This window comes from Hemicordylus capensis, chromosome 4 (genome assembly GCF_027244095.1).
Source record: "Hemicordylus capensis ecotype Gifberg chromosome 4, rHemCap1.1.pri, whole genome shotgun sequence".
NCBI lineage: Eukaryota > Metazoa > Chordata > Lepidosauria > Squamata > Cordylidae > Hemicordylus > Hemicordylus capensis.
This window is the reverse complement of record NC_069660.1, coordinates 303,129,467-303,706,182: the sequence shown is the minus strand read 5'-3', so window position 1 is coordinate 303,706,182 and position 576,716 is coordinate 303,129,467. Positions and strand designations below refer to the sequence as shown.

Genomic DNA, 576,716 nt, shown 5'->3' with positions numbered 1-576,716 from the left:
GTCAAAGAACTTGGAAAAAAACTAGTCTTGGATTCAGGTAAAAACAGTAGTAGCAGAGCAACCCTTTCAGAGGCCCACCCAGGTAGGAGAAGGCCCTTTGCCAAGGATCTCCTGAACCCTGGAGTTGGCCCTGCTTTCTCACATGACTTAAGAATTTAACTGTGTCTTTCTGGGACACTTTCTTTCTCCTTTTGAGGTCTGCCGCATTCTCCTTTTATTCCTTTCAGCCTTCTGCTTCTCATTCAACTGTGTGGTTGCAATCCATTCCATCAAAATCAACGGGAATAATGCTGTTGCCTTCCGTAGCAGCTGGATTGTCCCTTGTGAGTTTTGCCTTCACACCACAAACTTTTGAATGCTGTCTTCTGAGTGCAAATTGGTCATATGGCTTCAGAGTCTTTTGATGGAGACAAACATACTTACTGCTTATGGTCTGTGGTGTGTTTGTGTGAATACACATATCTGTCTTTAAAGGACTATCTTCCCACACACAACCCTGCCCCGCTATTCCAGGATTTGATGGAGGCTCTGCTCCACATCCGAACACCAACAGAAATGTGGCAAATTTGCCCTGAATGCAGGTCAGGGCTTTGTCAGTTGTGGCACCCCAGTTATGGAACCCTCTATTGTGGAAGGCTTTTCTGGCTCCCTCTCTGCTGGGGTTCCAACACCAACTAAACTAGATGATACATTAAGCCCGTCATTACAGCGGATGGGTTTTTCTCTCAAAACAGCAGCTGGGTCAGGACCATTGTGGAGCAAAGGGTTAAAGCCCCATCTCCACACTAATCCAGATTATCCCTCAGACTTGCACAGCTGCTTTGAAAGGGTAAATTAATCTCATCAGCGCTATCAACAGGCTCAACATAATGTTGTGTTCCCCCCCGCTGTTGTATTTTTGTTATGCAGCAGAATAAAAAATACCTCTTTGCCTTCTTTCCGCTGCTTTGTTTTATTATTTATTTCTGATTTACTGAATTTATATACCGCCCAGTATAAAAATCTCTCTTTTGTTTCTCTATGTGATTGTTGCTGTTTTTATTGGCTGACATACCATGTATGAGTGCACCAGCCTGGCAACGTTGCGTGTGTGCAAGTTCCACAAAAGATGTTACACCAGAGTAGGTCCATTATTTTCAATGGTCTTTCTCCTGTGTAACATATTTTGCCATTGCGCAGCTTGCATACTCACAATGTTACTGGGGTGACATGCCCTTGTGTGGCATGTCAGCCTTTATCTCTTACTGCTGGTGTTGTTTTATTATGTCTTTTGATTTTCTAGCCTTTTGGGGGAGAGGGTCTCATTTCCTTGTGAAAGCAAGAGGAGTAAAACATTTTAATAAATAAAAATAATAAACACACACTCGCGGCCACTCTATCCTGCAAGTAAATTTTCCGTCACTAATGGGAAACTCCTTGCTTCAGATTTGGCCCTTTTCTGGCTGCAGTTCAGGCTCCTAGTCTCCCTGAATGCACAGGAACTGTTCTGGTGCTGTGATCCATGCCGAAGAAAAAGAAAGAACCCCAATATGTGATCTACTCCTCCATCTGCATAATCATCAAATATCTTTTAAAATCAGAAAAATAGGTAAGATTATAGACTAAACAATATTGATCCACAATCTATGACTCCACCGCAGAAAAATGTCGTGTAGTCATAAATACAGCCCAGATGCTCCATATACAACCAATTTATAGGATCTATTCCCAATCATGAAAATCAAAACCATGGACTAAAATGTATGAATGAATAAAAGTCATTTTATTGTGAAATCTTAGAAGAGCCCCAAAGGAGTTCTGATGAAAACTATTTGCTCCAAGGGAATTCTTCACAATCTTTTGCCATATATGGGTGAAATACAAAATGCTGGTTATTATATATAAAGCCCTTAACAGCTTGGGTCCAGGCTATTTGAGAGAGCGCCTCCTTTGTCACAATCCCTGCCGCCTGTTACGGTCTTCTGGAGAGGACTGGTTATGTTTGCCACCAGCTCATTTGGTGGCGACCCAGGACCAGGCTTTCTCTGTGGCTGCCCCAGGAATAAGCTTACTGCTGAAATAAGAGCATCTCCTTCTCTGTTTGTTTTCAGGACAAACCTCAAGACCCTCCTGTTCTCTCAGGCTTTTAATTAGAATTAATTTTTAAAAATTTTAAAACTTGTTATAATAATTTTATTCTGTTGTTTTTATTGTCATGTATTTTAATTTGTGACTTTTAAATATTTTAAATTTTGTACACCGCCTAGAGATATGCATATCAGATGGTATAAAATATGATAAATAAATAAATAAATAAATAAATAAATAAGCAAGCAAGCAAGCAAGCAAGCAACTGGATGTTCTTCATGAAGCTTGACATATCAAGGCTATTCACACGATTGGGAGGCGGGGAAAGTGGGTGGGTGGGGAGGGGGAAGGCTGTGCAAAACTTACGTTCCCCCCAGATGACCTTTCACCGTTGGTGGGAGTGCAGACCATGCTCCCACACGATCTACACTGCTGCACACAGTGTGGATTTCCAGAAGCCAGGACATGCACCCCGGCCCCCACGTATCCCACAATGCACCATGCAGCAAGCACAGTGCACTGGGGGATACCCCTATGAGACAGGCACTCTAGTGTTTGTGTGCGCTTTTGTTGCAAGCACGATCCCGGCACAGGGGTTAAGGGCACGCTTGCTCCCTTAACCTCAACTAATGGCCAGGCTCCAAAGTGGGGTTAGGCAGGTGGGCAGCATCGAGTTAGGCTGCTTGTGAGAACAGCCTTAGTGTCATATAGTCCAAGGAGATTCTTCATAATCCTTTACCACAAACCAAATGCATTTCAATATGGTGTAGTCTTTGTCAGTGGCATTAATTCAGGGCGGGGGATCAACTCCAATACAATCACTTAGAAGTGTATAATGATTAAATGTCAGCATAAAAGAACTATATTTGCCAACTTCCTTCCCCTCGTGTAGCATATGACGAGATGCCAAGCTTCATGAGGGGTTCCCAACTTTGGGTCCCCAGATGTTTTTGGACTGCAACTCTGATCATGCCCAGCCAACAACAGGATGGGGTCATAGCTGGAATTGTCATCCAGCTACACCTGGGGACTCAAGGTTGGGCCTCTCAATCTATTGCACTTGCACTCAAACAACTGGTTGAATGATGGGTGTGCAATTATGTAAATAACATATTTTTTTAAAAAATCCTGGTGGCTGAGGTATTAAATAGGAATATAAGAGGCATTTGCTGAAATCTTCTGTGTATTTATTTGTCCCCAGTGCACTGTGTAGTTTGTGGGGGCTCTCAGCCTTGTGCCTTTGTGGGTCCCCTTAACACCAGGGGGCGCTGGAGTTGCACAGATGGTGGCCAGCCACCTTTCCCCCTATAATGTAACGTCCCTGCTGTTGCACCATTGGACAGCAGGAGCATTGCATGTGCTATCACAAGGGCATCATGGGTTTAGAATACATGCAGACTAGAGAGTGGCCTTTAAGGAACACTATGTACTATTGCTCTGTGGTTGAGCCATAAGTGTATGTAGGTGTCTAGAGCTTTAGTCTATACACCATTGAATTGCCCAGGAATACCAGGGTATGTAAACAGGAATTCACCACGAGCTTTTGGGCACGGTGCTTTTACTTTGAATCTCCCCTGGAAGGGGGTGTGTGCTTTCACACTTTGGCCAGATTCCCGCTGAAGTCCCTGCGAAATCTTTAGGAGTACTTCACACACAACTCGGATTTTTCCTTCTGAGTTTGAGCTTAGCTCACTTCATGTCCAGGGTAAAAAAAACAAACCCAAAACACCCTGTATTTCAGTGACGTTTTTGGGATAAAGCAAGAGCAGCTGCCAGTCAAGCTTTTGAGATGCAAGCTTTTGAGATGCAGACAGGAAGCACCCTTCGGTAATGCCACAATTCTTATTTGAAGTGGCTTCGCTCCTGGCATACTCTGAGAGCTGAAGCACTGTGTGAAAAACTCCCTGGCTTTACTGCAGGTTTACTGGGAGGCTTTACTGTGAGTTTGAAGCTGCCCAAAAAAAACAATGCAGAAAGTGGTTGTTGTTGTTGTTTTTTACCCTGGGTATAAACCAGGCTACATGCGAACACGCAGTGAAAAACCTGAATTGTGTGTGAAGTGCTCCCTGGAGAGCTTCCTCTCTCTCAGCCAATCCAGAGTAAGCAGCTCTGCCCTTTGTTCTTATTTATTTATTTAAAATTTCTTATATACCGCCTCCTCCAAAGACTCTAGGCAGTGAACAACAATACCAATAACAATTAATTAAAATGATGATAATAATTAAAAGACAAATGCCTGGCAAAACAGGTGGGTCTTAAGAAAGGCCTTAAAAGTAGCCAGGGAGGGGGCTGAATGAATCTGGGGTGGGGGGGAGTCTTCCAAAGAGGAGGGGCGGCCATAGAGAAGGCCCTCCTATGGGCCCAGGCACCACACACTACACCAGGGCCCGGGACACTAAGGAGGGCCAGCTGAAAAGACCTCACAGGTCAGGATACAACTGGCCGAGAGAGGCAATCCCAGAGATATACAGGTGCTAAGCCATAAGGGTTCTTAGACAGTATCCCAGGCCTACTGAGAGCAAGATGAGTGCTCTTTCTGAACTGTTTCTGTTGGAAGTGAAGGACTCTGCGCTGTCTCATGTCTCAATGACAGACGGGGACAGATTAGTGAGTCAGAGGGCTAGACGGGTCAAGACATTGGTCATCCTTTCTCTACTGCTCTGACACTATCCCTTTGATATGTAGATTGTTATTCTCAGGGACTTCCTTCCTGCCTGCCTTGCCACTTGCGCGCACGCAAAGGACTCCTGGGAATTTTTTTAAGCAACGTCGGGGAAGGGGCGGCAGGGAGGTGTACTGCCGCCCCAATTACTCTAAGGATTGCGGGCGCCAGAGCAGGAAAGCGGCAAGAGGGGTAAGTAAACCCCCCCCCCGCCACTCTTAAAGGGACCCCCCCACCCAAACCGGACCGCCCAGGTCCGGACCGGTCCGGAGGCTATTTTAATGGCCTCTGGACTGGTCCCATCCCTACATTCAGGAACCAGCTGCTTGCCACTGAATAGGGAGGTGGGAGGGGGATGTCAAGAGTGGGCTTTTTCCCAGCCAATGGGGCTCCCTCCTTCAGGTGTCCAAGGACATTTGCTCTCCCCTCCACTCTTTCAATTATAGCTGCACCTCTGAATGCAACACCCATATCCAGGGGCACACCAAAGTAATTTGGGTGCCCAGACCGCCCAACCGTCAGCCCCTCCCCCCCACACGAGGCTCCCCAAAACCTCCTTTGGGGGGCCCGCCTTGCCAAAGCTCTGCTTTTTGATTATTCTTACAGGCTTTTAAAAATTCTCACGGGCTTGCGACAATCTCTAAACTGTGCTGTGCAGGCGTGCCTCACGGTTGCTTAAAGACGCTGGCCCCAAACAGATGGGCCCAGCATCGCTGCAGGTCCCCACCACTGATGGGGATCTTGGAGGACCGGACCGGGTCCCGAGGTCCGGGAGTTTGTGCACCTCTGCTCCTATCACCATAACTGGTGTCCCCAAAGTGGGAATGGGGGCATTGCATTGGGGGGGGGATATGCTTGTCCCCAGCACAGCTGCCAAAGAGCACACCCCAAATCCTTGCGGAGGCTTAGCCCAATGGTGACCACGACCTGGAGTCATCTTTGCAGAGACGCTCTTACTCCTTGAACCCCTGGGCCTCCACATCCTCTGGGGCCCACCAAATCCTCTTTAGTCTGTCCCAGGTGGTGCGGTCACTGCACTGCTGGCCTGAGGTGTGCTGGGCAGCTGAGCATGACTGCGACCTGTGCCATGCGGCTGAGCATGACCTCTACTTTAAAGACAGAGGAGGGAGTGGGGAAAGAAATATGTGGGATGGGAATATGTTAAGTTGCATGTTGGAATTTTCCTACGAATGCATATTTGCATAAATATACCTGTTTTATATTCTTACATCCTTGTGAGTTCAGTTGCTGTGTGTGTAGGGAGAGGATGCTTACCTTGCAGAAAGAGGTCAGGTACCAGCATGACTGCTGAAGGGTGTTCCAGGACACTGCCACCATTAAGGTCAGTCCACACAAGGGTTTGTAGGAGACTTACCTTGGCAGTTGTAGCAGTGGACTGGAGCACATTTTAACAGCTCCACTGACAGCTGCCTTTTTTTTTTTTTAACTTATCAGGCCCTCAGGAGTCAGCCAGGGATCCTTTGAGGGCCCTGGGCCTCTGACAAGTGCCTGAGCTGGCCATCCGTTGGTGCCAGACCTGCTGCAGGGAAAAGGATCTGCCCGACTGAGGCTCCAGCTTAAGGGAGCCTGGCCTTACTTTTCTTCTTTCTCTGTGTGGGAGATATTTGTGGATAATCTCAGCCATACAACAACAGAGGTAAATATTATATTGGCATGACTCAGTCTTTCTCAAAGGTCACGCTTGGATCATATTTCATGTGAAAAAAGTAAGCAGAAGGCTCAACATCTCTCACTTGTATTGTGGGCCTCCGTTTCTCTCGGCAATGAGTCAGCCTCCGAGTCATAGCTATAAAATGACAAACATTGGTCAATAAGATAATATTAATTACACTGGTGACTCAACCGAAATAAATAGCACTTGGTGACTGTGAAGTGGAAATTTAAAAGCACCTTCTTGAAAGCAGGAGGAGAAAGGGCTATGGGGCTGCTTCACGCCAACCGACCCATTTAGGAGCATATGGACACAGTAAGCTGTCTTCTACTGAGTCAGACCACAGGTCCAGCTCGCTCAGTATTGTCTACACTGACTTGCAGCAGCTTCGCCAAGCTTTCAGGCAGGTGTCTCTCCCAGCCCTACCTGGAGATGCTGTCAGGGAGTGAAGCAGGGACCTTCTGCACACAAGCAGATGCTCTTTGTTACAGCTCCATCCCCTGAGGAGAACATCTTACGGCACTCACATGTAGTCTCCCATCCCAGTGCAAACCGAGGCAGACCTTGCTTAGCAAAGGGGACCATTCATGCTTGCTACCAAGCCACCTAATGGCACAGCAGGAAAATGACTTGATGAGCAAGCCAGAGGTTGCCGGTTCAAATCCCTGCTGGTATGTTTCCCAGACTGAAAGGCATCATCTCATACTGCACGAGAGATGGTAACGGTAAACCCCTCCTGTATGCTACCAAAGACAACCACAGGGCTCTCTGGTTACCAGGAGTCAACACCAACTCAATGGCACACTTTACCCTACCAGCTCTCCTCTCCAGGTATGCAATTATGCATTGATTCACAGGGAGAGGATCTGTGCTCCTCTCCCTGTGAATAAATGCATAATTGCATAATTACATACACACTTCTCCCCGTCCTGTTGGCACACCGGCATGCCAACATCTAATTGTGGGGGGGGGAGGGGGCGTTGTCCAATTTGCCTCTCTACATGCAGTTCAAATACTACTTTAAAGTAGTGTTCAAACATCCCAAATTCAGATGACACCCACCGCCCGGCATATGATGACAACACATTGGATGGGGGGACATGAGTCTCCCAGAGTGCTTCCGCACACATTTAAGATGGCCGGTTCGGCGTATCGCCCAAACCAGTCCTATATTGTATTTGAAATGTGTATTAGAAATCAGGGGCTGACATTCTATGCAACATTACATGCAGATGGTAACATTGCATTGCACAGCTGTGCAAGAGCACTTTCATGCAAGAGAAAAAAATGCACAAAGGGAGTTACACAATGGTACGGCCATTGGAAATAAACCCTGGGTTTTGGAGCATGTGTAGAGGCCAAGGGGCGATTCATTCGAATGCTTCCCTCACACAATTAAGGGATGCCCCGACAGCACATCAGGATATTTTCCTGTGACATCTGAGTGGGTGCAGTCTTGGTGCGTGCCTGATTTTATCGTATGAGCTGGCCAGCCCTGGGAGAAATTGTGTAGTGCAGAAACTATTGGATAAAACTATCACAACATTTTCTCCACACAAGAAACCCTGAAATACTTTTCAGATTTCCGTTTCTCCTTGGGAGAAACCCTGCAGTGCTCTTCACGTTGCTTCAAATGTGGGATTTGCAGCCCTAGGGAGGATCTCTCCCCAAGGACAACCCTTGTCTTTTCAGACACATGCAGTAGTCATGGCAAAAGCACATCAGCGTGGAGGGTGGGGCTGGCCGAGCAGCATTGTAACCAGGTACAATGCACACAATAAAACTAGTATCACTTGATCATTGCTGCCAATTAACCTGCTGTTAAAGGGGCAGCTGCTACCACTGGCTGCTTCGACAGTTGGTGTAGAAGTTCCTCATCAGGAAAAGTGTCGCTTGCTTCACTCCTGTGGACATGCAAAGCTGCCTTAACAACTGCCCTCTGCGTCCCTCCACCTCCTACATTCAGGAAATGCATAAAGAGGTAAACAGAAAGCAAAGTCCACAAACAACTGCGGTAAAATTTGCCCAGTCCTCGTTACAAGAACTCCCTTTTTTCCCCCCTCCTCCTAGGTTGTTCAGCCATTACACTTGAGCTCCAGTCCTGACACAGCTCCCAGTGCCGACACATCCAGAGTTTGTTTGCAAGGGCAAGTGCTGAGTGCGTGGGGGTGTCTGCATCATTTATGGCCCTGCACTTACAGATCAGCTCTGAATAGATGGATGGCCAGTGACATGGCTCGTTGGTGTGCTTGCACTTGCCCCCTTCAGTCATAAGGCCTGGCTAAGACTAAGGATCCGTGGGTACTGAATCAAGACCATGATCAAGTACATCTTCTTTGACTAGCAGCAGTTCTCCGGCTTTTCAGTCAGAGGTTTTTCCCCAGCCCAGCCCCCTTTTGGGAGGAGAGCTGGTGATAGCAAGCATGAATTGTCCCCTTTGCTAAGCAGGGCCAACCCTGGTTTGAATTTGAATGGGAAACATGAGTGAGCACTGCAAGATGTTCCCCTCAGGGGATGGGGCCGCTCTAGTTCCAGGCTCCCTCCCTGGCATCTCCAAGACTTCTGAGAGGGACTTCTGCCTGCAACCTTGGAGATGCTGCTGTCAGTCTGCGTAGACAATACTAAGCTAGCTGGACCAATGGTCTGACTCAGTAGAAGGCAGCTTCCTATGTTCCCATTTTTTAAAAGCTCCAAGGGCAACTCCAAGGAAGCAGGAGGCAAGACTCCCCAGACAAATAGTTTGCCCACACCTTCTCCCCCATTTCTGTTTCAGAAATCTAATCTGTGGCTCACATCTCTTTCACCCCACAAATGCATTTTGCCCCTTCTGTGCCCCCCTTTGTTTGTTTTTTCTGTTGTAGCCGCTGAAGAGCTGGAGATGCCAGGGATTGAATTTGAGGTCTTCTTCATGCAAAACTGAATGGTCACTCACTGTGACATTTCTGATGACTTCTTTCTGGATAAAATCTCTCATATTCGGGCCAAGCTGGATTCCACAGTTACTGCAGTCTACTATGGAAGTGTCCAGCAACTCCTCTTATGGGATTAGATTGGATCATTTTCAGTTTGTGACTTCTGAGGAAGTGGACAAACTGCTTCGGACTGTGCGTCCTACAACCTGTTCTCTTGACCCTTGCCCAATTGGCTTATCACATCTAATAATCATATTATCAGAGAGGGTCTGGTAAATATTATAAATGCTTTTCTGAGGGAGGGCAGGATACCCTGGCCAGGATTATTAGACCACATTTGAAGAAAGTTGCCCTGGATCCCTCGGAGTTAGCTAATCATAGATCTGTTTCTAACCTTCCATGGTTGGGCAAGGTGACTGTGTGGGTGGTAGCCTCTCAGCTCCAGGAAGTTTTGGATGATGAAGATGATCTAGACCCATTTCAAACTGGCTTTTGTGTGGGAGTTGAGACTGCCTTGGTCGGTGTGGGAGTTGAGACTGCCTTGATAACTGGCTATCAACAGAGGGAGTGTGACTCTGCTGATCTTTTTGGATCTCTCTACGGCTTTTGATACCACTGACCATGGTATCCTTCTGAACCGCCTGAGGGAGGTGGGATTGGGTGGCACTATTTTACAGGGGTTCTGCTTCGAACTCTCTGGTAGATTCCAGATGGTGTCTCTTGGAGACTGTTGTTCTGCAAAGCTCTTTAACATCTACATGAAACTGCTGGGAGAGAGGAGGTTTGGTGCAGGGTGTTATCAATATGCTGTTGACACCCAGGTTTACTTCTCCATGTTGGCCTCATCAGGAAATGGCATATCTTTCCTAAATGCCTGCCTGGAGGCGGTAATGGGCTGAATGAGGGATAACAAACTGAAGCTGAATCCAAATAAGGTGGAGGTACTGACTGTGGGGGTTTGGGACCCAAGAGATGGTTTAGATCTACCTGTTCTGAATAGTGTTACAATCCCTGAAAGATCAGGTATGTAGCTTGGGAATGCTCCTTGACCCAAAGCTCTCCCTGGAACTTGTGTTCCACCACTGAGCTACAACCCTTCACAAAGACTACTGTTACTATGAATCTGTATATACCGCTCTTCAACCAAAGTTATCAAAGCAGTTTACATAGAAAGATAAATAATACATAAATAAGATAGTCCCCTGTCCTCAAAGGGCTCACAATCTAAAAAGAAACAAAAGCCAGTTACCAGCAACAGCCACCGGAGGGATGCTGTGCTGAGGTTGGATAGGACCAGTTGCTCCCCCCTCCCCACTAAATACAAGAGAATCACCACTTTAAAAAGGTGTCTCTTTGCACCACATGAAGCTGCCTTCTACAGAGTCAGGCCATTAGTCCACTCACCTAGTACTGCCTACTCTGGCTGGCAGCAGCTCTCCAAAATATGTTGCAGAATTCTTTCTAGCCCAACTATGGAAGATCTTTTAACTGGCACTGCATAACCAAGGATGCTGTGTCAGGTTAAAGGTACAAGCACATAGGATACTTCCTTATACCGAGTCAAAACACTGGTCCATCTAGCTGAGTATTGTCTACACTGACTGGCAGCAGCTCTCCAGGATTTCAGACAGGAGTCTTTCTCAGCCCTACCTGCAGATGCAGGGGATTCAAACTGGGACCCTGTGCTTGCAAAGTAGGTACTCTATCACTGAGCTACAGCCCCATCCCCCTAAAAAAATATGGAATGCATCACAAATTTGCATGAATGGGTTCAGTAATAAAGGTGGCCACCTTATGCCAAGGGAAGGCTATTTCAAGGTGCTTACATAGCATGACTGCTGTCACTTGCTCATAGGCAGCAACAGTGGGCCCTTTCCCATGGCCCCTGCCCCATAGCTCCCTTCTTCACCTAACTTTCCCTTCTGCAGATCACAACAGAAGTCATGCTTCTTCTACCAGGCAAGCAGGAAAGCTGTGTCTCTTTTTTTCCTCAATGCCTCTGAGCTGTTCTGGTGACAGGCAAGGTCCAGGGAAGCAGATAACAACCTTACAGACAGGCTGAGCCACTGGAAACATGACTCATAGAAGGAAGGCCACAAGCAATTGTGGGGAGGTTTGCCCAGTCATCATTATAAGGACTCACTTTTATAGCTGTGTATAGGTTGTGCAAGGCCATTGCACTGGAACTCCTGACACATACCCTTTCCCGTCACCTGCTGGTCCAGCTGCCACCTGCATCCTTCTTTCTTGGACTCCAGAATCAGCCAGCCCTTCTGAGAGGACCAGAGGGAGGGCATGACGGACCCTCACATTGGCCTGTGTTGACAGCTGTTCATTCTGGCTTTTGCTGATTGAGCCTTCTTCCTCTTTACTCCCCCTCCCTCCTTCCCTCCCCTCCCTAATGTGTCATGTCTTTAGATTGTAAGCCTGAGGGAAGGGCCGGTGTTCTTTCTTATTGTTGCCTATCAGTTTCAGCTGCTTGATTAGAGCCTCACAATTTCAGTAGCTTCATTTCTGAACAGACAACAACATGTCTTGAAAAGGCATGAAGGGCTTAATTTGAGACAGGGTTCGCCATCGTTTAACCAAAGCCGATGTTTCAGCACCACTGCTCCCCAGGAGAATATGTGAGGTAGTTGTAAAGAAAAGAGGGTTTCTGAGTATGTGCAGAGTGCCATTTTTCACCCTAAATAATCATCATCAGCACCACCACATCAAAAAAGCTAGGGAACAATTGGAAGACTTTCCGACTGCAACCCAGGTGGAAAAACTGGGCAGGTGTTTGTGGCAGTCTTGGACAGAAGCAGGAGGGCCCAAGAGCCTGCTCATGGAATCGAGTCAGATCTGTAGTCCTGTTGCAAAAATATTGGCTCACATACTATGCAAGAAAATGTGGGCAGTTGGAGCACAGGGCTGTCCTTAGGGCAGGGCAGGCAACTTAGCAAGGTGACCACCCTGGGCCCCACTCTGTTAACCCCCATTAAAATTAACTGGAAGGGGGCAGCACACCGGCTGATTTGTCCCAAGCCCTGCCCCTCACCAGGGTTCTCTAGGGGCAGCCCTGACGGTCTGGCCTGCTGCACCCTTGTAACCACTGCTGTCAAGTGTTGCGCAGCAATGCTGTTCCACTCCAGGAAGTTTTTCAGATGGAGTTTTTAAAGCCCTTTAACTCACATCTCCTCCAGAATGCAGGGGGTGCGTTCACATGGCCGCCAGATTGACCCCTGAAGTCCCTGCGAGTTATTGGGGAGCAGTTCACACACAATTTGAGGTTTTCACTGCGCGTTAAGAGTGCAGCCAAAATTATATCCGGGGTTAAAAAAAAAATCCACTATTTGCGTCAGTTTGCGGGGACAACTTCGAGTTCGCAGTAAAGCTCCCTGTAAACCCACAGTAAAGCCTGCTGTGTGTAAAAGTCCCAGGGTAACGTTGTGCAACTACACTCCCCCCCCCCCCGGAGTGAAACAACACGGTGATGCAACATCATCATCAGTGCTCCCTGGAATCTGCTTTGGGGGCGGGGCGGGCACTCATTTGGGAGTGAGGAGGGGAGCTGGAAGGAGCTCTCCCTCGCCGAGCGTGAGTTTGTCCAGGCAGCAGAAACTGCTTTAAGGTAAAAGGGCGAAGGAACTTCCTCCCCCATCACAACCCTGCCTCTCAATCCCCGTTTTAAGCCGCTGCATTCTGCCACCAAGGCAGCAAGATTTCAATGGGAAGGGGGGACTTGCCTCTCGTCCCCGGCGCTCCCCGGCTCCTCCTGCAGGCAGCAGCCCTTGTGCGGTTGCTGGTCACTGGCTGCCCCACCACTGCGGCGGCATTTAGGAGTAGGGGGGGGCTTTATCCTCACCACCGACCCCTACTCTCCTCACTGGGGTGGTGGGGGTGGAAAATCCTTGGCCGCCTAAGGGGGGCAAAAGGGTTAATCGGTCCCTGGCTGATTACACACAGAGAGCCAACCTCACTTGCTCCGACAGGGAATTCCACAGACCAGGTGCCACTACTGAAGAGACCCCCACTGCACACTAGAGTGGTGCTATTTCAGACTTGATTTGTGGGGGCCCTTGCTCAAAAGGTTGGCCATCATCAGTGTAGGACCAGTGTAGGACCTCTGGCCATCAGTGTATGACCAAGTAGGCTGACACATCTCACTGAAGGTAAATATGGAAGGATTATTCCAAGAGCAGCAGTATGTTTCCTGTTCCCCTGCAAGTCCAAACAACTGAGTTTGTGCTGGAATGACTCACTTTGCATTTAGATGTTAAAGAAACTCTGTTTGTGACCATAGCTCAGTGGCAAAGCACAGGTTTTGCATGCAGACAATTCCAGGCTCTCTCCCTTTGGTTAAAGAATCTTAGAAAAACCCCGGAGATCAACTGTCATCCAGGGCATGCCATATCAGCTAGATAGATTAATGGCCTGACTTGTTACAAGGCAGCTTTGTACATTCAGATCTGTTACTCAGCTTTGAAGCTCCTGGCTGATCTGAGGCAAATCTCTCTTCCCAGGCTATCTCACAGGGTTATTGGGTGGCTAAAATTCAAAGTAAAGGGGGAAGAAGAAAACTGGAAAATATTTGACTTATGGGACCTCCATCAACAAACCTGTAGGTGGCGCTGCTAAATTTGGAAACAGATGAAATTTTGCCTTGGGATGAATTCTGCAGTAATCTAGTTAAAAAAAATAAAAAGGTAGGCATCTAAGCAAATTGACACTTGCAGAGGTCCATTATCTTCCACTGGGGGTTTCTCGGGGGGGGGGGATGTTTTTGTGTTTATCATATTATCATATGTCTATACCACCTGACGTGTATCTCTGGGCCGTGTACAAAATTTAAGACAACAAATAAAACAGAGTTTTAAAAAAACAATTAAAACAATATCACAGAATTTAAAAAGTTAAAACTGTTTCATAGGATATAAACAATTAAACAGTTTAAAATTAATTTCAGTTAAAAGCCTGGGAAAACAGGTGTGACAAGGGACCTTCATCAACAAACCTGTAGGTGGCATCTTCCTAAGACACAACGTGGCTTACATATCAGTCAAAGCTGATAAAAAGTACTCCTGGCCACTGCCTCAACCTGAGAAACCAGAGAGAGTTTTGGATCCAGGAGCACTCCCAAGCTACATACCTGATCTTTCAGGAGGAGTGTAACTCCATCCAAAACAGGCAGATCTAAACCCTCTCTCGGGTCCCAAACCCCACAGTCAGTACCTCTATCTTATTTTGATTCAGCTTCAGTTTGTTATCCCTCATCCAGCCCATTACTGCCTCCAGGCAGGCATTTTGGGAAGTTATGCCATTTCCTTACCAGATTCCCCTTTACAAGCATCCAAACTTTCCTGCCACATGGTCTTAGACAGGAAGAGAAAACTTGACTCAAAGGTTTGGCCTAATCCAAAAAGACAGCAAGATCATTCATACGACTAGCCGCAGCAGGGTAGGAATGGGAAAACCTGGGTAGCAAGGCTTGTGTGGAGCCTTGGGATGCACTCCTTCCCTGCTGCTGCTCCAGAGCAGGGCTACCTGTTAAATCTACCTAACATTTAACCTAGGTTAACAGGGCAAAGCCACATCTTACCTTGGCAGCCTCGATCGTGTGTGGCCAGGGCTTTGTGCAGCCGCTCCCAGCAGCCTGGCTTCCTTTAAATCACAGACTGCCACCTACAGAGCAGCCAGGAAACCGGGAGTTGCTGCATTGCTGCGGATAGCCTCTCCACTGCCCGCACAATGCTTTGAGGGATACTGCTGGACTTCCTCCTCCAGATCCCAAATGTAGTCAGCTCCACTGCACTGATTGTGTGGGCACACAGCATGGTGGAGTGCTGGCAAGCGCCTAGTCATGTGGGGAAAGGCACGTATGCTCCTGCTTTCCCCTCCGCTCTCCCCAGGCACCAGGGATTTTGGCCCTGTGTATGACCTTAGCTTTTTCTAAGAGGAATCTGATCCGTTTTCTGAAATTTGCAAATGTCAAGCCAGTTTGAAAACGACAGGCAAGCTTCATTAATAAGGCAAATAAACTAACATTAATTTCCTTACCACTGTATTTAATGGATAGCAAAATCCTCCCTCTCCCAATAACATCCTTTGCCTCCACTTTCCTCCCCAAAACGAATTGTTCTAAAGTCATTCCTGGATTAGACAAAGCGTCCCGTATCCTGCTTCCTAGAGTGGCCAGCTGAGAAGGCCTCCAGCAGGACCTGAATGCAATACCCATCTCCTGCTACTACTTCCCAACCACTGGTATCCTTTGCATCATTGTGGGAGCACCCAGCTGAAGCCTATACAGCCCAGGTACAGGCTTACCAAAGCCTCACAGAGAACCAGGCCATCGTGGCCGACATGCTGTTTTACGAAGTGCTGGCCGAGGAAGGTTGCCCTATATTTACCTGAATCCAAGACTAGGTTTTTTCCAAGTTCTTTGATGTTAGAAATCAGCAGCTTGTCTTAAATTCAGAGTCCTGTTCCTTTCAGGTGAATGCAGGTATAACCTATACAGTATTTACCCTCTGTTTTTCAGGGGTGTGTGGTCATCTTAAATTGTCTTCTATACGGGTAAATACAGAATAGTTGTCTTCTATTTGGGTAAATGCAGTACGTGCGCCCAGTTCAGAGCTTGCCGTACAGACTAGTACTGCTATGCCACTGAAAGCATGTTAGTGCTCAGGGGCAGATTAAGCTCTTTGCCACCCATAGGTGGCCAAAGATTTGCTGCCCCAGAGACAAGGGAGGAAGTAGGGTGGGAGTTCAAATCTATTTTTTCACTTTAAAACCACCGCTCCGCTGCCACGGAGAGAGCAGCAATGCCACTCCTAACCCAAGCCCACCAACTTCCCAAATGATAGCTATCGCCTGATTTCGGGCCTTTCTACACACGCAGGAAGTTAAAAAATAGATTTGAACTCCCCAGCCCACCCCTTTAAAAAAACTTTCCCCACAACACCAAAATTTGCCACTGGGGGAATTCTGCTGCCATAGGCAGTTACCTCTACTGCCTCTTTAATCCGCCAGTGCTAGTGCTAGTGCTTGTGCAGCCCTTGGGGGACCTGTGACAGGCCTCATTGGTTTTAAAGAAAACATTTCCTCAAGAGCACTATGGTGCAAAAAGTGCAATTCTACAGATCCCCGTATTTTAACACAGCTGTGCAAGCTTCTTGCGCGAGCACAACTTTGCTTATAACGCAGGATCTCAGCCTGTCTCATCTAAGACTGTAGACTTAGCGACTGGTTCTGCTGCACCAGCTGTCTTGCTTGAATGGTGTTGCTGAAATGTAAATCACGAAAAAGCAGATTGTGAGTACTGGCTGCAAATGCCCACTACCCACACACCCTCCATTCTAGCCAAAGCGGGAGGCAGCCACACACAGGTGTTTTACGTAATTCTTCCACTAGTGCAATGCTAGCTCCCTCCGCGCGCTCGTGGGTGGGGTTGCTCTAGCTCTTTCTCCCATCCCCTGCACAGCTTTTCTTTTTCGCCGCCTCCTCCTGATCTTTTCAGTTGAATGATAAAGGCATTGTTAGAAGAACCATGTGAATAATGTTTAATTTGGCAACTGAATTACACTTTTTTTTCAAAGGTATTATTTGTTCTTGTTACATCATCATCAGTCTAAGCAACACTTCCTAGAATTACTTAGGTAAAAACAAAGAGGTCTCTGTCCTCAGGAAGCTTACAATCTAAAGAAGCAATGGAAAACAACAAAAGGAGAGGGGAACAATATGGGGTCATGTGAGGTAATACAGTACATGCTTCTTATACTGCACAGTTAAATTAAAACTGCAAGAATGAAGAGTAACATTATATCCACAGGGTCCTTGTGATCTGATATCGTATATATCTTGATCTTTGCTATATCTGTCAATTCAACTACATTTCTATCTAGATCAGTGTTTCTCAACCACCGGTCCATGGACCAGTGCCGGTCCATGGCTGTTGGGTACCGGTCCGTGAGGGTACCAATCCCTCACACGTAGAGGGGCGAGGCCTGGGATCCATGGAGCCTGGGTGAGCTCTCCAGAGCTCATTTCTAGGCAGACAGCCCTCATTGCTGGATAACGTTAATTTAGCTTCCTCCAATGAACATTATCCAGCAACAAGGGCTGCCTGGAAATGAGCTCCGGTGAGTTCCTGGTGGTGGCCCCTACCGGCCCGAAATTTTTTCAGCGGCCTAGGGTTGGGGGGAGGGACCCCTATACAAACTGCTGGTCCTGGAAACTGCACACAAAGAATGTACCAGTCCATGACTCCAAAAACATTGAGAAACCCTGATCTAGGTTCCAAGTTCCTTTCCTGGCATCTCCAAGATAGAGCTGAGGGAGATTCCTGTCTACAACCTTGGAGAAGCTGCTGCCAGTCTGTGAAGACAATACTGAGCTAGATAGACCAATGATCTGACTCAGTATATGGCAGCTTCCTATGTTCCTACCATTGCCGCATCCTGTGCAGTGTGAGATTATGCCTTTCAGCACCTTCCTATGTTGCTGCTGCCCAATATAGGTGTTTCCCATAGTCTGGGAAACATACTAGCGGGGATTCGAACCAGCAACCTCTTGCTCACTAGGCAAGTTATTTCCCCTCTACGTCATTAAGTACTTCATAATATTGCAAAGGAAAAACGAACTGACTCACTGTCATAGGGACATAGGGACATAAGAAGCTGCCATATAATGAGTCAGACCATAGGTCCATCTAGCTCAGTATTGTCTCCTAGATTCTCTTCCCAGAGTGGCTCCATCATCCCCTGAGGGGAATATCTTACAGTGCTCACACTTCTAGTCTCCCTTTCATATGCAAACAGGGTAGACCCTGCTTAGCTAAGGGGACCCTGCTTCCCAAAGGGCTCACAATCTAAAAAGAAACATAAGATAGGCACCAGCAACAGCCACTGGAGGGATGCTGTGCTGGGGTTGGGCAGGGCCAATTGCTCTCCTCTGCTCAATAAAGGAAATCACCACTTTTAAAAGGTGCCTCTTTGCTCAGTTGGCAGGGTAGGATTTGTCTCCTACCCAGCTTATGGATGGATGGACTTCCCTGATGAGAGCCAGTACGGTGTAGTGGTTAGAGTGTGGATCAAGGACCGGGGAGACCTGAGTTCTAATACCCATTTGGCCATGAAACTCATCACTGGGTGACTCTGAACCAGTCACTTCTCTCTCCGCCCAACCTACCTCACATTGTTCTCGGGATAAACATAACCACATAACTCCTTGGAGAAAGACTGGGATAGAAATGTAAAAATAAAATAAAATAAAATCTTTGGATAGAGATTCACAGATTCTCCTGCAGGAGAGGCACCTGGAGCAGGATCTTTCAGAGCATGCAAGGTAACGCATGTAGGAGAAAGCCTCCCAAAACCAGCACCTTGAATTGAACCTGGCCAGAGACGTGCAACCCAAGGATCCCATGCTTGCACCACAGTCTCACGGCCGTCCCGACTGCACACACAGCCACCCTATCAAAGCCTGGAATGCTTCTTGCTCCATGGGAAATAAGGAAACCAGCTCCGTTTTGAAAGCAGCCCTTTCATGACAACAGGCGCTGGACTCTGAGCAAGTTGTCACACTCGGCTTACCACATTGCAGCCAGCAGTGGCGTAATCTGCCCCCAAATGGCACTTTAAGGTCTTCATGCAAAACCATGCCTGCCTCTGCTTGCAACGTAGAGACTGGCTTAGAAACTTTATAACACAGGAAAGAAGAAGAAAAAGCATTGTTTGAGGTAGTGCTCTCTTTTCCTTTTTCTTTTTTGGTTGCCTCTAAAATGTCGACTTGCTGTTTTCCCCAGGAAACCCTGATCCTAGCATTTTTAGCAGCCGTCCCCCCACCCCCTCCCTTCCAGCCCTTGCACACATCGAGGCAACAGTAACTTAGCATGAGAGCATTTCGGCAACCCCATGTGTCATTTGGGTATGATCAAATAAGTGGAGTAATGTTCCCGTTAAGAAACACTGTGGCTTTTTGAAATTTCGCTTTTCACATTTCAGTAAGACTGTGATGACAGATTCAGGGAGAGGGATTTTCACTGGGAAAATGGCGCAGGGGATCCATTAAGCTGCCCCATCCCACCCCACCCCACCCCGCACCATGGTCCCAGCCAGGGTCTCCCATTGCCCCCCCCATAAATGCTATTATTCGCTTTTTTAAAAAGCATCCAAGATCCTATTCATGGATCTCCCATGTCACTTCTAGTTTGGCTCCAGAGCAACATTGCAAAGTAAGTGTTCTCCGGAAGATTTAGAGCACCTTTTGCAAAAACTATTAATTTAAAATTAACCAGGCTGATGCAAGAACAAGCAAGAAGATGCCTAAGCATTGCCAGTCCAAAGCTGCATCAGCATCTCTTGAACCTCTACAACTAGCTCCAAAAACAGAGCAGCACATTTTCTGTCCCTGACCAAATTCAGTTTGTCCTCTTCCCATTGGCCCTCCCAGTCAGAGGGCTTTTTTGCACTTACTTTTATCCCCACAGTAGGTTAGGTTGAAAAACAGTGACTGACATCCCAACTAACAAAGCACTCATGTAACAGGAGATGTGCCAGTGCTTCCACTAACTTAGCTCCACTGCTGGTTCAGTGGTGGGAGCAAATGTTAACAATCTTCCACCCAAAAATATGTCCCCAAGGGCCATGCAGTCCTCAGGGACATATTCTGGGATGATACAGAAAGCTTCCAGGGGAAGGGAAGGTCATTAAAATTCCCACACATATTCTCACTAGCACCGGTGCAGTGTTAGTCTGGAACTCTTCAGAAGCACTGGTGCTATTTTGTGCTTTTCCCATTGCACCAGTGATTCATTAGTCTGGATGTCAGCTGATGACTGGCCCAAGTTCATGACTAAGCAGAGATTTGAACTAGAGTCCTCCTGTTCCAAGTCCAACAGTAAAATAGTAGCCCTTTAAGCATTGCATCAAACAGAACATCTTTCCGACACAGAAGACACTTCCAGTTACTAGTACATTATATTAAACCACATATATAATTGTCATGTACAATGAGTATACACAGTTTTGCAACAAGTGTACATAATGTCCATGCAGCAAAACACAAGTGTATACAACCCTCACACATGAAAGCCGGTTGCCTGCAGTTTCTTACACCTTTCCTGTGAGAAATCTGTAATGTGGCCTAGATTCTAGAGATTAGTCATATAACAATGAGAATTCAGAGAAAGAGTGTTACTGGGTACTCCAGAACAGAGCTGTTCCTCCTCTCTTCCCTTCTTACTTGCATTCTAGTAGAAAGCACTCATCACAATACATCCCTATTGTGACATAGCTATGACATCGCTACAGACACTTGAAAGCCATGGTTTCCATCCTGAGGAACTCTGGAATTCCTAGGAACCTTACCAGAGGCTCCCCAATGATCATATCAATAATAGTAGACAAGCTTCCCTGAAAAACAGGGGCTGACATTCTGCGCAACGTTCCATCTGCCTTGTAACAGAACATGCATGCAGTTGCACAAGAGCACTCTCACACAAGCTGCAAGGATTGTGTATGCACAGTTGCATGATGGACAAGCATTGGAGATGAAGGCCATCCATCATGCAACTGTGTTTACAATTCTTGTGCAAGAGAGCTTCTGTGCAACTGCGCACAGGTCCTATTGCAAGGCAGATGGAACATTGTGCAGTGTGCCAGCCAATTTGCACAATATTACAGAACTGAAATGCCCAGAAGACTCTGTTCTCAGTGCAATGGGACAATAGTAAGGCCCCATACACCTGGCTAGTGCCTTGCATGAACTACCATAGATTAGAATATGCCCCAGGATCTTCTGGCACAAACAGCTATTCAGTGGCAGACTGAGTTCTCTTAGAGAGCGCCTTCATCTGCATGATTCCCACCTCACGTTGAGCTCCACCCCACCTTGAGGAGGTCTTCTGCATGATCCCCATCCCACCTTGAGGGGGTCTGTCTCCAGTTACCACCGGTTCGTCTGGTGGTGACTCAGAGGCGGGCCTTCTCTGTAGCTGCTCCTGAGGTATGGAATGCACTCCCGGCAGAAATCCGTAATTTAAGTTCATTATTGTCTTTCACGAGAGCCCTTTAAACCTATCTGTTTGGCCTGGCCTTCCAGGGTTTTAACTGTTTGAATGTTTAATTGGTTTTATTCTGTTTTTATAGTTTTGATTGTAATTGTTAACTTGTTTTAATTGTTTTTATTTTGTTGTAAACTGCCCTGAGCCATTTTTGGAAGGGCTTTAGATAGATAGATAGATAGATAGATAGATAGATAGATAGATAGATAGATAGATAGATAGATAGATAAGGGATTCCTCAGCAGACAAGTTGCTGTGCAGAATGTTCCCTGATGCAGAAAGCTTGGAAGACACAGCTCTAAAAACATGTTTATGGCCCTTAGCAGGGAATTTTACCCTATTATTATTAATTTTTATTTATTTGATTTATATACCGCCCTTCCAAAAATGGCTCAGGGCAGTTTCCTGGCACAGTGGAGAGACAGAGCTTTTGGAATTGGCATTAGGGCATTTCTGCTCATACATGTTGCTGAGAACTCAGAAGCATCCTCTGGAGGACCACTGCTATGGGAGCCAAACCATACAAGACAGAATCCTAAAAGCCATTTTTGTTGTTGTTATTGTTCACATATGCCCAGAAAGAGCACTGAATGCTTTCTTTACTGTCTTTCTTCCATTATGCATTGCAAGCTGGGTTTTGAAACTCTGGTATGAAACTATGTGATGGCAAAAAGCCTATTGATTAGGGAAACCCAATCAACAACCCACATTGGCCTGTAGATCTGAGAAACTGAGGTTCTCTAAATTGTGTTCATGGGCTGATTGTTCCATTCTTATAGATTAGGCTGGTGAGGTGCTGGAGATCTGGACAGAGGCTGGGCCTACTTGAGGCAACCCAGTGGGCTTGGGAAGGGTTGAAGAAATATATATATTCATTGAGAAAGGGGCTATAGTTCAGTGAAAGAGCACATGGCTTGAGTGCAGAAGGGTCCGATCTTTGGCATCTCCCGGAGGGCAAGAAAAGACCTCTGTTTGTAACCCTGGAGAGCTGTGCCAGATTGTGCAGGCAATACTGAGCTAGATGGACCAATGGTCTAGGTTTTCTCATTAACTCTTCAGCAAACCACTAGCCACATGATGGGAGATCACCTACTGTAAGTTCACCTCTCTAAGATTCCTAAATAGAAAGAGACACCATGGCAGCATACTTTTTCAGAACTGGGAATATTTGTTTTTAAGTCCCCAATGCAAAATGGCATCCCATTTTCGTATTTGTGTTTGTATTCGTATTCATGTTTGCATCCCTTCTGAGGGTACTTTTGTGCTTGGACTTCATACTTCTCCAGTGGCTATTCAAAATGGCATTGCACTCTTGCTGACCACACAGGGGATGGCCCAAGGTACTGTGGTGTCTGAGGCAAGGCACCAAATGTTTCCTTGTCCCACAATGCTAGTGCTCTTTCAAAACCAACCCTTGCAGGTTTGAAGGTGGCGTGGTGGGGTAGGGAAGAAGGAAGGTTACCCAGCAGCTGCCTCTTATCTCTTTGTGCTTCTTCAAAGCTTTCAAGAATCAGATTGGTCCTGAAGGGCTGCTCCAGGAACGGGCATCTTGCCCCCTTGCTGACTCCCCAATAATCTGCCACTTAAGACTACTGTCTCACCTCTAGGGATGTGTGAATCGATTCAGGTACAAAATGACTTGTACCCGAATCTGGCTGATTCGAGTGATTTGTAGACAAAACAAATCACCCTAGATTCGGACCCGAAAAATCCCTACTCAAAAATCCCTATCCCTGTGACTGCAAATAGATTTGAACTGGTGACTCCAACAGAGGATAGCATAATAAAAAGCACCATTGCTTTTTAATTGGTCATGCACTATCTTCACATAGGCAGTAGAGTCCAGGCTTTTGATAAGTTCAACGAACCATAAAACCCCTTGGGTCAATTCCTGGAACAGTGCCTTTTCTCCTTCTGCTGCCCACTGTTGGAAATTTGCTTCCCTACCTATTTTTGAATTGGTGTTTGAGCCGACAAGACTACAGCCATTGCACCACTAAACATACTTCTTTATGAGATCCCTTAAAAGACAATTTATTAAAGGAAATCTGGCAAGAAATTTCATGCCGCTGCATTGTGCAAGAGCAGACTGTGTCTTTTGACAGCAAAGAGTGGGCAGACACTGCAAAGGTAAATGAGTCATGAAAGAAAACGAATTCTTACTTCCCCCTGCCAGCCCAAAGACAAGCTGTTTCCTTATCTCCTACCTCTAATGTATCTGTCAAGTTTCCATCATTTTGCGCATATTGACATTACAGACTTAAATTGGTTCCATAGTCATTCCCTCTCTATAAGGAACTTTGGAAAATGTAGTTCTCTGAGGGGGTGCTGCGGAACTCTGAATTCTCATCACCCTCATCAAACTACAATTCCCAGAATGATTTGAGGAAATTATTTCGTATAAAACTAGTATAAAAACCAACGTATCTGCTGTAGATATGCTCTCAAGTAACCAGCAAAACTTACACCAAGAGAGCTGTATGAATGAGAATCAGTGAGAAAAGGGATATGTGAGCATTGCCGCAATCTCAGAGTAAGCGGTTTGAAGTTTCCAGCCATTGTCTGCAATTGCATTAAAAATAGCTCTTATGCAACCCAGGAGCACTTCTGAAATTCTGACACGATTGGGTCTTCCCCTCTTAGTCACCCTCGTTTCCACTCATTTCCATGCTGCCAAGAGAACTTAAGGCAGAAAAATACATAAACTTGAAAGAGGAACTGAGGCAGGAATTGGGAAATCCTGTCAGAGAAGGGTCATCATTTCTTTGCAATGAGAAGATGAGGAAAGCTTGCAGCTGTCATACTCCCTATAAGAAGTGAAATATGCCAGCTCGACAAAAAATGGAGAACAGTCTCTCTGCTGGGGCGGGTGGGGGAGCTCTTCTGTTTTTCTTATGAATCTGGTGGGCAAAGGATTGTCAGGTATCATGAGATGTGGAGAAGGGATTCCCCGCCTTATTTTGACTGATTCTCCCACCATTTTATGACGGTAGCTTCTCATAGTCTCAGACAGCTCAGGAATGCAGAGCCCATGCAGAACTGAAGTGCTGGAAGATTTTGAAGTTACTTGAGGTCCAGCCTGTGAAGGTACTCTGGGGATGACTTCACAGGAAGCACCACCAACATCCAGCTCCAAAAAAGAAATGCAGTGGCGTAGTGACGTTGGCGGTGACCCGTGTCTGAACTCTTTGGTGGGCTGCCACCACCACTGCCACCACAGCTCTCACCCACCCATCTCTGGCCTCCACAACCCCCACTCATGCCATACCACTGTTTGCCCACCATTGGCCCCCCACGGCCCCCACTCACTGCTGCCATCCATCACCACCACCTTGCTTCCCTTTGCCAGCCGCTGCGTAGTATAATGACATCACTGCCTTGGCATGAGTCCATCCACCATGAACCCATTCCAGGATGAACAGGCACCCAACAGTGAAATTATTATACCCCACTGCAATCGAGGAAGGGAAGCAAGCTAGCCAAGATGGCGGCAGTGAGCAGGGGCTGTGGAGCTCAGCAGTGGGAGGTGGGGGCTGCTGTAGAGTGCAGCTGCTCCCTTTGGCACACACACCCCTGGTGGAAAACTCAGTGGTAGATCTGCCCCTGGAGAAATGCACATCTCCACCATATGGCGCATGGTAGGGAAACACCACTAGCCAGATGTACAAGTGACTTGTGTGTCCCGCTGCTGGAGACACTTTCCTAGGGTGTCTCCAGCCTAGGGCCATCTCTACTCCCTATGGGGCATCCATATACATACATTTCCCCCCAAGGGCCTGCCTGTATGGCTTTCAAAGAAAGAGAGCTGGTCTTGTGGTAGCAAGCATGACCTGTCCCCGTAACTAAGCAGGGTCCGCCTTGGTTGCATATGAATGAGAGACTACATGTGAGCACTGCAAAATATTCCCCTTAGGGGATGGAGCTGCTCTGGGAAGAGCATCTAGGTTCCATGTTCCCTCCCTGGCATCTCCAAGATAGGGCTGAGAGAGATTCCTGCCTGCAACCTTGGAGAAGCCGATGCCAGTCTGTGTAGACCAGGGATTCTCAACGTGTGGGTCCCCAGATGTAATTGGACTTCAACTCCCATAATTCCCAACCAAAGGCCACTGGGGTTGGGGATTATGGGAGTTGAAGTCCAGCAACGTCTGGGGACCCACACATTGAGAATCCCTGGTGTAGACAATACTGAGCTAGATGGACCAATGGTCTGGCTCAGTATATGGCAGCTTCCTGTGTTCCTATGTTCCTAATCTGCATTAAATGGGCAGCAGAGGGAGGAGTGGGAGGGGCTCCCTAACTCTTTTCAGTGCCAGACTTCAAGCCCAGCACATAAGAACTAAGAATACAGGACAATGACCTTACTTTCCCTCATCGTTTTGTTTTAAGCAAATCACAGCATCTTCAAAAAGTTACTAAGTTAACTTCCCCACAATGTTCCTCGTGATCTCTGCACAAACCTTTTGAGGAATAATGTCCCTCCAAGCTTGCCACTTGTAACGGCAGGCTTGGCTTACTTGGGAGCAGCAGGACTACTCATGAGGAAGCGCCCCAGCCCAAGGCATTTACTTGTGTGCAGCAATTGCATCAAGCTGCAGGTTGGTTCTCCTACCAGAAAATAAGTTCTTTTTGTGGGGGAGACAAAAGGGGTGATTGCCTCAGGCCCCATACACAGAGCCTCCTGCCAATCCAAAGTATGGCTCAGTATTTGAAATAATCCAGATAGGTCCTTTCCATGGTGGTAAAACTCATCAGTTAAAATATAACCCTGGAATCAAGAGTCATTTCAGGATTTGGGGTTATTGCACTGACAATGCAGCGGCTGATATACTGTGCAACACTATCCATGTAGTGGAACTTAACATCTGTACAGTGGTGCAAAAGCACTGTTGTGCAAATGGAGTTTGCCGCAATGTTTGTGCTTGCACAACTGCACAGCCATTACATTCCACACAGCTTCCATGACCTTGCACAGTATATCCTCTAGAGAGAAGAAAGTGGGGAGATGGGACTCAGATGAATATTCTGCCTCAGGCTCTCAGAGTCTTAAGAAGTCATTCACACAAACATTACTGGGGCATGGAGGGGGAGGCCGGATTGAATTTACCTTTCCCCAGACAGTCATTAATGTTTTGTGTGGCACATAGCTCATGTGCCCACACGATCTGCACTGCTCTGAGCAGCACAGAGTTCTGGTGGCTGGGAAGAAGCCCGGCCTCCAGATATCCCTAAATGCACTTCATGAGCACAGTGCATTGAGGGATTCCCCCTCAAGCCAGTCGCTCTAGGCACCGGGCTCTATGTCTGCTTAGGCTGCTTGCAGCCTAAGCACACACATGATCCCAGACCTGGGTAAAATGGCACACTCGCCTTTTATCCTTGTATTACCTTTTATCCAGGTAATAAACCCCAGGGAAATTCCCAGGCTATCCGGGCAGGCAGTGCCAGATTGGCCTCGATCCCGGCACTTCACACGATCAGCCCTAGCCCAAGCCTGCGTACAGCTGCTCATGTGAACAGCCTCCTCGTCTACTTCTTGTAAACCACTCTGAGTATGTAAACTACTTTTCAAAGTTATATGTAACCCACTTTGGGAATTTTTTGTTGAGAAGAAGAAGAAGAAGAAGAAGAAGAAGAAGGAGAAGGAGAAGGAGAAGGAGAAGGAGAAGAAGAAGAAGAAGAAGAAGAAGAAGAAGAAGAAGAAGAAGAAGAAGAAGATCTTAGCACTGGATATGCCATTCATGCTTTGGTGCTCTCCAGACTATTCGGCTGCTCTCTACATGGGGTTGCCTTTGAAGACCGTTTTAGAAGTTTCAGCTAATGCAAAATGTGATGGCCCAGGTTAACAAGTCTTGACTTATAGGTCAATTATCCTGACCTAAACTTGACTTATAGCCTGTTTTGAAGCATCTGCACTGGCTGCTGGTTTCTTTCTGGGTCCATTCATTCATTCATTCATTCATATACTGGTCTTGTGGTAGCAAGCACAGGAGCGTAGGGAGGCTGGCCGTGGCCTTTGCATGGCTGCCACCACAGCCCCATGGCCCCACCCCCTGCATCTGACATCAGATGCAGGGGCTTGGCTAGCCACACCCCCGCGTCTGATGTCAGACGCGGGGGACATGATGTCCCAAACGGGGCCACATGGCCCTGTTTGTAAGGGAGATCGGCAGACACTGCATTGGGCAACATGAGCCGGAGTGACTCTCCCTGCCTTAAAGGCAGCGAGAGCTGTTCCGGCCACGCTGCCAATGCTGCGCAGGCTGATCTCTTTCCTAAACAGGGCCATGTTGCCCCATTTGGGAGGGAGATCGATCGGCCCTGCTGCATTGGGAGCAAGACTAGGAGCAGCTCTCCCTGCCTTTAAGGCAGGGAGAGTCACTCCAGCCACACTACCAATGCAGCGCGGGCCGATTTCAGCTCCAAATGGGGCCGCACAGCCCTGTTTGGGACCGAAATAACGCCCTGTCTGATGTCAGACGCGGGGGGCGTGTCTGGGGCCACACTCATGAGCAAGCATGACTTGTCCATTTACCTAAGCATGGTCCGCGTTCTCTGAATGGGAGACTTGATGTGTGAGCACTGCAAGATATTCCCCTCAGGGGATGGAGCCGCTCTGGGAAGGGCAGAAGGTTTCAAGTTCCCTCCCTGGCAGCATCTCCAAGATAGGGCTGAGAGATATTCCTGCCTGCAACCTTGGAGAAGCCGCTGCCAGTCTGTGAAGGCAATACTGAACTAGATAGACCAGTGGTCTGACTCAGTATGTGGCAGCTTCCTGTGTTCCTGTGTACTCTCCTGCTCTATCCTGTGGACTCAGAGTGGCTTACAGAGGGTTTTGGGGTGTTGTTTTTAATGTCAATAGCCCTTTCCTCAATCTAAAGACTCACAGTCTAAAGAATTTATGTGTTTCTTTGTTTGTTTCTTTCTTTGATTTCTATACTGCCCTTCCAAAAATGGCACAGGGCGGTTTACATTAAAATAAAACTAAAATCAATTAACTGTTAAAACTGAAAACTGTAAAAACAACATAGAGCCAGTATTAAAACAATTAAAACAGTTTTTAAAACCCTGGAAAACCAGGCCAAACCTTTACAGTTTAAAAACAGTTTAAAATGTGTTAGGTTTGGTCCAAAATCCCTTTAAAAGAAGGAGGGGGGTTAAGGAGCCAGTTCTTCACTAAATACCTTTGGTCCTGATTAGCCCAGGGATTATTTTCTCCCAAATCGCTCTCCCCACCCTGCCACTTAAAACCACCTGTTGAGGCCCTGTTCCCAGTTCCATCCTATGAAGAGGCTAGGATAGCCTCCACTAGGAACAGAGCCTTCTCTGTAGCAACCCCAGTGACGTGGGATTTGCTACCAAACCTCCATCTTCCTCCTTGCCAAATCTCCAAAAATGGACAAAAAAGTGTTTCAGTTGACCTTTGAACATTAACTGCTTTTTCTTTCTTGCTCTTCCATAGATTAAGCTGCTGTGCTGTTTCTTGCCATTGCTTTTTATCTCCATTGTTGGTTGATTTATTCAGATTGAATTATTCTTATGTTTGGCTAATAAACGCTTTTAAATAAACAAAAGATCACAGCAAATTGGGTCCCAGCATAGCTAACAAGAGTAGAGCACATGCAAATATTTGTGTGAACGGGGCCCTTGAGCAACCTCAAGGGCATGCAGGTTTGTGCCTGTGAAGTAGCCACAGATCAGAATGACTGACAGCCGCAAGCAGTATTCCAACTCCGCCTTCCGCACAGGTTGCATTTGTAAAGAAGGTGGTTGGAAGTCGTTACTCCTCAGTCTCTTGACAACCGCAACAACAAGACGATCGCCCAATCAGTGACCACTGGAAAGTACTGCATGGTGTCTATGGTCAAGCCAAGTAATGCATTACAGTAAAAGGAAACTATTACCAGCCAGGCAAGTAAGATCAACAACATTTTAAGAAGATAAGTTACAAGAATGACATTTTACTTGCTTCAAATGAATTGAAAACTCTTAACAACAACAAAATAGAAATATTTCAATAGAATTACAGGCAGGTTTTTCCCAAACACCCCCAGTGGGGACATGGGTGGCCATGTGAATACCCAAGGATCATGTGAGGATCACCAGTTACAGGTCAGCAACCTCTTTGTGATCCTCGTTGTATCCACACTCCTGGTGGTAAGCTAGCTTACCACAAGGATGGTGGGTGTTGTGAGGTTGAGTCTCTTCTACCCAGTGCTGTGGCTTCAAGTGCTTCTCCCCACCCCCATCATTCCACCCAGAGTCACCTTGGGCAGCATGGCACAGCTGGCTATGATGCTCTTGGAAACTCCCTAAAAGCCCCAGTGCATTTGGTGGTGTCAGCAGGAAACGTTGCCTTCTCTCCTCAAGACAGCTGTGAGAAGAAGCTGTTCGCAGCAAAAGAGCTGGAAGCTGTAGCTCTTGACATTTTTGACCTCTATGAGACAATACCAGGCAATTTGATTAATCTGCACAACCTATGCTTTATTTCTTGAGAAAGAGATGTCAGAGCTCAGGCCCGTCCAGAAATGCCACGAGCGTTTCTCTAACCTTTGGTGTGTAGCAGCTTTCTCTTAGGACTCAGAGTGGGGGGAAATGCATTCTGCACCTCCTCAAGGGCATTTTCACCAAACGCATAATAATAGCTAGCATCTTATAGTGTAATTCATGTGTTCAAAGTACTCCACGCACATTACCTTTCTATTCCTTACAATAAGCTGTACTGTTATTCCCCTATTGCAGGGGTTCTAAAACCTGAGTTGCCAGATGTTGCTGGACTACAATTCCCATCATCCCCTGTAGTCAGTGCAGCTGGGGGTAATGGGTGTTTTAGTCCAAAAACATCTGGGGACCCAAACTTGAAGACCCCTGCCATATTGGATGGAGGGGGTGCATTTATTGAGCAACAGTGGCTTGCCTAAAGCCACTAGTGAGTTCATGGATGCAGCAAAATTTGAACCAAAGATTTCATGGCTTATGCTCTATAATAACATCAGCTTTTATATGAATATCCCCAGATGTTGTTGTTGTTTTTATTGTTACATTTATATCCTGCTCTTCCTCCAAGGAGCCTAGAGCGGTGTACTACATACTTGAGTTTCTCTTTCACAACAACCCTGTGAAGTAGGTTAGGCTGAGAGAGAAGTGACTGGCCCAGAGTCACCCAGCTAGTTTCATGGCTGAATGGAGATTTGAACTCGGGTCTCCCCGGTCCTAGTCCAGCACTCTAACCACTACACCACGCTGGCTCTCTGATGTTGTGGTGCTGAGGCTGTTGGCCAGCCTAATGTTACTTGCAAAGTGAGATTTTAGTAAGGGACTTGTGTCACCGTATCTTAAGAAGGACATTGTAGAACTGGAAAAGGTACAGAAGAGGCAACCGAGATTATCAAGGGCCTGGAGCACTTTCCTTATGAGGCAAGACTACAGCATCTGGGACTTTTTAGTTTGGAAAAGAGGCAACTACGGGGAGGCATTTTTTTCATGCATGCATACATGCATGCATTTATTGTTTGATCTCTATACCACTTTTCATTAAAAAGAATCTCAAAGTGGTTTACAATATGATTAAAATAATGCACAGTTAAAATACAAAAAGATATACAAATATAATCTCTATTTAAAGGTTTAAAAATCTATATAAAACAGTAGTACACAAAACACAGAGCAACAACAGTAAAAACTATACTCTCATTTAAAAGCCTGGGTGAAGAGCCACATCTTTACTTGTTTTCTAAAAACTGTGATGGAGACCAAGGAGCGAATAGCCACCGGGAGAGCATTCCAGAGTCTGGGGGCAACCACAGAGAAGGCCCTGTCCCAGGTATACGGCAACCGAGCCTCCCTCATTGTTGGCACTCAGAGCAAAGCCCCCTCAGATGACCTCATCAAGTGGGCAGCAACCCTTGGGAGCAGGCTGTCCCTCAGGTATCCCAGGCCCAAACTGTTAAGGGCTTTAAAGGTCAAAACCTGCACCTTGAATTGGACCCGGAAACAAACTGGTAACCAGTGCAGCTCTTTCAAAATGGGTGTGATGTGATCCCAGCAGGCAACTCCAGATAAAATCCTAGCTGCTGCATTTTGCACTAGCTGCAGTTCCCAAATATTCTTCAAGGGCAGCCCCACATAGAGCATATTACAGTAATCCAACCATGACATGACTTGGGCATGGGTAACTGTAGGCAGATCTGCCTTCTCAAGAAAGGCACACTAGCCGAAGCTGTGCAAAAGCACCTCTGGCCACTACTTCCACCTGAGCTTCCAAAAGCACAGCTGAGTACAGCAGTATGCCCAAGCTGCACTCTAGCTCTTTCAAGGGGAATGCAACCTGTTCTCTTGACCCTTGCCCAAGATGGCATATACTGTCTGGCAGGGAGGTTGTTGTAGAAGGCCTAGTAGAGGTTATAAATGCTTCTCTGAGGGAGGGCAGGATGACTCCTTGCCTTAAGGAGGCAATTATTAGACCTCTTTTGAAGCAGCCTGCACTGCATCCCTCAGAGCTAAGCAACTATAGCCCTGTCCCCAACCTTCCATGCTTGGGAAAGGTAACTGAGAGGGTGCTGGCCTCCCTACTCCAGGCAGTCTTGGATGAAACTGTTTATCTAGACAAATTTCAGACTGGCTTTCTGGTGGGCTATTGGGTACAGACTGCCTTGGTCTGCCTGATGGATGATCTCCAATTGGGAATTGACAGCAGAAGTGTGACTCTGTTGGTCCTTTTGGACCTCTCAGTGGCTTTCGATACGATCCTTCTGGAGCGTCTGAGGGGGTTGAAGGTGGGAGGCAATAATTTGCAGTGGTTCCACTCCTACCTCTGAGGGAAGATTCCAGATGGTGTCCCATGGGGACTGTCATTCTTAAAAGTCTGACCTTCACTATGGTGTCCCTCAGGGCTCCATAATGTCTCTGATGTTGTTTAACATCTACATGAAACCACTAGGAGAGATCATCAGGAGATTTGGTGTACCATGTTATCAGTATGCTGATGACACCCAAATCTTTTTCACCATATCAGCATCATCAGGAGAAGACATAACCTCCCTAAATGCCTGCCTGGAGGCGGTAATGGGCTGGATGAGGGAGAACAAACTGAGACTGAATCCAGATAAGACGGAGGTATTTATTGTGCTGGGTCAGAACTCAGGAGATGATTTTGATCTGTCTGTTCTGGATGGGATCATACTTCCCCAGAAGGAACAGGTACGCAGTCTAGGGGTGCTTCGGGACACAAATCTCTCCCTGGTGTCCCAGGTTGAGGCAGTGGCCCAAAGTGCCTTCTATCAGCTTTGGTTGATATACCAGCTGCATCCATTTCTTGAGATAAATAACCTCAGAACAGTAGTACATCTGCTGGTCACCTCCAGACTTGACTACTGCAATGCACTCTATGTGGGATTGCCTTTGCACATAGTCCAGAAACTGCAGTTGGTCCAGAATGCGGCAGCCAGGTTGATCTCTGGGTCATCTCAGAGAGACCTTATATCTCCTATCTTAAAAGATCTACACTGGCTGCAAATAAGTTTCCGGGCAAAATACAAGGTTTTGGTTATAACCTATAAAGCCCTAAACAGCTTAGGCCCTGGATATTTAAGAGAACATCCTCTTCGCTTTGAGCCCTACTGCCCATTCAGATAATCAGGAGAGGATCGTCTGCAGTTGCCACCAGCTCGTCTGGTGGCTACTTGGGGACGGGCCTTCTCTGTTGCTGCCCCAAAGCTTTGGAATGCGCTCCCTGCTTAAATAAGAGCCCCCCAACTCTTACAACTTTTTAAACAGCAGTCAAGACACATTTGTTCACCCAGGCTTTTAATTAGATACCGTTTTAACAGTTTGATGTATAATAGTTGTAAGTTGTTTTAAATTTTAAAATTTTTGTAATGTTTTAACCTTTTTACTTGTTGTTTGTATTGTTTTGTTGTAAACCACCCAGAGACTTGCATTTTGGGTGGTACACAAATAAATAAAATAAATAAAATAATTAATAAATGTCCAGAACTAGTCAAATCCCTTCTTCTCAATTGGCTTTCCTGCGGACCAACGGCATCTTGTCTAGATTCAGTCGGATAGAGGCTGATAAAACGATGCATGGAATAAAGAGAGTGAATAGAAATAAACTTTCTGTCTCACAGCACTGGAACCAGGGGTCATCCCATGAAACTGATTGCCAGGAAATTTAGGACCAACAAAAGGAATTACTTTTTCACACAGTGCATAATTAATCTATGGCATTCTCTTCCATGGGATGTGGTGGTGGCTACTAGCTTGGATGGCTATAAAAGGGCCTTAGACATATTCATGGAGGACAGGTCTATCACTGGCTACTAGTCTGGTGGCTGTAGGCCACTTCCAGTCTCAGAGGCAAGATGCCTCTAAAAACCAGTTGCAGGGGAGCAAAGGCAGGAGAAAGGACATGCTCTCACCTCGTCTGTGGGCTTCTCCAAGGCATCTGGTGGGCCATTGTGGGAAACAGGATGCTGGACTAAATAGGCTTTGGACCTGATCCAGAAGGGTTGTTCTTATATACGTATGACTTCTTAGCCTATCACTCAACCACAACACTGCACTAGCATTGGAAATAGATATCATGGAACAAATTACACCCCATGCACAAGTCTCGTATTGCCATAACATGGTACAACTGAGCAGCCTAGACTCAGTCTATTGCAAATGCTAACACATACACACAAAAACAGAAGATAAAAAGGTTAGATCGGGAATTCGGCTTCCCTGAATATAGTTGGTTTAGGGTAAATCATCCACAATTCTGGATCTCTCTGGCCCAGTGCAGTGAAAGTTGTCATGGTGGGAAATGAATAAAGTAGCAGAATGCACATGGAGAGCAAACTCCACAACTCTACGTGACTCATTACCCTTCTGCGACCTTGCAGAACAATACCAGTGCAAGCCACAGTAGGGTTGCCACCTGGCTGATTGTAAACCAGCCTGGTTTTTTTCTCCTTTAGAGACTATTTTTAAAGGCCAAGAATAAAAGAGAGAATAACTGCATGCAGCCGTACACTTTATTTAAAGAATGTCATGGTAAACAACATTGCCGTAGTTACCAATATTGAGCAATATTGCCCCACTATGTATTTTATTTACAATGCACACCATGTGCATTACTGCTGCTTTTGAAATGAAAACTTCGTAAATAAATAGGTACATCAGAAGCTGCCTTGAACTAAGTCAGAACTGATTTGATCCATCTAGATTCCAGACGGTGTCGATTGGAGACTGTTGCTCTTCAAAATCTGAGCTTAAGTATGGTGTCCCTCAAGGCTCCGTATTTCTCCAATGCTTTTTAACATCTACATGAAACCGCTGGGAGAGGTCATCAGGGGATTTGGAGCTGGGTGTTACCAGTATGCTGATGACACCCAGATCTACTTCTCCATGTCAACTTCTTCAGGAGCTGGCATATCCTCCCTAAATGCCTGTCTGGAAGCAGTAATGGGCTGGATGAGGGAGAATAATCTGAAGCTGAATCTGGATAAGATGGAGGTACTTATTGTGTGGGGTCAGAACTCTAGAGACAATTTTGATCTGCCTGTTCTAGATGGGATCACACTTCCCCAAAAGGAACAGGTTCACAGTCTGGGAGTACTTCTGGATTCACACCTCTCCCTGGTTTCTCAGGTTGAGGCGGTGGCCAGGGGTGCTTTCTATCAGCTTCGGCTGATACGCCAGCTGCACCCGTTTCTCGAGATCAATGACCTCAAAACTGTGGTACATCTGTTGGTGACCTCCATACTTGACCTTTGTAATGGGCTCTACGTGGGGCTGCCTTTCTACGTAGTCCGGAAACTTCAGTTGGTTCAGAACGCGGCAGCCAGGTTGGTCTCTGGGTCATCTCAGAGAGACCATGTTACTCCTTTACTGATGGAGTTACACTGGCTGCCAATAGGTTTCCGGACAAAATACAAAGTGCTAGTTATAACTTACAAAGCCCTAAACGGCTTAAGCCCTGTACCTAAGAGAGTGTCTTCTTCATTATGAGCCCCACCGCCCATTGAGGTCATCTGAGGAGGTCCGTCTCCAGTTACTGCCAACTCGTTTGGTGGCGACACAAACGGGCCTTCTCGGTCGCTGCCCCGAGATTGTGGAATGCGCTCCCTGCTGGGATGCGATCCTCCTCATCTCTGGTAATTTTCAAAAAACACCTGAAAACCCTTCTTTTCACCCAAGCTTTCTCAGCTTCCTAAATTGTGGGGTTTTTAATATCTGGTTTATTTTAAAATTCAAAACCTGATTTCGGGGGTTTTAATCACTGTAATTGTTTAATTGTTGTTTTAAAATGTTTTTAAATTGTTAATTGTTATATTGTTTTTTAATTTGGTTTAGCTCTTTACTGTTTTAGTGGTGTGTTTTAATTGTAAACCGCCCTGAGCCATTTTGGAAGGGTGGCATACAAATCAAATAAATTAGATAGATAGATAGATAGATAGATAGATAGATAGATAGATAGATAGATAGATGTTAGACCAATGCTGGCACCCAGCAACAGGAGCCAGGCCTTGAGGTCTCTGCTGTGCTTCCCTGCTGCCTTACCCATGCCAAGGATGAAACGGTGGTAGACTTGTGCACAAGGCCTTGGCCACAGCCAAGACGCACTCTTGGAGGGGGCAGCTCCATCAAAAGCCAGTGCAGAGCTGGGAGTGCCCTCAGATGCTTACAGAACAAGGGGTCCCATCAGAAGTACCTCCAGCTGTTGGTCCATCAACTTCAGACCACTGGTCCATCTATCTACACTGACAATTTGGCAGCCACTATCTTCCGTATTATGACTATGAGCACAACCACTATTACTATCCTCACCAGTTGCCAGATTTGGCTTATTTTAAGCCAAATTTTGGGTTACGGCCCATTTGACCCACGAGTATACGAGTGGTGAAGTTCACCACTGCCACTGCTACTATCACCACTGCCATGGCTAACTAACCAGCACCACTATTATAACCACATCATCAGTGCTATTGCTTCTACTGCACCAGTACTACTGCTCACTACCACACTACTGTTGCTACCAACACCACCATTAACACTACTACCACCCATTTTCCTACCACTATTATTGCTACAACCATTACCAATGCTATCGATCAGGCTACCACCACCATTACATAGGACCATAGCTAACTTATACTGAGTCAGAACACTGGTCCATCTAGCCCAGTATTGTCTATATTGACTGTCATTGGCATTCGAAGATTTCAGGCATGAGTCTTTCCCAGCTCTACCTGGAGATGCCAGGGATTGAACCTGGGACTTTCTGCATGCAAGCAGATGCTCTACCACTGAGCTAGGGCCCTTACAGTGTTCACATGTAGTCACTCATCCAAATGCAAACCAAGGAAGAACCTGCTTAGCAAAGAGGACAATTCATACTCGTTATCACGTTCCCCTCCCCAACATATAAACCAGCCTTATAATGAGTCAATCATTGGTCCATCTAGCTCCGGATTTTCTGTGCTGACTGACAGCTGCTAACTTCTTTCCAGGAAATGTGCCTGTGCCTAACAGCTGCATGACAAGCAGAAATTCAACTCAAGGAGAACCCTGTTGGGTCAATGCATACATCCATCTTGTCTATCATTCTGCTTTCAACAGTGGGCCACACTGAAGGGACACAAGCCCCCACCAATCATTTGGTCTATGGTGAACATCAGATATCCTACAGATATCCTTGCACGCAGGCCTGCCTGCAGCTGTATGTAAAGATCTGTAGACCAGACATCCAGACACTAGGACTGGAAGAGGAACAGAGAATATCTCTAACCACCTCCTAAAGCACTGGGAGTCATCATAAGAACAAAGCAAAAGCACTTTCTCACTTCCCTTCCTCCTAGTTCCTTGAGATAATGGAACTATGAAGGTACAATGCCTTCTAAAAACAATTGAACAACTGTGCTCACAGCTACCATCTACTCACAATACATTCTGGAAGTCCTTCTCAGAAGACTATTTAGTGAGCGTTATTTAAAGTATCTTCAAATAGTCTTCTTGAAGTTTGTACTGTAGTTTCTTCTAATGTTTGTATTGTTTATGGAAATAAAATTAATTCTTTTTTAAAGGGTGCCATCACCACCACAATTCCACTTTGAATCAATGAAATTTATATGCCAGGGCCATTAAATCCATCCAGGAATGGAAAGGAGGAGGAAGGTGCCACTTGCTTGAAGACCCTTTCCATTGATTTTGTTCTCCCCTCCCAGGTGCCTCACACTTCCAACGTCTGAGAACTCCTGCACTAGAGAGTATTGAAGTCGTGGTTCCAAAGTAATGGGAATGCCCTCCCATGGACAGTTCATTTGGCTTCATTCCATTTGATTTCCTCTGTTCCACAGACACATGGCATTTCCAGAGAACGTTTGGGGTAACATTCCCAAATGATCTGGTTCTCCTGAACTCCGGAGTTCCTTGCTGTGTTGTATTTGGGGTGGGGTGGGGGTTGTATAATTTGGATTAGTTTTAATGTTTTACCATGAATTGTGAGTGGCCTTTGGATCCTTTTTCAGACAAACAAGCAGGATATAAATATTTTAATCAACGGATAAAAATAATTAAGCTCATCACAACACCCTTAGGCAACCAGTTTCACCCACCACATGAGAAGATTCCCCACCAGCTTGGGTGGCTTTAAAAGGGGCTTAGACAGATTCATGGTGGACAAGTCTATCAATGGCTACTAGTCTGGTGGCTGTGGGCCACCTCCAGCCTCAGAGGCACGATGCATCTCAATACCAGTTGCAGGGGAGCAACAGCAGGAGATAGGGCATGCACATACCTCTTGCCTGTGGTCTCCCCAGAGGCATCTGGTGGGCCACTATGTGAAACAGGATGCTGGACTAGATGGGCCTTGTGTCTGATCTGTCCATTTGGTTCACCTCCTCTCAGACTGGAACGAGAAAGAAGGAAGCCACCATTTTTAATATTTTGTGCTGTTCCGCTGCTGCATGAAAGGAGGAAGGCGAGTGGGGGCTGTCCCCTCCCAGCATAGAAAGACTTGGTGTTCTCCATGTTTCAGAAAATTCCCCAAGCTCCTACACCTTCCTGAATGACTAAAAGCCTCAACTGTTCTCTGCACAGCTCTCTCTGTGACAGAATCTTTTAATATGGTCATGCATTTTTCAATAGAAATACATTGGTAGGGTAAAAATAATTGGGTTTTCTGTGAGAAGCCCTGTGGCTGAAGTCAGAGCTGAAAGAGCTGGGGAGGCATGGGAAAGGAGGGGAAAGGGTGGGTGGGTGGAATGGAACCGGCTTCTCCCCAAACAGTGAACCATTATCGCACTGTCAAAGGGTGGCTTGCAACCCCCTCTAGCACCTCCTTTACAATTTGGTTGGAAACTCTTTTAATCTTCTTTTTATTGCAGGAGGCATCTTTTTTTTTTTTTGGTTTTAAAATTTTTATTGGTTTTTACAATATAACAATCTCATTACATGCAGGAGGTATCTTTTAAGCTGAGAAGAGGATGAAGGATAAGCAACACTAGAACTGCCCACTGACATCCTCCATGAGGGAAGGAGGGTGAAAAGAAGGCTGGGAAATGGCTAGCATTGACCAGCACTCCACATGTTCCTTCAAAGGTGGCCCAGGGGCTCGAGAGGGCTTCATTTTGCTTAAAGGAACCCCACTGGATGTGCTCAGCACAGTGCCATGAGAATGGTCCTTTCTGCTCAGTGCCCGGGAGCTGTGCAGAGAGTTAAAACCAAATTAAACCAGTTTAAAATCATATCATTACTCACTAAGGGCCAGGCTAAAAAGAGGTTCTTAGGTTTCTTTCAGACTCTTGCCTCTAATATCCATAGGAAGTGTACTGCTCTACCTGTGTCCAACATAACATGAGAGTAGGGCTCATGTTATGTAAGCAGGGTTCCTTTGCTCATATCTTCCTGGGCAGGACCAAGGGATGAGGCTTGTATATGCCATCAGATTTTTGCTATTATTGAACAACGATCATTCAACAGGCAGTATGTCTGGTTTTTAATGGCAGGCAAAGGGCTTTTAAACTTCCTCCCCTCCAGAGGGTTACTCCATTAACAGCAACTGAGCATCTGGCAGAATCCTCCATTTCTTAGCTATCTGAGCCTCTCACTCCAAGACCTAATTCAGTCATCTCCTCCTCCTCCTCTTTTTATTGTGGGACCTGCTTTTCTTTCAGAAAAAAACCCCACAAGATTTGCATGTGCCTTGACTTGACTTGCACACAAGTTGTCATATGAGGTGCATAAAAATTACCACTTCCCTGCCGCTCCAGGGCAGTTAGTTGTGAAGTTCTGTTAGGCCGCTCTCCCACGAGCGTGGTGCATTCTTGCTCTGCATGTCAACCACCGGAATTAAATCAATATTGGCTGACATTATGAGGAAAATTACTCAAAGCAATCCCATTGAAATTGAAAGGACAACTTAGGCATGATTGCTCACCTGTGCTTTTAATTTCAGTGGGTCTATTTTGAGTAATTCTCCTCGTCATCTCAGCCCTTAAGTTTTAATTGTGGCAGTAGTGAAATCTTTGTCCCCCAACATCTTATTGCACCCCAAGATTGTTTTCATTGTTTGTTTAAATTTTCTGTTGTAGTACCTCCTGCTGGACATTAAGAGCACATTACAATCCCTCAGACACACTCCTCAGGCATAGCCCTGTTGATTTCTCCCCACCACCAGCACCACCCCTGTAACATTTATGGCTGCTTTGAAAACAACACCTGTTGCAAGCTGGGGTATTTGTAACAGTTACTTGCAAGCTTCATTAGGTAACCTGATTGTGTTTGATGGAAATATCTTGAGTAAACATACCTTGTGTACATTGCCACTTGCTCAAGAGGCCAAACCTTGCATTACTCCTTTGCACCTGGAGTGTTTTGAATACCAAAAAGGCCCAAACACCAAATGTCTTATCTGATAATAAGTCAGGTTAACCCTTTCATTATTTGTTTAAATTCTCTATTGTAGTGCCTCCTGCTGGAAAAAAAATTCTTTAAAGACGCATCTGTTCACTCAGGCTTTTAATTAATATTATTTTAATGGTCTTAATGCTGTTTTAAAATATTGTTTTAAAAGTTTTAAATTGTTGTAATGTTTTAAACTTTTTGTTTTTACTAATGTTTTACTTTCTGTTTTTAATTTGTTGTAAACCGCCCAGAGACATAAGTTTTGGGCGGTACAAAAATATGTTAAATAAATAAATAAAAATTAAGAGCACATTACAATCCCTCAGGCTCACTCCTTAGGCATAGCCCTGTTGATTTCTCCCCACCACCAGCACCACCCCTGTAACCATTTACGACTGCTTTGAAAACAACGCCTGTTGCAAGCTGGGGTCTTTGTAACAGCAAGCTTCATTAGGTAACCTGATTGTGTTTGATGGAAATATCTTGAGTAAACATACCTTGTGTACATGGCCACTTGCTCAAGAGGCCAAACCTTGCATTACCCCTTTGCACATGGAGTGTTTTGAATACCAAAAAGGCCCAAATGCCAAATGACTTATCTGATAATAAGTCAGGTTAACCCGCCCAGGTTTGCAAAGGGTCTGTACTGAAAATCCAATGTGATTCAGACGCAATAATGAAGATACACAACAGGCTAGTTATGAGATAGCCTCAGAGTTCTCAGGGCATGAAGGTGCCTCTGAAATTCAGACCTTTTCCAGGAGTGAGGCAAACTCCTGCTAGCTGTTTAACGTTGAGCTTTTGGGGAATGCACAAGCATGGGAAGAGGAAGTTGGTTTCTGCCAGGCTTTTAAAGACAGACACACCTGAGAGCAGCACATTCTTTAATCACGTGTGCAGGGTGAAGATCAACCCTCACATGTGATTAACAGACAGTGAGGTCATTCACACAATCAAAAACTGCATGCCCCCCAGTTTGGGAGCTGTGTGTGCTCCCAATTTTTGGTTGTGTGGAAGCAAAGTAAGAGGAAAGCCTGGATAGAAGTGATTGTGTGGAAGCAAGATAGGAGGATACCCTGGGTAGCTTTTCCTCCTACCTTTCTTGCACATACAGCTTCCAAACCTGGGTAGAGCACAGTTTTTGATTGTGTGAATGACCTCAGTGATTAACAATCACATCGGCATACCCTTGAGTGATGTCGGGGTGGGCACCTTTGCACTGCGACCTCATCATTATCTTGTGTAAGGATGACTGTGGGCTGAGGTTCGTCTGAACTGGTCCTCAGTTGCTGTGGGGAACAATGGTGTTAAGTCAGTATTTCTTGCACCCAACACATCAAGTGTGGGCACTATGCATATATACCCAGACAAAACTTTAAGCACCCATGTACACATGTCTGAGAACCAGTGGGTGCAAGGGAAACTGTTCTCTTCCCGCATGTCTTCCAGGTCAAACAGGCCTGGCTCACAACTTCTGTCAGGAGGCTTCTGAGGACCCCTATAGTCCTACAAATAGTTGCTTCAGCAGGCTAATAAAATATTCCTGTGAAGCCGTAGCTGCTTATATAAATCCTAAAGGAGCCCATACCATGACTGACATACCTCACAACTTTATGTTCACATAACATTGCATTTGCACAATTGCACAAGAGTGCAAATTACACAATCACAAAAATGGCAGAACTGGAGTTGTGCCATGATACGGCCATTGGCTCACAGAAAGCGCAAAGTTCCATATGCCTTGCATCAGAACAGGAGTGCCATTGCACAAGAGTCAGTGCTTTTTACACACATGCAAAAATTGTACAAGTGCAATTGCACAATAGACAACCATTATTTCCAATAACCATCCTTTACACAACTGCATTTGCACCATTTTCTGCATCTGCACAAGAGTGCTCTTCATCAGTTGCATACATATTCAGTTGCAAGATGCAAGGAACTATGTACTTTAGGTAAGCCACTGTTTCCAATGCCTGTATCACTATGCAACTCCGGTTGGGCAATTTTTGTGATTATGCAGCTTGTGCGCTTGTGCAGCTGCACAGATGCAAAATTACAATTTGAATGTAAGCTTGCGCATTATGTCAGCCAATGTCTTTTTTAACATTTTCTGCTATTTGCCAATATTCTGGCATCTTATACAAGAATATTAAGAGGTACATTGGTAAAGGTGCTAAAATTTCACCCTTATAGCTTATCTTCTCCACAGTCTGTCTCCACGGGCACTTTTCTTCTTGGCTGGGCTCTGGTACTGGCAGAAAGCTCAGATATGTCCTCACAGCATTCTGACGGTATTCTCCCTTCAAAGCCCTGCCTCGCTGCCAGGATCATTCCATTTTTATGTGCTCATTAATGGTCACTAATGAATCCAGCTCTCCCAGCTCTGCCCTCCAGGTTTCGTGATCCTACAGCAGCCCCACCTTGAGGATTGGGGAGGAGGTGTTGTGGTCATCTATCATATCTATTCCCCTATCCAGATGCCTGGTTAGGAAATATCAGTATTTGGGGTGTTTGCCCCTGAGGGTGGTCCTATGACATGTGACAGGGATTCTGTTGGTGTATCAACCACCCTGCTGCACTTCAGTCTCTCTGCCTGAACCTGTGGGGGTGGTCTCAAAGCTGCTTTTGAGTTCCCCTAGGCTTATTGTCTTGGGGGACTTCAGTGTCCATGCTGAGGTCCTCCTAGTCGGAGCGGCTCAGGACTTCATGGCTGTCATGACAACGATGGGCCTATCTCAGTTAATATCAGGTCCTACTCACGTGGTAGGAAATACGCTAGATCTGGTTTTTGCCAACCAGGAACTGAATGATCTGCAGGCGGGGGGGGGGGTTGATATAACTCCTTTGTCATGGACAGATCATCATCTGATGGGGTTTAATTTGACTGCTTTGAACAATCTCTGCAGGGGTAGTGGACCAATTTGAATGGTCCACTGTCAGAGGCTTATGGATCTGCTTGGTCTCCAGACAGCCCTTGGGAATTTCTAGTGTCCAGAAGTGGTAACTCTGTCAAGGTTCTGGTGAATCTCTGGAATGTGGAGACAGCCCAGGCTATTGACATGGTCACTCCTAAATGCCCTCTCCAGCTTTATGGAGTTTGTTCCACTCCTTGGTACTCCTTGGAGCTTAGGGTGATGAAGCAACTCTGGTAATGGCTAGAGCCACTCTGGAGGAAAACCTGTAACAAATCTGACCAAAAACAGGCCAGAACCTATTTTAGGGACTACGGGGGGCAGGGGGGGCAGTGAAGAGATTTTTTTCCCCTCTGCCTCCATTGCATTTGCCCAGTGAAAACCAAGGGAGCTGTTCCGTGTAGTAATGTCACTGCTTCACATAGGCCCCCATGTGATTGGGGGAGAACCATCGGCAGTCTGCTGTGATCAGTTTGCTTGTCACTTCGCAGATAAAGTCACTCGCATCAGTGTGGACTTCAGGATTTTGGCAGTTCCAGGAGACATGCCTCAGCAACCATCTGGTCCAATTGTGATGGATTTTTTTTTTCCCCAGTTAGCGCAGCCTGAGGGAGTGGACAAGTTCCTAGGTAGTGTGTGGGCAACATCATGCAATCTGGACCCTTGCCCTTCACAGTTAGAAAAATCTGTCGGGGAAGGAATGGGTAAGTGGCTGGAGTTTCACAAACGGAGGACAAGATGCAATCAAGTCTCAAGCAGGCAGTGTTAAGACCACTATTTTAAACAAGCCCTCCCTTGATTCCACCAATCTTGAAAACTATTGGCCAGTTTAAAATCTTCCCTTTTTAAACAAGGTGTGTGTTTTCTGTGCTGCTGTGCAGCTAAATACCGTTTTTTGTTCAGGCTTTTACCCTTTACGGGGCTGTCAGGTTTCTCAACTCTCCTACATCTGTCTTTTTTTATGCTTGGGTTTTTGGTGTGTGTGTGTGTTGGCATTTTATGTTTTTTACTGTCTAACTGATTTCAAGGTTTTAAATGTGATTTTTATGTAGTTTTATTGTATTTTATTTGTATTTTGCAAACCACCTTGGGATGCCTTGTGAAAGACAGTTTGAAAACTGAACAATAAAAGAAACAAAAATAAATAAATTGAACAATAAAATCCAGGATTACAGCACTTCAGAATGGCGGCACAAGGAAGCTTTCTGATTTGGTTCGTTGCAAACCTTGTGGCATTGACATGTTCCAAGGCAGCCCACTGTAGGGCAAAACAACCATTATTTAGAACTATGGTGGCAAATGTGTATAGCTGCACAATACAAATGAGTCATCTCTACTTAGTCAGGCATGTCACTGAAGCCGGATCTATACAATACAGCAAAATGAGATGAGAACTGAATGGTAAAGGTAGTACTTCAGACTGCAAGGGGGAAATACCATTATTGTTGCTGTTGCTGTTGCTGTTGCTGTTATGCTATTTACAACAGTCTACCAGATGTTATTGACTAGATTTGGTTGTTTAATTGTCAGGCTGTTTCTAAGGGTTTAGGATAACTAAAGAAAAGTTAAAGATATCGTTGTAGTATTCGTGCTGTCTCGAGTAGTGTGGCCTTCTGTAGTTGATGTGATGTAATTTTATCGATGCCCAAGGTGTCAAGATGGTGTTCAAGTTCTTTTGGTACTGCACCAAGTGCACCAACAACTATTAGCACCACTATTGTTTTCTTTTTTCTTTTTCCAGAGCCACTCAATTTCAGTCTGAAGGTCCTTGTATTTAGTCATTTTCTCTAATTGTTTATTATTGTTGTTGTTGTTGTTGTTTACACAGTCAGATAGGTGTTATTGACTGGTTTTATACAGACATCGAGTCCTTCCCAAGGGCATGGGATGGCTGAATTTTATCGTCAGTGTTGTTGCTGTTATTATAGATATCGTCGCAGAATATGGGCTGTTCCCAGTAAAGCTGCTTTTTGTAATTGGCTGATGGTGATTTCTGTGGCCCCTATGGTGCTGAGGTGCTCTTCAAGTTGTTTTGGAATTGCACCTAGGGCACAATTACCACTGGGATTATTTTGGTCTTTTTCTGCCACAACCTTTCAATTTTAATCTGTACATCTTTGTATTTGGTGATTTTTTCTATTTCTTTTTCTTCTATTCTGCTATCCCCTGGTATTGCTATGTCGATTATTTTGACTTGTTTTTCTTTCTTCTCGACTACAGTTATAGCTGGTGTATTGTGTGGCAGATGTTTGTCTGTTTGTAGTTGGAAGTCCCATAATATTTTTGCGTCTTCATTTTCTTCAACTTTTTCAATTTTATGGTCCCACCAATTTTTGGCTACAGGTAGCTTGTATTTTTTGCAGATGTTCCAGTGTATCATCCCTGCTACTTTGTCATGCCTTTGTTTGTAGTCAGTCTGTGAGATCTTTTTACAACAGCTGATTATGTGGTCCACTGTTTCATCTGCTTCTTTACAAAGGCGGCACTTGCTGTTTGTTGTTGATTTTTTGACTTTTGCTCTTATTGCATTTGTTCTTAGTGCCTGTTCTTGTGCAACCAGTATATTGGCACAGAGCCACTCAATTTCAGTCTGAAGGTCCTTGTATTTGGTCATTATCTCCAATTGTTGTTGTTGTTGTTATTATTATTATTATTATTATTAATTGGTTAGCTGCTCCCATAACAAATTGTTCCCTGGGCAGCTCACAACAATACAATAAGAAACATCCAATAAAAATACATAAAACAAGACAATTGCAACATAAAATACAAAATACAATACAAAACATTTTGGAAACTTTTTTTTAAAAAACACCATCAATTTAAAAAGCCTGAGTGAACAGAAATGTCTTCACTTGCTGTCTAAAAGAATAAAGTGACAGTGCCAGGTGAGTGTTTTGAATGTTCTCTCACATTTTAAAAATCCCCTCTCCCCGTAAGTAGAAAACTAGCATCAAAGGGAGAAAGATTGTGAATTTCCCTGCTGTGCTAGCTTTTTTATTGCAGGGACTTGTAATGTGGGTTGCTGTTTTACTCTGGGGAACACCCACAAATGTAATCCTCTATTTGCAACCTGAAGTTGTAGAGTCCATCTTACCCCCAGCTTTGGGGCTCTTCTCCCTGATTTCCAACTTCTTTTTCTGCATGTGTGGATCCAACCTGATTTGTTCTAAGACTTTGTGGCTTGCTTGGCTGCATGGGGAATCTGGGTGGGGAAGTTCCCCACCAACAATGGCACCTTTGGAAACCCCAGACAGGACATGGTAGACTCTGGTTACTATTTCTGCTTTGCTGTGACATGAATGCCCTCAGGAAAATCACAAGAGGCATGATCCAGCCAACTCAGCACTTTCAGGTCCTTTTAATTCCATGGGGGAAACTCAGGTATGTACTTCACTCTGTCCCAATCAAATAAATAGAACAAGGGTTCTCAGCCAGTAGTACTCCAGATGTTGCTGAACTACAACTCCCACCATTCCCAGCCACAATAAATGGTAGCTGGGATAGATGGGAGTTGTAGTTCAGCAACATCTGGAGTACCACAGGTTGGGAACCCCTGAAATAGAACCTTAAAGGGCCTTACTATGGCTGGATGATCATGCCCTATATTTTAGAGTGGCGGCTCAGATATTTATTTATTTATTTATTTATTTATTTGATTTGATTTGATTTGATTTCTATACTGCCCTTCCAAAAATGGCTCCGGGCAGTTTACACAGAGAAATAACAAACAAATAAAATGGATCCCTGTCCCCAAAGGACTCACAATCTAAAAAGAAACACATAAAATAGACACCAGCAACAGTCACTGGGGGTACTGGGCTGGAGGTGGTCAGGGCCAGTTACTCTCCCCCTGCTAAATAAAGAGATTCACCACATTAAAAGGTGCCTTTTTTCCAAGTTAGTAAGGGTCAGCTCTAACTTGGCTTAGATAATGGCTTAGCTCAGATAATGAGCTAACTGAGATAACTTGGGAGTTAAACATTACAGGGGCGGTGGGCGGGGGGGCATGGCTTCCTCCAACTGATCTTGAAGATCAAAAGACTCCTTAGTCAAAACTTTCACACCCAAAGGCAGAGTGCTGTCTATTGAGGGGGAGGCAGGACTCCCTCTTTCAGACCACATGCAAATGTTCCTTGGGATTGCCTGTCACTGAGATGGTAGATTTGTGTCTACAGTGGCAGCCAAAGACACATTTGCACCTGAGTCAGGGCACCAAAGGCTGCCCCCTTCACTTTCTTTCTAGTGGGGAATGGTAGGAGGTGAGGTGGTGAGAGGCAGCAGGGAGCAGCTTGCCACCCCGCTAGTGCCTCAGTAGGCTATTGCTTGAGGCAACCACCTCACCTTGCCTCATGGAAGGTCCACCCTTGTGTGTCTGGGCTACATCAGTTCAGACTGCAGGTGCTGGGAAGCCAGACGACGGAATTTCCCTGCATAGAAAAACATTCCTGCTACTAGGAGTGGAGCTGCCATTGCAAGCTCATGTTCAGCCAGCACTACCTTCCCAGCCTGGCTGGGACGGCCTCCCTCTGCCTTGCAAGGCAGAGAAGGGGGCCCCCAGCCAGGCTGGAAACCCGGCGCTGACTGAAGCATCTCGCAAACGGAACTGAACAGCCCCTTCTCCGCATCTGGCCACACCCCCTGCATCAACGTCAGACACAAGGGGTGCGCTTAGGGCATGCATACCCTGGTATGCACATCAATGTAAAACAAAATAGGGGCCGCCAGCAGGGGGTGGCACCCCGGCTGCCAGCAGCTTTCTACACCACTGCCTGCTACATTGAAAATCAGGGTGTCAAGGGCAAGAGTTCCAGCCTAGCCTGGAACCTTTGTTTTCCTTCTCCGTCACTTGGAAGCACAGCCCTGAGAGGTAGTGATGGCCCAAGACCTCAAGGTGCTTGAGACAAGGACCAAATGCCACCCTTCTGCCACCACCTCTTCACCTGCTGTCTTTGCCCTCGGCACTTATGAAAAGGAGGGAGGAAGCAGGATGAGGTGGAAGAGGAAATGTGGAGGGGGTTGCGGGAGCTCGATGCTAGCCAGAGCATCTTTCCACCTGTCCTCTTCCCACCTTCCTCTTCCACCCTTACCCTCTTCTTCTTCCATAGCCAGCGGTAACTCAGAGGAAAACGACTTGCAGTGGCGCTTTGCCGATGGCAGATGGCAGCATCGATGAGAAGCAGGAGGGGCCCACGCCCTTGATAATCCGCCACCCGCACCAACTGCCTCACCAGGCTTCATTAAAGGGTCAGCCCTGCTAAGATGTCAGGATCACTATTAGGGATGTGCACAAACTGATTTTTAAAATTTGATTCGAGCTTGAATTGAATCAGCCAGATTCGTTTTGAGCCCGAATCTGACCCCCCAAATCACCCCGATTCGATTTGGATCTGAATTAATCTGAATTGAGTTGGGGGAAGGTTCCGGGGCAGCAGAGTAGGTTGGGTGGCAGCTACCACCTAAATTTCAAAGAAATTGGCGAAAGTTTTTAAACAAATTTTTGAAATGTGCATGTTTTAATTTTTTTTCCTTAGGGAATAATGGGGATTTCAGTGGCCCCATAATTCCATGTGGGTGGTGCCAGAATGGCCCAAAGTGGGTTGCGGTGTAGTGCACATGGAGTGCCAACCACCCGCCAAACCACCAGCCCATGGGGTACTGGATTCTGTTCTTACTTTCAATGTCGAGGTGTTCTGAGTGGATTCTTTGGTGTAAAATGATTGTGAGTAGATTCTTTGGTCATTTGTCATTCATTTTGCACCAAAGAATCCTCTCAGAACACCTCATTTTGCACCAAAGAATAGGGCACATGGGTTCTAAAAGTCCATGCTGTCCTGCCTCCTGGGCCACCTCGCCCATTTCAGGGGCTGCCTGGTTGGCCCTTTCCCTTTCCCATGGTGCAACTCACCTTGCTGCCACGTGCGGGGGTGGCAGGTTCCCTGACCCAGCAGCCCACAGGGAAGCTGCCCTTCTCTGCCTCTCAGCTGGCTTCTGTGCATGCATGGCAGCCATTTGAGCAGTCCGCACGGCAAGCACAGAGGCCAGCTCAGCTGTGGGGCAGAGCCGCTTCCCTGCAGTCTCTGGGCCAGAGAGTCCACCTGCCAAGGGGGAGGGAGGCTGCCCATGAGGACACAGGACGTCTATACTCTCCCTATACCACTGTGGGGTTGAGTTGCTCAAAGTCTTTTACAGGCAAATATGGATCTGCTCCCTTTAGCTCTGCTTCTTTGGGCTTTGTCTATATAGACAAGGATCACCCTTGGCATCACCCTATTATTTTGTATTCATTTCAACTATTTTAATTATTTTGATCATTTTTGTTCTATGCCACTTTTCAATGTTTTAAATAGAAAGGCAGCTTGGAAATTTCTTATGCGGATAGATAGATAGATAGATAGATAGATAGATAGATAGATAGATAGATAGATAGATAGATAGATTAATGAAATAAAGTCTGGCCTGGGAGGGAGCTGATGTGGGCCAAAACAGGGTCTGAACTGGGTCATTCAACTTCTTCTTTCTATCACTCTCGAGATGAGAATGTAATTAAGCAATTGGACAACAGATCAACATTGCAGGAAGGACACAGCAGGTTTAGATTGCTAAACTGGGTGTGGAAGATCCCCGCCAACACCTTTGGGAATCCCAGGCTGGATGGGGAAGATTCTGGAAGACTTCCTTTCCCCATGAAGTCACAGCATCACATGCAGGCTAAATTGTCTCCCACTTTGAGCAAATGGGACATTTGACTTGGATACTGTGCAAATAAATCCCACACTCCCTCCCAGTGCTGGGAGGGACTCCAGTTCAAATTATTTCCTGTAATTTCTAAAACCTATCCAGACATTACAATGTACATGCATATAAGTGTCTATGCACATGTACATGTTTGTGTGTGAATTACTGTGCATGTGTTCATTTTAAAAGTGAACCTGGGTATAGGCCTTTCAAATGCAGAGTGTACTGTGGTATATATGTTCAACATAATGAGTGAGTAACTGTACATGCATACAACTCTGTAGGTGCATACACTGTACATCAGTGGTATGTATATGCATTGAACTTAACATGTGACTAGGTTTATGGTCTTCCAACCATATAGAATGTATGTATATGGGGAAGCAGAATCACACCACCATCCATGACCCTGATTTCCACTAATTGAGGGTTCCAGTGTGTACAGAGTCCATGTAGATCCAATTTGTATATACTGGCTGATATTCTGTGCAGCTTCTCACAGACATTGTTAGCACCACATATGCTGCTGCATGCTCTTTAAAAAGCATTCATGCAATTTCACAAGAGCACCCTTGCGCAATTGTGTGGTTGCTTTTTTCACTGACACAGCAGCGCCCATACAATACAGTAGCAGCCAATACGGACAGGCTGGAGGGGCAGAAAATGAGCTGCAGCTGCTTGGGAAACCTCCAGCCCAGCAATGACCAGGGTTTGGGATTTCCTTCCCCTACTGGATGAATATAGCAATAGCAATAGCACTTACATTTATATACTGCTTTATAGCCAGAGCTCTCTAAGCGGTTTACAATGATTTAGCATATTGCCCCCAACATTCTGGGTACTCATTTTACTGACCTCAGAAGGATGGAAGGCTGAGTCAACCTTGAGCCCCTGGTCAGGATCGAACTTGTAACCTTCTGGTTACAGGGCGGCAGTTTTACCACTGCGCCACCAGGGGCTCTACTATATGGATGACCAGCCCGCCTGACTCAATTACAGCCAGAGAAATCCAGAAGAGAGCAAGAGTGTGCCTGCCCCAAGAAGCTGGGGCTCATTTTCCACCACTCCAGCTTGTTTGTATGGTGTGCTACTGCTACTGCTAACAATGGCAATGGGGAGCTGTACAACATGTCTGCTACCATGTTCATCGTCTCCTTCCATGTGACTTTTTGCAAGATACTGACTGGGTGAAGAGAGGCTATGTGCGTATAAGTTACAGTTCAGATTCCATGCACCAAGATCTGATGAACATGGAGGCTGGGAGCAGGGACAGTTGTACAAGCCCGTTAATTCCCATGCATTCAACCTACACCACTGGAAATCTGTGAAAAAAATCACTATTAAGAGAATGGACACCCAGGCTAGGATGGCCATCTAGGCTAAGTGTGGGCACCCAAGGCAGGCAGAGAGTGGCATCCAGCTGTACAGCAGGCCTGGAGTAGGGAGAGAATTCCCCATGCATCTTTACTTCCCATAGTGTCCTCTAAGTTGCAGGAGATGGTTTGAAATAGTACAAGAATACCAAAAAGCCCAGCCAAGGATTTACTTTACAAAACTTCATTGCAGAAGATTGTGTTTTCTTCTGCCTGCCTGCCTGCCCCCGCACTTTTGGACCTAACTAGGCTTCTGTAGATTCCTCTGTGCAGAAAGACAGACCAGTGAAGTGCATCTTTCTGTCTTTTGCTCAGAAATCTCCTTCATTGCTGGTTCCACTTAAATTCATAAGACATTGAACTACACCAAGGAATCTCAACCAAAGGCCATTAAGTGGCTAGGAAGGAGGGGAGTTGTAGTCCAACAATATCTGGCGACCCAAGGTTGGGAATCCCTGCACTACATGTTAGTCTCCCACTCACACCCGCACCACACAACTGCAAGATATGTTTGTGGTGTTGCCACCTGGTGGCCAGAAAGCAGATTCCTTTGTTAGACGAGTTAAGACTCAACATGTTCCAGAACTCAGGAGACCTTCCAAAATGGATGCCAGACTGAGGCCTGTGTGAACTGAGAATAGAATTAGTGGCAGCTCAAGACCCCTGTGCCCGAGACAGGATGCCAAATGCCACCCCACTAGTGCGTGCCCTCCTTCCCCTCTCTCCCCCCTTTTTTAAATGGGGAGGGCATCTTGCTGCCTTGCTGGTGTCCCAATAATCTGCTGCCTGAGGCAACTGCCTCCCTTTATCTCATGGAAGGGTCGCTCCCAAAAAGAATGAAACCCAGTAGTTATTTTATATTAGACTCGCTCTCATGACCACTGGCAGGGTGGGAGAAGTGTACGCCCTGGGTAAGAGAGCCAGGTGCGGTCCCGATTTTTGCTTGTGTGCGCGAAGGTGCACCTAGGAAATTTTGGAGCCTGGACCGAAAGGCTTTCGGAGGGTCCCTGCTGCAAAGTCAAGCATCATCCCCCGGCCCACACACACACACACACACACACACAGTGAGGCGCTTCACACGATCAAAGTGAACCACCTCGAAGTGGTTTGCCACTCTCCTCACAGATGAGCAGGGAGCCATCCTTGGGCAGCCAGATTGGCCACCCACATGACTACTGGCTCCATCACAGAGCTGGTAGTGGCAGCAGGGATTGGGGCCGCCCAGCTCCTGGAAGTCCCAAGATGCCCCATGTGAGTGTGCGGGGCATTCTGGGGAGGCCCCCTAGGCCAGGAGGCTTGCTGTAGCAAGAGTCTCACGATCTTGGAAATGGGGTCCCTCATTTAAGGGGAGGGGTACTTTGTGAGGGTTGCTGCTGGGAGCCGCAGGGCTCTCATTGCAGCACACGACCTCCCAAAAGCTGGCTGGGTTCCCTTATTGTACATGACCTCTTGAGAGGTCATGTGAATAGCCTTTGTATTTTTAAGGTTCTTGAGGGCACAAACAGCAACTGAACTCACAAGACTGTAAAAATATAAAACAGGTGTATTTATGCAAATATGCATTCGCAGAAGCATTTCAACACTCAGCTTAATATATTCCCATCCCACATATTACTGTCCCCACTCCCCACCACTCCCGTACATCTCTAAAGCACCCGGTGCAGGTCACAATCACACACCATCACCCGGCAGAGCAACCACAACACCGAGGACAGATTAAAGAGGATTGGGGGGGGGCCCAGGGGGTGTGGAGGCCTTGGACCTCATCCCCGAAGTCCAGGGGTAAGAGCGCCTCTGTGTGTGCTTGGAAACTCCAAGGTAGAAGGTGTGGGGGAGCATGATAATGTGTGAGGCAGCATCTGAATAGGACAAGTATACCTTACCCAAATTCCATCGCCAGCATTTTAGCAAGGTAGAAAGGAAAGTTGCCCTTCCCAGCTGCCGCCTCCCACACAATCACACTCTCCTGCTCCTACCTTCATGTTTGCAAGCAGATGCCTGGAAATCAAGAGTGTGCCTGGGTTTCCTACCCATGCGAGATGCTTCCCCTATCCAGCCAGTGGTCGTGTCAATGAGCCTCTTGTTGCAATTACCTCCATATATTATGATATCCACATCCTTTTTATGGTACAGTCCCATTTTCCTTCCTTTTGGGCGGAGTGAAGCATTTTCCTGCCCCCACAATAATAAGAGGCTTTTGTAGTCAATCTCCTGACATCTGTGGACCATCATCATATGTGGACCATCATCAAAGGCTACAGACTAAGACCATGTAGCTACATCAAAGGCCTGGTAGCTAAGAAGCTCTTGTGATCTGCTCTGGGATGAGCCAGTGACTCAGTGGGTGGCTTTGGGCAAGTCTGTGATCATCTTCCCTCACTACCCAACAATGCTGCATTCAAGGTGGGATCTTTAATGTATTTATGTTTTTATTTTCCCTTCTGAACACATTCATCTTTGTAAAAGCGGAATGACGTTCACTGCTGCAGATTAATTTGAATGCTGGCCATAAATAATACGCCTGAAGGTAATTACCCACTCATGTGCCCTCTCTGTGGGGCTGCAATTGACAACTGAAGAAAATCTCCGACTCACGCAAAGTGCTGCCTCCAGAATGAGATAGGGCATTTGTGACCTAATACACCGGAACTCCAGCATCTGTCCTGTCTCCCCTGTAGAGTACAGTTTAAAGTTTTGTTTTGATTCTTCAAGCCTTTAAACAGCTTGGAGACAACATACCAAAGAGGTGACTATAGCAGTAGGGTGGAGAGGGAAATGACAGAGGTTTATAGAACTAGGCACATTGGCGAAAGTGGAGAGAGAGAGAGAGAGAGAGAGAGAGAGAGAGAGAGAGAGAGAGAGGCATTTGTCCCTCTCACACTGAACACCTTTATTATTATTATTATTATTATTATTATTATTATTATTATTATTATTATTATTATTATTATTATTACATTTATATCCCGCTCTTCCTCCAAGGAGCCCAGAGTACTACGTGCACGCCATGTTGGGCTGTCTTGATACAATTGGTGCAGAATGCCACAGCCAAATTGGTCTCTGGGGCAGCCCAAAGAGATCATATCTCCCCTATTTTAAAAGAAATGCAATGGTTCCCAATGTGTTTCCAGGTAAAATGCAAAGTGCTGGTTATCACCCCTAAAGGCCGGAATGGCTTGGACCCAGCCTAATTAAGAGAGGACCTTCTTCGTCACGAACCCTGCCACCTACTGCGATCCTCAAGAGAGGCACAACTGCAGTTGCCACCAGCTGCTCTGGTGGTGACTCAGAATTAGGCCTTCTCTATCGTGCCCTGGGACTCTGGGTGTGCTCCCTGTCAGAATAAGAGCTTCCCTATCTCTGGCTGCCTTCAAAAGAATTACTTGTCACAGCTCTTTACTCAGGCTTTTAGCTGAATTTTACACCATTGTTTTACTGTCCTCTCTTTCTTAATTTCTGTTACATAAACCTGCTAACTGAGCAAAGAGGCGCCTTTTTAAAGTGGTGATTCTCTTTATTTAGCAGGGGAAGAGCAACTGGCCCTATCCTACCCCAGCACACCTCCAAGGGGCCCTCCCTGTCCTTTCTATAGACTTTATACCCAGGGAGAACAGTGTCCCACGCGTTCACACTGTTCCACCATGTTTCTGTTATGCCCACTATATCTATTTCTGCATTAGCAACCAAGCACTCCAGCAAATCCATCTTGGCTCGGAGGCTTCTGGCTTTGGCATATAAGCACCTATATGCTGAATCTCTTCCCTGGTGTCTGCTATCTTTCTTTTGACTCTTTGACCTGCTGGCACAGCCTTCTGTCTGCTCTTTATGTGGTTCTGCTCTGTCCCCTTCTGTTTTATCTGAACCCTCTACACCCTCGCACTTTAAAGGATGGCATTTGCTGAACTAGATATTGTCCAACTCCTGTCAGCTGTTCCCCAGGCATCATTTTAAAAGCTGCTCTGCAACCTTTTTTTATTTTAAGCGCCAGCAGTCTGGTTCCATCTTGGTTCAAGTGCAGCCCATCCCTTTTCTACAGGCCTTGCTTGCCCCAAAATGTGTCCCAGTGCCTAACAAATCTAAACCCTCCTCCCGGCACCAACGTCTCATCCACGCATTGAAACCCCTCAGCTCTGCCTGTCTCACTGTATCTGCGCATGGAACAAGTAGCATTTCTGAGAATACTGCCTTGGGGGTCCTGGACTTCAATACGCTACCTTTCACCCAAAATTTGGCTTCCAGGGCCTCCCGACTACATTTCCCCACATCGTTGGTGTCAATGTGGACCACAACAGGTGTCTCCTCCCCAGCTACTGCACCTATTCACTACCAGCATAGCATCTCCCCAGTGGCCGTTGCTGGTGTCTCCTTTGTGGTTTTTTAAACTGTGAGCCCTTTTAGGACAGGGGACCATTTTCTCATACATTTTCTCAGCTCTTTTATGAGGCAAGGTGATACAGTTGCCTCAGGCAATAGATTATTGGAATGCCAGCAATAGATTATTGGAATGCCAGCAAACTGTTATATGGAGTCCCTCCAGGCTCCATTCTGTCACCAATGCTTTTTAATATCTACATGAAACCACTGGGTGAGGTCATCAGAAGATTTGGTGCTGGGTGTTATCAGTATGCTGGTGACACCCAAATCTATTTCTCCTCGTCATCTTCATCATCAGGAAATGGCATTCATTTCATTCCCTAAATGCCCGCCTACAGGCAGTAACGGGCTGGATGAGGGAGAACAAATTGAAACTGAATCCAAGCAAGACGGAGGTGCTTATTATAGGGGCTCAGAATTTGAGGGATGTGTTAGATCTTCCTGTGCTGGATGGGGTTACACTCCCCTGGAAGGAACAGGTACGCAGCTTGGGAGTACTCCTGGACCCAGGCCTCACCCTGGTATCTCAGGTGGAGGCTATGGCCAGGAGTGCTTTCTACCAGCTTCGGCTGATTTGACAGCTGCATCCATTCTTTGAAGAAGACAACCTCAAAACAATGGTGCATCAGCTGATAACCTCCAGGCTTGACTATTGCAATGCGCTCTACATAGGGCTGCCTTTGTACGTAGTTCAGAAATTTCAATTAGTTCAAAATGTGGCAGCCAGGCTGGTCTCAGGGGTAACCTGGAAAGACCATATTATGCCTGTTCTCAAACAGTTGCATTGGCTGCTGATATGTTTCTGGACAAAATACAAAGTGCTAGTTATCACCTTTAAAGCCCTGAACGGCTTAGGTCTGGGTTACCTTAAAGAGCGCCTTCTTCTGCATGATCCTCAACACACATTAAGGTCATCTGAGGAGGTCCATGTCCGGTAACCACTGGCCTGTCTGGTGGCGACTCAGGCAGGCCTTCTCTGTACCTGCTCCTGGCCTATGGAATGCACTCCCGACAGATATCCGTAGCTTGAGTTCATTGTTGGCCTTCAGGAGAGCCCTTAAAACCTATCTGTTTGGCCTGGCCTTCCAGGGTTTCTAAACCGTTTCAAATGTTTTCATTGTTAATGGTTTTATGCTGTTTTTAAACTGTTCTGCAATGATTATTTTTAAAGGGCTGATTTGTGGGTTTTATTAGTTGTGCACCGCCCAGAGCCATTTGGATACTTATTTATTATAAATGCAATGAATGAATGAATGAATGAATGAATGAATAAATAAATAAATAAATAAATAAATAAATAAATAAGATGCTCACTACCATTGCCATTGGAACAGCTTTTCAGGATAGATCGGACCCTTGCAAGCTTTGTAAAGAGCACCTCTCCTCACACTCCTTCAAAGCTTGCAAGGAGAAGAGGGAGCTGCAAGCAACCTTCCTTCATCCCTACTTCCTAGGCACTTCCAAAGCGTGCAATGGTCAGTTTTGAAAGGCCCCCTTCAGGGATGTGGGGCAAGTTGGGTTGTGGAGATACAGGATCATTCTGACTGCTCAAGGTGGTGCTGGAGGTAGCAGTGCTTTCTGATGTGCCACCCAAGCAGTTTGTGAGGGTGATGCTGTTTGTGGAGGGGTTTGATGCTATTTTGATTGTGGGTGTGTGGGTGGGTATTTTGCATCTCACCTTAGCCTTGGGTTCCCTGTTCTCATACCTTTTTGTTCTGTAAACCACTTTGAGACCTTCTTTTTGTTGTTATTGAAAAGCAGTATATAAATACCACACCCACCCACATACCCACAATCAAAACAGCATCAAACCCCTCCACAAACAGCATCACCCTCACAAACTGCTTGGGTGGCACATAAGAAAGCACTGCTACCTCCAGCACCACCTTGAGCAGTCAGAATGATCCTGTATCTCCACAACCCAACTCCTAGAATAGGTTCTGAGCTCATTCAACCATGGCACAGAGGGTTGCCCAACTCCACATCCCCTCCTGCCCCCCACCCCCCGCCAATAAAGTTCCACCAATTAAGCTTTCAAAACAAGTTTTATAAAAAGTAACTCGGTTTCAGAAGTGCTGTGCTGGCCTTCAGTGTTTTGTTATACAGTTACTTCCACTCTCCTGATATTTGCCTCCCTCAGCATTTTGTGCAAAGCAGCAGAATGTGTTTGTGTGCTGGGCTTCCGGAAGCACTTTGGTGCCGTGTGCAGGCCTAGCATTGACAAGAGTCTCATGTGCACAAGTAGTCTTTTACACTGCAGTTGATAAGAACAGAGCTGCTCAGTCAGGCCCACGGCCTATCTAGTCCAGCATCCTGTTTCACACAATGGCCTACCAGATGCCTCTGGGGAGCCCACAGGCAAGAGCTGAGGGCATGCTCTCTCTCCTGCTGTTGCTCCCCTGCAACTGGTATTGAGAGGCATTGTGCCTCTGAGGCTGGAGGTGGTGTATAGCCACCAGACTAGTCGCTATTGATAGACCTGTCTTCTATGAATTTTTCTACGCCCCTTTTAAAGCCATCCAAGCTGGTGGACATCACCACATCCCATGGTAAAGAATTCCATAGATTAAGTATGTGCTGTGTGAAAAAGTACTTCCTCTTGTTGGCCCTAAATTTCCCAGCCTTCAGTTTCATGGGATGAGTTTGTGTAGATGGCTTTCACTATTCTTAATCATGTAGAGTGAATCCCTTCTTTCATTCCACTTGCTTTGCCACAGAACCTCCTCCTGCCCTGCTGTTCACAGTCATTTGTCCATCCTTGGTTTTCCTTTAACGCAAACCTTTTCCGTCACATGCAGATTGTAAGCCCTCTGAGGAAAACTTTATTGTGCACATGTCTAAAAATACCTCTGGCCCTAAATAAATGTGTAGCGGTGGTGATGGTGGTAGTAATAGCAATAGCAATAGCTTGAGGGGATGGTGATGCCAGTAACTGTAGTGGAGATGGTGGTAGCAGTGGTGGTAGTGGCAGTGGCACTCACAGGTGGTCATTATCAGTAGCATGGGTGGCAAGTGTAAGAATAATGGTGATGCTGGTAGCTGTGGTGGTGGTGATGAGGAGGATAATGCAATTCTTCTCCTTCTCACATAACACCAGAACCAGGGGTCATTCCATGAAATTGATTGCCATGCCAGGAAATTGAGGACCAACAAACGGAAGTACTTTTTCACACAGCGCATAATCAACTTGTGGAATTCTCTGCCACGAGATGTGGTGACAGCCAACAACCTGGATGGCTTTAAGAGGGGTTTGGATTACTTCATGGAGCAGAGATCTATCAACAGCTACTAGTTGGAGGGCTATAGGTCACCTCCAGCCTCAAAGGCAGGATGTCTCTGAGTACCAGTTGCAGGGGAGTAACAGCAAGAAAGAGGGCATGCCCTCAACTCCTGCCTGTAGGTTTCCAGCGGCATCTGGTAGGCCACTGTGTGAAACAGGATGCTGGACTAGTTGGATCTTGGACCTGATCCAGCAGGGCTGTCCTTATGTTCTTATGAGGATGACCCAAGAAGAATCCAAAAACAATATACTAATATCAGGTCTATCAATGTATTTAGACTTTAATACGCTATCTGTGATAAATAACAATTTCAAAAAAGCATATCCATATACATAAGCCCAGTTGGGGAGGAGAGTTAGTCTTGTGGTAGCAAGCCTTAATAGTCCTTTTGCTAAGCAAGGTTCACCTTGGTTTGCATTTGGATGTGTGACTACATATGAGCACTATCTACTGAAAGATATTCCCCTTAGGGGATGGGGGGCCATGACTCAGTGTTAGAATATCTGCTTGCATGATGCAGAAGGTCCCAGGTCCACTCCCTGGCATCTCCAGGTAGGGCTGAGAAAAAGTCTTGCCTGAAGCCCAGTTGAGTCACTGCCAGTCAAAGTAGACAATCCTGAGCTAGGTAGACCAATAGTCAGACTCAGTATAAGGCAGCTTCCTAAGGATCTGTGTAACAGTGGGGGTGGGGTGGGGGGCGGTAGCAATAATAGTGAAATAGTGAAATAGTAATAGTGAAATAATAGGGAAATGGTCTACAGAAGATGGTAGTAGTGTTAATGGTGGTGATGGTAGCAACAGTAGTGTGGTAGTAATGAACAGTAGTACTGGTGCAATAGTTGCAATAACATTGGTGATGTGGTTATAATAGTGGTGGTGGTTAGTTAGCTGTAGCGGTACGTAAGACAATAAGAACATGAGAACAGCCCTGCTTCATCAGGCTCAAGGCCCATCTGGACCAGCATCCTGTTCCACCCAGTGGCCCACCAGATGCCTTCAAGAAGCCCACAGGCAGGGGGTGAGGGCTTGCCCCCTCTCCCGCCATTGACCTCTCTCCTGCCATTACTGGTAGAACTGGTGAGGATAGTAACAGTGGTTGTGCTCAGAGTCATAATATGGAAGATAGTGGGGAAGACAGTAACAGGGGTATTGGTTGGAATGGGATTAGGCAATGCTCAATTTCTTGAAAAAGCTCTAGGTTCAAGACACCCTGCCTCGTCCCCTGAAAACCATGCCCTCTGGCCCCAAAAACCCTGATCTACGTGTGCGGAGAAACTGTGGTCACTCAGGGAGAAAGGGCATGCTCTTTTCAAATAGCAATGACACCCATTTCAATATTGCTAGTCCATCTTTTTCAGGATAGAGGTTTGACACACCAGGTTCCAGAGCTGCTCCCTAATCCAGGCCACAGAGTTGCACCAATTACTCTTTTCTCAGGGTTAAATGTCCCACATGTAAGCTTGAGGTTATCAGAGCATGCAGTGCAATGCAATTAGAAAATCACCTGGCCTGTTGGTTTTCATGGTAAAACACATTTATTCATAGTATAACAACATAATGCAAGTACTATTTGTCCTCACTTCACACACAATAGTGCCCATACATGACTTCCTTCTCAGAGGTTAATATCATTGTAAGCATGAAGTGGCCTTAAATCAAGCAGAGTGTGTCTCATGCCAAACTCAGTCCCACTGAGGAGGAAACAGTCATCATTCTGAATCCCTCACCGGCAATGAGTAACACTTAACCTCACAAACAGGCGGGCCTAGTACCACCTTGCACAACCAGGTTCCTTGGCATTCATTATGTGAGCTAAAATTGGCTATCGCTATTCTTACATCTTTTTCTTTTTCTTCCTGGGGCTGTGACTGTAAAATGCTTTCGCCATCTGCGATTGCAAAGGTGACGTGTTGAGACCTGAGGTAAAAAGAACATGAGCATTAATCCAAACAAAACTTTTACACTTGATTACATTCATGGTTTCTCTGTGACTCAGCCTGACTTTCATGGATTCGTCACCATCACCCAGAAAGAGGGTCAGCTCCAGAACTTTGTGGGTCCTTGAGCACCACATCACAGGGCCCCTCTTCCCCACCAATTGCCTCTCAAGGCTGGGTGTGACAACGGCAGCGTTGCCGGCAAGGGTGGCTCCAGAAAGTTGGAAGAAGAGAAGTGCTCCCCCAGAGTAGTCTGAGGAGAGCTGGTTATGTGGTAAAGTGTGCTGTGGAGTTAGTGACAACTCCTGGGCGTCTTGTGGTAGCAAGCATGAATTTCACCCCTTGCTAAGCAGGGCCTGCCCTGGTTTGCATTTGGATGGGAGGCCACATGTGCAAGCGCTGCAACATATTCCCCTCAAGGGATTGGGGTCGCCCTGGGAAAGAGCACCTGCCTGCTTGCATGCAGAAGGTTCCAAGTTCCCTCCCTGGCACCTCCAAGATAGGGCTGAGAGGGACTCCTGCCTGCAACCTTGGAGTCTGTAGACAATGCTGAGCTAGATGGATCAATGGTCTGACGCAGCAGAAGGCAGTTTCCTATGCCCCTATGTTTTTATGTTCCTAGTTTGCCCCTGCATCTGCTTCCTCATTTCTGTTTCAGACATCTAGTATGTGGAACATCGCTCAGCCAAACATACATGCTCTTTTCCCCTTCTGTGCCCCACTCAGTTGTTGTTTCCCCCCACCCTGGTACCATCACTATGTGATGGTATCTTCTTCTCCTCCTCCTCCTCCCTCCTCCCTCCCCACCACCTCTTTATTACTGCTTCCATCACCACCATCACCATCACCATCACCACCACCACCACCATTCCTTCCTTCCCTCCTTTGGGAGCCTGGTGGCAGCTGGTTCACTTCAGTGGCTCCTGCTAGGACCACTGTGCCTTCCTTCTTCTCTGGCTGCAGCAGCAGTGAGGCTAAGCTGCCACAGTGGTCAGCCAAGTGGTGGACAACTTGAGGGCCTCTGGCTGTCATTGGACCGAGGAGAGGATGAAGAGAAGACCAGAAGAGCAATGCCTCCCCACCTCTGAAACGCCGTTGGCCTTGACAGCGTGGGAAGGAGCTGTCCTAGAGCAGTTCCCACACGGCCAGCGTAATGTGTGGAGAGGGCCTCAGACTGCCAGCCAGAGGCCACTGCCTTCCCCACCAAGAGACTGTGTTACTGAGCAGAAACTCAGCTGCTTTCTTGGGCAACAGAGCGGCCATTTCTTGCAGTGACCAGGGCTATATTTGACTTGTTAAGCAATGTCAGCTTTTGCACGCCGCATACCTTGGCTAACTGCCAGGAGCCATGTGTAATACTTTAGCCACACTGTTGTTACTTAATCCTTTCCTAATCTGAAATTTGCGCAAGGGAAAAAAGAAAAAGAAAATCCAAGCAACGCCACGGAGTACACTGTGCTAATCATTTCTCAAGTATCATATGGAACGCTTGCTTACTGTGGATGTTGTTTTTGTTGTCGTAACTGACGGCTGGAGACCTTTCTTTCTGGAAATGAAATATTTCCTGTATGGAAATTACTAAAATCCACAGGCAGGTCAGTCCATTGGGTTCATGGGTACAGTGCAGGGTCTTTGTATTCTGGAGAGAGGTTGGCAATAAGAAGGCGAACGACAGTGCAAGAGCATAGCTACCATTTAACCGGGGGGGGACGGACACAAATGTCCCTGGTCTCCTGAGGGAGCTGAGGGTGGGTGGGCTGCCAGCTGGGTGTCAGTTTGCTTTTTGCTTCTCTGAAGAAGGTGGCGATGAGCCGGAGTTCGTCTTCACCCTTTGTCCCAGGGCCCACTCCAGTCTTACTATCTTCCTCCTGGGACAGTGTGTCCTCTAAAGATGCCAAAATGAGCTGTGTATATTTTATTTTATGTATTGTTAAATTTATATACCACCTTTCATTAAAAACCATCCCAAGGCGGTTTACAAAAGTTAAAAAACATACAGTACATAAATACATACATTCCCTCAAGAAATGCAAACGAAGGACTGAAATTCCAAATAGGTGATAGCACAGCAGTGCCAGATCATCATTGGTCAAAAAAAGTGTCGTAAAAAGGTCCAGTCAGAAGTCTGAGTTAAAAGCCCAATCCATAAAAGACCTGATGAGAAGGGTTTGGGGCCACAGGTGTATAAAAAGGGGTTGACTTTGGGCCAGGTAGTTGATGCATCCAGGAAAAAGTCAGCACAGAAGGCAGAGGATCAGAACAACCCAGCAGAGAAGCAAGAGAGCTTCAAGAACAGCAGCTAAGAGAGATGTCCCTTGAAGAGATGGGAGAAGTAGGGATGTGCACAGAACTGGGTGGGGGAAGTTTGAAGGCGGGGTGTGTGTTGACTTTGAGGGCGGGGGAGGGCGCACCCAACCCTCCCTCTGCTTTCTCCCTGCCTGCACTCTGCCAGAAAAGGGTATATCTACAATTCCAGCAGTCTTCAGTTTTTCTAGACCCTACTTTTATGCACAAGATGCTGAATGGAATCCTCTCCTAATTTTTTTTTATTGTACTTATCCCACTTCTTCCTCTCTCTTACTCTGTCTCTCCCTCCTAAATCTTCCTTCCTTCCTTATTTCCATTCCCTCTTCCTTTCCCCCTAAACAAGGAAAATGGTACAGATGCCGCTAATGCAACCGTTTGAAGCTCAGTGGGTTATAAAACAGGCAGCAAAGGGAAAGAGCTACAAAAGCACAAGCTGTAATCAGGGGCGCACCTAGGTAATTTTGGTGGCCGGACCTGAAGAGCTTTGGAGCTGCCACCCCCGCTCCCCTCCCATGAGTTAAAATTAAAAGGTGTTTGTGTTTTTTTAACTTGTATTTTTGAAGGCCTCCCTTGGAGGGCCTCCCCAGAAGAATGCCGCCGTGCCGACTGTCACAGGCTTGCGACACTCTGTTCTAAGTGTGCAGGCACACTGGAGCACCTCAGAGCTCTCAAGGGCCGCTGGGCCGAACAGTCAGGTCCAGTGGCCACTCCCACTACTCTGGCCCCCACCACCACCACCACACACATGGCAGCTAGAATTCTTGGTGCCTTGGTTTGGTGCTGTGGGGCAGCAGCAGGGTGGGGTGGTGGCAGGAGGCCCCACTGGAACTTTGGAGGTCCCCCTGGACCTTGGAGGCCACAGACCGGGTCCCCAAAGTCTGGGGGTAAGAGCGCCTCTGGCTGTAATAACCAAGTTGCTAAACTGCCTTTTCCTCCCATCTTACATACAGCAACCTATTCGAGGGCATGTCCTGCAGAACTGAAACAATAGGCCCATTCACACATTATGTTCAGCACTTGTATGATGAGTGTATAGTGCACAGAGGTACAGATTTGTACACAGGTACAGTCATTCACATGTTTAGTTTAATGCAGGTACAAAAGTCCACTTCCTATCTGTACCATGCATTTGAAGGGCCTGTAACCCAGTTCACTTTTTAAATGAACATAGGTACAGTAATTCACACAAACACATTTACAATTATGCATACATCTGTATAATCATACAGAATAATGTCTGAATCAGGCTTAATGTCAGCCAATGATACAGTGATATGTTTATTGTATGGACATGAAAAGTATATAAGCACAACAGGTGTTTGCTTTTTATTTATAGTGATTTATTAGAAGACATTTGGTGGGGGGGAACCATTGTGGCTTACTGGGGGGATTCTGAAATTTAAGTTGTAGTTTTAATGAAGAGTTGTATAATTTTATTATTTCTAGTTTGTGTTTTTATTGATTTTAACTATTTTATTTGCACCTGCTTTGGATTTGTATGACATAATTTTGCTTCTATAATGTGTATTTTTTCTTTCTGATTGTTATGGTCTTCTATCATTGGTGCTATGTTTAATTGCTCTATTTAAAAAAAAAAAAAATCCAAAACCAACCTTTGCAAGTTTTGATGTGGCATGGTGGCAGATAGGGGAAAGGGAAGGTTGCCCAAAGCCTCCTCTTCTCTGCTTGTGCTTCTCGCATGCTTCTCTTTGGGACAGATTGGCTGGTGCTCCTCTACATTTCCCTGGATGTCGATCTTGTCAGTCGGGCGGAGGGAGCTGAACCTGGGCTGAACCTGTACACTGGCTAGCCAGTCAGGAGTAATGGAGGAGGAAAGGGCACTGCCTGACACTCCTCCCCCTCCTCTCTGGGAGAGAACTTATCTGGCTTGAATCAGATGAGTTCTCCAATCCAGATGAGTTCTCCAATCAGAAGCAGGGAAGTGAAAAGCCAGCTGTTACCCAGTCAGCAGGTGCCCCTCCCTCACGGTCCCAAAGACATTTGTCCCACCTTGTTCAATTATAGCTACGCCCATGAGAGTCACTGATCCTGTCATTCTTCAGTTTCCTTTGGTAACAGAGGCGTATCTAGGGAAAATAGTGCCTAGGGCAAGCACTGAAATTGTGCCCCCTGTCCAAACATCTGACACCCATCTGATTCTCTGTACATAGTGCCAAACTGAATATGTGTACAGTGACTTATATTATATTAATTTTTTTAAAAAAAATAAAAATTAATTTTTTTTAATTTTTTAAAAAAGAATTAATTTAAAAAGTTTACCTGTAGCCCCTTCGGGGGGCTTCCTAAAGGCTGTGGGGGGGTCTGAAAAGGTTTCCCCTCCCCTCTCTGGCCTCTAGGGCCTCACAGGGACCATTTCAGCATGTGCGGTGGCCATTTTTTTTTAGAAAAAAAATTTTTAATGGCCACTGAAAACAAAATGGCGACTGCACATGCACAAATGGCCTCTGCGAGGCCTGGCATGGCCTAGGGCCTCACAGAGGCCATTTGAGCATGCATGGTGGCTATTTTGTTTTCAGCAGCCATTTAAAAAAATTTTTAATTTTAGAAAAATGGCGCCCCCCCCCCCCTTCAAGTGGCACCCAGGGCACGTGCCCTGCCTGCCCTACCCCTCGATATGCCCCTGTTTGGTAAATAGCAACTGAACCAGAGCCCTGGCAGAACAGGCTTGTGGCAAGGAGGCAGGAGGGCTTTATACATGTCCCCCACCATGGCCCTGAGATGGATCAGGGTCCCTGTGGCTGCTATTTCCCAAGGGGGGGAAGCACCCTTTGGTGCCTATGGGAACCATTTATTTCTGCACGTAGCAGTTGAGATCTGACTTGGGGAGGGGAAGTTAAAGTCTCCTGCTCCTCCTCATGATCCATGGCGAGGGCGGGGGGGGGGGGGGGCAATCCGGCTGATCTTTACCAAGGAAAATAGATGGGGCCGGTGACCCATTGAATGCCAAGTGTAGTTTGGCCCTCACTGATTTCAGTGAGAGAGTTAAGCACAAGCTCAGCTTCCCCACCCAAATCAATTGGGACTGAAAGGTTCTGGTCTTTGGCTGGATTGTTCTCAAGTGTATTTATTCATTTCATACAGCTGGATCTCTAGACAACGAACACACAGGGCTGTAGATGCTCTCAACACCCCCAGAAAAAGCTAGCCTCACCTCTTCTCTCTAGTTAGAAACTAATTGCCCAATAATCACAGGAGTTGCATAAAGGATACCTAGCCACCCACTGTAATGAGCCCTGGCCCTATTCTAGCAGTGACAGGCAGGGATCCTATTTTGGCATGATAAGAACCTGTGCACTGACCAATCTAGTCCTCAGAGATGTCATGATATCAGGCGAAGGCATGGGGTGCGCTAAGAATGCACTTGTCTCGGTAATTCCACCGTCCCAGAGCCCAGGGAACAGCAGTATTACCTCTTGCTCCGTGAATTTTATTTATTTTGATCTTCTGCACATTGCTTGCGGTTGTTAGGGGCATGATTGCTTCATGCAGTTATGCTAATGTTTGCACTTCGCAGAACGTAATTGATACTCCTGCGGCTTCCATGCCAAATAAGGAAGCAGAGTCCTGCAGATCAGGCTTGTTTTGCTGTTTTAATACTGTAAATAAATGAAAAGAGGCGAGTTTTTAGAAATCTATTTTCTTTTTAAGAGCCCGTGCCCTTGCAGAGTTTTGTTTTTGATGCCCCCATACCCAGCCCTCAGCTCCATATTTCCTTAAAGATTGTAGATATGCAGCCAAGTGGCAATAACTGGATCTCATGCTGTGAGCTAATGTTTTTCAGGTTCTGCAAACCACAACTTTGCAATCTGCCCTGCAGCCTTGTTGGGCAGATGTATGTAGACTTAAGATTACCACTCTCATTTTAAGCCGGGTGGTGGGGACACTACTTGATCCACCCACTAAAAGGAAAGGGAAGCAAAAAGGAAGCTCAGTAATTGAATCCTGTTTCATACATGCACACTCATCACTTATTGACTTGAACATCAAGCAGTAACTTGCATGTGTGAATGACCTGTCACTACTAGAGCGTTCATATCACTCTGCATCATCTTAAGCACATGGGCTGACATACTGTGCAATGTTCCATCTGCCTTGTAATGCAAGCTATGTGCAGGTGCGCAAGAGCACTCTTATGCAAAATGCAAAGATCGCACAAAGGCAGTTGCATTATAGACAGCCACTATTTGCTATGGCTGCCCATGGCTCATCTGTGTTTGTGCAAGTCTTGCATTTTGCACAAGAGCACTCTTGCGCAACTGTGCGCATGTCCCATTACAAGGCAGACAGAACATTGCACAGTATGCAAGCCAGAGGCAAGGAGGGTCAAATGTCTCCAGCCCATGGTGGTGGTGGGGAAAGCAGCTGGGAAATAGCCCGTTTTCACTCTCCTCGCCCATCTCCCTGACTCGACAAGCTGCTGGCATCTGATTGGGATGTACGGAGTGTGAGATTTTATTGGCATGGGAGCAAAAGAAGGGGCATGCCAAGAATGTTTTGCTTTTCACCATGTTCATATTGTTTTTCTGCAGCAAAGACACTGGTGGTGCGGGGAGGGAGAAGCGGGGGGACTCAGGGGACCACCTGTCTGCTTCTTCTCCCAGGACCCACTTCAACCTTGCTATGCCTCTGATGTCAGCTGATGCTTTTTCATGGAGTCAGCTCACATATTTAGCCCCTTCCGAAGAACATAAGAGCCCCACTGGATCAGACCAAAGGTAGATCCTAGTCCAGCAGCAAACCAAAGGAAGCATCCTGCTTTCTACAATAGCCAACCACAAGCCTGTAGGAAGCCCAGAAGCATGGTATGAAGGACTACCCCCTCTTCCTCTATTGCTCTCTAGCAACCAATATTCAGCAGCATACCTCCTCCAAACATGGAGGTTACATATCACCATCACAACTAACAGTCATTGATAGACAACAGTGGTGATACTTTCATGAAACGATCCACAATCACAGGGCACCACCATAGTAACTAATGGGAAATGAGATGCTAACACGTGCAAAATGCAGCAGCACACCCTGGAGCAGGGCCCTTTGCCAATGGGCAGGAAAAAAACAACATGGTGGACACAGCATTTAAAAAGGGCCTCCCCCAAGCTCCTCGAAGGTGGAGGCTGAAGACAAAGTGGATCTTCCCCCATTGCGAGCCATAATAATTTTTAGTTGTTATTCACTATATTTTTATCCAAGCCTTGATCCAAGGATTTCAGGACAGCATAAATTGCTGTCTTGCTCCTTCCCCTTTATCCTCACAACAATCTGGTGAATTAGGTTCATTGAGTACCAGTCGCAGGAGAGAGGGCATGCCCTCAACTCCTGCCTGTGGCTTCCAGCGGCATCTGGTGGGCCATTGTGCAAAACAGAATGCTGGACTAGATGGCCTTGGGCCTGATCCAGCAGGGCTGTTCTTATGTTCTTAGGTTAGGCTGAACAGTAATAGCTGGCACAAGCTTTCATGGCTGAGTGGGGCTTTGAGCCGAGGTCTCCATGGTCCCAGTCCGGCATTCTAAGCACTACACCACAGCAGCACAGGTTAGACTCTGCTTCAAGATGGAACAAGCATCATGTAATATGATACCACTGGCTGAACTGAAGACAGACTGCATTACTAGGGCTATTATTCAGCTTCAATCTAGGTTCTCCATTTTAACTTTGCTGTCAACTGGGCTATGAATCCACTAGGATGCAACTAAGGGACATTTTACTCCTCTTTGTGGTTTAGTCAAGTAGGGTAGATGTGTCAATCACAAAACAGTTACCAAAAAAATTTCCACCAACACATCCTTCTCTGTGTCAAATTCATTCATGTAGAAATGCATCGCAGGTCACAGTAACCCACTTAAGCAGACAGAATAGAAATTGTACCATCACATCTCATTGTGCCTACAATTAGCCTAAGTAATATCATTAAGTCAGAAACAGGTGGCTGGCAGAAGGCGTCTCATTTTATCTCATATTCTGTCGTCCTTTGCCAGTTTGATCAAACAATGGGACATCACCACACGTGACTTTGCTTGAGACTGCAACCTTAGGATTGCATCCAACCATCACAAGGAGCAAGACGTTTGGGCACTGCTTGACTCAGTGAGCCCAGGTTAAGTCAGCGAAGAAGCCACCCATAGCAAATGTTGCCACTTTTCCCCAGAGTAACAGGATGTTCACTACTAGGAGCCTACTCATAGCTATGGCTATCAGGAATGCTCTGTCCATATGGCAGGGCAATCTGGGCAAACGCCCCAGGCCCCGCTCTTCTAACTCTCATTAAAATAAACTGAAAGAGGGCCCCACACTGACTGATTTGGCCCAGGCCTTGTACCACCCTACCCCAGGGCTCTCTAATGATCTCTGGGCAGGGCTATCTGAAGCGGGGGGGCTGTAGGATAGCTCCTATGCACCTGCCACCTAGGCTATGCCAAAGCCGCTGCTTGGTGTTATAGGTCCGTGGTGAGACAGTGTGGTTGAAGCATACCCTGGATGGTCAGGGCAATCCAGCAAGTGGAAACAAGGGCAGCAATGGGGCCAGCGAGACAGGAATGGGGCTGGCAGGTGAGGTGTGGGCAGGTGCAGGGCCAGCAACAGGGAGAAAAGTCAAGGGATGGGGCAGTAGCAACAAAGGCAAGGTGAGGACATGGTAGCAGGCAAATGGGGTGCCACCTACAGCAGGGGATGGGTTGCCTAGCCTTACTGCCCTGCAGCACATTCCTCACCAGAAGCCATCACCTCATCTTGCCTCATGGGGGAGCCGCTCTTGCTGTTAATGTATGCCTTCATTTTGAAACAAGTGGCAATTGGCCAAGCCTCATTTGGTTTGGTTTCCATTCATTCCAAAATAAATGTGATGTTGAACGAATGGGTATGAATGGCATTCATTTTCAATCCCTTTTTTCTTCATTTAAAAACCCCCAAAACAAATCATCTTTTTGTTGCTGTTTTGTCACTGCCTGTGTTGGAAGTGTTGAACACCGGCTGGAGGGGATGCAACATCCTCAGAGAAAAACATGTCTTCAAGATGGCTCCTGCCAAAAGGCAGCTGCATATATTGCAGTTGCAGGTCATTGTCACCCCGACACAGGTTGCAGGCACTGCAAAAGTAAATAATGTTGTTTTAATTTTAGGAAACAAAATGGGGGGGGGGAGGTGAGGGTCCAAAAGGAAGTTGGATCCTCCAAATGGGTCCCAAAACAATGAACATGGGCCCAGAATCAAACATAATGGAAGCCCCATTCATAATGAAAACTTTTCATGTGCACATCCATAATCTCTATAAACTAATGCTTACATCTGGTGAAAAGCACTTCTCTGCCCCACCGCAATATTCTGGCAGCTGTTTTCTGAGGAGCACACTGGATATTTCTCTCAGCTCCCTCACTCTACTGATCAGTGACAGTAATAAAGATTGCTGGAACTCCCCCCCACCCCAAACTACAATTCCCAGGATTGTTTGGGTAGAAGCCATGATAGTTGCCATGGTATGATACCAATACAGTTTTGTCATGTATATGTGCCCTATGTATGGACTGAGCTGTAAGACAGGTGGAGACCAAAGGCAATGTTTGCTTGCAACCTCACTGAGAAGCCCAGTTCTTTATCTAAAAGCAGTAGTCTGCTGCAGTTTTAATATACCTTACCTTGAAGCATCTGTCCAAGATATAACATGTGCTGGTGGGTGAGTAACCGAATCTGATTACCTAGGAGGCTTGTATACAACACCAACCAAGATAACTTTAGTGAAGAACAGTAACTTGAGCTATGATGGCGTCGAACGTCTACTCAGCAGGTTCATGGAAACTATGCTTGATCTGTGTGTGGTAACACCCTCAGAATAGCAGATGAAGGAGCAGTTAAGGTGAATACACTCTTTCTGTTGTTTTGATCAACCAGCTCCCCTCCCCCTCCTCCTTCTCCAAAGTCATTCTCCCCAAAAGAAGTAGGGAAGTTTGCTCTTTCTTCTCCCTGGATGAGATATTTTACCTAAACAGCTCTCAAAATTACTAGAACCACGCTTGCCAGAACTGGAACCAGGGTGGCCATTCAACAGGTACAATTCATAAACATTTTTGCTCCAGTGAAATTCATCCCCTTTGGATTATTTTTCAGACAGGGCTGAGAATGGGGTGAAAACGTTCACCATGTAGCTCACAGCTGGTTACTGCCCATTCAGAGTAAAGGCAATGTTTCTTGCTCCTGCTTTGTAATGTTGTTACAGTCAAATCTGATTTCCTATGTGGCATCATTGGATTTATTACATGACCCCCGATTGGCTGGGATCACCCCGGGAAAGAAGACTGCAATTGGAAGCGGGGAAGAATGGTGCCAAACCAGCAGCAGATAGGAAACAGTGAGGTCATTCACACAATCAAAAACACTGGTTTTTATTGCTTTTTTGTTATGTGGAAGCAAGCGAAGAGGAAAACCTGGGTAGAAGTGATTGTGTGGAAGCAAGGTAGGAGAACAACCTGGGCAGCTTTTCTTCCTACCTTGCTTCCACACAATCACTTCTACCCAGGTTCTCCTCTTACACCTTGCAACCAAAAATTGGGAGCACACACAGCTCCCAAACCGGGGTAGAACTTTTGCTTGTGTGAATGACCTCAGTGTATTTCAAACTTGTTTGAGAATGAGCCATATTTCTCTTAGAAAATATTGTATTTTTGGAATAGGTCAAAAATTCCAGTCTGCTTTCCAACACCATGTGGCAGGAAGGACCAGGGAGAAAGGTCAGTATCAGGCCTGTTGAAATCTGCAGGGGAGATGACCCTTCACCCCTCTGCAAACATGGTCTCACCCAGCCTAGGTCCTGGCCAGGAAGGAAGCTAAGGGGTTGGCCTGGCTCCTGGGAGGCTGGAGGAGTTTCCTATTTGGCTGCACTGGCTCCTGATGCTTGCTCTAAGTGAACAAGGCTTTAAAAAACAACAACAGTCCATTTAAAATAGTTAAGGGAAGTGATAGGACAAGGTTACTATGACAATTGTCTGGCACTTTAAAGTTCCAGTCTGGTGAATGGAGAAGCAAAAGGGAGAATGGGAAATATTTTGCATCCACTACCACTTGGAGTAATCCTCAGTATCACCAATTAACTAGGCAACACTTTGAACAATGTCACTTTTTGGTACTATATTTGTATAAACTGCAGTGGCAGGTATGATCTCAGAAGATGCATTCTCCATTCTCACTCAGGAGGGAATTGATTGATTGATTGATTGATTGATTGATTGAAACTTTTATACCGCCCTTCCAAAAAGCTCAGGGCTTTTTTAATGCCTCCAGTGCAGCCGTTGAGAAATATATATGCACCTTCTAACAACAATGTATGCTTCAAAACTGTTTTGCACATGAAAATGTATGCAGATTTAATTAGAATTAATTTAATTATGGTGCAGACAGAACAGCTGTTATGGGGTGGCCGACAAAGTTATTATTTATTTATCATCATCATCTATTGATGTTTTCGTTTTTATTATTTTTATTATTAAGAGTTCTTTAATTGGGCAAGAGGCCTAATCGATGTTTGCATTTAACAAAACCAGATGGTTGCAACTTGTCACCACCCCTCCCAAATCAAGGAGAAGGAAAAACCATTACAATATTTGTTACGAAACCATGATTTATTAAACTTCTTGCACAGGAATTTTACAACTTCATCATGTTGATTCTCAAATATGTACATATGTACAGATGTCTAACATAGTGTTATTAGCTTTTCACCTACCAATATATAAAGATTTAGAGGCAGGTTTGAGGCGATTTTAAAAAAAACTGTATCACAGATACAAAATATATTAAAGCAATCATGAGAGCTTTAGTGCAATCAAGGTCATAAAATAAAATGTCACCTCTAATTCGCTTGATTCTATCAAGTTAGTACTGCCAGCCATAATTCACATTTAAACTGTTCTTTGACATCTCGGGTTTCAGGTCTTACATTACAGCCATTTAAAAACACAACACTACCCTCAGATGGCAAAATCTCATGCGTGAGGTTTACAAAAAAGGTAAAAAGTGTGCCGTCAAGTCAATTTCGACATAGCTCTCTCAAAAAAAACACTGTGGTCTTACACGCAACAGGTCTTTTAAAAAAAAAAAAAAGCTTGCACAGTATGCAGATTCTTATGCAATATGTACTTCGGCAAAATGGGTGTACGGTATCAGCGTTCACCTCAAGGAAACCTGGGAACTGTAGTTCTGTATGGGTGCTATGCATGTTGTTGACTATCTTAGACAGTGCAAGCAAACACATTTCCTAACGTTTCTTCAAAGACAAAACTTGCTTATGTTTATAGCATACATATATTCTTGAACACAATTGCTTTGTAACTGAATTAAAACGGAAGTAACTGAAGTTGGGTTACTTCTGCAAATATAAACTCAGCCTTGCAGGTAAGTTACTAGTCCATAAGAATAGTAACTAGCACACTCTAGGTTAATCGGTGGCACACAGACACCCTTTGAGAACCAAGAGCCTTCCAACAAGTGTTCCCTCTAAGGCGTGCGCAGGTGCACATGCTCACACATTTTTTTAGCAATAGCAATAGCACTTACATTTATATACCGCTCTATAGCTGGAAGCTCTCTAAGCGGTTTACAATGATTTAGCATATTGCCCCCCAACATTCTGGGTACTCAAGACTTTTGATGTCTGCTCAGTTATTTCTAGATCTTGCTGGGTTTAATCAGGGAGGTCCCACTCTGAATGCATGTGCGCACAAATTGAGTTGATATTGCCACCCAGAACAAAACTCCTTCCATACACAGATGATAAAGATTAGAGGGAATACTGCTTCCAATCCATAAAGCCTCCCTTTCTGATCACCAGGATGAGATTCCTACTAGACACAGGCAAGTGCTTATTTAGACATACTTGAGCCATCGTTCTCGGGAAGAAGTTCATTTCCCCATCCGGGAAGCTAATGATTACTCAAGTGTATTCATTATCCATGGGAATTTGAAATACAAAACCAACGTGATCACAGCAGCCAGAGTTACACAAACACGTAAGACAGGGGGAAGAGGCAGATTGTAGTTGAGGAGCACCCAATGGAAGTCTCTGGGCATTGTTCTGCAGTTTATCAAAATGAGCAGTTGTTGCATGTGTTTTGTACAAAGGGCGATATAACACATTAGTGAGCAAAGACCCCAAAGCAAAGTGTTTCAGTGGATGCAATGAGATGGCACTTATCTTCGTCTCCCAGGTTAGGCAGCTCCGCCCTACACTGACATGTTTTGGTATTGAGATGTGTGATGCTACTTGCAAAGTAACACCCAGTTATGCTGATGCAAGAGAGCCAGGCAAGCCTAGGAAGCCAGCCCTTTAGGCCACTTAACCCAGAAGACCTATATTTGAAAGCCATGATTAAAATTTAACATTGAAAGGTCTAGATCAGGGGTGGCCAATCCAAGTGTTTGGAGAGGCAAGAGGCTCTCCAAGTGTTTCTGGACTACAACTCCCAACATGCAAAGCAGCTAGGGACGATGGGAGTTGTAGTGCAACATCAGCTGAACAGCCTCAGAGCCTAGTACCCAAGACTAGATTTGAGCTTTAAAAGTGAGAGCTCCTTCCAGCACTGAGCATATGAAGCTGCCTTATACAGAAGCAGATTATTGGTCCATCTAGTCCAGTATAGTCTCCTCTGATTGGCAGCAGCTCTTCAAAGTGTCAGGAATAGGTCCTTCCCAGCTTAGAGATGCCAAGGACTGAAAAATGGAACCTTGCATGGGCAAAGCAGGAGCCCTTTCATTCTCCCTTATTTTTCTTCAGACACATGGGACAATGTGGTCAGCGGCCAGAATGCTGGACTTGGAATGGGTTCCACTGGGGAAGATGACCAAGTCCTGCCTCTGCCACCGACTGAATGTGACAATTCATTTCCATCTGCTTCAGTACTCTATCTGCAGAATGGGTACACCACCAGCCTACCTTGCAAATCTGTTGTGAATGCAAACAGAAGCCATATTAAGACACCTTTACATGACTAGAGGGCCACACATAATCCTTGGCAAATGTTTAATCTGATTTCAAACTGGTTATCCAAACAGCTGCTGCTAAGAAATCAATCCAACAAGTACAGCCTGAAGGGCTCAGTTACCGTACACACTGGAGATCCAGTTTGAAATCAATTATACCAGCTTAGTTTTTTTAAACAGGCAGCCCTGGTGCAGAAATTAATGGGTCTATCATCTGCCCCACCTGGCACTAGAAGAACTGTGCCCGTATTTTCTCTCTTACATCACCCGTAAGAAGATTCTGTAATCAAAACCCAGCTGACAGCCCTGTCAGTTAATGATGTATGAGAGACAAGAGAATCCAACTGGCTGCCCTGAAGTTGCTACAACAGCATAAACTTGCCAGCACTGCAAGACCATGTGGATCTTAAGACACACACTACGCCAAAAAGCTCCAAAATGTTTTTGTCAAACAAAAAGCAAGCCAGCCGAGATTGCAATCCTCAATTGCTTATTCCAGATTGGTTGGTGTGATCTCCCATTGAAGTCTGGAGTACATTCTCCCAGAACTGTAGCATAGGTGTTCCAGGCCTGCGCATGCTTCCAAAGGTCCCTTTGCTCCAGACGGCAGTCCCTGAAGGAGACTCGTGGTGTTTGATGAGAAACTCCCCAGATTAGCCATGCTGAGGGTTGCAACTTTCTGTAAGCCCCCTTAGAGAAGGACTTCTGCTCACGAGCGATTATGCTTAACATCACAGCTACTGTCCTGACCACAGCTAGATTTCAGAACTCTATGCACTTACAACACAGAAAATGAAATTGTGAAGAGGCTGTAATGCAAGTGTGAGGTTTCTCTCCCCTGAGGCAAAGTCAGAGCTAGCAAAAGAAGAAACTAATGTCATTGTCCTCTCTAGAGCTCTCTGGAACAACTTGATCTGAAGCTCTCATGTCCTGGTTGGTGTAACCCGATTCCAAAACAGCGTCAAACCAAGGATGCAGCAAAATTTCTGGAGCAGTGAGTCTTTCGGAAGGTTCTCGCCTGAGCAGGCTCCGGATGAGGCACCTGGCTTTGGGAGAGATGTGGTCGGGGATACAGAACTGTCCGCGGCGGATTTTGGAAAATAGGGCACTAGGGTCCGAGTCGTGGAAGGGATAGCGTCCCACCAAGAGGGTGTACAGCATTACTCCTAAACTCCAAACGTCAGCTGACTTCCCAGAATAAGTCCCAGTTGTGTTTAGGATCTCTGGACTGACATAGGCTGGGCAGCCATGCTTGTCTGACAATGCATCATCCTCGCCTTTGATGATGTGGGTATCTTCCAAGCTTTCTAGTCTCAACTGGGTCCTGGAAAACAGAAGAGGCCAACAAAGAAGTGATTAAAGGCATGTCAGTCATCCACCCCGAACTAAATGTATCAAGAATCAAAGCACTTCCAGAACTGGCCTCCACCCAAGATGACAGCAACCATCCTAGACAGGGGTGGGCCAAGGTATTATGGTACCCGAGGCAGGCACAAAATGCTACCTTCTCCTATGCCCCTGGTGGGGGCCAGCTCCCTTTCAAAACCAACCCTTGCAAACGGGGTGCGGGAGGAAGGTTGCCAGCAGCCACCTCCTCACTCCTTATGCTTCTTGGGAGGTTTGCAAGGAGTGTGAGCAGAGGCACTTCTTACAAAGCATGCAAGAGGCAGGTCGGTCCTGAAGAGCTGCTCTGATGGCAACAGCTGGGGGGAGCATTTCGCCACACGGCTGGCCCCCCTATAATCTGCCACCTGAATTGACCACCTCACCCTGCCTCATGAAAGGGTCGCCCTGGTCCTGGAATAGTAATACATAACTGAACCAAATATAAAAGCTCCAAATAGTTAACCAAGTCAGACTCCAGAAGCCACTGAGAGCTGGTTCATATGTGCATGTTCATCAGCTGGCTGCAGCAATGAGTTACGATTTCAACACAACAGCAGACATAAGACCACTCTAGAGTAAAATGGACATTTGCGTCCTCCCTGCAACCAGTTCACACGTCTCGGTTCTCATTTGCAGAGTGCATCATCCAGGAACAACTGGTTCATGCACAATCACATGCACAAGTGGTTCATCACATATCATCAAAGCACTTGTTCACACATTTTAATTGAGTGAATTCAAACATTCACCTGTCAAGCGCAGGCCACCCTTTGGATGGACCACCCTTGAATCCCCAGATGAAGTTTAACTACAACTCTCACCTTGGCCATTGCGGCCAAGGATGATGACAGCCTTAGTTCAACATCAGCTGGGGATTCGAATACGGGAACCCCTGATCTAAAGGGTGGCCTGCCAAGGGCCACTGCATCTGGGGGTGATGGGAGCTGTAGTCCCACAACCTCCAAGGACCCGGGGATAAGAACCCATGAGAATGTTCGACTTTAGTTTCACTCTACCAGCATCACAGAGCAGAGATCTTGGACTGAAGTCAATTTAGCCCTGATGACGTCAGCCCCTAACCGGCTTGTGGATCACTGCCAAAACCCACATCTCTTTTGTTCCTGAAATAGTCATAACTCTTCAGCTCAGATATACCATTTCCCCTCCCCACCACCACACACAGAGAACTGGCCTTGCAGGTTACACAGCTTTTATGCAAACATCCTATTCCCAGAGCTTTATATATATATGAGGGAGAGAGAGCGCATTAGCTGATTAGATATTCCCTGCCTCTCAAAGGCCCTACCCGCTGCCTTTCTTACAGTTTTGTTGCCCTGTAAATGCATTGATTGCTTGCTGTCCTCGGTGTGACCTTCCTGTCCTAGGAGGAGATCCACCCCCCGCCACCGGTTGGTTCTGTAAATGGAAAACTATGACTCAAGCTACCCTGCCTGCCCTCCGAGTGGCTGACGGGGCACCCAAACTCTGCACCTGTGCTTGTGAGGCTAACGTCTTGCCTGACATTGCTTAACCCTCTGGTTACCAAATGCAAAGCACTCCGCATCGGCCCCACGCAACACCTCGTTTCCAAATTAGCAGCACCGGGTGCAATCCGCTCTTTCAGCAAGTGGTTCGGTTTATCAGGGGCAGTCAAACATGCAGTGGTTTCCCTTCGAGAAGAGGCAGTATTATATAGGCCAATGTGTCCTTGCTGCAACATTAGCAACAAAGAGTGCTGGGACAATGAGGGGAGAAGAGGAGGTATAATTATCTTGCAAGAGGCCCCATCCTTGAATTTTACCAACACCGGTGGGGGGGGGACAGATGGGGGGGCGACACAGTTCACACATGCATGCTCACCGCCTGATGACGGAACATCTGATGACTTTCAACTGAAAGTATATGCACCCACTCCACTGGAAAGCATGACACATCACTCTAGTCATGACCAGACATCTATAAATCCACTTGCCAGTTCACCAGTGGCGAGTGCCCCCAGCATCTCCTCCCCAGCGGTCTCATTTCCACTGCCATTTCAGAGAAGGTAAGGAAGAGCAAGGATCCTTTCTGAGCAGCAAGAGAGGGCTCTTACTGTTTCTTCCCATCTCCATAACCCAGAGCCAATGACAGACGATTTGCCTCTCCTAAGCCCTCTCCCAGTGCACCAGAAAAGGATCTGAGGAACAAGAAGGATTTGACGACTACCACAAATAATGGCTGGCTAGTGAGCTAAGCCTAACTCTGTGGATCCCTGGTCATGATGGCTACAGAACCTCCATGTTTAGAGGCAGTATACCACTGAATATGCATTGTTGGGGGGAAAGGGCTATTGACTTCAAGCCCTACTTGTGGGCTTCCCAGAAGCATCTGGTTGGCCACTGTGGGAAGCAGGCTGCGGCACAAGATGGGTCTTGGATCTGATCCAGAGAATATCGGGTATTCTGTCCATGATGCTTGTTCTGCCATGGCTCAGTTCACACATGCAAGTCCCTACCTGACACTGAAGTGGTTTCCACCATCAGAACTCCTTCTAGACTGGAGTCTGTATGGGGGCAGGTGCACAAATTATACATTTACCATCCTCAGAAGAGCCCTGTTAAATTCACTTTCCAACAGGGGCCAGCTAGATGCTTCTTGGGAAAACAGAGTGCCAAGAGAACAATCCTTTGCCATTGTACGCTCCTTTTAACTACAACTATTCAGAAGCCCGAGTCTGCAATTCAGGCAGATGAGGGCAGGAAGCATCACGTTCAGCAAGTGACCTCCCACCAGAACAGTGGGAGGAGGAAACAGGACCAGTCCGAATGCATTCTTAGGAAGGAGCTCAGAGGAAGTGGCTTTATTCCGAGTCAGACCCTTGGTCCATCTTGCTTAGTATTGTCTACGTTGTTTGGCAACAGCTTCTCCAAGGTTTCCAGCAGGAGTCCTTTCCAGCCCTACCTGGGGGTGCCCGGGATTGAACCTGGGACCTTCTGCATGCAAGGCGGATGCTCTATTACTGAGCTATGGACCTATCCCCACCAGAGCTCATGACCTTTATCAGGCTGCCTGGAAACATCAACATATCCTGGAAATGCCAGTGCAAGGTGACAGTTCCCCAACCCATTTGGAGGCTACTGTGGAGCCCTGGAAGCAGATCAAAGAATCCACACTGAAAACCATTGCTTTGTGAATGCAACTCCAATCAACCAAGCTCTAGAGAGCCAGCTGCTTCCTTACAAAAAGAAAAGAAAAAAGAAGGAAATGGTTGCAATTTAGCATAGAGTTTTTCTGAAGCAGTACGACCAGAATTGAGGCCAAAATCTATGAACTACATACTCCCTGTAATCCACAGCTGATGATGGCATCACTTCAAAGTTTTTTGTTTTTTTTAAAGATGCGTGGATTGCAGCCTTCAAGTGTGAAATTGTTTCTGCTGATGTCAAAAGCAGAACTCCCACAGAGTTCAAATGGTCTGAATTTTCACACCTATTCAAGGCTGCCCACATGTGACCCAGCTACAGTTCTCTTCAAGGAGGAGTTGCACAAAATCTGCTTCCATGTCCTCCCCTGTGCCCACACACACACTGCTTCCCATTGCACCTTTAGCAGTCAACTCCTTTGCTCACACATCCACAATGCGAGCTACATGCACCCTTGTGCCTGCAGAAAGTGTGACATCAGATCTGCAAAGGAGGACAAAACCAACCAGTCAGCCAGCTGCCGCTTGCATGACTGAGCGACATGCTGGAGGCACCTGCGTGGTGGTCCTATTCTTCATTTGGCAGCTGCCCAGTGCAGTGATAACAGAACTCTGAAAATCACGGTTTGCAAGTCAGGAGCTAGGCTCAGGAATGGGTTAGGAACATAGGAAGCTGCCATATACCATTGGTTTATCTCAGGGTTTCTTAACCTTGGGCCCTCAGATGTTGTTGGACTACAACGCTCATCATCCCCAGACATGGCCTTTGTGGCTGAGGATGATGGGAGTTGTAGTCCAACAACATCTGGGGGCCCAAGGTTAAGAAACCCTGATCTAGCTAGCTCAGTATTGTCTACATAGACTGGCAGCGGCTTCTCCAAGGTTGCAAGCAGGAATCTCTCTCAGCCCTATCTTGGAGATGCTGCCAGGGAGGGAACTTGGAACCTAGAAGCTCTTCCCAGAGCAGCTCCAACCCCTGAGGGGAATATCTTACAGTGCTCACACTTCTAGTCTCCCTTTCATATGCAACCAAGGCAGACCCTGCTTAGCTAAGGCAACAAGTCATGCTTGCTACCGCAAGACCAGCTCTTCTCTGGATTCTCTCCCACTCCTCCCCTCTGGCAAAATATCCACCTCCACATCCTGCTTGCCTTCTTAAATGCAGGCTATTCACATAAGAACAAAGATGCAACTGATAACTGTTTATAAACTTGCTTATTTATAACCTATAACTTAGGAGAGGAGAGCTGGTCTTGTGGTAGCAAGCATGACTTGTCCCCATAGCTAAGCAGGGTCTGCCCTGGTTGCATATGAATGGGAGACTTGATGTGTGAGCACTGCAAGATATTCCCCTCAGGGGATGAAGATGCTCTGGGAAGAGCAGAAGGTTTCAAGTTCCCTCCCTGGCTTCTCCGAGATAGAGCTGAGAGAGATTCCTGCCTGCAACCTTGGAGAAGCCACTGCCAGTCTGTGAAGACAATACTGAGCTAGATAGACCAATGGTCTGACTCAATATATGGCAGTTTCCTATGTTTCCTAACCGATAAATGCAATCATGGCATTGAAGGAAGTCTCAAAAGCATCCCAACATCTAATAAGTAGTATAGGGTCACTGTTTAAGATTGTGGACAAGGAACCACATTCTCATCCCCTTTTCTAGGTCAACCGCCTTGAAAATGTTTGTTGAAGCGGGGTATATGTATATATTGTATTAACAGCAGCAGCAAATGGGATTCTCATCTTAAGCAGTGCTAGAAATGGATCTGCAAATTTGCAAGTGTCACTACAGTTTGTATCTGTGCAGGTGCAATGAAAAGCCGCAATTAAGGGAAAGAAAACCATACTGGATGGAGTGATAACGAATCACAGGATGAATCCCAATTTGACAGGCAAAGTTTGCATGGAGCCAGTATGACATTTACAGCAGACTAAAATGGTCTGGGCTGCATTGCTTGGCCTGTAGGTGTCTGGTCCACCTCTGGGGCAGGGTGTGGCTTTCTTGGTTCCCTTCCAACTCCGCTTGCTGGAACTACTTTTAGGGTAATGAATTACAATTACACACACACTGTCTGTAAAACATGTTTCAACCTCCAATCACAATCCCACATCCTCTGATCCGCCACCTCCAATTTCCCTGTTTCTGGCTAAATCCATTACCCCTTTCTTGGCTTCTGATCTCCAGCCAAAACCAAGCCTTGAACACAATTCTCATTCACAGTCTATGCCCAAATATAATTCATTGTAACATGTGATACAAGTACACTAAGCTTGTTCTCCTGCAGAAAACCTAACCCTACCATCTCAACGTCTGAAACACGTATGACCAGTGCAATTCGCAAACTAGTTAAGCCAGTATTCTTACACCACGGCCAGTAACTATCTAGATCCACAAAGCATTCTAGAACAACATAATTTAGACCCAATAGTTTCAGCAGGTCTTTATCCATTTATCTCTAAGTATTCTGGCTAACAGTTTGGCTGTCAAACGTCTTGGCTATTAAGCTGCTGAATTTGCAAGTTTAAGGGTCGCTTCACACATGATGTTTACCTGCAAAGGGGTCAGGGGTAATCCCAATACATAAACATCACACAAGTTTTCATCATAAAGGTGGACCTCGTCATCCACGGCCCCAACACCCACGGTTTCACATATCTGCAGTTGGCCATGTGCACCTGACCTTGGTACATGCACGTCAAAAAGGGGGTTAAAAACTGCATACCCATGGTTCCTAGGTGGCTGGAAACAACCTCCGAGGTCATTTCCGGCCACCAGTTTCCTTAGCAGAGCCATTTTGTAGCTCTTTCTTGCGGGGGGGGGGGGTTCCCCCATGATTTTTTGTGGGGGAAACGGCAGATTTTGAGGTTGGGAGGGGGCATTGCTGGACAGCTGGAGACCCACAGAGCTTGGCACAGCGCTTTATTTCTATTATTTCTTCCGTAAGGCGCCTTTTTTTTTCACCTCCAGGAACCTAACCCCTAATTCCCATTGCCTCCATGCCTTGTTATCCACGGTTTCAGCAGAGAACGGAACCCCCCCAGACAGCAAGGTCCACGCATATGCATGCTGGGAAACTATGCATAGAAGCACATGCTCGTCACACATAACGGCACACGCTTGTTCTCCAATACCCATAAAGGTGAAATGTATGACCTTAAATGACCTGGAGAGCCCCACTTTAGTTCTCCTAATTTTCCTGGGGGGAAGAGCTACTGACATCCCACAAGATCCCCACGCTCCTCTTTGGACTTCCCTTCGATGTCACTCCTTAGCTCTGTTCAGGAGTTCCAAAAAGCAGGGATAAGAAGGAGGCCTCTCTGCTTACCTTTCTTCAGTAGAAAAGACAAATTTCCTGAGTTTGAGGTCCCCCAGCACGATGGCTGACTGGTGGCAATGAGCCACCGCCGAGACGATCTGCTTGAAGAGCCTGGCAGCCTCCTGCTCCAACAGGCGCTTGCAGCTACGCACGTAGGAGTGCATGTCCCCAAAGTCCTTATCGAAGAAGACGTAGGCCTTGGTTTCGCCAAGGATCACTTCCACAATCCCAGTGATGTTTCTGTGAGAGGGCAGCTGGATGTAAGGCCGGATCTTGTCCTGATAGTGTTTGAGGGGGAAGACCTGGAGAGGGGGGGAGAGAGCCCCAAGAAGGGGTTTAGCAGGGTGCACAAGGCAGGCAATGCTCCTTTGTTTTAGATCAGGGATTCTCAAACTTGGGTCCTCAGGTGTTATTGGACTTCAACTCCCATAATCCCCAGCCTCAGTGGCCTTTGGTTGGGGATTATGGGAGTTGAAGTCCAATAACACCTGAGGACCCAAGTTTGAGAATCACTGTTTTAGATTATGCCTCTGCAAGAAGTTCCCATTAAACCATGATCTTATATGTTGAAGCACCAGGGACTCATCCATGAAATTATGCACCCAGCAGGGCATCGTAAAGTGAATGAGGAAGGACAGGGCACTGAAGTGAAAAAGGATGGGCTTTAAAAGCTGTAAAACAGAATTGCACACTTTACGGATGGTGCCCACTGAAATAAATGGGATTGTATTTCCATACACTGCACTTAGAATAGGCAGGTAGATAAGCTCATGGAGGAGAGGCTGAGCACAGCTCAGCAGCTGAGCATCTGCTTTGCATCCAGGAGGTCCCAGGTTCAGTCCCTGGCATCTCCAGGTAGGCCTGGGAAGCTCCTGCCTGGAACCCTGGAAAGCCACTGCCAGTCAGTGTAGACAGTACTGCATTCGATGGACCAAGGGTCTGACTCAGTGTAAGGTGTCTTCATATGAATTTCCACATACAGAGGAAGAATATCTCCAAATATGTCATACTCAAGACAGACAAGAAGGAGGCCTTCATGCCGTGCCTTGGGAGTTCTCAAGGCACCTGCCTCTGGCGGTTTCTGGAAACAGAATGCTGGATTAGTCCGTAGGGGTGTGCAAATTGATTTGCTGTCGATTCGGGTAGAATCGGGGGTGATCGCAGATTTGACCCTGGATTGAATCACCCTCAAAATAGAGAGCCCAAATTGGGGTTGAGGAGAATCACTCCCGATTTGACCCAAATTGATTTGGGCAATTCAAACACCATTTTGAGGCCTGTTTTGCTGGAAAAACAGGGTAGACCTGACCTCCAAGGCAAGCTGACGCACCAAGTCTGGAGTGGAGGGCTGGTCTACACACTGATCCCAATAGGCAGACCAGATCTCCTGGAGGGGGGAGCACCATTTTGAGGCCTCCCACCATTTTGAGGCCTCCCCCCACCAGCAAAATGGGCCTCAAAATGGCACGTAAATTACTTGAATCAACTCAGGAGATTCGGTGGTGATTCATCGAGGCAGCTAGCCAAGCTGACTGCTTTTGACGAATCAACTTGGGGGTCTGCAATTCGATTTATGCACACCCCTACTAGTCAGACCTCAGGCTAATCCAGCAAGGCAGCCCTCCTGCACAATATAGTTTTGATAGTATTTCCCCAGCTCCAAGATACTGTAATTGCATAAACCAGGGGTTCTCAAACTCAGTCCCCCAGATATCAGACTACAATTCCCATCATCCCCTCCTGCAACTGCAGCAGGGGATGATGAGAGTTGTAGTCTGACATTATCTGGTGACCTGAATTTGAGAACATTACAACCCTCTTGTTTTACGTCAGCCTGGAACATCAGCCAGTTCCTGGTTCCACGCTCACAATTACAGTGAAACAGAATCCTACTTTATCCATGGGTATGCAGCACCTGCCCAAAGCAAGAGCCCACCTGCCCCAGTCCTCTAGAAAGAAAGCCAGCATCAAAGAATGCCACTTCAGCAGCAGGTGCGGAACCAGTGTACCAATACTGCTTATATAAACTACTCTTTGCAATTCTCAGCCAGCAAGGATAGTGCCCAGGATATGGAAGATGAGGGCGAGAAAGAGAGTCCCCAGACAGCAAAACCTTCACCTTCCAAGTTGTCCAAGATGATTCAAACAAAAGATGATTGTAACTGAGCTGCTATTACAGACTATGCCAATCTTTAACCAAGGGAAGGAGAGGATTAGTGCCTCTCATGTTTTATTCACTGGTGTTTTGCAAGACTCCAGTCATGTTCTCTCAATGACCTGCAAGGCTTTGCTAGGTTACTCACATCCTAGGCTTGACTGGAAATCGTGACATACCTACAATGTCATCATTCCCATTCATCCAACCCAGCGAAACTCCCACGGAGGTGGCAGGAGGACACTGTACGGCAGGGGTTACTCCAATTTGGGGGCCCAGATGTTGTTGGGACTACAACTCCCATCATCCTCAACCATGACACCACTATGGGTGAAGGGAGTTGTAGTCCCAACAACATCTGGGGACCCGAGGCTGGGAACCCCTGCTGTTAGGTCCTAAATAAGTCAGCCTAACAAAAAAGTCCCCCCAAAAATTACTAGCCCACAACAAAAAGCTTACTAGCCTTCTAACTTCCCTACCACAGGTGAAAGGATAAAGAAAGCAATTGTTACTTGCCAGAGGCAACCATGAAAAAATCCTTCCAACCCAATCTCCCAATAACTTTCAAATCTCATGGTTAGAAAGTGTCAGGAATTGGCTCTCATAAGTGAGCGAACTGAGCCCAACCACCACCAACCTGACCACACCACATCTATTTTTATCCACAATACCCGGACCTGATGGAAGAGCCCTGTGTCACTCCAAAGCTTGCTTCTGACAGATTTTAAAAGAACTAAGTCAGGAACTCCCAACCTTGGGTCCCCAGATGCTGGGCTACGACTCCCATCATCCCCTGACACAATGCCTTCAGGGATGATGGGAGTCGTAGTCTTCTGGGGACCAAGGTTGGGAACCTCTGGAAAAGATGGTTTGTGTTTGTTTTTTAAGGTTTCACCTCACTATTGCGAATTTCGTAGCTACTTGTGCTGCAATCTTCCGGGCGCTTACTCAATAACAGTCTCTCTCTCTCCTTAAACTCTTCAGAGTAAGCAACATGAGGACAGTCCGTCAGTCCAAGGCTCTGGAATCCCGCCCGGGCTGAGTCTGCAGACAGCAGGTGGCAGCAGTCAGCCCAGCCTCTCCAACGCCTCGCCTGCTCTGGAGACAAGTCAATAGCCATGGACTCTGTGTGTGTGTGTGTGTGTGTTTCATATTTATTTAAAGAGCTGAGGAGGACACCTCACGGAAAACTTGGAAAGCTACGCTAGTCACAGCCTATTCCTGCTTGCGTACTGTTCTGCAGCAGGGGAGCGGAAGACGATGACGGATGAGAAACTTAACCCTTTGGTTGCACCCGAGACCTTTCGGGACAGATTAAAAAACAAGGAGTCAGGCCATCAGCCCCGCTTTCTTGAGGATTTGCTCCTCCTCCTCCCACAAATTAAAGAGGTCTCCTTTGCAACAAGGGCAACCCCCAAGACGTGGTTGCAACTTCTGCTGGTTCTCCTGTCTACACAACTCCTTGCAAGTCCGACACACGTTGGCTCAGAAGTAAAAACCCTGCCTTGAGTTTAATGAGACTTACTCCTAAGTAAGCGCACACAGGATAATTTGCAGCCCACTGAATTCAAGCGTGGGCAACGTCGGGCTTGAATGTGGCTAGATTCCCCAAGCCTGGTCATTTCTGCTCCCTGCCCCCGCAGCTGTCCGATCCACACAGCAATTAAGCCGGAGGAGATCTGACTACATGCAGATCACCCAGAATATCAGATTCGGGTTTGTCTAATGACTCAACCGGGAGCCATTCAGACGCCAGGTTGGAAAAGCGCACGCTATACGCAAGGCAGTGAAGAGCTACTGGAGTTCAATGGGGCTTCCTTCCGAGTACTGTATAAACACGTTGGCCAGCTCTCCGTGCTTGGCCAGAGAGTCTGTCTGTAATTCAAACATCACCGGCTTAACTGGCTCGTGGATCGCAGAGAGCTGCCCCGAGTGCCCGTGGAAGCGTCCGCGCCAGTCCCGCACCGGCTTACCTTGCAGCGCAGCTCCCGGCCGGTGTTGATATCGAGAGCCCTAGAAACATGCTCCCGGTCGGGCAGGGGCAGCAAGAGGTAGCCGGCGACGAGGCTGGGGCCCTGCGCGCTGTTGCTGCCGCCGGAGCTGGCAGCCCAGCTGCCGCCGCCGCCGCCGCCACCGGGGGCTGGCGAGACGGGAGCACACGGCGAAGCGGGCGCGCTGAGACAGTCCTGGGGCGCCGCGGCGCTGGAGCATTCGACGGCGAGGCGGGCGCACTTGGCCGCGGCGGGGGCTTCCTCGGCGCCGTCTGGCAAGAGGAGGCGCTTGGAGGGGGCGCTCCGGCAGCGGGGACCAGCGGCGGCTCCCGGAGGGTGCAGGAGCGCGGCGGGGCTGCGGGGCTCGAGCTGGCGGCTCATGGAGCTGGAAGGCGGCGGCGAGCAAGCGCGGGCTCACGCTCCCAGCGCGCACCAAGCCGGACCGACGGGGACGACGGGAGGCGGCGGCCACCCAGCGGACTCGACTCTACCCGCTTCTCGCCTCCTCCGCTCCTGCGAAGGTGTCGAGCGCGCGACCGGGCAGAGGTTGTGCAGGGCCGGCCGGGCTGGCGCGCATCCCCTCCTGGCGTGGCGTCGCCTCGCCTCCTTTGTGCCGGAGCAGCAGCAGCGCCAGGCAGCCACACACACAGAGGCGCGCAGCTCCGCTCACCATCTGCCGGCGCTTCTGCCAAACTCCCGGGAGCTCAGCAAAGTTCTCCGTGACGCAAGGGGAAGTGGGCGGGGCCGCGGGGAGGCAGGCCCCGGGCTGCTCGGCGGCCGTCCCATTCAGGAGGCAGCGAGGCGGAGGCGCCGTGCCAGAAGAAGGAGGCTGCGGAGCAAGGCCGCTCAGGCTGGGAAAGGGGAGAAGCGGGTGGGGAGGGATCAACCCGAGCGACGCCTTGTTGCTGTCGTCGCGGGCTGCGGAGGTCGCCCCCTGAGGCGCAGGAAAAGCCGACGCAGGGGAAAGTGCTCCTTCGCGCAGTGCCTGCTAACGGAACGCACTGACACACGAGTTGTGGTGGCGATGATGGCCGCGTGGGTTTAGACGTCTTGAAAAGGGGGTTAGGCACATGCATAGTGAAGCGGAGGGCTCTGGATAGCTGTTGGAGAACTGGAAGAACCTCCATGTTCAGAGGCAGTATGCCAGTGAATCGCAGGTGCCGGAACGAAACCTCAAGGGAGGAGTGTATAGGCTTCATGCCTTGCTTGTGGGCTTCCTGAAAGGAAGAGTCCGGCTGGCCTTTGCGGGGATAGGATGCTTGACTGATCCAGAAGGGCTCTTCTTTCTGATGCTCTCAGCCTCGTAACTTCCCAGATGGTAGAGTGTCTGAAAGTTCCGCGAAACTTGTAGGGGAAATGGGCATAGGAGTGTAGGAACATCGGAAGCTGCCATTTACAGAGTCAGACCCTTGGTCCGTCTAACTCAGTGTTGTCAACACTGACTGGCAGTGGCTCTCCAGGGTTTCAGTCAGGGTTCTTTGCCACCAGCCCTGCCTGGGGTTGCCAGGGATTGAAGCTGAGACAACCCGAGTTAAGGCCACCATCGCCTAAGCATGCTCAGTGCGTAGGTGCAACACAGTCTTGCACTTGGGCCATGTGAGCTTCAAATGCAGCAAGCTGCTACACATTAACTGCAACTCCTGGGTGCCACACTTTCCCAAGGTGTGCAGCAGAGCAGAGAACTCAGCAATCCAGCCACCCTTCGGAAGAGTGGCTCCTGTGGGCCATGCGCTCGTTCATTGCATTCAGGTGTGTGTCACGGCTCAGTAGTGAATGTGCTTTGGAATCGCCTTGCTAAAGCACCCAAGTGTTCTGCATGTGGAGAGGGTGTTGCAATTGGGTGATGCACAGGCCATATATGCTTACATAAATTCCTTGCCTCTCTTGTGCCCCACCTTATCAGTACGTGGACATGAAAGCTCTGTGTCATCCATGTCAGCTTTAGCAACCTGAGAGCTGGCAAAGCATAGTGGCAAAGTGATTGAGCTATAAATCAACAAGTCTTTGGATCTCACCTCTGCTATTAACTCACTGGGTGGCCTTAGGCAAGCCTCACACCCACCTGCAATATGGGCATACTGATAAGCCACGTGTTGAACTACAGTGCCCATCATCCACAGCCACAATGGCCAAAGGGGATGATGGGAGTTCTAATCCAACAACATTTGGGGACTCAAGATTGGGAAACCCCTGCCTTACAGTTACTACGTGTAAGGTTACTACTACTTAGGATTACTACAAAATAATACAAAACAAACTGTGTATTATACAGACAACTCTGAATTTACAACTCTGAATTTAAGATGCCCCCTTAAAGAATACAGTTTACACCTGTATTGACCCAAAAGGAAGAGGATTCTGAATTTAAGATTACTCCATTATTTCTAACATCAAATAACTTGGGGAAGACCTAGTCTTGAATTCAGGTAAACTAGCTGATCCGGTGCAGAGCATCTGTGCCCCTAGTTCTCCCTGACTCTCCTCCCCATCTTCATTTCGTCTTCAGCCCCAGTCTGTTCCCCCCCCCCAAGTCCGCTTTCTCTCACTGCCCTCCACTGGCGCATTTCCTCACTGCCTGCCGGCCAGCCTGACCATCTCTTTCCCTCCCTGCCTGGCCACCGTCTGCCTGTCGCTATCCAGCAGCTGCTCACAAACTCTCGCGAGAACTGCCACTCATGGGATTAGCGATGGGTATGCCTAAGACAAATAGATAGTTAGATAGGGTATGTATTACTAGACACACACCAAATAATGCAGCACAGAGCACTCCAAACACTTGGAAGCACTACGAAAAGGTATTAGTTTGACATAAGTTCTTGGTTAAAAACTCTTTATGAGATCCACATGCAAACGGCACAGAAAGGTCTTAAATGATGTATTTTAGCAATAGATCTTTGATGCTGCCATAGCAGGCCTGAGGAAGAGATAGCAAAGGACAAGTTAATGGAATCACAATGTGTCTGTATAAGATAGGTCTATACACAAGTCACGACCCACCAAACTGAATGCAGCCTGCCAGCTATATTTGGTGGAGCACCAGGGCACTCACCTCCTGTTGCTGCCAGCCTGAGATTGCAAAATTAGATTGCATTCAGCTTGACAGGTCACTAATTATGCTGACCTGGTTTAAGAATATACCAGTTTTCATTATGCCCAACACTGGGGGCGGTCCAGAGTTCACTCTAATTTTTTTCATCTGTGTGTGGAATGAGTTTTGCTCTGGGTGGCAGCATCAAGGCAGTATGTGCACACAGGCATTTAGAGTGGAGCCTTCCTGATTCAATGTGAGCGGGATCTAAAATTAACTGAGTGGACATCAAAAAACATGTGTGCGTTTGCAGATAATGCGCACACCTTAGAGGGAACACGGGCCCGGGCCTCGTTCAGCTGTGACTAAAGTTGTTCTGGCTCAAGCAGCCCACGATGGATAGGTAACCAATTTGGCAAAGCTCTGGGTCTGGCTCAGCTCCAGTATGGGGGGAGGGGGAGCAGTTAATGGGTACAATTTGTTATTTAATTTAATTTAATTGTTAAATTTATATACTGCCTTTCATTAAAGCAATCCCAAGGCGGTTTACAGCAAAAAAAAAAAAAAAAGTAACACAAGATGGTAAAAAAGACACAATTAAAATATTAAGTGTGGGGGGAGGGGGGAATATTAAACAAATCTGATTAAAAATTAAAACAAAAAGCATAAAAGCAATAAAGATTATAAAGAGCAGCAGCAGAGAATCAAATAAATGCCTGGGCAAAAAGCCAAGATTTTACATTTTTTTCTAAAAGCTGTGATGGAGACTGAGGAGCGAATAGCCACCGGGAGAGTATTCCAGAGTCTGGGGGCAGCAACAGACTATTTATAAGTATCCGCTGTAAAAGCCCAAAGTAGTGATCAATACCATGATATGAAATATAAATAGAATATTTTATAGTAAATTTGTGTTTTCAATTGATACAACTTAGCTAAAATGGCTCGTGCCCATGCACCACAATCTTATACCTGAAATCTTATATAAGAAATATGTCTCACTGTGTCCAGTGGGGCTTACTTCTAGGCATTTGCACATAGGATTGTAGTCAAAGCAACATTTCTTTGTCCTACCTGCTGCTTTCCAATCCTTTAAGGCACAAGCCCTTGATATTGTTGGACTACAACTGCCAGCATCCATTTCCACTGTGATTGAAAGCCATCGTGGATGGTGGGTGTTATGGACCAACAATATCTGGGGACCCAGAGTGGGGAACCCTGCTTTGATGCAACAGTGCAGAAACCTAGATAAAGGCCACAATCTCACACAGAGTAGTGTGTGCAAGCTATCAAGGTCATCCACACAATCAAAAACTCTGTTCTACCCTGGTGTGGGAGCTGTGTGTACACCCAATCTTTGGTTGGTGGAAGCAAGGTAGGAAGAAAACCTGGGTAGCTTTTCCTCCTACTTTGCTTCCACACAATGGAAAATTGGGTGCAGACACAGCTCCCAAACCTGGGTAGAACAGTTTTTGATTGTGTGAATGAGCTTGTTGATTACATCTTCATTGTTTGTTCTAGCTAGGGCCATCACTTCTGTTGTTTTAGCTTCCTCTTTTTTTAAAAAAAATATGTTAATCTGCATTTATTTTAGAGTCTGTTTAGTTTTGGTTTAATCATATATTTTCAGATAAAGCTCAGGTTCTGTCCCAGTTTGGTAAAATAATAAAGGTTTTGGTTCAGTTTGACTTCTGCACACAAGTGGTGTGCATAGTGTGGTATAATGGTTAGAGCAAGGGTTCCCAAACTTGAGTCCCCAGCTGTTGTTGGACTACAACTCCCATCATCCCCAGCCACAGTGGTCTTGGCTATCATGGGAGTTGAAGTCCAAAAACATCCAGGGAGCCACGTTTGAGAACCCCTGGCTTAGAGTGCTAGACTATGATTTTGGAGACCCATGTTCAAATCTCCACTCAGCCATGAAACTCACTGGGTGACTTTGGGCCAGTCACCCTCTCTCAACATACATTACAGGGGTTGTTGAGTATAAAACCAGAGGGTTCATGTATACTGCCTTGAATTACTTTGAAAAAGGTGGGATGGAAATGTAGAAAATCAATATTGCATAAATGTATGAGAAGGGAAAACTCGACTCCAAATCTTGTTCCTGCTCCAAACTCTGTTGGTGACCTTAAGAAAAGCATGACTCACTCCGTCTCTTCCTTGCATCTGCAATATAATGATGATAATATTGATGCTGAGTGTTTGAAATTTGGGGGGCGAAAAGGGGAGCGGGAACTGCACCCAGCTTCCCTTTCTCGGCCACCACCACCTAGTTAGTAGCAGTGCTCCCCCTGGTGGAGGAGGGCTATCATTCCCCCCCATGATGGTGTAGCTTTCTGAGGAGCGGCTTCTGGGAAATAAAAATGGCAGCTACCAGTCACCAGCAGAAGCACATCTGCTGCGGCCACCACTAGTTTCTTTCCCCTATTCCTGAAAATTGTCCCCATCCCTGAAAATCACTTTTTTAAAAAAACCCAACCCTCCCATTTTGCTGCCTGAAAAACAGAAAAATTGTGGGGGCTGCTTCAGCTCAGCCACAGCCCCTCTTACCCTATAGCTCTGTTGCCAGGACAACTGACGCCCAGTTTATAATTCTGCAGTTTACATGCTCCCCACAGACAAAGACTCCCTGAATACAGAAAAATAATAGCGCACGGGGGAAAGACTATACTGTAACTGTAAGGCTGTAAGGCTGTAAGCTAGGGCAGGCTCCTGGGGCTGCCCACCCGCCTAACCCTACTTTTAAGCCCGGCCTTTAGCCAAGTTAAAGGGTGCGAGAGGTTTACGGTTAAGGTTAACCTCGGCCTTTAGCGGAGATTAAGGGTGTGCACGGGGATTGTGTGTATGCTCGGGCGGCTTGCAGCCCGAGCACATACACAGAGATGGGTCCCTAGAGCACCCGTCTCACAGAGGTATCCCTCAATGCACTATGCTCATTGCGCAGTGCATTGTGGGATACGTGGAGGCTAAGATGCATCATCCCGGCCTCTGGAGATCCAGCTGCGTGCAGCAGCGTGGGAGCACGGTCCGTGCTCCCACCAACAGCGCAGGGTTGTCTGGGGAGAAGGTATGCTTTTCTCAGCCTTTCCCCTGGGCTCCTGCCCTCCCCGCCTCCCGGTTGTGTGAAGAACCTTTGTGTGTCATAGAGATAGTGGGCATAATGGGAACCTAGTATAACGGTGAGAATCAGTTGGACGCTCTTATTCCTGGATATAAGCGCTATAGAAAGGGCAAGAAGGGAGGGAGTAGGGTTGAGCAGCACTGTAGGTTAAAGAAGGAATCAAATCTAATAATATAGAAAACTCTGTGAAACAAGATGCTGGATAGGCCTTGGGCCATAAGAACAGGGCTGTTCTTATGTCTGGCATGCTAATATCCTGCGTGCAGACAGCTTTGTTCTTGGAGAGCACTCTGTCCTACAACATCCCCACATGCAACTTATTGTATTAAATAAATAAATGTATTAAATAAATAAATGCCATCCAACTTGATTCTGCTGGGTGTATAAACTGGGTCTAAGATAGTTCTCAAACCTAGGTCAGATATTGTTGGACTACAACTCCCATCACCCCCAACTACACTGGCTATGGCTGGGGGTGATAGGAATTAGTCCAAAACATTGGAGACATCTGAGAACCCCTGATCCATGTGCAGTGCTTGGGCCACTTTATTTGCACTCTGGTAATGTTATGTTAATATCTCGGCCCTGCGGTTAAATCAGTCACCTCAATGGAACTGTACAATTGCAGCTGCAGCACGATAGTATGGCCATTGGAAATAACGGCTGTGCCATTTATGCAAGTGCACCCGCACAATTTTGCCATTTGCACAACTGAATGCTGCTGTTACAAGCATGCACCAGTGCTGGCAGGATGCTGTGCAGTATGTCAGCCACTATTCATCAGCCTTGGAAGAAGAAGAAATGTAATGGCCGAACCCTTTCCCAGTTTGCAGAAATGGTTGCCTGGAGATGATTCACACTTACCAGAGGCTACCCGGCAAGAGGCTACTGCAAGTCAGGATTATTAGATTTTCAGGGTAGCCGGCTTTGAAAACAAGCCAACAAGCACATCACGAGTGAGAACACCCTTGGCCGGTGAGATTCACCCTGTATGACTTCAAACCACACTCACACCCTGCAAATAATAAAAATGGGACGCATTGAAATATGTGTTGATTTGGGCTGTATCTTGAAGCAGGCGGAATTAAAGCATCTGCAGGCAAGCTGGAATCAGTTAACAAGCGGTTTGCCAACAGAAGAAAGACAGCCAGGACCAACAAATATTGGCTAGATGCAGCTCAGTCAGCCTTAGCCACCACAGCCGGCTCCCGCACAAAGGAGCAAAAACACAATGTGCTGTTATTTACACACACAGAAAGAGAGAGCAGTTTTCTGTAACATCGAGACTGGGGTGGCCCACAACTCAAGGGGGCGGCTCATCTGCTGGGCTGTAGGTTCAGTTAGTGCAACTCTGATGGTGCAATCAGTAAGGGCCATGTGGTGATTTGGGAGACCGATTTCCTGCTTAAGGTTGCCATCTGTAGAATCTGGGGCCGCCTAAATACAGGTATTTGTAGAGATCCCAAACAGATACACTAACCACACAGCAGCGGCCTGCATGCCATCAGCTACTTTCGGTGTATTTTAGGAAGCACATGACACTCCTTGTGCTAGATGACTCAGAGCATATCAGTCCCATTAATGCAGCTGAACATTAAAAGCCTGCATACATCTGAAAGGGCTATCCCAGGGAGGCGAGCTGGTCTTGTAGTAGCAAACAAGAATTCCCCCTTCTGCTAAGCAGGGTCCACCCTGGTTTGCATTTGAATGGGAGACAATTTGTGAGCACTGCAAGACATTCCCCCGCCACCGTATAACCGTTCCCCCAAGTAGGGATGTGCATGAACCTGTTCAGAGGCCCTTTTACGGGCCTCCGTGCAGGTTCGAACACCGGGGGGGTTGAAGTTCGAGGCCGGGGAGGGTGCCACTTTAAGGTCAGGGGAGGGTGCACGTACCACCATCCCCACTGCCGCTTTCTCCCCACTGGCGCTCATTGCTGGCAAAAGCCTTTGGGGCATCAGCACACCTCCCTGCTGCCCCTTCCCCCTCCTTGGCCGGAAGTGGCTGGAAGCATGCGTGTGCGCGCCCGTCTGTCATGCATGCGTGCACACGCAACGGGCGCACCTGCACCCGGTACTTCTGGCCAAGGAGGGGGAAGTGGCGGCAGGGAAGTACGCTGCCACCCCAAAGTATTTTACCGGCAACGAGCACCGGCGGGGGGAAAGCAGCCAGAGGGGTAAGTGCACCCTTCCCCGCCCTTAAAGCGGCACCCCCGCCTTCAAACTGCCCCACCATGGTTCTGTGCATATCCCTACCTGAAGTCCCAACCCAGAGAGACGTCCCAGAAGGATACCATGGTTGATGGTATCGATAGCAGCTGAGAGGTCCAGGAGGATCAACAGAGTCACACTCCCTCTGTCTATCTGCCAGTGTAGGTCATCCACCAGGGCGACCCAAACCCCTCAGTGGAAGACTAGAAGGCAGTTCAAATGATCGAAAACTGGGCATTTTCAAGCATCCTACCTAAATCTGGGAGCTGCATGTGCTCTCCGTTTTCTATCATGTGTGAGCAAAGAAGTGATTGCATTTGAGGCAGGTGCTGGGAAGGATGCTGCCATCCCACTCAGCTCTCATACCCAGCATTCTTTCTCACACACAATTACTGCTCCTCCTCCTCCCTAGTTTGCTCACTGTTTGCTCTCCACTAAAGAGTGAACCCTGTCCTGACTGACAGGCAGTGACCTCTGGGGATCAGCCACTCAGCGCATGGTGGGCGGGACCTGGTGGCAGGAAGTGAAGGGGGTCTTTGTTCTCAGTTGGAGCCAGGCAAGGCAAATAACAGGTTGGCTGGCCAGGCAATGGCAGCAACCAGGACTGATTGCAGAGGCCTGAAGTCTCTACCATGGATTTGGTGAGTTCAGGAAAGAAGCCAGGGCTTTGGCATCAGGGAAATGTTTAGCAAGGGAACAGTTTGTTAGCTTACTCACGTTAGATTGTTTTTCTTTTCGTGCTATGCAAATCCCTACAATTGGTTTATTGTGTTTTTATTTGTACCTTAACAAATCAAGGCAAACTGAGCCTTGTAAAAGTCTCTGTAAACTTTCAAGGGGGCTTTTTGTATTTTCTTGCATTTATGTTCTATGCAACTGGGTAACCATGATTTTTACAGTGTGCCGCCCCAGTATAATCTGAGGGTGCTTTTTGAAATATTCTTGCAAGTATTGAGTGTTTCAGTTACCTGTAACTCAAAGCTGAGAGAGCCTTAGGCTGAAGCAGTCTGTAGTATTTTGAATAACATTTTTCTCTTATTGTTCTTTGCATTTTACCTGTCTCTGCATGGAGTTTTAACTCAGGAAAAGGGGGTTTTACCCTGGTGCAAACATGCCTCAATGTTGATTGTTTCAGCAGCCTACCAATTCTTCTCACCATCTGGGAGCTGCACGTGGAAAGGTGTTTTTTTTTTTTTTTAACTTTTCCCTTAGAAAAGGGAAAGAGGGTCTCCCTGGACACTCACCCAAATCTGGGGGGGGGGGCAACCCTGTAATAATTAGGGTGTGGTGGTAGTGAATCAGCTACTGAGGAAGCAGTTTAAGTTTTTAAAAGGAATGATTTTTGCTTTGTTGAGCAAACATGAAGGGAATGATTCAGCATTTTTCTTTCCCCCACACGGGCTTGCCTTGAGGCAAAGGCTGGGCTTAAATGTGCTATTCACTACATTCACACATGAGCAAAAATCGGGAGGGCACGCAACTCCCACAGCTGGGTAGGTCACCTGCTCTCCCCAGTTTTTGATCATGTGAACAGCCCCATTTTCTTCTATACGTGAGCTGTGTAAACTACCCTGGGTACATATTTTCATTGAGAACATAATTTATGGGCCAAGTGGTCCTCCAAGATTCAGCCAGCAGTAATTCCAATGATTGCAGCAGCCAGAAAAAGCCCCCAGGTAAGGGGACTTAGAAAGGAAGGAAAGGTTGTGCCGTCGAATCGATGTCGACTCCTGGCGACCACAGAGTCCTGTGGTCATCTTTGGTAGAATACAAGAGGGGTTTACCATTGCCTCCTCCTGCTCAGTATGAGATGATGCCTTTCAGCACCTTCCTATATCGCTGCTGCCCGATATAGGATTTTCCCACGTTCTGGGAAGTATACCAGCGGGGGTTCGAACCAACAGCCTCCTGCTCTCTAAGCAGATTGTGTAATTAAAAAAAATAGGCCTCAGTCTTCTCTCCTGACACAAGAACTAATACATGCTACAATTCTTCTAGTAATGGCTTACCTTAGGACCAAGCAAAATATCACAGAGTCTCTAGCAAGATGTAGGCTGATCCTGGCAGAGCTTTGATTTTTATTTATCGTATTGCTGTTTGTGTGGAGGATGCTTTGCCTTGTTTGACCTCACAAGAACCCAATGAGTCATTCACATCAATGACTAATTATTTTTAAAATGCACTGTGCTGGGGAACTCACCCTGTGATGCTGATCCCTGATCTGTGGTGCATCAGTCTACGGCTGCCCTATCCAGTCTTTTCCTCCCTGAGGTTATCAGAACATAAGCCACAGGGGGCCAGACCAGGCAGGACAGGGCCTTCTCGGTGATTGCCCTCAGGCTGCAGAATTCGTTCACAGCTGAGATCCACATGGGTCCCTTCCTCCCAGCCTCAGAGGCATCTGAAGTCTGCCCTTTTTAACCACTCACAGGCCCTGTTTGGCCTATGCGCGGTTCTTGGCTCTCTGTTTAATGTCGTCGTGTTTTTTGCTTTAGCCGTTTGTTTTTATTGAAGTTTTATTATTGTTTTTATCTTGTTAGCCACTCTGGGGCCTTTGGATGAAGGGCGGCATTAAAATATAAATCAATAAATGACCTTATTTATGTATTCCCTTTATTTTCCACTCTTCTCCCATGGGGTTCCTGGAGGTCTCCCATCCATCCACTGACCACACCCAGACCTGCTGAGCTTCAGCAGGGTGACTGCATCATGTGCCTGAGACTGTGCAGCAGGGATTCAGCATGTGCACCATCTCCCAGCTCTAGCCAAGGGAACGACTTGTTTTCTTCCCACACTGAGTCATGGCATTATTCTTCATTGTCAGGCTTTGTCACTACCATTCAAGTGACAGACTCCCTGCCCTTGTCTTGTGCCCTGACTGCCTTTGCATCACTCTGCCTACAGACCTGCCAACGTGTCCTTCCCCACCGCCCCCATTCACATGAATGAGAAAATAGGGACATGTTGGCAGGTATGTGCCTAACTTCATAGGGACATGGGGAGCTGCCTTATATGGTCAGACCATTGGTCCATCCAGCTCAGTATTGTCAACACTGACTGGCAGCGGCTTCTCCAAGGTTTCAGGCAGGTCTCTCTCTCAGCCCTACCTGCAGATGCTGGGCTTGAACCTGGGACTTGCTGCATGCTAAGCAGATGCTCTATCACTGAGCTACAACCCCATCTGCTTCCCAGGAACTGGGTTTGACAGGAATATACCTTTAATTCCAATCTGCCACAGGGAACCATTTTAAATTTCTTGCCATTTAGTTCTCTTTCTCTCCCCCCCCCCCCAAAAAAAAAAATTAAAAAAATTACACTTCTGCAAAGACCCACCTCAGACCAGGATCCAGGCTATCTGTTGCTGACCAGTGACCCAGGGCACTGCAAATAGTTCAATGGCATCTCCCAGCAAAAGCACTGAAGATAATTTGGGAGAAATTAGCAGCCACAAATGTGGGGACAGCCACAGGTGTGTGCAGATGGCACTGCCCTCTGTGGGTATGGTGGAGGAGGAATTGGGAGCATTTTCTCAGAGTTTCAGCCATATGCTCCACCAAAATCCACTCCCCACTCTCCTCTCCCCACATTTTTTTCTGTCATTACTATTTCACAAACTTCCTTGGAAGTGGGTGTAAGTTACTACGGAATCCGCTTCTCTTGAAGAACGAGCATTTTCATGTTAGCTGGCAAGTGTGTTGAGGGTGACAACTCGTCTCACTGCTTGGGTGGTAGCGAGGCCGACTGACGACAGAATCCGAGTGAAATGACTCAGTGTGGGAAGAATTCAAAGACCTGCAAAAAAGACGTAGCTGATGTACAACCAAGAACGCAGGCCAACGCTTTTCAAAAGGGCTGTTTGTCATTATTTCCCAAGTTTATGATGGATTTAAATGTTGTTTTGACATTTAAAGGACAGGGCTTAATTTGAGCCAGGGCTTACTCGGACTCAGACCTTATAACCTGTTTTCCAGGCTGGGGCTCAGTGCCTGGGAACATGAGAAAAAGGCTTTTGCATGGAAGTGTCACAATGCAGTATATGGGAAGAAGAATGCACAGCTGCATATTTCTCCCTGAGATATAAAAGAATGCTGAAAGGAAGATCGGACACACCACACCAATAAGCAAACCCCTACTGCGAGTGTGAGTAGTGAGTGTGAGCCAGATGCAGAAAGGATGAGTCAGCAGCACCCACTTTCAAAGGGTGTGTTTCCCCTGCGGCTGCATTCCTTGAACTACTGTGAAGGAACATAGGAAGTTGCTTTATACTGAGTCAGACCATAGGTCCCTCTAGCTCAGTATTGTCTACACTGACTGGCAGCAGCTATCCAAGGTTTCAGGCAGAAGTCTCTCCCAGATCTATCTGGAGATGCCAAGGAGTGAACCTGGGACCGTCTGCATGGAAGCAGATGCCCCACCCCATAAGGGAAATATCTTGCAGCAGTCGGCACTCACATGTAGTTCTCCATCCAAATGCAAACCAGGGAGGACCCTGCTTAGCAAAGGGGACAATTCGTGCTCACTATCTCAAGACCAGCGCTTCTCCCCACAGCTTGGCTGTGCTCCTACCACTAGGGATGAGGGATGGAGAACTTGCCTGAGAAATCTAGCTCCTCTTCTTGAAACATTTTTGGGTTCCCTCGAAATTCTTCAGGAGACATCCAAGAGGGATGCATGCCAGTTAAGAGCCCATCCATGCAGCTTCCAAAGGTGCAGGCTGCTTCATGTCTCTGTCATTGCTGCCAGGCCACTACTGTGTGGATGGGCTCTTGGCTGGCTTGGAAGCAGTGAGCATGCATCCCTCTTGGATGGGCAACTCACTGCACAGTATGTCAGCCATTGACTGAGCTGCCACCACTATGATTTGCAGTGCTAATTCCAGGTCAAAGCACTGCAGGAACTGTTACTAGTTTGCTGCTCTAGAGACGTGAGTGGTCTGGGATCAGAGTGCAATGATTTCAGGCCTCCTAAGGACAAATCCTCGGTGAGGATTCAGGCTTCCTTAGGACAAATCCCGACAGTGGCCATTTCCTAGCTGTTACGTACTTGAGCCTCATTAGCAGCCAACTGTTCGCAGACCCGTTTTACAGACCTAATGCAGTAGTGGAGGTTAGACCCTCCCAAATAAGGTGGTCCAAACAGGTAAACCAGAATTTTTAAAACTATGTTAAACTCAGGCTTCTGCAAATTCATTCCTTACTTATGACATCGGAGTCAGAGGTGGATGTTACAGTATGGTAAGCTTACACAAGCATTTCAATATCTATTATGCAGCACATCTGTAAAGGAACTGCAGCTTAAGCCATATTGCTCTGAAGGTTGGGTTTGACTCAGATTGTTATAATGCTAAGAGAACCCTAATTAGAGGTTTTGAGGAATATAGGGAAGATCCAGGCTTAATGCCTCCACAAAGTTGATTGATTGATTAAGTATCGTCAAATCGATGTCGACTCTTAGTTGAGTCTTAGATGGTGGTTGCTCCTGTTTCTCAGTGCCAGTGTCCCTACCCTGTGCACTGGAGTCTCACCATCTGCCTGAAGGTGCCAGTCTCTGATAATACTAGATTGATTGATTGATTGATTGATTGATTGATTAACTGCTATCAAGTCAGTGTCGACTCTTAGCGACCACATAGATAGATTCTCTCCAGGATGATCTGTCTTCAACTTGGCCTTTAAAGTCTTTCAGTGGTGCATTCATTGTTGTCATAATCGAGTCCATCCACCTTGCTGCTGGTCGTCCTCTTCTCTTTCCATCAACTTTTCCCAACATTATGGATTTGTCAAGGGAGCTGGATTTTCATATAATGTGTCCAAAAATATGATAGTTTGAGCCTGGTCATTTGTGCCTCGAGTAAAAATTCTGGATTTGTTCTTTGATCCATTTATTTGTTTTCCTGTCTGTCCATGGTATCCTCAAATGTCTTCTCCAGCACCAAAGTTCAAAAGCATCAATGCTTTTTCTATCTTGCTTCTTCCAAGTTCAGCTTTTGCATCCATAGAGTGTCATGGGGAAAACCATGGTCCGAACTATTCTAATCTTTGTACGTGTAGACACGTCATGACATCTAAATATCCTTTCCAAGGCCTTCATTGCAACCCTACCAAGTGCTAGTCTGCAACGTATTTCTTGACTGCTGAATCCTTTACTGTTGATGGTCAATCCTAAAAGGCAGAAGCTATCCACCATGTCAATGCAGAAAACCACCAGTATAACTGGTTTTTACTGCAGAAAAAAACAGTATAAATTATTGCAAAATAATAAGAGCACAGCGAAAGCTGCCTAGCACCAATTGATCACTGCAGCTAAGGCAAAAGATTCGGCTAGGTTTTGGCACCTTGTTGCAGAGAGACCTGCAAACAGTCCATCCTATTTGGACTGCCATATTTCAGCTGCAGTCGGGGAAGCCCATTCCCATGATTTATACACCGAGGAAGCTCCTCTGACCTGGAATCTGGGTCCGCTTATCTCCGGGTGGCCTCCAGTTACCGCTGCAGAGGTAGCCAATTTGATAATTCCATTAAAACCTGGCAAAGCGCCTGGGAGTGAAATTATCCCATCTGAGCTAATTAAAAATAATTTAGAGTGGTGGGCCTCTATTTTATCCTCTCTTTTTACCTTTATTGATTTAACGGCCCTTATTTCTGAAGAATGGGGATTGGCCATAATAATCCCCATATTTTAAAAGGGCAGGAGGGATGAGCCAGTCAATTTTCACCCTATAAGCTTATAAAACATCATTTGTAAGATTTATGCCTGCCATTTATATAATAAACTGATTGACTGGTTTGAGACAAGAGATTCTAGCAGAGGAGCAAGCCGGATTTAGGCCTGGCTGTTCACCTTGAGTAGGGCTTGATCCTTTATCATGTGGTAGAAAAATATACTAAAAATTCTCATTTGGCCTTCTATGCTGGTTTTGTGGGTTTTAAGTTAGCTTTTGATCTAATTTTGCAGGAAAAACTATGAGAAAACTTAAAGCCTCCTCAATTGATCAGAGATTGCTGCTTCTTAATTACAAATTGTATATCACCCATTTGCAGATTAGATGCAATGCACAGGGACAACTTTCAGAAGAGATTCTACCTAGAAAGGTGTAAAGTAGGGTTGCATTTTAGCCCCACTTTTATTTAATTTTTATATAAATTTCTTGGTGGAGAGGCTAAGTAATTTAGATCACCATCCTCTAAAATTAGCATCTAAGTACATATCTGTGCTCCTATATCTGGATTATGCTGTGATTTTATCCCTGTCCTCCATTGTCATGAGCCCCAAGTCTGACATGGAGGAGTCCCAAGATGAAGGGGTGATGACCCCTGAGCTGGACACCAGGGACTCTCAAGGTGAATTGGTTGTGACCCCTGGGCCTGACTCTCACCGAGAGGACTCACAGAATGAGGGAGGCTTCGCGGGGCCCTCACCCCGACCAATGGAAATGCCAGCTCCTGTTTATCCCCCTCAACACACCCTTGCCTGTGTCTGCTGAGTCAGAGGATGAACCTGAAGCACCCCAATCCCTACCAGCAGCTGCCCAGCTATGTCACAACCAGCACTTTAAAAATAGGGTGCAGCCCCTTTAAGACATCCGTGACTCGGTTGGGGCTGCAGTGCTGGCTCTGTATAAGGCCTCAGTTTGCCTCCACCATTTGCGGAAGCAACTTTGTTGTGAATGTGTGTTCCTGCTCCTAAAGGACTGAGCTTTGGTTTTTGACCCTTTGCTTGTTTTGACTCTGACTTGCCTGGCTTCTCTACTAGACTGACCCTTTGGCTCCTGACCCCCTGTGTGTTTGACTTGGCCTTGTCTGCTCTCACAGTGTGCTTCTGGCCACACCTGACCTGACCAGGTATGACACCTGTTGGATTAAGAAGAGCATTGTGGGCTCTTGCATGCTACTGCAGGGAAGACTCCTTGCAGGTTAATTAACAAAAAACCTACAATTATGATGTTTGCAAAGTCCTCTAAGAAGTTGATTTGGAGTACTGATGGAATTGAAACTGAGCAAGCTGATCATTTTAAATATTTAGGGGTAGTTTTCCAAGCAAAAGGTGGTTGACCCCTGCTACCTGGGCAAAGAGGCACCTTTTTAGTGTGGTGATTATCTTATCCAGCCCCAGCACAGTACCTCCAGTGATAGTGATGTGCACAGAACCGCGGAGCTGCGGTCCGGCACTGGGGTGGGGGTTCCTTTAAGGGTGGGGGGAGGGTGTACTTACACCTCCCGCCGCTTTTCCCCCTCCGCGCGCCTTTTTTAGTTAGCAATTGGGGCGGCAGGATTCATCCCTGCCGCCCCTTCCCCCACTCGGCTGCAAAAGGCTTCAGGAAGCCTTTTGCGCATGTGCATGTCGCGGAGACGTGAGGCGCACACGCGACGTGCGCATGCGCAAAAGGCTTCCTGAAGCCTTTTGCAGCTGAGCGAGGGAAGGGGCGGCAGGGAGGAATCCTGTTGCCCCAATTGCTAACTAAAAAAGGCGCGCGGAGGGGGGAAAGCGGTGGGAGGGGTAAGTACACCCTCCCCCTGCCCTTAAAGGAACTCCCACCCCAGTCCGGCCGAACCCCCAACCGCCCATGTCCAGACTGGTCCAGAGGCCTGTAGAATGGCCTCCAGACTGGTCCGTGCACATCACTATCCAGTGACTGTTGCTGGTGTCTATCTCATCTATCTTTTTAGATTGTGAGCCCTTCGGGGACAGGGATCCATTTTATCTATCTATCTATCTATCTATCTATCTATCTATCTATCTATCTATCTATTTATTTATTATTTCTCTATGTAAACTGCTTTGGAAACTTTTGTTTTAAAGTGGTATATAAATATTTGTTGTTGTTGTTAAATGTGTATAAAGAGTTTGTAATGCAAAATGCCCAAAGAAGTATGTCAGCAATACTGTTGTCCCCCCCCACACACACACACAAACTAGAGGTGGATTGTTTATCCTGGCTGCTATCAAACTATATGAAGCTAAAGCATAAGCCTGTCCCCCAAATTGCCTTATATGCCGATTTTGTGGCCTTAGAAACAACCCAAACTGTTTCTGAGCAGCTTTTTTCCAAGTGCCTTTGCTTTGTGCCTAATGTGATTTTATGTTTAGAGGTAGGTGTACCAGGTGTGGAAACCAGGATCTGGTAAGTGGTATGTAATTTATGGTTAAAGCTTATTTTTCTCCCTGAGGGCTTGGCACATTTGATAGTAATTTCCATCAGGATTGAAAGCCATCCTTCACTAATAGCAAAGAAATTCTATTCACTTGGATTCTCTCCTGAGCTATTGATTGCATGGGGCCATGAATGTGCCAAGTTAGCCCTCAGAGAAAGACTCCTAAACATTGCACACCAAAATGTTCTAAGTTATCATTTTACAACTAAGTTTTACCTTGAGAACCAAATATATAACTCCAAACCAGCTAGGTACCTTAGCATGTTAATGATGCCTAAGTATAGAAGGATGTTCTCTTTGGCAAGTTCTAATGCTCTCCTGACTCCCGTCAGCAGTTCTGGAGGGTAGGTTTAAGTGGATCCTTATGAGGAACGGGTATGCCTGTGTGGAAATGGAGCAGTTGAGTCTATAGCTCATGTTTTATTATACTGTACTTTCTATTGAGATTCTTGTACTTCTCTATAGCTCCTTTACTAAGATATTTTCCAGGCCATTCAGATGAGTTTTTTGTTTGCTTTCTTCTTACTGACCATGATTCTGATTTTTGTTTGTTAAATTTGTATGCTGCACCAAACGTCTGTCTCTGGGTGGCTTATAAAAACAAGCCAAAACTCTAAAGTAAACCCCTTAAAACAATTTAAAACCACAATTAAATTAAAAAGCTGGGGTGAAAAGAAGTCTTTAATGGGTGAAAAAAGAAGTCTTTTTAAAGGGTGTCTGAGATGGGGAGGCTCTCATCTCAGCAGGGACTGCATTCCAGAGTGTTGGGGCAGCAACAGAGAAGTCCCTGTGTGGCCACCAGATATGCTGGTGGCAGCTGCAGGCAGACCTTTCTGGATGATCTCAATGGCTGATGGGGCTCATGGAGAAGAAGACGTGATCTTAGAAACACAGGGACTAAGCTGTTGGGGGCTTTATAGGTTATAACCAACACCTTGTACTTCGCTCAGAAACATATCGACAGCCAGTGTAACTCTTTTAGTATAGGAGTAATATGGTCTCTTCGAGATGACCCAGAGACCAACCTGACTGCTGCATTCTGTGCCAATTGCAGTTTCTGGACTACATTCAAAAGCAGCCCCACATAGATTGCATTGCAGTAGCCAAGTCTAAAGGTTACCAGTGTATGTACCACTGTTCTGAGGTCATTCATCTCAAGAAACGGACACAGCTGGCATATCAGCCGAAGCTGATAAAAAGCACCTCTGGCCACCACCTCAACCTGAGACATCAGGGAAAGGTGTGAGTCCAGGAGCACTCCCAGGCTGTGCACCTGTTCCTTCTGGGGAAGTGTGACCCCATCCAGGATGGGCAGATCAAAATCATCTCCCGAGTTCCGACCCCCGCACAATAAGTACCTCTATCTTATATGGATTCAGTCTCAGTTTGTTATCCCTCATCCAGTCCATTACCACCTCCAGGCAGGCATTTAGGGAGGTTATGCCTTCTCCTGATTATGTTGACATGGAGAAGACAATTTAGGTATCATCAGCATACTGATAACACCCTGCACCAAATCACCTGATGATCTCTCCCAGCAGTTTCATGTAGATGTTAAACAAGACTGTAGACAATATGAAGCCCTGAGGGACACCATACAAAAGTTCAGATTTTGAAGATCAGTCTCCAAGCGACATCATCTGGAATCTGCCCGAGAGGTAGGAGTGGAACCACTGCAAAGCAATGCCTCCCATCCAAAACCCCCTCAGATGCTCCAGAAGGATACTGTGGTCGATAGTATTGAAAGCTGCCAAGAGGTCCATAAGGACCAACAGAGTCACACTTGCTCTGTCAATTCCCAATTGGAGATCATCCATCAGGCCAATGAAGGCAGTCTCCACCCCATAGCCTGCCCAAAAGCCAGTCTGAAATTGATCTAGATAATCAGTTTCATCCAAGACTGCCTGGAGTTGGGAGGCCACCTCTCTCTCAATTACCTTGCCCAACCACGGAAAGTTGGAAGCAGGCCTGTAGTTGCTTAACTCTGAGGGATCCAACACAAGCTTCTTTAAAAGAGGCCTAATAATTGCCTCCTTAAGACAAGGATAAGCATTTATAATCTCTATCAGGACTTCTACAACAACCTCCCTGCCTGACTGTATAAGCCATGTTGGGCAAGGGTCAAAAGAACAGATGGCAGGCCGCACCACTCCAAGCAGCTTGTCCACATCCTCGGGAGTCACAAAGTGGAACTGATCTAGCCTAGCCCCACAATGAGTTGCTGGACAACTCCTGGACAACAGTGCATCAGACACTGCGGTAATTGTGGGACCCAAGTCTAAATTGGCCTGAATATAAGAGATTGTATCCACAAAGTACTCATTAAACATGTCACAGTGGGTAATAGATGGTTCCAAGTTCTGATTCAAGGCAGGAGGGGCACACACTAGCCCTCTCACAACCCGCCGGACATGAACTTGCGGATGCAATATGGGCTGAAAAGAATTGCTTCTTTGCTGTGTGTATTGCCAGAGCATAGATCTTCAAATGTGCTCTATGTTGTAATATGTTGGATTCAAGTTGAGTCTTCTTCCACTTCTGCTCCAGTTGTCTACCTTGCTGCTTCAGCCCCCGTAGTTCTGTATACCAAGGGGCCAATTTTGAAGCGGGTCGGAGAGGATGCTTAGGAGCGATCATGTCTATTGCCCTGGTGAGTTTGCAGTTCCAATTTTCAACCAGGGCATCAACAGGATCACCAGCAGAGCCAACATTAAATCCCTCCAAGGTGTCTTGAAATACTATTGGATTCAATAATTTTCTCAGGCAGACCATCCAAATAGGCCCCTCAGCCCTGCAGAGGTGAGGTGAGAGTGTGAGTCCAACCTTAACCAGATGGTGGTCCATCCATGAAATGGGGAAATTGCAGGAGTCCCCACTCACAAAACACTACCCTGATCAGAGTAAAAGACCAGATTGAGCACATGCACCGGACCCGAGACTGCTTGGGATAGTCCCATAGTTGTCATGGCTGCTATGAACTCCTGAGCTGCCCCGGACAAATCGGTCCCAAAGTGAACATTGAAGCCCCCCCCCAACACCATAAGTCTCGGGGACTCCCAACACCTACTCCACAACCAAGTATGTGAGTTTAGTTAGAGACTCTGTTGGGTAGTGGGGTGATCAGTACACCAACAGAAGTCCCAATCTATCCCTGTTCCCCAGACTTACGTACACACACTCAATATGGGTAGATACTTCAACAGGAAGGTTGCATATAATGTAGTCCAATTTTGTGTGGTAGCTAATAGAATCAGACAGGTTCTCATACTTAATCCAATTGTTATACTTTAGGATGAATTGTTAATGCTTAGTTTATCTGTCTAGTTTGTATTGCTGGTCAGAAACTGAAATAAAACTGAACTGTGAAATCCTCAGGCAGCCCCTACTAACTGAGCACCTGAACCCTTTCTAACTGAGGCACCTTTTAAAGTGGCGATTCTCTTATATTTAACAGGGGGAAAGCAACGGTCCCTCTCCAACCCCAGCATAGCATCCTTCCCAGTGGCTGTTGCTGGTGTCTACCTTACGTTCGTTTGTAGATTGTGAGTCCTTTTGGGATAGGGGACCATCTTATTCCGCCCCCCCCTGTGTAAACCACTTTGATAACCTTTCTTGAAAGGTGGTTACAAGAGATTACAGGCTTTGTCTTGGAGCAGCTCATGTGAGAGGAAAAACGCTGAATCATCCCTGGCAAGCTGTCTGGGTGGGCTTCTCATAAAACTATTCTGTATTTCTGGTAGATTTAAAATGTTGCCACCAGATCTCTCCTACAGGCTACTCTGAATGGGAATTGGAGTGATCAAAGATTCCTGTTTGCCTTTTCCTCCTTGCTAACAAGCAAGTGTATAAATCCAGTTGTTCTCCCAGGCGTGCTGCCTGCACATGGAGTTAAACTGTTAATTTAATGAGCCTTCTTGATTGCTGCCCCAAGATTGCGCTCCCTGCTGAGATGCGATCCTCCCCATCCCTGACTATTTTAAAAACACATCTGAAGACCCACCTCTTCACCCAAACTTTTTCAGCTTTTTAAATTTGTAGTTTTAATTTTATACTGTTTTAATTTTATACTGTTTTAAATTGTTAAACTGTTTTAACCTTTTATATTTGTTTTAATTGTTTTTATGTTATTGTTAACTGCCCAGAGATGAAAGTTTGGGTGGTATACAAGTGAAATAAACAAACAAACAAACAAAATTTGGCCAAGCTCTCATTGAGACACATTTTGCACTAGAGAAAATCCCCCCCCCTCTCCTGCCAAGTCAATAATCACCCTTGGAGGCTTGAAAAAAGTAAAGAACAAAGTGGGAGAAAAAGGTTTATTCAAAAGGCTACAAAAATAAGTTGTCGTAAGCGTCAGTTTTAAGTTGCATTTAAGAACGCTTAAATGGTTACCTAGTCCTTTTCACTTATTACAGACTGGTTCCATCTGAGGCTTTTGGTTGGTTAGGAAAATTCAAAAATACTTAGTTGGTTACAAGAATACTTCAACAGTACCCCAAATGATCCTGGGGTGGCATACAGTAAAATCTTAGTTGCTTAGTTGCAAATAACAGATATTTAGGAAATGCAAAGCACACACCTAAGAAACAGAAATTCTAATGCCAATTCTTACTAAAATACTTTCTCCTGCCCTCAACTTCTGAAGCTACTAGCCTTGACTTCCTTTTTTCTTGAGCTCACCAAGCTCCTGATGAGAATCAAGCCTCCTGCAATCCTGTCTCCTCAAGATCTACAGTCGTCCTGCTGCAGCAAAACTCCATTGCCGCATGTTCTCCTATGCTCCTCCAGCTCAGAACTTCCTCCCAGCAACAGCTCTCTAGGTCCCACCCACCTGGCGTACTGACTGGTTGAGCTCTGGAATTCACCAGCCTGTCAGTCAAGACAAGGGTTCACTTCCTGTTAACTCTTTAGAGCGAATGGAAACTGGTCACTTCAGTGGTATATAAATTAGTGTGAAAGTAAACTGTTGCTGCTTTAAAAGAGGAGTGTGAATGCACTCTAGTTTAACACCTGACAAGCTGCAGGTTGCGTGCAAATCCTATAGCAGTTGAAGTATGTCTAGCAATAGATCCCATTTTATAATGCTGGTGCGAGCACATTCTTACTTATAGAAAAGTGATGGAATATCACACTGTAACAGCATCTACTGTCCTCATATCATCCCTCTTCTGCTGCTGAATGAAATATTGTCAGTGAATCCAAAGACAGGAAGTGGCCACAATCCCTTGTGGGTGCATGGCTGTTCCCAAGTTAAACTGGGACAAGCACCCTGGTTCTCAGAGCTGCAGGACAACATTAGCCCCAGTGAAAGAGACAAGGGTTTGTTCCAACAGAGCAGAGAACCTCCGCCAATGTCGCATGAGAACGGATCTCTTCACTCTGCTCTTTTCTGCTCCGCACACCATGAAAGCTTCCTTTGTTGTTGTACAGGACTTTTGCAACTCAGAGAGCTTGGCTTGAAACCCCCACTTGATCTTTGTTTCTTTGGTGTATTTTCTTTTTGCTCCAGGAATTGATTACACAAGTGAAAACACTTGACTCACTGTCTTTCAATTTCCCATTTTGCGTGGCAAATATTATTCATGTATCATAAGCACTTAGGTTTAACTGGGAACTGTTCTGTGTAATTATAATTCACATGCATGTTATTTTCTTTTTGCAGAGCCAAACTGCTTAAATAAAAATGATTATCCTTTTTTGAAGACCCAGAATACAAAGATGTGCATACTGTATTTAACCCCTGTTGAGCAAGGAGACACCTTTAAAATGGGTGGCTCGCTTATATTTAGCAGGGGTTGCGGGTTCGAATCCCTGCTGGTATGTTTCCCAGACTATGGGAACACCTATATCGGGCAGCAGCGATATAGGAAGATGCTGAAAGGCATCATCTTACACTGTGTGGGAGAAGGCAATGGTAAACCCCTCTTGTATTCTACCTAAGACAACCACAGGGCTCTGTGGTTGCCAGGAGTCAACACCGACTTGACAGCACACTTTACCTTTACTTTAGGGGCTGGCTGTGGCTGTTTCTAATGTCTGCCTTGTATTTCTATTTACTGTGAACCCTTTTATGACAGAGAACCATCTTTTCATTTTATTTTGCAATGTAAAATGCTTTGAGTTAGCAACAAAGACAGATGTCTTTACTCAAACTTGGGTTGTCTTTTATGAGCAAATCTTATTTTTCCTGTTTTCTAGGGATTTGAGGGTTGGGGAGGCATTGGTGCTCAGTCTCTGCTCCTTTTGATCTAGCCCTAAAGCTTCACGAGTTAATGGCTGCTAAGGAATCAGTTTTTTCCCATCAATATTTGCTAAGGTTGTAGGGAGGAAAAGGGATTGTGGAATAGATTTTATCGATAGGGGAAAGTTGTTAGTTTATTGTGTGACTGTGTATACACATGCAAACATAAACATAATCAGCAGATTAACAGATTCAATACACACCTTCCCCCTCCACTCCTGCGGAAAGTTCACACACAGTTGTTTTTGTTATGAACTTAAATGTGTTTAACCCCTCCACGTCAGAAACACAAAGCTGTGAAATGTCTAGTGAGAAAACTAAAGCATTTTAGACACCTTTCCCCTTGAAAGGCAGAAGGGGGTGACTGTTTTGAGGGAGTATTCTTCAAGGGAGTATTTGTTCAAGGTCTCCTCCCTGCCACCCTTTGCTGAGTTCCATTAGTTCAGCACACTTGCTTGTTAACTGCACCGAGCCTATGAACATTCAGTCTCATTGACTTACATGGGGACAGTTGGGAGGGGTTGGCCCCCTTAAATTTTTTCCTTCAGATTTTTTTTTTTTTAACACCAACACATCTGTGGTTCACCCTGAGACTGCTGGTATCTCTCGCTTGCTCTTAGGTGCTCCCGTTATCAGCCCATAAGAATCATAATGTTTATAGCTCTTTCAGAAACAGAATATAGGTAACAACAATAATATACTGCTGTTTCTATTGGAGCGTCCATAGGGCTCTAAAAGAGCACATGCTTTACTTGCAGGAGGTCCCAGTTTAAATTCGCAGAATTTCAGTTAGCAGAGCTGGGAATTGAACCAGTTCTGCTGAAAATTGCTTCCAGTCAGAGCAGACAGTATCGGACTAGATGGACCAGGGTCTGACTCGGTGAAAGGTAGCTTCATATGTTCAAATGATGGATTAACATGTACTCACGAGACCAAATACTTCCATCCAAATCACGGCAGGTACTTTAACTTAAGTACACCTATTTATTACAGTTTGCATGATATCTATTTCCTCACGTATTTGGAAAGTTTGACCATCTGGCTGACATGTGATCTAAAGTTACGACTTGCCATGCCCACAGACACACGCGATGGTCTTATCGGGGCAATTGGGTAACATTTTATGCTTGCTGACAGCAGGGCTGGAGTTTATAGGTAGTATTTCACCACTAGAAAAAAGGAGGCCCTAGAAGGGCAAACACTTGTGTAGTTTTCTGACGACTCTGTCAGGAGACCTGGAAGGAACTGCGGCAGTTCCGTTCTGGTTGCATTTATTGCTAATATACCATTTTTGGATGTGGTGATAGTGAAGGGGAGAAGTGAGACAAAAGAGGGAGGGAAGGGGGCAGAGGAGAACAGTCAGGATCACCAAGGACTGCAGTGATTATTCCAGAGCATCTTTTCTGTTAAACACAACAGATTTATTGACAAACTCAACTAAACAATTTGTATCTCTCTGACATAACAACTCAGCTCAGATTATAGGCCTCAAACCTCCAACTTCTATCTTTTCCCTTCCTCTGTAGCTATATAAACTGTAAAAATGTTCCTCGACAGTGCCACTTCAGATTGAGGGTGGTATTCAGACTGAATAATTAAATGTTTCCCCATTTAAAACAAACAAACAAAAAACCTCACTAGGCAAAAATTTGTCTCCCTGGTTGACATACAAAGCAAGGACACATCAGTGCAGTGAGAAAAGCAGCCTAAAAGAATGTCCTAACAAACTGCACTGGTACAGTGGAGGAAGTGGCCATTTTGGTCCCCCTCACCTTCATCAGAAGGCTCAATGTGCCACCTGAAAATATGTCCCCAAGGGCTATGCAACTCTCAGGGACATATGTTCAGGTGGAACAAAGGGCTTCCTGTGGAAAAAGAGGGCATCCCAAATTGCCACTTCCACGCTGCACCGGTGCACTTAGTTGGGAAATTCGCTAAGGCTGCTCTCTTGCTGCATCAGGGCATCTATGCTCTGTATGTTTATTTATTTATTTATTACATTTATAAACCACCCCATTCAGAGGCTCTGGGCGGTGTACAACTATTAAAAGACATAAAAACACACAATTCAAAGCACAGTGCTAAAAACAAAATAAAAACAATTCAAAAACAATTAAAACCATTTACAGTAAAACCAATTAAAATACTTTAAAAAAACGATAACACTTTACAAGCCTTGGGAGGCCAGGCCAAACAAATAAGTTTTTAGGGCTTTCTTAAAGGCCGACAGTGAGCCTAAACTGCAGATATCTGCCGGGAGTGCATTCCATAGACCAGGAGCAGCTACAGAAAAGACCTGGTTCCAAGTTGCCACCAGATGCACCTGTGGTAACTGGAGATGGACTAATACCGAATAGCTTCTAATTTTCTTTGCGAAAGGAAGCTCTCTCTTTAATATAGAGGAGCATTTGGTCAATAAAGCCAAAACAGCACCATCAGCTCAATGGCTGATTGTGTGAATTAAACCAAAAGTTGCCAGTATAATGTGGGTCAGGAAGAAGAGAAAAACCCACCTCATGTCTGACACTGAACTTCTAGTTCCTCTACACTACCAATCTTAGCAACCTTATCTTTGAATTTAAAAGCTTTTTTTTAACATATTCAGAAAAGGCATTTGATATCCTTTTGGGATTGTAACACTTTAGAATGCAGATGGGGGATCACAAGTCTGAATGTTCCATGTCAAAAACTGGCCTTCTGTGGACAGCTAGCATGTCAAAGCAAAGGGTGCTGGCTCTCCCTTTCCCAATATCTTGGTTTGCGACATGGCAGATGGGGTTTCAATATACTAGGGGTTTCCAGCCTAGGAACCTCAAATGTTGTTGGACTACAACTCCCATCAACCCCAGACATAATGGCCAAAGGCCATAATATCATGATGAGGATGATGGGAGTTATAGTCCAACAACCTTTGGGGACCCAAGGTTGGAAACCTTTTAATGATACAATTCCACCACCTTCATTTTGAAGTGGACTAAAGCCCTGGAAGGCTGTGCCACATACTGAGGTCATGCACATGACCTCACTGGGGAGGACGGGCAGGCTGCGGGGAAGGCAGGGGACTACCCTCCGCCACACCGCGTGCCCACATGAGCGGTGGTATGGAAGAGGGAGATGCTGGGAGTGCTGGGAGCATCCCAGAGTGCTCCAGGGCATGAGTGTGCCACGCTTGGTGCAGCTGCTCCTTCCCTTTGGCTTGCTGGCAGAAATGGTGGTGCATTAGGGGAAACCATTTAACCTGGCGACAGCTGCCCAGACAATCGCCAGCTGAGGTTAAGCAAACCATAGGTTCACTTAACCTCGGCTAAACGCTGGGTTAAAAACTCGACCGAGGTACAGGGACAGCGCTGGGATTGGGCTCAATCCCGGTGCTTCACACATGCAGCCTAGCCCAGGCTATACCCTTATTTTGTCTAAACATGTAGAGCAGCTTCTACAACAGAGCTCCTGCATATTGCTAAGCTTTTCTTTACCACCATGATGTCTAGGAGCTTGCTTTGTTTAATGGAAGAAATCTGAGATGCCTGCGAAAACTAAATCCATACCACACGGGCCTATGGCATACACACAACTCTGCACTTAAGCAATTGCTGGCTACGGATGTTTTAACACTGGAGTTGTTTGTAGGCTGAAGCAGGATGTTGTGGCGATTTACCATCTGGACAGGTGCCTGAACTTTTGCAAGACGTGATCAACGTAGAAACATCTGCTGAAAATGCCTGATGGACGTGGATTGCAGCATGCCCAAAATGGGCTTGTGAACTGGAAGGCTAAAATCATTTGCTTCTTGGCTTGAGATCAGAGGAGAGGAGGAGTTCAACCAACATAATTTCTTCCATCAAAGATAAATCTAATAAAACTGCCGTATGGCAGAGCATACAGCTTGATGCACCCTATGGACCACAGCCCACCAATCCGGTGTGGTGGTTTGTCAGATGCTTGCCGAATCTCCCCCCTCCGCTCTTTTTTAGTTTCAGGCAGGTAGCTAAAAGATTAACTGGGTGAGCTGTCATACATGGCAGGTGGACAGAGTTCGGCTTGGTGGATCAGAAGCTGTGCAGGTCTGCAACAGAGCATGAAGCAACCCTTTAAAGCAGAGTCCACTCTCTCTTGCCCAAGACCTGTGCATTTGCCTCTTGTTTATAAGCTGTGCTTTGCCCTTTGGGTTTCATGGCTGTTCAGGTGTTGCTTAACCCAAACTTGGGACAAAGGAAAGGTAAAACCACTATGTGGCAATAGTTTTCATCCCCTGCACAGGGTGATTGATGCAATGGCCCCCCTGCTCTTTTCCTTACAATGTTGTGTTTCAACTTTGCCGGCATTCTTCCTGCAGCCTCGTCACTCACGTAATTGTCATGTTCGAGAGAAGCTAAGTCAACTGCACACCTGCAATAAAGACTGCAAGATGTGGAGAGTTACAAATGGCTAGGGAGGAGTGAGAGATCAGGGGTTTGCTGCCCAAAATAGGAAGCAAATGGGCATCAGGTCAGGCGAACAACCAATCCGAGAATTACTTGCTTCCACCCTTGGCCATTCTAGCTGGCTGCATCAGAGGGCGAGGTGAATGAAACCGTCAGCCTCCATCCATCGGTCCAGCTCCTCGTCTGCCAGAACTGTCTCCATCAGCTGCCAGTATCCTGGCTGTAGCGGAGGAAGTGGTGAGACAGCAAGGCCCCCTTTAGGAGCTTGGTGGTGACCAAAGGCCACCTGGCCTCTCCCCTCCCAGAACCGCCGCTGTCATTTGCCACCATTCTGCCTGGACATTTTGGGCTAGTTCAGAGAAACAGCAGCCATGACATGTGAGGGGGTCACACCGAGAGGCACCCGTCCTGATGCTACAGGCACTCTTGGGATGAGGGGGGTGTTCATACAAATGGAACCCGGGGTTTTGGATTGCATGTAGAGGGGTGATTTGGATGAATGCCCCTTTCATGTAAGTAAAAGCTACCCAGACAGCATGTTGGGATGTCCTTCAGTGGCATCAGGGCAGGCGCATTCTCAGCACAACCCTGTCTTCATGTGTAGCAACCACTGTTCATTAGAATCAGCCCTCTGTAACAAACAATACTGAATTTTGCTTATTTTTTCTCTTTCCTCCCCTTCTTTCCCTACCCCCTGCCCACCGTATCATGTCTTTTAGATAGTAAGCCATTATTTTAAACTGTGAGCAACCTTGCGTGCTCTGGCAGAAAAATGACATACACATGTAGTAAATACAATCTGTTAACTGAGAACTACAGCCCTCAAACCAATAGGATAAGGAACTAGAAATATGTTTCAGATTGCCAATTCCCATTTTGTACATGCATATTCTGGGCATAGTCTGCCTGTATTTGTAGGCCCTTTGAATGATTCAGGATACAAATCATGAAATCAAACTGGCTTCCATGTTCAACAGGATGATTTCAGAGAGATCAAAGTAACGATCAAACAAATAACTGGCTACTTCTTCAAAACTCTCAGATCTTTACATCCTTTACCGTGAATTGATTTAAAAAACCTGCTCTGTTTCTGGTTTGCTAATTAATGCATGGAATTCTATGTGATGGAATGTGGGCCACCACTTTGGATGGCTTTAAAAGAGACTTAGATGAATTCATGGAGGACAGGTTGATCAGTGGCTGCTAATCTTGATCGCTATGGGCTATCTCTAGGGAAAGCAGTAGGATACCACTTGCAGGGGAGCAGCTATTCAGAAGATCATTTACCATTAGGCTTTTCTCTTCCTCGGTGTAATCCAGCTTCTACCTCCATATCCGTGTCTTCTGCCATGAAATAGCTGTTGGCTGGAACAGACTAACTATCTTTATACAACGCATGGCATAGTGCAGGGGTGGACATTAGGTAGTTCAGGAATTATTGGTACCTCCCAGGCTCTTCTGAAGTTGCTCTCTAGGTATTTGGGCTTGCTTTTCTCTCCTTTCCCTTCCAGCCAATATTGCAAATCTGACTAGCTGGTTGAGTGGGGCCTGTCTGCGCCATTTTAAACCCTTCTCTCTCTTTCGGTGCTCAGGGTTTGCTTTTACTTCCTTTCCTATTCACTTCTCTTCATTTTCTTCCACCATAAAAGAGCCTTTCTTGCTCCCTTCCTGTCCTGTAGCTAAATTCTCTTGCTATTCAGGAATTCTAATGTTAAAATCCTTTATTCCATAGATGTCAATTTTTGTACAAACTGCTCTTTTGTGTTGGTAGCTCCCAAGGCTCTGGCAAAACAAAACAAAAACATCAAACACTTCCAGAAACCTTACTTCTGGCCTAGTGGATGGAGACTTGGAATTGCACCAGGGAGATGCAAGTCTGAATTCCTGGTCAGCCATGAAGCTCACTGAGTGGCTTTAGGCAAACCACTTTCTTCAGTCTAATCTTCCTCACAAAGTTGTTATGAGAATACTGGGGAACGTTCTTGTAAAGCTGCTGTGATCTCCTTGGAGGAATGGTGTGATATAAATGTAATTAGTAAATATGCCAGACACGCAAGTTTTGGGAGGTACAGAAATATTTTAAATAAATAAATTTATGTCTGTCTGCTTCTAAGGCCCCACTTAATCAGTGAGGCCTTCGTTGGACCATCACAGTCTCACTTTTTGCCACCAGTCAACACTCCTGTATTACCACTCTGTGTGGACTGTATTCAGGGCAAGGGATACAAACTCCGATGGGTTGTTTATGGATGCCAAAGACAGTCTCAGTGGCTCACTCCAGGACTCTTAACAGAATTGCTCATCATTAACTCCTACATCCAAGCGTAAGTACCTGCCAAGTTCAGATTATTTATACTTTAACCTGTATGGAATAATCTACGTATAATGTACACCCTTATTTAACAGATGTTTTGCAAAAAGAAGGGAAAAAACTCAAATTTTTATTTATAAAAGGTAAGATACAAAATGCAGGATGAAATGTAAAAAAGAAAGAAAAGCAAGTTGAATGGCAGTATTTTACACTTGGCAGTCTCTAACAGCAACAAAAATGCTTTCAGTGACAGGTCAGACCTTCAACTTTGCCTGCAATTGGAATACTTTAAACAACAATTGGTTACACAATCATCTGACAATCAGCAACTTATCTCTGGCGACCTCTTCTAACACCACATTTTCTTTGGCGGAACAACCAGCAGAGCGCCAGCTGACTTCTACTGTGTTGACCGGCTCTGTTTACTCTGACTGCCGATTGCTCTTTTAAGGACTTCATGGGGCACCAGGTCTGATCTCTTGACTTCACGGTTGTTGCAGCCAATTTTGGGACAGCTGTAAAAGTGGGAGCGGGGAGCAGTTATAGTAAAAATCAGCAAAACTGAATTTCTCACCTTGTTGTATCCTTTAGACAGAGCAATGGTCTTGACTTAAAAGGCTTCTTAACATGGGACAGAAAAAGATCACAGGTAGAAGGGCCATTCTATTTGTTTGTCATAGCCTATGGCTAGTACAATAAAGTATTACTTGCCTTTTATTTATTTTTTCCATTGAACTTTCAATTGATACCATCAATACTATCAGCCATTGTATCCTCCTGAATTGCCTGAGGGAGCTGGGAGTAGGAGGTACTAGTTTGCAGTGAGTGGTTCTGCTCCTACCTCTTGGGTAAATACTAGATGGTGTCACTTGGACACTGTTGCTCTTCAAAACAAGAGCCTCTGTATGGAGTCCCACGGGGCTCCATTTTGTCTCCAGTGCTTTTTAACATCTACATGAAACCACCAGGAAGATGATTAGGGGATTCGGTGCAGGGTGCTATCAATAGGTTGATGACACCCAGATCTATTTCTTCATGTCAGCTTAATCAGGAAATGGCTTAATTCCCCTAAGTGAGGGGAATTAAGTGAGGGGAATCTGGTATCCCCCTTAATTCCCCTAAGTGAGGGGAATCTGGTGTCAGTAATGGGCTGGATGTGGGAGAACAAACCGAAGCTGAATCCAAACAAGATGGAGGTTGTTATTGTGAGAGGATGGGACTTAGGAAGTGGTTTAGATATGTCTGTTCTGGATGGAGTCACACTTCCCCAGAAGGAGAAGGTACATAGTTTGGGAGTATTTATGGGCCCAAATCTCTCCTTGATTTATCAGGCTGAGGCAGTAGTCAGGAGCGCTTTTTATCAGCTTTGACTGATATGCCAGCTACACCCATCTCTGGAAATGTCCAACCTTAAAACAGTGGTGCATATGCTGGTAACATCCAGGCTTGACTACTGCAATGCACTTTACATTGGGCTGCCTTGTATGTAATCTGAAAACTGCAATTGGTGCAGAATGTGGCAGCCAGGTTGGTCTCTGGGGCTATCTGAAGAGACCACATTACTCCCAATCCTAAAAGAATGGTATTGGCTACCAATACATTTTGGGGCCAAATACAAAATTATTACCTACAAAGCCCTGAAAGGTCTGGGCCCAGAATATTTGCCTCCTTCTTCATGAACCCCGGCACCTTTTAAGATAATCAGGGATGTCCAGTTGTGGTTGCAGTCAGCACCTTTGGGGGCAACTTGGAATCAGGCTTTCCCAAGCGTTGCCCCAGGACTCTGGGATGTGCTCCCAAATAAAATCAGAGCCTCCCCATCTCTTCTGGTTTATAAGAAACAGCTAAAGAAGTACCATTTTAAATGGTACATTTTAATATAAACAAGTTCCATATGCATTGCGTCGATGCCCTTGTGGCTCAAGGGATACAGAGTCAGTTGTCCATGTTATTCTCTGTTGTCAGTTTTATAGGGATGCTCGTATTAAGTTCATTGCTCCTCTCTTAAAGAATAATCCTGGCCATTCGGATCAATTTTACTTGGACTTCTTGCTGTCAAATTTTAAATCTGTTACCTCTATTAATGTGGCCAAGTTTTGTTTTGTTGCATCCAAACTTCATAGAGTCTGTATTAGCAACTCGAATATTTTGTAAATTATAAATGTATTATTTTAAATGTTAAGATGGTCTAAGGACCGTAATAAACTTACTACTACTAAAGTTTATACTGAGATTTTAAATTTATTTATTTTATTTATTTATTACAATTATCTCCCGCTCTTCCTTCGAGGAGCTCAGAGCAGTGTACATGCCTATTTTTATTTTCACAACAACCCTGTGAAGCAGGTTAGGCTGAGATGTATGACTGGCCCAGAGTCACCCAGTGAGTTTCATGCTTGAATGGGGATTTGAACTCGAGTCTTCCCGGTCTTAGTCCAACACTCTAACCACTATGCTATGCTGGCTAATAAACATTTTAATGTTTGTTATTGGTGTGTGAACCGTCTAGAGATGTATATATTGGGCAGTATAAAATTACACAAAACAAAATAACGAAATATTGCAAAATACTTTCAATTGCATCTGTCCCTCTAAAGTGTAAGAAATGCTAAATTCCCTGCTAATTTGGCAAGGAGGCACCTTTACGTGGTGATTCTCTTTATTTAGCAGGGGGAGAGTAACTGGCCCTATCCACCCCCAGCACAGTACCTCCAGTGACTGTTGCTGGTGTGTATCTCATGTTTCTTTTTAGATTGTGAGCCCTTTGGGGACAGAGATCCATCTTATTCATTTATTATTTCTCTGTGTAAACTGCCCTGAGCCATTTTTGGAAGGGCGATATAGAAATTGAATTAATAATAATAATAATAATAAAGATTCTGAGATAGATAGATCTGTAAAAAGCAAATCAGACTTAAAGTGCAATCCCATACACACTTACCTGTGAGTAAGTCCCACTGAATAATCTAGGATTTAATTTCAAGTAAATATACACTGCCAGTGTCCTGGGTTACAGAATGATAGAATGTTGTAAATTTTTTAAAGCAATATAGACGTGTTGAGGGATGTGTATAATAATGTGAAACCTCTGGACAGGTGACTATTACAAGGAAGGCCTTTTCAGTAGCGGTGTCCCAGTTACAAAACACCGTCCTCAGGCAAGTTCAATTGATACTAACTTTTTTTATCATTCAGGCATCAGGTGAAAACATTTTTGGCCTCAATGGTTTTTAGGTAAACTGGTGACTGCTGTTTTAATGACGTTTTACTATGAATTACTTTGCATGTACATTTTATAGAAAAATGATAAAGAAATGTGTTAAACGATGTATAAAAAACTGAAAGTATCTTGATGCCCTGTCGGGATGTTTTTCTTGCTCTTCTCTGTTTACTAAATAAAACAGTTTAACACATTCTAACATATAATTGGATTTGAAACAGAGTACTATTTTGTGCATACTGTGTTTACTTGAATTCAAGACCAGCTTTCCCCCAAGTTTTTTGATATTAGAAATCAGGATCTTACATTCAGAGTCCTATTCCTTTCAAGTAACTGTGTGTATAACCTGTAATCTAACTCCTACTTTTAAAGGGGGTTGTCTTAAATTCAGAGTCATCTTTGATTTGGGTAAATAAGGTATTAAGAAAACATTTTCAGAGAAAAATAGAGGGAGAGATTGTATTGCCTATTTTATACTTCACTGGGATTCAGAGACCAGAAGATGCTGATCCTGCCCTCCCTGAGAAATCTCTGTTTTAGGGAGACAGGTGATGGGGAATGTAATTATCTAAGCAGGTGGAAAGGATGGCCTTGGGGAAACTGAGATATATAAATGTTTCTGCTTGTAGATCAGTCAAGTGGAGCACAATTTGCCCATGACAGTAATAATAGGTAATAGCATTACAGACTATACTGATGCCTACTGGAATAGTTTGAAGAGACAGAGGAGCAAATAAGAGAAGTTAAGCGGCTTGCCCTGGGCCATGCTGAGAAACTGCAGAAAAGCAAATGTCATGGGAAACAATCAATTCTCATTTCTAAAAAATCAGGAATGCTCCAATTCTGCAGCCCAGACATGTCATATCTGTGTAGTAGTAAAGTCAAATGGCTCAGAATTTGGTATAGTGTGAAGAATTTGCTTTCCTGAATCTGACAGTTTTTCATTTAAAAAAGAAAGAAAGAAAAACCTGTTTGTAGCCTTCACGTGAAGGCATACAAAGGCAATTCAAGACCAAAGGTATCCAGCCATGGTCGACAGCTGGCCACCAATATCAGTTTATTTTTAAATTGTGAGTCCCTTGGGGACAGGAATCCATCTTTATTTTATTTCTCTACGAATACAGCTTTGGGAATTTTCATATAATAGTGATCAGAACTGGTCTTGTGGTAGCAAGCATGAATTGTCCCCTTTGCTAAGCAGGGTCCATCCAACCTGGCTGCATTTGAATGGGAGACTGCATATGCAAGCACTGTAAGATAGGGGATGGAGACACTCTGGGAAGAGAATCTGCATCCTTGCAGGCGGAAGGTTCCAAGTCCCCTCCCTGGCAGCATCTCCAAGACAAGGCAGAGAGAGACTCCTGCCTACAACCTTGGAGAAGTTGCTGCCAGTCTGTGTAGACAATACTGAGCTAGATGGACCAATGGTCTGACTCAGCAGAAGGCAGCTGCCTATGTTCCGAACTGGAGGTTCAGGGCCCAAGCCAGCCCTATGAATACAGCCAGCTGCCTTCAGCTGTGCCATGCCCTCCAGTCAGATACAAAAGGAGTATGTGGAAGGAGCTCTAACTGTTGTGACCACAAGAGTTGCTGGCAGACAATTATCCAGCAAGAAGTATCCCCTTTGCTAAGCAGGGTCTGCCCTGGTTTGCATTTGAATGGGTGACTACATATGAGTGCTGTCTGCTGTAAGGACCGGGCCATAACTCAGTGGTAGAGCATCTGCTTACATGCAGAAGGCCCCAGGTTCACTCCCTGGCATCTCCAGGAAGAGCTGGGGGAGATTCGAGTCAGTGTAGACCAGGGGTTCCACAATAAATTGCAGCTGGGGATAACGGCAGTTGTAGTTCAGCAATATCTGGAGCACCACAGGTTGGGAACCCCTGTTGTACAGCACTGAGCTAGGTGGACCAATGGTCTGAGTTGATACAGGACAGGTTCCGATGTTCTTATGTAATACTGGAGCACACTTGACCTCTGTGTCAAATTGTTTGCCAACTGGCTCTCAGATGCAAGGCATGTCATCCCCACACATGACCCCAAACCCAAATATTCCATGGCCCTCCTCTTCACAGAATTGTTTTTAACTTGTTTGCTTTTAAATGGTGTTTGTTGTATTCTACTTGTTGTGCACTGCCCAGAGCCTTTGGATAGAGCTATAGAAGTGTAAGAAGAAGATGATGATGATACTGCCCCCATTTTGCTCGGGGAAGGGCATTTTGTCTCAGACTTGGCACTTGGTGCTGGGAGTCAGCACTCATTATTTCTGTTCCGCACTGTGTCTCTGATTTGCTGTGTTTGCCCTGGGCTAACCACGGAGTCTCACAGTTTGGTTTTCTTTTTCCCCAGTCTACAAAGAGGTTAAGATAATTATTATCTTTCTGGCACATGTTTTTGCCAGGATTAATTAATTCTGGTAAAGTGCCCTGAAAGCCTCCAGTCAAAAGTGTTTCTGGATGACACAGGAATGTTGATGCTTCTTCAGCAAGGAGATGGATCGCAGCTGACACCAAGGAGGAAGCTACAGGGGTGCCATTTCAGACAGGGGAGGAGAGGGGCGATGCTGAATCCACCACTTGAGCTGCAATGAGATGTCAACCTGTAACCACAGCCAATGCTCTTAAAACACCCTACTGGTTTGGAATACTTCATCTTGCCAAGAGAAGACTTTCTGAGAATATTGGCCCCAAACCTCTTTGCTCATCCACTTACAATGATTTTATTGATTGATTGATTGATTGATTGATTGAATTTTTATACCGCCTGGTATAAAAATCTCAAGGCGGTGATTCAACAGACCTGTGCACAGAGATCGTTTGCAATCTCCTTTTGAACTAAGGTGTTTGCCTAACCTAGATTCATAGACTCACCTGGTCACCTCTGGCAATAACACTTTACTTGCTATACTACTGTCAATGATTTATACAGCCAGCACCCTGAATACCAAAAACACTGCCTCCTCCCTTATGTCCCATCACAACAACTCAGATCACTCTCTCTCGGTTGTCTTCTAATTCCAGCAGATGATCCAAAGCTGAATGATGCTGTAATTAAAAGGCCAGTTCACATTTTGAGGCTGTTCTCGTGAGCAGCCAAGTCCAGCCTTGAGCCGCTGGGATCTGCATAGATCCTGGCAGTGCTTCGGTCCGAAACCCAGCGCCGAAACCCAGCTGTTAGCCGAGGTTAAGGGTGCAACCGTGCCCTTAAACTGACTCATGAGACCATGTGTCAGTGCAAGCGGCTTGCAGCTCATGCTGGCACAGAGACAGGAGCTCTAGTTGCACTGGGTGTACTCAATGTACTGTGGGCCTCTGTATACCTGCGTTACCTGCTTGTGCCCCACCAGGGCTCTGAGCAGTCATCTAGGGGAAGGTAGGTTGAACCCTGCCTTCTTCCCCGCACGCTCATGTGACTAGCCCCATTGTGTACCCTTCTAGAAAAGCAGTGAAGCTTTTTAAGCTCAGACCCAAATACAAGTTTTGGGGGCTCAAAGTGTTTACCTCAAAAAAGGAGTGAGCATTACAAAGCCCCTGAATTCCTCTCTGGCTCATATTAAAATCAAAGCTGGAGAAGAATTCTCCCTTTACCCAGGGAGCTTCCTTTCCACCCACCCTTTCCCCCTAACCTCCTTACACTTTCCTTTAAACAAGGCTTGCTTGGGGTGTGGCAATGGTGGCACTCCCGCTGTGGGGAGAGGAAAGGTGGGAGATCTAATTTCTCCCCCGCCCCCCACACACCAAGCACACTGGTAGTGTACCAAGGAGAAATGTCTTCATGGACCTCAGGAAAAGTCCCCAATTTGGGGGGAAATAGCTCAGCATGTGGCAATAGGGAAGTTCAACCAGTAAATGTTTGTATTTATGATGGTGGTAAGGTATAAAGTTATACTGGAGGTTTTCTGCTGGAAGTTGCAATGGCAACAAAAGCACTGTGGGGATTGGGCAGTGGGGATTCCATATGCAGATAGAGAGAACCTCTGTGATAGTTAATGTCAGTTGGAGTGAAACTGTTTCTGGTTGGAAGATGTGTTTTATGTAGCTGTGTGTGAAGGAGAGAAGTGTTGCAATTATGTCAAACAAGAAAAAATCCTTGGCTGTGGTTTATCCTGTGTGGCATATTTTACTGTCAATCGCCATGTGAAGACAGAAGGACAGCTACCTTGAATTGTTTGTGGGATCAGGGTGACTGATGAACATTTCCTGAAGTGGCAGCAGCAGACTGGTTATCCATTTAGAAACATCATGAAACCCTATGGTGATGCGTTACACACCTCACTAACAATCCAATTCAATCTGAGTGGGGGAGGGGGCTCATTCATTTCTAAATTGCTTATTTTCTTATCACATAATTTCTCGTCATTTGCTGAATAGCAACCAAATGCATGCACTATCAAAAAGGGTTGTATTTCAGAGGCTTGGGATGTGCATGGAACTGGTTTGCCATGTTTGGTTTGAATCCAAACCGGATTCGAACTGAACCAGGCACGTTCAGTTCTGGCATCCCTGAACGAGGGCCCGACTCGGTTCAAATCAGAACCGGTTAGGGCTGGTTTGGGGGTGCTAGAGGCCGTAATTTAAAAAAAATTAAATTAAATGGCCAGTGAGCATCTGCAGTGTCCCCCAAAATGGCCACTGTGTTCTCTCAAATGGCCAAAAAGCCCTTGAAATGGGCCAAACTGGCCCTCTGGAGACCGGGGTGGTGGTGGTGGAAGCTGCCGGAGGATCTCCCCCCCCCCCCCGCCAGCTGAAGCAGCACCCCTGGAACCTCTGAACCCAGTAGCGGTAGTGACTCTGACTTTTAAAAAAAAATTATGCCCTCTAGCACCCCCGAACTGGCCTCAAACCAGTCTGGGGGGGTTGGCTTAGCCTTGAGCCAAACCAGGCCTGGTCTGGCTCAAGCTCAAACAGGCTTGCACATCCCTAACAGAGGCCATCAGGATCTAATTCTCACTAAGGTGGTAAAATTGTATGGCTTACATAGGAAGTTGCCTTTTACTGAGTCAGACCATTGGTCCATCTAGCTCAGTATTGTCTACTGATTGGCAGTGGCTCTCCAAGGTTTCAGGCAGGAGTCACTTCCAGCCCGACCTGGAGATTCCAAGGTATAAATCTGAGATCTTCTGCATACAATCATGCAGATGCTAATCCAGTGAGCTGTGGCCCTATCCTCTAAGGGCAATATCTTACAGTGCTGACATGTAGCCACCTATCCAAATACAGGCCAAGGCAGACCCTGTTTGGCAAAGGGGATGAGACCAGCTCTCTTCCTTACTTCAGATTGGAGGTGGGGGCTCATATGGGAGAATAGTCCCACATTAAAAAAAATTATCCATCCATACAGTAAACTAGCTGTCAGGGAGTAGGCTTGGGCAGAACCCTTCTTCCTGACATCTACTTTTCTATGTTGGTTTCAGGTTTTGTTTTTTGGTATAGAGCAACATATGGTCACGTGAATCCTCACTTCCAGTCTGAAATTATGCAGGCTAGATACAGGTTTAACACCTCAGCTAGAACTGGGACCAAGTGATGGGGAAGTTCTTCCTGGGATGTTAGATATGTTATGGCCCACACAGACATTCAAGTTATCATCTGATTGACATGCATGTGCACATCCAGCCCATGGTTAAAGGCTAAGCAGTCCCACCTTGCTCAGTACCTGGATGGGAGAGATAACCCGGGAGCCTCATCAGCTTTCCAAAGAAGGGCAGGATGTGTCTGATAAACAAACACTGGGCAACTTCCAGACTAGTTAGTCATGACTAACCACCACTGAAATCAATGAGATAGGTTAGTCATGATTGAAGTCCCATTATTTCAGTGTGATTTAGTCATGACTAACGTAGTCTGGATGTTGCCCACTTTTTTAAAAAAAGGGGGAATTGTGCTGTAGCTTAGTGAAAAAGCAGCTGTTTTGCATGTAGAAGGTCCCAGGTTCAATCCCTGGCAGCATCTCCAGGTATGGCTGAGAAAGACCCTCATCTGAAACTTGGAGAGCCACTGCCAGTCAATGTAAACCAGGGGTTCTCAAACATGTCCCCATATGAAAAGTATAAGCATGCATATGTATTCAGTACTTGGTTTGGGCCCCTTTTGTAGCAATTACTGCCTCAATGCAGCGTGGCATGGATGCTATCAGCCTGTGGCACTGCTGAGGTGTTATGGAAGACCAGGATGCTTCATTAGTAGCCTTCAGCTCTTCTGCATTGTTTGGTCTCATGTCTCTCATCCTTCTCTTGGCAATGCCCCATAGATTCTCTATGGGGTCAGGTCAGGCGAGTTTGCTGGCCAATCAAGCACAGCACACTGTATACTTTTCAGAGGTCCGATATTGTTCTATTCTACAATCCTTGTCTTCTTGGTTCCATGTAATATTCTAATTTTCTGGGATTGTGGATTTGGGGTTTTCATGAGCTGTACGCCATGATCATCACAATTATAACAAATTAAGGCTTGACTTATCTCGCTTTGCATGTAATGTGTCTGTCTCATATATCAGTTTCACCTTTTAATTTGCATTACTGAAATTAATGGACTTTTGCACGATATTCTAATTTTCCGAGTTTCACCTGTACCTGTTTAACAAAAGGTTGTGTGAATGTTCAGCAGTCCTGAAGAGGGCTTTATTCTTTGTACTAGTGTTGTTGACCAAGGTTTCAAAAAGCCACATATCTTACAGCTCATACGGTCTCCAGGTTGGGAGAGAAAATCATGGGAGGCATGTCTCCATTTCCTCCTTGATGCATCCCCTTTAAGGGCCTCTTTCTACACTTTCCCGAATCCCTGGCCCTGTTTGCGGAACCCCTTACTTTATAGCCATCCCTGGTTCCAAATCATACCCGAGCCCCATGTTCTGATCCCCTGGCCCTTTTAAGCTGATACAAGGGAAGAACAAAATTGGCAACGGACCCATTTTTGGAAGGGCGGTATATAAATCAAATAAATAAATAAAATTGGCAACTGTCTTATTCCATAGTTTTGCCAGCTGATGAGCACAATATTGTCCCCTTTTATTGTCTCACCCATCTGTCCATGTGTGGCAGGTGATACAATGTATAATGTATAAGTCTAGTGGTATAATTAACAATATTAAAAGTGAGTCAAGTCAGGATGCAAAATTGAACATCTGTCCACTGTTATGGCAGGCTGTGTTCTGACTCGTTTTCAGGAATGTTCGGGGGGTGGGGGTGGAGTTCATGTTCTTTTCTGGCAACTTCTGAAGCAGTTCTGCAATTGTTGCATCTCCCCAGTATACCACACAATAAATGCCCTTGCTATCTAAATTTAGGGCATGGATGAAATAATCATTGGAACATAGGAAGCTGCCTTATACCAAATCCAGTCCTTGGTCCATCTAGCTCATCTGCATCAGGAATTGTCAAATGTGGGTCCCCAGATGTTGCTGGACTACAACTCCCATCATCTCCAGCCACAATAGCCTTGAGTCTTGTGGTAGCAAGCATGACTTGTCTCCTTAGCTAAGCAGGGTCCACCCTGGTTGCATATGAATGGGAGACTAGAAGTGTGAGCAATATAAGATAGGGGATGGAGCTGCTCTGGGAATAGCATAGGCTTTCATGTTCCCTCCCTGGCTTCTCCAAGATAGGTCTGAGAGAAATTCCTGTCTGCCACCTTGGAGAAGCCGCTGCCAGTCTGTGAAGACAATACTGAGCTAGATAGACCAGAATAGGCCTACGTTCCTATGCTCTCCTGTATCTGGTATTTAGAGGCAGCTTGCCTCTGAGCCTGAAAGTGGCCTATAGCCACCAGACTAGTAGCCATTGATACACCTGTCCTCCATGAATTTGTCCAAGCCCCTTTTAAAGCCATACAAGCTAGATGTGGCAGATAATTCCATAGATTATGTGCTGTGTGAAAAAGTGCTTCCTTTCGTCGGTCCGAAAGTTCCTGGCCTTCAGTTTAATGGGATGACCCAATTCTAGTTTTGTGAGAGAGGGAGAAAACTTTATCTCTGTCCACAATTTCTACTCCATGCATAATTTTTTACACTTCTTATCATGTCTCCCCGTAGTTGCCTCTTTTCCAAACTAAAAAGCCCCAGATGCTGTAGCCTTGCCTCATAAGGACGGTGCTCCAGGCCCCTGATCCATCTTGGTTGCCCAGTTCTACAGTGTCCGTGTTAAGATACAGTGACCAGAACTGTATGCAGTACTCCAAATGTGGCTACACCATAGATCTCAATAAGGTTATTATAATATTAACATTTTTATTTTCAATTCCCTTCTTAATTATCTCTAGCATGGAATTTGCCTTTTTCACAGGTGCTGAGTCAATACTTTCAATGAGCTGTCTACCACAACCCCAAGATCTCTCTCCTGGTCAGTCACCAACAGCTCAGACCCCATTAGAGAATATGTGAAATTGGGGTTTTTTTGCCCCAATATGCATCACTTTAAACTTGCTTATATTGAACTGCATTTTCCATTTTGTCGCCTACTCATCCAGTTAGGAAAGATCCTTTTTGAACTCCTCACAATCTGTTTGGATTTCACTATCCTAATAGTTTAGTGTTATCTGCAAATTTGGCCACTTCACTGCTTACCCTAACTTCTAGATAATTTATGGACAAATCAAAGAGCACTGGTCCCCATACAGATCCCTGGGGGCCCCAATTTCTTACTTCCCTTCATTGTGTTATTCCCCTTGACACTTCTTGCTATATGCTCCTCAAACTCTTTTTTCTGTCCCTTATTGTCTCCTTGCATTTCTTTTGCCAGAGTTTATGTTCCTTTCTGTTCTCTTCATTTGGGCAGAACTTCCATTTTCTGAAGGAAGTCTTCTTCACTTTTATAGCTTCACTGACTCTACTTGTTAGCCATGCTGGGTGTCCTCCTAAACTTGGTAGAACCTTTCCTTCTTGTTGGTAAACATTCCAACTGAGCTTCTGTTATTGTGGTTTGAATAAGTTACATGCTTTCTGGAGTGATCTGACCCTCCCAACTTTCCCTTTCAGCTTACTTTTTACCAGTCCCCTCATTTTTGAGAAGTTTCCTCTAATGAAGTCCATCACATCTGTGTTGGACTTCTTTCGCAATGCTCCAATCTCATATAAGCTGAATTGGATCACACTATGGTCACTGTTTACCAATGGTTCTACAACTCTGACATCTCGCACCAGATCCTGGGCACCACTCAGGATTAAGTTCAAAGTCGCCTTCTCTCTGGTTGGTTCCGCGACCAAAGGCACAGTCATTTAGCAGGTCTAGAAATTGGGTCTCTCTGTCAATATGTGCATGTGAATTTGCCCAGTCTATGTGAAGGTAATTGAAGTCACCCATTATTTACAGCTCTGTCTCTCTTTGATTTGCTTCTCCAACTCCAGGTCACTCTTAGCCTTTTGATCCGGAGGGCGATAGCATGTTCCTAGTAGCACATGCTCTTTCAGTCCTCATATTGTCACTGTTGTCTTGTGACAAGTAATGCTGTCTTCCTCTTCTTCTCCAACCTCTTCCTTTCCCCTGTCTGATGATGAGTTAACCCTGTAGTCATCGAATACCTCCACAAGCTCCCTGGATTATATCTTCTCCTGTTTTCTGGTTACCATCTTCCCTTGGTATGATTCCTCCTCTCCCCCACATCTTCAACCCTTCTCTCTCCTTGGGCTCTTTCCCTACTGCATTCAAATTGCCACTCTCTCCTTAAAAAAACTGCCCCTTGACTCATTCTCTCTCCAACTACTGCCCAGTCCCCACTGTACCCTTTGCTTCCAAACTCTTGGAACATGCTGCTAACTCCTTGCTGTTTTTACCTTCTCTCACCTAACTCCACTCTGGATTCCCTGAAATCTGGCTTTCTCTCCCTGAACTCCACTGACACGGCCTTCACAGAAATCACCACTGATCCCCTTACTGCCAAACTGGAAGGTCTCTATTCTGGCCGCGGCCTTCCTGACCTCTCTCTTGCTCAAAAACCTGGGCCCTCTGTGTTGATTGGCTAGTAAATACTGTCAATCAAGAAGAATTTAAACTTAGGAACCTCCTCGGGGGAGAATTCCTACGAGAGGGGCTTTGGAACAGAGTGAAAAGGTGACTGTAAAATTCAGTTGCAGTTAACTGACAAGTTCAGATAGGGACGGTTAAGGCTAGAAACAGGATCTCTGGTTAGAGTCTCTAGGGCAGGACTGAGGGTGGAATTGGGAGGTTGTGGGTAGGTTTTACACACCAGGCATGACCTATGTGAACCAAGCTTGACTATCAAATGTCAATGATGGGAGTGTATGGTTGATTACACAGGATAAACAACCAGGAAGGTTGCTGAAAGTCTAAAGAAGCATATTATTTCTTAACAGTCACCCCAGTAATGTGAATTATTTGTTGATATATAGGAAGACCTCGATATCTGCAGATTCGTGTATCTGAGGTTGGGTAAAAGACACCTGACCTTGGAATGTGAGGAAAAAAGGGGGGGAAAACATTTTGACCTTGTGTATCCGTGGGTAGGGGATGGCTGGAAATGACCACGGAGGGGTCGGGCCTTCTCCGCTGCTGCCCCGAGGCTTTGGAATGTGCTCCTTGTGAAATAAGAGCCTCCCCATCTCTGACATCTTTAAAAAAGTCTCTAAAGACGCATTTCTTCATCCAGACTTTTAACTGATATTGTTTTGATTGTTTTAATGTTGTTTTTAGAATGTTGTTTTAAAATTTTAAATTGTGTGTTAAATTTCTTGCTTTGAAATTTTTTTTGTTTTTGTTTTTAATTAATGTTTTACTTTTAATCTTCTTGTAAACCGCCCAGAGACATAAGTTTTGGGCAGTGTAAAAATATGATAGATAGATAGATAGATAGATAGATAGATTTTCAGCCACAATTTTGTGTTTTGGAGCCACGAAATGGCTGTTTTTAAAAAAAGAATGGGGGGACGATAATTATCGGCTGATTTGGAGGCATTCTGGGGCACAGAGCAACTCAGGGGGATCAGCTATGATGGTAGGCAGCTTCCCTCCCCCCCCCATCAGATGTTTTTTATACCTTTCCCCCCACCTGGGAACCTAACCCCCAATTCCCCATTGTCCTAATGCCTCAATATTTGCAGTTTCTGTATCAATGGTTGTACCATGGAATGGAAACCCCACAAATATCGAGGTCCACCTGTACTGACACAATCTTTTACCTTTTATTTTTTACATTTTATATCCCACTCTTCCTCCAAGGAGCCCAGAGCGGCGTACTATACACTTAGGTTTTTCCTCACAACAACCCTGTGAAGTAGGTTAGGCTGAAAGAGAAGTGACTGGCCCAGAGTCACCCAGCAAGTCCCATGGCTGAATGGGAATTTGAACTCGGGTCTCCCTGGTCCTAGTCCAGCACTCTAACCACTACACTACACAGTTTGAGTACCAGTTTGATGTATAAGAGGTGGTGTACAGTCTTGCCAGTTCTAAGGTGGTTACTTTGTCTCAGAAACCATTATGCATTTGACCCTACATTGTAGTGAATATGAAACTACTGAAGCTATTATACAAGAATATTGGAGGGGTGGGAGTTGGAACTTTAAAACTGTTTCAACAGTGTCTATTACCATTTGGGCATAATACCAAATTCCCCTGAGGGGAATATCTTACAGTGCTCATATGTGGTCTCCCATTCAAATCCAACCAGGGCAGACCCTGCTTAGCTAAGGGGACAAGTCATGCTTGCTACCACAAGGCCAGCTGTCCTCTGGAGCTGTCGGGTCTTTTCTTTGGGGAGAAAATCACAAGATTTACACAACACACTCTAGGAAGCTCCTTTTCCCCATGGGAAAGCAGTATTCCCCAACATGCTCTGCTTCCTTTTTGTCCAAGGTCACAGCTTTCCTGGCATGCAGAATATTGCCAGGTGGTGTTTTATGAGCTCAGCTTGCCATAAGTCTGGCCTCTTGCACCAGAACATCTCCTGTGTGCCATACATGGGGCTAACAGCTCAGCAATGTGCCAAACACAATTTATGGTTACAGTTTCCTCCTGAATTTGGGCAGAACCTTCAAGGGCTGTATACAGATACATAGATTTTCAAGGTGTGGGGGAACTGAAAACGCATGTGTGGAAGCACTGGGTGCGGGGGAGATAGAGTGTTCCTCTTCTTCAAACTATGCTTACATTCCCTAAAGCTCTGTGAAATTGCAATGCTCTATTTTGCCTTTTCCTGGTCGAAGGAGCATATCTTTCTTACACACGCCTGGTTGCTTACCATGCCTTCTTCTTACGCTGCTGCTTGTGTTGAATCATTCCCAGGATGGCCTCTTCCTCATAGATGTGACCACAGTTTTTATTCTTGACTGGTTTCTTCATTTCTTCCTGTAACAATTAATTGGAGTGTACTTGAAAAACTGTATCAAGATATTTGAACTTGGGAGCTCATAACAACTGGGGCCGGGGTGGGGGGGGGGCAATCTTGCTGGGACAATGACACAGAATTAAAACATTAAACACCAACCCTCTGGCCCCAATCCAAATTCTACCCTATTTTAAGATTTTTAGAAATACAATAACAAAAATAAAATCCCTCAAAGTAGATGATGCTACACTTAATGTCATGTCTAGCTTGGCTTCAAAAACCTCTCCACCTTCCGAATGAGAGCATCGGGTAGGCAGAAAGATGTTTCCCTGAGTATCTGTGGGGAGTAGAGTGTGGGGCTACGAAACACATTGACATTGGGGTGGGGCTTATTGGTGCATTTCCATTGGCACTGAAAAGTGTACTCAGTTATATAACTAGTGAACAGGACTATTTTTACAGTTCTAAATAGCCAATAGAGCCAATAATGACAAATCTCTCCTCTCTGGTACACTGTGTGCCACCTACCTGTGTGATGGGACATATGAAGAACAGCTGACTCTGTGTCACTGCAATGTCCTCGTCAACTTGTTCAAGCACCTCGTTCTCTTCTGCGTCTGACTGGAGACCAACTACAATGTAAGGGGGTGGATGGAATACAATTCAGTAAAGGCATGGCACCCATCATGAACACTGAAGTTGTGGTACTTGTTGTATGTTTAGCCATACAAAAAACACAACTTTCCCTAATAGTTAGGACTGATAAAATAAGCAAAGTATCTCTGATCCAGCAACATGTGTAAAGCTGGGCTGTGTATCCCTAGACCCAGTCAGAAAACTCAATTATTGGAACAAAACAGAATCCTGCAAATCCCTGTTCATCTGTACAAATCTACCTCATATGTCATTGATAATCCTGCTTATCTTCACGGTATGTACTGAGAGGGCACACCCATCGTTCAGAATAGCATATGCTAGAGCATGGGTTCTCAAACTTGGATCCCCAGATGTTTGGACTGCAGCCCCCATAATCCCCAGCCACAATGGCCTTCAGCTGGGGAGGATGATGGGAGCTGTAGTACAGCAACATCTGAGGACCCTGGCTTGAGAGCTCCTATGCTAAGAGGTTTTATGTACAGTTTTTCTTCAAATTTTGGTTGACACCAGTCTTGCTGAGATTTAATTATGCTCACAATTTCTGAAGGAAAGCCCCCTCATCTAACATGTTTTGGAAATGACATTTACATTATATATTAAGCAATCAGACTAGGAAATGTCACAAATCCATGGGGCTGCTTTATTGTCCATCCAGTCTGCACTGCCTACTTGGACTGACAGTGGCCCTCTTATGCAGAGGTCCTTCCCGTCACCTGCTGCCTGATCCTTTTAAACGCAGACCAAACCTGAGACCACCTGTGTGCAAAGCATGTGCTGTATGATTGGGCTTGTTTTTGTCTAGACCAGGCCTGCTCAACTTAGGCCCCCCAACTGTTTTTGAACTACAACTCCCATAATCCCCAGCCACAGCGGCCAATAGCTAGGGATTGTGGGAATTGTAGGCCAACATCTGCAGGAGGGCCAAAGTTGAGCAGCCCTGTTCTAGACGGTGGGGGGCAGGAGGCAGGCAGTAGTTTTACCTTCTTACGGTACATGTTGAAACAGTTACTCAAGGAGAATACCCAGAGCCCTTGTAGTCTTGGTGGCACATAGCTCCCCAATTACCTACCGTGTCCAAAGCAGATGTTCTGAATACTGGGTATACACTATCAGCGCCATGAAGATAAGCAAGATTATCAATGACATGTGAGGAAAGCTTGTACAGATGAGAACAAGGATTTGCAGGATTCTGTTTTGTTCCAGTAATTAAATGTGTAGTTTCTGTATGAAATATGAGTCGCACTGGGCCTCTCAGCTTTCTGTAAAGCTATAAAATATCTGCAGGACTTAACTGGAACCAAAGACCAACCTTTGGATCCCTTTTTGGTGCCTGGGCTCAGTCTTCAAACACTCAAAGTAATGAAAAAGAAAAGTGTATCTGAACATGTATGAAGTGCTCTCCCCTCACACCCCTGGGAAACAGAACAGAGGATAACAGAAGTTATTTATTTAATTTAGAACCCTGCCTTTCTGTTCGTAAGAGAATCACAAGCATCTTACAGAACACAAAAATAATCAAAGATACAAAAACAATTTTTAAAAACCTCACAATTAAAACAATATATTATTGGCAGACATCCAGACAAATTATTTCATGCATGCAACAGAGGAGGGGTGATGTTTGCCAGTCTCTCCTTTCCTCTGCGGTGCCTTCTGAAAATATGTCTCTGAAGGTTTCAGGACCCTCAGGGTCATATTTTGGGGAGGCACAGTGGGCTACAAAGAGAAGGTGAGAGTGGCAAAAATTGCCCCTCCCCACTGAGTACATGAAAGATGCTCTAGAGCATGCAATGTTAGTCTGGATGTCTGCCAACAAAAGCAGGTCTGCAATGTTTAATTGATAATCTTTTGACAGATTAAAAAGGTCCTCCTGATTAACTGAGCAACTGATTTTTAAAAAACAACTGTTTAATTATGTATAATGTAAGTATATCTAAATTAATGAATGGGAGGTGCCATCTGAGGAGCAGGATTCCGTCTCCTTTCATGCAAGAGGGAATGTCTCTTCTATGATGGGGCCTTTTGTGGTGCATGCCTGCATCTTGTAAAAACAAAGCAAGAATACTTTTATCTTTCAAGAGCATGACGCAGATGTAACCCAAGTGTTAAAACTTACAGAGGCTATTCATACGTGCACGCAAAACCGGGCTAAGGAAGCCTAGCCCCTTTCTGCACATGCATGTATACTTCCGGGATCAGCCCCAATCCCTGCAGCACCATGGCGGCAAACCTGCCTATGGAGCCTCCCTATAAAATGAGGTTAAGGGAGCAAGAGCTCCCTTAACCTCATTTTTTGCTTGTCTGTCGGATTGCACAGCAGACTGCGGTGCTCTCGGAGAGGGGAGGGGGGATCCCCATAACGCACTCGTGAGCCCAGGCGATCCACCCACCCAAGGAACGGAAACTGCTCGTGCACAGATAGGTAAGCTCTTCAGGGCTTTCTCCCCGCTAACCCTATTGCCCTTCCTCGCTGGTCATGAGAAAGGGCTCACACTATCATAATTAATCTATGGAATTCTCTGCCTCTCTCACAACACTGGAACCAGGGGTCATCTCATGAAACTGATTGCCAGGAAATTTAGGACCAACAAAAGGAGTTACTTTTTCACACGGCACATAATTACTCTATGGAATTCACTGCCATGGGATGTGGTTATGGCCACTAGCTTGGATGGCTTTAAAAGGGGCTTAGACAAATTCATGGAGGACAGATGGCTACTAGTCTGGTGGTTTTATTTATTAGTTATTTATTTTATTTTATTTTATTTCTATACTGCCCTTCCAAAAATGGCTCAGGGTAGTTTACATTAAAATAAAACTAAAATCAATGGTTAAAATTGAAAACTGTAAAAACAACATAAAACCATTATTAAAACAATTAAAACAGTTTTTAAAACCCTGGAAAACCAGGCCAAATCTTTACAGTTTTAAAACAGTTTTAAAACCCTGGAAGGCCATACCAAACAGGTTTTAAGGGCTCTCCTCCATCCACAGATGCAGGGGAGCAACAGCAGGAGAGAGAGCATGCCCGCACTTTTGGCCTGTGGGCTTCTTAGAGGCATCTGGTGGAACACTGCGAAACAGGATGCTGGACTAGAAAGGCTGGATCAGGCCCATGGCCTATCTAGTCCAGTATTCTGTTTCGCACAGTGTCCCACCAGATGCCTCTAAGAAGCTCAAAGGGTGTTAGAAAGTAAACACTGATAGCAACATTATTTATATGGCCATCCCATAACAAATTCTTCTCTGTGCGAATCTCAAAACAACAAAACAGCAGAATAAACGTCCAATTAAAAACACAACAAAAACAATTACTACCAACAAATACAACTACAGAGACAAAAACATTTAAAAATATTTTAAAAGCCTGGGTGAACAAAAAGGTCCTCATCTGGAGTCTAAAAGAGCATAGTGATGGTGCCAAGCAAGTCTCACTGGGGAGGCTGTTCCATTAGCAGGGATGCCACCAACGAAAGGCCCTCTCCCTAATCACCACCCACCTTGCCTCATTTGGTGGGGGAGCGGGGTGGAGCAAGGCCTCTGCTGAGGATATTACGTTCTGGGTAGGGGCATGTGGGGTAAGGTGGTCTTTCAGGTAACCTTGTCCCAAGCTGTTTAGGGCTTTAAAAGTTAAAACCAGAGCTTTAAATTGGGCTTAGAAATGGACAGTGTAGCCAATGAAGCACCGGCACAATATAATCAAAATACCCAGTTCCAGTTAATAATCTTGCAGCCCTATTTTGGACCAACTGCAGTTTCTGAACTGTTTTTGAAAGCAGCACCATGTACAGTGCATTGTAGTAATCTAAACATGAAGTTACCAGGGCATGAGTAATTGTGGACAAGCTGAAGGTCTCAGTCAGTGTTCCCTCTTAACAGGGATTCCCAGATATTGTTCACTACAATTCCCAGCATCCCCAGCTGCAATGGCCCTTGGCTGGGGATTATGGGAGTTGCAGTCCACAACATCTGGGAATCCCTGCTAGAGTAAACACTGGTCCCAGTTCACATGATTCAAGAAACCTTGGCTTGTGGGATTAGACATGTGACCAGAATAAGTGCTAAGACTGTGCACTCTCTTTCCTTTCCTCCTCCCCCATAGCACTTGGCTGTTAAATCTGCCCAGTTAAATCACATCTCTGTGTGCCGTCCAATCCCGGCAACTGAGGTTTACCTACAGCTTATCCTGGCCTGCAAGCTGCAATTAAACCACAGTAACCTGGCTTAGATGACACATGGAACTGTGATTTAAGAAGCCAGGATTCCTCCCTCTCAGGCAGCTGCACAAGGGGAGAGAGGAGAAGGCAGGTTGGGTGCCTTCTTCCAGTCATGCTCCTGATCCACTGCACCAGGCCAATGTTTGTCAAATGTTGATCAAACATGATAATCAAATCTTTAAGCCAACAGCTCACATTAAAAATGTGAATTTATCTGTTCCAAATAACTGGAAAAGGCATCATAATGGGGAAGCTTGAAAAAAAGGGGAAAGCACTGCATTTTATTACCTAGTCCTAAGGGGTAGGCCCTATACCTGACCAAGAGCCAATATCTCGGAGGCAGCCTTCGAAAGCTTGCTGGAAGAGCATGTCTACTTAAAGACTTATGATGTTGAGAGTGGCTACCTTATTTTCCTGAAAGAAATGCGGCACCCTGAATAGCTGTGTGATAGGCAGAAATTCAACAGGTGCAGCACCTCCCACTGCAGCTTCATGGGATGAAAGCTGAATTTCTGTCAGAAGTTGCTGCCGTCGCCTATCATGTGCCTCTTAGCTGTACATCTGAAAGAAGTTCTGCTTCCCCCTTCCCTCCTTGGTGACAGCATGACTCTTAAAGGGACATAAGGATTCTCCAAGTAGTCACTGGGAAATCCTATGGAGAAGCTCAGCAGCTATATAAAGTTTGAGTCTCAAACTCATCAGTAAATGTGATGGTTTTAGCAGGCAAGCAAGTACAGTGTGGTGTAGTGGTTAGCGTTGGCCTAAGACTGGAAAGACTTGTGTTCAAATCCCCACTCAGCCATGTATCTATCTATCTATCTATCATATTTTTAGACCACCCAAAACTTACGTCTCTGGGTGGTTTACAACAAGATTAAAAGTAAAACGTCAATTAAAAACAAAAACAAAAGGTTTAAAAGCAAGAAATTTAAAACACAATTTAAAATTTTAAAACAATATTCTAAAAACAACATTAAAACAATCAAAACAATATCAGTTAACAGTCTGGGTGAAGAAATGCGTCTTTAGAGACTTTTAAAAAGATGTAAGAGATGGGGAGGCTCTTCTTTCACTAGGGAGCGCATTCCAAAGCCTCAGGGCAGCAACGGAGAAGGCTAGTCCCTGAGTAGCCACCAGACGAGCTGGTGGCAAATGCAGACGGACCTCTCCTGATGATCTCAGTGGGCGGTGGGGTTCATAACGAAGAAGACGTTGTCTTAAAAACCCAGGGCCCAAGCTGTTTAGGGCTTTATAGGTTATGACCAACACCTTGTATTTTGCCCAGAAACATATTGGCAGCCAGTGTAACTCCTTCAATACGGGAGTAATATGGTCTCTCCTGGATGACTCAGAGACCAGCCTGGCTACCGCATTCTGGACCAACTGTAGTTTCCGGACTACGTACAAGGGCAACCCCACATAGAGCGCATTGCAGTAATCCAGTCTGGAGGTTACCAGCAGATGTACCACTGTTTTGAGGTCGTCTAACTCAAGAAATGGACGTAGCTGGCGTATCAGCCGAAGCTGACAGAAGGCACTTCTGGCCGCTGTCTCAACCTGGGACACCAAGGAGAGACTTGGATCCAGAAGCACCTCTAGACTGCATACCTGTTCCTTCTGGGGAAATGTGACCCCATCCAGAACAGGCAGATCAAAATTGTCTCTTGAGTTCTGACCCCACACAATGAGTACCTCCATCTTATCTGGATGTAGCTCACTGTATAAATAAATATGCAAAATAAATATCTTATTTAGACACAATCCCTTGGGAAATTCTTTTGCATCAATCCCACTGAGCTCCCATTCATAGCAATGGAACCTGTGTAGGAGAATTTCCCAGTGGGACTGTGCCCGAAGAGTATCCTAGACTAGCCCCTGAAGTAGCTGTTCAGACACCACTGCATTGCTTTGTAGTTATTTGCTTGTCATTCGTGCATTTAAGTGTGTAGAGAATGTGTCAGAGAATTTGTTTCACAGACAGCTGCATTACAAAAACCAGATCGGGTTTTGTTTTCCAAATAATGGGAAAAGCTTTACTTTTTAAAACATTCAAAAGGCAACACAACTGACACAGAAACCAGAGGGCTTTTGTAACTGCACAAACCCCGTTTCATCAGTAAGTATGCATTCCAGTGAAGCTCAGAGGCCATGCAATTTTTCATTCTTTGGCAACTCTTTCTAGTTTTAATGGGGCTTTCTCAACTAAAATTACAGCAAGATGAAAAGAACAAGTAGTTTTTCACAGAACCAGTTAGGAAACAAACCTCATGAATGAGATATAGAAAATGATGACTTCATTCCACTACCAAGATATGCAAAACTAAGATCAGAGCTGCGAATGCAGCCGTATGCTGGTGTTGCTTAGATCTCTTGCTCTAGAATGGTCTGGGTCTTCTGCTGTTGAAGCCAGCGGGATGATGCTATGAACCCAGAGCAAGCAAAGTTCTGAGACGCAGAACATGCAAAGTTCTGGTGCAGAGTAATTTATCTGAAAAAGCCTGCTCCAAGTGGCTTGCACAATGCAGTTTAATGTGGGTCAAGCCAAAATGGGATGCAATTCAGCACCCTGCTTGCTGGGATTTAAATGGAGCCTCTGCAAATGTGCAAGCATAGGGGTTTAAATGGAGCCTCTGAAAATGTGCAAGCATTGCAGAAGCTCCTGGTTTACTGTATGTCATAATCATTCAGTGGAGTTAACATATGGATGGACTTATTTGCAATGCTATGTAGGATGGACCAATAAGAGACATTCAAGCTTTACTTTGAAAACTCTTGTACAAGAAGTAACTGAGCTTAAAAATCAAACTGTGCTTACAGGTACAGTCAGCTGTTAGAGATGCACATATTTAAAAATACCCACATGCAATGTGGAATCAGGAAAGGATCATGCCCCATAAAAATGGTGCATGCAAGGAAATCCAGACATTTAAAGGCATATTGAGCTGGTTTTCACAATCCCTGTGAAGCCACCAAACTAGGAAATGGGAGATTCACAAGATGTGTGTGCTCCTGATTTCTAGTCACAAGAACCCAGAAACTTTTGGCATGTCTAGTTGGCATCTCGCCAACCCAACATTTGACCAGGACTGATAATCTAGGATTGCTGAAACGGCTGAAATGTTGGGTTGGTCAGGTGCCAACCTGACACTGACAAACATTTTTGGGTTCTCACTATTGGATATTGGGGGCATGCACACCTTGCGAATCTCCTGTATCTCAGTTCAGCAGCATCACGAGAATCATGAGAACCAGTCCAAATTGTGAATTTGGGCCAAATAACCTTGTTTGACCCCATCCATCTTTGTGACTAAGGAGAGTAGTAGGCTTGAGAGAACATGGAATCTGAAACTAAACCCAAAGTAGCATCAGACTTTTGGGCCTGTGTGAGAGTTACTGCTACAGATGCTAAAAGACTGATTTAATTCATCTGTGTGAGACTTTTGCCCTAGCCACAGGAGAATATGCTGCTTGTGCAATACACACCAGCATATAGCTGGCCTTGGGGTAGAACCATTTCTCTGAAAATTTTGTTGAATAGCACTTTTCTATTGGATGAAGGCTCCTCAGGTGATTTTTTTTATCACCCCCTGAAGCAGGACAGTGGAACACTTGTGGAATTTTCCCTATTGCTTCATAAGCTTTTTCAGTCAGGGCGAAAGACATAAAAAGCTGAGAGATTAGATACTCAGGAGGCTGATTCCAGTGGATACTACTACTACGAATATTTATATAGCACTCTTCAACCAAAGTTCAAAAAGCGGTTTACAAAGAAATATAAATGATACATAAATAAAATGGTCCCCTGTCCCCACAGGACTCACAATCTAAAAGAAACATAAAACTGATACCAGCAACAGCCACTGGAGGGATGCTGTGCTTGGGCTGGATAGGGCCAATTGCTCTCCCCCTGATAAATAACTACTTTGGCAGCCACTCCTCCCCCCCCCCCAGCCCAATGCTGGAAATGGTGAGCCGGGTGGGGGGGAGTGTTTAACCCGGCGGCAATCGCCCAGCCAATTGCTGGCTGAGGTTAAGCGAACCATAGGTTTGCTAAGCTCAGCTAAACAGCAGTTTCAAAAGTGGGGCTTGGAGCGGTGGCTGTGTCGGGAGCGACCTCGTTCTCAGCACCTCACATGTGCAGCCTAACCCAAGCTGGGCTGCCCTAGGCTGGATTTGGCTGCATGTGCGAATATCCTTTTACTTCTGTGCTTTTGTTTTCCTTTCTTCTTTTGGTCTCCCTGTCCAAATAAGGTTATTTCACTTGTAGGAACTGTTTTCAATACTTCTCTATAGACTACCACTATGCTTTCTCTTGATCATTATTGTCTACTTTCTTGCTGGTGAAGAGGTTATTCTTTTCCAGCTCAGCTTGACAGGATTCTCTTCACTGGTTAATATGTGATTATTATTTTCCTTGGAATATTTATTTAGTCATTTTAATTAAAAAAAAATTATACCATCCCAAAAAAATTATACCATCCAAAAAAAATTATACCATCCCATATACAAGTCCCTCTTGCTCTCTACTTAAAAAAACCAACAACCCCAAATCTCTCAAATAAAGCTGCCAAGCAGTTTAACAAAGTGAAAAACAAGAATAATAAAATGTCATCAAAAAGTTCACTACAAAAATACAACTCCACAGATAAAATATGGAGCCAAACTAAAAAGCGGGGGAACAAAATCAACAGATGTTCTGCATTTTTATTAACATCCTAATTAGCAACTGCAAACACTTGTGGGTATTTTTGTATGGCTAACATGTTACATCTGAAATAATGTTCCCAGTTTACACTAAGAGTTGCTGGATTCAGTATGGGACAAGGCCCTTGTACTTTGAGTAGTCACGCAGAAGTCACATGAGTCTGACTTATGAAATTCCTCTGTTATTTTGAGTGATGCAGTCTGGACTTCATTCAGACTGCAAGTTCCTCAGGGCAGGGACCTGCTTTTTGCTTTTGCATCTCTGTAGAGTACTTTCCAAAGGTATGTGAGATCTAAGTAGCACTAAGGATGCAAATATGTATTTCCAAAGAGTGTATGTGAGATACACTACTTCGGGGGGGGGGAGGCAGATGTTGTAGGACTGCAGCTAAGGCCATTGCAGCTGGGGATGAGGGGAGTTGTAGTCCAACAACATCTGGAGACCCAAGGTTGAGAATCCCTGCACTACTTAGCTCCAAGGAAGCCTTTGTGGACTTGAAAGAGTACCAGCATGGCTTTCTAATTGTGGGCCACTTCAGATGAACCTTAGCCCGCCACCATTTTACATGCGACTGACTGGCACCTCACAGAGAACGCACCCACCCCTACATCACTCAAGGACATCCCGACTTGTTTTAAGGCATGTCTTGTTTAAACAGGGTTTTGCAGCGTGCGTAGAGGGGTGATCTGGATTATCATCCTTTACACACAAGGAAAGGATGTGGAGAGACAGCATCTGCATGTTCTTGAGTGACATGGGGCGGACGCGTTCCTGACGAGGCTCCAGCCTCATTGCGTATTAAAAAGGGGTGGCCAGCTGAGGTTCATCAGAATCAACCCTATGTGTCTGCTATAATTTGAGATCTCTGTCCTGAGACTGAAAATAATCTACAGATTGGAACAGAATGCCACGACCTGCTATGGACCCCCATCCCACCCTTTCTTTAATATCCAGACTGAGGAATTCCATGTCAAAGCCTGAATTATAAACGCTGCTCAGTCCAAGGCAAACAGAGATAGAGAGACCTTTGTTCTCTAATCCACCCCAGGAGAACCGAGGCCTTTTTATAGAGCAATACACCAATATTTGGATTTCTAAAAGTGAATCACCTACTCAGGTTATTAACAGATAAAGGAGTGAAATTTAAAAATAAACTCTGCACCGGGGACCACACCCCTCTGGAGAATTCAGATTTCACAACACAGACGTATGATGAGGAATGGCTGACTTATCAGCACTCCTCCCAAAGTAATAAGCCAGCATTGAAATAAAAACCTCACAGGCCATTTATTCAGGACAGTTCAGTCGGAGGTCAGTGTCCCAAGGATGTGAGATAGGCATGGCTCTTTCACCCTTGGGAATCTTACATTAAAGCCATTGCATTCTGATTTAAGCAACGGTATCATGCAGCATTTTAAAGAGCAGTGATGGCCAATTTATGAGTTCAGCAGAAGCTTCTGAAAGCTGCTACTTTTGTAAGCCATCCTAGTTGGTAAAAGGATTCAGACAGGCAGGATAGAATTGTGTCTAATTCATACACAGGTTGCATTCTCACAACCACAGCAAGGATGGCTGAAGAGTTAACCATGGCCCTCGAGCTCACAAACCTGTGTCTAGTGTGACGTGAGAATCCGGAATCTCTAGGCAATTCTGGTCAAACCTAGTTATCAGATCCAAGTTATCTATCCCAGTTAAATGTTGTTTAACCAAAGCAGTTTGACCAAGATTCCCTGGAAATTCTGGATTCTCACATCATGCTCTGTGGGAAACTCTGCGTTCAGCGATCACCGTTAACCCTTTTAAACATGCTCGGCATGGTCATGAGAATGCAGCCAAAATACAATAAATACTGATAGCGGACTCTAATCTTTGGACTAAAATCATGTTATGAAATAAAACAGTGAGGCTATTCTCATGACTGCTGGAAAGTGGGCTAAGGGAGCCCAGTGGCTAGCCCACTTAATTCCCCCTCCTCTAAAACGAGGTTAGTGAAGTGAGCGCTCCGCTACCACGTTTTCGCGAATGAGAGTTGCCACGCCACAGCAACTTGCGAGGAGACCTCCGACTGGGAGGCTGCAGCAAGCCTCCTGGCCTCGGGCGTCTCCCCAGAATGCCCTGCACACTTGTGCGGGGCATCCTGAGACTTCTGGGGGCTGGGTGGCCCCCGATCCCCGCCGCCCTTACTGGCTCGGTGACAGAGCTGGTAATTGTGTGGGCAGCCGATCTGGCTGGCCAGGGCGGGCTAACCACTCATTTGTAGGGAGAGCAGGCTTGACCCACTCTCCCCGCCAAACCCCTTATGTCTCTCCACCCTGCTCATGTGATTAAGTTCTCAGTGATTAAGAAGTACATATGAGTCCTGTTCAAATATTATAAGCAGTAGGGACCCTGGACCAAGAGCATGCTCTGAAGTCCAATCCAACTGTTGTTACTGCATTTGTCTGCAGAGACTAACACCGTACTCATGGACAGATCCTTCCTGTGATCGGAACACAAGCACCCTCACTTTTTATAATACTTTAACAGGGCTATGGAATCATGTGGATCAGTCAATACCAAAATACAAATAAGGTAGAGGCAGGGATATCTAAAAGGCTTTCTCTGCCTTTAAAAAAATCTTTTTAAAGTTGATTGCAATTGGTCTGAACCAAGCTAGCTGCTAATGTTGGAGATGTGGCTACTAGCTATTTCAGGAGGAATATATGACAAGCCCAGCTAGATCAGACCCAGGGCCCTTCTAGCCCACTCCTCTGTTTCTGGCAGGGGCCAGTTAGATGCTACTGGCAGTTCCCAAGCAAGACTTGAAGGCAACATAGATACTAAAGTAAGTACTTTTCCACTGTTATTATAAGATATGATAACAATGGGAAAGTACTTTCTTTTGTCTTTCCTGAATCTACTGCCAAGCAATTTCATTGGGTGACCCTACATTCTTCTAATATTATGACAGGGGAGTAAAATGTTTTCTTTGTCCATTTTCTCCACATGATTTACCAGCCCTCTCATATAATCTTAGCTCAATCATTTACACGGATTGGCAATACTTTGAGGCTATTCACATGCATGTGCAAAACCAGGCTAAAGGAGCCCAGTCCAGTTTTGCACACGTGTGTGAACCACCAAGATCGGGCCAATCCCAGCAGCACCACAGTGGCAAGCCGCCTGTGAAGCCTCCCTCCATAGCAGGGTTAGGAGAGTGAGTGCTCTCCTAACCCTGGTTTTTTGATCATCTGTTAGCCGTGGCTGCCCGACTGTAGGGAGCCCGGGGGGGGATCCCCAAAATGTATTATGGTATTTCCGGGGGACAGGGGGACAGGGCAACGTGTCCCAGCACCCTAACTCCCTTGGCGATCCGCCCGCTGAGGGAAGCCTGGAAGATTGTCTGCAGGGAGGTGAGCTTTTCTGGGCTTCCTTCCCGCAGACAGAGTAGCCCTTTCTCACTAGTCATAAGACAGGGTTCTGTTTCCCCCCGAATGTATAGCCAATCAAGTTTAGTGGGTCACCATACAGCTCTACTAACCCCTGCTAACTGAGCTTTTCTGGGCTTTAAAAGTGCTGATTATCTTATATTTAGCAAGGGGAGAGCAACATACCCTATCCAACCCCAGCACAGCATCCCTTCAGTGGCTGTTGTTGTTGGCTACCTAAGTTTCTTTTTAGATTGTGAGCCCTTTTGGGGGCAGGGAATCATCTTCTTTATTATTTATTTCTCTATGTAAACTGCTTTGGAAACATTTGCTGAAAAGCGGTATAAAAATGGTGTTGGTGGTAAGAACATAAGAAGCTAAGAAGTCAGGCTCTGGTTCCAAGAACCATCTTCTCTTTTTGGGCCAACTGTACTCCAGCCTCTCTCTATCTACTTTCCCTGAAAGAACCTGAGGAAAGCATAAGGGACAAGAATCGGTTCACTGTTAGCATCAGGAACAGCAACCACCTCTGGCACCCATTAAGCACAGGAGCACATGGTAAGGAAGAGGAGGAAGAATGTAGAAACAAACAAAGACAGAAAGAAGTCAGGGGTCAAGAGAAGGCCACTCCTTACAAGCAAGGGACAATGCCTGCTAAGCAGAAGTGAACCACCAGATCCAGTCCTGAAAAGACACCTACGCCTCTTTAAAGCCAACTATGAATGAAAGCCCCTGGAAATTAAAACAAACAGCTTTAAATAACCGGTGGTCTTGGGAAATCATGGTAGGCATAGGGATCATCAAGAATGCTGTGTCCTCAGACTTGGGACACTGTGAGGATACATGTAGCTTCAATGCTACTGGGAAGCTGCTGTCACAATGGATAAACTAAAAAAAGTCAGAAGATGCAAAGGAGAGCACTTCCCTGACTTTCATAGCAGAGTAGAAATGTCAGCAAGTTCAGCTTTTCTGATGCCCCCATGTGCAGGCAGAGCTGCCACATTACCAAATTCCACCCACTAGGAAAGATGCAGAACCTCCTTTATATCTTGTGACTCTATGGAGGGCTGCAGCTCAGTGGCAGAGCATATGTGTTGCACATAGAAGGCTCAGTCCAGGATCTCCAATGGAAAAAGGTCCCAGGTCCCAGGGCTGGAAAATGCCTGAGCCTGGTACTTTGGAGAGCTGCTGCTAGTCAATAGTCAATAGACCAGTCACAGTACAAGGCCTTCATACTCACTGCCACAAGGGTATGCACCCACAAGACAGGGCTAAAGTACTGGGCAGCACCACTTCAGTGAATGTTCCAGCCCCATGCACTAAATGTTCCATTCCCTGGACCTCTTGAGGTCCAGGGGATGAGCAATAGCTCACTGAGTGATCCAGGGAGTGGGCAATAGCATCACATGGGAAATGCAGACAGGGATAGAGGACAGTCTCTCTATGACAGAGCCATGCCCTCAGCTTTCAGTCCAGGAGTGACACGAATTCCTACTTCCTACGTAACTTGGACCATGAGAACTGAGCTTGTGGTAACAAGCATGAATTGTCCTGCTAAGCAGAGTCTACCCTGGTTTGCATTTGAAAGGGAGACTACATGTGTGAGCAGTGTAAGATATTCCCTTGAGGGGATGGGGCCGCTCTGGGAAGAGGACCTGCATGCTTGCAAGCAGAAGGTTCCAAGTTCCCTCCCTGGCTTCTCCAAGATAGGGATGAGAGAGATTCCTGCCAGTACCCTTGGAGAACCTGCTGCCAGGCTGTGTAAGCAATACTGAGCCAGATGGACCAATGGTCTGACTTGGTAGGGTTAGGGAGCTTCCTATGTTCCTATCTGTGCCACAGGTTGGCCACTCATGGTCTAGACTGGGGCAGACATTAGTAACTAGGGAGCTACTGGTAGCTTCTGGATTTGCCCAAAGAAGCTCTCTAGGAATTTGGACTTGCTTCTTCCTCCCTTCCCTCTCAACCACTATTTAAAATCTGACTGGCTGGCTGAGCCAGGACATGGCTGCGTAATTTTTATTCTCTCTCTCTTTGAGCGATAGTGGTTGCTTTTACATTCTCTCCCATCAATTTATATCCCATTTCCTCTCACTCAAAACAGCCTCTCTTGCTCCTCTCCTGTCCTCCAGCAAAATTATCTGGGAATTCTGGGGTTTGGATGTTAAAATCCTTACCTTGTCAAAGTAAATTTTTGTACTAGATGTCATTCTGTGATTGGCTCTGCCTCCCCAAGCAGCCATTTTGTCTCTAGCATTTCATGCTGGCATAAGTACCAGCAACTACTTATGCTGGTAGTTCCTAATGCTCTCGCTAGTTAGCTAGCTAGCTAAATAAATAAATAAATAAATAATGTAGCTTCCAGAAGCCTTACATCTGCCCATCCCTGGTCTAGATAATGAGTTAGTGGTCACCCGACAGGCTGAATGTGAGCTGGGAGTCAGAAAGCCAAGGGTCAAGCTAAGCAGATGACCCAGGAACTAGAGATCAAGCCAAAAGGTAGAAGTCAGGGATTGGCAAAGGGTCAAGCAAGCCAAGCAATTAAGCTGAAAGAAACAGATAAACCATGTCAGGATCTTGAAACTGGCAAGCCTTGCCTCAGACGTGAAGCTTCTTGTACCCTCCCTGCTGTAGAGAAAACCAATGAGTGCTTTCATGGGTAGGCCTACTGAGGACTTTGCAATGCAGCAAACAACCACAGGAGGTGATGGTATGCAGAGTCTTAGTCCAGGCTAACATATGACACCACCCGTATCTGATTTTTCAAAAAATAAAACAAGTTGTTCTGGTAAGAACAAAACTTCCTACCTTCCTTTCACTATACTCTTAACTGATAATTACCATTTTCTTAAGTTAGCCAACTTCAGCCTTAAATGTTCACACATCCACCATATTGAATTGGGGTGGATGACATAATCATAAACTGCACCTGCAGCAAATTTGGTTGAAATTGGTTAGGCAGTTCACAAGTTAGCCCACTTGCACCTCAAAAGTTCATGCATCTGCCATCTTGAATCAGGGTAGATGACATCATTACAAACTATGCACTTGAGCCATCCCTATGAGTCTCTACGCCTGTAGCAAATTTGGTTCACATCAGTTTGGCAGTTCACAAGTTAATCCACTTCAGCATTAAATGTTCATGCATCCGCCATCTTGAATTGGGTGGATGACATCATTACAAACTATGCCATTGTGGTGTTCCTATGTGTCCCCACACCTGTAGCAAATTTGGTTGAAATTGGTTAGGCAGCTCACAAGTTAGCCCACTTGAACCTCAAACGTTCATGTGTCAGATTTGGTCCAGTTTGGTTCCCACGTGCCTCAAATGTTCATGTCTTTGCCATCTTGAATTGGGGTGGATGACATAATAACAAACTACACCATTGGGGTGTCCCTAAAGCTGTTGTAAATTTGGTCCAAATCAGGTGTTCCACAAGTTAGCCCACTTGTTCCTCAAAAGTTCACGCATCTACTATCTTAAACTGGGGTGGCTGACATCATTATAAACTACATCCTTGAGCTGTCCCTATGTGTCCCTACAGCTGTAGCAAATTTGGTTCAAATTGGTTAGGTGGTTCATAAGTTAGCCCAGTTACGTCTCCAATGTTCATACATCCACCATCTTGAATAGGTGGTTGACATCATCACAAACTATGCTGTTGAAGTGTCCCTATGTGTTACTCACTATAGCTGTACCAAATTTGGTTCAAATCAGTTAAACGGTCCTCAAGTTTGCTGACTTGCGCCTCGACTTTCACACATCTGCCACCTGGAATCAGGGTGGATGACATCATTACAAACTATGTCATTGAGGCATCTCCCTATTTGTCCCTACAGCTTTAGCAAATTTGGTTCAGATCGGTTAGATGGTCCACAACTTAGCCCACTGCACCTCAAATATTTCCATGTCTTGAACTGGGGTGGATGACATCATCACAAGTGCCGTTGAGGGGTCCCCATGTGTCACTACAACTGTACCCAATCTGGTTCATATTGTTCCAGGCATTATAAAGCTGATAGGGATATGAGAGAGAGAGAGAGAGAGAGAGAGAGAGAGAGAGAGAGAGAGAGAGAGAATGAATGCCAGTGATCTCATAAGCGTTCTTTCCTTAAGGACAGAAGGCTAAAAAACAAATTCTTAATCACAGAATTTCTACTACTTTGTAAATTTCATTCAGGCGTGGAGCCAGCTGAACAGTGGCTTGGGTCCGGCCCCGCTCGGCAGCCCCTCTAGCGATGTCCTGTGTGTGAGTGATGTCTCGGGCTCCAGCATGTTGAGAGTGATGTCTCGATTTGCATCAAGAATGATGTCTCGAGCAAACTCCCCCCGCCCACGCCCCGAGAGCCCTAAGCGAGCTCTCCCCTGTCTTTTTCAGGCAGCGCTTGCTGCCTGACAGCCTTTATTTCCCTTTCTCTCCCTCCAGAGAGGGAGAGAAAGGGAAATAAAGGCTGTCAGGCAGCAAGTGCTGCCTGAAATGATGGGAGGGAGAGCTCGCTCAGGCTATCCCAAGCCCGGGCCACGCCCCCTTTGCACGTGACATCACGTGCATGGGGACGTGGCCTCAAGCTCCGGAGAGCCCGAGCGAGCTCCCCCCGTCATCTCAGGGGGAAATGACAGCCTTTATTTCCCTTTCTCTCCCTCGCTTGCAGCCTCCCAGTCAGGGATCTACTCGTGTGTCGCTGTGCGCCACGGTGACACACGAGCAAAATAATTAGGTTAACAGAGCGCTCACTCCATTAACCTCATTTAAGGGAATTAGGCGGGCTAGCCACCTTGGGAGCACTGAGCTTTCCTGTGAGCCCAGTGGTTCCCATGAGCACTGTGAAGCAGGCTAAGCTCCCTAAGCCCGCTTCCCAGTACTCATGGGAATAGCCTCACAGTCAGTAAAGAGGAATTTAAGCTTAAGAGCCTCCTCTGGAAAGAATTCCTACAGGAGGGGCTTTGGAATGGAGTGGAAAGGTGGCTATAAAATTCAGTTGGAGTTAACTGACAAGTTCAGATAGAGATGCTTAGGGCTAGAAACAGGATCTCTGGTTAGGGTCTCAAGGGCGGGACTGAGGGTGGAATTGGGAGGTTGGTGGGTAGGTTTACACATCAGGCATGACCTTTGTAAACCAAGCTTGACTATCAAATGTCAATGATGGGAGTGTATAGTTGATTACACAGGATATACAGCCAGGGAGGTTAAGAACACAAGAACAGCCCAGCTGGATCAGGCTCAAGGCCCATTCAGCCCAGCATCCTGTTTCACACAGTGGCCCACCAGATGCCTCTGGGAACCCCATAGGCAAGAGGTGAGGACCTACCCTCTCTCTTACTGTTGCTCCCCTACAACTGGTATTTAGAGGCTGGAGGTGGCCGATAGCCACCAGACTAGTAGCCACTGATAGACCTATCCTCTGTGAATTTGTCTAAGCCCCTTTTAAAGCCATCCAAACTAGTAGCCATCACCACCACATCCCATGGCAAAGAATTCCATAGATTAATTATGCACTGTGTGAAAAGAAGTACTTCACACGGTTTTTATCTCAGTAAAAGGTTGTATCCCTGTAAAGGTGCTGAAAGTCTAAAGAAGTTTGTTATTTCTAACAGTCACCTCAGTAAAACTTGAAAGTAAAGCCATTGTTGATGAACTGACACAATCTTATACACGTACCTGAGTTCGAATACAAGTTTGAAATATAAGATATGGTTTAGAGACGTGCCAGTTCTAAGGTTGTTATTTTGTCTCAAAAACTGTTACACATTTGACTCTCACTGTAGTGAATAAGAAACCACTGAAGCTATTGTACAAGAATAAAGTTATTCTCTTTGGTTTGGAACTTTACAACTGTTTCAAGTGTATCTATTAACTTTCCCCTACTTTACCACTCTACTTTACCACCAAAATTAGCGTCAGAAACCCAAATTATGATTTAATTTGATATGTCAGCAATGCCCTGATATGTCACGATGTATATATGTCCTGCTATATACTGCCTGTATATGTCAAGCGGTATAGAAATATGAGTGAGTAATAAATACATACATACATACATACATACATACATACATACATATTGGTGGCGGTAGCGTAATAAAGAAACAAAGGGTTTAAAGTAAATCAAGGGGTCACAAACATATTGTATATTTTAACATCTATATATTTTAAACACTAATCGCCCAGTCCCAATCTTGGGTCCCTGACAGTCCTATAGAATGGCTCTTTAATATTCATTGAGCTCTTTCTCATGAAGGGGAAGAAGACTCAGAAAGCTTATCTCCCCCACAGATGATCTCGGTCGCTTTGCTGGCCCAGACGATTGCCAGCTGCTGCCGGCAGCAGTGAGGTTTTGGGGCCAGGAGGCCTCAGGAACTCCCATAATGCACTGCACAAGTGCCAGAAATCTCTAATGAAGACTGCTCAGCACCTAGCAGAATTACAATCCCCAGGATTATTGCGGGGTGGGGGTGGCTACAGCAGTTAACCTGGTATAAAACTGACATACATTTAGAAAACAGCTGTGGACAAATTCTCACTGGTGTCCTCCTCCCCCACAAATGGCTTTGGAAAAAGAAAAGAACTCCTTGACTCCATCCAGAGATTCAGCATCTTAACTTTGTGTAGAAAGGAAGGTCAGGGAGGACGCAGTAACAAGCACCCAGCAAAAACTGCAATGCTCAGATGGGGGTGGGGAGCACTGTTCTCAAAGGGTGGCTCTGCAGTAAAGCCCTTAGTCATGATGAAGCTACTTTGTAAACAAGGAGAAATTTTTACAGCCAAAAACGTCCTCTTAGCAAGGTACTGTGCTGCCCAGATGTGAGGACACTCTTTCCCATTTCCCCACACCCAAAGAGGTGAAGACATAGAAAGCAGAGTCATCTGCAAGTCAGCGGCATTCCCTAAGAGGTATTATTATTTGCAATTACACATTCCTGGATTACTACACTTGGCCTCTGGCTTATGTAGCACACGCTGCCTTTAAAACTGATAGCTTGGCTATCACCACCAACACTGATGAAAAGTTAAGGGGAGGGCTGTGCTGGGTTCAGGGAACCAATTTTGTTATTCTGCAGAACTCTGCCACCGCTCCAAAGCATTTCAGGAACCGCTGGAGAGTTGTACAAGTGACTTACGGGCATCACTTGATGCCATCAGAGGGAACAGTGGGTACAGGAAGGAAGAGCGCAGCGGGCAGGAGAGTGCATACACAACACCTTTCAAAAGACCCACCTGTGAAGTAGAACATAGTCTTTGGACTCAGCAATTCCAAATTCTGAGCCAAATCTGCAATCTGAACACATTATGCAAAATCACACTTTCATCCAAGCAACTGAATTATGTGGACTCTCCCCTGTAGACCTCCTTTTCCTCAGTTGGGCTTCCAGAAGGTCCCAGATTCAATTCCTGGCACCTCCAGGGAGGGCTGGAAAAGACACTTGCTTGGAACCCTGGCGAGATGGGCCAATGGTCTGACTTGGCAGAAGCAGGGGCGTAGCTAAGGGAGAGGGGGCCCGTGTTCATCCCTCTCTCTGGTGGCCCCCCAGAGTGAGGGAAATAATGAAGAAAATAGGGAGGGGTGGAGCTAGAGGGCCCTCAGGAGCTGGGGGCCCGTGTTCTTTGAACCCTTTCGCTCAATTATAGCTACGCCCCTGGGCAGAAGGCAGATTGATATGGCTTCTGAGTTTTCATTAGTCACTGCTTGCATTTTTCCAAGTGTTTCTCTTCAATCATAGGAGCGACAAAATTTACTCTTTCTTTCTCTATTACTAAAGATGAGAGGTGAGACTCTCAGTATACTGAAACTGCTAGTAGATGCCAAGGTCTGCACACTCCTGATGCAGTTATGTGCACAGAGATTACACACAATTTTGGTATAAACAAACAAATACCACCACCACCATCAGGGGCCACATTTCAAGAATGCAAACACTTTCCTAAAAAGTCAAATCTTGGTTTCATGCTGAAAAGCCAACAGTGAAGTGGAAACATGAACATCTTGGGTGGGCCATAACCATGACCTAGGAACTGCAGTCAAGGTGGTCCAGGCTGTCATAAGACTGCGGGGAGCATTAATGTAGATATGTGGATCATCACGCAGGAATAATAAAACAGCAACTCAACAACAACCCCATAACAAATTATTCTCTTGGTGGCTCACAACACATTAAAAAACATCCAATAAAAACACAACAAACAAATCACAACACAAAACAAAAAAATACAAAACAGAATACAAAATATTTTTAAAACTTTTTAAAAAAAATGGCTGAGTAAACAGAAAGGTCTTCACCTGCTATCTAAAAAACAAAATAATAGTGCCAGGCGAGCCTAATTGAAGAAGCTATTCCATAGATAGGGTGTGACCACCAAAAAGGCCCTCTCCCTAGTAGACACCCGCCTCACCTCTTTTGGCAGGGGCACTTGGAGCAGGGCCTCCAAAGAAGATATTAAGGTCCGAGTTGAGACACACGGGGCAAGGCACTCAGGTAACCAGGTCTCAAGCAGTTTAGAGCGCTAAAGGTTAAAACCAGGACTTTGAATTGGGCCTGGAAATGATCTGGGAGCCAGTGCAGCTGACTGGCATGATATGATCAAAATGTCCAGCCCCAGTCAATAATCTTGTAGCCCTATTTTGTATCAACTGATGTTTCTGGGCCATTTTTAAAGGCAGACCCGTGTACAATGCATTGTAGTAATCTACGTGAGAGGTTACCAGAGCATGAGTAACTGTGGCTGGCTATCTCCATCTAGGTAAGATAGCAATTGGTGGATCAGCCGAAGCTGATAAAAATGCATATCCTACACAACTGCTCAGTACACCTTCTCCCCACCTCCAGTGTTTTGGCCAAAGGCACTGGGATGATGGGCAAACTCTCAGTCACTTAAAAAAAGTTATTTAATCTTGCAAAAATGATGTGATAAATTAAGCTTAATGGCTTCTAGTATTTAAGGTTTCTCTAGTCTCTCCCCAAATCACAAGGGCCGCTCCACTGTACTAGTAGCACCACCATTTCAGGGTAAGCGCCTGCACTTTGTCATTCCTATTTCCCTTAGATCACAACAACAACAAAAATGACCACATGCCTTGGGAAGTACAGGGGAAAAAGTGGGAGAGAGATCAGGGAGCAACTGCAAATACGTACTTCAAGTAATTTATGGATTAGGTAAGAAGGCGATGCCATCTTTGTGGGATTATAAATGCAATCACTGATTGCCTTCAACATCCTCTCCAAGATTGGGGAGATGATATAGCAACTGGATATCAGTTTTTCTGGTTAGGCATACTTTGGCTTTTGTTTTAAGAGCATAAGAACAGCCCTGCTGGATCAGGCCCAAGAACTATCTAATTCAGCATCCTGTTTCACACAGTGGCCTATCAGAGCCTCTGAGAAGCCTATAGGCAATTGGTGAGGGCATGCCTTCTCTCTCTCCTGCTGTTGCTTCCCTGCAATTGGTATTTAGAGGCATCTTGCCTCTGAGGCGGGAACTGCCCTACAGTCACCAGACTTGTAGCCATTCATAGACCTGTCCTCCATGAATTCATCTAAGCCCCTTTTAAACCCATCCAAGCTAGTGGCCATCACCACATCCCATGGCAGTGAATTCTATAGATTAATTATGAGCTGTGTGAAAAAGTACTTCCTTTTGTCGGTCCTAAATTTCCTGGCCTCGTGTTTTGTTTTTTTAAATGACTGCATTACAGTTATGCCTGTTGAACTCCAATGAGGGTAGATTTTATTTATTTATGTTTAGTGCAAGGAATGGTTGCAGTCATGCTGCCACATAAGGTTCACTACTAGCAAGGATAGCATTTGACTATAATGAGATTAAGGCCAATATAGGTTTTAAAAAAATACAGGAGGAACCAATGGAAGTGGTGCCACACTGGAACCTGGAGAAGAGAACACCACTCTTTATCCCCTCCAGTATGCACCCTGAACAGTTCATCACAGGGGACACCAGTCTGCAGAGCAGGAGGGTTAAGGAAGGGGCATAGTTCAGTGGCAGAGCACTTGTGTTGCATGCCAAGGGTACCGGGTTCAATCCCTGGCATCTCCACGCCACGTATGTTTCTGGTTCATGTTCTGGTTGACCTTATCATCTATTCTCATTTGGGCGAAACTGAAATCCAAAAGCAACATGGTACCCTTCATGAATAAACTCCTCTGACCCAGTCTGTGCATACCAGAAACATGCTCAGCATTGTGTACCAGTTTTGCTTTTCATAAAAGGGCAGGTCCAAGTTTGATGATGAGTGCAATTTTTTGTGGTTGACCTGGAAGGTCTATCTACCAGGTAGGAAAATTTCATACAGTGCCTAAGCATGGCAGAATTACTTTTGGTTGGTAGAAAGAAGTGTTAAGAGCTGGGGAGATAAAGAAAGAGGAACCAAGCAGGTAATTGGCTGAAATTGTGGAGGCCTGGTATAAGGAGGAATTTGATCACCAGGAAGCCAAGAAGTACACAAGAGAAGGACTAAGAAGTAGAAAGACCAGAAAAGTTCCAGACACCATGTAGAGGGCCCAAGGAGAGGAGGTGCTGAACACAGTTGGTGGGAAAGGAGGCAGAGAGGCAAGGATGTCAGGCAAGCAGACGTGAAACCGCTAAATCTTTAACTGAAGATTTTTAATAAAACAAATAATCCTTTACTCATGATATGGCCAACTTCTTTAGCTATGAGAGTACCAGTCAAGCTTCTCAGAGTCAGAGCAGAACCCTGTTGCATGCAATGATATAATTGCCTGTGTCTCCCCCATCTCAGCAGGGGAAAGACTGGAGATGCCAGTCTGAAGAACCTGGTGGGCCCTTTGTTTCTCTGGTAACTGATACGCCTGCCATTCGGAGATTGCCCCCATGTCCTCTGAGAGGTCTGCAAGTATGCACACCAGAGGGGGAAGGTGAGGAGAACAATTCTCCCGTACTCTTTTTGGCCCAGCCTGGTGTCATTTTCCAAGTAAAACTAATCAGGGAGAGGTCTTCTCTCCTTTCCTGCTTGGTGTGGTATTTCCAGGAAGACCAACATGGAGCAGGGAAGCATGGGCGGGGGGTGGTGGAATGGAATGGAAGAGGCCATTTTGAATTTTACAGCTTGGAAGTGGACAAAACATTAGTCACTGGAGAAATCACAGTAGAGAGGTCTCCCAGGGAGAAGAGAAAACCATTCTGGTCTCTGTTTCCCAAATGATCCTTGCAATTGTTGCAGGTGACCCAACAGAAAGATCCAAAGGTGCCATCTAACAAGCAATTCCTTTGGAAAGGCTTATAAGGAGGCAGCGAAGGGAGTTGCTTGCTTCCTAGATTCTTTCTGCCATCCATCACATCCTTCTGGCATAGGGCGGAACAGAGGGAAGCTTGAGAGCACCTTTAAGAGATGTCAGCAATTAAAGCCACCATTAAGGAAAAGGTGAAAGGAAAACTGATAAAGCAGTATTCAAGTTAGATAAGGGTTTGGCTCACATTCTTAAGGTCCTTGAAGGTTTATAATGCTCATTTATCCCCGCATCAGTCTTAGAATCCCATTAGTCCTGTTTTTTGTTATAGATATTCTTCCTAGCCCCTCCTTTTTTCTTGAAGTGTTTGCCCATCAACTGATTGTGTGCTTGACTATCTTGTGAGATTCAAGCCCTTCAGGGCAATGGATCTTTGAAACTCTAATTAAAGGTGTTGAAAAAAAAGAGAGAATGTGATGCTTATGAAACTACATAAATTATCACTCATAATTTGCACTCTGCAAACCGAAAGGCTCCTGCAGGATCCACCTCCAGTGTGTAATCTTGCTGGTTCTCAAGAAATAAATCATTGGAAACAAAGTTAATTTAAAAGCTACTGCCTAGGATTGTATGTAGACTTGGAAACATATGCTTAGAAATAGTAAACAGATGAATGAGGGAAGAAGAGAGAAAAAAGTTGTGCCTCAATAAAGAAACCTGTCTGTCAAAAGATAGCATCAAGAATGAGAGAGAGAGAGAAAGAAAGAAATCCCTAGGCAGTTGCTTTTAGGAACATAGGAAGCTGCCATATACAAAGTCAGACCACTGGTCCATCTACCTCAGTATTGTCACAGACCGGCAGACACTTTTCCAAGGTTGCAGGCAGGAGTGTCTCTCAACCCTATCTTGGAGATGCCAGGTAGGGAACTTGGAACCTTCTGCATGCAAGCGTGCAGATGCTCTTCCCAGAGTGGCCCCACCCCCTGAGGGGAATATCTTCCAGTGCTCACACATGCAGTCTCCCATTCAAATGCAAACCAGGGCAGACCCCACTTAGCAAAGGGGACAATTCATGTTTGCTACTTAAGTGGCGCTGCGGGGAAATGCTTGACTAAGGTTGCCAATTCGAATCCCCACTACTACTATATCGAGCAGAACGATATAGGAAGATGCTGAAAGGCATCATCTCACACTGTGTGGGAGGAAGCAATGGTAAACCCCTCCTGTATTCTACTAAAGAAATCCACAGGGCGCCAGGAGTTGAAATTGACTTGACGTCACACTTTACCTTTACTACAAGACCAGTTGTCCTCCCTTTTCTTACTCTGCACTGCTGGGAAGAAACAAATGTCACCACCTCCTTACATCTAAGAAAGCTATATTCATTTACGATGCAGAATGTATGATTTCCAATATCTCTTAGAAAGCTGCTGCAGTGTAGTGGCAGGAACAGGAAAGCTCCCTAGACCAGTGATTTCCAAGCTTTTCCTCTCCAAGGTACACTTAGATTGGGGGGGCAGGAGCAGTTGGGACTTACTTCTCCATCTCTCTCTCTCTCTCTGGCAGCACAGCTGCTGCACAATTATTCATTTTACCTATTGGTGCATCATGGGATGAGTCAGCAGCAGAAGTTGGGAGTTAAACTCCCCATGTTTGGAAGTTACGCTCTCCTTTATGCATTGGGAAAGGGATCTTCCTTCCCTGTGCATTATGGAGCGTAAACTCCCTGCATCCGGAGCTGACTTGCCTCACAAGGAACAAGGAAGGTGGCAACCCCTTTCCAGTGCATACAGGAACAAATCAGCTGCAAAAAGGTGAGTTTAAAGTCTTGACTTTTGCAGCTAACTTGCTCTTTTATGCACTGGGAAGGGGTTGCCTCCTTCCCTGTGCATTATTGGGTGAGTAAGCTGCAAAACTAGGGAATCCCTGCTTTTGCAGCTGACTCAGAGTGAGTCACCATGGCACGCCAGCAAGTGTTCCATGGCACATTGGAACATTGGTTAGGAAACACTGCCCTAGACAATAGGGCTTTCCCTAAGGCCCTATTCGACAAGCCTCAGCCCCAACCCCCCATCTGCATCACAGGGATAATCTCAACTCATCTTGCAAAGATTGTTGAGATCACATATATTAGGTGCTGCAAATACTTGAGAGGTGATATATAAACACCAAGTAGTATACACTGCAGACTAGCACTTGGTAGGGTTGCAATTAAGGCCTTGGAAAAGATATTTCAATGCCATGACGTGTATATAACTACAAAGATTAGAATCGTTCTGACAATGGTTTTTCTCGTGACACTCTATGGATGTGAAAGCTGGACTTTGAAGAAGCAAGATAGAAAAAGTATTGAAGCTTTTGAACTTTGGTGCTGGAGAAGTCTTTTGAGGATACCATGGACAGCCAGGAAAACAAACAAATGGATCACAGAACAAATCAGTCCAGAATTTTCACTCAAGGAACAAATGACCAGGCTCAAACTATCATACTTTGGACACATTATGCAAAAACCCAGCTCCCTTGAGAAGTCCATAATGCTGGGAAAAGTTGAAGAAAAGAGGAGAAGAGGATGACCAGCAGCAAGATAGATGGACTCAATTACAACAGCAATGAATGCACCACTGAGAGACCTTAAAGACCAAGTTCAAGACAGATCAGCCTGGAGAAAATCTATCTATGTGGTCGCTAAGAGTCGATACTGACTTGATGGCACTTAATCAATCAATCAATCAATCAATCAATCAAGTAGTATTATCAGAGACTGGCACCTTCGGGCAGATGGTGAGACTCCAGTGCACAGGGTAGGCTCACTGGCACTAAGAAACAGGAGCAACCACCATCATCGTTTGCTCTTTATTTGCTTAATTACTGCCTAGTTAACAGGGAACAACTAGGATGACTCCATCTAAGTATGTCTCTGGAAGACACAGTAGCCAAGAAAGAGATGTTGGTTACTTACATTTCATTACCCTAGAGATTGCATTATCCTCAAATCTACTTAACATGCATGGTACATTGCACCATAAAGAACCTATATATTTAAATGCCCTGTTTCCTGGATGTTGATACAGCAGCAGGTCTTACAACACTCACCACCTTAGAATGCTAGTTTTTCATTTTTCTGAGAATCAGTTCTTGTATCAAAACAAGCATGTTGTATGTACCGTAACCCTAATTGGAGTGGTGGGGGTTCTGATAAAACAACTGCAAACAATGCCAGTGAGGAAATACCCATCTGGTTTTTTAAAAATCTCACTGGGGAGTTGTAATGCAACACAGTGTCCCAGTTTTCATCACAGAATGCCCAACACTTTAAGGGCATGGTGAAGCAATCAAATAACCATTTCATCACACACCCACTGTGAGATGGGTAGGAGTCAACCCATATAACATATACAGAAAATGCTTAAGTGGGGTCCAGTCTTAAGGCTGCAACCAACTTGTCCAACCACTATGCACATTATTATGCCTGAAAGGAAAACAATCCCAGAACTTCCAGCATCTGATTCAATATTTTATCAATTGAACTTCACAATTTCCTTGTGAGTAAGGTCTGGTTTACATATACAAAAGACTGAGTCAGCAGAATTTTGATGAATGTACTACTTCAGACAGCAGATGTGGGGGGTGCTATGTTGTTTCCCATTTTTTTACAACCCACCCTCACCATCTGAGAGTTAAAAAACTAATACACCAAGGAAGAAACATTCTCAGCCAGACTGTTCCCTGCAATGCTAGTTTTCCACTTCCAGGGTAGTTGTTTTAAATGGCATCCCCAACTCAGTGTGAAGTGGCACAGTCCATTCTACCAACTCAGGACTCTACCACCTTATTAAGTTGCATATGTAAACCAGGCCTAGGATGATAATGTATAGATAAATGCACCATTTCAAGGATCTAGAGTTCCAAACTGTTCTCTGGAGAAATAAAATCCTGCTTTTCAATCACTCAAGCAGAGCAAAATATATTTGTATTAAAAATTAGTGTAACTTATCTGCAGGCAACATCGGATAAATGCAATGAGAGGGGATTTCACAAGTTGATTGGGAGCAGGGGCAGAAAATGTGCTCAGTCTTTAGCCCTTTGGAAACTTTACTTCAGGCAGGTAAAACTTTATCATAAAAACTCTATTTTACAACTTAGATTGAATACTAAAAAAGGGCTGTGTTTAGACAGGTCTCTGGAGTTTCCCTCTCTTTAGAAACAAACAAGAAGGAGAGAAAAAACTCTCAGTGCTTGAGTGGGTAGGCGGGTCTCCTTGAGAGATGAATCAGACTTTTCATTCAGTTTTATAAGTAGTCTTATTTCAAGCAGGGCCTATAATTACCTTTTGTTGCAAATCGGATGTGCAGTAATTATAGAGTGGTTAGAATCCAATACAATTTATGGAATTCAGCTAATGGTGTAGTGATTAAGTTAGTCTTGCCTTACGCCTACACAGGTCAGAATCAATGGGTCTCTCTTGCTGTTAGATCACATGTTCACAAGCACAGAAACCAAGCAATGATTCTCTATTCCCAGTGCCTGTCTTTTAATTCATAAGAACCCTTCTTTGGTTTTCTGCAATATGGGTTCATAAAAGAGCAAAAATGGATATATGTAATCAAAGTGCACCAGGACACAAATATGGACTAAAATAGCATGGGTTATTGCTCCCTTGTCTGTTAGAGGGCTGATTCTTGCTCTTCTTTTTTTCTCCAAGCCAGGCTAGCATTAGCAGTAACCATTTGCAGCTTCCGCTCAATGGAAAGGGCGGGTGTCCTACTCACACCCCCGCGTCTTCCTTTTTCTGATCACCTGCATTATGGGACCAGGTGCCTCATAAGGGAAAATATACAATGGCTGACATGAGGAGGAAAACTACTCAAAGTAGTCCCATTTAAATTAAAAGGACAAATTAAGCATTGATTTGAGTAATCATCCTCATCATAGGAACATAGGAGGCTACCTTTTGAGTCAGATAATTGGTCCATCTACCTCAGTACTGTCTACATGGACTGGCAGTGGTTCTTCAAGGTTCTGGACAGGAGCCTTTCCAGGCTTTACCTGGAGATGCCAGGGATTTAACCTGGGACCTTCTGCATGGAAAGCAGATGCTCTTCCAATGAGCTATAGTCCCATATGATTATCATGTCAGCCAATGATCCCTTCCCTCCAAAAGCTGGGCCTTCTCCCCCTTAAGGGTTCCCCCCGGCCTGTCAGCAGTTCCTGGTTGGGAGCCCTATGACAGTCTAAACTGGCTGTACTGTAACTCACTTCCACATCCATCCCTGACTTTGGATTATTATTTTTTAACTGATGCTTCAAGGAGGCATACTCAGAATTTGTGCAAGCTCATTTCAACAAATTAAATCCATCACTGTGGCAGCTGTCTGTTACCTCTCAAGGAGTGCTTTTAGCCCTTTGTGCACTGTGTAGCCAAGTTTTGACCCACTGCTTGTTTTTCTTCTCATCTACAGCTTCATTTAAGTCCTGAATGTGTGCTCCTTCCCCTTTAGCTGAACTTGTCCACACATAACCTGGCTCATTGTGAAATAAAATATGGACAACTGTTGCCCTTCAACAGAATTGTGGAACTGCAACAGAGGCAGGCCAATCCAGGTTGACCTAAATGATCCTTTGGGTGCCCTCCCATTCTTTGTGCCATTAAAACAAATCGAAAACAAATTGGCCCAGTGTGATCTGCCTAGGATTTTGAGGTATAATTACGGTACAAAGTTCGATACTTATTCTATCCAGCTTGTGTTTCACTCTGATGGAATTATGAAAATTACATTCCTATCTTAGAGATTTTACAAACAGCATTGAATTTATGAATTTCTCCATCTGCTACTTACAGCATTGAGATAGCTGTATGTGAATTTATAGCTTTTTACTGCAGAAGTTTGTAACAGAAGCTTTTCAATGTCCTTGTCCTACCAGAATAAGGATTTCTAGTGATACTGAATATTTCCGCGTTTTTTCTCTCTAGACCTTTGGATTATATTTAGATTATTTAGGATTCCGTTCACCCATCAGCTTAATGAACAACATAATTAAAGGAACTTATATTCACTGCATAAATCATCCATTACTCTGTATGGAACCTTTATTTGCTGTTCAGAGAGAAGTTGGGATGAAAAATATCCTTGACCTTTTAAAAACCTCTGGTTTATTTAGAAAATTATTATTTGGTATGGTAAAACTTCTAAAATTTACCTTTTTTCATCAGATTCATTAGATTTAGGATTTTGAAAGTTTTTGAATAGCTTTTAGATTCCCCCCCTCTTTTCTTCTCTTTTTCTTTCTTTTCTTTTCTTTTCTTTCATATAGGATTTAAATCAGATGAAGGACGAATTGGCAGTGGGGAAATTTATATTTTTTCTAAAGAATAAAGAATATAGTTTAATTTTTGTGATAGGTATTTTTACTGCAGAACGCAACGGGTGTTTACCTAGGTGGAAGGGTTGGTTCTCCTCTCTCTGTCTGGCTGGTTCCCTGGGAGGCCAAAAATTCTATATGGATGCCTAGATTTAGATTCTGCATGGCTAGTTAATTACATATATTTTACTTCTTATATAAAATATCACTATCTTTGTATCTTTCTTACGATTGGGTTTTTTTTTTCCCTTGGATGGATAAGTTCTTGTTTGTAAACTTGTATTTTTGTCGAAATCTCAGAGATATAACATTTCTGTTTTTTACTTATATTACTAATAAAAGCATTTTTAAAATATTTAAAAAACCACACACAACACATTGGCCCTATTCAGGTATTATGTTGTATGAGTGTTCAGATGACTCTTTGTACAAGTGTTGAACATGATAAGTGGATAGTTGTATCTGCACAATATGTCTCTAACATGATGGGGAGCTTTAAGGAATTTGCTAGAAGAGAACTTTTAAAAAGAAATCTTTTATTGAGGCCAAGAGGTCCGAAGCAGGATGCTATTGTGGAAACAAAGAACAACTCTTGGTTTTATCATCCTTTTAAAATACTATATGGAAGTAGAATCGAAAGGGAAACAAAATGGAATGTGTCTTATCAATTACATCCTTTTTCCTTTCATGAATAAACACAGCTTCAGACAGGGGGAACATTTTTAGGCTGAGATAAAACGCAAACAGCCTGTAGCACATCAATGTACTCTTGCAGACAAGATGAAGTCATGCTTGTCATAAAAACCTAGTCGGCTGCTTCACAATCCTTAGGGTGCCATGCGTTCAAGGTTAGCAGACACGTCTGCACAAGCTGTCTCCCTCCCTCACTGCTTCAGGGACTGACTCTGCTCTGGAGTATTTGCAAACCTGATTTCCAGATTCAACCGTCACTGTGATGATCAGACAGGAGTTGGAGCCCAGTGACGGTGCCTGGCCTTAGCAGTTGGAAAGGCAATCAGTCTATGCCTGAGAAAGGATTGTGGGCAATACTCCTGAGCCGAATGTTCTCTAGATTCAGTTTTTGCCTTTAAAGTGATGATTTCAGGGGAGCAAGCCCCCAAACCTTTCCCCATATCTGTTCAAAACTGTTTGCAGACCTTTCCTCTTTCCCCGCTCTGATGTTGCTTTGGTGGCCATTGCTTTTATCGGTTTCATTCCTGCTCGAGTGATCCAAGCCAATCAGCTATAATGTACTGGACGTGATGGTGTCACTGTGCTATGTAGCCAATCAGATTTAGCTGTGTGCTGAAAACACTAATGAGGGTAATGCTTCCTGAACAGGTCACATGGACAACCTTCGCCAACCAGAGATCACTCTTATAGTTTCTCAGCCCTTTTTGCAAATACCATGTGAGGAACTTTGGATTCTGATGAAAAATTTCATAAATTGCACCCCTCTACACACTTTGGTTCAAGAGCAACAGCTTGGAAAAGGATGCACATAGCAGATGCAGCAGTATAAATGAAAGAATGCTAGTAAGCATCCTTCCCACACTGTTGTATCTCATGCATATTTTCTGTACCCTGAATCTATATGTGTTATTGCCAGGAGAAATGAAGGTATCCTTCAAGCTATATGAGAAAGATCTACTATGGTCAAGAACAGATATAAGCCCAATTCAGACATTATGCTATACCATGTACAGATGCCTGTACTCTTGTGCATGTATTTGTGTGAATGGCTGTACCTGTGTTCATTTTAAAAGTGAACCTGGATACCGGCCTTTCAAATGCAAGGTACAGATAGGAAGTGTACTTCTGTACCTGCATTCAGCATAACGTGTGAATGACAGTACCTGTGTACAGATCTGTACCTGTGTACTTTGTACATTCATTGTATGAGTGTAGAACATAAGAACAGCCCTGCTGGATCAGGCCCAAGGCCCCATATGAATACTATAGTCTCCAACAAAAGCAACAACGAACAAAAGCGAGGACATCATTCTGCGTGGGGAATAAAAAACTTGCTCTGGGTAGGTTACAGGAACTTGGAACAATAATTCAGGGTGTAGTATTGCGATTTGGGAAGCTCTCTGGGCTACGCACAAGCTACACACCTTTTCCAATACAAAGATTAATCTGTGAGCCTATTCCCACGATTACTAGAAAGCGGGCTAAGGGAGCCTAGCCTGCTTTCTAGTGATCGTCGGAAGCACCAGGCTCGCAGGCTCACCATGTGGCTCCACGGCAGCTAGCCCTCTTAATTCCCCCTCCCCTTAAATGAGGTTAATGGAGCGAGTGCTCCATTAACCTTGTTTTTTTAATCGTGTGCCACTGCGGCATGAGGCAACACACGAGTAGACCCCCAACCAGGAGGCAACAAGCCTCCCGGCCTCAGGGGTCCCCCCCCCCAGAATCCTGGGACTCCCAGGGGCTGGGTAGCCCGCAGTCCCCATAACCCCCACCGGCTCCATGACAGAGCTGGTAGTTGTGTGGGCAGCCAATCCGGCCACCCAGGGCTTCACAACGGATTGTCTTCAGGGAGAGTGGGCTAAGCCTGCTCTCCCCGCAGAACCCTGCCAGGCTCTACACACCGCTTGTGTGCAGAGCCTCTGTGTGTCACAAAAAGCATGTCTCTCTCTCTTTGTAACATCCCAACACTGGAACATTTGATATCTTGCCACACTGGGAAGCTACCACAGGAACGGGCTTCTTGATCAATCTACTCAAAAGAGGAAAAGGACACTCATCTCACAATTTAAGATGTTTCAAAATATACACAACTCCTTCAGCTCAGATTAATCTCAGCACTGAGGGAGAAATGTGAACCTCCTCTCTAAAAAGACAGATGAGTGGCAAAAGGGCCCACTCACTGTGACATTCAAAGCTTTGAGATATTGTAACTGCCTATCAAATAATATGAGCTCAACCGCTTTTTACCCCAAATTGTGCTGAATGAATACAAAGAAATGAAGCCTTTAATCTTCTGCATGGGCTCACAAGGGAACACCAACCTTCTCGTAACAGAACTCTACTTAGAATAGAACATGCACACTGCTTCCGTGGGCTGCAAGAAATGGAAGGCAGCTGTAACACTTGTGTTCCTTCAGAGGTTTTGTAAGGCTACGCCTGTGACATGCCAGTGATTCATATTCTGACATGAGTAAGATCTTAAAAAATAGAAGGCTGCTTATAGATTTGACGAAATAGGGGTGAAAATGAGCTCCGGAAATCTTTTGCAGCCCTAAAAGGAAATAGTTTTGTGTATGGGTGATGGCTGTATAGTGTATTCCCCAATTAGTAAGTTTCCCCTCTAATTTGTATCCTTCCCTCTCTCCTACTTTGGGTCTTTCACCAGCCAGATCCCTATGCCTGGTTTATCATCTCTATGCCTATCCAACCTAGCCAGCTTCTGCTTCTCCCACTTTCAGAAAGCCTTTCCTAAAAAACCCAGCCTCATCTTGACTTATCTAGGGGTGGAGAGCCAGTCGCAACAGAGAGCGTGTAGTTACCCTTTGCTAAGCAGGGTACACCTTGGTTTGCATTTGAATAGGTGACTACATGTGAACACCGTCTGGTGTAATATATTCCTCTTAAGCGGGGCTGCACAACTCAAATGCCCTGGTGGGCCAGAACCATCCACAACTTGGCATACAGGGGCCAAGGTCAATTTTTAGCTCATTATTACATTAAAATTAAAAATATTACTTGTGGATCTATTCCCCCTGTCAATGGACCCATAGTTTCAACCAAGGATAGTGGCCAGAGAAAAGGTCCTGTCCCTTCTTAATCAGTGGGGCCCCTGGAGGGCATGCCAGCCCCAAACAAAGGCCAAGTCCTCTCCTCTCCCTAAATTGTTGTTGCTAGTTTCAGGCTGCAATCCTAGGCATGCTTACATGGGAGTAAGCTTCACTAGGCACACCATGGAGCATATTTCTGAGAAAGCATGCACAGGATGGCACTATAAGGCAGTTTCCAGCTCCTGTGTTGCTGCAGGATACCTGGGGGCCAGTAAGATAGTCCCTGCGGGCTGAATCTGGCCCCCGGGCCTTATGTTGTGCAGTCCTGCTCTTAAGGGATGGGGCTGTAGCTCAGTGGTAGAGCATCTGTTTGCTTGCAGAAGGTTCTGGGTTGAATCCCTGGCATCTCCTGGATGGGCTGGGAAAGACGCCTGCCTGAAATCTTGGAGAACCACTGGCAGTTAGTGTGGACAGTATTGAGCTAGATGGACCAATGGACCAACTCAGTACAAGGCAGCTTCCTATGTTCCTATGACTCAGAACAGTAATGAGGATGATGTGAACCTTACAGCAAAGCTCTGTGTTTCTTTATCGCATGAAAAGCAGATTGGCTCTGCCCATTAAGAACCTTGAAAGTTCCCAATTGACAAAGAAACTGGAGGCCTTCCAGAGAATACTGACAGGAAAGAAGTTGCTGGCTGGCTTTCCCTTTCCGTTGTTTATCTGCCAGGGCAGGGTCTGAAGATGCATGATGCAGCAGCCTTATGGATGCAAAATAAGCCTTGGTCTGGTCAGTGGCTGGATGGGAAACTGACTAGGAAGGAACTCTGTGTACACTGTCATGAGTGCTATGATGAAAAGCAAGCAGGATATAGATGTAATAAATAAAACCTCTGGGATCTATCCTTCCTCACAGCTACTCTACCCTTGTAGTTCAGACAGGGAAGAGCAGGGAAATTAAACAAGAAGTTCTAGTAAGAACTACTTTGCCTACTTTCCTTTCACTATAATCTTAATTGATAATTACAATCATCACAAGTTAGCCCACTTTTGGATCATATATTCACAGAACCGCCATCTTGAATTAGGGTAGATGACATCATCACAAACTACGCCATTGAGGGGTCCCTATGTGTCCCTACAACTGTACCAAATTTGGTCCAAACTGGTTAGGCAGTTCACATGTTATCCCACTTCCAGCTCATATGTTAACGTGTCTGCCATCTTGAATTGGGGTGGATGATGTCACCACAAATTATGCCATTTGGGTGTTCCTATGTGTCATACAAGTGTATCAAATTTGGTCCAAATCACTTAGGTGGCTCACAAGTTAACCCATGTGCCTCAAACATTCACATGTCCGCCATCTTGAATTGGGGTAGATGACATCATCACAAAGTACACCAATGACGTGTTCCTATGTGTCACTAGAACTGTATCAAATTTGGTCCAAATCGGACCAGGTATTGCGAAGTTGATAGGGTCACACACACACAGAAAGAAAGCTGGTTGATCTCATAAGCCTACTTTCCTTAAGGAAAGTAGGCTAAAAATAATTGGCTGACAGTGGAGTGACTTTCGCCCATTCTCTCCTTCCCTGTTTAGCCCACCGTGCCTCTTGAAAATATGTCCCTGAGGGTTGCAAAAACATTGGGGACATATTTTCAGGAGGCGCAGCAGGCTTCAGAGGAAAGGGTAGTGCAGCAAAAGTCCCCCTCCCCTACAGTGCTAGTACAGCATTAGTCTAGATGTCAGCTGCTGTTATAAAATTCAATGAATACCCCACTTTTCTTCCTCAGTGAGAGCACTCAAAGGAGCTTGCAACTGAAGAAATGTGTTATCACAATTCAAAACAGAAACAAGTAACTATTAAAATAAAACCCATCAATAAAAATCTGATAACAATTCAGCAGCAAAGCATTTTTTACAAGCTTGGAATGAGAGGACTTATGGGTTGTTCTGGGAAGGGAGTCCCATGGGAGGTGCAGGAAAGAAAAGTACGTACATGTCAGTGGCATAAATAGGAACTTTTGCATTAAGAAGCAGGACAGAAATATATGAACAAATAAAATAACATAAAACAAACTGCAAACCATTGGAGTCTTCTTGAGTTCACTAAACTGCTTTAATGTGTTTTTATGACTGTGGTAGCCATTGCTTCATCATCATGTTAATTTTGTTTCTTCTTAATGCTTCCTTTCTGAAAACAGCTCTTAAGATTCTGTTTTCCTTTAAAAAACAACAACAACCTCTTGTGGAGTAAAACCACAGCCAGCACTTAAAACAGCTGGTTTCAAAGAGCCATCTGCATCGCGAATGTCCTCACTTTCCGGATAAGTCAAATAGTGAAACCATCTGTTGGCATCTGCCATATGGCTGTTCCAGAAACATGGGGGAAATCCTGAATGCATTTGTTAAACACCCAAGGGCTGTCCAACTTACATGAAGCATTACAATTTACAGGAATGGAAGGGAAATCCCTTGTTCATTAGCACTGCATCATCAACCTGTTCAATACACATCTGAACAAGTTAGTGAAATAAGAGAATCCATACATTTCAGCTGGTTTGCCATGATGTAACTTAACTACAGAGCTTTATCTGCACAATATGGATTGTCAAAACCCTCTTATATAAAGAAAAGCTCCACAATCTGCTAGAGTGCCAACTTTTAATAATAATAAAGCTAATTTTAAAATTTACATAAAACCACATACCTATCAAGCACTCAGTGTGAAATTAATAACAATGCATACAAATAACTTAAAGTAGGGCTAAGCCTTCACCTCTACTTCTCGGGCACTGCAATACATAAATAGCTTCAAACTGCTTTTAACATTAGCAGGCTTATGGATTACACTATGTGTATACTTTAGGAACATAGGAAGATGCCTTATACTGAATCAGACCATTAGTCCATTTAGCTCATTATTGTCTACATTGAGGCTATTCTCATGATGGGGGGAAACCGGGCTAAAGTAGCCCAGCCCGGTTTTTCTCCATCGTGAGAACCAGTGGGCTCGCGGGTGAGTCCGGTGGTTCTCTGGCGGCTAGCCCGCAAAAGTAGCCCTCCCCTTAGCCCAGGTTAGCGGAGCGAGTGTTCCGCTAACCCGGGTTTTCTGATCATGTGCCGCCACAGCGCAGCTCCGTGCCACAGCAACACACGAGGAGACCTCTCCAGGATGCCCTGAGTACTTGCATGGGGCACTCTGGACGCCTCGTGGCCCCTGATCCCTGCCGGCCCTTTCAGCTCTGTGACGGAGCCGGCAGTCGTGTGGGTGGCCGATCCCGTCACCCAGCTACAAGCGGCTGCTCCTCTGCGGAGAGAGCGGGCTAAGTCCGTTCTCCCCGCAGACCACCCCCCCCGGCGTTTCACACTGATCATGTGGCAGGATTGGCTGCCCACATGACTGATAATGTGAAGTGTCTCATTTGACTGGCAGTGGCTATCCAAGGTTTCAAGCAGGAGTCTCTCCCAGCATCCCTGAAGATGCTGCCAGGGATTGAACCTGGGACCTTCAGCATGCAAAGCAGATGCTCTAACACTGAGCTATAGCCCCATTTCCTAAGGGAACATCTTACATCAGACAGTGCTCACGTGTGCTTACAAATGCAAACCCAGGTGAGCTCTGTTTAGCAAAGGGGACAATACACGTTCTGTATTGCAAGACCAGCTCTCCCCCACTTCTCTCTCTGCCTTTTCCTTCACAGGGAGATCCACCAGTCTCTGATTCATTTTTATGTATGCTGCCAAGCTTTTAGCTGGCTCTTCTCCTCTCAATTGCTATTATTTGGAGATCTTGGACAACTGTCTTTTGAAGTATTTAGCTATTTCTATTTCTATATGCAGTACTCTCTGTACACAGCTGATAAATGCTGCCTGTGATTTTAACTATACAAAAGAAAATACAAGGAAAACATTTAGAGCTATTGTATTTAGAAAAGCAACATTAAACAGATCATTGTAGGGCCATCTTAGCGGGCAAAGGCAGTCCATAGTCCACGAGGTGTAGCAAGTTCACAGCTGGAAACCAGAGTTGAGTACGTTTAGCCTGCAGAAGAGAAGACTAAGGGAAGAGATGACAGCCATCCACAAATACAGTATGTGAAGGGCCACCCCACAGCGGAAGGAGGAGACTAGTTCTGAGGGAAAGGTCAGAACCAGTGGGTTGAAATTACAAAGAAGCAGATGCAGGCTAGGCATTAGGATTCATTTCCCAACTGCAAGAGCTGTTCAACCATGGGAGAGTCTACCTTGCCTAATGGTGGGCTCTCCTTCACTAGAGATTGTCAAACAATGGCTGGACAGCCATTTGTCAGGGATGCTGTGGCTAGCTTCCTGCTCTGAGCAGGGAGGTGGACTAGACAACCTCCAAGGTCCCTTTCAGTTTTAACATTCTATGATTCTGAAAGCTCAGACTAGTGGGCAAATGTGACGGATGCTTTTTCTAGAGCAGGGGTTCCCAACCTGGCCAAATGCCAGCATTATCAGAAGGTCATTGTGGGTGGGGATGATAGGAACGGTAGTCCAACAACATCCGGGGACCGCTGTTCTAGACTATCTCCTGACTTCTGTGACCTATTTGCAAGGAGGCTGCTTTGGCTCATGCAGCTGGTCTCCTTGCAGCTGCATCTTTTGGCCAGAGCTAGGTGGTGACTGAAACCCACCCGATACCCCTTTGGTTGCCAGTTCAAGACCCGCTATGGACTCAAGACTTGACATCAACAAATATTATTATGTCCTATGATCAAGGTGACATCCACCACATATCATTTAAAGCAGTTGTGTGTGCTTAAGGCCCCACATACCCTGGCCTTCCCAAGGCAAAGGTCATCCACTTATGGAGCAAGTCATCAAGGCCATCTGCTTCACTGAACCCCAGCCCTGGAGTAACTCAGAATGCTGGCAATCAACACCAGCCATTTCAGAACCTCATCCCACTCCACACAAATGGGGATAACTGCATACAAAGATGATAACAGAAATATACACTCTACATATTCATTTTACTAGGCACACTCTCAAGGTTTCTTCTACATCAGGCTTGCATAACTTGTAGCCCTCCACTGCTATTAATAATATAATAATAATTAAATTTATATTTGTTAGGTCTACAATAAAACCCCCAAGGCAGCTCTTAGTTTGTATAAAAGCAAACAAAGAATAATAAAAACTGCAAAATGTCAAAAGAGCAAGGAGCAATTATAACAAGCAGATACTAAACCAGAAGTGATTTCCTGGAAGGTGTGTCTAAACAAGAAGGTTTTATGCCAGCATCTAAAAGTGTCATCTTGTTTACAGAACTGCTCTCCCCTGGAAGGCTTACAGTATATGACACTTAATTTGATGTCCTTTCAGTGACAGGCAAAAGACCGTTTCATTTTCCCAGGCTTTTAAAAAATTCTTTATGGAACTGTTTTGATGATGCTTTAATCTGCTGCTCTTTCTTGCTCTGTTTTATTATTTTTGCTTTTCTTTAACTCTATTGTTTTAACTTGAAAGCTGCCCTGGAAAAAAAACTCCACAACATATAACACCATACAAATTCTTTTTTTTTTTTAAGGGAAGATATCTAGCCAGATCTCTTGTAGCAAGGAGTTCCACAACTTGGGTGCCAATACAGAGAAGACCCTGCTTTTCATGCTCACCAACCACACTTCAGTTGGTGGTTCATATGGAGAAAGATAGTCCTCTTGGTATCCAATCTATTTAGGGCTTTAAACGTGAAGACCACCCCTTTGAATTGGGCCCAGAAACAAACTGAGGACCAATGGAGATGATCTATATGGGAGCTGCTGCAGTGTAGTGGCTAAGAGACTGTGCTACCAGTTAAGACATTCCTGGTTCAAACTACACCACTGTCATGAACTCACAAGGTGACTTTAGGGAAGCTTCAGCCTCAACCGGGGCTTAAATAATAATACTTACTTTACAGTGTTATTGTAAATATTACAAGCTAATTTATGTGAAACACTTTGAACACTTGAAAGAAATATACAAATAAGTATCATTAAGAAGCATAGGAATAAACCATGTACCAGTACCCTAGATCATGTTGCATGCCTATAAAGAAGATATTTTAAAAGATTTAAAACATATAAAATCATGACAGTCATCATTAAAAATAATAAGAGCTAATATGTGTTAAAAGGATATCATATGATATACACAAAAATATAAGCCAGTAAAATAGTAGCCAGGAAGTTGCGGGTCTATAGGTTGTTGGGCTGCCACACTAACTGGGCAGCCCAACAACCTGCTGCTGCTCACTGGGCAAAGAGGCACCTTTTAAATGTGGTGATTCTCTTTATTTAGCAGGGGGAGAGTAACTGGCCCTATCCACCCCCAGCACAGTACTTCCAGTGACTCTTGCTGGTGTGTGTCTTATGTTTCTTTTTAGAATGTGAGCCCTTTGGGGACAGGGAGCCATCTTATTTGTTTTATTTCTCTTTGTAAACCGCCCTGAGCCATTTTTGGAAGGGCGGTATAGAAATCGAATTAAGAAGAAGAAGAAGAAGAAGAAGAAGAAGAAGAAGAAGAAGAAGAAGAAGAAGAAGAAGAAGAAGAAGAAGAAGAAGGCAGTAGCCACGGCCATCCTCTAGTTCATAGAGGTGGGCTCTGGGCACGCGTGGTCATCGTCCACCAGATATTAATCACTGCCGCACAGAACCTGACGACACTGTAGGTGGCAGCAGGGTTGCTATCAGAGAGCTGCAAAGAGATGTAAAACTGGTCCATTCGCCCAGGATAGCCATGTAATAGTGGTCAGATGAGGGAGGTACGGATGTCCCTGTAGAACAGGCACTGCAGAAGAATGTGTCCTGCTATTTCTACCTGCCCTGAGCCGCAGGGGCAGGTAGAAACAGGGTCGCTTCCTATAGCGACCTTCAAGCACGGCTGAGGGAAGCACATGGCAGCACGCCAGTGTAACGGCCCTCCTATGCTTTGGGACCTCCAATTGCATTAGGTATGGCAAGGGGGTGCTGACATACCCTAGTCCTTCACTTACAGGGAAGTTAGGGGCCTTGCCTGTGTCAGATTGGCGCTCTAGATCCATAATACGCTGTTTGATGAGTGCCTTGGCTGGGTTGTACCCCAAGTTAACTAAGTGAAGCAGGGACAGACCCAGGGACTTTATTTTATTCATAGCTGTCTGTTTCCAACTGAACTGGCAGTCATCACATAGCATTAAGGGGGCTAGGCTTGAGGGGGAAAGGGGTTGCTTTAGACAGTAGTTCCGTATGGTCATCCATACCTTTGCCTCCACTTTCATCAGGCCTGTCTCTAGTCGCAGAATAATGTTAGACACACATCTTGGTACTTGAAAAACTGCTCTTAGGAATTTTGATTGCATGCGTTCCAGCATGGAAAAGTTGGGGAAGGGGCCAAGACCCACTCCAATTAATGTAGTCCCAGGCAGGCAGCAAAATAGAGAGGTCTGCCAAATCTGTGGCAGGCTGCCACACATGCCTGGTAAACTGCATTCCTCTTAGTGGAGTAGAAGCAGCCTGCTTTACAACCAGATTGGACAAGAGGGGGAAAGTTGGTATTTTCAGGTATCTGAAAGCATCGAGGAACTGATGCTTCATGAAAAAAATGTTTCATTTAAACCCAAAGCAAAATCTTCCAATTTCCTTTCATAAAACCACTGCAAGTTTTTGGAAGCAGACTTCCCAACCCTTTGTGCTCTCAGAAAGAGGGTCTGCTTCCGAGAATTTGCAAAATGGCCTGTTCATTTATTGAAATGAGAGGAATACATTGCACATAATGCAGCCCTCAGTTGCTGGGCTTGCCTCAAACTTCAATAACCTAATGTATGGAAAAGGAAATAAATACTATGCCATGCTGCAAGTTCTTAATGCAGAACACTGCTTCATTTTTACATTGACCCTTTGCTGCACAATTTATGTGCAAAACAAAGCATTCTAGGTGCCTTGCTCCCGTGTCTCCCATGCTCTGCCTTCCTTCAAACCTGGTAGACTTAATGCTGCAGTGCAAGGGCATCACTTAGGATGCAGTAATGCTCAGCTGATCCCACAAGCCAATCCCAGCTCACACAGCCAGATAAAGCCTCAGCCCCAGAGCTAGCCCAAGTAAGCTGATGCCCCAAGCAGTACCAGCAGCCACTGCTGACTTCTGGTACTGTGCCATGCTGTGTCTTCCCTCACCTACTGTCTTGCCTGGAACTTGACCCTTCCCCCTGGCAATCATTACACCCCTGCTTTGGAACCCTCAAACCCTGATCTGCGAGTTCCAGACCTGACCTGGCCTGTTTGGGTCACAGCACCCAACAATCAAGACCAGACCCCAGCTAGATTCTGACAATTATATGCTTGCTTCAGCCAACTGTGACAGAGCTGAGCACCCACTGGAGAAAGACAAGGGGTATTCAGACAGAATTAGGTCTGTGGTGTCTTCAGGCAGAAGTGTCTGAGCAGGCCCTGTTCACAGGGATGCCAACTGTCCGCATTGGGATGTCCCTATTTTCCAGGGAGAAATGCTCATCCTGTTCAGGACTCAGTTTCTCCTGCTTTTTGACTCCCCTCACCTTTAAAAAAAAAAAAAAGCTTTCAAGGCTGCCAATGGGAGTTCTGCCCGCCTCCCAATTATGACAGTTGAGGTCAGGGCAGGGCAGGCACGCTAGAGGCAGGCGGGAGAGATGGCGGGCTGGGTGAGGAGTTCTTTCGCCATCTCTCCCACTTGCCTCCAGCATGCATGCCCCGACCTTAATTGTCAGAGTTTGGGAGGTGGACAGAGCTCTCGTCACAGTCCCCACTCTGCTGCCACTGCCCAGCAGCAGCCACCACCGGTAAGCGCACCCACCCAGCAGCTGCCTACAGAGGACCTGGGTGTGCCCTTGCCACCTGGAGCCAAGTCCCGCCCCTAGGTGGCCCCACACCAGGACTCCCACCGCCCCAATAGGGTTGCCAACATTGCGTTGGCTGAAATCGGGACAGGGACTTGAGTGGGTCAGGGGGTGGGGCATGACCACTGAGGGGTGGGGCTTTAAAAGGGTTTTTTTTATAAAAAATTAAAAAAACCCACTTTTTTTCAAGCTCAAAAAGTGGGAGAATTGCATCCCGAACGGGACAAGGATCTCCCCGCTGAAAGTCGGGACGTCCCACACAGTGCAAGGCAGTTGGCAACCCTACCCCCGACTCCCACCATGTCCCAATTTTGGCCAATGTACATAGGAACATAGGAAGCTGCCATATACTGAGTCAGACCATTGATCCATCTAGCTCAGTATTGTCTTAACAGACTGGCAGCGGCTCTTCCAAGGTTGCAGGCAGAGATCTTTCTCAGCCCTATCTTGGAGATGCCAGAGAGGGAACTTGGAACCTAGATGCTCTTCCCAGAGTGGCTCCATCCCCTGAAGGGAATAACTTACAGTGCTCACACGTGGTCTCCCATTCAAATGCAACCAGGGTAGACACTGCTTAGCTAAGGGGACAAGTCATGCTTGCTACCACAAGACCAGCTCTCCTCCTTGTTGGTGTTATAAAAAGTGAAGATGCTTTGTTTGCATAGAGTGGCTTACACGATATGCAGCCTCCCAGCAACAGAAGGAAGTTTGCAGGTCCACAAACAGCCTTCAGCATCTGACCATGCACTGATGGTTTCTTGGCACAGCAGACTGGGCAAAGGCGGGGAGTGACTTCTCTCCCCTCCCTCAAAAAGCCCTTTCCACATGTATAAACGTGTTCTTGAGGGTCATGCCATCCAGTGGACAGGGCTTTTGGAGGGAGGGGAGAGACGCACATTTGCTCAGCCCTTCCCCTCCATGCTTGGTCTGTTGCACAAAGAAAGCTTCAGCACAGGGATGCTGAAAGCTCCTTCCGTCACCAGAGGGCTGTACATCATTTTAAGCCACTGATCCCAAAAGCTCTGAGGCCCACCCCGACATGTTCAGATACTCCACTTCTGCTGCCCACAGTTACGGCATTCATCCTCCACACGCTGTAACTGTGGACAGAGGAGTAGGTGGGGTGCGGGGAGAGCTTCTGAGTACATCAGTGTGGGAAAAGGTTCCGAGCATAATCTTGGGGACGACATACGCCATTGCCCAGAGCCTTTGGATGGGGTGGTATAAAAATGCAATCAATCAATCAATCAATCAAATCGAATCAAACAAAATAAGTATAGCATTTCCCACTTTATATAATGCAAGTGTTCTTCGTTGTGTGGCCCATGGGCTGCTGGCAGTCCATACAGACCCGACTGGTGGCTACTGACTTGCCTCCAACCCCCTGCTCCCCCCACCCTGCTCACAGGGCACACGTACTCCCCTGCACCTTCTGGCTTGTCTTCTAAGTGGTGGCAGGAGGCAGGAAAGGCAGGAAGGTGCCTGATAAGGACCTTCAGCGTGCCCCCTGCCCCCACCACTGTGGTGCATAACGCTGGGGAGGCCACTGGGCCAAGCACAGGTCTGCAGTAGAAGGTACAGGGGGCATATGCCGGGAGGTTCCAGCGGCCCCACCACATCACCAGTGAAGATCACTGATATAATGCCTGAACAGGGCTTCTGTCACTGCAGCATTGTCAGGGCTGGGTCATGGGCAGCAATATTTGGAGAGTGTAGGGCCCAAAATTTGGACCAGAAATGCTGGGCAGATAAGCAGGAACTCAGTTCAGGGAAGGAAGCAGGGGTCAGAAGTAAACCAAAGGTCAAGCTCAGCAAACTGTCAGAAACTCGGAACAAGCAGCAAGTTGAAGTTCAGAGCAGAGACAGGGAGGTCCACAACTATGTGAGGAGCTTTTAAGAACCGTTTTTTTGAAGAGGAATGTCACAAAACATCAACTGAAGGCTCACTCAATTTCACACTCCTTTTCTTGAAACCAAACCAAACCAAACCTGTAACCCACTGAGTCATCTAAACCAGTGATGCAGTGGAACCAAAGTGCATCTAACCCATTCATAACTGATTCTGAACCATATATGTGTCCTCTGTTTCTCTTACTCACCACTTACTTGGAAAGCTTCTTTATTTTCTTGCTTATATAATTCCTGCCCACTATCAGTCTCCTCCATTCTGGAACACTGCTACACACACACACACACACACACACACACACTTTTTGTGAATATATCATACGTAACTGTAGTGTGCTGAAATTTAAACTATAATCTTGCTCTTCCTCCAAGGAGCTCTGGACAGCATACATGGTTATCCCCCCACCGCCATTTTAACAAGCTTGACAGGTAAATTAGGTTGAAATATGCTGGTTAATCTTGGGCCAGTCGCTATGTTTTTTGTGACTGAGTGGGGACTTGAATGTGGACAGGGCTGGTCTGTCCATGCACCTAAAGCAAGCTGTGTACATGGTAAATATAAGTGGTAGAAAATACTGGGGTGTCCTGCTGCTTCCTGAGCTGCTTGCTCACTAGGTTGCTGCAGCCAGTGCTGTTGAGAAGAGGAGGGGGAGACAATCTAGGCCAGCACTCCTCTCACCCACTTCCTGTTTTGCTTACTCCCTCCCCGTTTTAAAATTCACCATGGGGGGAGGAGGAGGTTACTTAACCACATGCTGGCCGAACACAACTCTTTGCTGCTGCCATGCCACCAAGTAAGGAACAGGGCAGAAGACAAGGGACCTGAGAAGGCAGATTTTGATATCTCGCTTCAGTAACCAGAATATCTCAGGCCACAACCAAATGTACCTCTCCCCCTTCGAAGTCTGGCACTCTAGCCATGACACAGAATTGGTCCTTAAAGGGGCTTAAATTTTCCCGTGAGAATGTGAGTCATCAGACTCTTAGCCACACTTATAGGACGGCCTTGTCATGGTTACATTTTCAGCAGATGCCTATTTCGGGTTTTCTTATTATTACATTATTAGATGATCTAGCTAGCTAAACTCTTTTCAATTTTAGATTTTGAATCTTTGGCTTAAAAAAACTGTGGAGGATTTGCAAGGTTATCTATTGTGATGTCCAATCTATAAAAGATGACAGGAAAGGAAAGAGGCAAAGGCATCAGATGCCTGCCATAGCTGGACTGTCCTCAGCACAGTCCCCACCATTTTAACACCAACTGTCCTGTGAGGGAGCTGGTTGCATTTTGTTATTTTGTTAAAATGGAAGGGAATATATTAATTGCAGCCCCACCCACCCCACCCCCCCCGCCATTGTAAACTGTTCTGGAGACCATAGTCAAAAAGTGCAATAGGTATATATAAATAATGAGTATTCTGAATGTCATATTTTTGGGAATCACTATTGCTTACTGATCAAATGGTGTTTACAAAGGTTTCAGTACTTCTGAGTTTTGAGTATTCCTACCAAGCAGGTCTCAGAGAAAAAGAAAGACAAAGTAGTCTTTATGAAACACTGAATAAAATCTTCATTGGAACCAGCTTAATTATATTGGCAACGATGCACATGTCTCTCTGTTTTACAGTGTTCTCTCTCTGTAAGTAATGAGTGAACTTGTGAACTTCATTTCTGTAAGGTGTTTATTTTGCGGGGTGGTTTTTGGGGTGGTCGATCTGCTTTCACCAGCCTAAGGTAGAAAAAGGTACTAAGAGCTGGGTTATGTGTTAAATTTTCCAGCTAAAGTGGCATGCCTGTATTATTTAGTGATTGATATAAAATAATTATATCCTGATAATTAAGCACACAGGGAGACTGGGAAGGGAGGCAGGCAATACAAGTAGAAGCAGCCAGTCATCACACAATTAATAGTTTTGGAGAATGAAAAGGTCTTCACCAGTCACCTAAACAGTAAAGGAGCTGGTGCCAGCCCAGCCTGCCCAGGGAAGGGATTTTGTAAGTGGGACATTATTATTGAAAAGGTCCCCCCCCTGCCCGCCCCGGGCTGTCATCTGCTTAACCGCTGAACACGGCAAGGGAATCTGGAAGAGGACCTACAAAGCAGATCTTAAATTGCAGAAAGAGTCATATGGGAGAAGGCTGTTCTTCAGTTAGAGAGTTCCTCCCTCCCCATAGCAACTTAGGAGCATTCAGTGCATAGAGGCATTATCATCAGCAGTGGAGCCACCATTGAGCAAACGGGTTCAAAAAACCCAGGCTGCTGCCCCCAGGGACCTCGCCTTGCGGCCCCAGACACCCACACACACACCTGACGTCAGACGCGTGTGTGTGTTATTTTGATCCCAAATGGGGCTGTGCAACCCCATTTGGGACCGAAATCGGCCCGCACTGCGTTGGCAATGTGGCTGGAGTGACTCTCCCTGCTTTTTAAAGGCAGGGAGAGCCACTCCTGGCCTCACTGCCAACACAGTGGGGCCGATCTCCCTTCCAAATGGGGCTGCATGGCCCCATTTGGGAGGGAGACCATGCCCCCACATCTGACATCAGACATGGGGGGCGTATCGGCAGCCAAACACAGGCCACCACCAGCCTCCCTCCGTGCCTGATTATCATGCATTTCCACACCCGTACCAGTGACAGTCAGTGGTGAAACTGTTCTTCAGTTAGAGAGTGCCTCCCTCGCCATAGCAACTTAGGCACATTCAGTGCATAGAGGCATTATCATCATCAGCGGAGCCACCATTGGGCAAACGGGTTCAAAGAACCCAGGCCGCTGAGTGAACAAAAAGGACAAAGAAATGGTGTGCCCTTTCAGATGACCATATGAGGGGTGGGGTGGGGTGGTAAAGAGTTCCTACCCTAGTACCCACAGAGAAGCAGAACCTCTGTTTGGGTCACCAAATCCAGTACACAGAGAATTAACTCCATTTCTAAAATTAAGAGCTGGAACAATTGAGAAGGAGGAGGTGGAGGACGATGATACAAAATACAAAAAATATATATATTTAAAAAATCAGTTAAAATCAGATCAAAATTTAAAAGGCCTGAGTGAACAAAAAGGTCTTCACCTTGCATTGAAAAGAACAGTGATGAAGCCAGGCGAACCTCACTAGGGAGGCTGTTCCATAAATGGTGTGAAACCACCGAAAAGGTCCTCTCCCTAGTAGCCACCCACCTCACCTCATTGGGCAGGGGCACCCAGAGGAAGGCCTCCGAAGAAGATCTTAAGGTCCAGGTTGGGACATATGGGACTAGGCGCTCTCTCAGGTAACCTGATCCCAAGTCATTTAGGGCTTTAAAGGTTAACACTAGCACTTTGAATTGGGCCCAGAAATGGACTGAGAGCCAGTGCAGCTGACGAAGCACTGGTGTAATATGCTCAAAACGTCCAGTACCAGTTAATAATCTTGCAGCCCTATTTTGTACCAGCTGCAGTTTCCAGACTGTTTTCAATGGTTGCCCCGCATACAATGCTTTGCAGTAATTTAAGAGAGAGGTTACCAGAGCATGAGAAACTGTGGCCAAGCTATCTCTGTCCAAGTAAGGTTGCAGTTGGCATATCAGCCAAAGCTGATAAAAGGTGCTCTGAGCCACAGAGGCCACTTGAGCCTCTAATGACAGTGCTGGATTGATGAGCACACCCAAACCATGAACCTGGTCCTTCAGGGGGAGTGCAACCCCATCTAGAACATGCTTAACATCATTCACCCGGGCAGAGGAATCACCGACCAACAGTCCTTCTGCCTTGTCTGCACTGAGTCTCAACTTGTTCACCCTCATCCAATCCATTTCTGCAATAGAAGGTCCTCCAAGGATCTAGTCAGCCTTCCCAGCATGCTTTATGTTGCCAGTACACTGGCAACCCTCATTACTTCAACAGCTGTCCTCTGACTGGCCACGAAGGGGCAGGAGGCATATCCACTCCTGCTGAAGGTACAGCAAGCAACAGGATCACAGAGTATGCTTTGCAGAGTGGCACATTCACAGATGGCCGTCCCTGTACCCACAACTCTCTATTGTTTACATGGCTGCTATTTCTCAGGAGCTGCTAGAAAAGGTATATGCGGCCACACAACAAAAACAACAAGCAAGGTAGGAGAGCTCCTATTTCCAACTACTTGGGTAAAGAGCAGGGCACAGAATCTGAGTTACCCTAGTTTGAAGAACCTGGGCTGGAGGGATTCCTGTGGGTTCGTGCAGCCATGAATACCTGAGCATACTGCCTCCTATCCTCTATTTGATGGTTGCGTGAACGAGTCCGGTATTGTCAGACAGCGGGTGAGAGCCCAGAACCCTCAGAAGGGCCTACTGCGGATCCTGAGCCACATCTGCCCTGCAGTCTTTGTGCAGTGGTTGTGAAAATACTCTCCCAGTCAAGAGAGTAGCTCCATTGTTGCCTCCTCTGCCCCACCCCATCCACCAAAGTAAGCCCCACTACAAACTTTAGGGTTTGCTGAGGCCCCCTGGAAGCTGGATCCTGCCCTGCAATGATCCATCCAGTGAGTGCTCCTAGGTACTACAGCAGAGGAAAGATTTCAGTATGGGGATACTATTTTGACAACATTCCTCAGGCAAACATTCTATCTATCTATCTATCTATCTATCTACCTACCTACCTACCTACCTACCTACCTACCTACTAGGGGTGTGCACAAACCGGTCTGGAGTCGGACCGGTCCGGCACCGAGGGGGGATCTCCCTTTAAGGGCGGGGGGGTAGAACTTACCCCTCCCGCCGCTCTTCCCCCTCTGGCGCTGTAGCGTAAAGTGAAGTTTTTGGGGCGGCAGCGTTCCTCGCTGCTTACCCTGCCCCCGTCGTCATTAGTAAAGGCTTCATAAGAGCACCCTTCGAGCAGCACGCATGCGCGTGCGGTGGTGCACCCGCGCCCATCGCCGCCGTGTGCGCGCCGCCGCACGCGCATGCGTGCTGCTCTAAGGGTGCTCTTATGAAGCCTTTACTAACTATGACGGGGGCAGGGGCGGCAGCGAGGAACGCTACCACCCCAAAAACTTCACTTTACGCTACAGCGCCGGAGGGGGAGAAGCGGCAGGAGGGGTAAGTTCTACCCCTCCGCCCTTAAAGGGAGACCCCCCCTCGGTGCTGGTCCGGACCAGTCCGGACCGTGCACATCACTACTACCTACCTACCTATCAAATTTGTAGGCTACCCCCAACTTCTCTGGAACTTTCTGTTCTGTTTTGCAGAACGTTTGGCAACATCCTTGTGGTGAACATAGCATTACCATTGCTAACTGGACAAAGTGGCACCTTTTAAACTGATAGTTCTCTTATATTTAGCAGGGGGAGAGTCAGGGGCATAACAAAGCTGGAGTGGGCCCAGAGACAAAATTTTAAAATGGACCCCTCGCTGATACACACACACACACACACACACACACACACACACACACACACACTCTTACACACTTCACAATATATAGTGCACTCACACTCACATCCCCATTATGAATACGGTGGATATTTATATAGTTATATTTATAACTATATCATTATAAATATAAATATAAATATATTTATATAGTTGTATAGTTAATTATATAGAAGAATAGGTCATTAATTCACATGTGGTTATGAAATCTCATGACTCTTCTCTGTCCCTTACAGATACATTTATACACATGCTACATGGGAGATGCTAAAAGGCATCATCTCATACTGTGCAGGAGATGGCAATGGTAAACCCCTCCTGTATTCTACCTAAGACAACCACAGGGCTCTGTGGTCACCAGGAGTCAACACCGACTGGACGGCACACTTTACCTTTACATGTCCAGAACTGAGAGAGAGTACTTAATACTCAGGAGATGGGATGCATGGTAATAACTTCCCGAACAAGTTGAAATTGGTGGGGGGGAGGAGTTTAGGGAACGTTGTGAGATGATATCTCGGAGCAGCTGCTGTATCCTTTGAGCTCTGTTTGCCTCATCCCTCCACCCTCGCCATGGGGAAGAGCCCTCCCGGCTCAGAGTTGCTTCCGCAGACAAGGACTTTGCTGCATGCATGCCGCCTTTGCTCCGAACTTGGGGGTGGCTTTTCCACGGCACCGAAGCTCTGTAGGTGTTGGGGAGTCATGTGACTTGCCTCTGGGGGGCCCCTCGAGGTGTGGGGGCCCCCAGGCAGCCGCCTCCCCTTGCCTAATTGTAGTTACGCCCCTGGGGAGAGTAAATGTCCCTATTCAGCCCAGCATAACCTCCAGTGGCTATTGCTGGTGTTTTCTGACTTTTTAAAGAAAATGTGAGCCCTTTTGGGAAGGGAAACCTTAAATTATATATTTTGTTATGTGAATCACTTTGAAAAATGTTTCTGTTGAAACGTGGAACAACAACATAGGTTTTATGCACGCTGTGAATAAAAAGCAGCTGATTTCATGGAAGCTCGCTGGGCAAACCCTCTGCATAGTTATCAAGGTGTATGCACTTTGGAGCCATGTTTGTGCACTGGAACCATAAGCTTGCGCCCTTTTTCTTGGTCTAATCTTGACTTACTTGCCTAATTATTGTCATTGCCGACAAAAATTTGGTATGTTTCAAAGAATGTTTCACCATTTTTACTTTACTTAAAGAACTATTTTTCTAATATGGACTTTTCAGCAGGGTTTGAAATATAGTAATAACAGCAGATTGGGTTGGGTAAAATCGAGTAGTAATGTGGAGTATCTATGTTTTGAATTATTATAGCAATGGTTTATATGTATAGTTAATGCGAACCGCGCAGATAGGTAAGCGGGAAGTCAATATTTACTTAATTAAAGCTACTGTAAAAGCCAATAAAATTTAAAATGCAAAATTATTGTCAACTGCCATCTGCTATAATCTGTTTGAAAATCCAGCAAACAGCACATTTAATAAGCAGATCCACAATGCCTTCTACTTTCATTTTTTTCATGGAGGAACAAATAGGTTCATCTCTCCATCCTGATCTTCTATCTCATACCTACATTTTGCTTCCCTAGAGCACTGAAACAATTGCCTATACTCAATGGAAGCAGTAGAATTTAATTATGAACCATCTGACAAAATATACTACCCAAAAAATCACTGAATTCTTTAACTGGGCCACATGAGTGATTTAACGTAATACTTGCACAAGGGTGCAAGGGTGCCCTCCTAAGGGACTCTCCCCTTCAGAAGAGACTTAAAGACCTATATTTTTAGCCTGGCTTTTAATGATATCTCGTTTGAATTTTAATGTTAATGAGTTTTAATCTGGTTTAAATGTTTTCTGATTTTAATTGTTTTATTATGTGTTTTTGATTTTAATGTAAACCATCATGAGCCACTTTAGGAAGGGCGGTACATAAACTGAATTAATGAATGAAAGGGGCTGATAATAATAAGATTATACTATACTGAATCATTCAATCATACATTTCCTGAGGAGAGATAAAGATAAAGAACTTCCTCTAAGAAGTTCTAAAAACTTCCTTGGCATCTTAAATCTATATTAGCCAATCTAGCAGAGTCAACATAATAAAGCTGTAGAAACTCTAGAGTTTCCTTCACTTACATCTATTATATATTTTGAAGAATTTGTGGGTGTGCTTGTGTGAAATAAAGTCCTACTTCCTGATTACTTGCAGATACTAAATTGTGCATACACAGTTCTGCTACTTATATTAGCTGAGTGCACCTTACCAGCTTCAGCGACATGGCGGCTCCTCTAAACGCCACTGGTGCCCACACACCCCAGCAGAGCAGGCCAGCAGGAGCGCGCCCACACTGCTGGGGGGGGGGAATGTCAGTGCAATTAAGAGGAGCTGCTGCTGCCACTGAAGCCATAAGGTGCCCTCTCGCTGTCACACACACCCACCCCAGTCACCCTTATAAAACTTTTAAAGGATTCCCCCACCCCTTTGCTTGTAAAGGGGAATCCTCACCAGATGCCACTTTACAAGCATAGCCCTTGAACTGGGTCAAATCAGTTCGACTCGGTTCGACTGAATGGACCGGACCGCCAGCTGGCCAGTTCAACAAAACCGGCTTGCAGACCAGGGGTTTGGTTCGAATTTGGTTCCAATTCGAACCAAGCCAAACACTAGAGGTGTTCCGTGTGCACACCCTGCCTAGATAGATCTAGCAAAGCAGATACCTAGGGTGGCAGAAGCTGAAAGAACAGCAACTTGCCTAAAGTCATCAAGTGAGTTTATGGTTGAGGTGAGATTTGAATAGGGCTTCTTGAGTTTGTTAGCCACAGAGCTATATACCCATTCTCACCTGGGAGTATCATTCGGGAACCCTTATTTAGACAGAAATATTCTTAGCTATGATATAAAAGGACATCTAGACAGCTACTGTACCATAAACGGATAACATCACTGGAATAACATGGACAGTTTATTATTGCTTTGAAACAAAGTAAGTGTTGGGATGGAAATTTGTTTTAGCTATATTTATGTGTCGCTTAGCATATTAATAGTTTAAAGACTGATGGGGGGAAACAGCTGTCAAAGGGACAGTCTGTTAATCTAAGTTAAGCAAAGGAGTCAGAAAGTTTACCTAATGCTATGTAGTTTTAGGCAGAGAATGACTTAGTCTGTGAGTCTGGAGAGGAGTTCCTTTAAGTGAAATGTTTGGTTGGGCTTTCCCATCAATTAAGTCCTGTTTAATTGACAAATCACTGCCTTTTACTCACTTGCCCACATAATGCACAAGGCAATGCCTGCGTTCAGCCAGTGCTGCTGCGGACATGGAAGCCAGTCCCAGCAATGTTGAGCAAAAGCACGGTTGCACAGCTACTTAAAACAGCACTTGCATGATTGCACAATGCTACTTACGTTGTTTCCAATGAAAACAGCATTGAGCAAGTGTGATTGTGCTCTTTTACGTAGCTGTGCAGTAGCGTAGGGAGGCTGGCAGCGGACCGTGTGCGGCTGCCGCAGCCCCCTGGCCCTGCCCCCGTATCTGAGGTCAGACGCAGGGGCTTGGCTAGCCACGCCCTTGCATCTGACGTCAGATGTGAGGCGTGGTCTCCCTCCCAAATGGAGCTGTGCTGTCCCACTTGGGAGGGAGATTGATCGGCCCCGCTGTGTTGGCAGCAAGACAAGGAACAGTTCTCCCTGCCTTTAAGGCAGGGAGAGTCACTCTGGCCGCGCTGCCAATGCAGCGCAAGCTGATTTCGGTTCCGAACGGGGCCACATGGCCCCGTTTGGGACTGAAATAACGCCCCCCGTGTCTGACGTCAGATGCGGGGGGCGTGTCTGGAGCCGTGCTTGCAGCCCCTGCTTGGTGGCAGCCCAGGTTCTTTGAATCTGTTTTTCCAATGGTGGCTCTACCCCTGTAGCTGAGCAATACTGCTGGGACTGGCTTCCACGTATGCAGCAACAACAGCCAATTGGGAATGCAAGCGTTGCCTTGCACATCATGTGGGCCATTGACTTAATTTCAAATGAAATGAAATCAAAATAAACTGGCATATATTATCAAATCCTCAGTATGGGTGCCTTTTTGAGACAATGAAGGAAGTGAAAGCTACATTTACAATTCAATTAGCAAAACTTGCCACTCATTTTTAGAAGGACAGGCCATCTGTATTTTATTTTCTCTGCACTACCTATACAGAGCTGGAGGCTGGTCTCTGTCAGCACGAAATCTGGAGGAGGGGAAGTATGCAAGGCACTGGTGTGTGAGAGAGAGAGAAACTGGGTTTCCTGTCAGTCAGGATCTGACATCTTGCCTCCTGTGCCACCAGTACCCTGCCTCTCTACAAACCTATCAGAATGAAGGCCAATCTGAATGTGACATGGAGAGCAACCTGACTGTGACCATGTACCAGCCTCTGGCTCCTTGATATGAACCCCCTGTCCTTACCGGGGCACGTTGCAGCAATGATGTCAATCGCCTTGGCTATCTCCACAGTCAGGAGATCAACAAGGGTGCTGGCAGAAATGGGAAAAGGCTAATCCCAATCAGTTAATTATCTGCCCATGACAAAAGGAACCACTTTTAGGCGCTCCATGCACCGATCATTCTCTTCCTGCCCAGAATACAAAACCAAAGCCAATTCAGATATTATAATGTATGGCCTTCTGTATCTGTATACAGATGTTATACATACCTGTTTTTCAGGTATGTATAACATTCAGACATTATGTTGAATAATAATAAATAAATAAGTATTAATTATTAATAAACAACTTTATTTGTTAGCTGCCCTGTAACAAAATGTTCTCTGAATGTACAGTGTACAGAGGTACAGATATATGAATGTACAGTACAGAGGTACAATTATTCACATGTTACGTTGAACACAGATCCAGCAGTATATTTCATATCTGTATCATGCATTTGAGGAGCCTGTACTGAAGTTCACTTTTTAAATGAAAGCAGTATAGTCAGCCACCCCAAAACATCTATGAGTGTATAGACAATTGTTGACTTGTACAATGTAATGTCTGAATAGAACTTATGTGAATAATAGTTAATGCATTCATTTAAAAAGTGATCTTGGTACAGGCCCCCTCAAATACAGGGTACAGGTAAGAACTGTACATGTGTTGATCATACTGTGTGAACATATGTGAACATACATCTGTACATTCATACATTGTACACGGACCGTACACGTGCTGAACATAAGATGAAAATAGGGTTCAAGTCAAGAGTGTATCCTGCTTCATATACTGGGCCAGATGTAACCTGAGGTAGGCCCACATCTGTCATGGCAACCCTGAAATTCTGTGCTGCTCCTGACAAAATGGTCCTAGCTTGGCTACTGAAGTCCCTCAAGTCAATAAACCTTGGGGGTCTTGTTGCTAGCCAAGCTTTTCTGTCAGGCTCCCAGAAGCCTCACTGACTATGTTCAAGTCTCCAGGCTTGGAGATCATACTCCGTATATGCTCAGAAGCCTCACAGCAATTGTGAGCCCTCCCTTTGTACACATGGATGGGGACAGGCCACTAAGTGGCAATGGCCTAGTCACCCCTAGTTTGGCTACAATAAAGTGAGTTGTAAAGGGGAGTAGATGCACACCTTCCCTATGCGGGAACCCCCTAAGTAGACCCCAGAAGTAACTCAAAGCGAGTAGCTCTCTCGAGGCCATCCTGTACCAAGGAACCTCCTGGCTTTCCCCCTTCTTACACAAAAAGATAGCAGTGAGCTAATGTGCTAATTGGCTCAGCAAGAAGTGGTAGATAAGCTGGTGAAGGTAAATTTCCTCCCCTCACAAAGAAGGTTGAGTAAGCTTCTAAACCTTAGAGATGCACCCATCGAAAATACTGATTAGACTATGAGACTTCTTCCTTTATGCAGATCCCCTTTCCCACATCTATACACTCTGTTTCTCATGACAAAAGCCTTGGTGTGCCTTGGCGATTCACACATTGTTACACTCAGGAAGAGCAATCAGCAACAATTGCATTCCATGCAGGTCCATCCTGGCACCTCTAATCAGAAGGGAAGGGCAAGAGGAATTTGCCCCCAAGGGATATAAGAATCCCCAATTTCATGATCCAGTGTGACCTTCATGCTTTCTACACACAAGCTAACTTGGAGTTACCATAGCTTTCTGGGTGATTTACAGTTCACAGGCCACACCAGGCTGTGTTCAGTATTTCGTACCAATTTCCAGATTGGCTCTCTTGCCTGGCCTGATCTGCCCAGTCTTCCCTGCTAACCTGGGAAGCTTGGAGTTACCATTAGCTTTCTGGGAGATTTACAGTTCACAGGCCACACCAGGCTGTGTTCAGTATTTCGTACCCATTTCCAGATTGGCTCTCTTGCCTGGCCTGATCTGCGCGGTCTTCCCTGCTAACCTGGGAAGCTGGGATCAAGGAAGAAGCACCCTCCTGGAAACATCTCCCTCCACTCTACCGGAACGACATCCATCGGTGGTCCCCAGAGTTCCCCATCCAGACCAAGTGATATGAGCCTTCACCCCTCCTTGGGCCCAAATCTATTTCTATTCGCCTTTCTTAGACCCAACCCCCTCCTTCTCTAAGAAGCCTCTTTCTTTTTCCTGCCTGGGAACTTAAACAATTAGGACTCTAAGCTAAAACACCTCGTTGCAGTTAAAAGTATTTTTAATAGTAATATTGCCTTAATCACATATTTCCCTCTTTTATGTACGCCCTCCTCAAATAAATTCTTCAATTTTGAAACTGTAACCTTGTCTCAGTCCAATTCATTTCCTGCATCCAGACTTTGCTCAAATTAAAATCTTACATTAAACTGTTCCTTTCTGAGCTAAATTCCCCAAGTGAGCCCAAAAGGCAGATTTTGGGGTGGGGGTGTTTACCAATCACTCTGGAGCAGTTTCACTAATAGTCTCCAACACCATCCCCCAGATCACCTCCAACAGCTCAGGCAGGAAGACTGTTAGGCAGGGAGGTGGGTGGAACACCAAAAGAATCCCAATCCTCACAGGTCCAACTTCAGCTGCAACACTCAGAACAGACAGACTGCCAGGCAGTGCATCTGAAAAGGGAGATGGAACCTCTACAGACGAGAGCAGTGATTCTCAAACTTGGGTCCTCAGGTGTTATTGGACTTCAACTCCCATAATCCCCAACCAAAGGCCACTGAGGCTGGGGATTATGGGAGTTGGTCCAATAACACCTGAGGACCCAAGTTTGAGAATCCCTGGACTAGAGTGATCAGGGTTCTAATAAGAAACAAAGCAGTCCCCAGAAACCTGGTCTATCTATGCTTACTTTAGACCAAGCCTGAACATGGCCTTTGGAAGCATCCAGGAGTAGGAGTAGGAAGAAAGGGTGTGCATCCACCTCTGACCATGACTGAGGTCTAGACAAGAGACAAGCTCTGCACTTTCTTTTCTTGCGGGGAAAATGTCACTGAAACAGTTTCTGAGGTACACCAATTTATCACATATCTGGATCTTTATTCACCTTTCAGTCCCTCTACCCCTCTGATAAAGGACAATATTGCACCAAAATGATTTGGAACCATTGCTTTAATTGAGCAGGATCAACATTTCAGAGCAACAGTGTCTGTGCTCCAGCAGACAACTTAGAACTAATTAATTACAGTGTGACACTGTCTACATAAAATGTGACTTAAAATCATTCCATTTATATCTTTAGTATTGGTTTCACACTGCATTGCTGACACAGATGTGCAGCTCTAGACTTCTCTCACTTCCAAGAATCTCACAGATGTGGCATCAAGTGTGAGATTTTTTAAAAACGTGTCACATGGGCTGTGCCATACTGAAATTAATTAGCATATCAGCAAACAGCAGCAAAAACACTGGGTCCTATCTTCCTATGGGTTCCCAATTATGGCCAGAGACCTTGCAGACTGATCAGCTTCACTTAAGTCTGTTGTAATAACTACAGAGCATCTAATTTGTGTTTAGGTAATGCAGCAACTGGAGAATCTGAAGCATATGCAACACATATTAAGTCAGTGGCTATGTGCTGTATATCAGTCCGTGCCCAGTCCAAACGTTGACATGACTTTTTAAACAGACGCCTATTAAGGGTTGCATTCAGACATCTTATGACTGTAACTGGCCGATAATAAATTGGCTCTGTGGTATTTCACTGACATCACCCTTGTAAGGGACTGAACTGATGCAATATTTGGTGCTAACAAATTTTTGAGGGCACATGTATCAGTAGCATAGTCGGAATGGACAGAACAAATTTTACCCATAAGAAAGAGTAGTTCAAACCATCAAGGAAGTCCACAAGAAGGGCATGAAGGCCTCTCTCATTGGTTGCCCTCAGCATCAACAATCCAGTAGGCTGCTTCTGAACCTGGAGCTTTCATTTAACAAGCATGGATAAAAGTCCATTATAGACCTATTGCCCTCCATGAATCTGTCTAATCCCCCTTTTAAGTCGTCTAAGCCAATAATCATCATCACATCTTCTGGCAGCAATTCCATAAGTTAACTATGTAGTATATGAAGCTACTGTTCTTTGGGTGAACCCAGGTTCTACTATAACAGGCAGGGTTGGCTACAGGTTTCAAAGTGCCCTTACCAAGATGAAATCTGACAGGTCCTCTCTGGGTAGTCTCCCCTTCTCAGGGTGATTAGTTAATTCCACTCTAGCATCTAGCAAAAGCATGCTAAATGGCAACTGCTTCCACATAATGCTATAATCCTCCCCAGGACAGGTGTCAGCAGTAGGCCCTGCCCTGGGGCAGGGCTCTCAGCAGCTGCCCAAGGGCGCATGGGGATGCTGGCCTTGACTACCAGAGAGAGAGAGAGAGAGAGAGAGAGAGAGAGAGAGAGAGAGAGAAGAATAATGTCTCTTTCTCCACTTTCTCTACACCTTAGCTGTCTCACTCAAAATAGTAGCTTGGGACATGCAGTGAAATTGATTGGCAGTTGATTCCATTCAGACAAAAGGAAGCACTTCTGCACACAATGTATATTTAATATAAGGAATTCACCGTCAAAAAACATCATTTAGGGGGCTTTTAAAATGTCCTGACATCCATGGAGGTTAGATAACAGCAATTACTCAGAAAAACAAAATAGTAAGTAATATAATTGGTTAGAAACTAGTCTTGACAACTGTAAAACCATAAACATAAAACAAATTTACAAGTGAATAAATTGTAATATACATCATAAAAAGAGTTGCATGTCCTGCTTCAGATTTTTAAGAGACTTTGGCTGTTCTGCAAAGGGAGCAACTTTTTTTATAATGCACATATTTCTTTTAGTAAGTAATGGATCAATCTTTTGTTGAATTGACCCTTTCCTAGAAGTATTATAAATAGAGCAGGTCAGCAACTCATGGTAAAACTTTCTCCGCCCTTTCAACATCAATGTAGAGGCTGATACCGAGATTAAAGCTACAAAAAAGGAGTGATTTCCACGGATGTCCCCTTCCCTCTGAAGCCCACTGTGCTTCCTTAAAATATGTCCCTGAGGGTCATGCCACTGTAGCTGGGGATGAAGGGAGTTATCACCCCCCTAGTGGGGGCAAACACTAGAGCAGCCCAGCCTGGGTTAGGCTGCATATTCGAACGACAATCTGTGTGGATCCTGGCACTGCCTGCCCGCCTGACCCAGCATTTTGCCCCAGCCTTTAGATGAGATTAAAGGCACGAGCGCATCCTTAACCCCAGTGCTAAGCTCGTGTATGTGCTCAGGCTGCTTGCAGCCCGAGTGCACACAGAAATGGGTGGCTAGAGTGCTTGTCACACAGGGGTATGCCCCAATACACATTGCTTGTTGTGCCGTGCATTGTGGGATATGTGGAGGCCACGAAAATGAGTCCAGACCTCCACTGATCCACGATACATGGAGCAGTGCAGATCATCTGGGCGCATGGCTGCATGACAAAGATTCACCAGAAGATTGTCTTGGGATAAGGCAGGTGAAACCCAGTCTTTCCCCCTGCCCCACCGTAACTGCCTGCCCTGGTGGGGAGAATGTGAATAGCCTTACTAGGTTGGAACTGGGAATCTATTTCAGTAACTGTCGAGGCTTGTTTTTAATCAGCTGGCAACATCATTTTAGTTTGTTGTAAAGGCTGTTTTAACGGATGACACCAACAATAAGGAAAGAGATAAAAAGAAATAAACATGCTCATACAAAGAACGAGCGGAATTCCTATGAAAGTTATGTGTCAACAGGGATCTGGCAGTTTTGACTCCCTGCTCCAATTCCTGCTTCTCCTGGATACATTTCAAAAAGTGAGACTAGGGCGAGAGAAACAGGCAGCTTGCACGCAGCCATCTTTATCGGCTCTATCAACTTCAGATTTAACACACTGATATTTCCCACATTCCTCACTTTAATGACACCCACAAGTTCAAGACTGTTAGAGGCAAAACACAGGGATGTCAACTTCTAATAAGAACAATAATAATAATAGTTGGGATAGGGATAGAAAGGGTGAAAAAGTAGGAAATATTTGATTATATATATGGCTAAATCTCTCTTACAACAGAAACTGAAAAGTGCATGTCATTTGCAATAAATAAAAATGTGTGTCATTTAATAAAGAAATCAATTTGCAAGATTGGCTTTATTTAGAATGGGCTATATTCTGCACAGTCCCCTGTCAATTAGAGGGCAGGGGTGTGCACGAACCGTTCAATGGCAAACGGGAGCACCACAAACCAGGCCAGTTTGACAGTTCAATCATGAACCAGACTGGCCTTAAGGAGAGGCGGGCTGGTCCAAGATCGAACCAGATTGGGTCCAGTTTGTCTCGTACAGGTCTGCCTGCTCTAGCGGTGATTGTAAAGCTAGATAAAGGTATTGTAAAGTTAGGAATAGGATGAAGCTTAGGGCCGCTGAGGTGAGGGCAGGCAGGTGGTGCTGGGGAGGTGTCAAGAGGCAACTTTAGAAGTAGCTGCTAGTGCTTACCAGCACGTACTACAGTGACACTCCGCCCTAGCAGACCACAGTGCACAGAGGCACAGTGGTGGTGCAGAGTCCCGGCTCGTGGCTGGGCCCTCACTCAACTGCCCTCCACGCAAGCGTGGAGGCCATTTGCATGGCCATGTGCAATAGCATAGTCACACAAATGGCCTCCGGGCATGCGCAGAGGGCAGTTTAGTGGGGGTCCAGCTGGGAGCCAAGACTCTGTATTGCTGCTGAGGGCAGCACCACTGCATATGTGCTGGTAAGCATTAGCAACGCCTTCTAAAGGTGCCTCTCACCGCTGCACACACACCCAGCCAGCACCACCTGCCTGCTCTCACCACAGCTGCCCTAAGCTTTATCCTGTTTCTAACTTTAAAATACATTTATCTTAACTTTAAAATAGCCATTTGAACAGGCAAACCGGTTCGATCCGGTTCAATCGAACGGAGCGGGCCAGCCAGTCTGTTCAACCGAACTGGTTTACAGACCACGGTCCGTTCTGAATTCATTTTGAATTCAGACTGAACTGTGCAAAAACGCACACCACTACCACGCACACCACTATCATATGGACCTGCCCAGTCTGCTGTGCAAATGAAAAGGCAGCCCAATGGGGTAGTGATGAGGCTGCTGTGAAATACCATTTAAGTAAGAACACAGGAAGGTGCCTTACACTGAGTCAGATCATGTAGCTCAGAATTGTCTACAGTACACTGACTGGCAGCAGCTTTCCAAAGTTCCAAGTAGTAGTCTTTCCCAGCCCTACCTGGAGATGTCAGGGAGTGAACTTGGGACCTTCCGAATGCAAGCAGATGCTTTATCACTGAGCTACAGCCCCATCCCCTAAGCGGAGTATAGCAGACAATGCTCACATGTAGTTTCCTATCCATATGCAAACCAGGGCAGACCCTGCTTAGCAAAGGTGGACAATTCATTCTTGCTATCCCAAGACCAGCTCTCCTCCCCCTTGTTTCCACTGGAAACAATGGAAAGGAAAGCTGTGCTGCTGCCTGGGAGCGCTTTAAGGACATTCTACAGCAGCCCCATTGCTACAAGGTTGGAGCTGCATTTTGAATTGTGCAGCAGCTCCAATGGGTCCCAACCACGGATGGGGGACTGAACAGAATGTAATCCAATGTCTTTGTGCCATTTTAGTTCTGCAAACCAGTGTGAAAGAAAAGACCACAAAGATTGCTGAGATCAGCAAAGTGAGAGATCATTAACTCCAAAAGACATCAGAGTGTGAAAAATCAGTAATCGCTGACGAGGAGAAATTAAAATAACTCGGGTTTACAATCACTAAAAGATGCATCGTCGTTCTGATGGGATCTCAAGACAAAAGAAACTGCGTACCTATCAGCCAGAGAAAAACATTTCATAATTCAACCAACGCGTGATGGTTTTCCGATGGGAATGGCATGACTGGGAAATGTCTAAGCCTTCAGTCTATTGCATTACCTCTGAGCAAATCCTTTGAAATGAGGAGACAAAGGCTGAGCCAGCTGCTTCATCTCAATGACATGCTCAATAGAAGCACCTTGAGTTTCTCATGCTCAGGAACAAGACACTGGTGTGCCCAATTGGCAATGCCGTCCACTCATTTCTTCACACCAGGTAATGAATTTGCAGGTTCTGATTGGGAAAGAATAATACTGATGCATATCATCATCATTCTAATGGGCTTTCTATTCTGGGGAAAGGATTACTCTTAATCAAGAGATGGCAAACACATTGAGCAACAAAGAAGATAGGATATGGCCTTGAGGGCTGCTGCATTTCAAAATCCTCACCAACTATGTGCAATTGTCCATCATTATAGGAGATCCTCCTTCTAGGCATGGATAGAGCTATTGGAACACCCACATTTCCCAAAAGATGTACCTGTACCCAAGCCCGAGTGAAGACAACATGATAAAAACAGCTGGCAGACCTCAGCTTGTCAGATGTTCCTGGAACGAGGCCAAGAGTGTATTTTCATGGTGGCAGAAACAGAACACCCCTGAAATCTGCCCAGGTCAAATTCTCACAAATGGGAATTCCAGAAGGATGTAGGGCTAAAAGCAGAACACAATAATGGGCAATCAGGCAAGCATGGGACTCATTCCAAACAAAAGGTTTGTGGTCCCTCAGCTTTGGAACACCCTTCCCAAAGAGCTTTGCCATGCTCCCTCCCTCAGTGTTTTAAAAAATCAATTAAAAACACATATTTTTAAAGAGGCATTTAAAGGTATTTGCTGCTGATATCTGGTAGGTTCTTTCATTTTTAAAGTCCTCAGTTTTTAGATTTGTATTAATAAATTTTAATTTGAAACTTTTTTAAAAAAATGAGATTTTAAATGTGGTTTTAGCCTGGTCTTTTAACCTGTTTAACTTTATTAATCTTTTATTTCACATAGTATCTATTTTATTAAAGTAGTGAGCCATCCCAAACAGTAGTGTACCGGAGGAGTGGGGTTTAAATATTTTAAATAAATAAATAAAAGCCAAAGACATTTCAAGAATATTACTTGTTTGGCCTGCCCAGCCAAGGTTTTAAAATTGTTTTTAAGTATTCTTGATTGGTCTTAAATCGCTCCGAACTTTGTTTTAAATTTATTTTTATATTGTTTTAACCTGTTTGTTTTAAATGGAGGTTGTTCTTATATTTTACTTGTTGTGCACCTTTGAATGCGACAGTATAGAAATGTAATTAATTAATTAAAGAGGGAGGGAGGGAGGGAGGGAGGGAGGATATAACTGGGTGGCCCAAGGTATTTTACAGTGAGATGCAAAATGCTGCCTTGCCCCATGCCCCTGGTGGGAGCCAGGCCCCTTTCAAAACCAACTCTTGCTAGCTTTAAATAGCACAGTCGGCTAGCAGCCTGCTCTCCTCCCCTTATGTTTCTTGCAAGCTTGCAAAGTGCATAAGGAAAGTTGCTTCTTACAACATTTGCAAGGGCTGGATAGGTCCCAAAGAGTTGTGGCAATGATGATGGTGGCCGGGGAGGGGGGGCAGCAGCAGGGAGAATCCTAATGTAGTAATCTAATCGAAGTAGAAATCAAAGTAATAACAACAACAACACCCTACTGGCCACCCCAGTAATCTGCTGCCTGAGGCAACTGCTTCACCTTGCCTCATGAAAGGAACCCTATTCACACATCATGTTCAACGCTCATACAAATGTGCAGTCTGCACAGATACAGATCTGAACACAGGTACAGTCATTCACATGTTATGCTGAACACAGGTACAGCAGTACGCTTTCTGTCTGTACCATGCATCTGAGGGGCCTGTACCTAGGTTCATTTTTAAATGAATGCAGTACAGTCATTCACAGAGCAATGGGCATAAGTGTTCAGATGGCTGTTCACTTGTACAACATAATGTCCAAATAGGACTAAGACCTCTCCTTTTTTCAAACTCCATCTCCACATCCAGTGACTTTTACCACACTAGCATAGGCCAACTTTAATAAGCTGTGCCAAGCTAAATCTCTCAGGTGTTTCAAAGTGAACTAACTCCATGAATGGAGACTCCAGCTCCAGCATGAACTGTCAACTAAATGAGTGAACTAAACTAGTTTTTTGTTTGTCTGATTCCCAAATGGCTAACTGGGGCACAGGTGCCACAAATCTATTAATATATTACATTTCTATCCCATCTTTCTTCCAGCATACATGTGTACATCGGGTTCCTTGACACTTTCCCATCCAGGCACAGACTAGAGTCAGCTCTGCTTAGCTTCAGCAAAGTAGCTGCAATATGTGCCTTCAGACTGCACGCCCCCCGCCCATCAAAAAGAGGCCACTTCGGTTTGTGAGTGGTTGGAACTGGAGGAGGAGGGTCCATTGATCTGGCCTGCCCTCCTGCTTGCTTCCCATGTCTGGGCTGCTTCCTGCATCCTGGCACACAAGACCGTGAGTTCTCAACTTCAGGTCCCCAGATGTTTTTGGACTACAACTCCCATAATCCCCAACTAAAGCCCATTGGGGCTGGGGATTATGGGAGCCAAAGTCCAATAACATCTGGGGACCTACTGCAAATATTTATATATCACTTTTCAACCTTGTAAGGAGTGCTGTTCCTCCCACAAAAATAGTAAAGCTTGCAATTTACATTTAAACAAAAAACAAATAGGATGGCTGCCTGTTCTCAAAGGGAACATCTGGTGTCCATCTGGTGGTGATGTGGGATATGGCCTTCTCTGTTGCTGCCCCTAGGTTGTGGAATGCACTCCCCATGGATATAAGAGGATTGTCTTCCCTGGAGGCCTTCAGGAGAGCCTTAGACTCCTCTTTTCAGCCTGGCTTTTAATATTTAGTTTTAACTGAATTTTAATCTGCTTTTAATTGGTTCCTGATTTTAATTGTTATGAATTTCTAGTTTTAGTGTAAGCCACCTTGGGCCACTTTGGAAAGGGTGATATATAAATCAAATAAAACTAAAACTAAAACTAAGTACAGGTGAAACTCGGAAAATTAGAATATCGTGCAAAAGTCCATTAATTTCAGTAATGCAAATTAAAAGGTGAAACTGATATATGAGACAGACGCATTACATGCAAAGCGAGATAAGTCAAGCCTTAATTTGTTATAATTGTGATGATCATGGCGTACAGCTCATGAAAACCCCAAATCCACAATCTCAGAAAATTAGAATATTACATGGAACCAAGAAGACAAGGATTGTAGAATAGAACAATATCGGACCTCTGAAAAGTATAAGCATGCATATGTATTCAGTACTTGGTTTGGGCCCCTTTTGCAGCAATTACTGCCTCAATGCGGCGTGGCATGGATGCTATCAGCCTGTGGCACTGATGAGGTATTATGGAAGACCAGGATGCTTCATTAGCGGCCTTCAGCTCTTCTGCATTGTTTGGTCTCATGTCTCTCATCCTTCTCTTGGCAATGCCCCATAGATTCTCTATGGGGTCAGGTCAGGCGAGTTTGCTGGCCAATCAAGCACAGTACACTGTATACATTTCAGAGGTCCAATATTGTTCTATTCTTCAATCCTTGTCTTCTTGGTTCTGTGTAATATTCTAATTTTCTGAGATTGTGGATTTGGGGTTTTCATGAGCTGTACGCCATGATCATCACAATTATAACAAATTAAGGCTTGACTTATCTCGCTTTGCATGTAATGCGTCTGTCTCATATATCAGTTTCACCTTTTAATTTGCATTACTGAAATTAATGGACTTTTGCACGATATTCTAATTTTCCGAGTTTCACCTGTATCTAACTAACTAAACAAAGAAACAAAGAAACAAACAAAAAAGAAACAGAAGGTAGACACTGGAGGGATGCTGTGTTGGGGGATTTTATAGAGCCAGTTTTGCCCCCCCCCCGCCCTTTGTTAAACAGAAGAGAAATGCCAGTGTAAAAGCTGCCTCTTTGCTCAGTTAGCAGGGGCTAACTGGCTAATATGGCAGCCTTGCACAACTGCAGCATTAGTCTGGATGTCAGCCACTACTTTATCCAAGCCTTCAGAAAACAGGCCTGGTTGTAACTGGAGCATTTGTCTTGCACTTTCAAATGCTGCTGTTTTATTTAGCATTATTTTCCATTTGTTTTAATGCCTTTATATAATTGTATATTTTATGCTGTACATCTCCTTGAAGCCAATGGTGAAAGGCTATCTATATTTAAAAATCTAGAATATTTAAAAATCTGCATATAACTATGCATATGCATATCTATATATGCATATTTGGACACTCTGGTTTTGCAACACAGAGCTTGTAGCTTCTCCCAATTTATTTCAAATTTTCAAATTAGACTAGACACATGAAGACCACAAGGCACATGAGACTGCAGTAAGCAGTAAACTGCTTCACTTGGACTTGTAACAAACTCACTAAAGAGGGTGGCCATCACTAATATAACTGCTGAGAACTTTCCCCAGATGAAAAGCTGCTCAGCTTTCTATAAGGAGTGGCCATACAAATGTTTTCTTTGCAGAAGGCCTTGGGATTAGGTTGCAGTATCAGGGAAATGACTTGCCTAGCAAGCCAGAGGTTGCCAGTTTGAATCCCCACAAGTATGTTTCCCAGGCTATGGGAGACACCTGTATCGGGCAGCAGCAATATAGGGAGATGCTGAAAGGCATCATCTTCTATTGTGCGGGAGATGGCAATGGTCAACCCCTCCTGTATTTTACCAACCACAGGGCTCTGTGCTTGTCAGGAGTCGACACCGACTCGATGGCACACTTTACCTTTACCTATCTCCAATTAACATGACTTCAAGTGGCTATCATTTTGTCAGAGTCAAGAGCTGCTGTCCAAACCTGGAGACGAGGCAGAAGACTCAGAGGATGACGCCCTAGCAGCCCAGACCCTGGAAGCCTCCACTCCGCCAGAGCTGTTCATACCAGAAGAACCAGAAGAGCTTGTTCCAGTGTCCCTCCATGGCCAAAGGATACAGTTCTGCTCTCATCCTCTGACTCAGAAGAGTCCCTTGAGGACCCAACAGTTGAAATGGAGGTCAGAGCATCAGCGGAGGCAGTGCCTGCAAAGTTAAGGTCCCCTTAAGTAACAGAAGCTTCTCAAAAGAGAAGGCCAGGCCAGACACTCTAACTAGCCAGACACTCAAAGAGAGCCAGCATAGCGTAGTGGTTAGAGTGTTGGACTAGGACCAGGAAGACCCGAGTTCGAATCCCCATTCAACCATGAAATTCGCTGGGTGACTCTGGGCCAGTCATGTATCTCTCAGCCTAACCTACCTCACAGGGTTGTTGTGAGGATAAACATAACCATGTACATAACCATGTACTCTGAGCTCCTTGGAGGAAAAGCAGGATATAAATGTAATAAATAAATAAAATAAAATAAAATAAAATAAAATAAATAACTAGCTAGTAACCTACGTAAGCTTGCAGTCGACTCTCCAGACCTTTGCTGGAACAACCTCTTTTCTGCTCCGGTGTAACTATCCAGCTCAACCTTACCTGCTTGGAGTTGTCCAGACAACGCAGGGCAGGCTGGCACAATGGAAGCAGAAGGCAGCCTACTATGTTCAAATGCAGGGATTTAGCTCAATGCAGCATATTAAAAGTGCCTATTCGTTTCTACCTCCCCTGCTTTCTTTATGGTTCACATAGACTTGAGAATAGGCATGCCCCACCAAACTCACATGCTGAGAATATGAGGGTTGAGAAGACCTGTGAATTCAGCAAATGCCAAAGCATTTGCGTCATTGCGTCAGCATGAAAGCACTTTGCAACTCAGCATGCAGTTATCATACTGCTGCATCACAAGTTCCAATGCTACATTGGGAATTGCAGGGCCACCATGCCAGTGTTGCAAGAAAACAATCACTAGTCAAACCTTCCAACATTTCACAGGCTCCCAATGGGTTTCAGACTTCTAGGAACCAAACGTGCATATGAAATGTGACTAAGAAGATTTGGAAGAGCAATAAGCACCAATCCAATAATCATTCTCATTGTCAATGTTTTATAACAAGACTGCATATGCTACAGTTCCAAGGCACTGCAGAAAACCAATAAAATGCAGTACTAGTCATAATTTTCCAGCTCTCCTGCTATTATAGATGTCTTTTTAATGGTTGCTGCTTTTTGGTGTTTTACGGTTTTTATTGTTTTAACTGATTATAATCTTTTAATGTGATTTTTATGGAGGTTAATTGTTTTTCAATTTTTCTAAACACTTTGGGATAAGCCTATGAAAGGCGGTATAGAAATTGAACTATAAAATAAATAAACTGAATGATAAAAAAAAAGTCAGCATCCAAAGAAACACAATTTTAATTTTCAAAACTCACAACTTCTGAGTCCTTGTGTTTACAGAGATATGTGTGAAAGTGTGGGCAATTTGTGGAATAATGAGCTCACCAGGGTGGTAGACTTGATCACTCCTGAGTGTCTTCTCCAACCCCCTTCTAAAGTAAAGGTAAAGTTTTGCCATTGAGTAGTTGTCAACTCCTGGCAACCACAGAGCCATGTAGTAGAATACAGGAGGAGTTTAACCTCTACCAAATGGCTCAGCAAGAAAATGGCTTGACCAAGCCAGAGATTGCTGGTTCAAATCCCCGCTGGTATGTTTCCCAGACTATGGGAAATACCTATATCGGAAAGCAGCAATATAGGAAGATGCTGTACTGGACCAGGACCAGGCTCAATTGAGCCCCAAATCAAGCCACTCGGGGATAGTTCAAATCCAGTTTGGATTTGAACCAAACTGGGTTAGCCAGTTCCATGCACATCCCTAGTCATGGGCTGGATGAGAGATAACAAGCTGAGACTGAATCAAAACAAGATGGAGATGCTCACTGTAGGAAGCTGCAGTTCAGGAAATGGGATAGATGTGCTGGTTCTAGATGGGATTACACTCCCCCAGAAGGAACAGGTCTGCAGTTTGGGAGTATTTATGGACCCAACCCTCTCTCTGATATTTCAGGTGGAAGCAGTGGCCAAGAGTGCTTTCTATCATCTTCAACTGGTTTGCCAAATGATGAGCCCTTTCCTGGAAGTGAGTAATCTTAAGACAGTGGTGCACATGCTGTTAACCTCCAGGCTTGACTGCTGCAATGCACACTTTGTGGGGCTACTTTTGTACCTAGTCCGGAAACTGCAATTGGTGCAGAATGCTGTTGCCAGACTGCCTCCGGGATGTCCTGTAGCGACCATATTACTCTGGGTTTAAAAGAACTACACTGGCGATAGGTTTCCGGGCAAAATACAAAGTGCTGGGTATTACCTATAAAGCCCTTACTGGACTGGGCCCAGGGTATTTAAGAGAACACCTTCTTTGTTATGAACCCCGCCACCTAAGATCTTCAGGGGAGGTTCATCTGAGGGTGCCGCCGGCTCATCTGGTGATGTCTCAGAGGTGAGCCTTCTCTGAAGTTGCCCCAGAGCTGTGGAACGTACTTCCTGCTGAGATTAGATCCATCCCTGTTGACCTTTAGGAAACAACTGAAGACACATCTCTTCAGCCAGGCTTTTTAGCTATTTAGTGGTTTTTATGGGTAGTTGTTTTAATCTGAACTTTTATTTGTTTTATATGAATACAAGTACAACAAATATTTATATACCACTTTTCAACCAAAGTTCCCAAAGCAGTTTACATAGATAAACATAAATATAATGGCTCCCTGTCCCCAAAGGACTCACAATCTAAAAGAGAAATGTAAGATAGACACCAGCAACAGCCACTGGAGGGATGCTGTGCTGAGGATGGATAGGGCCAATTGCTCTCCCCCTGCTAAAAAAAGAGAATCACCATTTTAAAAAGGTGCCTCTTTTGTTCAGTTAGCAAGGGTTTTAAATTGTTTTAAAATTTCTTGGCTTGTTTTAATGTTGTAAACTGCCCAGAGACTTGGGTAGTGAACAGTATACAAATATGTTGAATGAATGAATGAATGAATAAAGTGGCCTGCCTAAGCCCATCTAGTGAGCCCAAGGCAGAGCACGATTCAAACTGGAAATTTCCCAATTTGTAGCAATCTCTCAGCCATCATGCTACAGCAGTTGTATTTCACTGTGTAGATCATCTGGCTCTCTATTTCAGTGCATATTTTTAGACTGTGAGCCCTTTTGGGATAGGGAACCACATAAAAACACTTCAATTTTCCGGACCCTGATATTCTGAATTTTCCAGACAGTGTCTGCGGAACTGAAAGTTCAGCCATTTTGTTTTTTCATTCTGCTCTCGGCTGCTGCTATGCTGGTCATATGCTGTGTGACCTCATGCAGAAAAATCGCCTTCTGCTCCCAAAGAGTGTTTTGTGTGGTGGTATACAAACTTTCATACCTTACTGTACTGCTTTCATACCTTATTTTAGCACTTTTGCGGCCATGTGTCTTTCACTTAGATTTTCTGGACAACTGCATAATCTAGACTCAACTTCCCCTCAATTAGTCTAGAAAATTAAGAGTACTCTCTCTCTCTCTCTCGCTATGAAAACCGCTTTGAAGACTTTTTTTGTTGAAAAGTGGTATTTAATTTTTTAAAATGACAATGTGTTTTGCATATGTTATATTGAATCAGATCGCTGGTCAGTCCATCTAGTCTAAAAGTATTGCCTCCTCTAACTGGCAGCAGCTCTCAGACAAGGATCCTTCCTAGCACTGCTACCTCATATTCTTTAGGTAGAAATGTTGGGAATTGAACCTAGGACTTTGTGCATGTAAAATAAGTGCTCTACCATTGAGCTACGGGCCTTCCCATAGCAAGGCAACAGTGCATGTCTTGAACAGCTTCACAGAAATGGCTTCTGCCTACTATACAGCAGCAAAATGAGAATCCCCCTCCACATAGCTTATTCTACCATGGGGTGGGGGGAGGAGAGAGCGAGATCCTTGTATTTACCCATTCTGATGTTTCACAGGAATCTAATTTGCCAGCTGCTGTGAGCAAGTGAGAAACTGCTTCAGGCAGTATGAATATTTTACCAGCCATCCCTGAGAAACATGCTGCAAGCCAAGAAAGAGCTTGTCCTCAGGGTAAAAAGATATCAGGGACAGAGTTGGCACTCAGGATTTATTACCTGATTCTGTTTTCAAAGGAGAATCAGGTGGGCAGAACCCAGGAGAGCGGTTGACTTGAAAGTGAAACATCAAAATTGGACTGCAAGAGTAATAAACATTACCATTTTAAGTGCCTGCAGAACCAAAGGAGAGGGAAAGTGTAGGATAAGATGACTGCCATTTCCCAAATGGTAACTTAACCCAGCCTGCACCTGATCACCTGGTAATCCAGCCTTTTGCATTGTGGTCCAATGATGTGAAACTCCCTTGCATTGGAAACCCATTTGGTCCCCAAACATCTCTCCTACCAGGAGTATCAGACACCTGACTCTTTTACATGGTGTTTGCTTTGGAGTGAGGGTGCCTGCTGTAATACTTTTGTTTGCTCTGCACATGGTGGCCTTATATTTGCTGTGATGTTGGTTTCATTCTTTCTTGCTTGCTATTATACATTATTGCCCCTGGTCTTGTCTAACCCAAAACGTTCAAGTTCTTTGACTACTTCAGTATTAGGAGGGAGATAAATCATGCAAAAATGAGCAAAGGCATAAATCATTTTGGATTTTTTATTTTCCCAGTGGCTAATATCTAGACAAAGTAAGTACTGGTGCTTCAGCTAAAGCAGCTTTACTGCCTATACAGCAGGGATGGGGTGTGTGTGTGTGTGAGGGGGGGTAATTATGACAACCTCTCCTTCCCCTGCACTCTGTGCCACTCAAAAATATGTCCCTGAGGGTTGCGAAGCCCCCTGGAACATATTTTAAAGTGGCACAGAGGGCATCCAGGAAAAGGGGAGGTTGTCAAAATTCCACACATAACCCTGGCATGCAGATATCAGTGCATTACACTGAATTGTTTGTGCTAATGTTTCTTCTGCAGCACTTGTGCTTTGTTAGTCTGGATGTCAGCCACACACCTACTTAGCCCTGCCTGTGCCTGAAAGAGGATGTTCCAAGAATGAAAGCCTGAGGCATTTTTTAATATCTAGTAAATAAGCCTGGGATTTTAACCTTCTCCTTTGAAACACGTCTTGAGTCACCTAGAGCTGTTTTCCTCTGTAGAAACACTGTTCCATGCTGCTTATGACACATTGCTCAGAATGGTATAGAAAGATCTGCGTGGGGGCTAGTGAATAGATTTGTTCTGGTCCTTTCCTTCCCTATGGGTGAAGCTTAGTCCTGACATGATGGAGACGTTGCTAGGTAGGAAATGGTATGCAGTTTGCTCTGGATGGGTCTACACTCCTTTGTAAAGAAATAGGCCATGGGTGTAATTCAGCCTTATCTTTAGAGGCCACAGAGGTCTTAGCAAGATGAAACACCATTCACCAGCTCGGGCTGGTGCACCAACTGCAGCACTAGGTGAAGATGGCTGCTTGTACTACAGATAGTATAAGCTATTAATTTACTAACTGGGTGGATTTAGACACCATGTGGAACCACAATTTATTTTAACTATGGTTCATTTGACAAAGCAGGATTGGCATCACAAATGATCATCACATCTTCATTTGTTTCTCTAATACACGGCTTGTTTGGGTTCTGCACCTTCTCCTTACCTCCCAGGCTTGGCTGAATTCATGAGAGATTCCTATGAAGATGGAGTTTTTGAAACAAACCGCAGATAAACCATAATTGCAAGTTCTGACATCATGTGAGACCACAGTTAAGTCAAACAAACCAATTTCAAACACTGGATTCAGATCATGGTTCGACAGCATGAAATAAACCATGGTTTGTTGACTGTTACAGGTTCAGAAATACAACCTAATCACATTCAGACAAAATAAACCATGATTCCATGTAATGTCTGAACCACCCACTGGGACTGGTTGTACAGAATCCTGATAATCTTAAAATAGCTGCAGTGGCTTTTCATCCATTTCTGGCTGAACTCAAGGTGCTGGTCTTAACCTTTAAAACCCTAAATTTATTTATTTATTATATTTCTATGCCACCTTTCCAAAAATAGCTCAGGGTGGTTTAAACCAGGATATCTCAAGGACCATCTCTTCCTACACAAATGTGCTTGCTGGGTATTAAAAACCTTACAAGAGACCCCCTCTGCCCCCGCCATCCCAAATCGTATGAAGCATGTCAGGTGGAGACCTGGGATAAAGCCTTTTCTGTCATAGCACTCTGCTTCTGAAATGCTTTCTTCTGCTGAAATGTTCCTTATTTTATTTTTACTGATGGATTGTTGGTTTAATAACAGTATGTAAACTGCCTAGAGAGGTCTGTCTGAAAAGCAGCACAGAAATGCCATAAATAAATGAAAGCCTGCAGCGGGGAAGTAACTTGCCTAGGGAGCAAGAGGCCGCTGGTATGTTTCCCAGACTACGGGAAACATATATCGTGCAGCAGCAATATAGGAAGATGCTGGAAGGCATCATCTCATACTGCGTGGGAGATGGCAACTCATATTGCATGGGAGATGGCTCCTATATTCTACCAAAGAAAACCACATGGCTCTGTGGTAGCCAGGAGTCGACAACCACTCGATGGCAGTACTTTACTTTACTTTACAGGTGATTTAAAGATAAGGAGGGGGCTCATGTGTTCCCTCTTCCTTTCCTTTGTTAGCCTTAACTAGTCTTCAGTTTTGTACTGAAGCAAACCATGGTAATAATACTAACTAGGATTCCTATTTTAATCAGGATTTGAAGTAGACTTGCAAACCCTAGTTAACACTAGAATAGGTGTAAAGAAAAGACTTTGCAACCTTTGGTTCCAATCTGTTAACTACAGTTAAGAGGTCAACTGCATTTTGTCTGTACCAGGCCTCTGATTCCAGAAACAAAGCTATCTAGCCCAACGAAAGCAATGGTTTCATCTGCCCTATGGCTTTCAATCTATGGGGAAAGACCCAAATAAAAATGCCTGGTGCATTTTTGACAATGTTGTCTTTTTTCAAGGGCAAAAGGTATATACATTGAACAAGTCAGTTTTTCTTTAATTAGCCCTATTCACATGTGATTCCACAGAGATCCTTTTGGGTAAAATATATGAGGAACTCAACCTGGGACCTTCCACATGCAAAATATGCGCACTGCCAGTAAGCTATGGCCCCTCCCCATGAACAAAAGCAGCACATTGAAGTCCTCCAGTCTATTAACAAAGGAGGATTCAATGGGGCCTGAGAAGAGTTCTCCAGAATGTCCTTGCTGACAAGTTCTGCAGTGCAATGTGGGAGATTCTGAGCTGTCTGCACTGCTGAGGGCATCTAAGGAATTGCCAGTGGTCTTGGCTTTTGCACAACAGCTGAAATACTTAAGATTTAAGTCTCTGTAGGCCCTAGGCACTCTCATAATTGTGCCCCCCCCCAAGATGGATCGATAGATAAATATTTGCATTGTGTACAATATATAGGTCCCCAATATGTCCCACAATGTATCTAATGTGTCAGAATGGACATCCCCAGAGCTGCATTATCCATTAGGACAATTTCCTCACAAGAAGGTATATTGTACTATTTTGTTATGCTGTTAAAGTAATTCAATTAAAACAGAATTTTAAGTTTGATTTAGCAGTCTTCTTATCTTTTGAGTCATCTGAGATTTAGGGAGGGGTCTAAAACTTTTTTGTAGGCCCTTATGAGGGAGCATCATAGACCTTAGGCACTGTGCCTATTGCAGCCAATGGATAATCCAGCCCCGAGCAGCACATGTTACATTGCAGGAGCACTGCTTACATGGGCCTCCTTCAGATATAATAGCAAACTGAGTGTCCAATGGACCCACAGAAGCAAACTGTGGGTCATATGAGTCGTCTGATGACTCCCGGCATGCTCCCATCCCAGACGATAGCGATCTGTGGTCTGGGAGCTGGCAAAGGGGGAGGGACCAACAGCTAGAGCTTCCTCCTTCGCATGAAGGAAAGCCCAGGCAGCCAATACAGTTGGAGAGAGGGAGGAGTCTCTTACCCTTAACTCCAGTTTTGCAGCTTGGATGACACAATGCCGCCTTTGAACCCAAGGGCTCAGCGGTGAAACTCACTACAGACCTAAGGTACAAATGAAGGTTGAGGGGCTAAAACTGACCCACAGTTCAGCAACAAAACCGGTTTTCTGCATTTGGACTACCACAATTTAAAACTTCTGGCATGTTTGGCTCCAGCTTCCCATTATGTCCAAAGGTGGCTATTTTTTCCAATCTAAGGACAATTTCAAGGGTAACAGAATCAGGCACATTACCACTTTTTCAGTTACTCTAGCCATAAGGAAATTTTCAAGTTGATATTATATTGATATTATACAACCCCTGCTAACTTGGCAAAGAGGCACCTTTTAACATGGTGATTCTCTTTACAGGTGAAACTCGGAAAATTAGAATATTGTGCAAAAGTCCATTAATTTCAGTAATGCAAATTAAAAGGTGAAACTGATATATGAGACAGACGCATTACATGCAAAGCGAGATAAGTCAAGCCTTAATTTGTTATAATTGTGATGATCATGGCGTACAGCTCATGAAAACCCCAAATCCACAATCTCAGAAAATTAGAATATTACATGGAACCAAAAAGACAAGGATTGAAGAATAGAACAATATCGGACCTCTGAAAAGTATACAGTGTACTGTGCTTGATTGGCCAGCAAACTGGCCTGACCTGACCCCATAGAGAATCTATGGGGCATTGCCAAGAGAAGGATGAGAGACATGAGACCAAACAATGCAGAAGAGCTGAAGGCCGCTAATGAAGCATCCTGGTCTTCCATAATACTTCATCAGTGCCACAGGCTGATAGCATCCATGCCACGCCGCATTGAGGCAGTAATTGCTGCAAAAGGGGCCCAAACCAAGTACTGAATACATATGCATGCTTATACTTTTCAGAGGTCTGATATTGTTCTATTCTACAATCCTTGTCTTCTTGGTTCCATGTAATATTCTAATTTTCTGAGATTGTGGATTTGGGGTTTTCATGAGCTGTACGCCATGATCATCACAATTATAACAAATTAAGGCTTGACCTATCTCGCTTTGCATGTAATGCGTCTGTCTCATATATCAGTTCACCTTTTAATTTGCATTACTGAAATTAATGGACTTTTGCACGATATTCTAATTTTCCGAGTTTCACCTGTATTTAGCAGGGGGAGAGTAACTGGTTTTATGCAACCCCAGCACAGTACCTCCAGTGACTGTTGCTGGTGTCTATTTTATGTTTCTTTTTAGATTGTGAGCCCTTTGAGGACATAGGTCCATCTTATTTATTTATTATTTCTCTGTGTAAACCTCCTTGAGCCATCTTAGGTTTCTTTTTAGATTGTGAGCCCTTTGGGGACAGGGGTCCATCTTATTTATTTATTATTTCTCTGTGTAAACCTCCTTGAGCCATTTTTGAAAGGGCAGTATAGATATTGAAATTACAACAACAACAACAACAACAACAACAATCCCCCAGTGAGGCACTACCTTGGCGTGGTGGACTAGACAAGTGTGCTTCATTAATAATGAACAGAGGAAAAATAACAAAAAACTGAAGGAACAGAACTGCTCAATGAAGGCAACATCAAGAACTTTGAAGAGAAAGAACATTACAAATACTTGGGCCTTCTCCAGGCTGATAACATTGCACACACTGAAGTTAAAAGAAAAACTGGAAGTGAATACAACAGGAGAGTTAAAAAAAATCCTAAAGTCCAAACTCAATGGTGGGATCACTACACAAGCCATCAACACCTGGGCTATACCTATTATCAGATACACTGCAGGAATAATAGACTGAACCTAGGCAGACCTAGAGACGCTAGATCGTAAGACCAGGAAAATCATGACCATCAATCATGCTCTACACCCCCGCAGTGATGTAGATAAGCTATACCTCCCTTGCAGCTCAGGTGTACGAGGAATGCTGAAAGTCCATCAAACAGTAGAGGAGGAGAAAAGAGGCCTTGAAGAATATATCAAGGACAGTGAAGAAGATGCACTTCAAATGGTCAATAACAAGAAACTATTCAACACCAATGAAACAAAGCAGGCCTACAAGAAAGAACAAGTCAAGAACCGAGCAGAAAAATGGAAAAGTAAGCCACTGCATGGTCAATATTTGCACAATATAAGTGGAAAATCAGACATCACCAAGACCTGGCAATGGCTTAAGAATGGCAACTTGAAGAAAGAAACAGGGTTTAATACTGGCTGCACAAGAACAGGCACTAAGAACAAACGCAATAAGAGCAAAAGTCGATAAATCCACCACAAACAGCAAGTGCCGCCTTTGTAAAGAAGCAGATGAAACCGTGGACCACCTAATCAGCTGTTGTAAAAAGATTGCACAGACTGACTACAAACAAAGGCATGACAAGGTAGCAGGGATGATACACTGGAACATCTGCAAAAAAATACAAGCTACCTGTAGGCAAACATTGGTGGGACCATAAAATTGAAAAAGTGGTAGAAAATGAAGACGCAAAAATATTATGGGACTTCTGACTACAAACAGACAAACATCTGCCACACAATACACCAGATATAACTGTAGTCGAGAAAAGAGAAAAACAAGTTAAAATAATCGATATAGCAATACCAGGGGATAGCAGAATAGAAGAAAAAGAAATAGGAAAAAAAAAAAGATCTACAAATTGAAATTGAAAGGCTGTGGCAGAAGAAGACCAAAATAATCCCAGTAGTAATTGGCACCCTAGGTGCAATTCCAAAACAACTTGAAGAGCACCTTAACACCATAGGGGCCACAGAACTCACCATCAGCCAATTACAAAAAGCAACTTTACTGGGAACAGCCTATATTTTGTGACGATATCTATAACAATAACAGCAACAACATTGATAATAAAATTCAGCCATCCCAGGTCCTTGAGAAGGACCCAATGTCTGGATAAAACAAACCAGTCAATAACACCTCTCTGTGTAAACAAAAATAACAATAGCAACAATAATAACAATAATAATACTAACACCAGTTATTACCGATAACAACGATATTGATAATAAAATTCAGCCATCCCAGGTCCTTGGGAAGGACTTGATGTCTGGATAAAACAAACCAGTCAGTAACACCTGTCCGGCTGTGTAAACAAGAAATAATAGTAATAATATACACCCACTGGCAAAAGAACATTTCCTACTATAAGGTCATATTTTAACAAAACCTTCAACTATTACAGATGGGGAGGCTATTCACACTCACATGCAAACCCAGGCTAAGGAAGCCCAGCCAGGTTTTGCACATGTGTGTGTACCATTGGGCCTTCCTCCAATATGAGGTTAGGAGAGCGAGCACTCCCCTAACCTCTTTTTCTGGGTCATCCGTCAGCTGTGGCTGACAGACTGCAGCACACTTGGGAAGGCGAGATCCCCATAATGCACTCCATACTTGCACGGTGTATTACTGGAGCTCCAGCTGGGTGACCCTCAGAGCTACCGGCGGCAGCCAGTGATCGTCTGAGGCAAGGAGCTACTTGTCTGCAAGGGAGGTCAGCTTTTTGAGGCTTCCTCCCCTCGCCCCGATGGAGCCTTTTCTCTGCTTGTGCGAAAGGGCTCTGTATCTGAAACATGCAAAATATCTGGGCAATGGAATCAGAATGATTTCTGATTCTGTTACCAGGGTATTTTGCATGTTTCAGACACTTTCTATAATATTTAGGAGTTTGGTAAAAATATGGCCTTATAGTAGGAGATGTTATCTTTGCAGTGGGTATTTATTTCAACTTGAAAATTTGCTTACGGCTACAGCCATTGAAAAAGTGATAACATGCCTGATTCCTGAATTGCCCCTAAGTAGCACTTCCAGAATGTAGGGACACTACTTTAAGTCTTTGCACTCTTGTGCAAAAGTGCAGGACTGCTGGCAGTTCCTCAGACGCCTGCAGGAGTATGGGCAGCTCAGAACCACTTGTGTCATGCTGCAGAACACGTTGGCCCCTATTAACAATGGGCATCAAGTAGGCCAGAGGTAGTAGCAGAATAAGAAATTTTACACACACACACACACACACACACACACACACACTCCTTACCTTATTTCACCTAACAAACTCCAGTTTTTACAATGCCATAAAAATACTTCCTCAATTACTCAACAGTAAGACATTTACTTTGCTACTTATCTGTTTATGCTGTGGGTTTTGTTTAGTTAACAAATACAAGGCCTAGAGGATTCATAAACCAGCGTGGAGAACAGGGCTGATGATATATTGAACACTCTATTACCTTGTCAACAGCCGGACTTCAAACACTAGACTTATTCCCCCCACATTTTTTTTAATCGCAGAAAGATAACATTTCACACTGGAATGTTTATGAGCTGGAATATTTCCACGTGATCAAGTTATGTGGGAGCTGCTGTCTCAAGAGTGGATAATATTTAAATGATCCAACCACATGGATTGGGGCCAACAGTATGTGTCCTGACTATGCAATCTAATCATCAGATCTATGGAATATACTCATGTGTTTGGGTCATCTAAACATTATAATAGCCACATGGGAAGCCCGTCACAGAAAAGTAGCTCCCACATGGCTAGGTCAAAATTGTTAAATTTAGGAAACCTGAAGCAAGAAAGTCCTTTTTCAACACAATATTGTCCTTTCTTTCACTACTGAAACAGATTTTATATCAAGGGGAAAAATTAGGGGGGATTGGATGACATCTGAATGATCAGTGACATCAGCAACTTATTAGAATGCTTTCTTAAAAAAAAAAGAATTTGGTTTGTGTAATATTGATGTCTTGTAATGAATATTTCATACGCAATGCTTAAATCGCTATATTTTGGGCACCAGGTGATCATTCTCACATTTCACTGCTTATTTATTATGTTGTAATTCAGATTTTATTTTAAACCACCTCGTAACTCAGTTGAAAAACAGTAATAAATGCTTCATATGAATGCATAAACAAATAAACAAACAAGCAAATATAAGAGATAGACAGACAGAGGGGCATTCACACGAGCTACTGGGCAGGCAGGTGGGGGGAAGGCTTCCTAAACTGTGCCTTCCCCCCAGACGATTGTTGTTTTGTTGGTGGGAGCACACTCCCACCAACAAAACGGCGCGAAGCAGGGCAGACTGATCTGAAAATTGATCCGCGGACTGCAGTGCAGAAAGGGCAGACTGATCTGAAAATTGATCCGCGGACTGCAGTGCAGAAAGGGCAGATTGATCTGAGGTCGGAACTCAGGATTCCTGGAAGAGATGGATGCTCTAGACACCTGTCCCAGTGGGTGGGCTGGAAGCAGCCCGTACTCACACATGACATGAGGAAATAGCCGGGTGTAAGGGAGCACTCGCAACCAACAACCGGGGTAACAACCAGGGTAAATAGTGTGGCTAGGCAGCGCTGCCCTACTGGGATCAGGCCTGATCCTGGCGGTTCTCACAGGCGTCCCTAGCCTGGGTTAGGCTGCGAGTGAGAACAGCCTCAGAATCCATATGTACAGGAATTAATAATAATAATAATAATAATAATAATAATAATAATAATAATATTTTACATTTTATATCCTGCTCCGCTGTTCCTCCAAGGAGCCCAGAGAGGTGTACTACATACTTAGGTTTCTCCTCACAACAACCCTGTGAAGTAGGTTAGAATGAGAGAGAAGTGACTGGCCCAGAGTCACCCAGCAAGTATCATGGCTGAATGGGGATTTGAACTCAGGTCTCCCCGGTCTTAGTCCAGCACTCTAACCGCTACACCATGCTGGCTTCATACATGGCTTCCTTCATACATGGCTATATTAATTCATCCCAGAGTAAACACATCGATGAAACCCCTAAATACTTGGGGGCATGTGCCAGAGACCTCTGATTGGCCACAGCTCTCCTGCACGTACGCACTCTGTGTTTATGGACACATGGTTACTTTCATGCATTCAACTGTGTGACACCTTTGGCAAACACAATTACTGTGCCAAGTGTGACGTTTCAGCTATCACTCAAAGAAAAAAAAAGTACCGGTAAGTCTCTGACCTTTATGCAGGTAATAATGAAAAGGTGATGGCTTTCATCTCAGAAGAAATCTGGCAAGTAAAACAAAGCATATGCCATCCACCCAGACCTTTCAGCACCATTCAGGAGTTCTGGGGATATAAGGTTCTTTTGCAATGTAGTATAGCAATTTTAGAAGAGAAGGTTGTTGGTACATTATGGTTGTGGGCAGAGGAAGGCATCATTATACCAATAAGTTTTTTGTTTTTTGTTGTTGTTGTTTTGCCCTGCTGGGCTCATGCTGTATGTTTGTGGTAGGTAGCTGGTTGAAAAGGTTTAGATCTCTTAAAAGCCTACAGTTCATAACTACAGTCATTTAACAGAGAGAAAGAGATGACTAATTGTTGTCACATGTGGACCCAACGTGTTACAGGACAGATGTATTATATATACTAGAAAATGGTTAAAGTTCACCACTGAATTTTGAAGAGGCAGGGAGTCAACAGCTTTGTTGCCACAAATGCAGCTGCTTCTCATTTCAAAAGATATTGACAAGGTCTCATCCTTCCATCCCACAAGATTACCCCCTTCTAGCTGCTACTTCCCCCGCTACCCTTGTCTCTCCCCCGTTGCTTTCCCCAATGATTATATCAGATTGTAACCTCCTTGGGAACAGGCATCTGTTTATGATGCTAATGTAATTTGAAGGGCCCGTGTGTACTGACGGTAAGGTGTAGATAGCCTTTATGTCAGAGCTTTACAAATCCCAGGTACTGGGGAGCCATGGCACCTAGAAAGTTAGCCATGGGGCCTAGACTAGGATATTCAGGGGATATTTTAAATAAAATATCTATTTGTCCCAGGAAGATCTGTTTCTATTCTAAGTATATTACTTGTAAAGAGGATAAAAAGAAATTCCAGCTCATGGTCTAAAGACACATGATACAACTACCTTGCTGAAGCTAAGCAGGTCTTGGGTGTGCCCAGGGCCTAGACGGGACACCCATGTATGCCACCCTTGAAGATGGGGCTGTGGCTCAGTAGCAGAGCATCTGTCTGCATGCAGAAGATCTTAGGTTAACTCTCCGGCATCTCCAGGTAGGGCTGGGAAACACTCCTGCCTGAAGCCTTGGAGAAGCCACTGCCAGTCAGCATATACTGAGATTGGTAGACCAATGGTATGACCTGGTATAAGGCAGCTTCCTATGTTTCTAAGCCCATTTGCCCTCTCCCTACACAATTTCCATCACTAAATCTGGTAACTGTGTCACAAGTTCATAATCCAGCTTCTAAATTTTGGGGCTGGCTCTTAGATCCAAAGAAAATCCGTCAAGGCCTGCTTTATGTTGACACTTATAACCAGTACTTTGCCCTGAGTTTGTTTCAGGCCCAATTCACACAAACAAGCACTTTAGTGGTGGCTGCTTGAAATTTCAATCATACAGAAGTTGCTTCACATATTAAGACATTACCTGCTTGTCATGCGCTTGTCATGGTTTTGTTTTGTTTTTGGTTGTTGTTTGGTTGTTGTTTTTTGCTTATTTCATATGCAAAAAGCAGGGGTGGTGCTGAAAGTGGAGTGGAGCCAAAACTATTCATAGTTTGTGAGAATAGTTTTGACAGTGCCAAAAAACACCTCCCCGATGGGCAATCCTTTCAGCACTCCTTGCAGAAACATTCATTTATTCATTCATGCTGCCTTCACTTTCAGTTCCCCTCAGTGATATCATCATGCAGTCAAACCTGATTGGCTCAGTAGTGTTACAATACCATCCCATTCACTGCTTGTTCCCCCAAGGATCGCCTATTTGACTATTCCAAGGTAGGAAGAAGAAACAGCAGCTAAGGAGAAAAAGACAGCATTGCCACCCCTTATGTTGGTGCAATGATAACTAACAAGCATCAAGGACCTTTACAGTGCATTCTTAAGCTTGTCCCACTAAGTTTAACGGGACTCATGTCTTAGCAAAACTGCTTAAGACGGTAAATGTAATTTTACAGTTTTTTCAGAGTCTCATTTCCCAGAAGTCCTCAGCGAAAGGTCAGATATTCCATGGCCAGTCCTTTTGGGCAAGATAACAGTTACTTAGTTCACTTGATCCAAGATCAGTTTCACTGCAACAACGCTCCTCATTAACATCAATGTAAGAGAGCAAACAATAGGAACATAGGAAGCTGCCATATACTGAGTCAGACCAAAGGTCCATCTAGCTCACTGTTGTCTACACAGACTGGCAGCGGCTTTTCCAAAGTTGAGGCAGGAACCTCTCTCAGCCCTATCTTGGAGATGCCAGGGAGGGAACTTGGAACCTATATGCTCTTCCCAGAGCGGCTCCATCCCCTAAGGGAAATATCTCCCTTTCATATGCAACTAGGGAGGACCCTGCTTAGCTAAGGGGACAAGTCATGCTTGCTACCATAAGACCAGCTCTCTTCCTCTGTTCTCTATTGTCTCCATGTGAGATGTTCATGCCATCTCCCTCCTACCACGAAAAGGAAAGGAAAGATTGTGCTGTCGAGTCAGTGTTGACTCCTGGCGACCACAGAGCCATGTGGTTTTCTTGATAGAATTCAGGAGTGATTTATCATTGCCTTCTCCCACGCAGTATGAGATGATGCCTTTCAGCACCCTCCAATATTGCTGCTGCCCGATATAGAAGTTTCAAATTGTATCACACCTACTATGCTTAACAGATATGCATCCTGATTTAGGATTTCGAGTCAGAGTAAATGATTCCATTGTTGCTAAGCAGAGGGGGAGAGGGAACTTTCAGAAGCCAAATGAAGTGTATCCTTAGAAGACCTTCTGTAAAATTATAAGGGGAAAAACAGATTTTCCCAGTGCCGACACACTTCAAACATGGAGCTCATCCTGAAAAAGGTCACAGGAAGGTTCAGGGAGGGATTGGTGGCACGAATTATCTTTGATGTTGCTACTCTCGTCTTTTATATAAGGAAAAATATAGTAAGGGCTCCGGGTAATACCCACAAAATCCAAGTTCTTTGCCAACAAAAGCCAAATTCAGCAATGTGTAAAAAACAAACAGATTTACACAATTTTTCTAACCTATATATTTAATTCTCGTAGAAGTGCCGGAAAAAATGCGTGGTGGAAACCTTGTGAGAGTGGCAGAACCCTCGCAAGAGTTCCTGGCAGGAGGCGGTTAGCCAGCCGGCGCACTCGGCCTTGCTGGAGGAGGCGGGCAGATTGGGTGGGCGGTGGAGCCACGCGCGCTGCAGGAGGCGGTTGGCCAGCCGGAGGACTCGGCCTTGTCGGAGGAGGTGGCTGGACTGGGGCTGAAGGGAGGGAGGAGAGACAGGGAGGACTAGGGGCGCAGATGCTATGCACCTGGGCCAACTAGCTGTATTTAATGCAGAAGAACCTCATTAATCACAGACTCACTATCCACGATTTTTCATATCCATGGCTGTGTAATACGGGGGGCAGTTTTTAAAGGGTTAAATCCACGTATTTGCTGGTCAAGGGTGGCCGGAAATGACCTTGGAGGTCATTTCCTTGTAGATCAATTCCAGCCTTCATTTTGAGGGAGCCATGGCTCTCTCTTTTTTTAAAAAAATTAATAAATGGTGATTTTGAGCCAACTTTTGGCCAATTTTAAACTCTTGTGGGCACTGCTTCTCCTGGGGACCCACGAAGCATGGTAGCTCCCCCACCGCAGGTCTAAAGCCTTTTAGCTCCATTTTGTTTTTTAAAATGGCAAAAATGGCAATTTTCAGCCACTTTTTGACTCCTGGGGGGGCATTTCTGGACAGCTGGGGTCCCATGGAGCACGCTAGGCCACCCCCTCTCACATTTCTAGGGCCTTTTAGCCCTGTTTTTAAACATCAAAAAATTGGCGATTTTCAACCAATTTCCAACTCCTGGGGGGCATTTCTGGAATGCTGTGGACCCGTGGACACTAGGCCACCCCCTCCCCCCGACACACACACACACACACACACACACACACACACACCCCTAGGGATTTAAGCTCCATTTAAAAAAAGAAAAACAGCCCAGGAAATGGTGAATTTCGGCCAATTTTCCTCTCTTGGAACCTAACCCGTGATCCCATTGCACCAATAACCCACTATTTGCAGTTTCCGTATCCGTGATAGTAGTGGAGAACAGAACTCCCACAAATCCTGAGGTTCTCCTGTATATTTCTGCAACTTTACTCTTTCTTTGGGCTGGTCAAAAGACCAGTCCTGCGCAAGTTGGTAAAGTTGGGATAGGATGTCAGAAATCCCAACCCCCACCATGAGGAGGCAGTAGAACATGGGGCAATTGCTCCTGGTAGAGCAGTAGTGGTAGGAGTTCTTTGACTGCCGACCCAGTACTGGTGCGGGGATGGCTGGGCAGCTGAAGAGATTATTGAGAGCACCCAGGGGTGGATGGGGAGTGACGCTGGGCAGTCTGAGAAAGTGCAGGGGGGGGGCAGGAGGAAGCACGGGCTGGCTGGGTATTGCAGTTCCACTCAGAGCTTCTCAGCTCTCCAGATGTGCAATCAAAACTGTTTTAGTGGACAACATACACTGGGAACTAAATAAGAGGAGTACATTCCTGTTGGTTCTGTTGGACTTCTCAGAAGCATTTGAAACCACTGAAAATTGTATCCTTCTGAACCAGTGTTCCTAGCAGTTGCTAGCAGACAGTTGTCTAGTTAAGGAAAGAAACTGAAAGCCTGCAAAGCTTGAGGCAAGGAATTCAGTATTGATAAAAACTTGCGAAGCCAAAACAATAGAATGGATTATGTTTGATGATAGTAGCATGAAAAGAAGCATCCCACACACTGAAAATTGTGAACCGCATGTTTCATTCTGAAAGAAAGAGAATATTTCTTAATGACTACACTGTGAACTTTAGGGCAATGACAAGCTTGCTCAAATGTCTGCAGAGCAGAACAGGGTGAAAACTCCTCCTCACTTTGGAACTGTAAAATAATGAGAAATGCATCAAAGGCTCCTAAATAAATTTAGCAGCTGTTAGAAGAAAAGAGGTACTCACTAACGGGTTAAAGAACAGAAAGTAGAGGGTAGGAAAAGCAGGGCACGGAAGCAAGGAGGGAAGTCAGCAATGTTATTCCCCCAAGGGATCTGTATTGGGACAGGAGCTATTTAATTTATTTATAAATCCTCTGAAATCAGAGATGAGCAGTGAGGTAGCCAAGTTTGTAGATGACACGATTATTCAGGATGGTGCAATCCAAACCAGCTATGATTAACTCCAGAAGGATATCTCCAGTATGCTAAAGGGGCAACAAAATGGCAAAAGAGATTCAAATGTAAGGATGGACAACATGATTTCTGCTACGTTGTGTTCATCACTCCCAAAATACTGGAAGTACTTTAAGTGTTTGGATGTAGGGAATAAAGATAAAAACTTAGTAATAAAATAAGCCACTGATCTATCTGACTATGGCCAAACTTTGTATACAACCAACTTGGCTACCTTTGTAAATGAGAATCCACTATCAGGAAGGAGTGTAGAAAGAAAGTTTCCATGACTCTTCACCAGGGCTGCACAACTTGAGAGCCAGCATGGTATAGTGGTTAGAGTGCTGGACTAGGACCAGGGAGACCTGAGTTCAAATCCCCATTCAGCCATGAAACTAGCTGGGTGACTCGGGGCCAGTCACTTCTCTCTCAGCCTAACCTACTTCACAGGGTTGTTGTGAAAGAGAAACTCAAGTATGTAGTACACCGCTCTGGGCTCCTTGGAGGAAGAGCGGGATATAAATGTAATAATAATAATAATAACTTTGGCTCTTTTACAGATGTTGGACCACAACTCCCATCATCCCTGATTATTGGCCAATGTGGCTGGGACGGTGGGAGTTATAGTCCACAAACAGCTAGAGTACTAAAGTGGTGCAGCTCTGCTCTACACCAACCTAAAGTAGCCTAGCAAATTATTTCACTTTTGCAAAATTGGTCACTTCCAAAGGTGGAACTGAAGAGTAGCTCAAGCAAAAGGAAAACAATCAACTTCCTAACAGTATTAAAAGTATACAGCATTTTTTTCTTGGTTCCTCTTTCTGTATTTAAGACAGAAGTTTAAGAGCATGAATATTATCTATTACTTAAGAAAAAGAAAATGAATGCTTCACATTTGGAAGCTGGTTTTCCAAAACGTCACAAATTTCTTTTAAAAGAAAGAGAAATCTAGCCCGAAATGTATCTGTTTCTTTCCGAAAGCTGCTTCACTATGTGTAGAAGCTCACCATTACAGCTCAATTGGACTCCCTCCAATTGTCATTACACCAGCCTCCAAGACAGAAAGGCACCTAACAGTGAAAAAAACTCAAACACATCCTGGTGCAGTTATTTCTTTTTGATGTTGCCAACAGCCGACAATAGCAGCAACCCAAACTGGGGAGGTGGGGAGTAGAGAGACTCACAGTTCCCAAGACAGCTTTTTGATGTACAGGTAAGCCTATTATTGCTTATCTTGCGAAATCAGCTCCTGATGTAAATTAAAAAGTGGAGTCTGCAAACTGATTCAGTCTCTGCAGATCAGACTCTTTCCTAATTAATGGGAAGAAAGGCCTCCTACTCCTAGAGTGCCAGGCATCTTTCCCTGGCCTCCTGCACATTCATTTTCTCTTTATTGCCTGCCATCTTTTCACTGTATCTCTGTGCTAGGGGGACCATCACATATCTATGAGGTGAACAAAACACCAGTTACCATCAGGCGGCTCCCAGGAAGAGAAGGGTGCAATGCCTTCTGAATTTTTTGTAATGCCTGTCTGGAGATGGGGCCATAGCTTAGCGGTAGAGCATCTGCTTGGCATGCAGAAGGTTACAAGTTCAATCGCTGGCATCTGTCTGAATCCTGGAGAGCCACTGCCCATCAGAGTAGGCAATACTGAGCTGGATGGACCAATGACCTGACTTCCTGTGTTCCCCATCAATAAAGTGAGAGCTACCCACTATCTGGAGTGGAAGGTAGGCTTGCCCATTGCACCAGTGTCCCCAAATGCAGTGCTTGAGACTTCTCACCCACAATGTGAACAGCCATCATTGGCAGCAAGTGGCGGGGGGGGGACGGACTCATCACCTGAATGACACCTCTACGCACATTCCAAATACCTGTTTAACCTGTTTAAATACCTGCTTAAAGGGAAGCACTGGAAGCACATTGAGATATCCTCCACCAATGTCACAATGGACATGCTCTCAGAGCTACCCCTTCCTTATCACATGTGCTAGGCTGCATTTTGTCCATACCAGCCCTCAGTAAATTGTCATCTGGGTGGAGATAATCATTCTCTGTGCCCACTGAAACAAGGGAAAGTTAAGACTCAGTAGTTGTGACCATTCTGCAAGGCTGTACATGCCAGATGGAGAGTCCCAAGCAACAGGGGCATTTTTGCACATTCATCCATCCAACACATGCAGGATCTGTGCCTTGCAAAAAACAGAAAAGCCTCATCATGCACACAGAGGCTACATGCAGGAGTTGTAAGCACACAGACCGGGGTAGATAACCTTTGGATCACCCCCAGCCACAATACATTGTTTTATGGTGGGATGCTGGGAGTTCTAGTTCAACAACAGCTGGAGTGCCAAAGGTTGCCTATTCCCGATATAGAGCCTTGAAGTTTATACTTGGAGGCTGAGCAGAGTGCCATCTCCAAAGGGGTACACAGACTGAAAGTCTGTACAGGACTACAGAGTATCCACTCTTGCTACTGCTGAAGATTGGATTCATGTTCTGTGACATGGAACTAGAGATTTAGCAGCTTTTCAAACACTAAATCACATTTCAAGTCCCACCAACCTACTCTCTTTCAGCTTATTGTGGGCAGCCTTGTGTGTAAGATGTGTAAGATGTTGAGGAAAAAGAGGAAACAAAGACATTTTTGTACATCATTCTCTCCCTGCACAAAAGACAAGCCAGAATTATTCTGACTATTCACATTCCTACAGTTCTTACAAAGAAGAGTTCAGTTTCGGTGTGCCCCCACCTCCAGCAATTTGCAACAAAATGGAAACATGTATGTGTCTTCTGCTGTTACATTCCAATTCAGATGTGGCAGCTAAATTGATTCCTACCACATCTCTTGTACTTTGGAAGCTCTGTACTATTCGTGGAACATTTGTACAGAGCAGTGTTTCTCAACCTTTTAAATAGCAAGTATGCGCAAATTCTGAAATATGTAAGCAGCACCTCAATTTTCCAGTAGAAAATTGCTTACATCAATGTGTGTCACATGTTGAAAGAAGTGCTGTGTCTATAGGGCTGTGATATGACAGATGTCTGATCTAGTGTGGGTACAGTGGCCACCTTTTGCACCACAAGTGCACAACTCAAGTATGTTCCTGGGTTAGAGGTGTTGTTGACCAAAGCTAGGAGGGCTGAGCCCAGTTCTGTGCAAAGCATGGCATGTCAAATTATTGCTAGGGAACAGAAACTGCTGATTGCTGTGTGGGGTGCATTCCCCCCCCCCATCATTTTGAGAGAGAGGAAGGGGCAAGACAGAGACATAGAAAAATGCAGAAAGAGAGTGAGAGAGAAAGGCCAATTCTAGACTTCTGACTAAGCTCTGGAGTACACAGCTTAGTCAGTACCACCACCACTCCAATATCTGACCCTATGCAATTATTCTTCAGAAGCATCCATATCTCTGGCCAGTTCTCCACATTGAATGATATTGTTATAAACAATTAAAACGGGCTATGAACTAGCCATGCATCCCATAGGCACAATTTATTTATTTTATTTATTTGTTACATTTCTATCCTGCTCTTCCCAAAAGGCTCAGAGTGGCTTACAGCATATTTTAGAATTAATAATCCTGGGCTCACAATCTTAAAAAGGGCTCACAATCTTAAAAAATAAAATAAAATCAAAAATCAAACAAAAGTTAAAGGCGGGGGAGTTGTCAGAGGGGAGGGTCCAGAAGGGACTTGATCCTCCTCAGGCCGATGGAGGGGCCAGGTGTGCTTGCTTCACCCTCTGCGCCTGATGAAAATGGCTATAGAGGAGGACTTGGTTCTTCTCAGAGGGAAGGGGCCAGATGACAGTTTCTCCTTCTCAGGCCAATAACTGTAAACCACCCAGAGACACAAGTTTTGGGGGGTATAGTAATATTTTAAATAAATAATTAAATACTCATATGAGTTTTCACACAACACACAGACACACTACAAAGTGCATCTTTCAACTTAGTCTTGAACAGTCTTGAAATCTCTTCCCTCTCCTTTGAAATCTGGAAAGGCTTCCCTAGAATAATTTAACAAGTGAAGCATTTCCTAAAGTGGAGATAAGGTAATGGGAAAAGCTTCACCTGCTCAATTTCAGCTTATGTTAAAAAGTACAGAAGCAGGACTATAAATGAATGAATGAATGAATGAAACTAGAATCCCTAGACGAAATTTACTGGGTATCAAAAGCTTATGTATGTACAAAGGGCATAATTTGCAGTTTTAAAACTACATAGTGTGTTCACATTAATGGCTGTTTAGAGTAATATACTTGCATTTGCAACATTACTTTCATTCACATGGAGCAGAGTGGCTTGAAAAGAAAATGGAGGGGGGGGGAGTAAATAGCAGTCCTTTTCAAAGAAAGCCAAGCTCAGGAAAACATATGATGAAAGTTCAAACAAAAGCTAATTTGGTTTAATGAACTAACCATGGAGGTATTGTGAAAGGATTGTGCAACCGAATGCTAAGCTAATTATTGTGAGATCATATAACCGTTGCCATCGTTACTGCACTGTGTTTTCCACAACCACTTTTATCTCTTCCATAAATCAGGGTGACGCAACTGGTATAAAAAGTTTACTGTAACATGACTATTATGTTGTGGAAGGCATTTGGCTATGGTTGGCCTATGATTATGATTATGATTATGTTCCCATATTTGTTAGAGGACAACAAAGAGACCCAGATCAGCTTTGCTCGACACTGGAACAGTTGTTCGACCTCCTAACACAGCTGATTTTTACCTGCTGATTATACACTAGGGATAGGTTATTGAGAGCCTAGGGGCTTCTATTTAGCCACCAGCATAACTCCCAAGCCAAGTAATATCATCTCATTATGCACTTCAACGACATCCTTCTGAATTAGCTGAGACACAGGCAAAGGGCTCCTCTTCAGTATGAACAATAGCAAAGACTTTGGTAGAGACCTCTCTTTATCGTGCACTTCAGCTAATCACTCCAAGAGACAGGCAAAGGGCACTTTCACCACATCCTCCCCAGGCACAAACAACCGTTGCTTTGGCTGAGTTCTCCCATGATGCACCTGCTGGCTTTCATAGGAGCCCTCACTTGATTGTACTTTTTAACAACAACAAAAACCCCTCCAAGACACAGGCAAAGAGCTCTTTCACCCCTTCCTCCCCAGGTACAAATAACAGTCACTTTGGCTGAGCTTTCCCATGATGCACTTGCTGACTCTCAAGGCAGAATAAAGACATGGAGAAAGTGCCCTTTGCCTGTCATTTGCCAGGCAAATGAGAGAAAGCAGCTGCTCTGCCAAAGCCTCTACTGAAGTTCACATGGTAGAAGAGGAAACTGAAGTGCCCTTTGACTGTGCCTTAGTTCAAGCAGGAGCAAAAGCTCTTGGCCCTTCAGTCTTTCCTCAATTCAGCATATGACCCCTGTGTTTCTTACTTGTTCTTTATGAAGATCTTAAAAAACCCCAATAAAAGATAATTACAAAATGGGAATGCAACTAAAGCATATGCCAATATCTACAAAATCAGAATCACAGCAATAAACAAAGCAAATGAAAGACAAAAAGGAACATTAGCAATTAAGATGCAGCACTGCAAGCACTGGAGGTAGCAAGATCAAGCCTCAATATTGATCCTAGAGTTTTCATCACAAGGTATTCATCAACACAGAGCCTATTCCCACAATCACTGGAAAGCGGGCTAAGGGAGCCTAGCCCGCTTTCCAGTGATCGTCGGAACCACCGCACTCGCCCGCAAGCCTGGTGGTCCCAAGGCGGCTTGCCCGCCTAAATCCCCCTCCCCTTAAATGAGGTTAACGGAGTGAGCACCCTGTTGACCTTGTTTTTTGCTTGTGTGCTGCCGCGGCACGCAGCAACACATGAGTAGACACTCTGACCGGGAGGCTACAAGCAGCCTTCCAGTCTCGGGGGTCCGCCCAGAATGCCTTGTGCGCTCACGCGGGGCATCCTGGGACTTCCGGGGGCCAGGCAGCCCCCGATCCCTGCAGCCCACACCAGATCCGTGACAGAGCAGGTAGTCATGTGGGTGGCCAACCTGGCCGCCCAGGGCTGCAGGCTAAGCCTGCTCTCCCCGCAGAGAGAGAGGTGCTTCACACTAATCATGTGAAGCACCTCATATATTGCTTGGTGTATTTCAGGTTGCAAAGCTGTTCTATCAGGTTATCTGGCATACCCAATAAGTGGACTTGAGGCAAGTAAGGAAGCCTACAGTTTAACTCTGCTTAGCTGACTTCAATTTGGTGTGTGGTTTTTTCAGCAGTAAGAAATGCCCACATTTTGCCAAATCATTGGAGGGAAGAAAAAGGTGGGATCTTTTATACTTTAAGGACAATTCCAGAGCCCTGTGCAGACAATGTGATAATCTGACATTAATGCATGTGTAGAGAGAGGGAAAGGGTTATGCCTGCTAGCCCCCTCTCAACCTTGGATCTTCTGTGAAACCCATGTTCATACAGACTGTATGTGTGTGAGCTCTTTCCATGTGATCTTAACCCAGAATACATCATGCTTACAGAGCTTACACAACACAGACCCTTTTCTAACACAGATTTAAACTTTAGATGAAGGAGAATCATGAATAATCTGGAAGAATCTTGTAGGACAGTTATTCAGAACATTTATAATCCACCTCTCAAGTGTAAAAGGGTCGTCAGAGTGGCCATCAATGAATTTAAAATGCAAACAACAAAAATAGCTGACAAAACTAAACCAATTGAAAAAGTCCAATTAAAATCACAACAGCAAGAACAAAGCTCAACTCAAATAAAAGGTTTGGCAGAAAAGAAATGCCTTTACAGCCTGTGAAAAGGCACTTAAGGAGGGGGTCAGATGAGCTTCATGAGGAAGGTAGTTCTACAAACTGGATGCTACAAGCGGCAAGACCCTATCCTGGGTCCTGGCCAACTGGACCTTGGATTGCAATGAAATGCAGAGCAAGGGCTCCAATTATGAATGCAACAAGCAGGGAAGATCACATGGGAGAGGGAAGCCCTTTAAGTATCTTAGCCCCGGATTGTTTGGCCTGGTATACTGAAAGAGCTGGCTAGTTCTCCCAGTTTTGTTTGCCAATTTTTCTCTACCAGTTCTGTTTGCAGATCTGCTTCCCAATTATACATGTAAACTGACTTGTTTTTTAATTTCCCCCTAGCAGGATATGGCTGACAGCAGTGGCTCCTAGATCTTGCCATATTTGTCAAGATCCAGGCCTCAAATCGTGCATATGGTCTCTTGATGTGCTTGACAACTTAACCTGCTATATATATGTTTTAAAGCCTGGAAGTACTAAAACTATTTTATTCCCAGGTCCAGATTCTTGTCTCTAAAATATTGAATTGTGTTGTAGTCAAACAAATGCTGCAGCTATCTTTTTTTAAGGCAGCAGTAGGATGGGGGGCATAGCCCAAGATCTTTGAAAGGCCAGGAATACCAGAGAAGTGTCACCAGGAAAGTATCAGGAGGCAAGATATTTCATCCTAAATTCCAAGCATGTAATTTAGAGGAGAGCTGGTCTTGTGGTAGCAAGCATGACTTGTCCCCTTAGCTAAGCAGGGTCTGCCCTGGTTCCATATGAATGGGAGACTTTATGTCTGAGCGCTGAGAGATATTCCCCTCAGGAGATGGAGCCGCTCTGGAAAGAACAGGTTTAAAGTTCCCTCCCTGGCTTCTCCAAGATAGGGCTGAGAGAGATTCCTGCCTGCAACCTTGGAGAAGCTGCTGCCAGTCTGTGAAGACAATACTGAGTTAGATGGACCAATGGTCTGACTCAGTATATGGCAGCTTCCTATGTTCCTATGTAAAGTAGTCTCAGTACTAATTTACAAAGTGTTACATTACTAAGTGGTGACTAAATCACATTCTGCAAACTTTCTTCTAGTACCAACCATGCTCTTTTCCGGCTTTTGTCCTAATTTAGTTACACGGTATAATGTGTTTTTTAATTGCAATGCCTGATAGTATAATGACAAACTAGGGCATGCCAAGTTGGCCCCTGTTAAAAATTAGCTGTCAAATGGGGTCATGAACAAGAAACAAAGACACCGCATGGTTTTCTTTCTATGTAAACAAACGTGCCCTTTAAAGTGAGACAAGTACCTCATGCCATTATGTTGCTCATTTTGCAGCAGGCTGCCGAAAGAAAGGCTAGGAAAGCTAGGCCGTCCCACCTTTCCCAGAACAGAACTTGAAAAGCAGAGGCATTGGGATGTGCACAAAACCAGCACTAGTGACGGTGATCATGTGCAAATTCCTATGCCTCTGCTCTTCCAGTTCTACTCTTGGGAACGGGGGGGGGGGGCGAATCCCCCTGGAGGAGTCTATTCAAGTCTATAACTCCGAGCGAGGGGCCTAACCCAGTTGATGGAATGCCCTCCGGGAGTCTCAGAGAACCAGAATTCACTGTAAGAATTTCCCTTTCTCTCCTGTCCTTCACACTGATCTTTAGCTTTTGTTTTGTTCCAGACTCTAAAGCTAAATTGTTTGCTTTTTAAAGGCTTGCTTTTCCAGCCTTTCTTTTGGCAACATGCCGAAACATGACGACATGGGCAGGGGTGTAACAAGGCTGGAGTGGGCCCAGAGACAAAATTTTAAAATGGGCCCCTCGCTGATACACATACACACAGTTCACATGTGACTTGCCTCTGGGGGCCCCCTTGAGGCGTGGGGGCCCCCAGGCAGCCACCTCCCCTTGCCTAATAGTAGTTACGCCCCTGGACATGGGGTACTTACTTTAAAGGACAGGTTTGTTTCTTTGCAGCCAGCCCTGGAGACTCAGGGGGAGGCCCACAGGGGTTTGGGGAGCTGCCCCCCCCCCCATGGCCACCACAAGTTGAAAGTGCTTTTTACTCCCCTCTATGCTTAGGCAAGCCCCCACTCCCTTTACGGGTAGGGCATTGAGCCAGTCGGAACCCAGTTTGGTTTGAGGTCGAGCCTTTGAACCAAACTGGTTTGAACTTGAACCAGCTTGATTTTGGGCCAGTTTGCACATCCCTACAGAATTACTCCTCACCATTCACTATAGAAAAAGAACTTAGCCAAGAACACGGCACATGGAACGAAGTTGAGAACAACTCATTCAAGACAAAAGCACAAATGATAGAAACAGATGAAGAAGAGTAGGGGGGCAACAGAAGGAATTTCCCCAGGAGGCCCTAACATCCTCCCTCACATGTGCAACAAAGGCAGGAGCCTCAAGAAACTAAAACAACCAAACCAAGGTACCTTCCTCAGAGAGGGCCGAACGCCCTCCAAGAATCTCAGAGAACCAGAATTCACAGTACAGAATTCACTTTTCTCCAGAGGCTCCCAGAAGGCTTTCCTGGGATGTAGAAGAGCAGTGCCATCCCAAGGCAGGAAAGGTATCACATTTCAACAAGAAAGCACCTTCTGCAAAACAGGTCTATCAAAGACAGCATCAGAGGACAAGAAAACATAAATTTTATAATGTCTAGATAAAGAATGAACAGATGCCCAGGTAGCCACCTGACAGATCTCGCCCATGGGAAAACTGCACTTTGCCGCAGCAGAAGTGGCTACCCCGCCACAAGGAATGAGCCGTGATGCTCATCGGGGCAACCTTCCCTAAGCTCTCGTAGGCCAGCAACATACATACTCGGAGCCACCTAGAAACAATTGCAGAGGGACCTTCTTCCCCAAAGAACTATCCTGAAAAGAGACAAAAATGACTCCATTTTCTGGGACATAGCTGTACAATCCAGATAGAACCTAAGTGCTCTCTGAACATCTAAGGAATGCCCTCTACATTCCTGAGGATGCACAGGATACTTTCAGGCAGAAGGTGGGCAAGGACAATTCTTGAGACTGGAGCAGAAGATCATTACATTTTGGAACAAAGGAAGGGTCAGGGCGCAAAACAACCGTATCCCTATGGAAAATACACAATGGGTCAGCTGACAAAGCACTGGGCTCTGAAACCCTACAATCTGACGTGATGACAACCAGAAAAACAGACCAAGTTTATGTAAGCCTTTGCAGATATATTGTAGGTCCTGATTAGCATGTGATGCCCCGAACCACATTTTCGAATGCCAACATTGCAGCCCTAATTCCAGCCAATTGATGCTTTGCTTTGACACCTCCACAGACCAAATTCCCAGTGAAGTCTGGTTTCCCATGTGCACTCCCCAGCCCATCAGACTTGCATCTGTGGTGATGCAAGTCCGGGAGCTGAAGGTCTGTGCCCTCCCTGAGCCAACCAGTCCACAGCCACCAGTCCAGAGACACATGCACCACCAGAGACACGGCACTAGAATCAGCAAGTGTGACTTCAGGGCAATCTGATACTGGAAGGAGAGAAAGAGATGCTGAGTAGTCAGCTCACCATGTGCAGACACTACACTTAGTCAGCAACTCATGTCGTGTCACGCACCCAATGGTTAAGTCACAAGAAGATTTCTCACGTCTGACAGTGAACTGCACGTGCCCACACTTGCTCACATTTCTAATCCTAAAAGCTCAACTGGTTTTTCCTTCAAGCATGCAGCTTTCGGTCTATCCCCCAGACATAGTCCAAAGTTTAGCTGGTGCTGCCTCCTTCTGTGCGGAATCCTAGAGAGCCAGTGTGGTGCAGCAGTTCGAATGCTCAACTGGGGAGACTATGGTTCAAATCTCAGGTTCTGAACCCCTGTTAACTGAGCAAAGAGGCACCTCTTCAAGTGGTGATTATTTTATATTCAACAGTAGGAGAGAAACTGGCCTATCCAACCACAGCATTCCTTCAGTGGCTGTTGCTGGTTTACCTTATGTTCCTTTTAGGCCCTTAAGGGCATCTTTATTTTTTATTTTTCTGTGTAAACCATGTTGAGAACATTTGTTGAAAAGTGGTACATAAATATTTGTCGTAGTCAGTCTTGGACTCCCCATCTGGTTTTCTTAGCTATATCGGAGCATCTCCCTTCCCAGCATATGCAATAAGAATCACACTGAATTAGATCTAAGAGATGCAGCAAGGCTGAATGAGACATGGAAATGCTCGCTGAAAGGTAAGCCATGAATCTAAATAAATATATTTAAAATAATCCACAGGGCAACCCAGAAGCATCTTGGCATGTAGGCAATCTCTCACACCCCACCTGCTACTTCCTGTCTGTGTTATCTATGCAATAATGCTCTTTATGGCTCAAGAAGGAAGCAGAAGGGAGAGGATTTCCATCTGTTTCTTTCAAAAGCACTAGGCCAGGTAAGCCAAAAAGCACACTCAGATGATGCTTCTTCCCTACACTACTGTGTTCCATATGGCAGGGGTTCAGGGATCCCAACCTTGGGTCCCAACCTTGGGTTCCCAAACTTGAGTCTTCCCCAAATGCAGTCCAACAACATCTGGGGCCCCAAAGTTGGGAAACTCTGGCATATGGTTACATCTGAAGCCCAATTCACATATGGAGGTTGTTCACATGACCACAAGCGGGTAACCACAAGGGGGTGGGCTGGGGGAAAGGTAGAATCAGGACTCTGCTGCCTGTGTGCCCACATGAGCAGTGTGGTGGTGATCCAAGCACCAATGGGAAGTGTGGGGGAAGGAAGCCGGGCCACCAGGTAAGCTACAATGCACCCTGCAAGCAGCAACCACTGAGAAAGCCCTGCACTACCAGGCCACTCCTTCTCCTTGGCTCTATAAACAAGATGGCAGTCAACAGCCCAGGAGCAGCCACCGGCAGCACAGCCACCCATACAACCAACAAGTGAGGAAAGAGGTGCACACTTGCCCTCCAACTCACTATAAGCCTGGGTTTGGAATAAGCGTTACTTGGGGGAGGAGTGACGGGATTGGGAGTGATCCCAGACCAGCCCTACCTGGTCTAGCTGTGTTCTACTGAGGTAGGGCTGGCCATGAGAACAACCTTACTATGCTCCACATTTGTAATGCAAGTGTACAGTGTATGCAGGTACAGATCTGTATGGAGGTACAGTTATTCACATGTTATGTTGAGTGCAGGTATAGCAGTATATTTCCTATCTATACCATGCATTTGATGAGCCTGTACCTTGGCCTACTTCTAAATGAACACAAGTACAGTCATTCACATAAAAGCCGGTGTATGAGTATACAGTCATCTGTACAGTTGTACAACATAAGGTCTGAATAAGGCTTGAGATTAACCTTAAGTGGCGCAGCGAAGAAATGCTTGACTAACAAGCAGAAGGTTGCCGGTTAGAATCCCCGCTGGTACTATATCGGGCAGCAGCGATATAGGAAGATGCTGAAAGGCATCACAGGAGGAGGCAATGGCAAACCCCTCCTGTATTTTACCAAAGAAAACCACAGGGCTCTGTGGGTGTCAGGAGTCGAAATCAACTTGATGGCACACTTTACCGTTTTTAATCGGGAAGCTGGAACTTCACTGAGTGAACTAACCAGGCCTCATGACCCAGAGAAGGGGATAGGGATGGGCCACAGATATATCAGGCCTGCTATAAATACTAGGATCTTTGTCTTCTACTTGCTGCACTCCAGAATCCTGAACAAACCCTAACTCTGGTTTAAGTGCACAACTGCACAAATCCTGGGTTGGAAAACACACATTCTACCACGTCTGGCTACCGGAACAGCTGTCCACAGCACAGGCCTGTCCCCGTTACACACATTCAACAACTGCAGAATTTGTATCCCATGCTGAAACTGACATCCTGATAATCATTTTACAAATAAAAGCATTTCGTTCTCATTGTGGTGGAAATCCACCTAATGAGGAAAGAGTACAATTTCCCTGCTTTGTAGCTAATACCACCACATTTGAGAGAGGTAGAAGAGGGAAATCAATGTCAGAGGATTTGTGGGACAGAGCACTTTGCAATCTCCTGTCTTCCCAGGAAGGAAACGCCTCCAGCAAAAAAACATATCCCCAAACAAAATTAAAAGGCAAAGGGTGCTTGCTGAGCAAGGTACAGAGAACAAAGGAATGCATCAAAGAAATAATGCAAATAAATCAATGTACATTGAAGCACAAGAAGAAAAGAGCTACTGCAATAGCTAAAATGAGAAATAAAATAAAGCATAACTCAGCTTCTGAAACTGTAACTATGTTGCATGTAATATCAGAAGCCCCCAAAAGCCATAACTGTCAAATACAAGGGTACCCACTTGGCAGCAGACAAGGACTCACAGAGACAAGGCTGTGGCTTCCATACCTACCAATATGTTCCCTTTTTCCAATTTCTCACCTGAATGGGAAAAAAGAGACATGTTGGCAGGTATGGGCTTCCACCTGCTTGGTGGACTTGCCAGTTATGCACAAATATATTAGTTTGCAATTAAAAGGAAAGGACAAACCCAAAAATGACCTGAGAAGGAGGACCAAGCATGCTAAGTGGCCTCAAGGAGTTCCAGATTGTTGAGGGGCTCCAATGGGGAAAAAGAGGGGAAGGGAGAGGTAGAGACTGACTTCCTTAGGCCCCCAGCAGTTATAGTATGCTAGAGGAGAGATTGGACACAGGGAGCAGCGCATGCGCTGAGGTTAAAAATCTCTCCTCCCCATGCTGTGCTGGGAGAGTTCAAGAAGCAAAAGAAAACACTATTTCCCCTTCCCACTCTCCAGAAACCTCCTCACACTTCCTGATGCTCTGTAGCAATAAGATGCTCACCCAGCTCTGAAGCCGAAGCCTGCAGTGCTATATAGCAGGAGAAGGTTTCAAGAGGGTGGGGAGAAAAATGGCCTGTCCTCACTTCTCACTCTTGAAATCTGCCCCCGTCCCTGCACAAGTCCTAAACAGTGCTAAAAGACTCCTGCCCCAGCTCACTGGAGTCGTAAAGATGAGAGGAGAGCTGTTCTTCTGGTAGCAAGCATGATGTGTCCCCTTAGCTAAGCAGGGTCTGCCCTGGTTGCATATGAAAGGGAGACCAGAAGTGTGAGCACTGTAAGATATTCCCCTCAGGGGATGGAGCCACTCTGGGGGGAAAAGGAGGTTTCAAATTCCCTCCCTGGCTTCTCCAAGATAGGGCTGAGAGAGATTCCTGCCTGCCACCTTGGAGAAGCCACTGCCAGTCTGTGAAGACAATACTGAGCTAGATAGAGCAATGGTCTGACTCAGTATATGGCAGCCTCCTATGTTCCTATGAGTCATCCTGCTAAGAACTGAGGATATATTGCCGCATTTCATGCAGTGCTTGGGAAGAGTTCATTGTGTTCCCAACCCCTTTGACTGCAGAAACCAGCAGTGCAGAGATTATGGTCAGCAGTGATGGGAGGCAGGAATGGGTTGCAGAAGATACACTGCTTTGTGTCCCACCTCAGTGCAAAAGGGGAGCAACAGCATCCTAGGCTAGAACATGTGTAAAGGCCACTCCCACTCCTGGATCTGCCAACATGTTCATCCAGTGCTTTCAAGGTGAGGTGAAAGGCCCCTCTTTGACAGAGTGACAGGGAACAACGGATATTGCCAGGTCCTAGTGGCTGCCTGGAACATGTCTGGAAGGAAGGCAAAAAGCCCAAGTCCTCCTACATGCCAGTGATTCTCGGCTGTCAGAACTGCTTCAAGGGACATCTCAACTGGCAACTGCCTGCCTAGGACTCCTCTGAACAATGCTGGGGAATTAAGAGATAGTGCAGAATTTGGATGCTGAAAGTGGCTCCTCTGTCCTTCCCAACAAACACAAGAGCATCGCAATGTACTCCTACATCTTCGAATATATTCTGCCTGCCATGAGGTCATCCTGTTATGTGGCCTGAAATCTGATATGTATAGCGGTCCCATGAGTTTCAAGGAGATTTACACAGACTATGTGTGGCAAGACTGAAGCCAGGTCATTTGTAAAAGATGGAGAGGCGGGGAGGGGAACAGGAACAGGGGAGGGAAATAAGAACCATAAAGCACTTCATAGACTGAAAGAGTATCTTAGGAAAGATGAATAATAATCAATTGCAGCTCCCAGGAGGATTCAACAGGCACTGCTAAAATCCAGGTTGCTGAGAACATGAACTAGAGATAAACAAAAAGTCTCTTGATGGCACAAATAGGGATAGGATAATTGAAATGGGGAACGAAGAGGTGTTTTCCCTCTTCCAAAGGGACAGAAAAGGCAACACAGGAGATGTAGGAAATACTGACTGGGATTCAGCAAGGTTCTTTGGGTATGCCCAGGCCTTTTTAGCCTACTTTCCAGTAGGTTTATGAGATCACTGGCATTCCGTGTGTCGATGTGTATGTCCCTACCATCAACTTCGCAATGCCTGGCCCAATATGGACAAAATTGGGTATAGTTGTAGGGACACATAGGAACACCTCGAAGGCATAGTTTGTGATGTTGTCATCCACCCCGATTCAAGATGGTGGACGCGTAAACCTTTGAGGCACAAGTGGGCTAACTTGTGGACTGTCTAACCGATTTGAACCAAATCTGCTACAGCTGTAGGGACACACAGGGATTCCCCAATGGTGTAGTTTGTGATGATGTCATCCACTCCAATCCAAGATGGCAGACAGGTGAACATTTGAGGTGCGAGTGCACTAACTTGTGGACTGTCTAACCGATTTGAACAACATGAGGTACAGTTGTAGTGAGTGACACACAGGGACACCTCAGTGGAGTTTGTGATGATGTCATCCACCCCAATTCAAGATGGCAGATGCCTAAATGTTTGAGGTGCAAGTGGGCTAACTTGTTAACCTCTTAACCGACTTGAATCAAATTTGCTACAGCTGTGTGGACACATAGGGATGCCCCAATTCTGTAATTTTTGATGTCATCTACCCTGATCCAAGATGGCAGGTGTGTGAACTTTTGAGGAACAAGTACACTAACTTGAGGACAGTCTAATCAATACAGTTGTAGTGAGTGACACACAGGGACACCTCAAAGGTGTAGTCTGTAATGATGTCATTCACCCTGATCCAAGGTGGTGGACGCATGAACATTTGAGGCACTGGAGATCTAACTTGTGACCTTATCTGAACCAAATTTAGTCCAGTTGTAGAGACAGTGAAAGGAAAGTAGGCAGATTAGTTCTTACTAGAACAACTTGTTTCAGATTTTATTATTCCATTTTTATTAGTTTGCATTATTTGTTTTGCTTCCACTATACACATGGAGGTGGGTGTCAGGATCCATACTTCTGCCGACCATATGCACAAGAAGAGCCCTGGTGAAGCAGACCAAAGATCCATCTAGTCCAGCATCCCATTTCCCACAATAGCCAACACAATGCATCCAAGCTGGACAATGTTGTCTGAGAGTACAATAGTCCTCTCCTCCTGCTATTCCCAGCAACTGGCATTCCGTAGCCCTTCTAGCTTCTGAGACTTGATGAGATCGTTCTCACAACCAGCCCTACCCAGGGAGCACTAGCCTGGGTAGGGCTGGTTGGGGGAACCACCGGAATCTTGAACCCAGCTAGCCCGGCTAGTCCGGTTTTGTATCCGGGGTAAAAGTGAGGCTCACCTCACCACCTGGTTGTGTGGAAGTTCAGGCTGCCAGCAGCCCAAGCTTCCATAGAGCCAGGCAAAGGAGTGCCCGAAAGCATGGAAACTGGCCCCCCAATGCGCCACGCTCCTCACATGGTGAATTGTGGGATACCCAGAGGACTTCCTCCTCTGGATCCCAGCTTTCCCGATCACCACAGCGCTAGTCGACTGGGTGTACGATCAGAAGAGCCAGGAGGACCCAACGGTCATCTGGGAGGAGGCAGGTAGGAGCCTGCCTCCCTTCCCCCACCTACCCCCCAGCCTACCAGTTTGGTCATGTGAATGACCTTTACCTGGTATTGCCCACAAACAAGTTTATCTTCTCGATAAAGCCTATATAAACTTGCTCTTTTAAAAGAAAAAGCTGAAGTTTTTGGGATACTGAGCTGAGCTAGCACCACACTCTGGTGCTTTTCTGAATCATAGCATACAAACAAGCCCAGGCAACTCCCTTCATACATGATATAAAATGGAAACTATTTTTTGCAACATTGTACTAAAATTGACTTTGAAAGGTTTTATATTATTTTACCTCACCTGATTAGCTTTTAACCAAATCTAGATGTTTTGCTGACCTATTTGCAAAGCTAACCAGCCACTTAATCCCCAAATCCCACAGTTATGCAACCTTTGAGGAATTAAGTGTTTGTCATGAGAAAGTCTGCATTTGTTTAAACTCAATAAAGTTCTACAGCTTAAATTGAGTTCATTGATTAAATTACATTCATAAAAGACACTGGCTCTTGTCACTGCCAAAGGAGTTAGCTTAGATGTATGTGATACAAGTTTTGGCACACAACTAAAACCACAAAATATTTGCACTGTGGTATTTTCTGGAGGAGAACAGGTCTTTGGGGTTTTAAAGTTTCCACAAAGGTATTACTGAGAGACATTTAGAGAGAATCCAATGCGGTTGAGGTTTGTTTCCATCTTGGATTTTATAATAAGCTTCAAAAAAAGGTTACAGTTGAAATCAGGGATGGGCCAAATTCTCTTCCGAGACATAATCTCTAGATAGGATATGGGGGAGTGGGGCTGGAAGTCTATTTTGCTACACAAACCGACACTCCCTTCCCCAACTCAGAATCACGTGTTCTGCTCCATAATAAAGTTGGTGCCATGCAGAAAATAAGAACCAAGAAAACAGGCATGGAGCAAAGTTTTTAAAAAGCACAAAATGTGGAATATGCTGGGGAACAAATGCAAAATACCCAACGTGTTATTTCAGCATACATCTTCTTCAGGAGCACAGAAGACTTTCTGAGACATATGTAATATATCCCAGGGGTTGTGGTGATTCAGAAAAACAAAAATCAGGGAGCACCTCTGTCAAGCACACAGTTGCTGACTGTCTAGCTGCCCTAAATGACATCAGCAACCCACACCTGTGCAGGGGTGGTGGTGGTTAGCTAGTCAGAAATCCCCCTCATGTACAAACTGACATGCCCCCTGACTCTGTGCCACTGCCTACCCTTGGTTTCTAGTAACAGGAATAACCACCCACATTTCCCCCAGAGCAACGGATATAATCCTTGAATCTTGAAGAACAAACCAACAAAAATATTTTGGCCTCAGAAGTGAAACTGTGGGCAAACCTTTTATCACATCTTTATTCAAATTCAGTAGACCTGTTGGAGACCAGATAAAAACTGCTTCAGGGGCCTGATTCAATCCACTAGCTGCCAGTTGCCTACTAAATCAGCATTTCCTGATTTAGATAAGAAATGTTGAATTCTGAAAATTAAATGGGCTGGGGTAAAGCCAGAGAGCTGTGAGCTAAGAGCAGTTCCTAGCCAATCAGGGTGTCTATATCACAGTGTACCATCTGCCTGATTCTGCATTTTCCTGCATGTAGTAGTGGACAGGCAGGTTTGGAATGAGAGCTGATGGAAGATAAAATATTATTAAGATTATTTTTAAAAATTATTTTATGAGAGGAAAACTACACAAGGAAAAGCTGGAAGGGTGTGTCAAAGGAGAAAGTGTTTTAAACTTGAAGCACAATAATGGGATATTGAGCGACATAAGATAACCGTTCCAGCTGAGAAAAGAAATTTAGGAACACAGGAAGCTGCCTTATACCAAGTCAGGCCATTGGTCCATCTAGCTCAGTACTACCTACACAAACTTATCAAACTATTTGTAACATATTTTGAAGTGAGGCTTGGGATCTGATGCACAGAAAGAAGATATAACAAACAGAGGGCAAAGGGCAAAGGTTTAGCCAAATATAAGCATTTTCAAGTTCTGCTGACCTCAGTGAGAGAGGAGTTAGTCATATAGGAACATACGAACATAGGAAGCTGCCTTATACTGAGTCAGATCATTGGTCCATCTAGCTCAATACTGTCTACATTGACAGGCAGTGGCTCCCAAGGTATCAGGCAGGAGTCTTACCTGGAGATGCCAGGGGTTGAACCTAGGACCTTCTGCATGCAAAGCAGATACTCTACCACTGAGCTTTAGCCCCACTTTCAAAGGTTAAGCACATGTTTAAACATTCCCATTAAACCCACAATATTTAAATACAAATATTTTCATCTGGATTGTCCCCATTGCTGGATGCATATATTCACCACTCAGAATGATGGAATGTGAAATACAAAACGTTCATGCTAATGGGCTGAAAGCAATTTCTAAATGAAAAGGCCAATGGCCGATCTGCTTCTGATGGCATTTCGTAGCTCAAAAACTTACCTACTTCTACATCAACATAGATATTGCCTTAACTATTTTCTCTCTCTACTGCCTAAGTTGCTAGTTGTTTTGATTTCTGTCAAGTCATTCCAGAAAATCACTGTCATGTCCTAATCAACAATCTTATTTTCAGGATAGCTTCAGTCTTTTAGAAGAGAGCACTTTCAGAATAAGGACATTTCTAGCATTTGTAAAAGGTACAAAGGAAAGAGCACAAATGCTTTAGACAGGCTGTAGTAATATGTCTGAACTCTTAAATCTGGTCCTGGTGTGACTTGTGACTAGCTAGAACTCCACGGTTTATGCATATACCTCACACTGACAGGTTATCTTCTTTTTTCTGAAATAGGGGGATCTGAGGGCTGACAGATGAATTAAAATATAGTGCACACATGCATGTTTGTCACTTGTTGGATGCAGCATACCTGAATGAGCCCACACAGATCGGACACTAAAGGCAGAACTTCCTTATCCTCACCAGATGTAAAATTAAACTGCAAAGTTCTCTGTTTCTTGAAACTTGAGGAGAAAACTGTTCTTTTAGCCTCACAAGTGAAATTACAGGCAAAGCTTTTACCACACCTCCATTAATATTCAGTAGACCTGAAGAGGCCAGATAAAAATCACTTCAAGGGATTGATTCAGTCCACCAGCTGCCAGTAGGCTGCCTCTGATTTATATAAATGCAGCAAAATCAAGTGGATTCGGATGACACTAGAGAGCTGTGAGGTAAGAAAGAAGTAGTAGTTGCAGGTTCACAGTTTCTAGCCAATCAGAGCGTCTATAGCACCACGCTATCTACCTGATACAGTATTTTCCTGTACAGTGAACAAGCTGGTTTGGGGTGAGAGCCGATGGAGGAGAACAGTTATGATAGAGGATTTTAAAAAAAACACCATACACACAATGTTTTGCAGTGCAGTCCATCCATGCATTCAGCAGTAAACCAAGGAGCAGACAAAATCTCAACGAGATTCAAGCCCCTACTCAGTCACAAAGCTAACTTTGGGGGCCAGTCAGTAAGGCCCTACACACGATTCATGTGTAGAGTTGAAAGGAGGTTTGCGGGGAGAGTGGGCTTGCCCCGCTCTCTCCACAGACGATCAGGGAGCCCTCCTTGGATGGCTGGATCAGCCGCCCAGACGATTACCAGCTCCGTCATGGAGCCGGTTGGGGTGGCGGGGCTCGGGGGCCTTTTAGCCCCTGAAAGTCCCATAAGGCACTGTGCGAGTGTGCGGTGCCTTTTGGGAAGCATCCAGACGCCAGGTGGCTTTGTTGTAGTGCGGCGCGGAGCTGCGCCACAATGACACATGATCATTTAACCCGCTTTTCAGGCATGAAACCTTAGCCTGGTTCCTGCTGTTCGCCCAGCCTGGTTCCTGCCGCTCGTGCGCAGCAAGAGGAGCCGCACACCTCCCAGCGGCAGCTCGGTGGAAGCCCGCTTACAGTGCCCACCACTTAACCTGGGTTTCGGGTGTGGGAGTGCCCGGAAAGTGGGTTAAATGATTGTGTGTTGTTGCGGCACAGCTCCGCACCACATTGACTCACAAGTAGCCACCCAATGTCAGGAGGCTCCCCAACAGCTTATGGGACTTCCTCACCACCCCAACCGGCTCCATGACGGTAATCGTCTGGGCGGCCAATCTGGCCACCCAAGGAGGGCTCCCTGATCATCTGCGGGGAGAGCGGGTAAGCCCGCTCTCCCTGCAAACCCCCTTTTGGATTTATTTATTTATTTATTTATTTCATTTGCACACCGCCCCAAACTTTCATCTCTGGGCAATTTATTTATTACATTTGTACACCACCCCAAAACTTTCGTCTCTGGGCAGTTAACAATAGTATAAAACAAGTTAAAATATATACAAAAACTTAAAACAATTTAACAATTTAAAAAATCATCCACGAATTAAAACCTTAAAATTTTAAAAATCTACACACATGGATTGTGTGTCGAGCCTTACTATCTCCCAACCAAACCTAACATAGGGTTGCTCTGTGGATAAAAGTGGGGAGAGAATATTGCCCACCACACTGAGGTACTTGTGGGATAGAAATGCAGTTAATAAAAAATTATATAAACACAACAAATGCTCTATTTCCCTCCTATGGCCTTGAATTAATTGGACAACTCCAAATCACCCCATCTTCAAATCTAAAATGGTGTCCCTGCACACCAGTATTATATGCATATACACACTGGTCTATGTTTAAGGTCTCTATCTCTAGGCAGCTGAATTTTGAACAGACAAAATAAATCATAATGCTATTCATGCATTTTCAAACTTTTAACATTTAACCTAAATGTTCCTTTATGCAGCGGTTCTCAAACTTGAGTCCCCAAATGTTGTTGGACTACAACTTCCATCATCCAAAGCCACAATAACCAAAGCTTGAGAAGCACTGCATTTCGAAATATCCACTCTGAATTAAGTTTCCCCACTGACAATCCACTTCCAAGCATTTTCACCCATATATGTCCAATATAAACACTCAATAGACACCTGGCCACCCGAGAAGTGCATCTGTACAAACTTACATACTTCTTTGCTATATCCACAAATTATTTAATATACACTTTATTTTTTAAAAAATCCTAGCTATACATTTTAAAAAATGTATGATGCCCTTATAGGAGGGGGGGGGGAATCAAAAGTGTTTCCCATTTAAGCCCTCAGCTTGTATTAGTAAATGTATTTTCTGACATCAAAAAAATTGTGTATATGGTAACCACTGTCAGGTTAGCTGTAGCCAAACGTTGGAAAAATCAAACTATGTTGATGGATATCTGGTACAAGAAATTATGGCATATCGTGATCTCAGAAAAGCTAACCCATATTATTTGGTCACATTCAAACCAGATTACAAATAATCCTTTATTGAATTAGATTAGATTTTATTCTTTACACTAATAGGGAAAATTATGGTTGTTTTCCTATCTTAGTCAATATTAGAGTTTGGTTGGATTGATGAATCAGTGTTTGTTGTATTTTGCTGTTTATGTATGGATCAATGTTGTTTAGTGTTATAAAGTATATTATATTGTATATTAGTGTTATAAATTTGTTTTAATAAAAAGATTAAGACTTTTAAAGAAGTGTTTTCCCATTTATTCTCAGACATCTACTTGAGCAGGGGTGACCCTTCCATTAGGCAAGGTGAGGCAGTAGCCACAGGCAGAAGAAAACTGGGGCACGAGTGAGGTGAAAAGACGCCCTTCTGCCCCCTGCTTAAAAAAAAAACACCTGGTGGTGGAGGAGAGAAGGGTGCACACAAAAGTGGTGGTATTAGGCACCTCTGAGTCAGGCACACAGAACCTTGAACCATCACTATACTGGAGCAAAGCTACCAGCAGCCAACAGTTTAATGCTCAAGCCTTGATAGTCTCATGAGCTTTCACTCACCACTGTGTCACTGCTGACTGCCACAATTATGAGAGGAAATGTGACTGTTCCCTTACATGGACAACAGCAAAAAGCATAAGTGACTAATGTCATAGTGAAAGCACAACTTCCTTCTTCATTTGGGCTACAGCGTTTTTGGTAGGAAACTGGAATTGCTTCAACTCCAGACTTTCACTTTTGTTTGCTTTAAAAAAAAAAAGAAGCCTGTGAATTAAAGAAGGAAGTCACCTTCCTTCTTGGTAGGAATATATTTCATTTCAAGAAAAGGACTTGCACAATCTCAATTATTAGAGCAATTTCTTATAGCACGTTCCCCCACATCTTTGCAATGGAAAATGCATGGATTTGGTAGTATTAAAGGCTAGGTCTGGGGCTCATACTTTGCAGGTTTAAGACAGAGGATATGCAGCCTCAATTTATTTATTTAAATTTAGCTAGCTTGCTAGTACTATTTCTGAATTCACTCTGACCATACATAGCAGGGATGACTCCAAGGGGTAATGGGCACTCCCCCCCCCATATTTTCCACTCCCCCTTTTCCTCCCCCATCCACTAGACTAGAACTTTACAGCAGTGTGTCAATATATAGAGCATATATTATGCTCTATAGCTTGAATTAATTATTTCTAAAAGCCTCTGTTGATTAAAGAAGCCTCAATCACTCACTCCTCTTCCACAGAACAAGTAGCAGAAGCCAGAACAGTGAAGTAGGTAGAGATTTCTCAAGCCTTCCTGGAGCAAGGCCATCCCCTTAGCTTCCTTCCTGGCCAGGAACTGGGTTGGGTGAGACCATGTATGAAGAGTCATTGCCTTTACAGATTTCAACTGGCCTGATACTGACCTCTCTCCTCATCCCAGTCTTTCCTGCCTCTGTCTTGTATAGGCTAAAAGCAGACTGGAAGGTTTGGTGTAATCCAAAAATGTAGTATTTTCTAAGAGGAACCTGGTCCATGTTCTGAATAAGTTTGAAAATATCTATCAAGCTCCATTAATAATGTAAATAAACTAATATTAACTACCTTACCTCTATGCATTTTTAATGTATATATAGCAAGGTCCTCACTCCCCTAATGTCATTCTTTGTCATCCCTTTGCTCTCCCAAACTAATTGTCCGAGGGTTGCCACTGCTCCATGGATTGAAGCTAAGGACCTTACATTTTCATTCCTGGGACAGTAAGGGATTTGCATACTCAGAACTCAGGGAGTGCTATTTTCTTGCAAAGCCTGCATCAGCCTCAACATTTGGCATAAGGGCCAGTGATGGACTAATCTTGGTATCTGAAACTGCTGTTTTCTGCTCCTTCCACTGAGGAAGTAAATATGTCTCTAGCAGGCAGGACCATCTCTTCAATGTTGTTGGAATGAGCTGGGTATTCAGGGGATTCTTCAAGGCCTTTTCTGTAACGAATGTCCTTCGTGCCCATTCTTAAGAACTCCTCTCCAAGGGAATGCAGGTGGCACTGGTGTACTGGTAGAATTCCAAGGAAGAAAGCACGATGATGGCTTTTCATAGGCAACGCATGCACACACCCCAATAATGATACAAGTGCATTTTCCACCACAGATAACTGCTTTGAGTCATTGTCACATCAATTTTCAGATCAATGCATTCTCTGCCAGAAAAGACAACCATGCTGCCATGGAACTGCAGGTATTTCTACTGCTGTAGCCACTATTTTGGGACAGCAAGCCCAGAGAAAACAGACACCACCACCCCTGCCCACAATCCATAAGTGTGCTTCTAGGCAGCACTATATGTAACTGGCTCTAGGACAGGAGTAGCCAACCTGAGGCTCTTCAGTTGTTGTCTGACTCTCAGCTCCCATCATCCCCAGCTGCAATTTATTACAGAAGGAGATGATGGGAGTTGTAGTCCAATAACAGCTGAAGAGGCTCAAGATGGGCACCCCTGCTCTAGGAGATTATTTGTAAACTAACTGGCCTGGGCGCAGAGCATCTGCAATTCTAGTTCTCCCCCCTCCTCCCTCCCCCCTCCCTCCCTCTTGGCTCTCCCCCTGTTCTCACACACACACACCCCGCAGCCACCCCCGTTTTCTCCCCCATCACCATTTTCTTTATTCTACCCCACACCATTTTCTCCCCCCTGCCACCACCGTTTTCTCCCCCACCTTTTCTTCCCCACCTCTACTGCTGTTTTGTTTCCCCCTTCCGCCAGCACACCTGTCTGCTAACCTGTCTGCTTTCCTCTCCCCCTCCTGGCAGCTTGCTTGCGAACTCTCGCAATAACTGTCACCCATGGGATTAGCGATGGGTACGTCAGATAATTAGATAGATAGATAGATAGATAGATAGATAGATAGATAGATAGATAGATAGATAGATAGACTCACATGTTCATGTGTTTGCTCCATTACTGTGAGTGTCTGGAACAAGTTTCTCCCTCAGATAGTTAAAAGACCATTTATACTGATCAAAGTTACATAAAAAAGGCTTTTTATGAAAACAAAAAGGTCGCACAAAACATGACCACTTTTGCCTTGGCACTGACTATAATGTGATTAAATCTGATAAGGTTCATGCACCTAATTGCCACTTGGAACTCTGTGATGACATGCAATCTGGATTGCTGTTAAAGGGGGGTAGTTCTCGCCACAATGATAATTCGTTCTTTTGTCTGTTACCTGCAACTTCATTCTTTGGTTTTATTCCTGCATTCATTTACTTTATCATGGTCTACAGTTGAAAAAAATACATTAAATCTGAACTTGATATCTTATCGCTGACAGGAGAAAATTGTATCAAGGAGGGTTGTGATGTTTATTGAAATGATCGCGTAATTATTTAATAATCTTTTGATCAATTAAAAAGGTTCCCATAAGTAATGAGGCAACAGTTAGAAAAAGATTTTTTACTATGTTTTCAAAAACACAGGTGGCAGTTGTCATCTCAGAAGAGGGATTCCCCTTTCTCTCACAAATTGGAAGGAATATCTCTTATAAGTAGGAGCCTACAGTGACATGTATGGCTGAGTCACTGTGTCAGTCTCATGGCAGCCAGGACAAGCCTGACCACAGCTGCAGGGCCCAAGAGCAAGACCAGAGACAGACCCGGCTGACACAGCATCCAGAGGACTCATAAGCAAGGACCAGAAGTTGGGGGCCGGCACAAGCAGCTGGGAAACAAAGAGAGCACTTGAGATCGCACAGGACAGGATCTCAGCCTCTTGTGAAACTTGTGAGGTGCACCAGAAATCGAGCCGATGATGAAGCGGGCATGGAGGCTGCGGCGGACAAAGAATCCTCAGGAGCCCCGGACTCAACAGAGAGAGGGCAGCAGTGAATCAGGCAAGTGCAAGCTGCAGGGTCTGGGGAGATGGGGAATCTGGTGCTAAGAACCTCTCTGCTTCCTTGCATCCTCTGGCCCCTCTTGGGGCCAAGGCTAAACTGTGGGAATGCCATGGAAGGGCTCGAGATGACTCAGAATCTGCAGCATCACAGCATTCTCGGAAAACAAAGCAAATATTTCTATTTATTTATTTATTTATTACATTTATAATCTGCTTTTCCTCCAAGGAGCTCAGAGTACATGCTTATTTTTATCCTCACAACAACCCTGTGAGGTAGGTTAGGCTGAGAGATACATGACTGGCCTAGAGTCACCCAGTGAGTTTCATGACGATTTGAACTCTGGTCTTCCCGGTCCTAGTCCAACACTCTAACCACTATGCTATGCTTTTTTCACTTCAGAATTAATTGACTAAAACCCATGATTAATCAACTGGAATTTTTTTAATCAGGTAAGAGCCCTAGTATAGAGAGAGAGCTAGAGAGAATGTCATGGACCTAAATTACAAGCACAATGTGGCTTGCAAAATGCCAGCACTTGAGTTCCACCATCTTTTTGGTGACTCTTGTTGCATCACTTAAGTTGATGGTCAACTCTCAAGAAAGCTGGTTGTGTCACTCAATTGCTTGCTGAATGGCTGTACAAAAACAAAAAAATCACATCCCAAGTCCACAGCCCAAAAGCAACAGCAGCCTCGCCCACAGGCACACCTGCCCTGCATGTCATCCCAAACCACACAAGCGCAGCTAACTGATGTTTGCAGAATGACGAGTTTGCAATGGAGATGGCACGAACAAAATACTGTAATTTCATCAGCTCTGGGCAGAGAGAGTTTGCAATTCCTGTTCCACACCTAAGGAACTGTAAGCATCTATTCGATCTACACTGGAAAGTCCAAGATCAATTAGGGTAGGGAAGTCAATGGCCCCACAGCTTGGGCTGTCAAAAACTGCCCTGGTAGATCAGACCAAAAATCCAACTTGTCCAATATACTGTTTCCAACAGTAACAAGCCAGAAGCTTTTAGAAAGCTCACAAGGAGGGCACTACAGGTACACTGCCTCTGATTCTAGTAGTTGTGATAATAGTAGTATTTAACTGTTATGGTTAACAGCCATTGATAAACCTCCGTTTCATGAACATGTCTAATCCTTTCTTAATATTCACCTATCACCACATCCTGTCGTTCTGGATTCTGTTAAATTAATTATGCATTGTATTTTGGGTTATCTTAGATTAGGATATCTAGCAGGGGTGTATAATTGTTCAAAAGGATTATTTTATAGGATAGAAATCTAGATTAGTGAACTGTAGCTTTTCCTCGTGCTAGCTGGGACATTAATTTGACTGGGCAGTCATGGGTTTTTACCAAGATATGTTTGTTATAATTTTAGAATTTGACTGAATGCATGAGTATGGGAAGCTGCTGTGAACCTCAGCATAAGGATAAAAATCCCAATGAAAGAGCAAAATTAGGCTCTGTTCTAGTAAAACTACTGAGCTGTATAAGCATAGGCAGAAGAGCACAGGGTTCAGAAGACCAAAAAGACAGTGGCTGACATGATGTGCAGCATATTGCAGGTGGTGCTGCATCATCCATGCTGCTGTGGGCACCTAAGACATCACTGGCACTGTTGTGCAACAGTGCTCTTGCGCTAATATGTAAAATTGTGCAATCATGCTTGAGTGACGCTATGCTCATGATTTCCAATGGCCACAGTGTCATACAAGCATGCTTATACAACGTATAGTGCAATAGCACTTATGCGCAACAGTGTTTACATTGCTTTAGGTACCCACAGCAGCATCGGTAGTGCAGAACCACCTACGTACACTGCATATCATGTCAGCCAGTCAGTTGAAGGGTTCATACAAGGGATTTGGGGGATATTATAACTATCCCTGTAGCAACTCTACTAGTGTTCCACAAAAAGAGGAGGAGCCTGGTAAAAGGCAGATAAGCCTTAGTTTGTACAACAGAGCAGAGAATGGGCCATTCTTCTTCTCCAGAAGTGATGCAGAGTAGAAGAAGAACCTAAACCCTTCATAATCTGCAGCACTGGAGAAGAAGTCACAGTGAAGGGAGAGGAACAAGCAGGCGCTCTGCTCAGACCATGACAGTTTCCCCACTCTGCATACAAATGATATGCATTGCATTTTCCCCTATATGTGTGAATGGTAGCCATGTACTTCAATGGAAGGAAACAAAAAGAAGTCCACTCCAAGATACCACTGGAATGGGGGCTAAACCAGATTCTTAGCTTTGGTGCCCACAGTACTTTGGATGAAGGTCCGGTTTTGCCCCATCTCAGCTGTTTCCCAGACTGCAGACAGTTTGCATTGTTCCACATAAATCAATTGGATCACCTGATAACTGAACAAATCCCTGTCTGCACAGACCTACACCTTTGCCTGCAACAACCCACCCTGGGAACCAGTTAATTCTTGGTGTGTCATAACCCTCAACCTACTTCTAATATATAGATATGCTCTGCTATCCCTAATCAAACCATCTCTTCCCTGAAGTCTGGGTGCAGCATGAAGAGAATTTCATCATTGTATCCTAACCTAACTATCCCCCACCCCCATAGGACTATGGATGTTCACTTTATGCCTGATGACTTGCGTTCCTCCTTCAAGCACAATGGAAGAGACTATGCTCTTGGGTGGGATTAAGGAGCCTGATATACAAGAAGGTGCTGTCAAAGGTCCAAGTGACATGTTATGGCCTGATATTTTAATAATCCTTGATGTTTTTATTTTTACACAAAAGTTGTCCCAGGGGGATCTGAATTTGATTCCCCTGTTCCATCCCAAGCTGCTATTTGCCTTGCAGATAATTGTTGTTATTAATATACTACAAAAATATACTTTTTTGTCCAACAAAAAAGTTCTCATAGTTGTTTACATAGAAAGAGGAATAGGATGCTTCTATATCCCCAAAAAGTGAGACACCAATGATAGCCACTAACAGGATGCTGTGCTAGGGTGGGATGGGGATAGTTGCTCTCCCTATACTAAATATGGAAGGGTCACCACTTACTATGCCTTTATTTTTTTCTCCCAGAGCAAACAGTAACTTGCAGAAAGGCAATTTAGATCAGCAAAATGGCACAGTGAGAGTGGTTTTATTTTCCATACACAGACAATTTTCTCCATCACCACTGCTCCAAACAAATTCAGAGCTTGCAGCTAGGGATGTGCACAGAGCTGATCGGAGGCCCTTCTACAGACCTTTTATGGACCTCCGAACAGGTTCAAACAACAAACAGTTCAAAGGCTTGAAGGCGGAGGAGGGATAACTTTAAGGGAGGTGGAGGGTGCACTTACCCCTCCCTCCGCTTTCCTCTCGCCAATGCTCCGTTTTACTAACAGCTCCGTTGGGGTGGCAGCATACCTCCCTGCCGCCCCATTCCCTCTTTGGCTGGAAGTACCTGGTCAGGCTTGCATGTGAGCGAACGTGACATGGGCGCACATGCACCTGGCATACACATGCGCACCCGGTACTTCCTGGTACTTCTGGCCAAAGAGGGAACGGGGCGGCAAGGAGGTATGCTGCTACTCCGATGGAGCCTTTACTAATGGGGCGCCAGTGGGGGGGGCGAGCGGAGGGAGGAGTAAGTGCATCTCCCCCACCCTTAAAGTTATCCCCCCACCTTCAAACTTCCCCTACCTGATTCCGTGCACATCCCTACTTGCAGCAGCGGCTTTCAATAAAAATTAATATGTCAGGAGATCTGATCACAGATCTCCCACACAACAGTAAAATTTGCCCTAAAATATGGTGTATGTGAATTATGTGTATGTGAAAGTTTTGTCTCTCCTATCTTAGTCTTCTATCCTTCTTTACCTACTTCTTGTACTTTGCTATAACCTTCTTCCCAGAAGGCTGATCTAAGGCCATAGCTTAGTGGTAGAGCATCTGCTTTGCATGCAGAAGGAGCCTAGGTTCAATCCCTGGCATCTCTAGGGAGGGCTAGGAAAGACTCCTGCCTGAAGCTTTGAAGAAGCCATTGCCTTCAGTGTAGCTAATACTGAGCTAGATGGACCAACGGTCTGACTTGGTATAAGGCAGCTTCCTATGTCACTCTACCATAAATTCAGATTCATTCATCTAAAGCATTCCAAGTTTCTTCTTACAAGAACATCTTCTTGTTTGCTAGCCCAATAGAAGGCCTCGGATGGACAAGCCTGTAATCAGAGTCTATAAAGCCTGTCTCAACGGGATACCAAACAGCTGCATATCAACCTACTGAAGAAATGGAGAGACTGACAACCCAAACAAACATGCCTCCATTTGGGATGGACAGTGGGGAATAGCCTACCAGATGGAGCATTACATTGGACAGGTCCCAGCGAAGCCGGGGAACATCCTCGCTGTGCCAACAACCTCCCAGAAGACTGGGCAAACCCCTTAGAAGGCCTACTCTAACAATATGCCTCTTTATTCTCAATGAGATCCAGGCGGGTAGAAGGCATCCATCAAGCCATAGAGACGGAACCAGATGCAATCATACACACAAGCTGGAAGCCTATACCCCCCAAAAGGTGGGAGGTAGTGGAAAAAGAAGTGCAGGATATGCTGCAACTCCATGTCATAGAGCCATCACACAGTGATTGGCATAACCCAATAGTTCTAGTTCCAAAACCTGATGGTACCGTCCGCTTCTGTATAGACTTCAGGGAAGTCAACAAGAAGTCCAGGTTTGACGCCTACTCCATGACCCGAGCAGACGTAATGTTAAGCCAATTGGGAGAAGCCTGGGTGGTGTCCTCACTGGACCTCACAAAGGGACACTGGCAAATACCACTCCATGAAGAAGACAAGAAGAAGACAGCCTTCGCCACACCCCAGGGCTTGTTCCAGTTCACCGTGATGCCCTTTGGGCTCCATGGGGCCGCTGCCACGTTCAGACGTCTGGTAGACCACATCTTGGCTCATTGCCAGAAGTTTACAATGGCCTACATAGATTATATCATACTAGCCGACCCCGCGCAGAGCATCTGTGCACTCTTTGGGGCCATCGGTTACCTCTTCCCCCCCCCTTCTGCCCCAGTCCGGGGGGCAGAAGTCCCAGTCCGCTTCCGGGCCCAGCTGCCTCTCCTCCCCACCGCCACTTCTGCCCCCACTTTCTTTACCCCCTCCTAGGCCTTGCCTCTGTGTCTGGGCCGGGCCTGCCACCACCTCTGGCCTCCGTGGCCAGGCCCGCCGCCACGGGAACCAATCCTCCTGGGTGCGCCTCAGCCAATGAGGCACGTCTGCCGCCCAGCCAATCAACTGAGTGCTGGGACGCACATTCCAAGGCACACCCAGGAGAATTATATATAGATAGATAGCCAGATGTGATCAGAACATCTTGAGCATCTGCAGTTGGTGCTGGACACCCTAAGCAAAGCATGTCTATACATAAATCCTCGAAAGAGCCTCATAGGTGCCTCATAGGTGAAATATCTGGGATACCTAGTTGGACAAGGACAGATAAAGCCTCTCCAGGAGAAAGTGGACGTAGTAGCTTCCATTCTGGAGCTGAAGACTGAAAAAACAGCTACTCCACTTTTTAGGTTTAGTTGGCTACTACAGCTGGTTTATACCGGACTACGCCACCATAACTAGTCCTTTGACGGATTGCAACGGAAGGCAGCAGACCCATTAGATTGGGCCCCAAACGAGCTGAAGGCCTTCCAGGAAGTCAAAGAGAGGCTGCACCGGGCCCCGGTCTTGCGAAGCCCTGAATTCGACATACCTTTTGTCATGCAAACGGATGCATCCGCCACAGGCTTGGGGGTGGTGTTGTCACAGTATCACAGAGACGAGGAGCACCCCATATTGTACCTCAGTCACAAGCTGCAACCTGCCAAGAGGAACTACTTGACTGTCAAGCGGGAAGCCTTAGCAGTGAAATGGGCCATTGAAGTCTTACAATATTATCTCACTGATAATCCCTTCCTCCTCATAACTGACCATGAACCCCTCCAATGACTCCACAAAATGAAAGACACCAATGCCCGAATCATGCGCTGGTACTTATCCTTATTACCTTTCAGTCTTACAGTTATACATCAGAAGAGTCCAGCCAACAGGAACGCCGATTTCCTCTCCTGCCTACACGAGAGCACCAACCCCTACTACAGCTCTGAGACTTCGGCAGGGGGGTGGGTCTGGTGAGGCTGGCTGTCCTTATCTCTGAGGAGAGAGTGGTGAGAGGGCCCAAGGTGACAGGGACGGGTGGCAGTCGGGGAGAGACAGAGGAAAGACTGCCAACAGGCAAGGACTCAGCTCCAGCGGAGGAGGAGCTGAGCCCTGATAAGACTGAAGGGGAGGCATGCGAGGATAACATCAGAAGGAGAGGCACTGGCAACAGCTGTAAGGGGTAACCAATTACAGGTAATAAAGAGGGACATTGGCCCCGTAATTGGGGGTGGGCGATGCATAGCCTGTGAGGAGGCATATAAGGAGCCAGCCAGGGATGAGAAAGGGGCTGGTGAAGAGTGTCAGGGTCCCCCGGAGAGGGGCAGACACAAGCAGCCTGGGACAGAGGAGGCACAGGATGACGCTCAATCCCCTCCCTGTCCATGCTCTGAGGCTGGTCTGAATAAGCCTAGCCAGGCTGGGTAGAGGAGACAAGGACGTGTAGCCAGACAGCCTGCCATTGCCTTAATAATCGATACCAGATTAAATCCAACAACCAAGCTCAGTGACCTGCCTTGGGCACATATCAAAGTGAGGTAGGTTGTTCTGATTAGGTTTCTGAATTGTACAACAGCTTCCTGAGAGGTGGAGTCTTGCCTTTAATATGAGAAGCTTTCCCTTGGACCACCATGGACTTTGAAAGTTGCCAGGCCTCATTATTATGACCAATGAAGCTTGTTTTTGTTCACAACATGTCAGAAGGATATTTAACTGTTAATGCAATCCGACTGACTAAATAGGTGCATATGACTGAATACAGCATTTGGACCACACAGCTGAAGATAAAAACTATGTTTTAGGGGAAAGAAACTCTCTGTTCTCCACTGTAAGGTCACTGTACTGCAATGTGACACAGTAAGCAATTGTGCAACTAAGCCCTCCAGAACAGGATTGCAACTTTGGAATGTGACCGCTCTTGTGCAATGGAGTTTGTCACCATCATATGAAAAAAGCCATTGGGAAATAAATCTCTTGTTTACCTGCTAGCGTTGATAGCAATCAACTGTTTCCCTTACTGTAGTAGATTTCCAAACTGAAGGAAATAGGCTGGAAGAGCTGACGTGCCACAAACTTCTCTTTTTAAAAAAATCTCTTATTAAGCAGCTTTAGAGTATGCCCATGAGTCCCCAACTGAGTGCCAGAGCACAATAAAATGCTGTGGGAGAGGCTGACACATGCCTTGAAATATGAGGGGAGCTGGTCTTGTGGTAGCAAGCATGAATTGTCCCCTTTGCTATGCAGCGTCCACCCTGGCTTGTATTTGAGTGGGAGACTACATGTGTGAACACTGTAAGTTATTCCCCTCAGGGGATGGGGCCGCTCCAGGACCAGCATCTGCCTGCTTGCATGCAGATGGTTCCAAGTTCCCTCCCTAGCATCTCCAAGACAGGGCAGAGAGAGACTCCTTCCTGCAACCTAGGAGAAGCTACTGTCAGTCTGTGTAGACAATATTGAGCCAGATGGACCAATTGTCTGACTCGGTATAAGGCAGCTTCCTATGTTCCTATGGGAGTCCCAGCTATTATGCTGGATATGCAGTAGTCACTCGGAGTGAGGAGGCTCTGTGCAACACTGTGGTCCCACCCAGCTCTGCACCAGTGATGTCACTGCATCTTGGCGGAGCCGGAAGAGTCCACGGGGAATCTTTGTACAACACATGCTACAGCTGGCAGGCATGGGGGAACCCCAGAAGCATCCCCATTATTCAGAAAGCACAGTCCCTGCATGCTGACAGAGAGGCAAAGGGGATGCCAGGATAGGATGCTGGGAGGCAACATTAATTGGACTACCCTGTAGTTGCAAGTTGGATGCTTGCTCATAGTTCTGGGAGCTGACTAAGAAAATGCATGTATATATACATTTTTTTCCTGCACTGTGCAGAAAGCTGGAGATGATCTACTAGCTCCCTTCCACCCAACTCAGTGATCTATAATGAGGGGTGTGTGTGTGTGCCCGAAGTATGAAGAGTTTGGGGAAGATTGGTCTCTTTACATTGTCCATAAAACATTTATTTCCTGTTTTTCCTTATTGTTTACTATCACCGTGGGATATCCAGAGTCTCCCTCTAATTCTCATAAGCTTATCAGCCCTGTTAATGATTCTTCCACCTGAAAGTGTAACAACACCTTTTCAGAAGTCAGAAGCCACGTTAACTGTTTTCCATGTCTCACACCAAGATTTATTGTCAAATAACCAGAAGCAGATGTACGGATGTGTCAGTTGCAAGAAGGTCACACTGCATTACCTACTTATTTCAGCATCTGTGAAAAGCATTCATTCTGCCAAAAATTCTAATAATCCTACATGCACCATAGAAAGGAAAGGGTGGGGAATTTTCTACCAGTTTAAAAGGTGGGCACACAGGAACTCTGATTAATGTAATATGTCTATATAGATACTGTTTTTGCAGCTTTGAACAATCTAACTTGAGTATTTAAGGAAACTTCCAGAAACCAGCTTTTTCAGAGACCAGAGTACCAACACATGGAATGCAAAGACAGAAAAAGGAAAAGAAAAGGGAAAAGATAAAAAGAACCTTTGGGGAATGGCTATAGCTCTACAGACCTTTCCTGAGTAAGGTCCCAGGCTTGCCTAGAGAGCAAGAGGTTGCTGGTTCAAACCTCCACTGCTATGTGTCCCAGATTATGGGAAACACCTATACTAGGCAGGAGCAATATAGGAAGATGCTGAAAGGCATCATTTCATACTGCATGGGAGATGGCAACCCCTCCTGTATTCTACCATAGAAAACCACATGGCTGTGAGGTCACCAGGAGTCGACACCGACACGACGGCACAACTTTACTTTTACTTTACAATAAGTTAGCAGTGATGGGAAAGATTCCTGTCTAAAACTCTGGAGAGTCACTGTTAGTCCTAGTAGACAGCACTAAACAAGCCAGGAGTGCCCATCCTTGAGTCCTTCAGATGGGAGTTGTAGTCCAAGCAATATCTGGAGACCCAAAGTTTGAGCCTTGGTCACACAGTTTGTCCCAGGTAAATAAATATTAAACATGCAACTCAATTAATAGGACAAATTAAAAAAAAGATGTTAGATCTTTCCCTCTATTCCAGGAGCTCCTCAACATATAAAAGAAACTGACACATTTGCTCTGGCTTCTCTGGCTGATCAGTTTTCAGTTAGGTCTCTGCCCTATGACAACAATACTATCCACTACACCACACTGACTTTCTGATTCAAAGATATCCTGGCTAGATTCTATCATTAGCACCTGCAGTTCCCAAGTGTGGGTAGTATATAAAACAAGGCACTCTGCCCTTAATTTCGGATTAACAATGCTGTTGTTTTTGATCCATGTGACAGGAACCTTATATATCACAGCAGAAACTACTTAGTGGCAGCCATCTAATTACCAGGATATTTGGAACTGCATATTAGATCTTCCTGTCAATTGTATCTGATCAGTTCCTCAGATAATGAGACACCTCAGGACACCAAGTTGAAAGGAAAGGTAAGGAGTCTCTAATTGGTGCTAAATAGCCAGTACCAAGCTTTCCACATAACACTCACACAAGTTTTGGCAAGGCATGCTTCTCAACCAAAGTGCCACAAGCTCAGTCTTCTTGGCAGTTTGTATTGTGTAAGTGCTGGCTAAGCACTCATAAAAAGGGAAGAAGCTGTCCACACTCAGAGTTCATTTACAGAACTGCAAGAGACACAACAGACTATCCAGTCCAGGCATGGCCAGACTGCCTCTCCACTGGCAGCAATAAATTGTGGATGGGGATGATGGGAGTTGTAGTCCAACAGCTGAAGAGGCTTAGGCTGGCCATCCCAATCTAGTCCTTGACTAGAGGGTGAACAAGCCAGGAACTGCACACTCAGAAAGATGGGTATTTAAGAAGACAGAAAACTTTTCAAGTTAAAACCTCCCTTTTGCATGTGTCTCTCAGTTGAGAAGAGTTCTGCAGTGCTTTGCCACTGCAAAGCATGGATGGAGTTGGATGGATGGAGTTGGATGGATGGATGGATGGAGTTGGATGGATGGATGGATGGAGTTGGAAGGAAAGGCTGTGGGGTGTTTTGCTGGGGTCCACAAAAACCAAGTATTAGGAATGTGCCAAAAAACAATTCAGCTTCTGAATCGCAGCACAATCCCTTTAAAATTGACGGCATACCCAGCCCCTTTAACGTGGAGGAGAGCAAGTCTGTCTCTGCTTCTTCTCCGATCACTGCCATTGCAGTAATCCCGGCGCTTCCCCCAGCTATGCCCGCACGCTGGTGGCCAAGTGCATGCCGACATCGCACATAGGTTGCTGGGAGAGAGTGCTGCTGGCACACTTTGGCACACTGCTGCTGGTGCACTGCTGGTGGGGGGCGGCAGGATTAATGCAGTGGTGGTAATCGGAGGAGTGGGGATTGACTTGCTCTGCATCAAAGGGGCTGGGTAAGTTGTCGATTTTAAAGGAATTTTGCCACGATTTGGAAGACAAATTGTGTTTCGAGAACATCCTTACCAAGTAGGAGTTCAAACCAATTAACCCCAAAGCAAGTTCTTATTTATTTATTTGTTTGTTTATTTATTTATTACATTTCTACACCACTTCATACACCAATGTCTCATGGCAGTTTACAAACAATGCAATAAAACCAAAATTAAAACTTTAAAATGGTTAAAAACTTAGAACAATAAAAAAGCATACTGAGACAAGTCCCCCATTTAAATATTTAAAGCATACCATGATCACTTCCCCATTAAACTTTCCTTTGAACCCCTCCAAATGAGGCAAACATGTGAAGATCTCCCTGGAGTTGGCCAGAACCTGAGGGGTATACTCATGGGTCAAATGGTCCGTAACTAAGAATTTGGCTTTTTAAAAGCCAATCTGGAAACCAGCAGTACTTCTCCAAGAAGTAAGGAAGCGGTGTTACGTGACAACCTTTTTGGAGGTGTGATGAACTGGATCTGGGACACGTGACACTCAAAGTGTGTGCTCAGCTACTGACCATATCCCCTCCCTAGCCCCACCAGCTGAGATAGAGCTCAAATGCTACCAGTGAGCGAACATTCAAAAATGTCTGTCTGAAGTGATGTACAGGTGGCCCATGTTATTTATCCACAATCCCAGCACCCATGGTTTCGTGTATCCACGGCTGGGCCATGTACACCCACCCTTGTTATCCACGGTTCTACAAACAGTTAAAATTCACCTATCGATGCCTAGGTGGCCAGCCGACAAATAACCTCTGAGGTCATTTCTGGCCACATTTCCCCTGAATGTAGCCATTTTGTGGCTGTTTCTTTAAAAAAAAAAAAACACCCTTTAATTTTTTCGTGGAAAATCGGAGGGGTTTTGCAGCGGGGGGCAGTGCTGAGCAGCTGGAGACCTGGAGAGCATGGTACATGACTTTATTGCTCTTATTTCTGCCTCCTCCCTGCTTTTTTAGCCTTTATTTGACCTCCAGGAACCTAACATCCCAATTGCCATTCACTCAAGGTCTTGTTATCCGTGGTTTCATTATTGGCAGTTATAGGCAAGAACAGAACCCCCATAGATAACAAGGGCCACCTGTACTTCATTTTACCACCTCAGGACCTACCACCACTATGTTGCATGTGTAGAGTCAGCTTTATTACCAGTCTTTTTAATTCACACTGAGGAAAATAGCTGAAATACACATGGCACCCACCAGTGGGTAGCAGACAGGCTGGTCATTTACTAAGGTGCTTCAGGTAAGTCAAAAGCCTCTCTGGATTTCTTCTTCATCCGAGCAGCAGGAACCTGATCCACCTACACAGGGCAGTGTCTCCAAAAGCCACAACAAGGATCCTGTCTATAAATAAGCACATTTTAGCACTTAGAATAACTAATTTGGAGGAGTGGATGTCTTAACAGCATGTTGTACAGTAAGTCCTGAAAGATTGCTAAACAGTATGTGTTATGGAATTACATTTCCTAACAAACCTTTTAAAACTATAATGAAGCTTGATCTATTGTTGAAAAGAGTCACAGAAACTATTGTCAGAGTTGCCACCAAATGTTGTCTGAGGTGAGATTTCAAGAGAAAACATTTGCTCAGATAAAACATCCAAGGAATTTCAAAGAAAAAAACCCCAACTAATGTGTGCACTGAAAAATGTTCTGTGTACACAACATGGGAGAGACAACTTCCCCTGTCTCCTCTTCCCTCTGCAGACCATTGTATTGTACCTCTAGAAAATATGCCCCTGCAACTCTCACAGGCATGTTTTCAGGAGGCACAGTGGGCTGCAGAGGGAAAAGGAGATAGGTGAAATTTGGCCCCTTCCCATTATGAGTGTGGAACGGTTTTTGGCACACGTTAGTCTGGATGTCAACCTTTGATAACACAAGCAAAATTTCTCAGGCAGCTTGAATTTCCCAAGTTTTTCTTGAATCAACATTTACTTACTAATTACATTTATATCCTGCTCTTCCTCCAAGGGCCACAGAGGACCAAGAGCTTACCTCACAGGTACACTGGTACATGGTTATGTTCATCCTCACAAAAACCTTGTGAGGTAGGTTAGGTTGAGACATAAATGACTAGCCCAGAGTCACTCAGTGAGTGTCATGGTTGTGGGGGGATTTGAACTCAGGTCTCCCGGTCCTAGTTCAACAACTACACCACACCTGTCTTTCTTTGAGAAAGTTTGGGGGTTTCTGTTTAGATGTGAAACATCTAAGGAATTGCAATGGGAGCAAGAAAGAGTCCCAATAAGAATAGCAAAACTTTCACAGGAGGTGGAAGTGGAGAGCAAATACCAAATTATAATCCATGTCCTAATAGAAAGTTGTGTTACCTTCAATTCAAGGAACATGCCCTCTGGCTTTTCAGGTTCGGGGGGGGGGGGACACCTGATAGTATTGACAACTGTAACTTTTCAAAACAGACAATACCACCTCCTGTGAAAGTTTTGCTATTCTTATTGGGACTCTTTCTTGCTGCCCTTGCAATTTCTTAGATGTTGACCAAAGTTGGCATGGGCAGCTGGAATGCTGTGGCAGCATCAAAGAAGCAGGAGACGCTCAGAAGTGATGTCACAAGGGCGTTGCCACTGGACAAAGCATGGTCGGGAGGGAGCATGGTCAGGAGGGAGGAACGGGAGCTGGAGCAAGGGAAAGAAGATGGGGTACCCTTAATAAAGATGACGGGAGAAAAAGGAGGGGGTGGGACCAGGACGTGAGGCATATGAAAAAGCCCTTAAAAGCAGCTGGCCGATGATGAGTGGGGCAGACGAGCTGGAAGAGGCCTTAGCTCCCAGTGAGGAGTCAGCCCTGGGGAAAACACTTGAAAGAGGAGTGCTCAGAGTGCAGTAACCCCCTCCCTTAACCTCTGAAAAGTATAAGCATGCATATGTATTCAGTACTTGGTTTGGGCCCCTTTTGCAGCAATTACTGCCTCAATGCGGTGTGGCATGGATGCTATCAGCCTGTGGCACTGATGAGGTATTATGGAAGACCAGGATGCTTCATTAGCGGCCTTCAGCTCTTCTGCATTGTTTGGTCTCATGTCTCTCATCCTTCTCTTGGCAATGCCCCATAGATTCTCTATGGGGTCAGGTCAGGCGAGTTTACTGGCCAATCAAGCACAGTACACTGTATACTTTTCAGAGGTCCGATATTGTTCTATTCTTCAATCCTTGTCTTCTTGGTTCCATGTAATATTCTAATTTTCTGGGATTGTGGATTTGGGGTTTTCATGAGCTGTACGCCATGATCATCACAATTATAACAAATTAAGGCTTGACTTATCTCGCTTTGCATGTAATGCGTCTGTCTCATATATCAGTTTCACCTTTTAATTTGCATTACTGAAATTAATGGACTTTTGCACGATATTCTAATTTTCCGAGTTTCACCTGTATATTCTACTTGCATGAAGTAGGATACATCTTAAATGGTAAAATGGAACAGAGCTAATACTGCATGAAAAGCAAAATTCCACAAAAACATCCATCAAAATTTTAAAAGGGGGCAGATTTTTTAAGGGCCACATGAGGACAGAACAAGAAGAAAAGGTAGCCAGGTATGGAAGTGTGGGGGCATGTTGGGGTCTACTCTTGGGAGTCAACCCTCCCATATGTCATCAGTTACACAGATAACCACTCCTCTACAGGTTGTGCTATGGTCAGTCAACATCTTTTGTTCTTGTGCAAGATTCTCCCCTTCTACGATCAAGTTAGAATAAATGTAGCATGAAAGATATAGGCGTTTCATGGATTGTCATGCAGATCTCACAAATAAGTTATAATATGTGAAGAACTTTGTTTGGACCTCCTACAAAATTGCCTGTAAGAATCAGTGATCATGCTGGGGGAAAAACACCATCTGCAAAGTCTCAAAGAGTGTTCATCAATGGTACCTCTCAAACTGAAGGAAGATTTTGAGTGGGGTGCTACAGGGAAGAAAGGCAAGAAAACTTCTTGGAAGTTTTCAACATGTGTATGTTGACTTTTCTGTTGTCTTAAAAAAACTGAATTAAATGAAGGGGTAGAGGAAATCCTCAAAAGATTTTCAGATTCACAAAACTGGGAAGGGCAGGTAACACCTCAGAAGATATGAATAAAATTCAAAATGACCTTGAATGGAAAACTGGGCTGAAACTAACAAAATTAAACTCAAGTCTGCATGCAGGAAGGAGAAGGAGAAGGAGGAGGAGGAGGAGGAGTAGTCTACAATTCTAATGAAGTCTTATTGGAGTTTAACAGGGTCCCTTCAAATTATTCAGGACATCCGCCCCTTTCAACTCAGTTGTTTTTGCATTCCTGGTTTTTTTCATCATGTTCCAAACCTGGTGGAGATCAGTACTGGTTATCCCAGAGTCAGAAGAAAAGCATTCCCACCTCCCTCACTCCCTCCACTCATGCTAACCTCCATGCCAGAATGTCAAATATCAAAGTCAGTACTGACCAGTGGTTCGGTCTGCCTCTTGGGGTTGACGAACTGTTCATAATAAAACATTTTTGCCAGCAAAAATATTTCAAGTTTAAGAGATGTACAGTTTCAAGAATGCATGTCTTTCAAGGTACAGAGAAGATCAGCTTTTCCCCCTCCCTCCATAATTAAAAAGCAACAAAAAGAAGAAAACTGGACTTTAGACAGCATTCTCTGAGCAATGTTAAAACAGTTTAAATGCAACAGGTTACATAACCTGGATAAAGTATCACAAACTTTAACACTGCAATGCAATCAACCCATTCCTAGAGTTTAGAGCAGAATTCAGAGAACCCACATTCTCCAGAATCACAGAGATGTGTTTTTTTTTTTTAATGGTGTATGTGAGTTTCACCATTCCCTGATTCATTTGACTTTGAAAGCAAAACAAACACATTGCTGTGTTTTATATTATTGCACAACCCAGCAATTTGCAAGAATGAGATGTATTCATAGTTCCTAGAAAAAAAATTGCAGCAATGCAAGCTGCCAACTCGTTCAATGTCAACCTCCAGGCAGTATAGCAGGCCGAGCAGTAAAATGAGTCACAGTGAGTCACTCCGAATCTATTTTTGCTTTAAAAGTTTTGCCAGGCACAGTGTTAATATTCAACCTAGAGTAAATTTAGCAATGGCAGGAAAAACAGGAGTTTCCATGGTTGCTCTTTGACAAATGTTTATGGTGTATATATGCAACCAATAAGCACAAAAATTAAACCAAATAAATTATGGAGACACGCTCATTTACAAACTTAATTTTGAAACACTGGGTTTCATGACTCATTCAGCTACTACTTTCTCCAACTGGGGCAAAAATTTGAAGGTCCAGCAATCGCCCACATGCCCCTTGTGAGCAGAGGGTATCATTAAACTATTCTTAGACATGCACACCATTGCTGTCTTGGAGATTGCTCCTTTTTTCAAAATCTTGCCGATCAAAAGCAGATGACCTTGGCAGGCTTGCACATCAGTAACTTCTTCAAGGGTGACACTCGGACCAATTAACAAAACTATGTTTATTCAGGGTTTGCAATCAAATGCTCACTTGGTTGCATAAAACTGCTGTCACAAATGAGATAGTCACAGATGGACCTTTCTTATCCTATGATCCAAGTGTTTGTGAATGGAGGAAACCTTCTCTCTTAATCAATCTAAAAAAAAATCCAAACTCTGTTGATCACATAAATTGTCTGTCAGGAATTAAATGCCTTCAATATGCAAGCCACCCTGTCAGCTAAGTTAGCAGGGGAAGGAGCCTGGAGGCCAGTGCTCATGTTTGTAGCCAAAGGTGGTGTGATGAGATGCGATGGAAATGGAATTCTACCATACAAAAGAAGAAAGCAGCAGGCTGGGTTGGTTGTAGCAACACCTTGGAGCGGGGCCACAGCTCAGTTGTAGAGCACATGCTATTAAGTTCCTATCTCCACTTAAAAAGATCTGGGCTGGGAAAGACCTATGGCAATGCAGAGCCACTGTCAGATTACAGATTGTTGCCCCCTTCTGATGCCCATCCCCGATGCCCTCCCAGACGATCCAGAGCTGCAGTCTTGGAGCCTGCAAGGCGGAGGGAACTGGTTGAGTGGGCTTTTCGAGACCCATGAAGGAAAGCCACACCAGCCAATGGAGTGTAAGCCAGGGGAGGAGCTTTCTCCCTTAACTATGGTTTGGGCAGATTGCCCAAACCAGATGACATGCTCCAGCCTCTGGACCCTGGGTTGGGTAAGTGGACCTTACTTACAACTAATGATTCAATCAGAGGCTGGGGGTGGGAACTGGAATCGCAGTTGGGTCCTGGAACCACAGCTCTGACTGTTAGGACTTCACAGGGGGCAAACCTGAGGTGTGTGCCTCAGGTTTCCCATGACATCCAAAGGCAGCCTGTCTGTAAGCAGGCCCAGCAGAGTGAGCAGGTCCATTCTAGGTAGCAGAGCTGGAAATTGGGCCAGGCTAGAGTGCAAGGCAGGAGAGAGAGGTGAAGCCAGGGACAGGATGCAGACAGATCAAAGCAAAAGCTCGAGGCAGCAGCCAAAGCAGGAGCTGAAGGATTAAGAGCAGCTTCCAGTGTGTTGCTATTGCGCCAGCAGAGACGTGGGTTTAGATCAGAGGCGGGAGTCCCACTTCTTCCTGGAGCTCAGACCAACCTTGACCTGCGGCAAGTGCCTGAACTGGCCTCTCCCAAGTAAGCCCACTGGGAAAGAAGCCCCAAGAAGCCAGATGGGCACTTCACTTCTGATGTTGGAGCTTTCTGCAGCTTTCTAAAGGTGCTTTTGGAGAACAGACACAGAGATTCCTGATGGTGCAGGATGTAATTTCTAGTAAGAGAATAAGACTATATTTGCCTGTGAAGAAGAGCATACTCTCAAAATGCACCAGGACTTATAGAATAAAGTTATTCTCTACTTATCCAGCACCTTTGGGTTTACCTTCCCTCCTTTCCCCCCTGATTTTCAGAAAATGCCCCCCCCCTTTGGATCTCCCCCCCACCCCCCACCGGACTGCAAAAAGTTCTAAAGGAGAGAAAGGCACTGGTAAAGTGTAGAATGTGAGAGCATTGCAAGCATATGAAGCTGGGGATTGGTATGCATGTGTTACCAGAGCCTGTGGCTGAGCAGGGTGAAGAAACAAGTTAGCAACAAAGACAGGTGTCTCTGCTGTAACTTGGATCTTACTGCATATGCACATTTTATTTTTTTCTATTTTCTGGAGGGTTTCTTGGGGGATGGGGGGTGGGCACTGGTGCTCAGCCTCCAACTCCTTTTCATTCCATTGCGACTGTCTTAAATAGTATTCTTCTAGCTGACAAACTTCCCGCACTTTTTCTTCAAGCCCTCTTTCTCCCACCTTCTCACCACTGAGACCAACCATTCGTTTTGCTTACCTGGTTGTCTGTTAAGTGCCCTCTGAGTGCATGAACATCCCACTCCATTGAGTTACACTGGGGCACTTTGTGGGAGTTAGCCTTCAGATTTTTGTGAAATTGATATATCTGCAGATTACTCTGAGTCTGCCAGTACCTCCCTCTAACCTGTAGGTGTGCCACTTATGTGACCATAAGGATAACAACATTTTCAAATCTTTCAAAAACAGATATAAGATATATACAGCTTTCAGACCAGCCTCAGTACCAAGTGCTGGCAGCATCCCCATTCTCTAGTCCTCCTCACATGGCCTCCAGAAATTAAGTTCCAAGGGTTAACCTACATCTTTTTCTCATCAAATTTTAGAGTTGGAAGAAACTTTACAGGACTTCTAGTTCAACCACCTGCTCAGAGCAGAAAACTGTGACTGCATCAGATGGTTGGCCAGCCTCTGCTTGAAAACCTCCAGCAAAAGAACCCACCATTGCACAAAGCAGATTGTTCCAACGTTGTACAGCTCCTACAACTGGAAAATTCCTTTTAATGTCTAGCCTGAATCTGAATCAATTCCTTGCCATTTCAACCCACTAGTTCTAGTCCTGCGCTCAGAAGAGTACAAATCCACCCCTTCTTCTATCCAAACTCATGATACATTCCAAAGTGATCCTTCATAATGTACAGATTGCCCACCTTCAGTTTTTTTTTTGTGATGCATCAGTCATGTGCTGAAGGAAGCCACAATGGGTTGGACTCGGTCACACCTAGTCTAGTTTACTAAACTACGTGTCTCAGTCACACATACTTTCGGGTTTCTGTAAGAAGTACCAGAGAAACAAGAGGACTAAATGGTCCCTAGACCATTGTGAACCCTATTCATGCATTACACTGAAGGTGCATACAAGTGTCTGTACACGTTTAATCTGTTTGTGTGAATGGCTGCACAGGTGTTCATTTAAACAGTGAAACTGGGTACAAGCCTTCTCAAAAGCAGGGTACAGATAAGAACTGTGCTAATGTACATGTGTTTAACATAACATGTGAACAGTGGTGCATGCATATACTGTGCACAGACTGTACATGTGTTGAACATAATGTGTGAGTAGGGCTGTAGTCTCTTCCCAAAGTGAAGTGAAAGCCACAGTATAAGATGGGAGGTTTGACAACAAGAGGAGGCATGGAAGGGCTGAGGGGGAATAAGCCAGCAAGTCTATAGGGATGGGTAGAACCATCTGGTTCGATTTTACTAAGCATTTGTGATGAGCTGAATAAATTCAGACACCAGAGCGGGTTTTAAAGATTCTGGAAGGTTCTTGTACTTCCTTGACACTGCAGTTTCTCCTTGCTACAATTATACAATTTATTCTTATATCCTTGCTATAATTATATCATTTATTCTACACAGGGTATTTTCCTGTTTTATATCCTTGTTCAAAGTATTTTGTTTGTAAATACTTTTTTTAAAATTTCAAAAACAAACTAAAAAAAATAGTTTCCCTAAATGAAATAATTCATTTTATAGACTTGCATTGCAAGCAAAAAGAGTTTTCTCATTATTCCCCATGCAAAATATTATTATTCTGCATGCAGAATAATAATATTCATATTATTGCTGCATGCAAACCAGTTCAGAGTGTCTAACTGGCTAGTGAAACCATTTAAAATTAGTGTCTGAACCAGAACAGGACTGGGGAGGAAAAATACCGATGTACCAGAATCCAAACTCAACCAAGACTTTTAATGGTTCCACCCCCTGTCTCCACTGCTGTGGGGAAAGTAATGAACAGGGGTCCAGGATGAGGGGAAAGTAAAGAACACCCCTATACCTGGATCTGAGACTGTTGTATGGGGAAGCCTTCTAGTATAGCCAGGAATACCCTGGCTGTCCACCACCACCACACTCTCTTGACAGCCTTGGATGTAGGTGGGGGTAATTTCTTAACTTTCAATCCATCAGGTCACTTCTGAAGCATAGGGTGAAGACTTAACACTGCCCCACAGACTGCAACTGAGGCAGTCAAATTTGGGAGGGGGCTGCATCCCCCCCCCTTTTCATCCATATCTCTGCTGTTGTAAGAGGCAAATCTTTTTCTTTAAACTGTCTATAGGTGCATTTCCAGATCAGCCCAGAATCCACCGATCCTAGGTCTGTTCAGTAAATGTGATCTGGGGATTTCAGGGAGACCATATATCCCATATCTTTATCACAATAATATCGCCCAGTGCAGGGATGGAGATGAGAGAAAACTTAAAAGGTAATTATGCAGATAGATTGCCATAGCCACACTAGATTGCCAAACAATTACGCATGATTACAACTGCCTGTTAAAGAAATACTTTCTTGCTTTGCATTTTAATGCAAGGCTTTTATTCATTAGACATAAGTTGCTGTAATTATTATTTGCAACCTAAAGTGTGATAAAGTAATCAAGCTGCTATTATTTATTGCTCTTCTGACTGTGGGAAGAAGATTCCGACATAGCTTCAGTTTAAGACTCTAGTCATGCATTAAATGAAGGAAAGAGATGGGTTTTTTTGGTTTTTTTGTACTGAGCTTACAAAGCTGCCTTATACTGAGTCAGATGTGGTCATCTAACTTAGCACTGCCTACAGTGACTGGCAATGGCTCCCCAGAGTTTCAGACAGGGATCTTTCCTAGCTCTACTAGAAGAGGCCAGGGACTGACCTTCAGAGTATCGGGATCAACCTGGGCCCAGGATCACCAGAGGGCTTATGGCCAACCCCTGAGGCCCCAGTGAAAAAAGATGGCAGCTGCCAACACAGCACTGGTGATCCACGAGGGTACTGCAGGTGGTCCATGAGGGGAAAGAAAGATAACACAATAATAACATTATTCTGTGTACCTCTTATGTATCATATTTGCTGTTACATTATTATTTGCAATATAATCCACTTCACAAATACTCTTGTGTAATATAACGTTCCTCCTTCAAGTACCTCTTGATAGAGGTACTTGCAAGAACCTCTAGTGCGGGAAGATGAAGTTAGATCACTGCTCCTGTCATTACCAAGTCGGAAGGCTACAGGAATTGATGAAATAGCTATAGAAATATGGCAGGCAACAGAAGAAGAATCAGTCAAGGCTATAACCAAACCATGCCAGCAAATTTGGAGAATGACACAGTGGCCAACAGATTGGAAGAGGTCAGTCTACATACCCATTCCAAAGAAAGAAGACTGAACAGATTGCACAAACCATTGCACAATATTCTTAATTTCACATGCTATCAAAATAATGCTCAGGATCATCCAATGTAGATTACAGCCCTATGTGGGAAGGGAAATGCCAGATGTTCAAGCTGGTTTCAGAAAAGGCCGAGGAACAAGAGACATCATTGCAGATGCATGCTGGATAATTAAGAAAGCCAAAGAATACCAAAAATAAGTCAGTATGTGCTTTATTGACTACAGAAAAGCCTTCTATTGCATCAACCATGTAAAGTTGTGGAATGTCCTTAGGAAAATAGACGTCCCAGAACATCTCACTGTTCTCATGAGAAACCTATACAAAGGCTAGGAAGCCACAGTCCAGATGGAACATGGTGAAACAGACTGGTTCCAGATTGGTAAAGGAGAAAGTAAGAAAAGACTGTATACTTTCTCCTTATTTATTCAACTTATATGCTGAGCATATACTGAGAAGCGCTGTAATGGAAGAAGATGAACGTGATCTTAAAGCTGGAGGAAGAAACATCAATAACTGCACTATGCTGATGACACTACTCTGATAGCTGAGAATGCGGATGAGCTGCAAGCTCTAGTAATGAAAGTCAAGGAGCACAGTGAAAAAATGAGTCTACGACTAAATGTCAAGAAGACTAAACTAATGACAATGGGTACAGCAAACAGCCTCAGAATTGATAATGAAGACACCAAAGTGGTGGATACCTTCTGACTTTTAGGATCGACCATCAACAGTAAAGGATCCAGCAGTCAAGAAATATGCCACAGACTAGCATTTGGTAGAGCTGCACTGATGGCCTTGGAAAGGATATTTCGATGCTGTGACGTGTCTGTACCTACAAAGATTAGAATTGTTCGGACAATGGTTTTTCCCTTGACACTTTATGGATGCGAAAGCTGAACTTTGAAGAAGCAAGATTTAAAAAGTATTGACGCTTTTTAACTTTGGTGCTGGAGAAGACTTTTGAGGATACCATGGACAGCTAGGAAAACAAACAAATGGATCATAGAACAAATCAATCTAGAATTTTCACTCAAGGCATAAATGACCAGGCTCAAACTATCATACTTTGGACACAGTATGCGAAAACCCAGCTCCCTTGAGAAGTCCATAATGCTGGGAAAAGCTGGAGGAAAGCAAAGAAGAGGACAACCAACAGCAAGGTGGATAGACTCGATTATGACAGCAATGAGTGCACCACTGAGAGACCTTAAAGCCCAAGTTGAAGACAGATCATCCTGGAGAGAATCAATCTATGTGGTTGCTAAGAGTCGACACTGACTTGACAGCACTTCGATTAATGAATCAAACAAAATATAACATAAGAAATGATTAGAAATAGCTGTGTTCTTAATACCCCTTGATATATGTTAAAAATGTTTAAAACAGCTTGCTTACGCGGTGGTCCACAAAAGTTTTTGATTCTATGTATTATTTCTTGTTTACACAGTCAGACAGGTGTTATTGACTGGTTTGTTTTATCCAGACATTGAGTCCTTCCCAAGGACCTGGGATGCCAGAATTTTATTATCAATGGTTATAGATATCGTCGCAGAATATAGGCTGTTCCCAGTAAAGCTGCTTTTTGTAATTGGCTGATGGTGATTTCTGTGGCCCCTATGGTGTTGAGGTGCTCTTCAAGGTCTTTTGGAACTGCACCCAGGGAGCCAATTACCACTGGGATTATTTTGGTCTTTTTCTGCCACAGCCTTTCAATTTCAATTTATAGATCTTTGTATTTGGTGATTTTTTCTATTTCTTTCTCTTCTATTCTGCTATCCCCTGGTATTGCTATGTCGATTATTTTGACTTGTTTTTCTTTCTTCTCGACTACAGTGATATCTGGTGTATTGTGTGGCAGATGTTTGTCTGTTTGTAGTCGGAAGTCCCATAATATATTTACATCTTCATTTTCTTCAACTTTTTCAATTTTATGGTCCCACCAATTCTTGGCTACAGGTAGCTTGTATTTTTTGCAGATGTCCCAGTGTATCATCCCTGCTACCTTGTCATGCCTTTGTTAGTAGTCAGTCTGTGCAATCTTCTTACAACAGCTAATCAGGTGGTCCACTGTTTCATCTGCTTCTTTACAAAGGTGGCACTTGCTGTTTGTTGTGGATTTTTCTACTTTTGCTCTTATTGCATTTGTTCTTAGTGCCTGTTCTTGTGAAGCCAGTATTAAACCCTCTGTTTCTTTCTTCAAGTTGCCATTCTTAAGCCATTGCCAGGTCTTGGTGATGTCTGATTTTCCACTTATATTGTGCAAATATTGACCATGCAGGGGCTTATTTCTCCATTTTTCTGCTCGGTTCTTGACTTGTTCTTTCTTGTAGGCCTGCTTGGTTTCATTGGTGTTGAATAGTTTCGCGTTCTTGACCATTTGAAGTGCATCTTCTTCACTGTCCTTGATATATTCTTCAAGGCCTCTTTTCTCCTCCTCTACTGTTTGATGGACTTGCAGCATTCCTCTTCCACCTGAGCTGCAAGGGAGGTATAGCCTATCAACATCACTGCGGGGGTGCAGAGCAGGTATAGCCCAGGTGTTTATGGCTTGTATGATGTTCCCGCCATTGAGTTTGGACTTGAGGATTTTTCTGACTCTCCTGATGTATTCACTTCCAATTTTTCTTTTAACTTCAGTGTGTGCGATGTTATCAGCCTGGAGAATGCCCAAGTATTTGTAAGGTTCTTTCTCTTCCAGGTTCTTGATCTTGCTTCCATTGGGCAGTTCTATTCCTTCTGTTTTTGTTATTTTCCCTCTGTTCATTATTAATGCAGCACACTTGTCTAGTCCAAACTCCATTGCTATATCGCTACTGAATATACGGACAGTGTTTAGCAGTGATTCGATTTCTGACTGGGACTTTCCATACAACTTCAGATCGTCCATGTACAGCAGATGGTTGATTTGACTGGATGTTTTAGATGTTTGGTATCCGAGGCTTGTTTTGTTTAGAATTTGTGAAAGTGGGGTCATGGCGATTACAAACAATAGAGGGGATAGTGAGTCCCCTTGGAAAATGCCTCTTCTAATGCTAACCTGTCCAAGTGCTTCGCCATTGATTGTTAACTGTGTACTCCACATGCTCATTGCTTTTTTAATAAATATCTGAATGTTTTTGCTGACACCAGTTGTTTCTAAACATTTTAGTATCCATGTGTGAGGCAATGAATCAAAGGCTTTCTTGTAGTCAATCCATGCAACACTTAGATTTGTTTTTCTTCTCTTGCAGTTTTCTAAAATCATTTTGTCAATCAGCAGCTGGTCTTTTGTGCCTCTGGTGTTCGGGCAATTTCCTTTCTGTTCAACTGGAAGCTGTTTGTTAGTTAATAAGTGTTGCATGACTTCATCTGCTATTATTCCAGTTAATAATTTGAACATGGTTGGCAGGCAGGTTATCGGTCTATAATTACTCGGAACTGCACCTTTTGCTGGGTCTTTCATAATGAGATGAGTTTTCCCAGTTGTTAGCCATTGTTCAATATCACTGCCTTTCATAATGTGATTGAACTGTTTTGATAGTTGTTTATGAAGGCTTGTTAGGTGTTTAAGCCAGAAGCCATGCAAGTTCATCGTCGCCTGGCACAGTCCAATTTTTAATTTTCTTTGCTCTTTCACTTATTAATTCTGGTGTTATTATTAGATCTTGCATTTGTTGGTTACATTTTTTGACCTCTTTCATCCAGCCTGCTTTTTTATTATAATCTATTGGATTGTCCCATAATTTTCCCCAGAATTGCACTGTTTCTTCTTTATTTGGTGTTTCTACATTTCTTGCAGTTTCTCCTTCTATGTTTTGGTAGAAACGTCTCTGATTCGACTGGAATTGGAGATTCTGCCTGTGTTGTGTAATGCTGGCTTCATATCTGCTAATCTTCTTTGACACTGCTGTTATTTGCTGCTTTATTATTTCCAGGACTTCTCTAATTTTCCTTGAATCTAGGTGGTATTTTTGGATCAGATACTGTTTGGTGTTTTCATTCTTCAGCTTCTTGTCTTTCATATCTTTCCATTTACTAGCATCTATAACACTATGTATTATTATTATTATTATTATTATTATTATTATTATTATTAATTCGATTTCTATACCACTATTATTAATTCAATTTCTATACTGCCGTTCCAAAAATGGCTCAGGGCGGTTTACAAAGAGAGATAACAAACAAATAAGATGGCTCCCTGTCCCCAAAGGGCTCACATTCTAAAAAGAAACATAAGACACACACCAGCAACAGACACTGGAAGTACTGTGCTGGGGGTGGATAGGGCCAGTTACTCTCCCCCTGCTAAATAAAGAGAATCCCCACGGTAAAAGGTGCCTCTTTGCCCAGTTAGCAGGGGTCTGTATAAAGGAAAAGGCTGGGAACTGCTGCCCTAAGCTGCTGCCAATATCACCCAAAAGAACCTCCCTCAAACCCTTCTGAGAGGTTACCTTAGCAATGGGGGCTTGAAGCACTCTTCAACAGCTGCACCATCAGTCATCTTGCTTTATTTGGTAATGCAATGCCCCTGCAACTGCATTTGGTGACCCAACAGTGGGGTTCTCATTATGCAGGCATTCTCAAACTTCAGTCCTCAGATGATGTTGGACTACAGCTCCCAGCATCCCCAGCCACAATGGCCAATGGGGGTTTGTAGTCCAGTAGCATCTGGGCAGTAAAGTTTGAGTACCACAGCATTATAGGTTAAAAATATGGAAACTGTGAGCAACCCCAATGCCAAAGAGGCTCATAGAAGCACTTGGCCAAGGGCCCCTCTGAACCTGACTCAGATAGTGGCTTGACATTTGCAGACATTTTTTTGTATTACCAGAGCAACTGATGGATGCCTACCCGCTGGAGTGGGGGTGTCCAATTGTGGCCCTCTAGCTGTTTGGGGCCTCCCAGACACTGGCCAGGAGCCAGAGATTATGGGAGTTGTGGGCCAAGAACAGCTGCAAGGTCGTAGATGCACATCCCTGCCCTGGAGATTCACCAACATCATTTCTGTGCCCTAATTGTAAGGAATCACACAAACTGTTTCTAGAGATCCTATTGCTTCCATGACCCCTTCACCAACCAAGCTTTCAGAGATGTCTCCAGTGTGGCAAGAGATTGTGTCTGTCCGTAAGTTGTGGTGTTGATTATACTAAGGAACAAGGAAACAAATGTATTTCTTTCATGGATTCTGGTGTCCCTGAGCCCACTCTTGTAGATCTTTCACCAAAACCCACTTGATTCTGTCTTCCTCCATGTCTTTTTAGGTCCCTGTTTCCCCACCTACTACAATCTGGGCACCCCTGAGCAAAGGAACAAATTTATTTATTTGCATAGCACATAGTAACACACAGGTGGTCCTCCATTGCCAGTGAGTTAATATGAATGGCACTTCAGACATTTTCAAACTGCCACCTTGTCTCAACTGTACAACTGTGTTTCAATTTTATAACACTTGCCATGGGAGGGGAGGCTCCACTACGTGGCTGCTGGTAAGTGAGTTAAAGGAGGAGGAGATTATAATGGTGGCCCAGGCTCACATTATCATCAGGACTGGCAGTCCTGATAGCAGCAGCTGCAGCATCTGAGGTTGCAGGGAGATTGGCTGACACGCCCTCCCAAGATGCTCCCACTGCCGCCACCACTGCTGTTTCTGCTTCTCTTCCTCCTCCAGGCTTAGCTGATGTGCCATGGGGACAAGAGCAGGAAAGCCTAGGCCATTCCCAGCCCATATGCAGCTTCCCGCACACCCTCCTTCCTTTCATGTCTAACCATTTCCCAGGAAGAGAAGGAGAGAGGTGAGCCATTTGCCTGCCTGCCTTCTACAGAAAAGGGAGAAAGGAGTGGGTGGCAAGGGTGAGTAGCTTCCGATTCTCTGCTGCATGTCTGTGACTGACACACCACCCGCTTTGACAGCAGCAGGGGGGAAACGTAGGGTATCCAGCCTAGTCATATGTAGGAGATATTTGACTTAAGACGCAGTTTTCAAGAACCAACTGTGCTGTGAGTCTGAGAACTTCCTATAATGAGCCAACCATTCTATATTTTTTTCATTCTGTGTAAGGCTACAATTTTATCATATTTTTAATGAATAAAAATTATTCAAATTTTTAAAAATCCATTAAAATTAGTGGGACTCACCTGTGTATAACTGGGTGAAGGAATGAAACCTCATTTATTCATCAGTTTTTTCTGCCTTTCAACCAAGGAACTCAGGCTGGCATAAATGATCCCCTCCCATTTTAGCTTCACAATTATCCTGTAAGGTTGGTTAGGCTGAGGGGAATGACTGGCCCAAAATTACCCAGTGAGTTTTTTTATGGCTAAGTGGGGATTTGAACCTGCGCCTCCCTGATTCTCGTCTGATTCTCCAATCACTACACCACACTGACTCTAGAAATTAATCCCTGCTACTATCCAGAAAAAGAGAGAGACTCTTAAAAACAATTCAAGAACAAGCCTCATTCAAAAAGGGTGCTGGGGTTTTGTTGTAAAAAATCATTATTCTCTTCAAACCTAGAAATCACATGTCCCTCTGTGAGACATGACTTTTAAAAAGGCTGGGTAGGGTAGATCTCCTAATGTTTTCAGAAACTGAGATGCAACTTCCAGCATCTGTTCATATGCACATTACTCATCTGAAATGCGTCCAATATTTCTGGTGAGCACAAGCGCAGTCACAAGACGTAATGATTGTGTAACACAAGTTAAGTTGCACAAATGAATTACTTATACAGTCAAGAAATATGGGAACAAGATGATCTGATGAAGGGAAAAAATGTTGCTGAATGCTACCGAGATCATCAGCAAACAGCAATTGCTTAACCACTAAGTCTCAGCAAGTGTAACTCTTCAACTGAAAATATTTCAGTCATTCTTCCAAGCAATGATAACAAAGTCACTCAGTTGCAACACTGTGTATTAAGGGGTTGGAGGCCCCCTGTGCTCCAGCTAAATGGATTTTCTCCGTGTGCCTCCCTGTTTTCTAGAAAAACTTCCGATCAATTCCAACTTTCAAGGCAGTCTGGGGGGAGGGTGGAGGAAGAAATGTATCAGAAAGGCACCAGAGGGCTCTGATTAATCTAGACTTGGTAACACAGAGACGACAGCAGTGAGAAAGGCTGGAAACAGCCCTCTCAGCCAGGGTTGAGAGGACACTTGTCAACGGAGAGGTCAAAAGTAGTCAATGGCTGCCAGTTATCTGACCATAGCAAAATATTGTGAAATATTCCATGAAGTTAAGAAAGCCCTTGTGTAACTGGTACCCTTCCTTTTGTATTGCAGCACAAGGACATCTGACAGTCATGACAGGAGCTCTTTGCTCCTCGGCCTGGTAGGAGTTAGGATTATGCATACAAAGCCACAATCATAAATCAGGCACGCTCTGAACTACAATGCTCTTAAAGGCTTTTGCCTTCTTTGCCTGAGCTGCATTCTCTAGCTTCTCCTAACTCAAAAATTTGCAATGTATTGGAAATCCCTGCATTAGGAGAAGCCTTTGACCACAACTGGGGATGATGGGAGTTGTAGCTGGGGATGATGGGAGTTGTAGTCTGGCAATATCTGGGAACCCAAGGTTGGGCATCCCTGCCCTGTCTCTGACAGCTGGCTTATTTATTATCTTACATTTCCAAAAAAGCTGGAAATGTTATGATCTGTATAGATGAATAACCAGAGCACCTGCAAGAAAGAGGTAAGTACTGGCAGACTTGGGGTGACTTGGTGCTCAAAAATTCTGAAGGAAAGAAATCTGAGGGGGGGGGGAACCCAAACCCCCTCAAAACTGTCCCAATGTAACTCAATGGGATGGAGTGTTTGCAGGTTCAGAGTGCAGTTAACAGAGAGAAAGTGGGTGGAACTAGTGGAATTCAGTGGTGAGTAAAGGGGACGCAGGGCTTGAACAAAAAAAAAGAGCGGGAAGTTCCTCAGCCTGAAGAATACTCCCTCAAGACAGTCACCTTCTGAAGGGGAAAGGTGCCTAAAATTTTCATCATGCTCAGGCACAAGCTCAGGTAACACTTGCATCCCAGGGATATACTACAACATTTTGTTCCAGGTCCACACTTTTTACATTTATAAACCACCGACCCTACCACATAGCTCAGGGTAGCTCTGACAACTAGCCTAAAAGAGATAAAATCACATATACACCTCCATCCAACTGTACAATACAGCTGTTCACTGCATTGTGTTGGCTGGTAGCTGCCAACATAAAGCTGCACTGCACCAGCCTATGATACCCATGACATCACAGCAGTGCGGTTCAAGGCTAGAAGAGGGACTATAAAGAGAGCATGCCAGATGGGTTGGGGCAGAGGGTCAGCCTGGGTTGCTGGCATCTTTGTCACCTTTTCAGGGTCACAGCTTGCATCAACACCTGTTTAAAATGAGCTAGACTTTTCCCAAAGCACAGGGTCAGAGAACAAGCAATCTCCCCCCCACCAGCCCCTCCCCAGAGCTAGGCAGATTGACAACTTCTTTACAGCAAAGAGGAATGACAGCTGAAGAATGCTAGAAAAACTCTCGGAAACGTGCAAGGCCCTTGTTCTACCATGGAGTTGCTAAGTAGCTTTGGGCAGACAGATGAAAATCTCTGCCTCAGATTTATCACCTGTCAAATGGAAATTAGACAATTTATCTAACTCAACTTCACTGGGGTGTTGAGAGGTTGAATTAGCTAAATTGTAAAGCTGTTGGGTGGCTGCTTGTCACTGCTTGTTAACTGGTCCCATTGCAGCCAGGTTGGGTTGTGAGAGCTGATGGAGTCAGGTAGGGGCTGACCTTTAAATCAGGAAGTTGCTGGTCTGAATCTAAGGACCACGAACATTGTGCAAAAACAGAGGGAGTCTATTTCTACACTACTTTCCCATGAACATACTACAATGGCACTTTGAGGGTTAAATAGTCATGGGAGGGGGATTTCAGCAGGAAAATGACATAGAAGTAAACAACCCCTACTTCTTCACTGCATCCCCAATCTGGATCACGGCCCACATAGCTGCTACAATCTTACTAGAAAAGCAAATACCTGACTAGGCAATGATGAATTTTTTAATTTAATTTTATTTATTTATCAAATTTGTAAGCTGCTCCAAACTTCCGTCTCAGGGCAGCTTTTAACGTCCCATCTAGGATGGCCCCAATATTTCTTCAGTGAGCTGACATCTCTATTAATTATTGTCATTTCAGCCTTTCCTGGATTTTCCAGGGACTGGCTATGAATTTAAAAGACAGAATTCCTTTCTTTATTATCCTCTGATTACTGCTATCTAGCTTTATCAACAGGAACACTTTGAAAAAAGTCCTTGTCATTGATGCAGCTTTCAAGCAATTTATCAGACACTTTGGTGCAAAAGCAACTATTTAAAACAGGGGTTATCAACCTCAGAAATCCAGATGTTGTTTGACTACAGTTCCATCATCCCCTGCCACAGCAGCCAAAGGCCTTTCAAAGTCATTTTTGGAGTGTGTTCCCAGGATGCTACAAATGGAGGTGGGGGAGATGCTTAAGGTTATGGGGCTCAAGCCTGCATAGATGCCCTACCTTATTATCAGGGGTCCCCATCTTTGGGTGCCCAGATGTTGTTGGACTACAACTCCCATCATCCTCAGCCACAATGGCCTCTGTCTGATAAGAGCTGTAGTCCTAGAGCATCTAGCGACCCAAGGCTGGAAACCTCTATTTTAAAATTATAAATCTGCAATGCAAAAAGGAGTAGAGATCACCCTCAGTGTTCAATCTGGTTCTTCATCTCTCTTTGCAAAATGTCAAAGTTCTGATTTACACTCTGCCTTTCCAACATTTCCAAAGCAGCAATACCCAGAGCAGATATTTCAGATTTCCCCCTTCTAGTGAGGGCAGAAACATTCCATTACAGGTGCAGTGTTGCTGCTTTGCAACACTGCACCCTAGAGCTTTCACAACAGCTGGCGGGGGGCGGGGGGGAGGCGGTGTATAATCAGTGATGTATCCAACATGATCTATTTCCCCACCAAGGTCAAATCTCACTGCGTTCTTGAGCCTTTGCACCTTTGGAAAGCCCACAGTCTTAAGACAATGGGCAAATTATAGTTATTTATATGGACATTATATATGGATTTATGGACATTATAGTGTTATCACGAATGGCTATATTCAGGTAGGGTAGCCCTACCTAGGTATAGTCCAGTCGTGAAAAGTGCCGGGATTGCTCCCAATCCTGGCCCTCCGCAAGAGGGTAACCTGGGTTTTTTACCTACGCTAATAGTGGAGTAGAAGGGCACGAGCACACCTTTCTACCCCATTCCCCATCGTGTGAATGATCAGGCTGTCTGCAGCCCAAGCATTCATAAAGCCAGGCGGTAAGAGTACCCAGCAGTGGAGGAATCTCTCAATACACTGTGCGATGCCAGAGGACTTCCTCCTCTTGCTCCGGGCTCCGCTGCTTGGCGCAGCGCAGTTTGTAGGCCATGCGAGTGGCAGGTGACTGAAGAACTTTGATTGTGTGTAGGGAGGCTGGTAGGAGCCTGCCTACCTGCCAGCCCTCCCCACCTCTGACATTTTCGGTCATGAAAATGACCTTAATAAGTCATTCGGTTGGAGAGATCCCTCCTGAGGAAAGACTAAAACATCTAGAGCTTTCTATTCATTCATTCATTCATTCATTCATTCATTCAGTATACTGCCCACTACCAAAGTCTCTAGGAAGTTTACAGCATAAAGTTCAGGAAAAAAGAATTACAAAAGGTGGAAAATGAAAGAGGTTTACAATCCATCCATCCATCCATCTTTATTACGGTCACAGACAAGCATAAAGTACATTTTAAAACCTAAGTAGCAATAGATTTTATACTCTATCATAAGATGATTTAAAATATGCAATAAGAAATATAAAAGACGCTAAAATACATTACTAACATAAAATTATTTAAAATATTAAAAATAGGCATGTGACTGCACTAAAAATCTAGCTATGGCTCTAATAAGAAACATAGTAGACTCTGGGCTACATTTTGATTTAACTATGGCTGCAGTAAGAAGCACAGGAATAAACCATGTAGGAGTACCCTAGATCGTGTTGCATGCTTATAAAGTAAGAAAAGGTTTTAAAAGATTTAAAACATATAAAATCATGACAGTCATCATTTAAAATAATGAGCTAATATGCGTTAAAAGGATATCATATAAGAATATAACATAAGAACAGCCCTGCTGGATCAGGCAAGGCCCAAGGCCCATCTAGTCCAGCATCCTGTTTTGCACAGTGACCCACCAGATGCCGCTGGAATATATAATATACACAAAAATATAAGCCAGTAAAATAGTAGTCAGGAAGTTGCGAGTCTATAGGATTATGGGCTGCCACACTAAGGCAGCAGCCATGGCCGTCCTCTAGTTCATAGAGGTGGGCTCTGGGCATGCTTGATCATTGTCCACCGGAGATTAATCGCTGCCGCACAGAACCTGGCGACACTGTAGGTGGCAGCAGGGTTGCTATTGGAAAGCAGCAAAGAGGTGTAAAACTGGTCCGTTCGCCCAGGATAGCCATATAATAGTGGTCAGATGAGGGAGGCACGGATGTCCCTGCAGAACAGGCACTGCAGAAGAACGTGTCCTGCTGTTTCTACCTGCCCTGAGCCGCAGGTGCACTTGCGCTCTGAGATTGGGATCTTCCTATAGCGAACTTTAAGCACGGCTGAGGGAAGCACATGGCAGTGCGCCAGAGTAATGGTCCTCCTACGCTTTGGGACCTCCAACTGTGTTAGGTATGGCAAGGGGAAAAGAGGTTTACAAAACTGTGAGCAGAGCAGGAAGAGTGAATAGTGGAGAGAGAAAAACCCTGATGTCATTATACAAGAATTCAGAGTCACCCAATGAATCTGATGGGCAGCAGGTTCCAGATTGACAAAAGTGGGCGAGGGGACGGGGGAGGGAGCACTGTTTCATATCACATATATGCAATTTATGGACTTCACAACTGCAAGTGGTGGTGTTTTACTATTAAAAAGGGATTCAACATGTTTCAGGGAAATTGGCCGATCAATTGTTTTTGTTATCCATGATACCTGTGGAGGGCTAATGGCAAGCTACAACTCCAACTTATTTTTCCAACCAAAGCAGCTGCAAAAGGATAAAATTTGGAGCAGAGAAACAGCGGGGGGTGGGAGTGCTTAACCCCTCTCTCACACATGGTTTCTCCACTCTTGACTGTCCCTGCCCCAAATGACACATAAGAAAAAGTGAGAAGAAAAGCCCTGCTGGATCAGGCCCAAGCCCCATCTAGTCCAGCATCCTGTTTCACACAGTGGCCCACCAGATGCCTCTGAGAAGCTCACAGGCAAGAGCTAAGGTCATGCCCTGTCTCTTGCTGTTACTCCCCTACAACTGGTATTTGCATCACTTTACACTTCCTTACATTGAACTACATCTGCCATTTTGCTGCCCATTCCCCCAGTTTGGAGAGATCCTTTTGAATCTCCTTGCAATCTCTTTTGGATTTCACTTCCCTAAATAGTTTGGTGTCATCTGCAAATTTGGCCATCTCGCTGCTTACCCAAACTTCTAGATCATTTATGAATCAATTTAAAAGCACCAGTCCCAGTACAGATCCTTGCAATCTCTTTTGGATTTCACTTCCCTAAATAGTTTGGTGTCATCTGCAAATTTGGCCATCTCGCTGCTTACCCAAACTTCTAGATCATTTATGAATCAATTTAAAAGCACCAGTCCCAGTAGAGATCCTTTAGGGACCCCACTTCTTACTTACTTCCATTTAGAGAACTGTCCATTTATACCTACCCTCTGTTTCCTAACTTTCAACCAGTTACCAATCCATACAAGAACCTGTCCCCTTATCCCATGACTACCAAGTTTTCTCAAGAGGCTTTGATGAGGAACTTTGTAAAAAGCTTTTTGAAAGTCCAGGTATACAATGTTAACTGGATTACCACACACCTCTTGACACTATCAAAGAACTCCAAAAGGTTGGCGAGGCAAGATGGTGAGGCTACCTTTGCAGAAGCCATATTGATTCTCCTTCAGCAGGGCCTTGAGAATGCTTTCCATCAATTGGCTTGGAACAGATGTTAAGCTAACCAACCTATAATTTCCCAGATCTCCGCAGATCCCTTTTTGAAAATGGATATTACATTGGCTGCTTTCCAGTCTCTGGTACAGGGCCTGATTGTAGGGATAAGTTATATATATTTTTATATTTTTGCAAGGAGGTTGGCAATTTCACATATGAATTCTTTAAAGATTCTCAGGTGGATGCCATCTGGCTCTGGCAATTTGTTAATTTTTAATTTTTTCGGACAGTTTAGAATGTCATCTCTCATCAGCTCTACTGACTCAGTTCTTTAGCCTCTGTCCCTGCAACCTTTTTTATTTTAAGTTCCAGTTGGGTTCTAGACTCCGGTCCTTCCCCTCTGTGAGTTTCCAAATGCATATGCCATCTGGCACACCTGGCCTCTCCTCCGCCACCAATTTCCCTTTATCAACTCTGCTTTTATTTTTTTTAAACTGGGCCATTAAAACATAATGAATAAAAACATAAGAATAGCCCTGCTGGATCAGGCCCAAGGCCTATCTAGTTAAGCATCCTGTTTCCCACAGTGGCCTCTGAGAAACCCACAGGCAAGAGGTGAGGGAATGCCTCTCTCCTGCTGCTGCTAGTTGTTGCTGTTGATTGTTGTTCCTCCAGTTAACCCTGGAGCAATATATGCTGGAGACAGAGTGTAAGGAAGGTGGCCATAATCTTCACATCCCACTTGAGGGATTCCTCCATAGCAGCCCAATGATCTTTGAGCCCACTGGTAAGGCTGCAGTAACCATAACACACACTGCCATGCTATGAAATGCCAGCCACAACTGCTATAGTTCACTCAGGAATGCCAATAATCCAAGTGGTTAAAAAACTTGAACATATGACCAAAACTTTGTCAGACATGTGAAGGGTTTGCATCTCTTCTGCAGGCAATGGCAGAGTGGGAAACAGGTCTCGCTTCAGTTATTATAGCTTTCAGCTCCAGGAGATACAAACACCTGGAAATGAGGAATTACAACATAATGGCTAGGCAGAGGCAATTTATCATTATGCCAAGAACGAAAATTACACCAGCATGAGGTCTGCAAGTTGCAGTTGTCAGTCTTGGAGAAGTGCCAACACCACTTTCAGAGCAGAGGCTCCAGGAACACTCTGCAGGCCGAGTGCTTGGCAAATGGCAAAGAAAAGGAATCAAAAGCCATACTGCCGCATGAGTAACAAAAGAAGTTGCAAATAATATAATGTTTTTGCCTCTGCCAATCTTGGGATACAAGTGTTTCTGGTCATGGCCAGCTGATACAAAAAACAACAAGGTGCCTGTACTTCTAAGACTTGCACAAAAGTTTCAAAGAGAGCAGCTGTTGTCACCCTGGAACAATAGGTTACACCTGCTGAAGGGGATGGTGCCAGAGCTGTGGAACAGAATCTGCTCTGCATGCAAAAGGTTACAGGTTCAATCCCTGGCATCTCCAGAGAGGGCTGGGAAAGGCTCCTGCCTGAAACCTTGAAAGCCACTGCCAATCAGAGTAGAGAGTACTGAGTTAGATGGACCAGTGGTGTGACTCAGTAGAAGGCAGCTTCCTATGTTCCCTGTTTTATACTTTTGTGTAAAAGCATACACCTTAGTTGCCCATGGTCTCCCTACAACAAGGGCTCTCAAACCTGGGTTCCCAGATGTTGTTGAACTAAAACTCACATTGGTCATGATGGCTGGGGATGATGGGAGTTGTAGTCCAACAGCATCTGGGAACCCTGCCCTAAAAGGACCAGCACCTACATCATCATATATTTCTTCCACACCCACGCTGAGCTGAATTTAAAATCCACTCAAGTCAGCAGATTACTTTCCTATTGCATGGCATTTTGATGAGGTCTTACAGGGATAGGTGTTACACCTTCATCATGGGGCACACAACTGGCGATCAAGTCCCTCTCATTAAAATGGCAGGCATACGGATAATTTCATAAGGTGGTAGTGGGAGTTATGATTCTACAGCACAGCAATGTCCACATATATCCCACTGATTACCAACTGTACGTGTGCAAGATTATAGCCAGGTATTTTCAACAGAAATGGTGCCCAAGTTAGTCATTCTCTTGCTCAGGATATGAACTGCTGCTTACAAACCTCAGCATTTCAAAACAAGCATCACAGTTCCCATAAATTCTTCCCTCAGCCAATGTGACTCCCTCGCTAGTAACTTGAATGCTGAAACATGCCAGCATCTCAGGTGCCAAGGACCCAGAGGAATCTAATCTTCCCAGAGCACCTGAGTTCTTAATATGGATGTCAGGGGCCCTGGAAACCACACATCCCCAGGCTCCTTAAATTTGGGAGTCTGTTGAGTATACTGGCATTGCAGCATTCAAAGCATCGGGGAGGCTTCCTCCCTGTCACTAGGAAGCAAAGGGGGTGGTAGAAAGACTGTGATCATGCTTCAAATGATGTAATCCAAGTGTGCAACAGGGTCCAGATTTCACAATTTAGCTTGAGAAAAAAAGATGAGTTATATCGTCTGAGGTTTCCTCAGAAATAGCTTGGTTTGCCAAGCCCAGTTCTATATCAAGCTGGGGAGTGTGTGTGTATGTAAGGGGGGGGGTTGCCCCTAGCTAGTTATGAAAATATTTGCACAATAAAAATGCTATGTGGTGGAATAGAGATTCCTATAAACACTCAGTTTCCTCTAAATCAGGGTTTCCCAACAGGAGGTAAAGTAAAGTAAAGTGTGCCGTCAAGTTGATTTCGACTCCTGGCACCCACAGAGCCCTGTGGTTTTCTCTGGTAGAATATAGGAGGGGTTTACCATTGCCTCCTCCCACACAGTATGAGGTGATGCCTTTCAGCATCTTCCCATATAGCTGCTGCCCAATATAGGTGTACCAGAGGGGATTCAAACTGGCAACCTTCTGCTTGTTAGTCAAGCATTTCCCCTCTGCGCCACTTAGAGGTGACTCAACAGAAGGTACTATCTATCTATCTATCTGACGCATGTATATACCATTCCATATAAAATCTCAGGGTGGTCTAGAATCCAAACTACTACTAAAACCTAAAAATCAAATAAACTGATTAAAATTACAGTACTAATGGCGCAGTAGGGAAGTAACTTGCCTAGGGAGCAAGAGGTTCCTGGTTCAAATCCCCGCTGGTATGTTTCCCAGACTATGGGAAACACCTATATCGGGCAGCAGTGATATAGAAAGGTGCTGAAAGGCATAATCTCATACTGCACGGAAGATGGCAATGGTCAACCCCTCCTGTATTCTACCAAAGAAAACCACAGGGCTCTGTGGTCGCCAGGAGTCGACACCAACTCAACAGCACAACTTTACTTTACCATCTATATATTTAATTATATTGGGGCCATGTGCGCCCAGGATTTGGCGGCAGAACTCTTGCAGTCGCGACACACTACGAGAGTTTGGGACTGAGGGAAACGTCGGTTGGGGGTTGGAGGAGTCTGGAGGAGGAGGCCGAGGGGGTGCTGCTCCGGCGGCTGGAGGCGGCTAGTGAGGGGCGGCAAGAGAAGAAGAGGCGGCGGGCGGCTGAGCCGTGCCTCCAAGAGGAGCCCGGCTGGACAGGCGGCAGTGGCGGCGGGCTCCCGAAAATGGCCGGGCGGAGGCTGGCGCAGCAACTGGGGCTGTTGTGGAGGGCATGGGGGCTGGGAGGGGGGAGAGTGGTAGAGGAGGCGGCAGGCCCTAGTAAAGGAGGCGGCCAGCGAACGAAAATGACTGGGAATAGATTGGGGCGGAAGGGAAGGGGGAAGCGGCGAGGAGAGACTAGCAGCACAGATGTCGTGCGCCAGTTCAGCTAGTAAACTTTAAAACATCATAAACTAAAAGTCTGCTAAAACAAGTGTGCTTTCAAAAGTTCTTAAATAAACAACCAGAGATGTGCTCGAAAGCCTCAGCCCAGTTTTGGGTCACCACCAAGCAAGCCAACCACAAACGGACCTCCCCCAACGATCTTAATGAGTGGAAGGGATGAAGATGCTCTCTTAAATACCCTGGGTCCAAGCTGTTCAGGGCTTTAGAAGTAATAACTTTAAATAATTTTAATTGTAAACCGCCCTGAGCCATTTTTGGAAGGGCGGTATATAAATCAAATAAATGAATGAATGAATGAATGAATGATCAGCACTTTGTAATTTGCTCAGAAACAAACTGGCAGCCTGTGTAGTGCTTTTAAAATAGGAGTGATGTGGTCTCTATGGATAACCCTGGAGACCAACCTGGCTGCCACATTCTGCACCAGTTTCCTAACTACGTTCAAAGGCAGCCCAACGTAGAGTGCATTTCAGCAGTCAAGCCTAGATGTTAGCAGTATGTGCACCAGTGTTTTAAGGTCGCTTGTCTCGAGAAATGGACATAGCTGCCATTGGTTCTAAAACCCTAAAAAGTACTTGAAGGGCTCCCGGGGGGGGGGGGGACTCAGAACACTCCTGCTTTCCCACACTGCAGCTGTGTGCGAATAAGCAGTCTTATTGAAATTAAGGGACACTATTGAAATTAAGGGACACTATTCAAATGAGAACAACTTCAAGTTTATTTCAGTGGGAGTACTCATGAGTAACTTAGTCTGGATGTAAACCAGTAACTGGAGTAGCCTGTTTCATAACTGAAGCACTGAAGTGTGTGTGTCTACACACACACACACACACACACACACACACACACACACACACACACACACACACACACACTCTATAGGGTACCCGAGCTAAAGGTATAGAACAGAAGGGGTACACTTGTCCAAAAAAAAAGTCGGAAACCCCTGGCTCTAAACCAATTGCTTGCTGTTCTAGCAGTTCCTGATATATCAGCTGGTAAATTGTTGATTTAAAAAAACAAACCAATGCTGGACAGGGGGTAGAAGGCAAAACATTATATAGTTCGAACTGTGGTTTGATATGACAATATGTCTGCTGTATATCAATACCTATTTGAAGGCAGAGATGAGAAGATGAGGCTTCTGGAAGCTACTTTTTGCCAGAGCCCTGGGAGCTACCAGAACAACAGTGATTTCAGGGGTAGAAGCTGTCACAAAATGGCAAGTTGGGGAGGTGGAGTCAGTTGCAAAATGGCAGCTTGTGTAAACGACCATGTGAGGAATTTGCACACCTAAACCCCGAATTCCAGGTGAATTTTGCTGCAGAACAGGAGAGAATTAAGAGAGGCTGCTTTATAGGGGAAGAAGCTGAAGAGAAATTAATGGGAGAGAAAGTAAAAGCAACCCTGTTCACTTGAAGGGAGAGAGATTCAAAATGGCACTGCCATGCCCCTACGCCCCCATTAAGTCAGCTAATCAGATTTGCAGTATTGGCTGGAAGGGAAGAGAGGGAGAAGTTGGCCCAAGTGCCTGGAGAACTACTTCAGATAAGCCCAACAGTTAACAGTAGTTCCTGAGCTACCAAATGCTTGTTCCTGTTCTAAGGTATGGAGGAAGGGGTTGAACCAGGGTTCTTAGCAAGCAGAATCTAACACCTTCCTCCTGCACCATCAATTCTTTGGGCTGTAGTGCAAACCTGGCAGACTGAGCTCTGGCCATCCAGGGTGCCATCTAGGCTGCACTACCAGCTGTTCGAGCATCCAGTAAGCCAATTCCATAAACCTATAAAGCCCTAGCCTCACAGCTTGCTCCTCAGCCTGAGCAGGGACGGCACTCAAGAGCTGACTTCCTTTTCCTAATTGCGGCCTTGAATTGTGGTCCCTAATGGACTTGGATTATGCAACTACTTCTGATCCTCTATTGCTGCTCTGGAACTCAACCCCTGCCTGTTTTGGACCAGACACCTGCTGCTGACCCATTTGGGCTGATGGCCAGCTCCACACTTGAACTTGCTGTGCCAGAACCTTGCTGAGGCCTGCAGCTCTGTTCCCACTCCTAAAAGCACAGGACATTTTTAATACCTCTTTATGTTCACTGAGCAAAAGACAACATTCCAGTCTACACCTGTGAACTGCTCATTCACACTCTCAGCTAGGAACTGCAGTGCAGTGAACTACTATAACTGATTACTTGGAGAACTGAGCATGACTTAGACCATGTTGTTTTCAAGCTCTCTGCATCAGGAAACCCTTTCCACTTCATTATACTGAAGAACCCTTGTGCATCTACTATGGAACTCTAGCATCTTTTTCCAGAACAAAAGTATACAACACAGTTACAAGGCATGTCAGCCAGGCTTACTGTGCCTCATCTTTGCCTCTCATGAAGTGGGAGACACACACAAGACTCCCCTGTGGCTGCACGGCCAGCAGGGGTTTGGTAGTGGTAGCCCAGCTGTCTTTCAGGGAAGTGTATCCATCAGTGAGGAACCCCTGCTAAACTTTCTAGAACCCTAGAGCATACAGTCTGAAGAGCACTGCATTATGCCACTGATATGTTAATATGTTGCAGTACTGCACAGTTCATGTGCACAAGCTGGAAACCTGGGAACAGACACTGTAAGCATTTTCCAACAATATAGTTCCATGATTAAAGCAAAGGTCTCTTCAGAGTTGCAACACATCCTGGGTTGTGAAATCAAGCAATTTGTAAGAGTGACAAAATGAAAACAGCTTGCTTAATCTGTTTAAAAGATCCTATCAAAAAGAGAATATAGCATATGTATAAAATAAAAAAAACCTCTCACCTTCAAACATAAAAAAGGGATATGAAGCAAGATTTATATTACATATGTATGCAAATCAAGTCCGGCACCATGAGAGACACTCAAGAAAATCACAGCTTGTTACCTAGTGCTTATGTGTTTAACTGCACAAAGTAGCACCTTTCACTGAGTCCTGTGAGAGAAATGCAAATGAAGGCTGGATCCCTGATTGTTGCCTTTGTGTTTTAAACAATTTACTACTGAATTAAAATGAAATTGGGCTTCTGTAGCATACATTTAAGTCTACCCGTTAATTCAAAGCAAAACATCAGAGAAATTTCTACCGTACAAAGTTTGAACAGATGAGGTGCATGAATGAAAACTGCAAATGAGCTCAGCTGTAGCTCCCATTTAAAATTCTTGTGTGGGACACAGGCAACGTTCTGCTTCACCTTAGCGCATGGATTCTCAGCTTGGGTCCCCAGACACTGTTGGACTACAACTCCTATTTTCCACAGCCACATTGATTGGGGTGATGGGTGTTGTAGTCCAACATCCAGAAACTCAAGTTTGAGAATCCCTGCCTTAGTTCATCTTGCAGGGGCAAATGAGAGGGTGAGCTGAGTTCCCTCTTCTTGGGCATCCAGCAGAATTTCCCATGCCAGGTCCACAGCAGGAGACAGATGTAAGAAAATAGTTCTGTTCCTTAGACCCTATCAAGGTTCAAAATTTTCTCACAATAAAAAAAAGACTTACATTGAGCTTTCATTTGCTCGAGCTGCTCCTTAAAATGGATTATTTTTTCATTTCTGTGCAGATCAAGGTCACTGTTGGTACTTTCCAGGGCAGTAAACTTCTCGTGGACTACATCTTTCAGATCTGGTAGTGTTTGTGGTTTGTCTCGCTTTATCTGTATAAATAAATAAAATGCAGCCCTGTTACTAACTAGAGGAAACCATCCTTCTCGGCCCATTCTGAAAGGGGGGGGGGCGACATCACATGAAAGTAGTAATAAACCTTATGAGACTTTCCCCCGGTTTCCAGCTTCATCAAACAGCTTTTAAAATCTAGAACAGAAAGTGATTAAAAATGATTATTTATATATGCCGCAGTTGTCGTTAAAGTCCAATTGCTGCACTTTGTAATTTATTTGCTCCTGATCAGAATGGAGAATTCTGGAATGGCAACAATAAAAAAATTATTACGCTGAGCAGTAATAGTTCTAGATGTGAACAGCCAACTGCTTAGCACTGCAGGTGTGTGTACCTTTTAAGGCTATCAAAAAAGAGAGAGCAGAATGAATTGGGAAGATATAGCCAGAAATGAAGCTTCTTCAGTAATAATTTCCAAACTGCATGTCACAAGAGAGCCTGAAGTGGACCTTGCAAAATTAAGCCACAGTGTCTGATTCATTCACTGCCTTTTGCCCTTTACAGTGGGGAGTGCAGTGCTGATTCACACCCCTACCTCTCTGCAAATATGTGCATTTGGGTAATATTTTCTAGGAACTTTTATCAGCTCTCCCTTTCTGGTGAAGTGTCAGCAGCCCATAGTCTTAATTATTGCCATTTCAAATGGCCAGACTCAAAGGAAATGCTAACTGTACTCCAGAGACACTGAAGAGATGGAGTCGTTATTATGAAAACACTTGTGAATAATTACTGGAGAACTGAATGGTGAATACATCTTGCCTAAGTAATCAATCTATATCACATTCTAATAGCAACTCATTGTCCATTCTTGGACTGTTACACAACTTGTCCCTTTTTCACTGTCCCCATCAGCCCCCTTGAAACTCTAGTTTTCTCCAACTGCCCTGATGTTTGGCACACAGGAGTATTGGAACACAGTCAGACCCTGGGTCCATCTAGCTCAGTATTGTCTAAACTGCCTGGCAGAGGCTCTCCAAGGTTTAAGGCAGAAGTTTTTCCCAGCCCTACCTGGAGATGCCAGGGAGCGAACCTGGGACCTTCTGCAAGCAAGCAAATATCCTCTAACAGGAATACCTTATAGCAGGCAGCCACTGGAGGGATACTGTGCTGAGTTTGGAAAGGGCCAGTTGCTCTCCCCTTGCTAAATATAAGACCATCACCACTTTAAAAAGTGCTTCTTTGCCAGGGCCGGTGCCAGACTACTTTGCGCCCTAGGCAAGGCTAAGTACTTGCACACACACACACCCCGAAAAAACTAATCTGTGCCCTACACTCTGCGCCCTAGGCAGCTGCCTACTTGGCCTAGTAGTAGCATCGGCCCTGCTCTTTGCTCAGTTAGCAGAGATCAGTATACCTCCAGTAGTTTGTCACTTTTTAGATTGTGAGCCCTTTTGGGACAGGGAACCATCTTATTTATTATTTGTTTTCCTATGTAAACCACATTGACAACCTCTGTTGAAAAGCAGTATATAAATATCTGTTGTAGTAGTAGTAGCAGCAGCAGCAGAAATCTTAATCCCAGAGAAATAGGAGGAGGGAGAGTTTATCTGCCTATATTAATCTGCCTATATCAACTCTGCTCCAGTTTCAGATAACACATTGTTTTACGTGTGACCATAGACATGCACACCCTAATGATCTTCCAGTAGCAACCAATCATTTCTGAAATAATGACAACACTTTGGCCAAATTAACTTCTACAACAATGCGTGCTCCCAGACACAGTCATCCAGGCAGTCCAGGCAGGTATTATCACAGTCACACTCCAGGTCACAACAAAGAAAGGTTGGCAAATGCTTTCACATTCCCACACACCATAGCTGGTCATTCCATATGGACTACTGAAAAGATGTGAAGGAGCACAAAAAGAGGTATGGTATAAGTATCTCAAACAGTCTCCCACCTGCTCACATGACTGTGCAAGGAGCTAGAGCTTAGTGAGGAAGTGGGAAACCTGGGAACAGGTTGACGGAGATTGCAGTTGTCTACACCTCTTTCACAAGATTGTCCACAAGTGTGTTAATAAATATGTAGAAATATGGTGCAACAAGTAAAGTCCAGGGTTACGTTGATGTAACCTCACAAGCTGCCAATAAACTGAATTTTGTCCCAATTGAAGTAGGAGGAGTTTTAGACAAGCATCCAATCGGGCCTCTCAGAGAGCTGATGCAGTGCAGTTGCTAAGAACATGTGTTGGTAAGATATTTCCCTAGCCATGAAGTCACTAGACATCTTAAGCCAGCCACACACTCTCCATCTCAACCTCCCATCTGCAAAATGGGGATAATTACTGAGCTATCTTACAAGGTTGCTATATCAAGACGAATGTGTATGAAGCATTTTGAACATTTAAAAGTGTTCTGTACAATTATTCATCATCATCATCATCATCATCATCATCATCATCATTATTATTATTATTTCTTGTTTACACAGTCAGACAGGTGTTATTGACTGGTTTGTTTTATCCAGACATCGAGTCCTTCCCAAGGACCTGGGAAGGCTGAATTTTATTATCAATATTGTTGTTATTATTATAGATATCGTTGCAAAATATAGGCTGTTGCCAGTAGAGTTGGGTTTTTTTGTAGTAGCCTGATGATGATTTCTGTGGCCCCTATGTTATTGAGGTGCTCTTCAAGATGCTTTGGAATTGCACGCCAATAGGACGCCAATTACTACTGGGATTATTTTGGTCTTCTTCTACCACAGCCTTTCAATTTCAATTTGTAGATCTTTATATTTTGTTATTTTTTCTATTTCTTTTTCTTCTATTCTGCTATCACCTGGTATTATTATTTAATTTAATTTAATTTAATTTAATTTAATTAATTAGCCAAGACAAAAAGATGGTTGAAACCCTTTGGACTAAATATCCTTACATAATTAAAAATGTCATTGAAAGGGACCTTGGAGGTTTTTTCAGTGCAAAACCTCCTAGACCATCTCTGACAGGTGGCTTTCCAGCCTCTGTTTGATACTTTGAAAGACTCCTGTCTGATTAGTGACAGAGCTGCCCTGGTGTATTATTATCCTTAGTTCTGCATTTTATTTTAATATGTGGACGTACAACAGTTGAACTGTGGGATAGTTCACCATTAGTTAGCTACCACACACAACATGGAAAAGGAAATTAAAATGCAATTCAAACCCATTCTGTCTCAGCACTGCGCAAAACCTAAACCCTATTCAACTCACCATACTTCAGTTCATGCAATCGGAGATTCCTTATTTGGGTGAAGTCTATGCACAGTCATTGCTCTGGTACAACCAGGTCCACAGGCAGAAGGATACAGATCTGCTCAAAGATCAGTTTACAGATGGCCCTCGTTATTCGCAGAGGTTCAGTTCCTGCCAATTTCCACAGATAACAAAACCAAGGATAATGAGACCTTGAGGAAATGGGCATTAGGGACTCCTCAGGGTCAGAAAAGGGGCAAAAAAGTGAGGAGGCAGGGGAAAAAATCAGCTGTGTAAAATAATGTACCAGGTCTCCAGCTCTCCAGAAATGTCCCCCAAACCCCCCAATTCAGCCAAAGCGAAATCCAAAGGCAAGGTCAACACAGTCCAGGGTCCAAACACGGTCAAGGTAATACACGAACACAGCCGATTAGCTCACAGGAAACTGTTGTTGCTATCAGCAGGGTAGCTATGCTACAGGCATCTTAAATAGGCCGACCCCCGGTGCTGTTAATTAAGAGTTGCTGAGTCAGCAGCTTTGTCTGTTGTTCTACATATGTGGCTCCTTAACTCTTGCTGTCTCTTGGAGTGGCACCTCTTCACAGCTGAGATCAGTCACACCTCCTCCACAAGAGCTGCCTCATCTGGCTCTAACTCATCTTCGACCCACTCTCCTTTGAAATTTCTGGTCCTTGCCCACCCTCCTCTGCTGTCAGCTCTGTCGCCGCTTCCAACTCCTCCTCAGAGTCTTCCAGCATGCCCATGACACTAAGTTTCCTTGAAAACAGCTGCCCTATTGCTACTGATCTTCTCCTGAACTGTAGGGAGGGTATAGGCTGTATTCTAGATTGCCCTCTTAGTTCATGTGGTACAACCAATTAGACCCAACAAGGCTCACCACAGCCCCCCATGAACTGGGCACGCCCCACCAGACAACCCAGAATCCTCTGCAAACATGGAAATTTCTCAAAGACAGGTTGATATGGACAGGTACTCTGAAGTCTGAATCCCACAGTCGAAACCCTGCCTTCCCTTCCCTTCCACTGTCAACTCCCTTGTGTTTATTTCTAGACTGTATCTGTTCTTTCATATTTTGCAAAGTGCCATGTACATCAATGGAATAAAATGAAATAAAATAATACAGACTAGCACTGCACTAGTGCAAGGATGCTGCATACCTAGTTCTGCTAAATTGGGGGCTTGCGTTCCAAACTAGCTTGTGCTGGAAATATTTGCTGCATCTATGAAACGTGTCCTTTGAATAGGTTAACTTTGGAAACACATGCAGCTATAAAAACAAATACTGCTGCCTGGTTTAGATATTATACATTGGCAGGCTTCTTGCAGATATAGGTGAGATCAGTTAGGGTGAAATCCATAAATTACTGCTTCACATATTATGTTGTTCTGTTCTATTGGGAGTAACTCCCCCAGCAGCAAAAACCTGCCAAACAAGTGAGGGATGAGATATATCATAGTTCATGGGAATGTTTGGTGTTATTTCCTCCTGGAAATAATTGTGATGAAACGAATTGTGTCAAGAACTATTGACATAGGAAGGAGGGAATGAAGAAACCAAATCAAGACAGAAAACACAAATGTGCAGGCACTTTGGGAGAGCACAGAATGTCTGAAGGGAAAAACCTAGAGAGGAAAAATTAAAATTTCTTGATAACTTCAATTTAGGAAAAAAGACATCTGTTGACAGCTTGTATCCAAAGGAAGGTTGTATCCAAATGATCATGAATGATCCTTCTGAAATCAATGAGAGAAATTAGCCATGACTAACTCAAGTCCTAGTAATTTCAACAGGACTTATTGTAATGAACTATCTTTGGATACTGCCCAGTATGTTTGGAAATATTATGTGGTAGTGGCGGTCTAGAACTGTGCCACTTCCGAACAAAGGTAGGGGAAGTCACATACCTGAAAGTTTCCCCCATACTGTATGAAAAAGAAACCCGATCCTCAGAAAGGCAACTTGTCAAAAAGAAGGGTTTCAAATTCATATGCAATGGATTTTTTCATGTAGGAGTCACTTAAAACATGGATACCCAGCAGCTCTGGAAACAACCTAGTGGTACAGCTCCCAAAGAGCTGTAGCACATGATATTTCTGGATGTATAGTTTTCAGCTACATATTTATATGAAGCATAGGGAAATCATCTCAACTACAAAAGGAATTCAGTCACAGAACAGGAAGATTAAAATCTTCAAGAAAGATATTCCATAAGTTTGAGGAGTTATCCATAAAGGATTGTTCTAGTATAAAGAATCCTCCCTGTAGATCACGTCTGTAGGACAGAAGAGCTGACCAGACAAATTATGCAATAATTCCAACTCTCCAGTTTTGTGATTCTACATTAGCTACCGAGGAGCATAATCGTTTGGTATGCTGCTTATTTTGGGGCCTCTGACATCATGGTTGAGAAACTGCTCAAAGGAACCAATACCTTGTAAACAAAAGTTAGCAAATGGCTTCAAGTGTAGTAACCTGCAAGTTACATTAGGTAAAGTTAATGGCAATTCTGTCAGCCAAGTCTCAATAATATAGTTTAACAACACCTCACTGGCATTGGCCAATCCACTGAAGAGTCACCAATGGTTTTGAAATGGGGGTGGAGGCACTGCAAGTATCCAAAACACCCTGCAAATGACATACTAGTACAAGCAGGGAGTGATCAAAACACATGCAGATGGATCAATCCCCAACACTTGTTTACAGCAAAAGCAGTGATGATGACAGTTCAATTGGAGGCAGCACCCATTCTCCATTAATACCAGACAAACATGCTTTCAGTTTACTAATGCTTTTTACATATTTACTATGGCTCATGAACACAGAGCATGTAATGTATAAAGTGCTTTCTGATATTTGCCTTCTTTGTTCTCTCAACAATCCCATGAGATACCTTGTTGAAATTTCTATTCTATGCTCCGCCTGTGAGCCCGGTGGTTCACACGAGCAGCAAAAATCGGGCTAGGCTCTCCTAGCCTGATTTTTGCTGCTTGTGAGAATAGCCCATGACTAGCTCAAGATCACCCAAGCATTTTATGGCCAAGAGAAAATTTGAATTCTGTTCTCCACAGTCCTAGTTCGATAATCCTAGTCCAAAATTATTTACTGCTATTGGTGTGGAAAGATCTCCCAGCTGCAGCACAGAAGCGGAGAGGCAATAATAGCTCCAAGCAAGGGCTACTTTACATTAGGCTTTTCCTACATGGAAAACATTTGTACGTAGGAAAAATCATAAAGCCCACATGTAATTTATTATATTTATTTGTCACATTTATATACTGCCCCATATAAAATCTCTGGGCAATTTACAAATTAAAACACCACAATTTAAACCTTAAATAATATAAAAACAAATTTGAAAAAACATCAACAAAACTTTAACACATTATAAACTAAAAGCCTGATGCAATGATGGCATATTAATGTATACACAGCATACAGAAAAAGTTGCAACCAATCTTGGTGTCCCAACACAGGTGTGAAGTACTGAAAATACACACAGGTGCAATTCTCACACATGATGATCTTCATATAGACAGGGCCGGTTTGCGGGGTGGACAAGCCGGGTGACTGCCCCAGGCACCTGCCTGAAGGGGGCGCCAAGATGAGCTTGCACAAGCTACAAAACTTGGCAATGCTGATAAACCAAAGAAGGCACTCTGCACCCAGGGCGCTATTTATCCTAGGGCTGGCCCTCCATACAGGTTTCATTATGTTTTTTATAAGGAAATAGCTTCTGAGAAGAAAAGGTGTAATCTGGCCTTACTGTATTTTACGGACTTTAAGATGCTACGGACTATAAGACGCACCTTAATTTTAATCCAGTTTTTCAGAGTTTTCGAGCTTTCCTTCTCCTCTCGCCTCCACCTCCCCTCCAAGCCCTCCCACCGCGCCCCACTCTGTCCTTTCCCTCTTTCTGCCAGCAGCAGCGAGCCCATGTTGGTGACCCGCCGAGGCGGCGGCTGCTGCTGGATGTTGTTCATCGCGGCCGCCGGCGGGGCCCACTCGGGACCTCCTTCTCCACCTCCTCTTGTGCCTCCGGTGGCTCCTGCAGGCTGGCGCTCACCTGCGCGGGCTCGTCTCCGGGTCGGGCCCCACGTCCCCTCAGAGGGCAGTGGCGCAGCAGCCTCCCTCACTGCAGCAGCATCGGGGCGGCAACCAGAGGGAGCCCGGGGAGGGGGGCGGCAGGTGGGCTGACTAGGCCGCTCCCGGCAGGCCCCGGCGAGAGAGGAAGGGAGGTGGTAAGTGAATCCTCCCTGCTTGCCCTTCCTCCTCCTCCCCCCTCTCTTTCCCGACAAGCCCTAAACTTCCAACTTCTCCCTGGCTCCGGCTGCACAATCCAACATAGCAGGGAGTGAGGAGCGGACGAGACCAAGCGGCGCGAGTGGAGAGGGGAGGACGGGGCTAGAGGCAAAGCAGCCAGTAGGCAGCAGCAACAACGTCAAGCTTTTCGCAGAAGGGCCCGTCCGCGTCTTCGCTTTCCCCTCCGCCCTCCCTCCTTTTCCGGAGTATAAGACGCACCTGAATTTGGGCGGATATTTTTTGAGGAAAAAAGTGTGTCTTATACTCCGTAAAATACAGTAAATGACTCAGAGACTAAGAAAGTGTGCACACACTAGGATTTTTTATACTAACCCATCATTGGGAATCATTATGTCTCTGAGGGAAGGTAGGATGCCTCCTTGTCTTAAGGAGGCAATTATTAGACCGCTTCTGAAGAAGCCTACCCTGGATCCCTCGGACTTGAACAACTACAGGCCTGTCTCCAACCTTCCGTGGCTGGGCAAGGTAATTGAGAGACGGGTGGCCTCACAGCTCCAGAAAGTCTTGGATGAAACTGATTATCTTGACCCATTTCAAACTGGCTTTCGGGCTGGCTATGGGGTGGAGACTGCTTTGGTCGGCCTGATGGATGATCTCCAATTGGCGATTGACAGAGGAAGTGTGACTCTGTTGGTCCTTTTGGACCTGTCGGCGGCTTTCGATACCGTTGACCACAGTATCCTTCTGGAGCGTCTGAGGGGGTTGGGAGTTGGAGGCACTGCTTTGCAGTGGTTCCACTCCTACCTCTCAGGCAGGTTCCAGATAGTGTCCCTTGGAGACTGCTGTTCTTCAAAATCTGAACTTTTGTATGGTGTTCCTCAGGGCGCCATATTGTCTTGTTTAATATCTACATGAAACCGCTGGAAGATATCACCAGGAGATTTGGTGCAGGGTGCTACCAGTATGCTAATGACATCCAAATCTATTTCTCCATGTCAGCATCATCGGGAGAGGGCATAACCTGGAGGCGGTGATGGGCTGGATGAGGGATAACAAACAGACTGAATACGGCTAAGACGGAGGTACTCATTGTCTGGGGTCAGAACTCGAGAGATTATTTTGATCTGCCTGTTCTGGATGGGGTCACACTTCCCCAAAAGGAACAGGTACGCAGTCTAGGGGTGCTTCTGGATCCGAGCCTCTCCCTGGTGTCCCAGGTTGAGGCAGTGGCCAGAAGTGCCTTCTATCAGCTTTGGCTGATACGCCAGCTGTGTCCGTTTCTTGAGGTGAATGACTTCAAAACAGTGGTACATCTGCTAGTAACCTCCAGACTGGATTACTGTAATGCGCTCTATGTGGGGCTGCCCTTGTACGTAGTCCGGAAACTACAGCTGGTCTAGAATGCGGCAGCCAGGCTGGTCTCGGGGTCATCTCGGAGAGACCGTATAACTCCTGTCTTGAAGGAGCTACACTGGCTGCCGATATGTTTCCGGGCAAAATACAAGGTGCTGGTTATAACCTATAAAGCCCTAAACAGTTTAGGCCCTGGGTATATAAGGGAACGCCTTCTTCTGCATGAACCCCATCGTCCACTGAGATCTGCTGTAGAGGTTCGTCTGCAGCTGCCACCGGCTTGTCTGGTGGCCACTCAGGGACAGGCCTTCTCCGCTGCCCCAAGGCTTTGGAATGCGCTCTCTAGTGAAATAAGAGCCTCCCCATCTCTGACAGCTTTTTAAAAGTCTTTTAAAACACATTTCTTCACCCAGGCTTTTAATTAATGTTGTTTTAATGCTATTTTAAAATATTATTTTAAAATTTTTAAATTGTTGTAATGTGTGTCCCCCCCCCCCCAATTTTTGTCTTAACGAATGTTTTACTTTGTTTTCATTCTGTTGTAAACCGCCCAGAGACGTAAGTTTTGGGCGGTATAAAAATGTTTTAATAAATAAAAAATAAAATAAATAAATCTATGAGGCGATCCTCACGATCGCCAAAAAGCGGGCTAAGGGAGCTTAGCCCGTTTTTTGGCGTGAGAACCACCGGGCTTGCAGGTAAGCCTTGTGTCCTCAAAGCATGTAACCCACTTAACTAGCCCCCCTCTTAGATGAGGTTAGCGGAGCGCTCCGCTAACCCCGTCTTTTCGACCGTGTGTTGCTGCGGCGTGGCGCGGCTCTGCACCACGGCAACACACAAGGACACCCCCGCCGAGAGGCTGAAACAAGCCTCCTGGCCCTGGGGGTCTCTTGAGGATGCCCCGTGCACTCGCATGGAGCATCCTGGAACTTCCTGGGGCACGGGGCTCCCAGTCCCCGCAGCCCCCACCAGCTCCGTGATGGAGCCGGCAGTTGTGTGGGCAGCCAATCTGGCCGCCCAGGGCTGCAGCCTGGATCGTCTGCAGGAAGAGCAGGCCAAGTCCACTTTCCCCACAGAACCCCCTCCGGCGAGTCTCACCGATCGTGAGACTCGCCTCTATACATGATCCCTTTAGGGATTTCTAGTCAGGGGTAACTGGTTCCAGTCAGCCTCGCTGAAACAGTTCTGGGTACTGAAAGGCTGGTGAGCAGGGGGCCTTAAGGAAAGTATGCAAGAAGATGGGTCCCAAGTATGGCCTGAAAGCACACGATGCAGCCACTCTTTTGAAGCTAAAGGTCTGGTCAGTGCCTGGATGGAGAACTTACTGGGAATCCCAAGTATGCCATCTTGAGTTCGGCCATGGAAGCAAGGCAGGAATGTAAGTGAAATAAATAAATGAGCTCGAATTAAGGAGAATTTTCTACTTTGCACAGACATGGCTTTTTTCATGAGAGGAAATGCTTTGGAGATCGTCACCAGACCTCCCCTCCAACCCACAGGCTGAAACTATAAATAATTAGCAGTGTGGGGCCATTTTTCAGAGAACGCATTCTTTAGGGAATGAGATGGCCGCCTGGCTGGCTCTTCTGGAACTTCCTGCAAAGAGATCATAATAAGCCAGAAGTCGCTGGCCAAGTCTGCAATGTTTCAAATCAGAGGGAACTGACCACTGCCTTACAAAGAGAACACTCCCTATCCCAAGACGGTTTCTTTGCAAGACATTCACACCAGTGAACGCAAAACTGTTTCCACAAGGCATTTACCTTCGTTTTCCTTTCACATTAAAAGAGGATGTTACAATTTTAAATACACACACACACACACACACACACACACACACAGCATGGTGTAGTGGTTAGAGTGCCAGACTAGGACCAGGGAGACCCGAGTTCAAATCCCCATTCATCCATGATACTAGCTGGGTGACTCTGGGCTACTTCACAGGGTTGTTGTGAAAGAGAAACTTAAGTATGTAGTACACCGCTCTGTGCTCCTTGGAGGAAGAGCGGGATATATATATAATAATAATGATAATAATATTAAACTTTAACTTTTTGTTCCCTCCACCTTCATGCATGATTAGGAAGAGCTGAAAGCAGAGAGCTTGGTGGTTTTTAGCCTACTTTCCAGTAGGCTTATGAGATCACCTGGCATTCTGTGTGTGTCCCCGTGTGTGCCTCACTATCAAATTCGCAACGCCTGGACCAATATGAACCAAATCGGGTACAGTTGTAGGGACACATAGGGACACCTCAAAAGCGTAGTTCGTGATGATGGCATCCACCCTGATCCAAGATGGCAGATGCATAAACGTTTGAGGTTCAAGTGGGCTAATTTGTGAACTGTCTAATTGATTTGAACCAAATTTGCTACAGCTGTAGAGACACATAAGGATGCCCAAATGACATGGTACGTGATGCTGTTATCCAATCTAATTAAAGATGGCGGCCACGTGAACATCTGAGCTATGTGAACATCTGAGCGGCCTAATTTGTGGACTGCCTAACCAATTTAAACCAAATTACATGCAGTTGCAGTGAGTGACACACAGGGACACCTCAATGGCATAGTTTGTGATGATGTCATCCATGACTCAAGATGGTGGATGCGTTTTGAGTTTTGAGGTGCAAATGGGCTAACTTGTGAACCGCTTAACTGATTTGAACTAAATTTGCTGCAGCTGTAGGGACTCATAGGAATGCCCTAATGGTGTGGTGTATGATGATGTCATCCACTCCAATTCAAAATGGTGGCCGCGTGAACATCTGAGGCACAAGCAGGCTAATTTGTGGATTAAAGAATTTAAAACAACTTAGGTACAGTTGCAGTGAATGATACACAGGGCACCTCAACGGCATAGTTTGTGAGGATGTCATCTGCACCAATGTAAACTATTGAAGCGCAAGTGGGTTAACTTGTGAACTGCTTAACCAATTTTAACTAAATTTGTTGCAGCTAAAGGGACACACGGGGACACCTCAATGGCCTAGTTTGTGATGATGTCATCTACCCCAATCCAAGATGGGGGATGCATGAACATTTGAGTCGCAAGTGGGATAACATGTGAACTGTCTAACTGATTTGAACCAAATTAGGTACAGTTGTAGTGAGTGACATACAGGGACACCTCAGTGGTGTAGTTTGTGATGATGTCATCCACCCTGATCCAAGATCGTGGAACCATAAGCATTTGAGGCACCAGTGAGCTAACTTGTGAACCGCTTAACTGATTTGAATCAAATTTGCTACAGCTGTAGGGGCACACAGACACACCTCAACGGTGAAGATCGTGATGATTCCATCCATCCCAATTCAAGATGGCGGCCACAAACTTTTGAGATGCAAGTGCACTAACTTTTGGACAGTCTAACCGATTTGAACCGAATTTGCTACAGCTGTATGGACACATAGGGATGCCGAAATGGTGTGGTGTGTGATGATGTCATCCACTGCAATTCAAGATGGTGGCTGTATGAACATCTGAGGCACAAGAAGGCTAATCTGTGGACAGTCTAACCAATTTGAACCAAATTTGCTGCAGCTGTAGGGACACATAGGGACACCTCAATGACGTGGTTTGTGATGATGTCACCCACCCCGATCCAAGATGGTGGGTGGGTGAACTTTTGAGATGCAAGTGCACTAACTTGAGGACTCTCTAACTGATTTGAACCAAATTAAGTACAGTTGCAGTGAGTGACACATGCAGAAACCTCAATGGTGTGGTTTGTAATTATGTCATCCAACACGATCCAAGATGGTGGACACATGAACATTTGAGGTGTAAGAAATCTAACTTGTGGACCTCGGTGAGCCAAATTTAATCCAGTTGTAGAGACAGTGAAAGGAAAGTAGGCTGATTAGTTCTTACTAGAACAACTTGCTTTTAATTTCCAGTTTAACATGCAAAGGCAAATTCATGCAACAACCTTTGGGGAGACATGCAAGGTGTCCCACTGGAAGCACACAATGCTGCTGTAGCCTTATGGCCAGTTCATACAACACTCTTGCCCTTCAGCTTTAGAAACTTTATACTTTATTGTAATCTGGACACAATCACACTACAGGAATTGGTTAATTAAAAAAGGATCCCATGAGCAAAAAGGACACACCCAGAGAGGAGGCTGCATCAATGTATTATTTACTGTAGTGGTCTTGCTTTTGTCTCATCAGCCTCCATTGGGGTGCCTGTACATTCCGCTGTTTCTCTACAAAGCATGTAATGAGATTCTTCAATCATTTCTAATGTGGAGCTGTGGCAGATTTACTCATTGGCAGAAGTAGTTGTCTGTGGTTTCTTCACACCAAACTTTCCTCCTTGCAACCAGGAGACACTTCCAGAACTATGACTCCCACAGGCTTGAGTCATATTCCGACATTAAGGTCTTTTACATAATCATCTGGGGGTGGTTTGGGAGAGGGAAGAGCCCCTACCCTGATCCCCTCAGACAAGCAGAGCCTCTGTTTGGCTCTGCAAACCCCCACCCGGATGACTGCAGCAGCCACAGGCTTCATTCTTGGAAAAGAGAGCTGGGTCCTGCAGGATTGACAGAGGTATCCCCAAATGCATTGCACTCACAGTAGAGGCAGCCCTCAGGGCATCAGCAGCTCTCCTCCAACTGGCCCCTCTAGCCCCACAACTCTCACACACAAGCTGCCACGGACTGCTTCAAACAGGGATTTCGACACACAACTGGCAGACCAAGGTAGGGCAGTTGCTGTTTTCATCCCACCTCTGTAAAAACCAAGGTTAAAAAGTTGGGCTACTCTGGTGTGAACGGGGTAGGCAAGAGTCCCATGGGTTCACAAGTGCAGCAATAGCACACTACACTCTAATTCTTGGTTGTGAGAGGGGGCTAATTATACTGAACCCACATTCAGATGTCTGTATGCACATACATGTTTTTGAGTGAGTGAATGACTGTAGCTGGGTTAATTTTAAAAAAACAAGTTGGGTACAGGCCGCCCAAATGCATGGTACAGATACAGTACTGCTGTACCTGCATTCAACATAATGTGAATAAATGCACCTGTGTACAGATCTGAACATAACATGTGAACAGAGCTATACTGTAGAAGTATTGAACAGAATGTGTGAATAGGGCTTAGAGCAATAGCCACTTCCTGTACTGAGCAGGGGATTGCCCTAAAAGACCTCCAAGGCCCCTGCCAACTCTACATTATACAGCTATGAGAAACATAGAAGAGGAGCTCCACCGAGTGTGCATCATTCTAATTCTCATATACTCTAAGGACCAAATGACCCATTACTTAAGCATGTGCTAAGTATTTCCGTGCTTGTTTTTTCCTGGTTAAACAACATGTACGAGGGCTTCAGTCCAGATCACAACTGTGGTGAAGGGGCTTTGATGCTTTGCCCCCTTTAACACTTTAATGTGATACCAATCTAGATGCCTTTCTCCCTCTGAACAGGAAGAAAACCTGTCTTTGGCATCCACAGGAGACAAATGGGGCTCATCCAGATTGGGACTGTGGCAGGGACAAACCATAGCCCCGATTCAGCCTGGGTTCCTATAGACACACTGAGGTGCTTCACATGACTGGTATGAAGCACCATTAGGGTTAGTACAGGGAGAGCGGGCTTAGCCCGCTCTCCCCACACACGGGCAGGGAGCTGTCCCTGGGTGGCCGGATCGGCCACCCACACAATTGCCTGCTCTATCACGGAGCCGGCAGAGGCGGTGGGGATCGGGGGCAAGCTGGCCCCCAGAAGTTCCAGGAAGCCCCGCGCAAGTGCGCGGGGAATTCTGGAGAGACCCCCGGGGCCGGGAGGCTTCTTTTAGCCTCCTGGCGGAGGTTTCCTTATGTGTTGCTGCGGCACGGAGCTGCACCGCAACAGCACACCATCATCCAAATGGGGTTAGCAGAGCACCTTCTCCACAAACATCATTTAAGGGGAGGGATACTTTCGATATAGTTTGCTGCCGGGAGCCGCATGACTCCCGTGGCAGTAGACAACCAGGAGAAGTTGGGCTAGGCTCCCTTAGCCCGATTTCTCCTGGTCGTGAGAATAGCTTCACTATTTAACAACAGAAAAAGGAGAATACATTTACACAGAACACGCTTAAAGTAGCTTGGGTGCAGGCTCCCTCAAATGCAAGTTACAGATTAGAAGTACACTACTCTACATGTGTTGAACATAATATGTAAATAACTACATGAGTACAGAACTGCACATGCATATACTGTATACACTGTTCAGTGTACATGCACTGAATATAATGTGTGAATGGCTGGTTTTTCCTATCTGTTTCCTGCAACTGAGAGAATCTGTACCCAGTTCACTTTTGAAGTGAATACATGTACAGGTATTCATAGAAACACATGTAAATGTGTAGCGATATCTGTTCGCATGTACAACATAATATCTAAACAGGACTTGTGATGCTATCAGAGCACACCTGAATCACTTTAATGTCTTGCATGAATCAGTCCACAGTCTGGATGTTGGGAAACACTTCTGAACTGTGAGAATAGAATGGGAAACACAACAATTTGGCCAGACATGTTGAAAATCTCTTTACTGGATGCTTTTACGTAGAGAATGAAGGCACAACTATCAGATGTGATTTAACCTTAGAACCTTTGTTGGAAGGCGTCATGCTAAATGCCCATGAAGCCTCTTCTACTCATGTTTCTATAACAACATAGTCATGCTAAAGGCCTGTGAATTTCACCCCAAGATAATCATATCAGCTAAATTCCTACAGTAAATCTGTGACCCAAGCCCACATGAGAACACAACAACATGGCCAAGGTTAAAATATTCTCAGAGTTAAACTAAAGTCCGGTCTCCTTTAAGGGCCCCAAACACCCAGTATCTGTGGGGCTGACTCACTTTGTACAAACATATGTACAACAGTTTGTGGTTGCTTATCATTCTTTGTGATAAAATAGCAGCACTATACCTACCACAAAATTGTCCTCTTGTGCTTTACAATGCTATGATTCATAACAGGTTACTCACAGCAATGTACAAAATTTCATGACTTGGCAGAGATAAACATTGTCCTATGTATTAATTATGGTGGAAGCACAGCCATCTTATTTTAACTTCAGGGTTTCTTGCTCAAGGGAGGGACCGTAGTTTAATGGTAGAGCACCTGCTTTACATGTGACTGTTGCTGGTGTCTATCTTATGTTTCTTTTTAGATTGTGAGCCCTTTAGGGACAGGGGTCCATCTTATTTATTTGTTATTTCTCTGTGCAAACCACCCTGAGCCATTTTTGGAAGGGCAGTATAGAAATCAAATCAAATCAAATCAAATCAATCAATGTAGAAGGTCCCAAGTTCAATCCCTGGCATCTCCAAGTAGGGTTGGGAAAGACCCTTGCTTGATACCTTGGATAGATGCCACATAAACACTGAGCTAGCTCAGTGGTCTGAGTTAATGGTCTATGAACTAAGTATAAGGCATGCTCATATGATGTGGGGGGCATCACACATACCATGTTTCACACCATGTGAGATGATTCCTCAGGGACATGTACACACACACACACACACACAGTTAAACTGGCTTATGCACTAAATATGTAAGCATAGCTACATTTACTTGGAACAGAACTGAATGACCTGCACTGTACATGGTAATGAAAACTTTAATAAACAGAAAAATGACTCATACACTTTGTTAGTAAACTGATAACATTGCTATAGTCATAATCTAAGAGGAACCAAGTTCTGACTTAGGCTCCAGGTTGATTACTGAGCCTGTGAATGTGCCCAAGGCTCTTGTTTGTTTCATTTCTAAGATACGTTTCCATTTGTACAGCCTAACAATGTGGACAAGTTTGAGGCCAACCACATGAATTCTCAGCCCTTGACCACCTTGGTAGATTGAATTAGCTGCAGATGGCTAAACAGGTGAAGAGGTAATAAATTCTTCCGTGAAGATGCATACACTTTCCATGCAAAACTACTAGCAGCATTAAAGCAGATGTTCCCAACCTGTGGTACTCCAGATGTTGTGATCCCTAGCTACAATGAGTCAGCGTGGTGTAGTGGTTAGAGTGCTGGACTAGGACCAGGGAGACCCGAGTTCAAATCCCCATTCAGCCATGAAACTAGCTTGGTGACTCTGGGCCAGTTACTTCTCTCTCAGCCTAACCTACTTCACAGGGTTGTTGTGAAAGAGAAACTCAAGTATATAGTACACTGCTCTGGGCTCCTTAGAGGAAGAGCGGGATATAAATGTAAAAATAATAATAACAACAACAACAACCCCAAGTGAGGCACTACCTTGGCGTGGTTGTGGGGCTTGCAAGCTCTGAGGAAGAAATATAAGAAATAAAGTATTCAACAGAAGTTGAGCTGGAAGAACTGCAAAGAGCAACACAGGCTCAAGATATGGAAGAAGAATTACCACCAACTGAAGACGTTGCTCAGGTGCAGGTGGAGGAGGTGTTGGAAATAGAGAATGCCACTACTGCTGAACTGTTTCAAAATCAAAACCAGGTAACTTCCCCTTTGCCTTCACCTCAAAAACCCGAAAAGCAACAAGAACTAAAGCAAAAACTAACTGAGCACATGAACCAAACAACCACCAGGGTTCGACTTCCAGCACTAAAAACAGTTGCCAAAAACCAACTTGCTCAGGCATTAAAAGATATAAATGCTGCACTCGCAGAAATAACAACCAATAATTTGCAAGAAACAAACCAACTAATGTACAGTGCAGCAACAATAACACCACAAGAGCTCAGACATAAGATCCGTGGACCTGTAAAAAAAGAAAGTAGTACATCACCTAAATGGAAGATTAGAATAGAAAATAAAATCGCCAAGCTTAGATCAGATGCTAGTAAATTGAAAGATATGAAAGACAAGAAGCTGAAGAATGAAAACACCAAACAGTATCTGATCCAAAAATACCACCTAGATTCAAGGAAAATTAGAGAAGTCCTGGAAATAATAAAGCAGCAAATAACAGCAGTGCCAAAGAAGATTAGCAGATACGAAGCCAGAATTACACAACACAGGCAGAATCCCCAATTCCAGTCGAATCAGAGACGTTTCTACCAAAGCATAGAAGGAGAAACTGCAAGAAACGTAGAAACACCAAATAAAGAAGAAACAGTGCAATTCTGGGGAAAATTATGGGACCATCCAATAGATTATAATAAAAAAGCAGGCTGGATGAAAGAGGTCGAAAAATGTAACTAACAAATGCAAGATCTAATAATAACACCAGAATTAATAAGTGAAAGAGCAAAGAAAATTAAAAATTGGACTGCACCAGGTGACAAAGAACTGCATGGCTTTTGGCTTAAACACCTAACAAGCCTTCATAAACAACTATCAAAACAGTTCAATCACATTTTGCAAGGAGGTGATATTGAACAATGGCTAACAACTGGGAAGACTCATCTCATCATGAAAGACCCAGCAAAAGGTGCAGTTCCAAGTAATTATAGACCGATAACCTGCCTGCCAATCATGTCCAAATTATTAACTGGAATAATAGCAGATGAAGTGATGCAACACTAATTAACTAACAAACAGCTTCCAGTTGAACAGAAAGGAAATTGCCCGAACACCAGCGGCACAAAAGACCAGCTGCTGATTGACAAAATGATTTTAGAAAATTGCAAGAAAAACAAATCTAAGTGTTGCATGGATTGACTACAAGAAAGCCTTCGATTCATTGCCTCACACATGGATACTAAAATGTTTAGAAACAACTGGTGTTAGCAAAAACATTCAGATGTTTATTTAAAAAGCAATGAGCATGTGGACTACACAGTTAACAATCAATGGCGAGACACTTGGACAGGTTAGCATTAGAAGAGGCATTTTCCAAGGGGACTCACTATCCCCTCTCTTGTTTGTAATTGCCATGACTCCACTTTCACAAATACTAAACAAAACAGGCCTTGGATACCAAACATCTAAAACATCAAGTAAAATCAACCATCTGCTGTACATGGATGATCTGAAGTTGTATGGAAAGTCCCAGTCAGAAATCGAATCACTGCTAAACACTGTCCGTATATTCAGTAGTGATATAGCAATGGAGTTTGGACTAGACAAGTGTGCTGCATTAATAATGAACAGAGGGAAAATAACAAAAACAGAAGGAATAGAACTGCCCAATGGAAGCAAGATCAAGAACCTGGAAGAGAAAGAACATTACAAATACTTGGGCATTCTCCAGGCTGATAACATTGCACACGGTGAAGTTAAAAGAAAAATTGGAAGTGAATACATCAGGAGAGTTAGAAAAATCCTAAAGTCCAAACTCAATGGCAGGAACACCATACAAGCCATAAACACCTGGGCTATACCTGATCTCAGATACACTGCAGGAATAATAGACTGGACCCAGGCAGAGCTAGAGACGCTAGATCGTAAGACCAGGAAAATCATGACCATCAATCATGCTTTGCACCCCCGCAGTGATGTAGATACACCAGATATAACTGTAGTCGAGAAGAAAGAAAAACAAGTTAAAATAATCGACACCAATACCAGCGGATAGCAGAATAGAAGAAAAAGAAATAGAAAAAAATCACAAAATACAAAGATCTACAAATTGAAATTGAAAGGCTGTGGCAGAAAAAGACCAAAATAATCCCAGTGGTCATTGGCGCCCTGGGTGCAGTTCCAAAAGACCTTGAAGAGCTCCTCAACACCATAGGGGCCACAGAAATCACCATCAGCCAATTACAAAAAGCAGCTTTACTGGGAACAGCCTATATTCTGCGACGATATCTATAACAACAGCAACAACACTGACAATAAAATTCAGCCATCCTAGGTCCTTGGGAAGTACTCGATGTCTGGATAAAACAAACCAGTCAATAACACCTGTCTGACTGTGTAAATAAATAAATAAATAAATAAATACGATTTAGCTAGATGATGCCTAGCTACAATTTATTGTAGCTAGGGAATATCGGAATTGTAGTTAAGCAAAATAGGGATCACCACAAGTTGGGAACCTCTGCTTTAAACAAAGGAGTGGTAAGATCATTATTCAAAAAAGCCATTCTGGACTCCTCTGTCCTAGACAGCTGTTATCCTAGACAGCATTCCGATTTTGGACTACATGCTCAAATGTCGTGGCAGGCCAACTCCCACTTTTCTTGGATGATTATCTAGACACATTCCAATCCAGCTTTTGGCTGAGTTTTGGGATGGAGACTTCCTTGATGGACTACCTGTAGTGGGAGCTGGAGAGTGAAAGTGTGCCCCTGCTGGTTCTGCTGGATAAGACAAGGGACTTTCTATACCATCAGCCATGTTATCCTTCTGGAACATTGTTAGGGGTTGGATTGTGAGAAACTGCCATATGCTGGTTTTGGTTCTACCTGGAAGGAAGATGCTAGAAGATGGTGATATTCTTCTTGTCCACTGGCCTATAGAGTCCCACAGAATTCAAACTTGTCTCCCATGCTCTTTAACATCTACATCAAACCACTGTAAGAGATCATCCAGAGATTTGAAGAATCTTTGAAAATGGATGGCACCCAACTCTCTCGCCTGATGCCAGGGAGGCAGTGGAGGTCCTAAACTGCTGTTTGTGATAGACTCTGTGTGGCCTAGCAATTTAGACCACAAATAGACAACCTTGGCACTCCAGCTGCTGTTGAACTACACAATAAATTGTGGCTAGGGGTGATGGGAATTGTAGTTCAACTACAGCTGATGTGCCAAGGTAACCTACCCCTGGTAGAGACTCTGTGATGGCCTGGATGACAAATAGATTTAAGGTAGGCAAGACAGAAGTGCTTTTGGTCAGTAGGAAAGTCATTCTGGTACTGGTTAGGGTTAGGGTAGTATTCCTCTTGAAAGGGCGGGTATGAGGCTTGAGTGTGCTCCTGGCCCTAGCATTGTTCTTGGATTCTCAAGTGGTGGTGGCTGTAGACTGAAACACCTTTGCATAACTTTAGCTGGTGCACCAGCAGCTGCAGTCCCTAGAGAAGGGAAATCTGGCCACTGTCATGCATGCCTTGGTCACACCCTAATTAGGCCATTGCACTGTGCTCTATGTAATGCTGCTTTTGAAAAATGTTCAGAAACTGCAGCTGGTGAAGAATGCTGCTGCCAACTTGCTAATGGATCCATTATTCAAAGAATACAACTCTCTCACTTTATAATCTACAAATGTGCTGGCTACCACCTTAAAAGCCCAAAACAGGTTGGGTCCAGGATGAACTATTTAGGGTAGTGAAATCCAGAACAAATTGTAGGAGCTCCAAAAGGAGCTCTCCAAACTGGGTGAATGGGAGAAAAAATGGCAAATGCGGTTCAATATAAGCAAGTGATGCATACTGGGGCAAAAAAACCCTACTTCACATATATACTGATGGGGTCAGAGCTGGCAGTGACTGACCAGGAGAGAGATCTTGGGGTCATGGTGGACAGCTCATTGAAAGTGTCGACTCAGTGTGCGTCAGCTGTGAAAATGGCAAATTCCATTATAGGGATCATCAGAAAGGGGATAGAAAATAAAAATATTAGTATTATAATGCCCTTATACAAATCTATGGTGCGGCCACATTTGGAGTATTGCATGCAGTTCTGATCACTATATCTTAAGAAGAACACTATAGAACTGGGAAAGGTGTAGAAGAGGGCAACCAGGATGATCAGGAGCCCCTGAGTACCTTCCTTGTGAGGTAAGGCTACAACATCTGGGGCTTTTTAGTTTAGAAAAGAGGCGACCACGGGGAGACATGATAGAGGTGTATAAAATTATGCATGGAGTAGAGAAAATGGACAGAGAAATTTTTCTCCTCTCACAATACTAGAACCAAGGGTTATCCTCTGAAACTGAAGGCCAGGAAATTTATGACTGACAAAAAGAAGTATTTTTTTTCACACAGTACTTAATTAATCTATGGAATTCTTTGACAAGGAATGTGGTGATGGCCACTAGTTTGGATGGCTTTAAAAGGGCCTTAGACAAATTCATGGAGGACAGATCTATCAATGGCTACTAGTCTGGTGGCCCACAGGCCATCCCCAGTCTCAGAAGCAAGGTTCCTCTAAATACCAGTTGCAGGGGAGCAACAGCAAGAGAGGGCATACCCTCACATCTTGCCTGTGGGTTTCTCAGAGGCATCTAGTGGGCCACGATGTGAAACAGTATGCTGGATCGGCCTTGGACCTGATCCAGCAGGGCTGTTCTTATAACCAACACTGTGTTCCTTCTGTGCAGTTCTGTCCACCCACTGAGGTCTCCCAGGAAGCCAATTCTCCACATCCCACCATCTGAAGTACAGCTGGTGCATCCACACAGGACAAGGCTTATTTCAGTCTTGGTCCACCCAGACTTCAGAATTCCCTCTTTTGGAAGGCATAACTGGCCTCCTCCCTTTTAACCTTTCAATATTCAATAAAGCTCTTCCTTTTAAGTGGGCCTTTAACAGAATTTGCTCCCCCGTGTTAATTTGCTCACCTTGTTTTTTTTATGATCTTGTTTGGTTTTATATTTTTAATTTCTGTATGCTGCTTTGAGAGTCCACACAATAAAAATAAGCTTTAACCCCCCCCAATAAAACTACATCTTTAAAGAAGGAACAAGTGGCTGAAATACAGAGCCATTTTTGACAACCTCCCCTTGCTCAGGAAGCCCTCAGTGCCACCCAAAAGAAGTTCTATTCGGCTGCTCTCTCTGCACCAGTGTATCTTTGCTCTGTATGTCAGCTTAATATTCTTAAAGCATGATGCTTTTGGAGGGCAATTTAATCATTAATATATCTGACAGCAGGCTTTTGACATTTGTTGAGTATTTTGCTCCATCTCTCGCTCTTTCTCCACCCTCTACACACAGCACAGACAGTATCCTCAGAAATGTTTGTTGCCTCCAAGACTTCTCTTCTCTGAAGCAGACACTATCAAAAATTATCACCTTCTTTACTGATATTATGATGAAGGATATCGTTTCAATCTAGTACCATTTTCTTCCATTAAAATTCTCTGGAGGCTTCTACCATAATTACACCTGCTAAGTAAAATAATTGAGGAAGTTATGCATTTCCCACTCTCTGTTCAGAGCCTTACATTATCATACATCACCATCATAAAGGTACTTTTTCCAATTAAAGATTGGGCTGCCCAGGAATCTAGTGAACTGGCTGATCCGGCGCAGAGCATCTGTGCCCCTAGTTCTCCCTGTCTCTCCTCCCCATCTTCATTCCCCCCGCTCGCTTCAACCCCAGTCCATTCTCCCCCTCCCAGTAGGATATAGGACAACTCTCTGCGGCCAACTCAATGTGGGACACCTCAACACGGCCGACTCACTGCAAGGACAACTCAATGAGAATCTCCGACAAACACTCCAAAGCAGCTCCCTGCTCTCTCTTCGTTCTCCAACAAACCCGATAGTGCCCCGTACTTCAAAGCAGTTCCCAGCTCTCTCTATATGGGGCTTGGAAGTGGGCAAAGGAGGCACAGAATAGCCCGCCCCGCACTTCAAAACAGTTCCCTGCTCTCTCTATAGGGATGGGAAGTGGGCAAAGAGGGCAGAGAGCAGCCCACTCCTGCTAGCAACCAGCAGGCACACAATGATTACTTTATTTGAATTTGAGTCGCAACTAGCAAGCCCAATAGTGCCCTGCACTTCAAAACAGTTCCCTGCTCTCTCTATATGGGGTTTGGAAGTGGGCCAAGGAGGTGCAGAACAGCCCGCTCCTGCCAGCAACCAGCGGACACGCAATTATTACTTTATTTGAATTTGAGTTTAATAGGATGTCTCCTCTTACCTCTGGGGTATAATAAATCAGAAGGCAGTTCACAAAAAAGGTAAACAAACCCACAAATAGCTATATGAAAATATTTGGACCAACATGCTAAAACAAAAATGATAAAAATCAAGTTAATCTTAAAACAGGGGACTTAAAACAAAGTAAATTAAAAGCCTAATGAGAAGATCAACATTTGTACAGCCCTCTTGGATGAAGCCAGGGATTAGACTAGCATTTTGCTAGTAATCACTAAGTAGCCACATTAAACAAACCACCACCAGTTACAGGCCCCCATATTATAATCCCTCCCCCCATTATCACAGAGTTTGCATACAAATCATTTGCATAAAAACAGTTATAACTTCAAGCAAACACTGTAAATTTAGACATAAGAATAACAGCCAATTATGAAACTTAGTTTCCCCAATTTGGAAAACCCACACCAATTACAAGGAGAACCAAACACTAGCATAAAATTCCATAGTGCAATAAAATGCTATTGCTATGCAAGCTCTGGAAATAACAATGCTAGCTTACATTGGACATGCAGGAATGAAGATTTGCATTGAGATTTGCATTGAGATCGGAGATTTGTTTTGAGTTGTCCCTGCAGTGAGTTAGCCGTGTTGAGGTGTCCCACAGAGAGTTGGCCCATTCCCTCCCAATCAGCTTTCCCTAGCCGGCCAGCCTAGCAAGTGCTTTCTGTCCCCACCCGCCAGCTTGGTGGCGCTTTCCCTCCCCGCTGGCCTGGCCAGCGCTTTCTAGTTCTCCCCGGCATTGTTTCTTCCCCCACCCGCCCGCCCTGCCACCGCCGCTGTTTTCTGCCGCCCACCCCCACCTTCTCCCGCCCACCCCTGCCTTATCCGGCTGCCGGCTGGTTGCCCCCACCTTCTCCTCGCGCCTGCCATCATTTGCCCCACCGCCATCTCCCCAGCCCACCGGCCAGATGGCTGCCGCTGCCACCACAATTTTCTATCCCTCCCAACCTCCTTGCTATCCAGCAGCTCTCTGAACTCTTGCAAGAACTGCCACACAAGCGATTAGCCACGGGTGTGCCTTAGCGAATTATATATAAAGAAGATGGTCTGGAAGCACTGAAGGCTCCAGCAGTGCAGGGGCAGACCTCATCAGTGTCTTTCTTATTTATTTATTTATTTATTTATTTATTTATTTATTTATTTATTTATTTATTTATTTTTGCATTTTTATACCGCCTTTCGTTAAAATATAGCCCCAAGGCGGTTTACAAAAGTTAAAAACATACAATAAAAACACAATAAAAACAACATGCTAAGAGTATAAAAACATATAAAAACAGGCATAAAACAATACAAGAAATAAAAACACCCAGAAGCAGCAGTAAAAACGATTATCTTAGATGAGAGATAATTGAGAGCATAATACAAACCGGGCACAACATGAACATTCAACATAAGAACTAGTCTGGATGGTACCCCATGGATGAAAATGGCTGGTACTCAGTATATCAAGCACAAGAATCAAATATTATAATGATATTTGTGTTGGCTGCTACTGGTTGAAGAGAAAGGTATTTTCCTTTGAGAAAGAAAGATTTTCCCCTTTATTTATTGTTAAACTTTTATACCACCTTTTATTAAAATAACCTCAAGGCGGATTTAGCTTTTTGAAGAATAGAGTTACTTTACATGAAATTAAAGCCCAGATCCATCTAGCCCTCAATCTCAAGGGGCAGTATTCCCCACCATGCTACTTGAGGTGCCTGCGAACATCAGCAGGCAAGCATGTGCTCCAACCTAGGGTGTCTCAAACCTGGTCCCAGATGTAGTTGGACTACAGTTCCCTTCACTCCCAGACACAATGGACAAAGGGAAGACATAAGTTGTAGTCCAACTGTAGGCCAAAATTGGGCCCCCTGGCACACAGCCTTGGTGCCCCTACAGAGGCGCACAGCCTGGCTTGACCTGTGCCTAGGAGAGTCCAGGAAGAAAACCGTGTTCAATACTGAGCAGGGAGTAGCCTAGGGAACCAACTAGGGAGGAGCTCAGCTGCAGCATTCTACCCCACAGGAATCCAGATAGGGCATCCCAATCACCCCAAGCAAAGCTTCCCACATGGAGACACTAGAGCACTAGACACTCTAGTGCTAGAACTAGACACTAAACTCTTGAGACTCCCAAGACAAGGCAGCCATGGCTCTCCTTTTCTTCCCAGCAAATTCCTGCACTCTGGACCTGGGCACTAAAACCATGCAATCATGCCACCTGGATCCTTCAAAGCCGTTTTGAAGGACCCAAAACAACCCAGAATCCTTAAAGCCAGCATTTCATTTCCAAGAAAACCCCATCTTCCTGACTCGCTATCCCAAAATTGATTGTTCACCACCAGAGATCGCCCCCAGTAATCATTAACCAAAACAGCCCCTCTTCAGAACGCAGTCTTCAGTGTCTCTCGCCTATTTTCCCTTATAAAACAGTCAGCCAAAAGCCCCCCAAATTGTTCACCCTCTGGGATTCCTCCTGGAGGCTGTGGCCCCCTGCTCCTCCATCAACACAGCCCATTTCTTCTGCAGAGAACGCGGGCTCCTCTTCCTTCACGTTGGGACAACTTGTATTACGGGGCTTCCCCTTTCCCTCCACCTCTGGGATCTCTCCCTTCTCTCCCTGATTCCCCCTTTCTGGAATGGAGTGAGTGAGCAAGTGTTGCTACCAGGCTAGGTTACAAGGTTCCTCCTTTTCCCTTGATCCACCTCCTGTTTTCAGCACAGGCTAGACCCACCAAATTTCCTCTCTCCCAGAGGCCAGGTTGCGGAAGTGGGGTCCAGCCCCTTCATTCCCCCTTCCATTGGGTAACTGGCAGCCACTTTCCTGGGCAGCAGGAGAAGCTGTTTCTCTGTTCCTCCCCTCCACCTTCTGCTCTCTACTTCCCCCTCCCCCTCCTCCAGAGACCAGGAAGTGGAGACAGGGCTCTGACTTTGGTTCTTTCCTCTTCCTCCATCAGTTTTTCTAACCGGCTTCTCTCTCCTCCTCTCCCTGAGTTTGTTTGGGTTCCCTTCCACCCTTTCTCTAGTACTTTTGACCACCGTTTGTCTCTTTCTTTTCCCTGAGCCTCTTCGGCCTCCTTCCCTTTCTGCCTCCAGTCTTTGGACCAGCCCCTTCTTCCTTCTCTCCCCAATCTCTCTCAGGCTCCTTCCACTGAATCTCTCCACTAAGCAGATCACCCCATTACCACTTCCCTTCCCAGTCCCCCCCACACCCAGACACTCATATAGTATCCACAGCAGAGGTAAAACATTTTAGCCTGGGCACACTTCCATCAGAGTGTCCATGTCACACGGGAATCCCATTATTAAACATCAGAGTCAAGCCTCTAACTTTGTACTCAATAAAACAATTTATTTTAATTGATTTTTAAACCAATCAACTTTCTTGGAAAACTGCCTGTTTTATAACCACACACAAACATTTTGCAAGTGGGGTACAAACGGTCCACATAAAGCAGCATCCAGGGACCCAATGTTGAGGAGCCAAAATATAATATAGCATTTCTCCACTCTGCATCTAGTGGCACTCAGTGCCATTAGGTTTTTTTCAGTTGTACTCTATCAAGTTTGGCTAATAGCAGAGCCACACAGAAGCCACCATTCTCCCAGTTCAGTGCCTTGGATTCAATTCCTTCCTGCATTTCTGGATAACTCCAGTTCTCATACAGGGCAGAAGAGTTAATCTGAAACCTACCCTGACATGAAAATCGTGCAACTTTTCACACCAGAAGAGGAAGACTGGAAACATACCGAGAAGCAAAAGCAGAAACCAAAAATGTGCTTTTCAAAAAAATGGGATGTTGTTCCTTTGCTTGTTTCTGTCACCAAGGCTATCCCTGCCACCCGCCATGAAAAACTACTGGGGGATCATTTCAAGGCCATGCCATGGCCTACTATGTGGCCTGAGTACACTAAAATAATACTAAAATGTCATAGGAAAATAAGATCAGATGCTGCAATCATCAACAGTCAAGCAATGCTGAGGCTGAAATCGATGGTATACAAGCAGTGGGAACCACACCCTCACCCTCACACACACACACACACACACACACACACACGCTCTGAAACATCTGGACATGGGGTAAGATGTCCTAGAGGTCAGTAGTCAGCAATGGAGGATGGCAGAAAAACACACTATGGCTGGGTAGGGATGTGCACTAACCTGTTCGGAGGCCCTTTTAGGAAGATAGGAAACTGCCATTTACTGAGTTAGACCACTGGTCTATCTACAGGTGAAACTTGGAAAATTAGAATATCGTGCAAAAGTCCATTAATTTCAGTAATGCAAATTAAAAGGTGAAACTGATATATGAGACAGACGCATTACATGCAAAGCGAGATAAGTCAAGCCTTAATTTGTTATAATTGTGATGATCATGGCGTACAGCTCGTGAAAACCCCAAATCCACAATCTCAGAAAATTAGAATATTACATGGAACCAAGAAGACAAGGATTGAAGAATAGAACAATATCGGACCTCTGAAAAGTATACAGTGTACTGTGCTTGATTGGCCAGCAAACTCGCCTGACCTGACCCCATAGAGAATCTATGGGGCATTGCCAAGAGAAGGATGAGAGACATGAGACCAAACAATGCAGAATTGCTGAAGGCCGCTAATGAAGCATCCTGGTCTTCCATAATACCTCATCAGTGCCACAGGCTGATAGCATCCATGCCACGCCGCATTGAGGCAGTAATTGCTGCAAAAGGGGCCCAAACCAAGTACTGAATACATATGCATGCTTATACTTAATTTGCATTACTGAAATTAATGGACTTTTGCACGATATTCTAATTTTCCGAGTTTCACCTGTAGCTCAGTATTGTCTTCACAGTCTGGCAGTGGCTTCTCCAAGGTTGCAGGAAGGAATCTCTCTCAGCCCTATCTTGGAGAAGCCAGGGAGGGAACTTGAAACCTTCTGCTCTTCCCAGAGCAGCTTCATCCCCTGAGGGAAATATCTTACAGTGCTCACACATCAAGTCTCCCATTCAGATGCAACCAGGGCAGACCCTGCTTAGCTATGGGGACATGTCATGCTTGCTACCACAAGACCAACTCTCCTCTCCTAAAAAAATTACATAGGAAGCTACCATATACTGAACAGGTTCAAACACCGGGTGGCGGGGGCGGGGCGGTTCAAAGTTTGATCCAGGGGGGGGATGCCACTTTAAGGGCAAGGGAGGGTGCACTTACATGCACCCGGTACTTCTATCCACTTCCGGCCGAGGAGGGGGAAGGGGTGGCAGGGAGGTACGCTGCCCCCCCCCGAAGGTTTTTACCGGCAATGAGCGCCAGTGGGGGGAAAGCGGCGGGGGGGGAGAGGGGGGAAGCAGCGGGAAGCAGCGGGAGGGGGGAAAGCAGCGAGAGGGGGGAAAGCAGCGGGAGGGGAAAGTGCACCCCCACCGTAATTGAACCGCCCCACCACAATTCCATGCACATCCCTACGGCTAGGTTCACCTGTAGTACAAAACTGGTGGCTTGGCCATGCTGCCACAGTCCCAGGCACATGCACAAGCCCTACTTCCAGTCTTAGAATAATATGCTGCAATTGGGCATGATGTATGAACCCATCAATCTTGTCATATCTTACCCTTTTTGCCACATGGAACCGGTCATCTGTCACTCACTTCAAATCTCCGTTATAAATGTCTGGTTTCGTACCACAAATAGGGCAGAACATGTCGAGGTGGAGGAGTTAATATGTCATGTCCAATCTCAGCACATTGCTCCCAAGACCGGAAGTAGGGCTTATGCAAATGGCCAGGGCTGCGGCAGCTTAGCCAAACCACCAGATCCACGCTACATGTGAACCAGCCAATGTTGTGATGTTGGGGCTTGAGAAAGGGATGCTGCAGATGTTTGGGGGGGGGTTACACATGCACCTGTTTTGATTTTGCAGGTATTCACCTGGAGATTTCTTTAAAGTAGTCTAATTTTAAAGGGTGGAGGCTGCACTCTTAATGAAGTTTGCTGTTTGCTTTAATTGTACACACTTGAGCCAGGCAAGAACACTTTCTGCTTTTAGTCATCTTGGACACAATGCCTCAAGGACTAAATAAATTAAAAATTGGACAGGTTGAGGCAAACTTCTAATGTCTTATAATGAAGTCAAACAAATGACTGTCCTACTTATAGAGTGGTGACAAATGAAGAGATGGCCACCTGCCTATGCTTTCATACACCTTATTAGCCAAGAGGGACTACACTTAATGGGTACTGCGGGGGGAGGGAGGTCAGCTGATGTCCCTAGAATGAGAAACGCAGGTGATGCTTACCTGCTTGAAGGGAAGAAGACTGAGAGCAACAGGTTTGCTGTTTAGAGTATAGCCAATGAAAGAGAGAAAGACTTCTTGGAGCTGAGTTCCAATAAGCTGTCTTAGAGAAGTGCCAGGACAGGTGAATGCTTTTGGAGAACTGATGGTGCTTTTAAAAACATGCTGTATCCCACACCTGCCAACACATTCCTATTTTCCCATTCACCTGAATGGGAAAATAGGGACATGTGGGCAGGTATGGGATCAGTCAAAGGTCCTTCTAGTTCAGCATCTGCCTTCACAGTGGCCAACCAAGTGTCCCTAGGAAGCCTGCACAAGCAAGACATGGGGGAAAACCTCCCCCTACTATTATCAGTGATTTCGCTCTTTTTATATTTGTCTAGTAGGCTTTCTGCAACTGTGGAAATCCTCAGATTAGAGAGGTGCTGGCCAGATGCATCCTGGTTCCCCCCAAACAATTTGTATGCTTGCAGTCAAGAAACATAAGAAAAACATGGCAACTCTCGTCTTGCAAAACAAATGAGCCTGCAAAAGGCTCTCTGTCCAAAAGTTGGCAAGTACCCAGAACAGGCAGTTTGGTGGCACACATCAGTTACACAGGAAGCTGCCTTATACTGGATCAGACCATGTGTCTATTTAAGTTCAGAACTGTCTGCAATGACCGACAGCAGCTTTCCAAGATTTCAGGCAAGAGTCTTTCTGAGCCCTACCTGGAGATGCCAGGGATTGAACCTGGGACCTGATGCTTTTCCGCTGAGCTATGGTCTTTCTTTTCCCCTTAGTGGCTTCCCTCTATAACAAATTACCCAGATCGAGAGTCAAACTACACGTTACATTCTTTGTGGTTTTTCTGATGCAAATAGCAGCTAACAGCAGAGAAGATTTTCACTGGGACCACAGTACAGCAGGAAAAGTTAAATATCTCCATTCTCCATGTCTGCTATTTATGTTCAAAGAAACACATGTTCAGTGTTAAATGATATGTCTAAAATACTTTGAAAGGGTAGATCTAGTGAACCAGATCTAGGAACCCTACTGCAGACAGTAGCACAAAATTGAGACTCTCTAGTGGCACCTGATTCTCAGGGTACGGAGCACTCTGGACTGGGGTGATAGTGCCCTGCCCTATCCCGCCCACCCTTCTCCCCTCTGACCAGTAACTGTAGGTCACAGAGAGCAAAGAATCTGTGCCTGAGATGCAGAAATCCTGCCTCAAACACCATAGTCTGCTTCTGAAACTCCTCACCACTTAGGAAACGGGAAAACTGTGAAAACACTATATTGCTTAGGAGAGCTTCAGAATCAAAAGTATTGGAAAGCATTTACTGATTTATTTATTTTTAATCTGAGCACTATTAATTTGGCATTGTATTTCTCAAGGATGCCTTGAAATTGTGCAACCACTTGACATATGCATTTATTTCATGCCCAGGGCAAAGTCAAAAAGTCTCCTTCTGTAATCATTATTTATGTTTGGATAACCATTATTTCACTGGGAGGGAAAAAGAAATCATGGGAGCAAAGTAAATTTGCAAGTTGAGTCACACGTGGCCTTTCTGAATCATCTGAGAACCAATCTCTGAAGTGACTCATCTCGGTTAACTGAATCAGGCTGCAAAGTTTCTGCTCCAAAACAGAAAGAAGAACTCACCCCAACTAAAAACACACTTATTTTGTTTGCCTTCTTTCTTCTTCTTTGTAAGGGCCAGCTCAGAATTCCCTCAATGGAGTTGCTTAAATTTGGCTTGTACAAAATAAAACCAGGGGCTGAAAATCAGAAGGTGAGCAACAAGAATATGATTGGATTTCCAGTGGTGTGACTGCTGCTCCACCAAAGTCAAAATCGCCTGGGGCTAGCATTTGATGCAGGAGACTAAGCATCTCTCTCCGAACCTTGGCTGGAACCAGGTTTGAGCAACAGTCTCCCAGACGATTGGGAAACACCAAGTCAGGCACGTTTGTGGGAGTGGACCCCACGTATGACACACTACTTGAGCAAACCGAGCCTGCACTGCAGCACAAAATAGGGGAAGGAAGGGGAAAAAGGAATGTCAGCATGTTGACAGTGACATGGCAGCAAACCTGCAGGGGCAGCGTAACAGCTTGGGAAAGCAATAAAGGTGTATAGTGTATCCAAGATCTGGTTCACAGCAGTTGTAGCTAAAGCATGACCCATAATTAAATGCACATGATTATTTTCTTGGCTTATGTGAAGATAATTTAGCTAACTAAACAAGATTAAACCAAGCCATGATTGCAGCTGCACTCTTAGTGAAGCCAAGAAGCCTTCTGGGAAATTGGAAGACATGCTTTGAGAACAAGCTCTCAAACTTGGATCCCCAGATGCTGTTTAATGCGATGAAGGGAGATGTAGTCCAACAACATCTGGGGACCCAAGTTCAAGAACCCCTGCTTTAAGGAGCAAATATAGTTGGTTCTTAGCAGCAGGACTGACCCTAGGATAAATAGCACCCTGGGCAAGGTGTGCCTTTAGCCATGGTTAGTTTATCAGGGTTGCCAAGCTGTGTTGCTTGTGTTGGTTTGCAAAACCTAGCACTGTCACAGGCCCTAGTATAGTTTCCAGCCTATCCCAGTAATGCCCATGAAAAGGGCCTAGAGCTGCTTCTCAAGAATCTGCTGATTTGCTTCCAGTGCTCTCCTGCTCCACTTCTGGGATCCCACCAAACTCACAGGCCTTCTGCAGACATTACACTCAACAAACAGTAAGACACCAAGTCAAGCTCAATGCTCCCTTTAGGAAGGCAGCCAAACTGGGTTGTAGAGTTGGGCAAATGACCAGCCCATGTGCCAGGGGGCAAGATTAGTGGGAACGAGCCACACTTGCAGCTTGATTTCTGCCCCAACCCCACCCCACGGGGTTGCCAATGATGTGATTTATGTTACATAAGGTCTCTAGATCCAAAAAGGGGAAACAAAGTGGGGTCAAGTGTATTAAGAGAAAAATCTGACATGGGATTAAAAGGCTCTACAAGACTACTAGGCAACATATCCATATGAATTAGTTTAGTTAAAATAATAAGCAGAATACTACTAGAGATGTGCAAGGACTGGTCCGGAGCCCATTCTAAGGACATCCGGACGGGTCTGGACTGGGGGCAGTTCGATGCCGGTGGGGTGGATCTTTAAGGGCAGGGGAGGGTGTACTTACCCCTCTCGCCGCTTTTCCCCCTCCAGAGCTCTCTGCTTGGTAAGCATTTGGGATGGCAGGGTACCTTCCTGCCACCCCTACCCCCATTCCTCACCCAAAGGCTTCAAAAGCCTCACTGCGAGTGTGTGCATCATGTCCTGTGTTGCGGGCACGCAACACATGGAGGTGGCACGCACAGTGAAGCCTTTGGACGAGGAACAGGGGTAGGGGCGGCAGGAAGGTACCCTGCCACCCCAAATGCTTACCAAGTGGAGAGCGCTGGAGGGGAGAAAGTGGCAGGAAGGAAGAAAGTGGCAGGAGGGGTAAGTACATCCTCCCCCACCCTTAAAGAGTCCCCTCCCCAGTGCCAGACTGGTTCCGTGCACACCACTAAATACTACAACATAACACTGTGCATATAAATAAAAAAAACATTCACAAGTTTTTTTTCCCAGAAAGGAAGATCAATCCCGTCTTCAAGGAAATACAATCTACATTTTAACAATGGGAAGACAAAAGGTAGAAAAGGAAACAATTTGAGCAAAAACAGGTATACAAGATGCAACTGTAAGGGGATTATCTGTCAGTTGCACGAAGAATAGAAGCAGAGAAAAGAGGAAAGTTAACAGTAATGGGGGAATGTTTTTAATACAATGCATAGTTAATGACTAGATAAATTCCAGGTCTTCCACTCAGGATGAAGTTTTTCAAACATTCCAAAACTGCCATATTAAAGTTACATGGAATGTGACAGCTAGGTCTATCAACAACGACTAGTCGGAGGGCTATAGGCCACCTTCAGCCTCAAAGGCAGAATGCCTCTGAGTACCAGTAGCAGGGGAGTAACAGCAGGAGAAGAGGTCATTTCTTCCTGGCCATGCCTAGGATTGCCAACATTGTGTTTGCTGAAATCAGGAAAGGGACTCCGAGGGGGGCTGGTGGCATGGCCACCTAGGGGCAAGGCATGTCTATTAAACAACAACAACAACAACAGTTAAAGAGGCTGCTGAGCGGTGGCGGAGCAGGATGGCAGTGAGAGCTCTCCCACCTCCCAGACTGGGAATGGGCCTTGGCTGCTCTGGGGCAGGGGCTCGCTGGGCGGGCACGCTGGAGAGAGGCGCACTGTAGCTGAAGTAAAAGCACTCAAGCATTCGCCGCCACAGACTCACTGCAGGAAGGAGGGGCAGAGTGGGAGAGAAGGGGGTGAAACCCTGCCTTCCTCCCAAAGGAGGCAGATGGTATCTTTGATTTCTTCTCAAGATTTGGACTTCTGGTGTCATCACCTCAAATGATGGTGTGTTTATTTGTCTTTGGAGCTCAGCTTTCTGCCACTCTCTTTATTCTGTCGGACTGCTGGTTGAATTCAAACTTGCTCACCCACATGGAGTTCATGTAGATCCTTGGTTGATGTTGTAATAATCGGCCTGTCTTACTTTCTGTTCAGTTAAAAGTTCAACTCACCTGTTGTGGCCCTCTGGCTGTAGTAAGTTGCCTCACACAGGCAGTAAAGTTTTTGTCCATCAACCACCATCAGACCCTGTGCTGCACTCTCATCCAAACCTTCTGAAGGGTTGTTCCAGTGGTCCAGATGGCTAGATATGCATCAGTTCCAGCTTTCTTGGCTTAAGTCAGGAATTCTCTTAGCTTTAGAGTATCTGCTATTCCATAGCATGAAAAATGGCACTTTTAGCTTCCGTATTATTGCCTGAGATCCAGGGGCGTAACGATAGGGGGGGCGGGGGGGGCACGTGCCCCAGGCGCCACTTGGCAGGGGGCGCCAAAAAGTGCCCCCACTAATCCCCTGCGTTTGGCAAAAAAGAATTTTTTTGTGATTTTTTTTTTCATTACGGAGATCTCCGGCGGGCGGGAGCTCCCATTGGCTGCCGGAGAACACATGCCGACCATGCTGGTTGTCTCAGTTCCTCCCTCCCTGCTTGCTGCACGCACGAGGAGTGGAGCGGAGTAGCTTGGTTTAGTTGAGAGAGCTGCTGCTGCTGGGAACGTTCTCTGACTCTGTCTGCCTGCCGTTTGCCCACCACACTGCCCTCTGGCTGCATTTTATTCTTCTTTTCTGCTTCTGCATTAACAAAGTAAGTTTCATTGCTCAAATCTCTCTCTCCCCCATGTGTGTTGTGTGTGAGAGAATGTCCCTACTCCCTTGCATAACGTCCTCCTTTTAGCTCTTATGTGCTTTGCATAGCAGGCTTCCCCCCCACCCCTAAACCGAGGGTAGCTGCCTGCAAGTGGAGCCAGTGGTGCTCTCCTGGCTTGCATTGTGTGAGTTTCTGGCTTGCAATGTGTTTCTGGCTTGCATTGTGTGAGTTTCTGGCTTGCACTGTGTGAGTTTCTGGCTTGCACTGTGTGAGTCCCGGTGGGATTGCAAAAGGAAACTCACACAATGCAAGCCAGGAAAGCGACTTGTGGCTCCACTTGCATTGCGCGAGTTTCCTTTTGCAATCCCACCTCTGCAAAAGGAAACTCATGCAATGCAAGTGGAGCCACAAGTCGCTCTCCTGGCTTGCATGCATGAGTTTCCTTTTGCAGAGGTGGGATTGCAAAAGGAAACTAGTACACAAGATCTTTGCAGCTCTGCTAATAATTACAGCTTCTGGATCATCCCTTAGCATGGGGGGGTGGGGTGGCAAATTTAATCTGGAACTCATTAATATAATTTTTGAATAATGTTCAGTCTGTCTGGATTAATACTAGGTTTATTCTTTATAGCAGATTTTTATTAGCAACATACAGTCTACAACATTTTCAGCCTTGTTCATTTGTGCCTTGTGCATATTGTAGATGTTCTGTCTCCAAAACATAAGTACAGCATCTATATTTTTGAAGGGGGGGAAATCCCATTTAATACAGTGTGAACAAATTGGTCCAAAAAGTAGCAATGGGAAGTATTTCTTTCTGCCCCTGTAGCTTTAATAAGATAGAGTGCACAAATATCACTTGATTAACAGCTGCAATATTAATTTCCCTTTTTGGTTGCTTGACTCACAGTGAGAATCATGTCAAGGCAGTGGAGAACCAATTAAATTGATTTTAATCTTTGTTAGGGAAGATAACATGCCTTTTTCTCTCCTTGTTTAAATAATTAAAGTTTCAGTAGGTATTATTTCTGGCTTTAAAGAAATTGGTATCTTAATGTACAGGAATCCTTCTAATTACATACTTAATAGTTTTTAAAAAGTTAATCACGGTTTTTCATTCAATGTGTATTTTGTTTTACATATTAAACTTATATTTTCCTTTGAGAGAGTTTTAAAAATAAGAGGAAATTGGGAAGGCTTTTTTAAAACAAAGAAAAATCTCACCCCTACTTATTCATGATCTTTTTGATTTGCCTGTGTTTTTATTTCAAGCAAGTCAGATGTATGTTGGGGGGTATTTATTTATGTGTATTTATTTCAAGCAAGTCAGATGTAATTGCAAATAACATGCAGAAGATCCCTGGTTCAATCCCTACCTCCAGGTAGGGCTGGGAGAAACTCCTGCCTGAAACCTTGGAGAGCTGCTGCCAGTCAGTGTGGGCAATAGTGAGCTAGGTGGACCAGTATCTGACTCTGTAGACAGCTTCCTACGTAATCAAACCATAACTTGCCCTTACATTCAATCCAATTGGATGCATTCACATTCACAGCTTACGTCCAATAAACTGCTGAGTAAGCCCTCCAAACTAGAATCACACAGTGTGGTTTGCAATTCTGGTATATGAAGGGCCCAAACCTCAGTTTTGCTGTTCAGGTGCATAGGCAAACGGTGATTTAATTAAACCAGGAGGTTATTTATTAAGACTGTGTATGAGAGGGAAGCATAAAGAGGAGGAGATCATGGCTCAAATAATGGTGGCTGAATGTGGCCATTGAGTTTCCCAGGAATACAACCAACGTAATGTGTGCTACAAATAGACATTATTATAGAATTAATAAACATAGAATATCTATGATAGACTAGAATATATGTCTATTATAATTTAAGTCTCTATTATAATATAAGCATAAATCTTGAATAGACTAGAATATCTATGATGGAAAAGACTAGAATACCTGTCTTGTCTTTTCCATTTTGGGACACAAAACCTATTACTATGTTTAAAAGCATTTATTTTCTGGCCATGAGGACTGCAAACTTAGGCTGTTGGTATGCAAGACATTTCTTTAAAATATATATTTCTAAAGAGCCTTGTAGCCTCATGTTTCCTTTTTCCTGTCCCAGTATACTTGCACGGATGCAGCCCACAACCCACATTTGACTATGGCTGTGACACATTTCCATATTTCCGGGGGTGGCCGGGTGGGGGGAGCGCGGCGGGGGGGGCGCAATTTCAGTGTTTGCCCTGGGCGCCGTTTTCCCTAGTTACACCTCTGCTGAGATCTGGTATCTGGTAGTGGATCTCTCTCCCAAAAATTGGAGAACTAGTCCTTCTTTTGCCATGAAAACAAATCTACTCCCACCTTTTCCCAGGGTCAGCTTGGTACCTCATGTGGGTATAGAGTCTCCTTTTGTTGTGAACAAATCTCCAAGTAAACAAATCTTGAATTGTTGCAGGAATGCTTCCAACTGGGTATTCATGCCAGGCCAGTATACACACCCTCTTGTTCTACGGAGACAACTCTCAATTTCCTTGTGTGAGCAATGTATCCTTTTATTGTGTCTGAGCATAATGCTGCAGGGATGACAGCTTTGTTACCCCAAAAAAGAATCCCATCTTGAACACTGAGCTCCTCCCTCATTGAAAGTAGGGTGCTGCCTGTTGCAGATGCAGCTCCTGCATGGCATCAACTTTTAGTACCAGCAACCTATGGACCACTAGGGGCATTAGGGGTAAAGAAAGCCAGCAAAGACATTCCCTCTCTGACCATGCTTTCTCTATTCTACTCTCCCTCTGTTAGACTGATAGGTTTCATTCTCTCACCTGGAGAGAGAGACTAGCTTCTTCTCCTTCCCCTCTTCCTGTATGTAGCTATCAATGAGGCATGTTGGTCTTAATCTATCTTCCTGAATTGATTTTTTTAATAAACTACTTTGTTTGGAACTTTAGCACCATGTCTCCAGACAATATAATTAGCAGTTCTCCCTTGCCTGTGCATTTACATTGTAGCTGGGGCAGATAAAGAAATCTCCCCCTCCCAAACTCTCTAACAGGGTTATGAGCTGAGAGAAAGCAGACAAAAAGGCACAGAAGTGGAAAGCCTGCTTGATTGAAAAGGAGTTCCAGCGAAATGGCAGGGAATGTTTTTGCCATGGAGACTGCAGCACAGGGACACGCAGCAATCCTGAGGCTGGATGGATTTAATTTTCAAATGTGGCCCTTCAGGATGGAGTCCTTTCTCATAGCTCAGGGACTGGAAAATGTCTTGCAAGAAGACAGACCTGAAGCAACTGGAGAACAAGCATCATGGGATGTCAAAAACAGAAATGTTTATGAATTCATCTGCTTGCATTTGAGTGATTCAATCATTGTGATTTAAGAAAGACCAGGATAGCTAAGGAAGCTTGGGAGATTTTTTAAATGCCTGTATGCTAGAAAGACAACTAATTCTAGAGTTGATTCACAGATGTCTGTGGACCAATGCAAGCTGAATCATCAAGCGGAAGTAGATATTTCTTGACTTTCATTGATGACTACTCCAAATACACTTGTCTTCACAAGTTCCAGATAAATTTGTCAAGTCAAGTTCTGGAGAAATTTAAGGAGTATGTTGCAATAAAGAGCAATATGTTAGGCAGAAAACCTCAAAGACTAAGAAGTGATAATGTAGTGAGTTTACATCAAAGGAAATGACCAATTACCTAAAAGAACAGGGTATTCAACATGAATACACAGTGCCTCACACCCCAAAACAGAATGGCAAAGCAGAAAGAAATAATCGTTCCCTATTAGAGATGACAAGGTGAATGTTGCAGGATTGGCAAGCAAATTTTGAGGAGATGCAGTCATGACTGCCAGTTACCTACAGAACAGACTGTCAACCAAAGCAAAAGATGAAACACCTTTTGAATTATGGCATGGGAAAAACCCAGCTTAGGACATATCAGAGTGTTTGGATCAAAAGCATATACTATGTTCCTAAAGAGAAAAGGAATAAACTGAATTGCAGATATGAAGAAGGCATACTCTCTGGCAGTGTTCCCTGTAACAGGGAATCCCAGATTTGGGGGGATGGAGTAGACCTGAGCAAGGAGGAGTTATAAAGTATTACAAATGCAAGGGATGGGGGAGAATGGAAAGTGAAATCAAAAGTGAACAATATTTCCTTGCAATCCTGAGGAAACCTTTTTGGACTGTATCCTCCATTGTAGAAGATAAACACCTGTCATGGCAGCAGGCTGTAAAAAGACCCCCATTTGGAAATATTTTAATCACATTTTGGCGGGTAAGACAGGCATGTGTGCAAAATGCAAACAGTGCAACAAGGAAATGTAAGGCCTGGTTGCCCAAATGAAAGAACATTATGAGAAGTGTGTACCTATTACAGTGTACCTTCTAAATATGAAGCCTACATCTATCTCTGAATATGTATTAAGGTTATACAATAGAATAACGAGGTTATTCAGGCTTCCACTATTTGCAGTTCATGTATTCATGGGTGTCTAATTGACACTCATTTTCATTATCTGCGGATACTAAAGGGTTAAAAGCTATGTATCCATAGTTCCTAGAGGGACGGAAGTTATCATGGAGATTACTTTCAGCTGCCATTTTGTGAGGAACAGCCATTTAGTGGCTCATTTCTAAATTATTCTTTTTAAAAAATTCCATGATTTTTTGCTGTTTTGAGGGGCATTCCTGAGCACATGGGAGCATGGTATAGTAAACAGTTTACACTATTTTTACCTCCCCCCCCCACTGTTTTTTAAAACCTTTCCCCCTCATTCTTGAACCTATCCCCCCACTTTCCCCATAGGCATAATGCCTCGTGTTTTTGTTATTTGTGGTAGTAGGTGAGGAACAGAACCCCCATGAGTAACAAGGTTTGCCAGTAGTCAACAAGAATGTAATTTTACAAGAAAATGATGATTTTCCCAACTAGTGTTTTAAATCATTAAAATAGAGTCTTTCTGTGAAGCAATTTAAATCATGATTTAAATCAAATCAACCCTGGTGCCCATTGTCCACAGTAGACTCACTTGTACAGACAAGGAGGATGGTGGAGCTTTTCAAAGTAAGATGACTTTATTTTATTTTGTCTAGAGAAGGACAATTCGATTTGATCTCCTCCCCATGTTCTGTTCTCTCTTTTCTGCAGAATTTCCTGTCCTGTCCGCTAACACCAGAAGGGTACATGGTGGAGGCTTTATAAGCATCTTTATAACACCTCTCAAATATGGTTTATCCACTGAATTCATAGTAGCTCTTTTTTTTTTTTTTTAAGGGAGAAAAGCATTTGTGAACATACACTACCAGTTCATATAGGAAAACAGACAGATGCTGCATGAGAAGTGCTGGTGCTTCTGAAAGCAGTGGCAATCATGAGTGTTTCAAGAGGGGTTTGCACTCATTAAAGGATCAAGCAGGAGTATAACACAAAAGTCTTTTATTAAAGAAGTCAGCTTCAACATCCATCTGAGTCCCTCCTGCTCCTACTCTATGCTGTAATAACAAGCACTTCCCAGAAGCGGTTCCCTCTATGTATCATCCCACAGTGTTGCTGTGTTATTGTTCCTGACTGCTGCCCCACCTCTCCTACTTAGTTTCACATACATTGATACAATGCAGGGCAAGGGCATTTCTTTACGTACAGACATATCTTTATTGTATATTGATTACAGTTACTATGTGTAATAAAAAAGTATAATATTTTCTTTTTTGGAGAGAGGGTCACCTTAAATTCAGGGTCCTCTTCCTTTTAGATAAATACAAGTATAACCTTCTTTTTTAAAGGATTCGTCTTAAATTCAGAGTCTTAGATTTGAGTGAATATGGTATGTTCTAAAGTTTCAGAAGACAACAAAAATGTAAAATTAAGTCCATCCCTGTGCTGCAAATGGATTAGGTGAAGAGTGGTGGTGGGCAGATTAAGTCACACAACCCAGGCCACAAATATAGCAGTTAACACTTTGCCCTACATGAAGTTCCTAGAAAAAGGCACCTACCTAGAATCACTGAATCATAGGAAACTGTCTACTCAACATCTCACTGCAGCACAGGGCAGAAGCTTGCTACAGATCAACCCCCACAATCCTGTAATCTGTTTGATCTGGCAACATATGTAAAATATGCATGTTATTACTTTAAATGGGATCTCTCAACTGAGAAACATTATCTTAAGTTATCTTACATTACTTCACAACCATTTTCAACAATTATCAGATGAAAAGCAGCAAAGGGAATCAGCATGAGAAATATATGCATGGTACTATGCCAAGGCACTCTTAAAAGTAGGAACTTAGGACAAGATCCTTATCAGCAGCCTATTTTTAAGAGTGCCTTGCCAAATTTGCATGTGCATGCTCCTCATGGTTCCTCCCCTTGCAACCTTGGCTGCTACAACTACCAGGCCTCCTGCCATACTAGCCCTACATGGCAGCTCTTCACCTCAGATTTAAGAACATGCCTGCAATTAATGGTGCAATGATGAGCATGTTAGAATTGTACAGTCTGATGACTTCTTCATTAACAAGCACATCATCATCCATAAATCAACACTGCAAAACTACCTTCCCAACACAACTATGCATCACTTTCCAGAATTTTCACTTGCCATTTGAAGATTCTGCTTCCAAATTGCTTTGCAGCAAAAAGGGAAGTTGTCAAGTTGAGTGTGGATGTCTGTTATAACCACAGCAGAGGTCCATGTTATGTTCACCATCATCACATCTGTTCATTTAATTTAAATCCAGATCTTCCCCCATCATGTGGAAGGGGAGGATGGGGAGACTGATAGGGAGACTGATTTTACAAGCAAAAGACACACATGGGCAAGAAATGTTGAATCCCGTAGCTCATATCCTCACAGTTTGATACTAGACATCCTTTCCTCCAATACCAGTATCAGTGGCTGAAATAAATACAACTCTATACTCTATTTGGGATCGAAGACAATTAGAAAGAGGACCAGGTAATAGGGATGTGAGAATCAATTTGGGTACAAATAGATTTGTAGCCGAATCTAGCTGATTCCAGCAATTTGGAGACAGAACAAATTGCCCCTGTAGTCCATTGGCTAGATTTGGGTCCAAGTTGAATCATGCCAGATTTTATTTGAATCACTTCGAGATTTGGATTCCTCCCATCATTTCCCCCAGATTCCCAGCTTTCATTTTAAATAAAAAGCTAAGCTGTAGCCCTTGTAGAAGTGGACTTATGGAGCAAAATATGTGGTCACTATTTTTCAAGTGTTTGGATTTTTTGGTGTATAATAACTTTTACTCAATGAATCCCTATGAGGATTCATTACACACCTTCATTTCTTCTATGCATTTTGACTGTCTTTGGATAGTGCCAACTGTCCTGCCATTTGCCAACTACACCCCCCTCCCACCCACAAGGCAGTGGGGTACTAATCAGTTTATGTTCTAGGAGTTTTTTCAAGTATTTAGACTCTTTGGTGTCCAATAACCTTTCCTCAAAATGAATCCTTATGGGAATTCATTAAACACAAAAGAATCTAAGCACCTCAAAAATTCCTAAAATATAAACTGAGTACCCAGTGGCTTGTAGGATGTTGGGGGGGGTGGCTAGTTCGCACAGGGGATGCCACTAATTCCCCACCCCCAAACACAAAGCAGTGGGGTCAAAATCAACAGAAGAAATGAAGGTGTGTAAGGAAGACACCAAAGAATCGAAATACTTTAAAAATTCCTAAAAAATAAACTGAGTACCCCGGGGCAGGGGGTAGTTGACACATGGCAATTGACAGTTGGCACTGTCTAATAACAGTCAAAACAAACAGAAGAAATGAAGGCGTATAATGAATCCTCATAGGGATTCATTATGTAGTAGAATCTCTTCTGTGCATTGAATGAAATGGGGAGGTCCATATGAGAGGTGTTTGCTAATTACTTCTAGGGAGGAATCACAGCTTAATGGGAGAGCATGTTTTTTGTGCAGAAGGTCCAAGATTCAATCCTCAGCATCACCACTTAAAAATATGTCTGGTTCAAGGCTACAATCCTATTGGCTCATATGTTCAAGGCTTACTTGACTGCAAGCCCCACTGAACACAGTGGAACCAAACTCAAAGTAAGCACACATAAGATTGAATTGCTCTTTTCAGAAAAGAGCCAAATGGGTTTAATCAATGTACCTGAGCACAGACCAAAAATAAATTAAAAAGTCCCATTCAAATACACAATGAACACAACCTATTTTTAAAAAAAGAAAAAAAGAGCCAGCCACTAACAAGGCCCCTGTCGCCAGTAGTTTTAGGTGCGGAAACCAGGGCCTAGTTTCCAGGGCCTGGTTTCAGGTGCTGAAACCTGGGCAAACACAATGCCATGAGAAGGAACCTGGCCTGTTGGCTTTGAATGTGTTGAATGACCCATGGCAGAAGTGGAATGGGGAGGGGGACATGTATAGGAACCCCAAGCTCCAATCCAGGCTGAAAGAGTATCCGGGGCGGGGGCGGGGGCTTTCCCTGCTCTGGAACAGAATCTTGGCCATTGATAACTGATCTCTGAGGCAAAAACATTGACCTCAAGAGGGTCTCGTACATGAAAATGTTCAAGGAGTCATGCAAGGTTGAGGTGCCATTCGTGAGAGTCTGTCTGGGGGCAGCTCAGATTGTCTGCAAGGACATTCGCCTGGCCCTGGATGTGGATGGCTGAAAGAGTGATTCCGTGATATAAGGCCTAATTCCAGAGGCAGAGAGCAAGCAACAGGAGCAACTTGGAGCCCATGCCTCTCTGCCAGCTGATGCAGGATTTTGCAGTTGTATTGTCTATTTGCATTGGTATAGAGCTGTTGTGAATGAGCCGAAGAAACCCCTTCAAGGCTTTGAGGATTGCCAGCAGCTCCAAACAACTGATGTGATGCCTCCCATCCATTGTTGATCAAAGGCCCTTGAGGGTGGAGGAGGTGCAGTGGGTGCCCCATCCTGTTTCTGACACATTGGTGGTGTCTATGTGACATGAGGGAACAGGTTCAAACTATGTGCCTCTGGGTCAAGTTGCACTCTTGGGATCACCACCAGAGGGACTGCTGAATTTCGAGCGGGACCTCGAGTGGTCTGGACTGGTAGTCTCAAAAGCGGGTTGAATACTTCTATAAACCAGCACTGGAAGATACGCATCCACAGGCGGGAAGGACAGATGTTATAGAAGGCATGAACCCCAACATCCTTTTGACACGGTTCACTGGGTTTTATCGTGTTTGCCTTTTAACGTTGAGGTAGTGGGCACAAGAGTCCACCTTGTGGGACTCCCCAGGCAGAGGAGACAGTGGGAGTGTCCATCCGTAGAAGAGAGCTTTGCACGGCAAATGGGCTTGAAAGTCACCTTGCTTGCCATGCAGCAGCGGCAGAAACGGGGGAAGGATGGGGCCAATTCCTCTCAGAAGAAAATTGAGAAGTGAGACAACAAAAGGCTCTTCACAGTTGAAAAACACTGCTTGAAAAAAATGGTGGGAGAGTAGGCTGCAATGAAGAAGAAAAACTACTAAAGCAGGCTGGCAGGGCTTAGCTCTACAAGGCAAAAAATATGTTTTATAAGGCTAGGACCACAAGGACCCTAGCCCCCTGAAAAAATTATCAAGTTGGGAGCAAGGCTGGCAAGACGCCACTTCCTTGAGAAAAATTACAGCATTCCTCCTTGAGGAGGGAGGGAGCGACCAAAGCAAAAATCAAATCACAAAAGGCGAAAGAAGGAGGGTAACTGTGAGAAAAGGAAGGAATAATATAATGTGAAAATTAGAGAAAGGAAGAAAATAAGAAATAACTTGGTAACTTGCTCTTTACAGAACAGCACAAGAAGGAAGGCTTCAACAAGACTATTAGCTCTTCAGTGGATGACGTAGAACTGGGGGGGAGAGTGAAAGCGAGGCTGGAAAGGGGGAGGTGCTACCACCCAAAAGCTGTACAGGGAAAAGCTTGGGAGACTCCAAAGACTGGCTCCCGTGCAGGTGCAGAAGCCCATGTGTGAGGTTTCTTGCACCTAGCCTGCCTTGGTTTCACTAGAACCTCTGCAGGATTCCAGCTGGGAATGGGACAGCAAGGGACAGCGGTGAGACCTCTCCTAAGACAGAACACAACGTCATGTCTGCTCCACCTCAGCTTCAATCCACTATGAACTGTCCTGCTGGGTGAGGGAAGGGGCATCCCGTTAATAAAAGGGCCTGGCCCTACATCCTCATTTCCTAGAGTCCCAGATCTCCTGCACCACTTGCGTCACTTTAGGTGGCTCCACCCCCACATTGGTAAGAAAAGCAGTGAGTAGGCAGGCTATGTATAATCTGCACAAAGGGAAGGGACTGTGGCAGAGCACCTGCTTGGCATGCAGGAAGTCCCAGATTCAATCCTTGACATCTCCAGGTTGGGCTGGAAAATCCTGGAGAGCAGCTGCCAGTCAGAACAGACAATGCTGACCTGGATAGATCAATGGTCTGATTTAGTACACAGTCACAGGGCTGCAGAGGGAGAGCTTTTCCAGCATCATCCCCAATATGCGCAGGGTGACGCACTTGCAGAACCCTGAGAGGGAGCTGTTGGGAGGTGGAAGATACACCATTTCAGGGGTTTCCTGTGGTTTCCCAAACAGAGTGGGGCTGGTCCCCTCTTCTTTTTCTTAGAACCTGAGGTTAGGCTGGATTTGTAGAATTTATGGGCTCCAGTGCTCCACTCTCCACAACCAAATGAGGAAATACAACAGAGGATGTAAGAATAATTTGGATCTTTTCCTTTCCTGCAGAGGTGGCTTCACATTACACAGTTGCGCTCCTTGACAGCTCATTTGGCAGTTGCCGCAAGTTGCAATTAAGAAAGGTTACTAAGCTTTGTTACATCTAATTATGAAGGCAATAATATTTGTATAAGCAATTATACCCATACTAGCCAGTTGAAGAGTAAGCGATCACAGAGTTGGAACATGCTGACGTTTTTAAATCAGGGATAAATTTAAAAAAAAAAGATAAATGAAGACACAGCTCAGCCTCTATCTACAAGTCTGTCTCCTTTTTCATCCCACAAAAAGTACTGACTCATCTGATTATGATCTTGAACCTCAGGTTTCTGCAACACAAATCAGCCTGGTTTTCCAAGATGATTTCCTTCCTCAACAGCTTCTTTGCAGCTTTACCAGAATTAGTCTTTTCTCATCTCCCTTCCCACCCCCGCCCACTTCTTATTACACTTTAGCACAAAGAGATGTGGGAAACACCATGCAGCTCCCCAGCTTGCTCGCTAAGCAGAGCTTGTATGGCCACCTTCTCAAAGCAGCTGGTGGCAGCTCTCTGGAACTGCCATCTAGTATCCAATCCAACAGTCCCTTTGGGGCACACAGGGCTCTAAAGCACACATGAAGCTCCTATACTCCACCGGAGCACAAAGGGTATACATGCCCCATTCAGCCAAGAACACTGCTATGAGCGTATATAGCAAATCCCGTGATACGTGGCACATCTCACGAGAGAGAGAGAAGGCACGGTATAGTGCCAAGCGGCGATCAGAGGGGCTGCTGCTGCTGCCAAGGAGAGGAGGAAGGACCGAGGAAGAAAGAAGAGACACTGAGCAGCAAGTCGCGGGGCTCTGTTGCCCCGCTGAGTCTCCTTGCGAGGAGAATGGATGGGGCGGAAGAGCGCACCAAGGGCCCTCCATGCAGGCCGGATAGCAAGCCCCGGCTCAGCCATCCTCCTTACAAGGAGATTTGGTGGGGTGACGGAAGCTGGCCCTCAGTGTGCTCTCCCACCCGGGATCGGCTGTCCTACTCCCAAGGAGACTCTCCCTGGGCAGGCGAGGGGGGAGGGGGGAGGCTGAGCGAGCACAAGCAAGAGGGGGAGAGTAAGTGAGGGGGAGGGGGAAGAGTGAGTGAGTGAGCAAGCAAGCAATAAAGTCCTAGTGCCCAGATGCTCTGCGTGGGATATGCAAGTTTTTCTTTAAAATAATTAATGCAAGCACTTACAAAAATGGCAGGTGGTTTCACTGTAAAAGAGACATTCCTTCTCTTCTCTCACAGAGAGGTAATACGATGCCTGCTGCACCAACTCAAAGACAAAAGTTTGGACCAGCCAAAATCCAAAAAGCTAGCACTGACTCATATAGTACAGCATTCCACGGGCATTTTAACACAGCGTGCATGCAGTTGCACAATAGCAATAGCACTTACATTTATATACCGCTTTATAGCCGGAGCTCTCTAAGCGGTTTACAATGATTTAGCATATTGCCCCCAACACTCTGGGTACTCATTTTACCGACCTCGGAAGGATGGAAGGCTGAGTCAACCTTGAGCCCCTGGTCAGGATCGAACTTGTAACTTTCTGGTTACAGGGCGGCAGTTTTACCACTGCGCCACCAGGGGCTCTCACAAGAGCCAGAAACTGCACAAACACAGTTGCACAATGTTATAGCCAATGTATTCAAGCAATTTCGAGCATTTGTGCAAGAGCAGTCTTGCGTGAACTCTGTGTAAAAATGCCCGAACACTGTGCAGTAGGTGAGCCACTGTGCAATGGGAAACACGTAAATGTGTGTGTGCATCCTTAAAGACAATTTCCCCCATCTGTCAGAACTATTGCTTTAGTCACATTCAAATGTGTGTATAACTCAAATAAATTCATTCATTCATTAATACATTGAGAAGGATTTCTTTAATTGGGCAACAGCCCTAGGAAACCCATATGCATGAAAGGTTCATGTGAATATCAAACAGTTCATTGGGCTAGAAGTTCATTGGGCTTCCAAATAATTCATTCGACCGAGGAAGATGAAGAAAGAAGAGAAGAAAAAAGAGTGGCCTGAAGAAAAAGCCCACAGGTGAGGTGAAGGCAGTGGAGCTATAACAGACTAGCTCAGGACCAGTCCTCCAGAGATGTATGCCTTCTTGAATTTTGACATCAGAGGAATCTCACTTAGAGTATCAAGAAGTCTTCTCTGGCGAGTGCATAGTACATTCAAATTTGTTCCTCCTTAGCTCTACATGGTGGCATATTCTGGGGGCTTCCCTTTTGTAAAATCCTGTTTACATTTCTGGTTGCACAGTTTTCAATTACAGGATTTTAACTGCAAAAGTAGGCTCATTTCTTTGTGGCTCACTTCTTGGGGAAAGACTCATTTTCCCCAGGATTTTTTTTGCTGTTGGGGGGCATTTTGCAGCTTTGAGGGTATTCCTGGCCACATGGGATTATGGTACACTACAGAATTTTTCAGTGCCACCCCCCCACCCCACTTTTAAGCACTTTATCCTGGAACATAACCCCCCATTTCCCATAGGAGTATTGCCTTGTTACTCGCAGTTCTGTTATTCACGGCAGTAAGTGAGGAATGGAAACCCTGTGAATAACAAGGTTCTCCTGTATATAATCTGTATTGGTTCCAGCATATCATTTATATTTTTAATGAATATATTGATTTATACAGCTTTTATTTATGCAATTGAATTATTTGTAAATAGGTACTCTTAGTTTTTGTTTCGGCCAAAGGACATGAAGATAATTCCAGTAAACCCACTGCACTGAGCACCTTTTTGAGGCTTTGGAATCCCTTTTTGTGAGGCTCCGACTTGGTGCTAGCCTCTTTTTTACCAGCCCTTGGAAGCCCACAGTTACAGGAGGTACATGTGACCATCACATGACACACTGGGCTTCAGACTGAGTTGTAAGAATACACTGAGGTCTGAAATTTATTTTCCAATTTTGGTCAGTTGGCTCTGGATCAACATCTTACAGGTTAAACACTAGCAAGGACCCAAACAAGTCCACCAAGCAGGGGTGGCTCCTGGATTATCAAACAGCCAAAGCCCAACTTCCAAAGACAGAAAAAGCCAAATTAGTAATGGACAAGCTTCCCATTCTTGTAATTAATTCATTTTTCAAAAGCTTTCTTAGAGAATTCTCAGAAAAAGCTCAGGACTTTCCAAATACTTCTTCAAAAGGCTTGGGGAAAACCAAGCCCCAGGGAGCTTGGCCTTGATATCAATTCCACTCCCTTCCTAAACAAACTTGTGAAAGGGGCGGGGGGAATAACACAACAAGAGAGAGGACACTACCATGCATGCCAGCCGGAAAGAAAGCTCGTGAACATACTCCAGTCCCTAATGAGGAAGACTACAAGGCCTCTCCTGCAACCAGAAATAGGGGTATGCCAAACTGGTTGGCAGCAAACCAGGATGATTCAAGCATGGACTGGACTGGCCCTGGCAAAAGGGGTCCAGTCCGCAATCAAACCAGTTCACTGGTTCGAGCGCCTTTAAAGGGGAATCTGGTGAGTATTCTCTTTTGCTTCCAAAAGCTGTGAACCGCCCTGAGCCATTTTGGAAGGGCGGTATATAAATCAAATCAAATCAAATCAAAATAAATAAATAAATGGTAATAAAAGGCAGTGGGGGAGGGGCACGAGAGATGTGCCTTTAAAGCTGGTGAAAGAGAAGAGTGCTTATCGGCAGGCCTTCACGGTGCTCCCCCCACCCTCTCAGTGGCAGAAGCAGGCACTCGAAATGACAGGCATAAACCAGTTAAAGCCAGTTCGGCCAGATGGTCAGTTCGACCAAACCAGTTTGTGGACAGTGGTCCAGTCCAAATTCTGTCCAAACCACACAAACCGGTTCAGTGCACACCCTAACCAGATAGCACTTCTCGCTACTGCTGCTGCTGCTCCTCCTCCTCCTCATGTGGATAGGTCTGCGTGGGAAGAGAGAGCTGGCAGTGAACAAGGTGGGTCCAAATTTCAGAGGTAGTTTGGGCTCCGCTCACATTGGGGTGAGCATTTCCAAATGGGGGGATTTAGCTTCCAAACTCCCCCAATTCCAAAGTCACCAACATAACTTTAAACAAGTTGTTCTAGTAAGAAGTAATCAGCCTACTTTCTGTCTCTACAACTGAATTAAATTTGGTTCAAATTGAGGTCCACAAACTAGCTCTCTTGTACCTCAAATGTTCATGTGCCCCCCATCTTGGATTGGGGTGCATGACATCATTACAAACTACACCACTGAGGTATCCCTGTGTGTCACTCACCACCACTGTACCAAATTTGGTCCAAATCGGTTAGACAGTCCTCAGGTTAGTGCATCTGCACCTCAAAAACTCACATGTCCACCATCTTGAATTGGGGTGGTTGACATCATCAAAAACAACGGCATTGATGTTTCCCCCATGAGGCCCGTACAGCTGTAGCAAATTGGGTTCAAATCAGTTAAACTGTTCATAAGTTAGCCCACTTGCACCTCAAACATTCACGCATCCACCATCTTGAATCAAGGTGGATGACATCATCACAAACTATGCCGTTGAGGTGTCCCTACCACTGTACCCGATTAGATTCATATTGATCCAGGCATTGCGAAGTTAATTGGGCGGGGGGAAGAGACACACGGACAGACAAACACATGGACACACACAGAATGCCGGGTGATCTCATATGCCTACTGGAAAGTAGGTTAAAAAAAAGAGCATGCTGTGCAGATGGGGCTTGGACATAGCCAGAGAACTAGCTGCCCTATCTCACAGGTATCACTGCTCAACAATAGAACATGTAACCTCTGGCATCTCCAGGCCAAGCTGGCTAACAGCTTTGTCTGGAAACCTGGAAAGTTGCAGAAAATTGGTACAGACCATACTGAGGAAGATAGACCTATGGTCTGATTCAGCATAAGCTTCATACATTTACCCAGTTCTCACAAATAGTAGATGAGGCAAGGTGAACCTGGGCCTGTGCTGCAGCATTTCAGACTACAGGTGGAGGCTCACATGACTAAGTGCTATTCCATATGTTCACAGCCACTCCCTCTGTTGTCTCCAAGAGCAAGTCACTAATAGCTGGTCCTGGAGGGCTCCCAGCCACTTCCTCCAAAGTCATCAGCTTCTGGCTGAAGGTAGGTCATTACACCTTATTTCCATAGTCCAAGTGAACCTTGGAAACTGGGATGAACTTATTGGCTGGTTTTGCAGAATTACAAATTTACTTTATATATATATCCTAGATTACTGAACAGTTGATCACGGACATTCTAGAACTGTTACTGCAGCTACTGTCACCGTTCATAGAACATCAGAGCAACTGAATAAGGTGGAAGCCAAAGCGTCTTGAACATTATATTTCTGTTTGTTAATCAAAAATATTTGTTTAAAATTATACAACTTATACATTTATTTTTTATTAACAGCATCCTTCTGGGATTCAGAAAATACTTGTGTGGAATTCTGTTGGCAGCTTTAAAAATACTCTCTCTCCCCCAACCATCCAAAAAGAGGAAGAATGACCAGAAAACAAGGGAAGCAGGCAGCTAAGGATTGGCAACCATGGAGAGGAATGGGGGACCTGTGGGGAATAAAGACGTCTCATCCCTGACTAAGAAATGAAAACAGAACCTGCAGAGACACAGGTTTGGGGCAGTATAGAAATATTTTAAACTAGCTGATCTGGCACAGAGCATCTGTGACCCTAATCTCCCCACCTCTGCCGCTTTTTTGCTTGCCACCCCCTCCGCATTCTTCTCAGCCGCCTCTCTTCTCTCCCCACCCCCGCCTGCAGCCGCCTGCCTACTGGGCCCACTTGCCATTCGTGGCCGCTTCAGCTGCCAGCCCGTCGGCTGTGGCCACCTGTCTGCTAGGCCCACTTGCTGGTTGTGGCTGCTGCAGCCACTCTGGCCGGCCAGCCGCCCACCCGCCGGGCCCGCCCACCAGTTGCAGCCACTCCGCCCACCCGCCTGCTCAGCCCGCCTGCCGTTCACGGCTGCTGGACCCGCTCGCCGGTCATTCCAGCTGGCAGCCTGCCAGGGCCGCTCGCTTGTCTGCCAGCTGCCCATCTTCTCCCTGCTCCCCTCCCCGCGGTCCCCCGCCACTAATCGGCAGCTCTCTCATGAGAGCTGCCACACATAGGATTAGTGACGGGTGTGCCTAAGAGAATTAAATATACAGATGAATAAAAATAGTTCTGATTAGTCAGAAGAAAAAGAAAGAATAGCTCACACTGTTATTCTTCCCCAAAACCATGACAGCTAGAAACTAGCTCTTACAAAAAACAAATGCTCTTTAAGAACCCCACAGCAGCAGCCCGATTCTAGGTTAGAGTCCATAGCCTGCGACAGGTTTCTGCTATGCACATTCTAGTCCTCTGGTCTTTCATTAGCTCAAATACACACCAATGTCGTCATTCTTAATCATCACTTATTGCCAAATGTTTAACTTATCTTACTGAATTCTAATGCAAGAATGTGAGCCAGGCCCCACCAAGTATCGCAATGATATCCTGTATCCACAGAGGAATCCTGCTCTTATTTTACCTCCCAGATGCCAAGGAGGATTCCAGCAAGACAGAAGCATACTGTGCATATATGCCAAGTAGGATGTTCTGCAAGCCATGTTCTACCACCTGCTGGACTCCACTGAAAACTACAAGGAGACTTCGACTTTTCAGATTTTGCTGTATGATTATTTTAGGTGTGATAACAGCAAACATGCTAAGGCAGCCTTGCAAATACAGACACACTAGGTCCAGAAACTAGGCTCTTTTTGTGGAGCTGGGGTGGGGGGGAGATTTTCTGGGTTAGTCGTGTCTCTGTTCTTTACTCCTGAGCATTCCCCTGCCTGAAAGAGAACTGAAACACTTTAGCAGCGGCCTCTGCCAGGATGAGAAGAGATCAGAGACTTGTCCATCCAGATGGGAAACCTATAGGCTTTCTACTTACCAAGAATCCCAAGGAAGGAGTGTGGTGGTGGCGGCAGCATTCAGAGATGGAGCCATTGCTCAGTGGCAGAGCATCTGCTTTGCATGCAGATGGTCCCAGATTCCATCCCAGGCATCTCCAGGTGGGGCTGGGAAAGACTCCTGCCCAAAACCCTGCAGAGTGGCTGCCAGTCAATGCAGACAGGCCTGACTCAGTAAAAGGAACCCTTATATGTCCATACAGCCCAGCAGCAAGGAGAAGAATGTACTGGCATTCACCAGCTTCCTAGAGGCTCCCCAATCTATATTTGCCCCAGATGAGCCCAGCAAACTGTTAGCTTCACCCCACACAAGTGTACAGGAAGTCCTTGACAAAATGCAAAAGAAGCAGTTGGAATGAGGCGTTCATGTCCTGAGGAGGTACGATATAATATGAGAATGTTGATGAGAGATTACATTTTTAATGCTTCTTTATGGGGGGGGGACCTCAGCAAGTAGAGAACTGGAACAGCTGAGAGCAGGCTAGGATGGACTGCTTATTAGCAGGGAGTGTTTACATGGGGGAGCATTTTAAAAAATGACATACCCACCTACACAAGGTAAATGAAGAAGGGGAAACCTTTTTCCAACAGCAATGTCACCTGGATGGATCTCCAGTTGCATATCCACTGAATATGGAAAAGCATTAAGCAAGATGTTCTAACCAGCTAAATCTCACTATTACGAAAGTCAAGAACTGGAGAGATCCACAACTTACTGCTCCAAAGGGAAATGGTCAGTGGCATCATGCTGCAGCCCCTGAAGAGGAGTAAGGCCCTGCCATCTACCTAAAGATGCCAAGAAGCAGTGGGTGGAATTTTGATTACTGAAGCCCAACATGATTCCTACTGATGCTGTGGCTCCATGAAACGATCTAACTTTGTGTAGGTAAGTAATCTCTAATAAGTATAGGTAGGAACAATTATTTAACTGTCAGAAGCTGTGGTTATGGCTACCAGCTTAGATGGCTTTAAAAGGGAATTAAACAAATTCATGGAGGAGACCTCTGCCATTGATTATTGGTCAAGAAGTCTCTATGGAACCTCCATGTTCAGGAGCAGTATACCTCTGAATACCAGATCTTGTATACATCCACCAGTATACAATTACCAAAAGAGGGCTGAAGCTCTCAGGGCCTGCTTGGAGAATTCCTAGCAGCATCTGGAAGGCCACTGTGTGAAACACAATTTTGAACTGGATGGATCTTTGGTCAGATAAAGCAAAGTCTTCTCATGTTTTTAGTAATTCACAATCATTTACTGAAATCTTCTTGTCCCTATTATAATGCTATGGGGCAATATTTATGTTCAAAGAACTAAAAGAGAGAGAGAATCAGATCAAAAGCTGCAGACACATCTCTAATAACCACAAGTTTTTTTTACTCAAATGTCAACTTGACACTTGAGACCACAAGTCGAAGCATTCTCAAGGTTGCTTGCTCTTTATTCTGCCATTCACTCTGCAATATCTCAAGTCTCCCTCACTTTGCTTCTCAACTGCTTTAGTTAGCACTTGCACCTTCTCCTCTGACAATGCCTTCTTAAATTCCCTTCCCCAGCCAAAACCATACTTTCCACACAAGTATAGTCTCTATCACACTAATCTGTGAGTTCAGGGAGAACTCACCAAAGCAGGTCTTTGGTTGTCACTATCTCTTAAGATTTCATTGTGGGAATATATTGTAACTTTCCTTTGCCCTTAAAATTGAGGAGAATATCAAAATAAATCTATTTCCAAATTAGTTAGAAAAGTTATGATTCTTATGGATGTATAACCAGAGCACCTGTTAATGAGAGGCAGCTACTGGCAGACTCAGGGTAACCTGCATATATGTCAGTTTTTTTAAAAAAAATCCAAAGAAAAATAAACCTAAGGGGACAAAAAACACACACCCCTAAACTGCCCCAATGTAACTGAATGGAGTGGAATGTCCATGGACTTAACCAACAATCAAGTGGGCGGAGCTAATGGAACTCAGTGGTGAGGGTGGGGGGAGGGCTTGAAAAAAAACAAGCAGGAATTTCTCAGCTTGAAGAATATTCCCTCAAGACAGTTACAACCCCTTCTGCTTCTGAGGGAGAAAAGTGCCTAAAATGTTTACCATGCTCGGGCACAGGCTCAGATAACACATGCACCTAGGGATATATTGCAACATTTTGTTGTGGATCCATAGCTGTCTAAATGAAACAGAAATTGTGTCGAATCAGGTTCACTATAGATCGCATCCCCAACTTCTCATCCTGCAGCCAAGCAAGGGCTTCCATTTGGCAAGAGGCTCAAACAGGCATGTTTGTGTTTGGCAGGAGTGGCAATAACAAAAGAGGTCACTAACTCTAGGCAATCCAGAGCCATAAAATGGCTGATTATCTCGGGAGGAGGAAGGTGGTTATTGATGGTGAAAGGACAGAAGAGGAAGGTAGAAGAAGATGGCCCAGAACCATAAGATACTGTGCATATTGCAGAACTCCCACAATGCAATGAAAGAACATATGCACCATGCCTAGTATATAACACCATGATACCCGGATTAATAAATCCAAGGGTCACTGTATTCTACGCACCAATGTCATGTGACTTGACCACCTATAAGTCAGCAGAAGATGACCTATGGATGTAGCTGTGGAGAGATAAGAGATGGAATTTTACCACCTCTGAGACCAATGGGCCTGCCTTGGTATGCTGTGGTGTGTCATTACTAGAAACACTTCAATGTATACTAGAAAGGCACACTGGCAAGCTTGATCTTGTCACCTACAGATAACTTTTCCCACATCAATCCCACTAGGTAATCCCTGTGCATCTGCTATGAAACCTTGGTACATTACAGAGGTCATGATCAGAGTGCACAATCCATTCATGTGGGATGTTGGCCAGGTGTGCTAGGCCTCACCACCACATTATGTGAACTGAAGCTACAGCTAAAACATCCCATAACATCAGACGTAAGCAGTTGAAAACCGGAGATACAAGTGGAACCTGCAACAAAAATGTCGCCTCAAACCTGACGTCTCATGTATTATATCGGTGAAGGAGGAACAGAAGAGGGCCTTGATGGGCAACAAGAAGGTGAAGTGTAGTATAGGGATGGGAAGGTCTTATCAGAATTATTTATTTGTTCTTTTTGTTTGGTATCATATATTTTGTTGTTTTACAATGTCTTTTTTTGTTTCTTTTTGTTAAGAAATGGGGGGGGGTTGCTTTGGGGACATCCTTTCCTTTCTGTTCAGTGGATATGCAAATAGGGATCTATCCAGATGACACTGCTATTGGAAAAAGATTCTCCCTTCCTCATTTACCATGCATAGGTGGGCATGTCATCTTTTTGTGTTTGGCAGGAGAAATACAACCTTCTCTCTGAACTACAAAGGCACATCAAGGAGCAGTTTCAACATCACATTGGTGTTGAAACTGTTGGTGAATTCACATGGGTGAATTAGGTCAATACCTTCTCGCCAGGACAATCATTGCTACTCTTTCAGAATGGTGTGGTGCACGGAAGCCTGAACAAGTCTTTAATCCCAGGTCAGTTACAAGTCTGATCCAGATTTAGGCCTGGATCCAAAGAGCTCAGCTAATTTAGGTAGGTACTTTAGGTACTTGTGGGATTCTTTCTGCAAATGTTTGCATATGATATTCTCCCCAAGTTTCAAAATAAGTTTGCTCACTTGGGGAGAGTGTAGGTGGGTGTTCTATTAACACAAATCCAAAGCTTTGGTGGGCATGCAGAGTTAGCTACATGGTTCCTTTGGATCCTGGCCTATTTCTTCACACAGTGTCAGAAGTGGGCTGAATCCCAGCACAAGTGCTAATGTGAAAACAACTACGTATTCCAGGGTGGGTACTCCATATGGCTCATTTCATCTTTATTTCTTAACCCAAATCCAAGAATAAAAATACCCTTTAAAAATAAAAAATAAAATAAAATAACCCTCTCACCAGTCAAAATGTTTGTCCCATAACACAAGCTGTGTTGACACAGAACAGTTATGTCAAAACACATCCCTGGAACAAAAGGTTAAAGTCCTCTGCAATATTTCATTTCCATAGGGATTTAAGTCATCATAAAACAAAGAGGTGACTCAGAATCTAACACAAATCTACTAACACGCATTAGTCATTCAACCAAACAATACACTGAGGGTTTACTGAAAATATGCTCAAGGAAAACAGAAATAAACAGAACTGCCTAACCAATGGGCTGTGGGAAACTACATAATAATGTGTGTTTCCTCTCTACAACTACCAATACAGAACCTTTATTACTTTTCAAAGATATTGGGGGCCTTCACAGTCCAGGCTTCCTCTTGTTTTCCTAATGTATTACAGGAAGCCTTAGGCTTTCTCATAGACTCGAGGGATTTATCAGAAATTAATGGCAGTCAATTCCCCTGACAGAGAATTTGCCCACGACTGACCTGCCCCAGCAATGCACAGATACAGTAGAGTGTTGAGTGCATTCTCAAGTGCATGCTTAGCTCACACAGGGTGATGATGAGGATCGACAGGTCTGACCAGAGCCCCATGTGAATTGACTGCCTGCCTTATCAAGTATCCCAGAATCTACAGTTCACTCAGACTGCACAACAGACTTTTGGGGCTACTCAGCAGCCAAGTCAGTTTGAGAAATCCCAGGTGCTAGGGAGCCATGACACCTAAAAATTTAACAGTGGTGCCCAAACTATTCAGAGGCAGAGTTATTTAATAAAGAGTTCATTTGTTCCAGGCAGCCCTACAGGTGAAACTCGGAAAATTAGAATATCGTGCAAAAGTCCATTAATTTCAGTAATGCAAATTAAAAGGTGAAACTGATATATGAGACAGACGCATTACATGCAAAGCGAGATAAGTCAAGCCTTAATTTGTTATAATTGTGGTGATCATGGCGTACAGCTCATGAAAACCCCAAATCCACAATCTCAGAAAATTAGAATATTACATGGAACCAAGAAGACAAGGATTGTAGAATAGAACAATATCAGACCTCTGAAAAGTATACAGTGTACTGTGCTTGATTGGCCAGTAAACTCGCCTGACCTGACCCCATAGAGAATCTATGGGGCATTGCCAAGAGAAGGATGAGAGACATGAGACCAAACAATGCAGAAGAGCTGAAGGCCGCTAATGAAGCATCCTGGTCTTCCATAATACCTCATCAGTGCCACAGGCTGATAGCATCCATGCCACGCCGCATTGAGGCAGTAATTGCTGCAAAAGGGGCCCAAACCAAGTACTGAATACATATGCATGCTTATACTTTTCAGAGGTCCGATATTGTTCTATTCTTCAATCCTTGTCTTTTTGGTTCCATGTAATATTCTAATTTTCTGGGATTGTGGATTTGGGGTTTTCATGAGCTGTACGCCATGATCATCACAATTATAACAAATTAAGGCTTGACTTATCTCGCTTTGCATGTAATGCGTCTGTCTCATATATCAGTTTCACCTTTTAATTTGCATTACTGAAATTAATGGACTTTTGCACGATATTCTAATTTTCCGAGTTTCACCTGTATTTCTGCTCTGTTACTTGTAAACGGGATAAAGAGAAGCCCATTTACCCTTCCCCACCACAATGTTCGTCACTAAGACCAGTAATTTTGTCAAGTGTCCATTTTCTGGCTCCTGAGTTTTTGGGGGGGCTCCCAGATCAAAAGAAAGTTTTTCAAAGCCTGAGATAAGTAAATATCTACAAGTGTTCCCTGAATGTAAAAAGAATCTGAAAACACTGGTCTGAATCATTGGAAATCATTATGATTAGGAAATAGATAATAAATAAAGTGACACTGAACACACATACTTACACCCTTTCCTGTTCATTGGGGGTTTTGTCTACACTCAAGATCCGGATAAACTCCATATTTGTTTTCAAGTTGAGTAAAACTGACCCCCACACGTTCACAACCCCATTCACATGCTGCGTACATGAGGTAGCCATTTTAGCAATTTTCATGAGGCATAAAGTAGAACAAAAGATTTGGGGGGCTTACTCATGGCAAAAGCCACATACCCCTTAGGAACAACTCTGTGTAATGATGCAGAGTTATCCCCAGAGGGCATTCTGGGGGGAAAGTGTGGCCATCAGGTAGCTGCTGTTGAGAGGACCACCCCACACGACCACCAAGCCAGCAGCAGCAAAACAGGAGAAAAAGGTGGCTAGTTTCACCACCCACCGCCCACAATGCAAACCAAAAGCACTCCCCTGAGAAGAATGGCCTCTGCACTAATTTATTTGTTCCAATCGTATTCTACTTTTCATTCATGAAGAAACCCAAGATGTCACGCATGGAGTTTCCAGGTGGCCTGCCATCCAGGTACAGACTAGACTCAGACCTGCTTAGCTTTCAGCAAGGGCAGCTGCATCATCTTCCTTCAGACCCACACCCTAGATTAGATGGCATTTTGGTCAGCTCTATGGCGTCCGGAGTCTGGGACTGGTAATCCACAGACATTTGGCTACATACAGCTGATGAAACAGCATTCAGCTCACTACCAAACATAGCTTCTCTGTACACCTCCTCACCAGTCCACACCTTCCCTTCTTTCGCAGTTTCCCTTTCTTCTTCCAAATTGTCAGGACTCACCCAGACTCAAACCCTGAGGAGACCCTCTCAGAGGAGCAGCAGCAACAAGCCCATGTCGAGATCTTAAAAACCAACACACACATGCGTGATCCGAAGGGCTCTGAGTAGCCAGAACCCATTGCTTCAACTACAGAGGAACCCTAAAACTCTCGGAGATCCAGCACCCACCCACCCCACCAGACTCCTGTTCCATCTCCAGGACCGCCTTCATTGGCCCTGAGACCCCAGCAGTACAAGCAATATCACACCAGAGTCAAGCTTCAGCACCAGATGTAAAGTACTCACTTGGATTCTTGAGGCCTCCCATCCAATGGTCTTATTTGGGAGAAGAAGGAGGCAAGCTCAGGCCCAGTTCCAAGAAGAGGCAGGGCTCCTGGTTGCCATATAAACCCTTCAGCCAGAGCCTGGCCTTGCTGGTACAATTTACTGAACTCTTCTTGGCTCCAGCTCTTGTCCTTGCCTTGCCCCAGCTCCCTCGTCCTGCTGGACCTAGGCACAGACACCCATCCAACTGATACAAGTTTCCATTCAGCTTGTAAGGCTTCATCCTCCAGTTAGCCATTTTGGTCATTCTAAGGTAGGAAACTGCTAAGCAACGAGAATGGGTTGGACTTAGATCATGTGGTTGCTTAGTGTCCACTGAGAACTTCATTCTAGAACCTTCCAGCACCTTCACTTGAGAACTTAGTGATCTTTTAACACGCTTGTATTAAAAGGTGCTATGTGACCTTAAGGATACAGCCACTTTTGGCCTCCCTCCATGTACATAGCAGAACTTGACAAAGCACCTAATCCTGGAAGCCACAAACAAAAACCTTCAAATGATAAAGAGCAACAGAGGCTACTACTGAGCCCCATACTTCCCACACAGCTCTATGGTGGGCAGCTCACAGGTCCTTCATCTCTTACTGTCATATCTCACTATTGCTTTCTGAAACATCCCAACTGTAATTCCTGGCAGTCACACACAGTGCTGGGTATACTCACTGCTAAAATAATAATAATTCAAAATCCTGCACTAAGAAAAAATTGGATTCTACATCCCATCTTGATTGATTAATTAAGTGCCGTCAAGTTGGTGTAGAATCTTAGCAACCACATAGATAGTTTCTCTCCAGGATGATCTGTCATCAACCTGGCCTTTAAGGTCTCTCAGTGGTGCACTCATTGCTGTCATAATCAAGGTCATCCACCTTGCTGCTGTTCGTCCTCTTCTTCTCTTGCCTTCAGATTTTCCCAGCATTATGGACTTCTCAAGGGAGCTGGGTTTTTGCATAGCGTATCTAAAGTATAATAGTTTAAGCCTGCCTCAAGTGAAAATTCTGGATTGATTTCTTCTATGATCCAATGGTATGTTTTCCTGGCTGTCCATGGTATCCTCAAAAGCCTTCTCCAGCAGAAAAGTTCAAAAGCGTCAATGCTTTTTCTGTCTTGCTTCTTCAAAGTCCAGCTTTCCATCCATCGAGTGTCACGGAGGAAACCATTGTCTGAACGATTCTAATCTTTGTAGGTATAGACAAGTCATAGCATCTAAATACCCTTTGCAAGCCCTTCATTGCAACCCTAACAAGTGCTAGTCTGCGGGGTATTTCTTGACTGCTGGATCCTTTACTGTTGATGGTGAATCTTGAAAGACAGAAGCTATCCACCATGTCAATGTCTTCATTATCATTTCTGAGGCTGGTTGCTGTACCTATTGTCATTAATTTAATCTTCTTTACATTTAGTTGTAGTCCTTGACTTTCATTACAAAGCTTGGAGATCATCCGCATTCTCAGCTATCAGAGTTGTGTCAGCGTAGCGCAAGTTATTGATGTTTCTTCCTCCAACTTAAAAACCACGCTCATTTTCTTCCAGCTTTCAATCCAGCTTCTCTCAGTATACGTTCAGCATAGAAGGCGAATAAATAAGGAGAAAGTATACAGTCTTGTCTTACTCCTTTGTCGATCTGGAACTAATCTGTTTCAACATGTTCCATCTGGACTGTGGCTTCCTGTCCCGTGTATAGGTTTTTCATGAGAACAATGTGATGTTCTGGGATGCCTATCTTCCTAAGGATATAATCACACTCCTGCTTGTAAGAAGATACCATTTTTCCTTTTTTATCCATTCAGCTCTAGAGTGAGGGCAAAAAACAGAGTCCAGAACTCTTGAAAACTTGTGGATTAAAAAATAAATAAATGACTAGGGATGTGCACAAATCAATTTTTTAAAATTCAATTTGTGCCCAAATCCATCTTATTTATTTATTTATTACTAGTATGTTTAAGCCCGTTATAATAACGGGCGCTAGCCTTTTTTTCCCCTTTAAGGTTTTTTTTCCTTACCTGTCTTTCTTTCTCTCTCTCTCTCTGTCTCTTCCTCTTTTTCTCTTTGTTTTTGTTTTCCTGTACCTTCCCCCCCCCTTTTTCCTCTCCCTTGTTCCCTTCTTTTTTGTTTTGCTCTTCCTTCTCCCTTGTTTCGTTCTTACATATTAATGTGGTTTTTTTAAGTTTATTTAATTTTCTTTATTCCCCCCCCCCGTCCTCATAGTATTTCCTTATACACCGTATAAGGGCGTACGTGCGCCCTCTACCCCCCCCCCCCCCGCACCCTCCTTTCCTCTCGTGCAGTCACGCGCAGGAACTGATAGGCTCAATGGGAGAAGCGATTCGTTTGCGTAAAGAGGGAGGAGTCGCAAGTCTACAAAGCAAAAGGAAAGAGAGGCGCAGAAGCAACAGACCTCCCTCAATATGCGCATTTGTGTCCTCGTGGTTCCGAGAGGCTTAGGCATAGACTTTAGAAGTGATAAGGAGAGAGGAGAGAATAATGAGCATGCACAAATCGTCCTTAGGTTCCTTTATTTAAAATGTTCCCGTTTCCAGAGGCTTTATTGGTACTCGAAGGCTATGACTGACAAATGGTGCAGGTTATTCAACAGGGTTATTCAACCCTCCCTGTGGGCTCCTTGCGGCTGCCGCAGCCGCTTCTTCCCTCCCCATGGCGGCAAAACAACAAACATGGCTAGTAGGGGAGAGTTTCTTCCCCCTGCCCCACTCCTTCTCGCCTCCCCCCCCCCCACCTCCCAGCTGCCCGAGACCTCCTTACCCGAAGCAGCCCGCGACAGTCGGGCAAACTAAAAGCAGATTTTGTGAAGAAGAGAGGAGCTCACGAACAGAGCTCCTCTCTGTGCTAAGCCTCTTTCCGAACTGGTGCTTTGGCCGCAAAGGACGCCTATTGCGTCCATAGCAGCAGTTTGGGCATTGGCTTAGCACAGAGAGGAGCTCTGTTCGTGAGCTCCTCTTCTTCGCAAAATCTTTTAGTTCGCCTGACTGTCGCGGGCTGCTTCGGGTAAGGAGATCTCGGGCAGCTGGGAGGGCAGCGGCGGTGGCGGCTGCAGAGGCATTCTCATGGGCCATTTTGGCCCTTAATCATTTGGGGGGGGAGTGGGGAAGGAGAATTTGGGCAGCTGGGAGGGCGGGAGAGCGGGCGGCGGCGGCGGCCGAGGAGGGAAGCATTTGGGCAAGGGCAAGGGCAATTTTGGGGCCGGGCTAGGGCTCCATAGTCTTCAAGCCGCCCATCCTCGGCAACGGCGCCAGGCCTCGGCGGCGGCTCCGCCGCCACCTCGGCCGGCTTCCCCGTCCCCCATCCTGGTCTCCCTCGGACAATCTCCTCCGCCGCCTCTTCCCTGGCTTTTTCGCGGTGGCCGCTTCTGGCCGCTCAACATGGCCACCGGGTGCTGGCGGTCGTGTGTCCCTCGGACTGTTCTGAGCATGTGCTCCGCGCATGCCCAGAACGTCCGAGGGAGGCACGGACACATGCTTGGTTGTCCATGGACGGACACCAAGCCTTTTATTAGAGAGGATTCCTCTGTGTAAACTGCCCTGAGCCATTTTTGGAAGGGCGGTATAGAAATCAATCAATCAAAACAAATCACCCCTGATTTGTTTTGTATCCATATCTACCCCCTCCAAATCACCCTGGATTCAATTTGTATTTGCTTTTATTCGTTTTGGATTTGGACCACTTAACAAGGTCCTAGGGGCACCAAATTGGACACTTGGCTGATATTTAATGAATTTCTTTAGTTTTTATTGATTTTGAACATTTCCACTATAGGAAAACAATGGGGATTCGAAGTTGCCATATCTTAACCCTAATACAGATCCCCAGCATTCTTTTTTTTTTCCAAACAACCATTTATATCCCACTCTTCCTCCAAGGAGCCCAGAGCGGTGTACTACATACTTGAGTTTCTCCTCACAACAACCCTGTGAAGTAGGTTAGGCTGAGAGAGAAGTGACTGGCCCAGAGTCACCCAGCTAGTATCATGGCTGAATGGGGATCTGAACTCAGGTCTCCCTGGTCCAAGTCCAGCACTCTAACCACTATACCATGCTGGCTCCTTAAATAATAATAGTTTTAAAAAGCTAAGCTCTAGCCCTTAGCAGTTGACACTGTCAAAAAGACAGTCAAAATGAACAGAAGAAATGAAGGTGTGCAATGAATCCTCATAGGGATTCATTGAGTAAAAGCTATTATACACCAAAAAATCCAAACACCTGAAAAATAGTGACCACACATTTTGCTCCATAATTCCACTTCTACAAGGGCTATATCTTAGCTTTAAAAAAAATAAAAATGAAAGCTGGGAATCTGGGGAAATCAATAGGTTGGATCTGAATCTCAAAGCAATTTGAATTGTACCCAAATCTAGCCAATAGACCAGAGGGGTGATTTGTTTTTTCTTCCTCCATGGCAGTGGGAGTAGCAGTTTGGAGAGGTTTATGGCTCAAAAATTGGCATGTTGATACAAAGTCTAAGGTTACCTTGGTGGCTACCCCCTTCTTGGGGGCCAAATTATATGGGGAGTCTCTGGAGCCACTTTTAGTGGAGACCAGGCATAAGAAAAAGGCTATGCCTAGGGGGCGTAGGAATTTTCGGAGACCCTTTTGAGGAAATGCTTCCTATCAGTTATCCTTTCGTCCCAACAGGGCCTTTACTCGCCTGCTGGGAGATCAGTACAGAGACAATCAGGATCAAGCCTTTAGTCCTGCCTGGCACCAGCCCTGGAACAACCATGGCAGAAGAACCACCAGATTCCAGTCTAGAGCTTTTGCCAATTCTGCAGCCCAACAAAATAGTAAGCAACGATACAATTCTCGTTGGGTGCAGTCTTCTCGGTTTTTCAGAGGCCTGGGTGGGCACCTCTTCCAACAGCTGGGTCCTCCGGACAGTTTGTCAGGGGTACTCCACAGATTTCATGACACCTCCTCCTGATTTTTTATTTGGTGATGCCAACATCCAAGGTCTGGTCAAAGAGACTATTAGTGGATCAGGCCCTCCAACAGCTGTTGAATATTTGGGCTATAGGGCCCTTACCATTGACCAAGTCATGTTAAGGCATCTTCTCCTTGATCTTTTTAGTTGCCAAGGAGGACGTATCGTGGCGAAATATCCTAGATTTAGCAGCTGAACCGTTATGTCAGGAAAAAGTATTTTTGCATGGAGTCCTTGAAATCAATCAAGGCCGCAGTTTGATCAGGGGACTTCTTAGCGTCCATAGACCTTTCCAAGGCATACCTACATGTGCCAATTCACCCGGATTATTGTTGTTTCCTGGGGTTTTCCTACAATCAAAGACAGTATCAGTACAAGGCCCTTCCTTTTGGGCTTTCCTCGGCACTTCAGGTGTTTACCAAACTGATGGTGGCGGTAATCACCCATGTTCATCTCCAGGGGATCCACATCTATTCTTATCTAGACGATCTGCTGCTTCGCTCCTTGTCTCGGGTTCTAGCCATCCAGAATGTGCAGCAGATGGTCCAGATACTCGAGGCACATGGGTTTGTCATCAACCATAAAAAAAAGTAATCTACAGCCATCTCAGTGCCTTCAACATCTGGGGACTTCATTCAATTCCCGAACCGCCACGGTGTCTCTGACACCGGAACGCCAGAAGAAGATTGCTTCTGTCATTGTGCCATTATTACACAAGTGCAGCTGTTCCCTCATGCCTCTCGCACAGATCATGGCGTTGATGATAGCGTGTCTGGAGTGCACGCCATGGGTGAGGTGGCATTCCAAGATTCTTCAGTGGGCCATTCTTCTGTTCCAGGTGGCAATATGGAAAAGAGACGAAGGTGCAGTTGCATCGCAAGGTCAAGGCCTCCTTCAGGTGGTGGTTGTCACCGGCCTTGGGAAGAGGTCTTTCCTTGGAGACTCCAGACAAGTTTATTGTCTTGACGGATGCAAGCCTCTCCAGATCGAGAGCTCACTGTCGGATGCACCATGCGCAGGGGTTGTGGACCCAAGCGGATTTGAGAAACACCATGAACTGGCTAGAATTGAAAGCTGTCCATGTGGCATTTCTTAACACGGAAGTTAGTGGAGGGAAAACACATACTCATAAGGACAAACAACGGGACAGCAAACGCCCATGACAATCATCAGGGGGGCACGAGAGCGAATCAAATCTGCTGTTTGCTTGGGCAGAAAACCACTAGGTTCTGTTGCGACAGAACACCTAAGCTGAGTCGCAAACTTGCAGGCGGACTGGCTGAGTCACCAATGGTTGGATCCCACAGAGTGGGCTCTGCATCAAGTTGTCTTCAATCACATAGTCGATATGTGGGGGCTTCCAGAGTTAGACCTGTTCACGTCTCGTAACAATGCCAAACTTGCCAGGTTTTACACATGCTACAGGTGTGTCATCTGGCAGATGAAGTGGATGTCCTCACTTCACCATGGCCTCGCAGTCTGCTGTATGCTTTTCCACCGGTACCAACCATTAGCTTGGTTGTTGGCAAGTTCCTTGCGAAGGGAGCTAAACTAATTCTGATAGCTCCTTAATGGCCACAAAGACCATGGTTTTCAGACCTGCTATCCCTGTCAATTCTTCCGCCATGGTCCATTCCTCTCAGATTGGACCTCCTTTCTCAAAGGCCCCTATTTCATCCGGACCCAGCATGGCTACAGCTCCATGCATGGAGATTGAGTGCAGTGCGCTAGTGGCCAAGGGATACTCTAAGCAAGTGCAGGACATTATCCTGACTGCCAGAAGACTATCTACTTCCCAGATCTATCAATTCACTTGGTCAGTTTTTTTTCCTGGGGGGTTAAGCACCGGGTTCACCCGCCTTCAGCAGGGGGGTCCGAGGTTCTGGGGTTTCTACAATCTGGGCTTGATATGGGTCCTCGTTCGAACACCTTGCAACAACAGACCTCTGTATTATCTTCGGTGCTGAGTTTGTCTGTTCCTAGGTCTTCAGCTTTGCACCTTCATATTAGGAGGTTTCTACAAGGGGCTAACAACCTGGCTCCTCCTCCAGTGCATAGATTTCCCTCCTGGGACCTGAACAGGGTCTTGAATATCTTGACTAAGGTTCCATTCGACCCTCTCAGAGAAGTATTGCTAAAGCTTCTATCATTAAAGGTCATTTTTCTCGTGGCCATTACATTGGCCAGGAGAGTATCTGAACTAGCAGCCTTGTCTGTACATAAGGAGTTATGCATTTTTCAGAAAGATTCAGTAGTTTTAATGTTAGATCCAACCTTTTTATCAAAAGTAAATTCATTTTTCCATAGAAGTCAGGAGGTGGTGCTTTTCTTCCTTCTGCCCTAAACCATCTCATCCTAAGAAAAAGTCCTGGCACACTCTGGATGTGCGCAGGGCACTTAGGATATACGTCAACCGTACCAGTTCTTTTCGCAAGTCTGATTCTTTATTTGTGTCCTTTCACTTTTCTTCCATGGGATGTAAGGTCACTAAAACTTCCTTGAGATGGTGGATTAGGGCTGTCATCACCCTAGCCTATGAATCTCTGCACTGGTCAATTCCGCTGGGGATTACGGCTCATTCAACAAGGAGCGCCAGTATCTCGTCTGCATTCTTAGCTTGGGCGCCCTTGGAGAAAATTTGCAAGGTGACAACGTGGGCTTTGGTGTCACCTTTCGTGAGACATTATAAAATTCCATCCTTCCATGCAGTTCAGGCTGCAGTGGGGAGAACGGTGTTACAGCAGGTGGTTTAACCATCTGCTTCTTTCCCTATTCGTTTGCTTGGGTATGTCCCATCACATTAGGATGGAATTTTAGGGATGACCTCAGTATACCATAGAAAAACAAACAGTGGTAGACTGCGAGGCCACGCAGAGGGCATTTGCACATGCGTGGCAGCCGCCCAAATGGCGGCCGCTCACTTTTACAGAAGCCTGAAAGAGCCAAAAGGGCTACGCTTACCCGGCCATGGCGGTGATGAGGAAGGCCGGTGGGGGGAGAAGGAACCCGCGCAGAACCCCCCTCCCCCGCAGCTATAGCAAGCCCCCCAAAGGGGCTACAGGCACTTACTTTTACATTTTTAAAAAAAAAAAAGTTCGCAGACCTGCCAGACTGGACCCGGCAGTCCAGTTCCGGTCTGACGGAACTAGGTGGGGGGAGGTTTCAGTTCGATCACGAACCCACAAACCCCCGGACTGAATCGTCGGACCGCCGGACCGGTTCCGCACATCCCTATTAGCATTATGCTTGCCCCTTTGGTGTTACAGTAGTTCTGTTCTCCATCTGTTTTCTCTATACTCTACAGTCCAGGAACTGGCGGTTGAGTGACAGATGCCTGACTATATATACAGCGCCTGAATTTTGACTGGTTCTGTCTGGAGCATGCAGAGACTGACAACCCATCATGTTAGGATGACCTTCCTATACCCTGAAAAAGAGCCCTTCACGGTAAGTCTACCAATGTTTCTTTCACAGCCATACAGGCCAGCTGAGCTAAACTGCTATCACCCATCCATTCCAATGGGACTTATTCAGGAGAGGTCTCCAGAGAACTGTGCCCACTAATTCCATTTTAGATATATATAATAAATGCTGAATATCAGAATGCAAATATCAGCTTGCATAGCTTTCTTTTTTTCTCACGTACGGGGATTGTGGGGTGGGGGGGAGAACTTGGGCTATTAATAGATTATGCAAGTACAGGAAGGGATTCTATCCCTTTCAGAGTTTCAGCACTTCAAAAATGCAGACAAACTGGATTTGGAAAATGAAGCCTATCGGGGCTTTTGCTCACAATAAGGCTTGAATTCTTTTGAAAGGAGCTTATTGCCGCAAAGCTGGAAGGATTTCCAATGTGCCACCAATACTATTACTGGAGGATTTTAAAAAATTATGTCTGCTGTGCTCCCTGGAACTCAATAATCATCCACACACGCAAAAAGCCACAACAAAAGGAACTCAATCCCATCCCTCTCTCACTTTCTATAATTACAATTAGAATGCAAACCAAAGTTGGCTAGATTTTGCAGCTTAACAAAACATCAGAAGAAAAATCATCATCATGGTGTGTCTTTTTTTTTTTTAAGCCACAAACCCAAACCCTTAACAATACAACATGGCCCTGTGAGATATGGATTGCACAAAGCTCCAGTTTGACACAAGCCAGCTCCATATGTTACAAGTGCAAAAGCAGGCCTGGTCATTCCCCAGTTCCACCCTGCACGCACACACGTACACACACACAAACATACACCCTCTCCTCCCCCCCCCCACTGTAGAAATGAAAATAGTAATGTCTTTGAGGTATCTGCCTTTTAAATCAAAACTAGCTTAACCCACGCAGAGCATCTGCGCGCTAGTACTTGATTGCTCCCCTCACCCTCTACCACAGCCCTGCTCACCTCAGAGATCTCTCCACCCTCACCTGAGCCACACTCCTGCTCCTCCTCCTCCTCCTCCTCCCTCCAGTTGCTTCCATCCCCCTCACCTCTCTTGGTCACTCCTCCATCCCCCTAACTCTTTACTCCATCCCCCTAACTCTTCTTGGTCACGGCTGCAGCATTGCTGGCGCCTATCGGCCAAGCTGCAGCTCCCTATCCCCAGAGACCTCCCCACCCTCACCCCGAGCCCTGCTCCTCCCCACAGGAGCAGCAGCAGTTGACCGGGCCCCTTTTCACTGCCGCCATGGCCACTGGTTCCCCTCAGGCCGCTGACAGGCCCGGGTCCATCCCTTGCCTGCCTGCCTGCCTCCCTCCGCCAATGACCTCGGTAGCCCCAAACAGCAGGAGTGGTTGACTGGGTCTTTCTTTGCTGCCAACAGGCGCAGCCATGGCCACTCGTTACCCTCAGGCCGCTGACAGGATTGGACCCTCCCTTCTCTCTCTCTCCCTTCCTGAGTTAACAGATGTTCATCTTGTTTCCTCATCTAATTCACAAATGGCAGCCTCCTTCTAATGAAGGGGCTCTTTCCTCACTCATGACTCCTCTCTTTGCAGACCCCTGCCCACTATCCTTTTTAGCCTACTTTCCAGTAGGCTTATGAGATCACCTGGTATTCTGTGTGTGTGTATCCACCCCATATCAACTTCACAACGCCTGGACCAATATGAACCAAATCGTGTACAGTAGTAGGGATACATAGGGACACCTCAACGATGTAGTTTGTGATGATGTCATCAACCCCAATCCAAGATGGTGGACGAGTAAACTTTTGAGGCGCAAGTGGGCTAACTTGTGAATGGCTTAACCGATTTGAACCAAATTTGCTACAGCTGTAGGGACACATAGGGACACCTCAATGGTGTAGATTGTGAAAATGTCATCCAACCCAATTCAAGATGGCAGACACAAACATTTGAGGCTCAAGTTGGCTAACTTGTGAACCACTTAACCGATTTGAACCAAATTTGCTACAGCTGTAGGGACACATAGGGACACCTCAATGGTGTAGATTGTGACAATGTCATCCAACCCAATTCAAGATGGCAGACACAAACATTTGAGGCTCAAGTTGGCTAACTTGTGAACCACTTAACCAATTTGAACCAAATTTGCTACAGCTGTAGGGACACATAGGGACACCTCAATGGTGTAGATTGTGACAATGTCATCCAACCCAATTCAAGATGGCAGACACAAACATTTGAGGCTCAAGTTGGCTAACTTGTGAACCACTTAACCAATTTGAACCAAATTTGCTACAGCTATAGGGACACATACGGACCCCTCTACAGCATAGATTGTGACAATGTCATCCCACCCAGTTCAAGATGTTGGACACGTAAACCTTTGAGGAGCAGTGCACTAACCTGTGGACAGTCTAACTGATTTGAACCAAATTTGCTACAGCTGTATGGACACATAGAGATGTCCCAATGGTGTAGTTTGTGATGATGTCATCCACCTTGATCCAAGATGGTGGACGTGTGAACATTTGAGGCGCAAGTGCACTAACCTGAGGACTGTCTAACCCATTTGAAACCAATTTGATACAGTTGTAGTGAGTGACACACACGGACACCACAATGATATAGTTTGTAATAATGTCATCCACCCTGAACCAGGATGGTAGATGCATAAACATTTGAGATGCAAGAGATCTAACTTGTGAACCTCGATTTGAACCTAATTTAGTCCAGTTGTAGAGACAGTGAAAGGAAAGTAGGCTGATTAGAACAACTTGTTTATATCGATAGATAGATTCCTCTCCTCTACGATCAAGAACATCTTCCAACTAGTGACAGTTGCATTCCAACTGACCTTAACCATCACATGCTCCTCCTCCCTATCTGCATATGGAATCCACACTGCTCAATCAGGTGCTTCTGCTTGCGAACTCACATGGAAGTTGCCACACATGTGATTAGCCACAAATACGCCTTAGAAAATTATATATAGATTTATTCTATAAAATGACCAATAGATGCCATTCCCCTGCACTGCCTTCTAGTGTAGGGGTTCCCAACTTTAGGTCCCCAACTGTCAACTACGTTTCCCATCATCCCCAACCACAAAGGTCACTATTCCTGGGGATGATGGGAGTTGTAGTCCAACAACATCTGGGGGCCCAAGGTTAAGAAACCCTGACCTAACCGATTTGAACCAAATTTGCTACAGGCATAGGAACACACAGGGACGGCTAAAAGATATAGTTTGTGATGACATCATCCACCCCAATTCAAGATGGTGGACGCGTGTACTTTTAAGGCTGGAATAGGTTAACTTGTGACTATGGTAATTATCAATTAAGATTATAGTGAAAGGAAAGTAGAACAACTTGTTTTCTTGCCTCTCTCCATCACAACCTGGTCCTCTCATTTTATCCTACCAACAACCCTGTGGAGAAGGTTAGGCTGATTGTGAGTGTCCCAAAGTTATTCAGTAACCTTTCTGGTAAAGCAAGGACTTGAATTTGGATCTGCCTGGTCTAAGCCTGACACTTTAACTAGTACACCCCACTGATTCTCTAGTTTAGCCCCCACACCAGTGATATCCAAGAGTACATCCTTTTACTTTCATCTATGTACGCAAACAGCTGCCTACAGAGGAAAAGTAAAACAGCAACTTAGGAGCACTGTTAGGGCAAAAGGCAGTTACTCTCTGCCTCCAACCCTAGATGGTTTGCCTCTCATTCCCCTTTCCCGCTGAAACAGGAATCCTCGGGAGGAAGCAGGGGGAGGAACAAGTGTCTGTGTATTGTGCTCCTTGCTAATGCAAACTCTCCCTCTCACACACATCCACACACACCATAATTATTATGACTGCTATTTGCTAACTGTTTCAGAAATATTTTAATAAATGCTGAAATATTTAGACATATGTGCATAGCTATACACACACCATTTGCCTATGTTCTGTCCCTCTCTTACATCCTCCTGGATGAAAGACTCCCTAGGAAATGTACATAAGCTGCTCTGAGCTCACGGTGGGGGAGGGAAAAGTCCCACACATTCCAGTGTGACCAAGAAACAAACCATAGGGCAAGGCTCTTCAGCTATGGGATGGGCTTAGTTTTAGAATAGCTCTGGTTGCCTCTTTCCCCACCCCACAATGCAACTTCTTGGGACTGAGCTTCCTGGGCATGCAGTACACTGAATTGGTTGAATAGATTGCACCACTTCTGGATGGAGGCAGTGGTGATGGGGAAAGAGGCGACCATTTTTGGAAACAGCCATACTATTTTGAAAACTGACATTACTATATTTTTTGAAACGGCTGTACTATAACTAAAGTTCTATATTTCATGAGTGACTGATACCATGCCTTATTACCAGCTGCTGCAGGAAGGGAGAGACTCAAGGGTGATTTAATACTAGAGTTAACTAGCAATTGGTGGCAGTGAGTAGGTAAGAGCCAATAAGGCAAAGACATGGTTTCAGTCACATAGAACATTAGTTACATATTTAAAAAATAACAACTTGTCAGTAAATTCACAGTTTTTCAGTAAGGTGTTAAAGAATGGAGGCAAGGAGGAGAATAAATAATACTAGCCAACCCCGCACCGAGCATCTGTGCACTTTGGGGCCGGCTGTTTCTCCCTCCCTCTCCCTCCAGCCCCGCGCTCTCTAGCCCTCCCCCCTTCCGTTCCTCCCTGCACACAGAGCCTCACCAGGAGGCGGGCCGGCCCAAAAGGGCCCCGCTGCCACTGTTACCGCCCATTCCCCACTCACACCTGCCGGAGCCGCCAAGGCCAGTCTGTCCCGCTGCCTCCCGCCTCCTCCCAGCCCAGGCCACAGCCACAACGATCACAACCGTGGCCGGGCTAGGCCTGCAGCTGCCGCCACCTCCTCACAGCAGCTGGGCCAATAAGCAGCCAGATTGGCTGGGCGGCGGGAGCTCATGCGCAGCTGGGGCCGCCTCCATTTCCCCCCACAGCAGCTCAACTCATTGGGCTCCCGCCGCCCAGCCAATCCACTGGGTTGCCGGGACGCATCCCCACAGAGGCAAGTCTACAAGAATTAATATAATGACACTGAAAAAGTTGAAGGGAATGGTGAAATGGCAGTACTTAGTTCGATTCCCCGTTGAACCCACAGACCAGATTCCCTTTCTCCTCTGTTGCCACTGTAACTCAAGCCACAGAATAAAGTGAGCTTAGATTTTTAGCTTCTTCCAGTCAGCTGTTGGTTTTCAGTTGGTGGTTGACATTTGAGCACTGAAGATCCTGTGGCAGTTTTCACTTGCTGAAGATAGGCCAGGGGTCTGGACCCAACGCTCAGCTTCCTGAAGGCTTCTTGAATGGTGTCACACGATCTGCTCCCCATCCACCTTTCCCAGAGAGCAGCTCCAATGTGTCTCCCCTCCCACCACGCTTTCTGAGCCGCCTTTTCCCCTCAGCTCTTCTCAGATTCACCTCTGAGCTCCCTCAAACCCACTCCTGAGGCACAGAACCCCAAATCAACCTCCTCTCCTCAGAGTCTTCAGGCACAGCTAGCCAGTCAGCATCCAGCTGCACACTTTAAAGCAAAGGCTCTCAAATTTTGGTCCCCATATGTTGTTGGACTACAACTCCTATCATCCCCAAACACAATGGCCAAAAGTCAACTGTTGAAAATTTCAGACCCAAGTTTGAGAACCTGTGCTTTAAACTGATTGGCCAGTTCCTTCCCCTGTGGGGCTTTTCCATGGGTCTACTCAGAAGGTCACCTAAATCCTTAAGCTTTTAATGGTGCTACTGCCTGTATACAGACAGATCTAGAACCCACTAGCCAAGTAAACAACCCCTTCACTATGTTACAATATATCTGCTCCAGTTCATCCAGAGAACAGATATAAAATGTAACAATTTACCAACACAATCAAATGAAACAAAAAGGCCCATTCACACATTATGTTACCACATCCGAGTAATGAGGCAAATCTGATCTTGGATGGGGTCATGCTTCCTCTGAAAGACAAAGTCCGCAGCTTGGGGGTGTTTCTGGACCCAACGCTGTACTTGGAGATGCAGGTGGCAGCGGTGTGCAGAAGCACCTTTTACCAACTGCAGCTGGTACACCAGCTGCAACCCTACTTGGAGAAGTCAGACCTGACCTCAGTACTCATGCCTTGGTAACATCCAGATTGGACTACTGCAATGCGCTCTATGTGGGGCTGCCCTTGAAAACAGTTCAGAAGCTTCAGCTGGTTCAGAATGCTGCTGCAAGGATGCTTGTGGGTGCAAGTTGCTTCATGAGCATTACACCCATCCTGTGTCACCTTCATTGGCTACTGGTCTGCTTCCGGGCTAGATTCAAGGTGCTGGTATTGACCTTTAAAGTCCTACACAGCTTGGAGCCGAGTTACCTGTCAGACCACATTCGCCCATATGAATCTGCTAGGGCCCTCCGCTCATCATCTCAGGTCCTGCTCATGACCCCACCACTAACAGAGATCCGGTTCGCGGGGACTAGAGACAGGGCCTTTTCAGTTGTGGCCCCTCGGCTTTGGAACTCCCTCCCTGAAGAGTTTCACCATGCTCCCTTGCTCAGTGTTTTTAAAAAAACATATTAAAACACAGTTTTTAAGGAGGCTTTTTAATGCTATTTTTTTTTTGGTTATATCTGTTAGGTTCTTTAGCTTTTTATAATTTTCAGTTTTTAGCTTTTAAAATAACCTCTGAACCTAATAATGATTGTGGTTTTTAATCTGACAATATTTTTGTTTAATTTAGTTAATTTTATTACTTTTATTGTATCTTGTGTCTATCTTATTGTTGTGAGCCGCCCTGAGCAGTAGTGCACTGGAGGGGTGGGGTATAAATATTTTATTTAATTTTTATTTTTTATTTTTTTAGTTATTATTTTATATCCCGCTCTTCCTCCAAGGAGCCTGGAGCAGTGTATTACATACTTAATTTTCTCCTCACAACAACCCTGTGGTGTAGGTTAGGCTGAGAGAAAAATGACTGGCCCAGAGTCACCCAGCAAATATCATGGCTGAATGGGGATTTGAACTCGGGTCTTCCCGGCGCTAGTCCAGCACTTTAACCAGTACACCACGCTGGCCCCATTTAAATAAATAAATAAATAAATAAAGTTCAACACTCACACTCATTATTTCCCCGTGTAAACCGCCATGAACCATTTTTGGAAGAGCGGTGTAGAAAGTGAATAAATAAATGCGAGTATACAGTGTTCACAGCTCCTGCCTGCAGCTCTGGCAGCTGACCACATGGGGCAGCATAGGACCCTGGTTCTAGCCCCAGCAGCTCCTGACACCATCCCTTCCGACCCCATCAAATTTGTTGGGTCTTTAGGTGGCAGCTATTACCTCCAGTCAGACAGGGAAAGGTGTTTTATCACATAAGAAAACAGACCATTTATGGTGCCACATTTTCATCTGGCTGAAACCATTTGTACAAGTTATATTACAGGGTGTGAATGCATGCATTTATTTATTTTTCAAGACTTAACAACATAATGCACCCTTAATTATCTTTGACACTGTGGGAATGTGACACTTGACACCTTCTACGAATGGATACAGTTGGTTTCAGTATTCTTCTGGAATGCTCTAACCTGTTCTTATGCCCATAGTACCAAGACTTGTTTCTCCATCTCACCAATTCTCTTCCTCTTGTGCAACGATTCAGTTACCTCTCTGAACACTCAAAGAAATTCCTATCTGAATGTATTTTGCAAATCTTCCAGATTCAGCTGTTATATAACAAATGCTACGAATCAAGAAGGCATTCCAGTTCCAGTATTTCCCACCAGGAATTAATTTGTGTCTGGAATTTGTGTTCCAGCCAATCAGCAGCCTACCAGCCTCTTGCATCACTCCCAATCATTCCTTCCACACCCAGTCACTGCAGGGAGGCAATCATGCAGCTGCAAGCAAAGGTTGGGAGGCAGGGAAGGGCTCTTTGGAAGCACAGACTGCCTGACCCCCCCCAGATTCACAGGCAGTGTGCACTACTGCCTGCACTATTCAAAATAAATGGTAGGCCAGACGTACGCTTCTGAGTAGGGATGTGCACGGAACTGCAGAGCTGCGGTCCGGCACTGGGGTAGGGGTTCCTTTAAGGGCAGGGGGAGGGTGTGCTTACCCCTCCCGCCACTTTTCCCCCGTCGGCGTGCATATTTTAGTAAGCATCTGGGGCGGCAAGGTACCTCCCTGCCACCCCTTCCCCCAGTCATCAGCAAAAGGCTTCAGAAAGCCTTTTGTGCAGGCACACATCGTGCACACACATCACATCTCCACGTCACGTGTGCACGCACGTCACGGAGACGTGACGCATGTGCACGCGCAAAAAGCTTTCTGAAGTCTTTTGCTGATGACCGGGGGAAGGGGCGGCAGGGAGGCCTCCGGACTGGACCGTGCACATCACTACTTCTGAGCACATCGTATTTGCAAAGGCTCTCATCCATATGCAGCAATGTCAGCTTGAGATAAATAGCCCCTCCTTCCATTTCTTCAAGTGGCAAAGCCAAGCCACAAGGATTGTCAAAGAGGCGCTTCTACCAGTTGTACATGCAGCAAAAAAGTGAGAAAGCTGAGACTAGTCACTATTTTAAGCATGGGTCCGGAAGTCTCTGTTTTGCCTTACAGCCAGAGTTCTCAAACCAGCTATCCCTGGACTACAACTCCCATTATCCCCAGCCACAATGACCTTTGACAATGCTGAAAGTGGGGTTTTGGCCACTGTGGCCTGCCTTACAGGATATGTAAACAACCTAGCCACTGGCAAGTCCAACTGATGTGGCAACAGTACAATGGAAGCAATAGAGGTGGTATTGGGAGAAGAGGCAGCCAACAAGGATTACTAGCCAAGCTGAACTCACAGAATTTTTTTGCCACCTTGAATATTCTTTTAGAAAGGCAAGATTTAAAAAGTTGAAGATAAATTAAATGCAGACAAACATTACTTTTACAAAATATGTAATTATCTTCAGAACTACGACCTTCCATATCTTATATCCTCCCCCAGCCTGCACTTCATGCACCAAGTTAAGTCCTCCTCCAATGAACAACCCTTCAACTAGGAACAGGGCCTTCACAGTAGTGGCTCCCCACCTTAAGGAATCAGCTTTCTAAGAAAGCCACCAAGCTAGATCTTGCCATGTTTTAGGGAAATGATTCAAATATGCCTTTTATAGACAGGCCTTTACTACTACTTTTAGAATGATTTGTGGTTTTAAATTACTATGGCACCCCATCTTTGATATCGATTCTGTGTAAAAATCTTTATGTTTGTTGTAACTTATTCTACATGATTTGTTGCAAATTTGGATGTTTTTATCATTAGCTGCTTTAAGAGGTATAGAAATTTACACAAACTTATAAAATCCACTATCACAATTTGGCAAAAACCATTAGCTTAAGTGTAAAAGACTACACACATAGATATGCCAATTTCTATTAGCCACAGATAAATGGAATCTCCACCTGCAAAGGAAATATACTTTTGAATAACAAGAGCTTAGGACAATGACAAACACAAGGCTATCATCTTCATGTCCTTATTTTAAGCACCCAGAGGTATCAGCTTCACCACTATGCTGGAGACAGAACACTGAACTAAACGGATCTTTGATCAGATCCAGAAAGCCAGTTCTTCTCTTCTTACAGGGCAGATCTTTTGCATCTAAAGCTCTTGTATGTATCATACTGAAATTTACAACCTTGGAACAAATATGTCCTCAAAACAGATTGTTTCTTGGTGCTTACGATAATGGGGATTCCTTGAATTTGCATTAGCTAATCACAGTCTGTAAATATGAATATACTCTGAGCACCCTGGTTGCACTTTTAAACTGCTCCTAATGCAATCCCACAACCAAACAAATACAAAGGAGGATCCATGTCTGGTCTTTGCCATCCAAGTTATAAGGCCGAACCACCAAAGAACATCTCCATTACCCCTTCTGTCTTGGCTTGGCTAACATTGTATCCAGTATTTCCTTTCTTTCTAAAAACTAAACCCCAACATGACATTATTATTCTGGACCTTTACAACAACCTGGGTGTTGGTCATTTTGAAAGAAGAAGAAGAAAAAGAAGTACAATCATTCATATGTAACTGAAAAAAAGAAGTTGCAGAAGGTAAGTCATCTCACAGGTGAAATAAACACCTTACAGAAGGGAGTTTCCACCCCTGATCAAACAAAGAATTTCCCACAGTCTATTGTTGGAAATCTCACAGCAACCTGATTGCTCATTTCTTACTCAATGGGCTGCAGAATTAAAAAAAGAGGATGTTAGAGCAGAGCAACAGGTAAAGCGTACTAACAGCAGCTTAAGTCAACAAAACTTGGCTTTTGAAGCCATGGAACTATACCATTTCACTGACAAGCTCATCTTCATCAGACACTTTTATTGTTTTATAAGTAGCAAGGGCAAAGGGTTACTTAAGGTGGTGGGGGGGGAGGGGAACAAGCTCCGGGCACTGATGTCCTACATGATGTCCCTATTTCAGGAGTTCCCAATATTGGATCTTCAGATGTTTTTGGACTACAACTCTCATCATCCCTAATCACAATGGCCAGAGACCACTGTAGATGGGGGTGATGGGAGGTGTAGTCCCATCAACAGGTCCACTGAAAAAGTCATTTGGGCAGGAGACAAGCTAAGGCAGTCACCTCAGGTGACAGATTAGTGGGGTGCCAACAGGGCAGCAAGATGCCCCCCACCATCACCATCAGAGCAGCTCTTTGGGACTGATCTGACCCTTGCAAAATTTAGAAGGAGTGCCTTTCCTTACACTCCTTGCAAAGCTTGCAACAAGCACAAGGAGGGATGACGAGGCTGCTGGCAATCTTCCCTACTCCCTGCCCATGCACTTCCAAAGTGTACAAGGGTTGCTTTGGAAAGGGGGCTGCCAACCACCAGGGACATGGTGCAAGGTAGCATTTTGCACAATACCTTAGGCCACCCCTGCATTTGGATGCTTTACAACCCCACTAAAAATGCATGTATTAAAGCAATCTTTAGAGATGCCTTTATACTTGAAAATGCTACAAAATATTTTGCCCCTCATTCCCACCCTATTCCTATTAATATTACTGGAATAAACAGCTGCTAGTTCTTCTACAATGTTTTTGGATAAATGTCTCCCAGAAGTCTTCATCCTGGTCACTGCCCTGCACCTCCACTATGAGAGCTCCCCTCTCCCCTATTTTCAACTCACTGTTCACACATTCAGACATTCAGGACTCCTACTCACCAGACAACTTGAGGGTTCCCTCCATCCCTCATTTCTTAAGCAACTTTCATTTGCACAGATCCAGCTACTTCACAATCCTACCAAAGTGCCCCAGGGTTCTCCTTCGCTGCTCTTTGCACAACTGAGAAAAATGACTTGTGTTTGTAGGAATGCACAGCTGTCAGCACAGAAAAATTATACTACATTGCATTTCTATGAATGCTTCAAAGTGTTACAATAGCCATGTAAGTGTGCTAGCATTTTTATCCCCAGACTGGAGATGGAGGCTGAGAGAATGTCTTACCTTAGTTAGCAAACTCATAGGATAGACAACATTTGAAGCAGGGATTGCCCAGCAGACTTTGAGCCACTACACCAAACCAGTTCTCAAAACACACACACACACACACACACACACACACACACACACACACACACACACACTCTCTCTCTCTCTCTCTCTCTCTCTCTCTCCAACTCAAAAGCCATTACCTACTAAGAAAGCAGACCCCAGGCTCTCATGTGGCAGACACAGATACTGGCCACAATCCTTACAAAGATACATTGCATGTGTACACTCAACATTCTACATGTACATCTATAAACAAACAAGTTCTAGTAAGAATCTGCCTACTTTCACTTTCTCTACAACTGTACCAAATCTGGTCCAAATCGATTAGGCAGTTCACATGTTAGCTCACTTGTGCCTCAAACATTCAAGCATCTGCCATCTTGAACTGGGATGGATGACATCATCACAAATCTGAGGTTTCCCTATGTGACGCTACAACTGTACCAAATGTGGTCCAAATCAATTCCCACTTTCACCTCAAACATTCACGTGTCTGCCATATTGAATCAGGATGGATAATATTATTAAAAACTTCACCCTTGAGCCATCCCTATGTGTCCCTACAGCTGTAGCAAATTTCATTAAATTGGTCAGGCGGTTCACAAGTTGGCCCAATTGTGCCTCAAATGTTCACATGTCCACCATCTTGAACTGGGGTAGATGACATCATCACAAACCATGCTGCTGAGGTGCCCCTGTGCATCACTCTCTTCAACTGTACCAAATTTGGTTCGAATTGATTAGGCGGTCCACAAGTTTGCCCTATTGCACCTCAAACATTTTATGCGCCAACCATCTTGAACTGGGGTGAATGACATCATCACAAAGTATGCTGTTGAGATGTCCCTACAACGGTACTCAATTTGGTTCATATTGATCCAGGCATTGCTAAGTTGATAGGGAGAGACATGCACACACAGAATGCCAGATGATCTCATAAGCTTACTGGAAAGTAGGCTAAAAATAACCCTGCGATGAGCAAAGTGGCCACTAGGTTTTGGTTCATCCAGCACCAAGAGATGGCAAAGTCTTTGAGTTCCTGTTCATGCAGTCCATTCTCTTTAGAAAGCTACTGAACTGCTTCAAATGCACATTAGTTTGCATGATCCAAAGGGTTATACAGAAGTAAAGTCAAACTACAAAGAAAAAAAGCAGCCCCATTAAAATTAGAGGTTCTTGGGTCCCTCCATTTCCTTTTGGGATAAAATGGAAACAGCCCAATCATTGCCCTGGATATACATTTACAGAATACAGGAGTTTGAAATCCACAGCAAGCACTCAAGTATCTTAGGAGGAGCACTGCCAGACCGCAAGGGCCTCTATCGATTCTCGGTCATCCATAGAACATCCCATAGAACATCATGGATGTTCCTTATTTTCACACGTCAATAGTATAGAATAATTGGTCCTATTTCACACACCCACAGCGCCACACCATCCTACAGCATGAAATACTACTTCCTTTTTGTATGCCTCAATTGTATTGCTGATTAACTTCATTCAATGACCCAGGCTCTAGTTGTGATGTTTTGTATTCCTCAAGGCATTATTTAGGTGTGTTTGCACTTGCAAATGTGTGTTTAAAAGCTATGTTTGCAGTAATCAGTTGCAGGAGGTTGCTAGACAGCAGCAACAGCGCCCCCTACAGGAAGGACAGAGACACCCTGCTTGGAATGTAGAAGAGAAGGCAGTTAGAGAGAGAGAGAGAGAGAGAGAGAGAGAGAGAGAGAGAGAGAGAGAGAGAGAGAGAGAGACAGAGACAGAGACAGAGACAGAGACAGAGACAGAGACAGAGACAGAGACAGAGACAGAGACAGAGACAGAGACAGAGACAGAGACAGAGACAGAGACACAGTTGGAGAACAGTTAGCAGATGGTTAAGAGGGAGAGAGTGTAAGCTGGAGGCTTGGAAGTAAAAAGGCACATTGAACAGGAAAGACTTCTAGGAAGAGAGATGCAAGGCTTAAGTAGAGGTGGGCAATAATCTGCTCTCTATAAGAAAGCATTGCCTGTGTAAAGACGGAGTTGTCAGAAAGGTGACAGGTTAGAAACAAAATATCCAAGCAAGGCACCCCAACCCCAAGGTGGAGAAAGAAAATAAGCAAAGAATTACAACTGTTTATTATCACAGAAAGAGCAACACCTTTGGAAGCTGTAAAGTTGTCAGCACCCTGGAAGTAATACACTTCTTTACACGGAAACCTCATAACCATCATGCTGTAAGAACTTGTGCTAACACAATAAAATGTGTTGGTTTTGTATTACCAAGGACTAAGGACATTTCATGTCCTCTCCCATATCTCCAGAAAAGATACCCCATGCTACCATACAACAAGCCAGGGGGAGAAAGTGATTTTTGGTCTCAGGTTCTGCCCAAACAGAGGAGAGTGCTGCAGGAGCAGCTCATCATAACAAGCCAGGGTGGGGGCAAAGGAGGCATTCTGCTTCCCAGAGCTCTGTTTGCTCCCCAAACCCCCACTCTGTGCTGCCTGCAGGCTGACCATCAGGTAAAGCTGTGCAGTTAACCATGCAGCTCTACCTGATGAATGGCCAGCCTGCAGGCAGCATGGGGCAGGGGAGAGAGGGGCAAACAGAGCTCCAGGAAGCAGAGGCAGCTGTGCCTCCTTTGCCCCCATCCCATCAACACCCTGGAGTGGTAGCAGCAGAGATCCCAGTGACCTTGACTCTCACATATTTCAAGATAATAATTCCTCTCCATCACTCCACAGGGTTGTTGTGAGGAGAAACTTAAGTATGTAGTACATCGCTCTGGGCTCCTTGGAGGAAGAGCGGGATATAAAATGTAAACATGATAATAATCATAATGCTTGAGATCTGTTTTAGAGACACATACATTTGCAACTTTTTTCATCTACAATAAAACGAATACTATTTACCTGATTTACAGTATCTTGAACAGCCTCAATGTAATGGTTCACTTCTCTGCTCACTGCAGCATATTCCAACATCACCGTTTCCATTTTGTTAATCTCTTCCATGTCATCTGCAAAATAAACCACTTACTTATTCCAATATATACATGTGTGTTTCTTCTTTCAGACAAACAGGGCCACAGCTCTGGAGGCGTCAGATGAATGCCAGAGATAGGACCAAAACCAAAGAGGCTGCAGAGAAAAACTTGAAAGCGTGAGTTAATTTAAAAATCAGACTAAGTCGAGTTCTGTAATCTTAGATTCAGATTTCAAGTTAGTGGTGCCTATCTGAGATTCCCCACTATGGCCAAGTTCACACAACATGCTCTGTGGTGCAAGCTCGCCTCAGGAATCTCAGATTCCCATCAAATTAACGTGAGATTGGTTTTGCTAACCTGTCCATTTTTAAGGGATGTCCCAAACATTTCTTAAAAGAGACCAGGTTTTCTCTGGCATGGTTTTATCTGCCCCATGTTTATCTTCACAGCAACCCTGCGAAGAAGTTTAGATTGAGAAGTAGTGACTGGTCCATGGTCACCCAGGAGATCCACTTGTGGAACTCTCTGCCACAGGATGTGGTGACAGCCAACAACCTGGATGGCTTTAAGAGGGGTTTGGATAACTTCATGGAGGAGAGGTCTATCAATGGCTACTAGCCGGAGGGCTGTGGGCCACATCCAGCCTCAAAGGCAGGATGCCTCTGAGTACCAGTTGCAGGGGAGTAATGGCAGGAGAGAGGGCACGCCCACAACTCGTGCCTGTTGCTTCCAGCAGCATCTGATGGGCCACTGTGCAAAACAGGATGCTAGACTAGATGGGCCTTGGGCCTGATCCAGCAAGGCTGTTCTTATGTTCTTAGGAGATGTCATGGAAAAGTAGGGAACGGAACCTGAGTCTCCCCAAACCTAGCCTGACACTCCAAGTACTACATAATATTGGCTCTCTTGATGGGTCCTGGGGTGGAACCAGTTACCTACTGCACCTCATGAAGACAGTGATTGTCAATGGGTGCACATGTACCTCTAGGGGAACTTCACAAGGTTGTAGGGCCCCCTGACTCTCTTCCCCATCTTGCCAGCACCATCCTCCTCCTCTCCTCCTTTCTTTTGAAGAGCCAACAACCAAAAAAGAGAGCGGAAGGAAGTGATCCAAGGATAGACAGAAAGTAGAGCAGCGGCCTAGAGCAGGGTTTCTTAACCTTGGGCCCCCAGATGTTGATGGACTACAACTCCCAGAATCCCCAGCCATGTCCATTGTGGCTGGGTATTCTGGGAGTTGTAGCCCATCAACACCTGGGGGCCCAAGGTTAAGAAACCTTGGCCTAGAGTGTCTCTGTGGAGTTACTTCCTTCCACTCCCTTCCCCAGTCACTGGCTTTTCGAAAGAACATGAAAATGGTGGCGGCCGAGTAGGAGAGAGATAGCAGCAGTGGTAGCAATGACAAGAAGGAGAAGAGCAGATGTGTTGTGTCCTCCCACCTGCCAAAGTGCACACCTTCACCCCTGGCATCTCACTGAGCTCCGCTCTGGTTTCTTCCCTGGAGCAGCCCCTCTTATATCCTCTTCACCCCAAAGCATCTGAGGCAGTGAGGGCAAAAAGCAGTCAGGGTGCTTGCTCTGCCCTGCCTGGCCTAAAGGAAAAGCAGTGGAGGTTTGCATCACCGCCAGGTAAGGGAAAAGGCAAGCCCACTGGGATGCAGGGGGTGAAATCACTTAAGACTTTGAGGCAAAGGGTTACCTTTGTTAAAAAAAAATATACATACAGACCCAAAACCCCTACACTAGGATAACCTGCCTATACATGTGCAAATCTACATCTCAACTGTTCAGAACAGAGATCCTAACACAACATTCTAAAACTGGCCAGCAGAGCTGCACAAAGATTCAGGCAGAAGCAACCAATGAAGATTCCTATTTTATAGATGGGGAATTTGAGGCTGGGAGATAAGCAAATTAGTTCAAGGAAAGCTATGGCAAAGAGGTTAAAAAATGGTTTGGAGTCAAAGACTCCTGAAGATCTACTGAACATCACCTAGAGATCTATCAGTCGGTCCCAATCTGCCTTCTGCCCACTCCTGTTTTAACCCACTCCTCCATGTTAACATCTTCAGGAGATGGCATAACTTCCCTAAATTCTTGCCTGGAAGCAGTAATGGGTTGGATGAGAGAGAATAAACTGAAACTGAATCCAGATAAGACGAAGGTACTTATTGTGCGGGGTCAGAACTGTAGAAACGGTTTTGATCTCCCTGCTCTAGATGGGGTCACATTTCCCCAAAAGGAACAGGTTTGCAGTCTGGGAGTACTTCTGGATCCACACCTCTTCCTGGTATCTCGGGTTGAGGCGGTGGCCAGAGGGGCTTTCTATCAGCTTCGGCTGATACGCCAGCTGCATCCGTTTCTTGAGATGAACGACCTCAAAACAGTGGTACATATGTTGGTAACCTCCTGACTTGACTTCTGCAATGTGCTCTATGTGGGGCTGCCTTTGTACGTAGTCCGGAAGCTTCAGTTAGTACAGAATGCAGCAGCCAGGTTGGTCTCTGGGTCATCTCGAAGAAACCACATCACTCCTTTGTTGATAGAGTTACACTGGCTGCCAATAGGTTTCTGGGAAAAATACAAAGTGCTAGTCATAACTTATAAAGCCCTAAATGGCGTAGGCCCTGGGTATCTAAAAGAACATCTTATTTATTATGAGCCCCATTGCCCATTGAGGTTGTCCGGAGAGATCCGTCTCCAGTTGCCGCCAGCTCGGCTGGTAGCCACACGGGGACAGGCTTTCTCGGTTGCTGCCCTGAGACTGTGGAATGCGCTCCCTACTGAGATACGATCCTCCCCATCTCTGACAACTTTTAGAAAGCATTTGAAAATGCTTGATAATGATGATGATGATGATGATGATGATGATGGCGGCAACTTGAAGAAAGAAACAGGGTTTACTACTGGCTGCACAAGAACAGGCACTAAGAACAAATGCAATAAGAGCAAAAGTAGAAAAGTCAACAACAAACAGCAAGTGCCGCCTTTGTAAAGAAGCAGATGAAACAGTGGACCACCTAATCAGCTGTTGTAAAAAGATCTCACAGACTGACTACAAACAAAGGCATGACAAGGTAGCAGGGATGATACACATCTGCAAAAAATACAAGCTACCTGTAGCCAAGAATTGGTGGGACCATAAAATTCAAAAAGTTGAAGAAAATGAAGATGTAAAAATATTATGGGACTTCCGACTACAAACAGACAAACATCTGCAACACAATACACCAGATATCACTGTAGTCGAGAAGAAAGAAAAACAAGTTAAAAGAATTGACATAGCAATACCAGGGGACAGCAGAATAGAAGAAGAAGAAAATAGAAAAAATCACCAAATACAAAGATCTACAAATTGAAATTGAAAGGCTGTGGCAGAAAAAGAACAAAATAATCCCAGTGGTAATTGGCGCCCTGGGTGCAGTTCCAAAAGACCTTGAAGAGCACCTCAACACCATAGGGGTCACAGAAATCACCATCAGCCAATTACAAAAAGCAGCTTTACTGGGAACAGCCTATATTCTGCGACGATATCTATAACAATTGACAATAAAATTCAGCCATCCCAGGTCCTTGGGAAGGACCTGATGTCTGGATAAAACAAACTAGTCAATAACACCTGTCTGACTGTGTAAACAACAACAACAATAATAATAATGGCCACTGTGCCTGGGGATAACAGGGACTGTAGTCCAACAGCTGGAGGGCCCAAGCTATGCATCCCTGTCTTAAAAGAAGCCTGCAGATTGTGGGCCTTGGGGAAAGTGAGCAGATTGTAGAAAAGTGCAAGAGGACACTTTTCAGTTGACATTAATTGTCCATGCACGCATGGGCATGCCCAGCAACACCACACCCAGTACAATGGCTTAACTGGACAAGAGAGAGTTACAGCAGTCAATTATGGGATCCTCTTCACACTCTATTCCATGCACGTTGGGGATTCTGGATTGTAGAATCACGGATTAAAAATCCCACTCACCTCCCCATGCTTAGAGTGCCATTGTGCTTCCATATTTCTTTTAAATATCTAAGTCCAGGTCTCTCTATCCATTGAACCATAGTGGCTCTCAACAGCATTTTATTCTGAAATATCCTTATTACACACACACACACACACACACACACACACACACACACACACACACACCTGCTTCAAAGGATCTTTTATTCATATCCTCCAAAACACAGAGCCACCACTATATTTGTCAATGTACATATAAAAAGATTTCACCATGTGGTATGACAGGTGTTTTCCAGGTTCTTCAAAACCTAAGGTAGATTTTTAACATGTTTTGCAATCAAAAGCCATTTTATAGTTCTTGGGTAATCTCAGCAAACACATTACTCAGAGAGACACTTCCCTGATTTTATGCGAGAGAGAATGTGAGAGAGAGTGTATGTGTGTGTGTGTAATTTCAGTTACCAACACCTAGTCATTAAGCAATCAGGGTATTTTGTGCAGAAGTTGTATTTAGTGACTCATCACATTGCCTGAGAAATATTTAATGGAAACATAAATGCCCTCTCTCACTGAACTGCAGTTCAAACTATAATTAGCCCCCATTCTTATAAATGCTAGCATTATAAAACTGAATCAGCGTTTTCCAACTCACAGAAAATAATGGAGGTGTGTTTGAGCTGAAAGTGCCTCAACACAGAGCTGTGTCTTGCCCACAGAAATTAAATGAATAGAAAGATGTTTTTGCAGAGAGAGATATCCTAGCCATTCAAAATCGATTCACCCATCTTCTAATCTGACTTTGTCCCTCTCTCCTCCCAATATCTCTGTTCTCCATTGCAACATGCAACTGCTATCGCTTTGCACAGAAAGGACATGTACTTGATAAGTCAAGTTATCTTCTCTTCTGGTTGTGTAATCTTCTCTCAGCAGAAGCCACAGGAGTGTCACAACAGGGGCAAACCCTCTCCTGACCATGATGTTCGGCCCCTGCAATGCTTCCCTAGCAAGGTTACAGCATCTCTAGCAGGCCATTACAGATGCAGAAGCCCAAGGCATCATGTCTTTGTGCAATCCACTGTTTCATTTACTGCAACCCTGCTTGTATGATGTTGACCTTGGAAGGTCAAGTTCTCGGCTTTTATCTTGACTCTGTTTGAGGGCTACAAAGCAGAAGGATTAGGAGAAGGAATCGCCCTAGCGGGAATCTGTGCTCAATGAATTGTTCCAATTCTACAGAAAATGTTTTAGGGTTTTTAACTGGAAAGCCTTGGTCCAGTCATTGTTTGAATCCTGAAACCACCCAGTTCTCAATGGCCTGCTTAAGGTGAAGGCTGGATTGTGAATGAGCAAGAAAAAGGACAAGGAATCAGCACACTCCCTCCTCTCCCTTCCCTTTTCCTCATCCCCTCACAACTGGTCTTGTGGTAGCAAGCAGGACTTTTCCCCTTAGCTAAGCAGGGTCTGCCCTGGTTGCATATGAAAGGGAGACTAGAAGTGTGAGCGCTGTAAGATATTCCCCTCAGGGGATGGAGCCGCTCTGGGAAGAGCAGAAGGTTTCAAGTTCCCTTCCTGGCTTCTCTAAGATAGGGCTGAGAGAGACTCCTGCCTGAAACCTTGGAGAAGCGCTGCCAGTCTGTGAAGACAATACTGAGTGAGATGGACCAATGGTCTGACCCAGTATATGGCGGCTTCCTGTGTAACTACACAGAAAGGTACCTGCTTTTCTAAAACCAAGATATCAAGCCAGTATCAAACTATGTTTTGATATCTGCATTTGGTAAACTGCAGTTTAACCAAGTAGGAAGATTTCCATTGGCCCAGTTTGGACGACGCAGCACCCCTCAGTTACGCTCACCTAAGGCTGGCATTCCTCATCGTCCAAATGCAGGGAAATCCCGCAACCGTGGTGCCATTGCTACTGTCAAACCGAGGATTGAACCCTTGGTTTGGAGTTCGGTAGCTTGATGGAACCAGAGCTCCACTGACCCCATTGTATCACTTGAATGAAGCGACCTGGGGTTTGTGCTCAAGCTCCACCCATAAGCACCTCCCCTTTCATATAAAGGCCAATGGCTGCCAGGCAAGTGATGCGCTCGGCAGTAGAGCGAGAGGGATTGCAGGTGGAGGCAATGGACCCGCAGCTGCCAGATTGTCTGCAGTAGGATTCTTGGCTTCTGAGGTTAACCTCAGGTAGGCCTACACTCCATTTCACATCATTCGAATTGGCCCATTCAATCAGAGACAAAAGGGGAGGATGAAAGAGGAAAGGAGAGCAGGCAAGCTAATCACGTCTTTATGATCCAGCAAACCAGTTTGTTGGATCATCTGATCTCGGTTGATGTCTCCAACATCATATGTTTTACCTTAATAGGATAGGATATGAAAATAGGAAGCTGCCTAATTCCAACTTGGACCACTGGCCCATCTAGCTCAGTATTGTCTACACTAGCCAGTAGTGGCTTGCTAGAGTTTCAGGGAGGGGTCTTTCCCATCCCTGCCTGGAGATGCTGGGGACTGAATCTGGGACCTCTGGAATGCCATTATTAAGCACACCCCACCATGACTACCAAGCTACAGCCCCATAATCCTTTTGTTTAGCAGATTCAAGAGGAATAGGTAGGAAAAAAGCTACTGAGAAAGTGGCAAGCACTCAAAAGGATGCAGAATAAGAGCAACCTAATGAGTTACAAAGAGGATAGATTCAAGCCCTGTTCAAGTGTTATGAACCCAGCTGGGTATACTGTCCCCAGACAGAGGGGAAATATGAGAGTGCTGGCTATCACTGCCCCCCTCCAATGCTGCTGTGCTCGTTAGCCCTGCCCCTTCCTCTCCAAAGCTCCAGAGCTTGTCCAAGCACAGCAACATTGACCACTGGGAAAGCTTCATTTGTGTGGTATAGAACCCTGAATGTCCAAGGTTCTACTTTTATATAATTATTTTTATATACCTCAGTGGACCAGTGGACAAAGCATCAGCTAAAATAGCATGATAACCAAAAAGAAAGGTCCTAGTCCAGCCCACTCTGTGCCATATCAGTTTCCACATGCAGGGCGGACTTTTTAAATGGATGGGGGACATTCAAAAGATGGCATCGCCCATCTACAGTCTGAAGTGGTACAATCCATTCTAGCACCACAGGACTCACCAGTATCCAGAACTGGCACATTAGTACCAGCTTTAGGAACATAGGAAGCTGCCTTATACCGAGTCAGATCATTGGTCCATCCAGCTCAGTACTAACTACACTGACTGGCAGCAGCTTCTCCAAGGTTACAGGCAGGAGTCTCTCTCAGCCCTATCTGGAGATGCCAGGGAGGGAACCTGGGACCTTCTCTCATGCAAATGCTCTTCCACTGAGTTATGGCCCCATCCCCTAAGGGGAACATCTAAACATGCTCACATGTTGTCTCCATTCAAATGCAAACCAGAATAGACCTGCTTAGCAAAGGGGATAACGCATACTCGATACAAGACCAGAATTGCTCTATGTCCCAAGAGCAAACCTTGTGCACTTCTTCTCTCTTTTGACTGATTGATTGATTAAGTGCTGTCAAGTCGGTGTCAACTCTTAGCAACCACATAGATAGATTCTCTCCAGGATGATCTGCCTTCAACTTGGCCTTTAAGGTCTCTCAGTGGTGCATTCATTGCTGTCGTAATCGAGTCCATCCACCTTGCTGCTGGACATCCTCTTCTTCTCTTTCCTTCAACTTTCCCCAGCATTATGGACTTCTCACGGGAGCTGGATCTTCCCATAATGTGTCCAAAGTATGATAGTTTGAGCCTGGTCATTTGTGCCTCGAGTGAAAATTCTGATTGATTTGTTCTATGATCCATTTGTTTGTTTTCTTGGCTGTCCATGATATCCTCAAAAGTCTTCTCCAACATCAAACTTCAAAAGCGTCAATATTTTTCTATCCTGCTTTTTCAAAGTCCAGCTTTCGCATCCATAGAGTGTTAGAGGAAAAAAACATTTCCAAATGATTCTAATCTTTATAGGCATAGACACATCACGGCATCTAAATATCCTTTGCAACCCTACCAAGGGCTAGTCTGCAGCGTATTTCTTGACTGCTGGATCCTTTACTGTTGATGGTCAATCCTAAAAGGCAGAAGCTATCCACCACTTCAATGTCTTCATTATCAATTCTGAAGCTAGTTGCTGTACCCATTGTCATTAGTTTAGTCTTCTTTATATTTAGTCACAGTCCCATTTTTTCACTGCACTCCTTGACTTTCATTACTAGAGCTTGCAAATCATCCGCATTCTCAGCTATCAGAGTGGTGTCAGCATAGCGCAGGTTACGGATGTTTCTTCCTCCATCTTTAAAGCCACGCTCATCTTCTTCCAATATATGCTCAGCATATAAGTCAAATAAATAAGGAGAAAGTATACAGCCTTGTCTTACTTTCTCCTTTACCAATCTAGAACCAGTCTGTTTCACCATGTTGCGAGCAGGGAATATCTCCTAGAGCAGGGATTCTCAATTTTGGGTCCCCAGATGTTATTGGACTTATTTATTTATTCATTTTATTAACATGAAACTAGCTGGGTGACTCTGGGCCAGTCACTTCTCTCTCAGCCTAACCTACTTCACAGGGTTGTTGTGAAAGAGAAACTCAAGTATGTAGTACACCACTCTGGGCTCCTTGGAGGAAGAGTGGGATATAAATGTAAAAATAATAATATCACCCAAAACTTATCTTGCTTCTGAGGCTGGAGGTGGCCTGTAGCTACCAGCCAACATCCAAGATACTGTAGAACAGGGATTCTCAACACTGGGTCCCCAGATGTTACTGGACTTTAGCTCCCATGATCCCTAACCAAAGGCCAGTGGGACTGGGAATTATGGGAGTTGAAGTCCAATAACATCTGGGGACCCAACGTTGAGATTCCCTGTTCTAGAGTATCTTGGATGTTGGTTGGTAGCTACAGGCCACCCCCAGCCTCAGAAGCAAGATGCCTCTTAAATATGAGTTGCAGGGGGGCAACAACAGGAGACAGGGCATGCCCTCACCTCTTTCCTGTGGGCTTCTCAGAGGCATCTGGTGGGCCACTGCATGGAATATCCTGTTTCATTATCATCCACAATCCCAGAAAATTAGAATACTGTGAAAAGGTTCAACAGTCGAGGCTCCAGGTGTCCCACTCCAATCAGCTAATCAATCCATAACACCTGCAAAGGGTTCCTGAGCCTTTAAATGGTCTCTCAGTCTGGTTCATTAGGAATCACAATCATGGGAAAGACTGCTGACTTGACAGTTGTGCAGAAAACCATCATTGACACCCTCCATAAGGAGGGAAAGCCTCAAAAGGTAATTGCAAAAGAAGTTGGGTGTTCCCAAAGTGCTGTATCAAAGCACATTAATAGAAAGTTATGTGGAAGGGAAAAGTGTGGAAGAAAAAGGTGCACAAGCAGCAGGGATGACCGCAGCCTGGAGAGGATTGTCAGGAAAAGGCCATTCAAAAGTGTTGGGGACTTTCACAAGGAGTGGACTGAGGCTGGAGTTAGTACATCAAGAGCCACCACACACAGACGGATCCTGGACAGGGGCTTCAAATGTCGTATTCCTCTTGTCAAGCCGCTCCTGAACAACAAACAACGTCAGAAGCGTCTTACCTGGGCTCAAGAAAAAAAGAACTGGTCTGTTGTTCAGTGGTCCAAAGTCCTCTTTTCTGATGAGAGCAACTTTTGCATCTCATTTGGAAACCAAGGACCCAGAGTCTGGAGGAAGAATGGAGAGGCACACAATGCAAGATACTTGAAGTCCAGTGTGAAGTTTCCACAGTCTGTGTTGATTTGGGGAGCCATGTCATCTGCTGGTGTTGGTCCACTGTGCTTCATTAAGTCCAGGGTCAATGCAGCCGTCTATCAGGAGATTTTGGAGCACTTCATGCTTCCTTCCGCAGACAAGCTGTATGGGGATGCTGACTTCATTTTCCAGCAGGACTTGGCACCTGCCAACACTGCCAAAAGTACCAAAACCTGGTTCAATGACCATGGGATTACTGTGCTTGATTGGCCAGCAAACTCGCCTGACCTGAACCCCATAGAGAATCTATGGGGCATTGCCAAGAGAAGGATGAGAGACATGAGACCAAACAATGCAGAAGAGCTGAAGGCCGCTATTGAAGCATCCTGGTCTTCCATAACACCTCAGCAGTGCCACAGGCTGACAGCATCCATGCCACGCCGCATTGAGGCAGTAATTGCTGCAAAAGGGGCCCAAACCAAGTACTGAATACATATGCATGCTTATACTTTTCAGAGGTCCGATATTGTTCTATTTACAATCCTTGTTTTATTGGTTTCATGTAATATTCTAATTTTCTGGGATTGTGGATTTGGGGTTCTCATGAGCTGTACACCATGATCATCACAATTATAACAAATTAAGGCTTGACTTATCTCGCTTTGCATGTAATGCGTCTATCTCATATATCAGTTTCACCTTTTAATTTGCATTACTGAAATTAATGAACTTTTGCACGATAATCTAATTTTTCGAGTTTCACCTGTACCTCTTACAAAGCTGTGTGTTGTCACTATACTACCAACAGCATAGAAAAAGCTTCAACACTGAAGAATACAAACGGAGGGAAGAGGTTACCATTCAACATGACATGGGATTCTCACCCAATCAGTGCTTCAGCTAAAATCCCTAAACAAATACATACATACAATGCCAGAAAAACAATCAGGAAAGCCTGCTAAAATGGCTGCTCAAATTTCTCAGCCGAGAAATTGTCTTGCTTCCAATACCTTATTGGAATACCTTATTTCAATACCTTTCAATACCTTATTTTATAAAACAAAACATGACAGAGAGACGGTTCAGACATTGCTCAGAACAATGGTTAAATTTTTTATTTACATTACATCGACACGCCTTGGCATGTTCCACTCCTCCCTGCTCACACAAGTCTCGAGAAAATTCTACTTTCAATTTTGATCAAAAACAAACCAAGATCAGTAGTGACGTCCCAAGCAAGGGTAGTTTATTCTACCAGATATCCTTAAACTGAAATCTGAAACCCACTTAAAACTTTAGGTTGTGATCTCAGTTTATTTCAAATGGAAGATGGTGCAATCCTCCATCTTGGTATCCTTCCATCACAGGCCAGCCAACACCCTCCTGGTCAAGGAGGAAAACAATGTTTTCCTGTCAGGTAGCTCCTCCTTACTTCATTAAGGCTCCCATGTAGCCTTGAAGCTAATGAGATTGGATGAAGTAGCTTCTTTAATAGATTACTCAACTCCCACATGTCAGAGAAAGACAGCTTCAGACTTAACAAGGTCAAGTTTTTACCTATTAGATGCCTTGAAAGTAATGAAAGAGGGTGAAGTAGATCTTTATTAAATGACTCCACGCCCACACATTGTGGCACAAGGGAGCAAACTTCGAATTAAAACAGGGCAATTTTATCAACAGGGAAGTGTACTCCTGAACACAAAACCAAGCAGCTTGGCACATTACTGATTTTGTCACCTTCAATTCCTGTAATGCTATATAAACCTGCATAGAGCACACTAACTGATCATCTCCACTTCCTGTCTGTTCCCTATATTTGAGGGGGCCTGTACCCAAGTTCACTTTTAAAATGAATGCAGGTTTAGTCACTCACTCAAAAACATGCACATGTCTACAGACACCTGTATACACACACACACACACACACACACACACACACACACACAATGTAGTGTCTGAACAGGATTTAATTATTTTCCTCTTTTCTCCAACCACTTCCCTCTTTGTATTGGTTCTATTGGATTAAGAGTTCCAGGCACAGAGGGAGGCCAACAGCGGCACGGGCTCAGCCCCCCCAGCCCCGCCCTCTGAGTCAGGGAGCAGTTAGCCACCCCCCCCACACACCTGATGTCAGATGGGGGCGTGGTTTAGCTCCCAAACGGGGCTGCAGTGTCCCATTTGGGAGCTAAATCATCCAGCGCTGCATTCACAGTGTGGCCGGAGTGGCTCTTCCTGCCAAATCTAGCTCGCAAACGGGGCCATGTGGCCCCGTTTGGGAGCTAAACCAGACACAGGGTGTGTGTCTGCAGCACAAGGCACGGCCCCTGAAGGGTGGCGGCCCAGGTTCTTTGAACCCATTCGCTCAATGGTGGCTCCGCCACTGAGGAGTTCCCAGTAATGCTAGGGGTACTTGAAGGACTCCCAGAGGATACTCAGAGCTTTCCTGGTTCCCCATGCTGCAGCTGCACTATTTGTTCCCCACCTGAGGATCTCCGACTTGAAGTCAACACATCCTCAGTGATGCTGAAAACTCAGCATACCTCGCCCCAAGACCTTACTGACCGTCTTCAGAAAATTAGCATTGAGTACTCCCATTTAAATTAATAGGTTTACTGGTCCCATTAATTTCAATAAAACTGCTTATGACTAACTTAGAGTGGTCATGAATCAGTGACTGTAGTAGCCTATCACCCTAACACTTAAATTTGTGTTTTTATGTATATATGTCTATACATATGCCCACACAAATTTAAATGTTACAATTATGAGATGGTTATGGCTTCCATCCACGATACGTTACTCATAAGCGGACTTATTGAAATTAATATGAAAAGTAAACTTGTCCTATTAATTTCCGTGGGAGTACACATGAGTAACTTAACTGGGATGTAAGCCAGTGACTGGAGCACCCTGTCTCATAACTGTAAAATATAAATTTGTGCATGCACACACACTAGAAATCCCCATGAGGTAGCCAAGCAGAAGGTTTGCAACAGAAGAGGTACACTTGCTTTAAAAAAAAGCTCAGGACCTCTATATTAGACTACGTGTCATTATTTTAAAACATACATTGTTTATTTAACCATAAATAAATGTCATTATTTAAACCATAAATAGTTAAAAGCACACTGACACAAAGGCAGTATATAAAATGCAGAACCCCTGCTAACTTGGCAAAGAGGCACCTTTTATTGTGGTGATTCTCTTTATTTAGCAGGGGGAGAGTAACTGGCCCTATCCACCCCCAGCACAGTACCTGCAGTGATTGTTGCTGGTATCTATCTTACATTTCTTTTTAGACTGTGAGCCCTTTGGGGATAGGGTTCCATCTTATTTATTTGTTATTTTTCTGTGTAAACCGCCCTGAGCCATTTTTGGAAGGGCAGTATAGAAATCGAAATAATAATAATAATAATAATTATTATTATTATTATTATTATTATTAAATTATATTATAATTATAATTAATTAATTATAATTAATTAATTATATTATGATTGATATGATTATAATATAATGATATTAATAATTATATATAAATATATACTTAATTAATTATAATTAATTATAATTATAATTATATTATAATTATATTATAATTATTAATAAAGAGAAACTATTCAACACCAATGAAACAAAGCAGGCCTACAAGAAAGAACAAGTCAAGAACCGAGCAGATAAATGGAGAAATAAGCCCCTGCATGGTCAATATTTGCACAATATAAGTGGAAAATCAGACATCACCAAGAACTGGCAATGGCTTAAGAATGGCAACTTGAAGAAAGAAACAGAGGGTTTAATACTGGCTGCACAAGAACAGGCACTAAGAACAAATGCAATAAGAGCAAAAGTAGAAAAATCCACAACAAACAAAAAGTAGAAAAATCCACAACAAACAAAAAGTAGAAAAATCCACAACAAACAGCAAGTGCCGCCTTTGTAAAGAAGCAGATGAAACAGTGGACCACCTAATCAGCTGTTGTAAAAAGATCGCACAGACTGACTACAAACAAAGGCATGACAAGGTAGCAGGGATGATACACTGGAACATCTGCAAAAAATACAAGCTACCTGTAGCCAAAAATTGGTGGGACCATAAAACGGAAAAAGTTGAAGAAAATGAAGATGTAAAAATATTATGGGACTTCCGACTACAGACAGACAAACATCTGCCACACAATACACCAGATATAACTGTAGTTGAGAAGAAAGAAAAACAAGTTAAAATAATCGACATAGCAATACCAGGGGACAGCAGATAGAAGAAAAAGAAAGAGAAAAAAATCACCAAATAACAAAGATCTACAAATTGAAATTGAAAGGCTGTGGCAGAAAAAGACCAAAATAATCCCAGTGGTCATTGGCGCCCTGGGTGCAGTTCCAAAAGACCTTGAAGAGCACCTCAACACCATAGGGGCCACAGAAATCACCATCAGCCAATTACAAAAAGCAGCTTTATTGGGAACAGCCTATATTCTGCGACGATATTTATAACAACAGCAACAACACTGACAATAAAATTCAGCCATCCTAGGTCCTTGGGAAGGACTCGATGTCTGGATAAAACAAACCAGTCAATAACACCTGTCTGACTGTGTAAACAAGATAATAATAATAATAATAATAATAATAATAATAATAATAAAGCAGCGGCCATACAGAATTTGGTAATCTCTGATCCAACAGTAACAGCACTTACTAATAGGAAAACTTCAAGCCTTTACTCTATTAAATTCCATGAGGTATTAAAAACTACCAATAATAAATTTTGCATTAAATACATGTATGATAACTGATTCATAAATACTCATTAGAATGTAACAGATGCAGCAGCATTCTAAATTTTCAGATGGGAAACTGAAGTATTATGAATTTTAAGTGATTTTTCCTCAGGGTACAAAAATGAGTCACTGGCAGAACCAGAATGAGAACAAAGCCAAAAAATACCTGAACCTGATCTGCAAGACTAGCAACAATTCAACTGTCATATTTTTTGCACTGGAAGAAAGCAAAAATGCACATGATCTAAGCAGAGAAGAGCAAAGATGATAATTCTGTGCATCTTAAGCCATGCAATACCATACTCAGGGCCATCATCCAGGTTTTCAAGAGCTTAAAAAAAAACCTGGATGGTGTTAAATAATAAAATAATATTTGTTAAATAAGAGTTTAATGAGGAACAGCTTTAGCTGCTGCAAAAACAAAACCAGGAGCTTGACAGAAAAGAAATCCCCCAAAAGGTCAGAACTTGAAGCAAATTGGGACTTTAAACAGATGAGATGCGAGTGATCTTTGAAACATTTTAATTCTTACTTTTGGGGGCCACAAACTGTATCAGAACAGGGGAGATGGGAGGGGTTAACTCCTCCTCCACGTGTGCACCATTTCCCTGATCAAATTGCCCCCCAAAACTATTAGCCTGCAGCAAAAAACCTATGGGTAGGCTTTAATTTTAAGTTAAACTAAGATGCCATTAAATCATAGGAATGCAGGACGCTGCCTTATACTCAGACCGACTATTGGTCCATCTAGCTCAGTACTGTCTACCGTGACTGGTAGTGGCTCTCCAAGGTTACAGGGAGGAGTCTCTCCCAGCCAGGGAGATGCCAGGGGGCAACCCTGGGACCTTCTGTATGCAAACCAGATGCTCTACCACTGAGCTATGGCCCCAATCATGAATCTCTCACATCTGATCTCTTTTAGGCCTTAATCTGTAAAAGTAGATTAGAGCATTTTGTTTTTGCAAGAAAATGAAACAGAGCATGCAGACATTCCTACCCATCATGTGCTGGAAAAGCAAGATGGCGCCTTGTTAACCACACTTCCTAACATGCCTGCTGGCCACATCCTCCTGTGGTCACGCATTCATGCATTAGAATCTGTACATGCATATTGCTCTGTGTATGCAAGGCTCCTTCACCCAGTTGGGAACAGATTTCCCAGAGTCCCCAGTCATGAGGAGGAGCTAGCTATATATGATCAGAAGGCCCCTTACACAGAAACGCTGAACAAGCAGCTGCCAGGAGTATGGCAAGCAGGCAGAAGAGGTATGGCCCCACTTCCCTCCATGCAGTCAATATATGCAAGGGGGAGACATCTGCCTACCTCTTTTAAGACAGTTTCATAAGTCCTTTCAAATCTTCAATGCATGTACAATCTGTGTGCAGCTACAGTTATTCACAGGCTGCATTCGACACACATGCAGCAGTACACTTCCTATCTGTATCCTGCATTTGAGGGGATCTGTATCCAAGTACACTTTTAAGATGGACACATGTACAGTCATTCACACAAATACATTTATGTGTGCAGACCCCTGTGCATACATAATGTCTGGATAAGGGTATAGAATAGCCAGATTAAACTTCTGCTCAGTGAGAGGCAGGAAACAAATGAAATTAACAAACTGTCTAAATCAGTACTTCCCAAAATGTTGATAAATGGGGCACCATTTTTCCTGAATTAAGGCAGGAGGCACACTACATTCTTACGTTCAAGTCCATGATTTTCTCGATCAGCCCCCAGAAAAGCTGAGAACCATCCCCTTCTTGCATTTTCTGGATAACCTAGTTAATATTACTTCCCAGTATCTGGCCTTCTCCTTTGCCCACCTGGTCAGGACTCACAGGACTGTGCTTAGGCAAGTGATATTTCTAAGATTCTACATCTATCAGCTGCAGAGTGGGTTACTTCTGGGAATCCCAGCAAATTTTTGCTCCCTCCCTTGGGATGATATTGCTGCCTACATCTTGACAGAAAGAGGAGGAACAAACACTCCACAGAGTCTCCCGGTACCAAGAGGAATGCTGAATGTACCCAACACGGTGGCTTAACTTTTCCAAGGCACACTGTAGCCCCTCTTGTGGCACACTAGTGTACAGTGTTTGGGAATAATTTGTGTAGGCAGGGCTGCACAATTTTGGGCTTCCCACAGTTGTTGGACTACAAGTCCCATCATCCACAGCCACCGTGTCCAATATCCAGGGAGGATGGGAATTGTAGTCCAACAGTTGGAGGGCCAAAGTTGTACATCCCTGATCTAGGTGAAAGAGGCAATTGCACAGAATTTACTATTTGTTTTTTTGAAAGTAAAAGACCTCAGAAATTTTGGAGGAAGGGGAATTTTGGCCGAGAACAGGCAAAAAGAAGACTGATGTCCAAACTAGTTAGGCAAAGGCATGAATTAACTGAAGATGGTCTGAAAACTATATATTGACTAACCTGAGGCTCTCCAGCTGTTCTTGGACTACATCATCCCCAGCCGCAACAGCTGAAGAATTTCAGATTGTCCAGCCCTGGTTTTATATAGTGAGATGCTGTGAGTTGCCCAAAGAATAGGATGTAAGAGGAATGTGCATTAGTGCTCACCAGTGAAAAATGAGACACACTGTAGACTTGGATTATTTTTAAAAAATTGGATTATACTACTTTTATACACACATACGGCCTGCACTCACTCCTGCATATTGGCTTTAATACTCTTTCTGTATGGATCAACATGAAGCTTGATGATTAAGAAAAGGATCGCCACAGAGGCGTAATATTTACATAAATCCCTCCAGCTCCAAACTGAACACGTCAGCTGTGCTTTCTTAAAACCACTTAATTTTTTCCAGCTGATTCAGTTTCTCAGACCCTGCTGAGTATCTTCCCTTTGAGTGGGGGGAGGCTGGGGTGGAGGTTTAATTTGTCATTTTCACACACAATTAGATCACTGACTTGACACATATGTGATAGTTTCTTCAACCGAAGAACACAAAATATCCACAGAAACGACCCTGCATAAACCAAGACACAACTGATGTTCCAATGCTGCCCTAATATATTTTAAGCTGGTCAATTCTTTGCACTTCTTGCAAAGCTTGCAAGGGTCACACTGGACTCAAAGGACGGCACTGATGGTAGCAACAGAGGGCACCCCAAAAGTCTGCCGCCTGAAGTGACTGCCTCACCTTATCTCATGAAAGAACCACCCTGTTTTAAACAACAACTTTCTTTATATGGCCGCTCCATGACAAATTGATCTCTAGGTGGCTCACAAAAATATCAATTTATATTTGACTTGGTAGGATCCTTTTCTACCATAAAGGTGACAAGAAAATAATTACACACACAATGCTACCATAAAATTGTGCACACTGACTGCATGCTACCTTTCCATGCACGACCCCTAGTATTCAGGCAACCACGAAGACAAAGGAACATAACAACATAACATAGCTTTCTTAACACAGTAAAACCCACAACAGAATAACCTCAACTTCAGCAAGTAAAGTACAAATAGCTTTATTAAAGGGGGGGGCATTTTAAGTAGTATTGACCTTGGAGAGGATCAAAACTTGACAGTACTGTACCTCCTAAAAAAACCCTAAGACCACAATATTAAGTGTTGTGGCACTGAAGTGTTCCTTATGGAATCACCATACTCTTAGCCAATCAAACTAGACTGCATCCAGCACTTCTACAGCTTGGGCCCTGGATATCAGTGTTCCCTCTAAGGCATGCACACATGTGTATGTGCACACAAGTTTTTCTTATCTCCGCTCAGGTTATTTTAGATCCTGCTCAGGTTGGATCAAGAAAGACTCAGTCTGACTGCATGTGCGCACACACTGCCTTGGTACTGCCACCCAGAACAAAACTCATTCCACACCGAGATGAAAAAAAAGTTAGAGAGAACATTGCTGAGTATTTAAGAGAATGTCTTCTTTGCTATGAGTCACACACCACCCATTGAGATCATCAGGAGAGGTTCATCTGCAGTTGCCACCAGCTCATCTGGTGGCTACTCGGGGACGGGCCTTCTCCATTGCTGCCCCGAGGCTTTGGAACTCACTCCCTGCTGAAATAAGAACCTCCCCATCTCTGACAACTTTTTTAAAAGGCAGTCAAGATACATTTGTTTACCCAGGCTTTTAATTAGATACTGTTTTAATAGTTTTGTTTTAAGTTTTAAATTGTTGTAATGTTTTAACCTTTTTACTTGTTTTTATTGTTTTGTTGTAAACTGCCCAGAGACTTGCGTTTTGGGTGGTATACAAATATGTTAAATATATAAATAAAATAAAATTAAAATTAAATAAAATAAAAACATTGTAAAGTATGAATCACTCCAGCTGTATCCAGACAATTCTTCAAATCCCCCTTTTGGGTCAGAGCAGGGATTCCCAACAAATACCACAAGGGATACTTTACGGGCTTCCAAGGGGTACTAAGAGAGAGCCCTCTTGGCTTCCACGTACTTCAGCCAATCTGAAGATCACTGGACTGAAGCCATGTCCTCAGCAATGTGTCCAAATGCAGATGGGGCAGGAGGAGAGAAGAGAGTGAAGACCCTCTTCCTCTGCTCCTGATTGGCTGGCTACATGCTGAAACTCATCATGCTGTTCCCCTCAGCCAGACTGACAGACTTCAGAAAATTAGCATCGAATACTCCCATTGAAAATAATAGGACGAGTAAACATCTCCCATTAATTTCATAGAAACATAAGAAGCTGCCATATACCGAGTCAGACCACTGTTCCATCTAGCTCAGAATTGTCTACACAGATAGGCAGCAGCTTCTCCAGGGTTGCAGGCAAGAATCTCTCTCGGCCCTATCTTGGAGATGGCAGGGAGGGAACTCACAACCTTCTGCATACAAGTATGCAGACGCTCTTCCCAGAGTGGCCCCATCCACTAAGGGGAATATCTTAAATTTCAATGGGAGTCCTCATGAGTAGCGTAGTCTGGATGTAAGCCAATGACTGGAGTAGTCTCTCATAACTGTAGTGTGTGTGTGTGTACACACAATTAAAATCTCTATGGGGTGTCCGAGCTGAAAGTTTGTGAAAAAAGGGATACATGTATTTTACAAGTTGTTCTGGTAAGAATCAATCTGCCTACTTTCCTTTCACTGTAATCTTAATTGATACCCCTGCTAACTTGGTAAAGAGGCACTTTTAAACATGGTGATTCTCTTTATTTAGCAGGGGGAGAGTAACTGGCCCTATCCACACACACACACACACCCCAGCACAGTACCTCCAGTGACTGTTGCTGGTGTCTATCTTATGTTTCTTTTAGACTGTGAGCCCTTTGTGGACAGGAATCCATCTTATTTATTTATTGTTTCTCTGTGTAACTGCCCTGAGCCATTTTTGGAAGGGTGGTATAGAAATCGAATGAATGAATGAATAATAAACACCCTCATGTCAGCCCACTTCAGCCTTAAATGTTCACACATCCACCATCTGGAATTGAGGTGGATGACATAATAACACTACGCCATTGTGGTATCCCTACAAGTGTAGCAAATTTGGTTCAAATTGGTCCAGGCATTGCAAAGTTGATGGGCTTAATAATTTGCTTCCCATTTGAATCAAGCCACCGTTTGCCACGATGACCAAACCAGCCAATCAGGGTTTGAACGAGCCCTTCTAAACCAGGGTTGCAAATCATAGCTTGACCATGCTTTGCAATTCTAGTTCAGAAGGTGTACTCAAACCACAGCATGCCAGGCTGCAAACTATTATTTGATTTAGTCAAGGAAGAAAAGGCAAAAGTTCTCAACCTTTAGTCCCCAGATGTTGTTGGACTACAACTCCCACCAGCCAAAAAGGCCATTGTGGATGGGGATGAGGGGAGTTGTAGTCCAACAGCATCTGGGGACAAGACTGAGAACCCCTGAAGTTAGGAATTAAGCCCAACACACAAGAGGAGGAGGGGAGAAAGTAGAGGGAAGACAGATGCAGTTTGGAGGACAAACCACAGTTCTTCCTCCAAACTGTGGTTTGGAGAGTTGTTCAAATGCAGTTTCCAACTTGAAACAAAGACTAGGAAAGTGTCAACGCATCTTTTCAAGTGGGTTGTTCAGATCGCAGTTATACCACAAGCTTTCTCCACAGGAATGCATATGACTCAGCTGAGTATTTGTGATGGGCAAATCTCCCTCAACATTATTTAGACATGGTTTGTAAAGATATACTACTGATTAAACCTGTTAAGGCTCACAACCTTAAGCAACCAAAACTTTTGTTGGGGGAGGGGGAGCAATTTTCGGTAAATGCTGTTTTGATTCTGGGTGTTACCATAATATGGAATGAAAAAGAAAATATTAGCGGACACCTTTTCCTCCTAACACTGAGTAGCAGCTTTTGTTTATTGAAAGTTATACATTCTTTCACAGTTCCTCTAAGCTCTCAAATACCAACACCTCCCAGAAAGTGACTTTTTGGAAATATTTGAATTTAATAACTGACATACAGAGCAAGGATGCACTCGGGCAGTGAGAGAGCAGCCTGATAGAAACTGCAGCCTAATAGAACTTCCAGCTGACTGCATCAGGAAAGTGACAATTTTTGACAACCTCCCCTTCTCCAAAAAGCCCTCAAAGACATATATCTGGGTAGCACAGAGGGCTTTTTGGAGAAGGGGAGGTTGTCAAAAATTGTTGCTTTCCCACTGCACTGGGGTACTTAGTTGGGAAGCTCTACAAGGCTGCTCTCTTGTTGCACCGGTGCATCTTTGCTATGTAAATCAGTCACTCTATTGAATAAATTGGTTGAAAAGCACATGATGAATCAAGCTCTTTGGGGAAAGGCAACTCTCTTCCCAATCATTTTGCTATGTAAGCTACTTAGAAAACTTTTCTATTGAGAAGTGGAATATAAATGTCTTTAATAATAATTGTAGATAGCCCTAAAAATGCATTCTCCTTTAAAGCTTCTGACTCAAATTGACAGGGATATTTGTGGATATTATTTGAACAAGAGCTCCCCCTCCTGTTCCAGCATTGTAAGAAGCCTACAGTTTCTCTACTACTTCTCAGAGGCTGGCATTCAGACTAACTCACTCAATGGTACTTCTCAGGAGTAACAAGCATCCTGCCTTCCGCTTCACCAGAGCACCGGTCACCAATTGTGCCACAGGCACATCTATGACTGGAACTGCTAGCATAGACATGATATCAGGAGGCAAGGTGTACAATTTTTTAGGAAAATGCAAGGCAGGCTTTGATGCCACTGGTACCCCCCATTCTGCCAGCATCACTTCTTTAAAAAGCGAAGGAAAAGGCACTGTGGTCAGAGAGGCTGACGCTGAAGGAAAAAGTTTCTGATCTAAACCCGTGACAGGATGGGGGCCTGTCTCATTAGAGACATCTTTGATAGCCTTTTAGCCTTAGCAAATAAAATTTCAAATTCAGCAGCTGAAAAAAGTCTAGTAGTAGTGGGCTTATCTGCTGGAGCCTGTTCATCGGAGAGCTCCCCTTCCTCTTTTTCCAACCCAGATGAACTTGAACTCGAATCTCGTGGGTTCCTAGAATGTCGTGCAATATTAGCAGGCAACCATGCTGCCCCAGCTGATTGGTACTCTACAGGTGTGGACCCCTGAAGTCCCTGGGCAGCTATAGGTGTCTCTTGAACAGCAGCAGAAGCAATGGCATAAACGTTCTCATAAGTACATGTGCCTTCAGCAGGGTTAGACCTTTTAGAGACCCATGCACCCTCCTCAGAAAAGGAAGACATGTTAGACTTTCTCTTATGGAGCCATTTCCTAGAGTTTCTGGCTAAACAAATACGCTCCCCCAACGGAATTGACCATCTAACCGGACTAGAGTCTGGGGACAACAAAAAGGAAGGACGTCGGCCCCTGTGATAAGGCGCTGAGGGCACTGATGCCACCACAGTCCTATCCACGTTCCCCCGACACAGAACCCATTGAACTCGATTGCCCCAAAAGCGGTGAAACCAGGGCCAAACATTGTTTCTTTACAAAATCTCCTAGCCAGCAGAGCTCCTTAGCTGAGATCTACTCACCTTCCGGGCCCGTCATGCCCGTCAACTCTGCGCCCGCCATAGCATTCACCACTGTAGGATAGACTGTGGACACCATGGTTGTACCTATCGTGCTCCCAGGCTGGGTAGTACCTGCCGAAGCCACATCCAGCCACGTCCATGTCCAATGACAAAGGGGCAAGTGACTGTGAAGGGCCTGATTGTGGCAGGCTAACCATGCACGGTCAGTTACTTGTCAAAATGGCAGACGCAACTTCAGCGGGAAACTCCATTAGCGCCTTTCCCGGCTGCTGTTCCCGCACGGCCCGAATCTGGAGCCGTTCACTCAGAGGCGCTGAGCCAGAGGCGCCTTTCTTGCCTTTTTTCCTTCTTCTTTTGTTTAGCGCCATCCACCCCTTTTAAAGCGCCATCCGCTTTGAATTTTGAGCACTTTAGAATGCTCAATTTGTCGCTGCACACTCTCTGCTTTTTCCCCTGCCAGGGGAACTGTCGCAGCTGGTGTGCCATTTTCCGCATCATCCCCCGCCCTTGTAGGAACTACTGGGGTATCTTTAGGGATATCTGAAAGAGGGCCCTCCAAAAGGGAACCTCTGAGTATGTCGCCACTATGGGCGATCTCCATTGTTCTCAATCCGAGAAACATGCGAGGGAGGTAGAAGGTGGGGAATCGAAATGACAAAAAACTATGTAACATAGCTGGGGGAATACGGAGGGAGGGAATGGGGGGGGAGGGAATAAATGATGAAAATGACAGCGCAGACAAGGAACTAGCCGAAGCACCACAATAACTCACAACACAGGGGTAGAATCCGACAAAGCTTTACGCTGGCAACTCCTTTCCCCCCCTCGCACACAGTAGAAAAAGATTAGTAGGCTGAGATCCAACAGAACAACGAAGCAGTACTGTCCCAGAGCAAGACAGGACCAGAACTGGGTACAATGGGGCTGAGCAGAGGGAGTAGAGGACGTGCTGGATTTTCACTGGCCCTGTCTCGGAGCATGCAGAGCTTGACAACCCATCACGTGATGGATGCCCTCCCCATATCTTGGAAAAGGCTGCCCTTTCCCAGCTGAGAAATGGTGCCCAGGACTTGGAAACATGATTTGACTGCATAACAACTAGTTTCAAACTAAGTTGCTTTAGAGGTCATAATTAAGAACAAAAGGGATGGGAATCAGGTTCAATCATACAAAAGTAACCCTGAGAAGAATCATATTCCCTACTTGGGGGCTAGCTGAATAATTCTGAAAGTGTCTGTAACCAGGGGTTCAAAACACATGTGTCACTTCCTGCCCTTTCCTTTTGCCCTCAGAAGAGAAGGACTTAAATGTCACTCAGAGTTGCCCCCTTTTCCTCACAGCATCCCAATCTAAAGGGAAATATGGGACTACTTTTCTTTGACAATGAGCAATAACAATAATGTACCCAAAATATTTCATCTACAAGCTTCTTCAGGGGCATTTCTAAAATATACAACATAAATCCACTTAGTAAAATCTCAAAGGACAACTTCATATACAGTTAAAACACAATTTCCATCATCCTAAGATTTGGTCCTTCTCATTGCTTTTGCACTGGATGTTTCGTGTTTTTTCAGTTTTGCTACTTTTCTTGGGCCTTCTCTCTCCCCTCTATAAAGCAAGCACTGCAAACCACACACAAGTCCTGGCACCTGCTTGTTGCCCTCAAGAAATCTGGGCTCCAGGAGCAGAAATGTGGCTTCCTCATCACCCAGGCAATTAACTTCCCAAACTGGCAATTCCTCCCACTATACAACTTATCAAGGGATCTGCATAGGGCACTTCTCTACCCTGGAGAATTTCCATGGGTGGAACCCATCCACCCCCTCAAGCAGCTGCAAGTAGCCTTGTGGCGCTTTCCCTCCCCATATCTAGGGGATCCCAGACAGTGGGCCAAAGAAACCCAAAAGCTAAATTTTAGCACACCCCAACAATGCTGCACAGCTGCTCCACCCTGCATCCAATCTTTCAATGAAGGCCGTTTTAGCAACAGTGTTTAGTCACAGTTCTGATCATACTGAAATCTGGATTTGGCATTCAAAATATCAGAAAGATTTACATGGGGCGGGGGGTGGGACTGCCGCCACTGCACACTCAACAAAGAACTGCAGCTCCTGTCGGAACAAAGATGGATGGCGCAGAATCTTTCTCCGGGGCCACATTTGCATTCTAGGACTTCTTGAAAAAGCCTCAAAAGTGACAGCATGGAGAATAAAGTTATTCAAAATAGCAGCAACTCACTGTGACTTTCCACAAGGTCAAGAGCGACATTTGTAACAATATCCATTCCAGTGCTTATGTAGGTCTGGCAGGTTTTCAGAGATGAGAGGCAAGTGTCCACGCCACTGAAGGAGACCGTGGAACCCCCAGGCATCATGAACCAGTTACCTGGAACACACAAAGCTTCATAGCTGTAGCACTGTGCACATTTCTAAAACACCCAACACCTAGATCTCAAGGTGGTGTGCACAACTTAATAAATAAAACTCAATTAAAACAATTAAAACAATTTTAGAAGCATAAAATTTTAAGAATAGTTTTAACAAAAAACATTTTAAAAAATAGTTTTAGCCTGAGAAAACAGGTGTGTCTTAAGTAATTTTTTTAAAGGAATCCAGAGATGCAGAAGCTCTTCTACTGACATGGAGCACATTCCAAAACCCCGGGGCAGCAACAGAGAAGGTGCGGTCTCACATCACCACCAAACAAGCCGGTGGCAGCCATAACTGAACCTCCCCATGTGATCTCAGTAAGCAGCAGGGTTCATGACAAAGAAGGTGCTCTCTTAAGTACCATGGATCCAAGCCGTTTTCCAATCAGAGGTGGCCCTCATTATTCGCGAGGGTGTCATTCCCACCAATTAGCGCAATATGGAAACCACAAATGAAGAAACCTTACCCTAATTTAGGGGTTATATTCCTTAGGTTTTTTTTTTTTTTTTTTAAGGTCAACAAAGTAGGAAGGGAGCAGAAATAAGGGTAGAAAAGCACAGTAGCTTGTTCTATGTTGCCCCCCAAATCCTTTTATTTTTCATTACAAAAAGGAGGCCCTACTAGCTGCTTTTTGTCAGATGGTAAAACCAGTATTCCCTCTATGGTGTGCGCACATGCCTGTGCTCACAGGTTTTTTGATGTCCGCTCAGTTAATTTTAGATCCCGCTCAGGTTGAATCAGAAAGGCCCCATTCTGAATGCATGTGTGCACACACTGCCTTGATACTGCTGCCCAGAACAAAACTCATTCCGCACACAGATGAAAAAAATTAGAGCGAACACTGGTAAAGACAGCTCTGTTTAGGCAAGTTTTTGATCCTTCATCTGGGACTGGCAGCACATTTTTGCCAGTTTTTTGTATTTGTTTACACAGCAATGTTAACCTGTTTTAAAATGTTTTTGTGCTTTATTATTTTTTCTAGTTGTTACTTTAAGCTTTATGGGGAAAGGAGGTATAAATTTAATAAAATACATTAAAACTCTTCTCTGGGGTGGCTCCCATTCAGTTCTTTTAAATGAAAGCCAGAAAATTTCAACACCATCTCAAAATGGTAATAGGGGACAGCAAGATAGTCACTTCATGGGGTATATTCTTTATTTCAGTCAATGACCAGAAAAACACAACAAAACAATAACTAGCACAATACAATGCAATGGTTTTTTAAAAAAACTAAGTCAAAGTAGTCAGCTCTTGATGACTTCTGCAAGCAAGAAAACAGAACTTTGCAACATTTAGAGAAACTGAATCATACTAATCGGATAATAAAAATTGAAGGTAAAATAAATCTGAATAGCTTGGGAAGTTAACTAAAAAGGGGATTATAAAGCATGTGCAAATATCCTTATTTAAAAGGCATTATATATTTCTCTAAGGTACCCGTTGCTAATCCCATGTGTGGCAACTCGTGAAAGTTCGCGAACAAGCTGCCAGCAGGGGGAAAGGAAAGTGGCACCGCTGATGGAGGCGAGGCAGGAAACAAAATGGTGGCAGGGGTGGTGGAATGGCAGTGGCAGGCAGGCAGGCGAAGAAAATGGTGGCAGGGGGAAGAGAAGGCAGCAGTGGCGGGCGGGGAAAGAAAGCAGTGGTGGCGGGCAGGCAAGGGGGTAGGCGGAGAACTAGAGGCACAGATGTTCTGCGCCTGGCCCAGCTAGTCCAGTACAGCCATAGATCACACATTAAAATGTGCTAAAGTTAAAGCCCTCCTAAATTTAGGCACTGTTTTACAACACACACACACACACACTTCTTTAAGGGATACCCATTGCTAATCCCATGTGTGTCAGCTCTCATGAGATTTCACAAGCAAGGGGAGGGGGAAAGGAAGCCAAGCAGTCAGCGAGAGGAAGCAGCAGCCAGGCTGGCCGGCCGCCAGGAGGCGAAAGGAAGCGGCGGCCAGGACAGCCATCAGGGGAGAACAAACTGGGGCTGAAGGGAGGGGAGAGAATGAACTGGCGGGGGGAGAATGGCAGAAGGGATGGGGGGAGAAAGGGAGAACTAGGGGTACAGATGATTTGTGCCAGGTCAGCTAGTTTGATTTAAATATCTTGCTGGCCTGAAGATGGAATATTGACTGCTCAGAAAAATCTCTCTTGAAAGATTAGATTAATCTAATTGGACTTCCACATCCATCACCCTTTGCTTAAGAACTAACTTGGCTTGCTCAAAACCCAATATCAAAAGGGCTTTGTGAGGAAATCGAAAATAATGAAGCTTCTGTTAGAGAAATCTTTTCCACTGTGAGCCATAATTGTCAACTAAAGTCAATGGAACTAATCCTACTGGGGAAAATGGCATCCTTAGCCAATAAACAAGGATGCTTAACCATAACCCAGTCTCTACCGTAGTTACGCTGGCTTGTAGTTACACAGCATGCTTCTTGAAAGATGTTTCTTAGAAATTTGGATTGCATGATCTCCAATAAAGTAGAACTGTCATATAGGCTAAGTTGTGCACATACAGTTGTACACATAACACTCAGGCGTTAAATATAAATAGCTTTATTGCTGCTGGGATAAATAATGCACCGGGCAATAAAATGATTATATGGCCAAGGCAGATTTCTGCTACTACTGTGTTGGGCCTAGAACATGCAAAGCACTCCCTGAGGGTAGAAATCTTGAAAACCACTGATATAGAGCATGCTTTACTAGTTATCATTATCATCAAGTGCCTGAGGAGAGCAAGCATTGCAAATATTATTAAAAACAAAGAAGGCTTGCCCACAAATATGCAATCCAATAATCTAATCTGGTTTTTTAATCCGAAGGCCAGTTCTCAGAAAATATGCAGGTGGTAGTTATCTTGTGGTAGACGCATTACTTGATAAACTGCTCCTCCCCATTGAAAAGTACCAGATTCATGTTGTAAAACAGCGGACTCCACAGTTGATCGGTGAGGGCTGTTTCATAACAACCAAGTTACTGTGGAATAGTTGTAGCTGCTACATAATAAACATAGCTATGTTATGCTGTTATCATGCTAAAGTTGCTCACTACAAGTGGTGGGTGGGGGGATAGTGCACCCTGAGATAAGAACAGGTTCTATACATTATCTCATCCACACAGCTATGCAGGAGATGCTTGGACATGTTTGAGAGTACTCACAAAGGGCACTGGGCAAGGAGTGTTAGGCCTCACTTCAAGAGCACACCCAACACTCTTCTGCAACTGAACCTTGGAGACACACAGTACTAATGCACAGGCTGTGTTTAGGGGGTTGCAATAACTTCCTAGCCCACAAATTAGGAAGCGGACACTCCAAAGCCCAATTCAGACATTATGCTGTACAAGTGTACAGATGTCTGTGCACTCGTACATGTGTTTGTGTGAATGACTGTACCTGTGTTCAGTTTAAAAGGGAACCTGGATACAGATAGGGAGTGTACTTCTGTACCCAAGTTCACTATAACATGCGAATAACTGTACCTATGTTCAGATCTGTACCTGTGTAAACTATACACTCATTGTACAAGTGTTGAACATAACATGTGAATAGGCCTCAGGAGTGCACCCGCCAAGACGTCTCCCTTTATCCCTTTAGTGGGGATGGACTGTCTTCTTTGGATGTCCCCATACCCTCCCAGCACGTCCTTTTATCACACAGCTACACAACTTTGGCCCTGTAGGTGTTGGATTACAATTCCCATAATCCCTGACTATTGGCCACTGTGGCTAGGAATTATGGAGGCTGTCGTCCAGAAACAGCTAGATGGCCAAGACTGTGCAGCCCTGCTTTATCATGCAGGGGTGGGCTGTCTTCCATGGACATCTCAACACCCTCCCAGCACGTCACTTTATTGCATGGGAACAGGCTGTCTTCCGTGGATGTCCCAGCACGACACTCTCCCAGCATACTCTGCAGCCACTCAGATAAACAGCCCACACCCACACAATAAAGGGATGAGCCAGGAGACAGTCAAGATGTGTTCTGCACAAGCCTTCCTGACAGGCGCTTCTCAATGTGTCCCCTTCCTAATCACGTGGGCTGGTAAGGTATTATCCAAACCAGCCCAACAACATGCTCAGTAAGGCCCCCTATAATTGACAGACTTCTTATATGCCAGCAGCATGCGTGCAGAGCAATCCTGGAAGTCGGAACCCTAAAACCTTGGAAGGATACGTGGACCAGGTTTATGGCACCCACTAGTTTTGGCAGAAGCCCAACATCCTGAATTCCCAGAAGAGGATGTTTCTTCTTGCTCCCATTTCATTTTGGCATCTCTCTTATTAGAAGACACCATTGTTCCATATTCTAGAACATGACATCGTCATAAAACATAATAGATACCCCTGATTTCACAACAGCCAGGACTAAACAACCTGTTAGGCCACATGTCTCTAAAGCAGGGCTGCTCAGCTTCAGCCCTCCTGCAGATGTTGGCCTACAACATAATCCCTGGCTATTGGCCACTGTGGCTGAGGATTATAGTAGTTTAGTCCAAAAACAGATGGGGGGGGGGAAGTTGAGCAGGGCTGCTCTAAAGTGTCTGTTATGCTTTCGACAACAACCAAAAGAAGAACAGAAGAGTCCTGTTGGAGTAGAGCAAAGGTCCATCTAGTCCAGCATCCTGTTTCCCACATTGACCTTCCAGAAAGCCCAGAAGCAAGGCCTAAAGACAAGAGCCCTCTCCACTGCTGCACCACAGCAACTGGTATTGAGAGGTATACTGCCTCTGAACATGGAGGCTCCACTTAGCTACCATAACTAATAACAATCAATAGATCTATCCAACATGAATTTATCCAGCATGATGATTAGTATTCCCTCTAACAAGGATTCCCTTTTAAAAGAATCCCCTTTTAAAAACATCTGAGCATCATCACGTTTTTAAATATGTCTCTAAACCACCATTCCCCCCAATATCCCCTATTTTGAAGACAAGATGATGGAGAGCAGCATTTAGGCAATGTTGACCAAGCATGGAGAGAAGTATCAAATCATACATTAAATGCTTATTGCATCCCACCAGGGTCTTCCACATCCATGCTGCCTGTCAGAGCTTGACAAGTCAACACTACCAAGAAGCACCAAACAAACTTTGCTAACAATTTTACTTGAATAGAAGACAACTCTGAATTTAAGATGACCCCCCCTTAAAAACAGAAATTAAATATAGATTATACCTGCTTTTACCTGAAAAGAAGGGGGATCTGAATTTAGGATGACTTCCCCCACACCCCCAATTCCTAACATCAAAGAACTCGAACAAAACCTCATCTTGGATGCAGGTAACTAGGGCATGATGACATTCTGACAGCTCACATTAACCATGGTCCCTTATTGTTGGTATCTTGATCTTGCAAAAGCAAGTCTTCACCAGTCTTCCCTCTAACAGAGATTCCCAGATGCTGTTGACTACAACTCCCAGAATCCCCAGCTGCGATTGCTTTTGTTTAGGGATTATGGAAATTGTAGTCAACAACATCTGGGAATCCCCCTGTTAGAGGGAACACTGGTTTTCACCCAGGAACACAGACTCCTACCGGATTAAAAATACTAATAAAAACTAATGAAAGACAAGTTGTATCTGAGATGTCTAAACAAAGACCCAATCTTCAGTAGCCACCATATGTCATATTCTTGATTTTCCAAAGTGGAGCTCTGAAAATCTCAAGAGAGGAAAATGGAAAATGGAACCAGAGAAAAATGCCACTGCCCAGCTTTAGCCTCACTTCAGGACAATGTAAGATGCTCTTTAGATTTCATTTTGAGCATAGCATAAAACAAAAAATAAGCTTAAGTTCTTATTTTTGGTTTTATGCTACATCCCTGCAGTGACACGATAAGGACTGATCCCCTTAGCGCAAGAATACTGTATCTCGAGGAGGGAAATTTAGTGTCTGTGTCAGGATCTCAGCCATGAAATGTAGTGTAATGCATGTGCCAGGCCCTGTATAGAAGGCATGGGACAGCCATCTTGTTTGAGAGTTTGTGGCTTATATAAAGCACTCTCTCTGCCCCTCATCTCTGCTGAGCTCCTCGTTTTGGTTAGTGATGCAATTAGCTGCATCACCTTATCAGCATTCTCTGTGAGAACCTTCTCATTATTCTGTATTTCTGTGCACCTGTGTTTGCATGCTTTGCTCATGCATGTCTATTCGCCAGCAAGTGAAGCTTATTTGTAATCCACTATAAAAGGTGGCCCCTTTAGAGTGCTAATTGGATCTCACTGATGGACTAATGCACAAAGTGCCATGGACCTCACTGGAGCAACATCCCCTACTCCAAAGGGATCCCTGGTAGTGTGGGTTTTGAGGAATGTACTGTAAGCCTTTTAGCCAGTGTTCTAATTTTTTTCATCTGTGTGCAGAATGGGTTTTGTTTTGGGTGGGACTATCAAGGCAGTGTGTATGCACATGCATTCAGAGTGGGGCCTTCCACACCATAGTCAGGTCACTAATACAGATTAGGATTCCCACTCAAAGAATGGAGGCAGAGGAACAGATTTAACATGCTTTATGAGCACAAGTTGCAAATTCAAAAAGATGACAAAAGGTGGCTAAATATTTACTAATCTATGCAAAGCAAACAATATACAACAGTGGTCTTCATTATTTTTCAAGCGGGAGCCAGTTTGGCAAAAAAATAACTTTCACTGCAAGAGCCATTTCCCTCTGTGCTGATCTCCGCACAATACTGTGCTTTTCTCAGTGCTGTGAGGGCCTTTTAAGAGAGATGGAGCCCTCTCTTAAGAGCTCTATGGCGAAAGCGAAGGATTACATTTCCCAGCATCCTGTGCATGCCTTCCAAGATGGTGCAGGCGTTCAGGAGGGCTCCACTACCCTTGAAGCAACCCCTCCACCCCAACACTGGGCAAGGCATGGGCTGCACAGTGAGAATTGTTGTCTCTGCATGGCGACAGGGGACTGTGCAGAGTAAAGGTGCACCTCATTATTCACCAGAGTTCCATTCCTCACCTACAACTGTGAGAAACAAAACTGCGGCTAACAAGTCAGCATGGTGTAGTGGTTAGAGTGCTGGACTAGGACTAGGGAGACCCGAGTTCAAATCCCCTTTCAGCCATGAGACTTGCTGGCTGACTCTGGGCCAGTCACTTCTCTCTCAGCCTAACCTACTTCACAGGGTTGTTGTGAGGAGAAACGTAAGTATGTAGTACACCGCTCTGGGCTCCTTGGAGGAAGAGCGGGATATAAAATGTAAATTTAAAAAATAATAAGTCATTGTACCTGTGGGCACTGGGGGGCTAGATTCCGGGGGGGGGGGGGTGTCCAAAAAACAGTGAAAAACAGAAAAGTTACTAGAAAGCAAACTGTCCAGTAAATCAAACTTACTGATTTGATGCATTTGGAATTGTTGCTTTCCTTTTTAAAAATCAAAAGCAGCCCAGAAGGGGCCAGACCCATTGCCGGGGGTGGGAGGGGCAAGGGATAGGGTAGGTCCGCCCCCACTCACATTTTTCACAAACAAAATTTTAAATAACCGAATGTACTGGTGGCCAGATGAGTGGATAGAGCCCCCTCCCCTGCTATTTTTTGGCAAACCCCCCTCCCATGTTACATAAGAAGAGCCCTGCTGGATCAGAGTCCAGCATCCTGTTTCACACAGTGGCCCACCAGATGCCTCTGGGGAGCTGTGAAGTGCGGGGGGGGGGGGGAGAGTTGCCATAGCAACCACACATGGAATGTTGGGAGGAGGGTTGGACTAAGAATCAGTTGGTGGCAGTTGGAGAGTTAGTTAGGAGTTGGTGAGGCACCGAGTAGGACTGGGGAACAGAAAGCTCTAGCTCATACCTATTTAGAAAGAAGGTCAAGATATACTGTGTCGAGTCTAGCAGCTGGCTTATTTGGCAACACTGTTAAGTGAAGTTTATGTGCCCTGCTTTGCAGTATTCCTTATTTCCATCTTTTGTAAATAATAAACTCGTTCTTATTTGTTTCTACACGTTAAGCTTGGATTCTTTTTTGATGCACTGAACATATATGCCTATCCTGTACACGCAAGGCTATGTGACCGAGAGGTTATTTATTGAGAGCAAGATAATCGACTACCATATGGTGTCAGCGAAAGGAAGTAATAACTGATTCAATTCCAGGAATGTGGTGACAGTTGATATAAAAATCATTATAAACAAGTCACCTCCTTGGACTTGGGAAGGGTATCAGGGTGGGTTCTTGAAAGGGGCCCACAGGCAAAAGCTGAGGGCATGCCCCCTCTCCTGCTATTGCTCCCCTGCAACTGGCATTTAGAGGCATATTTCCTCTTAGGCTGGAGGCAACCTATAGCCCTCAGACTAGTACCCAATGATAGACTTGTCCTCCATGAATTTATCTTAGCCCTTCTTAAAGTCATGTAGCCTGGTGGCTGTCATCACATTTTGTGGCATAGAATTCCATAGGTTAATTATGCATTGTGTGAAAAAGTACTTCCTCTTGTTGGTCCTAAATTTCCCAACCTTCAGTTTCATGGGATGACTCCTGGTCCTAGTGTTATGTGAGAGGGAGAAAAATTTCTCTCTATCAACTTTCTCCACACCATGCATAATTTTATAGACCTCTATCATGTCACCCCTCAATCATCTTTTTTTCTAAACTAAAAAGTCCCAGGTGTTTTATTCCTTACCTCATAAGGAAGGTACTCTAAAGCCATCTTGGTTGCCCTCTTTTGCACCTCCTCTAGTTCTAACATCCTTTTTGAGGTATGGTAACCAGAACTGTACACAGTACTCCAAATGTGGCTGCACCATAGATTTGTATAAGGGCATAATATTATTAGCATTCCTATTTTCAGTCCCATTCCTGATTATTCCAAGCATGGAACTGAACTTTTTCACAGCTGCCACACACTGTGTTGACACTTTCAACGAGCTGCCCACCACAACCCCAATATCTCTCTCCTGGTCAGTCACCAACAGCTCAGATCCCATCTGAGCTGAGCCATCTGAGTATATGTGTAGTTGGGGGTTTTCTTGCCCAAATATGCAACACTTTACACTTGCTAACATTGAACCACATCTGTCATTTTGTTGCCCACTCCCCCAGTTTGGAGAGGTCATTTTAGAGCTCTTCACAATCTCTTTTGGATTTTACTACCCTAAATATTTTATTTATTTATTTATTTATTTTATTTTACATATTTTATACCGCCCAAAACTTACACCAAACAGTTTGGTGTCATCTGCAAATATGGCCATTTCACTGCTTACCCCAACTTCTAGTTCATTTATGAATAAATTAAAAAGCAGTGGTCCCAGTACAGATCCCTGGGGCACCCCACTTCTTACTTCCCTCCATTTAGAGAACTGTCCATTTATACCTAGCAATAGCAATAGCACTTACATTTATATACCGCTCTATAGCTGGAAGCTCTCTAAGCGGTTTACAATGATTTAGCATATTGCCCCAAACATTCTGGGTACTCATTTTACCGACCTCAGAAGGATGGAAGGCTGAGTCAACCTTGAGCCCCTGGTCAGGATCAAACTTGTAACCTTCTGGTTACAGGGCGGCAGTTTTACCACTGCGCCACCAGGGGCTCTACCCTCTGTTTCCTATCCTTCAACCAGTTACCAGTTCACACCTGAACCTGTCTCCTTATCCCATGACTAAGTTTTCTCAAGAGTCTTTGATGAGGAACTTTGTCGAAAGCTTTTTAAACATCCAAGGACACAGGTGGACCTCACTATATGTAAAGCCACCATCTGCCGTTTCACGTATCTGCGGTTGGGTGACTGACACCTGACCTCGGCATACGCGGAAAAACCTGGCCCACAAGGGGTTTCCGCATATCAGAGGCAGCTGGAAATGACCGCAGACGTCATTTCTGGCCACCATTTTGTGAAACTGAGCTATTTGTGTGGCTCATTTACCTTAAAACCCCTGTAAAAACTGTGGGAAAGTACCCAGAAAGGGATTTTTTCTGACTTTGGGTGGGGGCATTGCTGGATCACTGGAGGCCCGCAGAGCACAGTAGGGCACTTTGTTTTGCCCTTTTAACCCTTTCCTCCCCATCTTTTGGGCAATTTTTTGGGTCTGGGGGAACCTAACCTCCGCAATACCATTGCCCCAGTGATTCAATATCTTTCATGAAACTCCTGAAATTGAAGCTAAGAGGCACCATCAGCTATTTAAACCTGGAGTCAAAATTAAAATGTGTCCTGCCTACATACAACCCACAGATCTCCAGAATAGTTAAGTCTATTAAATACCACTACTCTCACTGACTTAATGAAAATTGATCAGACTAGCAATTAGGCCTATGGCAACTGTGCACTTTTATACAAAGAAAGTTGATTCAACTGTTGCTTGGACTGTTTTTGTATTACTGCTAAAAAGATCCATATTTTTGAATGGCTATACTTCACCATTGCTATCAATAAAATTCATGCAGCCCACATGCTTATGAATTCCTGATCATGTACCGCACTACTGAAAAAACTTGGGATGTCCCTGCTCTGCCCCACATCAGGCACATCAAGCCTCCACCTCATCCCAACAACCTCTGCCCCTTCCCAAGGGGGTAAGACCGCACCCTCTGCATCTCAAGGTCCGAGCCTCTGGAGACCTGGCAACCCTAAATGATACTGCAGCAAGAGAGGGAAAGGCTCCAAGGTTCCACCTAGGTGGGGAAAATTCAGACTGTAACTCCATCCCCTGAAAAACCAAGTGAGGAGTAGCAGAGCAAAGACGACAGACAGAGCAAAGAAGAGCTGGGGCAGACTAACAGCACTAAGACTGCACAGGTGCACCAAGGGAGGCCTCTGTGCCTTCCAAAAACATATCCCTGAGGGTTGCACAGCCCCTCAGAGGGAAGGGGAGGTCATAAAAAAGAAAGCACACCCTGCTTTGTGCACCACTGGCACTGCATTTAGTTAGAAAGCATTTTGGCAAATTTAAAAAACTTGGCTTCTTTTTCTACCCTGATGGCGTATAGAGAAGTCTTGTGAAGACAAGAAGGAGAAAAACGCTTTACAAATAAATATCAGGCAACTTTATGCAGGAACAACGGAACTTGCACCAAACACCTTAATCCTCCCTGGAGGCTTCATCCAAGCTCTGCTTCTAACACCAGAGCTCAGTTCTAGTAGGACATAAGTCACAAAGCGCCATTGAGCATATACAAAGTAATTCCCCTCCCACAGCCTCGCTGCAAATCAGCTACACCAGGGGTTCCCACCCTTGGGTCCCCCAGACAAGTGGCTGGGGGTGATGGTAGCTGTAGTCCAACAGCACCTGCCTAGGGGGAGCAAGGCTGGGAACCCCTGAACTGCACCTTCCCTCTTGTTGCTCGGAATGAATGGCGGAGGAGCACTCCCCGTCATAGTGTGTGATGAACGCGGGGGCGTGTTTGAGCCCCGGGACTTGCTCCTTTTTTCTTGTTTGTTAGAAATCGAGCATTTCCCCCTTTCTTAATTATTGATTATTGTTTTATTATTAATAATAATATTTTCCCCCAGGATAACGCAAAGAATGCAAGAACAAGCACCTCAGGAAGGAATTTCCCCTCCCTACCTAGTTGCTGTGTCTATGGCCGCGGGGTCGTTCTTTAATTCGCTGGAAGAAGAGACCAACTAGGGCATCACTCTCCCTGCCCGGGGCTCCTATTTGAACCACTCGCCCAGGGCCTTCCAAGGAGGAGGGGAAGAGGCTCATCATCACCCCGCGCCTGTTCACATGACCTGGTGGCGAGCGCTCATGTGATGCGGTGCAAGAGGAAGGCTCTGCACTGATGGCTGCTTGCAGGGTTGCTTTTCGCCCTTTCCTTCTCTTTCTCCCTTTCCTTTCTCCAGCCGCGTCTCACTTCTTGCCGCTCCAGGAGCTACTCTGACAAGCCTCCTACGTTTAAGGGATCACCCTCCTTTCTCTTGAACCCGCAAGCTGGGAAGCAAGAGGAAAAGTCTGCGGGGGTCCCAGTGCAACTAGGATAGTAAGTACGAGGCAGTGGGGTGGGAGAAGGGGGGCGTCACAGGAGCTGAATTATTTTAATTGCAATCACTAATTTGAGCCAAGAGTAATCTTAATTGAGCTAAGAGCACCGTCACTTCCTTCTCCTGCAAGGTTTGCTTTTGTTTTAGTAAATCATGACAGGCACATATCCAACAGGTGTAGCATCCACCTCATCATGGACTTTGCTGTGATGGGGAGCAGGTTTAACTTCCTTGATTTCTGCCCCTGTTAAAAACATTGGAGACCTACTAGGGGCGGGGGAGAGAGTGGACATGTTAAGCCATGGAGAACAATCCCATGGATTTATATTCTTTTCTTTACGTATCATGTTCACAAGAACATCTGATCTGTGGACGTGCAAAGTGCTTTCCTTCCCCTCACTGTGGCTATCCCCTTCCCACAAGGGTCTGGAATTAAGGGGGAGTGTGTACCCAGATCAAAGGGGTGTGATGCAGATAAAACTCTAGCTCCAGACTTCTTTTAAAAAGTAATCATAACAAGAAAACTGTTGGCACAGATGAACAGTCCTTGTGACCCAACTCTCAGTTTTCTCCAGTGCTAGCCAGTTTCTTCTGTGGAACTTAAAAGCTGGACACAAAAGTAATGGCCTTCTCTGGTCCCTAGCTTCTGGCATTCCAAGGTATACTGCCTCTATACAAGGAGGTGTATTTAGCTTTCAGCAATGGTATTAAATTAGGCAAAGGCCTCTTCCAGCCCTACAACATAATTATTATTATTTTAACTGGAAAGGGCCAAAAAAGTGAAGGAAATGTTGCAACATCCCTGAGGTTATTTTAAGAGTAGGAAGAGAGAAGTGGACCACTGCAGAGGGAACAAAGGAGGGAGGCGTTTGGTACGAAGAATGCCAGGGATTGGTGAGAAAGGAGGGTGGTTTGAGGAAGTTGCTTGACTAAGTGACAAGAAGAGAAAAATAGCAGGCAGAACTAAAGGTTGAGCCTGGAGAATAGAGGGATGGTAGGAAGGGCTGGATGAGAACCCCTGCTAACTGGGCAAAGAGGCACCTTTTACTGTGGTGATTCTCTTTATTTAGCAGGGGGAGAGTAACTGGCCCTATCCACCCCCAGCACAGTACTTCCAGTGACTGTGGCTGATGTCTATCTTATGTTTCATTTTAGAATGTGAGCCCTTTGGGAACAGGGAGCCAGCTTATTTATTTATTATTTCTCTGTGTAAACTGCCCTGAGCCATTTTTGGAAGGGTGGTATGGAAATCAAAATAATAATGATAATAATAATAATTATTATTAATAATAAAACAGACATCACCAAGACCTGGAAATGGCTTAAGAATGGTAACTTGAAGAAAGAAACAGAGGGTTTAATACTGGCTGCACAAGAACAGGCACTCAGAACAAATGCAATAAGAGCAAAAGTCAAAAAATCCACCACAAACAGCAAGTGCCGCCTTTGTAAAGAAGCAGATGAAACAGTGGACCACCTAATCAGCTGTTGTAAAAAGATCGCACAGACTGACTACAAACAAAGGCATGACAAGGTAGCAGGGATGACACACTGGAACATCTGCAAAAAATACAAGCTACCTGTAGCCAAACATTGGTGGGACCATAAAATTGAAAAAGTGGTAGAAAATGAAGACGCAAAAATATTATGGGACTTCCAACTACAAACAGACAAACATCTGCCACACAGTACACCAGATATAACTGTAGTCGAGAAGAAAGAAAAACAAGTTAAAATTGACATAGCAATACCAGGGGATAGCAGAATAGAAGAAAAAGAAATAGAAAAAAAACCCACAAAATACAAAGATCTACAAATTGAAATTGAAAGGTTGTGGCAGAAAAGGACCAAAATAATCCCAGTGGTAATTGGCACCCTAGGTGTAATTCCAAAACAACTTGAAGAGCACCTCAACACCATAGGGGCCACAGAAATCACCATCAGCCTGTTACAAAAAGCAACTTTACTGGGGAACAGCCTATATTTTGCGACGATATCTATAATAACCAACAGTATTGATGATAAAATTCAGCCATCCCAGCCCTTGGGAAGGACTCGATGTCTGGATAAAACAAACCATTCAATAACACCTGTCTGACTGTGTAAACAAGAAATAATAATAATAATTAATAATAAAGGGTACCAGGGCTAGGGAATTTAAGGGTAGCAACAGTAGGGATAAATCTTCAAAATTTGTGTAGTTAGAGCTGCAATTTGTCTACAGTCTGTGGTTGGTGTTTGCACCCTTTTACAGAGAGGAAGCAAAGGCTGAGAATTAATTAATTGTCCAGCATGATTCAATGAGGCTTTGGCTGGATGAGAATTTCCTGAACACATTAGCTTTATCCCAGGTTTTACCTCTTTGCTATATTTGCCAGAACCTCTTTATTCTCCAGAAATAATGAAGAGTCTTGTGACACCTTAAAGACTAACACATGTATTATAGCACAAATTTTCATGGAGTACAGTCCACATCATTGGGTATATGAAGTATAACCTCAGACAGGTGCATATATAGTGGGGGAAAGTGAAAATAGTGGAATCTAATGGCCTTATTCATTTATTGCTTAATTACCAGAAAATGGGGCATGTTTAGGGGCACGTTTGCCATGCAAACAATAACTGCCCCCCACCCTCCTTATAGTCTAACTATAATACAGTTGGTGCCATCGGATAGCTGGAACTTGCAAGTGATGGAGCTCAAGGACTTGAGCATATCATGACATACTAATATGTATGTTTCAATTTAATGCACATTTTACATAGAACACTTTAAAAAAGCGAATAATGTAATATTTTGTTGGAAATATAGAGTGTTTCTGTGTCTCACAACTTGAAAACTCTTTTTTTCCTTATGAATGAAGTTGTATATCAGTGTTTTACTGTTTTTTACCATGCTTTAAGTAACATTTAGTAGTAGAGCTGTGATTGCCAAATAAAATTGTCTTGCGGGCCTCATTGGGCATGGAACCATAGCTCAATGGTATAGCATCTGCTTTGCATGCAGAAGGTCCTAAGTTCAGTCCTTGATATCTCCAGGTACGGTTGGGAAAGACACCTTCCTGAAACCTTGGGGAACTGTTCCCAGTCAGTGTAGACAATACTGTACTAGATGGACCAATGGTCTGACTCAGTATAAGGCAGCTTCCTATGTTTCTCATACAACTCATGGGCTGCCAGTTGGATATTCCTGCTTTATGTACTAGACCAGTTTTACTTTAAGTGGCTTCAGTATACTTATTCTGCAGAGAAGAATGTGCTGCAATTGCTTACCATATTTACCCAAATCTAAGTCGAGTCTGGGGAACTTTTCCCCAGTTCTTTCCTATTAAACATGGGTCATCTTAGATTCAGGTTCCACTTTGTTTTGGGTAAATACAGATATAACCTGTATTTACCCTCTGTCTTTTAAGGCATTGTCTTACATTCAGAATTGCCTTCTATTTGGGTAAATATGTATCTGGTTGACAAAATAAGTGTTGAAACTCCCTTACAATGTAGTGATGAAAACATCGTAGTTGTAATGTGTTCGAGAAAAGAGAATGTGTACACCAAGGACATGCTCGCTTGTTGATGTTTTTCAGATTCGTGAATGGAACACCCAGCAATGCATCTTTCTTCAGATACCTTTAAGAGTGAAAACACAGAATCAGATTAAAAATATATTGTTGAACAACTGCCACCCTCATCATCATCATCATGTTGGACTTTCTAGCTGAAAATAATCTCTGTGGGCAGGCAATTCTTCGAATAATCTCTTGTGGAAATGCTAATATTGCTGAACTTCTGAGATTGTCCGAGTTTATTCCAGGTGTTTTCCGACTCAAAGACAAGGCTGACCAACAGAAATATGGGGATATCATCTTTGATTTCAGTTATTTCAAAGTAAGACTTTTGCTTCTCTAAAGTTGCTTTTAAATTATCTCTTCCCCTACTGGAACGTTGTTTTTTTCAAATATGATTAGGCCTGACCATTCTTAAGAAAGTAGTTAACTTTTATTACACTTTTAGGCCCCAGTCAACTGAAGTTAATCATGATTAAGCTGCATGAAAACTAACATACAGTAGATGCATATGTCCTGGTAACTCTTATTGACAACTGCAAGGCCAGGGCTGACTCTAGGGCTTTTGGCAACCAAGGTGAATTTAGACTTTAGCATGCACACACCTACACACACAATGTTAAAATGTATATTCTGTACCACACATAATATATTTTAACTGAATTTGGGGAGGCAGCAAAGTCATAATCAGTGGCTGGCACTTGTCGGGGCACTTGAGTTTTGGCTTGGATACGAACTATTTTATTTATTTATTTAGCATATTTGTCTACCGCCCCAAACTCAAGTCTCTGGGTGGCTTACAATAAAACAACATAGATTAAAAACAAAGTTAAAACATTGAAACAATGATAGATTCTAGAAGTCTAATTAAAAGACTTATTGAAATATAATGCAAGTTTTGACCAATTTTAGGAAGATCAGAAAAGCCCTGCAGAATCAGGCCAGGGTCCATCCAGTCCAGCATCCTGCCTCATGTAGCGGCTAACCAGGTGTGTCTGGGAAGCCCAGAAGCGGGGGAAAGAGGGAAACCACCACCTCCCTTGGTGCTCCCTAGCAGCTGGTGTTCAGGAGCATGCCACCTCTGATCCTGGTGGAAGTATGTATAGCTACCAAGCAGTGTTCACTCTAAAGTGTGCGTGCACTCCTCAAGTTTGTTTTTTTAAAAGTCCTCTCAGTTAAGTTTATTGTTTTTATTTATTTATTCGGTTTATATACCACTCTTCCGAAATGGCTCAGGGCGGTTTACAAGAAAATAAAAACAATGAAAACCAATTAACAATTAAAATCAAAACTATAAAAACATAATAAAACCAATTAAACATATAAACAACTAAAAACCCTTGAAAACCAGGCCAAACATATAGGTTTTAAGGGCTCTCCTGAATGACAGTTATGAACTCAAATTACGGATTTCTGCTGGGAGTGTATTCCATAGCCCAGGAGCAGCTACAGAGAAGGCCCGCCTCTGAGTCGCCACCAGACGAACCGGTGGTAAGACAGACCTCCTCAGAAGGCCTAACATGCAGTGGGGATCATGCAGAAGGCGCTCTCTAAGGTTTTAAATTTAGATCCCACTCAGGTTGAATCATTGCCACCTAATGGTGCAGTGGGGAAGTAACCTGACTAGAGAGCAGGAGGCTGTTGGTTTGAATCTCCGCTGGTGTGTTCCCCAGAATATGGGAAACTCCTATATTGGGAGGCAGTGATATAGGACGGTGCGGAAAGGCATCATTTCATACTGCCTAGGAGAAGACAATGGTAAACCCCTCCTGTATTCTACCAAGAAAACCACATGGCTCTGTGGTCTCCAGGAGTCAACACTGACTTGATGGCACAGCCTTTCCTTTCCCCCTTTTCCTTTCCAGGTTGAATCAGGAAGTCCCCTCTGAATGCATGGGCGTGCACACTGCCTTGATACTGTCACCCAGAACAAAACTCATTCCGCACACAGATGGAAAATAAATTAGAGAGAACACTGCTACCAAGGCTAGTAGCCATTGATAGCCCAATCCTCCATGAATTTGTCTAATCCCCTTTTAAACCTGTCTAGACTGGTGGCCATCACCACACCCAGTGACTGTGAATTCCATAGCTTAACTACACGTTTTGTAAAGAAGTACTTCCTTTTGTCTGTCCTGAATATCCCAGTATTTAGATGCATAATTTTATGCAGTTCTATCACACACACCCCTTTTATGCTAGGGATGTGCACGAACCTGTTTGGAGGCCCTTTTACAGGCCTCCGAACAGGTTCAAACCAGCCCCCCGGTTCAAAATTCAACGGGGGGAGTTGTGCCTGTTTAAGTGTGTGGGAGGGTGCACACACCCCGCCCGTTGCTTCTCCCCTGCCGGTGCCATTTGTTCCTAAAAACCTTGGGGCGGCAGCATACCTCCTTGCCGCCCCGTTGCCCTCATCAGCCAGAAGTGGTTGGAAGTACCGGGCACACCTGCATACATTGCATGCGTGCGTGCACGTTGCACAAGTGCACACACGCGCCCGATACTTCTGGCCGATGAGGGCGGCAGGGAGGTATGCTGCCACCCCTAAGATTTTTAGGAACAAACAGTGCCGGTGGGGGGGAACCGGCGGGAGGGGTGAGTGCACCCTCCCCCACCCTTAAAGAGGCACCCCGCCGTCTTCGAACCGCAGAGGTGTGTTTCCGTGCACATCCCTACTTTATGCACCTTCTTCTAAGCTAAAAAGGTCCAAATGTTCTTGTTGTCTTTCCTCAAAGTGGAGTCACTCCAACCCCCTAATCATTTTGGTTGCCCTTCTTTGCACCTTTTCCAACTCTACAATATTCTAAGGTGCAGTGACTAGAACTGTATACAATCGGCTTGAGCACGAAACATAGCAGAGGCCATTATAGAGGCCTCTGAAACGTTTCAGCTACCGGGCCGTTTTGACATTCTGGAGGCGGCGGGGGTGTTCCCTTAAGGGCAGGGGAGGGTGCACTTACCCCTCCCGCCGCATTTCCCCTGCCAGCGCTCCACTGGATCAAAGCCCCTTGGGGCGGCAGCATACCTCCCTGCTGCCCCGTTGCCTTCATCAGCCGTAAGTGGCCAGAAGTTCCACTGATGAGGGCAATGGGGCGTTCCGCTGCCTCTGGAACAGTTCCAGGCACATCCCTAGTATACAATATTCCAAGTTCGGTCGCATCATAGATTTTTAGAAGTGTATTGCTTTATTGGCAGTCTTGTCTTCAGTCCCTTTTCCGATTACCCCTAGCATGAATTTAGGAGTCAGATAATGGGCGCTTGACAAAATTACCAGACTTGGTGACAGATGGTGGAATGGCAAGGTATATGGGCTTCTCTCTATCGCCTTTACAAGTAATATACATAGAACAGAGACAGGGCTGCCTGGGACAAAGAGAGATTTTATTAAATAATTTTGAATATCCTAGTCTATGCTGTTTAGTAAAATTCCTAGGCGCCATGGCTTCCCAATGTATGGGATTTGTAATGCCATGGATTAAATCATATAGTGCCATGTGTATGGCACTTTAAAAGATTAAACTGGGGTAGGGATCTGTCTTAAAAGCAGTCACAGAAAGAGACAGCAGAAGAAAGGAAGGCAGGGATGAACAGGGGCTAAACTAGATAGGGAAATATGAAGCACACCAATTTCTCATTGCTGGGAATGGGCCAGATCTATGATCTAAAGGCACATGATGCAGCTGCCTTGCTGAAGCTAAGCAGATCTGACTCTGGTCAGTGCCTAGATGAGAGCCACCTTGGAGCCCCATTGGAACCCCATCTGGACCTTGGGTTCTGTTGAAGAAAGGTGGGATATAAATGGTATAAAAGCAGAAGGTTTCAAGTTCCCTCCCTGGCAGTATCTCCAAGATAGGGCTGAGAGAGATTCCTGCCTGCAACCTTGGAGAAGCCGCTGCCAGTCTGTGAAGATAATACTGAGCTAGATAGACCAATGGTCTGACTCAGTATATGGCAGCTTCCTATGATTTGAACCAAATTTGCTACAACTGTAGGGGCTCATGGGGAAACCTCAATGGCATAGTTTGTGATGATGTCATCTACCCCAAACTCAAGATGGCAGAAGCATGAATGTTTGAGCTGCAGGTAGGCAAACTTGTGGACTGTCTAACTGACCTGAACCAAATTAGGTACAGTTGCAGTGAGTGAAACACAGGGACACATCAATGGCATAGTTTGTGATGATGTCAACCACCCCAGTTCAAGATGGCAGATGTGTGAATTTTTGAGGCACGAATACACTAACTTGAGTACTGTCTAACCGAATTTGACCAAATTTGGTACAATTGTAGTGAGTGCACACAGGGACAACTCAATGGTGTAGTTTGTAATGATCTCGTCCACCCCGATCCAAGAGGGCGGACTCATGAACATTTGAATTGCAAGAGATCTGAGTCCAGTTGCAGAGACAGAGAAAGGAAGTTGTAGAGACAGAGAACGGCTGATTAGTTCGTACTAGAACAATTTGTTTTTACTTAGAACCCTCCAAACAGGCAGCAGGATTCAGTTCAATATCAAACCGAACTGGGTGGGTCGGTCCGATAAGAACTAAACCAGTTCTATGTCGAACAGGTTCAGAATCAAACCTGTTCACACATCCCTAATTATTTTAATAGTTTAGTTTTTAGCATTATTTTAAATTTTAAATTATTATAATGTTTTAACCTTTTTTGTTTGCATTGTTTTGTTGTGAACTGCTCAAAGATTTGCGTTTTGGGAGCTATACAAATATGTTAAATACACGATTAAAATAATAATAATTTAAAAAAAAGGATCCTTCCTTATTCAGATGGATCCAGTCTCATAATCACGGAAGCACCTGCCATTGCACATTGGGCTTTTTCCTCTTCTGACAAGCCCCACTGTAAGCATGAGCGGCAGGGCATGCTGCTGATTAATGGGGTGGGTCTTCTTTCCCCTTTGCTCCACTGCACATGGCTGAGGCAATTAATAATATTTCAGTGATGCTTATGACATTATAGAATGCAGGGCAAGTGAAGGAAGCGGCAAAGGAATGCTGGGGAAAGAGAACAAATCAGTAACAGTTGGAGCTGAGGAAGGGATGCTGCGGAGAAAGAGCTGGAGAGAGGCTGGGAGAGAAGGAAAGATGAGAATAAAGGATAAACAAGGTATCAGAAACTCTAGGAAGGGTGAGCACAAGTAACACTTGAAATAGATTGAAGGAAACTTTATGACACAACGGGCAGTGATTTGGGGCTGAGCCATTTGTGAGGGAGTTCTGCTTTTTCAGTCATTATTATCAATTAATTGGTTGGGCTAACTGTTTTTAACTAATACATACTGTGCACATCATGCAAGAGTAATTGTACTTCTACTTCCCCCCCCCCTCATCGATGGCTGACAGTGGCAAGTATTATGCATGATCTGGATATTCAGGAACTCTTGACTTAGTTTGTTTGGGGGAAAGGGATTACCCAGATTGTGTTAAAACTGTAATTTCCTCTTCTACAGGGGCCTGAAGCATGTGAGGGGAAGCTGGAAGCCAAACCTGACCTGCAGGATTTAGATGATGAATTTCGTGAAAACAACATTGAAATCTTAACCAGATTTTATCTGGCTTTCCAAAGCGTTCATAAATACATTGTTGATTTAAACAGGTAGGCAGCCTATTCTCCCCCATTGCTCTTTTTGCCAAAACATGAGAGGACTTGAGAAGACTGGTCTATAAACTGTTTCAAACTGCTGGGGAGATGAGGTTATAAATATTGAAAATATTTATAGCAAGAGACAAAAAGAGCCACGATCCTAAACTCATTTGCAATAAATTGCAATAAATTATTTTGGCATCCACAGGACTTGCTTATGAATAAATGTATTTAGGAGTGGGTGGAATACTCAGTTTGGGGCAGGTTGTGCTCCTAATAGTTCCCACTGGTTTCTGCAGGACGAAGTAAATTGGCTGCAGTGAAGGGTGCACAGTTCTGACTCCTTTGCTGCAGACATGGTCTGCCATGAGGGCATACCTAAGTGTACCCCTTTGCCTTCTCCCATTTAATGGAAATTGCTTCCACCAACCCCTGTGAGTTTGGGGCTGTAACTCAGTGGTGGAGTGTCTGGTTTGCATGTAGATGGTCCCAGGTTCAATCCTTGACATCTCCAAATAGGGCTGCAGAAAGGCTCCTGCCTGAAACCTTGGAGAGCCGCTGCCAGTCAGAGTAAACAACAATTTGGAGCTAGTTGGACCACAGTCTGACTCGGTATAAGCCAGTTTCTTATGTAAAAACAAAAACAAAAAACCACCACCGTCTATGTGAACCTCTACCCAAATTTCAGGTCAGGATCTCAGGTCCTGCTCTCTGGTCTGCCATTGTCTCAGGTTCAACCAGTGGGTACCAGGGACAGGGCCTTCTCAGTGGTGATGCTACATTTGTGGAATTCCCTCACTGTGCTCTGACTCTCACAACTTTGAAGTGGGCTCTGAAGACACTATTGTCTGCAAAACATTTAATTGCCCAAGTCTCTCTGGTTTTAAAGGGAAAGGATTTTTGCCAGTGCTGTTTCTTGCTTCTATGAATTGTTTTTATGGTAGTTGGCACCACTATTAAAAAGGCCCTGTTCCTAGTGGATACCCTTTGTGCTTCACAGGGCAAAGGTACCTAGAGCAGGGCCTCTCTGATGTTGCAGTCAAAGTTTAGATACCAATCCATACCTATTTGGTTTCCCATTCTTAACTTAATTAAGAATAACTTAGAATAAGAATAACTTAACTTAGTTAAGAATGGTTTCCCATTCTTAACTTGTTATGAGATTAAGGATTTCCCATCCTTAACTTGTTATGAGATTAATTTATCCTTGCTTCCCATTTATAGATATCTGGATGACCTGAATGAAGGGATTTACATACAGCAAACCCTGGAAACGGTGCTGCTTAATGAGGATGGAAAGCAGCTGCTAGTAAGCACTTCATCTTGTGTGCAATAATAAGTTGTATTCATGTAAAATGCATATATATATATTTTAAAAAAAATAGGAACCAACCTTGCTCCTAAAAACTCCTAGTGTGTGCAGCTCCTACCCCTGCACTTGTACTGCAGGAGAGTCCACTGTGGCATGACTGCATCTCTAGATAGGGCTTGGTCTTGATAAAGCTGCATCCAGACAGTTCTTCTGGAGTGTGGAGGTGAGGGGAAGAGACTACATGCCCACACAGGCAATATAAAGCACAGGATCAGCACATTATGCATGTGAAGGGTTGCATGAGTGAGAGCAAAAAGGGTTATTGGCTGTGTAAGAGGAAGTGTTCTAATTAAAAGAAGACTTTTTTAAACTGAAGGGCTTCCATAAACATTATATTGTTAGGGTGCAGCAGCCTGCTAGATCTGCTTGGTTCAGGGACCACTTGAGATTATAAGCTTAGAGGTGCTTAACAAAGAATGAATCCATTTCCTATATTAGAGTCACACTGTACTTTGACACTTATAACGATTTAGCATGAGCAAACATGTAACACATTTTTTGATGCCGCAGTGCGAAGCCCTTTATTTGTACGGTGTCATGTTGCTGGTCATCGATCAGAAAATTGAAGGGGAGGTCCGAGAGCGAATGCTTGTTTCCTACTACAGATACAGGTATTGTGGTTCTCATAACCATTTGGTCTTCTTGCTAGGACTCTTTGTTCTGCCATTCTGTCAGTGTAATTCTTTGTATAGATAAAATGCCAGTTTCCAACATTTCATGAGATTCTCCAAACATTCTGTCACACTTCCATGTGACCAAGAAACAGAACTCAGGGCAGGGCTGTACTTATAGAAGTTGGATTGGTCTGAATTTTCAGTGACTGGGTCACTTGCTAGAAGGCTTAGTCCTACCCCAATGGTGTCCAAGTTTCTCCCGTGTACAAAGAATAAGCCCTGTTCATCCTTGTGAGGAAATATAAGGTTCTACACATAATAAGGCTCAGGACCAGGTTACCTGGGAGAGCACCTTCCTTTGCATGATCCCCACTGATCATTAAGATCATCGAGAGATGTTTGTCTCCAGATGCCACCAGCTTGTTTGGTGGTGACTTGGGAACGGGCCTTCTCTGTAGTCACTCCCGGGCTATGGAATGCGCTTCCTATAGATGTCCATGGTTTAACATCTTTACCAGCCTTTAAAAGAGCCCTTAAGACATGTTTTTTTAGCCAGGCATTTAGTAATCTTTGAATGTTTTAAATTAAAAACAGAACAGCCCTGCTGGATCAGGCCCAAGACCCATCTAGTCCAGCATTCTGTTTCACACAGTGGTCCACCAGATGCCTCTGGAAGCCTACAGGCAGGAGTTGAGGGCATGCCCTCTCTCCTGCTGTTAGTCCCGTGCTACTGGTACTCAGAGGCATCCTGCCTTTGAGGCTGGAGGTGGCCTATAGTCCTCCGACTAGTAGCCCTTGATAGATCTCTCCTCCATGAAGTTATCCAAACCCCTCTTAGGGCCATCCAGGTTGTTGGCTGTCACCAGACCTTGTGGCAGAGAATTCCACAAGTTGATTATGCATTGTGTGAAAAGGTACTTTTGTTTGTTGGCCCTACATTTCTTGGCAATTTCATGGGATGGCCCTTGGTTCTAGTGTTATGTGAGAGGGAGAAGAATTTCTCGCTATACACTTTCTCCACACTATGCATGATTTTATAGACCTCTATCATGTTTCCCTGCAGCCATCTTTTTTCTAAACTAAACAGCCCCAGGTGTTGTAGCCTTGCCTCATAAGAAAGGTGCTCTAGGCCCCTGATAATCTTGGTTGCCCTCCTCTGCACCTTTTCCAGTTCTACAATGTCCTTTTTTAGATGTGGTTGACCAGAACTGTATGCAGTACTCCAGGTGTGGCCACAACATCATTTTGTATAAGAGCATTATAATATTAGCAGTTTTATTTTCAATCCCCTTCCTAATTATCTCTAGCATGGAATTGGTGTTTTTCACAGCTGCCGCACATTGAGTCAACACTTTCACCTACCTGTCCACCACGACCCCAAGATTCCTCTCCTGGTCAGTCACCAACAGCTCAGATCCCATCAGCTTATACTTTAAGTTGGAGATTTTCACCCCAATGTGCATCACTTTACACTTGCCAACATTGAACCGCATTTGCCACTTTGTCGCCCACTCACCCAGTTTGGAGAGATCCTTTTGGAGCTCCTCACAATCAGTTTTAGATTTCACTACCTGAAAAAGTTTGGTATCATCTGCAAATTTGGCCACATTGCTGCTTACCCCACTTCTTATTCTAGATCATTCATGAATAAATTAAAAAGCACCAGTCCGAGTACAGATCCCTTGGGGACCCCACTTTTTATTTCCCTCCATTGTGAAAACTCTCCATTTATCCCTGCCCTCTGTTTACTGTCCTTCAGCCAGTTAGCAATCCACACATGTACTTGTCCCCTTATTCCTTGACTGCTAAGTTTTCTCAGGAGTCTTTGATGAGGAACTTTGTCAAAGCTTTTTGGAAGTCCAGGTATACTATGTCAACTGAATCACTTCAATTAACACACTTGTTAATTGTCTCAGAGAACTCCAAAAGTCTCAGAGAACTCCAAAAGGTTTGTGAGGCAAGATTTACCTTTGCAGAAGCCATGCTGGTTCTCTCCCAGCAAAGCCTGTTGTTCTATGTGCTTTACCATTTTATCCTTGAGGATGCTTTCCATCAATTTGCCTGGAATGGACGTTAAGCTAACCGGCCTGTAACTTCCCAGATCGCCCCTGGATCTCTTTTTGAAAATCAGTGTTACATTTGCTACTTTCTAGTCCAAATTGTGTTAAAATGTTTTAAGAGTTTGCCTTACTTTGTTGGGTTTTTGTTTTTTTGAACTGCCTAGAGCCTTTGGAGTCAGGTGGTATATAAATTAAATAAATAAAAATTTTATGCTGCCGTGGACTGCATTAACAGAGACATAATGTCCAGATCATGAGAAATAATAGTTCCACTCTGTTCTGTGATTCCCGGACCTCACTTTGAATATCATGTCACGTTCTGGGCACCACATTTTAAGAAGGACACTGAAACTGGAACAGGTCCCAAAGAGGGCAAGAAAGATTTGGCAAGATCCCAACCCTGGCACCTCCAGGTAGGACTGTGAAAGACTCCTGCCTGAAATCTTGGAGAGCCCCTGCCAATCATTATAGACTGAGCTAGACAGACTAATGGTCTGACTCAATAGAAGGCTGCTTCCTATGTTCCTGTAAAGGTGAGGGGTCTGGAAACCAAGTCCTATGAGAAACAACTAAAAGAGATGGGTATGTATAACCTGGAGAACAGGAGACTAAGGGAGGATCTGATGGCTGTCTTCAAATATCTGAAGGACTGTCTCATAGAAGGAGGAGTGGGCTTGTTTTCTGCTGGTCTTGAGGGCAGGACTAGAACCAAATTGATAGACATCACCAGGAAGCAGATTCAGGCTAGACATTCAGAGGCATTTCCTACCAGTAAGAGCTGTTTGAACAGTGGCACAGTCTGCCTCACACAGTGGTGAGCTCTCCTTTGCTGGAGGTTTTCAAACAGAAGCTGGACAGCCTTCTATCAGTTTTCTGTACTGAGCAAGGGTCCCTTCCAATATGTTGTTCTATGATTCTGTGTGGTTTTCATAGGCAGGGAAGCGGCTTGTCTAATGCCTCCTAAGTGAGTTCCTGATTTGGTAAGACTTGGACCAAAGACTTCCTGGCTTTCTTCAGATGTTATAAACGTAAACTTCTCCGTTTACAGTGCTGCCCGTTCTGCTGACTCCAATATGGACGACATATGTAAGCTGCTTCGGAGCACTGGGTATTCGAGCCAGCCTGGAGCAAAGAGGCCTCCAAACTACCCTGAGAGCTACTTCAGCCGGGTACCCATAAGCCAAACCTTCATCAGCATGGTTATTGGCCGCCTGAGGTCAGACGACATCTATAACCAGGTGAGTCATGGCACTCAGTGTGGGGGAAGAAACATGGGTATCTGGGCCTGAACTGTGTCATACAGCTGTACTGTTATGTTTCATGATGTCTGCTCAGGGATCCACATATTTCGGCATAGCTCACTAACCAGCCATTATTTGTGGTCGCCACCAGTCCCCTCTCTTCCCTCAGATCCTTATATGACACACAGGCCGGTGGCTTAGGAGAAAAGCAGGTCTCCTGACATTTGCATTAGAATATGGAGATGGTAAGAGACAGTGGGAGCCCTCTCCTGCTGCTCAGAAAAGATTCCGCATTTTTCTGACCTCTTCTGAAATGGCAGTGGAAATGAGACCTCTGGGGAGGAGATCTATGTGGTGCTGTAAGTCCACCTCTCCAGAGAGCTGGGGGCACTCACCACTGGCAAGTGGATTTGTAGATGCCTGTATCTGTTTACTGTACCTCCCTTCTCCCATGGCTGTTCTTCTCTTACAGGTCTCTGCGTATCCATTGCCGGAGCACCGCAGCACTGCTCTGGCTACTCAGGCAGCCATGTTGTATGTGACGCTTTATTTCGACCCATCTGTTCTTCACACTCAGCCAGCAAAAATGAGAGAGATTGTGGATAAATATTTTCCTGATAACTGGGTAAACCTTATTTATTCTTAAACTGGGCTGAATTATAAAAATGGCCAAATAGATTTAGAATCAAACTTCTCTCTTCTCTCAATTCCCCCCCACCCCCGCTTAAAATCTTTTTTTTTTTTTTTAAGTATTTCTGTAATATTGAAGAAGACAGCAAATAGATTGTTCTGGACAAATGAAAGCACTCGACCTTTTGGTAGGCCCTGCAGGATCTTAAGCTAGGGATCGGCCTGTTCGCCACCATCAGCTCTCTCCAAGGGGTGTTGCAGAGAAAACAGCCACACAAGCAAAGAAGCCTTTTAACACCTGTAGGCCAGAGCAGGTTGGGTGATACCCACTTAGCCTTATAAAGGCTTGTGTCTCAAGCTTGCTTGCTGATCTGAGCCACTAGGTGATGGCAGGACCTCCTCCCACTTTGCCCCACTGTATATAGCCACAGCTGGGCAGTCTTACAAAGTCTGAGGAGGGCTCATGTTGTGATTGTCTGGCCACCCTGACAGTATCCAAGATGAGCATAAATCCTTTAAAAATATATATTCAGAAATAGTGTATATAATGCAATATGTTAAGAAGAACTAGAAATCAATGTAATACAGTATACTAGACATACATTACATTTTTACAATACTAATGCAATCGAAAGTTCATTATTTAAAAAGAACCACCCAGCATTAAGAAATTCAACAGTCAGTCATCCAAGTTCATGCAACTTGCACCTAGTTATAAAATGTTCCTGAGAATACATCTATCAGTAATAGATTGTCCAGCAATTTAGTCTAATTTAGTCTGACACACCATAGTTAAAATGGTGCTTATAGTTCCTAACTCTGCTAAGGTTTATAGCAGTGTAGGCAACCTTTGCTCTCCGGCTGTTATTGGGTTACAGCTCCCATCATCCCCAGTCACATGTAACTGGGGATGATGGGAGTTGTAGTCCAGCAAGAGCTGGAGAGCCCAGGATGCCGCCAGACAGTTTAGCGTTCCCCGTCTCAGGGTGGACACGGCATGCTGTTTTGTCTGCTTACCATGGTTAACAATAGCAGCACTGCATCTCCATCAAGCCTTACGAGTTTTGGCTGCAGAAGAACCACAAGTGCATAATTCTGAGTGCAAATATAGGTTCATCCAACGATTTAATGATGGCTACCTCCCCTTCGCCCCCGGGTGACTTGGTTTGACAGGAATGGTCCTTATGTTTCTATTCCCAGGTCATTAGCATTTATATGGGAATCTCTGTGAATCTAGCAGAAGCCTGGGAACCTTACAAAGCTGCAAAAACAGCTCTGAACTACACACTTGATCTTTCCAACGTCAAGGAGCAGGTAAGGAAATGATGTTTGGAAATTTACATGAAGAGTCCAGGGGTGGGGGTGGGGTTTGACACATGGGTAGTATTTTCTGCAAGTTAGTCGGCTAATTCTGTTGGCCATCTTGTAGAATTCTGATACACAAATCTCATAAGAACAGTCCTGTTGGATCAGGCTCAAGGCCTATCTAGTCCAGCATTCTGTTTCACGCAGTGGCCCACTAGATGCTTCTGAGAAGCCCACAGGCAAGAGGTGAGAGCCCCTGCAACTGGTATTCAGAGGCATCTTGCCTCTGAAGCTGGAGGTGACGTATCGCCATCAGACTAGTAGCCATTGATAAACCTGTCATCCATGAATTTATCTAAACTCCTCTTAAAACCATCCAGGCTGTTGGCTGTCACCACATCTTGTGGCAAATAATTCCATAGGTTAATTATGCATTATGTGAAAAAGTACTTCCTTTTGTTGGTCCTAAATTTTCTGGCCTTGAGTTTCATGGGATGACACCTGGTTCTACTGTTGTGAGAGGGAGAAAAATATCTCTCTACTCCATGCATGACTTTATACACCTCTGTCATGTCTCCCCATAGTCTCATCTTTTCTGAACATCTTTTCAGAGGAGAGCTGGTCTTGTGGTAGCAAGCATGACTTGTCCCCATAGCTAAGCAGGGTCTGCCCTGGTTGCATCTGAATGGGAGACTTGATGTGTGAGCACTGCAAGATATTCCCCTCAGGGGATGAAGCCGCTTTGGGAAGAGCATAAGGTTTCAAGCTCCCTCCCTCGCTTCTCCAAGATAGGGCTGAGAGAGATTCCTGCCTGCAACCTTGGAGAAGCCACTGCCAGTCTGTGAAGACAATACTGAGCTAGATATACCAATGGTCTGACTCAGTATATGGCAGCTTCCTATGTTCCTAACTAAAAAGCCCTAGATGCTGTAGCCTTGCCTCATAAGGAAGGTGCTTCAGGCCCCTGGTCATCTTGGTTGCCCTCTTCTGTACCTTTTCTAGTTCTTCAGTGTCCTTCTTAAGATACGGTGACCAGAATTGCACGCAGTACTCCAAATGTGTCTGCACCATAGATTTGTATAAGAGCATTATAATATTAGCACTTTTATTTTCAATCCCCTTCCTAACGATCCCAAGCATGGAATTTGCCTTTTTCACAACTGCCGCACACTGAGTCGACACTCTCATCGGGCTGTCTACCATGACCCCACTTGGTTGGATCCATTTACATTCTTGAGGTTGGAGCATCTGCCTGCAGCCCCCTATTTTGTACTAATGCTCAGATTCTTTCTGGCTTTGAAGGCGAGCAGGTATGCTACTGTCCGGGAACGCGTCCACAGCCAGGTGCAGCAGTTTCTCAAGGAAGGCTGCTTGAGAGAGGAGCTGGTGCTGGATAACATTCCCAGACTGCTGAACTGCTTAAGAGACTGCAATGTGGCAATCCGGTGGCTGATGCTTCACACGGCAGACTTGGGTAAAGTTGTAAATACAGGTCACTGAGTAGCAAGTGAAGTTCTCCTTTCTCTCTTCTCCCCTCAGCGTGTGCTGCTGGGTTGTGGGGCCTGAATAACTTCAAACTCTATATTAAAATAGAATAATAATGAGTGTTTAAAGATCAGGAAGAGAAATAAGCTTGGTGGACATCCTCACCACTCAGAGAGGTAAGGGTCAGTGGACCCTATATGAGAATGCTTCCTTCAGTGTCTCCACCTGCAAGTAGAAAAGTTACCACCGCAAGTTTGGGGAAACTTGGAATTGGAGCTAACCTTGACCTGTGTAGCCATCCTGATTGCCCTTAATGGATAAAATAGAGGGATACAAGTGATTTGTTTTACTGTAATAAGAATTCCACTGTGTTTTGTATATAGATTCATTCATGGGCTGACATACCGCACAAGGGCATGTCAGCCCAGTAACGCTGCGTAAATTTTACACAAGAGTGAGTCTCATTCCAATAGGCTTACTCTGTGGAACGTCGTGTGCAGGTTTTGCGTACAGGCGCAATTTGCGTAACTTGCATACCTTCACACAGTATGTCAGCCATGGAAGAGAAGTCTATTAATATCTCTTGGCTATTATAAAAGTGGAGCTCTACATTTAGAGTCAATTTTGCATACCTAACGTTCAGGACTTCCAAGGGAGGGACATCTTCATGCCCTCCTTGTGAGCTTCCCAGGAGCCTCTGGCTAGCAACTGCTGCAAACTGGGCTTGATGGAGCTTTTTAGTCTAATCCATCAAGGCCATACTAGTGTTCATTAATTGTAACCATTTAAGATAAATCTGTGCATCTTGAGAAAGCATTCACTCTTCCCTTTCCCCCCTAGCTTGTGACCCAAATAATAAACGCCTTCGCCAAATCAAGGACCAAGTCTTAACAGATTCCAAATACAATCCCAAGATCCTCTTCCAGCTTCTCCTGGATACAGCCCAGTTTGAATTCATCTTGAAAGAGGTAAGGTAACCCTGGGCATTTTGTTCCCTCTAGAATTCACACATATGTAAGGAAGACTCATGCACACTGTAGGGGGCTTTCTATGAAGTTTCTATGACAGCTGCTTATGCGGCTGAAGAAACAAGCCACTTATCCATTTTCAACTTTCAGCTGAATAAGTAGGTTGGCTTTTCAGCATGTGGTGGAAACTTTAAAGAAATCTCCAAGTCATCTGCATGTTCCTGAATTTACAGCGTGCATTCAGGGATCACCCAGAAATAGTCCAGGGGTCACTGGTGGTCCCCAGATCGCAGCATAAAAGGGCGTACCATAGCTCAGTCTATATCTAAGCATACAGCTGATATGCTGTAACATTTTTGCAGTTGAACGTACATATTAAGCTGTTTGGTACCACGTCAAACCTTTGATCCATCTAGTCCACTGTCTTCTCCTGTGAGTGGCAGCATCTCTCCAGGTTTTCAGGCAGAGATGTTTCCTCTCACCTGTTACCTGATTCTTGAACTGTAGATGCCAGATGTTAAACCTGGGAACTTCTGCTTGCAGAGCATGCACTCTACCACTGAGCTGTGCCCCCTTCCCAGTTACGATAGATCCATTTGTAATTAAGACCGTTGCAACTGATCAGTCTGTTACTCTTTCCATTAGATGTTCAAGCAGATGCTGGCAGAAAAACAAGCAAAATGGGAAAGTTACCAAAAGGAAGGGTCCGAAAGGATGGCTGAGCTGGCAGACGTCTTTTCAGGTGTGAAGCCCCTCACAAGAGTGGAGAAAAACGGTAGGCAGAAATGCAAAAGGAATACGCGAGCTTCCCCTCCTGCTTTCTGAAATTTTATTTTGTAGATAAGTAATCAGCTGCTTTGCACCAAGTCAGACCATTCTTTTCATCTAGCCTGGTTCTGTGCACTCTGGTGGTGGGTTTCCAAAGTCTTTGGCAGATGGCTTTCCAAGGCTTGCTGCTTGTGATCTTTTAGCGGGCAATACCTGGGGGGCAGGGGTGTGTGGGTGTGTTTCTGCATGTGCAACACCAAGCAGAGGATATACACTCACCACTTGCCTGTGGGCTTCCCAGATGCATCTGATGGGCCACTGTGCAAAACAGGATGCTGGACTAGATAGGCCTTGGGCCTGATCTGGTAAGGCTGCTCTTGTGTTCCTATGCTCTGTCACTGAGCTAATCTCCGCTGCAGAGATTTGTATGGGTCAGTTATGTCTGTATGTACTTGTGGCACACCCAAACGGTGTGCTGCCAATCAGTGAATATAAATAACTGAAGGGTTCTATGACCCCAAAGCCCTCATCCAAAAAGAGGGCTGCCAGCTGCATCTGTGTATTGCTCTGGCCTTCCTTCTGCCTCTGTTGGGGTACGTACAACATATGTGATTTGAACTCTTCAATCTCTTCTGATGCAAGGATGCAGCAGAGTAAATCTGCTTCAAAGAAGGGGGAGGCTGCATCCCTGCATAAACTTACCTCCAGTCAGGACTTACCTTCTTCCATTTCAGGGAGCTGCTCAGAATATTGACTCATGCAGACAAGTGGGGGTGGGGGCAAGTTGCAGTCAGGTACTCCTTATTCTTGCACGTTGTACTAGGAGACTTTCTCAGGTATGAGAGTGAAATATGTTTTCAGTTTTAATTTTGAAGGGAAGGGAAGTGTGTCCATTATCCATAATGGTACAGGCAATGGCTTACATGTCCTGCAGCATAATGTGGGTGGTGCAGACCTGCCTGCATTGCTGTGGGGCTCTAAATTGCCCAACAACACTGCGGTGCAAGATGGCAGCACTTTCATTAGCATGCAACATGTGATCACGCTGGAGTCAGCAGTGAGGGTAACGCCCTCTTGCACAGCAGCGTCTAGAACCCAACAACAGCACAGGAAGAACTGCACCACCCTCATTACACTGCATGACATATAAGCCAGTACCTTTTGTAGATCAGACTTCTATTGGATATGGTTCAGAAACTTGTAAAGGTCAGTCTCTGTGTGTGTGTGTGTGTGTACACACACACCCCAAATGTGAACCTGCCTGTAGGCTTCCAGGAGCATCTGGTGGGCCAGTGTGTGAAACAGGATGCTGGACTAGATGGGCCTTGGGCCTGATCCAGCAGGACTGTTCTTATGTTCTTATAAAGCATTTTTGTTTGCTTCAGAATAATATTGCCATTTATGAATATATAACTTGTATGTGACCTGATACTTTTGTCTGGGTGTTTAAATTGAACTATTTTATTTTTAAAATCCCTCCCTTCCCCATCCCCACATTTTTCTGCTTAAACAGAAAATCTGCAGGCCTGGTTTAGGGAAATCTCCAAGCAAATAATGTCACTAAATTACGATGACTCCACTGCAGCTGGCAGGAAGACTGTGCAATTGATACAGGCTTTAGAAGAGGTAAGAGAGAGAGAATGTTAATGGTGTTTTGTCTGGTAACTTCAGTCTTCTTGAGCAACATGACTGCTCAACATTAAGGGCTTCATTACCTGCTCATCCTCCAACATGAAATGTTTTTGTTTTCATTTGAAAATGTTTAGGGCACTTTTCTGTCTTCAAAAAGTACACAGCATGGCATAAACAAATATTAAAACAAGAAGTGGAAAATGAAAGCAACAGCAGATAGGGATGTGCACGGAGCCAGTTCGGACGCCCTTTATGGGCCTCCGAACTGGTTCGAAGAACCAGCGGTTCCACCGGTTCGAAGGTGGCAGGGGTGCTGCTTTAAGAGCATGGGATGGTGCACTTAACCCTCCTGCTGGTTTTCCCCCACCAGCGTCCTTTCTTTAGAAAGCTAATTGGGGTGGCAGCGTACCTCCCTGCTGCCCCGTTGCCCCCATTGGCCGGATATGGCTGGAAGTCCCCGACGTGCGTGCTGATGCAAGCAGGCGCATTGGGGACTTCCGGGCAACGGGGTGGCAGGGAGGTATGTTGCCGCCCTGGTGGAGGGAAAGTAGCGTGAGGGATAAGTGCACCCTCCCGCGCTCTTAAAGCAGCACCCCGCCGCCCTCTAACCGCCCCACCGTGGTTCTGTGCACATCCCAAACAGCAGACTAGTGGAGGAAATGTGGGGGTGGGGGTTATAAATATAATCCTTTTCTTTCCAGTAGTACTTTAATTCTTGCAGCTATTAATAAACAGAAAACAAGCTTGACTTCTTCTTCAGGTACTCCTTGGTTATATATATCCCAGAAGAATCATCATCAGTGGGTACACTGATAGATCAATAGACTTAAAAAAAAAATTTATAGATTTTATAGATAAATAGCTTCTCTCTCTCTCTCTCTCTCTCTCTCTCTCTGTAATTGCTGAAATTATCCTTAAGATATGAGCCCTGAAATTTGAAACACAAGTTAGTACCACTATATGTCTGGATCAGCATACCTCTTATGGCTCTTCATTGGCAGCAGTTGGGTGCAGTGTTCCCTGTAAGAGAGATTCCCAGATGTTGACTACAACTCCCATAATTCCCAAGCAAAGGCTATTGCAGCTGGGGATGCTGGGGGTTGTAGTTAACAACATCTGGGGATACCTATTAGAGGGAACACTGGTTGGGTGATACTCCTTTATAAAACAAATCAACCTCTATAATGACAGATACGATGTTGGTAAGATTTTAATGTACTTGTTTATGAAACTAATGCATGTAAGTCCTTGCAAATTGATCTTCCTTCATCCTGCCGGCTGCCCAACATGCTTTCTGAGGTATCAACTGCAGTATGGCATGCTCCAGATTTTATCAAATGATGATTAAAGGCAACAGCTGTTCTGCCCAGCATACAATTGACCAATGAAATTCACAGCTATAGAACATTTACATGAATAATAGAATAACTGGATTCAAAAGAAGACTAGACACATCTCCATACTAAAGATTTAAACTATTGTTCTCATCAAGTCATGCAACTTTATTATTATTTTATGGAAGACTTTTTTTTTAAATGAAAGATATAAAATCTGTCCAATCTGTGACTTTTTTAATTAAAAAAAGTTTAAACTTTTAATGCAGGTTCAAGAATTTCACCAGCTGGAATCCAACTTGCAAGTTTGTCAGTTTCTTGCTGACACTCGTAAGTTTCTCCATCAGATGATCCGTACCATCAACATTAAGGAAGAGGTTCTGATCACCATGCAGATAGTAGGTGATCTTTCATATGCCTGGCAACTCATCGACAGGTATGATTTCATGGACATTCTCTCTTGGCATACCTGGACTATGTAAATGTAGGCATAGTTCTCACTGAGGTGGTAAACCTGTGTCTGGATTGTACTTACTTCAGACTGCAGCCGGGAGCTTGCATTACTGAATGCTCCTCTATTAAAAACAAAACAAAACTTCCCACATAGGATACTAGCAAATCGGAGAGAAGGGTTATGGCCCAAACACAGATGTACCACCACAGTGAGAACTAAGCCCTATCGTAGAAATTTCAAATGCTAGTTCTGATCATGGATTTTTCCTCCCCCTGTTCCCCCCTCCCACTCAGCTTCACATCTATTATGCAGGAAAGTATAAGGGCCAACCCATCTATGGTAACCAAACTCAGAGCCACATTTTTAAAGGTAAGGAGGAAAGGGGACTTTAAAGAAATCTGTCGTGAACCAGGCATTTTAACACAATCCAGTGTGTGTTCACCTGTGTGGCACTGGCCTCTCCACCAAAGACTGAGCAGTATTCTTGTATTTACACCTCTGGTTGAAGCTCCTTCCCTTAATGACCTGGCATTAGGTTCTTGGAATCTGCTTCCCCACCCCACTGCATCCATTTTGTATTGAACTCAGACCCCTCTGGAATCCAACCTGGTCTAAACTGGACCCTTTTCGGCCTACCACGTGTACCAGAGCCCACTTTGCCACCCTATCCCCTTTGTCACACTTGCAAAGGCAAGGAGTGGTGGCTGGGAGCTCTCTAGTACACACAGTAGTACATTTTCTGTGGGTCTTGGCTTCACTAAATGATGCTGTGAGCGTGGGCAGTAGCAGCTAAGGCCCGAGGCCCTCTCACAGTATGTACAGCAGGGACTGCCTTTTCATGAGGCAAGGGGAGGCAATTTTTTTCAGGCAGTGGATTCTTGGGATGTCAGCAAGGCTGCAAGATGCCTCCTGGCGTCACCATCAGAGCAGCTCTTTGGGACTTATCTGACCCTTACAAAGGTTGCAAGGAACACTGGTCCTCATGCTCCTTGCAAGAAGCTTAAGGAGAGAAGAGGCTGTGAGCAACTCTTCCTCCCTGCTCCCCATGCCCTTTCAAAGTTTGGGAGGATTGGTTTTGAATGGGGGCTGGCCCCAGGGGTGTGGGGCAAGGTAACATTTTCACTTTTCTTCAGGTGCACAATACCTTGGGCTTCCCCAATGTACAGGAACCACATGGCAGAGCTTGGGGCCCAAGCCATTCCACACCAAATCCAGAGTTAAAGTTCTTGGATGCTGAACAATAACCTATTTTGTTCAGATTTGTTTCCAGAGCAGTTCTGCCAATCTCTTTCTCCTCCAAAGTGTGTTTGAGAAATGACAGTGGGAATATGGCCCAGGGACCTTTCCCTTTCAATAGCTGACCATGGACAGCTCCATGGAAAGAGCCTAAGAGCCACCATTTCCTTTGCTTTTAGCTGGCTTCGGCTCTTGATATGCCACTGCTTCGTATCAACCAAGCAAACAGCCCTGACCTGCTCAGCGTATCTCAGTATTATTCAGGTGAACTGGTTTCCTATGTAAGAAAGGTAGGAATCGTCTTGTGATCCCTTTTCACATTTTCTGTTGAAACACATTTTCCTTAGAGAGCCATTATTTATGGAGCCTGTGCCATTGTTTGTTTTGACAAAAGGTTTTGCAGATCATCCCAGAGAGCATGTTTACATCCCTCCTTAAGATTATAAAGCTGCAGACTCATGATATCATTGAAGTGCCTACCCGTCTGGACAAAGACAAGCTGCGGGATTATGCCCAACTCGGGCCTCGATATGAGGTGCACCTACATTTTAAGAGCTTAAAGAGGCCAGGGGATATGGGGTGAAAACAGATGCCAGTTAGCATGATTGTTGCTAGCAGTGGCCCTCATTATGACTGGCAGGTTCTGTCTGGAAAGAGGGTCTCGTTTGTTCATTGAGGCATTTTCAGGGCAGGTTTATCAATGGCTACTAGTTTTGATGGTTCTAGGCAACATCCAGGCTGAGAGGCAGGATGGCTGCAGATACCAGTTGCAGGGAAGCAACAGCAGGAGAGGGTGCATGCCTTCATTTCCTGTTTGTGGGCTTCCCAGAGGCACCTGGTGGGCCACTATGGGAAATAGGATGCTGGACTAGATAGGCCTTGGGCCTGGTCCAGCAGGGCTATTTTTATGTTTCTTTTAAAATAAAGGCTGAGCCTCTTGAAGCCAAATTGTGCACCAGATTGCACAAATGGCAAGTCCCCCATGGGCATTGTATGTGGCTGGCAGGCCATGTTTAACTTGGTGGGCTACAACATGTCATCCTATAGCATAGGTCTGCCCAAGTAATAAACATGGATATTTTAATTCATGTGCTGGAGAAGGCAGAGAGAGTTTCCTCGTCTGTCTGTCTGTCTGTCTATCTATCTATTTCTCTAAGGTGTACCCATCACTAATCCCATGTGTGGCAGCTCTCGTGAGAGTTCACGAGCAAGCTGCCGGCAGGGGAACAGGAAAGTGGCAGCAGAGGACAGGCTTGTGGGCAAGGGGGAAGAAAATGGCAGCAGGGGAAATGGTGGTGGCAGTGGCATGCGGGCAGTAGGGAGGAAATGGTGGCGGGCGGGGGGAAGAAGGCAGAAGCGGGTGGGGAATGAAAACTGTGGCGGTGGGGCTGAGAACAGAGGGGAAACCAAGGGACGGGGGGAGAACTAGAGGTGCAGATGCTCTGCGCCCAGCCCAGCTAGTTGATTATATTTCCCACAATAATTGTTGCCTGTTGACTGCTGGCTTCTCTTTCTTCCATCAAAGGTTGCTAAGCTCACACATGCTATCTCAATTTTCACGGAAGGTATCCTAATGATGAAAACAACACTGGTCGGGATAATCAAGGTAATGTTTCCCATTGCAACAGGCTGAAAAATTGGAAATCTGTGTAGGGGGAGATAGGGGCATAATTAGAGCTGTGCTGGATGTGGGAGCACTCTTTGTTGGGGGAAAATCTTTTGGTGGCAATGAAGAGTCCTCCTTCCCCCTTTCCACTCTTTGGGGGTGGAAAGAGAAGTCCACTCTTTGGGGACTTCTCCAAAAGGAAAATATTTGTCCATTTAGGAGGAGGGCAATGCTATTCCAGGGTGAATGTGCCTCACTTGCATTTGACATTAAATTTGGTTAGTTATATATACTTGGGATACCACATTTAATCGGTAGCGTGGTCTGTAGGACATTCATAATCCTGGGTTCTATGCCTGTCCAGGAACTTGCGTTTGGAATTCTCCAGCTCCTCATGGCACTCTTGCACTACACTCAGCACAACAGTTTATTTCAGTAGTTAGAACGCCCTTTCATTTCATTTCCAACCATCTTAGAGTTCGCCTCATCAAACTCTGCTCCTCACCTTCTGGATTGGTTCTGTTAGTTAATTTGGAAAGGATTTGTTAGGATTTTTGACTTGAACTTGGACTGTATTTTGACTATTCTTTGTATTGTTGGACATCGGTTAAATCGGTTAAATTGGTAAAATTGGACTTTCTGCTTGACTCATGACCTTGTTTATCCCAATGGACATTAAAAAGACCTTTTTAAAAGTGCAGGAACAAATTGCCATCTACAGACCACCACGATTCCTGCCTCCTGTCTCTGGGCGAGAATCATAATACGGGGACTTGCAAGATCTACATGTCTTTTCCCCACCAGGCTCTGAAAAATAGAGCACTTTATCTCCGAGCGGTGCTCTACTTGGGCCACCAACTCCTATGCCTCTGTTTCAACAACCATCGATATGCCTGTCAATTTCAGTGTCAGGAGCTGTAGCGCATGCTCAGCCCCAACCTTCAACAGAGTGGAGCTTCTACTTCTACTGAACATGTTTTTAAGCGTCTGGCTGAGGTATTGAGGGGTTTGACCTCATCAACACAGCACAGGAAGCATAAAAAGAAGTGTAAAGCTTCTGAGGAGGAGCTGCCTATCTCCCCTCTAGCGAAGAGGCATAAGGATTAGGGCTCAGCCTCTGACTTGAGCGTTGGCATTTGTACTCCATCCCCTACGGGTCTTCAAGTACCGATGTCTCCCTCCTCGGCGTCGATGTCTGAGCCACACCTTTTCTTGACATCAACAACAAAACCAGGGGACACAACTACTGCACAGATGGCAAAGTCGACAACAAGGGTGAGTTCCATTCAATGGGAAGATTCATCAACCTCGACATTGAGGGGCAGAACAAGCATCGACATCAAGAAGAGACGTCATCTTCAGAGTCTGCCACATCTCGATCATGAGAGGGCAAGTCACCCTCTGCATCAAGAGAAGAAGCAGTTCAACTGTCACCCTCAGTGTTGAGAGAGGAAGCAGCTCAACCCTGAGACGCGATGTCTCCTTCGGTGTCGAGGAACAAAATCCACTACAAGAAATGGAGAGCGCATTGGATCAAGTTACTACTTTGTTCCTGTTATTTCTCCTTGACTCCACTGAGAGCACACCATCCGCTTCCACCTTTAAAGGGTTTCTCAGCCAAGGGCTGGATGTTGAGGGGGAATTGGATGATGATATTGTGACTCTGCCAAAAAAACACCCCATCCATATCAGTGAGATTTTACTCTCCACAATCATCCATGCACACCAGACATAGTTACCTAACCAAGGGTACTAATAAGGACTCCTCTCAGTACACCCGTCGCAGTAAGTGCACAGATCATTGGGGCTACAAAAGAGTGAGATGAACACAAGGAATGCCATTGCACTGTATCTCCAGGACTCTCATATGCTTATGAAGGATATTGCCTGTGGAAAGTACACTGGCTGCATCTATAAAGCTCATGAGAGGTGACCAACTCCATTCAGCAAGTCTAGGAACAGCGCTGCTTGAGGGCATCGGAGAGAACCAGTTATAAAAACTCCAATAGCGGTTGCAGGTTCATCTACATTTTGGGGGTCATCTCAAATAACTCAGCCACCAGTGGTTACATCTTCTGCTATGCAGACCCAATCTTCACATATACAAATGGCACAAATACAGTGTCTGAGGGGCCCAGTCATGAGCTCAGCTCACGTGTTACAGTAACATCTTCACAGGCAATTCAGGATGAGGGGGAGGCCCTTCTGAGAGGAGAATTATGGATCATCCTCAGATTCTGGAGCTGTCTGCTGCAACTGAGCATCATTCTTACCTTCTCTGGATGAGACTGACCAAGCTAGACCTTCAACTTCCCCCACTGAGAAACTGAAGGTCTAACTCATGCAGGTGTCTAAAGTGGCTGAGGCTTTAGGTCTAGAAAGAAAGAAACGGACCTCTTGAGATTGAAGATCCGGTTTATTACTTTATGACAGCATCCCAGTCAGCACAACCGGTTGCTCTATTCATTCTCCCAGTAATATCTAAATCTGCTCAATCAGCATGGGAGACACTCAACTCTTCCACACCAACCTCTAAAAGGTTAGAAGGCCTTTACCAGAATCAAGAGGATGACTGTTCATTCTTGTTGAAGCACCCTGCACCGCATTCACTAATGAAAGACTGCGCTCTCTACCAAACCTAGTTGCTGACATTCTGCACCAGTAGACAAAGAGTGCCACAAAATTGACAACATGGGAAGAAGAGTGTATTCGACAGCATGCTTCTCGATTTAAGGTCACAAACTATGTAGCCTGCATGGCAAAATGTCACCATTCTGTATGGTAGAAATTACACCAGGATTTTAAGGAACTTCCAGAGGACTTCCGGAAGAGATTTGTAGATACCTTCACAAAGTTCACTGACATCAAGTCAGCACCTGTGTACTGCCAAGCACTTGGCAGAAATGGTGTCTCAGGCTGTAGCAACTACGGTGTCAATGAGATAGCATGCTTGGCTATACTCTGCAAACGGAAATAAAAGAAAAGATTGAAGGCCTTCCTTTCTATGGGAAGGGCTTGTTCAGTGGGGAAACGGTTAACACCATGAACAAGCTTTAAAAAATTTAAGTACACAGCAAAAACTCTTTGTCTTCTGGTGCCCACACGCAACAAAACTTACTATTGCCAGAGGCAGTCATACAAACCTTCGGAAAGAAGGGATACAGGAGGCCCTACAGCCAGTTTCAGCCCAAGAGTTATGGGTCTAAGGGCAAACAACAACATGGTTCCCACAATAAGCAGCATGATCTCAACAAGCAGCATTCCATCAGTTCCTATTCAAACCTCCACCACCATAAGACTAGCATGTTATGCACCTGCTTGGCAAAACATAACATCAGATACTTGGGTGCTACGTATTGTCACTGCTGGCTATGCAATAGAATTCAAAACACTGCCTGTTTATGCAGGCATAAAGTAAACTCCTGTTAAGCTAATGGAGGCGGTGAAGGCTTTATTGGGAAAGGGAGCAATTGTCCCTGTGCAATGGATATATCTGAGAGACGGCTTCTACTCTTGTTACTTTCAGATTCTGAAAAGAGATGGAGGAATCCATTCCGTAATGGATTTAAGGTGGTTAAACAAAGTATGTCCATACCAGGAAGTTTCATATGATAACCGTGTCAGGCATCCTACCACTTCTTTACAAGAAGGAATGGCTTTCACTGTTGGATTTGAAAGACTCCCACACTGGCATACAGAAGAGCCACAGAAAGTTCTTAAGGCTTACCGTAGGAAGTGCAGTGTACCAGTACAATGTGCTTCCACTCGGCTTGTCAGTTGCACCAAGAGTTTTTACAAAGTGCATGAGCACTATCGTAGTGCATCTGAGGACAGAGGGCATAATGGTATTTCTATTTCTTGACGACTGACTCCTAACAGCAGAGACAGAAAGTGAGTTACGATCTCAGTTTCAGTATGTCCATCTTCTGGGGGATCAAGGTATCCAGATGAACTGGAAGAAGTCCCATCTGGATCCTGTGAAGAGAATACAGTACTTTGGGTCAATCCTGAATGTGCAGACAAAAAAAGCATACTTACCAAATGAACAGTTCCTGTTAGTTAAAACATTGATTCAAACCTTCTGGAAACAGTCAATGCTACGGGTACATCAAATTCTGAGACTACTGGGACTCATGGCTTCATGCAGTGCTACAGTGCAATATGCCCGTTTGAGAATGTGCACCCTGAAACTGTAGTTCCTCTCTGTTTTCAGGCTCAGTGTCCACAGTCCACAGATGAACTTGCATATCCCTGGTTGAGTACAAAACTCCCTGCGGTGGTGGACTGTGGACAAGAACTTGTTACGGAAGCCCTGTTCAAGGTTCCACTTGCTACTGTGAGAGTCACAACTGATGCATCGCTTACAGGGTGGGGTGCACACTGTGGGGTTGCAGGGTGCAAGGTGTCTGGGGAAGCAGCAGAGGATGTTCTATATAAACTTCCAGAAATTGCTGGCTGTATTTCTAGCATAAAAATCCTTCCTGCTGCTACTATGGGATAAGTTCATCCAAGTGGAACTTCTTTCTGTCCAAAGGTAGCCTCTGATTTTTCAACTGAATTAAGACATAGTACTTCCTACATTTTTCAAAAATCTGTCCACACCTTTAGAGAGATCTCGACGCACATTAGATGTGCAGAGGTTGCTCCTCTTTTCCTTAGACAGGACTAAGGATTTCTGTAGAAGCAAGCAACTCTTTGTGGCCTACAAGGGCAAGTCAAAAGGTCATCCTGTATCTTGGCAATGCCCATCCCATTGGCTAGTAGAGTAGTGATGTGCATGGTCCGGAGCAGTCCGGACCAGCACCAAAGGGGAGCCTATCTTTTAGGGCGGGGAGGGCTTGTTTACCCCTCCCGCGCCTCTTTGCCCCCGCCAGTGGCCGTAATCTACTGTAAAATTGGGGCGCTGAAAACCAGCCGCCCCAGCCGCCGCCGCTTCCGCCGCCCCCCCCCCCGCGAGCAAATTAGAGGGAAAAAAGGCTACTGCCTACAAGGAAGGGCTACTGCCGCCCCGCCACCCACCACCCCCCCACGAGTGCTCACCAAGTTAGAAGAATTTAGAGAGGAGCTCGCGAACAGAGCTCCTCTCTTATCGAAGCCTCCGGCCCAACTGGGGCCTTGGGCGCGTGCGCACGCACGCTAGAGCTCTTTATCCACTAGAGCTTTTGCCGGAGGCCCGGTCTACCCGCCGGGAGGAAGCCGGGTAGACCGGGCCAGAGGCCCGGTCTACCCGGCTTCCTCCCGGCGGGTAGACCGGGCCTCCGGCAAAAGCTCTAGTGGATAAAGAGCTCTAGCGTGCGTGCGCACGCGCCCAAGGCCCCAGTTGGGCCGGAGGCTTCGATAAGAGAGGAGCTCTGTTCGCGAGCTCCTCTCTAAATTCTTCTAACTTGGTGAGCACTCGTGGGGGGGTGGCGGGGGGCGGGTGGGGGGGCGGCAGGGCGGCAGTAGCCCTTCCTTGTAGGCAGTAGCCTTTTTCCCCTCTAATTTGCTCGCGGGGGGGGGCGGCGGAAGCGGCGGCGGCTGGGGCGGCTGGTTTTCAGCGCCCCAATTTTACAGTAGATTACGGCCACTGGCGGGGGCAAAGAGGTGCGGGAGGGGTAAACAACCCCCCCCCGCCCTTAAAGCAATACACCCGGACCCGGACCAACCAGGGCAGAACCGGTCCGGCAGTTCGGCCATTCTATAGAATGGCCGCCGGACCGGTTCGGACACACGCCTATAGTAGAGTTGATCTCGCTGACACATACGGTCCAAAAGGTGGAGCCTCCTTGTACCATTAGGGCTCATGTTACTAGGGCTTCAGCCGTGTATCTCTCTGGGATTCAAACTGAAGACATCATACAGTGGCCACTTGGTTGTCTGAACCTCTGTTGCCAGATTTGGCTTTTTTAAAGCCAAATTTTGGGTTACGGCCCATTTGACTCACAAGTATACCCCGAGGTTCTGGCCACAACTGCCTTTTGTGAAACCCTATGCAATTGACCTTCGCTCTGCTGTGAAGAAAACTTTGGGTGAGGTATCTTAGAGAGGAGAACTGGTCTTGTGGTAGCAAGCATGACTTGTCCCCTTAGCTAAGTAGGGTCTACCCTGGTTGCATATGAATGGGAGACTAGAAGTGTGAGCACTGTAAGATCTTCCCCTCAGGGGATGGAGCCGCTCTGCGAAGAGCAAAATGTTTTAAGTTCCCTCCCTGACGTCCCCAAGATAGGGCTGAGAGAGATTCCTGCCTGCAACCTTGGAGAAGCTTCTGTCAGTCTGTGTGGACAATACTGAGCTAGATGGACCAATGGTCTGACTCAGTATATGGCAGCTTCCTATGTTCCTAGGGTCTTGCAATAGCTTACTACTCCCTCCTCCTTGGAAAGCACACTAAACACCCGGAATTATGAATGACCTACAGATCACACTGCAGGTTGCTCACCTGTAACTTACGATCTTTAAATAATCTGTAGACATTCATAAGGCCTTCCCAACCTCCCCACAGCAGTAAATTTAAAGAAAGAGACTTTCCAGAAAAGCCCTACACTGGATGATGGTTTGTGCTGTGGCGGTCATCTAGGAACTGAAGGAAGGGTGCTCTAGCTGCTGAAATAAATGGTTACGTTGAGCATGAGGGGCAGTGCAAGAGTGCCATGAGGAGCTGAAGAACTACACCCATGAGGTTCTGTGCAGGCACAGAACCCAGGATTATGGTTGTCTATGGATCACTTACAGATCATAAGCTACAGATGAGCAACCTGATTTTGTACGATCCCCAGTTGGCTGAGATCAGCTACTTGATTATTGCCCAGAGGAAGAAAGACAACATCACGTGCCTCCTCCCCTTGCACACACACCCCAACAAAATGGTGCTGCAGCAGATTTGGCCAAACAAGTAGAAAGTTGGAAGGGGTTTTCAGAAAATTTTGCTCTTCCTCCAAAAGCATACTTTTTACCATATCACAGAAAATGATATGGAAAAACATTCAGTGCAGCACTAAGGCAATATACAGAATGTATAGCCATCTGACCAACAATATGTAGTTGCTGTAGTCCTGTCTGTAGAAAGTATTCCTTGTACATAAGAGTCCTGCCTTGTATGTTTCCTTTATGCTCAGGTGGACCCAAAGCAGCTCCTAGAAGACGGAATCAGGAAAGAGCTGGTAAAACGAGTTGCCCTAGCCCTGCACCGCGGACTCACCTTCAACCCTAGAGCCAAGGTGCCAAGCAAGCCTCTTCCCAGTTTTCCCCATTTGACTTTACTTCTGTCCATTAGCTCAGCCTGAGCCAGCTGTGACTAGTTAAATGCACGATATACATGAAGGCTTTTTCCTCCTCAGTTCTTTTTCTTTTTTCTTTTCTAATCTTAACCCAGTTCTCAAATGACCTTGAAAAAAGATTACACACATTGCAAATGTTCTCACCAAATTCCCTTCTTTGCTTAGTGCTAATTCTAACAATGAGATGTCCCTTTCATAGCATTTTTAACTTCCCTTGTTTCTGCAGCCCAGTGAACTCATGCCCAAACTGAAGGACATGGCAGCTACCATGGATGGATTCCACCGTTCCTTTGAGTACATTCAGGATTATGTCAACATTTATGGCTTAAAGATCTGGCAGGAAGAAGTGTCGCGAATTATCAATTACAATGTGGAACAGGAGTGCAATAACTTCCTCAGGACAAAGGTAGAAAATAGCTGACAAGTTTCAGGATCCCTGAATGTTCAAAAATGGTCTTTTTAAGGGCTCCATCCTATGACTTGGTACAGTGGCAACTTTGCATTAAGGATGGAGCACACTGGCATCTATGCAGGGCTGGCATCGGGGTGGGCACCACCCCTGGGCTGCCGAAGGCCCAGGGCCCTCAGAGGGTCTGATTAGTGAGACTGCCTTTGTGCTCTTAGTCTTTGTGTGGTTGTGTCAAGTTGACCATCTTGGGGCCCACCCAGGTAAGAGGGAGCCCATGGACGGCACTTTGCTGTGGGCCACCTGAAGCCAGCCCTGCAGCTGTGGCACTGGAGCACAACTATTAGTTGTCGCATATCAGTGCTGCTAGCCAACCCAAATGTTGTGCTGGTGTAGCAAAGTGTTGATTTGCACTGCTGTGCCAGCAACAGCCACTTTTGCTCATCTAGCATTTCTTCCTCAGTTTAGCAGGGTGTCCTCTGGATGGGTTGTGGCTCCCCCCACTCACTCCAGTCAGACAGGGCCTATGTAAATTGACTTTCCTCCCAGTATGCAGTGGGAGCAGGACCTTCCCAATCCTGTCTCACTCCACTGAATGGGGCTGTGGAAGAACTCTAGCTTTCTAGCATTACTTTGTGGCTATTTTTTTCATCCTTTTTGGCCATTTGCTTCACTAAAAGCTAACTGTCCCTAGCTTAGCTTTTAGTTAGGTCACAAAGGGAGTCAATATATATATATATTTTAAAATGATGTACAAATAAAAACCATTGTGTAGCACATCCTCAGCAGAGAGGGGTGAGTATGAATGTGACAGACAAGACTGAGGGTGACTGTTGTGTGTTTTTTTGGTCCCATCCTAAAAAGATGTCACATACTTTTTTTAAAAAAATCTGTATTGGTATGTTTCCCCTTTCCTTTCTCAAACATTTTCCTGGCTGAGTGAAGTTCTTGAAATGCATCAGGCTCACTGTTGTTGCTCTCATGTTTGCAGTAACTCTGCATCTACCCTTCCTGCTGATGGTTTTGTGCTGTATCACTTGAGACCTACCTTATTGTTGGGTTACTTCTTTAGGTTTGGGGGTGGTTTTTTTTTAAGTTGATCATTCTCTCTTCACTTCTGCTGCTTTGTTTATGAGGGTCTGGAAGGTGTAAAAGTGGTTTCTGACCACATTGGCATTTGCCAGATGCAGGCCTTGCCTCTTTCAGATTAGCAGCAGCACTGCGGTTGCCTTACTGAAGGGCTTTCAAAATCCTGGAGCCAACATTGCTAAGCCGACTGATATTCTCTCATGCACAGACATCTAACAGGATCCATGTGGTTCGTGAACCATAGAGCCCATTTCTTTCTTTAGAATTATTTCAACACATATCTTCCAGATTCAAGACTGGCAAAGCATCTATCAGTCCACTCATATCCCAATACCAAAATTTGCACCTGTGGACGAGTCTGTTACGTTTATAGGTCGGCTCTGCCGAGAGATTCTGAGGATCACAGACCCAAAGTGAGTATCATATGTGACTTGCTTGTTGATTTGTTTTTAAAAACATAAGACTGCATAATTCCATGCTAATGAGGGTGTGTCAAATTTTCATCCACACAAATATGAAGGACAAAAGTTGAGAGTGAGTTTGAGGGAGAGCAAAAATGTTTCATGAAAGCACACACACACACAACTTATCTTCACAAGCTATTCTCCACCTGATCACAGCATCTTCTTTCCCCAATTGAAAGCCTCTGCACCAATTTATTTTAAAAGACAGATTTGCCTAGGTGGCAGTGTCAAGAATCTTGACTGAAGTGAGGGTGCTACTTCCTTCCTTCACTTTTCATGGGCACACCATTTTTGCCCATTTTCCAGCCCTCCCCCAAACAATTGCTGAAATGGGTGCATTTTATAGGAGGTGAAGTCTTTTTTGCAATACACACGCTTGCCCCAAACTCCAGCAGGTCCCTAGAATTCCCTTGCATAAACTTTGGTACAGAATTTACCAAGATTGATCACAGTACTTGGTCCATTGCAGCAATTGTGCCTGTGCTCCAGTGCCATCTTTAACTGGGGGACAATGCCTTGTGGGTTTGTTGCACAAAACAGCTTTCCCATAGAAAGGAATCCTTGCTTCATTTCTGAAGTGTTTCAGCATTTGAGGGTTTTTTTCCCCTTTTCCCTAACAGAGTTGCATGTTACATTGACCAACTGAACACCTGGTATGATATGAGAACTCATCAAGAGGTGACCAGCAGCCGCCTGTTTTCTGAGATCCAAGACACTTTAGGCACATTTGGCCTTAATGGCTTAGACAGGCTCCTCTGCTTCATGATTGTGAAAGAATTGCAGGTAATTTACTTATAACTTAGTTCTCGGGGATGGATCCAACTATTGGAGCAACTGCCTGTGGTGGCAGAATTCCAGAGATGCTTGCCTCAACTATGGCAGTGTCTTGGAATTGTGGCTCCCACCCACCCCCACCTCCTGCCCGTTTTTGTTTTTGTTTTTGTTTTTGTTTTTGTTTTTGTTTTTGTTTTGTAATGTATGCTTATATGTAAAATGGGAGTTCTGACCTGTATTGTTGCCCAGGAAATGATAGGTCAGGTGAAGTCCACATCAGCTGATGAAGAGCCACAGTGTCATAGTTCAGCTACTGAAATTAAAAGTGGAAATAAGAAAAGAGTATCCTGATCAACTTTTGATCTTTTAATAAGCCCTCACTGTGCTGTTCAGTGCAAGATTAAACACAAGTGGGGGCAGGAGGATTTTTATGGATCTTGGGCAGCAAAAACCCTGTAACTGGCACTGGTATATTTCCTGATGTATTCTCATGCATGTGTGCACCTCTGTGTTAGCACAGAGCTGCACAGGTGGGAGCAGATCTTCATCCACTCTCTTGCCACCTCAGTGGGGCACACGTACCAGGCGTGCAGCAGCATGCATGCCCATATCCTGGAAGCCCTTTGCATGCCTCCCACGGAAGGATCCGGCATCTCCACTTGCACAAGCTACTCTCACTCACATGAGTGACCTACCCATTGGGGGCTTGAGGGGAAGCAGAGTCAGTGGGACCTTCCATAGGAGACACAGAAGTTGAGTGCCCTTCAACAGATTTGCCAAGTGCCCTGCATAATGCAGAACTCATGCTGTACATTCCCAGCTGCAGGCATCTACTGGCCCGTCCTTTTCCATTAGTCGTGTAACAACCTGTGCAGGCAAACCGTGATTATTCCCATTTTACGGACTGAAGAATTGGGGTTGAATGGTTTGCCTAAGGCCGCCTCTGTGAGGACCAGGAAAAGCAGGAATTTCTTATTGTGTCCTGCAGTTGCCACTAACAATTTTTCAGGTGTACCTCCATGCACTGCAGTAGTGTACATATCTGTAGAATAGTGCCTCTTGATTCTTTTTGTGTGTTCAGAGCTTTTGGGTTTTTTGATTGAAAGCTGAGATCAACCAGCTTTGTGTGTATCTCCGTGTCCCAGTCCCCTTCTATCAAGTTTGCAATGCCTGGACTGATCTGAACCAAATTTGGTACTGTTGTTAGGACACATAGGGACACCTCAACTGCATAGATTGTGATGATGTCATTCACCCCAATTCAAGATGGCTGATGCACAAACATTTGAGGCACAAGTGGAAACCGATTTGGACCAAATTTAGTATAGTTGTAGGAACATCTCAGTTTCATAGTTTGTGACATCATTCACCCCAGTTCAAGATGGTAGATGCATGAATGTTTGAGCTAGAAGTTGGTAATTATCAATTAAGATTATAGTGAAAGTTAAATAGGCAGATTAGTTCTTACCAAACTTCTTCTTGTTTTTTTAGAATTTCCTCAGGATGTTTCAGAAAATTGTGCTGCATGATAGAGGCGTACATGATGCACTGAAAGCTCTCATGAACTTTGTCAGCCCTCTGAAGGGAATTGTGGGTAAGATCCTTCAGCCGGAGTCCCAGACTAGAAAACAGATGCTCAAAATGCTTGATCATCTAAATGGTTCACAGCAGTCCTATGGGCAAGCTGCCATAATTTTACAAGTGAATGCTGAAAATACTAAGGGATTTGGATGACAAAAAGGTTGCTGTTGGGACCTTCAAGGCTGTAGACCGTCTTGGCCACTGTGGCAGTCATGGGGTGTGGGGAAGTGTCCCCGCTTCCCCATCTTCAGGTATGTATTTTATTCGATTTTTATACCGCCCTTCCGAAATGGCTCAGGGCGGTTTACAATTAAAAACAGAAACCATTAAAACTAATAACAATTAAAACAGAAATATAAATGTGAACACCAATTTAAAAACATCTTTAAAAACAATCAGAATAATTAAAACCCTGAAAACCAGGTTAGCATTAAAACAATTAAAACTAATTAAAAACCCTGAAAGGCCAGGCCAAACAGATTAGTTTTAAGGGCTCTCTTGAAGGTGTAACAGTGCAAGTGCCTTTTCCAAACCAAGATTACCCCCATATAGGAAGAACACCATGTAAGATTCATTCAGGCCTCCAAGGTAGATTCTGAACAAGTGCAAACTCTGCTCATATGGGGAACCCCTTTCTTTAAAAACAAACAAACAAACAAACAAACGGGGGAACTCAAGTTGTAACTCTTCTCTATTTCTTTTCTTTTGTTACAGCCAATTGTAGCAAAGTGTATTATCCAGCAGTTGCCAAAACTCAGAAAATATGGGCTGCTTACCTTGATGCAATTATGAAGGTACTATGGTTATGAAATTTATCTTGAGAATACACTCATCTAGGCTTCTGTGATGTCCAATGTGTTTAATCTGTTCTGTGACAAAAATGGAGTTTGGAACTCATGGAATGAGTGAAAGATTTGTGCCTCTGGGTTTGTGCAGAGTACCTCTTCCTTAACATTGTGTAATCACTGCCAGCATGTACAGATTTAGAGTTAAGGCTTAGCAAAGGTTACTTTCTGGTGGATCCTGAACCTCGGTCCTTCTCATTTTATAGATTAATTGCAGCTCTTCTGATACTGCTGGGTACCCACAACTGTGGGAGCACAGTGGTAATGTCCAAAGGGACCTTTAATTTGTGTGGGACTCAAGCTGTTTAGGGCTGTCAAGTTCAAACCTGGAGCCTTGAACTGTGCAGAAGTGAGCCAGTGATGACATGGGAATGATGGTGTTCTGCCACCACCACCAGAGTTCACTAATAATCTATGGAACTTCATTCAGAACAAAAGTGTGAGCTTGTGCTTGCTTAAAAGTCCCATTGTAATTTCAGTGGGAGAAAGTAATAATTCCTGAGAGTATCTAAGCTTGCGCACTTAGTTGGGACTGGAGTAAGCCCTCTTGAACTAGGTGGGACTTATTTCCAAGTAAGCATGCATACAGGGAGGTCTTCAATTTCCCCCCTTTAGCTAGTGCTCAGTAAAGTTGTAGGGGAGCAACAGCAGGAGAGAGTGCATGCGCATACCTCTTGCCTGTGGGTTCCACAAAGTCATCTGGTGGGCCACTGTGTGAAACAGGATGCTGGACTAGATGGGCCTTGGGCCTGATCCAGCAGGGCTGTTCTTATGTTCTTAAGTCCTATTTAAAAAGACATGGTGCTGCATACAGTTGAATTGATTTTTCACTAGAATCTCAACTTTTTGCTCTCTTTTTCTCCTTCCTCAGGTTGGCCAGATGCAGATTTTAAGACGTCAGATAGCCAATGAACTGAATTATTCCTGCAGATTTGACTCTAAGCATTTAGCTGCAGCACTGGAGAACCTTAATACGTAAGAATCAAAACCCCATCAGAATATTGGTTTGTGTCTCCATGATTATTATCATCTGTTGTGTTTAAACGTGCATCAAAGGGTAAATTTAGCCTACTGAGCATGGAGTTGGAGTGGAAGGCCTCTGAGTTCCCTTCCAGCTCTAAATTTCTATGAAGAAACTGCCTTGTAAAGTTGCCCCTCTCCATCCGCAGGTTTCCCAGTCGCAGATTTGAGTATCTGCGACTGGGAAATTGTCACCAATCTCGCCAACTGTGACCTGAGTATCTGCGGTTTGGTGATTTTTAAAAAAATTTTTGGGGATCATTTCCAGGGGTCAAGGGGTCATTCCCGGGGGGTTGAGCAATTTTGGGGGTTTGGGGGTCATTTCTGGGGGTCAGGGGTGATTTTCAGGGGTCAGGGGGTGATTCATTCTGGTTTTTAGCTTGTTTTTTGGCCCTTCCATGACCATGATTTCCCCTAACCCCGTTTCCAATGCTTTCCTGTTGCTCATCTACCATGAATTTGCCAACCACGAGGTTTACCAGGAACGGAATCCTCGCGGTTGGTGAGGGCCAACTGTACTTAGACAGAGCACTCCATCTGTTTAGCTCAGTACTGTCTACACTGACTGCCAGTGGCTGTCCAGTCCTTCAGATCAGAATCTTCCTTGGCCATACCTGGAGATGCTGGAGAACCTGAGACCTTCTACATGCAAAGCAAATGCTCTGCTATTGAGTTGTGGCCTCTCCTCTAATGTGGATGGCAATAAATAAATAAAATAAGCCTGAAAAACCAGGATCCACAGCTCTGTGGCAGAACCAGAGCAGACTGTGCAATGATGGCTTGCCACCCAGCAGCAAATTGGGAGCCAGGTAAACTGCCTAGTGTAGGGATGTGCACGGAACCGCCAACTGCGGTCCGGCACTGGGTGGGGGGGTTTCTTTAAGAGCAATGGGAGGGTTTACTTACCCCTCCCGCCGCTTTCCAGCTTGGCGCCCGTATTTTGTGTAGAAATTGGGGCGGCAGGAAACCAGCCGCCCCCCGCGCCCGGATTAGGGGCCAAATCGGCCCAAACTACTGCCGCGGCCCCGGCCACCAACCACCCACCCAACACAAGGCCCGATTTCGGGCCAAGGAAGCCAACCCCAAACGGCCGATGACAGGCCAAACCGGCCCAAACTACTGCCGACGACGACGACCGCCCACCCACCCTCCCAGCCACCTGAGTCCTCACCTAAACAAGGCCCGCGTCAGTCGGGCCGATCAGGGCCCCACAATTCAAAAAGGAGAGGAGCTCGCAAACAGAGCTCCTCTCTCTGCAAAGTCTCGGCCGCTACTGAGGCTTTGCGCGCAAAGGACACCTGGGAGTTCCGCCGGAGGCCCGGTCTACCTGCCGGCAGGGGACGAGGCCGGATAGACCGGGCCTCCAGCGATCGGAGGCCCGGTCTACCCGGCCTCGTCCCGGCGGGTAGACCGGGCCTCTGGCGGAACTCCCAGGCGTCCTTTGTGCGCAAAGCCTCAGTAGCGGCCGAGACTTTGCAGAGAGAGGAGCTCTGTTTGCGAGCTCCTCTCCTTTTTGAATTGTGGGGCCCTGATCGGCCCGACTGACGCGGGCCTTGTTTAGGTGAGGACTCAGGCGGCTGAGAGGGTGGGCGGGCGGGCGGTTGGCCGCGGCGGCCACGGCGGCAGTAGTTTGAGCCGGTTTGGCCCGTCATTGGCCATTTGGGGTTGGCTTCCTTGGCCCGAAATCGGGCCTTGTGTTGGGTGGGTGGTTGGCGGCCGCGGCAGTAGTTTGGGCCGATTTGGCCCCTAATCAGGGGGCGGCGGGGGCGGCTGGTTTCCTGCCGCCCCAATTTCTACACAAAATACGGGCGATGGAGGGGGCAAAGCGGCGGGAGGGGTAAGTAAACCCTCCCTGCCCTTAAAGGAACCCCCTCCACCTGGACCGAACCGGCCAGGTCCAAACCGGTCTGGAGAGTTCAGAGGCCTTTACAATGGCCTCCGGACCGGTTCGGACACACCCCTAGCCTAGTGTTTGAACTCTCCAAAATTTTTCCTTCAGATTTATAGTCACTGAAGTCGAAAGTTATTTTCCCATGCATGCACACACGCGCACAAACACACACACACCAAGTTTAGTTAAAAGATCATGAAAGAACAAAAATATTCCAGTGTAGACATGGGGATGGAGAGAGGCATCTCCCTAAAATAGCATATTCTGATGTTTGCAGGATTGGGGTGTGTTTCCCATGATGATCTTTAATCAAACTACATGCCAAATTCTGTCTCTAAAAATAAAGTCTGTGGGTCAGCAGCGTAGGGAGGCTGGCAGCGGCTCATGTGCAGCTGCCACCGCGGCCCCCTATCCTACCCCCCGCGTCTGACGTCAGACACAGGCCCATCTAGCCACGGCCGTTTCTGACGTCAGGTGCAGGGAACGTGGTCTTCCTCCCAAACGGGGCCACGGGGCCCCATTTGGAAGGGAGATCAGCTCGTGCTGCATTGGGCAGTGTGGGATGGAGCAACTCTCCCTGCTAAAGGCAGAGAGAGCCATTCCGGCCACGCTGCCAATGCAGCATGGGCCGATCTCTCTCCTAAACAAGGCTGCATGGCCCAGTTTGGGAGGGAGATCAATCAGCCCCACTGCGCTGGCAGCAAGACCAGGAGTGGCTCTCCTTGCCTTTAAGGCAGGGAGAGTCACTCCAGCCGTGCTGCCAACCCAGCGCGGGGTGATTCCGGCTCCAAATGAGGCTGCATGACCGAAATCCCCCCCCCGTGCGCATCTGACGTCAAGCACGGGGGGCATGTCTGGGGCCATACTCGCGGCCCCTGATTGGTGGCGGCTCTTTGAACCCATTCGCCCAATGGTGGCGCTGCCCCTGGTGTGGGTGGGTGTTTTGTGAAACTATTTTTTGGTTTGCATTTTTGACATACCATCTGCTCCTGCCAGTCATGGGGTATGGACAAAGACGTCTGCATGCTACTGAAGTCCTGTTCCCCTCCCCTGACAACTGGGGGGGGGGCTTTGTTCAGCCTTCCCTCCCTGGCTTCTACTACTTTGCAAGCATCACTCATACACTTGGAACCTGAAACACCTGTATGGGACACAATCACAAAATATGCAGCCTTTGCTTTAACGGATATTAGAATGGCTTAGGAATGAAGTTCACAGTTGGAGTTAGACTTGGTTTCTCTTCTCCTCCCACCCACCCCCACTTCCTTTCTGTCATCACTCCAGAGCCATCCTTGCTGACATAGAGGCGCATTATCAGGATCCATCACTTCCTTACCCTAAAGAAGATAACACTCTTCTGTACGAAATCACAGCCTACCTGGAGGCAGCTGGCATTCATAATCCATTGAATAAAGTGAGACTGTTTTGCCTTATGAGATATAATCTTTATAATACTAAAAATGCTTATTTTGGGTGTGCTAGATGCTTCACACCCATTATCTCCATAGTCTTTACAAACTGTCCTATATGGTAAGCTGGTATTATTATCCAGTGGCGGTGATTAGGCTGAGAAATTAGCAACGTGCCTCAGACTGCTTAGTGAATTTGGGGTGGTGATGAGACTTGAACTGGAGATTTCACAGCTCAGATTCCTAGCTACCATGACACACCTGTTCTGTCTCAAGATGGATGTCCACATAAGACATCCCCACAGAGGGCACCTTACAGAGCAACAATAAGAGGGATTCACACCCTAAGGATCTTACAATCTAAAGCAGGGCTGCACAACTTAGGTCCTGCTGCTGCTGTTGGACTACAGCTCCCATCATCCCAAGCCACAGTGGCCAACAGCCAGAGATTATGGGAGCTGCAGTCCATCTGCCTGCAGGCTGAAGTTGTGCATCCCTGATCTAACGTTTGCCATGAGGGAGGCAACAGATAGAGATAAAAGTAAATGGGAATGCATTCAGTTCACTACTACTGCTACTACTATTTATATACTGCTCTTCAACAAGAGGCCACAAAACGATTTACATATTTTTAAAAAATGAGAAAGTGCTTCCCTGCCCTCAAAGAGCTTACAGTCTAAAGAAAATACAAGGCAGTTACCAGCAACAGCCACTGGAGTGATTCACGAGGGCTGGATAAAGGCCACTTTGGAAGGTGCCTCTTTGCCCAGGTAGCAGGAGTAGCACTTCTGCATCTCGGGTTCCCTTGGTATCCTGTGGGACAGCCTAATAGTAACCTCACCTGGCCAGCTATGCTTTAGAAGGCCAGTGAAGACCGTTTTTATCCCACCAGCTATCTGGAATCAAGGGATGTCATAATATTTTTGCATTTTGATTTCTATTTTTACATCATTAAATTGTTATTAATTGTCAACTGCTTTGAAGACTTCTTAGTGCTGAAAAGCGGAGGGGGGTGGGGAGAGAAATGTAATGAACAAATAAACAGAGTCTTGTGTTGAGTCATTTCAGGATCCAAAGGTGATTCTGAATATTTGGTGAAAAGATTTTGGGAAGTATTGAAGGAATTGAGATTAGATGATACGAAAGATGATTCCGCTTTGATGAAAATATACGTTGGTTGTCCCATTTCTCCCCCTGGGAAGGCACTGTTTCTGTAATGTGAATTTTGTTTAATATAAGTTCTTGATATACTGAAAAGTGACACAGAAATAATAAAAAACTTTCAACACCCTTTTACTGCTCCAAGTAAATTGGTAATATTGTTCTATTCTTCCCCCACCACATCTTCTCTTTCCTTTTTAGATCTACATAACCACAAAGCGATTGCCATATTTCCCCATTGTGAACTTCATATTTCTGATTTCCCAGTTGCCAAAACTACAATACAATAAAAGCTTAGGTATGGTATAATTCGTGTGTGTGTGTGTGTGTGTGTGTGTGTGTGTGTGTGTGTGTCTCTAATATATGCAGCCTGTGTCCTAAAGCATGGTTAACTACCAATTTATTGTGGGTGGGGGTGATAGGAGTTTTAGTTTGACAGCTGCTGAAAAGGAGAGGAGAGCTGATGTTCTGGTAGCAAGCATGATGTTCCCTTAGCTAAGCAGGGTCCACCCTGGTTGAATATGAATGGGAGACGATGTGTGAGCACTGTAAGATCTTCCCCTCAGAGGATGGAACCACTCTGGGAAGAGCATCTTGGTTCCAAGTTCCCTCCATGGCATCTCCAAGATAGGGCTGAGAGAGATTCCTGCCTGCAACCTTGGAGAAGCCACTGCCAATATGTGAAGACAATACTGAGCTAGATGAACCAATGGTCTGACCCAGTATATGGCAGCTTTCTCTGTTCCTAAGTTAAGGTTGCCTACCCCTGGTTCAAGCAGAATTCTCACCCCAGGTTTGCCACTGAGCATCCTGTTTGGTCCTCCGCTTGGTAGCTATCCTGAGACTCTGTCATGGTTTTTGCTTGGGCTGACTGACAAATTTCCCTACTAAGAAATTTTCATAGCTTTTCACCATGTTGGGTTGAAAACAATTCATATGTTTCTTTTGGAAGCCATTTGAAAGAATGGTGTTTGTTCATTGTGTGCACTCTCAATCCACTTTTGCTTTTGATTGAACAGATTTTGCAGGATTTCACATTAGTTTCAAAAACCTCTTTAATCAAAGGCAACCATGGGGCAAAATAAACATTTATGTACATCATAGGAAGCTATGCCTCTTTCAGACGATTAACACATGAAGCTGCCATATGCTGGGTCGGATCATTGGTCCATCTAGCCCAGTACAGCCTGCTCTGACTAGCAGCAGCTCTGGCGAAGGGCCTTTCACAACACCTCTGCCTAGAGTCCTTTCAACTGGAGATACCAAAAATCAGACTCGGGATCTTCTGCATGCAAAGCACATGCTCTTCCACTGAGCTCTGGCCCTCTTCGCCTTCCATCTCTCCTTGAAATTATGGTCTGTCCTCTAGCATTCAGTAGGCTAATACTAAGCACTGAAAAGTAGCCTCACACCAAAGACACAATTGTGTGGTTTCCCTTCTGCTCCCCCTTCTACTTTCTCTGAGCATAGACATAACTTTATTCCCTTTCATGATCCACAGAGGTGAGCCCCATTGGTCACTAATGAAGGGGCTGCCATGGAGAGCAACTCAAGCAAGATGACTGCACAATCTGCTCCAACCCTAAGATGAAAGTGTCTGTCTCTTTGGCTTTTTTCCAGGCATGGTGTGCAGAAAGCCAGCAGACCCGATCGACTGGCCCCCTCTGGTGCTTGGGCTGCTCACCTTGTTGAAGCAGTTTCATTCCCGATACACCAAACAGTTTTTGGCTCTGATTGGCCAGTTTGTTCGTTCAACGATGGAACAATGCACAAGGTACACCCTTTTCCTTCCTTAAACGCCTCCTTGCATTTAAATGGAAAGTTGATCCTCTTTGTCAAGGGCTGGAACAGTTCTGTGGTTGTCCTTGCTACCCATCCTGAGTCATGGTATGTGTTCACACCCTGCAGCCCCAACTGAGGGAGCTGGGGACAAGTCTCAGATGCTGTGAAATCAGGATTCTCAGTAGTGCTTTCCAAGCTCATTGCTATGAGGGATTTTGACTCCGGAGCATAGCTAGGAAGGACTTTGCAGAAAGTTGCCCTCACTCTGCTTGGGATTGATGAAGATGCAGGTTAGCAAGGCAAAGATGCAGTTTAAGCTGGGCTCAAAGTCTGTGGGTGTTGCTGCATCTTATAAGGCAGACATCCCTTCTGGAGCAGGGCTGCACAACTGTAGGGGCATGCATGGAACCGTCTGGCCCGGTCTCGAACGGAACCAGGCCAGTTCGGTCCGGCCCCCCCATTGAAACACACACACCCCGGACCGGTCCGCAAACTTTTTTTTCAAACGCAGAGGGCATTTGCGCATGCGCGGCGGATGCCAAAATGGTGGCCACTTGATCTTACGGAGGGCCTAAAAGGCATTACTTACCTGGCCGTGGCGGTGATGATGAAGGCCAGCGACGGAAGAGGGAACCCGCAGGGATTCCTCCCCCCCCCGTGGTTCAGCAAGCCCCCCCGAAGGGGCTACGGGTACTTAATTGACTTTAAACCCCTGCTAACTGGGCAAAGAGGCACCTTTTACCGTGGTGGTTCTCTTTATTTAGCAAGGGGAGAGTAATTGGCCCTATCCGTCCCCAGCACAGTATCCCTCCAGTGACTGTTGCTGGTGTTTATCTTACATTTCTTTTTAGAATATGAGCCCTTTGGGGACAGGGTTCCATCTTATCTGTTTGTTGTTTCTCTGTGTAAACCACCCTGAGCCATTTTTGGAAGGGCGGTATAGAAATTGAATTATTATTATTTATTAACACAGTCAGACAGATGTTATTGACTGGTTTGTTTTATCCAGACATCAAGTCCTTCCCAAGGACCTGGGATGGCTGGATTTTATTGTCAATATTGTTGCTGCTGTTATAGATATCGTTGCAGAAAATAGGCTGTTCCCAGTAAAGTTGCTTTTTGTAATTGGCTGATGGTAATTTCTGTGGCCCCTATGGTGTTGAGGTGCTCTTCAAGGTCTTTTGGAACTGCACCCAGGGCGCCAATTACCACTGGGATTATTTTGTTCTTTTTCTGCCACAGCCTTTCAATTTCAATTTGTAGATCTTTGTATTTGGTGGTTTTTTTCTATTTCTTTTTCTTCTATTCTGCTATCCCCTGGTATTGCTATGTCGATTATTTTAACTTGTTTTTCTTTCTTCTCGACTACAGTTATATCTGGTGTATTGTGTGGCAGATGTTTGTCTGTTTGTAGTCGGAAGTCCCATAATATTTTTACATCTTCATCTTCAACTTTTTCAATTTTATGGTCCCACCAATGTTTGGCTACAGGTAGCTTGTATTTTTTGCAGATGTTCCAGTGTATCATCCCTGCTACCTTGTCATGCCTTTGTTTGTAGTCAGTCTGTGCGATCTTTTTACAACAACTGATTAGGTGGTCCACGGTTTCATCTGCTTCTTTACAAAGGCAGCACTTGCTGTTTGTTGTTGACTTTTCGACTTTTGCTCTTATTGCATTTGTTCTTTGTGCCTGTTCTTGTGCAGCCAGTGTTAAACCCTCTGTTTCTTTCTTCAAGTTGCCATTCTTAAGCCATTGCCAGGTCTTGATTTCCCAGTGATACTGTGCAAATATTGACCATGCAGTGGCTTACTTTTCCATTTTTCTGCTCGATTCTTGACTTGTAGGCCTGCTTTGTTTCATTGGTGTTGAATAGTTTCGCATTATTGACCATTTGAAGTGCATCTTCTTCACTGTCCTTGATATATTCAAGGCCTCTTTTCTCCTCCTCTACTGTTTGATGGACTTGCAGCAATCCTCTTCCACCTGAGCTGCGAAGGAGGTATAGCCTATCTACATCACTGCGGGGGTGCAGAGCATGATTGATGGTCATGATTTTCCTGGTCTTACGATCTAACGTCTCTAGCTCTGCCTGGGTCCAGTCTATTATTCCTGCAGTGTATCTGATAACAGGTATAGCCCAGGTGTTTATGGCTTGTATGGTGTTCCTGCCATTGAGTTTGGACTTGAGGATTTTTCTAACTCTCCTGATGTATTCACTTCCAATTTTTCTTTTAACTTCAGTGTGTGCAATGTTATCAGCCTGGAGAATGCCCACATATTTATAATGTTCTTTCTCTTCCAGGTTCTTGATGTTGTTTCCATTTGGAAGTTCTATTCCTTCTGTTATTGTTATTTTTCCTCCGTTATTAATGCAGCACACTTGTCTAGTCCAAACTCCATTGCTATATAGCTACTGAATATACGGACAGTGTTTAGCAGTGATTCGATTGCTGACTGGGACTTTCCATACAACTTCAGATCGTCCATGTACAGCAGATGGTTTATTTGACTTGATGTTTTAGATGTTTGGTATCCAAGGCCTGTTTTGTTTAGTGGGGTTGTGAAAGTGGGGTCATGGCGATTACAAACAACAGAGGGGATAGTGAGTCACCTTGGAAAATGCCTCTTCTAATGCTAACCTGTCCAAGTGTCGGACCAGACCCGGCGGTCCTGTTCTGGTCCAACAGAAACGGGGGGTGGTTCAGTCCGGCCACGAACCGCCGGACTGGTCCGCACATCCCTACACAACTTCAGTCCTCCAGCTGTTTTTAGACTGAAACTCCCATCATCCCCAGCCACAGTGGCCCATAGTCAGGGACAATGGGAGTTGTGGGCCAACAGCTGCAGGTGAGCCAGTTGAGTAGCCCTATTCTAGAGTTTTCCTTTCCAGAAGTCTCACTCCAGTCAAGTGTAACACTTCCCTAACTAGTTGACAGTTTTAAGAGCCATTTGATATAGATTGAGGAGGATAGTGACTTGCCCAAGACAACCCAGCAAAATTCACAGCTTGAACTTGAGTTTATCGCATCCACACCCGACTAGTGCACCACATTAGTTTCATTTTATGCTATTTATAAGTTACAAAAACACATAGTGTGAATATATGCATGTACATGATCTATGTAATAGTGTATATATGTGTGATATAATTTGTATTTTAAGCAACTGTTAAAATCTCTTGCTTATGTTCTTCCGCAAATTGTGTGCCCAAGTAAAGACGTTTTTCAGTGCTTCTGAAAGTTCACTCAGGTTTGGAGTTTTGTGTCTTATCTGTAGCCAGAAGATACCTGAAATGCCAGCAGATGTTGTGGGTGCCCTTCTGTTCTTAGAAGATTACGTTCGTTATACGAAGCTCCCACGAAGGGTGAGTGAGGGGTTATGACTTGGTATACTGGAGAATTAAAAATAATGGACAGAACTCCCAAAACTCATAGGAAGCTTTAGCATCATTTTCTTCTCTATATTCAACCTTGTGTGTGTGTATGTGTGTGTCTGGGACCAGTACTTTGGCCAGTTTAGAGATGTTGCTCATAGAGCATAGCTGTGTGCATGTAGTCATTGGCAGAAGTTTAAATCCCTGTCATCTTCAATTAAAAGGATCTTGGGTAGCAGGGCTGTGAATGGCCTCTGCATGAGACTTTGGAGAGCCACTGCCAGGAACTGAGCCCCTGGTGGCGCAGTGGTAAAACTGCCGCCCTGTAACCAGAAGGTTACAAGTTCGATCCTGACCAAGGGCTCAAGGTTGACTCAGCCTTCCATCCTTCCGAGGTCGGTAAAATGAGTACCCAGAATGTTGGGGGCAATATGCTAAATCATTGTAAACCGCTTAGAGAGCTCCGGCTATAAAGCGGTATATAAATGTAAGCGCTATTGCTGTTGCTATTGCTATTGCTAAAGTAAGCCATATTGGGCTAAATGGACCAATGACTGAGTTGATCTAGCTAAATATATTCATATTTCAATGCTGGCTGGATGAGACATCCAATTGTGAGCAGGTGACTTCTCAATCAGCACAGAACAATATCATTGGGAATAACCCAGAATCTGTACAGAACTGACCCAAAAGTCTTGTGACACATCCAAATGATAACTATACCTGCATAAAGAGGCCCACTCTTTAATAATATAAAGTTTCTCACTACACTTTTTGGTCAGATACATTTTCAATCGCCTTATTCTGTGCTGATGTTCATACAGTATGTGTCTGTTGCTGATGTTTTGTTTGTAGACGTTCGCATGCAAATGGTTTTGATGCACACTTTCTTTGATTATTGTAAGCCACTTTAGGGATCCCATTTGGGACCAAATGACAGGGCATAAATATTTTAATAACTGTTTCGCTCGCATGAGTGTATTGCCGTGCTGTTAAAATTATTCTTATATTTTAAAATGTAAGAACAAAAAATAGGGGAAGAGAGCTGGTCTTGTGGTAGGGAGAAAAATTGTCCCCTTTGCTAAGCAGGGTCTGCCTTGGTTTGTATTTGGATGGATGACTACAGGTGAGCTCTGTAATATATTCTCTTTTGGAAATGAGGCCGTAGCTCAGTGGAAGAGCACCTGCTTGCATTCAATCTCTGGCAGCATTTCCAGGTAGAGCTGGGAAGGACTCCTGCCTGAAACCTTGGAGAGCCACTGTCAGCCAATGTAGACAATACTGAGCTAGATAGACCAATGGTCTGACTCGTTATAGAGTAGCTTCCTATGTTTCTGAATATCACACCCTTTGCCACTCTGGCAAATGGCATTTCGGTTAATAGAAGAACATTGGGGAATATCTTACAGTGCTCACACATCAGATCTCCCATTCTTATGCAACCAGGGCAGACCCTGCTTAGCTAAGGGAACAAGTCATGCTTGCTACCACAAGAGCAGCTCGCCTCTCCTCAAGAGGTATACTGCCTCTTCACTTGGATGAGCAAATAGCCATAATGACTTGTAATTACAGAAATTGCTTTTACAGAATTCTTAACCAGTGGCTTGGGTCCTCCTTTCTTCCAGGTTGTTGAAGCCCATGTGCCTAACTTCATTTTTGATGAGTTCCGGACAGTTCTGTGAATGCTAGAAAATTTCATGGCCCCAGCAGAAAATGTTAAGCAAGAACTCAAGAGGAGTTGGGAAAAGGAAGAAAACAGCACTTCAGAACTGCTTTTTATTTGCGCCTTGCAGAACTAACTTCAGCTGCATGAATTTAGCATCATCATTGGCACTAACCCTTATACCTAACCCTATTTTAAAATCATGGCATCACATTCAGTTGATTACTTGATAAAGCAATGTGCATTTTGTACTTAACCTGTAATGTTGAACACAATTCCTTATGTTCAAGATCATTTAGTTTATGTTCTTCGTCAGCAGTTTGTGGACACAGAATGGCATTTTGTACAGGCAATTAAAAAATGACATTGAAGGAGATTGTTTAGACTATTTGGCAGATTCTCACATGGTTCAGAAATGTTTCTTTTCCTCACTCTGCACCATCATGTGGGGGGACTAAACACACATGCATACTGGTTTGTAGGGATGTGCATGGAACCAGTTCGGAGGCCCTTTATGGGCCTCCAAGCCAGTCCGATAGGTCGACGGTTCGAAGGCGGCGGCGGTGGGCGGAGGCATAGCTTTAAGGGCAGGGGAGGGTGCACTTACCCCTCCCTTCGCTTTTCCCCGCCAGCACTCCATTTGTAAAGTCCCCGTCGGGGTGGCAGCGTTCCTCCCTGCCGCTCCATGTCCTCTGTGGCCGGAAGTGCCGGGTGCGCATGTGCATGCCAGCTGCCAGTGGAGCTGGAGTTCGGTTTGGACTGCTTTGCCAGAGTGATCCCTCACAACAGCATACAGATTTGCTAGAGAAAGGGAGAGAGTGTATTTTAGTTATGAGACGGGCTACTCCAGCCTCTGGCTTACATAAATACTAAGTTACTTTCAGTGTAAGTACTCAGAAGTCATGGGACAAGTTTACTTGCGGTGGGTCCGGCCGGCCGCGGAGGAGGCCAGAGGTGGCAGCGGGAAAGAAGGGGCTCAGAAGTGGCAGTGGGGAGGAGAAGCAGCTGGGCCCGGAAGCAGAGACTGGGGCAGAAGATGGTGGGGAAGATTTAACCGCCAGCCCCAAAGAACGCACAGATGCTCTGTGCGGGGTCAGCTAGTTTGCATTATAAATTACCAGCTTCTCCAATCTGGTTTTAGGTAAAAGATAGGGTTGCCAGCTTTATAAATGGCCTCTATAGAGTGCTTTTAACCCTGATTTTTTTTCCACTTTTAAAATTTTTATTGGTTTTTACAATATCTTATTACATCCAATTAAACAAATGTTGACTTCCCGCTCACCAATCTGTGCGAATCACTAATTATACAATTCAACCATTGCTATAGTAATTCAAAACATATATCCTATACCTTACAAACTCGATTTTACTCTACTCAACCTGCTATTATTACTAAATTTCAAACCCTGCTGAAAAATCAGTATTAGAAAAATAGTTCTTTAAGTATAGTAAGAATGGTTTCCAATCTTCTTTAAAACATTCCAGGTTTTCATCCCTTATCAGTACTGTAAGTTTTGCCATCTCAGCATATTCCAAAGTTTTTATCAGCCAATCTTCTTTTGAGGGCATTTCATTGTTCTTCCATTTCTGCGCATATACTATTCTAGCCGCCGTGGTTGCATACATAAAGATTGTTAAATTCCTTCCGGGAAACTCTCCTTGCGTTATTCCCAGCAGGAAGGATTCTGGTTTCTTAGGAAATGTCATTTTAAAAATTTTCTTCAACTCATTATATATCATATCCCAGAAAGCCTTTGCCTTCCCACAAGACCACCACATATGAAAAAAAGTTCCCTCACAGTGTCCACATTTCCAGCATTTGTTTGGAACATTTTTATACATTAATGCTAATTTTTGGGGTGTCAAATACCACCTGTACATCATCCTATAATAATTTTTTTTAAGGTATAGCATGCGGTAAACTTTAAATCCATTTTCCATAATTTTTCCCAAGCTGCCATATCTATATTGTGACCCAGATCTTGAGCCCATTTTATCATAGTCGTTTTAACCACTTCATCTCTTGTCTCCTCCAGAAGCAGCAGCTTATACATCTTAGAAACTAATTTTTCATCATTTCCACACAGCTCCTTCTCAAATCTCGACATTTGATCCTCAAATCCAACTTTAAGACCCTTCTTATAAATTTCGTTTAACTGATGGAAGTGAAACCAGTTACTAACCAGATTTTGTACTTCAGTTAGGTTTTTTAACTTACAGCCCTTTTCTTAGAAACATAACAAATCCCTATAGGTACCCCAATGAGCTTGCATATTTATCTCTTTACGTGCTAAAGCTTCAATTGGAGATAGCCATAATGGCGTTTTAAATTCCAGACATTTTTTATATTTTACCCACACTCTCATTAGACTCCTTCTCACATAGTAATTAAGAAAATCTTTATGCACTTTAGTTTTATCATACCACAGATATGAATGCCATCCAAACCTTCTATCAAATCCTTCCAGATCAAGTATTCTGGGATTTCTTAATGTTATCCATTCTTTTAACCATGTGCTTTTAACTCTGATTTGATAGGCAGGTGAAGCTTTCTTTTCCACAGGAAAGAAGTTATTTTATGCTTATCCTGTTCTTGTTCAACAAGAGCAGGGCTGGCCTTTTTTCCTGGTCACTTGGCAGCCCTAGCAAAAATTGCAAACATGAACCTCACAGGAACCCGAACAAACTCTTTTTTTGCATCACCCAGCTAAGAATGAGAGGAAACCACTCAGAAGAGTCCGCCTGTCTATAAAAGGAAAGAACACAAGGCAGAGTCTGCAGCTCAGACTCAACATATTGGAAAGCAACCAAGCAGTTTCTTAAACAAAGAATTCAAACTCTTAATCCATATCATGTGGTTCAAGGGTGTGTATGATTTAAATATAGGGCAGTATTTAAAAGCTTACATCAGCATCCTATGACAGTATAAGGAATGTCCAAAACTGAACTTTCCTTGGGACTATGTTACATAATGATGAGACTCTGAAGCTTCACAGCATCATGGCAGCCCTGACATGGTGTACAACAGCTCCATACCACTGCACCCTAATGTCAGCCACAGTTTGTGTTTTGAGGTAGATTTGCTCCCCAATAGGATTTTCCTATAAACACAGGGATTGAATTGTACAACCAAGAAGAGGGAATTGCCCAAGGTGCCTTTATATAACTGCTTCCCTTGTAAAACACAAAACAATCTTATGTGGATTTAACAAAGGCTTTATTCCAGAAACAACTCCATTTTCTCCTCCCTTTTTCTTTCTGACTCCCCCATCACACACTCACTCACTCGGATTCCTGCTGGGGCAAACTTCCAAACAACAAAACATGAAAGATGACTAGAGAGACTACAACAATACTGCACAAGGAAACACAAGCCGATGGAATACCACCCACGCTGGTGCATCTGTGTATACACCACCATTGTGGGACAGGGCAACAGGCCTCATTCTGCGCCATCATTAAGTTGCGCAAATGCAAATACACAATGCAATTCCCATTGGAAATAATGAGTGTTGCATTGCACATCTGCATTTGTGCAACTTTACAACAAAGCAGAACTGCCCTGTTCTGCAACACCAGAAACACTACATCAGTGCTGCTGCTTCCAAATCTGCAACGGCATGTCACAATGTCTGCAGGAGACAGAACTGTGCATCATGTCAGCAACTGAACATAAGCTGAGGTAGCTGTGTACCCCAGTGATTTACCTTGACTGGCGTACACTTATACCCATCTATTGGTTGGAGTGCATTTCTACCCTAGAGTGTATTTTCATTCACAAAAAGAAAATGGAACATGGTACCTGGCTATACTTTGAATATAATGGCAGAGGCACCTTTTTAACATGGTGATTTCTCTCGATTTAGCAGGGGGAGAGTAACTGGCCCTATCCACTCCCAGCACAGGACCTCCAGTGCAGGGGCGTAGCAAGGTTGGAGTGGGCCCAGAGACAATATTTTAAAATGCCCCCCCCCCAAAGTCCAGGGCCTCCGCACACCCCAGGCCCCCAAGGATTTAAGTCTGATATTCCAAAATAAGTATGCTGCCTGCAAATACATTTCACTGAATACACACACACACACATCACAATATATAGTGATATACATTGAGTACTATACATTTGTATTACTTTTAATGCCTAGAACACACTAGAAAGATGAATTATTAAAATGGGCCCCTCGCTGCAGATTAGCAAAGGAGACTTTCAACCATGCAGGGTGAGCCTATGTTTGTTTTCTCAGAATTCTGAACAAATTCAGTCAAGTTTGATTGCAGGAGGTTTTTCGCAGGAGGCTTTTAAAGCCCTTTAAGACACATCTCCTCTGGAATGGAGGTGCTGCATTCACATGTTGGCCAGATTTACCCTGAAGTCCCTGCAAGTTATTGGGGAGCAGTTCACACACAAGAAAAATAAAATAAAAGCACCACACATGCTTCACAGTTCTCACTCAGACCTTCTGGGTTGCAAAACAACTTGAACATAAGTGCATTTATAAATGAATGAATGAATAAATAAAATTAATAAAATACTGTTCCAGAAGTTTTTGCAATTTTCTGCCATGAAACAAGCCACTTATAGGACTTTTTAGATAGTTTTTTTTAAGTCAGCAAATTTTCCAAGCTGTTTCAAAATAAATATTCAGAGACTTCTCGGTCCCTCCCCACCCCCTATCCAAGCCCTATGGCAAGCAGATCCCTATATATGGGGGGGCGGGGGGCGGGAAAGGTAACCACAAAAAGGAGTTCACACTCTACCTGGCAAATGCTGGTCTGGGCTAAGCAGGGCAGCAAGGGGTCTTCTGCTGCAGAGAACACTCTGGCTGCCTCCTCCTTCCTGGCTTGCTTGGGCCCTACTCGAGTTCAGGCTTCACTGCGGCCTACACGGAGGCCTCCCTGGAAGCCCCGTCCACCCACCGATCAGCTGAGAGGCGGGAGAAAAGGAGCTCTTTGCCGCTTGCCTGCTGCTTCGATTGCGGGCCAGCAGAACAAGCAGGAGAGACGGCGAAGAGGGCAAGTGGCTGAGAGGCTATGGGGCTGGGCAGGGGAATGGGGAGTCACATGAGGTGCCTCTGGGGTGCCCCTCCAGGCAGTGGGGCCCCCAGACAACTGTCTCCCCTTGCCCTATCATTGTTACGCGCCTGCTCCAGTGACTATTGCTGATGTCTATCTTGTGTTTCTTCTTAGATTGTAAGCCCTTTGGGAACGGGGCCATCTTATTTATGTATTAGTTCTCTGTGTAAACTGCTTTGGAAACTTTTGTTGAGACTTAGTATATAAATATTTGTTGTTGTGTAACAAAAGTACTGGTGACAGTAGCTGACATTTTGACTAAAGTTGCACGTGTGCCATTATAACAGCACGCCTGCAACCCTAGCAGCTTTACTTCTGAAGCATGGGTGCTTGAGCATGGTGGGAGAGTTATTTTCACTTATCCCCTCCTCCCCAAAATACTCCATGTGACCTAGAAGTAAGTCCCTGAGGATGGTGTAGCCCTCAGACATCTATGTTTGGGCCATACTGAGTGCTTCTGCAGAGGCTGATGAACATCATCTCCCCCACACAAACATCCTAACTTCAGAAGCAGGCCACTAGCACTACCTATGTGCCTTGTTTAGCTGCACACACACCACTTTAGTTAGAATGCAAGCCAATTCATTAAAAAGCAAAGAAGCAGAGCCACTGATGGGTGCTTTCCAGATTAAACCCGACAACAGTGTCACTATGGATCTGCTGTGTGTTTCTGTACTTCTGGTGTTGTGACACCACAGTTCCTATGCTGACAGCAAAGAGCTGTTCACATTTCCAATGCCTTCTTTGGGGTTTTATCTTTGTGTTATAGTGCTACAATGTTGCATGTGTGTAACCAAAAAAAGTAACTGTATTTTCCCATTTTAGGAGTTTGAGATTCTGGGGATCGTTTTCAGTGCGATCCTGCCAAGCCGAAGCATTTTACCGCTGTTGTGGTGTGTAATTTGGAAAGTGCCATGTTCAAATTTTTGCCTATTTCTGTGTAACTGCTTAGTGAACTTTTATTGTTGTTGAGAAGGAAAGAGAAGAAGACGACCAGCAGCAAGGTGGATGGACATGCTTACGGCAGCAATGAATGCACCACTTAAAGGCCAAGTTGAAAACAGATCATCCTGGAGAGAATCTATCTATGTCGTTGCTAAGAGTCAACACTGACTTGATGACACTTAATCAATCTTATTTCCTCTTAGTCCAAGTTTGTAATCCAAGCATAATCCAAGTTTGCTTTGGATTAGCAATAGCAATAGCACTTACATTTATATACCGCTTTATAGCCAGAGCTCTCTAAGCGGTTTACAATGATTTAGCATATTGCCCCCAAATTCTGGGTACTCATTTTACTGACCTCGGAAGGATGGAAGGCTGAGTCAACCTTGAGCCCCTGGTCAGGATCGAATTTGTAACCTTCTGGTTACAGGGCAGCAGTTTTTACCACTGCGCCACCAGGGGCTCTTCCTAATTACAGCCTTATAAATGTGATTTTTCCACATCATAGGACTGAAAAGTGGGGTACTCTGGCACCCTTAAATTTGGAACACAAGGCTTGGTTAAGCAGTCCCCAGGAGAAAAGACAATCACAGATTTAACAGCCCAAATAAAGATATACTTTATTTATTATAATGAAGAGGCATAGCATTTAAGAACTAATGTGAGTATTCTCACATTACATAGAACACACTAGATGGTATTGTGTCTAGGCACCAAAACATATCCTTTACTAGAGTGGATTCTTGAATATTTTGTAAACTATTGTAGCTAGAGTGCGTTCTTGAATACTTTGTTACTAGAGTGGATTTTCTAAAATGCATGTAATTACTTAGGTAATGAATAATTAAACAATTAACTGGGCAATAAAATGCATGTAATTACTTAGGTAATGAATAATTAAACAATTAACTGGGCAATCAGTTAACATACTAGGTAAATGTATATATATTACTATCCAAGGCTCCGTCCTATTGCAGTTAGAGGAAGAAAGAAGCAAAGGAATAAGATTAAGAGCAGTAGCTAGGGCTCAAGAATAATCAGTGTTAGAGAAGGGACTTGGGAGAAAGTGGTGTGAAGTGAACCAACACAGAAAGCAGGTGACCATCATAGCTGCAAATGAATTTAACTAAACCTTTGAATAATTTTATTCATTCATTCAGTTTATATACCACCCTTCCTGGAGTGGCTTAGGCTGGTTTATATTAAAATCAAACACACAGAGTAAAACAATTAAAATCAAGAAACATTTAAACCAGATTAAATCTCATTAAAATTAAGGTAAAAACCAGATATCATTAAAAAGACAGTCTGAAGAAATGTAGGCATGTGCACAAAATGAGATTCATGCACTAGTCCAAATGCAGACTTGTTTGTGATTCTGTGAACCAGTTTGTAAGTTCAAGGTTCCACCACGAACTGGTTCAGAGGTTCAAAAGCAGCGCCCAGCCGCGGTGAGTGGCATCTTTAAAAGTAAGTAAGCAGGTCCTTACCTGTGTGACCATCACTCCAAGAAGCTTAATGCTGCCACAGTGCTCCCACCAGCAGCCCACAAACAGCACTGGTGCACGACGCTGCGCATTGTTGCAGGGAGTGCCACAGCAGCAGGAAACTGCCTGGAGTGGCAGTCATGTAGGTAAGGACCTTCTGTAGTGATTTCTGTAGCTTGGTAATGTCCAGAGTGCTGATCTAACTTTGCCTTCCCGTACTAAAGGTTCTTGCAAGTAGTGAATACCTTCTAGGAGAGTATCTTGGATGTTGACATCCCTGCTGTACAGATTTTCAGTATACTCCTTCTGTTGCTGTTTGATCTTCTCTGAATCAGTTACTATCTGTCTTTTGGAACCTCTTTTGTTGGAACCTTTGTCTGTGTTCAGAGATCTTTTGGAAAACTCCATTGTTTTTCCATGTCTATTTCAATCTTCAAAGTCTTTACAGATATCATTGTAGTACTGTTCCTTGTCTCTTCTAAAAGCTTTCTAAAATTCCCTATTAAGTTCCTTCCTGAGGTCCTTATCTTTCTTGACTTTGGCTTCTCTCCTCTTCTTGGCAATTTCCACCTTCTGTTCTGACATCCATTTTGCTTTCTTGTTTCTTGGTCTTTGGCAGCCTTATTCCACATTTGTCATTAAACAACATCTTTGATTTCCACAGTTCCTCTGGTTCTCTATCAATGAGGTTCAGAACTTCAAAGCGGTTCCTGATTAAAGTGGTGGGTACATTCTCAAGATCATATTGTGGAAACTGGATAGCTTTGTTTTTCCACTTTAGTTTGACTTGGAACTTGCACGAGCAGTTCATGATCTGTTCCACAATTGGCCCCCAGCCACGTCTTTGCTGTTATAACTGAGCTCTTCCACTTCCTTGTACCAATGATATAATCAATTTGATTTCTGTGTACTCCATCTGGTGAGGTCCATGTGTATAGATGCCGCTTTGGTTGTTTGAAGAATGTTAGCAATGAAGAGATAATTGGAATGGCAGAAACGAATAACTCATTCTCTTGCTTCATTTCTGTTTGCTAGGTTGTACAGTCCAACTGTTTTCCTCACCATCTCCAACCACCAGCATCACATCTTGCTTGCTTGTTCTGTCAATTTCAGACTGAACTTGAGCATAAAATTCATCAACTTTCTCTTCTGCATCAGACTTGCATAGACTTGAAAAACTGTCATGTTAAAGGGTTGTCTGCGAAATTTAATTTTATATTAGTGGGTCACTGACTGCTTTGCACCCAAGTGCCATCATTGCTATATCCTTCCTGACTATGAAAGTAACACCATTCCTTGTTTAATAGCAAAAGGAGCCATAGTTCAGTGGTAGAGTATATGGTTTGTACACAGAATATCCCAGGTTCAATCCCTGATATAATTAAGTAGCACTAGTAATAACCCATCTGAAACCTTGGAGACTTTCTACTTTACCAAGATGGACTGATGGTCTGTCTCAATAGAAGGCAGCTTCATATTTTACCAAGGAATTTGAAAACATTCATTTCCTATCAAGGAGTAAGAAATGCACACTTGCCAAAGTATTGTAACATTTATTGAAGTATTTAGCTGCATTAGAAGATTGGTTTCTTTGTCAATAAGGTCTGTTTCCCAGAAGTCTCACAACAAACAAAACAAATTAAAAACTAGGATATACAAAGTTACAAACCGGCATTGCAAACAGTGTACATCTTTAAACAGTGTACATCTTTAAATCAGTATGGTTTAATTTTTGTATTGAGCAGAATCAAACTGTACAGTTTGTGACTTGTGCAAATCCTCCAGTATTTAATATCAGAGTTTCATTTCAAATAATGAAAATATTGATTAGGTGGTGTGTGTGTATGCATTTTCCCAACATTTTAAAGATAAAATTTGTTGCCTTGATCCAGAACTCCATGTGTATCATTTCACATGTATAACTCCAGCATATGTAGGCTAGCCCATTCTTTGGTAGGGTTATGGGTAGAGTCACTCTTCCACTGAAGGGTCAGAGAAGGGGAACCTTTGCGTGTGTAGCAAATCTCCACTCCCACAAACAAATCTGGGGACAGATAATGTAAATATTCAGAGTACAACAAAAATACATTTGTCTCATATGTTTTAAAGATTTTTAATCCACCCTATTCCAAGGAATGAAGGGAAGTAATTGCAAATGTATACAAAGCATATGATCTCATGTATAAACTGCCATGCAATCTGCTTAAATAGAGGCAAGCCTGATCTTCAGTTCAGCAGCCCCCATTCACTCCAGTAGAAATGTGAATGGGCAAGAGTACTAAAGAAACTGAAGAAGAACCAATCTCAAATGAACTCTAACAGCCATACTCAGTCATAGATACTCCAGTCTCCTATTCTGGACAGGGAATCTGAACACTAGGGAAGTGCTCAGCAGAACTTGGAAAACTTACCCTTTTAAAAAAATCCCATACATGGAGCACATAAAAATGATTCCTGATCAGTTTGGTCACACACTCCTATCCTCATATTTGAATCTGTGCCAAGGCGAAGAAGGAAGAAGGGAGGAGGAAGCCACAGGTTTGTATTTTTCCCAGTACAGGAATCATGGCCAATCCCTACTCCAAATGCAAATTGTATTTATATTGTGTAAATACTTGCGTAAACATCCAGAGGACCCTGAGGAGTTACTATAGCTTGGTACTGAAGTAAAGGTCATTCACACAATGGCTGGGGCTGTGGAGAAGCAGGAGCTGAGCAGCCTTCCCCCACAAGACCCATGTTGCTGCTGGGCTCTGCTGGTAATGAAGGTAATGGCCCCAAGTTAGAAGGATTTAGGAATCTGATGTAGCATGCAAAATTCTACACCCACACCCCCTTTAAACAGAAACGTTTGAGAACTGGAGATGCAATTCCACTTAAGCATTTAAACAACTATTTACTCCCTAACATTCCTCTTTGCTTCAGTGGAAGTTGTTCTGGTTGTGTGTGTTTTAATACAATCTTCAGTACTATCATTACTGTCAAATTGGCCACATTTATGGAGTTCTAAGAACGATTTGTTTGGTCACATAGCAGTGCAGAAAGGTTTCAAATATAAGGAGTGGAGCATTTTTGCCCCCAAATTGCCAAAGCACCTGCATTTGTTGTACAGTATATGTGTAATACCAAAGAAAACCATACTGGACAAGCCACCACCATCTGGGACATTTTTGTATTAATCTACACAAAAACAGCAAGTCACATGGTAAAACTGTTCTTGGACAGTACAACTGTAGATCTGCAAGTGGGAGGTAACATGACCTCCCACCTGAGAAATGCTCTGCCAGATAAAAGCACTCTGCATATAGAAAACTAGATGTCAGTGAGAAGAATTACAATCTACCTTCCTCCCTGATATGCTTGTTTTTTAGCTGCAGGGGGTTCTACTGTGGAACAGTCAAATGTGCACACACTCACCACCCCTCCCCCACTGCCACCCTGCAATCTCAAGTGGTATAGTCCTGGACATTTTACCATGTGATTGGTGTTTGTGCAGACCAAACTCTCCCAAGGGATAGTCCACAATATATATAACTCTGGCCCTTCCTCTATCACACAGCTGCTCAAGTCTTACATGAGGAAATATCAAGCTGCAATGATTTCCAAGGTCACAGAAGTTAGAACAACACATTGCTCTGATTGCACAACGTTCTTCTGTTCAACCTGTATTTCTCCAAGCAATTGTGGCATCATAGTAGCTGGTGCTATCTCAACTGACCTACATTATATGGCAGAATACCATCCAGAGTCCTATATTTGGGCACAAATGGTATGGGAGCCATAAGGAAGATAAAGAAAGCAACTAGCACAGATCCAGATCCTACAGGAACTAACAAGGCTGGTTCTCTTCTTGGAGACTGCACAAGATGTCAGTGAGACAAGGAGGCTGTTCTCATGCGCAGCCAAACCCAGGCTAGGGAAGCCCAGCCTGGATTAGGCTGTATGTGAGAACCGCCGGGATTGGGCCCGATCCCGGTAGGACAGCGCCTAGGGATGTGCATGGAACCAGCTCAGAGGCCCTTTTATGGACCTCTGAACCGGTTCCAAAGTCTGGCAATTTGGCCAGTTCGAAGGTGGCAGGGGATAGCTTTAAGGACTTGGGAGGGTGCTCTCACCCCCACACCGCATTTCCTCCACCTGTGCTGTGATTTAAAACAGTCCCACAGGGCAGCAGTGTACCTCCTTGCACACTGGAAGCAAAATGCTTTAAAAAAAAAAAAAACAAAACAAATGAAAGGATCCCAGTGTTTATACCAGAGGGAATAATTTAGAAGTGGGGCCTTTAATTGAATAAAACTCTTGTAGATGTCATCTTACAGTAGAGAGAAGTTTCACATCAGTACAGGGAATGATGACAATGAAAGGAATGTATGGATGACAACAAAAGAAAAAAACAGGTATGAGCTCTCCCTTAATTAATTATCAACATTAATGGGAGATGTCCAGTAATAAATTACATGCCCTTTGTTGGAATCAGCTTTTAACGGCTATCTTTCACAACAGTTAACTGTGTCCTTGTAAAAACATCTACCTCTTAAAAACTTCATCTGTATAAGGAAGACATATTTACACATTTATTGTGTGCGCATATTTATAGTACACATACACGCACATATATATTCTCTTTATATCTAAAAGCTAGATCCTTCCATTATGTATAATGCTGCCATGAAAAACCCTTCGAGCTAGCTGTTATACCTGCAGGGATGCCTGGGCTGGCACAATACCGCTATATAGGAATCATCTTAGGATTTAAACAAGCCCCAGAAAGATCACTTGCTGATCTTGAGCAAGCTGAATCTCAGCTGCACCACTCCAAACTGTAGCTGGGGGTTCATACGATCAAATGCTGCTTCATTTAAAGAAAAATAAAAAATTACTTGCAAACATGTAGAGTTCAATCCTAACCTGCTCCTTAGCACATTAGTTTTCTATGTGGAAGGCTATATTTTGTAAAGAAGAACATTTGATCACAATAAGTCTGCATCAGCAGTCTGAAGTGGTATAGCCCAGATCATCTGAGTGAAAAGTAGGCCAGTGATTTATGGAGAGCCTGTCTCTTGTACTGACATGGTTTTTTACAACCTGTGGTTCTGGCCCCAGGAGGATGAGGAAAGGGCAGAGGTTGACAGGCATCAGATCAGAGATTATTTACAATTCCTTGTTCTGATAATTTATTTCCAGAAGCTGTAGCAACTCCCTCCCCCTCTCATGGATTATGGTGCTCTTTACATAAATGCCACCTCTGTTACTACAGCTCCTCGGAACAATCACCACAGCAAGCGATTGCAAGGAGATTACACATGTGCCAACATGCCAGGATTCACCAGTACAGGGCAATCTCGTGCCACCAATGTGCATCAATCCGGCTGCTTATTTATATAAAGACAAACAGTAATCTAAAAACCACAAAATAAAGCCCAATCTTTTTTTTTTTTTAAAGGTCCGATTTTTCTCCCCAACAAAAGGGAGAAGACAAAGACAATTCCACATCCACGAGACTGGAGAGTGAGAGGAGAAGTAGTCTGCAGGTGTTGTCTCTCTGACTCTAATAGATTAGGACTTTATTTCAGAGTATATGAGTGGAAATATGACAGAGCAAGCCCGGTACATCACGGCAGCACCACTGAAAATGGCTCGCGGCTTGGTGAGCCAGGATTCCGACTTGAAGCAAAAATAGACGGCGTAGAGTGCAACAGCAAAGAAGTGGCCGATCAGGACAATAGGCTTAGGTGACAAGCTGTAGAGAGAAAATGAGGCAGAGGGAGAAAGCTGTGAGTTGCGCAACTCCCCATGAGCGAAATATTAGAATTTGCAAAATAATCATCCATTGAGACGGCTGAACAACAACCTAGCATCTTGAAAGTAGGGATGTGCACGGAACCACGGAGCCGTGGTCCGGCATTGGGGGGAGTGTCACTTTAAGGGCAGGGGGGCAGTACTTACCCCTCCCGCCGCTCTTCCCCCTCCGGCGCTCATCTTTAAACAAACGTTTTTGGGGCAGCAGGGTTCCTCCCTGCCGCCCCTGCCCCATCGTTGGCTGCAAAGCTCTAAAGCAAAGTAGAAGCGGGTGCTATGCATGCGCCCGGTGCGGCACGCACACATACCTGTTGTCACCGCCAGCACACGCATGTGCGACGTATGCAGCGCGTGCGTGACGTATGCGGTGCGCTAGCGGCGGCAATGGGTGCACGCTCGCTGTGTCGGGCACATGCGTAGCGCCAGCTTCTACTTTGCTTTAGAGCTTTGCAGCCAACGATGGGGGCAGGGGCGGCAGGCAGGAACCCTGCCGCCCCAAAAACATTTGTTTAAAGATGAGCGCTGGAGGGGGAAGAGAGGCGGGAGGGGTAAGTACTACCCCCCCCGCCCTTAAAGTGACACCCCTCCCCGTGCCGGACCGCTGGACCGGCCAAATTCCAGACCGGTCCGGAGGCCTTTTCCATGGCTCTGGACCGGTCCGGGCACACCACTACTTGAAAGGAAACTCCTGGTTTGCTTTCTCCTTCTAAACCAAGAGTTCTCAACCCTGGGTCCCCAGATGTTGTTGGACTCCACCTCCCATCATCCCCAGCTAATCACAATGGCTGAAGGGAATCTCCAGTGATGAAAGTCGTAGTCCAACAGCATCTGGAGACCCAAGGTTGACAATTCCTGCACTAAATCTTTATCATAAAAGGCACAGGGACAAACTAAAAACAGCTGCTGGTAGTGGGAGGCAATCCTGGTCAGGATTGTGCTGTGCAGGGAGGGGGCAGGTGACTCTGGGGGCTATTTTGGTGCAGGTTAACTCTTGGGGAAGGACTTTTGGCAGGAAAAGAACATGAAGAAGAAAGAGGAGACTCCCCCTCCCCAAAATCCCAGTCAGGATCAGTGGCTGGTTTAGTGAAAAAAGCACTACAAAGAAGTAAGAACCTCTTCAATATGAATACAAGCGCATGTCTTCATGCTAATACAAATCAGATGTTTTACTACTTCCCAGTTCTCTCTGCTTTGCTGTAGCTGCTTTTCTACACTCAAATGGAAAAGGCTGTTAAATAAGCTGCTTTCTGTTCAATTTGGTTCCTCTTTAAGAAGCTCATATTGGTGCCCAAACCCCTCCGTGCATCACTGGTTATGTGAGCCCAGCAGAGTTCTCCTTCCCAGGACTTCCTTCCGAGCTCCCCAAGCCAGTTCGGGATCATGCTAACCACTATTGTTCCTGGGGATAACTTGAGCAGGGGTTGTAATATTTCTGCAACTTACACAGAAAGTAATCCAACTGGTCCCGATACACACTTGCCACCAAGCTTGAAGTAAAGGAAGCAGGCTTTCCTCAACTGATGCAGAGAATCTGCCAAATGAATGAAAAGGGAAACCAATTTACAACAAAACCCAGCAAAGCCATGAAATGTGTATTCAGACAAAGGATAATCTTACAATATACATGGCAACACACATTCGTTTCTATTATTTTTCCTCTTAACTCTTACCCCATACATTCAAAAGAAATCTTCACCATGTTAAACCGACGCAGTAACATTGCTTCACACTCATTTTACCACGGCAAAGTAGTAATATGAGAATCAGTCCCGAAGTGTTACGTGGGTTGGGGTTTAGGTTGCAACTGCAATCCACAAATCACTCAATAAGACTTAACAGCTCAGTCCTAATCATTCATGCTGGCATTTCTGTGGTTTCCATGCCAATATAAACTCCCAACAAAATCCTGACATATGATTGTTTACTTATGTGCCAGAGCACCAGCTGCAGACACATGAAGCCACCTCATGGCAAGTCATCCCATCGGTCCCTCTAGCCCAGCATCGCCTATTCTGACTGGCAACAGCTCTCTACCAATTCTGGTGCTCCTCTTCCTGCAGGAAGTCAGGCTTCATTCGAGCTCTGCTGGCTGAGAACCTTTTGAGTGGAAAATTGAACCTGGGACCTTCTGCATGCAGAGTATGCACTCTACCATTGAACTATGCTCTCTCCCCATTTAAGGTTATGATCGCCACAAAGATGCCGCTGAAAAAAGCTTCCCCATGGTGAGGCCCCTCTCCATCCCGATATCTATTATGTTTTAAATGGGTTATTGTGCAGCTGATTGCCATAAAGTAGAGAGTCTCTGTGCCAGGTCTCAGCAGCCACCAAAAACAGAGATCTGGAATTGGAAGAGCTTCCATGTAACAGCATCTATCTGCATAGTGAACTATGCAGATAGTTCACTATGCAGATAGTGAACTATCTGCATAGTGAACCTGAAGGGTGAAAATCATGCCTACGAAATGCTACTTTTGGCAACATCCTCACTGCAAACAAACCATGTGTCCCAGTTCTGGGGACCAATTTATGAAGACTAGAATAGAGCCAAAACAACTTATGGCTGGGAGGTTGATGACCAAGCCAATGGGTCTTGTACCACTGGAACCAGACATTCATTCATTCATTCATTCATTCATTCATTTATTTATTATCTTTTTTTACATTTTATATCCCGCTCTTCCTCCAAGGAGCCCAGAGCGGTCTACTGCATACTTAGATTTCTTCTCACAACAACCCTGTGAAGTAGGTTAGGCTGAGAGAGAAGTGACTGGCCCAGAGTCACCCAGCAAGTCTCATGGCTGAATGTGGATTTGAACTCGGGTCTCCCCGGTCCTAGTCCAGCACTCCAACCACTACACCACGCTGGCTACAAAATTATAGTTATTGAAGTGTAAATAACTGCAACTGTCCCTTTTGGACACACACGTACCATCTGTGGCAGCAAATAATTCATATAGAGCCTGAGCAAGAACATTCACAACAAAAGAGTGGGATTTTCTTCTTGTCCAGTAAAATGATTTTTTTGCCTGCAAAAAAAAAAAAGCAGTTAATTAGTTGCAGGCATCAGGATGCAACAATACATGGCTACTCACAGTGTTCCATCAATTCATAACAAATGAAAAGATTTTAAGATTGTGGAATACTTTTGCCAATGTTGTCAAATGGCAGAGAAATGCACTATGGAAAGTGGTTCTGAGCGCCAAAATATCTGGAGGGTAGACCTACAAGCCAACTATATTAGTACACCTGCCACAAACACACAATGCACTTTCTGTTCTAAAAGTGGCAAATAAAACTTATAACATGAATATGGCATATATTTCCACTCTTCCCTGAACATTTCCCCCAGATGTTTTTATTCTTCCCTCCTTCAGTGTTTCAACATTTTCCAAAATTCTGTATCTCTACATGGCAACATTAGGACTAGCAGGTGCAGGACTGACCAAGCAAATTATTTATTTGATCAGAAATAAGAAAGAGTTTTACAGTTTCTTAAAGATTAACAGATTTACTATGGCAGAAGTTTCATGGACTAACATCCACTTTGTCAGAGGCGTAGGACCCAATCTGTTGGCCAATCATTCCTCTTCAGTACATCCCTTGTAGTCTGCACCATCTCTGCCCAGCGTGCCTATTAGCCTGAGGTCTACAAGGCACAATGTTGAGTTTGAATGACACTGCAGTTCACAAAGTCTTAGAATTCTCTTGAGATGAACTCCTTGTCATTGCCTGATAGGACAGAATTTGGCACATGGTGGGTTGCAAATGACAGATGGAGAGCTGCTATGGCATCTTGTGTTAGGACTGGAGCAATGGCTACTTTAAGCCATTTTGAGTAAGTCCACAATAATTTAAGAACTTCTCACTAATCCTGAAAAGGTCCAATATAATCAACGCAAATACATGATTGGCTAAAAAACTCCTTGAGTGAGAAACCAGTTTAGTTCTTCATCACTCTATAGGAGTAGGCCAATGGGTACACTTTGGGGTCATACAGATGGGTATGTAGGATTCACTAAGTGACACACAGACCTTTGTAAGCTCCAAATTCCTTTAATAATATATGTGGGACCTTTGCAGGTGTTTCCATTCTTTCTGTGCAAACAGTATGCACACCTTGAATATTAATTCCCAATGGTGAGAACCAGTTCCTCTCCAGGAGGCTCTTACAACGCCTTTAAGTGAGAGTATTCCCAGATCCACAATGGACCTCTACCTGGTTTTTTCCAATAGTTGCAATTCTGACTACTGATGATTACAGTTACTAATGATTACAGTTTCAGTGATCTCTGAACTTTGATTATAAGCAGCACAGGCATTTTGGTACTGAGACTTAGGGAAAGTCCCTGACATCAGCAGGTTGGAAATGAGCATATTTATCACAATCCTTTTGCTTCCCAGAGCTAGCCATTGACCATAAGATTCTCTTTATGCAACTCTTCTTGCAAGCTTTCCTAAATCTGCATTCACATCACTGGTATTGTTCAACAGGACAGAGCACATATGTAGATTGCTGTAGATGATGTTAGGCCCAAGGTCCCAATCCTTGGTCCTGCTTTACCAGCCCAGAGGGCCCGACTTCGGCCCATTTCAGATCTTGGGATAGCATTAAGAGATTCCCTGATTTCAGGAGTCTCTGGGTCCGAGTGAGCTGGATATCCCTATGCAAACAGGCAGGATGACCTGTCAGCTGTCTTCGCTGGTTTATGATTTTGAGAGAGAGAGAGAGACAGAGAGAGAGAGAGAGAGAGAGAGAGAGCAATTCTGTCCTTCTATGGTAATTGTTTGATTGTTGCCTATGGAAATTTCTATGACTGCCACAAATTAACTGCTATATTGCCAGTATAGATTTCATGCTTTATATATTTATCCAATTGCTTTAATGATTTTAGAAATGCACACTTAAATAGGTTTGCATACACAAGTTATTTTAAATAGATCCTCTCACATATAGGCTTAGCAACTTGGGGCAAAGGCACAAGAAATCTGCCTAGCCAGCAGTGGCAGATCAGAAGCAGCAGAAAAACAGGATTGTTTGGGAATGTTCAGAACACTGTATTCCTGATACCAGAGCACAGAGGCCAAAGAAATGGCCCTCAACATCCTGCATGCCAAGGTTTGGCAAAGCAAACAACTGTCATGAGTGTGAAGTTTCCCAAGAACAAGTTATTGACATTTTGGGAGTTCTATGACAAACAGGGCTATCTTGAAGAAAGATTCCATGTTCAGATCAAGAAGATAGAACAGGTATAAAAGACCCTACCACCACCAGGCAGAGAGAGATTCGGCTACCTGGCGATTTGGCTACCTGGGGCCAGCTTAGCCCAGTGGTTACTTCGGCTCTGGCTAGGTGACCCTGCCATGAGTGTGCGCTGCTGAGCTGCATAGCAAGGCAGAAGTTCTTTTGGACAGATGTTCACTTCTGCAAGGCAGAAGTTCTTTTGGATAGATTGTCGGTGCTTCTTCCTGCCTGATGAGGAAGCGAGGCTATCTTTGTCCACTCTTCCATCAGCACTCAACATGCTTACCTGAAGACTGACAGCTCTGATCCACCAGCAGCGGATATGCCCTGGACACTTCAAGATCCTTAGTATGAGACTTCCACAGCCTTTGCTTCCTAATTCCCATTACTCCCAATAACTGCAGGCACTGCTACCCATTTCTAGAATTCCCCCTTTCCCCCCTCTTCCTTTTATGTTTCCTCTGTCCTTGTTAAGTGTGTTAATAACGCTGACCATACACGCAGCCAACACATATGCTAGTTAAGAAACTGCACTTCATTACACTGGAAACGTGAATGACCTGTTCGAACTGTGTGATTGCATTGCTAGTTTTAATGATTGCTTATTCTTTAATAAAGCCCATTGAACTATATGAGCATGTCTATCCTTCCTTTCTCTTGTCCCTCCAGAACATACATGGCTGCCATTCCAAAGAACAGAGTGAGTTTGTGGCCAGTCCTCATTCGCAGCTCTAGCTCCAGAGCATAGGCAGAGTGTGAATCAGGGCTGTTGCCCAACAATGAGGGTGCACCCACAGCACCTGTAGCTGGTGATCAAAGCAACAAAGCTCATCTTGTCCATTGGGCCTAGCTCATTCCCACATCGCTGAGAGGATGATGAAGCAACTAAATACTGCCTGAAGATGTGTGTGTGATTACTGAATCCAAGTCTGAACTCAGAAGAAGTGAAACAAACTGTTCTGCCACAAAGCACTACTCCTTTAAAACTTACTGGATGCAGCCAGGCACTTGCAACCAATGCCAGACAAACAGAGATGTGTGGAAAGAATAACTCTCATTACGTTTCAATCTCTAAAACCGAACTGGGGGTAGGGGGGATTCAAGGGGGTGGCAGACTGAACTGGCAAGGTCCCATGAGGGTCCATTTTGAACCAGAACCGAACCAGACGGTTTTGTGCACACCCCTACCGGCTAGCAAGAAAGGACAACAATTCAGCAGAATTTTCAGGAAGCAATATTTATAAAAACATCAGCAAAAGAGTCCAGAGAACAAGCAGACACTTGCTTGCTTTCAGTCCAAGCTTCAAGCTCCATGGGTGTTTTGAGAGATGTATTTGGTGGGGGTGGGGGGAAGGGGCTGTGTGCAGTTCAGTAAGCTGAAAGTGAAGTTAACTGGAAATGCACCATTTCACAGCAACATTTAAATTTAGAAAGCAAAATGTGTTGCTTTCTGTTCAGGCACACATTAAGCACCTTAGGGGGTGGGTGAAAGTGGAAGGGACAAGCGAAGTGACAGAGGGGCAGGGAGAGCCTACAACCCGCAATGTCCACCTTGGTGCTGACAGAGAATAGCAGGATGAACTAGCGCAAGAACTGCTGGATGTGGACGTCCAAGAATAACTCCCACAAACAGTTCTTGCACGAGCCCACTGAACTCCCTACAGAAAATCCTCCATCTGGAAATATCCCGAGTTAAAACTACTTTTTCAATCATTGTCAAGTTGTGTAATATGAAGTCTACCTGAGTGGGAAGTCAGAATACAGAGAGAGAAAGGAAAGTCAAAACCATGCCCTACCTGCAGAACAGCAGCATCCTCATATAGGTCTGGAATGGCCTGCAGCAAAGACCTCCATATCTTGATGTCATGGAAGATAATACTCATCCCTCCACCTGTTAGAGGGTGCCTCATGTTATATGCATCACCCAGGAGAAGGACTCCTAAGAGAGAGGAAATGTCAATCACAACCACTCTGGAATTTATTCTGTACTTCTGGAAGGCATGTTTAAAGCTTGTTACAGATTTCATCTGTCATTTATATCCCATTTTTATCATGCAGTGTACTAACCACTACAGCTAGCTTGGGCTTATTAAATCCAGTTCACACAATACACTTAGTGTAGGAGTGGCTCAGATCCACCATTATCTGTATCACCTGCGCTTGCTGAACTCAAACAACACACTTGTACAGTGTAACCAATGTGGGTTTTACGATGACAGCAGTACAAAAACTGCCTTGCTTTTGGTATGCATATACCTCAAGGAAGCTTGTGGGTCACATTTTCAATCCTTTCCCCGCTATGCCAGCATTTTGTACATTTTCTTTTTATTAACACTCTCTTTTGTTAGGATGTTTAGCTGATAAAAACAACAAAAAATAACACACAGCCAAAGAGGAGAAACCCATAACATACTACATATGCTGCTCCCATGAATCACTATCCAACAAACAAGAACGCAATGACCAGCATGGGTACGATTGATTCTATACAAAGTGCACGGACAGAAATACATGATCCTGTCCTCTTCAAATGCGGATCATCTCAACTCTGTACTATGGGAAGTGTTCATGCACACACACCCAGCCCTCTTAAATGCACCCCCCGCCCCATTAATCACGGTTAGCACTCCGCTAACCCTGGGGGGGGTTTTGGTCATGAGTCACCGTGGTGCAGCTCCATGCCACAGTGACTCACGAGTAGACTCCCAATGGGGAGGCTACAACAAGCCTCCCAGCATTGGGGGTTTTTTCCCCCCTAGAATGCCCCGCGATCCCCGCCACCCCAACCGGCTCGGTGACCGAGCCGGTAATCGTGTGGGTGGACAATCTGGCTGCCCAGGACAAACGGCCTGCTCATGTGCGGGGGGAGTGGATCAAGCCTGCTCTCCCCGCAAACCCCCTGCAGGCTACCATCTGCACTTGCCACAATGCCCTAGGATTTAATTTTCGAGGAAGTGCCATCTTGGTCTGCCACAGCCAAAACTCATTCCGATGTGTGACCAGAGCCCACTTCATCAAGTGTACCAGTCAATGGAAGTTTACCCTACACTAGAGACACTACATCGGAGAATCAGTCTCATCAAATGCAAAACAACATTTGGCCAGGATCCAAAGAACCACACAAGTAATTCTGCATGGGATCTTTCAGCTTGTTTCTCATAAAGTAAATCTCCATGAAATGTGGTCACTCACTTTGGAAACTGAGGGGTCTTTCAAAAACAGCTAGTGCTATGGCATGGGGTCGGGGAGGAATGTGCTATCCAACGTGGGGGAAGTCAAAGATCCCACTGAGCATGCCCCAACCCTTGGGCACACCAGCCTTGATGTCTCTAGCATTTCACTTTCTCTGCTGTTCACAGACCTGCTTTGTTAACTGCGGAAGGAGGCAAGAAGCTCGCTGGCATGGACTTCAAAGGATCATTCTGAATAGCTATTAGGAAAGGCTCCTGTATGTGCTCTGCAAAACAAAAAACACATACCAAATATACACACACCCATATTTCAGTCATTTCCAACTCATTTTTCTTGTTACTAGAAGGAAAACCACCTTTGCAACTTAAGCTTCATTGCTCCCAAAGGCCATTAGAAATAACTTGGTAGCCTACCCACAGATTTCTGGTGGCCCAGAAGTGGACCTCCATTTGCTTTATTGTTTTTATTTACAATATTTACATACAGATTTTCAACAACAACAAAGAGTTCTCAAAGAAAAAAAAGATACTATATTTTCCATTACACTTTATAATTTGCTTTGTCAATTACTTGGTAAGAAAATTCCATCCGGTTGACTTCAAGTGATCAGGTGAAATTTTCTTTCCAAGTAGTTGACACAGCAGATTATAAAGTGTTATGAAATGCATAGGAGGGTCCTAAAGACAAGTACAAGACAAATGCTTTAGGTTGACAGAATGCTTGTTCAAAACAGGGCTGTCTAAGGAGTTGGATGAAGCAAGAAGCGTAGAGCGTAGGATATACCAGGAATCTTTCCTGTGAACACACCTCTGAAATAACTGGGAGTTGTGCAAAAGAATAGCTATTCTCACAGAGCCAGCTGTCATAATTAACCTTCCTGTGGAGTTCATGATTACACTATCGCTCCAACCTACTTCAAAATTAGCCCTGTGGTACTCAGAAGAACTATGGGAGCTGAAGCGGCAAGTTAGACAACTAATAATACAAAGTTAACAAAGATCAACAACAACAATAATAGAACGCAAGTAGAAGAATCGGCACAAATCCAACAGATCATGACGGAGCACATTTGGATATCTATGTTCTGGCAGTGCGGACAGCAAAGAAGCAGTTCTTTTCTGTCTGCATTGTTTCCGCAAATGCATGTCCAGCAAAGTTGTCTAGGGTGGTGAGGGGGCTAGTATGTGCCCCCTCCCCCTTGAGGATTAGATTGGATCACTCCTCTTATAGGATTAGATTGGAGCACCTGGATTGTGGATTGGATTCCTGAGGATGTGGACAACTGCTTCGGACTGTACATCTTACAACCTGTTCTCTTGACCCTCGCCCAATTAGGCTTATTTCATCCAGTAGCTGTATTATCAGAGAGGTAAATATTTTGAATGCTTTTCTGAGGGAGGGCAGGATTCTTGCTTGTAGTAAGGAGGCTCTTATTAGATCTTATTTGAAAAAATCTGCATTAGATCCCTCAGAGTTAGCTAATTTACAGACCTGCTTCCAATTTTCCATGGTTGGCCAAGGAGATTAAGTGAGTGGTGGCCTCTTTTGTATGCTCAACCTAGGCCATCCACCTGTTTTTGAACTACAACTCCAATAATCCCCACCCACAGTCGCCAAAAGCCAGAGATTATGGGAATTGTAGGCCAACATCTTCAGGAGGGCCAAGGTTGAGCAGCCCTGATCCAGACCCATTTCAAACCAGCTTTTGAGCAGGCTATGTGGTTCAGACTGCCTTGGTTGGCCTGATGAATAATCTTCAATTGGCTATCAACAGAGGGAGTGTGACTCTGCTGATCTTTTTAGATCTCCCAGCAGCTTTTGATACCATTGACCATGGTATCTTTCTGGATCGCCTGAGGGAGATGGGACTGGGTGGTACTGTTTTACAGTGGTTCCGTTCCTACCTCTCTGGCAGATTCCAAATGGTGTCTCTTGGAGACTGCTGCTCTGCAAAGCGAGAGCTAAAGTATGGAGTTCCACAAGGCTCCATACTGACTCCAATGCTCTTTAACATCTACATGAAACTGCTGGAAGAGATCATCAGGAGGTTTGGTGCAGGGTGTTTTCAATATGCCGATAGCACCCAGATCTACTTCTCCATATCTACCTCATCAGGAAATGGTATAACTTCCCTATATGCCTGCCTGGAAATGGTAATGGGCTGGACGTGGGATAACAAATTGAAGTTGAATCCAAATAAGACAGAGATACTGACTGTGCGGGGTTGGTACCTGAGAGATTGTTTAGATCTCCCTGTTCTGGATGAGGTTACATTCCCCCTGAAAGATCAGGTATGTCACTTGGGAGTGCTCACAGATCCAAAACTCTCTCCGGTTTCTCAGGTTGAGACAGTGGCCAGGAATGCTTTTTATAATTTGGCTGATATGTCAGCACACCCATTTCTGCAGGTAAATTGACCTTAAAACAGTGGTGCATATTCTGATAACCTTCTGGCTTGACTACTATATTTGCCACTGGCTTATTTGCTGGTGACTTGGGACTGGGCCTTTTCTGTGGCTGCCCCGGGGCTTTAGAATAGGCTCCCTGTCAAAATAAGAGCATCTCCTTCCCTGGTTGCTTTTAGACCCTCAACACACACCTCAATCAACCAATATTAATATGATAACAGACCAGCAGATCAAGACACACCTGTTTTCTCAGACTCTTATCTGAAATTAATTTTAAACCGTTCGTTTCCCTCCTATGGCATTCTTTTAACTTCTTATTCTGTGAAATTATTTTGTTTTTTATTCTGTTTTAAATTGTGTACACTGCCTAGAGATACACATATCAGGAGGTATAGAAGTGTGACTGATAAATAAATCAAGTAAGTAAGTACTGTGAATGTTAAAACTGTGATATTAAAAAAAATTAAATTTAACCTGAAAAATTGGGTTGGTTTCTGGAAGTTCCTAAGAAGCGATGCAGGCTGCTTAATCATGGGGCTGGGAATTTAAAAGTTCAAGGATTTTTCCTTTCAGGTTTTAAATCCCAACCAGAAAACCCTGTGAAAGACCAAAACTACCCCCCACAATGAGTAAATTTGTGTACCAGGAAGTTGCTCACAAAAGGTCAAAACCATGAAGCTAAATCTGCAATATTCCAGATTCTCTTGTACACCAAATGTAAAGATAGCAGTGCCTGCGTGGCCTCTGTTCACACACTCATGTATGCAATATAAGGAAGCATGAAGATCAACACTGCAATATCCATGGCTACTGAGGAAAGAGGCACAGAAAGAGGGGGAAAGTGCAAGGGCTGCGGCTACGAGGCAAAGGCTTCCCCTCTTGAATGGAAAGGGCTTGAAAACAGCCCATGTTACAGCTACTTAGGCAGAGGGCTCCAGACTGGACACAGAGAAAACTCATGTCAAGCAGATTTTAGAGAGTGACAAGTGAGGGCTAGGAGGATGCATCCAGCCAATGAAAGGACAAGGCATGAATAAAAAGCATCCACAGAGCTCAAGCAAGTCACCCGAGCTATACACATCAGGAGAAGGCAAAAGACCTCTGACCCAAGGGAAAATTCCTTCCTGGTTCTGAGCATGGCTCTGATGTGAAAAGTAAAACCAGCCTTTCAAGATTTCTTCATCCGCCAATTTTTTTCAGAACATTTTCTTGGCTTCTTAGCTGATTCTCCCACCTCTACCCCACAACACACACACACACACCCCTCTGTCTCTGGAGTCTGCCTGGCAGTCCCTCAGTGGCTGACTGTTGCAAGGACCCAAAGACACTCCCTGGGCCTCCTCAATGGGGACAGACAAAAACACACAGCCCACCAGCAATTCCTTTGCTAGGAGAATGCCAGTTTTTCCGTATATCAGCTGGGAAACTAACAGGGTGCTGTGCAAGATTTATCCTTAAAACAGGGGCATAGCTGTAATGGAAATGGGGGCTGTGGGCATCCGGAGGCTGACAGGTGCCTACTCTGCCCCCTCCACTGGACACATGGCCCCAGGCTATGCTGGCTACTCTCTCTGGCAGCCATGCCAGTGAGAACAGGCGGTGCCTTTAACACAGGCCTGTTCTCACAGGCAGCCCGGCTTCACTGCTCCAACATGGTGGCATCATCAGGTCACGCCAGCTTGGCCACTCTCCGGCTCCACAGCAAAGGCAGGTGGCAGTGGGCAGGGAGGCCCAGCCTCAAATCTTGCTGGCTCCAACCTTACTACACCACTGCCTTAAAGCCAACTTTCACTTTAAGAGCTTCGGGAGTATACTACATTAAAAAGTATTCATTGCTGTGAGAAAAGTAACATCAATGAGCCAGTCAAATATAGTTGTTCTTTTGTCCCTGTCAATTGGGGAAGGAACAGGGGATAAGGCTGAGATTATGTCCTATGTTTTTGTGAAATCATAAGTGCTTTGAAAAATGTGCAATGCACTTTTCCAGAAGAAAACAACTTATTTCCAGTGCAGGCCATGGGCTGGGTGTATTGTGTGCCACATCACTCATCTACACAGGTACTTGCACAGCAGAGGATTGCTTTGTATGATCTCTTCACTCTCAGTCACATCTGCCTACCACATGAGTGGTTACAAGATTTCTTCTGTTCCTGCCACACATATTGGTGGCTCTTTCAGCAGAAGAAGTTCCTACACTGATGGCTTCCGGGAACATTCTCTAGAACAGAAGTTTTCACGTAATGCTCCAGGGAACCTGAGGCTTACTCCACAGGAAGGTTAATGATGACAGCCAAAGATTTCTTAAAAGACACTTGTCCACTATTACCAACCTTCCCCTGCAGCATGTTAAGTCCCCTCCTATGGCTGGTACCATTTTTCAGGCCCTGGATAGGAATTCAGGTGGAAGAGGTACTTGCATGTCCTGCCCCCTCACCCAGGGGCAAATGGCAGCTTGGGGAGGATTTCGCTCAGAGAGAGAAGCAAAGGGTAAAGGCTTCCTCTCCCAATCTCCTCAAAGCTGCTTTGAACTACCCTCTCCGCCCCCTCCCACCAAAAAAAACCCATGGCAGATCCAGAGGCTGCTCTCACGAGCAGCCAGGACTGGGCTAAGGCAGCCAAGAAGGAGCTTGGCTGCCCATGAGAATCACCAGGAGGCATGCTGCTCCAGGTGGCACCTCGGCGGCAAACCCACCTAGGGAGCCCACACCTCTTAAACAAGAGGCGGGCTCTGTTTATCTGACGGTGTGCCGCGCTGGCTGCTTTCAGCCAGCAGTGCAACACTGACAGGCACCACCCCATCGCTCGGGGAGGGGGGGAGATCCCCACAATGTACCATGCACTGGTGTGGTGCATTGTGGGATTTCCGGGAGCTGGGAGGACACAAAACAGGGTAGAAACCTCTTCCAAAAGATAAACCAAAACAATACAAAAGATCAGGAGAAACTAATATAATCCTAGGTTATAATATTTATACACGTTTGGGCACCATTTTCTTCCACATGTTGTTTCCTTATTATAAAAGTTTAAAATGCATTGGCTTAAAATACAAGCATCTAATGCAAAATTTAGAAGGGCACAATATACAAAAGAAAAACGTGCAACTAAGTGAGAAAGGGGCTTTGGATCTGGAGGCGTTATGCCCTAGAGAAAATGAAAATAATATATGAAAAGTCACTGAGAAAGACATTTAGTCAAAACACATCTGACTTGACAAGATTTTAAGAGCATTTCAACTCACTTAGAAATACAGCACTGACTTGATAAGAATCCAAGAGGACTTCAGCTCACTTGGCACTACAGTATTACTACATATTTCTGAGGACTTTTACAATACTGAATCAGCATATGTATGAGGATTTGAAAATGTTTTATGACTAAAAATTAGCTTAATTGAATTTTAAGCCACTTTATGCAGAACTTTTAATTTTTATCATTAAAATACCCATTTATATTCTTATTTTTTCTTGGAGTTATATATTATAACCTAGAATTATATCAGTTTTTCCTGACCTTTTTGCATTGTCTTCAGATATAAGCCTACATAAGAGCTGTGCTCCACAATTCACCATAGAAAGTTGTCTGCTGTGCCCTGGAGCTGTCCAAGGTCTAACAGATCCTGTATCCAGCCAGAGACTGCCCTGGTTGAGACATACAATGGGATAGCACCACAATAGTGTGAAGTGGAAGCTGTGGGAGCACCTCCCCTCCAGTATACAGATAACCTGGGATCATCAGGAAAGGGACTGAAAATAAAAATGCTAGTATCATAATGTCCTTATACAAATCTATGATGCGGCGACATCTGAAACACCACATGGAGTTCTGGTCACTGTATCTTAAGAAAGACATTGTAGAACTGGAAAAGGTACAGAAGAGGGCAACCAAGACATTAGGGGGCCTGGAGCACGCTCCTTATAAGGCAACACTACAGCAATCTGGGGCTCTTTAGTTTGGAAAAGAGGCGACTACGGGGAGACATGATAAGAGGTGTATAAAATTATGAATGGCAAAGAAAGAGTAGACAGAGGAAAAAATTTCTTCCTCTCTCACAACACTAAAACCAGGGGTCATCCCATGAAACTGACTGGAAATTTAGGACCAATGAAAGGTAGTACTTTTTCACACAGCACATAATTAAACATGTATATACATAATAAAATGGAATCCTCTGCTACAGAATATGATGATGACCACTAGCTTGGATGACAGATTCAGGGAGGACAGGTCTATCAATGGCTACTAGTCTGATGGTGATAGGTCACCTCCCGCCTCAGAGGCACAATGCCTCTAAATGCCTGTTGCAGGGGAGCAACAGCAGGAGAGGGGGATGCCCTTGCCTGTGGGCTTCTCAGAGGCATCTGGTGGGCCACTGTGTGGAAAATAGGATGCTTGATTAGATAATCCTTGGACCCGATCCAGCAGGGCTGTTCTAATGTTCTTAATGTGCAGTAGGGATGTGCAAACAGGTTCAACAGTTCAGTGTCTAACCAAACCAGCCCTTGTTCGGTCCAACCACCCACCCCAACCATTCAGGGTGTTCGCGAATTTTATACACACACACACAAACACACACTTACTTACCCCCTCAAAGAAGATAAGAACAGCCCTGCTGGATCAGGCCCAAGGCCCATCTAGTCCAGCATCCTGTTTCGCACAGTGGCCCACCAGATGCCATTGGGAGCCTACAGTCAGGAGTTGAGGGCATGCCCTCTCACCTGCCATTACTCCCCTGCAACTGGTACTCAGAGGCACCCTGCCCTTGAGGCAGGAGGTGGCCTACAGCCCTCCGACTAGTAGCCATTGATAGACCTCTGCTCCATGAAGTCATCCAAACCCCTCTTAAAGCCATCCAGGTTGTTGGCTGTCACCACATCCTGAGGCAGAGCGTTCCACAAGTGGATCACGCGTTGTGTGAAAGCCCCTCCTGGGGGCTTCTCCAAGGCCGCGGTGGGGTCTGTGGTTGCCCCTCCCCCACCGGCCTTTCTCGGGCAGAAAAAGAAAAAGAAAAGGAAAGATTGCATTTTGGAGGCCACCATGCATGCACAATGGGCCCCTACATGGCCAGGGCATGACCAAGAAATGGCTGCCGCGAGGGGAAAGGCCCAGAAATGGCTGAAGAATGCCTGAATCGGGCGATTTTTTGTACAAGGAAGGCTGGCAGGGGGAGGGGGAACCTCCATGGACACCACCACCCCCGGCCTTGGAGAAGCCCCCTGGAGGGGATAAGTACTAACAATTTTTTTCTTTTTAAAGAACTTACTCACAAACCCCCAGAACCAAACCGAACCAGGGTGGGTGGGTTTCGGTGGGGAGCAAAACCGAACTGGCCAGGTCCTGTTCAGGTCTGGTTCAGACTCAAACCGAATCAGGCCAACCAGTTTTGTGCACACTCCTAATGTGCAGCATGATGAGGTCTATGCATGGGCACTAACATAGTGGGCTTAGTTCACACTTCAGACTATCGGCATAGTGGAAAGAAGTGGCATGCACTACTCCTTTAGCAAGCTACTGCAGTGCTACCCTGGAGTGAATGTATGAACTGGGGCTCCCTCTCTTTCTACACTGTTCACCAGCTACCTGTTCTCACTACAGACCAAGGATATTTGCCACTACCCCATGTGGCCCAAGAAGAGAGACACAAACCTATCTACCCACCTATCTACACAGGTGCGCACCTCCCACAGCCTCTGCAAAACAGATCTGTGACTATCCATGCCACACTGGTTGTGGAATGATGCACATGACATCTAGGCAATCCTCCACTGCACCCTTGCAGCCTGAAATGGGGAATCTGACTGCCCACTGAGTTACCAGGTTGACTGAACAATTCCAACATCAAATCAGCTGTTGTCCCCTCTTGAAAAAGCTATCACCTAGACTACCTGCTACCTTTTGCTTTTAAATTCTTGGGTTGTGTTTGTTTGCACAATGCTTAGAATTTCTCTTGTCAAATTCGTTTTCTTATCCTAATCAATTTATTTATTTGTATTATTATTCAAATCACAAAGCAATTTAGCATTAAAAAATTACACATGTATCAAATGAAGCACTCCTTCAATAGTGCTGACAGTCTGTGCACACATTCCTACCTGGAAGCTGGGGATAAATCTTTTCAAACATGTATTCTTTAAGGTTCTTCGGCATGTCACCTCTAATGTCAACAAGGACTCGGGTTTCAGAGGCAGAAATCTGGTAGATAAGCACTGGATTAGGACTCCCCAAAACAAGTTCAGCATAGTTGGGTTTAAATTGAGGTGAATCCTTTTTTTTTTTTTTAAATTAAGAAAGAGAGAAAAGGAAAGGGTGTTATTAGAAGTGCTCTTTGATTGACTTTCTCAGTATATCGCTGATCTATTATGCACAGTATTCAACAGTGTGGTTTTCAGCCAACTACTAAAATGGAACCTGAGTTTCCATTTGTAAAATTATAGCAACAATGGATATCAGAGGTTGTTGTGAGGATGGGAGAAATAAGAACTGTAAGAGCACCTAAATGCTACAGTAATAACAACCATTCAAACAGAGATATTCTGAAGTTTGCATCTTGATTGGGGCAATAGACATTTTGCTTTAAGCATCCAATATGATAATAGTAAACTTAGATTTTCAGAGAACTCTTACCTTTAGAATGCACCCTACAAAATGGGATGGAACTTTAACTGTGTTGGAAGCAAGATTTCTCCTAAGCTTTGAAAAGATACCATCAGCAACAACCGTGAGGGGTGCGCGGAGCTCCTGCAACACAAATGGGTTCCACAAAGAAGTACAATAAGAGGCATTAAGCAAGATGAGCAGCTACTGTCTATGGCTTTGTTTAAGCTAGTCTAGGTTATTCAAGTTTTCAGTGGGAACTTGGCTATCAAATTGTGTGCCTCTTATTTAGATGTTTTTTCAGTGTACTTAAATGCAAAGTTTGCAGCATGTCAATGCAAGCAACAGCTTGCTATCCTTTACTACTATGAATATTTATATATCACTTTCAACAGAAGTGCTCAGAGCAGTTTACATATAAAAATAGAGAATAAATATGATGATTTTACTGTCAAACCTGAAGCAAAAAAGTATCCCTAGAGAAGGAAGTTGTTTTTCCTACCATGGTAACCCTATGTCAATATTAAAAGACTGGACTGATCCCACTACTGCCCGCATTTGCAGTCCCTAGATTAAAATATGTGAACTATGGGATTTTGATAAATAGGGGATCTATGCTGGATTAACCCATTAGGAAAGGTAGCATTTGCTATGGGCCCTGCACTTTCAAGGGCCTCGCACTAAATGTTTGCATTGCAAGCTTTTCTCCTATTCCTTCCTATAATCTCCTCTCGTGTCTGGAGATCTCTCCTCCTCTCTGCTTTGGCAATCCACCTTGGGCGGGAAAAGAGCCATTGCGATCTTAGTGCTCACCGGTTACCCAGCCCTAGCAGCTTCATCCATTTTGTCCTGCCCTCTCCCAGCATTATTGGTTCTGCTGGAGTCTTGTGTTCCTCCCCCACTTGGAATTGGTATGTAACTGCAGAGCCAAAGGTCTCGCTGCTGGTCTCGCTCAAAGAAGGAACGTAAAACATTTTGTATAAGCCAACCCTTTGCTGTTTGTTCTGTTTGTGTGTGATTTGTTCCCCTTGGTCAAGTGTTTCTCTCTCTCCCTCCACACCCCCATGAACTGTGTGTGTACATGTGAGAGAAGTCCCACATCGTGTGTCAGTGTGTGGAAGTGAGTTTTAAGCTTCTTTTTAAAAATCATTTTCAAAGTATGCCAAAATTGTTCTAGTACAAATTTGTAAGAAAAATCCTCCCCATCCCAACATCATACCTTCTTGTGAGGAAATTAGTCAGTACAAATGTATTAAAAGATTTAAAAAATAATTGGGTGGGGGGGAGGAATGCTCTGACAAAATGGCTGTTTATAGCTCTAATCTGGTCTCTGTGTGTTTCTTTCCCCCTCCTACCCCCTGCTGATAGCAGAGAAGCTGAAAGTCTCGTCCACATACCCTCTGTCTCTCTGAGCTTCTCCAGATCCGCCACCTTGGTTTGAGGGAACGCTCTTGTTCCCTGAGAGCCAGGAGCTACTTGCACCTAGCACACACCCATGACTTCTGCCCACTGAGCAAATAGTTATACATGTGACACTATGTGCAATACACTGGGAAGTGCCCTTCCCCTGGTGGCTTTCTTTCTTCATAACTGGGTTTGTTGGCTGTTTACAATATTTGCAGATTGTTTGTTAAAAAGTTAGGTCTTGGCTATATTGGTCAGCTATTTAACTGTTTAAACTTCCTTTCCCGAGAATATGGAAGGAGACTTACCTTCTCTTCTCACTGGACTCCTTGTGATCAAGGGGACTCATTTCAGGCTCCCCCCCCACCACACACACACACTTCCCCTCTAACTCCTGGCAAAACTCCAATGCCCCGTTTGCTAATCTCTCTGGCCTTCACCTCTTATATAGAGTAGGGGCACTGTGCGAAACAGGATGATGGAGAGTAGGCTTCAAACTGAAACAGGAACGTGGTTCACGGGAATATGGCCCCTCCCACCAGGTGTGACTCACTACAGTCCTAGCTGACTCCTCCCTCTGTCCCTCTTCAGGCAGAGAGAAACAACAACTAAATGCCACAGAGCCCCCAAAGGACGTCTTGGAAAATGCTAGACCTGGCAAATAAACACAGACACACACACGGACTTCTCCCTTAAAGAGGAACCAGCCCCTCAAGCTCTCTCCTCCTCCTAATAGTTTGTTTGAAGAAAAAAGGGTTGTTGTTTTGTGTAGAGAAGCTAGCTTACCTCCCCGAATCTGCTTGTGCTCTTCCCAGAGCAGGCTTCAAACTCAAAACTAATACCACCTAGTAATTTGATCCTGGATTTTAACTGATTTTGTTGAGTTAATTTATTTACATGTTTAGATAAATTTTGTCTTGCTTTAATTTGGCACAGGATCATGTTGTACAAGGAACACTGCAATATCCAACAGATTTTAGAAAATTCTCACCTTTGTGTCACCAGTTTCTTTATCTCTGTACACAATTCCCACCACACAATCGTCTTCTTCAAGCAGTCGGACCACTGTTCCTTCAACGAATTTTGTACTGAAAGAAAGAAGTTTTTATTTATTTATTTATCCGTCCCATTTATAAATTGCCCAACACATAGATCTTCAGGTAGTATACAACTGTTTAGAATACAGCAAAAATAAAGCATAATTAAAATAGTTTTAAAATACTTTTAAGAAAAAAGCCTGAGAAAACAGGTGCGTCCTAAGGGAGTTTTTGAAGGCAGCCAGAGATGGAGAAGCCCTTATACTGACATTCCAAAGCCCTGGGGCAGCCACAGAGAAGGCCTGGTCTCGCATTGGCACCAAACCAGCCAGTGGCAACTGTGACTGGAACTCCTCACATGATCTCAGCAGGTGGCAGGGTTCATGACGATTTTTTTTAACACCACTCGCCCCCCATGATTCAAATATAAACAGTGAAATGACATTTGCACATAGGAGAAGCACTATCAACTGTAGCAGGCAGAAATGTCTCCCTTGACGGAGCCAGAGCTGCAGAAGCTATCATCCTACTCCTGATGTTGCTGAAGAAGTGTTCTTTACTAATCTGAATGAATGGCAAATGAAATGGTAAGCAGAATATTAGCATAACTGAAACCATCTTCCCCCTGTTTTGTGCCTTATTAGCCATTGGCCAAACTATTTATGCTAATCGAACCAGGAAAAGCCTTTGCTAAGGAAAATGTGGTGATAGACATAGCCTGGATGGCTTTAAGAGAGGTTTAGATAAATTCATGGGGGACATGTCTATCAGTGGCTACTGATCTGAGGGCTATAGGCCACCTCCAGCCTCAGAGGCAAGATGCCTCTCAATACCAGTTGCAGGAGAGCAACAGCAGGAGAGAGGGCATGCCCTCAGCTCTTATCTGTAGGCTTCCCAGAGACATCTGGTGGGACACTGTGTGAACCAGGATGCTGGACTAGATGGGCCATGGGCCTAATCAGCAGGGCTATTCTTATGAAGCAGGGAGACTTCTTTTTCCTGTGTCCTCAAAGAGAACAGTTTTATTTATTTAGCTATTAGGTTTCATGTACTCTATGATGTAACCTATTTCTCAGCTCAGGCCTGGGACAGTGAAGATTATTATGCAGACCTCTGGTGACCAATCTGAAGAAGACTTGTGCCAGCCATTATTTTTCCATGACACCCATCCGATGAACTCCAAGACTAAAGCAGCTTTTGAATGGTTGCTAATAGAGGCTTCATGCTCTTATTTTCACCACAGCTGCAATGATTCAATTTGGAGGAAAAGTTGTGTGTCCTGATCATAGATCTATTTGACACTTGTTACATGTTGCTTCAAGGAAGGAAACCACCACTCTCCAACTTGGTTTGCAGTTTCCTGATATCAGTGTTGAGCAATTGGAGATGTTATCTATTAGGCCTTTTGCTGAATAGTTATTATATTGATATCCCACCTATCCAGTGAATTTGAGGCAGATTACACACAAATATCACTTTAAAAATAAATTATAAACACTATTGAACAGTAGGGGTATGGACTTGTTTTCAGAACAGATGGGGCTTTGGTTTCATTCATTCTGAAATGAACCTGATGATGCGTGTATACAAAGTACTAATGTATTTAACATACATATACATATACTAACATGATCTCAGCGTGGTGTAGTAGTTAGAGTGCTGGACTAGGACTGAGAAGACCCAAGTTCAAATCCCCATTCAGCCATGAAACTCACTGGGTGACCCTGGGCCAGTCACTTATCTCTCAGCCTAACCTTGGTTACTTGGAGGAAGAGTGGGATATAAATGCAATAAATACATAAATAAATAAAAATAATGTATAGGGTTAGTTTTTTGAATCCTATTCATTTTCTAGTAGCTTGCGAGGGGTGGGGGGAGAATGGTGGAAGGAGCTTCAGTGTGTAGTTGCATCTTGGCAGAGATTACCTTGAATATTAATGACTAATATGAGATGTGGTGGCATCCCAGGGCAGTGTGGGTAAAAGAAAGAAAGGCCACCACCTTAGAAAAAAATTGCAACTCCTATGCTAGTGGCCATCATTTCTCATAGGAAGTGGCAGTTTATTTCACTCGTGCTGCCTCTTGACAGCGCTACATCCAAAGGAGTTAAAGGTATTCAAGATGATGCCTGCATATCAGAGCTCCTGCTGACAAGGGCAAAGATTTAAAAAGAGCAATTTAAAAGTCAGAAAAATGTTTATTTTTAAAAACACACACATGGAAACAAATGGACCCTCCAAATGGATCTCATAACAAACAGGGGAGGGCCTGGAAGAAAAGCCAACAGAAGCTCTGAAATCAAATGGGGTTTGTAACATTTGCTCGGGTACATTCAACGGACATAAAATTAGAAGCTGAGGTTGGGTAACTACATTTTACCATGAAAACATCAGCATTCTACTAGAGTACCCTGCAGAAATCTCTTAAAATGTGGATGAAATAAATATGTCTGAAAACATTGGCCCACAGGTTGTGCAAGGGCAGAAGAAGGGCTCCTCTCTTACAGAGAGGCTGCGGGAGGAGCTGCAGTGAAGGCCTGTTCCACAGCCCAGTGTGCATGGAGTGGAATGCAATTTTCACTTCTCTCGCCTCCCTGCAAAAGCCCTTTTCATTTTCAGAAATATGTCTGAGGACTGTACAGCCTGTCTGTTGAGTGGAGCTTAGCCCTACCTTGATGCACTATTTGAAAGTTATCTTCCTTACCATAAGCCAAAGAGAAGGCCAGGGAGGGAGGTGGGGGAAATGCAAACAAAACAAAAACGCAAAACAAAAAAAGATCAAACAGCAGAAGAAAATTAGAGAAAAAGCAAACTACAGCAGAAGCAGAGATCAAAAGGTCTCCACCACCACAACCACCATGAGATTGACAAGGAAAGAGAAGGTCCAATGACACTCAAAGGGTCTACACACTGCACTGGTCCTTGAAGAACTGAGGGAAGATGGGGGGCACACAGCCACAATGAAGCCTAAGGGGCGCTAGGCTCCAACCTAAACCTGTGAAGAGAAGCTCTGGCAGACTCCCCGACGAGGCAGTGCACATGTGCAGAAGCCCATTGGTGTGAATCCCATAGAAAACCATGAGAAAGAAAATGTTAGACTTCCCTTCTAGCTATAAGTGGCAGCTCTATTTCTTAAATTGGAAAAAAGCAAATTACATATCACTTTAAGCATGTTCTACACAGCTACATGCTTTCTTTTCTCTCAATCAATGTGAATTTTCTCCCTGGTCAAATAGCAATCATGGGAATGGTGATTTGGATCCAGATTAGGATCACAGCAGGGCAAAGGATTAATGCTTCCCTTCAATGAGGCTGGTCCAAATCTGGATTTGCCTGTGTGTGTGTGTGTGCTATTTAACAAAGGAAAAAAGAAACACACAAATCCATAGCACATGCTTAAAGCAGTGTCTACTTTGACCCTGACTTGCATGTCCTTTGGTATCTCAAAAATGCACCTATGTGAATGTTAGTGCTACATGTTAAAGATAGAATGATAATCTAGAAAAGTGTTCCACATAGTGCTTATACATTTGAGTGACTTCCTCCAGCATCCTATGCTGAGGAATAAGGAGTATCCTCCACTGAATAAGAAAAAGAAAAATGTGAAAGGGAGACAAAAGCACTTCCCATCAATGCATGTGCATTTACAAATACACAGGGGCAGGCAGAAAAAGGAGCATTGGTACTCACCAAGAAGGCTTCTTCTGGCTGCTGTTGTAGAGGACATCTCACGGGTTATCATCCCATGCTCACTCCAGGGCAGGACTTATGTAAATTAGCTAGACTATAAATGGAGCCGGATGGTAACCCCACCCAGTTCTTGTAGCCAGCCAAGCTTCTAACGGAAGAAATTTTAAATACACATATAAATAGAAAACATGACAGTTAGAGAACAATGTAGTAACCAGAGAAACGACATCAATAAACCCTCCAGCAGTCTGGGACCACTTCGGGAGGGTCGAGATGTCCTCTACAACAGCAGCCAGAAGAAGCCTTCTCGGTGAGTACCAATGCTCCTTTCTTGGCTGCTGTGTGAGGACATCTCATGGGGACATACCAAAGCTATATGACCCTGGGTGGGGAAAAACCCAGATTACTGAGGGGGAAGAACATGTTGCAGAACTCGTCTGCCAAAGGCAGCCTGAGCAGAGTGCATAAGATCAATTTTGTAATGCCTTGTGAAAGTGGATGGCGAGGCCCATGTTGCCGCTCTGCATATTTCCTCCCACGGAGCATTGGTCAAAAACGCTGCTGAAGTGGAAGCTGATCTGGTGGAATGAGCTGTGATTCTCAGAGGTAATGCCAGGTGCTGTGTCTCATACACCAAGCTAATACAGGCTCTAATCCAGTGACCTATGACTGCTGAAGAGACCTTTCAGCCCATGGAAGCCGGTAAGAACGAAACAAATAAAGAGTCCGTCAATTTGAAGGAAGCAGTCCTTTTAAGGTACATTTTCAAACGTCACACATCCAGCTTGTGCCATTCCTTTTCCCTGGGGTGTTTAGGGCTAAGGCAAGAGGGAGGTAGAACTAGATTCTGAGATCTGTGAAACATAGATGATACCTTAGGTAGCACAGATGGATCTGGGATTAACGTTACCGCATCAGCAGAGAAGATACAGAATTTTGAGTTGGCTGATAGCGAAGCTAATTCCGATATCCTCCTGGCTGATGTTACAGCGACCAGGAAGGCCAACTTCATGGAAAGGATTCTCAGTGAAATGGATCTGATAGGCTCGAAGGGAGCCTTGTGTAGAACTCTCAGAACCTTGTGGAGATCCCACGCCGGAAACCTATGGACAACCAAAGGGGATGTTAAGGACGCTCCACGTAGAAAATGTTTCAGATGTACGTGGGACGCAACAGTCTTGCCCTTGAATGGAAGCAGTAGAGGGGCCAAAGCAGCTGCATGCCATTTGATGGTATTTGTCTTGAGCCCCTTGTCAAGACTGTCCTGTAGAAATTGCAAAAGTTCAGAGAGGGAACAAGCTCTCGGGGCCAGCCTCTTTCTCCTACACCACCTGAGAAATACCTGCCATGTGCATTGGTATATTCAATGAGTGGATGGGCACCTGGAAGCCATGAGCATGTCCAACACGCCCCTAGAATAACCAAATCCTTCTAACAGTTCCCATTCAAGTGCCACGCGGCAAGCTGGAACCATGCGGGATCTGGATGCAAGACTGGCCCCTGATAGAGAAGATCTGTGGATATTGGTAGAAACACAGGCGGGCCTGTCACGAGGTTCAGAATTTCTGGAAACCACAGTCTGTAGGGCCAATGTGGAGCCACCAAGATCACCTGTGCTCTCTGCTGCCGAATCCATCGGAGAAGTCTGCACAGTAGGGGCACGAGAGGAAAAGCATAAAGCAGTGCCCGTGGCCACGGGGTCATCATCGCATCCACCTGCTCTGCCTGTTGACACGAAAACCGAGCGAAGAACCGTGGCAGCTGCGTGTTGCGGGGAGTGGCAAAAAGATCTACCTGAGGAACTCCCAACCTCCTGCACAGGAATTGGAACGCCTGGTGATTCAGACACCATTCTGCTGGATGAAGGTCCTGGCAACTTAGCCAGTCTGCTTGCACATTCAGTTCCCCGCTCACATATACTGCTGTTAGGGACGACAGATGGATCTCTGCCCACTGAAGAAGGAGAGTCGCTTCCTGCTGCAGGGAGCGAGACCTGGTGCCTCCCTGACGGTTGACATGGGCCTTTGCAGGAACACTGTTGATCCAGACGAGAACGTCCTTGCCCACCACGATGGCCTGGAAGGCCTGAAGAGCCAAACGAATTGCTCGAAGCTCCATCCAGTTCATGTTGTGGCTCTGCTCCGCTGATGACCACTTGCCTTGAGCCGACTGAGCTAGGCAATGAGAACCCCAACCATGGAGACTCACATCCATTGTGACCAGGATACAAGGAGGGTCCAGAAAAGGCTTGCCCTTCCCGAGGTTCTTCTTGGGAGAGCCACCAAAGCAGGGATGCACGAACTTCCAGAGTCAGAACCACCGCCCTGGTTGATCTGTTGACAATTTCCTCCTGAAAGGGGAGAAGAAACCACTGAAGGTGGTGTAGATGAAACCTCGCCCACGGTACAGAGTCGATTGCGGACACCATAAGGCCCAATAGCTGAGCCAGATGGATTATACGTGGCCTGTGGGAAGCTAATACTTTCGAGGTCATGGTCCAGATCTTGAGCCTGCGTTCCTCTGGCAGAAATATCTGATCCCTTCTGGTGTCCAGTATTACTCCCAGATGCTGTAAGTTGTACGTGGGAATCAAGTGGCTCTTGGATAGGTTGACTTTGAAGCCGTGCTTGGACAGGACCTCTAGTGTAACCTGGACGTCTCATGATGCCCTCTGTCTGGACATTAAATGCAAATCATCTAAATATGCAAAGAGGCGCACCTTTTGGAGGCGAATGTGGGCTACAAGGGGGGCCAACACCTTTGTGAACACCCTGGGGGCTGAAGAAAGGCCGAAAGGGAGTGCCCGATATTGATAATGGGCTCCCCTGTAACAAAATCTCAAGAAAAGTCGGGACAGAGGGTGAATGGGGATATGAAGATAAGCTTCTGTCAGATCCACAGAGGCCAAGAGGTCTCCGTGTTGCAAGCTTTCCGCAATAGAGCAGAGAGTCTCCATCCTGAATTTGCGTTTGCGTACCCACTTGTTTAAAAATTTTAAGTCAAGGACTGCCCTGTAAGTGCCGTCCTGCTTGGGCACGGTAAACAAGATTGAATAAAGCCCTTGACGGTGTTCTAGTGGCGGGATGGGCTCTATTGCTGCAATGGCCAACAGGTGTTCTATGGCCATTTGTAAAATTCTGTGTCTTGTTATAGACCGAGAAGCTGGGATAGATAGAAAACTATTTTGCGGACGACCTGACAGTCTATGAAGTAACCCTCCAGTATAGTTCTTAGCACCCACCTGTCTGTGGTTGACACCTCTCACACGTGGTAAAAATATGAGACACATCTGCCTACCTCCCAGTGGTCATTGTGATTATACTGTTTATACTGCTGGCCCTGTTGCTGGTTTCTAACATTGGTCTGGGCGGAGAAATTGCCTTTTGGCCAATTGGGGTGCTTGGTTCTGATATCCCTATCACGGGGGCGAAAGGAAGAACGAAAGGGACGGTATTGTTGCTGTTGTCCCCTCCGAAAAAAGCGCCACTCGTCTTTCTTAACTGTGGTAGGGAAAACATTCTTCCTATCCTTAGTTTCAGTGAGGATGTCCTTAAGGGCATCATCCCCAAACAATTTTATCACCAAAAAGAGTACAGCAGCCAGATTTGACTTAGATGACGAATCTACCTGCCAGTGACGGAGTCACAAGGTCCTCCTAGCCATAACATTGGTAGCCGTCGCCCGAACCCCAAAACGTACCGCGTCTAAGGTGGTATCAGTGATATATGCCTAGGCTTTCTGTAGTTTCAGTGCGATCTGGCATGACCTGACTAGATCTGGAGGCGGGGATTGTATCAATTCATCTGTCCACAACAAAGCTGCTCGAAAAATTATAGATGCTGCTATAGAGGCTCTGATGGAAAGGGAAATGCACTCATTTTTCTTTAACTGAAATTCAATTCTCTTTTCAGCTGGGTCCTTTAAAATGCAAAAACGTGGGAGCACCGCACCAGAGGTAAAAGCTGCCACATGCGCATCCACCAGAGGCGTCTGAAACTGAGCTGCTGCTGAAGGGACAAACGCATACTGCTTGTTAGCAATAGGCGACACCTTCTTTTGCACAGCTGGTGCTTGCCATTCCTGCTGGAGAACCTCAGAGAAGGTATTAGGCAAAGGAAAGAGCAATTCTGGTGTAGTATTTGTAGGTAGCACCAGGGATTCCTTGGAGGGAGCCGCCACAGATTGCAATCCCTCAACAGTGAGGCCTAGGGTAGGCATTGCCTTCACAAACAAGGTGGAAAAGTCATCTGAGGGGAACAGGCATTTGAACTGAGGAAGGGATTCCCCCATCTCCGTCTGCCCATCTGATCACTCCCCCTCCTCTCTGGATTCATCGCTCAAGTCCACTAAGTCAGTGATGGCTTCGCATGAAGCTGTTGCCCCCAAGGGTGCCCGAGGAGAATGTAAAGGGGCAATAACTCTGTCTGGGCAGGTAGGTGACTCAACAGTGGAGTCCTCTGAAGAATGCAGACAGGATAGGCGTATACTGTTAGATCTACGCTCCCTGCACTTTTCATGCTGTCTCTTGTGGTGCCTCTTCTTTCTTTTATGGGATTTCTCATGAGAAGAGGAGGAAGAGGGGGATCTCCTCTTTCGCTTGCGACCCTTCTTTTCTCCCTGGCACTGATGTAAAGCCTGAGATAAGGCATTATTTATCCATGACTTCCAGCTTTCTGGAATTTCCACCCCCAGTCCCGAGGATGTAGATGGGGCAGAAGGAAAGGTAGCGCCCTGGCTCCCAGGCAATACCTGCCTAATAGGCTCCAGTAGTGGAGGATTATCCTGCAGCCCGTCAGTATCCACAGAGTGTGATGGTGCTGCTAATGAGGGTTGTGGCCGATTTCCCTTAGAACCTGCTCCTCCCATAGGCTGCCGCCCTTCATTGCCCTCCTCCGCCTGAATAGGGGCCGCCTCCTCCCCCGAAGACCTCAAAGCCTCGGAGGATCTCACCGCTGCGAACACCTGCAAAACCTGCTTCCTCCGCTGACGTCTCTGGGCCGCCGCTTGTTCTCCCTCGGCCTCTTTGGCAGTTCCAAAATGGTGCCTGTCATCGCACGCGGCTTCCCGCGCTGACTCAAATTGGCGGGCTTTCTTTACAGTGCTTGCTGCCACAGTGGGAAGCAGTGCTGAAGAGGTTCCCTCGCCCGAGGGGGACGCAGTGGTTCTGAGTGTGGCTGGGGCAGACTTAGCGGCGAGCGCAGCTGCAGCAGAACTCTCCACTCTGAGTATGCGAGACCGCTGCTTGTCAGTTCTGGGCCGAAGGCCTTGAAGGCATGGCACTCTGCTCTGCTCCATTGGACAGAGGGAAGGACAGAGCGATAGAGTGGGAGAGGAGTCAAGCAGAGGGAAGCTAACAGAGGTATTAAAACAGAGGGACTTAAAGAGACAGGATCTTTTTGTGTGTGTGTGATAACAGGAGGGGTGAAGGTAAAAGATTCAGAACAGGGGATCAGAACAGAGGACTTAGCTGGAAAAATAGCTGTAAGGAAGACGAAGAATGAAGAGTCCTTGCTGGAGCGCTGGCAGGATGAAAAGAACTGGGTGGGGTTACCATCCGGCTCCATTTATAGTCTAGCTAATTTGCATAAGTCCTGTCCTGGAACGAGCATGGGATGATAACTCGTGAGATGTCCTCACACAGCAGCCGAGAATGTTCTATGGATTGACAAACCATTACAGCTATAACTCCAAAGACCTCTGAACCATCAAGAGGGCAGCAAACGTAAGAGGCTGGAAAGTGAGAGCAGACAAGTAGCTTCTATACCCATGGCTTTTCTGATGTATATTCAGGGGCTCAAGCCATGATTCAGATGCCAATTTATGATTAGTGCTAGCCATAGTTTATTCATTTAAGTGCAAATACCCTGCTTTTCACAAAAAATGTACAATACAAATATTGTACAACAATGTGTATGTATACACACACACACACACACACACACACACTGCTGAGAAAAGGTTTGTGAATCTCTTAGAACAGTCTGTATGTTAGCCTAAGAATTATTCAAAATGGGATTAGATCCTAAACGAAACCCTGATAAGAGAGAAAGACAACCCTATTGAATAAGTAACACAGGCAAAAAGGACATATTTTGAATATTCACTAAACAGAGAGTCAAAAACAGGGCTGCTCAACTTCGGCCCTTGTGCAGATGTTGGCCTACAATTCCCATAATCCCTGGCTATTGGCAATGGCCACTGTGGCTGGGGATTATGGGAGTTATAATTCAAACACAGATGGGGTGGGGCTAAGTTGAATAGGCCTGGTCAAAAACAGACATCCTTGTAGGACAATAACTATACCCAAGTAAAAGAAATACAAAGAGAAACAAAACTAATTAAAAACAAACAGCATGGAAGGCTGTACTTTCACAAGACAAGGCATAAGCAGAGCCTTAAGCTTGCTAACTTGATACAAGCCTAGTTATTTTAGGTTGCCATTCTTACTTGGGTTCTGCCATGGCTGTCTTTCGGAGACCCATGATGAAACGCCCATGATGGAATGCTCTTCCACTCTGTACGTGGCCATTTTCTGTACTAGGGTAAGGAATGTCAACCTCCGATTTGCTTTCTAGGTCATGGACTATATAGCCGTTTATTGTATGAGCATCAATCCCTTCCACTGCCTCTGCAGAATAAGTGTCATAATATTAGAGGAAAATGGAAGCAACATTATTAGAAGGATGCACATTATTAAGCCACCACACACAAAAATAGACACCCACATTAAGCGCTTATTGCTGAGTATGGGGTAAGGACATGTAATGGGAAGAGAAGATTTGTGTGATCTGTAGAATCCAGAATCTGAATAAGGCAGGGGGTTTTCCCAAGGAAAAGCTAATACAGACCTGTAATCTGATCTGTTTTCAAGAGGTATGTTTCTAGCCCTCATAGCTGTAGAGATATATTTGAGGAATGCAATGTCAAAAAATGCTGCAAGGCCAGCAGCTAGTAAACACAAACTGGGAACTCACCATGCTGATCCATGCTTTTGTAACTTGCAGACTTGACTACTGTAGTGCTATTCTGCAAAGAATTACTGATGAAGACAACTCAGAAGCTGCAGCTAGTGCAAAATGCTGCAGCGCATCTTCTGTTTGTCGTCGATAAGGCTGTGTGCAGCTTTTACTCCATCAGTCGCACAAGCTGCTAGTTTGCTTCCACACCCAGCATAAGGTGCTGTGTTGTTTTTCTATGAAATTATTCAGGGCCTGGGGCACACATGCCTAGAGACCATCCCTCCCCATATCATCTCTCCCCACCAGCTCCAGTCAGCAAACCTGTTTGGGATGGGGCAGTAGATCAGTGGAAGAACATGTGTATGCTTGCATGCATAGAAACACAGGAAGCTGTCTTATACTGAGTCAGACCATGGGTCCATCTAGCTCAGTATTGGCTACACAGACTGGCAGCGGTTTCTCCAACACTGCAGGCAGGAGTCTCTCTCAGCCCTATCTTGGAGATGGCAGGGAGGGAACTTGGGACCTTCTGCATGCAAGCATGAAGGTGCACTTCCCAGAGCGGCCGCACCCCCTAAGGGGAATACCTTACAATGCTCACATGTAGTCTCCCATTAAAATGCAAACCAGGACAGACTCTGATTAGCAAAAGGTGACAATTCATGCTTGCTACCACAAGACCAGCTCTGCTCCCAGGTCCCAGATACAAGTCCTGGCATCTCCAGGTAGTGCTGGGAAAGACTCCTGCCTGAAACCCTGGAGAGCTTGCCACCAATCAATGTAGACAATACTGTGCTAGATGGATCGATGGCCTGATTTTGTATAAGGCAGCTTCCTATGCATTTATGTAGGCCCTGCTTCAGATATCATCAGTACCTTTGGTATAAACCATCTGCTGCTATAAGTTGTTCAGATGACTCCAGCCCTTCTCAACTGCCATCTCCTACTACTTCCCAGAACTCTCTCTTGATGCTACCTCTCCTCAAAGCCCACCATGCCATAGATTTTGCAAAACCCATTAGACACTGGATTCTACTGCAACTAAGCTAAGTCTTGTAACTGAGATTAATGCATATTCTTCTCCTGTTTATGCCTGCCTCCATTTCCCTTCCCTTACTATAATATTCTTATACCACTTTTTAACAAAAGTTCCCAAAGTAGTTTACATAGATAAATTGATAGATATAAATAAATAAAATGGCTCCCTATCCCCAAAAGGCTCACAGTCTTAAAAAGAAACACAAGACAGACACCACCAACAGCCACTGGAGGAATACTGTTCTGGGGATGAATAGGGCGGCGGGCCAGCTCCCCCTGCTAAATAAAGAGAATAACCACTTTAAATGGTGCCTCTTTGTTCAGTTATCAGGGGACAACTTTCTCTTGTTTTCTTTGTGTCAATTTCTAGATTGAAAACTTATTGGGGCAAGGACCTTTCCTTTCATTCTTTGTAAAGCACCATGCATATGGATGGTGCTATAATAGTTCTAATAATCGACAAAAGCAGAGCATTTATAGCGGTACCTCTGAGGTTGTGGAATGGCCTCCCTTTTAGAACTGAAAAATGGTTCATTTAGAAGGGGTTGTGAAACTTTCCCTTTTCATCTCTCTTTTGGGACCTTTCCCTAGATGGATTTTCTCCCTTTGACTGGCTATTTTGTATGTGTGCAATTTTTGCTCAGGCTTTCATCAGTTTGTATTCATTATTTTATATGATTTTTTGTTTTTATTTGCTTGTTGCTATAAGTCACTGTGGACACCTGTTGGAAACCTAGTACACTGATTGGACTGACTGATTAAATGCCGTCAAGTCGGTGTTGACTCTTAATGACCACATAGATAAATTCTCTCCAGGATGATCTGTTTTCAACTTGGCCTTTAAGGTCTGTCAGTGAACCTAGTACATACATACTTAAAACAAACAAGGAAGAAAGCAAGGAAAACTCAAAATACTAGTGTGTATGTGTCCCTCACCTGTAATCTCTCAGTTTTAAATCTATCGTGATTTTTCAAGGGTCCAACAAGTGTTCACTTTAGAGGAAAATAATTTCACAATAAAAATATTACATAAGTCTGAGGGCTCTCTAGCAAAGTAGCTTGGTCCAGATTACAGGAGAATAAAAATGCTGGTAGGGGTGATCTCCCCTACTTCCAGAACTGCTCTTTGCCTTTCAGAAATGTGTCCCTGAGGGCTGCATGACCCTTGGGGACATATTTCTGAAAAACAAACAGCACTTCTGGGTCAGAAGAGATAAGTGAAAATTGCCCCTCCTCCTCTCCCAAAACATGTGCGCCGCTGCTGGGGAAGCCTCCGGCTGCATTAAGAGCAGGCTCCTGCTGTGTCCTCAGGCCAGTGCTCTAGATGTCAGCCACTAAATTACAACTTTGGACCACTGAGCTCAGAGGCTCTTCAGGGTTTCAGAATGGTTCTTTCCTAGCCCTACCTAGACATGCAAAGGATTGATCTGGGATCATGCATGCAAAGCAGGTGCTCTGCCACTGAGGAATAGTCCCATCCCTTTTGTGTCAATACTACACAAATTAAGTCAACTTTTTCAGCTATATTAAACTTATTAGCTGCAATCCTCCAGCTCAAGACCTATTTCTTGATCTCATTGCTTCACAAGGGCAAGCTTTCGTGACAACTTATTCTGGGGTACAGGGCTGCTCTCTGAGGATCTGATCTGGGATAGGTAGGCAATCTGCTGCCTCATAAGGACTCTCTATTATTTGCTTCCCTTTGCAATCTGCGTGTGTATTTCTAATTCAAGCAATCATTAATTACAAAGACACTTTGTTGCAAGTTTTCTTCTCACCCAAAAGGAAACCAAGCCCAGTAACATTGGCTTTGGAATGTTTAAAGCTCAGGGAAGTGTGAGTGTGCAATGCTTGAATGATAAAAACATGTAGCTACAAGACAAGGATCAGTCTGTCCATCAAGTTAAATAAAACAAACAAACAAAGAGCAATGAACACATCAACTTTTACCTTCTAGGCCCAGGTCTCTCAAAGCATTACAGCCCCCAGGTTGCAACAATTCTCCAGCTATCCTGTCAGGTTCCTTCAGATCCCTCTCGATTACCATCACTTTCCTTCCATCCCTTGCCAGCACTGCTGCTAAAGCGGAGCCAAGTACACCAGACCCCACAATGATAATTTCCGGATCATACTGAGGAGCGAGTGTTGAAGCTGTAGCGGTGTCCGTGGTGGCCTCGGCTGAAATACTGACTCCCCTTCTGCCCTATGTAGAGATGAAGTCAAAAATAAAACATTTTCAGGTTGTGGTAATGAGTGCTAACTCAAATATCATGATTTTTCATGGCTTTAGACCCATTCACTTCAATGAGGTTAGCAACATGGTGCTCCATAGTACAGCATTTTCATTTTCCATTCCCCACTTGTTTTATCCCACCCTTCCTCCGAGGAGCTGAGATTGCTGTACAAAGTTTATCCTCACAAGAACCCTGGGAGGCAAATTAGGCTGGGAGAACGTGACAGGTCCAAGGCCACCCAGTGAGTTTCAGTACTCTGTGGAAACTCTCCTCAGGCCTAGTGTGACACTAGCATGCTACACTGGCTATCCAGAGCATTTTCAGCCCACTCTTCAGCCTAAAGGACACCCAGAGTAGCTGACAAAGAGTCGAAACACAACAAAACACAAACTATAAAAATAAACAATGCAACAATTAAAACAGAGAAACAGCAAAGATTATTATTATTATTATTTTTACATTTATATGCTGCTCTTCCTCCAAGGAGCCCAGAGCGGTGTACTACATACTTGAGTTTCTCTTTCACAACAACCCTGTGAAGTAGGTTAGGCTGAGAGAGAGGTGACTGGCCCAGAGTCACCCGGCTAGTTTCATGGCTGAATGAGGATTTGAACCCGGGTCTCCCCGGTCCTAGTCCAGCACTCTAACCACTACACCACGCTGGCTCTCTAATATCAGCATAAAAAGCTACAGAAATCTGAAGGTTAAATCTGAAACTCTTTATTCGCCCAGGAATTCTAGATCTTTTAAAAAAGAGCTAAAATTTCTGCCCAAATAAAAAGCTCTTCACCTGGCACCAGAAAGGCATCAGGCTTGGCTCCAGACAAGCAACCTTTCTAAAAAGGGGGCCCAGTCCGGCCAGACACCATCCAGCTCACCTCCCCAGGTGGGGGGATCTGGAGAAGGGCCTCCAAGAAAGATCTTAATACGCAAGCAGATTCATGTGGGAGAAGGCAGCCCTTTAAAAGGACCAGGTTCCACCCACCCATGAAGTGTGGTGAAGCAGCTGTCTCAGGTGGTGTTGGTGGAGGCAGGTGTCCCACACTCACATTCACTGGCTGCCTCATTGGAGCTGTCTAGGACACCACTCTACATCTCAATACATCCCGCCACTCTGTTCCCCACCCTCTACCTTTTGAAAAGGCAGGATAGAACAAGGAGGAAGAGGCAGAGGCGTAACTAGGGAAAACAGCGCCCGGGGCAAGCACTGAAATTGCGCCCCCCCCGCCACATCCCCCCCACCGCCCCCCCCACATACGTCTGACTGACACACATGTTTCAGAAAACTTTTATTTTAAAAATTACAAAAATTACCAAAAATTTCAAAATGCACTACATACTTAGGTTTTTCCTCACAACAACCCTGTGAAGTTGGCTTGTATCTCAAACATCAGAATTATAATGCAATGATGATACATACTACATTATACTTAGGTTTTTCCTCACAACAACCCTGTGAAGTTGGCTTGTATCTCAAACATCAGAATTATGATGCAATGATGATTATGATTATGATGCCCCTCCCTCATGCCCTAGTTCTGTTCCTGACTTTCCCTTGTGAGTGACTGTATTTTAACAAAACGAAAACCAAGGACTCCAAAGTAATTCGAGGGGCTAGGGTGATAGTGCTAAAGACTCCTTATTCTCCCGCTGTTAAAGAAAGACTCTCCTTTTCCAAAACCACACGCTATTTACACCAGAAAAGGTTTCAAATGGAGGGGGAAGCATTTATGCTTTGTTTTATGTTACGATTTCAAAGTTAGAAAAACTATAAAAGGGCCATTTTAGAGAAGATATGCACTGCCTTAGTTGCAAATCCTGCTTTTTCGAGATTCCCTGCAATTGAATAAAGCGATAATATACACCTTTGCTATTTAAATTGGTTGGAGAGTATTTATGACAATAAAAAATGAAATGGCATTTCAGATGCAACATTGGTTGCCTAAGACCACTCAGATTTAATTAATCTTCATCACATTGACAAAAAGAGCAATTAAAATTAAAATCCATTACTAAAACCAAACCACTTTGGGGTTGTTTTTAATGAAAGGTGGTATATAAATTTAACAATAAATGTTTAGAAGTATATACTTTCACCCCCTGCCCAACCTACAATTAATTCCAGCTTATTTTCAAAGGGCTTCTAGTTTTATTTACAAATTGCTTGGCAGCACCAATGCTTAAGTAATCGCTAATTGCTCCTAATGATAGTTTTACTTATTGTTAAATTTATATACCACCTTTCATTAAAACATTCTCTGTTCATCTGATTTTCAGTCTGGTTAATTAAATCGGTGGAGGTTTAGACTTTCCTGATGGGCTGAAACAGCTAATCCATTTTGATGATGACATATAATTAAATTAGCTTGCATTACCTAGTGAAAAAGTCCAGGAAGGGAGAGATGGGGGGGGATGTGGAACCCAAGGTTCCACATCCCCCCATCTCCCCCTCCCTGAACCTTTTCAGTTAAAACGTGGTTAGATTATAGGGGAGGAAGGACTTGAATGAGCAAAAAGGGGAACTGGTTTGAGCGTTCAGGAAGTTGTTCAGAAGAGGGAGTTGTTCAGGAAGTTTGCTCTGGTGCGTGTCCTCCTCTCGATGCATGCTCGACTGGTGGCGGGGCGCGCCGGGGAGTAAGAGTCAGAAACTTGGACTACGAAGACGCCGTGGCGCCCAGTGCTGGATGAGCAATGCCAATGGGGGGGGGCGGCGCCAGGACTGGGGGAGGGGGACTGCTCTGCAAAATAAAATAAAATAAAATAAAATAAAATAAATTTTCCGGCAAATCGGCAGGGGCACTTTTTGGCGCCCCCTGCCAAGTGGCGCCCAGGGCACGTGCCCCCCCTGCCCCCCTATAGTTACGCCTATGGGAAGAGGAGCAGTGGTGACTGTCACCACTGTCAGCTAAGCTGTGTGCATGGGGGGAAATCAGCATGTGGCATGATCAGTGTGCCACAGGTGTGTAGGGTGGCATGTGAAAGGGAGATCAAGTAAGGTGTGTAGGAATCAGGGAGGAACTGGCACACAGCACACCACAGGTGTGGGAGGTGGGAGGCAGACTAGTGGGGTGGGGATAGTGGCTCATCATGCTTCCACAAGTGTCAGGGGACTTGGACCAGAACTGTCCAGGTCACAAGCCATTTAGGGCTCTGAAGATTAAGGGTGCCAAATGAGGGGGAAGATTCTAGACCCTCTAAAGACACTCAAATCCATTTAAGAGTTGCACCGCAACATCTGGACAGATTCAAGGTCCCAATCCCTTTCCCCACGAAGGATTCTTCTTGGCAACCAGCTGAACACCCAGACTTCTGTCTCTCTCACTAGCTATATCTAGGGCCAAAATAGACACGTAACTTACATTACCAATTGCTACCCAAAGCCAGCAACTGCACATTTGACTCCTCCCACCCATCTCCTCGATTGTCTAGAAGGACTAACTGTGGTGTCACATTATTCCGTTTCCAAGCCCCTCGATAGTTGCAGCCAATCAGAGTGTAGTCAAGAAAACAGAATGTTGTGACATCACATTACAAGGCAGGTTCCAACTAGACACACTATGGAGTGGAGAGAGGAATTAGGCCAACAAGGTCTGAAGGACTCCCCACCCCCACCCCCAATTTCTGTATTTAGTAATTTCCTCTCTCAATTCTTTTTTTTTTTAAGATAATTACAGGGAAAATCCAAACTACTGTTATTTGTCAGACATTGCTCATTGTAATTACTGTATATACATTGGTCTGTCGAAGTCAGTTGCTTCACAGCTCTGACATCCACAGAGGATCTGTTACAGCCTTGCAGGTACTTCCTCCTATGGGACTTTTACTGAGATATGCCATAAATGAAGCCTAGCAGCTATGATGAAGATCAGTAATGGGAATCGGACAGGAAATAGCAAATTCCACCACGGTTGTTGCACATATGCTTTACTGATCTAATACTCAGCATTTATGTAGTGTGCTCAGTGGCTGACGTTCTCAGTAACGTAGCATGTGTGTAACGAACACCTCCAAGAATGCAGTGGGACCACGCCTGCAGCTCCATCAGTTCCCTTGAGTGTATGGTTTTGCACAAAAGAGCCAGTGGGCAGGCACTTCTCCCAGAGCGCTCTCCTGTACTCTCAAAGCCCTCTGTTGCAGCAAGGATGGTATCTCTGTGTTCTTGGAGGTGCTATTTATGCACACAACAACAGTTTCCAAAGCGATTTACACAGAGAAACAACAAATAAATAAGATGGCTCCCTGTCCCCAAAAAGCTCACAATCTAAAAAGAAACATAAGATAGACACCAGCAACAGTCACTGGAGGTACTGTGCTGGGGGTGGATAGGGCCAGTTACTCTCCCCCTGCTAAATAAAAGAGAATTGCCATGTTTCATTAGTTAAGATGTCAGCCACTGTTCATAGTACTTTATATATATGACCACAATAATCTACAACATCCCCAAAAGGTAGTCCAGTATTGTTATCACTATGATGCACAGCAGGGAGGTTTGAGAGACAGTGACCTGCCTACGGCCATCCTGCAAGGTTGGGGCCGATGAGATTTGAACCAGTGACCTCCCAGGCCATAGTTCACTCTCACTCAAATCATACTCATGTACAAATCAACTTGCATTACTTCCCACCTCGCCCCATGGCATGGCAGTGCTGCAGACTCCATCAGGGATTCTGAAACTCCCCATTTTGCTTTTTACACTGGCTGACATCCAAATCCATTTAGTTAACAGTACCAGTGTTCTCTCTAACAGGGATTCCCAGATGCTGTTGACTACAACTCCCAGAATCCCCAGCTGCAATGGCTTTTGCTTGGGGATTATGGGAGTTGTAGTCAACTGAATGAATGAACTGAACAGAACTGAACAGTGCTACCTCAGAGTTACTCTAAAGGATTACTTAATTTCAATGGGGCTTCTGTTGAGTAATTTAGTCAGGATGTCAGCCACTGACAATAAGAATTCAGCAGTCAGGATGTACCCAGCCATCTAGCTGCTGTTGCTGCTTCTATCTGGTGGAATAACATGAGCAAAATTCACTTTTGCATCACCTAGTACTACTTTTTTCCTGCACACTAAAAATTCAGACCTGCATTTGATGCTTTCTAGCTATGGCCCAATTTACACATGCAGCAGAATGAGGTGGGATTGTAGTGGCAAAATCTTAATGTAGCAGAATAGTGGAGGGAATCATGTTTTTGAAAGCCTCTCCGCAAGTAAGAGACTACCACATCAGGGAGAAACATTCTAACTTGATCCTTAGCCTATTGCTCTAATTTTCTATTTGCAGGAAATATAAAAAATGTGATCCATCACTTCCAGGCCAAAGTGGTAAACTCCTTTCTATCCCCTCAGGATTCTACCATCTAATTCTACTGCATGTGTTGATCAGACCTTCCACACTCTCCCTTACAGTGATTTTTACAGAACAATCCATCTACTCTCCACTTCTTCGTTCTCTCCAAACTGATTCACACTTTTATTTTTTAAACACGGACAAAAATGCCATGGTTCAAATGACGAAATAGTGTACATGCAGATGCAGTCAACTATGAACAGACACGTGTTTAAATGGCTCTCTCTTCCTGCAATAAGCACGGAAATGGTGATCCAAAGATGACCATCCTACCCCCAGTTCTGTGTTTATTACAGAGAAATCTGACAATTTAACAGCTTATGCATCATTTACAAGTGGCAGTAGGCATATCTGTTTTACTACAGAAACTCCGGTACAATTACACCCTACTGAGAATGATGATGTAAACTATGTGAATAAGCTTCACTTTCCATGACACAACATCACTATCAGTTATTTTTCCTCCCTCGTTTTTGCATGCCACCAAATATTTTTTTAAGGCTGTTTATTAACATGACTTATAAGCTTCCTTTCCACAAAAAAGTTCTGCAAGGTAACGGAAGATGCCACAGTTACCTAAGATATTCCATTCTAATACATGTGGTTTTGTCCACATGTAGCAAGGGGAGCAAGCAAGTATTAGCACGCAGATGATCTGCATGGGTTAAGGTAGGTTTTATTTAATGTGCTTCCAAAAGGGAAGTTAAAAAAAGTTTGAAATTTGTAAGATTTCATCTTCAAATATTATTCATTTTATTGACTAAATTACTATATATGATAAATTTGAATCAGAGAAGGAACTTCTGCCTCTCTTGTGCATGATGTTGTTTTGGGATTATTGATCTGATTACTGAGTGTTAGAAATTCTGTTCTGTTGAGAACAATTAAAATATAGCACCCCTCAAAATTTAAATCTTTCCGCCAGCATATTCCAGTGTGAAAAGTATTCCATCCAACTGATTTCAATGGAAAGATTGTGTTTGCAAAAATTTGTGTTTGTGGGACATCAGAAAGTAGGACTTTTATTTTCCACAACCAACCCTTCAAAATATATAATAGATCTGGTGATTTTTTAAATTTGATTTGCTTTTTATATTTGTTGACCATTGACTTTCAGAGGGGTTTAGACTGAATTTTGCTTTATTATTGCAAGTTATTTATTTATTTAATACATTTCTATACTGCCCAAAACGCAAGTTCTCTGGGCGCTTCACAAAACAATAAAACCAGCCAATAAAAGATTAAAACATTCCAACAATTAAAACAAAAAGTTAAAACTATTAATACACAACTAAAGCAGCATCTAATTAAAAGCCTAGGTGAACAAATGTGTCTTGACTGCCCTTTCAAAAGTTGTAAGAGAAGGGGAGGCTCTTATTTCAGCAGGAAGTGTGTTCCAAAGCCTTGTGGCAGCAATGGAGAAGGCCCATCCCCGAGTAGCCACCTCACGACCTGGTGGCAACTGCAGACGAACCTCTCCAGATTATCTCAATGGACGGTGTGGTTCATAGCGAAGAAGACATTCTCTTAAATACCAAGGGCCCAAGCTGCTTAGGGCTTTATAGGTTATAACCAAAACCTTGTACTCTGCCTGGAAACTTACCGGCAGCCAGTGTAGATGTTTTAAGATAGCAGTGATATGGTCTCTCCGAGATGACCCAGAGATCAACCTAGCCGCTGCATTCTGGACTAACTACAGTATCCAGACTACGTACAAAGGCAATCCCACATAGAGCGCATTGCAGTAATCATGTCTGGAAGTGACCAGCAGATGTACTACTGTTCTGAGGGTAGGATGCCTCCTAGTCTTAAGGAGGCAATTACCAGACCGCTTCTGAAGAAGCCTACCCTGGATACCTCAGAGCTGAGTAACTATAGGCCCGTCTCCAACATTCTGTGGCCGGGCAAGGTAATTGAGAGGGTGGTGGCCTCCCAGCTCCAGACAGTCTTGGAGGAAACGGATTATCTAGACCCATTTCAAACTGGCCTCCGGGCTGGCTATGGGACGGAGACTGCCTTGGTCGGCCTGATGGATAATCTCCAACTGGGAATTGACAGAGGAAGTGTGACTCTGTTGGTCCTTTTGGACCTCTCAGCAGCTTTCGATACTATCAACCATAGCATCCTTCTAGAGGGTCTGAGGGGGTTGGGAGTGGGAGGCACTGCTTTATGGTGGTTCTGCTCCTACCTCTCAGGCAGGTTCTACAGTGAGGGAAATAAGTATTTGATCCCCTGCTGATTTTGTCCGTTTGCCCTCTGACACAGAAATGACCAGGCTATAATTGGAATGGTAGGTTTATTGTAGCTGTGAGAGACAGAATAACAACAAACAAACCCTCAAAAGCCCAGTGCCCAAAAGTCAGCGATGGATTTGCATTGTAGTGAGGGAAATAAGTATTCGATCCCCTATCAACCAGCAAGATTTCAAGCTCCCAGGTGTCTTTTCACTATATGCAGGTAACGAGCTGAGATGAGGCACACCCTCTGCAAGGGAGTGCTCCTAATCCCAGCTTGTTACAGTACCTGTATAAAAGACACCTGTCCATAGAAGCAAGCAATCACTCAGCTTCCAAACTCACCACCATGCCCAAGACCAAAGAGCTGTCGAAGGATGTCAGGGACAAGGTTGTAGACCTGCACAAGGCTGGAGTGGGCTACAAGACTATCGCCAAGCAGCTTGGTGAGAAGGTGACTACAGTTGGCACGATAACTCGCAAATGGAAGAAACACAAAATAACTGTCAATCTCCCTCGGTCTGGGGCTCCATGCAAGATCTCACCTCGTGGAGTTGCAATGATCATGAGAACGGTGACAAAGCAGCCCAGAACTACACGGGGGGAACTTGTCAATGATCTCAGGGCAGCTGGAACCATAGTCACCAAGAAAACAATTGGTAACACACTACGCCGTGAAGGACTGAAATCTTGCAGTGCCCGCAAGGTCCCCCTGCTCAAGGCAGCACATGTACAGGCCCGTCTGCAGTTTGCCAATGCACATCTGAATGATCCAGAGGAGAACTGGGCGAAAGTTTTGTGGTCAGATGAGACCAAAATCAAGCTCTTTGGCATCAACTCAACTCGCCGTGTGTGGAGGAGGAGGAATGCTGCCTATGAGCCCAAGAACACCATCCCCACCGTCAAACATGGAGGTGGACACATTATGCTTTGGGGGTGCTTTTCTGCTAAGGGGACAGGACACCTTCACCACATCGAAGGGACGATGGACGGGACCATGTCCCGTCAGATCTTGGGTGAGCACCTCCTTCCCTCAGCCAGGGCATTGAGAATGGGTCGTGGATGTGTATTCCAGCATGACAATGACCCAAAACACACAGCCAAGGCAACAAAGGAGTGGCTCAAGAAGAAGCACATGAAGGTCCTGGAGTGGCCCAGCCAGTCTCCAGACCTTAATCCCATAGAAAATCTGTGGAGGGAGCTGAAGGTTCGGGTTGCCAAACATCAGCCTCGAAACCTTTCTGACTTGGAGAGGATCTGCAAAGAGGAGTGGGACAACATCCCTCCTGGGTTGTGTGCAAACCTGGTGGCCAACTACAAGAAACGTCTGACCTCTGTGATTGCCAACAAGGGTTTTGCCATCAAGTACTAAGACATCTTTTGTGAAGGGATCGAATACTTATTTCCCTCACTACAATGTAAATCCATCGCTGACTTTTGGGCACTGGGCTTTTGAGGGTTTGTTTGTTGTTATTCTGTCTCTCACAGCTACAATAAACCTACCATTCCAATTATAGCCTGGTCATTTCTGTGTCAGAGAGCAAACGGACAAAATCAGCAGGGGATCAAATACTTATTTCCCTCACTGTAGATGGTGTCCCTTGGAGACTGTTCTTCAAAATCTGAACTTTTGTAAGGTGTCCCTCAGGGCTCCGATTGTCTCCAATGTTGTTTAACATCTACATGAAACCGCTGGGAGAGATCATCAGGACATTTGGTGCAGAGTGTTATCAGTATGCTGATGACATACTGATAATCTATTTCTCCATGTCAGCATCATTGGGAGAGGGCATAACCTCCCTAAATGCCTGTCTGGAATCGGTAATGGGCTGAATGAGGGATAACAAACTGAGACTGAATCTAGATAAGATGGAGATACTCATTGTGCAGGGGTTGAAACTCAGGAGACAATTTTGATCTGCCTGTTCTGGATGGGGTCACACTTCCCCAGAAGGAACAGGTACACAGTCTGGGAATACTTCTGGATCCAAGCCTCTCCCTGGTCTCCCAGGTTGAGGCAGTGACCAGAGGTGCCTTCTATCAGCTCTGGCTGATACGCCAGCTGCATCCATCTCTTGAGACAGATGACCTCAAAACAGTGGTACATCTGCTGGTAACCTCCAGACTGGATTACTGTAATGAGCTCTATGTGGGGCTGCCCTTGTATGTAGTCCGGAAACTACAGTTGGTTCAGAATGCGGCAGCCAGGCTGGTCTCTGGGGCATCTAGGAGAGACCATATTACTCCTGTATTGAAGGAGCTACACTGGCTGCAGATATGTTTCCAGGCAAAATACAAGGTGTTAGTTATAACCTATAAAGCCCTAAACAGCTTGGGCCCTGGTATTTAAGAGAACATCTTCTTTGTTATGAACCCCATCGCCCATTGAGATCATCAGGACAGGTCCATCTTCATTTGCCACCGGCTCGTCTGCCCGAGAGATAAGAGTGGAACCACCGCAAAGCAGTTCTTCCCACCCCCAACCCACTCAGACGTTCCAGAAGGATACTATGGTCGATAGTATCGGAAACCACCAAGAGGTCCAAAAGGACCAACAGAGTCACACTTCCTCTGTCAATTGCCAATCGGAGATCATCCATCAGGCTGACCAAGGCAGTCTCCACCCCACAGCCCACTCGAAAGCCGGTCTGAAACAGATCTAGATAATCAGTTTCATCCAAGACTGCCTGGAGTTGGGAGGCCACCACCCTCTCAATCACCTTGCCCTGCCACAGAAGGTTGGAGACAGGCCTATACTTGCTCAACTCTGAGGAATCCAGGGCAGGCTTCTTCAGATGTGATCTAATAATTGCCTCCTTAAGACAAGGAGACATCCTGCCCTCCCTCAGAGAAGCATTTATGATCTCTAGCAGGCCTTCTACAACAACCTCCCTGCCAGATAGCATTAGTCAAGTTGGGCAAGGGTCAAGAGAACAGGTGGTAGGCTGCCTCGCTCCAAGCAGCTTGTCCACATTCTCACAAGTCACAAACTGGAACTGATCCAGCCTAACCACATAAGGGGAGTCGCTGGACACCTCCGATTCAGACACTGCAGTAATTGTGGGGGTCTAAATCCACGTCAGCCAGAATATGAGATTTTATCCACATAGAAATCATTAAACACATCACAGCGGGTAATACATGGTTCCAAATTCTGATTCAAAGGAGGAAGGGCACTCACTAGCCCTCTCACAACACTGGACAACTCCGCCGGACATGAACTTGCGGATGCAATACGGGCAGAAAAGAATCACTTCCTTGCCGCCCATATTGCCAGAGTATAGATCTTCAAATGTGCTCTATGTTGTAATCTGTCAGATTCGAGTAGAGTCTTTCTCCATTTGCACTCCAGTCGTCTACTTCGCCCCTTCAGCCCCAGTAGTTCTTCCATATACCAAGGGGCCAATTTTGAAGCGAGTCGGAGAGGACACTTAGGTGCAATCATGTCTACTGCCCTGGTGAGTTTGCTGTTCCAGTTCTCCACCAGGGCTTCAACAGGATCACCGGCAACTTTACTTCCTTTATTCCCCACCACCACCGGAATAGCCATCCCACAGTCAGTGGACACACACCCCGTTTCCCCATCCCCAGACAAACCAAGACACACCTGAAACACCCAGGATTCAAAAACAACAACAGAAGCCAAAAAATATCACCAGGCCCTCACCCTTGTTGCCCCCCAAGGTGGCTTCCCAGAAGGGGCAACCCCTCTGGTGTCACCCCTTCGGTGGCGACCCCTTCGGTGGCAGGCCCGCCACCACAGTGCAGCAGTCCTTTTATAAGCCCAGAAACATGGCTAATCTGAGCAGCTGACCCTCAGGAACTGCTGACTCGCGCCCTCTGGCCCTGATCCCACACAGACTCACCTGCAGGCCAGCCACAGCCCCACAAGCTAGGGGGCACCCAGGCTGGCAAGCTGACAACAGCAGACAGTAACCACTCAGGCTCTCACCACTGGGTAGCCACTGTCTCCAGGAAGCAGATGTTACAGCCTCCTCCTCCCTACAAGGCTTCTGGCAACTGAGGTAAGAAATCAGTTGCCTTATTGACCCATTTGAACTGAGACAGATAGATATGGAATGAAGTAAAGTGTGGTACTTGGAGACATTGTTGGAGTGAGAGCAAAGTCTTGCCATCCCATCGCACCCCAAGACCCCACAACACTGATGAACACTTGAATCTAAGATGTACAAGCCAGGCCATTGGTCCATGCAGAGACGCAACTGTCTCCAGTGGAAAGAAGATTGGGGTCTTTCTCAGGTATTAAGCAGAGATTCTTCCCACTAGATACTGGGATAGACCACAGAACCTTCTATTCTGCATGCCAAGCACATGCTTCACCACTGAGGTGCATTCCTCCACTCAAAAAAGGACTGTCAAGGATGTGATGATGTGACTCCCACTTATTTGCATGGGGAAACAAAGTAAATGAGCTGCAAATGATCAGGAAGGGTATGGCGGTTGGGGAGAATCAACATCATCCAGACTACTGCTCCATTAGCAGAAACACTTTCTGCGAATGGCAAGAGTGTTTAATAAGAACAGTCCTGCTGGATCAGGCCTAAGGAAGCCTACAGGCAGGAGTTGAGGGCATGCCCTCTCCCCTGGTGTTACTCCCTTGCAACTGGTACTCAGAGGCATCTGGCTTTGAGGCTGGAGGTGACCTACAACCCTCCAATTAGTAGTTGATAAACCTCTCCTCCATGAAGTTATCCAAACCCTTCTTAAAGCCATCCAAACTAGTAGCCAACACCACATCTTGTGGCAGAGAATTCCACAAGTTGATTATGCCTTGTGTGAAGAAGTACTTCCATTTGTTGATTTTAAATTTCTTGGCACCCAGTTTCATGGGATGACCCCTGGTTCTAGTGTTATGTGTGAGCGAGAAATTTTTCTCTGTCCACTTTCTCCACACCATGCATGTTTTTATAGACCTCTATCAGGTCTCCCCACAGTCTTTTTTCTAAATTAAAAAGCTCCAGGTGTTGTAGCCTTGTCTCATAAGAAAGGTGCTCTAGGCCCCTGGTCATCTTGGTTGCACTCTTCTGTACCTTTTCCAGTTCTACAATGTCCTTTTTTTAGATGCGGTGATCAGAATTGTATGCAGTACTTCAGGTGTGGCTGCACCATTGTTTTGTATAAAGGCATTAGAATATTAGCAGTTTTCTTTTCAATCCCCTTCCTAATGATCCCTAGCATGGAATTGGCATTTTCACAGCTGCCGCACATTGAGTCGACACTTTCAACGAGCTGTCCACCACGACCCCAAGATCCCTCTCCTGGTCAGTCACCAACAGCTCAGATCCCATCAGCTTATATGTGAAATTTAGTCCCAATGTGCATCACTTTACACTTGCTTACATTGAACGGCATTTTCCATTTCGTTGCCCACTCACCCAGTTTGGAGAGACCCTTTTGGAGCTCCTCACAATCTATTTTGGATGTCACTACCCTCAATAGGTTAATGTCAACTGCAGATTTTGCCACTTTGCTCCTTACCCCAACTGCTAGATCATTTATGAATAAATTAAAAAGCACTGGTCCCAGTACAGTTCCCTGGGGGACCCCACTTCTTACTTCCCTCCATTGTGAAAACTCCCCATTTATACCTACCCTCTGTTTCCTGTCCTTCAACCAGTTAGCAATCCACACATGTACTTGTCCCCTTATCCCATGACTGCTAAGTTTTCTCAAGGGTTTTTTATGTGGAACTTAGTTGCAAGCTTTTTGGAAGTCCAGTTGCATAAGCATAAGTGGTTTCCATTGACCAGAGGTTAACATGGATGCTGACCCGAACAAGGCATAGGAAGGTACATTACATACACATCCCACTGAGGGCTCTAACATATGGGTCCTCCTCTGACAGATAATTTACAATCAAATAATTAAAATGAGTATATTAGCTTATGTAGTCAGTGAATCACACTCTCCCACAAAGACATCTTAACAAGACTTTAGTGAGGGATCACACATCTACACCAACCTTTTATTACTGCACAGTTCTATGCTTCTTTACTCAGAAGCAAGCCCAAGTGTGTGCATATAGGATTGCAGCCAAAAAGTAAAATCAACTGAGCTAGCCATTCTGCCCAACTATACACATGTTTACTCAATAATTAGGTCCGACTGGGTTCACTTGGACTTACTCCCAAGTAAGTATATACACAGAACTAGTCTAAAAGAGCAGTAATTTTGCATATTCAGTCACATCACTGGATTTAATGAGACTTACTCCCTAGTAGCACTGCAGTCCTAGAATCAGAAATATGTCCTGCTAGGTTTACTAAAGGTTACTCCCAGGTAAATCTGCACAGCAACTATTCGTCACCTTACATTTGTTTCTACTGGAAATTACATGGGTGAAGTATGCCTGACATCTTCTATAAATAGCTGCTTCTTACCCACATACAATGAATCAACTAGAAGATTTAATTGTGGAGGTACAAATGTCCCATAGTTTCAGACTACTGTAATTCTTCAAGGACTTGTTACCAAGTGACACACTTAGGATTTCAGCTTAAGTGAATACAAATCTAGATTTTGGAAATTTCCAAAAATTGAGGGTCCACAGCCCACCAAAATGAATGGGGAGAGGTGAATATAAATATACAATGCTGAATATAAATATACAATAAGGTTTTCACACACAAAAGTTGTCCCCCTTCAACACCCCCAAATATTGAGAACAAGTCTTTCTGAAGGAAGCACAATCACAGTTTTTAAATTAAGGGGAAGATAATATCCTGCCTTTCATGATAAAATCCCAACTTACCTTTCTAGATTTACATTTCAGAGCCTCCGGAGATCCAGCATGGGATTTAGTCCAGAAAAAGCCAATGAATGGCACAGTGGCAAGGAAATTAGAAATCATTCCGCAATCATGTTGCTTCTGCAGTTTGAGCCCCCTCGACCGGTACCTATGGGAGAGCAGCAAACCAAGGGAAAAGAACACCAGCATAGAGATCAGCACCTCCTTGTTGGCATAACTCAACAGGTCCCCACATTTTTTATAAATATAGATGAAGGAGGCGATGCCCAGAAAAGTCCACATTGCACAGGGATGATGGGCTGTCTCAGCCACTAGTGGATTTCCTTTTACAAGCTTGATTTTGAAGTCTCTTGAAAAGAGGTTTTCTACAAACTTGTGCAAATTGCTTTATGGAATTACAGGCAGACCTTCATTGAAAGCAAGAGAAGACAAACAGAACCACAGAGGCTAAGAGCTAAAAAAAATAAAAAATAAAATAAAAAATCAGTACAAAACAGTGTACTGTGTCATAAAAAGCAGATTTTATGCTTAGGCACCAGGAAAAAGTAACTAATGTGCAGCTTTGCTTATTGTGACCAAATCATGTTCAGGTTAGTTTAGATCCTTGAAAAAGGTGTTTTGTTTTTAATTTCAACTTGTCCAACAGGTTGTTCCAATGCACATGTTCCTTTTTTTTTTTTTTTTTTTTTAGCAAAAAAGAACTGTCGGTATAAAAAAAGGTAAAGTGTCAAAATCCAAGGAAGACATTAAGAGGGATGTCTTTTAATCATGTTCCACTTCTTCCCATTCTCTTCATGAGTTTTAGAAACACTCTGTACCTGAAAAATCAGAAAACAAATAAAGTTAACCAAGATAAGACAAGCAAGCAGATCTAAGCTTTTCCCTTCATGCCTTGCCGGTGGGCTACCTCCAAGCATCTGTTGGCCACTGAGGGAAACGGGATGCTGGATTAGATTGATCTTTGCTCTGATTCAGCAACTCTAAGGTCCAAATTGATAACTACAGGAGGATCTTTTCTTCCCTTACTGCTCTTTTTCTCTATATAGAATAGCAAAGCTGACAGGATTTTCTGACAAGGAAAACAAAAGAGAGGTAGCCAAATTTAACCTTCTTTTGGTGCCATGGGTGCCAAGACAGTGCCACCCGGGGACTTCTCAGTTCCCACCAGATCTGAGCTCTTATCCTTTCTTCTTCTTCTTTCTCCTCCTCCTCTGGGAGAAGGCTCCCTTATTGCCTGTGATTATCCTTGCAGGTCTGGGCCAGCAGCTTCCCACACTTTAGGAATGGTAAAACTGAGGTGTGCCGTCAAGTCGATTTCGACGCCTGGCACCCACAGATGGAGGATGCTCTCTAATCCTAACACAAGCAGGACGAGGAGATGAGGCTAGCGGAGGAAAAGGGGCGGGGCCAGGACGGCGTGGAGGACATAGGAGACGTGGGCGGGATTTATGCTAATAGCACGCTCCCTCCTTCCTCTCGCCGGCGCCGCGCGCCTCTTGGCCCAGCCCCTCTTGGCCAATCCGCCGCGCTAAGCTGAGATGGTCCTATGGCCTCTGGACCAATGGGAAAGGGAGATGGGCGGTGTTCCGCGTACCGCGGGAGCCTAGTGCGATGTGACGTCAGGCACTAGAGAGGCAGGTGGAGTCTCCGCCGTTGCCATGGAATCTGAGAGGATGGGCTGTCCGGCCGTTAGTGGGAGGGAAGAAATGCTTCATTTAGTCATCATAGGTTAGGTACACAAGCCTACACCGACTCCAATCTCCCTTTGGGGAGAGTCCTCTTCTCCGGCAAAAGGAGAGAAATAGGGAACTTCGGCGGCTTCACTTTGCTTACTGCGCAGGCTCTTAAAGAACGAGCATGCGCAGTGGGAAAGAGTGTATGTGCTGCTGCTGCCCACAGACTGGCTGAGAGCAAAGTAGGGAAAGCCCGGGGGGCGCCTAAGACATCACAGTGGGAAGCGGGTGGGCAAGGTGAATCAGGGCTAAAATTGAATGAGCACTCGGCCTCGAAAACTATGCCCCTGAACATGTGCAAAGGGTAATTTCATCCCATCATCACTCCCGAGTATCCTGCAGCCGCACACAAAGGAGTCTCTACTAGGTGCTCTTGGGCAGCTCCCTCCCCACTACTGCCTTGTGCCGATGATTAAATTGTACAATAAAAGCATCGAAAAAGCTAATTGAGGAGAATTAAAACAAAGGACGAAAATGGGACTAGAAAGGCGGGGCCTGAAGCTCCACCAATCAGCTTCACAGAAGCTCACAGCTTTACGAATCACAGCGCAAGGAGGAATAGATCCCTCCTCCTTATATCTACTCTACTGCCCGACGCGCCGGCTTGAGGGCGGGGTTGCGTTTTGGCGTCACCGACCGGAGCCTAGTTATAGAACTTCCACAGCGCGAGATGTCGTTGCCATGGCGACCCCGGTAACCCTGAGGCGGCTGTCGCAGGAGGCGGCGGTGCTCGCGAACGTTGTCCGGGGCTCCCTGGGACCCCACGGAGGGCAGGTCCTGCTCACGCGCCCGACGGGGGAAGTGCTGCTCTCGCGGGACGGGCGGCGCGTCCTGGAGGCTTTGAACGTGGAGTCGCCAACGGCCAGGTACGATGTAGCCCCACTCCCCGCCACCCACGGCCAGAGAGGCCTTTGTCAGTGGTGTCGACCCCTCTCAGTGGGAAACGAAAACATATTGTTAAGAATAAGAAGAGTTTTAAAAGAACTAAAATAATTTTAGAAATAAAAAAGAATAAAAGGTATTACATGTGTATATTATTTTGCAAACTGTTGCTCTTTCTGGGCTGTGAGCTGCAGAAATTGGATCCAGCCGTATGCCATATTTTCAACAGTCAGTCGGAACTGACTAGCAGTCCCTGACCGCACTCCAAGAAAGTAACCTATCGCGGTTTTGCACCATCCGCGGGTCCAGGGCCTGCCTAGGAGATCAAAGTGACTTGAATCCCTGTATAAAATGCCAAGCATGTTGCAATACCTGTAACCTAGGACCAAGCTGGGTATGAAGTCTGGGAACATTATCTTCCATGGTTGGTTGATTTTGTTTTAAAATTAAAGCTATTTGAGTCAGAGTGCCTGTATGCTTTTCTCCAAATAAATTCAGGGAGGGAATGATTTAAATTGGGAAAATGGTATGGCGAGAAAGGGTTAATTTCACACACACACGTGTGCACATGCACACTCATACACACAAGCACACACCCTTTCCCCAGTGCCTTGGCCCTGACCTGATTTGGGCACCCCATAGCTGCTTTTAATTTACTATTATTATTTTTTAAATGTAGGTCATGTTCATAGATCTCCCATGTCGCATTAAGTTTGATCCTTAAGCATTTCAGGAATGTGGCTGTAGCTTAGCATCTGCTTTGCATGCAGGAGATCCCAAGTTCACTCCCTGGCATTTCCAGGTAGGGCTGGGAGAGATTCTTGTCTGAACAGAGCTACTCCCAGTCAGTGACAACATTGAACTAGATGAACCAAAGATCCAATGATCAAAAAATGTTGGCACAGTTCAGCAGCCAGAAAAACATTTTACTCTTCAGATGGTTCCTTGAGCTCTGTTGGTACATTACTCATCAGGATGTTTTTCCCCACACTTGTCAGGCATCATTTTTCACTCGTCATGGGCAAGTGGATTTCTTGAACCCTGCAAGGATTTGACTCTGCTCCTGACCTGTTCCTTAGTTTTTGTGTAATTGTAACAGTTTGTTAAAGTGCTGTTGTGTCACAGAAACAATTGGCAGGATCTGCCAATTAGTCTTAGTCATGAGCAAACACTATTGAAATAAATGAGACAAATTAGTCATGACTAACTTAATCTACATCTTGCCCTGTGGCTGCTGCATATTCAGCCCCCATATGGAGTTGCCAGTATCTCCGTGTTAAGCATTGCTTAGCTGCACACATACCCACAGCCCATCATAGTTATCTGAGCCTTTCCTCAGTTATTGATAGCTGGTTCCCTCCATTGTGTTTTATATTCTAATGCAAATATACCAGCATCTTAATTGGGTATAATATCTTGTTTTTCAGACGCCAAAAAATATTTTGGTCTGCATGTATTGCGTCTGCAGGTTCGCATTCAGCAGAGCTATCTCAGGTTGTGAGGAGTTTAATTTCCACTCCTTCTGTCATAAATCAGTCCCCAGAAACGTTGTTCTGCTGTGACACTTTTAATGGGTTCTTTGCAGACAAAATCATCTGTATTTGGGCCAACTTGGACTCCACTACTTCTGCAAAGTCTATGAAGGGGGTAATCAAGCCCTCTTGCAGTGTTAGATTGGATCAGTTTCAATCTGTGATTCCTGATGATGTGGACGAGCTGCTTGGGGTGGTGAGGCCTACCACTTGTTCTCTGGATCCTTGCCTGACTTGGCTGCTTCTATCTAGCAGGGAGATTGTTGCAGGTGGCCTAGTTAATATCATAAATGTATCGCTGAGGGAGGGTAGGGTGCTTCCTTGTTTGATGGAGGCAATGGTGAGACCGCTTCTTAAGAAGCCTTCCCTGGATCCCTTAGCGATGGATAGTTATAGGCCAGTCTCCAATCTCCCTTCGTTGAACAAGGTGGTTGAGAGGGTGGTGGCCGACCAGCTCCAGGCAGCTTTGGAGGAAACTGATTATCTAGACCCATTTCAAACTGGCTTTAGAGCTGGCTGTGGAATTAAAACAGCCTTGGTTGGCCTGATGGATGACCTTTTCCTGGGAATCGAGAAAGGGTGTGAGAATCTGATGGGTTTTGGGGGGTCTCTCGGCAGTTTTCGATACCATCCACCATGGTATCCTTTTGGATCGCCTGGGGGAGTTGCGGATAGGGGACACTGCTTTGCAGTGGTTCCGCTCCTATCTCTTGGGTAGATTTCAGATGGTGGAGCTTGGTAACAGTTGCTTCTCAAAACAGGAGCTGTTATATGGAGTCCCTCAGGGCTCCATTCTGTCACCAATGCTTTTTAATATCTACATGAAACCGCTGGGTGAGGTCATCAGGAGATTTGGTTCTGGGTGTTATCAGTATGCTGATGACACCCAAATCTATTTCTCCTTTTCATCTTCAGGAAATGGCACTCACTCTTTAAATGCCTGCCTACAGGCAGTAATGGGCTGGATGAGGGAGAACAAATTGAAGCTGAATCCAAGCAAGACAGAGGTGCTCATTGTGGGGGCTCAAAATTTGAAGGATGAGTGAGATCTTACTGTGCTAGACGGGGTTACATAAAGTGTTCCCTCTAACAGGGATTCCCAAATGATATTGACTACAACTCCCATAACCCGTAAGCAAAAGCCATTGGACCTGAGGATTCTGGGAATTGTAGTTTAAAATAAAAAACCTCTGGGAATCCCTGTTAGAGGGAACACAGGTTACACTCCTCTGGAAGGAATAGGTATGCAGCTTGGGGGAACCCCTCAGGGCTCCATTTTGTCACCAATGCTTTTCAATATTTACATGAAACTGCTGGGTGAGGTCATCAGGACATTTGGTGCTGGGTGTTATCAGTATGCTGATGACACCCAAATCTACTTCTCTCTTTCATCTGCTTCATCAGGAAATGCCTTTCATTCCCTAAATACCTGCCTACAGGCAGTAATGGGCTGGATGAGGGATAAAAAATTGAAGCTGAATCCAAGCAAGACGGAGGTGCTCATTGCAGGGGCTTAGAATCTGAGGGATGAGTTAGATTTCCCTGTGCTGGATGGGGTTACACTCCCCCGGAAAGAGCAGGTACCTAGCTTGGGGGTACTCTTGGATCCAAGCCTCACTCTGGTATCTCAGGTGGAGGCTGTGGCCAGGAGTACTTTTTATCAGCTTAGGCTGATTCGACAGCTGCATCCATTCCTAGAGGAGAATGACCTCAGAACAGTGGTGCACCAGCTGGTAACCTCCAGGCTTGACTACTGTAATGCGCTCTACGTGGGGCTGCCTTTGTACATAGTTCAGAAACTTCAGTTCAAAATGCGGCAGCAAGGCTGGTCTCCAAGGCAACCGGAGAGACAATATTATGGTCTTGGAGAGACCATATTATGCCTGATTTGAAACAGCTGCACTGGCTGCCGATATGTTTCCGAGCAAAATACAAAGTGCTGGTTATTACCTTTAAAGCCCTGAACGGCTTAGGTTCAGGTTACCTTAGAGAGCGCCTTCTTCGGTCTGATCCCCACCGCATGCTAAGATCATCTGAGGAGGTCCAGCTCCAGTTGCCACCAGCTCATCTGGTGGCGACCCAGAGGCAGGCCTTCTCTGTAGCTGCTCCTGGACTGTGGAATGCACTCCCTGCAGACATCCGTAATTTGAATTCCTTATTGGAATTTAGGAGAGCCCTAAAGACCTACCTGTTCGGCCTGGCTTTCCAGTGCTCTTAAATTGTTTTAAAGGGTCTTTGATGTTTGTGAACAGTCCTGAGCTATTTTGTAAGGGCGGTCTAAAAATCGAACAAATAAAAAAATGTGGAGAAGTCCATCTCCAGTTTTCACCTGTACGTCTGGTGGCTACTTGGAGCCAGGCCTTCTCTGTAGCTGCTGCTCCTGGGCTGTGGAATGCACTCCTGGCAGAAATCCGTAGTTTGAGTTCATTGCTGGCTTTCAGGAGAGCCCTTAAAAGCTATCTGTTTGGCCTGATCTCCCAGAATTTTTTATCTGTTTAAAATGTTTTAATTAATGGTTTTATGCTGTTTTTAAATTGTTTTGTGATGTTGTTTTTAATTGGATTGATTTGCAGGTTTTATTTTTGTTGTGCACCACCCAGAGTCATTTGGATGGGGTGTATATAAATGTAATAAATAAATCTCAAGTAATTAAATATTTCAAATAAACTATTTAATTCTTTTTAAAAAATGTGTTGTGTTTACTCTCTTTGGTTTTTAACAGAATGATGATTGCATGTATTTCCACACACTGCAGTCTTACTGGAGATGGTGCTAAAACATTCATCATCCTACTCTCTGCTTTACTCCAAGGACTTGAAAAATTGGGCAAAGGAAATGGTATTCATCCTTGTGAAAATATTCAAAGAAAAGAGGAACATAAAGAAAAGTGTTTCGGATTGAAGCAAGTTTCCCAGTTCCTTATGATGATCCAAACATACGTCCTGGACCACATAGTGACACAGAACCTTAAAGAACATTTTCTACCCATCCTTTCTGTTTGTGATACAGAAATAAGTAGGAGCACACTGGAATCGGTATTAGAAGCTTATTTTTGTGGGAAAGTAGGAAATAACAGACAAAAGTTACTTTCCCAGTTAAGCTGTAATTTCTACTTCAAACTTACAGCTGATAAAAATAGGAGTGAAGTACTGTATTTGGTGGATGAATGTTTTGCCGAGTTGCATACTACTGTAACAGGCCTTCCTGTTTCAAGTTCAAGGATCCTAGATGGGCTTGTTCTTCACAGAGATTTTGCTGTTTTCTGTCCTGCAGATGGTGACAAAAAAGTTCTACTTGTAACAGAGCCTATCCAGTCTGCTCTTTCTGACTTAGGTGTAGAAGTTGTCATAAGTGCTGACAGTCAGTATCAGGCATCGGAAATCTGGATTACAAAAAGAACAGAAGCTGTTATAAAACACATGAAGGACAATAACATCAAGATATTATTGTCAAGTGTAAAACAACAGAAAGCTGTTCATTACTGTGCAGAAAATAGTGGCATATCCATTGTAGAATGTCTGTCACAAGAGGAAATATCTTTTATTTGCAGGATCACAGGAATTTCACCTTTTAGGCCATCTTTGGACAATATTCACAGTGAAATCACTGAAGTTGCCATAGCAGATTTTTGCCAAACTCTACGGCTTGGTGCCAGAAGTTATGTTCACATTGGTTTGAAGAGCACTCATGCCCTTCAGCTCCACTGTGCAGTTCTCTGTGGACCGGTACATGGGATTACTGAGCAACATGCATGTGCTTTGCATGGAGCATTCAAAATGTTAAAACAAATGTTTACAGCCATTCATCTGACTGAGCATTGTGACCTGAAATCTCAAAGTCAGGACCTTTCACAAGCTGCACATAATAGCCAGCAGTGTTCAGCTGCAGAGCAGCATTTTGTGGAGGAGCATACTGACATGAGTAAGGTTCCAGCCAGTGACAAGCTGTTGAGACTTTGTGGGATTGACACAGATGAGCATTCTGCAGTTTCTACTTCAGTGACCAGCAAAGAGGTAGCATTTCCATACATGCCCTTCCGTATGTTCTCAGGTGTTGCCAGGTCCTTTGTAGATTTACAGCATGATGCTAGATGTAGGGTGCTAAATGAAAGTGAAAGTAATTTAGTTGGCTTACAAAAGCTGCCTCAGAAATGCACGGATCAAAAAGAAATGCTTGAAAATAATCTGTGTGTTTCTGCCACAGTAGAAGAAAATGCCACTTGTAGGCATGTACCTGATCAGCTACAATCCAGTAAACACGGCTGTACTAGACAAGTTCATGGAGTTCCACTTATGTGTAATATTCAGAGTAATTCTTCTTTAAAGGTGGGCTCTGTTGTGCCAGTAGGTGGAATCTTTGAGATCCTGCTACATTACTATCTGTCTTACTATGCAAAGCAATGCCAGTCACCAAACATATCAATTCTTTGTACTCTAATTGCTGATGTGTTGTTAAATGTTCCAAAGACCCTCTGTAGGACACAGAAAAGGAATGCTTTTCCTCAGCTCTATCTCAAAGTTACCCATGCTGTCAGAAATACTCAGCATCTGCTGACAGATCAAAAAAGCCTAGAATCGGTGACTTGTAAGTATCAGTTAGTGGTTTCCGTTCTTCATTGTGCAGCAAGGCTTCTTAGTTTTGACTTGATCATTAGCATCAAGAGATTACCCCAAAAGTCTGAGGAGAGTGACTCAGAGGTTGAACTGTGAAGTCGGGCTTCTAGTCAAGCAGGTATGACATCTGGTTGCCAGAACCAGATGTCACTCCATGAAATTTGTTGTAAAAGCAGCTGGAATTACTAGGCATTATGCGAAAATTAGAAATAAAACAGGCCCTGCCCTCAGGCTTGCAGTAAAAAGAGAAATATATGGTACATTAGGAAGAACAGGGAACGTAAATGGATCAGGAAAGCCTGGTCAAAAGAGACCATGAGAAGAATCTTAATTTAGCCATGCAGAATGGCTGGTTACTGCTAGAGCAAGAACGAAAGAACTAGGCGGCAGTTGGGCCAAAGTGCTCATGGAAGGGGCTCCACTACCTCTGCTAGATGGCAGAGTTTAGCTCTTTGAGGTAATCCCAAGTGGGGCTAGCTGGGATCTAGGGCAGGCAGTCTGGTGGAAAGGGCTTCATCCTCTTTGTCTTGCTAAGCTACAAAACGACTGCTGATGAGTGGTTCTGGCATACTCCTTTCCACTGTACCCAAGCACAGTAGTGATGAATAGAGCTACTGAAAGAGGAGAGCTGGTCTGGAGAGGAGAGCTGGTCTTGGACCAGCTAAGCAGGGTCCACCCTAGTCACATATGAATGGGAGAATAGAAATGTGAGCACTGTAAGATATTCCCCTCGGGATGGAGCCGCTCTGGGAAGAGCAGAAAGTTTCAAGTTCCCTCCCTGGCTTCTCCAAGATAGGACTGAGAGAGATTCCTGCCTGCAACCTTGGAGAAGCTGCTGCCAATCTGTGAAGACAGTACTGAGCTAGATAGACCAATGGTCTGACTCAGTATATGGCAGCTTCCTATGTTCCTAGTTGCTTCTGGCCTTGATTTCTTTATCTCCTTAGTAGCTAACTTTCTCTGTCCTCCCAGCTCCTAGGGAAAATTAGCCACTAAAAATGAGAGGAGAGATAGCCCGAGAAAAGTCAGGCCGCAGCTCCTTCAGTTTTAGCTCTAGCTTTCTCTGCCTGTCAGCAAGGCAGCCTTCAGAATTCTCAATAAGCAAGAGTTCTCATATAATGTGTAGCCAGGCTTTTATTTACATGTCTGAGATTTCAGTCTTTGTGGAATCCAAATGTCCTTTCATGACGTTGCAAAGTTTGGTGATCTACAGGATACAGCTTTTCCACTGGATCTATATTATTTTCACCATTTCATTAGAAGCAAAATTAAATTACTTTAAATGCACTGTGTTGTATTTTTCATTTCATTTTCTCCTATCCATTATACTTGGCTGAAATTCTTTATCAGTATTTTTATTCCTAATAGTTTCTAATGTATTCTGAAGGACTGCGTGACCTAAGATTAACATTGAATCTTCTTCATCCTTATTCACTCTTAAGACTGAACTTGAGTGATCCTGTGGCTGTTTTGGAAGCAAAATGGAACTACCCAAAACATCATTTCTATATACTTGGGAGGGCTCCCTAGGTATGCAGAAGTATATTTTGTTTGTAAATTAAAAGAAAGAAACACCAAAGACAGCCCCGCAAATACTACTAAGGATATTTGTATACTGCTTTTCAACAGAAGTTCTCAAAGCTGTTTACACAGGAAAATAATAAACTAATAAGATGGTTCCCTACCCCAAAAGGACTCTCAAACTTTTTTTTTAAGTACCTGTGAGATTTTAAGACCTATGCAGTGTGGAGGGCAGTTGAGCAACAGAATGGCGTCTGTAATGATGACAACAAGAGCTCTGCTGGGAACGGAAACAACCTATGTAAACCCCGAAATCTTACAGTATTCTCAAGGGAGGATTAGAGGCAGAGGAGAGGATACATACAATAAGGTTAAAATACTTCTCCCCATACTAGATGGGAAGGTTTCAAGAGGAAGGAAAGGAAACTAAAATTCTTTGAATTAAGTAATCTAGTAATACTTTTTACTCCCCAGTCATGTTGAAATTGTGCCAGAGGAAGAAGTCCCCTGGAGTTGCCAGAGGGCCACATCTGGAAGCCTTCCAAACTAATTAGGAAATATTAGGAGGTCTCTAGTGGTATAGAGAGTGGGAGCAGGGAAGGTATTGGTATCATGTGTAGCTCCCAAAGTGTCCCTGTAACTACTTAAGGACTCCTGGTATTCATAAGGGTTTTTTTAGATTTTTCAGTTTTCCAACATATCTTCATTTATGCAAGTCATTTATTTTAAGGATTGAGGCAGGGGAGAAGGTTATATTAGCATCAAGGTATTGAAAGAGATGTTCCTATGACCATTTGGGATGGATGTGCTACAGATTTATAGCAGTTATGTTTTTATTCAACTTGCCCCCATCTAACAGAAGGCTACACACACACGATTATAGAAGCAAGATAATTTTTATACCTGAAGCATGATTTGCTTCCCATATGTCCAGAGCTCTCTGTAACAGCATCCACCATATGCTCAGAGGCCCATGCTACCAAATTCTTCTTAAACTTTGATTTGATTTGATTAAGTGCCATCAAGTCGGTGTCGACTCCTAGAGACCACACAGATAGATTCTCTCCAGGATGATCTGTCTTCAAATTGCCCTTTAAGGTCTTTCAGTGGTGATTTCATTGCTGTCATAATCGAGTCCATTCACCTTGCTGCTGGTTGTCCTCTTCTTTTTCCTTCCACTTTTCCCAGCATTATGGACTTCTCAAGGGAGCTGGGTTTTCGCATAATGTGTCCCTAGTATGATAGTTTGAGCCTGGTCATTTATGCCTTGAATGAAAATTCTGGATTGATTTGTTCTATGATCCATTTGTTTGTTTTCCTGGCTGTCCATGGTATCCTCAAAAGTCTTCTCCAGCACCAAAGTTCAAAAGTGTCAATACTTTTTCTATCTTGCTTCTCCCAAAGTCCAGCTTTCACATCCATAGAGTGTCATGGGAAAAACCATTGTCTTTGTAGGTATAGATACGTCACAGCATCTAAATATCTTAAACATTGCTGTGATCCTAATCCCCAACTTTTGCTGTTGCCAACATCCCACACAGGAGGATCTAGCCAAATTGTGTTTCCATGGCTATGATTTTGTAGGCTAGTACGATATCTCAGACTGGACATCAGATTTCATGCTCTGGAAGTTTTTCACATGCAGCTTTTAGTTCACATCTCCTCCAGAATGGAGGTGTGTGTTCACATATTGGCCAAATTTGCCCCAAAGTCCCTGTGAGCTATCAGGGAGCACTTCACACACAATTTGCAGAAATAGTGATATCCAGATCAGCCTAGATGCAAGAGATTTTATCTGCAAAAAATCATTAAAAGTATCACAGCAGGCTAGCAATGGTTCAGAAAAGGGGAGGGAACCCTATGTTTCCAGTTTCTTCCTGAACATTTCAGTGGCCATGGAAGGTAACACACCTCGTTTGATCTGAATGAATCACCCAAACACAATGTGACTGACCTCTTATACAAAATGTCTTGTTATAATAGAGAATAGAGCTACTGTACCTCTATACTCTATCTCAGGAGAGAAGAGCTGGTCTTGTGGTAGCAAGCACAACTTGTCCCCTTAGCTAAGCAGGGTCCGCCCTGTTTGCATATGGATTGGAGACTAGATGTGTGAGCACTGTAAGATATTCCCCATAGGGGATGAAGAAGAGCATCTAGGTTCCAAGTTCCCTTCCTGGCTTCTCCAAGATAGGGCTGAGAGGGATTCCTGCCTGCAACCTTAGAGAAGCTGCTGCTAGTCTGTGAAGACAATACTGAGCTAGATAGACCAATGGTCTGACTCAGTATATGGCTTTCCTATTTAACAATCTTATGTTCTGAAAGCGTTTTCCAAAACTGCAAGCAAGCCTTTACCCAACAACTGAAAGAAGGGCACAAAACACATAATGTGGACCTAATTATGCTTAACTTTTTATGGCACCACTTTAGTGTGTAAAGGACTTCACAAATATTATCTCAATAACCTTAAAGCAGCCCTGTAAGGTAAGTCAGTGGCTGACATTCTGCACAGCCTGCTGTGTAGCCAAGAGGGATGTGATCCTGCTGATTCCACCCCACTCGCCAACACATGGACGCTCCTACCCATGGCAGGGGAGGCTCCATGCATACTAAGCTCTATGTCAGAGCAGCTGCAACCTACTCCCATTGGGAGTAGGTCACAGCTGCTCTGACACACACCATGCTTAGGGTGCATGAAGCCTCCCGCACGATCAGAGGAGCATCCATGCATTGGAGAGTACCATAGAACCAGCGAGACCACACTCCTCTAGGTTGTGTGGCTGGCTATGAGGAATGTGAGCCAGTATTACTATCTCCATATTATAGATGGGAAGCAAGGTGAGGCAGAAAGAGAGGGTGATTTGCCTAAACTGCCTAACAAGTTCATTACTAAGTAGACATATGAACTGGGGACTTCCTTTTTAAAAGCTTAGTATTTTAGTAGCCGCTACATGATATAGTGCTTCCTTCCAAGACCATAGTATCTTGGTGAAATATCAATGCCTTACATTTAGCATGACACCTGTATGCAGTTGTAAATAAAATGCCTCCGCGTCAATTTATTTATTTTTTTTATTTTTACATTTTATATCCTGCTCTTCCTCCAAGGAGCCCAGAGCGGTGTACTACATAATTAATTAATTAATATAGTAGGGCTACCAGGGTGGCTACTTTAAATTGACCTACTGTGCATAGCACCTTTTAAAATGTAGCAAACCATTTGTTAGGGAGTCTTTAATGCCAGTCAAACCTCTTGGGGGGAGGCATTTATTATGATGTGGGGAAAACTGACACAGAAGAATGATGTACTGCACTGTACAAACGATCTGGTAAGTGCTCTTAACCTCGTTGCATTGTGGCCACTATAGCCCTCATGCATCAACAATAAACCAGCCTTCAAGAGGTTTTCAATAGAGATTTAGGGTCTAAATGGAGGCAAGATTGTTATTTGAGGTGAGACATTTTGTGTGGGAATTTTGATCAGTGAAAACCGAATTTTGTTGATTTCAGTCAATTTGTTGTTGAATGAAATATGTCATTGGGCTAGAAGACAGACTGACTGTCTGTATGTTTTTTACTCTTTATGGCAGATAATTTCAAAAGAGGGAAATTGCCATAGGGAAAATAGTGCAGGGGAAAGGGTTGAACTCCCACTTCCCCAGCACTGTGACTCAGATTCAACTCCTTGCCCGCCCACCTCTTTGAGGAAAATTAAGTCATCATGAGATTTGGATCTCTTATGTCTTGTCTTTGGCCAGAAATATTCTTCCTGGGGCTGGTGCAGAATAAAGTTACTGCAAAACCTTTCTTGGAACTGCAGAGCAACAGAAGGGCCCCTAGGTTATTTTGAGACTTCCCTGATTTCCAGAACCCTTAGCAAAACATTTATTCAAATGAACAAGAAAATCTAGATTTTTCTTATCCAGTTTCACCATTTCTGAGGAAATCTACCTAGTGTTGTGAAATGTCACTTCTTCACCAAACTCCACTTTTAGAAATGCATTCATATTTGTCATTCAAAGACAAGTTGTTCTGGTAATAACTAATCTGCCTCCTTTCCTTTCACTATAATCGTAACTGATAATTACCATCCTCACAAGTTAGCCCACTTCAGCCTTAAACATTCACGTCTGCCATCTTGAATAGGGAATGATGACATCATCACAAATTATGCCCTTGAGCCGTCCCTGTGTGTCCATACAGGTGTAACAAATTTGGCTCACATCACTTAGGTGCTTCGCAAGTTTGCCCTCTTGTGCCTCAAACGTTCACGCATTTGCCATCTTGAACTGGGGTGGATGACATCATCATGAACTATGCCATTGAGGTGACCTTATGTATCACTCACTAGAACTGTACCAAATTTGGTTCAAATTGGTTAGATAGTTCACAAGTTAGCCCACTTGCACCTCAGACATGCACATGTCTGCCATCTTGAATTGGGGTGGATGACATCATCACAAACTACTCAATTGAGGCATCCCTATTTCTCCCTACAGCTGTAGCAAATTTGGTTCAAATCAGGCGGTTCACAAGTTAGCCCACTTGTGCCTCAAAGGTTTACACATCTGTCATCTTGGAATTGGGGTGGATGACATCACAAACTATACCGTTGAGGTGTCCCTATGTGGCCCTACAACTGTACCCAATTTGGTTCATATTGGTTTGGACACTGCAAATTTGAGTGGGGGGAACAGAGACACACACACACACACACACACACACACACACACACACACACACAGAATGCCGGGTGATCTCATAACCTTACTTTCCTTGAGGAAAGTAGGTTAAAAACATATCCATTGTTTTCCCCATAGATAGACAGATAGTTGGGAACACAAGATGCCTTCTGTCTGAAACTGACATTCAGTTGACATTGGGTTGGTTTCAAACATTATATTTCTTGTCCATATGAGTGGTTCCACCCATCCTGGACTGATGTTAATGGTATACAAATATAATCATCCTACAACAGGACTGCGACAATCATCCTACAACAGAACAATCAGCAGTTGCTGCTGACAAGTATCCATTAGTGGCCTCTTTGGGCATTATGTTTGCACGTATACGTGTAGACCTTGGGAAGCACTCATTTGGACAATGTTTCACATCTACACCAGCCTTTTGGTTTGTTAGCCTACTTTCCAGTAGGCTTATGAGATCACCCAGCATTCCATGTGTGTACGTCCCTATCAACTTCACAATGTCTGGACCAATATAAACCAAATCAGGTATAGTTGTAGGGACACCTCAATGGCGTACTTTGTGATGATGCCATCCACCCCAATTTTTATTTATTTATTTTATTTATTTTTACATTTCTATACCGCCTTTCATTAAAAGAAAACCCCAAGGCGGTTTACAAAAATTAAAACATACAATAAAAAGCAATAAAAACATCAAGCAATAAAAACATATAACACAGGGATAAAAACAATACAACAGATAAAAACACACAGAAGCAGCAGTAAAAACGATTATGTAAAAGCCTGGGTAAAAAGCCAAGTCTTTCTAAAGAGCTTTCTAAAAGTCGTGATGGAGTCTGAGGAACGAATGGCCACTGGGAGAGCATTCCAGAGTCTAGGAGCAGCAACAGAGAAGGCCCTGTCCCGACTGCACGACAGTCGGGCCTCCCTAATTGTCGGCACCCGGAGCAGGGCCCCCTCAGATGTCCTCGTCAAGCGGGCAGCAACCCTTGAGAGCAGGCGGTCCCTCAATACCCCGGGCCCAAACCGTTTAGGGCTTTAAAGGTCAAAACCAGCACCTTGAATCGGACCCGGAAACGAACCGGCAGCCAGTGCAGCTCCTTCAAAATGGGGGTGATATGGTCCCAACGGGCAGCTCCGGATAAAACCCTCGCTGCTGTGTTTTGCACTAGCTGCAGTTTCCGGATATTCTTCAAGGGCAGCCCCACGTAGAGCGCGTTGCAGTAGTCCAGCCGTGACGTGACTAAGGCGTGGGTAACCGTGGCCAGATCTGCCTTCTCGAGAAAGGGACACAGCTGGCGCACCAGCCGAAGCCGTGCAAAGGCACCCCTGGCCACCGCCTCCACCTGAGCTTCCAAAAGCAGAGCCGGGTCCAGTAGTACCCCCAAGCTGCGTACTTGCTCCTTCAAGGGGAGTGCAACCCCATCCAGAACCGGTAAAATCTCCTCATCCCGATTGGCTCTCCTACTGACCAACAGTACCTCCGTCTTATCCGGATTCAATTTCAGTTTGTTAGCCCACATCCAACCCATCACGGCCTCCAGCCCCCGATTCAGGACATCCACCGCCTCCCTAGGATCAAATGACAAGGAGAGATAGAGCTGAGTGTCATCCGCATATTGCTGACAACTCAGTCCAAGTCCCCGGATGACCTCTCCCAGCGGCTTCATGTAAATGTTAAACAGCAGGGGGACAAGACCGATCCCTGCGGGACCCCACAGGCCAACGGCCACGGGGCCGAGCAGTAGTCCCCCAGCACCACCTTCTGGACCCTCCCCCCAAGAAAGGACCGGAACTACTGCAAAGCAGTGCCTCCGATTCCCATACTCGAGAGGCGGCCCAGAAGGATACCATGGTCGATGGTATCGAACGCCGCCGAGAGGTCCAGCAGAACCAACAGGGACGCACTCCCCCTGTCTAGTTCCTGGCATAGGTCATCCACTAGAGTGACCAAGGCAGTCTCAGTCCCATACCCGGGGCGGAAGCCAGATTGAAAAGGGTCCAGATAATCCGTATCATCCAAGACCCTCTGCAGCCGGGACACCACCACACGCTCTATCACCTTGCCCAAAAAGGGAAGGTTAGACACAGGTCTATAGTTATCCAGGTTGGAGGGATCAAGGGAGGGCTTTTTTAATAGTGGTCTTACCACCGCCTGCTTGAGGCACGATGGCATCCTGCCCTCCCTTAATGAAGCATTAACGATCACCTCCAGCCATCTGCCCGTCCCCTCCCTGGCAGCTTTTATTAGCCATGAAGGGCAAGGGTCAAGAGCGCACGAAGTCGCCCGCACACTGCCCAGGATCTTGTCCACATCCTCAGGCCACACCAACTGAAAAGAATCCAACACAACGGGACCAGATGGTACCAGAGGCTAGCAGTGTGCCCGAACCGGTCCGGCGGCCATTCCAAAGAATGGCCGAACTGCCGGACCGGTCCGGCCCTGCCTGGTTCGGGTCCGGGTGGGGGGTATGCCTTTAAGGGCGGGAGGGCTTGCTTAGCCCTCCCGCCTCCTTGCCCCCGCCAGCGCCCGTATTGAACAGTATAGGGGCACTGGAAACCAGCCGCCCGCCCCCGCCGCCGCCGCCGCCACGGCGAAATAACCCCCAAAGTCAGCCAGCCAGCCAGCCCTTCCTCCCTCCCAGCTAGCTGCCCTCCCACCCACCCACCCACCCGCTCGCTCACCCGCTCGAACACTGGATAAAAAACGAGAGGAGCTCCGGCACAGAGCTCCTCTCGTTCGGAAGGCCTCCTGAAGAATGGCGGCTTGTGCGCGCGCGCATGCACGCGCCGCAAAACACGCCGTTCTCCGGAGGCCCGGTCTACCCGGCGGGAAAGGGCCGGGTAGACCGGGCCTCCGATCGCTGAGTAGACCGGGCCTCCGATCGCCGGAGGCCCGGTCTACCCAGCGATCGGAGGCCCGGTCTACCCGGCCCTTTCCCGCCGGGTAGACCGGGCCTCCGATCGCTGAGTAGACCGGGCCTCCGATCGCCAGGGGCTCTGGACACTGGAAACTCCCCAAGGGCCATCTGGAATCCAAGCGGATCCATAAGCCTCCGGGGGCAGACCATCCTAATTGGCCCACCACCCCTGCAGAGGGCAGACAGAGCAGTCAAACTAAACCCCACCAGATGATGATCTGTCCATGACAAAGGAGTGATCTTAAATTCTCCCACCTCCAGATCATTTATTTCCCGGTCTGCAAAAACCAGATCTAGAGTGTGTCCCGCAACGTGGGTAGGGCCCGATACCAATTGAGACAGGCCCATGGTTGGCATGGAGGCCATGAAATCCTGAGCCGCACCCACTAGGGGGGCCTCAGCGTGGACATTGAAATCCCCCAAGACAATAAGCCTGGGTGAACCCAAAGCCACCTCCGAGACCACCCCCGCCAGCTCAGGTAGGGAGACTGAAGTGCAGCAGGGTGGTCGGTACACCAGCAGAATCCCCAGCCTATCTCGGAGGCCCACCCTCAAGGACAAACACTCGAAATTCTGAGATTGCCTGACCGGGCACCTGGAAATGGGAAGAATCTCACGAAAGATGAATGCAACGCCTCCTCCCCGACCCTCAAGGCGGGGCTGTTGCATGATCTGGAAACCTGGAGGACAGAGCTGAGGGAGACCAACCCCGCCCAGCGCATCCAACCAGGTCTCCGTCACACATACCAGGTCAGCACGCTCATCCACAATCAAATCGTGGATGAGAGAGGTTTTTGCGTTAACTGACCTGCCATTCAGCAGCAGCACCCTAATCCTCGAGGGAGTGTTTTCAGAGCTCCCTGGGGTCAGAGGGTTGGGAGAAGGGCCAGAAAAAGGAACAGGCCTCAATTGCCTGGACCGTTTCCCCCTGTAACGGCCTGCCCAACTCCCACCGCCATACCTCCCTCTGCCCGCTACCTGTGATATTGCCGCCCCCACTCCAGACCCACTTTTTTGCTCTCCCAATTCAAGATGGCAAACACATAAATGTTTGAAGCACAAGTGAGCTAACTTTTGAACCACCTAACCAATTTGAACCAAATTTGCTACAGCTGTAGGGACACATGCGGATGCCTCAATGGTGTAGTTTGTGATGATGTCATCCACCCTGATTCAAGTTGTTGGACACGTGAATGTTTGAGAAGCAAGTAGGCTAACTTGTGGACTGTCTAACCGATTTGAAGCAAATTTGGTACAATTGTAGTGAATGACACATGGGGACACCTCAGTGGCATAGTTTGTGATGATGTCATCCACTCCAATTCAAAATGGCGGATGCTTAAACATTTGAGGTGCAAGTGGGCTAATTTGTGAATTGCCTAACAGATTTGGACAAAATTTAATCCAGTTGTAAGGATAGTGAAAAGAAGGTAGATAGGTTAGTTCTTAATAGAATAACTTGTTTGTAATTCAGACTATGTCTGTCTTCAGAGCTGAATTAAAGCAAGAGGTGCTGGACATTTTCTATTAGGGACATTTTCTATGAAGAGCAACAAATGCTACACATTAATTGTGAGTGGAGTACCCAATGTGTTGTGTGAAGCAGCCAGCTCGAGTGCTTACTTGTGGGTAGATCTATGTTAATTTTGCGCCAGTAAAGTATGAAATATTCAAACTGTATGTTTAGAGATGGTTCAGAGTTCTCTCTACTACCACCACATGACTGTGTAGCATTGGAATAGTGTGCTGAGAAAAACATATACACACACATTCCTCATGTTACAGCTGGCACATACAAACTATTTGATTGTGAATAAGGAATTAAGAGAATATGAAAGAATAGGTATTCCTCCTTGAATCTGCATTGTAAAGATCTGTAGAACAGATATCCCGCTGTTGACTGAAACTACCATACTAACAATCTGATCCCTTCCTATGCATATTTTACTCAGAAGGGTCATTGAGTTCCGTGGAGATCGTTTCGAAGTAATCTCACTCAGTGACCTTGGACCAGTCACTTTCTCTCAGCCTAACCAACCTCACAGGGCTGTTGTGAGGACATCGTGGGACAGGGAGAAACCACATACATCATCCTGAGCTCTTTGGATGAATGGTAGGATATGAATGTGAGAAATTAGGAATTTAATCTCCCATCAGCACCCTAATCTGTTGCTAGACTGCACTATTTCAAGCAACTGGTGGACAATCTTGATTCGTTAATGATCCATTAATTAAGAACAAAAAAAGTTCCCACACAACTAGCACAGCAGAGAGATGGCTCCTAATTGGTATGTGCAGTGAAGGACATCAGAGAAACACTGAGATCCCCAATCTGCAGTTTGAAGTGATCCTGTCCCAGAACAAGTACAGCAAGTAGGGCTTCTGGTTTTTTCCTGATTTTCGATGGACTTTAATCCAAATAGTTTGCCTCAAATTATTTTGCGTTAAGTTTAAGTAAATAAAGTGAATTACCAGCCCTCTATACCACAGTAAAAACCAAACTTAGGAAAAGTTATGTGAATTAAGAGGCATATGACATCCCTCCCATTAAAGCCTTAATCATGTGCTGCAGGCAAGGGACCCAAGTGTCTGAAGAATATATCAAACAATGAAGGTAGCAAACCCTCTGAGTACCATTTACATCAAAAGGAATAACCTGGCACAGTTCCAGCTACGTATCTAGTTCATTGTTCATATCTTGCACCACCAGGTCAATCTTTTCCCCTCTCTTTGTTTTAAATTAATCAAAACCCCACTCTGTCCTTTTCATTCATGACTTTGAGACTATTCTCACGATGGGGGGAAACCGGGCTAAAGGAGCCCGGTTTCCCCCCATCGTGAGCCAGTGGTTCTCTGGTGGCTAGCCTGCCAAATGAGGTTAGCGGAGCGAGTGTTCCGCTAACCTCATCTTGGCAATCGTGAGTTGCCACGGCACGGCTCTGCACCGCGCTGACTTGTGAGGAAACCCCTGCCTAGAGGCTAAAACAAATCTCTCAGTCTTGGGGGTCTCCCCAGGATGCCCTGTGCACTTGCACGGGGCATCCTGGGACCTCTGGGGGCCAGGTGACCCCGATCCCCACAGCCCCTACTGGCTCTGTGATGGTGCCAGTAGACGTATGGGCGGTTGATCCAGCCACCCAGGGCTAGGTGTTTGATCGTGTGGACTGCTTGTATGGAGAGCCTCACAGTCTCCATTACCTTGCTAACTTTTTCAGCAGTTATTATGGGGGACTGCTATGTCCTCTAGTTTATGTAAATTGAAATACACTCAAATGATACTGTCATTTTTAATGTGCCTTGTTTTGTTCATTTTTAACCTACTTTCCAGTAGGCTTATGAGATCAGCTGGCAATGCATTGTGTGTCTGTGTCCCACATCAACTTCACAGTGCCTGGACCAATATGAACCAAATTGGGTACAGTTGTAGGGAGCACATAGGGACACCTCGACGGCATAATCCGTGATGATGTCACCCACCCCAATTCAAGATGGCGGATGCATAAACATTTGAGGTGCAAGTGAGCTAATGTATGATCCGCCTAACCGATTTGAACCAAATTTGCTCAGTGGCATAATTTGTAATGACGTCATCCACCCTTATTCAAGATGGGGGATGTGTGAACATTTGAGGCGCAAATGGGCTAACTTGTGGACTGTCTAACCAATTTGAACCAAATTTAGTACAGTTGTAATGAGTGACACACAGGGACACCTCAAAAGCATAATTTGTTATGATGTCATCCACTCTGATTCAAGATGGCACATGCATAAACCTTCGAGGTGCAGTGGGCTAACTTGTGAGCCACAGAACTGATTTGACCCAAATTTGCTACAGCTGTAGGCACACATCTCACATGCATAGTTTGTGATGATGTCATTCACCTCAATTCAAGATGACAGACACATGGGCGTTTGAGGCGCAAGTGGGCTAACTTGTAAACTGCCTAACCAATTTAGACCAAATTTAGTCCAGTTGTGGGGAAGTGAAAGGGAAATAAGCAGATTAGTTCTTACTAGAAGAATTTGTTGTAGTTCGGTTGCTGTCTAAAGATAGCAATAAAATGAAAACAAGATAGGAAAATTCAATTTTATTTCCTTACATTTCTAAAATTCCAAAGAATAGAGCTCCTGCCTCTATTCTAAACTCTTGGTGCCACTTATTGTTTGCAGGATCTCACCACTACCCCTTAAATTTCAACTAGCTCATATTTCCCCCTGTAATTTCCTGCATTTTGAAAGCGATAGGAATTTGCTGGTCATGCAGCTATGAATAGCTTTTGTCCTATGGAACAAAATGGTTGAACTGAACAGACAACTCTGACTCAGCTTTGCATCTTCAGTGTCATTTTGTCCTGGGCAGAGCTTCATCCTGATCCTGTGGAACAAGAAAAGAAATTGGGTGTGTCAACAGTGCTGGGAAAACTAAAAATGTTTGGACAATTGAAACAGAGTTTCCTAGCTGTAAAAGCTGTTTGACACAGAAAGAATCTGCCTCATGCTGTGGTGGGCTCTCCTTCGCTGAAGGTTTTCAAACTGTGTCTGGGCAGAACCATCTGTCAGGGATGCTGTAGCTGTTTCCTGCACCGAGCAAGGGTGGGGGTGGATTAAAAGACCTCCAGGGTCCCTTCCAACTCTAACGTTCTATTATTCTGTGTCTCATGGTGTTGCACCACTGTAGCAAAACATCCAGAACATTGCATGGGCTCTGGTTGTCCCTATTTACCCTGGATCATCCTCCTTTTCTAGTACCTGTCCCTAATAAGTTGGTTGCTGACATGATAACATGATGGAGCTGTAATGCTGTGCCCCAGAGCTGCTGCAAGGCTTCTAGGTCAGTCATAAGAACATAAGAACAGCCCCGCGGGATCAGGCCCAAGGCCCATCTAGTCCAGCATCCTGTTTCACACAGTGGCCCACCAGATGCCACTGGAAGCCTACAGGCAGGAGTTGAGGGCATGCCGTTACTCCCCTGCAACTGGTACTCAGAGGCATCCTGCCTTTGAGGCTGGAGGTGGCCCACAGCCCTCTGACTGGTAGCCATTGATAGACCTCTCCTCCATTAAGCAATCCAAACCCTTCTTAAAGCCATCCAGATTGTTGGCTGTCACCACATCTCATGGCAGTACTTCTGTTTGTTGGTCCTAGATTTCCCGGCAATCAATTTCATGGGATGACCGCTGGTTCTAGTGTTATGGGAGAGGGAGAAGAATGTCTCTCTATCCACTTTCTCCACACCATGCATGATTTTATAGACCTCTATCATGTCTCCCCGCAGTCGTCTTTTTTTCTAAGTTAAAAAGCCCCAGGTGTTGTAGTCGTGCCTCATAAGAAAGGTGCTCTAGGCCCCTGATCATCTTGGTTGCCCTCTTCTGTACCTTTTCCAGTTCAACAATGACCTTTTGTAGATGTGGCGACCAGAATTGTACGCAGTACTTCAGGTGTGGCTGCACCATTGTTTTTGTATAAAGGCATTAGAATATTAGCAGTTTTCTTTTCAATCCCCTTCCTAATGATCCCTAGCATGGAATTGGCATTTTCACAGCTGCTGCACATTGAGTTGACACTTTCAACAAGCTGTCCACCACGACCCCAAGATTCCTCTCCTGGTCAGTCACCAACAGCTCAGATCCCATCAGCTTATACTTTAAGTTGGAGATCTTTACCCCAAAGTGAATCACTTTACACTTGCCAACACTGAACTGCATTTGTCATTTTGTTGCCCACTCACCCACCCAAGTGTGGTCACTCCATAGTTTTATATAAGGGCATTAGAATATGAGCCGTTTTATTCTCAATCCCCTTCCTAATGATCCCTAGCATGGAATTGGCCTTCTTCACAGCTGCCGCACATTGAGTCGACACTTTCAGTGTCCTGGTGTTGTTCAGAAGCAGCAGTTGCAGAAGCAGTGTTTCTGCAAGTTTCTTCATTGCCACGAACAGAGGAAACTGTGGAAATGCTGCTTCCACCACCACTTTTTCTGAATAGCATCAGGGCTACCTTAGTATTCCACACCCACAGCAATCCCGGAGTACAGCAATACGGCTTTGTCTCTGTTCTGTCCCGGTTGTTGCAATCGGGTAATTTAAAAAGGAAGAAGAACACCTCTGCAAACATGTATGAGAATACACAAGCTTCCCTTCCATCTCCCAGAACTACTTGTGTATGCAGGTAGTAACCGCTGCTGAATGTGTTTGAAGTGCCATGATTTTATATAACACATAACCAGACTGTGTGATTAAGGACTATATTAAACATCCTTACGTTTTTTTTTTAAGGAACTGTTACAATTACTTTACACAAAGCAAACATATAGAGCAGACAGGAAAAGGAGTCTTCAGCAATGTGTAATAATAATGGAGTGGTTTGATGAGAAGAGCTGCATTGCTCAAGCATAGAAGTATCTATTTTCACCTGTGAAATGTGAAATGTAGAATTCAGGAGGGGTTTACTGTTGCCATCTCCCACACAGTATGAGTTGATGCCTTTCAGCATCTTCCTATATCGCAGCTGCCCTTATATAGGTGTTTCCCATAGTCTGGGGAAAATACCAGCGGGGATTCAAACCAGCAACCTCTTACTCCCTAGGCAAGTTACTTCCCCACTGCACCATTAGGTGGCTTCCTCACTTTGGAACCCCTACTCATTTCCAGGTCTCATTTGTTTTCATTTTGGGACTATCCGATCTCATGATTTGTTTTGGGCACTGAGCCCCAGGACACTTATGGGTAAAAAGCTTGCCTGCCCTCAGATGAAGCTCCTGCTACCAACACAAGAACAGCCCTGCTGGATCAGGCCCAAGGCCCATCTGGTCCAGCATCCTGTTTCACACAGTGGCCCACCAGATGCCTCTGGGAAGCCCATAGGCAAGAGGTGAGAGCATGCCCTCTCTCCTGCTTTTGCTCCCCTGCAACTGGTATTTAGAGGCATCTTGCTTCTAAGCCTGGAGGTAGCCTATAGCCATCAAGACTAGTAGCCACTGACAGACTTATGAATTTGTCTAAGCGATCCTTGTTGGCCATCACCACATCCTGTGGCAGAAAATTCCATTGATTAATTATGCACCGTTTGAACAGGTACTTCCTTTTGTAACGATAGGGTACCGCTTCAGTTCTCCTTCCTGCATCTTAAATCTCCTCCTACTTCTCCTGTTTATAGGGAACTAATAGCAACTTGCTTCTGACCCACAGGTTTGCCATAATCTCATCCAGTTTGGTCCTAACATAAAGCACCTCCACCCGCCACTGATAAATAGATCAGGGCTGGTGTTCTGAAGGAAAAGCAAACCATCAGCAAGGCACCAGATGGCGCTATATACTCATCTTTTAAAAAACCACATCCCAATCTGGAGCTCAGCATCAGATCAAGATCTCTGCTGCAGATGTCACCCGGTGGGAGTGAGCTCAGTGCAAGTGAAACTACATTAAATAATTTCTGTCTCAAAACATAAATGGATTATGAAGTGCTTTATTAATCACATATTAAAACGCAGCACTTTAATTGAACTTAACAGAGCTATATGTCTGCTGGTATTGTAAATCAATTGTGTAGTAATTATTAGCAAACTTGCAGCACATTTCAGATGTTCAAAGCACTTTGCATTCATTTCTTCACAATAGCTTTACAACAGCCCCATCAGGCAAACCAATATTATTATTTCTGTATTGCAGGCAGCCAGGCTGAGGTTAAGATTATGCATGGCTGAGGTAAGATTTAAACTGGAAACTTCCCAACTCTCACTCTTAGCCACTACAGGGGGTGGGGCTTGGAAGATGCATTGGTCCATCAGCAAAAAATCCAAGTAGAAGCAAAACTAACAAACATTTAAAAGGAGAAAACAAGATTCACAATGTGTTGGGCAAGCATTTGAGTTTCACAGAACACTTTCTCAGGTGGAATGCTAAAAAATATATATGTTTTTAAAGGGAAATACATTTTTAACAAATTTAAATGGCATGATATAACATGCTGCCTGCATACAGAGGGGGAACCATGTTTAACTGTTGCAGCAAAAAAACAACAGTTTTGTGACATCTCATAGGAATATAGGAAACTGCCTTATACCGAGTCAGACTATTGGTCCATCTAGCTCAGTAGTATTGTCTATACAGACTGGCAGCAGCTTCTCCAAGGCTGCAGGCAGGAGTCTCTCTCAGCCCTATCTGGAGATGCCAGGGAGGGAACTTGAAACCTTCTACATGCATGCATGCAGATATTTCTCCCCAAGCGGCCCCATCCCCTAAAGGGAATGTCTTACAGCACTCACATGTAGTCTCCCATTCAAATGCAAACCAGGGTGGACCCTGATTAGTAAAGTGGACAATTCATGCTTGCTACCATAAGACCGGCTTTCCTCCTCAAAGACAAACTTCTAAGGAATACTGTAATCTTGTGCAGTATACTGTACTATGCAAAAAGAGAGTTTGAAGAGCATATACTTAGAAATGTCAAGGGGAATAACAAAAACTTATTTAAATATATCAGCAGCAGAAAACCTGCCAGGGAGGTGGTTGGACCCTTAGATGATGAGGATGTGAAAGGGATTATTAAGGAGGCTGAGTTGATTGCAGAGAAGGTTGAATGGGTTTTTTGTGTCTGTCTTCATGGCGGAGGACACTGACCATATACCCTCTCTGGAACTGAGCTTCTCAGGCTTGGAGGCTGAAGAACTGGGCCAATTTGAGGTGATAAGAGAGGATGCAAGTTTACTGGGAGGTTTTACTGAGAACTCAGAATTGTCCCAAAAACCCAACACAAATAGTGGATTTTTTAACCCCAGATATAAATTGGGCTACACTCTAACGTGCAGTGAAAAACCCGAATTGTGTGTGAACTGCTCCCTGATAACTCTCAGAGACTTCAGGGTAAGTCTGGTGGATATGCGAATGCACCCCCTCCATTCCGGAGGAGATGTGAATTAAAGGGCTTTAAAAGCCCTGTGTAAAAAACTTCCAGGAACAGATGGCATCCACCCAAGAGTTCTGAAGGAACTCAAATATGAAATTGCTGATCTCCTAGCAAAAATATGTTACTTGTCCCGACAGTCAGGCTCTGTACCAGAGGACTGGAAAGCAGCAAATGTAACTTTGATTTTCAAAAAGGGATTGGCAGGTGTGGGGGGGGGGGGGCGTCCTTGAAATTACAGGCCGATTAGCTTAACTTTGGTGCCGGGTAAATTGATGGGAAGCATACTTCAGGACAAAATCAAAACTGTGTAACACATAGAAGAATGGGCCTTGCTGAAAGAGAACCAGCATGACTTCCACAAGAGCAAGTCTTGCCTCACTAACCTTTTGGAGTTCTTTGAGAGTGTCAACAGGCATGTGGATAAAGGCATGACATAGTATACTTGACTTCCAAAAAGCTTTTGACAAAATTCCTCACCAAAGGCTCTTGAGTAAACTTAGGAGTCATGGAATAAGGGGCCAGGTACATGTGTGGATCGGTAACTGGTTGAAGGACAGGAAACAGAGGGCAGAATTAAATGGAAAGTTTTCACAATGGAGGGAAGTAAGAAGTGGGGTCCTCCAGGGATCTGTACTGGGACCAGTGCTCTTTAACTTGTTCATAAATGATTGAGAAGTTGGGGTCAGCAGCGAAGTGGCCAAATTTGCAAATGACACTAAACTATTGAGGGTAGTGACATCCAAAACAGATTGTGAGGAGCTCCAAAAGGATCTCTCCAAACTGGGAGAGTAGGCAACAAAATGGCAAATGCAGTTCAATGTAAGCAAGTGTAAAGTGATGTATATTGGGGCAATAAAACCCCAACTTCACATATACACTGATGGGGTCAGTAGCTGACCAGGAAAGAGATCTTGGGGTCATGGTGGACAGCTCGTTGAAAGTGTCGACTCAATGTGCAGCAGCTGTGAAAAAAGCCAGTTCCATGCTAGGGATCATTAGGAAGGGGATTGAAAATAAGAATGCTAATATTATAATGCTAGTATATAGAATGCTAGTACAGTCGTCTCTTGCTACCCACGGATTTCCCAATTGCGGATTTTTGTATCTGCGACTGGGAAATTGTGTCCACCCTCGCCAACCCTCCAACCATGACCTAAGTATCCATGGTTTGGCAACATTTTTTCCAAATTTGGGGCATTTGGGGGGTCATTTCTGGGGGTCCAGAGGCCATTTCCAGGGTCAGGGGTGGTTTGGGGGGTTCAGGGTAGATTTTGGGGGGTTAGAGCGCAATTTTGGTGGGTCTGGGAGTCATTTATGGGGGTCATGGGATCATTTTCGGGGGCCATGGGAAGTTTTTCTATTTTTTATCTTTTTTCCTGTCTTTTCCAGCTGCAATTCCCCTAACCCCATTTCCCATGCATCGCTATACCTCATCAACTGTGAATTCACCAACCACAAGGGTTTCCAGGAATTGACCCTTTGAGGCTGGCAACAGACAATTGTATTATAATGCCCTTATACAAATCTATGGTGCTGCCACATTTGGAGTATTGTGTACAGTTCTGGTCACTGTATCTTAAGGATATTGTACAGGGGCGTAACTACTATTAGGCAAGGGGAGGTGGCTGCCTGGGGGCCCTCACACCTCAAGGGGCCCCCCAGAGGCAAGTCACATGACTATATATTGTGAAGTGTCTGTGTGTGTATCAGCGAGGGGCCCATTTAAAATTTTTGTCTCTGGGCCCACTCCAGCCTTGTTACGCCCCTGATATTGTAGAACTGGAAAAGGTGTAGAAGAGGGCAACCAAGATGATCAGGGGCCTGGAGCACCTTCCTAGACCATCTGGGGCTCTTTATTTTGAAAAAGAGACGACTATGGGAGACATGATCGAGGTATATAAAATCATGCATACTAGCTTAACCCACACAGAGCATCTGCATGCTAGTACTTGATTGCCCCCCTCACCCTCTGCCACAGCCCCCCTCACCTCAGAGATCTCTCCACCCTCACCTGAGCCACACTCCTGCTCCTCCTCCTCCATCCCTTTACTCCACCCCCCTCACCCCTCTTGGTCATGGCTGCAGCATTGCTGGAGCCTATTGATCAAGCTGCAGCCCTCTATCCCCAGAGACCTCCCCATCTTCACCCGAGCCCTGATTCTGCTCCTCCACACAGGAGCAGCAGCAGCGGTTGACTGGGCCCTTCCTTGCTGCCGCCACTTCCATGGCTGCTCATTTCCCTCAGGCCGCTGACAGGCCCAGGCTGTCCCTCGCCCTTCCTTCTTTCTCTCTTACCCTCCCTTATTTTTCTCTCTTTCTCTCTCCTCCAGTCGCTCTTCCCACTCGCTCTTCTGTCTTTCTTCCCCTCCTCTCTCTTTCTCTCTCTCTCCCTTCCTGAGTTAACAGATCTTGTTCATCTTGTTTCCTCATCTAATTCACAAAACGGCAGCCTCCTTCTCCTGAATGGGCTCTTTCCTTCCTTACAACCCCTCTCTTTGCAGACCCCTGCCCACTATCCTTTTATATATATAGATTTCTTTCCTCTACAATCAAGAACATATTCTGACCAGTAACAGTTGCATTCCAACTGTCCTTAACCATCACAGGCTCCTCCTCCCAATCTGCATATGGAATCCCCATTTCCCAATCACCATGGTGCTTCTGCTCTCACAGGCTCCTTTTCCCTATCTGTATACGGAATCTCCACTGCCCAATCACTACTGTGCTTCTGCTCGCAAACTCTCATGGGAGCTGCCACACACAGGATTAGCCACAGGTACGCCTTAGAAAATTATATACAGAGATAGTAGAGAGAGTGAACAGAGAAAGATTTGTCTCCCTCTCTCACAACACTAGAACTAGGGGCCATCCCATGAAACTGAAGGTCAGGAAATTTAGGACTGACCAAAGGAAGTACTTTTTCACACAATGCATATTAATTAATCCATGGAATTCTCTGCCATGGGATATGGTGATGGCCACTAGCTTGGATGGTTTTAAATGGGGCTTAGACAAATTCATGGAGGACAAATCTATCAATGGCTACTAGTCTGGTGGCTATAGGCCACCTCCAGCCTCAGAGGCAATATACCTCTCAATACCAGTTGCAGGGGAGCAACAGCAAGAGAAAGGGCATGCCCTCACCTCTTGACTGAGAGCTTCCCAGAGGTATCTGGTGGGCTACTGTGTGAAACAGGATGCCAGAATAGATAGGCCCTGGGCCTTATCCAGCAAGGCTGTTCTTGTGTTTTTATGACTACAATCCACCTCATCAGATGCAAGAAGAGTTATCCTCAGTCGGCAGACAGATATATACATAGGTATAGAAAAATAGAAAAAAATGTTTCTGTGCATATCACGCTTCATGCATCTGATAAAATGGACCACAACTCATGAAAAATGACATTTCAATAAATGTGTCGGTCATTAAGGTACCACAAGACTCTGCTCACAGTTTATTAAGATGATTTCTAGATATTCTTAAGGTGGTCATAGGAGAAGCCCTCTACAGAATACTTAGGTTAAAACTTAAGCTGTTATCAGAATATATCAGGTTGACAGAGGGATAGTAGGGCAGGGTGGCAATCGGAACAAACATCCCTCTTATTGTCAAAGACTTCACATGAAAACAGTGTTATTAAACAAAATTATTTTTTTGGGAAATGTAAAATTCAAAAATTATCCAACTCTTTTTCTCTCTCACACTCTGATCTCACTCACAGATCTCTTGTAAGGCAGAGAATAGAAGGAACAGGATCAGCTGGAGGTTATTTGCACTTGGCTTCAGGCTACAGGGTAAATGTTGAGTGAAGCCACTTCGAAGTACACTCGTGGCATTGAGGGAAGCAGCCCCTCCCCTCTGTTCTTGGGTTTCGTTTTTGCAAGGACACATGGCAGGCGTCAGTGTTTTCCTTCCTAACCAATGGGGGAGGGGGGAGAGTTCCCTGCAGAGATAGATCTTTATTTCTGAAGAGACCATGCCTCTTATCATGCTAATGATTCTATATCCACACCTTTCCCTGTTTGCTCCGGCGTTTTCAGAAAAAGTAGCTTAAAACCAGCATTTTAAAAATCCAAAAATGCCTTGAGATAAGCTAGAATTTGCATCACAAAGCCCGACATGTGTGGAGTGGGAACTCTTGTCAAGAGTTCGGGGCAAGTTTGGCTGGTGTGTGAACACACACACTCTCTCCCAAAGGAGAGTCGGGGCAGTAAAGCCCTCCTGGGGCCAAACTGCATGTGAGACAGGATGAGATTTTCAGATCCCCTGGGATGTTTTAAAAGCAACTTCAGGGGAGGGGTGAATTGGAGTGGGGCAGTGGCACAGGGATGGTGGGCTTAACCTTTTCTCCCCCTTGCCATTTCCCTAGTCAAAATAATCTTCACCCTTGGGGAAATTATTGCACAAGGTGAAATTAGCCACAGCTGCCAGGGGCGTAGCTAGGGGAGAAGGGGCCCATCTTCACCTCTCTCCACAACAGCCCCTTGGAATGAGGGAGAAAATGAAGAAAATAGGGAGTGGTGGAGCTGGGGGCCCTCAGGAGCTGGGGGCCCCAGGTTCTTTGAAACCATCCACTCAATTGTAGCTACACCCCTGACAGCTGTTATTAGCCCTGCTGGGAGGGGAAAACCCCAGATTCAAGGAAAAGGAAAAGGAAAGGTTGTGTCGTCAAGCTGGAGTTGACTCCTAGCAACCACAGAGCCATGGGGTTTTCTTGGTAGAATACAGGAGTGGTTTACCATTGCCTTCTCCCATGCAGTATGAGATGATGCCTTTCAGCACCTTTCTATATTGCTGCTGTCCAATATAGGAGTTCCCCATATTCTGGGAAACACACCAAACCAACAGTCTCCTGCTCTCTAGGCAGGTTGCTTCCCCACAATGCCATTACAGGTACCTAAATGTTTGTTTTTCTCAGAAGACTGAGAAAGGGACAATTTTGATCTGGGAAACAGCACAGCAAGAAACCGTCAATACCCTTTCCCCCAACACTGCTCCTTGGATCCAATTTGGGCCATCTCTGTGCTTGCTTTAAAAAAAAATCAGGAATATCCCATATTATGCCTAGTTTGGCCCTCTGTTTTATGGCTGGGTGAGTGAGGATTTGGACCAAGATCCAAGCCAATTATGCTATACACCACATCACATTGGCTGGCAGCATATATTTTTGAGCCCACACATTTAAGTGGAAAACACTTCTGTACTATCCCGGCATCCAGGGCCAGATTAAGGTTATGACGGGCTGAAGGCTAATGGGGGAGTGGGGGGAAGGACCAGAAAGGCCTAAATTAGGTTCTAAAAATTTGAGAGGCTAAAGCTTCTGCTTTGATAGGTTAATCAAAGCAGTGGGGGTTAATCCAGCCCTGGCCCCATCCTGTTGCAACAGAATTTTTGCAGAATCCATCTTCAACCCAGAAGGAGAGCTGCTTGAAGCCTTCATTACCTTAGCTGTACAAGGAAGCATTAAAATCAAGCTCTAGCAACAAGAATCACCCAGGAGGGAAGCAGGATTTAAAAATCTGTCTGTGACTGAGGTTTTCTTTAAGCCTTTATAAAACTTTTAAATATGATTAATAAATAACTAGTTTCTCAAGCAGAGAGGAGCCCAGTACTTCTCTGACCCTTGCATGAACTTTGTCATGCTTTTCTCACAGTGGTTTATTTAAAGGTGCAGTGTACCACAGCACAGCTATGGAGAAGTGGGGAAATAGACTTTTCTATTAAGGCAAGCTACACAGTGCAAGGATTTCAAAGACAAAAAACCATATAGCAATCCATGCAGATAATTCAGCTTTCATGTGTGAAATGCTAACATGATTTACAGGTTAGAGTGCTAGGCCTGCACACCCCTCATTAGGAGGCGAATGGATGACAGAACATTAACAAGGGCACTGAGGTTCATAGCCATCAGTACCAGCAAACCACCATTACAGTGCTTACATAAGACTCAGCCCCATCAAATTCAAGATGGGAGCACATGCAATCTGCTATGAGGGATCACAGCAACAACCACCCCACCACACCACCATTGCTGAGACCAATCCTATGCACTCCAATGTTCACAGATTTTCTGTTGTGATTTTCTGCCCCCGTCCCAGATAAACTGCTGTTCTTAGCCCCATCCAGACATTATGTTGTACGAGTGTACAGATGTCTACACACAGGGACATGTCTTTGTGCGAATGAATGTACCCGCAACCCTTTAAAAAGTGAGCACAGGCTCTCAAATGCACGGTACAGATCGGAAGTGTACTGCTGTACCAATGTTCAACATAAAGTGTAAATAACTGTAGCTCGTGGCCATCAGTCGCTGGCTCAGTCCTCCTCAAGAGTCCAGAAGCAGAGCAGGCAGCAGCACTGGGCTTCCCCAGGACACTGGATCCTCACTACCGGTAGTTGCCAACAGTGCTGCTTGATTATGCTGGCCCACAGTGGCAGCTCAAGGTCTCTGTGTGCCTGAGGCAGGGTGCTACTTGCCGCTTTCCCTTGTGTAAACCCTCCTCTCCTCCTCCCCTTTTAAAAGCAGGGGCAAAAGAGCATCTTGCTACCTCACTGATACCCCAATAATCTGCTGCCTGAGGCAACTACCTCACCTTGCCTCATGGAACAGCCGCCCTAACTAGCCACCCCCCCCACACACACACATGTGATGAGAGGTTATGAGCGGAGGAGGAAAATATTTCCTTTGTCTCTCCCTCTAACCACTTAGACACACGATTACACAGACAAGGATCCCCCCCTTGAGTAAACCCTTCTCTCCTCCCTCCCCTATTAAAAGTAGGGGCAAAAGAGTATCTTGCTACCTCACTGGTACCCCAATAATCTTTCCTTTGTCTTCTCCCTCCAGCCACTTAGATGCACAAATACACAGGCAGGAATTCCACCTGGAATCGGGAACCTTTTGATTTATCTTGCAGTCTCTTAGTCACTACTCTACAGAGAAGCAGTCGAACTTGCCTGCAGAGTAAAGCTGCAATCATATGAATGATTTATAAGAAGCAAATGCCAAATATCACTGAATTCAGTGGAATGTATTTCTGAGTCAACATGCTTAGAATCAAGGTGGCAGAATCAAGGTCACCTCCTCACGCACATGGGGGATGGCGCATCTTCTTATATTCCCACCATTTTATTTGCTTACTTATTAAGATCAGCTGGTTGGGTGTGGGAATAAAGTAGGAGGCTGAAACTCTCAGGGTACCCTATACAATGTGGTAAATATGGTAGCATTGGAAGGGTGGTGGAGCTTTGCTATATATTTCCTTTTTAATAGTATATATTACCAATCTCCTCTATTTTTAAACAACCTTTCTTTTATCTTTCCCAGATTCTCTGGGAACCAGTACACCCATCACCAAAAAGAACAGAGGGAAAACCTCCGCACTGTCTCGTCAGCAAGCAGAGACTTCAGAGATCTCTCTGAACTGCATGTAATGTGCTCTGAGCAAAGCTGACAACCAGGGAAAGGAACAGAGCAGAAAACCCCACGCCAGCCCACAAAGGACCATGCTAATGCTGTGTAACCTACTTTTTGCTGGGGAATACTTAGTTACAATAGGAACAGCATGAAATATCTCTGTGTTGGATCTGGGGATCTGGGGTAATGCAAATGGACTGGCCAGGCCAACACTTCTGCCACAGGTTCATGCCATTCAGTACAGTAGAATGGGGACCAGTTCAGGGCCTATTCACAGAGCCAGTAGGTATGGACAATGGAAAACATTGTTCATTTCCCCAGTCTATGGCAAGCAGTTGTATTTTTAATTTTTATTTCTATTTTTACATTTGTATTCTGCTCTTCCTCCAAGGAGCCCAGAGTGGTGTATATAGTTAAGTGTATCCTCACAACAACCCTGTGAAGTAGGTTAGGCTGAGAGAGAAGTGACTGGCCCAGAGTCACCCAGCAAGTATCATGGCTGAATGGGAATTTGAACTCTGGACTCCCCAGTCAGATGCTCAGTGTACCTTCTTTTTTTTTAAATTGACTTTGAAAAATCAATTATTTGCTTGCTTGTTTATTAAATTTGTACACTGCCCCAAACTTTCATCTCTGGGTGGTTAACAATAGCATAAAACAAGTTAAAATATATACAAAAACAATTTAACAATTTAAAAATCACCTACAAATGAAAACTTTAATTAAAAGAGAGAGAGAGAAACATTAGAGAAAAGAGCCGCTGCCACCAGCTTTAGTTTACTATGATGGTCATGTGACTTATGGCCTACTTCTGAGATTTGTTGTACCATCAAATCAGTAGTTGGGATGAGACGGAGTGCTGATCCTGCCCATCACAAACCATATTGTTCTGTTGGCATTTCAAGGGCTTTATGCCAATATTCCAGGGCAGATTACTCTGTTAAATTAAATAGGATTGGGGTAGACACCGGGCTTCCACCACTTCAGCATGAATCTCTGAGTTTTAAAACTAATCTCCCACCTGCTTTGAATTTTAGTATCTAACATTTCCTGAAATTTCTGGTCAGTTTACCTTAATGAGGTTTCCTAAACCACCCTATTAGCAGTGAATGGTGCTTGAGAGCTAGATTTGTTAGAATAAAGAAAAGAACGTTGCAACACAAATTCTAGAGAATCAGAAGCAAATTTTGCAGGACCTAGGAGAGCTCCCGGGGAGCACAGATGTTGCTCCATGGAAAGCCGAGCTCAGCTGATTTCTTAAATGCAGAGTTGGCTTACTATAAAAATAAAACATGTGCCCTTAATAGTCCTAGTGCTCCTTAATAGTCCTAGTGCTTACATTTGGCCCTATCATTCAATCAACTAACTTAAGTATTCATGTGCATGCTTGCTCAGAAGTAAGTCCACTGGCTGACATGTTCAAGGGAACCCAGGTGGCTTGAGCACCACCCATAACCTGCCTCCTGCATGCACGCAGCTGTGATAGGACTGTGTTGCAGGACAGCAGTACTTGCAGTAAGGTCTGTGTACACGGTGTTGTGTGATACACCACTATTGTGTCTTGCACAGATGAGCAGTGTTGCTCTCACAGCAATGACTCAGGTGAGAGCTAGACATGAATCAATGTCAAAGGCCAAGGCCAGGAGCCAGGTTTACAAGGCAGCAATCATAGGTCAGGTCAAGTTACAAATAGAGGTCAAAAGCCTGGAAGTCAGGACTGTGCAGGGCCGGGTAAGTCATGTCTAGTCACAAGTCAAGATCAGAACCTGAAAAGTCAGGTGGAGGTGGAAGTGGATCCTGGCCACACACCCTGGTCTAGAATGCTGAAAAGCTTAAGGGGCCTCCTCACATAGTCAATGGCTGCAGCATAGCTGAAGAACCAGCAATGGAGCTGGTGCAGCTTCAGCCTCATCTTCTGAACTGGAGCAGGATAGAAAGGGCAAGGGGGCATCCTCGGGTCAAAGTAGGGGGTTCAGAAGATACCGGATCCCCTAAATCCTGGGGAATGTCACATCATGTTTCTTCCTCAGAGTCCTCAAGTTTGTCCTGTCCCATACCATATTGCAGAGTCCTCTGAATCCAGTGGACCTTCCTGCTAAGAGAGCAACTTGCTGAAAGGACTAGCCTCCTGGCTTGAAGCCTGGCACTTCTCCTCCTCTCTAGTTGTTCCTGCCTCATTTGCAGCCAGCACTGAGGAGGGGCTGGTTCCTCTGGGGGCTCAGGTTCTGAGGCTGTCATGTTAGGGGTTCTGGGCCCCTTGGGCACTGCCACGGGGGGCTCCATCTCTGGAGCTCCCACCAGCTCCATCTCTGAAGCTCCCACCTAACTGAGCAAAGAGACACCTGTTAAAGTGGTGACTCTCTTATATTTAGCATGGGGAGAGCAACTGGCCCTATCCAACCCCAGCACAGCATCCCTCCAGTGGCTGTCGCAGGTGTTTACCTTATGTTTCTTTTTAGATTGTGAGACCTTTGGGGTCAGGGGACCAAAAATATATACAGTGGCACATTTAATATAGGTAAAGTGTGCCGATGAGTCGGTGTCGACTCCTGGTGACCACAGAGGCCTGTGGTTGTCTTTGGTAGAATACAGGAGGGCTTTACCATTGCCATCTCCTGTGCAGTATGAGATGATACCTTTCGACGTCTTCCTATATCGCTGCTACCCAATATAGGTGGGAAACATACCAGCGGGGATTTGAACCAGCAACCTCTGGCTTGGTAGTCAAGCTATTTCCCCACTGCGCCATTAGGTGGCCACACATTTAAAATAGCTCATGTAAACACTGTTGTAGTGGGGCGACAAAAAACCCAAATTAGCCCCACCAGCTTCTAACTTCACCACTGCTACCGTGCATTAGAACTGCAAGTTTGGAGCCTTGAATCAGACTGTCTACAACCCACATAAGAATTTCAGAAAGATTGCATTTAGTCAGAGCAATGATCTCTCTAGCTGAGCATTCCGTCTTCCAGCAGTAATTAGCCAGATTGTCCAGGGAAGTTCACAAGGAGGTCATCATGGCAACAAGCCATCCTCTGTGTAACTGCAGAATCCTTGAGGCAGCGGAGGGACCATTTGCGTTCATGAGCATCACGATGCCCTATGGCAGTGGTCTCCATAGGTTGATTATGCTTTGCGAGAGGATCCAATCCTATTTCGCACTCATGTTGGTTCACAATAAACATTAAAAGAACATGATACTAATTGATTCATGGGACCAGATTAATGAACTGCAGCCACACCACCTGAGCAGCGAGTGTAATTTCCTCTGCCAGTCCTGAACAGCGCTTTACTTTCCTTCAAATGTTCTGTCTTGTTAGGTCAATTTCACCAGCGATTTGTCAACCATTATTAAGTCATCCATCCAATCAGGTCTTGATGTCAGCTATGGTTATTACTTCACAGCAGTTGAGCATGTTGACATTGCCTCCCTTTCTTTTAGCTATAAGAACATAAACATTGCCCTGCTGGATGAAGCCGGGCTCCATAGAGTCTCCATAGAGTCCCAGTGGTGGCGGGCCAGATGCCTCTTGAAGCTCTCAAGGAAGGTTTGTTTGTTTGTTTGTTTGTTTGTTTGTTTGTTTGTTTGTTTGTTAGATTTATGTGCTGCCTTTCACTAAAATAATATAAATATGATGAATATTTATATTTATATTCCACTTTTCAACAAAGTTAGGGGGGGAACTTGGGAAAAACAATCTCAAGGTGGTTTACAATACATTTAAAAAACCAATTTAAAACTATCAAGCAGTTAAAACAATACAAATACTCAATCAGAACATAAGAAAATACAAATCTATTGAAAAAGTTTAAAAAGCATCTATACAAGAAAACCACAAAAAACAGCACAGAAGCAGCAACAACAAGAAAACCACATTCATATAAAAGCCTGGGTAAAAAGCCAAGATTTCACTTGCTTTCTAAAAGCTGTAATGGAGGCTGAGGAGCGGATGCCCACCGGGAGAGCATTCCAAAGCCTGGGGGCAATGACTGAGAAGGCCCTGTCCTGCGTGCAGGACAAGTGAGCCTCCCACATCATTGTCACACAGAGCAGAGCCCCCTCTGATGACATTGTCAAGTGGGCCGAAACCCTTGAGAGAGGGTTTGATCAGTAGTATTTGCAGTTTCCAGGATTTGGTAACTGAACTTTCTTGCCCATGAATATGGAAATTCCTCTTTGCTACCATAGCTAATTACTATGGCCACAACCTTTAACTGAGTTGTGGAGAGTTTTTGGAGAGGCTGGAATAGAGAAGCGGAAGGGAAGGAGCTGACGCACCTTAGGGCGCAGGGTTTTCTCTTGGATCTGATATAATTTGCTGCTGCTCATAGGAATGCCCTGCTATTTCAGCTCTATCTAGTGCTCAACCTGTATATTTGAAAATATTGAAAATATGTAACCAAATATTACAATGTCATCATCAGCCTCCAATGAGCTCTTCTCCAAAGGAAGCTTGAGTTCAAGAATACTGCTGAATTCCTGCCACTTGGGGAAGCTGGAAGCCAATGCACATTGGATGCAATGGAGAGGAGAGCTGGTCTTGTGGTAGCAAACATGACTTTTCCCCTTAGCTAAGCAGGGTCTGCCTGGGTTGCATCTGAATGGGAGGCTACGTGTGAGCACTGCAAGATATTCCCCTCAGGGGATGAAGCCACTCTGGGAAGAGCATAAGGTTTTCAAGTTCCCTCCCTGGCTTCTCCAAGAGAGGGCTGAGAGAGATTCCTGCCTGCAACCTTGGAGAAGCTGCCACCTGTCTGTGAAGACAATACTGAGCTAGATAGACCAATGGTCTGACTCAGTATATGGCAGCTTCCTATGTTCCTAAATGGGGGTGATATGTTCTCAGTATGTGCTCCTCCTACCAGCTGGGCTACAATACTCAGCACCAGCTGAGATGTCCAAATATTTTTCAGTAGAGAACTATAGACCCATATAGAGAACTAAACTTGCCAGATAGCATTGACAATAGAAAAGAAATGACTCTCACAAATCAGCCACTCCGGCTTAGTCTGACTTTATCACGGGGGCTCTGTGAAGAAAAGGGAACATTGACAGATAAAATATGAGGTCACACAGGGATGAGAAAATCCACACTTGCTAAAATTCTATTAAAGATCCTGGGAGTTATTCACACATGGCTTCATGCTGCGGGATAATTGTTGAGTGAAGCCACTTCGAATCACACTTGTGGCATTGAGGGAAGCAGCCCCTCCCCTCTGCTCTCGGGTTTTGTTTTGATGCAAGTTCACATAGCATGCCTCCGTGTTTTCTTTCTAGCCAGTGTGGGGGGAGTTGTCTAAAGAGCTGCATCTGTATTTCTAAAGAGAGTATCCCCCTTATCACGCTAATGATTCTAGGCCAGTGCCTCTCCCTATTTGCTCCTGTGTTTTCAGAAAAGGTAGCTTAAAACCAGCATTTTAAAAACCCGAAAATACACAGAGATAAGCTAGAATCCGCAAGACAAAGCCCGATTTGTGTGTGGAGTGGGTCCAAGGATCTCGAAGGGACTTTGGAGTAAGTTTGGCTGGTGTGTGAACATACACACTTTCTTCTGAAGGAGATTTGGGGTAACAGCCTGGGTCCTTACTATATAGACCACAATTCATCCACAGCACTTCCCAAGATAGTTTACAAATAAAAAAAAAACTATTCACAATTAAAACTATTCCAGTCTAAAAACAATGTAAAAGCCAATCAGCAAAAGGTGTAACCAAATATCAATCACAGAGGACAAACAGAACAGCTGCAGCAATAATTTGATAATTAAATTGAGAAAGAATTGGTGGGAAAGGTATGGTTTCACTTCTCTCCGAAAAGAGAGATTGTACTTGCTAAACCTCCAAATGGAATACAATGACAATCAAAATAACAGGGGCCACCCCAGAAAAGGCTCTGCTCTTTTCAAGACAGCTTAGAATCCCTGATGAAGCAGGACTTCAGTCAGGGGCAGATCTTAGTACCCAAAAGACTTATCTGTGGTGGAGTGGCTCAAGAATTATAATACTGATAAAGAAGGAATTTATATCTGAAAGATATTAAGGAGACAGGCATGTCAGTTTGTGTTGTTATGTAACCTTTGGAAACTGAGAATAAAGGTATCTTGTTTTTTAAAAGGACAAGGCTGCTTGTATGCTATTATTTTTGCTTTTAACTAAACATTGTCTGACACTTTTGAATATCCAAGTGGTGCAGAAAATACAACTCATACATTTTATAAATAAATTTACACACAGAAGAAGCAGTACAGTTGGAAAGCAGTACAGTTGGAAACAGAGAGCTTACAGTTAAGTTCATGTGTACAAAATAATGTGTTCTTTGTTGACCCAGATCTCAGTTCTGAGGAAAAGAACATTACATAAGTAACCATTGGAGCAAAAGGGGCTATTGGCAGCAGTCTGTTAAAGCACATGCCATTCAAAAAACATATCCCTTGGGTCAGAATTTAATTGCTTTCTGGAGAACGCCCCCCCCCCATGTTGTATGGAATGGTCCTGTGGGCCATTCCAAATATGTCATTCTTCAGAGAGAAAATAAAGAGTTTCTACTGTCTGTTTTGAATTCATTTTCTGTAAAAAGTTTGTTTGCGAAGGGCGGGGGGGGGGGAGAAGGAGAGAGAGGGGGGGGGGTCTCACACCTGCTTAATGCTGGCTGTTTAATGCCAGACCAAATAGTAAACTTACAACTCTTCTGGATCTCATTGTGAGTTTGCCTATCTTGATTACCGTGATCAAGTCTATCACAGTGGCTTTGCCTAAAAGATCCTCTGAGTGATGGGGGAATAGAGATGTAAGGATGAGGAGTTCAGAACCCTCCACATGTCCCAAACTTCTCTCCCTCCTCAGCCAAGCTGCAATACCAGAAGCTTGCTCAGCTATACCGAAAGCGCTAGAGGAGACCGTGTGCAGATAATATAAGCAGCAGGTGTGGTGAGGATATTGTATCCTTTCTGATTATCAGTTCTGTAGACGTTTGTCATCGTGGGGATTCTGTAGAGTCAGAAGAGCAGAGAGAGAGGGACGAGTGAAATGGAGTTGTTTTGTGTTTACAAAGGATTGAAAGGGAGTAGTGGCCTACCGGCTCAAAGGTGGGGGGGATATATTTAAGGATGGGGGGATGCTTTTACCCCTCCTGCCTCGTTTCCCACACCAGCGCTGTATTTTGAAATGGTGCATGCACAAACTGGGCACTTCTGGCCACTTCTGGTCCAAGGAGGCATCGGAGTGGCAAGGAGGTACGCTGCTGGCCCGCTGGACCATTTTAAAAGACAGCGCCGGCAGGGGAATCGCGTCGGGAGGGGTAAGAGCATCCTCCCCTGCCCTTAAAGATTACCTCCCCACACCTTCGAACTGGCCAAACTGCTGGACATTCAAACCAGTTCAGAGGCCTGTAAAAGGGCCTCCGAACTGGTTCATGCACATCCCTAAAAGAGAGCAGATACAAAAGAGGTTTTGGTGCCTTTCACCCACCCTCTTCTTTTGCTGTTAAAACCGAACCCCCGTCCTGCTCTTTCTATGTGATTGAGGCAGTTCTGAATAAGCACGACTTCAGCCATCTTGTCTACTTTTCTCTTCAGTTGATAATATGAATTATGACAATACAAAGTAGTGGATTCACACAGCATTGCCTGGTGCACCAGCTGAGCCTTCCCCTCTAAAATGCTCATCTAGCCCATGATGGTCACACATGCTCCGGAGGCATCATGCTCAGATTACTGGGACACCCTTTCGGTGGGGCTGCTTCTAAAGTGTTGAGCAGCTTCAACTTGTGCAAAGCCAGGGCTCTGCCTGCAGCTGGTTCTGTGATGCTGATCTTCTTTGGTCTATAGGTTACCAATTTGTTTCTGAGCACAATGGAAAGTGCTGGTTTTTATTATCATCTATTGGGGTTGCCAGGTGTCCGGAGGCTCCAAATCTGATATGAGGCAGGGAGGAGGCTTGGAGGTTAAGTGAATCTTCACATGGTAGAGCAGGGCTGCTCAGCTTCGGCCCGCCTGCAGGTGTTGGCCTACAACTCCCATAATCCCTGCCTATTGGCCACTTTGGCTGGGGATTATGGGAGCTGAAGTCCAGAAACAGCTGGGGGGGGGGGTAAAGTTGAGCAGGCCTGTGGTAGAGTGAAGATGGAGTCTAGCCAGGTAGGGGTGGAGAATTAGTGGTGCACAAAGTGGCACCTGACAGGGCAGAGGTGCTTGGTGGCTCGGGGTCAAGCCTGATGGATATGGGGTGAGGCTAATTGTGATCATTCTCATTAAAGTACGTAGAAAAATGCAGTTATCAGGCACCATTTTAGAAGAGGAGTTCCCTTTTCACTCTCACACAAGACAGAAAGCTTCTTGTAAGGCAGCACCTGCAGTGACAAAGACATGCAACACCTAAAAGCAAAGTACAGCTTTTCTTCCAAAATGTTGTTTTATTCATATGCAGATTTTTTGGGTTTATCTGTGTATTTGGTGGAACTCATTTAGATCCTTTGAAGCTTCATGGTTTTATTCATATGCAAAATTATGCAAACGCTATCAATTAAAACTAATGGCCCACATGATGCACAGCATTGCATCTATGCAATGCTGTGCCTCAGGATTGCTGCAGCCCCAGAGCGGCTGTGAATGGGAAATGGCTGAATGGGAATGGGGCTGCCTTCGAGGTCTGCAGCAGTCAAGGTCTACAGCATTACAGAGACGCAACACTGCTCATCTCATGTGGGCCATTAGTTTTAATTGATTGTGCCCCAGGGTGGTGTGCAGTGGCTCTGTACCACTGAACATCATGTTGGCAACTGTGATTATTCTGCTTAGACATCATTGGTTGGATGACAGCCCTAACAGCTATCTGTCTGTCTATCTACATGCACGTGTGCACACACACACAAACACACACACACAGTTGATGGTAAAGGGTTGTCTACATTCTTTTCTTTCTTCCCTTCTTCCCACTGTTCTATTGGATTATTCTCTTACAGCTGTGATTCGGTGGGGGGTGGGGGTGCCCCTCACAGAATTCGCCTTACAGTGCTTTTTAATCTTATATGGCTGTTGGCACTGAAGAATACAACCTCACATTGTGCTCTGGGATTTCTATAGGGCTCGTCTGTGTCCCACTTCTCGCTTTGTGAAATCGCAGCAGTTATGTCAATTCTCATCTTACATTTGTATAGGATTCCTTCATCCTGGATGAACAGAGAATGCCTTGAAGACTGACATTAAAGAGAGATGACCTCACCCATTACTAAAATAGAATCAGTATAACTGGAATCGACAGAGCTTTTCACGGTAGCAAATCAATTGCATGCACTGGGTTCCATAAGCACATATTAGAAACTGGATTTACACCCAGATTTCCACTTGGAATTTTTCCTGCAAGTGTGTGTGTGTGCAGCCCAAGTGTGTGTGTGCAGCCGGGGGTGGGTGCGTGGGGGCGGGGCGGGGGAGGGGGATCCTATGTATTACAAGCCAGTATAACTTCTGGCCCAGCAAGCCAAACATCATGCAGTGAGCCATTTATAGTCTGCTATACAGTTTTTGACAACCCTTCTTTTTATGCAGTCGCAGGCAGCCTGCAAAATCTGGACATTTACTGAGCCTCTGGTGAGGCTCTCTGTTTGTCTTGGTGAGTCACAAAATATGAATCTGCCTTCTTGTGAGTCAAAACACTGGTCGATCTGGCTAAGGACTGAACAACTTCAACACTCCCGCTGCTTTTGGACCACAACTCCTATCATCTGCCCCACTTCTTTGGAATTCTCTTCCCCTTCAGATTCGCCTAGCCCCCTCTTTACCATTCTTTACATCCTTACTGAAGGCCTTTCTTTTCCGCCGGGCATTTGCCTTTGAGTTTACTTTATTTCCTTTCCATTATCTATTTTAGTTTGCTATTTTTAATGTAATTTTGATTGCAATTTTAATGTTACCTTATTTACATGCCACTGTACACCTCCTGGAGTCTTTGGAGTTGGCGGTATATTAGATGCTTCTAATAAATAAATAAATAAAAACCCCAGCCACAGTGGCCAATAGCTGGGGTTATGAGAATTATTATTATTTTTTATTATTATTTATTCGATTTCTATATTGCCCTTCCAAAAATGGCTCAGAGCGGTTTACACAGAGAAATGATGGATGGATGGATGGATGGATGGATGGATGGATGGATGGATGGATGGATGGATAAGGTGGGTCCCTGTCCCCAAAGGGCTCACAATCTAAAAAGAAACATAAGATAGACACCAGCAGCAGTCACTGGAGGTACTGTGCTGTAGCACAACATCTGCAGGAGGGCCAAAGTTGTACAGCTCTGACCTAGCTCAATATTATCTGTGCTGATTGGCAGTAGCTCTCCACAGTTTTAGGCAGAGATCTTTTTCTGCTCTACCAGGAGGCTTTATAGATAGGGCTTCTACCCCAAATCTCCTTCAGAGGAGAGTGTGTGCATTCACACACCAGCCAAACTTATCCCGAAGTCCCTTCAAGATCCTTGGACCCACTCCACACACAAGTTGAGCTTTGTCCTGTGAATTCTAGCTTATCTCGAGGTATTTCCGGGTTTTCAAAATGCTGGTTTTAAGCTACTTTTTCTGAAAACTCCCGGAGCAAATAGGGAGAGGCACTGGCATAGACTCATTAGCATTATAAGAAGGATACTGTCTTTGAAATGCAGATGTAGCTCTTTAGTAATCTCTCTCTCTCCCTCCCCCACCATTGGCTAGAAGGAAAACACGGAAGCATGCCATGTGAACTTGCATCAAAGCAAAACCCAAGAGCAGAGGGGAGGGGCTGCTTCCCTCAATGCGGCGAGTGCGATTCAATGTGGCTTCGCTCAATATTTACCCCACACTATAAGCCATGTGCAAATAACTCCTGGGAGATGCCAGGGGTTGAATGTGAGACCCTCTATGTATAAAATATGTGTTCTTGACCCAGAGATACGAGACAACACATCCTCTTAGGTATAAATCACAATTCAGAGAACGGAACAATCAGCTCCATATGGCCAACTAATCTTTCAACTTGCGTTTCTCAAAAAGCGGCTCCCAAATCCTCACAGCAAGCCACTCTAAAAGCTCAGGGGATTTTCGGATTCAGTTGTTGCTACAGTATGGGTATGTACCATTCCATGGGAAAACCAATGGCAAAAGTTCAACTGGGCTCTGCACAAGCCCTTTGGCGTTCCTAAAGCAACTCTCTGGATTGTGCCTGGAGACTTGACAGTATTATTATTATTATTGTTATTATTATTACATTTTATATCCTGCTCTTCCTCCAAGGAGCCCAGAGCAGTGTACCACATACTTTAGTTTCTCCTCACAACAACCCTGTGAAGTAGGTTAGGCTGAGAGAGAAGTGACTGGCCCAGAGTCGCCCAGCAAGTATCATGGCTGAATGGGGAGTCGAACTCGGGTCTCCCCGGTCCTAGTCCAGCACTCTAACCACTACACCACGCTGGCTCTCAATCAGTATACCCATTGTGAAATCTGATCTGTATACCCAACAGCTGAATGTTTCCTAATTGGTATTTGGAGTATTTCGTGTACTTCATAGGGATGATATGCTGCGTTAGAAACAAGTTGGCTTTGTGCCATCCTAACTTTCATTCTGCTGATTTTCTGCCAATGACTCTTCTTGTAGACTTATTTATTATCATTTTTATTAGGGCTGTATAGAATGATCTCCACTTTCAATTTTCAAGTCAGAACTGGCAATTTTGATGGGAAAGAATTTTCTCTTGAAAAATATTATGTGAATATTCACTTTTTAAAATCCTGTTTGGTGCTTTTGTTTTCCCTGTCTGCTGGTGTGTTGGCACCATGTTCTCCCTGGCTGAGCTGCTTATTTCTACTCCCTGGATTAGTCACATGGGTGATCTCACCCAATCAAGAAGCATGTAGGGAATGTGAGGACATTATGATGCTACATAGCCAATCAGATATGTCTGCATGAAGATGTTACTAAGGGCAAATGAGGGCAATGGTGAGTTAGGGCAAATGAGGGCAATTCAAAGGAATAAGCAAACATTTTTGGAAAAAGTGTGAGACAATTGTTGAAAAAGGAGGTGGTTTTTGGCACTGCCAAAACTTGTTTATGAAAAACAGCAAGGATTTTCAGCTTGGCCCTATTTTTGACCGAGCTCCCCTGTTAATCAGGCTGATTCACTCCAACCCTTACCCGTTTGAAATCATATATCATGGATACCTTTTACAAAACTGCGGTTTTGCTGACAGGTTTAGATGCTTTTGTAGCATGCCCTAAGGGTAGTTGAGTTTCTTGGCATTAGCTCCCCTTGGAACTCTTCCAGATAGTTGTTTATATTTCCAAAATATTTGAGTTTGGAGACATTAATCACATGAGTCATTAATCAATTTGCGTATTTGTCTAAACATTAAAATTGGCTTTTCATTCTGAGCTGCTTCTGCTGAGCTGGTGTTGGAACATATGCCTCCTTCTTGAATTAGGCAATAGGATTGATCCAAAGAAAGTTCTGGGGGTGCACCAATGTATGCACAATGATCCTGGATCATGACATGCTTTATACAGATGGGTGTATCACTGGGCACATGGTACTCCTCTGAGTGCAAGAGCCATCAATGCTAATTAGCCACAGTAGCCTAAATGGGTCTGCCATGTACAGATCAAGTCTACCTTTGAGAATCAGTTGCTGGGAACAAACAACAAGTAATGGCTGACACCACCACACCTTGCTTGGTGTGTGAGCCACCAAATGGACCATCATATTCCACATATGATGTCAGCAGTCAGTGGTTCCCAACCTGTGGTTTGTGGACAACTGATGCAGAGGTGCACCTAGGTAATTTTGGAGCCTGGCCCTAAAGGCCTTTGGAGCCCCACCCCCTGCTGCAAGTTAAGCATCATCCCCCTACACACACACATGCACACACCATGACACACGCAGTATTTTTAACATGTGGTTTCTTGAGGGCACAAACAGCAACTGAACTCACAAGAATGTAAGAATATAAAACAGGTATATTTATGCAAATATGCATTAGCAGAAATATTTCAACATGCAACTTAACATATTACCATTCCACATATTTCTTTCCCCACTCCCTCCTCTGTCTTTAAAGCAGGGGTCCGGCTCAGCCACCCGGCACAGGTCACACACATGCCTGGCCGTCCGGTACAGTGCGGGCCAGTGGTGTGGTGCGGTGAGCACAGCACCCGGGTCGGACTAAAGAGGATTTGGGGGCTCCCAGGGTGTGTGGAGGCCCTGGAGGTAAAAGCGCCTTTGCACTGGTGGTCTACTGTAGGTGGTCTGTGGTGGGGTGGGGGGAGATATTGTATAATCCTGTGTACTTATATATCCTATTCTTTTTCCCACTGGTAGGCCTGCTGCAGGTTAATGTACTTGATGAATACAATATGTTTGTGAGTGAACATAAGAAATGATAAGAAATAGCTGCATTTTTAATACTCTTTGATGTATACGTTTGTCAGTCACAGGCAGGCAATGTTAAAAATGTTTTTAACAGATGGCTTACGTGGTGGTCTTCAAAGGTTTTTGATGACGATGTAGTGGTCCGCATTAAAGAAAAGGTTGGGAACTGCTGCTCTATGTGCATTTAAAAAATCCCTACTTTCCTCCAAGGGGCTCCCCATGTTTTCTCAGTGGAGACATGGTTCCTTCACCCAGTGTTATTCTTGCAGCAATACTGTGAGGCAATTTAGGCTGAGAAGCAGTACCTGGACCAAGGTAACCCAGTGAGCTGGATGGCTAATTGAATATCTGAACATGAGTCAAAACTTATACTGACTCTCATATAACCCAAAGTGGGGAGCAGAGCTAGGCTACAAAGGGGAATGATGTCATATACAATGGTGTTGTTTCAGTGACCTTTTAGTGCATCCCCCCCTGCCCCCAGACACACATTCAGACCTGGCTCTCCATAACATATAGGGGGCATTCCAAAATGGGGAGGGATTCATTCCATCCTAATGTGGAATGTGAGGCTTGAACTAGCCGTGGTATGGCAGGAGTTGACTGGAAAGGTTTTGATACTGCCCAAGCCAATTAGCAGATGATCTTCCCCACCCTATCTTTTTTATTGCTAGGGTACAGTGGAAATGAGGGGTTGCTCTGTAGAACCTCTTTTGTCCCCAAAGCATTGTGGATTTCTCTCTCTCTCTCTCTCTCTCTCTCTCTCTCTCTCTCTCACACACACACACACACACACACACACACAGAGAGAGAGAGAGAGAGAGAGAGAGAGAGAGCATCTTGGAAACAAGACCCTAAATTTCAATTCAAGTGTCAGACTCTATGGCCATCTGCTGAAGCCGCTCAAATACCATGTCTAAAAATACCCTTAAAAGCTGTATGTTGAGAAGCAAGAAACTTGATGCAGACCCAAATGAAAAGGAAGAATGTCATGGCCTTGGGGAATAAGTACATTTTTAAAGCATTCATAGTAATAGAAGAGTTATTTTCAAAGAAATGTTGAGCTCTTCTTTTTTGACTGCTGTTCGCCACACATGTTCCTTTCTTACAGAATGGCAAAGAAGAAGAGAGAGGAGAGCTGGCCTTGTGGTAGCAAGCATGACTTGTCCCCATAGATAAGCAGCGTCTGCCCTGGTTGCATCTGAATGGGAAACTTGATGTGTGAGCACTGCAAGACATTCCCCTCAGGGGATGAAGCCGCTCTGGGAAGAGCAGAAGGTTTCAAGTTCCCTCCCTGGCTTCTCCAAGATAGGACAAGATTTTTTAATTGAACCAACAAACTACCAAAGCATACAGTACGTTGCCAAAGCACAATTATATACAAAGTGGTTGTTTGTACATGATATATCTACAAAGATTTACACACAAGGATTTGGAAACCCACAAGGTTATGAAGTATATGCCGGTAGTACTGTAACTAAACTCGGGGGTGGGGGATTTCAAGGCACATCAGGTAATCGGGAGGGGTTACGTCCGACGTCCATTTCCACAATTTGTTCCATTGCTGTTTAGAAGAGATATTCTTGTCTTTTTGCACATAACCATACAAACTTTTCCAGAAGAGATTTACTGTCTCATCTGCGTGAATTTCTTGGTCGTGTCTTCCCTCCCTATTCCTATGCAGGAGCATTGCATAAATGACATACAGGTTTATTAACCTGATTACGAGAAGGGGAACATTCCAATTCTCTGGTATGAGGGCACCCGTTCCGTCCCGTTTCCTTGAAGGTTTCTTTCTGGGACCTCGAAAGGAGGTTCTATCGCTCAAACCCGAGGTTAGTTCTTCCCAAGTCTGTTTTTCCATATCAGATTCCACTCTAACAGCTTGCTTACTCCCTGCCACAGTCTTTTGGCTACCACACACTCTTTTAAGAAATGTGAGTGGGTGGATGTAAACCGGACTTACCTGATACCTGTAAATCTCCCTCAGCCCTATCTCCAAGATAGGGCTGAGAGAGATTCCTGCCTGCAACCTTGGAGAAGCTGCTGCCAGTCTGTGAAGACAATACTGAGCTAGATAGACCAATGGTCTGACTCAGTATATGGCAGTTTCCTATGTTCCTATGTTCCTAAAATGATGCCAAAACCTTGCGCCTATGCTTACAAGTTTGCTCAAAATGGCAGCTGAGCAGAGAAAATGGCTGCCATCATAACGAGGTTCATTGGCAGCATGGACCCAATTGGTTAGCGTGTTTGGCCAAAGTGGGATCATGGGTCACTGTACTAGGAGACAAACCTGCAGTTGTCCAGTTCAAGACCCATTCCTGGAGATAAGCATCTGTTCAGAAGGCAAAAAGGACCTTGACTCAAAATTAGCTAAATTATGACATTTCTTCCACCTAATGGTGCAGTGGGGAAATGACTTGACTAGCAAGCCAGAGGTTGCCGGTTTGAATCCCTGCTGGTATGTTTCCCACCTATATCGGACAGCAGCGATATAGGAAGATGCTGGAAGGCATCATTTCATACTGCGTGGGAGATGGCAATGGTAAACCCCTCCTGTATTCTACCAAAGACAACCACAGGGCTCTGTGGTCGCCAGGAGTTGACTCTGACCAGGGGCATAGCAAGGTTGGAGTGGGCCCAGAGACAAGATTTTAAAATGGGCCCAATTCTCACTGAAGCTCAGCTCATGAAGTAAAGAAATCTTAAATGAGGCTGAATAGTTAGTGGTAACAAACAGCATAGTAAAAGCATAGTAAAATTTATACATAGATATAGGTATAGATATAGATATAGATATGTAATATAAAAATAACCTATGTGCCACTATAGAACATCATCCTAAATTATTTTTTAAAAGGTTTTGTAAATTGTGGACCATGCAAGTCATTTAATGGTACTGGAGAAAGACATGCTGTTCTGGTAGTGTTGGGCACCCCAACATTAGATCCAGAGGTACAGGCCCAGAATTATATGGAATTCAGGCCTGTGTCTAGTTTCATTTTATATTAAGAAATGAATTAATGCCTGGACTCGGGGTGAATTGACACTCCAGATCTTAACTGGTCTGTGAGGGAAGAGGCGATCCAGCATTCTATTGTGAAATGGGTACTCAAGGAAGCACAAAAGCCAGGCCAGAACAATCCAAATGCTAAAATGTGACTCACTATCAAATAATGTCTGTGGAAGAGGCCGGAGGCTGATCTCCCCTCTCCTGTTGCAAGAAGTCCATGTTAATTCTTGTCAATGATTGACTCAATTGCTCTCTACAGAAATTCAACATAGGTAGATGCATACAAAGAAAACACCTATTTACTTTAATTCTTAGTTTACTAACACTTTAACACCTTTTGGGATCAGGCTAGCAAATCTGGGACAAGAGAAGATGCCCATTTGCAGCTCAGAGATGCAGATTTGCTTTGGGCAATGTCCCCCCCTTTTCTAAGCTCCTAGCTTACAGAAGATGGGATTCAGATCTCTCTGGACTGGCCAATATCCTGAATAATTAAAAGACATTATCCAGAAGGTAACAGCTTTGTCACCCTTTTGGGGACCCAGGAAAAGATGAGGAGATGTGAATAGACTCTATGAGAGATCAAAGGAAAATACAACTATAAAGAATGAGGCTACTGGACAGAGAACTAGCAGTCTTGTGCCTACACGCAAGACTTGCTCATGAGTAATCCAAGAGTTTGCTGCCCAAGCCGCGGGGCTAGAGGCAGGAACTCTGTCCATGGACAGGAACTGTCTGTGACTTCCACTGCGCAGTGGGAAGTCAAGACTTCCCCAGCCATGGTGCTTTGACACTCAGCCGTGCTCTGAGCAAACTGCATGCTTGATCCAAAAGCTCCTGTCTCCAGCCAAAAGCCTCGCTCCTTCAGCTGAAAGATCCACTGTTCTCAAGCCTCTGATCTGGGTAATATGCTGCCTCCACAAGCCTTGGATCCCTCCATCCTTCCCCCTTCTTCTCCTTTCCCCTCATCCCTCTACTAATTCCTGATCTCCCCAAACCATGCCAGCCCTCAGCCTTCCTTACCTCCCCACCCCCTTTTCCGTCTATATCAGAATTGTATTAGGCTCTAGGAAGATTTAATACACACACATGTTAGTTAGGAACACTGGGTGAATATTGGTGCTGGCTAGGGTTGAAATACTGTTAGTACTGTTGATAGAATGTTCTGCTTTCTGCTCAGCTAGATTGATGTTGTTATTCTTTTATACTCAATAAAGCCCATTGAATCATTTAGGATTGGTTTGATCTCCTTTCTTCCTTGCGCCCAGATCCTACATGGTCACCATATAAAAGAACTTGGTCACTTGGTGACACTATGAGACAGGCCTAATTTTGTATGCTAGCTAATGAGCATATTTAGTATATAAATCAGGCCTGGACCACAACAGTAGCTCCAGGTATTAACACTCACATCAATTTTGGAGGATGAATACAATTGAAGGAAGCCCGGGCAGGTGCATGGCTGGGGGAGTCAGTCATGTGACTTGCCTCTGGGGGGGGGGGGCAAGGCAGTGGGCCCTCAGACAACTGTCTCCCCTTGCCCTATTATAGTTACACCCCTGACACCGACTCGATGGCACACTTTACCTTTTACCTAGGTGATGGCAACTAGAAGCCTCCATTTGAGGGACCAGATGGAGAGTTCAGGGGATGAGACAGGGTGGGAACAATCTGGGATCCAGACCCTGGAGGTTCCTCCTGTGCGCGCACACCAGGGGAATTCAAGCCAGTATCTCTAACTCATCCTGAGGACACAGCCCTGTGCTCATCCCCCAACTTGAAGGAGTTCCCTGAGAATCTACTGGTTGTAGCAGAGGGCCCCAACGTCAACAGAGCCAGTGTTTGAGCAATTGAGCAAGGCCCCTTTAAAGAACAGAGCCTTTCCAAGGAAATGAGTGGGACCGATTCACCTTGCTTAGGCAGCAACCATAAGAACTGGTGGTAGTCTGCTGCTAGACTTTGCTGGAGCAACCCTGGCCTATGCTGTATTACCCAGCCCTGCTACTCTGCTCAACTCTGTCTGAGGGTCTGGTTCATGGAGCTGTCTGTGATCTAGTGTGCTCCTGGAGGCTCACTCTGGAACAGGATAGATCTTGGCTCAGCAACAGTACAAGTGAAAAGAATCTTTGTCATTGTAGACAGTCACAAGCTGAGCTTGAGTTGGTAGGATGTCTAGATCTGAATTTCTGCATTAAGCAAGCAGGAGATTGGAGAGCAGAGTCCCTCCAACTCTATGATTCCATAGGGCAGTTGCCACGAAGGGCATTAGGGTAGGAGAAGCCCCCTACCCTAATCTGGGAGTTTTGTGTGCTCCCAGTCCCAGTTTTTGATCGTGCATCAAGTTCAAAATGAGGTCCGTGGCGGGGAGCTTGTTCAGGCATGCCCTACCCAGATTCTGTCCCCAGCTTCAGAACTGTTGGAAGTGAAGGACTTTGAGCTGTCTCATGGCTCAATGACAGAGGGGGACAGACTAGAGATTCTGGGCTAGAGGGGTCAAGACATTGGTCATTCCTCCTCTCTACTGCTCTGACACTATTCCTTTGATATGTAGATTGCTACTCTCAGGGACTTCCTTTCTTCCTGCCTCCCTTCCTTTCTTACCTTCCTTTCTTCTCCTTCACACACGCTTGCCTCTCTCTGCACCATGTGTGCACAGAGATGCAGACAGCATCTGTCTGCATCCAGCTAGCTAGCTAGATTAGAAATCCTATCTCTCCACTTTCCTATCTAGAATGGAGTTCTCCAATAAAGACTCCTTATATTGATTTGAAACTATGAACTGGCTCCAAGTTTCTTTGGCTCTTAGCAGACATGCATGCCTAGGCAGACTCCACTGTGTTTTTCCTCTGTGCACTCTGCTGTAATAAAAAGGTATCTCTTACCAGAGAGAATTCCCCACAAGAACAAGGTATTATTCTGGACAACTGGGAAACTTGCAGAAGTGCTGGTTGCTCAACCCCCTGTTCTGAGCAGCCCCAGAGCTCCCTTTGAAGTCCACAACAGCCCCATAGTGTAGAGTTATGGCTCTGTAATGCTGCACATCGTGTAGACCATTGTAGGCAAATTGGAATGGGTTCCGAGGAGGGCAACAAAGAAAGGGTCTTCAAAACAAGCACAATGAGAAAAGGGACCACATATGTTTAGCCTGTAGAAGAGAGTAGAGTAGTGGGGCACGGCAGCACTCTTCAAATACCTGAAGGGCCATCATACAGAACAGAGCAAAGGTGTGTTCTCTGCTGCCCCCGAGAGGGCAGAACTTGACCAAATGTGCTGAAGTTATAGGAAGGTAGATTTTGGCTGAACTTTAGGAGAAGCTCCTTAATGGTAAGTGCGGTTGGGCAAGGGAACCAATTAGGGGAGTGGGAGGCACTCCCTTGTTAGAGGACTTCAGGCAGGAGCTGGACAGCCATCAGTTGGGAATGCTCTGGCTCTGGAATTCCTGCACTGAGGGTTGGACTATTTATTTATTTATTTATTTATTTATTTATTTATTTATTTATTTATTTTCAAATTTGTAGACCACCCCAAATTTCTGTCTCTGGGTGGTTTACAACAACATAAAACAGATTAAAAATGAAAACCATTCAAACAATTTAGAACCACGGTCCAGTTAAAAAGCTTGGGTGAAAACATAAATCTTTAAAGACTTTTTAAAATTTGTCAGAGCTGTCAGAGATGAGGAGGCTCTTATTTCCTGAAAATAAACCAATAGATACAATAACAAAAAAAAATATAACTAAATATATAAATACAAATTATATTAAAGGTGAAAGACATATGTGTATAATAAATTACATGTGCTGTTAATCATCTAATCCAAAGTCTAGACTATTGTTTGCTTCTCTTCTGCCAATTTTCTCTTAGGCATTGTGTATTTCACACCTAGTTTTATGTCTGATTCTGTTCTCTAATCTGCATGAGATGTGTTTGAATATGCCCTGTATGGAGCATGTGGTGGCAAATGTGTCAATGGGGAAAGATGGTATAATTGGGAATTACTCAGTTACTTACTCTTTCTCAGTGATTCTCCTTTCTCTTCTTCTCCTATTCTCCCCAGACCCCAGTGGAAAGATCCTTACATTAACTATGAGCTTGGGGTTATGTTCCGTGGGGAAGATGTGTCATCTGCTTCCCATTGTCATCATGGTATTTGTCATAATCAAGAGCAAAGAGAACACTGGAATATCAGCAAGTCTGTTTTCTGGATGTAAGATGGCACTTCAGCTTTCCTCACACACTGATTCATATTCACTCACCCAAGAGGTCACCAAAATTATTAGGGTGCTACTTCTGCAGTAGACTGTAAACTGAAATCTGGTGCAAAAAAATAATTGGAGACAACCTGATGATTAGAAAAGTCTAAAAATTGTATATTTGCACAACACAAAGGGAGTATGCTCCGCCTATGCACATTCAGTGAACACGTCAGGATGTTCTGTCACGAGGGCATCGTGGATTCAGAATGCATGTAGACTAGAGAGTTATGTTGTTATGTATTCGCCCTTTAGTAGCCATGGATTAAGCCACCTAATGGCGTAGCAGTGGAATGCTTGACTAACAAGCAGAAGATTGCCGGTTCGGATCCTCGCTGGTACTATATTGGGCAGCAGCGATATAGGAAGGTGCTGAAAGGCATCATCTCATACTGTGGGGGAGGAAGCAATGGTAAACCCCTCCTGTATTCTACCAAAAGAAAACCACAGGGCTCTGTGGGCGCCAGGAGTCGAAATCGACTTGACGGCACACTTTACCTTTAGCCATGTATTGTTGCTGTGTGGTCTAGTCAGCATGGTTGATGACCACACAAATGGCCACTGTGCATGTGCAGAGGCTATGTACGTGCTGGTGCCGCACGGGGCAGCTGGGAGGCAGCCTGCTGGCTCACAGGCATAGCTGAGGAGAATGCCGGGATGGCGGCAGTGGTGGCGAGTGAAGGAGGAGCTGGTATAGACTGGCTCACCTCCACTGTAGAGGGCCTGTGTGAGCCCTGGATTTTAAAGGGAGGTGACCACGATTCGGACAGCCAAATCGCATTTCAGCACATCCCTAGTGCTGAGCAAGGTAAGAGCTGGACACTGCAACACAGAAGGAATGTTGCTGCTTCAGCTTCTTGCAACAGACTCTCCGTTTTTTTTTAGCGGCTGCCCTGGCAGAGTGAATTGGCCCCGCCCCTTTCCTAGGAAAAGCTCAGCTTCTTAAAGAGACCATACCTTATTTTTTTGTTCTTTTATCGGTGACTCTGGCAGTGCGGACACCTCTGAACTGGAGGACAAAGGGAGGACCACATTCTCAGGTCATTGTGGGGGTGCTGGCTCAGTTTCCTCTGGTGTGCGGGGTCCCCGTAGCACAGGGTCATCTGGTCTGGATCGTAGGTTCTTCCAGTCCTGTCTCATCCCCTGAACTTGCCACCTCATCTCCCAACGGGGTGTGTGTGTGTGTGTGTGCACGCGCGGTTCTGGGGTCATGACATGTAGGCTGCCTCTACATGACAGGGAACCCTGGAGCAATCAGGCTTTATGATCCCTAGAGGAGTCCTGCATGTGATAGCTGTATGCACAGAGGTTCCTTTCATACTTAGGGTGAATTTTCAGGCATCGATGAAGGCGGGGTGAACATCAGGAGTGGCAGCATTAAGGGCATAGCCACCAGGCACAATCCCTCTCCCTCCTATGCATTGGGAATTCCAAAGTGGGGTTTATGTTCATGCACCTCAGGTTTCCCATATAACAGGAGACAGTAAGCCAAGCCAAAAGAGCAACACAATGAAGATATAGGAAAGCCTCCTATACTTAACATATGTACACCATCAGATGGGGTGGATGGGTTAGAGGAGGGTTGAGAGGAGTGTTTCCATTAGCATCCAAGAACCTATCTATACGATTGATTGACCGACCGATTGCTTTTATACACTGCTGTTTTCTGTAGACCCCAAGGCAATTTACGTCAACCCCACTTTAACAATAGAACAACAATAAAACAACATTGTTGCTGGTTCTTTCTTCTTCTCTTCCTCACAGGCGGTAGATGCAAAATAAATTTATTAGTTTGGTTATATATTTACTTCAGATCCTCTTCTGATGTTTTCTCATGTGGAATGTAAACAATAGTAAGGCTGACCACTGTGGGAGGTTGGGTTGGTTGGTTGATTAACTTCTAACTCAGCTGCTGTAACCAATTGATGGATCAATTAAAAATCCAATTCTACAAAATCTCAGCATAAGGATTTCTTCCATTCTTAAACTCCCTTTTCCTTTGGTGGATTTACACACACACACACACACACACACACACACACACACACACACACAAACTTTCTTGCACTAAGTGCTCTTTTTCAGGACAACTTCAGATGCGACAAAAATTCAGACATGGAATGCCCATTCACTTAGGAAAAGAGGACAATCTGCACAGATAGTCATGTATGATGGATGATGATAGTATTTCTTTAAATCTCATTGCTGGGGCTGGCTGTACAGTGTAAGCAGTGGGGCACTAGAATTTAAGAGGTACAAGAAGCAGGGCCATTTTCTCAACTGGAGAAGTGGGTGGATGAATCTAATGACAGCCAACCAAGGACATGCCCTTGACCAGTCACTTGGCTTGCCAAGGACACATCCTTGAGGAACCGGCCGTTACATGACTCAGGTCAGTCTTTGATGCAGGTAGCCCTTCCTACCACATTTCCCATATCTGCATACTTTAAAGAAGTGGTTCACTTCCATATTTATTACCTATCCCACTTTTCTTCCATGGAGGAGCTCAAGGTGGCATACACGAGGTTTCCAGATGGTCACCCATCCAGGCACTGACCAGACTGAGACCTGCTTAGCTTCAGTAGCATGGAACATAGGAAGCTGCATCATACCAAGTCAGACCATTGGTTCATCTAGTTCAGTACTGTCTACTCTTCACCGACTGGCAGCAAAAGTTGCAGATTGTAGTCTCTCTCAGCCTGATCTGGAGATG

General features: G+C 44.9%; 5 protein-coding genes, 1 long non-coding RNA gene and 1 other non-coding gene across 19 annotated transcripts; 3 read left to right on the top strand and 4 right to left on the bottom strand.

Moving 5' to 3' along the window:
- Positions 1-72,779: 72,779 nt before the first annotated feature.
- Positions 72,780-87,998, bottom strand: TRIB1 (tribbles pseudokinase 1). 2 transcript variants are annotated; one of them, XM_053250391.1, is made up of 3 exons: positions 87,164-87,998; positions 83,045-83,337; positions 72,780-76,478 (listed from the first exon to the last, which is right to left on the bottom strand). In XM_053250391.1, exons 1-3 carry the CDS (start codon positions 87,560-87,562, stop codon positions 76,010-76,012), a joined length of 1,161 nt encoding a protein of 386 aa, XP_053106366.1. In that variant the 5' UTR covers positions 87,563-87,998; the 3' UTR covers positions 72,780-76,009. The 2 variants fall into 2 exon arrangements, with proteins under 2 accessions (XP_053106366.1, XP_053106367.1); XM_053250392.1 differs by lacking the exon at positions 87,164-87,998 and adding an exon at positions 86,716-87,141.
- A 29,776-nt stretch (positions 87,999-117,774) lies between these two features.
- On the bottom strand, positions 117,775-406,807 carry NSMCE2 (NSE2 (MMS21) homolog, SMC5-SMC6 complex SUMO ligase). Of its 4 annotated transcripts, none has more exons than XM_053245628.1 (7): positions 406,661-406,807; positions 394,942-395,088; positions 370,116-370,222; positions 287,446-287,599; positions 133,686-133,789; positions 133,071-133,177; positions 117,775-118,180 (listed from the first exon to the last, which is right to left on the bottom strand). In XM_053245628.1, the coding sequence occupies exons 2-7, from the start codon at positions 395,075-395,077 to the stop codon at positions 118,066-118,068; spliced, it is 723 nt and encodes a 240-aa protein (XP_053101603.1). In that variant the 5' UTR covers positions 395,078-395,088; positions 406,661-406,807; the 3' UTR covers positions 117,775-118,065. The 4 variants fall into 4 exon arrangements, with proteins under 4 accessions (XP_053101603.1, XP_053101604.1, XP_053101601.1 ...); XM_053245629.1 differs by having other exon boundaries at positions 406,635-406,804; XM_053245626.1 differs by lacking the exon at positions 406,661-406,807 and adding an exon at positions 402,485-402,618.
- LOC128325459 (U7 small nuclear RNA) lies at positions 317,807-317,866 on the top strand. The gene has a single exon (XR_008307457.1). It is a non-coding gene; the product is annotated as a U7 small nuclear RNA (small nuclear RNA).
- A 39-nt stretch (positions 406,808-406,846) lies between the features above and the next one.
- Positions 406,847-458,038, top strand: WASHC5 (WASH complex subunit 5). 4 transcript variants are annotated; one of them, XM_053245622.1, is made up of 30 exons: positions 406,847-407,075; positions 408,375-408,610; positions 410,661-410,961; positions 416,109-416,254; positions 417,467-417,551; positions 418,125-418,225; positions 421,337-421,526; positions 422,002-422,154; positions 423,360-423,473; positions 424,767-424,938; positions 425,790-425,917; positions 426,563-426,692; positions 428,199-428,311; positions 429,921-430,087; positions 430,399-430,474; positions 431,521-431,631; positions 431,736-431,876; positions 432,867-432,947; positions 440,042-440,143; positions 440,430-440,609; positions 441,987-442,111; positions 442,783-442,945; positions 444,428-444,530; positions 445,232-445,311; positions 446,234-446,337; positions 449,558-449,687; positions 451,045-451,141; positions 452,464-452,617; positions 455,903-455,990; positions 457,625-458,038. In XM_053245622.1, exons 3-30 carry the CDS (start codon positions 410,776-410,778, stop codon positions 457,679-457,681), a joined length of 3,477 nt encoding a protein of 1,158 aa, XP_053101597.1. In that variant the 5' UTR covers positions 406,847-407,075; positions 408,375-408,610; positions 410,661-410,775; the 3' UTR covers positions 457,682-458,038. The 4 variants fall into 4 exon arrangements, with proteins under 4 accessions (XP_053101597.1, XP_053101598.1, XP_053101596.1 ...); XM_053245623.1 differs by lacking the exon at positions 408,375-408,610 and having other exon boundaries at positions 426,563-426,659; XM_053245621.1 differs by lacking the exon at positions 408,375-408,610.
- An 8,663-nt stretch (positions 458,039-466,701) lies between these two features.
- SQLE (squalene epoxidase) lies at positions 466,702-520,513 on the bottom strand. 3 transcript variants are annotated; one of them, XM_053245793.1, is made up of 12 exons: positions 520,219-520,513; positions 519,115-519,929; positions 504,477-504,729; positions 500,977-501,157; positions 490,795-490,891; positions 488,430-488,543; positions 487,898-488,069; positions 479,570-479,665; positions 478,005-478,147; positions 473,896-473,992; positions 472,407-472,494; positions 466,702-470,904 (listed from the first exon to the last, which is right to left on the bottom strand). In XM_053245793.1, exons 2-12 carry the CDS (start codon positions 519,391-519,393, stop codon positions 470,721-470,723), a joined length of 1,704 nt encoding a protein of 567 aa, XP_053101768.1. In that variant the 5' UTR covers positions 519,394-519,929; positions 520,219-520,513; the 3' UTR covers positions 466,702-470,720. The 3 variants fall into 3 exon arrangements, with proteins under 3 accessions (XP_053101768.1, XP_053101770.1, XP_053101771.1); XM_053245795.1 differs by having other exon boundaries at positions 519,115-519,259; positions 520,219-520,511; XM_053245796.1 differs by lacking the exons at positions 519,115-519,929; positions 520,219-520,513 and adding an exon at positions 508,120-508,234.
- A 217-nt stretch (positions 520,514-520,730) lies between these two features.
- BBS10 (Bardet-Biedl syndrome 10) lies at positions 520,731-529,158 on the top strand. 4 transcript variants are annotated; one of them, XM_053245790.1, is made up of 2 exons: positions 520,731-521,710; positions 526,014-529,158. In XM_053245790.1, exons 1-2 carry the CDS (start codon positions 521,319-521,321, stop codon positions 527,965-527,967), a joined length of 2,346 nt encoding a protein of 781 aa, XP_053101765.1. In that variant the 5' UTR covers positions 520,731-521,318; the 3' UTR covers positions 527,968-529,158. The 4 variants fall into 4 exon arrangements, with proteins under 4 accessions (XP_053101765.1, XP_053101764.1, XP_053101767.1 ...); XM_053245789.1 differs by having other exon boundaries at positions 525,981-529,158; XM_053245792.1 differs by having other exon boundaries at positions 526,070-526,204.
- Positions 529,159-541,123: 11,965 nt separating this feature from the next.
- Positions 541,124-573,857, bottom strand: LOC128323106 (uncharacterized). Its single transcript, XR_008306170.1, has 3 exons — positions 573,762-573,857; positions 569,905-570,003; positions 541,124-541,397 (listed from the first exon to the last, which is right to left on the bottom strand). It is a non-coding gene; the product is annotated as an uncharacterized LOC128323106 (long non-coding RNA).
- Between the last annotated feature and the right edge of the window lie 2,859 nt (positions 573,858-576,716).

What these genes read in the sequence shown, in the direction of transcription:
- TRIB1 (XM_053250391.1), bottom strand. Translation starts at nt 87,562, where the DNA reads ATGAGCCGCCAGCTCGAGCCCCGCAGCCCCGCCGCGCTCCTGCACCCT. An exon ending in GCCGGGAGCTGCGCTGCAAG is followed by an intron (nt 83,338 to 87,163) that starts GTAAGCCGGTGC and finishes CCCCCTCTCCAG; the next exon opens with GTCTTCCCCCTCAAACACTA. An exon ending in GTCTTTTCTACTGAAGAAAG is followed by an intron (nt 76,479 to 83,044) that starts GTAAGCAGAGAG and finishes TCTGTTTTCCAG; the next exon opens with GACCCAGTTGAGACTAGAAA.
- NSMCE2 (XM_053245625.1), bottom strand. Translation starts at nt 402,497, where the DNA reads ATGCATCAAATCAGTAAGTTTGATTTACTGGACAGTTTGCTTTCTAGT. An exon ending in TCATATGTCCCATCACACAG is followed by an intron (nt 133,178 to 133,685) that starts GTAGGTGGCACA and finishes TAATTGTTACAG; the next exon opens with GAAGAAATGAAGAAACCAGT. An exon ending in CAGCGTAAGAAGAAGGCATG is followed by an intron (nt 118,181 to 133,070) that starts GTAAGCAACCAG and finishes CCACTTTTACAG; the next exon opens with CTGTCCCAAAATTGGCTGCA.
- WASHC5 (XM_053245621.1), top strand. Translation starts at nt 410,776, where the DNA reads ATGTTGGACTTTCTAGCTGAAAATAATCTCTGTGGGCAGGCAATTCTT. An exon ending in TTCATAATCCATTGAATAAA is followed by an intron (nt 449,688 to 451,044) that starts GTGAGACTGTTT and finishes TTTCCTTTTTAG; the next exon opens with ATCTACATAACCACAAAGCG. An exon ending in ATACGAAGCTCCCACGAAGG is followed by an intron (nt 455,991 to 457,624) that starts GTGAGTGAGGGG and finishes CCTTTCTTCCAG; the next exon opens with GTTGTTGAAGCCCATGTGCC.
- SQLE (XM_053245793.1), bottom strand. Translation starts at nt 519,393, where the DNA reads ATGTGGACTTTTCTGGGCATCGCCTCCTTCATCTATATTTATAAAAAA. An exon ending in TGAAATGTAAATCTAGAAAG is followed by an intron (nt 504,730 to 519,114) that starts GTAAGTTGGGAT and finishes ATCTCTACATAG; the next exon opens with GGCAGAAGGGGAGTCAGTAT. An exon ending in ATTATTTGCTGCCACAGATG is followed by an intron (nt 472,495 to 473,895) that starts GTACGTGTGTGT and finishes TTCATTTGGCAG; the next exon opens with ATTCTCTGCATCAGTTGAGG.
- BBS10 (XM_053245789.1), top strand. Translation starts at nt 521,319, where the DNA reads ATGGGACTAGAAAGGCGGGGCCTGAAGCTCCACCAATCAGCTTCACAG. An exon ending in GTGGAGTCGCCAACGGCCAG is followed by an intron (nt 521,711 to 525,980) that starts GTACGATGTAGC and finishes GGTTTTTAACAG; the next exon opens with AATGATGATTGCATGTATTT.